Here is a 546,516-nt window from a genome sequence, read left to right on the forward strand (position 1 = left end):
TGGTGTTGCATTGAAATATACGCAAGTGATGGTTAATATTTCTTAGACTGCCACTATCTATGGGCAGTGGTGAGCACTTACCATTAGGTGGCCAATTTATATATAAAAAGAACATATATAAAACAAGAAAGAATCACAATTAGATCTAATTAGGTTTAGAATTTCAATTGGCAGATCCCGATGCAAACGACACTGTGAAAGGCAGATGGCATCAGACGAGGACTTGTTAAAAGTTCGATTAATGAGTTCTTAAGATTTAGTGGCCTCGTAATCGCATAAGAATTACGCCCTTTTTCACTTCAACGGTCATTACGATCAGTTATAAAATATATTTATATTATATTAAGCAAAGGAATATCAAAATCACTTTTTTAATTATATATTTTCATTGCAGGCATAGACAGTTAGTGTCCTTCCTTAATTGCTCAATATTATTACCCCTCGTACGTATAAAGGTGAAACCGCTGAGGGAAAATAGTTCATCATTAATTAACATTGTTTAAAAAAATATACAACTTATAAAATTACAGTAACAGTCTGTAAATATTTTACTATTAAGACCCTTTCCTTTTGTGAAGGCTCGGAGCTGTTTCCACCATTCTGCGCCATTGCGTGTTGCCGGATATACTTGGGGCAATTTTCCATTCAACACATGTAAATTTAATAACGATGTTTTCCTTTACTGTCTGATACAAGATGAATTATATATTTTTATTTATAATTTTTAAATGGTTATTGCCCAGGTCTGTGTTTTAACCACTGTTCCAGCACAGCCCCTAATAAAACCATATATACAGCACATAATACCTGCTGAAAATAGTCACCACTTAATTCAAGCTAATATGTTTTAATCTCATGAAATTACTTCCATGTGTAATAAAAAATAGTTACTAATATAACTTAGACTAATTCCTTAACTCCATTCTTAGACTATCTCATACCGACGAAAAGCTTTGTTATAATTATGAAGGAAACACATATTCGTACAACTCACAACAATTTATTACAAATTCAGTTTATTGTATTATATATTTAAAAGGTGCTAAATTTAATATTTTACTGATGAATTGAGTCCCTTTATTGTAATTTAAGTCGGTAATGACTAAATATATCTAAGATAAAGTTAGTGCGATTTTTAGGAAGAATAAAATTGCGTTTACCTTATAAATGACAGGCTTAGATTTTTTTCTTAAATTTATTTATTATTCGTTCAAAAATTTTTAGTTGCAATAGTTGATTATAAAAGTATATATATTCGTTTATTATCTGTATATTGACTCGACTGTTATATAAAATACATATTATATAATTGCTAGTATTAAACTGCTTATATAAACAAACACGATATCAAATAGTATTTTTTCATTTATTGATCTTTCTAAACTTTATTTTGTCATTATATAATAAATAAATGTATAATTTTAATTACTCTTATAAACCGGTTGACTGTTACAAATATTTGATCGTTAATAAAATTGCTTCATCCTTTTCGTACTACGTAACTTGTGCTAAGATTTAAATATATTATATTTCGTATCATTATTTATAGTATAATTAGAATAATTAATTTTAAGTTTTATAATCATGTTCTGCGTAATAAAGGCATCCTATCACGCACATTTACTATTATATATAGGGTATATATAGGGTAAGATATCCTAAAGAGAACATCCGACAGTCACATATAGTATAAATGAAAAACATATTCATAGTATATATCAGCGCTTACTAACTAAGTAAGCGCTGATCTGTATAGTTACGTATTCCATGACATAGAACACGTACGTATGTATATGTGTAGGTGTATACATACACACACAACCTACAAATATAAAACATTTCAGTCACACGGGAATAGCGACATCTAAACGCGTATTCTATTTATGTATAAAATTTCGTAAATGCATTTATTGCAGTCATAAATAAAACATTCTATTTTAACGATAAAACTATTGTACAACAAACGTAGTAAAAAAATATATGATGACGACGAACTCATATATGAACGAGTCTTTTATCTCATACTAAGCATTTACTTATCAGCGTTAATATGTTATGTTAATGTGTCATTGCCTGTTACAATGCGATAAAAGTGCGCATTGATAAACAAATATGTACTTATTTATACATAAAAAAATAATGTTAAACAATAAAGTTTTATTTATTACTTATATTTAAATATGACGACAAATCTTTGAAAATTACTTCAATTGCTTGGTATAAGAAGTATTATTAATATAAAAATATTTTCTAATTGGTACTAATCAATTAAGACTTGTTAATTCTAAGACATATTTCATGAGAAAACAAACAAGGGTGTATTCACAACACTTCCAAGCTTAGGTAAAAATGTCCTTGAAAATTAAAATATTTTTGTTAATGAGAATAAGGAACTAATAGCATGAAAACGAATTATATATTTTTTGAGCAATTATCCGATAACAACTACTACACTTATTGTACGTTGATAGTACTATATCAGGAATCACTGTCGAGGCTATGACTCTCGTGAAGGTTCAATAACTGCTATTAACTATGAAATCATTCAGTATTATAGAAAGAAGTTTTGTTAGTGTTTTTTTACTTGTGGTTCGTGCAAAAACAGGCCAGGCGACGTCAATATTTCTCATTCCAGTTTAAGAGCACAACAGCCAGGCGACCTTAAGCGATTCTCTTGCCACCCACAGGAGAGTGCCACTCTATATAGTGATTTCAAAATATTGTACAACGATATTTTATTTTAAAATTGCTACGTTATATCTAGTAATATCCATTTCAAAAGGATATACCTAATTTGTTCCAATCATGTACACGATTATATATAATGCTTCACTTAACCACTTTATATATCTAAGGACATAAGACAATTGTTTTTTTTTTACAATTAATAGGCTAGCGTTTGACCGTTGACTTGCCGGATGTTAAGCATCGACACGGTCTAAGATATAGCACGCTTGCCTATAGGAAACCTGCTTACTCTGGATTTGAAGACACCAACATTGTACCTATCGGGAAATACGGACTTGACACAATATGGTGCTATAGTGCCTAAAAGTATTAATTTATTTAATACATTTCACATTGCGGTAATAAGGTTCAATTAGGAGAGAAAATTGATAGCTTGGTGCTATTCGAGTGATTGCTGACGAAACTATTGTACCAAAACTTCATAGAGAAGTTGATCACCAAATTACAGAGACCACTTTACGTTTGAAGAAAAAGAGCAAAATGAACAACAATTTTACCTTCATTTCAACCCTTATCAATATAAATTATAAGGCATTTTTAAGATTATCAGCTGATAAAAACGTACACTTTTTAATTTATATCACTTATGGAAATATAGTTTAATTTATATCACTTATGTTTAAATAAAATATAAGGAGTTGAGATGGCCCAGTTGTTACCAATATAATAATAATATCCTGGGACATTATTCATATACGGCCATCTAAGCAGAGCAGAGCAGACCCAACCTAGACCTTGTACTATGGAAACCGGTCAACTGATACACTACATGTACTACTTTTCTTTTATAAATACATAGTTATATTGATAATTACACCCAGACTCAGGACAAACATGTTCATGCACACAATTATTTGTTCTGGGTGGGAATCGAACCCACAACCTTCAGTGTGAAGGACAAGTACCAACTACGCCAACCGACCCTTCAAACGCGTGAATCTTAAAATACCGGGCGAGCAGCTCTGAATTTTCATGTTTAATTATTTGCTTTTTTAATACATCTCAATCTGGATCGCACAGAAAAAATTGAGGAAACCTGTAAACATCTTATGAAAATTTGCCACTGTATTAGAGCAGCGTGATGGAATGAATCCAAGAATCCTCACAAGAAGAGGAACAATTGATCATTTAAAAGCTGTTATTTTACTTTTTTTTCAATATATAAGAAAAAGGACGTGGCCAATGCTGTAATATTAAAAACATTTTCTTGCTGTTACCCTTTTTTATCGCCCACACACGTTTTTCGATATTTTTTTTTCATTGTTTCACACGGTTTCTACTGCTTTATTATATGTGTAGATATATCTAGATACCTATATAGATATAGATAGATATTACATTTGTTTTTACCTAAAACAACACTGTAAATAATTATAATAAGCTAAAAACTCAACAATTTTAAGGATCGTTTGTTATAAGTTCGAAAAAATAAGAAATATGGAGCTGGCTCTTCAGTATGCCGCCTTGCCTTGACAGCAACTGTTATTGACTTATTTCAAAGCTTAATAAAGAACCGCATATTTAATATGACAGTAGCTTTTACTATGTTTCAATTTTTAAAAAGCAATGGAAATTATTTTTAAATATGAAATATTTTTCTTATTAAACTATATAGTACTACAATAAAACCTGAAGGTACTTCGATTCAAATATTAATGTGACCATGACGAACCGATAAGACAAAGCAGAGTGGAAATAATCGCCTCGCGTGTCCTATTTCAGAAGGCTCTGAGAAGGACGGTATCCGAAATGGCCTCGCGTTGCCGTACGCACTAGCGAGGATTATGGGGGAGGGCAAAATTACCTTCGCCCCTGAGGAGAGCTCCACCGACCTACGAGCGGAACACAGCACGGGAGGGGTCGTGGATGCGATATAACAACACGATCCCGCAGCCTCTCCGATCCGTGCCGTAGTGGGTAATCTTTTACTAATCCTGCTGTACATTTGCTAAACTAAACTTAGATATATGTACTCTTAATACATATCTCTCTTTGTTTTTTCATTAAAACTTTCTTTTACAGATATTTTTATAAGACACGATGAATAGGTTATAATATGAGTAGGTTATAAGGGAGAGTACGTTGACAATATTATTAAGTATTACTTGTGTCACAGTCGGCAGCGATTTTCACCCTGTTGAGTACGCGAATGTTTAGTTAAAATACAAATTATACCATCATAAAGATAAAACATTATTCTTTATAGAATGGCTTTGATGTATGAATTATTATTGTTTATTTACTTCACAACTATACTTCATTGTATAAAAAAGTACGAATTGTGGCTGAAAATAAGTTATGATATATATTTTAGCTGGTTAGTATTAAAACAAACATTGAATCCTGATAATTATTTTTTTAACTTACGTAAATTTTTTTCCGAAAGTGCTAGACACGTGTCGTTCAAACTAAAATAGCAGGTGAAGGAAAACATTGTGAGAAAACATGCATGATCAAAATATTTACGTTACATTATTTTATATAATTTTAATTCGAGTAATCATATTGACTTGGTTTTTTTTTCTACATAACTTGCAAAGTTACAATAAACAACCCAATACAATCTAACAACCTAGGTCTGTTGCAATAGTAATACAAATAGTGGAAGGGTAAATTGAAAATGTAGCTAGAAACGAGAATCGTCTAGTTTGATTCACCAGACTAAATTATTTCGATGGCTTGTTCTATTCCGTGTATACCGAAATTCAAATTTCGAATATTGACAGTTAAATCTTAGATTTACATGACGTCATAAATTATTTATAATATGATAAGTTTGCTTTGTTTGTTATATTCAAGGTCAATAACCTTGAATTAGTAGGCGAATAATTAACTTGTATTGCATGATCGTTAATTGATCGTTACCTCGCTATAGTCTTAATATTCGAAATTTAAATCCCACATATTATAGCGTTAACATTTCTTTGTTTAGTGTACAAAAATTTCACTTACATATTGGAAGTCAAAATAAAAACTTTACCAGTTCCAAAATGAAAATATCCGGACCTGAGAAGAACCAGCGAAAATAACTCATCTGGACTTTTTTGCCAAACCTTATAATTGCCAACAATTTTCAACACAAAAAGAAATAGCAATAATAAAAAATATATAAAATTGTATATAAGCAGACTACATGTAATCATGTAGTTACGAAGCGAGCGTTTATATTTATATGTACGTGTGCAATCCTTCTATGAGTTATCATAAACAGTGTTATTTATTATTTGCTTTTAAATTACTGATAACACCTACATACATTGTGATAAACACAGGCTATTGCCTAATGCAAACATTCAACATAATATTAATGTTTTATTTATATATATTTTAATTTTATATCATATTTATATTTTGTCATTTTGAAATATATGGTATAATAATATTATAATGAAACAAATACTGAGTGTTAAGACTTTAATATAATTTTACATTTTTATCAATTATCACTGTCACAATGATGTCTTCCAACCAATCCTTATTCTTTCTTTTTTTCTGAAAAACAAAACGATGTTATTTTTTTAATGTTTTATATTAACTTACAAATATACAAATTATAATTTAAATAAGAAAATAATACAAAAAAAGGTATTTTGTTAAGCTATTATCACTATTGAAAAGTGTTTCATCTATTTGTTATTTATTGTAGGTATGTAGTTATATTATAATCAACGCACAAAAAGTATAAGTTTCTTAATAATCATCTTGTAATTAGTGTTATTATTTAAACAGTGATCGCAATATAAAACGCAACTTACCTGGCAATCTCAAACCAAATAGATGTTTCCGTTCCTCAGGCGTGTAATCCGCTAAGTGGTTTATATCGAACGTTGCACTGGATTGTTCCGCATTTGCTTTATTTATTGTCTCCAAGGACTTCACAAATGCCTCGTAATGGGCCGCCTTATCCGCTTCATCTTTGTACTGTTTATTAAAATCTTTGATAAATTTATCAAACAGAGCCGGCGCGTTTTCTAGCTTGTACTGTGGTCTGTCACTGCTCGCCATAGCGGCTACGACAAATAGTGCAATGCAACTGATGAGTTTCATCGCTTGTTTTGTTTTCCTCGTAACGATCAACCGGTTCGGAATGAAGGTTAGAATGACCAATGCCAATAACATTCTGGCCTTATATAGCAACTACATTACAACATACATATAGTAATATACATACGTACAACTTGTTCTTAGACATGTTTATTATTGTATATTTCATTTTAAGTTTATTAACACAGATGCGATATTAAACCTGCTAATAATACACTACTTTTTCCTTATTTAATTGACAAATATATTACAAAATATATTTATTGTTATTTTAACAATTGCGTGACATCTTCGAAATACATAAGAACTTTTTGTTACTCAACACAAAATTGTTCAATGTGAATACTGTTCGAGCTCCGGGTCAAGCCCCGGGTCGGGGCATAAATAATAATTATTTTCTGTCAAAAAATTCTATTTTATTCTAATTCTCTGGAGTCTAAAGTTGTGTATTTTAGCGCGCACACTCAGTGCAAATCTATATTAAATTCACATAAGCCGCACTGCAACGTCCACGACTGAACACCCTCCGCTCCGCGTAACCGAGCCGGGGGGCTGCGCTGACTTCCTCGCCGTCGCACCGCTGACCGCCACAATAATTTGGTGCGCGAGACTTTTAATTCTACTATAACTTCTTAGATATTAATTGAAATTATATAGTGCAAAGGATAAATATGTTTTAAATTAAATACTTAAGATAATAAAACATTTTACAGCTACACAAAGTTATATTATTTTAATATATATAATGTTAGTTGTGTGCATGGAGTGTACTCCACGCACAAAAAAAATTAAACATATTTACTTTTACTTGAAGTGTGTACCAACCACTTCTAATATGTTCAACCGCCAAACAGCAATATTTAGTATTGTTGTGTTACGGTTTGAAGGGTAAGTGACCAAGTGTAACTACAGGCACCACGGATATATCATCTTAGTTCCCAAGGTTGGTGGCGCGTTGACGATGTATGGAATGGTTAATATTTTGTACATCGCCAATGTCTATGGGCGGACAACTTACTAACACCCATCGCCCATATGCCCATCGGCCTAACTAATAATAAAAAAAAATTATTACATGCATATAATGCCATTCTTATCGTCTATTTTATTTATTTTTTATTTTATTTTTTATTATAGGATGTTATCCTATATAAAGATACATTAGTATTTGCATTTGAAAAATAAACAAACCATTTTTTTACACACTGGGTATACATACCATAAAAATAAATTAACTCGTGACTTACACCAAAATTAGATTATTATTTATAAGAATCAGAGGTTTACAAATATCACGTTATTTGATAGGATTTTGCGAATGGAATCCTTTCAGTTTCTAGAACATTTTACGAGGGTATCACAAATCCCCGGAATGGTCTCGTCGGTGATCAAACTTGCCGATTCTAGCCCCGAGCTCAACTTCAATTTACCCTCGCCGCTTGTATCGATGTAAACTGATACTTTTGTTTTTCACCATTGAATGTGACACTTGTTATGTTCCTGGTACTCTTAGAATACTGATAACGTCTCAATTATCTTATATTGTATAATTTATACCTTTGTAAGTAATTAATTGAAAAACGCTAAATTATTGCAAATTTCCTCAAACTTTTACACTGAAATTAGCATAATTTTTGAACATAAATAAATACATCAAAATCACAATACACTACAATGCAATCAAAATATTTATTATTTAAAAATGTAAACTTAAAAAGATAAAAAAAAATAACTTGTAATAAGAATTAATGATTTAAATTATTTTAGTTTTGTATTTAAAACAGATTATTATATTTTACTTCATTGATATTGACTAATAAAAGAGGACGTATTTTTGTAATGCCTAACTAAAAAAACAAACTAAAATACGTAAAATTATAACAAAATATGCAGAGCGTTTTGTAAAATGTTTTAATATATAACATTATATATAATATTATACTTTATATTAAGACTATTACCGTGACAAACGTGAATTCAATGTTCTTAAATTATAGTTGAAAATATTGATAAGGGCGATAGTAAGTCAAAGATTTGTTAAAAATATACTCTACAAGTTCAATAAAAACTTAATACAGAAATGAGGCTCCATACGTCATCCCGAATTAAATAAATCTTTTAAATAAATGTCTTTAGATTCAAGCTCTCGTTTTAACTAAAAACACAGACCACGTTCGTTTTACGGAAAGTTCAGTTTGAGTTGAAATTTAATTATTTCTCTTAAGTTTATCTAAGGAAAAGGTCACTGCAAATCAGTCCGTGACATCCGTCCATTCGAAAATCTCCAGGCTCATTATTTCTCCTCACAAACTCAAAGCCCATCTACCGCAGCCTCATTTTCAAGTAAATTTAATGGTTCCCATCGACGTCTTCATTATTGCCTCTACGCGGTATCGTTCGTAGACAACAGCTTCAATTCTGAAGTTTTACTTTAGAACTTGACTTGTCTGCCGCCGGCACTAAGTGTTTCATCTTCTATATATTACAGAACTGCTGGTAGTTAACGGGCTTAAGTTCATGTTAATGAACTAATTTGATATACGGCTACGGTTTGAACACATGATGTATAGTTAAATGTTTGTTTGAATTAACGTAATAATAACTTACTAAATTTAACTACTTCGATTAAATAAAAAAATAAGGTAATAATAAAATAATTACTCTTACACCAAATATCAGAATTTGAATATAATTGACAGTAACAACAGTAATATTTAAATAATTAGATCCAAACGATTAATTGACAATAAAGTCTTTATTATAATATTATTATATTGCACACAAATTCACAACTTTTATTTACTTTTATTTTACCGTTTTACGTATTTTACTCCCAATTGTTCTGAACATATATATATACAACAATAAATTTCTAATTAATATTTTCTTATCATAATTTAAGCTACAGTTTTAATTACTCATCAATTTTTATTTTCATTTATAAGACAACACAATTTTTACAAACAAAATTTATATAGTTTTTTTATTTATTTATTTTGGAATGAGTTTGAGTACTTTCTTCATTCGCAATAGAGGAACCAAATAGAAATTTTCCTATTGGTAAGACGCGCGACTACAGCGCCACATGCATTAATTCTCTCCTCAACGTGATCGATGCCTATCCGAAATGACCGGTCGATATTTTACGCGCCCTCATTACAAACTGTAATCTGTGTTCTCTGTGTGTTCTATCATCATATATATATAAGTGTGGACGACACTCCTTGGTTCCGTCAGCAGCGTGTAACTTATGGAAGACACGTACTGGACCCAGTCTACGTAAGCTAGTTGGTGCTGTTAAAGGTAGGTGCTTAGGATGAATTATGCTATTGTATGTGCTATTGTACATCAGACTATTTATGTTTATATCACAATATTATTAATATATTTTACAACATAGAATAAAAGAGAAGGTAGGAAAATCATAATAGTTGGTAATTTATTAAAGTTAAGGTTAGGGTGTTAGTTAATAATGATGCAAGGTGGCGATGTTCAAATGAGCGTTAATAAAGTTTCTGAGTGTTTTTTTTTTCTAAAAAAGATGTTAATCGGTGTATTCGTAATTAATTTTAATTAATTGTAAACTACCGGGATTACTTTTACATTTGTTTGTAATTTATGCGATCAACAATTCTATAAATAATTTGAAATGTCTATAAATATTATAATACTATATTATAAAATGGCAGCAGTAGTCAAATAAAACGGTTTCACGAATATATTATCCATACTCATCCAATTAATTCTAAGTTTAATTGGTAAATAAATACTTAATTATTTTAATTAAAAATTAATGAAGATATAACGGCCAGTGTCATCAGGCCAGGCATAATTTTGTCGTTAATTGAACGAGACCATCGTCGTGATTGCCTCCACACAACCTCATAACGAAATTCGATTACGCTATCCTAAATTTTAAACACCAGACTAAAAGATAAACAAATATTGAATACAAATTAGTAAGTTAAAAAAAATCTTATTTAAAACAAGCTTTACCTTAATTATTCAACATTGTTTTATAAAAATAGGAATGCGAATTGGTGAATAGGTCACCTAATGGTAAGTTGTCGCCAACGACTATAACACATTGGCACTGTAAGAAAATTAACCATCCATCCATGCATCGCCAATGCGCCACCAATATTGGAGACTGACTTGCATGGAATCGGTTAAGCAGAAATATATATACCTACTAGCGATTATAATTGTAATAAATGTATATTTGTGTATAAGAATAATTCGAATTCTACGTACAATATTATCTGAATCTGTCTCGAAACCATGGATCATATTACTTAAACCAAAAATGAATATGATCCCTAAGCTATGAGAAATATACATTATGTGTTCGTTAAAAGTAACTACTGCTTTTCTTGCCGTCTTTTCTAGGTAGAATCTACACCGAGTATCCTATTATAAATAAGTAATCGTTGTTCTTATTCGTGTAATGTCGCAACTGATAAATTGCACAGTACTCGCATAGTAAACATTTCAATACTAAATGAGTAGACCTAGTAATATAGTCAATCTGTCATTTGCTGAATAGATTATTTTTTTTTCTGTTAATAAATATTATGTAACTGACCCCTTTTGAAATAACGAGTCATGCTTTTGAGAGATTTTATCATCTATACAAATGAAATAGGATTTTTCCGACTATATTTTCTGTAAATTGAAATAATGTTTAAAAAAAATGTGAAAATGTATGAAAAATTTGCATTGTTTTTAATTAAATTTATTAAATTGAAAACATTTGATTATTATTTAAGAAATTTTAAGCTCTTGCGGTTTAGTACACGTGACAAAAGAGAAAAAAAATTTGCGTACGTTTTACAAAAACTTTATATTAATAGAGTAATTCAAGACAATCACAACACGTACATATTATATAATAAATTTTAAAAGACCTTAAAATATGCACTTTTTTTTATCCGACGAGCATATGGGCCACCTGATGGTAAGTGGTCACCAACGCTCTTAGACATTGGCATTGTAAGAAATGTCAACCATCGCTTACATATCCAATGCGCCACCAACCTTGGGAACTAAGATTTTATGTCCCTTGTGCCTGTAATTACACTGGCTCACTCACCCTTCAAACCGGAACACAACAATATCAAGTATTGCTGTTTTGCGGTAGAATATCTGATGAGTGGGTGGTACCTACCCAGACGAGCTTGCACAAAGCCCTACCACCATAAAACGTAACTTACAACGTAACCGCCGATTTAATTTTTTTTTTTTTCAATTTACATTAATTATGTCCAGTATGCAATGAAAACATACTCGTTTTATTTAATACAATTCTAGAGAAACCTTTTTTCACCGAAATCTTCAAATCAAGGTAATCCCTACTACACATAGAAGAATATGTACTTACTTGTTTTCTATTTATGTATGTATATATCCGATAGACAAAAGTTTGTTCTTTTTTAATTTGGTAGCTATTGATGAGCTTTAATATATCAATATTCACTTTTTTGTAATAGAATAATTGCCATGCCTATTTTCAGGAAACTACCAATAGTCCTATTTACCTCTCTAATTAAGCGTAATGCTTGTGATAGGAGTGGAGACGACAATACATGGAGTGAATGATGGAATCTGGATCGAACCAGGTACTTTATACTTTTTTTTTTTTTATATTCGCCGGGAGGGCAAATGACTCTACTCCACCTGATGGTAAGTGGTAGTTGAGTCCAAACGCGACGACGGCCAGTACAGACGGGAAAAACGTTCTGCACTAGCCGCCTTCGCCTTGCCGGCCCGCAAGATGCCTCTTCACGCCTCGTTTGAAGGAACCCGGATTGTAAGAGGAGGGGAACACGTGAGCTGGTAAGGAATTCCATTTTTTGGAAGTGCGACAAAGAAAGGAGTTGCCAAATTTCTTTGTTCGCGATGGAATTGATGTCACAGTTAGGCGGTGACATCGAGAACCAGCTCGCGTGGACTTAAGAAGGAAGGGGGAAGCAGGAATTAGAGAGAATAATTCCTCAGAGCACTCGCCGTGATACAGTCGATAGAAAGCGCTCAGTGCTGCTATTTCACGACGCAATTGTAAAGGTTCAAGGGTGTTTGTGACCTTTACGTCGCCAATAATGCGTACGGCACGTCGCTGCAACCGGTCCAAGGCCTCAAGTAGGTACTTAGCGGAGCCATCCCAAAGGTGCGAGCAATATTCCACGCAAGACCGTACCTGTGTTTTGTACAGCAGGCACAGTTGTTGTGGCGTGAAAAAGCGCCGCACCTTGTTCAGAACTTCGAGTTTCCGTGAAGCTGTTTTTATAACAGCCTCGTTGTAATCCCTTGGACTAAGGTCGCAGCGAACGTCAATCCCCAGCATGGCGATTTTGCTTTGCATCACCAGCGGAGTACCACAGAGGGAGGGAAGAGGGGAAAATGTTGACTTTTTCGCCGTGAGAGCGCATACCTGTGTTTTCTTGGCATTAAGCTCAACAAGATTATCAGAGCCCCATTTGGCGATGAGCTCTAACGTCCTATCGAGTTCAATGACAAGATTCTCCCGCCTCTCCTCAGTTTCCGCCCGCCCAGCCACTGCGCGTCCGTGGTATCCACCATGCACTGTACTATCATCTGCATAGCAATGTATGTTCCCAAGAGAGAGCATATCATTGATATGCAAAAGAAAGAGTGTGGGAGATAGCACAGATCCCTGGGGGACGCCAGCATTCACTACATAGAATTGTGAAGCGCAACCATCTACTAAAACACGAAGGCTACGCTTGTATAGGAAGCTGGCAATCCAGGTGCATAGCTGAGCAGGCAGACCATATGCCGGTAGCTTGGAGAGAAGACTTCTGTGCCAGACCCTGTCGAAAGCCTTGGAGATATCGAGGCTGACAGCCAACGATTCTCCATGCTTGTCGATAGCTTCACCCCAGAGGTGTGTGACGTACGCTAGAAGATCACCTGTGGACCGTTTTGGTCGAAACCCGTACTGACGATCATTAATCAGACAGTGATCTTCTAGGTAATGGATCAGTTGGTTGTTTAAAATCCGTTCCATCACCTTACAAAGTACTGAGGTGATAGCTATTGGCCGATAATTTGCCGGGTCAGACCGATCCCCTTTTTTGGGAACCGCTTGCACATTAGCTCTTCTCCAAGCCTCCGGCACACTTCCCGAAGAGAGAGAAAGTTGGAACAGGCGCGTTAACACAGGAGACAGCTCCGCTGCGCACTTCTTCAGCACTATGGCTGGTATTCCATCGGGACCGCTAGCTTTCCGTACATCAAGTGATTACAGCTCCGCACGCACATCACGTTGCCTGATTTTAATGTCAGGCATCGTATGGCCACATGCAGGTATTGTAGGTGGCAGTGCACTACAATCATCGATGACGGAATTGTCGGCAAAGAGTTTAGCCAGGAGATCAGCTTGCTCTTGCGGACTGTGAGCTAGCGATCCGTCCGGATTTGAGCGGTGGCAGCGAAGGTTGGCAGAAATTGTTTTGCACAGACTTGGTCAGACGCCAGAAGCTACGGGAGCCCCTAGGATGCGAAACAAGGTCATGACCAATCTGTACAATGCGCTGTGCATCCGCTCTCGTGTATGCCTTTCTACAGGACTTGGAATTTTTTATTATAGTTTTATTATAGTTTGTAGTATACATCGCTAGGCAGTCCGTACAGCCGTAAAAAGAATAGAAAAAAAAATCTAAACATGTTATTTAATAATGATTATGGGTAAATTTCGAACAACGACACTAATACTAGTTACTTACAAAAAGACTTCGTAACATACACTTACGATGATCATAATATCTAACTTCTCGAGCAGTCACTTACAACTTAGTGTATATTTAATTGAAAAACTTTAGCGCAAATATTAACCATATATTTTAACTTGAAAAAAATTACAAATACCTAATATTAATCCTTAAAGTACTTTTTAAAATGTAAAGTTTTAAGACAAAAATTTTGAGTTCAAGAAAATATCATTTACACGTTTGTATCACTATTTATGTTTATATTCGTCTATAACGGAAAATAATATTTTATCCCTATTTTCATTACAACCAGCGTTCAAAGCGTCATATTTCATTATAAATTAAATTTTGCATTTGACCAATTACTTCAGCTTTCTATAATTTTCCGCTAATTTAAATATAATAATGACAATTAGTCATACGATGCGTGAAATATATTCAGTCGTGAGCGTTAAAACTCACTTAGGTACTGCTTTTTTTTTTTTATTGCATAGGTAGGCGGACGAGCATATCGGTCACCTGATGGTAAGTGGTCACCAACGCCCATAGACATTGGCATTGTAAGAAATTTTAACCATCGCTTACATCGTCAATGCGCCACCAACCTTGGGAACCAAGATGTTATATCCCTTGTGTCTGTAATTCCACTGGCTCATTCACCCTTTAAACCGGACCAAGCCTTACCACCAGTATTTTATATTTATCATTTTTTTTATTGCTCCTTGGGAACTATTTCGAAGGAATAAAGTTTAAATCATTCAAATCGGTCAAGCCATTAGCGATAAATCAGTTAACGTACAAAAAAAATGTACTTATTTTTTAACGTTCTAATCTCTAAATAACAGATTTATAATAATAAATTAATCGAATCAATCCGACACGAATATAATATATTTCAGCATATCATTAGATAACCCACAGCCATAACCGAGCCGGCTCGACCTAACATGAAACAAACACGCTGAACAGATTTAAAGCGACATGACTGACATAATTGGCTTACATAAATATCGAATTAATTTACAGTACAATAACTATTTGAAAATAGTATGATAATGCAGCTAGTTGTGTGTTCACATCAGTTAAATGCGAACCGCAGACCGCGAGTCAAATCGCATGCACGTTGATATCGAAACCGCAACCCGTTTTTTTCGTATTTTCGCCTTTATTCCACACGTCTGAATAGCGATCGTAATGCACGCTTACAGAAAATAATGGAAAACTACACGATTATTGAGATTATTGACGGAATATTATACTGTTTATTCAATATTCTGTTTAAAGTGAGAGCCTTCATTGTTTTGAGATTTAACAAATTTATTATATAGTAATTAAGTTTGATGAAATTTTTTTTGATTAATTAAATACGAGCTACAAATGATTTTATATCGAAATAATACACTTATATAGATATCACACATATATTATCTACAATTATATATGAATATATTATATATACTAGTTGACCCGGAAAACATTGTTCTGCCATATAAATTATATCTACTGAATATTGTGGTTAAATCCTTTGATAATTCCAGGCAACCGCGTCATTCTGTTACCTTTCAATCGATTCAATTATTAGCAACTAACAGTTTCTATTAAAACAGACAAATTGAATTACTGCTAAATATTTTTTGAAATATAGTTTTTACAAAACTCGAGATGATTTATTTCACCCAAACTGTATAAACAAACGTTGGAGCAGACGAGTCCTAGAGTGGAGACCGCGAATCGGCAAGCGCAGCGTAGGGCGCCCTCCAGCCAGGTGGACCGACGACCTTAAGAAGGTGGCGGGCACCAACTGGATGCGGAAGGCGGAGGACAGGGAGCTTTGGCGCACCTTGGCCTATGTTCAGCAGTGGACAACGATTGGCTGTTGATTGATTGATTGATTGTATAAACAAACATAATCCGTTCGAAAGTGGCGCTGCTAACAGAATTCAAATTCAAATGGTGCTAAGTTTTACTTATTGCATTAAATAATTAAATTTGATTCAGAATAATGATATTATTTCTAAAGGATTTCATTTTGAATATTGTCAAAGTAATTTAAGCCGTTTAACAATAAATTAAACATCAAAAATGTCTTTAAAAGTTTCAAACAATCAAAACAGAGTCAACTATAAATTAAATATTGTTATAATTGCTTGATAAATAATGGTCATTGTATTGTTTTTTTTTTTTTATTTCGATAGTTTTTTTGACGCTGAGCATATGATTATACTATCATTTCTCTGATTATACTGTCAATAGTAAACACTCGAATCATGTGTATGTTGAATGTATGTAATACTTGAATTAATTTACATGATTAATTAAATTATTTTTCAAGATTGCATGATTTACACGTGCTACAATTTCGGTTTCTTGACTCTTCTCCATAAAATTGCGATGAAGACACGATATAAGTCCCGTGTAAATTAAAACAATAACAAAAAAATGTACGGTTGGGGAAGAACAGACCCGGGAAGGAACGAATTCCTTTGCGATATTTTTTCGTGTGCGAATGGACTTCAGGAACACCCTTGCTACTGGATACGTCCGATGAGCAAACCGTTCATATCAAATGGTGACATGCTCACACGCACATTTTCGTTATTTTGTATATATACGGTATACGGATAATGTATTCGATCTTTTAGTATTTTACCAACCTTTTTAATATCATCGTTTATATTTCTTATCAATTACATAAATCGTTAAATATTTTGTAAATTTTTAAATGTCAAAATTACTCGACGCTTCTAGTGAATGACGTAGACGAAAGTTCGATGAGGTTCACTATAAATAATTATTTTGATATTGTTTATAGAAAAATTCTAAAATCGTGATTACAAAATGGGATGATGGATTAGGAGGTTGAAAATTTAGGGTTATATTTATTTTTTTATACTTAATCAAATTAAAATACAAATTAAAAAAAAATGCCTAAAAAATAGAAAAAAAAATGCCTTAGTTATTTTTCCGTACAACGGGTTTATGTCTTCCTATATAATAGAATACAACTCTGTTAGAGAAATTAAAAAATAATAATAACGATAGAGGTTTTCAGGGCGAAAATACAAAAGGTTCTTTGTTAATAGAATTTATTAAGTGATGAAAAATCTTTTGAAGCCATTTTCCAGCTGGTGCTAGTGTAAAGTTTTCATACTGTGTGCCCGGGGCTTTGTTTCTAGCTACTCGAATTTTTCGAGAGTTGAATAATCTACGAGTAGGTGGTGTATTGACTTAATACACAATTTTTCCATTGCTCAATTCAGGTTTAACTGATTCATCTGAGACGAACTGCCTATTTATTGCCTGAATATGTCTAGTATTAATGTTTTGTCCCGTGTTTTGTTAAGTTAATTTCGTTAAGGGCACATGAAATAGCTTGTCGTAGTCTTAATGTTACAATGTCATGTTTTTAAGAAATCTCTTATAGTCCGTAGTCATTGAATAGTTAAGGATTGTTATTATTACCACATGACATGTATGGATTAATATGCGCATGTTGGAAAACTAACATAAAATGAAGATTTCCTATTTCAACTACCGTAACCGTAGTCGCAGTAACGTTATCTATCAGTATTCTATACCTTCATACAAATGGTTGGAACGTAAGTCATACCTACGCGGCTCGAGTTCGGTATTCACTCGGTACACAAGAGTCGCGAATGCGCCGCAGTGCGAACGAACGCTGTGATGATTTTATAAACGGGCGATTTGTTAATACTTGAATTTAAATTAATTTTGTAATACAATTACATATTTTATTATTTTATATTAATTTAAGTAGTTTTTTTTTTACTATATCTACTAATAATCCAAAAATACATCATTTATTTCTATTGAACACTTCCTTTTTTTAAATAAAAATATGATATTTAAAATAGCAAAACTATAAAGAAACTGTGGTAGATGACATTGAAATAATGTATGTTTACGTACCGCGGCTGTACTTATTTCAAGGACAGAGCCGAGTCCCAAAATTATATATAACATTACCGTACCTTAGTGCATTAACACTATAAAGCAAACCTACAGGATTATATACCGTGAGTACGTGTAATATTCGTCACAGCGAAGACATGAACTTCGCGTTAATAGCTTGAACGGTAGCAAGTCGAATGACCTATCGGAGTGAAAAACATAGTTTATAAATGAATGCTTATATATTTTTACCTCATTAATTTAAAGTATTGCTTATAATTAAGTCATGGGAAGCCTTGTTGCACCCTGAAAGCATATGGATTTCATTACGAAACATCAATTATAGCTGTAATTATTAATCTATTCATATAAAACAAATAAAATATTTATATATATTATGTAAAAAATATTCCGGAGAAATAATAGGGAAATCAAAATTCAGCATGTAGCTTAAGAAGAATTTAGCAAACAAACGGACACACAAGAAGCGTAACTTTATATTAACTTTAGCCACAGTTTTAAGTTTCTCAAAGACGAATCACTCAGTGCTGTAAATTAATAAACAATATTTTATTTCATTTTCCAGTAAAACTCTTATTTATTTACTTCGTAATTAACAGCGTTATATTTCATTTTAATAAATGATGGATAATTATAAAATAAGGCTAATCGGATTACAGAATATATGATAATAATCTTGCAAAACAAATTAAATATATTACACATGAATGATAAATGTATATGTGTCTGCGGTATTTAGTTTTATTTTTTTTATTTAGTTTGTTATATTAATAATTATTAATAGTCAGTCATGTCCCACTGCTGGACTAAGGTATCCCACTCTTTTTGATGAAAAGCTTTGCATCTATTCCACCGCATTGCTCCATGCACATGTGGCTCACGATGTTTTCTTTCAACGCTGCGCTCAAAATGAATAATGCCTTCATTTCAATTATTTCAAAAAAACATGAAAATTGAATAATAGGTTGATATTTACGTCTCCCAACCACTTTTTTTCTCACAGTGGAAACCTTCAAAAAGTTACCCGGCATCCCTTGGGGAAAGGGAACCGGGTTATGTGGGATTCTTACCCACTAATAACACTGTGATGGCCATCCTTGGCATGGATCGGAGAGGCTGCGGGATCGTGTTGATATAACGCATCCGCAGCCCCGCCCATGGTGTGCTCCGCTGGTTCACGACAGAACTCTCCACAAGGGGTGAAGGTAATCTCGCCCCCCACACTCCTCGCTATTGCGTACGGCAGCGCGAGGCCATCCCGGCTACCGTCCTCCTCAGGGCCGTCTGAAATAGGACTCGTGAGCCCCCACCTCATGCATTTACGGCCCCAGGTTTACGCTCTACGTCTACTGCGTCGTCTCCGCCGAGCAAGCTTTCCCGCTCTCGCTCTGCCGTCTCCTTCAAGACCATGACTCTCACAGGAGGAGGTTACGGCCCTCCACGCAGATTCCCTGCGGAACATCGCCGACACGACCGCTCGCAGGAACAGTTTGTCCGACTTCACGGACCAGGATCTCCCTCTCTGTTCTGTTCAGTGGTTGGTCTTCCAACCACTGGGCCATCTCGGCTCAGTTCAATCATCAATTAACAGTGCCATGTACGTATAACCGACGATTCGATATGGAAAAGTAAATTATGGAGTTACATATAGCTAGCTAGCTGTTGAGAACAAACCAAAACCAATCACAAAATGAAATTTAAATAATAATTTTATTTTCTAACCATTTAATTAAATTGATGACGAATGTACGTTTATTTCATTTGAGGATTCATATTTTTGTCTTTTAATCTTATCCAAAAACCCACTTATCCCGATAACACTTAACTTCACCATCGCTCTGTACAGAACTTTTTTACTTTATCGCATATTGAGAATCGATGTTGTTGGCAAGACCCCGGAAACGTGGAGCGGGAGTGAGGTGGTACTGTTTTTCAAGAAAGGTGATAAAACCCTCTTGAAAAACTACAGACCAATCTCCCTCCTGAGTCACGTGTATAAGCTGTTCTCAAGAGTCGTCACGAACCGTCTCGCCAGACGACTTGACGAGTTCCAGCCCCCAGAGCAAGCCGGCTTTCGATCAGGCTACAGCACCGTGGACCACATCCATACTGTTCGGCAGATTGTGCAGAAGACCGAAGAGTACAATCAGCCGCTGTGTATGGCATTTGTGGACTACGAGAAAGCCTTCGACTCCATCGAAACCTGGGCAGTGCTCGACTCATTGCAGAGATGTCATATCGATTGGAGATATATCGAGGTACTGAGATGTCTGTACAACGCCGCTACAATGACTGTCCACATCCAGGACTGTAAGACGAAGGCGATCCAACTGTGCAGAGGGGTGAGACAGGGGGATGTAATATCCCCGAAACTGTTCACCAACGCGTTGGAAGACGTTTTCAAAACGCTGGATTGGACTAGGTATGGAGTCAATGTAAACGGCGAGTACATCTCACACCTTCGATTTGCCGACGATATCGTCATCATAGCAGAGTCGCTGGAACAACTCACCGAAATGCTGCGTAGCCTAGGCGAGTCTTCCCGGTGTGTCGGTCTCGGTATGAACTTGGACAAGACCAAGGTCATGTTCAATAGGCATGTCGTGCCGGGACCGATATACGTCGAGGGGAAACCTCTCGAAGTTGTTAGTGAATATACCTACCTAGGACAGATAATACAAGTCGGTAGGAACAACTTCGAGAAGGAAGCCGATCGAAGAATTCGCTTGGGATGGGCAGCATTTGGCAACCTTCGTCAAGTCCTCAAGTCGTCTATACCGCAATGTTTGAAGACGAAAGTCTTCAACCAATGCGTCTTACCTGCCATGACATACGGTGCCGAAACGTGGACACTAACTGCGGGACTAGTCCACAAATTCAAAGTCGCTCAGCGTGCTATGGAGCGAGCTATGCTCGGAGTATCTTTGAAGGATAAGATCAGAAATGAGATTATCCGGAAAAGAACCGGAGTCACCGACATAGCTTGCAAAATTAGCAGGCTGAAGTGGCAGTGGGCTGGTCACGTATGTCGTAGGACCGATGGCCGTTGGAGCAGACGAGTCCTAGAGTGGAGACCGCGAATCGGCAAGCGCAGCGTAGGGCGCCCTCCAGCCAGGTGGACCGACGACCTTAAGAAGGTGGCGGGCACCAACTGGATGCGGAAGGCGGAGGACAGGGAGCTTTGGCGCACCTTGGGAGAGGCCTATGTTCAGCAATGGACAACGATTGGCTGTTGATTGATTGATTGATTGATGTTGTTTACTTTGACTTGTGTTTGTTGTTACAGGCTAAGGTTGATACTAAGATTGGTGGAGCATTGGCAATGTAAGGAATGGTTAATATTTCTACAGCCCCAATGCTTATGGACGGTCATGACCGTCAGCCAGTCTTCCGTTGCCAGTCTGCCAACATATTTTCCAGAAAAAGAAAGTGTTAACAGTTGCACATTTTTTCGTAGCCTTTACAATATATATACCAATAAAACAATAGTTATAGACATAATCAAATATTTTGTCAATAACATACTGTGCCGTAATATTAAGGAATAGATTTTAATATGTATTTACTAATATAAAATATTATATCCCGCATTCAATCATGTCAAATAATCTTGCTTTTTTCTATTATACAGTTAACCACGCAGATTTATTGGATTAATTAAATAAAAAGCAAACACTATGATCATACTATATTTGAAATAATGAAATACATTTCATTTATTTTTCGACGAAGATGAATTTGGATCATTCATTTCTGTAAAAGAATTAAGTGTTTTAATTAGAAAATTATGAACATCTCTATTTCAGAATTTTTAGGTACATTAAAAACGATTTGCAATGTAAAAAAAACCGTATGAAACGTCTAACGAAACAATATAGACTAGAAACGGTAATTAATTTGTATTGAAAAAATAATTTATACAACTAAACATATTTTAACAAAATATTTTGTTTATTTGAATCATAAAAGAAAAACCATCATTATATAACCTATTAAACATATAAGAATAAAAAACTGAAGCATACTCACTTTTTAGCCTAAATAGCCTTTCATCCTATCAAATTCCTCTTTTGTATAGTCAGAAAATTTGTTAATACCAAAAGTTGCATCTGAACCGTCGTATGGGTAATTCAATTCGTTTATTCTTTGTAAGTTATCAACAAATGCTTGATAGTGGACCTCTCTATCCGCAAAACTCTTATATTGTCTATTATAATCTCTGATAAAATTTTCAAACAAAACAGGAGCGTCTTTCAAATCATAATGCGGTTTTCTCGCACACGTATGTCACAGTGACGGTTAATAGTAAAACAGCAAACGTCACTAGTTGCATTTCGTATGGTTTATATCAAATCGTATGAAATCAACTTAAAAGTGAGTACAGATATTTGATTAGAGCTCTTATATAGTTTTCCAGCAATCACATTAACGTTAAAGTTTATGGTAATAATTTATAATTGTTGCTTCACGCAAATCAGAATTATTAAGACAAATTACTATTATGTTTTGTAGAAATTAAAAACCAATACACAAATTAAGATTACGATTAATAAAATAAAAAAAATGAAATATCGTCTGTTTTTGGACCTTTGAGCGACGTAACACGCGCACTAAACGCTGGTGAGTCCCACATGGGTTTGGGTATGGGGTCCCACTTCATCTAGTGGGACTTACAGCGTAGAGTGTGTCCACACAAGAGTAGAGACAAAAAAAGTCCATCGATACTTATAAATTAGTTGATGTTTTTTTTTTTGTAATGCCTAACTAAAAAAACTAACACTAATATACATCAAACTTATAGTAAACAATTCGGCGCGTTTCGGAGAATGTTATAGTGTATAATATTAACATACGAGATAAGGGGCTGCATTTAGGCATTTCACCCTTTTTAATTTTAGACTATTCACTGGCTGAGCGTTAATTTCATGTCCTTATAAATACTATAGAATTTACTGGATTACTGTTATACCATGTAAGACATGACATAAGCCATAATAAATAATATTGACGTAAACGTTAAGATACGTTAACATTTTAAGCTCGTAATTGGTTATACATTCACGGTGCTTATACTACTTACATTTCTATGAGTGTGTATCTATGAGCGAAGGTGACCACTATCCATAAGATTAAAAATAAAATAATGTAAACTTTAGATATTGATTATTTAATATAATAAACAACTCACCCTTAGCATATACACAAATACTTTCACACATATATATGCATACATACCGCACACACACGTACATATATGACACTCACACACACAAACCCATTCATATAAAACTACATACACATGCGCTACACGCGCATACACACGCATATTCACAAGCATACATTATCTTTCTATTTCTATTATCATAAGTTATACTTATTACTAGATAATATATTGTAAAAGTTTTAGTCTTTCTCCTATGTACTACAAAATTCAATAAATAAATAGTTAAAACCTACATCAAGAGAGGGAACCAAGAGACCCTTAGTACAGGGCAACCTAGTTTGAGCTCCTGCCTCCCCCACATACAATTGTATTTATTATTAAGATATGAAAAAAAAATGTAAACATTATTGTCTGTGGGAGGGAATAAATAAATTTATTATTATTATTATTTATTAAATACAACACACAAAAGAGGTTGGCACAGATAACAGGTAAGATACAAAATATATCTAACAGAATACAAAATATGTTTTATTTTTATTGTAAAACTTAAAATAAAATGTAAAATGATAAAATATTGTACGTTAAACGCGAATGAGAACTAGCAAATGTATGTTATTTATGCATTTAAGTAAGTATTTTTTTCGTGAATATATTTTATTTTTATGTAGAGTTTATATCCTACTATAACTTGCTGAATTTTATAGAACGTGGTATTGAGGATATTGTGATTATATAAACACCAATCTGCGTTGAAGCATCGAGAACATTTAATGAGTATTTTTAATATTCAAACAAAAGTTTATTTCGACAAATTTATATCTCTCTATAATCTATATGCTATATATAATATACATACAAATAAATAAAAAAGAAATGTCTATCTATCATTTCAAAATAACTGCCTTTTTTTAAAGTTAATATGAATATTTGCAAGTCACCAAAACCAAACTTTTTTTTGGCTCTCTGTCTGCTTGTTTGTCTGGAGTAATCTTTAAAAATTTTATTAAAATTAACGTTTTAAGAATTATTATAAGAACTATTTTAAGGTTCTCTTCAATCTTTACTCCGTCAAAATCAGTTGAGTTATAAAAGCTTACATATTTTTGTTGATACAATAATATCTTACGATCATTAGGCCTAAGTGTGGTGTTAAATACGTCAATTTCTGAATTGCGGTGGCCAGATTTTCAGAGTGACTTTCTGCCATACATTTTAGCATTTACGTGTCGTGCAAATTTGCGTTTCCGTTGTTCTGTCGTTGTTTCGTCTAATTGTTTTGGTTTTTTTCATTACCTTAATTATTACAATTTACAAAATTAACAAAATTACAATTTTGAAAATATTAAATACTATGTGTTTTAGGTTGCAATTACTGACTACGTTGTAATTTTTTTTCTATTAGTCTTAACTTATTTAGTAATATTTTGTTTTGAATTTATACATATAGATTATTAAGTACTTTTTACTTTTAAGGTTACTCCTTTTTTCCGCTAGAAAACGCGTTTACGCGTTTCCCCCACATAAGGTGAGGGGGTATGTGGACTCACCGACGTCGAAGGCGCCGAATACCCACTAAAAACTAGCGGTACCCAACTAGCCTGCCTCTGCCTGTAAAAACTAGCCTCTCTCTGCAGGCCTCCGAATTCTATGGGGTTCTCGGGGTTCAGAGACTCTCTAGCCGCGGTGACACTTACGGCGGGAGGAGAATGTGTGCATAGCGCCGGCGTCTTCTCCCCGGTCTTCCTTGGCGAAGCGGGTCAGCGGAAGCACTGTTCTCACGCTCCCGCTCCGCGGCCTCCTTCTGCGACATGACGTTTTCGCAGAAATCTCCTTCATCGCTACCGATCATGGCGTTTATCACTCTCGTCAGTGAGAGGTCTCCAAGAGACCTACAATGGCCGCCAGGGAATGGCGCTGAGGCCTCAATGCAGCACACTTAATCAGGGTGTGACGCACCGTGTCCGAAGGCGCGCCGCACTCGTCATAGGAGAGAGGGACCTCCCGCCTCGCTATCCGGTGCAGATACCTAACGAAGCAACCATGCCCGGTAAGTACCTGCGTCAGCCTGAATGTGACTGTGCCGTGACTCCGTTCCATCCAGTGGGGACGGACCGCCTCCACTGTCGCCCGGCCTGCCGAGGGGGACCCCAAGTCCTCCAGGACCCAGGTCCCACCTGCAAATCAAGACTCGCTGGGCTAGAGCCCAGATTACCTACACCTTAGTTATAGGGTTCCAAAAAGTTTGCATTAAATTGCTTAATTTTATTCTTATTTAAAGTTTCATTTGATAAGAAGGGATGTAATTTTTTCCTCACTTGCTTGCTGCTTATTCATGGACTGCTTTACACATATGTAGCATGTTTACGTGTAAGTCCTGCCAAAAATATCGTTGGCGCAAATAAAAAATACTAAACTCAATACTATAGTATTTAAGGAGGCATTACAATAATTCAGTATAAATCTTTAATTAAAAGAATAATAATAATCGCACTAATATCATAGATACGAAGGGAAACATTTAAACGCGCTGATTTAAATTGGATTAATTAAAAAAAACAAACGCTATGACCATACTATATTTGAAATAACGAAATACATTTCATCTATTTCTCGACAAAAATGAATCTGGATCTTCTGTCTACGATCTAATCTCTGATCGGGAGATTCTGTAAAATAATTAAGTTAGTTAATTAGAAAGTATAGGCATATTTAATTTTAAGAAATTTTATGTATATATGAAACGTCTAACGAAACAACATGAACTAGAAATGGTAATTAATTTGTATTGGAATTTTTAAAATAATTTATACAACAAAATATATTTTAAGAAAAAAAATATATTTAAAAAAGAAACACTTCATTACTTAATATTATATTAAACACATGTGTATATAAGAGTAAAAACTATGCTAATGGTTTACTTTAAAGGATACTCACTTTTTTGCTTACGTAGCCTGACAACCTCATAAATTCCTCTTTTGTATAGTCAGAAAATTGGGTAATACCAAAGACGGGCTCGTCTGAATCCCCGTTCATTTCGTTTACATTTTTTAAATTATCAACAAATATTTGATAGCGCGCCTCTCTTTCCGCAACACTCTTATAATGTCTGTTATAATCCTTGATAAATTTTTCGAATAAAGCAGGGGCGTCGTTTAAATCATAGTACCGTTTTCTCGCGTATGTCACCGTGACGGTTAATAATAATAGAACAGCAAACGTCGCACGTTGCATTTTGTATGGTTTATATCAAATTGTATGATATCAACTCAAAAGTGAGTGAAGATATTTGATTAGAGCTCTTATATAGTTTTCCAGTAATCATATTAACGCCAAAGTTTATGGTAATAATGTATAATTTGCTTTCACGCATATCAGAATTATTACGATAAATTAGTATTATGCTTAGTTGAAATTAAAAACCAATACACAAATTATGATTACAAGTAATAAAATAAAATTATAGAAAAAAAAAATGAAATATCGTCTGTTTGATGCAAAAAATACAGTTTATTTAAGTACCTTAAAAAGACTCTTTCATATTTCTCCGTTGGTTTGTAAGAGGTGTCTAAAGGACAGTCGTTACACATCTCACCTTCTACTGCACTCTCCAACATCTTCCAAGCGCAGTAATTATGAATAACCTCTCATAAGAAATTATCTGTAGTCCTAAAATATCAGTTGTAAGCTAAATAGTATCTTTCATTATTATTTTATGAATAATAACAATGTTCTCCAGACCGAGCCAACCACCATGGACATATTATAGTGCAAAAGTATGTGCGTAAACAGGGGTGCAGTATCTTCTACAATAATCCGATGGAATGGCAACGGACCAACGGCTTTACGCATTTTCCAAGACATGGGAGTGTACACACTTCCATTTTTCAGACGCCGGGCTGCTACTGAGATATTTCGACAGATTTGAACACGGTGTCTGGTACTCACAATATCTAGCCACTAGACCAACGAAGCATTATAAAAAATATTTTTATAAGATTAAGATATTATAGATAAGATAGGTATTTTTATTAGATTAATTATTTGTGCTTTAATGATATTAAACTCTATAAAAATAATTATCTTAATAATCATATTGAACATACAATGCGCACTCTGCCCACACACATAAATATCATTGTAAACACATATAAATAGTTAGCCCAAGCCTTTTACAATACGTACTTCTTAATTTTGTTAATATAAAATCAAACACTATTGATGACAAATTGTTTTAATATACTCGTACTTAGCTTTGACTCACTTTTATAAGAGAGTAGTCACGTTGAGAAACTAATACAAAACAGTGAATTTTTGCATCTGATGTTCATACATGCTCGTGAGATAGGCGACAGACGAACATTTCACTGGTATGGACGATTACCGTTCTAAACAAACTTATTGTCACATTGCCAAGAATATTTTAAACAATAATTTACAATGACTCACTTGGACTCCTTCGTTAGTCTAGTGACTTGATACATCAAGTAGCTCTATAGAGCTACATATCCTTTTTATTTCATTTTTATTTTATTTATGTTACAGGCAGGCGGGCGAGCAAATGGAATACCTGATGATAAGTGGTCACCACCGCCCATATACATTGGCGATGTAAGAAATAATAACCATTCCTTACATCGCCAATACGCTACCAACCTTGAGAACTGAGATTTTACTACGTCCCTTGTGCCTGTAGTTACACTGACTCATTCATCCTTTAAACGCAACAATACTAAGTATTGCTGCTTAGCGGTAGAATATCTGATGACTGGGTGGTAACCACCCAGACGGGCCTGCACAAAGCCCTACACCACCATGTAAAATCCTGAGATTCAGGTCCAGTCAGTTGAGTTTTCAATAGAAATTTCGGAACCAAAGTCAGCAGTGGAGCAAACCAATTATTTTGCTGTTTATTAAGATGAACATGCAAAACCATACATACACCATACATACGTATAAGAATAATGTTAAAAACACTTATTCGTTATTTTCGTTTGAGTAGAATTAATTGAGGAATTTTTTTTACACATCATGTTTGTTTAATAGAATAATCACATAGTAACTATAAATAATACATACTATGTGAAGTAACAAGGAATTAGTCAGAGCGTCACGGTCGCAAGCGATCCCGTGGCGCTCCTCGTTAAGACGGAAAGGATACCGCTGGTTTTTTAGTGGGTATTCCGATGTTGGGGGCGCACTCGGCGCCTTGGACACTGGCAAGCCCACCATAGCCCCCCCCCCCCCACTGTTCCCGTGGGGAAATGCGTAATGCGTTTTTCCAGCGTTAAAAAAAAGGTAACAAGGAATAATACCTAAGTTATTGAAATATTATCTATATACATATATACGAATGTGTATAATTGTCCTGAATAATTCATCAACGCAGAGTAAAAACCATAGGTTTAGAAACTTGAAATATTAGCAATTGATGCATTTTATGTTGTACGCACTCACTAAGAAAGGATTTTCAAATATTCCACCCCTAAAGGGGTAAAATAAGGCGTGGATGGTTGTATGAAAACTCATTACCCTCAAAGTTATATGCATAAAATTTTATGTACAAGCTTCTGGTTAGAAATAAATAAATAAATACGTCTTTCCAGGGTTTTGGAAACCCAAACAGAGTGACAGAGTCATTTTTGAAGCAAAAAATTAAATTTAATATTAAAGCTTCTGAGCAAAAATTCATAAGTATTTTGTCGTTGAATGAAAAATGAAAATAAAATGTCTGATATGTTTGTAATTTACTATTTGAATTTCTTGATTGCATTGATAAACTTACACGTAGAGCTTTATTAATTTAAGAAAATGTGATATTTTATAATCACAAATAGAAACTTCAGTTTTATTTATTTGTCTAGATATAATTTTAAATGAAAGTTTCTTTCAGTCACATCCTCGTCACAAAATTACAATTGATATTGCCAACCTTATATTATTATTTCAAATCCCCATAATTCATTTATCCACATTGGATCACGTTCCCTCCATAACGAAAACATTACCAATAGTACATTTGCTTTTACCCTTTCTTAGCCCTTACAAGACATTAAACGGTAATTATATATATAAACAAATGCCTTATTGTCAATGAATAGATTTTAAAAGATATTCTTCCATAATCTTAGTTATTTAATGTTTAACCACACAGTTTCAAATGGGATAAATGAAATAAAAACATATTATAATGATATAGTATATATTTGATATAAAGAGATACGTTTTTTAATTTCTCGCCATCGATGGATCTGGAGCTCTTACTCCTGTAAAATAATTAATTATAAACGTTTTATTTTAAATTCTTCAGAGGTTTCGGTTACATGTCACTTACTTAACAGAACAATTCTATGCAATGAAACATCTAACGACAAAACATAAATCAGAAACTGAAATCAATGGAAATTTTAAGATCAATTCATAATTATTAGCTTTTCGTGTATAAAATATGTGATTACTTATATTTAAACCAAATTTATATACATATAACGAATAAACTTTGATAAATGTTACATTTAAACACACTTACTTTGTGCAAGTAGCCGAATTTCATCTTCATTTCTTCTTTTGTATAGTCAGCAAAATCATTAATATCATAAACAGCGGTATCGCTATCTAACCCTGAGACTTCGTTTAATCTGTTTATTTCATTTAAACTATCAACGAATGCTTGATAATGCACCTCTCTATCCGCAGCACTCTTATACTGTCTGTTATAATCCCTGATAAATGTTTCGAATAAAGCAGGAGCGTCGTTTAAATCATAATGAGGTTTACTCGCGTAAGTGACAGCGACCGTGATAAGCAGAAAAGCAAAAGTTGCGAGTTGCATTTCGTACTTTTATATCAAATCGTTTGAAATTAAAGTAAAAGTGATTAAATCTATTTCATGAGAGCACTTATATAGTTCTCCAATAATCATATTAACGTCAAAGTTTATGGTAGTAAAATTATCAAATTTTATGGCTGCAATACGCCTATTTAGATCTATTAAGATAAATTGCTATTATATTTGTTCTATTTTTCAACACGGTTTTCTTTATAATAATATTAAGTATATTATTTTGATAGAATAAAAAAATAAACAGATTTCGTCGCAGCTTTGATGAATAAATAATTAGCTAGGACGTAGCTTCTTGCCTTACATAGGTATCTAAAATGTATATTTAATTTTCATTCAGGGTTGTCTGTGATCCAAATATCCACCACTAACGACACCTATGTTGACTTATAGGTCACTAAACACAGAGTAACTTTTACAATGAGACAAAATAAGCTGTCTGTAAAAGTTATGACAGTATGAAAAATAATAATAGTTTAACTTTATTTTGGATTAACTATTTATTTAAATCTAGCTAAGCTACCCTTTATGCCGTGCTAATGATGATTCATTATAACCCCACTCAAATTGAAGATAACATTATTTTGAGCACTATGCAGTCTGTTTTTACCTGAGTACCTAGAGTAGTACCAGGTACCCAGGTATCTGGTACTATTTAAAACGTGCGTTGTGTTTTCTTTCTTTGATCAAAATGTATTTCAGCGAAAACCTGACACGAGACACAAGCAGCATGACATAACATGCGTAGTTTAATTCAAAATTTACGATGGACAGAATTATACTAACGATATTTTTCGCATATATAGGTCCAAAAACATGACTTTTCATTCGGTTATAACTTTTTACTGACTGCATATTTTTTGCTGCAGTCTGGTTATAATGGCTCAGTATTTAGTAGACTAAAATATTATTACATAGGTCTCGTTAGTGGTGGACATCTGGACCAAGATCCATACATTTTTAGTTATTCTCTTTTAGAAATTTAAGGTATAAAAATGATTTTGTATCAGAAAACATATAGCTCAAATCAACTCGGCTTAAAAACTATTAAGATCTTTTTTAGAAAACCTTTTTTTCATTTTTTTGTAGATTTAGATTCTACTATATTTTGCTTGATTAATGAAGGTACGTTGGTCATTATTAAATCTTTATTAAAATAATTAATAATATTATTATTTAATTAAACGAATCAATTAACATTAATTTTATCGGAAAACTTAATCGATTTAAATGAACAACTCGGTAACTCTGTTTATATTTTTTTCAGAACATTTTATTTTGAGTAGACTTATACTCCAATATTTTTGCTATGTTATAATAGATATTTTTGTGAAGATGAAGAACGTGCCACAAATCTATATTGACATTATCCGAGACATGTACCATAATTCGGAATCAATAGTAAGGACCGCCGTTGGCGACGCACACCCTTTCCCGATCACAGTTGGTGTCCACCAAGGCTCGGCCCTGAGTCCTTTTCTGTTCAGTATAATGCTTGACGTTGTCACAGCGAAAGCCCATGAGCCGTTTCCCTGGCTCATGATGTATTGTACTGGTGACATTGCACTGGTAGATAAGGACAAACAGGTATTGGAGCAAAAGGTGAACCAGTGGAAGGGTGTGCTAGAGAGGGGAGTTCTGATGCTAAATGTTGCGAAGACCGAGTATAAAGCCTGTGGCAGTACGGACCCCGAACCCTTAAAGATAGGCGGAGAATCCGTTATCAAGACGGAAAAGTTTAAATACCTCGGGTCCGTATTGAACGAGTCTCGTACAGTCGACCACGACGTCAGAGCTCGAATAAATGCAGCCTCAGCCAAATGGCGGGAAGTCACCGGGGTAATCTGTGATCGCAGGATACCGGTGAAATTAAAGGTCCTTGTGTACAAGTGCATCATCTGACCAGTCTTATTGTACGGCAGCGAGACGTGGCCAGCTCTCGCGAGACACGTTCAGCAACTTCACGTCACGGAAATGAAGATGCTGCGGTGGATGTGTGGCGTTACGCGACTAGATCGCATTCGTAACGAGCACAGCAGGAAAGCCGTCTGCGTTGGTTTGGCCACATTAGCCGCAGACCACCAGACTATGTCGGGAACCAATGCCTGGACTTTGTTGTCGAAGGCCCTAGATCCCGCGGCAGGCCCAAGAAGCGCTGGCTCGATGTTGTGAGGGACGATATGAGAGAGCACGATCTCACTAAGAAGTACGCTTTAGATCGGGCAAAGTGGAGGCATAGATGCAGTCAAGCGGACCCTGGTGTTACTAGGCCGGGAAAACGCTAGGCAGAAGAAGAAGAAGATTATAAATATTTTTGTAATAATATCCAGGTCTTTAACTATAAAATTGACTGTAATAATAGCTAATCGCTCAAGTTCATTCCTTTTTCATGACGCTTGTCCACGCATAGTTCTTTAGTAATCATATTAACGTCGAAGTTTATGGTAATAAAAATATCGATTTTACGGCTGAATATGACTATTCAGAATAATTATGATAAATTACTATTATGTTTCTACAACTTCTTAACGTAATATTAGATATATTTTCATTCTTATTTACTTAACTAAAATTATTTTAAACATTATTTTGCTAGAATTCGATTCAAAAGTTGTACCTAACAATTCGTTTCATTGTCAAATAAACCGATTTCTTTTGTTCAAGCGAGAGGTTTAATGCTGCTCCAGCACTAGATATATAAATATTATTTTCACTTTATATTTCCGAACTGAAGGAGAAAAAAATAATATTATAATTATCTATTATTATTTAAAAAAATATATAATTAAATAAATTAAATATTGTAAGTCGGTTGTATGCAAGCAAATCATGTTGCTGTTTTTAAAGATAAACATACAAAACTGACATCATGTGTTGAGAGTATCATTTACAAATACGCAGTAGGCGATTACTGAGGAAAATTTTACGCCATAAATCATTAATATTTACTGAGTCCTTGAAAGAACAATACCTAATTTATTAATAATGCTTATATTTTAAACTTAACGACCATTTTATTATTTAACATTTAGTAAATGTTTTCACTTGTTTATATATGTAATTCTGAGAGAGATAAATAAACAATTTGCATACAAAAAATATTATACTGCAATGAAAAATAGATTAAACAAAAATTAACTGAATCTAAACAGCCATAATATACAAATTATATAAAATACACGCCATCCAAAAGATCAATTCTGTGGTACACAGGACGCTGGCGCTACCTCTCTGAACTGAATTATGTTGCTGAAGCATGCTGCCATGTTTTTTTTTTTTTATTTTGTCACATAAATACAATAATAATAATATATATAAATAATATTAAATACCCTCTTTGTTCAAACAGTTCTTACGGTATATATAAAACATTCCAGCTTACATTTGCCCTTTCACTTTTAATATGTGTGAGTCAAATCAATTAAATTTAAAGCTAAGCTAAATAGGCCCACTAAGTCGATTGAAGTTAGACTTTGTATACCCATTTTGTGTTGGTCCAAACAGTTTAGTAATATTTTATATAAATTATTGCTAAAAATAAAAGCAGTCTTATTTTATTTTTTTAATATTAATTTATTATTTATCCAATGTCCACTATACTTGCACACTTGCAACTATTACTAAATTAATTATAGGATGATTGGTATTCTTTTAACACTCTTATCTTACTTTTATTCATACTTTTTTATGTAAACAGTTATCCGGCCTTTGCTTTCTTTCTGGCTTAATTAGTACTGAAGTTATATTTATAAATATAGAAGAAATATTATTATTAATTTTAAACTTTCGCGACAAATTAAAAATACCTCTATATACCATGTTTCATTGAAAGAGAAATAGTGAGAGAAATACATGTAGAATCACTTCCCACTATTAAAAACATATGTGGTTGATATTTTAGGATGAGTAAAACATTATAGGTACTATGAAACAAAAAAAATTGTTATTTATAGATAGTTAAAAATCGTTAAGGAAACAATTTTCGTTTTAATAATTTAATAGTAGATAGCAAAAAAATCTCGCTCTTTACAAATGCAGTATTAAAAAACAAATAATGTTAAATAATACTGGAAACAAAAAAATGTAGGTAAACCAACATTATAATAACATGAAAAATTAATTCAACTCTAAAGTCTGGTATCACTGGTATTACCCGTTAGCGTTGCCATTGTTATTTCTGAAACAATAAAATTCAAATGAGCGGATATTATGAAGCATATTAATTTTAACGCGAGTTATTTTAATAATAAATGGTGTTATTGGTGCCTTAAATGTTAATTTTCTAACGATAATAAATTTTAAATACCATCATAATAATCGCATGTTTTGGACGCTACGCTATGCTTTACTCGTATCAAATAAAAACATGTTAACGAAGGTTATTTATTGTAGAGAGGGGCCGCGGATGCGTTATATCAATACCTTCCCGCAGCCTCTCCGATCCGTGCCGAGGACAGTCATCGCAGTGGTTTTAGTGGGTAAGAATACCATATAACCAGGTTCACCCCTTCATGGAAGACGGGTCTTTATAAAGGTTTCCACTGCGTAAAAAAGGCAATTTATTGATGATCAGTTTTGTCTTCTTCTTTCAAATGTCAAATCAATAATCAGAATGAGATAAATTAGTGTTTAACTAAACAGTCGCAATACGTACTAATGTGTCAAGTAATGGCATGACCTGAATATAAATAACGTAAAATAAAATAGACAAATCCTCAAATATACGAAACGAATCCGTTCCCTCGACAGACATTAGAAGGCGAAACGTGAACATCGCCTCAGGCGTTAGGTTAGTTCGTTATTATACACGGATGGAACACGAAGCAAAATAATTGCCCCGTTGAGATAGTTTCAAAAGACTGTTTTGTTTCTTCCTCCAGGATATTCTTTCGAAAATCTTATCTACGAAATGTTAAGAAAATTGGCCTAAGTTAACTATTTTACATATAATACCAGTATACCAACTCACTAGCCTCAGTAGATATGTTTTGTTGTGTTGTATTTAAGATATAAATAATTCAACCAAGTTTGTATAAAACAACGCAGATGGTTGAGTTCCGTGGTCATGCAAATTACGCAAAACGAAGTTATTTCTGCTGTTATTTGTGTAGTACGAATATGTATTTCGTATGGTAATGGCTACACGTCAACTTTGTCCACCATACATATATACATACTCTCATAGTTTTGTCAGCAATATATCACGATTTTCAATGAGAGTTTTCTAAGACTCTTTAACAACGGATTTTTTTTATTGTATTAGATAGGCAGACTGGCAAGTATACCGCCTGATGGTAAGTGACCGCCTACAGACATAGGCGCTTTAAGAATTATATTATAAACAACTCCTTACATCGCCAATGCGCCACCAACCTTGGGAACAAAGGTAATATGTCTCTAATGCTTGTAGTTACACTGGCTTATTGGCTAAGTGAGCCAGTGTTCAATCCGGGAAACAATAATACTAGGTATTACTTGGTGGAAGAATATATGATGATTACAAGGTGGAAAGCCTCCCCGCCAAGTGAATTTATTGCATAATTTTAAAAAATAATTTAAATAGTGGTATAAGCAGACGGCTAAAATCTTGTATGATGATTAACGTAAAAGCCATCAATAGTCGCAAATTAAGCGACGCCTTTAAATCAATTGAATTTGAACACAATTAAATTTTCTCTATAATAATCTAGAATTTTAATGAGGTGCTTAACCGTATATTCTACTGGATAAATAAAAAATATTTTCGTATTATTTTGAGTCATTACGAATTACTACATTATTATATACATTACTATGTATAAGAATAAGGCAGATATAATAAAAGTACTTAAAATATTCTAGCGTAATCTTCTACTACGCATTATACATTTTATATATTTTTATCTGCTTAAATGAACTGCTAACTCAGAAGTTTTTTATTATTTTGCCCTACGTTTCGACAGAGCCACTGTCGTGATCTGCTCGTGACAGATCATGAATAAAATATTAATTTTAGCTGTCGTTGATGGCTTTTTGTGCTTAATTTTTTAAAATATCTATCTTAAGCTGAATTACAACTAAGATATTATAAAGTTAATTAATTTTATACATAATCAAACCTAAATATATGTAACAAGGATCCATTTATGAAAAACTCTTTTATTTAAGCGTAATGTAACGTCAAAAAACAACAAACTGATTTTCAACTATATAAAAATTATATAACAAGTTCAATAATAAAAAATATTTAAGGTGATTAATTTACTATCACAAACCTATTAAAAATACTCCAAGTTCCTCGGTATGACAGTATAAGGGCTCTTGTATGACAGTGTTGAGTTGCTCCTTGATCAAGGGGCTTGCGTCACACCATACTACTCGGCCATTATGCGACCACTCCTGCACAAGCATCTTGAGACTCTAAAAAAACATTTTATATAGTTAAATAACAAATTATGTCGTTATTTCACTGCATGAGGAAAAAAACACATTAAATTTGTAAAAAATTCAGTGATTTTCACCAGACCAGAGTTTTGAGCAGACCTTTTAGAATGGTAACAATAATTATACTTCTAAAATTAACAGCCTCTAAATGCTTTAATCAACATTAAGACCTTCTGAAGGAAAGGTTTGTAGCTTATTCCACAGATTTTCATTCGACACACACAGGTTTCCTCGCGATGTTCTTCTTCACCGTTGAAAACGAGATGAATCATAACCACAAATTAAGTACATGAAAATTCATTTTATTTGAACCCGAATCACTAAAATAAGATTGACGTGTTCGAACCACTAAATTATATTCTGTAGTCTGTAATACACCGGCTTAATTACTTACAAAAAGGCTATAACATGTTAGAGCCTACGGTTGGTACAACATTTATTATGTGCAACTATTTCTTACATTGTCAAAATCTGCTGGTGAAAGAAACAACTTTCCATCTGGTAAGTCTAGTCCAAATAAGTAGTCTATAATGGAAGTAAACAGTATTTTAATGATATACTTTCTCCTTCTCCAAAGTATTTAGGTATATTAAATCAATACATTACATAAAAAATATGAATTATGATAAATCTCGACATAAGAGTTGATGTTGCTATTTATTATTCAGTTAATAAAGTGAAGAATAATTCAGTTAATAAAGTGAGAGATAAAGTATTGGTTGTAGAGCGAAGAACTTCAGTACAAATGAAACAAAATATACATTAAAAAAAAAACAAATGAAGTATTTATATTTAAAAAAGATTATTTTATTTGATAAGGTTTACGTGTAATATTGAATTGTGTTTAATTTTAATTAACTCAACTTAGAACACATTAGGATTACACATTGTCCACTTAGGCAAATAAATCAATTATTTGTAAAATTAGGCGTGAAATAATATTTTGCAGTTTTTACATTATTTTTCAAACTGTAATATATTGTGTACTTGTTTGTTAATTAACATTTATTTTAAAATGTTTTTATAATAAATGCCATATTTCCTTAACAATATTTTTATTCATATTTTTTTTGATACAATAAGGTGGATCTGCTGACGGTCGTTATTACTGGTTATATCTATCCACAGACGTTGGATTTGCTATGAATATAGAACATTTCATATTCCATCAATGCGCTTTCGACTGTTGGCATCAAGATGTTATCTTTTGTGCCTGTAATGTCTTGCTCACCTTTCAAACCGCAACACAGTAGTAAAAAGTACATAAATTTAGCGATAAAATAACTAATGATGGTCTTACTTACCAAGCAGGACTTTGTCCTGCTAATTTACGCCTTACTGATATTACATTATAATATCATAATATTTATTATACAATTTCAAATATCCTTTGTTGTCTTCGTAATTAAATAACCAAATGGTAAAGTTAATTGAATGAATTTCAAATATGTAATAAAATTTTCTCTTATTAAAAATAACGAAAAGATCTCGAGAAATTCTGTACGTCTTGAAATAAATTCTAAGACCAACATATTATGTACCCAATACATATACCGATATACGCGCTAACCTGCATTGCTGTGACAGATATAGTTTCTAATCCTTCTTCTTAATAAAACCTACTCTTACACATCTTAACAAACATATGTCTCGGCTATTATTTAGTAATATTTGGTTATAATAAAATAATACATTTTACATATTATTCTCAAATTAATAATTGCAAGCATTTGAATGGAACATTTGTAAATATCCAGTTATAATGAGATAATAAAATTGATGTTTGAAAGAAATGACTTATTAAGCATAAAACCGCTACTTGTACTACACAATAATTAGTTGAAACAATTTTTTGTGTCATTTTATGTGGTGTAAATTAAAAAATAAATTAAACTAATTACATTTCTTTATAAAAGTTACTTATATTCTCGATGGAGTATAGAACTTATTAAAATTAAATATTATAAAAAAAAACAGATTTAGCATCTACCAAAATCTCATTTCTCGCATTTTTTTTAAACCAACCTACTAGGTTTGCGATTGTACAACTAACCAATAAGATATTGGAAAATATAAATAATCGTTTTCTCATTTTAACGGGCTATTCTTGACGTCACTTTTTTTTTATTTTATTTGTGTGTCTTCCCGCGGCTTTACCCGTGTGAGGCAGGTCTGAGGTACCCTGTCTTTTTCTGTACCCTGACAACTTTAAATGAAATTACTATACAAAATCTCTTTAAATAATATAATTATAAAAACTCTTTAAATGAAATTAGACACATGCATCATCCTCACGATGTTTTCCTTCACCGTCAAGCACGAAATGAATTATAAACACAAATTAAACACATGAAAATTCCTATAATTTCCCACTATTTCCTATAATTTCCCAGTATTTTTTAAATGTTTTGATACAGAATGACAATCGACTTCATAGTACTCTCAATCTCGATTTTCTTTTCTTCTTTTTATTTGGAATCTTCTGTATACTTTTAGCAACAAAATATTATCTGGGTTACAGGTCAGTATTAATTTATATATCAATTATATATTAACTATCAAGCAACAAATAAACCAAAGTGTCTATCTAGCAACGTGACGATTTGTTTTTTTTCTGTCTGCTGTCTGTTGATTTGTCTGCTAAAAGTAATAAATTAATCTATTTTCACAATGAAGCTATAATGTCCTCCTGACGATTTCGGTCACGGCGGCCATTCTCAGCAGTGATTAGCCAACTGCGCAGGATATATTATAGTGCGCAAATGTGTGCGTAAACACTGGTGCACTCTCTATTCCCTAACTCTCATAATCCGATGGGACGGCAATGTGACACGACCAGAAAGAGTTCAGGAGGAGGACCAACGGCTTTATGTTCTTTTCGAGGCACTTGAGTGTACACACTTACTACTGCGAAATTTCGACAGAAAAACCCGATATTCTTTTACTGACCCGACCTAGAATTTGAACCCAGAACCTTCGAGTCTGCGGTCTTATATGTAGCTACGAGGCAGTCAAAATACCTATTTACTACCACAAACCTACTTTTGTTTTAACTTTCTTGTTCATTCCCTATATAAATAAATTTATTATTATATTTATTGTTATTAACTTAATCGTCACGATGTGAATATTCTATAAAAATAAAAACAAATTTAAGCGTGAATTTGGCATTCCCTTTATACCTCATAAATATTTAAAAAATATATATTGATTCTTTTCTCGTTTTCATTACCGTTCAATGCTCGATATTTTTCCGCTTTAACTTTCATTTTGCGTTTGAGCAATTACTTCAGTTTACCGATAATTTTATTATAATAACGATAATCATTCATGCGATGTGTTATATATTCGGTATTCAGTCGATAGCATTAAAATATAGCATATTTAAAATTATTAAAATATTGCATTTTGCATTCCGACAAATTCATTTATTTTTATTCTTTATTTTGTTATTTTCGTTTATGGAAAGATTAATGATCGTTCTATAATGTCTAAATTTCAAACACAAAATTAAATTTCTTCTCATCCACTAACTAAATAGAATATTTCTGATATCGAAACAATAGTTTTATAATGATAAATTAATCGAGTCAATGCGTACGAACAAACATGTATATATTTTAGAGTGTCATTCTATAAACCCACAGCCATAACCGAGCCGGCTCGACCTAACATGAAACAAATTCGCTGAACAAATTTAAAGCGACGTGACTGACATAATTGGCTTACATAAATATCGAATTAATTTACAGTACAATAACAATTTGAAAATAGTATGATAATGCAGCTAGTTGTATGTTCACATCAGTTAAATGCGAACCGCAGACCGCGAGTCAAATCACATGCATGTTGATATCGAGACCGCAACCCGTTTTAATTTTCGCCTTTATTCCACAGGTCTGAATAGCGATCGTAATGCACGCTTACCGAAAATAATGGAAAACTACACGATTATTGAGAGAACAATAGATTGTTTATTCAATATTCTGTTTAAAGTGAAAGCTTTTATTGTTTTGAAGTTTAACAATTTTACTATGTACTAACCGAATTTATTGAAATATAAATTTCATCTTTAGATAATGTAAGGTACGTTTACAAAAAAATGTTTAAAAAATGAATCTTTTTAAATAATAATAAAAGTCTGTAATCCCCTCAATGATGGTTTCAAAACAATATCACTACGAAGATAAGGCCTTATCCCCTTTGGAGGAGAAGGTTTGGGGCTTCACGGTGTTCCAATGCTTGTTGGTGCATATATAAGAGGACGGGGAAAACGTTTTTTCCTATTTTGTTTTTGTACTATTAGTTTGTATCAGGCTGGCTTTGGTACCCTTAATAGATGACATTTTGTAATAAAAAACTATAATCTAAAATCTGTTTTACCACCATTTTTTTACTGTTTTTCTGTTCGCCAAAATGAGTGAATCTAACGAAGAAATTCGATACAATTTGAAAAAAACGTTCATGGACTGAATTCAGTATCAGTAAGAGTAACACAAAATTGGTTCAAGCGTTTTCAGTCTGGGAATTTTGATGTCAAAAATGAAACACGCTCTGGTCGACCTGTTACGGATAAAGTCGATACCATTTTTGAAAAAGTGGAGCAAAATCGTTATATAAGTAGTTACAACATGAAGAGGGTTGAGTACATAACAGTTTTGGAAGTAGAAAAAAGTATTATAGTCGTGTATTTTATTTAATATGCATTATAAAATAATAATATTAATTTTGATTGTATATATCTTATAACAGGCTGTTGTCACACATTAAAGGCTTTAAAAAACTATGCATTATGTGCATAAAAAAACTTTTAACAATAATTAGCATAGTAATATGAATAATGAAATCACTTTAATTAAGTTATACAAAATTGAAATAATAAATTGTTGTTCATCTTTTTTTTTTAACTCACATTGTATAATCAACTTAATTTTACAATACAGTCATTGAAACAGTTAGCTGACGTAATTACCATTCGAATTTATTCCGAATAAAATATATTCCGGATGACATAATAAATAATGCAATAATGCCATCTCATTCGACGTGAAGTACTTTAATGAGGTATACTTAAGCCTTTAATTAGATTATCATCATAGAAAATACAAAATTTATTTCTTTTTTTGCGACATTTAAAACCAGTTATAATAGCTACACTGCTCTTAAGATTTTTAAAAAGTCACTCGAAACGTTGTGCCATCATATTTGGGTTGATGATGATACAAACTCGTTAACATTTATTATATGCTTGCGCTTCGCGACGAATGATAGAATTTATGTTATGAAAGGGACTTTAAATATAAAAAATATCTAGTGTTGTATACTAAAAATATTTTACTGTTAGTATTTTAGTTACTGTTAGAAACAGTTATTAAAAGGTACGTTAAAAGTATAGTGTATTTCTTTAATTGGTGAGACTCGATTTTCTGGCTAATAGTAAGTCTTTGGTTATTATAGTTCTTGAAAATAGTCATATTTCAGTATCTAACGACAGAACCGTCTCGTATGAAATTGCGAAACTAATATTTAGAAAGAAATAGACCAGTTTTCTTCTGTTATGTTGTCTGTTGTCGGTGCCTTTGGTATGTCTTCCTATCAGTTTACATTGATAGTTTTATGTTACAATTTTTTTATTATTAATTTGTCTACATCTTGTTTTGATTCAGTTGTCTTTCTTGCGTCTATTACTCAATTTATATTATCATATTATATACAATTAGGAGATACCTTAATCCCTACAAAAGGGTTGTTAAAAAAAGACGCACTCTAATTTAAAACCGCCATTTTATTGGTGGACAAAAAGGAAAAGTAATTAATTTATTATTGACGCGACTTGTGATTTGTTGAATGTGTTCAAGTGTAATATTTAGATTTTTAAGAGTAATTGAGTTGTTGCATGATTTGGTGTTCTATTTTTAATATTACCAATTTTTTTTAAATCAATTTCACTTGTGGATTCTAACCGGATACTAAATACAACATATTCTACAATGCATGTATTCAATAATGCTAACGCAGTTCAGAAATTCGAGCTACGGAATGTTATCGTTAAAAAAATATGAATTTTACATGCAATAAGCATGTATGCACCTTTGTAAAATATAACGAGTTTTATAAAAACACATGGTTTTACAGCAGAAAGGACCACAAAAGCCTCTATCGGCATTTACCAACACGAGTAAAAAAACTTTTATAACGGATATTACATTTCACCGCTCACACTATTCTTTATTCATATTTTTAATTTTGATGCATACTCTCATTTTAAAGCATTATAATATTTTATATAGAGCAGCTTTAATATATATCTATATAAACAGGCATGTTTTCACACGCAATCAAGTCTTATAAAGATAATGTAATGAATTTTAATATGTATGTAGTAAAAACGAGATTTTTATTACGTATTAAATTTGACATTTTGTTCCAATCGTATCCTCAATAATAGCACAATAGTAATTATTTCAAAGCATAACATGTTTTATTATTTTTATAAAAATAAAAATCTATTTTATTTTTTGTATGAGTAAATTTTGCATTTTTGCTTTATAAACCAGTGAATCCAATTTATAGTTAACAATAAAATATTGTTGGTAAAGAACATATTTTTAAGGGTTGTGTCTGGACAAAAACATAAAAGAAAAAAAATTATACTTGTAATGCTATAGACTAATGAAATAAAATTCCATAAAAATAAAAATAAAATGTCATCCATAAATGACATCTATCTTTAAAAAATATATTTGTTTCTAAAATCAGTCGCTACGGTGCAGTTGAGATAAGAGTACTACGGAAAAAATTGACAGCTCTTTGTATTAATTATCATATTATAGCAGGGAAATGATTGTTGTTTATCTTTATGTATGTCCACACATTTAGGGGTAAAAAACACACGTTATTTATGTCGTGGGAAAAGTTTTTGACGTTGAGCGGGATTATCTTGAGCTAATTTCTTCAATTTCAATATGTGATATGTTCGGTTTTTTGTGCCATTTGCATATCGTTAATATTATTGTGTATTTCCGATGAAGTAGTTGGCGATTTCTATGTTTTAATTATTTCAAATTCTTTATAGCCTTAGGCTCAAAACACGAATTGCTGCGTAGCGATACTGTGAGCAAGTCGTTTACATCGCCTATGAATAGTTTTTAAAGTTCTGCGATTTGTTTTTTATAGAATAGGAAGGTGGACGAGCATATGGGCCACCTGATGGTAAGTGGTCACCAAACGCCCTTAGAAATTGGCATTGTAAGAAATGTCAACCATCGCTTATAGCCAATGTGCCACCAACCTTGGGAACTAAGATTTTATGTCCCTTGTGCCTGTAATTACACTGGCTCACTCACCCTTCAAACCGGAACACAACAATATCAAGTATTGCTGTTTTGCGGTAGAATATCTGATGAGTGGGTGGTACCTACCCAGACGAGCTTGCACAACGCCCTACCACCAATAATGATAATGCAACAGCGAATCGCATTTTTTTTCAGAATTATTATTTTTAATAGACGTTTATTTAGATTAGTTTTTGTTAAAAACTTACGGTTGTTAACTTATTTATGGTTACGGCTGTTAAGATAATTAGCACATAATTTTTTTGTTACGGAGACATTCTTAGGTGAAATTTACGCCATTGTTATGATAATCAGCATCATAAGTTGTAAACAAAAAATAAATCAATTAAGACCTCGTCTTGACCGTTTTCAACGATCATCCTCAACAGAGAATGAACGTCTGTTAATGAAATATTATAGGGACAGATCATCCAGAGGTGCATTTGCACTTCCCTCATTTTTCTATGGTACAGCAATCAGACACGACAGAATAGAAATGAGACGATGCTTTCCGTGGCACGAAATTGATAACTCAAGGTAAATTAATAACTAGTAATATAGTGATGTAATTAAGTAGATAAAAATAATATTTCTTATATAATTAAATGTAATGAAGACATAAAAGATCAAAATAGAATACACAACTCAAGAAGGCACGAATACAAATCTATGGGGAAACAAAAATTCTCATAAGCAAATATCGAACACGCAACTATTTCAGTGCAGCAGACAGTTTGAATTAAAGCCTGTGGTGCCAACAATAATGTTAACAAACAAGTACTATTTCATTATACTGTCAGAATTTCTCTTGTTATTATAAACTATACGAAATTTTAGATTAGAATAAGTTTCGATACGCATACAATGGCCTTGCGGTCCACAAACGGCTCTAGTTAGAGAAACAATCGCCGGTTCTAATCGAAATTTATTAATTTGTCATTAATTTTTTTTTCCATTTGGAACTGCAAATGCTAAATTATTATTATAACATAATAATTGAGTTTTACAACAGACAGTTTTTAAACGGGCCATCTCATCTCAAGCCGTCACTTTCGGCCGAATTTAATAAATACATATTGGACTGTACGAAATTCTTTTCAAACGCCATATTTTAGACGCGTACATCGTGAGATGTATTTTATTATTTTGTCCAATAATTCGACAAAGTTGCACCTATGTTGTTCTCCATCTGACTGGGAACTCCGCGCGCTCTCCCACGTCGACTATACCAGTTTTCTTCGCCTACCTTCAACACCCTTTTAGTGTCTTATATAAATAGCGAGACGCCAAGACGGATTGCACAATGGCCGATCATTAACCTATAATTAACAAATGTCACAATTCCTTAATTTATTAATACCCGCAATGTTCCTTAACTATTATTCACAATAAACGCATGAAAAATCAATTTAAAAAAAAAACAATGATTTACAATATTTACACGGTCTAAAGAATATATCGTGATCTCATTAACCCCAGATTTGATGTTCTTTTAATATCTTTCCAAGTTTTAATGTGTGCATTCAACTGTGTAGATAAAAGTATAACGGTTTGTCAGTACTAAATATAATAAAAATAAAATATTTTATAATACATAAGAGCCGTTGCAAATACAAAAATAGTGTATAGTATACCTTTTTATTTTTTGTGTATTTATTTTTAACATTCATGTCTATCTATCAAAATCCAAACGGGAAATACAAATCTATTTCCCGTTAAATAAGATATTTAACGTCATCACTCATATATAATATAATTAATTTTTAGAATTTAACCTACTAATTGAAAGTAGCTCAACTTTTTATATGCGTTTAACAAATTGTTGATTAAGAGAGCTTTGCCTTTTCAGCTCTGTGATTTTCTAAAAAGACTTACCTTTTACAACAGTCAACGAGGTTCTGATTCATTGTCATTTAGATTTTAACGAAGTTAAGTCGTTAATTAACTCACGAAATTGTGATTCGCTGAATATATTTATATATTTTTAATTAATTCCATTTAGCTTTGAATCTCTTAATTTAATGAAAATGCTCTTTACCTATATAACCTTTTTGCTTTTGCAGAATCCAGTAATGCTATTGAAACCGAACTTGATATAATTGTTTCATGTTAACAAAAAGAGGACAAATAATCAAAAAGGATATCCATTCTTAAGCAAAATAAAAACATATTAATTTTAAGTGTTTTTTTTTTGTAATAAATAATAAATATATATTTATTATTTATTTATTATTTAACTCGGGTCTTAGTTTTACAGTTATAACAAGAAATTAATTAATTCAATATTTTAAAACTTAATCAGTTTTCATAAAATCAATATATGATTTGCCAAAGCCTCTATAAATATAACACAATTTAAATAACTAAAATTGTTTTTCGGGGTACTTTGAACAGTATTCTTTATAAAATTGTATTTTATTCGTCAAAGTGCCATCTGGAGACAAAAATCAATAGAACAAAATTTATTTTATCCCAATTAGTCAAGCCGTTTACGAAATAAGAAAATAAAAAAATATATGCTTCAACGAGCCTCTTCTTTGTCATGGCGGTTACAAAAAAAGTGGGGCGAGTAATAGCATGTACTTATACACAGTAAATAAAAGCGGATAGATCGCAATTATTAACTAAATACTATATCAATCTTTTTTTTTTAATCAAGAGCTTAAACTTTACATATCCGTGTGTAGTAGTATTTAACTTTACTAATTTTGTTTTTTTTTTTATAGTGAAGTTGATTTTCAAATTAATTCTTACAGAATAACGTTACTACATCTATTTCATATATAAAGGTTACCCGCTGCTCGTAAAACTTAAAAAACGGACTGTTCTCATGCATATTCTGTCAAAAATTTTGACATGCAGAAAAAAGAAACAAAACTAGTGCCGAATGAAGTATGCTAACCAAGATTTACCTCCATTTATGTAATAAATAATATTTTTTTAAATAGATCGTAAAAGGTTGTTAAACTATAATATGTTTTGTTAATTTAAGTATTACAGTTACTGAGTTACTTCAATATTTTATTAACATTTTTCTATTACATGGATAAGAGTGAATTTTTCACAATACCTATTAAATACTAGAATTATGGTTAGAGCGTTTTCAATAACTATAATTCTAATATGTCTAAGAAACCTTTTAGCCGGAGAGTCGAAGTAGGAAAGTAATCGATTCTGTCGAGAGCACTGCAATGCATCACCGATGTGTTCGAAGACTTTGTGACTCTTACCGACTGTGCTCTATCTCTATATCTAACAATTCGATATCATTGGAATTTCTTAATAAAACGTTTAAAATCCTAAAATTAAAAACCATTTATATTATATGTATATTATTATAAATCTATAATATAATAGTGCGTTTGTTTGTTCAAGCTACATATAAAAACTGTTTGACCAATTTGTGGTTGAAGATCTTTATTTCTCATAAGAACTTAACTGAGATTAAAAATACATGAAATTTGGATCAAACATTGGTATGGCAATAATATATTAGATAAAGCTACGATGACCGAAGCCGGACAAAAAGAAAGAAATCTCATTTTTCACAATGAAATGTATAATACAATACAACTGCAGTCGACGTAGGCTACTTTCTATATCAATTAAATACACGGGAATAAAAACGATTATAATAATGACAATAATACGGTATTTCTTACATTTTTTACAGTTTATTAGACGAGTTTTCGAAGTGAAAATCCTTCAACTTTTCTTGGATACGAAACCAAGACCTCATGACCTGCTGCCGTACAAGCTAGCCAGTATAACAACAAAGCTATAAGTCATAATAAGAATAATAAATAGTTGTCTATTTTATATGTTTTAAAAATATAATTATTAGAGTATTGGCATTGCGATAAGCTATGCGGTTTGTTCTGATTCCTTTGTACTTGTTAATAGTAGTCATTATATTGTTTTATAATATTATTAAGTAAATAACAAATAAAGCAATCTAACTTTTTGAAATAATTGCTTTCGCATCTTATAAACATAAGATGTATTTATTTAAAAAAAAGCAGAATCATCATATATAACAAATACTATCATTAAGCAATATGAACGGTTGCCTTATATACATGTTTCCAAAGTTGTAATATAATTATTATTAGACAAAAGAACAACGATTTTTATTTAAAGAAAGTTCAACATACCTGTAGAAATGTATAATCCAATCTGCATATCGCGTCACAATGCACCACGAGCACGTTTGATCCCGATCTATGTTCCGCTACACCGTTCATTACCACCCCATTCGGTATCACTGTGAGACTATCTAATGTAACTAAATTGTTTTTATTTTTTAGCGACACAATTTTGGTTCGAAGTTTTTCAGCGCTCGCGAAGTGTAATCCACCAATTGGTTGTATTGAATAATGTGGAGGATACCTACTTTCCTGTGGACAAATAATATTCAAAACATCAAAAAATTCATTATGGCATGAACGCTATGAATGATAAATTATTACACAAAAGGATACAAGTCATTTTTTAATATCACATCAATGTCCAAGCTACTGTAAAGTTATTTAACAGTCTATAAATGTCCCACTAGCCTCTTGCTTATGAGAAAGCTTGGAGCTTATTGGCACTACGCTGCTATTGAAGCAAATTGGTAGATACACTCATGGCAGATTATTATCACCATCGAGCACGAGATGAATTATTCATAAAAATTAAACATAGAAATACTCGATGGTGCTTGTCCGGGCTACTCGACCAAGCTACTGCCATAAGGTTTATATATACATTTATTAAACCTATAAATGTTGTTTAATTATTTAAATCAATTAGAACTAACTTTAGTAAACTGAACGCATCAATCAAGTTGAAAGGTTTAGATTAAATTTATTTGCGTGTAAAGTTCATCGTAACATTTTAAATTAAAGATTCAGTTTTAATTAACTGAATCAAAAAAATATATAAGCTTAATTTTCAACGAACTGAAACTCTAAACAATAAAATCGTAATTATCATATCATTTATGTTAATTATTAATTTGAACATAAATCGTTTCTACCTAAAAAGTACAAAACGTAATTAGAAACTTTATCCTGAAAATGAGGATATTTGAATCATTATTTAATTATATATGAAGAGTATACATTTATGTACATGTTTTTATTCGATATAGGACTGCAAGGTTACGAGCCCTAACTTACCAAACTGTTAATATATATCAAAAGCATGTACAATTATTTATTTATATATGTATTTAGACGAACAGAATCCACATTATTATTAACATATTTTTTTACACAATTGTATCAAATGAAGGTAATCAGTGTGTCAGATTTTCTGATAATCTTAGTTAGGTAGTTAGTAGGTAAAAGAGTCACATGATGGTAAGTGGTCACCATCGCAGACATATAGTACAGTAACATCCTGTTAATGTCCCACTCCTGTGCTAAAGCCTCCTCTCCCTTTTGAGGAGAAGATTTGGAGCTTATTCCACCACGCTGCTCCCATGCGGATTGGTAGAATACACATTTTTTTTTAAACAACAAATATTTCCGACAAAATAAGCAACTTTTTCTTGAAAACCCATTAAATTTCTCTGATTGCTGTAGTTATATATTGATATATATATTAGGTCCTTACATATGAAATTAGCGTTTTGTTGTACTGAAATGAAATATCTCCTCTTTGGTTAAGAATTCCAAATTATTTTTATAAATTCATTTAAATGAATTTTGAAAACTTCATTTATTTTTTCCTCATTATTTTTTTCTTTGGCGTCACTTATTACCACACATTGGAAAGCATGAAATATCGGTATATTTACGAGTACGAGTTCCACCGTGGCACCAGTACTGCAGAAACAGCTCGAAGGATTAATGACGTGTACGGTACTGGTGTCGCAAAAGAAAGCACGGTACGTTTTTGGTTTCAACGTTTAAAATGAAGAATTAAGGGCTCCCACACAAAACCGCGAATTCGCATCGCATCGCAAATATCTGCGAATTCGCACGAACGCACCGCAAGAATTTCCGATCTGCTTCGCATCGCACATTCCTGCGATATTACGACATCCTTGGTGACGCCATTATAGTCCGCTTTGTCCCGTCCTTTGGGACACAAGTGATGAACATTATAAAAATAAATTTATTAAGCAAGATGCGTGGAAGAGCGTCTGTGAAAGTTTGTTTCCAAATTTCCAAGACAAAGAAAACAGCGAAAAAACAAAACTTGGTAAGTACTTTTATCTCTACAACAATACAATCAATGCATATAAGTATAAATTAAATAGCGTGTGAGTTCATAATAGTCAGAGTTCATAATCGTAATAAATGGATGAACCCAGAATCTTATTTTTCTTTTATATCTATTTAACAATAACAGCAGTGCAATAATCTTTTTGCGATCCATCTTAAGCTTCCTAAAAACACGTCCAGTACGGCTGACTACACTTGAAGGAATGGTCGCCCTACCAAACGGTTTGCCGCACTAAATCGTATCGCAGAAATTCGCATCGCAAGTTCCTGCGATGCGAATTCGCATCGCATCGCATCGCAGTTTTGTGTGGGAGCCCTAAAGCCTATTTTGGAAGCGGATCCATCACATTACTACAGCTTTCTAAAATCTGGCCAAACGATTACGGCAGATATCTATTGTCAGCAACTGCAAACCATGAAGGAAGAACTAGCTGCTAAACAACTGAGATTGGTCAATCGCTCTCGGCCACTGCTGCTTCAGGACAGCGCAAGACCACACACTGCACAACAAACAACCATTAAGTTAGATGAGCTACAATGGAATGTCTGCGACATCCACCGTACCATCTGGACCTTGCTTCAACAGATTACCATTTTTTCCGGAATTTGAACAACTTCTTGCAAGGAAAAAAAGTAAACTCCGATGCGGCAGTCCAAACCACCTTAAAAAAGTTTATTGATTTTCGCCCCCGTGGTTTTTTTAGCAAAGGGATCAATGAACTACCTATGAGATGGCAAAAGTGCATAGATAACGACGGTGCATGCTTTGATTAATTAAATATATTTTACATAAAAAATTGCCTTTATATTCCTCCCGTACAAAACGCCAATTTCATATGTAAGAACCTAATATATACATGTTTTGTAGATGTACTTATATATATCTATATATACCATTTAACAAACGACACTACAAGTAAACCCATAACACATACATAACCAATCAGCTAATATGATTAGTTCAATAATATATACATGTAAGTTAATATTTACAGCATACAATTAATATGATACAAATTTAATTACAAATATGGATTGCTAAATAAACCTTTGAACTTTGGCATTAAGCATTATTCATATTGGCAATACAGTGTTAGAGCTATAAATAATTTGTGTATTCGTAGTGGGCGATAAGTAATTATTTCTTTTATTAGGAATAAATGTCATGATATTTTTTTTTTCATTGAGCATTAATTCTTTTTGACAAGTGACATGTGATTGACAAGTGTTTTTCTATTATTTAGATGTTTGGTGTAGAACATAAAATAATTTTAGAAATGTTAAACGATATAATGCTTACTACATGCTTTACTGGTGATAGGGTATTTTATAAGTTTCTTTTCGCAAGTGTCTGTGTTGGTACCACTCATTTCCTATCAGTAATTCTACTTCATGTAATGCCTTGTGCCACACATTCATGTGTGTGCAAAGTAAATGTGTAATATAGGTTAAAAACTATCATAGAAGTCGTCGGCAACACGTTGACGATATAAAGAATAACTTATACTAGTCTAAGCGGCGATCATGTAAAAGGGCTAAAAAAAATCATTGAGAAATTGAAAAATTAATAAAAACAAAAAAAATATTATAAAAAAATTGGACTTGTTACAGGCCGCCAGACTAATATTATTTATCTAATATCCAAAATTTAATCGAGTATATTTTTGTACTCATGTTGAATGACCACCCTTTTACGCGGTCGCCACGTAGACTATACATCTAACACACTCCATGGACCGAGGTTGCGCAGCAAACACTGCGTCTCATGATAATAATAAGAAAAGGCTTGGGTTGGTAAGCAAACATATAATTAAAGCTACAATAAAGTAAGATAGTTAGTAACATTACAAATTGATACGGTTCTATAAAAGTAATACGTACATTCACATATTTTATATCCAGCCTCGGGCGAGACTGATAGTATAGTAGCAGCAAGATGTCTATGACGACACCACAGCCCAGCCCCACTTCTACTCCCAGCGCGAGACAAAACACAAATGTGCCCAACAACGGGATTAAGTCGAGTCCTGTTTAACATAATAATATTTTATTAATTAATTACACTGAGATTTTTAATTCCATTTAATTTGACAAACTTTAAAAATAAGCTAATGGATGAATGACCAATAGATAAGGAAATTAGGTAAGTAGTTGTTATTTTTAATATATTTTATAAGCAATATTGTGTATTATTAAATACAAGCTATCACGTTTCCATTAACAATATAATAAATAAATCCAAAAAGCAATTTCATAAACTATCCACCAGGGACGCTGTTTCGTTTATCCATTTAAATTTATCTTTAACCCAAATGTCTTTAAGTCTCGCCCTGAAGGGCACGAAAGACAAAAAATTGTATGAATACACATAAATAAAGAGACACACATTATAAATGATAAGTCATACCACGTACAAACTATGTTGGTTTTAAAGAATATATTCATAATATTTCTTTCAATATTTTAACAGTCTGTGTGAACACCATACCACACGGAATTATGACTTGAATATTAATTTTTAAGTCCTACTTACATCTTTACGACACATTTTGATAATTTGTCATTACAAGATAATCACTTTATTTTTAACGAGCCTCGTATTACGAGCTTAATTGCTACTAAGGTTGACGCTTTTAAATTATCAAATTGATTACCGCTCCACTCCTTTCCGCGACATTATGTCTTTTTATACAATATAAAAATGGATGATGATTATCTGTTTAAGTATATGCCGCGAAGTAATGGGAGCTGCAAAACCAACTTAAGTTTTGTATGTACTATATACATAAACATCAAAAAGTACAATGTAGGTGTGTATAGTGTGCAGGTGGAAATTCATGAAAAATATTGGTGAATATTCTAAAGTCAATTTAGATAAGATATCTGTAGGTATTATGGTGTAGTAATCATTCTAGAAGTTTCAAATTACAATGCAATTACTTGTATATAAAAATAAAATGCTTACTTATAAAATATTATAAATGCTTTTCACGGTAATTACGAATGAATTTTCCTTTAAGATATAAAATAGTGATTACGCAATTGGCTGACAGTCAACCTCTTACGTAAACGATATATTATTTGTTTATGTCATATTGTTTGCAGTTGTTATTAGAACTTGTGTTTATAGCGGTTTTTTATTCAATCCAACAAAAATATTAACATTATTCTTGGCATCCATAAGCCTTGTCAACTTGTTTGTTTCTTAACGTAAATGACGAATGGAAATGTTAGATTCATGGTATGCGACATTTTTACTAATTGCGCAATCTCTAAGCTTGTGTTTGTAATTTATTGCAATCCACATTTTATTAAAAGTGGCGACAAATTTAGCAATAAACCCATCTCCCAGTTAGGTCTTAGGCTTAACACAATAACGCGAACACATCGATTTGTCCGCAAATAGCAAACTAACAGTACCTATGTAAAAAAATAACGTCTTACGCAGCTGAAAAGGTTTCGTATTAGACCGAAAATCGTATTGAATTCGGGAAAAGCTTACAAAGGGCTATGATTGGGCTCCATCGAACCCGGCGACGTACGAAACTGTTTGATGCAAACCGACGCTCGCTCAATGAAGTTATCTCCTCAAATCAGCGAGTAAATAGACTTTGTTCTTTACGTTGTGTCGTCGCCGTCGTCCGTAATTTGAATCTTCAGACATTTTAAAGGTCGTTCGAGCGTCTAATTCTGTAACGAATTTTCTCTTATCCTAAATTCCTATGCCCTTATCACTTTACCGTGTTTAAACTAATTGCCTCGAAGTTAAATATGTCTTAGATATTTTTCCTGTAAGTAGTGTTGCCAGCACAAAAATCCAAATTTAATTTTGTCGTTTAATGATTGAATTTAAATTCTTACTAAGCAAGTAAAAATTACTAATAGCAAATTGGAATAATATATTGTTAATTTTTCATTATTTACTTTAATAAATTTTATATATTGGGCCAGCTTTCGAACCTTCGCCTACTTGACACCAACCATTCTTAGGAATGCTTTTGCTGGCTGATTACCCGCAACCTTGAAACGCTTACGGTGATTGATAGACGCGCTTAGCGAAAATTTCCTTTCTTTGCTCTTACGACAACCCGTAAAACTTAAATTTTAATATTTTGGAGCTTTTTCCACCTTGCTGTATTGTTACTAGACGATGCAAGTGTGGTATTTATTAAGGGTGTATAAGTTCTAAATTTTATCCACATTATATAAATTATTAAATAGGTGCATTTTTGACCATCCCCTCGAAATTAATTTTTCAGAATAAAACTATTTTAAATTTTATTTTATATGCTGCTATTAAGCCGAGATGGCCCAGTGGTCAGAACATATGAATCTTAACCGATGATTGTGGGTTCAAGCTCGGGCAAGCACCACTGAATTTTCATGTGCTTAATTTGTGATTATAATTCATCTCGTGCTTTACGGTGAAGGAAAACATCGTGAGGAAACCTGAATGTGTCTTATTTCACTGAAATTCTGCCACATTCCACATTGTATTCCACCAACTTGCACGGGAGCAGGGTGGTGGAATAAGCTCCAAACCTTCTCCTCAAAAAAATGAGAGGAGGCCTTTATCCCAGCATTGGGACATTCACAGGCTGTTACGGTATGCTACTATTTCATAACACAATGTCAAACGGTTGTAATAAAGAGGAATTTTATCATTCTGTATTGTTTTTATAATTATCGATCTATATAATATTATGTCTCATAAATATGTTTAGGGCTATTTATTTGGATACCCACAGCTTAACACAGGATAAATCCATTATCTTTATCGGAACCACACAGCTTATTATATTTATGGTCTCTATTAAATAATAATGTCCCCCATACCGATTTCGGCCACGGCGGCCAATCTCAAGAGAGATTAGCCAACTACGCAAAATATATTATAGTGCACAAGTGTGTGCGAAAACACAGGTGCACTCTCTATTCCCTAACTCTCATAATCCGATGGGACGGCAATCCGACACGACCGGAAAGAGTCCAGTCGCAGGACCAACGGCTTTACGTGTTTTCTGAGGCATGGGAGTGTACACAATTCCAACTTCCAGAGTCAGGACTACTATTGTGTATTTTCTGATAGAAAAATCCAATAACTTTTTATTGGCCCGACCTGGGAATTGGACACAGGACCTCCGGGTCTGCTGCCTTATACCAAGCCACTAGACCAACGAGGCACTCGAATAATAACTTATATTCCAATATGATTAAATATATTTCATTTCATAATTGAAAAGTTAATAATAAATATACTAGAGTTCCACGAAAGCTGTCCGTGTTATAAATCAGACGACGTCAGGTGAAACGATTAAAGAGAGTACTCGGGGTCCATAATAATGAATTATTTATTTTAGGCTTGAAATAGGGATGTGCCGTGCGTTTGTCGAACGGAAGGATTGAGACATAACCGACGCGCGTAAGAGAATTTACCAGCGAAACCGTAAATGACAGTTTAATGCTTTATTGTTTCATGATTTATACAGAAGCTAACGACTTTCTTTTGCTCATTTTTTGGCTTTGGTTTTTGATTTATGTTTTTGTTTATAATAACTATCAAATATTTTTTTATTTATAATTACGTAGTGACCTCAAAAGACAAAAGACTGCATTTTATTCGATTTTTAAAAGAAGTTGTGAGAATCATATATATATTTATATCTAAAACTGTACGTAATTTTTTTTTTGTTTACAAAATAAAATAATATAAAGTAGTATAGGGAAAAGAATAATTTATTTGTCACGCAATATTAATCTTTATCAAACTAAACAGCTGATTATTTTAGGAATTTTCCGTAAAGAAATACCAATTACGCTTTGCAGTTTATGTTTTTAGAGTTTTTACCATTTAAATAAATGTATGAAAAAATTAAGTGGCACGTGAATGTAAATGAGTTTTGTATTTAGTACGGGATGACTAATTCATTAGCTTGATCCTGAATGCTTACGTTCATCTTTTTATTTAAAAATATATGTGAATAGGGTAAGCCCCTAATATTACAATGCGAAGCTAAGATCGATAGCCATAAATAATTAAATGGTGTACATTAATCAGTTAAATATATATTTTAATGAAATATGCACACGATTATTTATTACATAAAATTATAAAAGAATAAGTACATAAATTACAGTATCCACATGTAATGAAATTGAAATACGGTTATAATAAAGCGATTTTATTTGAACATCTTGTTAAATTGAAACGTGTTTAAATATTGAGAAATCTATCTGCAAATACTTCGAATAAACATGAATGAAACAAAAATGACTGGATCGTCAAAAACATTAAAAATAAAAATTGTTAATCTTTATTAATAAAATTGTATAATTGTAAAGTTAATATGATTTAGTGGTTGAAATACGTTGAATTTTTTTATTATTACAATATCAGGATCACATCCAGGGGAAGAAATAAAACATAATGTAGATAACTATATGTGTATAAATAAAAAAACAAAAAACTATTAATGTAGGAAAGAAAATTAGCTAATTCCATCTTCCTATATAAGGTCACGTAATCGATCTATTGTCCCAAGATGTTTTTTTAGCCAAATAAGTTTGCTACTACCCAATTCAAACCCAATAGGACCGTAACTTCATATTTAAATTACTCCTTTATCATCAACCTATCTGTTGCATAATTATATATGATAATCATCGTATGATTCGAAATGGATTATAAAAATCATATCTAATTTAATTTCACATTATTATTTTGTTCTACCCATACACATTATATATTTTTGTTTACCGAGTAATTAATATTACATTAAAAACTATTTAATTTTAAAGACAGTATATGTATTTTGGATATCGATATTATAATAAGAATATTTCGTTTAATTCATACTCTTCCGTTTTATTATTATTTTACAAACAGTTTTATTCTATATCGTCATTTAATAATGAACCACGAACGCTTTTATCTGTGAATTTATCACATAGATACGAAAAAAACAATCTAATTACCTAGATAACAACGAAAGAAAGCAGAAGCAAAGACGAAAAGAAATGTGAAAAAAGGCTTAAAACACCATTAATGTAATCAAAGATTTAGAAAAAAAAATAATTAAACGTTTCTATTTAGATACACCAAGAACCCATTCAATACAAGTATTACACGGCAAATATTTACAAAGTCTGAAAAGAATCTTCGTAACATATCCTTTGGATATGCGACATCACGATTCGCGGGGATTAGATAGGATCCGGTGTAATCAAATGAGACATCGAGATGACAATCTTTGGGAATTTCAACACAAAATTACCTGCTTACTTATGTATGTAGTCAAATTGAAGTCTGTTACAAGAGTACCGTATTGGTTTCAATTCAATTTTCATTGGTGAGCATGTTGATAAAATTAACCAGAGACATGAGTGTTTGATCGAATTGAAATAATATTATTTAATATCCGTTTATTATCCTATAAGATAAATAATAATTTAATTGTATTCAATTATCGTAACTATGATACCTTTTCCAAAATATTCCACATTTAGAATCGGAAAATTGATTTAATACTGCAACATACCAGTACAAATCCTTATAAAATAAACAATAATATAGGAGCATAAATAAATAATGTTTTCAAATGATTATTTATTTATTTTATGATAGAAAAAACGATAATATAAATGTTTAAAGGTTCCTTCAGGTAAATCATAGCAACAATTTTAGAAAAAAAAATATTCATAAAATATTTACGAAGGCGTTCAAAAGATAGCAACTTCGCTTCTTACATAGTACATACGCCAACGGTCAAAGATATAAGATGTTACAATGTCTCATTCACCATTTAAACTCTGCAATACAATTACAGTTTAGTATATTATTGTTTGTATCCAATGCGAGAATGGTATTTAACCAGGTGGACCTGCACAAAGGTCTACTACAGGCAAAGTAAACAGAAAGAAATTACTATGTATTTTTTTTATTTACAAGATCTTTTCAAATATATATGAACTATAATAGAAAAGGGATTTATTACTATATATACATCATATTTAAAGTTATGGTATCAGTATGGCTTCGTGTGGTGTCACTGCAATTCCAAATAATTGATAAAGTATCAGCCTGACTTGATTTCAAAATAATCTATACTTGACACTACACTATATTTTCAAACTAATAATTTGTATCAGATTATGAGATATATGAAAAGACATCAAATATGAAATGACGTGACAATCAATAGTAGCCATTTTTTAAACTGGACTGAGAATATTCGAATAAAAATATTCTGATAATTTAATCGTTCAGCGAATAGAATTTATTCGAATAAATACCATTAGCCACGTTACTTTTAATATGGTAATGTGACGCAACGCAATAAGATGCGGCAGGCGCGGTTATTTCGCTAACATATTTTAAAAAAGACTTGAACGTATTTGAACGCGAAGAACTATACTGTATTTTAGTATTTTATTAAAACTGTTATTTAAAATATTAGCTGTATTATGTATAGCTTTATATTACGTGTATAGTTTATATAAAATTACACTGTATAGACATAATACCTTGTATAATCATCCTACTACTAACCGATTTATCCCATGGCAGTCGATTTTAAGGGTTAATCTACTGCGCAGTAAATTATACCTGTGTCCACGTGTATACAGTAACACAGTTATATTATTTATTCACTATAATATTTCTATGAGACGACAACTCCATACGATCAATGAGAACTTACGGTTTTTGTTATGCATTGTGAATTTTTATATGTATCTTTTAAAGAAATAAATTGCAATTCGGGTAATGTTACTCGCGTGTTATTAAATCTTGTTCGCATAGACATATTTAACATAACATAGAATTATAAAGAATAATCTATGCTGTAATTAAATAGAGTGCTATACCAATGTAAGTGAAATTCAAGAACGCACGAAAGTTTTAAGCTCACAGGGAGATATGGAACCTAAAAAGTTCTTCGCCTGAGGCCATACAATCCATGTAACGTCAAAAGCACTTAACGTAAACAGATTTTATTTAGCAATTCCGTTTATTAAGAACAATTGGTATTAATTTTTAATATTCAATGTACTGTTACTTTCAATGTAATGTTTGTGTACTTTGTGATTCTGACAATTTTTAATTATTAAATTAATTAATGTTACAAAGGATTTACGAATATTATATGAAACTTCCTTACACATGTATCTACTGGCGTCATAGTGTATATGGATGGTATGGATAACAGGAAAGGCAAACAAGCCACCTCATAGTAAATAAGATATACAATGACATTTTTTAAGAAATATCAAACAACTCTTATACTATCCATACGCGTCCGACTATGGTATCTTTTTTTTATATATAGAATAGGTATAGGCGGACGAGCATATTTGCCACCTGATAGTAAGTAGTCACCAACGCCCATAGACATTGGCTTTGTAAGAAATGTTAACCATCGCTTACATCGCCAATGCGCCACCAACCAAATTAAATAACATATTATTTAGTATTTTAGTATTTTTGTTATATAACAACACCGATTAACTCAGAACCCTTTCAGGCATAGCACAATAACACAAGTTTTTATATGTCGATTGATAACTGTTAAGTGGGTGTTAGAGGAAGTTTGTCCAAGCTCCAGGCACAAGCAAGTATCATTCATATCATTAGGATTTATGAATCTAGTGATATAGATTATATAAAAATCTAAAATCAAAGGCCGTACACAAATAAGAAAGGTTAATTACGTTACTTTCTTTAACTTCGTCATAGTAATCAATATAGTCAACACCTTTTACCGTCTCGGTTGAATTTTTGTCTGAATTAAATCTATTATAATTAAAAAACGTTCTTCTTAATACAACGTTTGACTTAAAGGCTTAAATATAAGTAATTAAAAAGTCTTGAAATCGTAAATCAACGCCTACTAAAAGGGAAGAATATAAATGATTTCTAAGGACGAAGTTAATATCTATTGCTATAATATTAATATTATACTCGTAAATCTAGCTAATGATCCTTATGAAAATCGGAACTTTAGGCGAATTTTCTTTAGGTCGTAATTACAATTCAGCTTATGATCTAAATTTTTTAGTAACAACCATAAAACGCCTTTATACGCATATATACGTACGTATGTATAAGACTATTCGTATAATTAGTTTTATTTACCTCTGTGTAGATAATCGTACCAACATTTTAATAGTTCTTCTATTATCAAGCCTAAATATTATATTGCTGTATGGGCAGGGTATTAATAGTTGAAATGGTTTTGACGTCTTACAACACCAATGACTATATGTAGGCGTGAGTATTAATTCAACACCAGGTGGCTGATTAGAAACTTTTCCTTTCAGTTCTAACCTAAATGAAAAGGATTATTTCCAATTGCGTGTACTCACGTAATATTTTGTACACTTAAATTTCAAAGACTTCATACTAGTTGTCTTATATATTTAATCATATTATATACTATTTATAATGAAGAAATTCATCGTTATCCCGTGGATTAGTATTAACTTATATATGTTAGTAATTACTTATTTAAAATATTTAAATGTACAGAAACTATTGTGTATCAACATAAATTATGCAAAAATAAATCCAAAAGATGCCAAAAGACGTAAATTTAAATTACGGATTACATTGCTTGTAGTTAAAATCAACAGCGTATACAGTTTAAGTCCCAAAAAGAGGGTTTCTTTTTCTTTTTCAATGTAAAATTTCAAATAAGCCGCTGCTAGGGCACATATAGACGTTATATACGGGTACATTAAAGGATTCGCTTGCTGCGGAAGTCAACCTCGACAAACTCTAATAGAGTCATACAACCAAAGTAATCGTCCCCTTCCTGTAGACAACACCACACGAAGCTATATTGCTACTCTATCTGCTTAATAAAAAAAATATGTTTCAAATTTAATGATGCGTTTATAAATTTGAATAATTAATTTTAATGCTTAGTCATTTTTCTTAAATAAAATATTGAGGAGAAATCAAATTGAACAGTGAAAATTTCGAAACATCAATTTTTATCAAATAAACAAAAAATATCTGTTTGTTATCATAAATGTATCATAATATAAATACATATGCACACTTAAAATCGCTATTGTCAGAATTTTTTTTAATTTTTTTTTAAAGTATAGGAAGGTGGACGAGCATATGGGCCCCTGATGGTAAATGGTCACCAACGCCCTTAAACATTGGCATTGTAAGAAATGTCAACCATCGCTTACATAGCCAATGCAGCACCAACCTTGGGAACTAAGATTTTATGTCCCTTGTGCCTGTAATTACACTGGCTCACTCGCCCTTCAAACCGAAACACAACAATATCAAGTACTGCTGTTTTGCGATAGAATATCTGATGAGTGGGTGGTACCTACCCAGACGAGCTTGCACAAAGCCCTACCACCAGTGAATTTATATATTGATTGTCAGTAATAGAGAAAATCAAAATTCAATTCGACCCTTACATGTACTTTTGAATGGTTATTCTACAGATTAAATTAAACGAAAGGTAACCATTAATTCAAACTATCAATTCTATCACGAAGAACCAACAAGAATATTGAGTATTAAGCGCTTCAACACGTTTTTTTGCTGCGTATGTTTCTATTCAATGTGCGAGTTTCATGTAAAGCCTCCGGGGGTGTATTCACAATGACAGGCGTCACGCAGACGCGATGCAGGATGAATCTTTACCCTCCCTTTATATGGTTATTATTTTTACGGAACCATGATGCTGGGAATATGGACGCATTTAAGATATGTAATTAAGGGATCCCGTTTATATTCCATTTTTTTTTTTCATTTAATTAAAATGTATTGATTTTATGTATTTTTACAATTTTGATATTTACCATTTAATCTATTCAAATGTAGGTCTTAAAATGTAGGTAATCTTATGTCATTTTCTTTTTTAGCAATAACCTCAATGTTTTATTTAGTTTAACATGACCTGGCTTTGTTGTTTGTACTTGTATTTTGTTGACTATCAACGACGATTTTTGCTTTGGAATCAAATACATTAGGTCCTTACATATGAAATTGGCATTTTGTACGGGAGGAATATAAAAGCAATATATAATATATTATAATATATTTAATTAATCAAAGCATGCACCGTTGTTATGTATACACTTTTGCCATCTCATAGGTAGTTCATTAATCCCTTTACTAAAAAAAACCATGGGGCGAGAATCAATAAACTCTTTGAAGGTGGTTTAGACTGCCGCATCGGAGTTGAATTTTTTTTTCCTTGTATGAAGTTGTCCAAATTCCGGAAAAAATGGGAATCTGTTGGAGCAAGGTCCGGGGAGTACGGTGGATGTCGCAGACATTTCTATTGTAGCTCATCTAACTTAGTGGTTGTTTGTTGTGCAGTGTGTGGTCTTGCGTTGTTGTGAAGCAGCAATGGCCTAGAGCGATTGACCAATCTCGGTTGTTTAGCAGCTAGTTTTTCCTTCATGGTTTGCAGTTGCTGACAAAAGATATCTGCCGTAATCGTTTGGCCAGATTTTAGAAAGCTGTAGTGTACGACACCGGCGCTAGTCCACCTAGCCCACTCATCTACCCTAGTACACTCACAAGTAACTTTTTCTGAGTCAATTTTCGTTTAGGGCAGGATTTAGCTGGGTCTCCAGGTGTCAGCTATTGCGACGAGTGCTTCTGAGTATCTACAGTATCCAATTTTCATAACAAGTAATGATTCGATTTAAAATCATTTCATTATTGTGTCGGTTGAGCGAAATAACACAGCAGTCGACGCGTGTTTGCAAGTTCGATTTACTTAATTCATGAGGTACCCATCGTTCAAGTTTTTTTACTTTCCCGATTTGCTTCAAGTGGATTAATACAGTTTTATAACTTACCCCGAAGCCTGCAGCTATCTCTGAAGTGCTTTGTGATGGATCCGCTTCCACAATAGCCTTTAATTCGTAATTTTCCACTTTGGTATCCGGCTATCCACGTGGTTGGTTCTGAAGGTCGAAATTTCCAGAACGAAAACGTTGAAACCAAAAACGTACCGTGCTTTCTTTTGCGACACCAGCGCCGTACACATCATTAATCCTTCGAGCTGTTTCTGCAGCACTGGTGCCACGGTAGAACTAGTACTCGTAAATATACCGATATTTCATGTTTTCCATTGTGCGGTAATAAAATAAGCGACGCCAAAGAAAAAAATAATGAGCAAAAAACAAATGAATGACTGTTTTCACAACTCAAATGTACCAGCTAAATGAATGAATAAATTTGAATTTGAAATTCTTAACCAAAGAGAAGATATTTAAGATCAAAGTGGTCAGTACGACAAAACGCTAATTTCATATGTAAGGACCTAATATTTCATATACCCCCAAATAAATAGAATTAAGTGATATTTAATTAAAACATATTAATATTAAGCAATATTTTTTTATTATAAAACATCAAATTAACAAGCAAGCAACTATTTTTTAAGTTTAATAGCATTGCCTAGTTTGCCACGTCTTCATATTATAAAAATTACCTAAAATTTTTTTATCGTAATAGCGGCATTTTTAAAATATTTTTCAATAATATCAATATCATAAGTATAAATTTAAGATTTGTAATATTCAGCTCTTACATTAATTTTTACTCGAAATGAAAACTTATCGTATGATTAAAACACTACAAAATTCGTTTTCGTAAAAATTCAACTATCGTAAATGAATTATTTTACTTAGGAACCCTTTATTTAATTTTGGTAATATATATTTTATAAAATCATAAATTATTATACTTTATGAATTGAAGTTCAAATAGCTTCAAGCGTATATAATGTTTGAAATCTAATATTATTATACTTAATTAACCAATTATCTACATAATAATATAATACATAAGCAGTCAAAACATAATAATGATATATAAAATGAGATCACCACCAAATTAAAAGTATTTGTTAACATAAGTATTTGCTTTTAATCGAGATGGAGTCGCAGAAAATTGGACGATCGACAGAAAGGAAAAAATATACAAGGAAATAGGATACTGATAATTAAGCAGAAATCGAAGGATCGTCAGCTATAATTAAACTTAATTATATTAAATCAGGCTAATAATCATGTCAGGGAAACAGTGTTAAATGCCAGAGCCACAGCGGAAAATTCTTAAGCGAGCAAACGACGCAAATATTCGTCTCTAAATCCAAATTATATATTTGTTTCCTTTGCAGTTAAATCATTTGCACCTTAGGGTAAGAGTGTGAAAACATTTCTGAAACATGTGACACCCCCACTTATTGCCTCCGCTAGTGAAAAGAGGGTTCTTTTATTTTTCGTCTATAGACTTAGAATTGCAATTCAACGTGGAAATGCTGCTAGCATTCCTGCCACGAATCTATGTAGTCATGATGGTGACTGTACTCAATTTGAAGTACTTATTTCAGTACTCAATCTAAATAATTATTTAAGCTTACACTTTTTTTCGAACGAGACGCGATATATTCATATATTCATATATAGCGAAATATTGATTGCATTTAATTCCAATACCCTTTATTCAACCTTTGTTATATAATATTCATGTTGGGCTGATATTATCCTTACCAAATGTTACTACGGGCTTAATTGGTTTTTACAATAAATTTTGTGTTTGACGATGATCTGACATTGTAAACCAGTTCTTACGTTGTGGAAAAATACTATGTATCTAAATCTAATTTAATAAAAAAGTTTAAAAATATATAAGAATTAAAATGGAATTCAATTGTTAAATTTACAGACTATTAATAATGAAGATCAAATTCAGATTTCCGTAAAGTAGAATATAGACACCCCATAAATCTGTAAAAGACGTAAGAGCCGACGAAGAGAAATGTTTAAGTCAAAGGCGTCTATCAAAATTATTTAGTACTCTTACTACTAGTATGGTAGCTAGAAACCATTCCACCAGCAAAAGTGTTCCCATGAAGGTATGACATCTGATAGACAGCTGTAAATCTGCTAAATCGTTTTTCTTAAAGTGATTGATGTCATGTTATTTTATTCAAAAAATTGTGTGTTTTGCTTACGGATAGTAGAATTTTAAATTTTCGTTTACATAATTTTATTAAAACCACTATATCTCGTATTTGTCATCTTCATACATTTACCCCACTAAACGTTATTATTATTTTGATATAAAAGTAACTATCTTACATCGAATTATGAATATATTCATTATTTAGTTGAATAGTTATATAGTTTATGTTATTAGCGCATCGGTTTTTTTTTTACACTTAATAAGCAAGCGTTTGACCGTTGGCTTGCCTGATCTTGAGCATCGATACGGTAAAGTAAAACTTTAAATTTTACATGACATCATGTCAATGGAATACTCTTTAAGCAGATATATTTTATATTTAATATTTGCATATAAAGTTGAACCCTCCAAACTGTCTTACCGTACCCGAAGAAGTTTCACTTCGACACTATAAAAATCATTTAAGTATAAGTACTCACTGTTACTTTGCCATAGTCTCTTGAGTATGGCGATGTCCACCATGTTTAGTACAGCGCACACGATGACGGCGGAAAGCGCCGCGCGAGGTATGAAGTAGAAGTAAGGCGTCAGCAAGCCCAGCGTCAGGAGTACTATAATACCTATTGATATAAATGCATTTAGCTCATTCCAGGAAAGCAGACTGTCGAGGTGACACCTTTGCAGATGACCACCTTGATCAATTTATTTTTTTATGGTAAAAAATACCAAATGGGACATGAGGATTAGTGGTCACCATCATCCATTGGACATAGACATTGGCACTGTAACAAATATTAACCATCCCTCACATTGTCCTGCACCACCAATCTTAGAAACTAAGATGTTTTGTCCCGCTTACCTGTAATTACAAAAGCTCGTCCATCCCTCGTGAAACGTGATACCCACCTAGGCGACGCCTGTACTACACTTATTGGTTAATACAAATTATCTTTACTCAAAAAAAAAACAAATAGTGTGAAAAATATGACGCATTGATTGAGGTCATAGCACTTAGTTATTCAGGATCATCGGGAGCAAAGCACAGCAGCTGCAATATTATCTTTGCTTTTTTGTACTTAACTGAAAAATTGATGCAAACGAAAAATATTGTTTTAATTTTATTTCTAACATATTAACAATGAAAAAAGTATTCGTCTTAATCATTATTTTCTAAAAGAATATTGTATAAAAATTACTCAGTTCATTACGAGAAAATGTACTTAAAATAACACTGTTATCTGACATGTATCTAGAAACGTAAACCGAGAAATTTAATTTCTCTCGGTTAAAGACGTTTTAATGTAGTTCCTAAACTTTTAGATAACAGAGCTGTAGATTTAGAACTTGATGCGAGTAACGGAGTGTGCTTTAAAGGAGTATATCAAAAATTTTGAAGTCGGTGCGACAGTAAACTATGCTGAAAACTTTTAGATTTATGGAGGACCAGCTCCACTACTCGACATCGCTGTTTCAAAGCGAAAAATAATAGCACTTGTGTTGACATCAAGAGTAATACGTTTTATGAACTCATTAAAGTTACAGCAATATACATTTAAAGAGTAACATAAATGAGATAATTTCAGTGAAGTATATGATATATTTTGAAGCCTTAATTCGATTCATAAACGGTATACGAAAAAATGTAAAATGGTTTTTTATCCACGATCCTTGGACTATCGTTACTTTTCTATGAAACAAAGCAAAGTAATTAATATTTGAGTTTAAGTGTATTTAAAATAAAAATAAAACGATGATATTATACTCTCTTGCTCGATAATAAATTACAATTGAATATTCGAAAACGGTTCTTAAACGTCAAATAACTTGTATCGAAAAATGCGAAATAAAAGTTCTTTACAAATAGGTGAGTTAATTGAAAGAAAGATTATAAATACCAGTATAAAATCCAGCAGCAGGAGTTTTAACTCCCGACGCGTCGCTGACAGCGCTTCTGCTGAACGATCCGTTCACTGGTAAGGAGCGAAAGAAAGCGCCAATAATGTTGCAAGCGCCCAAAGCGACTATTTCTTGAGTGGCGTCCAAAGTCCTGTCTTTTGCTGAAATTTATTGAGTTATCAACTTTCTTAAGTCATCGAGATAGGTTTTAACGTTGAGCTTTTGACAGTTTATTATTATGAGACATTGAACAAAGACAACGTTAGATGTGAAGTTTAATATTAATAATAACAGTCCAAAGAAAATAGAAATTAAATTTAAAGATAAAAAATATATATTTTTACTTATAGTTGTTAAGAATTTGAATATTATGCTCTATATGACTACAAAAACATTTATATTATACAGTCCTCTTACAGTAACAGCCTGTTAATGACCCACTGCTGGGCTAAGGCCTCCTCTCCCTTTTGAGTCGAAGGTTTGGAGCTTATTCCACCACGCTGCTCCAATGCGGGTTGGTAGAATACACATGTGGCAGAATTTCAATGAAATTAGACACATGCAGGTTTCATCACGATGTTTTCCTTCACCGTTAAGCACGAGATGAATTATAAACACAAATTAAGCACATGAAAATTCAGTGGTGCTTGCCCGGGTTTGAACCCACGATCATCGGTTAAGATTCACGCGTTCTTACCACTAGGCCATCTCGGACAGTCCTCTTGATACAATATTATTAAAATTTTAACCACATTTATAATAATCAACCCTTTTCAACTTCAGATTCAAGCAAGGTGATTTATTGTTAGTATGTCAATCAATTTCACTTTCAGCATACATTTTACGAAAACAAAAATCATTCCTTTAAATATTTATTTCATTGCTGTTACGATACGCACCACTGACTAATGAAAAGCGTGATAATATTCATATAAAGATACTACAATTACAAGAGTAGAGACAAGAAAATAGGCGTCTTATTGGAAAACTGACATTTTAACGAGGACAGATATTTATATATCGAAAGAATGCGCAATAAGCCGAGATGGCCTAGTATGCCGAGATGGCCTAGTGGTTAGAATGCGTGAATCTTACCCGATGATCATGGGTTCAAACCCGGGCAAGCACCACTGAATTTTCATGTGCTTAATTTGTGTTTATAATTTATCTCGTACTTGAAGGTGAAGGAAAACATCGCGAGGAAACCAGTATGTGTCTAATTTCATTGAAATCCTTCCACATGTGTATTCTACCAACCGGCATTGGAGCAGCGTTGTGGAATAAGCTCCAAACTTTCTCCTCAAAAGGGAGAGGAGGCCTTAGCCCAGCAGTGGGAGATGAACAGGCTGTTACTGTTACTGTGCAACATTTAATGTTAAAACTGTATACATATTTTAGAATATTACGATACAATCTGCTATATTACACGCATTAGAAATCCCTTTGTATTTTATCTATTCTATAACACTAGCGCTATTGAAACGTGTCGGAAATATTGAAAATACAATAGTCTAAGCTTGCTTTCAAACAGTGCCGTGAAAATTTATAGAGCAAAAACGCTCCATAATCGATTTTGTAAGTATTGCTACACAGCTGCATTTTTGCGTTATAAAAAGTTACGTTATGTTTATGATATTTTAGTACAGCATTACGCGACGTATATGCAAAAAGAATTTTTGATAGTTATATTTTAAGTTATAAACGGTTGTAACTGTTTACTGCTTTCAAAGTGCATTTAATAAAAATGATTTTAGGTATTATGTTTCCAAATTGGTACTTGTGTGACCATCAAGTTATATTTCCATAGAGATTTTGATCAAGTTATTACGACTTTTGTAAAGGTATTAATAATAAAAATTAATACTGGCTCGCTTACTCTTAAATAACTATACATATAAATAGAATTATAATATTATAGTAACTATACATATTAGAAGAATAACAAATGAGCGAATTGAATTGGTTAGTCATAACCAGACAACCCTCCAAATTTAATATATATATGCGAAATACTACTCGTCACGAGATCTCCTAAACTATTCTAACGATTGATTTGAAATTTGTCACAGTTACTCCTTCCCCGACGAAGACGCTCGCCAAGAACTGATTTTACGCAAATCCTATCAAAAATACATTTTTCTTCATATGAACCCATGCGTAACTGGGACTGTTAGCGAGTTTTTTATAAAAGTATATGAATTTTAATTGTTAGCTCAATCATTTTTACGTTATTCGATAATTTAATTTTTCCGTATCTGTAAAACATTAACCCCAGGATGAATATTTAAAGCTTTAAAGCTAATAATTCAAATAATGGGACAGAGAAATTCCATCCATTTACATCAACTCGGCTCGCTTGGAAAACATGCAATGCATTTTAACCAAATTATTTTGCGCACGATTTATGTCACTGGCGTTACATACATGGATAATGACAGTTACCATAAAAAGTAACACAGGTTCGCGTAACGATAGCTTGATATTCACTTTAAAAAAGCGAAAATTATTTTACTCACAAATGTCAGCATACTAGTATACATAAATACTGTATATTGTTTTATATTAATGTACATACTAAATTAGTCGATTAGTTCTTATTATTACTTCTTCGCTTTTTTATCAATGTTACTTTGAATTTTGATAGTTTGGAATGTAAAACAAAATTCTTTACCCAGAGAATTATTATTCTGATTTTCGAACAAACAAACCCGGTAACAAAATCTTGTATAATAATAATTTGTCAAAACACACTTAGCACTTAGTGAATGACACTGACCTACATTACGGTAAAACTGCTTTTTAGCGTTCTGGTTTTTAGTGTGTATATGTACATTGCATTAAACATTATAAAAATCTAAAGTGCAACTCTTTAAGGTGATTTTTTTAAATACAAAAACATAATAATTTAACCATTCGTTACTGCTCTTCTTTGTTGATGAGTAGAATATGGAATGTAATCCATCTCGCCGTTCCACTGCGGGTTAGTGCAGATACACGTCAAAATTTCTTACGACTCATGCAGATTTCCTCACGTTTTCCTTCAGCGTTGAACACGAGATGAATTCTTATTATGTATCAGTGTTTTTTTTCTTGTCTGATATCTATGATATCTCCACATAAATGTTGTTCGTAAATTTGGTGTATATAATTTTTAATTTATAAAAATGTTATTTTAATACGCCTGCATTTTTATTACCAGGCAGTATCACAATCTACGTTTTAAAACTTTTGAAGTTTTAGAGTCCAGATAGATGACTTTATGACTCGTAATATATGTCAGTTGACTTCCTTAAAGGGGTACTAATTGTCTTAATGGGATCCTGAATTCCTCCGGTCTAAATAGTATTAGGCCTGATTTACCATAATCCGATCGGAATATCCTTGGTAATCGCCATGATGTCGGTTGTAACGGTTATTTTTTTTTATATTTTTATAAATATTTTTATTGATTTATTTATTTAGGATCACCAACATGAAATACAGTAATAATTACAATTTAAAAGTTTACAAACTAATAGGTCTAAGGGTAAAAGTTGCTACTTATAAGTAGCCACGACATGCATTTATACTCATTAAATACTAGTTAAATTAACCTCTAATTGTAAACATTGACTTGGTAAGAAATAAACAATATTTGACACAATGCACGAGAGATTGTGAGATATTACATTACAGTTACCTGAAAATTTCAATAAATAAATCTATTATCCCTTCTTAATATAATTATAATACGAACGTTTGTTTTTCTGGTTGTCCTTATTTCAAAGCAAAGGATTGATTAATTTAATGAACCGCAGTGTCATACTTTTTATACATATGACATTTTATCCCTTAAAAATGCATGGGAACTTAGACGTATGTAAAAACTTATTGAGACTATATGAAAACTATGACAAAATGTAGAAATTAGAAAAACCTATTCTTAGTGGGGCAAATCGACGGTTGATAATGAATATAAACTTCAAATTAATATTAAAAAATGCAATAATATAATAATAATAATATCCTGGGTCATTTTTCACACACGGCCATCTGATCTCAAATTAAGCTTGTACAGAGCTTGTGCTATGGAAACCAGACAACATATACTACTTTTCTTTTGTAAATACATACTTATATAGATAATTACACCCAGACGCAGGACAAACAGACATGTTCATGCACACAAATGTCTGTCCTGGGTGGGAATCGAATCCACAACCTTCGACGTGAAAGGCAAGTATCTACCAACCACCAACCGGCTCGTCATTTAATAAAAATATTCTTTAAACTTACATACATTTAAAGAGAAGTACCACTTGTTTTTTTAAGCATTTCATAAATATAGCTAGGTATTTGAAATTAATATGTAGCTATGGAGTATCGTGACGTTAGAGAAGGATATGCTTCATATCTCAAGTGACGTCGCGTTCATTATTTTTAAGTACTTGTATCACAACTGTACTCTTAATCAAGTCTCATACGTCTCTCAACTTCTCCCGCACAAATAACTATTTTATACAGTAAAATAAATACATTTATTTTCTACTTGATATCCTGTCTGAATGTATGTGTCTTATGATTGTAAAATTTAATTATTTAATATCTTATATAAGGTATAAAACGGCGGAATATAATATATGAGACGAAGTCACCATTTTAAAAATGGTAGTTATAAACTGAATTAGCGGAAAAAAGTTATATTTTCAAAATTGAACTTGCACAAAAAAGAAATCAAATATTTTTAAATTGCAGTTATATATTTAATTTATTCATTTTCCAAAGACTAACAAGCAATTGAACCCACCCAGACAGACCCACGCAAAACCGTTCTACATAACCTCAACAGGGCATATATTTTACCGAATTCAAAAATAGGAAGAGGATATATTTGCGACGCGTATGTTTTTATATATAGTTTCACTGATTTCTCAAAACTTATTGACTAATTTTTATGTCTCTGAAATTCGAAGGAGAAGGAAACTTAAGATCATCTGCTACAGACCGGCAATTATGGAGACAGTCTATCCCCATCTCAGTCGCTAGGTCAACCGTAGGTACGCTCACCCACAATTAGGCTGACGCAGGTGCCTACTACTTCTACTTCGGTAACTCGTGGGAGTCTAAGAGCATTTTTAGTGTCAAAAACTAATCTTCGAAGTTGTCCCATATGTATTTATTATCATGTATTTCAGGAATACGTTAAAAAATAACGAGTATAAAATATGCTTTTTTGGAAACTAATATTAGTATATACCATGATAATTTGGTTTTTATTTCAAAATAATCAAACTATAACATTTACCAATACGATTATATCAGCCCCTATTTTAAATCCGTTCGCATTAACGCTTGCATTATAGATAATTTAGCTATTATCGAGATGAACAATTTTGTATAATTTGTCAACCCATTATAACCTTACATCGATACAAAATTGTTCATATAATTTTAACGTATAGCTTGCGGTTCCGATAATCGTATTATAGTAGTAGTATTTTTATTGTAATCTTTTTCTATCAATATTAAGTATAAACAGAAAAATATTACAATAAAAAGTGATGCCACGAATGTGCTAAAACGACTTACAACTCGCTCACGTCTTTTTTTTTTCTTTTTTCAAACTATTTTAAAAATTCCTAAGACCCTAGTGTCCCAAATTGCAGAATATAAACGGAAAACTTTATTGCAACATGAAAATATATATAATTTTTGATAAGGATAAATACTGTATAATAAATAATCAATTCAAATTATTTAAACATAAAAAAGCTTACTTTGACTTATCAGGATTTTCGATTACCTTTTTTGAGATCTACAGATATTTTATACAAAGTATTCATACATCTGTTATAATTTCCGCAGCCAAGAAAGCGCACGGGTCAACAATTTATTCTCCGACTACGTTGACATAATGAGCTTATGTAAACTTCGCACTTATAAAAAATACGTAGGTATTCAATATTGCATAGAAAATATGTGAAGCGAACGAAGACATACAATTTCTCTTCTACTAAGTATACAAACACATAAAGGTCTTACAATAAGCGATAGTGTGCAGCGTTTCTGTTATAGCAGATACAGTTTGTGATATAACGTAAAAATGAATTAACCAAAGTTAAAAAATACAAAAAGATATATTATAATTTCGTTATATTATTTGTTCTTAGAAATTTGAAATATAGAATGATGGTAATGACCGTTGATTCAGGGATTTCCCGTAAATAGGGAAATTCCCTCATATTTTTATAATTACGTTGTATGATATTAAAATAACAATAAAAAAAAATTATGTACAACGATAGCCAAAATATGTAAATAAAGAAAAGTTCATTGGAAATTATAAAATAATAGAGTGATTAAATGTTACATTATAGTATAATACGAAAATGGGAATTGATTTTATTCATAAAAAAACAACAAAGAGTTATACGGGTAAGCTTATTAATTTTTATAAATAATTAGCTGAAGGAGAATTTTAATTATAACGTTATTTATTGGATCTAAATCAATGTCCAAAGACAATACCCAATATTATTCTTCTCAGAATTAAATGCTAGACACTCTGATGGTGACGGATATATTTGTATACCTTACAGTCACCTCATGAATATTGCAACGCTATGCAGAAGCTTGAATTTTATTACCATAGCTATTGCAAATAAAATTTGTTACGATTTTTGAATGCAAACCATATACTGAATCTAAACAGAACGAAGCTTTATGAGGCTAAATATTACTATAAAATATATCTTATACTTCAATAAAGCATATTTTTATTTATATAAACTTTAATATAATTTATATAAAGATTAAACAAAACCAACTAGCAACTAGATATTTCCTCTACCTCAGGGATTAAAGATTTTCCATACTTAATGTATCTTTTTATCACACACATGCGGAATGTATACAAAATTACGTAAGTAAGTGTATGAAAAGCAGACATGGCCCAGTTGTTAGAAGGCATGAATCTTAACCGATGATCGTGGGTTCAAACCTGGGCAAGCACCACTGAATTTTCATGTGCTTAATTTGTGTTTATAATTCATCTCGAGCTTGACGGTGAAGGAAAACATCGTGAGGAAACCTGCATGTGTCTAATTTCATTGAAATTATGCCACATGTGTATTATACCATCCCGCATTGGAGCAGCTTTGTGGAATAAGCTTCAAACCTTCTCCTCAAAAGAAAGAGGAGGCCTTAGCCCCGCAGTGGAACATTAACAGGCTATTACTGTAAGTCTATGTATATAGTTTAAATAAGAAGTGCAACCATTAAAGTTTAATGTAGATGTAATAAAATATTGCGTAACATCACATTCCACAAACGTGAAGGAAAATATATAAAACTCTAGAACAAATAAAACACTTTAAAACAACGTAAACACAAGTCTACTTATTTTAGAATCTTCGGAATGTTCCAAGTTTTGTATATATCAGCATTAGATATTACTACGACAAATTGTTATTCGCCTATAAAAATATCGCAGTAGTAACTTCAAAGCGATGAACTATCTTAGACAATAAATATTCTCGTGTTATGTTCACTATGTACACCGTAATAAGGACTAGTTTTGTGTAAACTGTGTGAATATTTCGATCAAACTCTGAACATGTGCGCCTCGAGCTACTTTTAATGGAGTGTGTTGGTCATAATTCGTTTCTGCAATTTGAGTCACCTTTTCGCGCTTTGTATGCATTTTACTCGCTTTCTGTAAAACTGTATGTTCCGTTTTAAGTTAACAAAAGAGGAATATTAACAATTTAATATAATATAAGGAGCATTAGGAGGAATATCAGCAATTTTGGCCGCTCATTTAATTTTTCTTCTTTTATTAAGCTTAAAATATATTTTTAATTATATTATATTTCTAACATGTTTTTTTAATATTAAATTTTAAATTAAATTGAGTGATGTATACAACACAAATAAAACAACTCATACGCAATGGTTATACCCAATAATAAACTTTATAGCGTTAGAAATAAAGACTAATTCATTCGAGTCGCTGTACTACGTCTCATTACCGCTGTTAATTAGTAAGCATAACCAAAGACCACTCAAGTCGCTCCAAACGTTTTCATCGTTTACTCAACGTTACTTTACTCTTTTAACTTAAGACGACTTTCATGTTAAAAGTATTTTACATTCAAAAGAAATTAAGAGCTTCGTGAGTTTATTTCATAACGTGAATGAGGCAAAATTAGTGAGAACGTATTGAAATAGTTCCTATTTAGCTTTTCTAAAAATAAACACTTATTAAAATAAATTATATTTATAGCAAGCCTTTGATAGTAATCATAATAATAATAACGATATATTATTGTAGGATATTAAACTTTGTACACAATTACTATCGTTCGCCATATTCAATCTCTCAGCATGTCATAACCTAACCAATCTAATCTCGGTCTCTTGATGTTAATATTCATACAAACGAGTTTAATGTTAATTCTGAGCTTAGTAATGAAGATCCATGTTAACAAGTTCATTGTTGAAAAGTAAGAAGTTATAATTAAACATTACTACTATAGCATTTATTTTTATATTTGCTAAACAAAATCGATTCAAAAGTAAGTAGTATAATGTTGAAGATGGCGATATGTATCGAAAACTATATTTTCTTAAATAAATTTAATCAGCTATTTATTATATCGGTGAGATATTTACTATATTAATTTATTATCATGAACTACAATATAATTAAGTAATAAATCGGTTAGTATTAAAAAATATGTATATATACTCATAAAAAAAAATTTAAGCAATATGCATCAAGTTACAAATTTTGTTTAGCAATTTAATTTTATTATAAAAAAGTTAAGTCGGTTATGAACATTAGTTTGTACTGCATATGACCCAGAACATAACGTTGTTAATTTATGTTATTAAAAGGATAATAGAAAAAAAAAACAATTGTATTTATTACATCAATTAAACACTATAATAATAATAAAATACAAACGTTATATTTGTGAATAACCATTCTAAAATCCAAATTAGTTTAGCTTGGTTAGACTTTTTTGATGTGTGTTTTATATTGTTACATAAGTGAGGAATTATCTGATATTTTATCTGTGTATTGTAATCTAAACGATTAAACGTCTAAAATCTATTTTCTTCTTGAGTGTGCTTAAAGAAATCTCTTAAAGAAATAAGTATACATTATACACTAAGTTTATCTTTAGAAATATTTGTATCGTGTTTTATCTATAACGTAATATAAATTATTAATAAAAAAACTCTGTACTTACTGAAAGCTTTCGCAATTGCAACATTTGATATGATACCAACGAGTGGAACCACCAGAAGTCCAGATCCAAGATGTGATAACATCTCTCCCGCGGAAATTGTCGTATTTCCAATCATAGTGTAGAATGGGGGAAGCTGCGGCATGGGCAATCCTGGTGTTATGTTACCTACGATATAAAAATATAAATTTACAATAATACGATTAATCATTTCATTAAATCGACGTGGTCCAGCGGACACGCGGACCTTAAACGAAGATACAAGAATATTAGCAAGCATCGCTGAATTTCGTGCTTAATTTGCTTATTAATTATTTTAATGAAAAAAAACATCGTGAGGAAAGTTGCATTTTTGGAAATAAATTCTAACATGAGATTATACATTACATCAGCGTTTTCGAATAACCTATTACTATTTTTGTTAATGCGTTTTATGTTCAGTAAGAAAAAAAACTATACTTTATATTTTAAAATTACGCTCGCGTTTGAGACTTGATCGCACTTACTACTTACACTTTGAAAGTGTTGTATCTATGACATATTGAAAGCTGTTATTTATTGTAAGGTATATATATATTGCCAAAAGTAAATTCACTTTTATAAATTTAATATTTTTCTTTATATTTGCGAATTCGATTACTTTTACTTTTAAATTTTATTGTTTCAAACCAGCCACGGTTACAGAATTTGTTTTATAAATTCTGGCAAGATCATCATGGTAAACTGCCATAAATGCCGATACGCACTGGCATTTTTATCAATAGGTTAGCAAAGCTATAGCTTACATACATAGAACTTGTAATTATAATTTTGTCGTAAGTCTGAAAATAATTATGTACCGGCTTTATCGTATTAAAAAGCCGAGATGGCCCTGTGGTAAGAACGTGTGAATCTTAACCGATGATCGTGGGTTCAAACCCGGGCAAGCATCACTGAATTTTCATGTGCTTAATTTGTGATTATAATTCATCTCGTGCTTTACGGTGAAGGAAAACATCGTGAGGAAACCTGCATGTGTCTAATTTCACTGAAATTCTGCCACATGTGAATTCTACCAACCCGCATTGGAGCAGCGTGGTGGAATAAGCTCCAAACCTTCTCCTCAAAAAGAGGAGAGGAGGCCTTTAGCCCAGCAGTGGGACATTCACAGGCTGTTACGGTTACGGTACGGTTATCGTATTATATTCTTTCTTTCATATCATAATAAAGGATGATCCTTTCACAAGCCATCCTATAGCGCCGTGTAATATATCGTTGGATAGGTATCTTTAAGCTAAGCAAAAGTTACTATAGCGTAAAGTTCCAAATCTAAGTTCGTTGAGAGATATGCATTACTAAGCACGTTAGTTTAACAATAGCCAAAAATAATGTTTTTCAAATTATTTTGTCCCAAATTCCGATCTTAAGATTCTAAAAAAAATGTAGAGGCAACACATTCATGGACGATGGCAGGAAATTTGTATTTTCATGTTTAGTTGGTACATGGTACAAGACCCTAAAACTTGGTACACATACCAACAAGTTGGTACGTCTGACATTAGTAATTCTATCCTATTGTGGGTCCACGAGATATTGCTTAGGTAACTCAAACACTGATTGCTAATCAAAGAGACCATAACACCAAGTTCTACAGTACAAGCATAGTCAGCTACAAAGCAATCTGTTAACCGGCAAATAGATCATGTTCCATAAACACCTTCGGAATTAAGCAATGAATTGTAGACAAATAATAATAACCCTACTGTGTTATTTTTCTAAGGTTTAAGTACGGTCTGTTTTTAATGACAGTTCTGTATCTACTTTAAAGTGATTTTTTCTCTTATCACTCTATATAAAATATACGAATATTTCACTAGAAGTGGAATAAATATTTTGCAAAAATTCATACTATTAATCAAATGAAAAACAAAATGTAATGGTCTGTAAATATCTATAAGATTCTACTTCCTACAGGCGGATATGCGCTCCATTATTCATATGACAAATGTACAATCTATACGACCACCGAAACCTTATTAAATTAATTCAATAGGTTATCGGGCCCAACGCTTAGAACACATGAAACTTAACAGAAGATTGCAGGTTCAAACCCAGGCAAGCTCCACATAATTTTCATATGCTTAATTGATGTTTATAATGTGTGAAATTATAAGCATCATATGCTTTGAGACAATACTACTAAACTGATGATGCACTAATTGATGTTAATATAACGGAACGAATAATGAAAACTTAATTATACATTAATGGTGGACTTAGTTTTGAATTAAAAACATATTTTTGACTTAAATAAAAGCCATTGAACGTAGTTCGTGCAAGCATGTTACGCAAACGAACAAAATTAAACTCGAAACGTACATAAGAATTATTTGATCAATAATAATATCTTAAAACTTTATTTTACAAATCTCCTTTGTGCTTAACAAAAATAAAATTCTTCAATGATAACGATTTTAATTATAACAAAGGAATCAATAATGCGGAAATTATACAAACACCTTTACAATGTTCCTGTTATTATATTTATAAACTTCAAGTACGTCTAGAACGTAATTATAAAATATAAAAGCGTAATTGTAAACCAATTATTAAGGAAATTTAAAGACATATAAAAGACTGTAGTTATCTTACTCTTAAATGTAAAATGGACTTCGTTCAATAAATGTATATTAATATTTATTTTATTTATTTATTTGGGAAGCATACAGCATAATATAACACATAAACATTTGATAACAAAATAAGTCTCACATAAGCCAACAAAGTTTCTACTTTAACATTGAATCAGGGAGTGAACCTAACAAGAACAAGTTATTTAGCAAGTATTAAAGTATATAATATAAAGTATTAACAAGTAATTTAAAAAGCAGATAACAAAAAAAAAATACGATAAAAATATTAATGACAAATACATTTTTTTAAGGCTTCTAAGAACTTAAATAAATTTACGTCAAAGATATCTATATTAGTGTAACGTTTATTGTAATTGTTGCTCTTACCAAAAAGCGATTTTTGGCATAGTTCGTTCTACACATAGGAACATAAAAGGTATGTTTTGAACGGGCAATAGAATGTGGACACTTGATATTAATATCCAATAGTAAATCTGTTTGAGATTTGAGATTTATAGATTTGGACATCATTCGATTTTGTTTTTTTTTTTTTATAGAATAGGAAGGTGGACGAGCATATGGGCCACCTGATGGTAAGTGGTCACCAACGCTCTTAGACATTAGCATTGTAAGAAATGTCAACCATCGCTTACATATCCAATGCGCCACCAACCTTGGGAACTAAGATTTTATGTCCCTTGTGCCTGTAATTACACTGGCTCACTCACCCTTCAAACCGGAACACAACAATATCAAGTATTGCTGTTTTGCGGTAGAATATCTGATGAGTGGGTGGTACCTACCCAGACGAGCTTGCACAAAGCCCTACCACCTGTAAATCGATTGATAAAAGATAGCATATCGTTAATATTATAAATGTGAAAGTGAATTTGCTTCTTTATAACGCTTTCAAATTTTACTTAGTCAAAAGATAATAATGAAATTTGACACATTTCAAGGGGTACATAGAAGGACATATATCACCTAACAGGCTAACACCTGCCGCCTTCACAGACGCGGGCGAAGCCGCGGTCGGATACTAGTGTATGTATCATGTAGAAAGTTCTTATAATATCTACTTGATTGTTAATTATCGGTAGATGAAACTACAGCACAACAATAATTGTATTGTAATACATAAAGAATACGACATCTTTCGAATTTTGCTAGTATCACATAAAGTGGTGACGTTTTTTTACAAATGTCATTTTGACACAATTATCTATTTATAATTCCTATAAATATATTTTCATGTTTAGACACCATAATTTTTAACAAATCTAATGAAATCGATAATTGGTGTATAAAGTTTCCAATTTACGATTAAACACTATTATTTCGATAATTTATTATTTACGTTAGGTTACTAACCGTTTTGACAAAATCCCGTAAGAAAAATCATTTTTGTATTTACATAGGGAGCTAGTAGTTTAATTATAGCATAACAACAATAGCCCTGCAGCATATATATCTAATAAATCTTAAAAATATGTCATTATGTAATTAAAATATATTTGTTTGTCTATTCTTATGTAATTTTTTATATTTCTTATTTCCCTTCAAATTAAATTTAATACGTGTAAGGAGTAGGGACGACGTATATAGCTTTGAGATGGAGCTTCAAAGAAAACTGAATGTTAGCAAACTAGCATAGTTAACAAGAGCTTGTATGTTATTTAAAGAAAACAACACAGTAATGTTTAACATCAAAATGCTATTGATCACGTAGCACTTTTACAAAGGAGCAAAATAACTTCGCAGAATGTGAACATAATATATCACAGTTATGTGACAGCTCAGTGCAGCTCTTGAATCAAACCGTAAATAATTTTTAACATCTGGTTGCCATTTTTCTCGTACTGAAATAACGTTATATATAAACTGATTTTACATAACACAAACTTTAGAATGCTAGAGAAAGACACACACACATAAACACGCACTTGTAGGGCGTGGTATGTAGATTAAGTTAATCATGTAATGTTTTTTTTAAGAATTATTATGATGCATACTACCAACCTACTATATATACTATATGTACAGAAAAGTAAAAAAGTTGTTTCCCACTGTTTTTCTCAAGCCTGAGGTGTATCTTTGCGAACTGGTGGTAGATTTTTGTCACAATCAATAAGTAAGTGTAATGCTTTTATATTGAATAGTAATATTAAGTAAATAAGTAGTATTTTATTTAGCTTATGACTTTTGGCACCGAATTGCACGTAGACTTGCATTTGTTAGCATATGCAAAATTTTTCACGATGTTTTATGACCTTTAATTATAAACACAAAAAAATTCAGTGATGCTTGCCCGTTAACTTAATTCATGTTCTTTGGCCACTGCCACAACAACTCGGTATAAATTTGTAAGACATTTAAATATATATATTTTATGTGAAATAATGAATCAGTATTGTCCTTACTCAAATGAAATAGAGTATCTATTAAATTCTTTTTTCAAATTCATGTTAATTAATAAAACAAAAAGTGTTTTGTTTCTTTGCTTATACCTTGAACTGGTAATTACTAAAAATAATTTCAGACAATCTAAATCGAGTAATAGGACTGGTAAGAACCTCGATCACTATTTAACATGCAACTCAAAGAAAAAATAAAAGACTTAGTTCTATCTTTAATTGGGTACCCATTTTTAGATAAAGATTCGTCTATTTGTCCGTCTCTCTGTGTTCACAAGCCATTAATTTATTCTTGAAAGTCGTCGTAGTAAAACTCATAACTTAAAAGACATTATGAAAAATACTAAGAATATTATTTTACTGATTTTTATACTAAGAATTAAATCAATTTTGTATGGTTCCTCAGAAAAATCAAAAACTTCGTTTACTTTTGTATTCGAAGTAAATGCAAATATAGTCGTATGTCCATATGATGCTCGTACTATGTACTGCTCATCATAGCTTTATTGATGGACGCAACTGAGTGTGAATAAAGCATAATATGAAGCTATAAATTCAGAAGATACAATCGAAATAGATCATCACAATGCAGCAAGTTGCAACAGCACTAAATCGCCGGACGTGTCATACTTTTGTTGATAAATTGTTATATCCGCCTTATTATTGGCTAAGTCCATTAAAGAGCTTATATAATGTATGTTCACCCGCTTATATTCACTTTTTAGTTCAAGACTGGGTTACACACTACGGTATGCTGACTTCGCATTTACACGAATAGCAGCAGCTAATGTAACATTATCGCCGATATACGAGGTGGCACATAAGGCGCCAATTCTGTACGGTTTTACGGAATTGCTTTGTGGTACTTGTAAGATTTTATAAAAATGTAATTTCTTTTTTAAAATATTTTCTTCAATAGTAAATTTTTCGACTTATTCTAGTACTGTTTTAAGTTAAAGTTTATCGAATACATTATATTTTTCTATTCTAACAGCGCATAAATAACTCGTTATAATATCTTTATTTCAAATAAATCCACGTCTTCGCCAGCGTGGAATTCAGTTTGTGATAAAAATCCTTCAAATATGCAATTTTAGCATACACAATGCCTACTTGAATTACGTTATATAAAATGGCTGGTAACTCGCAAATAGCCATATTATAAAGATGCAATTATATTCAAATTACAGAAAGCCATTTTAATTTTATTTATTTACATAGATTATTTTATTTTGCTAATCATTTTTTTAACGTGATGATAAGTCTCTTATTTTTTAATTTACTTTAGGGTGACGTAATTTAAATTTAAAAAATGTAAACTACTTCATGAACTGTTAATGAAACAACAACCATGGAATTTAAGATTTTATTTTTTGTCTGTATAATTAAACTGGCTCACTCACCATTTAAACAATATATTCACCCGCTTATATTCATACTGCTATTTCGCAGTAGAATACCTACAGAATAGATGGTACACACTAACACGAGCCTGCTCAACGCCCTTCCACCGATAATAACTAACATGAAAGTCTCAACTTGCTATTGGTTAAATTAATACCATTGATATATTTGGATTTTATTAAAATAATTGATACTGATAATTAAAATTGGTTATGGAGCATCAAGCACTTAAGCCTATACAGTTACATAATACATAATATAATTGATCATTTTGATAGAATCAGCGATTAAACCATTGTTTAAACACGATATTAATAAGCTTATTGTGTTAAAAAAAACATACATAATATTGTAATTGTATTTGATTGTCAAACTTTTGTAATTGCAATTATGGGAAAAGTAGTTACTGATTCTTGCCGGTTTTTCTAACTACTTTCTTAACATAGGCTACTTACGTTTAATCATCTAAAATGACGATCCAAAAATCTACTTGAGTAAAGTATATTTTGAATTTGCCCTTTAATAAGTCACCACCAATTACCTGCTAATTACCAAATTATATATAAACCTTAAAATGTATAATGAAGGATTATTTCTAATAATTTATATATCAAAAGTGTCAAACTGACCATAAATAATAGTTGAGTTACAACTGAAACTGTCAAAAGTCATTTATCATAATTTACGAGCACCATAAATTAATCACATCTCATTCAATAAATCGAAATAGGATTATACGATTATTTAAGTCATTCGGTAAGTATACTAGGTTGTAACGCTTTGTGAAAGCCCATCTGGATATGTACCACCCACTCATTATATATCCTAGCGCTAAATAGTAATACTTTGTATTTTTGCGTTCCGATTTAAAGGGTGTGTGAACCAGTGCTACTACTGACACAAGGGGCAACGTCTTCGTTCCCAAGGTTGATGGCACATTGGTGATGTAAGGAATGGTTAATATTTCTTACATCGTCAATGTATATGGGCGGTGGTGACCACTTAACATCAGGTAGCCCCATGGCTTATCCGCCAACCTATAACAAGAAAAGTATGCTTTTTTAATAAATATATAATAAGAGCAGTTATGTAAATTCATTATACAATCAAGGAATAGTATAAAAACAAAATTTTACATACAAAATTTCGTGTCTATATTGTTGACCATTGAGGAGTTCCTTTGTCTGAAGCCAATCGTGAGTATATAATCAGGTCATGCTTGCCATGAGACTGTATTATCATCGAAACTGAACTGATATGTAAAATTCCAACTCCATATGATAAGTGGAAGTGATTCTTATTCAGATTTCAAGATTTGACTTAACCAAACCAACAAACATTGCAAGTTAAATAAGCTCTTTATTTAGTTTATTCTTAAGCTTTATCTATATCTTTATCTATTTATTAAATATATATATATATAATATATATAAATATATATATATATATATATATATATATATATATCAACATATTTCAGCTTATCTTTAATTCTTTTGCAAATAAAAATAAAAAGCTTGTAAAAAATTTATAAACCTATTTGACATTTCACGGATTAACTACGCAATTACATGACGAAATCCAGTACACACTTTAGAAGTATTTTTTTAAGCCCTTTTTTTAAGGTTAAATATAACTAAATACGTATTTTTTCGTATTTATATTAATCAAAATACTGTGTAATTTCATGGTTACGAATTCGTTCATTCATTCAGAGCAAACGTTTTTTTTATACAAAGTTGCAACTGAATCTCATAAATGGTATAAGGACGGTGCATATAAACAAATATATTATATATACGTTTAAAATCATAACAAAACGACGGTGAGAAACGGAACGTACTATGTTTGATGCAAAGACCAGAACTAAAATTTGAATAAAGATTGCCCGTCTGTTGTTGCACGCAGCGCCCGGAAATTACTGAAACTGTTTTTGCTTTTCTCCTGGGTCCACAAACACAGCGACGTAAAAAGGTTTTTTCTAGTCTAACTTTATAAGTGTACATGTAGTACATGTTGACGTTAATCAATTACGGACTCAGGAGATTTATTTAGCCCTTTTTAACTTACTAACATAGTACGATCATCATAAACTACTGCACTTGAGATATTTATTAATATATGTATAATAGCCGACATATTTCGGTAGTATTATTTTGACGTATCTCTTCAAGACTTCAAGTTCAAATGGTCCATCCGAAACATGTCGAGCATTTCTCAAAAGAAAAAGAAACCCGAGTATTACCCGTTATAAACGTAACGGGTCATTTAGTAACAAGATAACATAATACATTTGTATGTATATTTAATATACAGACGGATAAGAGAGACTCTTAAGCTAAACTGATAATATTGTATTAGAAATACCACCAAAACTCGAGTGCGATCGGTTTTCAAATTACTTATAATAGTTATGCCATTATACAATAGAACCTTCTTTATTAACAGAATTTTAAAGAGATTCAACAGTCGTAACATCAACAGTCGTAAGTCATTGAAGGCAGTGAAATACATATTCTTAGTATATATACTGGTGGTAGGGCTTTGTGCAAGCTCGTCTGGGTAGGTACCACCCACTCATCAGATATTCTACCGCAAAACAGCAATACTTGATATTGTTGTGTTCCGGTTTGAAGGGTGAGTGAGCCAGTGTAATTACAGGCACAAGGGACATAAAATCTTAGTTCCCAAGGTTGGTGGCGCATTGGATATGTAAGCGATGGTTGACATTTCTTACAATGCCAATGTCTAAGAGCGTTGGTGACCACTTACCATCAGGTGGCCCATATGCTCGTCCGCCTTCCTATTCTATAAAAAAAAAAAAAAAAATACACATAAATTATAATCAACGAAGTAACAACAACGAAGTAATTTTTTTTTAAATTTAAGTAAAAAGTTAGTCATATTAAATAACAAAAACTCTCATACCTAACAGCGAATTATTTTAAATATAAATTGTATGTCACTAAGTACAACTTACCAGTTAGTATCAAAGGATTATCTTTATCTTCATGAACGAGGAAGGCCACAACAGATGCGATCACGACGATAATGGCGTTCCGCGAAATGCCCGCGAACCAAAGGCTGCGCTGTAGTAGAAGTATGCGTCCACCCTTCTCATCTTTTGAGTTTTTCAAACGTATATCCTTTAGAGCCTAGAAACATTACATTAAATTGATTACAACACAATAAAATATTTATAGGACAATTTATAGGACACGTGAAATATACTAAAAGATTTATTTTAGATGACGTTTTTTAAAATTTTATTCATGAAAATATATTATTATGTTATAAAAACAAGGCACCCAACCTAACGGAAATTATTTCACAAAATTTAATGAGTGTTTGTATGGCGATAAAAACATACTAGGCGACCATTTTTAAATATTATATTTATTTATTTATTTATTTATTTATTTAATTATTTATTTATTTATTTATTTATTTATTTATTTATTAGGGAAACATACAGCATATCGTATATTACAACTTAATATAATAATCATATTTTAACACTTATGCCAGTTAAGTTTCCACTACTGTTTTAACAGGGAAGTGGACTAATTTTGATGTTACATAAAATATAACTATTTATGACAAAGTAAAATTTTAACGTAAATATGGTTATGGTTAATTACTAATAAGTATTTTTCACAAGATTATAAAATTTACTTAAACTATTTTTAAACAGATCAATGTGGTTGTATTTTCTATTATGACTATTACAAGATCTTAGATATATATATGTGCACTAATATATAGTTTTATACTTATAAGATAAACAGAAAGCTATATCTGTAAATCCAATTTAAAGCGATGCGAAAGCACGTAACTACTATAAACTTTTATATAAACTAAGGTTTATATAGAAGTCTATAAAATTATATGATGTTCAGCTGATATTAAATGACATGAAGAATAAAGACGCGACCTACTTCTTTTCGATGTGTTCAGTTTATCTTTGGAAAACAAAACTCAAATCACTACCAATTTCAATATAATTATCATATTCAGTATAATGTATACAATAATATATAATTAACCTTACGTATGCAAACATCAAGCATAATAAAAACGACTGCATAGTGCATACAGCATAATATTTTTAGTTAAGCCTAAATATTTAGTAACGATGTAAATCCGGATTTACCATACGTAGCAAATATTAGCTAATTAAAACAGTGAGCACGCGCTCTTATTCGCACCGCTGGAATATTCCGTTCATTGTATGGCAATCTGTGACAGCTGTTACAGGTTTAGGAGTACAATGCTCCAGGTGATTTATGATTTCGTATTACCGATGAGAGTTACATTGCGAATATTTGATTGTAATACTGCTAAGCCCTTTTTATTATATATTATGTATAATTTATCATTTAATAATAGAATAGGAGTCATCTGTTTATTGCTGATATCATATTTTTGTAGTAGTTTATTTAAATAATACAGAAATTTAATTGAATTAAATGTTTGTTTGTTGGCTTATTCAATAAAAAGAGACTATAATATTAATATGAGTAAATAATGTTATAATAAATACCACATTTTTTCAATAGACAACAAAACTGGTGCAAAATAGATAAATGATTATAATTAAAAAATATGGCACATACTCCCGACTTAGTACGAGTAAAAAAAGTATTTTAACTTGTGAATTTTTAATCAATAAGATATAAACAAAAGCTAATCGATCTGTTCACCTATACCACGATAATGTTATAGTATATCCTGCCTCGTTGGTCTAGTGGCTAGATGTAAGGCCGCAGACCCAGATGTCCTGGATTTAATTCCCAGGTTGGGCCAATAAAAAGTTATTGAGTTTTTCTGTCGGAAAAATTCTCAGTAGCAACCCGGAGCCTGGTAGTTGTACACTCCCGTGCCTCGGAAAGCACGTAAAGCGGTTGGTCCTGTGCCTGAACTTTTTCCGGTCGTGTCGGATTGCCGTTCCATCGAATTATGAGAGCTAGGGAATAGAGAGTGCGCCTGTGTTTGTACACACACTTGTGCACTATAATATCTTCTGTGCAGTCGGCTAATCTCTCTTAAGATTAGCCGCCATGACCAGGATAGGGCCGAGTCACAATACTGTATATATAAAATTACCGTGCCCATACAGTACAATGTATGTATGTACAGTACAGAACATTTATTAATATATATGCATAAAGCATAGTACAACACGCCCTGCTTATTTATTCATGCGCTTATTTAAATATCTCGTAATATTTGTAAAACAACGGGTCATATTGCATACAAAATGGTATATAGTGTTACCAATATTTATCAAAAGGAGGCATTTAAAATTAATATTTTACTTACACGTGTCATTATTTTTTCATTTATTTTTACAATACTTTATCTTATCAATAGATATATTATGCTATCATTGACATTTTTGTAGATACTTTGGATATCTAGAAATCTCTTAAGTATGCAAAGTTTTTGAGTATCTTCATAGTATTCGCGTTCGCTACATAACGGCGTAGACTGATAATTTTATCTTTGATTACGTCGACATATTAACACACTACATAACGTATGTTCGTCCTAAAACTATAAATTAACTTCATATGAAAGTTGCATTTGAATTTGTAGCTTCCGTGCGTAACAGAAATAAACAATATAATAATAATAATATATCCTGGGACATTTTTTCACACGCGGCCATCCGATCCCAAATTAAGCTTGTACAGAGCTTGTACTATGGAAACCAGACAACTGATATACAACATATACTATTTTTTCTTTTGTGAATACATACTTATATAGATAATTACACCCAGACTCAGGACAAACAGACATGTTCATGCACACAAGTATTTTATGGTTGTGGGTTCGATTCCCACCCAGGACATCTGTCGTCCCAATCGAACCCACAACCTTGGCGTGAAAGGCGAGCATCCACCAACCACGCCAACCGGCTCGTCTAAACAAACAAGACTTATGACATTCGTAAGATATACAACAAAAAATAATAAACAATAAAAGCAACTCTAAAATGTAGTCTTAATTTTTTTTATATATCTAATAATTGAATTAAATTAAAGCAAAATTAGACGTAGTTGGGTAGTAGATATGTTAAACAACAATTATTATGTCACAATTTAAGTTACATTCAAAGTACTTTTTAGCAATATATTTTTATACAGTCGGCTTAAGCTATGAACTTATATATGTGTTGCTAATACATATGTCCTCCTAACCGATTTCGGCCACAGGGGCTAATCTCTCTTGAGATGCGCAGGACAACTTGCAGCACTCTCTTGAGTGCACAAGTGGCTAGATGTAAGGCCGCAGACCCAGATGTCCTGGATTTAATTCCCAGGTTGGGCCAATAAAAAGTTATTGAGTTTTTCTGTCGGAAAATAATAAACAATAAAACAAACACGCAAACACAGATGCACACTATTCCCTAACTCTCATAATCCGATGGAACGGCATCCGCCACGATCGGAAAGAGTTTGGGTGCAAGACCAGCGACATTACGTGATTTCCGAAGCACCAGAGTGTACACACTTTCAAATTCCAGACTCCGGGTCGCTACTTAGAATTTAACCCAGGACCTCCGGGTCTGCGGCCTTACATTTAGCAACTAGACCAACAAGTATTTGACCATTGTTATTAAGATAGACTATTGTATCTTTAATATTACCGTGGTAAAGTGTAAAAGACAATTTTAATCTATATTAAATGCCCAGTGTAACGAACATATTTATCTGAACAAGGATTAATAATGAATTCCTGAAAATGACTTCACAAATAAACTTTTAACTAATTTATAATAGATGAAAATAGTTGTGAGTTAACCTTAGAAGATAGACATATACTATAGCGGACTTTTTGTAGGTTTTTATAAGGCCTACAATTTTTTCTAGATTGTTTTTATGTATATTCTCAGGTTCAGCCAGCGTAAGCTCTATAAGCGTACGAAAACAGTTTTTTTTACAAAACACCGACATAGTTCAGCCATTTTGTACAAAAAATATAGAAACAAATAATGGCTAATTTAGTAACAATTCATTTGTAAATTACATAAATTTATAACATCTGAACCAATATTAACTTTCAGACATCACACAGTAAAGCACTAGAAACATCCCTGTTACGTATTCAGGCAAAGTTCTGAACCGACGTGGCAATACAAGTTCACAAAGTTGTTGCCATAACAATAATCCGGAAAGAGCAAGAGCAATTACTTTTTATTCGTGTTGCAACACAGATATTTGCACAGAACTAAAATCATCATAAAGTGGCATAAGAGTTTAATAAGTTATCTATAGGTAGCAGTAGATATATTTGGAAACCTAACCAAATAATATATATTTTCATGTTATACAAACAACAATGATTAGTATATACTTTTATGTAATATAAAATACCATTGTGGTTATATATACGGATATACTTGAAACAATGTCACTTCCAATAAGGACGTGATCTAAGGATAAAACGAAGTTATTAAGTGGAGTCGGGGAATTGAGATGTAACCAGTTGTAAAACTAGTGTCTACAAACAATGGAACGGGCAATTATAGTCCTCGACAGAGTTTAATATGTGTCGGAATTAGCCAATGTGGAAATTGTATTGCGCTTAGTTCAAAATTGTCTGTATATTGTTCAAGTGATCTGTGAACAACGTTCACAAAAATGCTTCCATTGATTTTCATGCACTATCAAAAAAGTATGGAGATGTTTTGAAAATTCAAGTTTCAGAATGTATCAATAACATACTTTTGTGATTGGATTCCTATATCTATTATTTCTATGTTTAAATATTTTGAGTTATATAAGAGTACTTATTATAATAATCCCTTGAACTGTGTATTAAAAAACTAATGATTTTAATTGTATTTTAAAATAAAAAATAAACCTATCCGTATTTATCTAAGCACTTTCGGATCGCCAGTTTAAAATTCAATTAAATGTAACGGTACGACGGAATCAGAACAAGGATTTAACTGATAAAACCCGGCAAGAAACTTAGCGGTTAATATTTTTGACGAAAACATTTATATTTATTCATAAATATATTATTTTTATTTTATTTTTTTATTTAAAAAACTTTTTTGACCACGACATTGTGTAGTAGGAACAAAAGGCGAACTTAATGCCTGAAGGCATTCTCTACCAGTCAATCTTAAGGCTAAGGAGAATTCCGTGAAGACGGTAATTAATAATCTTACAAATATAACAACAACAAAAAAATTAAAACAGAGCTATAATATATATATAAACATATGAATAATAGTGTATTTTAGATGTCATAAGATGAAGAGAACTAGGAACTTTCTGATGAAATATGCTCACAGACTCGTCGTCTTGAAAGTAAATTTAAAGGTAGCTTTTCTAATATGCTCAGGTACTGTTTCATAATCGGACAACTTGAACGGAGTAAGAATTAGAAACGAAACCAGAAGTATGAATAGGAACAGGAAGAAGATAAGAATCGTTAGAGCGCAGCTGACGATTGTTATTATCACACAAAAATTTGAATCTCCCTTTCAAATAATCAGGAGAGAGAGAGAATAGAGAAAAGAGAAGATGGTAATCGGAAGTCTCTACGTTGTCAAATTGTAAACCATTTTAATTCTGCTTCCCCCTTCCTTCTTAAGTCCACGCGAGCTGGTTCTCGATGTCACCGCCTAACTGTGACATCAATTCCATCGCGAACAAAGAAATTTGGCAACTCCTTTTTTGTCGCACTTCCAAAAAATGGAATTCCTTACCAGCTCACGTGTTCCCCTCCTCTTACAACCCGGGTTCCTTCAAACGAGGCGTGAAGAGGCATCTTGCAGGCCGGCAAGGCGAAGGCGGCTAGTGCAGAACGTTTTTCCCGTCTGTACTGGCCATTTGGACTCTACTACCACTTACCATCAGGTGGAGTAGAGTCATTTGCCCTCCCGGCGAATATAAAAAAAAAAAAAAAAATTTATCACGATACTGAGAAATATGATCGAACTTACGAAGACAGAAGATGAAGCACAAAGAGTTATTTAAGAGACGGTCAAGTTTATTCAGATGAATTTCGTTGAGGTCGGAATAACATACATCTGCATAATCAATTATGGGAAAGACCAAAGCGTGCACAAGATATATCTTAGTCTTGATGGGAAGGAAATTTTGAAGTCGATTGAAGCATATTACAAATGCTTTATACTTTTAATGAATATTAATAACACGCTAATTAATTATCACCTCTGTTAATGTTTTTTTGTTAATTTAAACAGAACCATTCAACTTCTACCGTGATATAAAAACACGTGCATTCATGTATGCATTTAAGGTAGTTTATTTACATTATAGGAATAAGGTCATACCGACCGAATTTCAGCCATGACAGAAAATCTCATATAATATGACATATAATGCACAAGTGAATACGCAATCACAGCTGCACTTTCCATACATTTGCTTTCATTATCCGATGGAACTGCAATCCTACAGATAAGAAAAATAACAGGCGCAGGACTAATTTCTGGACCAATAACGCTTAATAAGCGAGCGAACGAATAGCTTTTCATTAACCCGATTTTTGAACCCAGGACTACGGGATTAGTAACTTTATAAGCTAGCAACTAGACCACGAGGCAGTTACATTACATTATTTTTTTTTTTTTTTATATCGCCGGGAGGGCAAATGACTCTACTCCACCTGATGGTAAGTGGTAGTAGAGTCCAAACGCGACGACGGCCAGTACAGACGGGAAAAACGTTCTGCACTAGCCGCCTTCGCCTTGCCGGCCCGCAAGATGCCTCTTCACGCCTCGTTTGAAGGAACCCGGATATATATATTTATGAGCTAGCGTCCTAACAGCAACGGCGACAAGGACAAGTACAATACGTCTGAGAAAACATTCGCTAACAATGTATCGGTAGTGAGTAGTTTATGTCAATTACGGAATTTAACTATCACGATTACGATGTTTTGATGCCTATATTTTGCAATCAAGGTCACGATCGGGGTAAAAGATAATTATGTTCCTTACACAAAGGGTAATAACGTTTATTTTTGTTTATTTCTATATCAAATGTTACGTTGGCATAATATTATATTTAAAATATAAAAAAGACTTACCATCGGAAAATACTGGCTTACTTTATTTCAATATCAAAGAAGTATTTAAGCTTCTATAAATTTAATAAATAAATGTACTTCCTTTATAGTGAACGTTAAAACACTAATTACTCATATATTTATATTTTTAAATTTTATTTTATCTATAACACAATCAAAGCCCTATTCCTAAGAAATATCTTTCCAATAGACGTATAATAGTCTAGTAGCTATCACTACATGAGGCTATTAAACGTAGTTATATTGGTTTTATTTTCCTCCTTTAAAATTGAAACACATAAATGGAACATTTTTATGGAAATTGGATTCTTTCTATGTAGCATTATCGTTGGTTAAGCTTCTAAAAAAACTTTTTTTTATTAAACGTAATTCTAGTATTTAATTGAAACCTACATAATTTTATTACTTTGTTCTATTTATGTGTTAATTACTTGAAAATGATTTATTTGGTATTGAAAATTTGAAAATAAAGTTTTATATACAAAATTTAGTAAATGTTCCGTTAACCGATGAGGAATTCCGTCGTCTAGAGCGAGTCCTGGGTGAAGAGTCAGGTCAGGCTTACCATTAATTTGCATATCATTAGAACTGAACCAACTTGTAAAACTTCAAATCAGTAGGATAAGTAGTGAAGAATCACTACCTCTCCTATGTTTAGGTCAAATCTTGCAAGGTGTTGGTTTAGATGAAGGTAAGTGAAGGTTGAATTAGAAAATTCACCTTGCAAGATTTGACCTAAACAAAATAATTAACGAATATTGCATGCCTAATACAGCTTGTTATTACATTATATCAGCTACTGGCAGCAATATTAATTTATAAAACAAAAAACAGACAAAACAATTAACGAAAAAGTATATATATTTTTAAATGAAATGAATAATGTTTTTAATTCTAAGGCAAGAGCTTTTAAGACTCTGTTATAAATAAAGTAATAGTAAAAATATAAATATACGACGCATTAGTGTTATAATGTTTTTAAATTTCATACTATCTAATTAAAATTAATCCAGCAGGTTGTTTAGAAATGGTTTTGCATAGACCTTAGATACACAGTACGATTTTTCATATATTTTATTACAACTAACAATGACGACCTCAGCTATCATACTGTTTAAAGTATAAAATTATATAATAAAACGATTAACTCACCTTCATTCCCATTAGAACAATGCAGCAAGATAATCCAAGGACAGTGTCTTCAAGCCTCGTACTTCCTATATTGTAGATCACTTGACGCCATGTTGATATGAAAGTTTCAGCGTTAAATTTAAGACCTAAGAGACCCTTGATCTGAGAAGTCGCTATAGTAATCGCAGCAGCTGACGTAAAACCAGATACAACTGGTAATGATACAAACTCTACGAGGAAACCTGAAGAGAATATGTGTATAATTGTAACGCCCCATTCAATTTCTTTTATTATCATGTTGGAGTCAGAAAATAATCAGATTACATGCAATATTTCATTCAAAATTTACATATTTGAGGCTTTCACAGGAACGCAATATATAAAGCAAGATTATTTTTAATTCATTTTAGGAAGGCAAACAAGCCCTTCACCATCTCTCCACTTTTAGACGTATCAAACCGAACAATTATTATTATATATACAATTCGCAGTATCTAGCGATAGAATAATTAGTTAGTAAATGGTATTCCAACTGACTTTATTTTTTGGACTAATTTCGTCACGATAACTTGGAGGTAAAAGTTAATTTCATCATAGTATCTATGACTTCACGTGTATTATTTGTGTTTATGAAAACCTGTCAAAACTTGTATGTTCTGAAACATTTAACGGATTTGAACTGGAGCAACGTGGAAGTTTAACTTTCGAATCCAACTCGTTAACACGAAAAGCCTTTTGAAGCCATGGGACATTTACAAGATAACTTTATTTAATATATTATTAAATAAAGCTTCAATAGCGCAACGGCTTACGGGCCTCTAGCGATGTAAAAGTCGCAGGTTCGATCCTAACCCCCATGGACTATTGTCATCCCTACACACAAGCTGTACGCTTAATTGGAGGGGTAAATATGAATATTAATAATTCCTTAAAACTTTTTCCTTACTTAAAATACAATTGATATTTTATTATATTGAATTTAAAAAAGGGTTATCGACATAATAGATTAAATGCGTTGTAAGTTCTCGTTATTACATAATATTTCTAAATAGAACACATCAAATGCTTATGTAAAAATGTATCATAGCACCTATTCGATACAAATCATTTATTAAGAATAAAAAAAGAATGAAACAAGAAAAATAATATAAAAAAATATAATTAATTGATAGTTTTTTAAACGATAAGTATAGATAAATAAGTTAATAATTAGAATAAGTATAATAAATATATTAATAAAAATAAAAATTTGCACGACGTATTTATTATTATTGTAATATGAAAATGACTTTAATTACTTTAAGATATTGCGATATGTTTTAATAAGGATTAATATTGTGTTAAAAATATATCTGTAGAAAAAAAACCACAATAAATGGGAACAATAATAATAAAAAAAATATCTTACCAAGTTGGACGATGCCAGCGATAAGTTGGATAATACCACCAACGAAACAAAGCAATACTCCATAGTCATAGTTTGTGCCATTCGTGTATGTGAATGTGAGGAGAGAGAGTAAAGCAGTTGGTCCGATATTTATTTGTGGGCAATTGCCCATTACAGCATAGACAAAGCCCCCAACGAATGACGCGTACAGACCATACTGAAAGGTTTTATAATAAAATAACATCGAATATTCAAAAGCATCACTTATTCCTTTTTATGGATATATCGTATGAGATAAAATCTCAAGCTCAAAGGTGCGATCAAGTAAAACCTAAAACATGTAAGAACGTTGCACTGAAATTCGAATTTCATTTTAGCATCAAACTTTATAATATCAAATTATATATTCGTATGGAGCTAGAAAATTCAACGTCAATTGCAAATGTCGATTATCCTAACTAATATTATAAAGTCGAAAGGTTTTTTGTTTTTTACTCTTTTACTTTTCTTAACTATTCAACGATCATCGTGAAATTTTAAAGGGTACATAAAACAGACGCGGGTAAAGCCGCGGGCGGAAACTAGTAATAAAGAACTTTTTAGTAAAATATCTTTAAAATTATATAAAAATATAGTTTATTTAAAAAAAATAGAATTTTCCTATTAATTACGAGAAACGAAAGATGTTTTTCATCAGAAGGAAATGCTAATTTTGAAACTTGCATAGAAATGAACTGGTAACTATTAACATAAGACTTTCTGTCGGTAACTTCATATTTAATTAAAATTATTACCTAAAATAATTAACTTACCATATTTTGTTCAACAAATATACAAATGGTATGTAAATTTTAACCCATATACATATTTTGAGAACTAGACTAAACAATTTAATAAATAAGTATTACGTAATTGTTAAACTTTAATGTATGACACGTAATTGTTAAATGAAGTTATAAATAAATAGCGAAAGTATCCGTTGCTTGTTTATTATATTAAATAACCAAGCATTGTTTAAATAAGCAGATATTTGTTCTTAATAAAGTTTCGTTAATATATTTTATATATTACTTTTGTTATATATACCAAACTATAACACAAGGGACATTAAATCTTAGTTCCCAATGTTGATGGCGCATTTACGATGTAAGGAATGGTCAATGTTACATTCTAACATTTTCGTCAATGTGACCTTTCGGCCCATAAACGCACTATCCTATTTTTTTTTAAACCATTGCATCACTTACTCGGAATATTCATGTATATACATGGTCAGTGAAACTACAAGTCTAAGTTTTAAAGTTAGCTTAATAATATATAACTATATTCTTATAAAATCATTGCAATAACTTAGTGACCGACTTAGATATTTATAGAATTTGAAGCATAATAAATTATCTCAATACTGTGACAAAAGATAAATTTTTTCGATATATTTTATTTCCTCAAGTGTAGATTAGAAAGATAAAATGTAAAAATGTATATGTATACAAAAAAATACATATTAACCAATATTCAGATGTTAAAAGTAATGCAATAATTTGTAAATTGTATAGAATTCGTGAATTGTAATCAAATTTATTTAATAATTCAATAAATGTTTATAATTGTATTAAATCTGTCGTATGCTTGATCAATTTTTAATAACTTTATATAACTTGTTTTTTTTATTTTTATAGACTATTACTTTTTACTTTAAAGGTTACCTATTCCTTAGTTGTAGGGCTTAATATATTTGCATGATTGGTACATGTATATGTATGAAGGTATTTTTTCTCAACCATAAGATTTTCGTGTACTCGTGTATCATTTGTTTTTGTTTGGCAACATTTCTCCTAAACTCCTTTGCTCTTCTTTGTTAAGATTGTTGAAAAGCCAACAGGAACAACAAATAAAATGAGTAAAGCAACTTTTCTGTATTTCAAAACTCAGTCTTACTCTCACGCTTGATAAAAATCCATTAGACGAACTCAACTGAAACTAACTGATTCAGCTTTATAAAAGTTTAAACTTTCCTATTTCCCCGCCAATTCCTTTGGTTATTATATATCCTTTTAAGCTAGACTTTATATTTATGAAAATATACTTAAAGCTAAAAAATCACTTTAAAGTACGTATTTGTTGTTAGTTCAAAATATTCTAAGCAATTCATTCAAAAACATTATAAGGATTTTGCATTTAAAAACAGATCTCCAATTTTGAGTTTATATTTCTTGGAATCTACATATTAGTTACACTGGGTAATTTTGTGTTTTGACTACGATAAAGCTTGAGGAAATGTCTTTCACTTAAATAAAAAAAGATACTAAATATACCGTAACTCGCCTGCACCTAATATCGAGAGACAAATAATCTGCAACGTTTGCAATCTACGACATCAATGTTTATCAGTGTTTCAACCTTGCTATCGATTCGTAGACAATAGTTTGCGGCATCAGTGTAAGCTACTGTGATCCCGCCAATTAAATCCCTAATCCCTCTGAGCAGGTTTGTTGCTACTCGACAAACGTAGGACGTACATTTGTTCCATTGATTATCGAACAAATAAACGGCACGATTTTGTTTTCCTTTGCTAATGGTGCTGCTGTTTATTATCTTTAATATATAAAGCGAAAGAAATAGGTCATGGAATATTATAACCTAGGAATAATTCTGAAAGAAGACTAATTTGTTAGCTCATTACAAACAGTATTGTCTTCTTTCGAATTTCAATCAATAATAAGAGAAAAATCAATGTCAAACTTGTTTGTATTCGCTAAGCAAAGTTTATTATAAGTCAGGGATATTACAAAATGACATTTAAATTTGGAAGCAAATTATGAAATTGACATAACATTAGTATGTTTTAGTATGTCCTTTTTCTCTGATATAATAGCGACTGCAAAGTCATAATATGACGCATTACTTACAAGATTTTACAAGATTTTACAAGATAACTTATCGAGATTTATTTGCGTATTCGATTTTCTAATTTGTGTCTTCAAATAAAATACCTTTAAATAAACTTACCGAGAGGCTCCGAACTAAGCTCTTTCAAGAGATTTCCTTAAATATTTAATTATCTACGATAAATAAAAATTGAAATTTTGGTAATTATAACCGGAACTAAGTACTTTCCTATCGAAGCAAATGTACTATATCACAGTTCATAAATTAATTATTGGTCAACAAAGTATTTCAAGACCAAACAAGTATGAGAGAAAGTTATTGATATAAAACTATACTAATAAATAAGGAGACAATTTTTTGTAACGCTTAACTGAAAAAATCTAAACTACTTAACCAAATACATAATATATATAAACCCATTCTGAAATATATAAGTTATATATATAATAATGATATACATAATAATTTAAATATACTAGCTGTATAGTAGCTATATAGTAGCTGAGCTTCGTACTTTAAATTTAGACTATTAACGTGATAAGATTATTTTTTTATTTCTATACCAGTCTTATATAGTATAAAACTTATAGCGTGCTCAAAGGTCCTTAGAAAATGACCTTGTCTAAATGATTTGTGTTTGTTAATAACAGTTCATTTGTTTATTTACCTGTGGTTCGAATCCTGCAAGAGAAGCGTAAGCTATGGACTGCGGGATTAACGTAAGGGCTACTGTTATACCAGCAATCAAATCCAAAAATCCAGTCCTTGTATCATATCGTCTCGACCAACGAAATATGGGGAAAACCCGCCCAACAATGCGCCTTGGGTCCAACAACATTGCCCTGCAACTTTTATTTTATATTAGCTTTATTTTTTATACTAAAGATATCTAATTATTTTGTTTTATACGTTCGTTATAATACTTCCCTTGATAAACTATTTATAAAAGATAAAATAAAATCTAAGACCAATTTGATCTGATGTTGAATAGGACGTAAGATGACTTCCTCAAAGTAATAAAAAAAATTAAGCTTATATGACCCAATGAGCTAAGGCCGCCTCTACTGTCATGAGAAGTCTTGGTTATTGTTCTACCACGTTCCTATACGGGCTTGTGGATAGTCTAATGGCAGATTTTTTTCCGTGCAAATATTTAGTGGCTTGCCCAGGTTTAACCCCTAGTTTAAAATATTATTACTTTTATTAGCAGTCAATCATTATCAGTACGGATGAACTTACTTACAATATTAACATATACCTACATACTTACACGTACAACTATATATCCTTCTGGTAAATAAAACATATTTTACCCCAGAAATAAATTGTGGGGACGATAAATATTTGAATATAAAACGTATATAACTTCCGTGTGAATGGGAAGTGAATAAAAATTATGTATTTTTCAAATTGTATCTATGTTTTTGTATATTACAAAGACTTCACTGCCTCGTTGGTCTAGTGGCTAGATAAAAGGCCGCAAACCCCGGGGTCCTTGGTTCAAATTCCAGGTCGGGCGAATAAAAAGGCATTGGGTTTTTCTGTCAAAAATTCTCAGTAGCAACCCGGAGTGTGTAAGTTAGAAGTGTATACTTCCGTGCCTCGGAAAGCACGTAAAGCCATTTCGGTCGTGTCAGATTGCCATCCCATCGGATTATGAGAATTAGGGAATAGAGAATATACCTGTGTTTGCGCACACTATACGTTCTGCGCAGCTACTTCGAAATGATTTTATGAACCTGGATATCTATACTAATCTATACAAATATTATAAATGCGAAAGTAATTTTGTCTGTTGCACTTTTTTATTCCTAATACCTGCCCTCCCCTCCTAACATGCGGACGAAGCCGCGGGCGAAAACTAGTTTCCAATTAGCTTATAATATTTAAATAATTTACCTATTATATAAAAAAAATACAAAAATATAAGCAGTCGAACGTATTGTAATGATTTGTCATTATTGTTATGCAAATTTTGAACTGTAATTATATTATGAAATATATACCTGTTTATCCACACCGTGAAGAAATCAATTTCATAACCACATACACGAACAAATATTATATATGTTATTCATTCTAAAATAACAGTAAACCATAATAATAATTAACACGTTGAAATTGGATAAGCTAAATATTTTCCCGCGCTTTTATTGACGCATGCGCGCGAATTCTTTTTAGCCTGCGCATTCGGCAACGGCTTAACGTAAACTGCATCGAAGTACTAAGTGTTAACACAATCATCTTATGATCTATTCAATTTCTCGTAGTTAAAAATACTTTTGCATGCAAAAACAATATTTCATGAGTTATATAATCTACATATTCATATAGAATTAAAGTAACACTAAATTATTATAAATCACATTTTAACTATCCTCATTACTATGACATTTCAAATATCAGGACGAAGGAAAATATCTTTATTTATATTACTATTTTTAATTACTTATTTCTGATTAAAATATATGCATATATAACATAATATATAAGTAAAATATAAGAAACATCATTTTTCATTATCAAATCATTTAGAACATTTACATTCTATATTTTATTTCCTTTCCTTAAGGAAATAAAATATAGAAGTCCTTCGGCATTTCAAGACGGACTTTGTGGTTCGTATAAGCAATAAAATTATGACTCTAGGAAATATATAATGGAAAGTGCTTTTTACATTATAATTTTAACTTTACAATAATGATCAAATAAGTTACTGCTATAATTATTAAAAAATTATCAAATACAAAATGATAAATGAAAATTTAAAATGTCGAAGCTAACAAGGATTTTTCTTTAAAATTATTTAAATATATATAAATATTTAAATATATATATAACATTTTTACAAATAATCAAACAAATTAAATCTAATAAAAAAAAACCTATTAATAAGTCTCACAATTGGTTTGTTTCACGGGCGAATAACTTTGAATGGAATGTAATAATTTGTCAGTACAGCTTAGCAAGGTTATATATTTACTTACGTAAATTGCAAACAATAGTTACAATTATATAATAAGGTTACTGTATGTGTTCCAATTTATTAACAATAGGTATATAAAAACAAATAAATAAGGAAAATATGTTTGATTTTATACAAAACCTAAATTTTTAATTAAAACAATTCATAATTATCAAATTCCTATTCAATAATAGTCGGGGGAAGAGTTTATAATCATAACGAATAAATATTGGATATTTCGATTAGGTATAGGTATTTATTATATTTTTGAACCATTTTAAAAATACCACTACATCTTTTGATTATTATCCTTTAAGACTAATTGTAAAGTTTATTATAAATAATAACTTAAATTTAAACTAATGAACTAAAACAATATTACATTAATATAGGTTGCTCATTGCCATATGATATGAATCTTCTTATGGTTAAATTTTATTTCAATGCATCTTCTTTTTAATTCAACTTACCTGCATCAGATATAACCGCAACTTAATTGTTTAAATATAAATTAATTAATCAATAACTTACTTATTATGTATGAAATTTTCTAAAATTTAACCGAAATAAAACAATTCTTGTATAATGAATATTATACAATCGATTAGCTGTTTGGCGGTAGAATATTTGTCGAGTGGGTGGTAAATTTTTTTCGTGCGTTTTGTTTCCCCCACACGAAGTGGGGAGTGGGTGGTACCTACTATATTTTAATAATAAATTTTATTTTAACAAAAATATAATATGAATGACTAAAAAAATGCATTACATATGTAATATTCGATGCATAATTAAACGATATTTTAATAAAGTGCTAATATCTATTACTAACTGTTATGCGACATTGACGTATATTAGAGCCTTGAATCCACTTCACGTGATCAGAATACAAAAATAACGATAACGTAAAAAAACGTTTTTCCTTTTGACATATCAGGCCTAAATATCTATATATTTATGCTTTGAATACGTTTCAATTTTTTATCAATGAAAACATGTGTTTTTTGCACTAGTATATTAATTGAACCGTGGAAAACACCAAGCGAACAAATTAACGTATGTATTTATAGATAAAAGAAAAACAAAATACAGAATATCATAGGGAAAAAATTATTAAGTTACATGAAGTCAATAAGAACCTCTTTATACATGTACTAGCTAATCGTCCCGGCTTTGCTCCGTGCAAAGAAGAAGAAAAATGTATTTTGGATAGGATTTGCTTAAAATCCGTTCTCAGCGTCTACGTCAGGAAGTAGGTAACTGGGACAAATATCAAGTAAATCGGGCGGATAGTTTAGATTGTGATTAGTGCAACCGAACTAAGATGTTATGTCCCTTGTGTCTGTAATTACAGCGGCTCACTCATCCTTCAAACCGGAACACAACAATAACAAGTACTGCTGTTTTGCGGTAGAATATCTGATGAGTGGGTGGTACCTACGCAGACGGGCTTGCACAAAAACCTTGTAACCTGCAAGAAAAATAAAATATATATTAGCTTATGTATATTAGATATCATATACCATTATTAAGTAGATTCTGCACAAACATTGATCAGGCCTGCATCGTGCTTTTTAGTCGTTTTTTGTCATATTTTAATTCATCGTGAATATCAATTTGGTAATTGACTTATATGTAAACAATAGTATTGTTTTTATCAGACTCAATGAGAGCGTACACGCCAATAATTTCAATGGCAGATAGCCTTTTCATTGTTCTGATGTTCGTGTTTGGTATTTTTATCATAAAAGTACCTAACGGTCCGTTAACGTAACTGGTCCTTTCTCCTCTTCGGGAGAATTTAATATCACGCTTCTCCAATGCAAATTGGTAAAATGACACATGGTGTAGGATCTTATCCGACACATGCAACCTACAAAAAAAAATAACTACGGGAAATACGCCGGGAAACAGTCTGTAAATGTCCCATTTCTGGGCTAATGGCTCTTCTTCTTTTGAGAAGACGGTCCTGAGATATTTTTACCACTCTGTTCCAATATGGGTTAATAGAAACACATGTGGCAGACATTCAGCCGACACGTGCACTCTTCTTCCTTCACTGCCAAGCACGAGATAAAAGACAAGCACATGACAATACAGTAGCGCTTGCCAAAAATTAATCCGCTATCTTCGATTAAGAACCACACGTTCTAAACCACTTAGTTATTTCGACTGGACAAATTACACAACAATATATTATTAAACTAAAGACGTATAGCAAATAAAAGACAAGGTTTTTCCATATACATATGTACGTATCATAAAAACATTCAGTTTGCGCACATAAGAAATCATATAAAAACTAAACCAAACAATATCTGGAAAGGCCACAAAACGTCCTTGAATTTTGATTGATGTTATAAAAAGTCGAACATTAACTTACAAAATGAAACTTGGATAATTTTGACATCTATACTAATATTATAAATGCAAAAGTAACTCTGTCTGTCTTTTACGTTTTCAAGTCTAAACCATTGAACTGATTTTGATAAAAATTGGTATAAAGCAAGCTTGAACCCAAAGGACGGACATAGGCTTTTTCTTTACCTAGTACCCGCTCCTCTATCCCAAACACGCGGGCAAAGCCGCGAGCGAATACTATTTTTTTTTTGTTACAGGTAGGGACGGACAAATGGGCCACCTGATGTTAAATGGTCACCACCGCCCATAGACATTGGTGATGTAAGAAGTATTATTTTACCATTCCTTACATCGCCAATACGTCACCAACCTTGGGAACGAAGATGTTATGTTCCTTGTGCCTGAGTTACACTGGCTGGCATACTTCAAACCGGAACGCAACAATACTAAGTATTGCTGTTTGGCGGTAGAATATCTGATGAGTGGTTGGTACCTACTCAGACGGGCTTGCACTAAGCCCACATGTAAAATCACCTGTAAAATTACTAGTAATAAAACAATTTCTTTAATAATAATAGTCATATAAATTCTATTTTTTATTAAATGTTTATTAAAACTAGGGTTTGGACATGAAGTTAAAGTACAACTTTATTCATTTATTTCACTAAATAAAAAGGAAAAATATTTTATACTTGTGTATTATTTGGATAAGTATCTCCACTTTTTGTGCATAAAAATCGTTTTTTATCTTTAATATATAAAAAAAATAATAAAAAGGACCAACGGCATAGTTTAGTAAAGAACTATTTTATTGAACGTATACATATATATACGCGCATTATTTTATTATTATCGTATATTATTAATAGTTGAGTTTCTTGTTTTCATAAAAAAGCAGGAAAAATCATAGGTTTCATAATTATAACATTTAAAAGAGAAACGCAACAAAATATCGTATTATTACCTTAACTCGGATCTTAACATATCACGAGTGTAACTATTACAAAATAAGTTCTTATAAATATAGACTGCTGTACTTGTAGACATATTACAAGATATTTGAATAAACAAAATAAATGAAGATGCGGGTGACTGCAGTAAGATTCATTAGTAGTAGAGACAGGTAGGTCGTTTCCTTCTATATTGATTGTATGGTATTTATTATCATAGGGTTAAAATTCAGTAGGGGAAGCTAGAAAAATATTCTATATTTGCTTTGGGGATATTCTGTATATTCAAATTCAAAATTCATAGTTGTAATAAAAGATCCGTTCTAAATTAATTTGTGTTTGAATCTATTTAATTACAATATTTTAATCTAGTTTTATTTAACCTGTGTCCCTTTTATATTGAGTACCCTTGAAGACTTGATAAGCTTTTTTCCACTGCTATTAAATTTCAACTTCACCCGAAATCTGATGCTTATTTAGGCCCTTTTCTTTGCGAACAATGTCAAAGTTACGCGTTAATTAGATTGTGTAAAATATACCACGCGTTAATAGCCTTTGTAATATATATAATAATATATATAATTCTTATTATTTGTCATATGTATTCATAATCCATTCATCCGATTGAGTAAATATTTGGTAATGTTGTTGTTTGCACGTGCGTGAAGGCTTCTGGCGTAGTACCATTAATAGAAAGCACGCACGTCGTATCCAAAACTTGTTAATAATAATTTATCGCAAGTTGCAGCACGTGCTTTAACAGCCTTAACATCATAATTAATCAAAAAAATCATAAAAAAGAATACTAGCAATACCTGTTTTAAAGTATATTTATATTCCTATTTATTCCTTCGGTTAAGCGTACAGCTTGTGAGCTAAATCGAACCTGCGACTTTTACATCGCGAGACTGCTCGTAAACTATTGCGCTATTGACATTGCAAAATTAGTATGAAGCTAAATGCTTACAAAACATTTACTATAACGTTTTTTTAATCCAAAATTAGTAATAATACGTTCGGATAGGTATTGAAAATTTTTATTGAAAATTCCTTCTATATAATCTAAATCAAAGTAAAAGAAATAAAAATCTAAAGTTGAAAAACTTGAAAGTGTCTCGAACTGAATCGCAAAGCATATTGCGCAAAATTTAAAAAGTTTTTCATTAGTGACCTCTAATCTCGATTCAGGGAACGTTTATTACTATTTACAGCACCTTTTATCTGTTTTTGGGGTTCCCGAGAGGATTAACTATTAACTATTAGGTGAAGCCGTTCCGAACTCTGTTGGATAATCGTTATTTATATTTAATATTCTTAAAAGCTTTGACTTATAATATAATAATAATAACAATAATAATATCCTGGGACATTTTTCACACAGGGCCGCCATCTGATCCCAAATTAAGCTTCTACAAAGCTTGTACTATGGAAACCAGACAACTGATATACTACATATACTACTTTTTTTTGTAAATACATACTTATATAGAAAATTACACCCAGACTCAGGACAAACAGACATGTTCTTATGTTTTATATTTACGCAATAATAAATATGTAATTTGAAATAACGACTAAGGTAACGAAAAATATAAAAAAAAATTATAACGGTTAGGCTATAAAGCATTAAAAAACAATTAGTTTATTATTAACTATCAAATTTAATATTGTTATACATTCTGCCAAAATATTATTTCAAATAAACAATATATATACTTCACTTAATATATTTCTTATATAAAATTAATACGGTTTTAATATACTTATAAATGTACGAAACACATATTTGTCGTATAACTTCACGCTTATCACATTTCAGGATATAGGTTGAGGAAAGAAGGACCGAGGCAGCGGTGTTCTGAATCCGCAATGAGGAAGACAATGGATCATCCGGATATTGCCTGTCAACCGCCCGATACTAGGTCACACTGGACATACACGAGAATTAACAGTGTACTTCGCCGTCAACTTTGAAATTACTTTCCGTTTCAAACTGAATAAAAGACAATTCAAATTAATATTATATCATAATATACTTAATTTAAATAGATTGTAAATAGTTTTGAATCAAAATTTTACAAGTGACACCTTATGTTGTAGAATGTAGTAGATTCCACAGAAAGAACAAGTTACATGTAAAAAAACAATTATAACAGAAGAAATGAAAAATGCCTTATATAAAATAAAAAAATTAAATAATTAAACAACAAAAACAAATCAACAAACGACAGTGAAAACAAACAAAACCAATCTCTAAACGAAACAACAATCCATTTGCATAGCCGAAGTTCAAAATATGTCAACAGAAACAACAAAAACCGGTAATGAATGCCAAAGTATTCGTAAAAACATCCACAATGGATAGATAACGCAGCCAAGGCCACGATACTTCGCTTCGATTATAATCGTAACTTGCTTGACGACGTTTAGATAACGAACACGTCCGCACGCTACAACGTTCGACGATGAATCAAATAGCATTATAACCAATGCTAAGATTATGTATATTTTTTATATATTTTTTCTGGTCGCATTCTGGATAGGCGCCAGTCGCCAGATATGTTAATGCCAACAATGACGTTTTATCTCCTTACACTTCAAACACACTCAACAGATATATAGTAATATGAGATGAGTGTCTCGACTATTACTTCAAAATTATGATTTCCATAATTTGAGATAAATATATCTAGTGTATTATATTTATACTTTAAAATATAATAGATATACATTCATGGTAGATTTAGTAAGTTATTTAATATAAGTATAATGTGTGTAGGTAAAATAAATTTAAAAATTTATATCTACATACTTATTTATATCGAAACATCGAAACGCTATCTTATATCATACGATTCAATTCAAAATAGACGATTTGGATATCAAATACTCCAGGTATCGGCAAACCGCGATGCAAGTAATATTTGATCTTCAAATTCAATGTGAAGTGTATGTATCTATATACAATACTTATATAAATAAAATAAAAAACACAACACAAGACTTACGAAGACCGCATAATTGGTGATCTGTTTAAAAAATGTCACTTTCATATAATGTTACATATTTATAGCCTCAATGGCTTGCTGGATTCCTAATTCTCGAACGTTACTTCTAAAAGGGAACTTTGCAAGACCCTGAGCGGGTGGAATCTAGGTTCCAGCGCTAAATATTAATGTTTTGAGCTGCTGTATTATGTTTGAAATGTACGTGTGCTAATGCATAACAAGCACAAAGTATGTGTCTTTTACCTTTATAAGTCCTTAACATGACCCACGGTAAGTAGGTAGTAATATTTACGATACAGGAAATCTATAGGCGAAGTGGCCTCTGATTAAAATATGCTACTTCTTATACATATAATTTAGTAAGGCAGACGGGCTGATAAGCCATGTGATGGTAAATTGGGACTGGAAGAAATAAGAACCATTCCATACATCTTCAATCCGTTGACACTGGTTCACGCTCCCTTCAAACCGGAACACAATAATACTAAGTATTACTGTTTGGCGGTTAAACACGTGATGAGTGGTACCTATCGAGATGCTTGCCCAAATCCCTCCCATCAGGCAAGTACTTATATAACTTAACTCGTATTTATTTTTATTCCCGAAAAGTTATACCAACGAACTCATACTTAAAAAAAAAATGTATTACAATTATGAAAAAGAAATAAATTTTCGCCATTCAAAAAGCAAAGTGCAAAATTAAGTTTCAATATTCAGCTGCATCATTATGCCGCTCGTGTTCAAAAATTTTCAGTTGCAATATTTTATTTTCATAAGCTTGATAAATAATCGTTTTCACGCTTACTTTATGCGGAACCTGTTACAAACCGCATGAATAGCAAAGCGAATTAAAAGCACGAAATTAAAATTACGTTATAATTTATTTTATATTGCAATTAAAAATATATGCCGTCTTATTTAAATTTTAAACATGGCAACATTCAATAGAATTATTCATTAAAATGACTGTCTAAACAAATAGCAATATGGAAACATGAAACAGTTCATTGTCGCAATGAGATTGTTCACCCAAATATAATATTACAACCGGTAAATACTCGTAGAATAAAGTAGTAGTTTTGTGAAGGGAACTATAGATATTTCAATATATATAATATATATATATATTTATATACATACCGATTATGTTACAATGTTGTAATGTATGTTTTCACTATAAACCTTATACTTATTTGTAGGTTGTAAAATTGTTTATAATGTTTTAGCTTAAACTGTGGGAACCCTTTTTCATTTATCTTATACTATTTTATATAAGGTTATATAACAACAACGCCAAACAAATGTAATATTAACGCTTACAATCAGAGACAACGTGCGCTTAGCTTACTTTATAATCGTTCTAATTAACTATGATCTCAACGAAAAGACAAAAAGCAAAATCATGAGCTCATTAATGTCTTACTGCTAAGCAAAGACCCCATAAGGAAAAGGATTCAACGATAATCCACTAAATTACTCAACTACGCGTTGATTAATTTACATGTCTTAAGATTAATTCCGAATAATTTCGGTATTGTCTTTTTTTCTACGGAGTACGAGATAAAATATACTCGTAAATATTTGAAAAAGTCAGTAAAACACGCCCATTTATTTTTTTAATGAGATTCTAATATTTAGTGATCTGTCATGAATGTGTCCCATCTTAGTATATATTTTATTTAACTTGTTTTAACTTTCACTGTGGTCCTAGTGACGATAGTGAAATAAACTTAATAAAAGTTAACCCACTACAGCAACTGCATGTTTATATAAATGATACTATGTAAATGTGTTAGAAACAATATCAATTCTTAGTATCACTATAAATTTAAAGCTCCAATGGCTCATAGATTGGCTCGCCCGAAATAGCAGAGCTTCGGGGACGTGCAGCCGGGCGCGAAGGGCTTACGTCCGTTGTAGGAGGCGCAACGGTTTGGATGCGGACTTGGAGGGACAGCTATTGGCCGCTTATCGTCAGCTGAAAAAAGACCTACAGCTGGCGATAAGTCAGGCCAAGGAGAAAGCTAGGGAAGAACTACTGGCGGGCCTGAACCGGGACCCCTGGGGGCGTCCGTTCCGCGGTGTGCGTGGAAAATTCCGCACGCAGGGTGCCCCCGTGACAGAGACAATGTCATCGGATCTCCTCCTGCGCCTGGTCGGGGAACTTTTCCCCCATCCAGGTGAGCATGTCCCTCCACAGATGGTCCCTCGCTCTATGATTGACGACACAGTGGCTCCACCACTGATCACGGAGCGGGAGATGGAGGTGGCCTTCGACCGCTTGAGGGCCAAAAACACTGCGCCGGGCCCAGACGGGATTCCAGGGCGTGTTCTATGTGACGCTCTGGAATACCTAGGCGTAAGGCTTCGGGAGCTGTTCGACCAATGTCTGTGCAACGGGCAGTTTCCGAAGCCTTGGAGAGAGGGAAAGTTGGTCTTGTTGCCAAAGCAAGGTCGACCGCCAGATTCTTCCTCGGCATACAGGCCGATTGTGCTGCTGAACGAGACGGGCAAATTCTTCGAAAAAATTCTCGCTGCCCGTCTTATTCAGCACCTCGACGAGGTGGGGCCGGGTCTGTCAGAGGCTCAGTACGGGTTCAGGGCGGGTCGATCAACTATCGACGCCCTGGACGCCCTGAAAACCCGGACCACGGATGCGGTGGCCCGAGGGGACGTAGTTCTGGCGGTATCGATAGATGTTGCGAACGCCTTCAATAGTCTTCCTTTCGAGACTATTGGGGAGGCACTCCGATACCACGGGGTGCCTTCCTATCTCAGGAGGCTGTTGGGGGCATACCTCCAGGACCGGGTAGTCCTCTGGGAGGGGGGCGATGGGCGTCTTGTCCGGCGTCGGGTAGGCTGTGGCGTTCCGCAGGGGTCAGTTCTCGGCCCAATTCTGTGGAACGTTGGCTTCGACTGGCTCCTGCGGACATCCGTCCTTCCCAGAATGGGGGTGTTGTGCTATGCGGACGACACTCTCATCACGGCGACAGGGCGGAATTATCAGGAGACGGCTCGCCTGGCCGAAGTCGGTACGTCGCTCACAGTGGACCGCATAGGAATGTTGGGCTTGAGGGTCTCCATCTCAAAAACGGAGGCCCTCTTATTCCACGGTCCACGTCGAGGCCCCCCTCGAGGGGCGTTTATCACCGTCCAGGGGACGGTGATTAAGGTGCAGGCCCACATGAAGTATCTGGGCCTGACCCTGGACGGAAGATGGAGCTTCGGGCAGCATTTTGTCCAACTTGGCCCGAAGCTCATCAACGCTGCTGCTGCCTTAAGCCGGCTCCTACCAAATGTAGGAGGGCCGGAAACGCCATGCCGGCGATTATACGCCGGTGTTGTGCGGTCCATGGCTCTGTACGGTGCTCCCATCTGGGTGGACGCTCTCACCGCTCGGAACAAGGTTCTCTTGCGAAGGCCGCAAAGAATCATAGCGGTGAGGGTGATACGCGGATATCGTACGGTGTCGTGGACGGCGGCAACACTTCTCGCGGGCGATCCGCCTTGGGAGCTCCAGGCGGAGGTGCTCGCGGAAGTGTACCGGTTCCGGGCGGAAGTGAGGTCGCGTGGCGACCGTCCAGGGTTGGAGGAGGTGCTGCGAATCAGGACTCTCGCCCAGCAAGCCCTGATTCGCAGGTGGGAGGAGGATCTGAGGTCCCCATCAGCAGGCCTGGCGACAGTGGAGGCGATCCGTCCCCACTTGAGTCGCTGGGTAACGAGAAAAGGCGGCACACTGACCTTCAGACTGACTCAGGTGCTTACTGGACATGGGTGCTTCGGTAAGTACCTGCACGGAATAGTCAGGCGGGAGGTAACGCCCTCCTGCCACGAGTGTGGTGCGCCTACGGACACGGCATGCCACACTCTGATGGAGTGTGCCGCTTGGGGGCCTCAGCGCCTTTCCCTGGCGACTTTAATCGGCGGAGACCTTTCGCTGCCGAGCGTGATAAATGCCATGCTTGGTAGCGAAAGGTGCTGGATGGAGATGGTCTCCTTCTGCGAAAATGTCATGTCGCAGAAGGAGGCCGCGGAGCGGGAGCGCGAGGAGAGTGCCTCCGCTGACCCGCTTCGTCGAAGAAGACCGGGGAGAAGACGCCAGCGCTATGCGCATCTTCTCCTCCCGCCGTGAGTGTCGCCGGGGCCAGAGGGTCTCTGTACCCCGAGTACCCCCTAGGATTTGGAGGCCCGCAGAAGCGGGCCAACCGTCGGGACGGCACGGTAGTATGCGCAAGCGATCCCGTGACGTCCCCCGACAAGATGGAGTGGGTACCGCTGGTTTTTAGTGGGTATTCCGGCGCCTTCAGCGCCGGCGAGTCCCACATACCCCCCCACCTTATGTGGGGGAAACACATAAATGTGTTTTTCCAGCGTAAAAAAAAAAAAAAAAAAAAAAAAGGCTCATAGATTGGCGAGTAAGCTCAGTTCAGCAGTTAGTAACTATGCGGTAATGCAGTCGATTTTAATACGATTTTTGATCTGCAGCTATTTTTATAACCTGGATCCAAAAGATTAATTCAGTTGTAAATTTAAAGAAATTGAATTAGAGACTTTCGCTTCTATATATAGTTGATACTGTTATGTATGTACCTTCGCAAAAAACATAAAAGATTTTTCCAGAAATTGTAACGATAACGTATACGCTTAACACTATACAACACAAACATGTATCTTCGATTACCAGATCACGCGTGAGACAATGTATACGCTTTTACGACAGGGTCTCAAGACACGTTCAAAAATATTCAATTGTAAAATTTAAAGAAACTGTAAAGAAGGTTTATGTGCTATTTCAAAAGTAATGGATTTTTAAATAATTGCACACCTTGGGAAAAAAAGGTTTTTTTTTACAATCAATAAGCAGGTGTAGCGCTCCTACACTGAACAGAGATTTTTACTTTGGTCCAAGGAATATCCGGCATCGTATCTTGAACAGTATTCCCTTTTTATCTACCGGATCTTTCTAAATCAATTATTAGATTGTTCCTAGATTTTATAAATGCATTATATAAATATCCTCTATTTATGTATGAATATATTTAACAATGGAGATTCTTAGCACCCCTGTCCCATCTAAGGGACGCCAGGAACTCGGGGCCATTTTTTTCTTAGACTTTTCCATAAAGCTGACGATAACTAGGGAATAATAGTGCAGTGGTTTCCCCTTGCCTTCTGCACCAGATATTTTAGAGGTACTTGTACCTCAAGGTCGCTGTTTCCCTTTTTCCAATCATGGTGCGTATGGTTATACCGCCATTGATCGGTCGCCAGAGCCTCGTCTGTTATCTAGCAGGGAGCACCACGTGCAGGTGAGGTTGGCAATTGGGTCGGTTTAGATGGTAGTTCCGTTCCCCCCTTACCCCCCTAGTATTTAAAGCTGACTGCCAACCTTCGCTAGTCGGAGTGGCACTCGAAGAAGAAGAAGATATTTAACAAGTCTTAAACTTAGATACTTACCATTATTTGTTTTAAACGCAAATATTATAAACTGACCTAGGCACAACAAGTTCCCTTTATATTGCTTAAAAGAAAAAATCGTTTATTATCATTGCATTTAATTTTAATAATAATAAATCAATAATGTATAATTTTAAAAATAAATAATCTATGATTATACGATTTCGGATCTCTAATATTAAGTATTATGTACTATTAGTACAAATTTTTAGTATAAATTTTATAATAATATTAAAATATAACAACATGATTCGCCTTAATAACGCCAATAAATATCGCATTTTAATAAGCCTGGTAACGTTCGGTGATGCGCGAAACAAAACACAACGCAAAGGTCATAAACAATGACAAAACGAAAAGGTGATTCTGAAACCGCGACAAATTCTAAATGAATAAATTGCTAAATAAATCACCCGGCCGTAGAGGCAGAGAGCAAATGTATCATATACATCCGGACTAATTGCTTCATGCATATTTTTCATTTAACCGTGAATTTAAATAAGCCAGACATCCTATATTAGAAAAATAGTTTTCATCTATGATTTATTGTGACCGAGTGTCAAGGATTTCCTAGCACAATTCTAAAATATTTGACGATACTTTATAGAAAATTGTATTTTTATTTTTATTTGCCACACATAACTGATTACACTCAGTAAAAGCAATACAATGTTATACATAAATAAAAGCAACCAGTTATTATAACATTTATTTCACTCTAAAGTGGGGGTGTTCAAAATGGCTGACTTGAAAGCGTCGACTGCTTCTTCACCGGACTGGAACCTTTGACCACGAAGACTTTTCTTAATTTTAGGAAATGTAAAGAGATCGTTAGGGCTTAGGTCAGGACTGTATGGAGGATGGTCAAGAATTTTTACTTTTTCCTGCTTCAAATACTCAATCGTTTGACGAGCGCTGTGTGAGCTTGCGTTGTCGTGGTGCAGGATGATGCGTCGCTTTGAGTTAGATTTTCGAAGTTCGGCGATGACTTGTAGTAAACAAACTGTGGTATACCACTCTGCGTTAACCGTTCTACGATCTTCAAGTGCAATAGTCGCAACATGGCCGGTTTTTCCAACGAACGTGGCCACCATCTTCTTTGAAGTGCTTTGAGAACGAACAACTTTAGTCGGCTTTGGCTCGTCTTGAAAGACCCAGATTGTAGATTGTTGTTTGGAATCAGGATCGTAGGCATAGATCCAAGATTCGTCACCACTGATGATGTCGTAGACGTGATTTGACTCTCCTCGGTTGAACCTTTGAAGAGTTTTCTTACACCATCTGACGCGGGCCGCCTTGTGATCGTTGGTAAGCAGATGCGGTATCCAACGGCAAACTAACTTTCTCACACCAAGCGCCTCATGCAAGATCTTCTGAATGTTTGTCCCTGAAATAGCTAATAGAGCCTCTATCTCTCGATACGTAACATGACGATCTTCGAGAATTAGTTGTCTCACAGCAATGATGTTATTTTCAGTGAAGGCGGATTTTGGGCGTCCTTCGCGAGATTTGTCACTAACACTAGTATGTCCACGCTGGAATTCTAAATACCAGCGTTCGACAGTCCGAGACATGGGGCTTCATCACTGAACACAGATGTTAGCTCTTCAAAGCACTGAAGCCGTGTCAGGCCTCTTCTAAATTTGTAGAAAATTATTGCACGAACATTTTCCTTAGAAAGATTCATTTTCGTACGTAACCTGACAGATTCCAATCGACGCTGTGACTAAACAATAGCATTAATCCTAATACTTTCAACTGTTTTGAGATTCAAAATTTAAACACATTCGAATATAGAACAGTTCCAAATTCAAACTTGCCGGGAAATATGGAAACGACAGAACTTAAAAGGCGTGTGAGCGTGTCACCATTGAACGGTTTGCTCATCGGCACGTATCCGTACATTTTTTTTCTTATTGTTTTAATTTACACAGGACTTAATCGTGTCTTCGTCGCAATTTTTTGGAGGAAAGTCAAGAAACCGAAATTGTAGTAGAAATAAATCATGTAAATTAATTCAAGTATACATACATTACATACATTCAATATACACATGATTCGAGTGCTTACTATTGACAGTATTATCAGAGAAATGATAGTATAATCATATGCTCAGCGTCAAAATCTATCGACAAAAAAAAACAAAATCAATGACCATTATTTATCAAGCAATTATAACAATATTTAATATATAGTAGACTCTGTTTTAATTGTTTGAAACTTTTAAAGATATTTTTGATGTTTAATTTATTGTTAAAGGGTTTAAATTACTTTGAAAATATTTAAAATAAAATCCTTTAGAAATAATATCATTATTCTGAATCAAATTTAATTATTTAATGCAATGAGTAAAACTTAATTCCATCTGAATTCTGTTAGCAGCGCCACCTTTGAACAGATTATGTTTGTTTATATAGTTCGTGTGAAATAAATCATCTCGAGTTGTGTAAAAACTATATTTCAAAAAATATTTAGCAGTAATTCAATTTGTCTGTTTTAATATAAACTGTTAGTTGCTAATAATTTAATCGATTGAAAGGCAATAAAAAAACGCGTAAGAGGGGTAAGGGGGAGAACGACAATACCATCTAGTCGACCCCAAACGCCAACCTCACCTGCCCGTAGTGCCCCCTGCTAGATAACTGACGAGGCTCTGGCGACCGAGCTGTGGCGGTATAACCACTAAGACCTGGCTGGGTAACCTGACAGAAGAGGCTTCAACACCCTGGGGATACAAATAATCTCCAAAAGGATTGGTGCAGAAGGCAAGGGGAAACCACTGCAACTGTCCTACCCAAGAAAGTCAACATGAAACTACGAACAGAGAGAATACGATTGCCATGCGACCCGCGTAAGAACCGGCGCCGTTCTGCGTCCGGGGCAGGCGGTGTGAAATATGTTACCGGCCACGGGGCAGCAGGGAACCAGGCTCTCCATGGAAATTCAGCAACTGGAACGTATTACAAGCTATGCCAAATCCAGACAATAGGGACATGGAATGTGCGCGGACTACTCAGCCCTGGGAAATTTACTATCTTGGAAAAGGAGATCGTCTTAACATCTGTGGACTCAGTGAAACCCACTGAAAAGGCAACGGCTATTTCGCCACTGATTCCCACGCCGTATACTTTTCTGGAAATGACATCAGCAGCCAGAATGGAGTAGCTCTATTAGTACCTATCTAGAAGAGGAACTGTGTAATTGGCTTTGAAGCAGTGAATGACAGAATATTAAGCGTCAAATTTAAAGCATCACCAGTGAATCTGAACATCATGCAGATATATGCCCCCAGCACTGCAAGTGAAGAGGAGGAGTAGAAACTTCCATCGCTAAAGTACCTAATAGAGAAACTCTAATAATACTCGGCGACTTTAATGCCAAAATTGGAGAAAATTTTCACCAGCCTGGACATTGTGTGGGCAAATTTGGACTTGGAACACGCAACGAAAGAGGAGAACGTCTCATACAGTTTGCAAATGAAAATGACCTGGTGATAGCCAATAGCCTTTTCCAGCACCATCCTCGCAGGCTATACACTTGGACATCACCAGATGGTTAATATCGCAATCAAATAGATTATATCCTAATTAGATCGCGATGGAAAACATCAATTAGAAATGCCCATACATTACCCGGGGCAGATTGTGGATCTGACCACCAACTTCTAATTTCAAAGTTTAAATTAAAGTTAAAAGCGGCTCGAAATCACCAAAAACAGAGAAGAATTGAAGTTCAGGACACCTTAAAATAAATCAACCTCAAAGACTTTACAGAGGAGACGCCTGAGAGGTTGTGAGACCGAACCAAAAAACTTATAATAGAGTCTGCTTCAGTCTCGGGATCATCAGCTGCAACATGCAAGCGACAACACTGGATGTCAGATAATACCTTAGAACTAGTCGAACGGAGACGCACACTAAAGTCAACAGGTGCAGGCATTGGCGACTTAAACAAACTGTCAGCACAAATTCAGGCAGGTTACAGGAAGGATTATAATGCCTATCTCTGCAAAATATGTGAGGAAATCGATGCTCATGCAAATAGACATGAGTCCAGAGATCTCTATCATAAAATTCGATCCATCATAAAGACACTTCCTTCCAAGACCTGGGCTGTTGAAGATAGTGATGGTAGATTGGTCAATGAGCTAAACCATATAACTGACGTTTGGAAGAGATGCTGCCAGTCCTTGTTCCAGGACAACCAGTCGAAAAACTTTCCTGATACTGATGAAGTGTCACTCTTGTCAGAGCGGTCGTGGTCGCCATGAAGTATTATAAATTATTCGGCGCAGATGTTATTCGCCTCATGAGTCTGCGCCATATGTCCCTGTCAGTGGTAAGCCTCGTGCATTCATGCAAAGGACCGCCAACAGTTGTTTTTATTTGGTCGGTCCATCGCATGGGCGTCCTTCCACGTTGTCTGATGCCATCCAAATTGCATTGAATAACAAGGCGCTTAATGGAGTCATTTCCTTGCCGGGAGACGTGTCCAAAAAATGTTAGTATGCGCTTTCGAACCAGCCCCGAATGACGCTGTTTGATGCCGAGTTCTTGTAGAATGGAGATATTGGTGCGAAATTCGGTCCACGAAACTCTTAGTATTCGTCTCCAGCACCACATCTCCAGAGCATCGATCTTCCTTTTTTCGACCTGCCGCAAAGTCCACGTCTCCGCAGCGTATAGAAATATGGGGAAAACAAGCGTTTGTACGAGCCGGATCTTGGTTGCTTTGGTAATGTTTCTATTCCTCCATATTTTCTTCAGCCTCTCCATTGCAGTTCTCGTAATTGCCATACGTCGCTTGACCTCATCTACGCATCCGCCATTATTCGATAGTAAAGCTCCCAGATATATATAGGATTGGACGACCTCACAGTTCGCAATCTGAGTGATCTCGGGCGAGTTGTTTTTCGCCCGGTCTACAATCATCATCTTCGTTTTACTGCGGTTAAGCTTTAATCCGAATTCTTGGCATACGCGCTCCATTTTAAGAAGCAATTCTTCCATATGAACCGCGTCAAACGCAAACAGGGTCGTGTCGTCGGCATAGCGCAAATTCGTAATCTTGCGCCCACCAACTGCAACACCGTCACTCCAGTCCTCAAGCGCAATACGCATTACCAGTTCTGTGTAAGCATTGAACAAGAGCGGTGATATTATGCATCCTTGGCGAACTCCAGCGCTGGGATGAAAGTCTTCAGATAAAACATCATCCGTCCGAACGGATGCTGTCCCATCTTCGTAAAGACGTCTAAGAAGATGAACTAAGTGTTTCGGTGAACCATGTCCAGTAACACCCTCCATAGTCTGGGCCATTTTACTGAGTCAAATGCCTTTGAGAAGTCAACAAAGCAAATATAGGTAGGCTTGTTAAACTCTCGTGCCTTCTCTATTATCTGGCGAAGAATGAGGATCTGTTCACGTGAGGATCTGTTCCTTTTACAAAACCGGCTTGTTCTGGTGCAATTTCCTTGGACAGAAAGTTCTTCAGTCGTTCATTGAGTATGTGTAGTAAAATTTTACTAGCATGAGTTATGAGGGCTATAAGGCGGTAGTTGCTGCACTTCTTAGTTGAACCCTTCTTGTGCAAAGGAATGAAAACCGTGTGAGACCATTCTGTAGGCCATGTTCCTGAATGCCATATCTTGTTGCATATGTTGTGGAAGATATTGACACCTATGCCGCCTAAGGCTCTTATAGTTTCGATCGGTATAGCATCTCTTCCTGTGGCTTTTCCCTTCTTTAGATACATAATGCCGGCTTTTACTTCCGATCGAAGAATGTCTGGCTCTTGGTTTTCATTTTCGGGCTCTGTATCAGGAAAGTTTTTCGACTGGTTGTTCTGGAACAAGGACTGGCAGTATCGCTTCCAAACGTCAGTTATATGGTTTAGCTCATTGACCACTCTACCATCACTATCTTCAATGGCCCAGGTCTTGGAAGGAAGTGTATTTGTGATCACAAAGACATATGTCCATTACATTAATCAAATACATGGATTTGAGAAAATGAATGGTTGGTGTTTTTTTTTGTTTTTATCGGCGGTTATCGTTTACAGCGCTCCTTTCCTTTTTCTGTCATAGATCCCATCCCCACACACAATAAATTTGATACTTTATATTTTAAAACCAAAATATTCAGTAGATATAATTTATATGGCAGAACAACGTTTACCGGGTCAGCTAGAGTTTAATAAAATTTTAAAGGTTTATCTTTAAAAAAAAATAGAGTCGTACGTGGCTCAGCAATACTGACAATTACTTCACTTTAAATGATCGTTTCTCGTTGTCCTTATCCCATTTATTTGGAGTCAGACTGTCAGTGCAGTGTTCAAGGAAAGGATTTGATAGGCTTTTATGGCTGACCGCCTACCTGACACCAACTCTCCATAGAAATGCTTTTACAAATAGGTAGATAATTCCAATCTTGCAATAACAAAGAACAGTATATTTCAAACTCAACCTTGCTTTGAGTAAACTTTAGTACCTACATCTTGTACTTGTAAATTGAGTCACTTAAATACATCAAATGAATCAATAGCAATAAGTTTTATTAATTTAAATATCGAACTGAAACATAAATAAGTACACTCTTAGAGGTGTGAGTTACTTCAAGTTTTATTATTTTACTATAACTAATAACCTTATAATAATTAATAACCTTGTATAGACGTATAATAAAAGATAGGAAGTAGGTATATAATGTAATCATTATTCAAATGACTATTTTATAAATTCATTTTTTATAATTATAATTTAAATAAATTACTATTTTATTTTTTACTAAATGATTATATTTATATTGCCTCGTTATTTAAATACGATATCTGAACACTTATTATCTATAAGGAATTATTGATACAATAAAATACATAATAGTAAATTCAAATTTATCTATAATTAATCTATTCCAGTAATTATTAATTTAATAATAAAACTCATTTCAAAATATTATTCCAAGCGAACTTACTTCATATCTCGCACGTGAAATATTGTTGTCTATAATTAGTTTCAGTATTTTTAAAGCATCTGTCGTTTAAATTTTACAATTATTAATCGCAAAGTCGCATATTATATCATTCTATCCTTTCATCGTGTTCTGCGCTTAGTTTCGATTTTTTTCTTACATATTAGTTTGCTCGTAAAATAAATACACTATACATATAAAATTATACACTTTAAATTACTTAGATTGATTAGAAATATATTTTTTATTTCTCAATAGTTATACTCAATAATTATTCATACTTTATTTATTACAACTATTTTTTATGAAAATGGGGGCAAACTAGCAGTAGGCTCACCTGATGGAAGTGACTAACACCGCCCGTGGACATCTGCAACATCCGAGGGCTTGAAGTGCGTTGCCGGTTTATTTACAAAACTATATTTTGTATAAAACCTCAATAAACAGTAATTTGTAAATGAAGGTTTAAGTAAAAATAAAATAAGATTTAAAAAAAAATTATAAGTCAGAATAACAAGTAGGTGTTGACGGTCTTGCCAAATTCTGTTTCTTGTATGTCGTCCTAAATGTCTTTCATAAAATATTTCATTTGACTTCGTATCTAATTCATCTTTCTTATTTATGCAAAATTGAACCCAAGTTCATAATTGGTTGGTATAATTAATATAAAAGAAAAGAAACTCATCGTTGATCCGAGGAAGCCGAAATAATGACGCAAAAAAATACTTTTATACAAAAAATGTTTATTTTCCGTAATTACGAGATATGGAATAATATTTATGAATAAAAGAATTATTTACATTAAAACCTTAAATAATTTTTGTTAGGAATATCTTCCAAAGAGGCGTGACCTAGTGGCTCGATCGTGGGGCCCTGCTGAGCTCATCGGCCGGCCAGACTGGCGCTATACACTTCTGCTTGGACTATCGGTTGTGGCGGATATCTCATAAATAATATTTCAGTTGCTCAGTTTTGATTCCTTTGTTCTGTTTTTGTGTGTAAATTGTACATGTTGATATAAGTTTACTTTATTGTTGTATAGTTGTTTTGATTTATCTTTTTAAAAACCTATTTCTATCCTGATTCCTAAAATCAGAAGTGGAATCACAATCTTATGTGTTCTGATACGCTCACCTTCCTGAAATAGGGCCATTGGTTATGCAAATTAAATTAAAGCAGTTACGATTTATTTGACTACCCTACTAAAGTATTATAATTTAGTGAGAGCAGAAAATGTGTGGTACGATGTCAAAGATCTAGTGAGGACGTTACATTGTGTTTAAAAGGGATAGACTCTGTCTTAACGGCATGTCATACTTTATAAGTTTCTTAGTAATTTCACAAGTTGGCTTGTATTTACTTTGCGATAATTTCTTTATTTAGGTACTCTGCTTTGGATTATTAATTAATAGTAACAATCTCGTTCCAGAAATCGATTAACATCGTTGGAGGAATAAACTGTTCACCTCCACGCGGGATGCTGCCGCGATCACGGGTAGTGATTGTGACTATGGTGTAGCATCGGGTCTCTACGGCATTCGCCAGTCTTCGAAAGGGCGTTCCGGCAGTGCTGTCACGAACCACGATGCTGGTGTGACCGATCGTATCATTGATACGATACGATCTATCTATACTACGGTGAGATCCAACCAATCCAAGTCTGCTCACCACTGGTATCTTCGGTCAGCAGGCTCTCCAACTGCCGAGCATGAAGTTTCGTGTTCAGACCGCCAGTCTGCTCACCACTGGTGCTATGGGCTGACCATCTTCGGTCAGCGCGTGTCCAGCCTGCCAAACTTGAAGCTTAGTGTTCAAACCGCCAGTCTACTCACCACTGGTGCTGCGGGCTGACCATATCCGGTAGCAGTCTCTAGCCCGCCAGACGTGGTGCTTCAGGTTCCGATCATCTTCAGCAGGCTTCCTTGCCTCTCGTAGTGCTTCAGGTGCGATACATCTGCGCGCAACTGGTACTGCAGGCTGACTCATCTCAGGTCAGCAGTATCCTGCCGGATTTGGTACTAGTGGCCAAGCGTCACGAGCGCGCAGGCGCGTTCACCTGTCAGTGTACGTGCGGCGCATGGTGCTAATGGCCGAGATTCACGAACGAGCAGGCGTGCTCATCGGTCCTGGAACGGTGGTCATGCCATGAGTTGGCCGTTGACGAGTATAGTTACGTAACATATGTTTGTTTAGAAGACATTAACTGTATTTTTTTTGTTAAGTTGGGTTGAAACACGCTTTTATAGGTACTAATGTACACACGCAAAGCTATGACTTTTTACTGGTGGTAGGGTTTTGTGCAAGTTCTCTTCTCTGGCTAGTCGTGAGGGTGCACTCCCCGGGCGGTTCCTGCCCAGGGTGATTAGTTCAGATATTTGTTTGTTTCATACCCATTGTGCTAAGACTATGCTTAGCATGCAGAAGGATAGACTGCAGCACGATCCTATCGACGACAGCCTGCGGGATGTTTGCCCTGCCCTGGATGTATGAGTCTGTTGAGAATATTGGATGCTAACTATGAAGGGTGTGAAGGCTCTTAATGACAGAAATGTATTGAATCTTTCTTGTTGCAAAAGTTTTAGCTAATGAATATATGGCAACTTATGTGTGAGGGCCTCGAAAGCGAGATGTATGAAATAGATAGGCAACATCTAGATAAATGAGTTTTACTTTAACATTACCCTGTGTTTCATAGACGACGAGTACTCACTGATCGCAGATGAAGAGTGTACACAATTTTTTCCTGATTACAATGATGAGCTGGATCTTCGCAACCAGCTGAATTTTATTATATTCATAAAGATATCGAGCAACCTTCAATGGAAGTACGCATGGACGCTATCCTGTCAGGAGGCCGTGTTTCCTAACACGGCCTCATATATTCCGAAAGGGGCGTGGCCTTGCGGCTCGACTTGATCATGTGATGGTCATCGTGGTGGGAACTGGACCTGGGAGCTCATTGGCCGGCCAGACCAGCCTGGTTACACAGTTCCGCTTGGACTCTCGGTTGTGGCGGATATCCTTTATTCTATTTTGTGTAAATCGTACATGTCGATATACGTTTACTTTATTGTTATATAGTTGTTTCTATCCTGATCTGCAAGCGCTATCTATTATGATTTGGATGAGTTTAATTTAAGCTGAATGCTAATAGTTTAATACCTTGGCAACATATGGAGGGATCCCAGCCATAACAATATATTTCTATGTCCAACTTCCGCAATAAATAAATCCCAAACAATTACATACCTACTTGTTGTGAATATTCAATTAAATATTCAAATCATTAACTTATATATATATATATAATCGTACATATTATATATATATATGTATATGTATATATACATACTAGAAGATCACCTTTGGACCGTTTTGGTCGGAACCCGTACTGACGATCATTAATTAGACAGTGACCTTATAGGTAATGGATCAGATGGTTGTTTAGTAGTTTAGTATCCGTTCCATCACCTGACAAAGTACTGAAGTGATAGCTATTGGCCTATGATAGAAGTATATATTAGCCTAAATAGTAGATGTGATAGTAATTTTCCGATAATTTGCCGGGTCAGATCGATCCCTGTTTTGGGAACCGCTTGCACATTAGCTCTTCTCCAAGTCTCCGGCACACATCCTGACGAGAGAGAGTTGGAGCAGTCGCGTTAACACAGGAGACAGCTCCGCTGCACAGTTCTTCAGCACTATGGCTGGTATTCCATCGGGTCCGCTAGCTTTCCGTACATGAAGTGATTGCAGTTCTGCATGCACATTACGTTGCCTAATTTTGATGTCAGGTATCGTGTGGCCACATGAAGGTATTGTTGGTGGCGCACAACAATCATCAATCACGGAGTTATCTACAAAGAGTTTTGCCAGGAGATCGGCTTTCTCCTGTGGACTGTGAGCGATCCGTCCGGATACCTAAGCGGTAGCAGCAAAGGTTGACAAAAATTGTTTTGCACTGACTGGGTCAGACGCCAGAAGCTGCGGGAGCTCTTAGGATGCGAAACAAGGTCATGGCCAATGTGCATTCGCCTTGTGTATGAATTCCTACAGGACTTGAAGATTTTGTTGTAGGTTTCTTTCAGTGAGTCAATGTTAGATGCCCCGCTAACGCAGCCATTGATCCAATGCGCGATATGCCGTCTTAGATGAGAAGATTATATAAATAATTACACCCAGTCTCAGGACAAACAGACATGTTTATAGAAACAAATGTCTGTCCTGGGTAGGAATCGAACCCACGACCTGCGGCGCAAAAGGCAAGTATCTACCAACCACGCCAACCGGCTCGTCGATCTTCATCATCAGACAATCGCAATTGTCTGCTAGACGTCATGGCCTCTCCCACTTGTTTGTTATGTATTCATTTCTTGAGTTACATTATTGCAATTTTCGTAGGGATATCGTAATTTTTTTCTTAAGTAAAATATAGCCTATGCTACTTAGTAATAATTAGCTTTCTCTAGGTGAAAGATTTTTTAAAATCGGTGTAATTGTTTGTGAGTTTATCCGTTATAAACAAACACACAAAAAATCCAAAATCAATTTTTTATAATATACTACTTCTTTTCATTATTTCTATCTTTTCCTCCAAATTTCTGATTCGTGCTTTGTCTTCTAGATTTTCTTGCACAAGTGTGTCATATTTAATTTTCAGCTCTTCGTATTTGTTGATTATGAACTTAATTGATGATGAAACTTGTGAGTTCTGATCTCTGACTGTATTGGTACTAGGAGTGATTCACACTTCGCATCCTGGGCGGCTGTCCATGTGGAGAATACATTTTTAAATTTATTCAGAACGTGTACTTATTGGGTATGAAGTCCTATTTTATGGCACGGTTTTATTGTTTTAAATTTTAACTATTTTAAAAATAAATTTTATTTACAAAGACGTAATGCACTCAGTAAGCGGTCTGAGGAGAGTTATTCTTTGCACAAACATATAATACAATATTTTAAAGGTACATTAATAATAATTAGCATCTTATGCGAATTCATTTTCATATAGGATTATGTCAATGTCTTCATGACCCACGTTTTGACATTTAATGTATTTTTATAATAGTATAATATAATATTATTTTGTGCTCAAATATCGTAAATAAACGCCAGAAAAAGGAGAAAAAAAATATATTTACTGTTTGCGTAAATATAGTTACTATAGCAGTAAATACAAACGTCATGATTATGGTCATTGAAATACTTAAAATAAAACACAAAATTTAAGAAAAAAATTTATTGTTGAATTCTTATAAAATAACCCGTAATCATTGTTGTAAACTTCAGTAATATATATTATATATTTTCAAAGGAAGGGTCCCCAGCCAATATACATCTGGCATAAATTGTGGATGCTCGTAGCTTCAACGATTAAATGTTCAACTTGACCTTCAGGCGATAGAGATAACGACAACTGTTTGTTCTTTGTTTTTACCTGAAAAAAATATATTAACATAATGGGTGCAAACAATAAACATCTGAAGCTTTTGTTCTAAGCATGTTTTAAAGGGTCAGTGAACTAAGCAAAACATGTTACTTTTAATATTATTGTAGTAGCAGTGCTGGTGTCTGGGTAGGTACCACTTAACTAGCAAGGCTAATAAGTAAGTATAAGAAATTGTTATTATTTTAAATAGTATTAATTTCTATGGGTGAGGAGAGGTGGTGGTCACTGACCTTCAGGTAGATTTTTGGCCGTCCCCTTACTACGACTGAGCAAAAACTCACCATGCCATTGAGTCTCTGTCGGATGTGCTGCAGGTGCTGCAGCGCCTGCTCGTTGGTTCGCTCGCCGTGGTCGAGCGCTCGCGAGCGGCCCCACGACACGAGCGGGTCGTACACGAAGGGCCCCACCACCGACATGAGCGCCGCTGTCTGTGCGCGCAGCGCCACCATCACCGCCTCGCAGCTTTTCCTGGACAACACATTAATATATAACAAGACGGCTTAGTGTTTACAACACATGAATCTTTCAGACCCAGACAAATATCACTGAATTTTCAGGCACTTATCTTGTTCAAGTTAAATAAAAGATTGTGAGGAAACGTGAAGAATTCGGAGGAAAATCTGGCATATGTGGTACAAATAAACACCAACTCGTAGTGGAGCAGCCTGTTGGTAATAGCTACAACCCTTCTCCTCTGGAAGCGATGAGGCCTTTGCCTAGCAGTGGGACATATATAGGCTGTTAATTTGCTTTACTTTTAGATTAATATAGTGATTCGATACTCTCGAGAAAAAATTGGTAAACAAAATTGTTAATAAAAGTTCTTGATTATTCTGCTTTCATATCAATTATTTTTTATACATAATAGAAAATAAGACAACTCACCTAAACATGCCTTCATGTTTGAGAGGACCCATAGCGGCTTCCATGTTGTGTGTCAACCTGAAAGGTACTCTCTCAGGCCATTCGAATGATTCCCCCTTGTTGAACAAACAATTGAAGTCGACGTGGACTGTGTCGCCGTTCGTTGAGTCGAAGGATATATTCTCACCATGTCTATCCCCTAAACCTGAGGAAATATTAAGAAATTAAGTTGTGAGTAGTGTATGAGCTAAAACGAATACCTGTTTTGTGATAACATCTAAATACTTATTACTATTAAAACGCAATCGTGAATTTGATATTATTATAATAATTACAAAATTAACGGGATACATCCATCAACTATCATATCGATTTATAAACATTTTATAAATGAGATACGATTGGGTTCTTATTCTTATGTATATTATTCTAACAAATATTTTATTTCAAAATATCAAATAAACAACAATTCACGTGTCGTAAAAATATATTATGGTTAATCATTATTGTACAAAATATTCCTCTGCTAACACTCAATAATGTCGTCATTTTCTAAGGTTTTAGAAGATTAGAATTAAAAGTATAAAAGTAACAAACGTTATCTTTGTATATATTTCTGGAAGCTTACCTAAAATGTAGCCAACCATGGACATCACAGCTGTAGTACGTATGTAAGCTGATCTAGCTTGATACCTGCGGAAAAAGGGTTTATTTTTCTTACATTCAAAATATATATTACTATATATATATATATAACAAAGTAGCATATATATATATGCTACTTTGTTTCTATTACTACCTTATATTATTATAAATTATAACAATAACTTTGGAAGGATAGGGAAATGTTTTTCCATGTCAAATCTTAATTTATTGTTTATTGCGTATGTTTTTTATAAAGTATTAAATTATAGAAAACCATTTAAATCTAACGATTAAAAAATACTTTAAACAAGTTCGGATCGCTTACCACCCATAAGGATCAGAAAATACTCTTCTAAACCACTCCTGGAATACCGGCGGATGCCGCGGCAGTAATTGTTCTTCATAAATACGACGTTTTTTCTCGACAGGGTCTTTATTGGAGCACATCATTTCTTTCAGTTCGCGATTATTTGTGTGTATACCTGTATATGTATATTGAGAAAATATAGTCCTGAGTAATTAATTACAAAATAAATATCCAAAGGTGAAAATGAATGTATGTACACTCGCTTAAAGGCCAACTTGATCTGTTAACAATAAATAGTATTTTAAAACCAATAACTAATGTAACTGACAAACACAAGGAACATAACATTCCAAAAGTTGGTGGCGCATTGGCGATGCAAGGAATGGTTAAAATGTCTGACGGAGCTAATGTTTATGGGCAGTGGTGACCACTTACCATCAAGTGGCCGAATTTCCCGTCCGTCTACCTAATATAAAATAAAAATTACCTTTTTGTTTATAAATATGCATAAGAATAGGTCTTAAGCCAAGTAAATTTGGAACCCATTCAATAAGACCGCATTCCTCGTTTAAAGGCAAAACACTGTATGTCCTTATGTAGAGTCGTCTTTTGCGGGTCTCTGGTGCATCTTGAAGAAATCTATTAACAACACCATTGAACTCCATCAGACGGAAATCTTTGCGAAGATCATCTCGAGGCTTCAGCATAATTATATAAGCTTTGCCATCGGAACCTGAAATAAATAAACGTCATTCAATTTGTTGCCAAAAAGGATTTAAATAACTTAAATAAAAATAAAAGAAATTAGCAAACCTATTAATATTAATTATTAATATAAAGTTATTAAATATGAATTAAAATAGAACAGTAACTCAATATTACGTTAAAAATACTTATTAGTTTTAACAACTTATTATCTCTGCTTACTTAGTTCCATATTAGTTATTAGGGGAAAATTGATTGATTTATGTTATCTTGTAATTATTCATTATTTTGTAAATCCGTGGTGTATGTTTTCCGAATAATAAATAGGCGACAACCATGATGCATCCCAAAAATTATAATTTTATAGCTACTTGAATATACCTATTATAATTATAATTCAAGGGTCTGGATATTTATGTCACAATCACTACCGATTATTGTCCATTGTTATCTGTATTTGTTGCGATTTACTAGCATTTGGTAAAAATAAGTCATACTAAATACTTTTCCTAATAATTGAAAATGACCAGCTACGATTGCAAGCCATCATACACTCCCAAAATTATGACAGCATTACAAAAACCTATCAGCCAATTTAAAACCTTAACTTGTTAGAAATAACATTTAATTTTGCTTGAAGTATTTTTTTTTACAATTGCATATAATACAGTATTTACCACGTAAAGTAACTTTTCTTGGTTTTTGCAACGACGGCAGAATAGTGACACGTTCTTCAATGCCGGCGATGTATACCGTCGGTTCCGTCGGTATGTTGAAGTCGATCCGTTCTTGTCTGGCTGCCTTCGATGGTAGTACTATTTTACAGAACTCTTGGAATGGCATCATGATATGACTGAAGTTGTCGGACGAGAGGAGTCGCGGCAGACCTCGGACGAGAGCTGACACTGTGGTCGACTGTCAATAAAAATTGATTCGTTTTATTTTTATTTTATCTGGAAAATGGTCTACACAATGGTTACGTAATGGCTGATCACCCACACTCATAGACATTTGCTGTATAAGAAATATCAAGTGTTCACAAATACCAAGCTATATTCGATATAATGCTTCGTGCTAAATAAGTGTGCTTAAACTGCTTACTATACAGGTTAATTTTTAAAACCTATCAGGACTATTTTTTTTCTATGACTTAACAATTCAACAGATTTTATTTAATTAAATTAATTAAAAATAATCAAATTGATCTCTCTTAGCCTTAATAACTCAGCAGGGTGCGGGCGGGTGTCACCGGCGGGGTGTCGCGTGACATATCATCAGTGGGCAAAATAATAAGAGCGGGTCGCATACGGAGCCGGCGCTGGGCACGGGGTTGTTGCAGAGCTCGATGAGGCGCTCGGCGAGCGCGGTGAAGTCGTCGCGCAGGCGGCGCGCGGCGGGCTGGCGCAGCGCGGGCGCCGCGAACACGTCGGCGCAGCGCCGCGCGCGCACGGGGTAGCCCGACTGCAGCACGCTCAGGCTCATCCACAGCGACTGCTGCGGGTACGCCACCACCAGCTTCACGAGGATCGCCTTCAGCTGCTGGTACACCTGCCGACACTGCCTAATGACTCAACTGAAACTAGCGGTGCTTGCCAATAGTGGGAAACGCGTTCGTCCAATCGAATATATACAGCATGTAGTGACTGAACCATTTCGTCTTCTTATAATTACTATAGTTATGTAACGTATACTAAAATAAAATATATTTTAAGCACCACTTACTATCTGTATACGTGCATAAATTATAGGAGTAGGATATACATGTCTCAGTGATATTATAAATAAGTTTTAAATTGACCTCTTTGACGGGGTGACAAATTCTCGATATGATCTGCGAAAAGGCCGTCAAAAATAGATATGTCGGGAGCCTTTCGGAATAAGTCTTTATAATTTCTGTCATTTGAGCTAGTATTGAATGAATACTCGTATCCGCTGCCGTCACTTCGACGTCCAACCTATAAAAAAAAACTTAATTATATTAACATATAACATAAAATAAACCTCAATTTATTACTATATATACAATATAAATAATATAATAGTGAAATTATAACAATAACCGTCTCGGCAAAATACTTTTAACTGTATAAGCAATTTTTAAATTGCTGATAATAATAAAGTAGTCTGCGTACCATATGGACAGCATCCTGGGCATGCTCTGGTAGAGGTACTTGTGCCCGTACTGCAGCGCCTTCCCGTAGCTGTTGAGCGCGTACAGGCGGCGCGCCCACACCGCGCTCGCCGGCGCGCCGCCCTCCGCGCCGCTCGCCTTCTCGTAGTACGAGCCGAGGCACACCTGGAATTCATATATATTGTTATGTATTGTTTTCGCACTACGTTATATCAACGGAAGGTGCTGTAAGTCATAAGTTGCACTCATTATCTCAGTATCATATTTAATTCAACGTGTTGCCAATAGATGGCGCTGTAATTTATTTTCCTTAAAATGATTGCTCGACTCTAGTGGCGACGGTTAAATTATAAATATCATTGTAGACCTTGGGCTCTCATTCATTTCGCTCGCCTGCCGTCTAATGGAAAGCAGATTTAAAAGGAAATTGTGATTGATATTCAATTTTTTTGTTCCACGTCCTAACAATATATAATATATATGTATTTACATCATTCCAAAAAATATTGTCTAGAATTACTTTAATTATATAATTATTTTATCGATAGTAAGAATCAATAGTTATAATATATTATCTTTGGCATTCGCAATACTTCATAAATAATATAAAATAAAATTAGTATGTCAAATTACTTACCAAACTCTTCTCCCATTGTTTGAAGACATCAACTGCCTCCTTATAGTAGCCGATGTTCACATCGACATCAACATTAGTTGTTTCATCATTATATTTGGCTATCAAGAGCTTCGCTTTAGCGCATATTTTTCTAAAAATATAAATTTTGTTTAACTCACACAATAGTCTGTGTAAAGTAAAGAATAATGTTTCATTTCTTAGTAAATATAACCATTATTCTTTAATCTGTTTCATCATCTTAACATAACAAACGTACCTCTAGACATAAGACTATTTTGCCGTAATTTTATTGGAGTAAATTTATATTTTGAAAACAAACGGACGCATTTGAACGCACAGTACAGTAACAGCCTGTTAATGTACCACTGCTGTGCTAAGGCCACCTCTCCCTTTTGAGGCGGTTTGGAGCTTATTCCACCACGCTGCTCCAATGCGGATTGGTAGAATACACACGTGGCAGAATTTCAATGAAATTAGACACATGCAGGTTTCCTCACGCTGTTTTCCTTCACCGTCAAGCACGAGATGAATTATAAACACGAATTAAGCACATGAAAATTCAGTGGTGCTTGCCCGGGTTTGAACCCACGATCATCGGTTAAGATTTACGCGTTCTAACCACTAGGCCATCTCGGCTAGATTTGAACGTTTTATCGTAATATAGATCGCGTTAAAATAACTATTTTACACTAGCACTATTATGTACTTTACGGAAAAGCCAAAAACTTTACAAAGACATTTCAATATCGTAAGCATTATTTTGTTTTTAAAAGATATAACTATTATTAATAACATATAACTCGTATTCTCTTGTGTCCTAATTTAGATTTAACAATCCATTTTTCGGATTCAATTCAAACTAATAAAATATTGATTTTATCTGTCTAGTGATTCTTATAAGCAGAATGAGGAAGTTGGAACTGTTTACACAATTTTTTCAGGTAATAAAAAGTTAACTGATAATTTCAGAAATCAAACATTAAAAGCACAAAACAATCCTTCAGATAACTAGCTTTGCTTAAAGTGTAAAAATAAATTCTTGAAGCAATACAAGAGTGTAACATTCATTCACCTCTGTTCCTGCGTAAGGTTTTCTAAATCCGGGAAGGCCTCCTCAATGCCACGTCGGAGCGTGGTCATCACGTGTTCCTGCTGCCCACGAGCCCAGTATATTTTCGCCTTTTCAATGAATAGTTCTTCCGGTTTGTATTCCTCAGCATTTAAAATATACATGTATGACTGAAACGATTCACTCCGTATTAAGATTTATGATGATATTTATTTGTGGGAACTAAGATTTTATGTCCCTTGTGTGTGTGTAATTACACTGGCTCACTCACCCTTCAAACCGGAACACAACAATATCAAGTATTGCTGTTTTGCGGTAGAATATCTGATGAGTGGGTGGTACCTACCCAGACGAGCTTGCACAAAGCCCTACCACCAGTAAAAATGTATAATGTTAAATATCATATCATCATTGTTTAAGTATTTATGACAAACTAAGTTCAGACTGCGGTTTAACCCGCGTGCAAACGGAGGGGGGAAGTGTTAGGTAACCTATGTTCTTTTCTGCACCTCTGAGAACGTGTACGCATAATTTCATGATGATCGGTTGAATAGTTAAAAACGCGAAAGCGTAACAAATAAACAAACAAATTCACTGTCGCATTTATAATTTCAGTAATAGCAGATACAAGTGATCATTTATTAGTAACAGTAAGAGTAACAGCCTGTAAATGTCCCACTGCTGGGCTAAGGCCTCCCCCCCCCTATTTTTGGAGCTTATTCTACCACGCTGCTCCAATGCGGGAATACACATGTGACAGAATTTTGATGAAATTAGACACATGCAGGTTTCCTCACGATATTTTCCTTCACCGAAAAGCACGAGATGAATTATAAAAAGATTAAGCACATGAAAATTCAGAAGTGCTTTCCGGGTTTGAACCCACGTTCATCGGGATCGTATCATTTATTAAATAATGGTACATTTATTGGATCAAAACAAAAAAGATAAATGACAAACTGAAGTAATTGATGAACTAATTGTTTAATAAAAATAATTGTGATGTTAATCACAATCTGGTACGTACCTTTTTTTGATAAATGCCATAACATGAAAGGAATATTTAATATTATAACGATAATATGAACACTAAAGGCTCATTTTATAGTAAGAAAATTGTTACTTATATTATAGGGTTATAATAAAACCAATCACCTGCTGGAACACACCAGCTTTTCTGGCGTGCTTCGCGCTTTGTAACCACAGGTCGCCGATACAGGCCTTCAGCCTACTCGCCGTCAATGGGTGGGTTGGTTCAAGCAATTCCTACATATAAATTTAATTAGAAAATTATTACTACTAAAATTACTTTATGTGAAAAAGCACTTATAGAATATGTGATAATTGACATATCAAGATGCAATAATGTATATACACATTTTATTTTTACAATCTTTTTTGACTGTGATGTCGATAAAAGAGGCCAATCAGTCAATCACACAATTTCATCAGTCTATTTGTGCATACATCATGATAAACTTGAAATAGATTTCAATGAAACGGTATTGCGACAGCTTTATAACCTTACATCAACCCAGAGGCAAATTTTTGCAACATTTGAACAAAGTGAGCGACATTATTATTATACACCCTGTAATATATATATATATATATATATATATATATATATATATATATATATATATATATATATATATATATATATGTATTTGTCTATCCTACCTGTGTTTGGTGCAACAGTATCCTCCTAAGTCTAAGCAGAGGCTCGATAGTCCTGAAGTCCGATTGCACGACGGACAGTCTCTGCCGCCACTCGCCCAGCAGATCATTAATTACTTGAATACCTTGTCCGCTACCGTCGTCTATGCCTTTTAATCTAGAAAAACATCATTTTGATTTTTAATATCATAATATTTACTGATACATATGATATGAATATTTTAATATTTAAATTAAAAAATAATTAATCAAGCAACGAAATATAAAATGTATTGAGGCAAACTTATTTTAAATTAGGCCTATCACCACCCGCACTTATATTTTTACAAAACTGGAGCTCGATATGCACAGTCTCTAGTGGCTTACTTGAGTCCGTAACAGCCTGTGAATGTCCCACTGCTGGGCTAAAGGCCTCCTCTCCTCTTTTTGAGGAGAAGGTTTGGAGCTTATTCCACCACGCTGCTCCAATGCGGGTTGGTAGAATTCACATGTGGCAGAATTTCAGTGAAATTAGACACATGCAGGTTTCCTCACGATGTTTTCCTTCACCGTAAAGCACGAGATGAATTATAATCACAAATTAAGCACATGAAAATTCAGTGGTGCTTGCCCGGGTTTGAACCCACGGTCATCGGTTAAGATTCACGCTTTCTTACCACAGGGCCATCTCGGCTATTGTATTACTTGAGTCCGGCCAACGTAGATTGCGTCCATTCATGATATATAATTTTATTTTAAATACCCAATTTCCAATAAAAAAGATTAAAATTATCATACTGTTGCAGAATCCATCAGAAAGATCATTTTATCCATAATCTTGAACAGTTTTCATATGTATTATATAGAATATTTGAATATATATATTAATTATTTAAATATCCACCTTTTCAAAACTTCCTCGGCGTGTCCAGCCTCCGTAATGATATGCAACCCGAGAACACTCTGGTAACCACTTCTGAGCGCACTTTCCTCTCTACTCTTCCCGTCCATTTGTTGTAGCAATCTCATCATCGCATCGTCACAGAACGTTTTAAACATGTCGTGGTCTTCCTTGCGAAAGGCGAGTAGAATTCGACCCATTAGGAGTCCCCAATTTTCTCGTGAAGGGGGCTGCGATTGATTTTAATTACATCACATTATATGTTAAAAATATACAAATTTGGTACATCATTTGTCTAATAAATAATTATTATTTTAAACACCTAACCCTGACATAAATAACTAACAATAGGTCAGATTGTCATACAATAGAATAATTCTGGTAACCTGTATGCAACGGTACGGTATTTATAGGTTTATTGTTGCAAAGTAATTATTTTTAGAAAAAACAATTACAATAATTAATTTTATGTATTTATTTGTTTACGATACCGTGCGGTTCCAGCACTGTAAAATAGACCTATCGTTTAAGCTAAGTAAGGGGAATTATTGGAAGCGCATCCATCAATACCTTCAGAACTTATCGGCACAACCAGCCTTATGGTGACAAGAAACCACCCACCAGCAAAAGCAGACAATTTTTATAAATATAATAATGACTTAAAATAATAAATATGTTCAACATACCACCGGCTTTTTCACCAGCTCTTCCAATTGTTCGAATCTCCCCAGTCTCCATAATGGCTCAGCCGATAATTCCATCATGTTATCTGAGTCATGTTCATTGAGCAGACGATACGCTGTGAACGGCTGATCGAGGTCCAAGTAGAATTCTATCATTCCCTAAAATCAAATACATTATCCGAAACAACATTGATTTATATTTTATTTTGATTTTTACATCAAACTTGTAGAATTCTATGACTAATCATTATGCATACAATAAAACATATACTCGCTATTTTTGTTTAAAGTTAAATATTGCTTATTAAATGAGTTATTTAATCATTTCATGTATAGCAAAATATTCTGACAAGTTGCTTAAATTTAACAGCAATACATCGATTTATGACGAGCCGGTTGGCGTGGTTGGTAGATACTTGCCTTTCACGCCGAAGGTTGTGGGTTCGATTCTCACCCAGGACAGACATTTGTGTGCATGAACATGTCTGTTTGTCCTGAGTTTGAGTGTAATTATCTATATAAGTATGTATTTACAAAAGAAAAGTAGTATATGTAGTATATCAGTTGTCTGGTTTCCATAGCACAAGCTCTGTACAAGCTTAATTTGGGATCAGATGGCCGTGTGAAAAATGTCCCAGGATATTATTATTATTATTTTCACTGGACTGGACAGTATCTATCCGAAATATATATAATATGTTTTTATTTTCCATTGAAAAGGTTGCCATTTAAATATATTTTTTAAGTGCAATGTCGAGTAACAAAAAACATAAATTAATTTTGAATAAAGGAAACAATATATTACTTGCAAGCTATGGCGGTCGAGCTGTCCATCCTGCGCCAGCCGCTCGTAGCACAGCGCGGCGTCCTGCAGGCGGCCCGTCACCACCTGCGTCAGGATAAACTCCTTCAGCGACGGCTCCGACCTCTTGATGGATAAGATACCTGAAATGCGTTATTTTACTTCTTTTAATCTACTTCATTAGGGAAAAGAAGCATCGGCAGACCAACAAAACGGTGGGCTGATGACATTGTTAAGAAAGCAGGGCAAGAATGGATGATTCTGGCCAGAGATAGAGGATTCTGGAAGGAGAAAAAGGAGGCCTTCACCCTATCGGGATCCACATTTCAAGATAATAACTAACCGCACTAACACTAGATTAATAAGTTAAAATATATACTAACACGACTAAGAACCATTTGAATTGTAAACATTTTAATGTGGAATAAAAGGCTAGTAAAGACTATATATACTACATATATATACTATAATCTACTTCAAAAATAATATAGACTTATAAAAAGGTTTTAATACATCAAAATATTTACGTAAAATTCTTATGTTCAGACATATGTATACGTGGACGGCTTAGATTAATGGAATCAAATCATTAAAAAAAAACGTTGGCTCCTATCTATAGAAATATATTTCAAATAACATTTTTATTATATTATTACTATATTTTTTTTTTAATATAATAAAATGAAACAAACCGGCAACAGAATCGGGTTCATCCAACAAAGCGTATATCTCAGCTAACAAGGGCAGCTGTTCCTGTACATGTCCCTTATCCTCGTCCATATAAAGCTCCAAGTATTGCAATGCGCGTTCGAGTTCTCCGCATGCATAATTACCACGAGCTATCATTAGTTTATCGAAACTCTCTACAAACTTCTTAATTGACCTTAAATAGAGAAATAAGAAAAAATATTGACGCCGAGTAATAGTTCGATCAAAAATAATTTTATTAATTAATTTTTAGCTGTTAATATATTACTAATTATAAATATGATTCTTTTTGCTAATTTTAAGCAATTGACAAGCTATTTCATAGAATGTCTGATATATCTTACTTGTAATTTTCGTTCGCCAAGGGTAGTTGCTTCACGTTGGTCCATTCCAGGAGCCATCGATTCAAGAAGTCCAGTAAAGTATATATTGTTTTGCTATACTTATTCTAAAAATAAATTAAAGCTTAATACAATTTACATACGGCAATATACACGCTCCAAAATCAGTCTAGTAGTGCACTTACCTGCAAATGTCTATAAGCAAATGTGGCTCCTTACATTTATAATTATTGTTCTTCCATTTTATTTATATATATAATGTCCCACATCTGGACAAAGGTCTCAAATAGACGGGAGCTTATCCCAACACGTGGTTTTATAGCAAGCTAGCGGATACACATGTGGCAGAGTTTCATCCGATACGTTCAGTTATACTTAATATGCTTTCCTCCACCGCCGAGCATCAGATAAATGATGGCGAAAACCCGAATTATTAACAAACAAAATATTAAGTGATTTTGATCCTGATATCTTTGATTCAATTCCACATATAAACCATAGCACTTAACTATGCCGGCTACTACATTTACGTATTCATTAAATAATTAAAAAAATAATAATTACCTGATTGCCTTCTGCTTGCACTGAATTAATATTTGGTGTCATCCTTATATGCCGCAACATTTTATACTTAGATCTCTCTACCGTTGCTGGAATTACGCTTTCATTATTCTCTAAACCTAAAAGAGAGTTTTAATAATTACAAGACAAAAACGCCATCAATATTTACTGATAAAGCCATAGAAAATTGTAAATACCTATAACGGCCATTATTTCTTCCTGTATGAGCTGAACATTCTTATTGGACATAACAGCGTGAAGCAGCACATACGGTAAGAATAGGAATAGTGTCCGAACGTCGCGACGCATACTTGGGTGAACTGTACGCAAAAGTTCTCGAATACTTTCAGATTCTATTGAAGGTATTAATTGACCCGTCCAACTGAAATATTGGGGTTATAAATTACGACAACACTACAAGACATTTTTATATTTGTAGCAGTATAAACGTCATTGCTTATCACATATGATGCAATATATGACGTCATTAGCGGGTTTTGTGATGTCTGTGATTCTTGTTTCTAATGACATAACGACATGGTACATACATAATACAACTTATTACTATATTATTGGTATAATATCACAATATAACTTATTTCTATTTATCATTCTATTTATTTAAACGTACTTGTGTGCCCATTCCAGAAACACAGTTCCGTGTACAGAACCAAATAATGGATGTACTTTCTTCGGCTGAGACGGATACGCCAGAGTGTACCTGTAAATATGTTTATCATCATTGATATTAAGTTTAACGTAATTATAATATATATACATATATATAATATATAATATATACATATATATATATATATATATTTTATGTATATATATATATATATATATATATATATATATATATATATATATATATATATATATATATGTATAGTGGAATGATCGTCGGTTAAGATTCACGCGTTCAAACCCGGGCGAGCACTACTGAATTTTCATGTGCTTAATTTGTGTTTATAATTCATCTCGTGCTTGACGGTGAAGGAAAAAATCGTGAGGAAACCTGCATGTGTCTAATTTCGTTGAAATTATGCCACATGTGTATTATACCAACCCGGATTGGAGCATCGTGGTGGAATAAGCTCCAAACCTTCTCCTCAAAAGGGAGAGGAGGCCTTAGCCCAGCAGTGGGACATTAACGGGCTGTAACTGTTACTGTATAGAAGAAAGTCTGCACATGTGTCAGAGTCTGAAATACCTCGAACTAAGTAACGGATACATGACTTGATGCATATTTTCCGGAAAACTATCCCAGACTTCCTTTTTCGTTCCAGTCGGTGATATGTCATAAATTTTTAATATCTCTTGAATAGTTAGAGCATAGCAATCCATGTTCTGAAATTATATAATATATTTAATCAATGGAGTTAAATATGGTATTTAAAAACAAAGACGGCATTTTAATTAAATTTCATAGATTTTCTAGATTAACAATGAATAGTATTACATTATAACATTTTATATATAGTTAATTAGTTTAGCGGTTATCTAGTTAAACACTGCTATCTGAGTACAGAAAGAGTTCTGTAATCATTGATTTACCATATAATTAATAAATGAAACATTCATAAGTGAATGCAGCAGTAAGGAAGGCCTCACCATGGTGTCCTTCTCGTACTGGAAGGCGCGGACGAGCTCGCCGAGCGCGGTGGCGGCGAAGCAGTCGTCGCCGATGGAGAAGGCGAAGGGCTCGCGGTGCGGCTGCACGTACTGGCGCGGCAGGTGCCCCGCCTCCAGCGCGCCCAGCTGCCCCACGCACGCGCCGCGCGCCAGCGACACCGCCGCGCTCGCCTCCTTGCAGCCTGCCACACGAACTCGCATTACCGGCCTACTCATTCGACGCGGCTGTCCATGACCGGTGGTAGTCACTTTCCATCAGTTCTTACATAAAAAACTACCGGGATCTCCTAGATACATTCGGCACTCCCGGGGAGAGCTGCTGTGCGAGACTATAATACAGCCAAGTAGGTGCTTAAGTATTTCTCGATAGAAAAACCAAATAACTTTAATTGGCCAAACAAACAAACAACAACATTTAGTGGGGCTATTCAAGTTTTTAAAGTAGCTAAGCTATTTAAACATAGCTCGACCAAAACGATAAATAATAAAGTATGATAACTTACCGACCAGCAAACAATCTATGAGTTCCACCATGATGGGCTCTATATTCTTTCCCCCGAATATCGCTCTGTGTATTTCGGATCGGTTGTTTTTCAATAATTTGTTCAAGTGCGAAAAAGCGGAGATCTTTATATTTGGAATATCATGATTCAAATGTTGCAGGTACCACTTTATTTTATCCTGGAAACCGTCCGGCTGTGTCCGTTTAACGTGTTTTTTTATAACTAACTTAACTCGCTCAGAAATTTTCGAATCTTCTACGAAAAATAAGTCGGATATATGGGAGCTCAGAAGATTTTCATTTTTCAATATAATGTACTGGAAAATTTTATTTATTTCGTTTGGAGCGTATTCAAACTGCTGCAGGAGCGAAACGGCAAGGTTCGACAATAGAGGACCTAAGGAAATACTGTCGATATTGTGAACGAACGATCCCCACGCTTCGGCGAGAATTTTCGGAAATTCCTTTGCCAATGGTAGTGCTGATCTTAGAGTTGCGAGGACTTTAAATCTCAAAGGCGTGAGATACTGGGTCCCCATCAGCTGCATTATATCCGGAAAGCTTTTTAGTGCTTTGCGTTTAACTGACAAAGCCACTTTGCTATTAACAAGCTTGTGATCGAAATACGCTAAAACACCCAAAAATTTTGGATTCAGGAATTCCGCTATTTGTGTAGTACTCATGCTCATGCTATACTGAGGAGTTGACACGTCTGGGTCGTGGCACGCTAGATATCTGCACGCGTCCAAAACTTTCTGCGGGTTAACGCAATATTGCAAAAGGAATTCCGTCAATATCACTCTGAAGTGTCTTTTGATTAAATTTATAGTAGAAGTTTTGGTAAGTTTTTCTATCACATCGTAACACTTCCTGGCTGCTTCTTTAGATTCCGTTAAATAAACGTGAACATATATATGTGGGAATCTTTCGACTAGGAACTCTGATACAGAACATTGGACAAGAGTTGCGATTTCTTCTATCATAGACGGAACTTCCTTAACGACCGGAGCATAAGGTATAAGATATGGTAGAAAATGATGAATATCTTTCGATATAAAATCCCGATATCCAATAAATCCAAATGCTCGTACGACTTTTAAGAGATATACGGCGAAATCTTTACCGTTATATAAACTGCATTCAACGAATAGTTTGCAGTAATCTTTTTTGTATCTGTGGTACACTTGATTCGGGGTTTGATTATGAAATTCACATACGTCCCTCAAATCGACAATTGCTTTTGGAGAGAGAGAACACAGCGGATGCATTATGTAGTAAATGAGAAGTTTCGTTATGGGAAAAACTAATTTATCATTGCAACATAATCCCAATTCTTTGATGCAAGCCAGGGTAGTTGCTTGCATGGTATAATCATTGCTTTCCAAGCTTGTACATGTAGAATTTACTAGTAATTTTATAAATAAATTGATAATGACATCAATGTTCGAAATCCATTCAGGGTATTTATGACTCTGGAAAAAAAACAATGCTATTATATATCACCTAGTACTTTCCGACGTGGCTTCCCACGTGTGTGGAGGGATAGAGGCGTTTTGGTGCTAGGTAAAAGTAGCCTATGTCCGTCCTTGGGGTTAAAATTTTAACAAAATCGGTTCAGAGGTTTGACCATGAAATATAGATTATTTCCATCGAGGCTTTTTTTTTAATTTAATCATAAATTTTAGAAATGTGTTTCCAAATAATTACTTTTATTTCTATTTAGCACCACCATTAGGTGGTACTGCAATAAACCAAAGTAGTCAGGATCAAGACAATTAAGATAATGAAAGCCTCATTTTACTTTTGATGGATTATGAGTGAATATGATGATACATACCTGTGTACTGTCAATAAAAGGCTTAAAGACCTTCAGACCTTCTATCAAATAAGATTCGTTAATAATTTTGGTGGAAACTTCAAAATCAAAAATGTAATAGTGATTGCATAATCTTCTTACAAGTTTCCAATAGTCATCACCAATTTCTTTGCATATATTCATATTTACAAATTTACCGAATAATTTTTCGAGACCGGTGAATATTGAAATTTTTTTAGGCGTCATTAAATTTTCATCTGAATGCAAAACCTTGTACTCTTTTTTAACATGAGAACAAAAATCTCGAGATGTGGTTATACTCTCATTCAAGTTATGACAATTAAAACAATTAACACAGATACTTATTATAGAGTTTGTGAAAATTACTTGGCCTATAGGATTTTGAGCGTTTGTTACAATGATGCTGTAAGTACCTAAGGACATACAAGCCATGGCCGGTAAGACTTTTAGGATCTCCATTTGCAAATCTATGTCCTTTATCATAAAAACTGGCATCAAGTTATCTCCAATTATCTTACTAGCAGAAAGCATTTTGTTTATTTGCATTAAAGGATATAAATCTATAACCTGAAAAATAAATAAATTTGGTTCAATACAACCTTAGTAGTATGTTATAAGATATATTTACACAATTGCACTCTCTATTGCTGTAGCATTATGATCTGATAAGGTGGAAAATCGGATACAACTAGAAAGAGTTCAGGTGCAGGACCAACCCTACCGGATTGAAACCAGGTCCTTAAGGTCTGCAACTTTATAAGCTAGCCACTAGGCCTACAAGGCAAGTACATTATAATATAATAAATACTCACCTTTCTTGAGATCGCCAAATCCCTGTTTTTTATCACAGAACTATACAAAAATATTATTATTTTGTTCCATGTTTCATTTGTACCAGCTTGTAAATATATTTTAGCAATTAATAAATACTTTAATATCATACTCTTTACAGAATCACTAAATAGTAAGTGATGTTCGGAAAATACAGCTGATTTTTGAAAACATAGTATCTCTAATAATAAATTAGCATCTTCTCTAGTGATGTTTTCACTTAAATTAATTGTACTAAGTACAATATTCATAATTAATTCCATACTAGCTTCATTGCCAACAATCATACTTTGATGATGTTTTATTAACTTGGACAATGTATGCCATACATTCAAAATATTTTTTCTATTTATTAATTGATAAGCACTTTCTCCACTAGATACGGTCATCTTATCTTCAATACTTACTATTTCTAGTATACCTAGAGCTTTATGACACCTTTGTAAATGATAATTAACTAAAAACATATCTATGTTTGAGTCTTCACAAGATTTTATGCCATTAATAACAGATAATATTTGAATATAGTACCAATCTTCTCTTAAATTTATAATCCTGTCTGCTTTTCTGTTCGATTTGATGTGTTTGGCGATATTATTAGAGTAACAATTTGATACTTCATGCAATTGTAAAGGGTCCATCTCCGTTATAATTAATAATTCCTCTGATAACTTCATCTTACAACTTAACGACAAGCAATACAATTTAAGTTCTTGATGAAATATTGTACTTGTTTTGTTGCGTAGGATTATTGAACAAATGCTAACTACACTACTCTCAGAGTCACTGTCATTTTCAATATTTTTTAGAAATTCTAATATAATTGTATTCAAATCATTAAGCAAACTTGTATCAATTTCATATTTATCATGAAGAACACTCATGAATTGAATAAGAGCTTCCAGGCTTGATAACAATCTTTGATAAGCGCAAGGAAATATATCATAAAATTTCGAAATAGCATTCATATTTATATTTTTAATCAAATTAAGAAAAAAACTAAAACCAATATATTTTAAATCTATGCTAAAATCTTCGATTGCATTTAATACTTGTGCAAAAACATCTTTTTCAAGGTCTAGTGTAGTACTATATAACAAACCAGGTGGAATGCTTTCTGATAAGAGTTGCAACACAGAGTCAATTAAAGTTTTACATGTCATGATATTCTCGACCTTAACATAAATGGGGTCCAACTGTATGTCAACATTTGGTATGTCTATTTGTTCAGGTGTAAAATTTTCTAATATGACTTCTTTGACTTTCCCGTTCGGAAAATCTCTATAGTACTGTAAAAGTGTTATCAAAATTGCATAATATTCTGAATGAAGACTTTTATAAAATGATGCCCCATTTGTACATAAAATGTTAAGGATTTTTATTTGTGCCTCCTTACTTGTTGTATGAATTCTGAAAATTACAAGGAACAAATTGAGAACTATTTTAGTATCTGTATATAACCATGTTTTATATGTGCAAATTTAAAATATTCTAGCAAACAGTACCAATCTTACCTTTTAAGATCATTTACTGAACAGACATAAAATAGTCTACCAATAAGCCATGTATTGAAAGCACAATAATAAGAATCTGGACATTTTGAAATTCCTGGTCGAGGTACCAATACTTCTGAAAAATCCCTAACATATTTTTTTTAATTAGTTATATTAAAACAAATTAATAACACAACTTAATGTATTATTCACGTAGTTTAAAACGAATTGTCTTACCCTGATAGCTTTAATATGGATGTTAATAGTCTATCAAGTCCGTCTGCTGCATGTTCCAAATTGTTAAATAAAACAAGAGTAGGTGCATTAAACATCTGCCATACCGTGAAGGGACCATCATTACTATCGTCTTCCATAATTGAGTAATGTTGTTTGTTCTATATAAATAATGAAATCTAGTTCATATTGTTAATGCTTACTGAAGTATATATTAATAAACAAAAGCATACTTAAAGATAAACGTGATTAACTCATAACTAAAGATATAAATTGTAAAGTGACTAATCTAACTTCCAATCCCAATGTCATTTAATATGTATTATTTTGTGTTGAAGTTTATGTCAAACATTGAAACTCCCGCGAAATACCTAAGTAACATATGTTCAATGTTCCTATTTTATATATTGTTCAAATATCTATGGTATATTTGTAATAGATAGAATTATATATTGTCTGTTAAACAATAATTTATAATGATGTTATGTACATCATTTTAAATTATTGTTTATAAAATAAACTAAAAAAATATTACACATTAACACACTTACACATTGTTTTACATGAAGTGTAATTGTATGTTGTAATGCAACTTAAAACCCAAACTTTAATCCAATACATAATTTGATCCTACAGAACGCAATGATCTAAAATTATTTAAAATGCACCTTTACATGTCTTTAAGAAGATTTAAATAAAAAAAAATTACTTTTTTTGCACTAAAATAATCTTTAAATGATTATTGATGAATCTTTGAATAATTATAACATGCGTGAGAAAAATATGATTATATCATGTAAACTTTTTTATTATAAATAAATCAATTTAGGCGGTCTCGTTTATTTCTTGCCCGTCCGAGTTTTGACTGTGTGGCCCAATCGTTATTGCGGGCAACTATTTTGCGTTGATAATTTTGTATTTATTTTATCCCTCTTTGTGACTTGACGCCCCAAATACATTTTTTCACTTATAATACATACATTAGAACGATTATTAATATATTATTTTATGCTAAAATAAAATAGACTAACAAATAATCTACCGAAAGTTGATCTTATGATTGCGGATTCTTTATCAAATTACGCGAAATATTTTAGTAAGATTATTATTATTGTTTATTTTAATCTTTTGTTAATGCAGATTGATCATAACTGTGATCGCCAATAAGTCAACAAAACGTAATGTCTATTTAAACTTACTTATTTTTTATCGAGATATGAAATATAATCTGGCTTTATAGACTATTGATAATAAAAATGACGTTCAAAATGACCAACATCCAAGAAACAAAATAGAAATAAGAAAATTGACAAAGTGAGCTGTCATTTTTCTGTCTATTGAAGAATCATCATAGTTGATTTTCTAAAACAAAAGTTTGTTGCTGTAAACCTTAATACTATTAAATATGTTTCGTACTAGTAATTTTGACAAGTTACTCGGTTAGTATATTAAAATTGTGTTTAGTAGTTTCTATTAATAGTTCCAAGATTTCTTATGTTATCTTACTCATAACATTAGTCAATGATTATTTTATCTAATTTTCATCACTTTCTTTTTTGTTGTATACAGAATTCAGTGAAAGGTTCCTTTTGTTTAAAAATATATATATATATATATTATTTAAGTATAAATATTTGCAATCTTTGTTGATATGTTGAAATATTTTCTAATTTGTTCTAGATAAAGCGACAAGTAATCTACGCCTAGATCCCGATTGGCCCTCTATATTACAAATTTGTGATTTAATTAGACAAAATGATTGTTCGTGAGTAAATTTTGAATATCTCTTCTATTGTCATTTATCCAATGGAATGGATTATTTCAATGTCATATCAATTGGGTTTGTTTCTTATTTAGTTATTATATTTTTAGACCAAAATATGCAGTTGGTGCTGTGAAAAAGAAACTATACTCTTCTAATCCTCACCAGGCTATGTTTGCTCTCCTGGTTCTTGAAAGTATAGTAAAAAATTGTGGTAAGAAAATTTTTGACATCCTTTAATTACAATTTAACTGGGGTTAACTGTTTTAAAATTACCAAAAATACAAATTGTTTCTTAACAGTAATACAAAACCAGTGACTTTTTTAAAATTATAAATTTAAAAAAAAAGACTTGCAATATACTGACTGTAGAATAATTGATGCCTCATATTAAGAAAAAATAATAGCAATATAATAGTTTTTATTCATCATAGGTTCAGGAGTTCATGATGAGGTGGCTTCAAAGGTTTTCTGCGAGATGCTCCGTGATTTGGTGAAAACGACTCAAAACGAAAACTTCAAAACCAAGATTCTTGAATTGATTCAAGCTTGGGCATTTGCATTCAGAAATAATCCTAAATACAGAGCTGTTCAGGTTAGTAAACAATTTTCATGTACACATGAAGAAGTAAAAAAAATTGAATACCTAATTATGTTGTGGTTGTTAGACCGCACATCCTGCAGGTCTGCCCTTCATCTACTTACTATTTACACACTTTGACTATTTACACAACACCAGTGGTGAATCGACTGACGCACAGAAGGCTTAGCAGGAGCTAGAGTGGAGTCACTAAAAAAATACCCATATCTATTAGGTTGTACTGGATTTCCATCCAAGTTGATTTGCCACAGTATGAACAGTTCAGTTTACACTACTATCGTTAACCAGTACTTATAAACATCACTAAACAGTTAATAATATTAAGTGGGCTTAATGTATTCCTTGGATGTTTAAGAGTATTCTTTCTTTTTTAAATAATTACAAAATTTTAGTTTTTCATAGAGTCCAGTAGCAGGACTTGAGGCCTTAGGTTTATTGACTATACTTTATGACGAATCTTAACAAAGTTCTTCTTTTGTATCCGTGCCTATCTTTTAAAAGACAAATGTTTTTTGTTCTATCTCTTTTTTAAATACCTTGTTTTCCAATAGGAGCAGGTATATAAATATCTAACACAAAATATATTAAATAATCTGAAAAGATATATTACTTATAAGAAAAATATAGTGTAATAAAAATATGTTCATAAAAATATCAATTTTGGTTAAATCTAAAAAGTCTTTATGCTCATTATTAACAATAGATTATTCTTGTTTACCAAAAGAATGACAAGGTGCAAACAAATATCTTTGGTAAGTATATTAAATAATCCTTTCAGTAATCCAGCAAGCCCTACAGGATTCATTTAATAATTAACATATGATTATCCTACATTGAAGAGACCATATTACCGTGATAATCATATATAAAATATGTAATATTTTATTATTACTTAAAGATGCGCTCGATAAACCATATTAATTTTAACTCACGATTATACTACTCTTACTAAACTTTTATATAAGTACTTATTTATTTTAGTTTACTGAGTCTATCTATTCTAAACGGAAAAATTTACGTTCCGATCGTTTAAGTGTTTCGGCCCGATCAAAGTGTTAGCGTAGTGTATTATGTATCAATATTGAGTTTGGAAGTCATTGCGAATGTGTTTGGAAATCTTAATAATCAATAACATGGCGAAAAACAGATATTAATTATCGCATCTGATCAAATTTTATCATTTAAACATTTTATTGATACTTAGAAAAGCCGAGATGGCCTAGTGGTTAGAACACGTGAATCTTAACCGATGACCGTGGGTTCAAACCCGGGTAAGCACCACTGAATTTTCATGTGCTTAATTTGTGATTAAAATTCATCTCGTGCTTGACGGTGAAGGAAAACATCGTGAGGAAACCTGCATGTGTCTAATTTCATTGAAATTATGTCACATGTGTATTCTACCAACCCGCATTGGAGCAGCGTGGTGGAATAAGCTCTAAAACCTTCTCCTCAAAAAGGGAGAGGAGGCCTTAGCCCAGCAGTGGGACATTAACAGGCTGTTACTGTTACTGTAGAAATTCTAAAAACTGTTACACGTAGGTACACAATGGTTGTAAGTTGTTCTAAATGAATTTCGTTTAGCTCGGCCTCAAAATCAAAACACCAGTAGTATTTTGTCTCCTCGTCTTCCATAATGACAAGAAGTTTTGCTTCGACAAGTACTGGTGACAACACTACGAAAAACCCTAATATACCTACTTGATGGTAGACCAAGTAAGTATATTATAAAGTGTCTCAAACGTAGTAATTATATTCAATTGTTGATTATTTCCCATACTTGGAACATTCAATTCATAGTAATAATAACGTTCTTTTGTCTTAATCTTGCATTTGGAATACTAATTATAATTGATTTTTGTGCTAAAACAAATGACAGCAGTGTTGATGTAAAGAAATGTTCATAAATTCTACATAAAGATGTTTTTTTATTTATTTCTTCAATTACTGATTTTTTCTTAAAATAATTATTTTTTATATTTGTTATGATGTCTGCTATCAAATAAAATTGATACCACATTAAGTAGCTGATGGGCGGAAAATGTCCCTTATTAACCCTACTAATCCTATAGGTATATTTTTTTTTTATAAAATTATAACGACAGCGCTGACGTAATCATTCCTGCTTTTCTTTCATTTTTCATTCGATTTATGTAAATTATTTTTAATGCAATTTCAACTAAAACATAAAGGATCTGACAATTGTATTGGTAAGTGCGGCAAAAAATATATTTACATATAATAATAATAATCATATTTGAAAATATGTAAATCCGCTACTGAGTATTATTACTACATAAACTTTTACGTCTTCTTTTCATGTTCCTGTTGTAAAATATTCCTTTAATGTTTATGATTACGTCGTGCCACAGTTTACTTATATAGTACATGTATATTATTATTGATCTTACTTTTATCTAATTAAGCGCACATTGCCTCCGGCCCGTATACCTAAGACTGCTACTGTGTCGTATTTTATTTACGAAGTTGTGTGTATGTAATAACTGTGTACCTTATTACTGATACTTAATTATTGATTAAATTGCTATTTACAATCGGCTGTACGTTGTTAAGATGTCCACAGTAAAGTTATTCTACAAACAATAGTTACTTGGTGTAAACATTGTGCAAATGTGTATGATTATGTATTTAATGGTTTTAAAAACAAAATAAAATGTAATAAAAAATCGTAATATAAGGTTGTTGAACTGCTGATTGTAGTTTTATAAGAGTATATGACGTTTACACTTCCATTATCACATTATCAGTCACCACATGAGTCATATCTCAGTCTCAGACAAAACAATACACCTTATGCATTGTCATTAGACAATTTGTTGAAAAAACTATTGTTTTCCTTAAAAACTTAAATATGTTAAAAAGTCACACTGAAAGAACATTTTTTTGTAGCCAATATTATTGTTAACAGGACACAGTTAATATTCTAAAAGCTGAAGGAGGACACAAATTTCCACCGCTCAAAGAATCAGACGCTATGTTTTCCGCAGATACAGCACCTGAATGGGCTGATGGAGAAGTGTGCCACAGGTTTGAGTTATTTTTTTTTTTTTTGTGTATTTTTCTTTTTATTAAATACTTTGATTTTTAACATAGATAAATTAATAATTAGATGCCGCACAGAATTCACATTGATAGTACGCCGACACCATTGTCGTGCATGCGGTCAAGTATTCTGTCAACAGTGCAGTTCCAAGACTTCAACATTACCTAAATTTGGTATTGAAAAGGAGGTAAGACTTGTACAGAGGTTGTTGGTCATTATTTATTATTATGAATAGTTTGAGCCTTATTTTTACGTTATCCCTAGGTCCGAGTGTGTGATGCCTGTTTTGATAAAGTAAGCCGTCCACCATCTTCAACTGCAAAAGTAGAAATTGTTGATACAGCTAATGACTATGGCCCAGCTCCAGCACAGGTACATTTATATTTTTCTTATACAATTATTCAATTTTGAAACCAAAAAAATTAATAGTATATGCAATTTAAATCTTTAATGTCTATGGATAACTTTAACCCTTTAACCGCCCGACTTCATATCTGTTGGCGTGCCCCCAGCGCCCGGCACAGTGAATCGAAACACACAATACAATTTTCTAAAAATAATGTTAGTAATTCTTCTAAATTTGGACATTATTTTTAAGACTTCTAATTAAGAGGCTAAAGTGTATTAAACTGTAAATGATTACTATTTACCTAGTAGTATTTAGTTAACTATTTACCTAATGTAAACATATTTTTGATAGAATACAGCGTAATTAAATAAAAAAGCTGATAAAAATGATCAGTGTTATTTTGGTCGTAAATATACGACTCAGGCGAAATGGGCCCGAAAATATTTGTCGGATTAATTCGACCTAGGCGGTTAAAGGGTTAATCCTTTTCTTGAGACACATAGATTAAAGAAAATACATTATACACTCTTTATTTAATATATATTTATATTAAATACCACTCTAATAAAATATCCACTTAAGGACATCATATGCATATTTTATATTTGATTGCCCACTTTTATATCTTACAATCTTATGAAAACTACTCAAATTACTTTGTATTTAAGATAAGGTAGTATATATAATATAAAGTACTTTTTACCACAGCAAGTGTAATGGTCTCGAGAATAATCTTTTCCAACTTTTTTTAAGACATTTGTCAACGTAATATTCTTTAGCACAAGATATATACACCTTACTAAAAAGGTGTATTCTGAAAAGTGAGGTTATTGTAAATACATTGTTCACAATCAGTTCAGCTTAATTTGACACATCAGCAATTTTTGTTATTAATTTGCAGAAGTAATCAATTATATAATGAAATCAACAATAAAACATAAAAATTTTGCTTATTTATACGTTTATTAACCTACAACAATGTTATTTATCACTGTCCCTCATAAGATTCTCCTGGCATCTCGCCGCCCGGCACCAACATCGCTATATTGTTACCATTGAGCAATATTTGATCTAATTTCGTTATTTTTCTACCTTCTGGCGTCGATTCATATTCGGTCACATCATCTAATAACATATTTACGAAGTCGTCAAAACCTTGCAATGTTCCCACCATTTCTTTATCATTTTTCATTATTATGTGAATTCTAGATCCTATACATTTGTCGACAAGCTCCAAAGGCAACAAAGTATTGGGATTTGGTAATGCTTGTGCCATTATTAAAATGAATAACTTTATAAATACCTCAAGATATTTAAATAAATACAATTCAGACTACTGCTCAACTGATCTAGTTTGAGAATTAGTAATTAGTAATCCCACTGACATTGACAACTGCTGTCGCTTCGTTTAGAAATAAAATTATTGTTTAATTAAAAAATAAAAATACTTAACAGTATATAATATTTATATATGTTCAAGAAAGAAAGATTAATTATTTGAATTGTAATATTATGTCGGATCTAAACTTTACACAAAAAAAAAAGTGACAAACATTTTATGGTTATGGCAACATGATGATTGTACTTCGATCCAAAGTGACAAGTGACAACAGTTTCGATTTGAAATACGTTTAAAATAACGGTGCGAGATCTACACGGAAAACAACATTAAGATTTTTTATACTATATAATTAAATATCAGAAATGGCTAAGAATTATGTTACTAATTTTAGAGGTGAAATGTATTTCACGCCGAGCGGTAAATTACATATAAAGGATGAACCTGTAACACCTATTGAGGAAGACTTTGGTGATCATAACAACTTGGATTGTTTTGAAAATGAGTATGGGGCAATGAGAAAATCTTTATCCATGAATGACATAGCTTCACTCCGAGAGGACTTGATAAAGTTGGAATTCACGGACACAAAGGAAGATGTATATCATCGACATCGAAGGCCAACAGGACAGCCACAAGAGTTATCTAAAACCAAGTTTGTTTCCATGGCTGAAGCTATTTACCATTATCAAAAAGATACCCCCGATAGATTCCATTCATCCAGACCGAAGTCATTTCGTCCTAAAGGTTATGGAGGTCCTTCAAGTTTAACTGTTCCTCAGTCCCCTATGTTAAGATGTAAGGCGCGATCAAGACCACAACATATACTTTCTCAAAAAGAAAAAGAAGAAATGGAATTAGAAGAGATTAGAAAGTTCAAAATTAAAGCTAATCCAATTCCCAAGGCCGTAATCGAAGGACCCATACATTTGCCTGAAGTACCTAGGAAGCCTATTACTGTCCCTGAACCTTTTAAATTGACTGAAGTACAAAAAAAAATGACACAATCACCAGGACAAATTCATAATTTTAAAGCTCGTCCAGCTCCAAAACATATACTTGAGAAACCTCAAATACCAATAAAGCCAGTTCCACATGTTACTAAACCAATTAGCCCAAAGTTTCGTTATAAACGAGCTAATTCTGCTGATCATCTCAAATGTGAAACTAAGCATAGTGACCCACCAGCTAATGCCAGGAAAGTGGATAAACGTGAGAAAATAATGCAACGTCACGGTCCAGTTAAACCAGAGCCATTTTCTTTTGAAAAAAGAGATGAAGAATTAAGGAAAAAGCGAGAAGAAAGAATCAAGAAACAGTTGGAAGAGGAACGCAGACTTGCTTCTCAATTTAAGGCACAGCCTTTACCTGTAGCAGTAAAAAAACGGATGCAATGTGCCATTTCTGGATGCAGTGTTTCAAATGCATCTTCAGAGAATAAAGAAAACCATGTCAAATTTGAAGCTAAACCGGCTACAGTTCTTTATAAAGAGCCATTCAAACCAATTCTTCAACCAGTACATTTAGTTAAGACTGCTCCATTTGCATTGACTACAGAAAAACGAGCTGCTGAAAGAGAAATGTTTGACAAACAGTTGAAGGAAAAAGAGGAAGAAAATGAAAGATTAAAACAGCAGAGAGAAAAAGAGCAGCAAGAGGCAGAAGAACGAGCCGTATCAGAATTAAGAGCTAAACTTGTACATCATGCTAAACCAGTCCCATCAATAAACCCATTTGTCCCAGAAAAGTCAGTTGCACCTATAACAGTTCCTGAAACACCCAAATTCGTTAGGCGACTGAAGCAACATTAATTTCTTACTATTTATAGTAGTTAATCATGACTATGACATATTATTCAGACATTATAATTATTAGGTTTTGATAATGTACTACTCTTTAAATATACTGTAATTGCTTAAAATACATTTCTAATTTTTAATTAAATTTATATAACACAATCAATGCAGTTTTATTTTTAATAAATATACATGTATGATTAATAATATAGCATTCTATGTAATAATATAATAAATAATGCTAACATAATAATACTTAACCCTATTTAAGTATAAATTTAGTGAAAAAGGAGATAGAATTTGGCATTATAGTTAACCATTAATATGCTATAAAGTATATGTATGTATAAAGTCTAGTTATTTAAATTTTACTATTTGATCAAAAATCAAAGTAATATTCGAGTAATTTACTTACAATTATTTATACAAGTAGAATGAAACAATGAATCACATAAACATAATTATAATTGCTTATATTAAATTGTTTAAGAAACGCCCTGGAAAATCCGCTGAGGAACTTCAAGAGGAAGAGGAGCTACAGCTGGCCCTGGCCCTCAGCCAATCCGAAGCTGAACAAAAAGAGAAAGAACGAAAATCTAGAACTTTCATTGCTCCAGAGCCAACTTTGCATCCAACAAGTAATATTATTTATATTATTAAGAAAATATTGATAAAAGTGATGTGAAGTGAAAATATTGCACGAGTGGAATAAAAATGTTCTTTTGAAAGAATTTGAGCATTAAATTAGTTACATGTGTTATTTGCATAAAAACTGTTGGTTTATGTTTTTATGGTTTGTGGTTTATGTTTAACTTTTTATTATATCGCTTAAGATTTATTTTATAAATAGGAAAATACCTTTTACTTGTTACCATATAAGAATAATAAAGGAGGAATTATTTTGAATTTGACAAAGCTTTACTAATATAAATAATACAGGATGAACAGCAATTTACCATATAATTTCCAGTATCACCCACGCCGTCTTCAGTGAGTGCATCTCCGGAGCACACGACAACTTCAAACTCTGAGCTGTCTCGGTACTTGGATAGAAACTACTGGGAGCAGCGCCTGTCTCGCGACGCGGCCGCTGCGCCCACTGCTCCAGCTTCTCATACTACGAATGAATCGTCTGAGGTTTGATATTTTCTTTTGATAGTAAATCTCACAGATTCTATAATAAACTAACACACACACAACTTACACGACACTGATTTATAGTATCCAAGGTCATCTGATGGAAGTGGTGGTGAAAGTGATTAGGTTTTTTTTTTTTATTTCGAGCTCAAGCACGAAAGTTGTATTGCTAATATTTTTCTCGTAATAAAAGGAGTGCCTATTAATGCTATTTTCGTTTATGTCAGGTTGTGTAGGCTGTACTGTATTTCACGGTAGCATGCGAAAGAAAAAAAATGCAATCCCGTGGCGCTCCTCACTAAGACGGAAAGGGTACCTGGTTTTTTAGTGGGTATTCCAATGTTCGGAGCGCACTCGGCGCCTTGGACACCGACGAGCCCCACATACCCCCCCACTGTTCCCGTGGGGGAAACGCGTAATACATTTTTCCAGTGTTAAAAAAAAGCTGTACTGTACAGTATACACGGTACTGTCATGTAACATCACCTAATATTCACTTTGTCATGTCCGGTTTCTTTACTTAATCACATTTCATACTGTAATGTATTACCCTAAACACTTTTAATATGGACATTGTACAAAATACCATATATTATTAAACTTTAAGAAAAGTTACTTGAATGTAATTTAAAGTTTCGAATGTTTGTCATTTCAGCAAGATTTTAATAAGCCATCCACTACTAAAGATCAAGATGATGAAGCTCAAGATAAAGAAATTGATGATTTCGTTGAAACACTCAAATCGCAAGTGGAGATTTTTGTTAACAGAATGAAAAGTAATTCTTCACGGTATGTTAATATTTACTATTAAAAATATTTCCTTAATTATTCATTATTCTTAGGGATTGGTGTAGCTATGCCAATGCAACCAATGCGGTCGCATGTGGCCCCTGATTCGAGAGCGCCCCAGTGAGCAACAAACATTTATTTTATTTCAAATTTTTTCTTCGAGGTTTTTCTAGATATTTAAAAAAAAAACTGCAAGATGAAAAATCATCCTGAATTTAGGCACACGTGATTTAAATTATTATTTTTTAAGAGAATTACGACATACTATTGTCCGTCTACTTTTATATTTTAAAAAACGTAGAATGGTCGTCTAAGCTCAGAAGATTAGCCGGATTAGGTTCTCCAACGCTTGGCAGTCCCCGTTAGTTTTTACAATAGACAAAGTGAGCCATTTGCATTGAGGCCCGAATAGGCTAGTTACGCCAATGTTTTTAATTTATAAATTATAAGATTATTTATAGAACACAAGCACATTAAATTAACACTTGTTACGTAAATAGTCTTTTACAGTGATTGAAACTATATATATAAAATATAGCAATATTATATACTTACTAAAACCTTCTCCAAAAGGACTGAAACTTCTGCTGTAAGTTTTAATTCATTTAGGAAAAAAAATCCTTCACTTATTGGTATAAATATGATTAAAATGTATTAATTTGTTTCAGTGGTCGATCAATAGCGAATGATACATCTGTGCAGACTCTATTCATGAACATTACTGCGATGCATTCTCAATTATTGCGCTACATTCAACAACAAGATGACAAACGAGTCTATTTAGAGAGCTTACAGGTGAGACTATTGCCTCATTGCGACCGGCAAGCCCCACAACGTATGGGGGCGTGATAATACGTATATATATTTTTTCTCTATGAAGATAATGATAACTCAGCTCAAGTGCGATCGCACACAATTTTAGTACATGCGTATTCTGAGCTCTTAAGTGGACTCTCTTATCTCTGACACGAAATTCGATACTCTCCCTCCCAAATGTCACCGATTTCAAGTTCTTTGTGGACGACAGTTGTTAACGATTAATAGAATTAATTGTCATTATAAAAATAGTTAATTTTTCATAATTATTTTATCTTCGTTTTTCAATAAGAAAAAATTACTAAGTAAAATATTTTCTTAATTATAGGATAAAATAACACAAATTCGCGACAGCCGTGCTGCTCTAGATACTTTGCGTGCTGAACACGCCGCTCGTCTTGCTCAAGCAGCTGAAGCCGCAGAGAGACAAAGACAAATGCAAATGGCAGTTAAATTACAAGCCATGAGAAAGAAAAAACATGAGTACCTGCAGTACCAACGGCAGCTCGCTTTGCAAAGAGTTCAAGTAAGAATGTTTGGTTATTAAAATAAACATAATGTTCTCTATTTTGACTTTCCTAATTTATTTGCTATGTATCTATTTTACCTACCTTCTTCTCAAAAGGGAGAAGGAGGCCTTAGCCCAGCAATGGGATATTCACAGGCTGTTACTTACTACTATGTATCTATTTTTTAATGTATAAATTGATCATTGTATTGTGTTTATTTTGCTAACATTTAAACTTATTTGTGAATATTACATTTGGTTTTGATATTTTTAATGACAATGTAACATTAGAATGATCTTTTTAATATTGTACATAATAATAACAATATAATGTTAAAACATCTCAATTATATAACATATGTCTAATACTACACTATAAAGTCTGCAATTAAATTTAAGAGCTTAGTTTCTTTATTATGGTTGTAATATCTTTTAACTATTAACTCAGTTTTAAATTTGATTAATGTTTGAACAACAATATTATTGTTCAATTGATTACAATAATATTTTATTTTAATCCATAGGAACAAGAAAGAGAAATGCAAATGAGACAAGAACAACAGAAACATCAGTACATGATGTCTGCAAACAGTGGCTTTTACATGCCTGGAGTTTCAATGCATCAGTACCAACCTGGCTATCTCAATCAGCCCTTATATGCCAATCCACAATTCCATCCGCAGATGATGCCTCAAGCTACAACCGATGGTTCTATTCCCATGCCTGGACAAACTCATATATCTCAAGCTAATATCCCAATGAATGTAAATCAAATGGGAACCATATCTCAATCAGTGCCACAAATGACCAATACATATGCCATGTCTACTGGCGTAGCATTAAGTCAACAACCAACTAACGTCCAGGCTCCAATTAACCAGCCAAATATGCGACCAATGAGCCAACAGTTACCAATACAGCAGCAAATGATGTTGCACCAGATGCAACAAATGCGTTTACCAAATCAGCCTGGCGTTCATCAAATCATTCCCCCAAATGTACCGAATGGCTTACAGGGTCAGAATATTCCTCAACAAAATCCTCAGACTTCTCAACAACTACAAAAACAAAATGTACCAAATCAAGCCCAGCAAACTAATGCAATGATGCCTCAAATGACAGTTGGTCAACCAAATATGAACCAGCAGAATAACCCCAACAATCCAATGTTTGCAATGCAGCTACCAAATATGAGAATGCCATTGATGCAAAATAATCAACCAAGTAATAACCAACAAATACCTGTTTCCGGATACCCTATTAATGTGCAAAATCCTCAAAGTAACCAACAAACCCAGGTACAACTCCCAAATATGCCACACATGTCCCAAATGCCTTTACCTGGGCAACCTATGACCATGCCAGGTCAACCCATCATTCAGAATCAGTCACTACCTGGTCAAAATCAACAGCTAACTCAAGGACCTCAAATGTCTCAGAGTCAAGGACAACAAATTCCACAATCTCAATCACAAATGACACAAGGTCAATCAATGCCAATGCAAGGTCACCCAACACAATCGCAGGGTCAACATGTGATGATGCAAGGTCAACCAATGCAACATCAAGGTCAAAACATTCAGCAACAGGGTCAACAGCCGAATCAAAACCAGCAAATGCCTGCTAATTCAATGGTAACCAATCAGCAAGGACAGCAAATGGGCCCCGGGCAACAGATGCCTCATCATATGTTGACTGGTGCTATACCACAGCAGCATCCACAGATGCAAGGCCAAGTGCCACAACAGATGTCAAGCCAGGCCCACCAGCAACAGCAAGGTGGAATACCCCAGAACATGCAAGGCCAACCTATGAAAGTTCAACAGAACTTTGGTAATGGCCCTCCTAACCAAGAGCAAGTGCCAAACCAGCAAGTACAACAGATTCAGACTCCCGTTAAGTCTGAACACAATAACAATATGGCAGAACTTATAAGTTTTGATTGAATCTAGAACATTTGTATGAAGAAGAGATCTATATTATGATTAGACTGTTTATTTATTAATTTTATTGGGTATTTTCGACATGTTTGACTCACCTAGGAATGTGATATGAATTAAAAAATTTCAAGTAATTATAAGCATGTACTCATTTCAGCTTTTAAAATATTTTTGATGTTGGAACTATTGTTAATATTAGATGATTGTCCAAACCCCTGTTACGTACATCACAGCCTTACATTAGATTCTATAATGATTTACAGGCAGTAGTCAATTTAGATTTTAGAGAAATGGCCTTGTAATCTATGTAAATGTGCTTATGTGTATAAAATATCTCTCGTATCTAGTTTTATTTAGATAATAATACAATATATATATAAATTCAAATTATTATTTTATATTTTTTTGCAAATAATTGTTTTTAATGTTTATATATAAGTTATGATTTATTATATATAAATAATACCAATAAAGTTCTCAGACGTTCGAAAAAGGTTTCATTGTTTAGTATTCTTAATCTTACTGTGTTTTTTTTATTGTCAAGTACATACAATGAAAGAATTTCTATACTATTTCTTGGTTAAACACATTTGCATCCTCCACACTTTTCGTCCATCCTCCATACACTGTGTTAGTGAACCCTCTAGCGGGGTCCCGGGCAATACATATAATAATAGACTTGAGCACACTACGTGGGCCCCTGGAGTTAAACGGGTTAATACTTTTAACATTTAATTTCGCGTATGGTCGAATACAAAAAGTATTCAAACAATTGTTCTAGTCACACAATTTCTATAATTTAATTATCCATGACTGAATTTAAACACGAATTAAATTAATATTAGGTGTAATTTTTTTTAACAAAATATATATTATTTTATATTTCGAGGGTTTGCCCATTCTCGCCGCGCTGGGCAGGCGTGTTGGCGAGCGCAGTAGAGGGTTAGGTTGTTTATGGGTGGGTCGCTGTTGCCCATCCCCCCTTTTCCCTGTCCCTTAGTCACCTTTTACGACAACCACGGGATGAGATTGGGGGAGTGCAATTATAAGCCGGTACTCCACGGCAAATCGAATGACCTTAAGAAGGTGGCGGGGACCGACTGGATGCGGAAGGCGGAGGATCGGGAACTTTGGCGCACCTTGGGAGAGGCTTATGTCTGGCAGTGGATTATGAAAAGCTGTTGATTGATTGATTATATTGCGAATGTTACTGGCACTTATATGATGCACTCTGAATTAATATTATTTTTACATACTTAGTTAATATAATACATCTATTTCATTTATGTTTCAGTAAATAATATAGGGTAAACATATACTTAATTCTTAATAAATAATTTGTTAATACGTAACTCTTTTTGACCTCAAGAGTCAATGGATTTTCGTTTTGCTTACATTTTGCAGTGACTAACGCAATCATATTGAATATTTTTTTACATGGTACAATTACAATATGGTAATAAATTTATATAAGTATGAAATGAATCGTTTATTGTTTTCAAGTAAAACATCAAATTAAGGAAAAATTTGATAAACAGAATGTTACTTTCTCTAACTCTTAACTCCCAATAAATTTGGATACCTACGCCAAAAGTCTTGATTATTATTGAATGATTTAAAGGTTTTTGGAATTATACTTTATGTATATGTGCTTATGTGTATAAAATATCTCTCGTATCTAGTTTTATTTTGATAATAATTATATTTTGAAACATTATGTATTATCTTTGTCATTATTAATACATTTTTTCATCATTACTTAGCCAATCGCTACAGCTGTAATACTTATCTTGCAGTGGTTATTTATCGTTCACCTGTCTGATAACAGTATATTTTTTCCGGTTTGTTGATTAATATATTTCATAGTAGTGCTAGTGAGAAAACAGGAAGCAGTTCTAATATTCATAATTCTTATAATAAACTAATTAAAAAAAAAACAGTGTAATACGATGACGATAAAAAGTTTCTTAAAAGAAAATATGGACATGAATAATAAGAAATTGTTAAAATTAGATCAAGATATAAAATCGTGTGACAGACAGTTGACAGCTATAAAAATAAGGCTATCCACGATTGAAATACAAATGTTCGCTTTAAAAGCTATATATCAAGACATTATGAAACTCAGGAAATTAGTGATAATTATAAATCCACATCTTAAACCAATAACATATTAATTTCTGAAGAAGTAACATAAGTGAAGCCGCTGATTAGTCACGTAAGTATAGACGATAAACGTTTTCTATTTTCAAAGTACCCATCTAGTTCTTTCGCTGTACAAAGGGGTGTATTCACTGGACATATTTCATCAAACTTGGAAAAATCTTTTACATAGCCTCGCTTATTCTTTTGGAAATGTATCAATTGTGAAAATCGTCGACCCCACATTATCTCTTGACTGGTGTAACTCGATATGGCTTGAACAGGCTGTCCCGTCGATTCGATGACGCCTTCAAAGACTACCACTATCTCCAGATCTGAATTCAACATATCTTGTGCAGACATATCATAGAAAGGACTCTGACTATCAATTCTATGAAAAACAGATATTGGATTTAAAAATAGTATGTCGTCACATGCATCAACTTTTACGCGTAAATTAATTTGTTCATTGTTCACTATAGTATCATTTGATTTTCTTTCATATTGAATTAAATAAGCATTAACTTTTGATGCTATTATCCTCGATTTTCTTATATTTCCTACCCTGAATATCAAACATAAATTGGTTTCTCTTTGATTAATTATAGCGTTTTTTGAGAATATAAGAGATTGTGCTCGATTTTTTGGTCTGGTTAGTTTTGCGAAGACTATTGCAACAATTAATGACTGCGTAAAATGTCCCGCTATACTTTCGATGCACATAGTTAGCATAGCCGAGGGACATTCTAACGTTATAGCTCTCTTTCCATAGCCTATTGTGGTATGAATTTCAATACTAAATAGAAATATAGACGTGAAACTATAAATTTCTCGAACACATGGTTTCCAAATTGTTCCGTTGTTAGCACTGGGCAAATTTTCTTCTCTTAGATCTCCATGTAAATAAAGAATTAGCCACCAAATTGATGCAAATAAAAACCATATTATAATGTAAACCAGAATACAAAATATTAGACTCCACCTCCATCTTGCATTTATAAACTTAGAAATAACATCAGGTATTATGCGAAATGGAGCTTCAGAGGATGACTTTTCGAAGTTCAATTCTCCTGTTTTAAATACCACACGTTTATTTTGTCGGCGTATCGATATCCTTTGTTTTATATGCCTGGAAAAATAAACCGAAATACATTAAGCTTAAATTTACTTATTATTCTTTAATAACTTATTATTTCCTAAATGAGAGTAGAGTTTCAATAAATATAAGGTTACCATTAAATAAATTATTTAAAAAATGTTCGTTATACCTATTCATAACCTTTGCCTAACTTTAAAGCTAGATAATTTATTTAAATATATTATCTAAAGTTTGTGATAAAAATAAATATTTTTGTTAATTGTTTTCTTAGTTTTATAAAAATGCATATAAAACGTTATTTATTACCTTCTAAATCGGCAATCAGCGTGATGTTTGTTAGTTTCACTATCCATTTTACAATTAATACTATTTCTACCACTATATATTAATAATAGTATATTAAAGGTTACATTAATATGATCGCATTACTCAAACGAATGCCAGAAATTACTAGCCTTCGGTATCTACGTTGCTTTATTCAGCCTTAATAACAAATAAGTACATATTATCTATTTGTTTAGAAGATAAGAATCATATGTGTAAATCTAGCATTTCAGAACTAATATTTTACTATGATTAAAATGGCAACATTTACGAATTGCTTAGGAAAGAAATAGTATAATAGTTAAGTCACTCACATTTTTTCTTCACATATCTTTTATAGAGTAATATGACTTATTAATTAAAGTTTATTTAACATAAGATTCAAATTTATTAATCGGTAATGCGGTAAGATAAGCATAGATAATAAAGTCAAGATGGTCTAGAAAATAAAAGCAGTTAATCTTAACCGAAGGTTGCGAGTAAATTAAACTGAGTTCGTCAAGAGCTCAATTGTAATTACTGGTCATCTCGTGCTTGGTGATGAAGAAAAATGTCATAACGGGCTTCTCTACAATATTATATATGTATCAAAAGAAAGCTAACATTTATTTTGTACATTCATGAACATCGCAGTAGAGCAGCTTGGTGAAATTCGCTTCATACTTTTCGCTATAAAAAACATACACAGCAGTGGGATATTTACTTACCTACAGTAGTAATTGATTCTTATATTGAATGTTCATGTATGAAATTCATGTCTTTTAAATATAATATCTCTAAAATCTAGCCGAATGTTTTTATTAAAGTTCTATTTAAATAATTAGGGTATCTTAGTGATAGTTAAAATAATCATAAGTAGTTGCTGGTAGTAAATAAACAACTATAATGGACCCGAAAATGGAGTAGGTATAGTGTTTAAAGGTACCATTCTTAGTAAATCAGGGGCGATTTAGATGTTCCATACCAAGAAGTGGTATAAATGCATTATTAGTAGCATCCTTTATCCATTCAATAGAGTGTCAAATAGATATTTTTCATTTCCAGTGTCGACCCTCTCGGGATGCACCTGAGGCCGTCCGGAGGCAGGAATGAGCATCGGCCGTGACAATCGAAAGAGCAACTACAATGGCGAACGGGGAACGTAATTTGATAATCGCGTCGCTCTTGATCGAGCCTCGGCGATCTGTCTTGTTCTGACACGTTGGAGGATGTAATTGTTGCAAATGTTAAGGAGATTGTTGACATTCCTACTTTAATACTCGAAAGTGTATTTGTTGACTTTCCTTTCTTTAATGCAGCAACAGATATTTTGAATAGAGAATAAAGTTTGTAGGCTGGAGATTGACATTAGTTTTTTTTATCCTGGAAAATTCACGAATGCAAAAATAAAAAAAGCTTGTTTAATATATTATTGAATTAAACGTGTGATAAGGGTAGTGCCCTTTCGAAAGCTATTACTTACAAAAAAGAAAATGGGTATATATGTGAAGATTTTGCTAAAATATCTAATTAAAACTTTTTGTGATTATAGGTCCGTCTTGTTAATTAACATTTTATAAGTTTGGTTCTTTAATTTATGATGTCATTGTATTTTAAGAATATAGTCGAATTCTAATATAAGGTGCTTTAGTAGTAATAAATTGTTCCTGTGTGTTATCATCTTGATAGTCAAACAAAGGAACAACATTAGTGCTACCTTGGCCGCCATCCCGTCCGCTTTGTCAGATAATTCCACTTTTATTCCTCACAGCTGTCATAAAGTTTGAACGTGAATATAAATGTTTAAACTTTTGCGGTTTTTTATTTTTGTTTTCTTTAACATTCCAATTTCTTATATATAAAGTACACATTCTATATTTATGAAATCTTTATAATAAACTATAATTATCCTTAGAATACTATGTACTTTAAGCTTGCAATAAAATAAAGTTTCTTAAAAATATAATGTTACATATAGTAATGGTTAATTACAAAAATTAAAGCATTTGTAACAAATTAATTGAAATATTGTTTAGAAAGTTAAACGATATATCAAAAAATAATAATGAGACATTCCTTTAAGATAAATTACACGCTTAGTTGCTTTGTTATGCTAATTATTATCTGACATTTAAATATTACCACATATTTGTCAAGCTATGCCAATTTATTTCTATAGTTTGGGGTATACGTAACTGCGATAAATCATTTAAAGTAAGAATATCGGTACAGTTTTTTTTTTATAATTGTTCAACTCTTCATGAGTTTTTATGTTGAGTATCTAAAAAGCGAACTGAAATTATATTTTCAAATTGGAAAGGTTGATTCTAACATTTATAATACAAATACAGTACTTTAAATAGTTATTGTACAAATGTGTACCTAATACGGACATTTAAATCTTATCTGCGGAGGCTAACAGTGAAACACCGTCAATTGTTTCCGAGCGCGTGGCTAGTTAACAAATAAAGTCGATTCACAATTGGCGTAGGTACCACGAGGCAAGAGTTGTCTGCACGCTTGCCAGTCATCGCTATCCTGGCTCTCTGACCGCACGCAGAGGGTTTATGAAATCCTGGATTCGAGAAAGACCTTTTTATACGTTGAGTGAACAGTTAAAAAATTCTTTTAAAACTTCAGTTTATGTACATCCAGCCAGTAATAAATAATCTGAACGACTACTGATCATAGACAACTTTTTTTTTTTCATACAATGGCAGTGACGATTGTTTATTTTGAATGTGATTGACTATATTTTATGTTCTAATACTCTATGGTTTATAAGGAAATAAGACATGGTAAGTATCATGTGTCTTTCATGGATTTAACATTAAGAAAATAATCGTAGAAAATAATTATGTAGGTAGTTGACATTTCTTATAATCAGCTGTGTACACACGATCACGTGGGTGCTTTCTGTGTAAATTAGATCATCATAGAACAAGAACGACAAGTAAATTAATGAAAAGTAGACAAGAGCTGGTATTTGAAATACACTTATACTTAACGCCTCTTCATTTGAATGTAAATATTATTATCCTAAAGCAGTTTTATTACATTTATTATGTAAATACCTTTTATGTTAGACTCACGTTCTGAAGTTGATTTTACATATTGAGAATAATTTCCTGTTCGTGCATAATATTTTGTTCTATCTTCTACTATGACCTTTGGGTTTTATTTATTTTTCTGATCAAATACAAAACTTGCGTCTCGGTTTTAGCCAAAATACGACTTTACACGTAATTACTTAGTTCGAAATAAAATTTTAAACTTTATTTTTCGTGCGTGATTAAATATTTTTGAATTTAACATTAACATAATATTTAAGTAATATTTTAAACTGTTTAGAAATTGGTTTAGCTATTTACGATTATTTATATTATTTGTATCATATATTTAAATTTCAATTATTTTATAAATATTTAATTTGTAAAAATTAAAATTGAATAGATAAATTTTATTAAAAACATTGAAATCAAAACAAAGAAGTCGAGAAACTTGAAATGAATTTTATTTTAAGGTTCAATGTAACATGAAACTTGTACACAATGCAAAGTTTAAAATACACTTCCTTAATTGAATTTAGCGTGTGTATTATGTATCTAGTGTCAGTCATCTTGACGACAGGTCATTTCGAGTTGAGTCACATACAATGTGAGTATCTATATGGTGCTTATCTTAATCAAACCCTTAAATTAAAAATAGATGTCGAAAGTACTATACTTCCATGCTGCCTTATGTACTTATTGATTGTGGTTGCAATTAATAATCCTGGCCCTTTTTATGCCCTCGTCAATAAGCATGCTTAATCGGTAACACATGGTATTAAAATATAAAGTATCTCATAAGTATCTATTCTTTTTCAATTTGATTCTCCGGTTTCTCAATGATAGAATGATATAATATTTCAAATATCTTGTTGTCATAGTAACGATATGTTCCAAAAAATATGTAATATACTGACATAGCCCATTGTATATATAAGCAGGTCAATTTAAAATAGCGCTCTCTCTCTCTCTGAACTGTATATACTAAAGTATTTGGCAATGACTTTTGGTGTCAATATTATTCAAATTCTACAGTCAAATTGTAGCTTTGCATTTGTATGTAATATAAGCTTACGGAATACTCAACGTGATCGGATTTCCAATTTATTAAAGAACAAAGTATTTTTTCTTAAATAAAAAAAATGTTTTTTTACTTACGTTTTCTGTAAGCAGTAAAATTTATTTAAGGGAACTATACATCGTCGCTTTTATATTTAAAAGGCTTATTAATATTGTATCTTCAGTACCACATAAAGGGTTTTCAGAAAAACTCTAAAAATAATTCATGAATAGAACAAACGAAATCAACAAGTTGAAACAACAATTTGAATCCGTAACAGTAGGTAAAAAAACTTTTGATTTGACCAAAGAAATGCCTACACATATAGGCATTAAAAACTAAATATATAATTTAGTTTTTGATACAAATGTTAAAAGAAATACTAATTTTATATTTATTATTGTAGACATTAGGTAATAGACTTTCATCCCAAAATAAAATTGTTATTAATTTACTACATACTACATAAAACTTAAGCAAATTATAAATGTGAAAGTAACTCTTTCTATCTGTTACGCTTTAAAGGCTAAGGCACTGAACCGATTTTGATAAAATTTAATATGAAGCAAGCTTAAGCCTCAAGGACGGACATAGGCTACTGTTTTAACTAACACCCGACCTTCCCCCCTAACACGCGGGCGAAGCCGCGGGCGAATACTAGTAAGTAAATAGTTGTAAAAATAAATATGTAAATATTAAAAAAAATGTCTCATAGGTATTATTACTAAACTCCCTAATAACATGACGTGATCATAGTCGTACGATCCGGCGATTAGGGTTAGGGACTAAATCAGAGCTAGAATGTGAAGTACCCGGTAGTAGCCCTGTAGTGCGCAATCTATGCTTGCAATCAATTGACTCCCAAAATAGAGACTTCCCGCTTCCATCGTCATAGTTTAAATTGATCATACATTTTGTTTCGGTTGATGAAATCAAAAACTTATAGATACTTGAATATTATTTGTCATTCAACGAATTCGTATGATTTGTTGAAACAGTAATTGAATGAATGCGGATTGCTCGTGTATCAACCGACGAAGCGCCTTAAATTGTTCCGAAAGATTAATAATGTTTTAAAAAGTACACGAACAAAGATTATTTATATATACGACACAAAAATAGCGTTAGCTGATATTGACACATTATGTTTTAAGGAAAAAAGTTGATATTTTATTTTTATCAATCAACTAGATATTACTTATAGATCATAAAACCCATAGCAAACTAAGACATAGATTTCTTTTATATTTGTATGTCAGGACACTATATCATTATTTTAAAGATTTAATCACATTATTCAAAGCTAAATTAAACCGGTACTAAACGAATTTCTTTATATGTATATTTTTACGTAAATAAAACACGAGCATAATATCTAAAGCAAATAAAAATCATATTTCCGTAGCAGTTTATTTTAGGCAAAAAGAATCGCTTTAATTGCATTCATAAAGCTATCAAAAATTACAAAACATTTTTCGTTGTGTAAATAAAAAAAAATCTTATATTGTACAAAAGGAGGTTATTAAAAAAGTAGGTTGAACGTTAAGGCATTAGTTGACACTAAAAAATAATATGCTTAAATATTAGTTAAGTCAAAAGCAAAAATGTTTGCGAAATTAAAATAAATGAAAACAAATTTATTTCACTTACAGAAATCAAATATATGTTCGAAATTTAAAATTTCGAAATAATTACGGCGTAAATCATATCTGCGTGGACCGGTGACAAGAATGCTAGGCAACATTTCCCCTTTGAATTGTAATTTAACTTAAAATTACAATACAAATATGTACGCGTTATTACACGTGTCATAATTTCCTGTTATAAATATGAAATCGTTCTATGATATTATTATCGTGTTCATCAAAACATGAATCGGATCAATCTTTTGTTCTAATTAATTGGTGTGATTCAGTAACACAATAAAATTTATTAAGCGTACTAGATATCATACGTAAAGATAAAATAAACTGTACTACAAATATAAAATTAAAAGAATTTAAACTTTATCTGCTTAAAAAAAATACATACAACATAAACGCAGACTCATATTGCTTACATTCTAGGGTATCTGAGATAAATAATTTACACATATAAGATAATTATCCTTTGTGTCTGTTTAATATATATTTTTAAAACCGTTATGAAATATAAAAAGAAAAATGGAGTAACTAACAAAAACGGCGGCTTTTTATGATTCTACGTGAAACTTAAAAAACAAGTGTTTATTACACACATATTAAAATGAATTCAATTCATAAATGATATACATAGATCATAGTTAATTATAATAACAATCAACACATACAACTTTAATTAGGAAAGGATTTTAAATAAAAATATTTCTTAAAGAATAAATAGAAAATTCATTAAAAATATAGTATTTTATATTATATTGTATTTATTTTGTTAAAAGTATTTATATTAAAAAAAATAACAATTTAAATATTACAATTAAAAAAAACATCATCAATTCTTAAAAGTAAATATTATAAACTTTTACTTAATATTATAGCAGCGGTAATGAAATTAAAATTATTTATACAAAACAATATAAATGAGTACGCGTTAAATGAATTTAATAGCCGTTTTAAAGCTCATAAACTCGGACAGAAATACTTGTAAATATTTATTACATATTAGGAAAATTATGTATAACTTATCTTTACGCACACAATGAACACAGAAACAACTATGCGGTTCATAGTTTCACTTGCCAGTTAGATTGAGATGTCTGAAATTCAAAGAGGCATTTCCTAAAACGATTCTTAAAATTTGAAACAGTCAGTAATCTAATAAGAAGTGGAATATCATCACACTACTTAGGCGAACGCCACGAATTGTGTGCGTAATCTTTCGGTAAAATTAACATTTTAAGCAGTAGTAAATTCACGTAGCAATTTTCAAATGAGTATCGTGCTGTTTTTAAATAAGGTAAAGTTTTTATATTATACATTGAAAGATAATTGTGACATTAATGCATATTGATAAAGTCAATACATTGACAATTACTTTTAAGTTAATAATACTCAGATTAATTTTATATCATTATATAATTATTTGTAAGCCTTTATCGATCGGAATGTACGTATATCACTCATCTGTTGGAAGTACATACAAACAGTACTCTACAAAGTTATAACTAATTACTGTTCAGACACGTCAATTTAGATTGGCCTTCGTAACCGGTCCAGGTATACGTCTGACAGACGTAAGTTTATGATCTATGACACGTATACCTCTTGTATACGATTGGTTTTGTTATGTAGACTATAAATTTATTTCGTCTACCTTCCTGCTAAATCAATTTAAAAAAAATGTATCTCAAGTAAATGTCAGTTATGTATTACATACGATGTTGTATTGCCCGTAGAGATAAGAGCTGAAATTAAAATGAAAGAGATTAAAGACATGAAATGTCTTTGCAATTAAAATGGAAATTAATGTTTTAAAAATATATTTTAAAGTCATAACTATATAAATACTTATAAATATAATATATATAACTTATAAAGTTATAATCCTCCTAGTTATAGTTAACTAGAATGAAACCTTTTAATCAATATTTAAAATCAATAAAATTTATGATACAAAGCCGATTAAATAAAAGAGATTTTAGTTTTTATTTTAAGCAAAACAATTGTGATATTCTTAGAACTAAAAATTATGGTAACCATTTTTTTATATAAATTTGAAAGGAAAAATATTGTAATCCATGTGTTTAAATAGATCACAATTCGTTGTACCGGTGGAAACATTTGCGCATCATTATGAGAGACCGAGACGTTTTATTGTGCAGAATCTTGTGATAAATAATAAGGAATAAAGTAATGTGTTTTACGAGGTTTTCCGCAATGTAACTGAACAATCTTAGTGGGAGGAAATAAAAGCATCCGTCAGTTGTCATGGAGATCGAGCACATCCTAATGAGTGCAAGGACGTGTCGTGTCAAAACGGCGGAGCGAACCGCAATATGATTACTATTCTCGAGGAAAAATCACCTGTAAGCGTTTCCATCGCGGTATTACACATATATGGTACAAAGTTTCATTCAAGACTATCGTACGATGAACATTTGTTGTATTTAAAGTTTTTTTTTTATATTTTTTTTAAATATATACACATTCCTTTAGACTAGTTTGTAAAAAGAAATGATTGTAAACTTTATGATTTTTTTTATTTCGAACACCAGTACTCTTTGTAATTTTAGAAACTAAGAAGTTATCCATTGTGCCTATAATTGCACTGGCACAAGATACTCCCTCACCCTTTGAACTGAAACGTAACAATACTAAGTAATGATTGTTAATTGGCAAACGAACAAATGGGATACCTGATAGAAAATGACGCCAATAAATTTAACGAAATATATACTATTTCTTTGACTGTTATCATCACTAGCTATGGGAATTAAGATGGCCCTTACGCTTGTAATACTATAGTAAATTTAAATACTATATACAGACTATATAACATATATATAGTAGGTACCATATATATGTAGGTTCAAAACAAAATTTAAATAATGCTGTTTGAGCGATAATAACTGGTAATATCTATCCAGATGACTGTGCAAAAAACAAAATTAACTTATAATAGGGTTTGAAATAAAATGAAATATATTTATATGTTTGTTGGATAAAATTAATGAAATCTATAAACAACTAGCAAGTGAAATATTCAATCACAAGCGTGTTTTTATTTAACTTTAGATAGTAAACGAATGTCGCATTTATAAGCCGTTTATTAAAACTATATCTATTTTAGTCTTAATGTCACAAAAAATCGTTTAAAAAATAATCTATAAATAGTTTTATTTACGAAAAATGTAGTTATGTCATACTTACATAGATGGCAGCACTAAATGCAATATCTAGATTCATTGTGTTCTTAATATTTAATAAATTATTTATTATTACTACCACTATTATTATTTTTTTCAAATGTGTAATGTGAATTATATAATTATATATTTCTTTGTACTGCATTTGCACATCCAAAATTGTCTTATTAAAATATCCTATATTGTAAACAATAGCTTATGCTATTCGATAATAGATGTCACGTCTTTATTATTTTGTGCATGGCATACTTTAATACGCACATTATGGTAAATTGTTATGTATTTTGGGAATAATGTAATTTTTTGTTATTAGTAAAAACAATATTAATTACTTATATTAGTTATCATTTTGCATAGTACTGAACTATTAAGAGTCATTACTATATTTGTGTAGTATTAGAAATACTGATATTGTTCAATTTTCTAGCTTCTCGACTTATCTCGACTTCGTGCGGGTAAAACTAATACATACATCTAAAGTTGTAATTATCAAAAATCCTTTTTATCGGATTACAATATCAGCTTTTCATACTAAGAAGTTTTGGCTATGTCGATAGTATAAACAAACGATTTTATAAATATAGATAAACCTAAACTAATAAAAGTTATTTTTTTACTTCAGGTATTCTCTACAAATGTGTAACAAAAACATAAGAAACAGGACAACAAAAATGTCCTCCGACTGCAATTATTTTATGAATTATTTAAGAGAAAGAAATCTAATTTTGGGGAATTCAACGGTATCGTGACAGTAATTAAAATAACAGCTAATAACTATGAGTACAGAATCATCAGCTTTCGAGATGCAAGTAAGGAAAGATGAAGGGCATAAGGAAATTAAAACGAAAGCCACTCTTTCTTCTGGAAAGATTTTTTATAAGCCCGGTCTCATTGAAGAAGAAACGGATGATACAAGTGTCATAGACAGTTCAGTGGTCGAGTCTCCAATGCTTGGTGTTGGATATGGGGACGGTGGATTCTTGAGGCCGTCGCTACATCAATCGAGTAGCCTCCATCGAGTTCCGACCTACAGCAGTTCGATCGGCCATAGCACTATTTATCGTCACGACACTTGTAGGTAAGAACAAAATTTATGTTTTTATTATTTCTAAGCTTATGTTTGTAATTCAGTTTTCTAGAATGAATGCACCAATCAAATAACAGACACAAGAGAAACGCAATGCAGCTAAAATAATTCTAATATTTTTCCATTTGTTTTAAATTTTTAAAGTATATATATTAGTTTGAAATATTTCGTCAACCTTCTGGAGGCTTATGAGATTAAGATATTTCGTAATATCTCAAGTGGCCTCCAATCTGACTGCGCAGGAATACTCATATGCTATCTAAGTTCTATTGATGAGCCGTTCAACTTTGATTATTTCTTCCCTTTTTATTTCAGACAATTTCAATATCACGCATGCTTTCAAGCGACATCTAAAAACTTTTTTTCATTAAGTAAATTTAAGTAGGTATATCTGAATTTATATATAAAATACTTACATAGTGTGTGTAGATTTCCTAACCCTCGCTACTACGACGAGTCCCATGTCCAAAGGTTGGCTAGAAGAGATCATTATTACTATCTTTGGCATATGACCGCATCTGTACATCTTAATTATGTTATTGTTTTAGAGGTGTTGTTTATTAATAGAATTTGTTGTTGTATATTGCTAATTAATTAAATTTTATAATCGTAAAATGTTTCTGTCGTGTAACTATTTGTAATGTGTCAATTATTTCACAATACTTCATTGAATTCATAGAAACATAACGCAAAGGCAAATATAACGTTAAACACTAGATAAGCGTTTAAGGTGTAACAATTGGCATATCTTTAAAGGATTTGCCGATGACGTCATAACGCGTAAGTAATAAGAATGAGAATTAATCATAGCGTTATGTTTTTTTTAAGTCACTTAATAATTTTTTACTTTTACATACAATTGAATAAAATAATTGAATTGTATGTCTGTGATTTCAAAATACAAGCCTCTTTTTGAGTTGCAAGTTACCAAAACTACCTTTAAGCAGAATTCATACAAAAAATAACTTATTTTTAACTTCGAACTGAAGTTACATCTGAAAAATCAAGTCGGTAACAGTCTGTAAATGTCCCACTGTTGGGCCAAGGCTTTCTCTCCCTTTTTGAGGAGATGGTTTTGGAGCTTATTCAAGTCAAAGATAACAAATTTGCTTTATACCAACTCTTTACTGTATTCGCAAATCTCTCTATAAACCTAGAAGATTATTCTCTCCAACTAATTTCTATTTCTATGATCAATTTTCTGCGACTAATCAATTCAAATTGTTCACTGTGAAAATGTGTAATTGACTCTTCTTTAAATCCTAATGATAAAAAAGGGAAAAGTTTTCTTTCGTACTGAAAGTCCGCGATAACAGAACTCAACGTTTTATAGGTAAGTCACAAAGGAGGTAAGTTTTTATATGTATTAAGTAACTTTTTTTTTTTTTATATATATTCGCCGGGAGGGCAAATGACTCTACTCCACCTTGTGGTAAGCGGTAGTAGAGTCCAAACGCGACGACGGCCAGTACAGACGGAAAAAACGTTCTGCACTAGCCGTCTTCGCCTTGCCGGCCCGCAAGATGCCTCTTCACGCCTCGTTTGAAGGAACCCGGGTTGTAAGAGGAGGGGAACACGTGAGCTGGTAAGGAATTCCATTTTTTGGAAGTGCGACAAAGAAAGGAGTTGCCAAATTTCTTTGTTCGCGATGGAATTGATGTCACAGTTAGGCGGTGACATCGAGAACCAGCTCGCGTGGACTTAAGAAGGAAGGGGGAAGCAGGAATTAGAGAGAATAATTCCTCAGAGCACTCGCCGTGATACAGTCGATAGAAAGCGCTCAGTGCTGCTATCTCACGACGCAATTGTAAAGGTTCAAGGGTGTTTGTGACCTTTACGTCGCCAATAAGGCGTACGGCACGTCGCTGCAACCGGTCCAAGGCCTCAAGTCGGTACTTAGCGGAGCCATCCCAAAGGTGCGAGCAATATTCCACGCAAGACCGTACCTGTGTTTTGTACAGCAGGCACAGTTGTTGTGGCGTGAAAAAGCGCCGCACCTTGTTCAGAACTCCGAGTTTCCGTGAAGCTGTTTTTATAACAGCCTCGATGTAATCCCTTGGACTAAGGTCGCAGCGAACGTCAATCCCCAGCATGGCGATTTTGCTTTGCATCACCAGCGGAGTACCACAGAGGGAGGGAAGAGGGAAAAATGTTGACTTTTTCGCCGTGAGAGCGCATACCTGTGTTTTCTTGGCATTAAACTCAACAAGATTATCAGAGCCCCATTTGGCGATGAGCTCTAACGTCCTATCGAGTTCAATGACAAGATTCTCCCGCCTCTCCTCAGTTTCCGCCCGCCCAGCCACTGCGCGTCCGTGGTATCCACCATGCACTGTACTATCATCTGCATAGCAATGTATGTTCCCAAGGGAGAGCATATCATTGATATGCAAAAGAAAGAGTGTGGGAGATAGCACAGATCCCTGGGGGACCCCAGCATTCACTACATAGAATTGTGAAGCGCAACCATCTACTAAAACACGAAGACTACGCTTGTGTAGGAAGCTGGCAATCCAGGTGCATAGCTGAGCAGGCAGACCATATGCCGGTAGCTTGGAGAGAAGACTTTTGTGCCAGACCCTGTCGAAAGCCTTGGAGATATCGAGGCTGACAGCCAACGATTCTCCATGCTTGTCGATAGCTTCACCCCAGAGGTGTGTTACGTACGCTAGAAGATCACCTGTGGACCGTTTTGGTCGAAACCCGTACTGACGATCATTAATCAGACAGTGATCTTCTAGGTAATGGATCTGTTGGTTGTTTAAAATCCGTTCCATCACCTTACAAAGTACTGAGGTGATAGCTATTGGCCGATAATTTGCCGGGTCAGACCGATCCCCTTTTTTGGGAACCGCTTGCACATTAGCTCTTCTCCAAGCCTCCGGCACACTTCCCGAAGAGAGAGAAAGTTGGAACAGGCGCGTTAACACAGGAGACAGCTCCGCTGCGCACTTCTTCAGCACTATGGCTGGTATTCCATCGGGACCGCTAGCTTTCCGTACATCAAGTGATTGCAGCTCCGCACGCACATCACGTTGCCTGATTTTAATGTCAGGCATCGTATGGCCACATGCAGGTATTGTAGGTGGCAGTGCACTACAATCATCGATGACGGAATTGTCGGCAAAGAGTTTAGCCAGGAGATCAGCTTGCTCTTGCGGACTGTGAGCTAGCGATCCGTCCGGATTTCTGAGCGGTGGCAGCGAAGGTTGGCAGAAATTGTTTTGCACAGACTTGGTCAGACGCCAGAAGCTACGGGAGCCCCTAGGATGCGAAACAAGGTCATGACCAATCTGTACAATGCGCTGTGCATCCGCTCTCGTGTATGCCTTTCTACAGGACTTGGAATTTTTATTATAGTTTGCTTTCAGTGAGTCAATGTTAGATGCCCCGCTAATGCAGCCGTTGATCCACTTGCGATATGCCGCCTGCTTAGATGATACAGCATCGGCACATTCACGAGTGAACCAACGGTTACGCGTACTCCTACTGACGAGATCTGAGCTAGGAATGTAGTATTCCATTCCCAGCATGATCTCGCCAGCAACAGCAGCGGCACTAGCTGTCGGGTCATTCCCACTGAAGCAACGTTCCTTCCAAGGGACCGACGCATAGTAATCGCGCATACCGTCCCAATCCGCCGACTTATAGTGCCAAACGCGACGTTTGCATACCGCTAGTGGCGGCAGCTTGGCCTGTGGCACTCTGGTAGAAATAAGGCTGTGATCCGAAGAGCCAAGAGGAGCCTGAACCACAACCTGATATTCCACCGGGTGAGAAGTCAGCAGAAGGTCCAGTAGAGAAGGTGCTTGCCCATCAATGTCTGGGATCCTGGTGGGCTGATCAACCAGTTGGGTCAAGTCATGTGTGAGAGCAAAAGCATGAGCAGTCCTTCCAGCATGGTCAGTTTTGAGGGATTTCAACCAGGATTCGTGGTGAGCATTAAAATCCCCCAAAAACACCAATTCCGCGTTAGGAAATTGCTCTTGCGCAGCATCTGCCACCCGACTAAGATGGTCAAATAATCGGCTTGTCTCCAAGTCACCATTGTGGAATCTGTAGAGGCACACGTAGACTCGGCTCTGACGAACCAGGTCCACACGTACCACCAACATGGAGAAGGAGGGGTCCTCCAAGCAGCGCAGTCGGTGACAGCAAACATCCGTCCTGACGAACAAGCATACTCCGGCTTTCGCTTTGAAGGATTCTTCAAGCGTGTAGCCGGGATAATTAAGGAAGCTGGTATCGGCAGGACGGAGTATTTGTGTCTCCGTGAGAAACAACATTGCTGGCCGTGCTGTCTCGAGATGGTGGTGGACAGCGTTGAGGTTAGTGTGGAGTCCTCTGATGTTAGAGAACTCGACCTCAAACAGCGAGGGTATGGTGGGGGTGTGCACCGCTGTACGACCGTTATTTCTGTTTTGTTGCGCCATTTGGGAAAAATGAAATGGAAAAGAGACGTGAAGCGAGCGATGTATTGCCACGATAGGGATGGGCAAAGTGTGGAGGCGTGTTTCCCCAAGTGGTTGCCAAAAGGAAAAATACACTGACCCGCCGGACGGAAGGGCCCCCGAACCCCCCCGGAAGTGGCCGCCGGGACCCCACCTACCGGTCACCAACCGGCACGACGGTCCACCCCGAGATTATGCGTGGCCTGGTGGGGCAGCCTCACGAGCTGGTTAGGCACGCTCGGGCCCCTGTACTATGCCACGGGCGGCCAGCGGAACAGCCGTTTCTTCGGGTCTCCCTGACCGGCAGGTCAATACAGTTTCCCCCGGCATTGGTTCAACAGCCGTCTCCAATTGGACCAACACCCATCGCGGCAATACTCGCTCGGGCTCTGGCTGTACGCTGGCTGACCTCGAAACGCGGCTGCAAGCCACTTCACGAGTTTTTCACCATGCGTACGGTGGTAACAAGCCAGGCGGATGTTAGCATCCTACCACCAGATGAGCAGATGGTCGCTCAGATATCCCTTAGTCGCCTCTTACGACACCCATGGGAAAGAGAGGGGCAGTGAAATGTATTCTTTCTCCGTCACTGCACGGATATAACTAAATTAATGGGAAGGTAAAAACCGGCCAAGTGTGAGAAGGAATCTCGTATTAAGAGTTCCGTAAAAGATAGATGACGCGGAGTTACTTGCAAGTATAATAAATAATAATAAATACTAGTGTGAATAATTAAGATACTTTTGTTTACTAAAGCTTAAAATGTCTATCTTTATACATAAGGGAAGTTAAGTACGGTGTGCATAAATAATAAATTAATAAGTGTGTAATGGCAATAAAACTGTTTAATTATCTATTTTATTACTAATTATAATTATTAAAATGTTAAAAATATTGACGGTATTTTATATTATGTAAATTCATTTAAATTATAATCATGAATGACTAATCTACGAATTTCAAGAGTTTGATGTTTCAATTTTAGGCGATCTCGCTATCATCCTTATCAAACCTTGAAGATCTAACTCTAGATCAATAATAAACATTTCTTTGAATGTTATTTGGATGGCAAATAGGCAATCAATGTCGTCAGTAATAATCACGAATAACTTAACCACGTTGACGATCAATTTATTTAGTGATTTCTTCTACTTTTACAAAATTAAGACGGTATGTTTGTTATGTCATGGATTAAGAGACTTTCACTGATGTATAATGATTTATATTGTCATTAATTGCATCTTATCAAGACACCTAGCAAAGTTATACGGTGAATCGAAATCCTTGACGATTCAATATCTAATCGGAGAGAAGATAAATATGTTACTTATCAAAATAGTTTTTAAAAATTTCGCATAAGAGGGCACACGTGCGTCGGCGTCGTGCCTTTGTGTTTGGTGTGTTTAAAAAAATCGGTGATATTGAAAAAAAGTGGTTTTAAAATAAAATGAAATTCAAAATCAGGTGAAGTGCTTGGAGATGCGACGTCGACGTAAATAGTATTGTGATAAGAAGACATTACCATTGTTGACAAAGTTTGTTCCACTTGCGTTTAATAATATTGGAGTGACAAGACACACCTGTCTTGATGGGTAATTTAATACAGCAAAGTTAGTTTATACATATTCTTTTTTATTTTTATTATTTTGTAACAAACGTTTACATCTATTTTAATGTTCTTTACATTAGGCCGAAAATCGAACGTGTTTAAATTAAAAAAAAAAAAAGTTCTCAAAATAAATTATGATGAAAATGTTTTTGCGTACGAAATTATAAGATATTTAAACAATTTGACCTTGGCCTAATAGTACTTAAGTTTATCAGTTTTACAGGAGAGATAGGTGCATTATCTTATTTATTGTTGATTCTTCACTAATCTATAAATCATATTAATTTTCAAAATTCATATTCATTGAGGGTGTATTATTTTTTAATGACGCTAATATGTCCTTCTAACTTTGAATCGTTGACCTCAGTGAAATCTCTAAAGATCAGGCTTGCTTATTTACTCATACATACGCATCTTAATCATACAATGACTGTATGGCCATAATCCTAGTCGATCTAAAGTAATATCTTTCACCTTAATTTCACGTTTAACGCGTCATGTCTCAAGGTGCACAAATATACACCGAGATCGCCTCAAACTGGAGGATAAGCACTTAATCTGCCAAATCCCTGAAAATAGGTAAACACAGATACGGCTCGAGATAATAGTGATTAATTACATCTTAAGATCTTTTCACCGAAGTAACATTCGGTACTTTCATGAACAAGCATCTGTTACCAATCCACTTTAATTTATTCTGCTTAAATTTGATTCTTTATCATTAAAAACTAAATTAAATTCTTTATCCTCTATCACAGGACACAACTGACTTATCTACTAAAATTTATTACAATCCGTCAAGGCATTTGAGTGATTCAGTAAAAATATACAAATATATATTTACATATATCTATAATAATATTACTTATAAACACAAATTAAGCACATAAAAAATCAACGATTTTGCCTGATCTTGGACCCGCAATCATGAATTCACGTGTTCTAACCACTGGCTTTTGGTTCTGATATAAAATATAAACAAAAATGTGGTTAAAAAAACCTGTAGATTCGATTAAGATATTCGTGTTTTAACTGCTCATCGGCTATTTATTATTGTAAGCTAAGGAAAATGTACTTGAATATAATTAATTATATTATACTATAGGTAACACTTTTTTTAGAAAACGATAATATTATCCTCCTGTTCGATTTTGTACATGGCGGCCATTCTCAACGATGATTAGCCAGCCACACAGATGTACTCTCTATTTCTCTACTCTCGTAGTAACTCCCCTATAACTATCACTGTTACGTTCTTTCTGAGGCAAGGCAGTGTAACACTGTAAACTCGGGTTGTAAGTTGACTGGCTGGTATTTGATCGAAAAAGCCACTAGACCAATGAGACATTTGTCTTATACATTCTCAATAAATATTAGGTTATATAATTGTATTCGTGTTGTAATTCCCTATTCTTTTTTTTATAGTATAGGTAGGCGGACGAGCATTTGGGCCACCTGATGGTAAGTAGTTACCAACGCCCATAGACATTGGCATTGTAAGAAATATTAACAATGGCTTATTTCGCCAATGCGCCACCAACCTTGGGAACTAAGATGTTATGTCCCTTGTGCCTGTAATTACACTGGCTCATTCACCCTTCAAACCGGAACACAACAATACCGAGTACTACTGTTTTGCGGTAGAATATATGATTAGTGGGTGGTACCTACCCAGACGAGCTTGCACAAAGCCTTACCATAAGTATCATTACATTATCATTATATTTTTTAAATAAAAAGTAAATAATATAATGTCTTTGAAGAATATCAGATTTTACAATAAGTTAAGCTTTATCTCTTTACCTGAATAAACGACAATTTTATTAAATTATTTTATTTTTTTTACAATATTTTAGATTACGTATCAAGCACATATCATACATATATCTACTAAACTACGAAATGAATACAATAACAATTTATTTTATGAGTTGAATTTTTATACTACAAGATTGTTCTTAATGTAAACAAAGAAGTTAATTTCTATTAAATAATTTGACATTTTCATTAAAAAATGGATGCACGTCGGAAAATGGTAAAGCAAACACGGTTATTTGTTTCAATTCAAAGTCACGATTTCGATTACCCTTTGTCGAATTACTTGTATTTTCGCGTAATAGTGCAATCAAAATTCCAAAAGATTTAATTCTTAGACTTTTAACGTACCCGTTATAGAGCGTTCGGGTTTATCAGCAAGATTGGATTTACGATTTAATATGGAAATGCTGCTAGCATTCTTGCCATTGCACTAGGTAATTATTAGTACGGTATTTACTGTTAATTTTGACAATACATGTATTTAATATATTGTTTTTTTTTCTTTTTAATGAATACTATTTTTATCTTATTAGGGATATTACAACTTAGAAGTACATACATGACAACCTCTCGTGTAGCACTCGACACGCGCTTCAGATAAGTGCATGATTGCAGTCAGCGGGGCCAATTTGCAGGGTGTCGCCACTGAATTCATTTTGATTTATATCACTTTGATCTGGATGTGGATCTGATTACTGAGCTATTTTTAGCGTTCTATTTTGTGCAAAAAACGATTGCGTGCACTTAGATTATAAACTTTCAACTATAGATATTTTTATTTTTTTTATTGCTGGTTATGCATTAATAGTGATGGCATGTGGGACTCCAGGTTGAGTGATAAACTGCCTATGCCTAAGACCACCTGTACACTATCCAATATGGCAGGACATCATGGTGGGATCGCGCACACGACAGTGATGCCTTGATGGCTCGTTTCAACATGGATATTCATAATACCCATAAAAACAAATTTCTAAATTTAGAAATAAAAAAATCAAATATGTTAGAAATTTACATTTTATGTACAATAAATAAAACAAAACAATTTTAAAGATACTTTTTTTACATTTGGATTAAGATTTAAACAAACATTGGTTTCGATAGAAAATGAAAGGAAAATACATTATTTATTTAAGCATTTATTTTCATAGAAGAACAAGATATGAAAATTTTGTGTTAATATTGTCAATTTAAAAATATTGTCAAAGCCCGGGCAAGCACCACTGAATTACTTACTTTTGTCAATTTGTTTTAAATAATATTTAGCTAAGTTTTAAAAGCGTTACGATGTCAAATAAAAAAATAAAGATAAACGAATAATGCATAAAAACAAGCTCTGAAAGTTAAATTAATTATTAAAACAGTTCAAATTTAACTTGTATACAACAAATTAATTGAATACATTAATTTAAATACTTAAAGCATAGTCAATTTCTAACTATCATTTAGCTCTTTATCTTGATTATTACATTTTTTTTATTGATTTTATTTTAAAGGATATAGTATTTGCCCGTTGCAGTTTAATTGACATTCATCATTATCCATAATAAGTTATCACGAGAAGTCGATACTGGCTGCTATCTTGCCTATCATAATTATAATATCTATTATATGCAATTGGAATTATGTATTTTTAAATATATGATTAGATGTTATATTTAGTTAAATAAAATTCTCAGTTTAATTATTTTTGCTTTTTAATTTTTTTAGGGCGGTGAAATCTGTTTATCTGTTACTGTCCTTAACTGTAGCCTAATAAGCGTCGATATGTAAATGCACGCCTTGCATATTCAATTTCATTTAATATAAAAAGTTATAGCACTTAACTGCATGCGATATTTCCAAAAACTGTGTTAATACCTAAATACTTAAAACCTCTTTATTATCAACAATTCAAACTTTTTATTAAATATTACAAGTACTACTATTATACGGATGTATTTATCATTTTACTTTGTAGTTTTAGGACGGACACAGGCTAAATAATAAGATTCATGATGTCCGGGCGATTTCGAAGCGAATATTGCCGGAATTATTTCAAATACACGAAAACTATGTGTGAAAGATTTGTAAATAACTATAATATCTGGTGAAAGTCATAATCCTATACCAAAATAAGCATATTTTAAACGCTTAATGCACTTTTCAATTGGAACCAACAATATTTATAAATATTTAAATAAACGCTTGAAGAAATATATTAATAAGAGAAGAGAAGATAAGAATACTTTGGCAAATGTTTACATCTCGTTTAACAATGGCACCGATTAAAATTATTAGTTTACCCGTGCGAGTTCGAGGCGGGTAGCTAGTTCATTTCGCTACGTTTATACGTATAGATTACACGCCCACTTCTTGGAATATTTAATAATTTTGTAAATATGACGTACACACGTATATTTGGAATATTTTTCATGATCTTGAATAACTAAACACCGCAAATTATTGTATCACGAAATCATGCACAGTATTTACCTCTTTATATTAGTAATAAATGCTAGATCGTGTATCGAGGCGTTTGCTCGGAGGTGTGGTGCAAATTAACAAATTAGTTTAAACTAATAAATACGTTCAAAATACACGTTCTTACGCAATTCCGTCACTATTTGCTTTTGATCTACGCTCTTCGTCATTTTCATGTCATGCCTATTTTTTTCTGTATTTAGTTATCAATAAAAAAAAGTTTTTGTGCAACGGTCTCATAACAGACAGCCAGTCAAATTTATCGTTAAACAAAAACTATAAAGATATCAATCTTTTATGGCAGCTTTCTGAAAAATACTATATATTACAAAAATACATTTTTAATAAAAATAGTCGTTAAAATATAGCAGGGCAATTATTAAACGTACTTTTTGTTAGAAAGTGTCTTTTTTTTTTAATATAACATATTCGTCATACGAATGTTTTGTTAATTGAAGTGCAATAAAGAATAAATAAATTGTATCTTATATAACCTCCTTTGGTTGTATCCAAAATATAAGGCTGGTTCTCACGCAAAATTACCTTACCTATAAAATTAATATTACTAAAATTTAATTTGCTAAGACTTAATATAGATATAAAAATGCCTAACCTCACAGAATTTGATATTTTTTTTATATGACCGTATATCACTAAAATACTCTATGTATAATTATTACATGGATATCGACGTCAATGGTAAGGTTGCTAAATATACTGCAGAAACCAATCCATGGGTCGCTTTTCCGTTAAAACGTTCAGAAATAATATGTTATTAAGTTTCATAAGGTCAAAGGCTATGTGCTATGTGTCAAATAAGTTGAACTTAACTTATCAATGTTCAAAATAAGTGATTGTTAATGTGTGTAGCTACATAACTTTATGATTATAAAACTACTGAACTGGTGTGGATTAAAATATATGATTTTGCATTCAGTACATATACATTATTAAAGACGTCGAAATATATAACGTTTCTCTTTTTTAAGTCACAACATAAGTTCGCAGTTGCGACAAAAAATTACTAGTTACTACTACGAGACAGTAGAAGTAGAGATTTTTCAATAAAAAAAACTTCTTACCGACGTTACATACGAAGTTTTCGGTTCGAAGACTCGATCACCCTTCATGATTTCACGCAGCAGTACATTTTTTCCCACAAAGCCCAATAAAACGTATAGTAAATAATATAAGTTTTAAAATTGTATATATATTTAAGTAACCGATTGAAACATTATGATATTCGATTTTTTTATAGTATAAAACGAATTCATCTTATAAGTTTGACCGTTTGTTCGCTTAGTAAATATTTTATGCCACTGGACCATATTGGTTTATGATGTTTACAATGTCATTATTTAAATAATATAATGGGTTTGAACCTTTTATTTTTCAGCCGAAGTAGGGCTGGGCTGCCTTGTTATATTATACTGGAAAGATACTATTCCACTTAAAGTGGCATGACCACTCATATCCTTATCGTGATACTGTACCTATTAATGTTGTTGAACAATTTATTATAGGTTTTTAGATGATTTCAATAACTTAATAATTTAACTGGACGTTAAATCATTCTGATTGGAGTTAAAAATACATACCTACCTTTAATATTATCTTTACTTGTGACAAAGAGGCCGGTTTTTATTTCGTCCAAAGTATCGGAATTGCAATTCAAAGAGTATTCGTGCAGCTACCTAGTTTTATTTAATTCGTAATTTAGTCTTCTTAATAAATAACGTGGTTTTTTTATTATATATTTATTATATATAGTATATAATATATATATTATTAATATATATAAGGCAAACGGGCCACTTGATGTTAAATATTAATCATTCCTTACATCGCCATTGCGCCACCGACTTTGGGAACGAAGATGTTATGTTCCTTTTGCCTGTAAATGCACACGCTCACTCACATTTTCAACCGGAACACAACAATATTATGTATTGCTGTTTAGCGGTAGAATAACTGATAAGTGGATGGTACCTACCCAGACGGGCTTACACAAAGACCTCCCAAACCTCGTGTAATAGTGTAACCTTACTTGTGTTATAATGCGAAAGTATATTAAATTAGAGATCAAATAAAATACATTGTTTTAGAATTATTAGCAACATTTCTTCATCTAATAGACTTATATTCTAGCGGTTAGATAGCGGTTTTAATTTGTTATTAAATTATTAAATAATAATAATTATAAACAGTAAAGAGTTAAATAAGTATCTAATTATCAGTATATAAAACAATTACATATTTACTTGACATGTAATCTTAAATCAAGCAATAAACGAAAGATCATTCAAGTAATAAAAACGTTACATAATTACTTGATATTCATTTCGTCGTTTTCATCCATTTATCCTTTACGTTTTAATCGCGAAATCTAACTCGTAAGTAAATAATGGTTTATGACGAATATAAACAGAATAAAAATTTTAAATAACCTTCGTACGTAATAGTTCGAGAGATGCAAATTAGTTATTTAATGATGCGCATTAACGTTATCTACTAATTTGCAGTGTCAAATCAGTAATAAAACGTACTCGGGGAGGTAAGTCAGGCTACACAGGTTGATGCATGAGCTTTTTAAATTATATTAATTTAGTACGCAACAAATAGTAATATCAAAGATTTCTTGTCCAATCACATAATAAAAAAATGCAACAATATACATGATATTCAATTTAAAGTAATTATATTGTAGTGCTGTGTTTAATTTAAATTATGGATATTTTCGGTAAAAAAATCAAGTATCTTGGTGAGTTCAAGTAGATTATATATTAACATAATTGATTATTATGTATTTTACCTAAAATAATATGTTTACTCTATTTCGAGAACAGCCTGTATGCGCATGAACATCAGAATAGGTACTAACAATATTTTGTTTTCCGACGTAAACTGATAATTTTTGATATAGAATTTCACGTTACAATTATAAAGTGTTTAACGCGTCGCTTCGAGCACGATAGAGGCAGTCGTGATCGCGACATTATCGCGTGCGATGCTTCAGGAGGCACGAGAGCTCCGGGGGATGAAGGCGCAGACGATCGGCTGCGAGTGACCAGTGCGCACGACACCATGCACGCCGACCCAGAGTCACCCGCCAGCCGCGAGGAGGCCCACCTCCTTCCCGATGATTGGCTCAAAATCAAGACAGTCCCAGGAAATGGCAATCTTTCCCCTGGAGTGTATTATCCCACAGTCAGCAAGAGGTTCGTCGAAGCGCTCCAACCTGTGCCGTCTCCGACTGCTAACACCCCGTACTGTTGCTTTTCGTTTGTTTAAAACTAAAACGTTTATGTGTATTTTGTGGATGCGGAATTTTCTATAACATATGTTAAATAGTCTGTTTTAATATTGCACATTATAAATATTAGCATTGACGAAGGTCGTAGCATCGTAGCAACTATACGAGCGTGATCTACGCGTTCACACTTAGTGTAAATCATCTACATAACATGTTAAGAATTATTGACTTGGAACGGTGTAATAAATAGTTGTGTATTTGTTTACAGAAGCCGATCACATAGACACGGTGCTTCTAGAAGAACAAGACGACGGGCCATTCTCAAAAATGGCGAATGTAATATTCTCAAATCACGGATCTCACAACGGCGTTTACGATTCCTTCAGGATATGTTCACAACACTTGTGGATGCCCAGTGGCGATGGACTCTACTTGTGTTTACATTGTCATTCATTTTATCCTGGCTAGGATTTGCTCTTATCTGGTGGTTGATTGCATTCACACATGGTGATCTTGAACTGGACCACTTACCGCCGATGCAAGAAAGTACAAACTGGAAGCCGTGTGTGTTTAATATTTTTGACTTTACCTCATGTTTCTTATTTAGTATTGAAACTCAACATACTATTGGATACGGTGCGCGTACAACAACAGAAGAATGCCCAGAAGCAATATTTATTATGTGCTTACAGAGCATAGTAGGTGTAATGATTCAGGCTTTCATGGTGGGTATCGTGTTCGCTAAGATGACGAGACCGAAGCATAGAACTCAGACACTCCTGTTCTCAAAACATGCAGTGATCTGCCAGAGAGACGGTGAACTTTGCCTAATGTTTAGAGTCGGTGACTTGAGAAAATCTCATATTATAGGAGCCAGCGTTAGAGCTCAATTAATTCGATCCAGAACAACTAAGGAAGGAGAGCTTTTATCGCATTACCAAACTGAATTAGAGTTAAATGCGGATGGCTGTGACAGTAATCTTTTCTTCATCTGGCCTATCACGATGGTCCATCGAATAAATGCTAATAGTCCATTCTACGGTGTCTCAGCAGCCGACATTCTTCAAGAAAAATTCGAGATCGTAGTTATTTTGGAAGGAACAATAGAGTCGACAGGACAGACCACTCAAGCACGATCTAGTTATACAACAAGTGAAATAATGTGGGGACACAGATTTGTGCCATTAGTGTCATACAACCGCGAACGCCAAGGGTATGAGGTAGATTATTCTAAATTCGAAGAAACGACACAAGTCGACACTCCTCTTTGTTCTGCTAAAGAGTTGGATGAGTTTTATGGGAACCAAGCTGACCGTAGATCTATTGGTGAGTTTTAATTAATATTTGGTACAACAAGGTAGCGTTGCTTGGTTATTTGTGAAAATGTGATCTGTAATCACGACGCTGCTTGCTTTTTATGTCAGCTTATCTTAACATTGAAAGGCTTATCTTGATTTTCAGCGACAGGTTGACGTGAGCTATGTTATGTCCCTAAATTAGTTCGAATTTCTTCGTTACAAATTACAATATTCATTTGTTTAATCATATGTGTGTATATCATATATACACTGTCATAAATTTGCATTTCCGCGACGAGCTGTTAGAATTATCTAAGACACAATTTATCTAAGGTCAACAAACGAACTATCTTTGTTGTTACTTTAAATAATAACTTATTTATTACCTAAGAATTGATTGCGGAATAGTGCAAAAGTGCAAACATTAATATGCATTTTAACCCAGTTTGCGCGCAAACATTCACGATTAAAAAGAGTTATCACTATTATTACGCGAAGATAACTTTTTTATTATTTTATTTATTTAATATGTAAATAACATTCAATAGACACATCTACATTGAATTGTAGAACATTACAAAACACTAATTAAGTATATGTTATTCTAGCGTGACTTTAAATGACAAATGACATAAGCGTCTGGGTAGTTTAAATACGTTTTGTTATTATTTTCTCTGAATGACAATTTCTGAGGAGGCAGAACAAACGTAGGATATTAGCTGATATAGAGCGCTATTATTAAGCTAGTTAGTATATTCACGTGCTCTCGTGAGCGGTACACAAAGAACTTTTATAAGAATTACATTGTCTTCGACTCAGGTATTAGGCTTATATATACAATTACTTAAATAATACCGGGTAGTGCCAAAATAAAATGTACGGAATTTCCTCGTAAACAAGCATAGTAAATGCTGCTGTGAAAATCAAAAAACTAATATCGATATTAGTCTAACTTTTTCTGCCAATACTAATTACACCTATTTATAGCTCTTAAATATAAAATTTATCTCTGGCATTTTTTTACATGCATAAGAACATCCTTCCTGACACACTTAATCTAAATTGTCCTCAAAATTAAATTAAAAAAAAAATTATAGTTTATCATGTTACTTTTCAACGTCCAAATTCGCGTCTATGACAGTTAAAATGCTGAAAAAGACATTTTATTTTTAAAAAAAGTATAAAAAGTTTTTAAAAATGGAACATTTTCAACAATTAAATTTTCTGTTTAATAATAACAAAAGTATGTAAATATTGTAACTATGTGTAGTTGCCCAATACGTATTTTTTAAATTACTAATATAGTATATCTCATTATGAAAGGACACTAGAATTATAAATTCTGAGTTTTATTAAATTTTATAGAACATCATTAAATTGACTAGTGATTATGCTGAATACATGTTACAAGCAAATGAGATTTTACATTATTTATAACAACAATTCGTTTTATTATTATCATAATAAACAACATTAGAAAATAAGAATGGAAAAGTGTTGACGACAACAGTAATATCACGGACCTTTGTCTGTGTTTTTTATTCTAAAATTACTAACAGTGTGAACGTTCTTTAACTCCGTTTCTTCCCAAGGCATCAAATCTTAACAGGATGTCCCGTTTTGCCAAATTCAGCACTCCCCCTTTTTTAAGCCGGATGTAAATAATATTTCGCCAACATTTTAACGATTGATAGTGTGAATGGTCAATTATTCTTTATATGACTACAAACAATTGCTTAAGCGTTTATTCAAATCGCTCGACTGACGATTGAATTTACGACTCTGTATTATTTACTAATCGACTTTTTAAACTGACTATAAGTTTACATATAAATATAATAAGTATAACAAGCTCAGATCACACAAACAATAGGAATATTATGTATTTAACGCTACAAATGTATGTATGTATTTGAGTTAAGTCTGCATGTCGGAATGAATTGTTAAATAACTGCCTCATTAGAATAATTGGTTTTGTCTATCTCCTTGATAACGTCACCTAATATATACCACATTTTCTTACTAGCTTTTAATGAATTGCACATGTAAATATTTTTGGGTCGAATCGTACATCTTTAAAACGGTTATGCACTTAACATTAGAACTGACAATACAAAATCAACATAATAAAAATATTTTTAATAATTTATTTTAATATTGATATTACATATGCATTACTTACTAACAATGTATTATATAAATGTTTTAATTGCATGTATTGTTATACTAACGAAAATAAAAACACCTGTTTTATTGGATTGTACAAAAGTGAAACCTCTTTTTGTAAGAAACGTTAGTGGGAGGGCTTTGTGCAAGCCTGTAGTCTCTTTAAAAGAAAAAAAACCTAAACGATGCATTTAATTTCCTCACTTTTCGTATAATTACATGAGCGCTCCAAAGAAATTTCACTTTCACAAGTAATCTTTATTCTAACGTAGTTTTAAGGAATGTTATATATATGCACAATTATATTTAAAATATGTACAAATATATCTTTATATGGGCCTTTTGTAAGAATCGTTTATTTGTTATTATGACATGTATTGTCTTTGTCAATATTCATATCATGATAAGATATTGATACAATTAATTAAATATATGTAATTCTCTTAAGCTAAATATATCACACACATATATACTTGGAAGTGTTTCATTGTCTATAAAATTATTAGTTTCCATATTTTAAATAGAGAGAACCTATTTATAAAATGAGTTTCGAATATTTTCTATATATTTAATTTGTTGTTATATGCTTATTTAAAGTGTAATTATTCTTCAGAGTAATAGCTCATTATCATAATATCCTTAGACAATACGTTTCGTAGTGCCCACTTGTCCAGTATTTTCGTATTATCTCTTATCACAGATAACGAGGCTAATAAACTTAAAATGTTTTTAAAAAGCAATTTAGTAATGTGATTTGTTTTCTAACTTTTTGTTGATAATTGTAAAAATGATTATTAACTAGTAAGAATTGTATTAGATTCTGCGCCTTATATTTAAATGTTCTTCTTTGGTTATATGTTTGTGATGTCACAGAGAGTACGGAACAAATGGTTCTGAAGTTACCGGAACGCGCGCCCCGCACCACAGCACCCGCTGAGAATCCTGCACCAAAAGCTGAACAGAAAAATGGAGATTTCACCGTTACGCTTTAAATATATAAACATATGTTCATATGATATACACAATATGGATATCGTAATATACATTAAAAATATTTTCGAATCTCTAGCCATATGCTTTAATTGTTTTTAAAGTATGCGACTAAAGTTCCATATATTTTAATAGATTTAAATTAGTCTTAAAAAATAATATCTGATATACATATTTATCATTCACTAGTCACTTTAAATTGTACTATATCTTATAATTAATTTCGTACAAAGAAATGAAATTATTATATAAGAAATATTTTTGTCTTCCTGTAAGGTTCTGCGAACTTAAGAGTTCGTTTTGTATTCATATACATTCCATTATATTTTTTATAAAGAATTTTTATGTACATTTGATAAGAAATGTAAAACTTAAAGTAAAGAGCATATTTAGCAATAAGTTTTAGTTAAATATTTTAGACATACAACTTGTAATTTATATCTTAGACAAATAAAATTATTCGAAAGATATCCCAGTATTGAAGTAGATTTTATTGTTCATTGATTGATATGAGTTATAGACCAACAGCCAACAAGCCCCGGCTGTAGGAGATTGTCAAAATCCACTTTTAGTTCATCACATACCACTAGTACCTAATTTATATTAAAAATGAGAACACCTTGCTGACTTCTTCTATTGTATTCAATTGTTACAATATGTGTCACTAAAATGAGATAGCATCGCAATTATGTGATCATGTTCGATGTAAATATTTTATGAATAATTTATATTGTGACGTTTATTCGTGTTTAATTTATAATACCTTTTAAGCCGTCGCGAAACACAACAAGATGTTTATTCGTAAAGTCTTAACTGAAACAAAAAATTACAACGACATCAAAACAAAAATTTTCTTAAAAGCAGAATTGATTGACAAAGTGAAGTTAACACCAAAAACAAAACACAAACTGGTCACATTCGTTTAAGATTTCTTCATTAAATATTCAAGGGGCAAATAAAAAATAAAGTATAACCTTTAACAAAATCAAAATATGTAGTAAAAAATGCAACTTTATCCTATAGTAATCCTCTTTTAAAGTGATTGAAGTATCATTGTAAATGAGTCGATTACTTTGATCGATATGCTTTTTTTTAATTAATTAAGGGTGTAAAACTATATATTATATTCCAAGAATGGACCTACATTGCTCTACATAGATAACTCTCTCCCAAGGAGCGCTTTATCCACACCAGGCTATAAAATGCGAACAAATTTATTATTTTTACCACTACCAAATTGTAAATCCATTGAAATTATAATAAGGGATAATAATATAATAAAATAATATTGTCTAAAAGGAACAAAAGAATCTATCAAGCATGAAGGAAACGTAATTTAAATATTCTAAGATTGCTGTTCGAACTAGAAACACGTTCATGTATTAAATAGTTGAATAAATAAATGAAGTTCAATACATGTTACAATATTCAATGGTTCATAGATGCCTGTCCTTTATGTATACATAATGATATTATATTTCAATAATATCAAGTTCTATTGTAATGTAAGAACTATGTTGCTTCTTGTGTGGTGTCCTTGGATCCTTGTCGGTGCTAAATTTTGTCTCTGGTACATGGTGTTGGATCTTGCAGAGAATGTTTGTTTTTAAATATAATTGTCATACGGTCTTTCTTATAAAAGTTGTGTTTAATTTAACAATGATTTCTCTCTTTCTGTAATTATTTATTTGATATTAGAAAGAAGAAGAGACATAATAACTCCATTATAAATCATGTATAAAATTTCTTTAACTGGAACAAATTAATTTTATGTAAATTATTTTTATTTGTCTCCTTTGTCTATTGACTATTTGGATGAATATTTATTCAGAGGTACCGGGTTCGGTACGCTAGGTAGCCAAAGAAAGAATAATAAATTATTCTGTTAAGTAATTCTCAGTAGAAGCCCAGAGTTGGGAGTGTTACACTCTCATCGAAAGCTTAATGTCAGACGGGTCAAGATGGCACTATTAGCAGCATTATTATATATATTTTTCAAAGCATTGTTATTTTGGTTTTTCAATTTTTATAACATTTGTTGTCTAACTAATATAAAAATCTATTATCATTGATAATGTACTAATAATTATTGAAATGATAAAGTTCGATAAACTGACTGTTAAAAAAACCAATCTCATTCAATGTTCGAAAGCTTTAATAAATGAATATGAAAAGTCCGAAATGATAATTAAGAGCATACAAACATACGCGACAGAGCCATCGAAAATATTTTTAGTATCATTTGATCACACAAGTGTGACCGAAGCTTAAGTGTTCAGGTTTGCTCGAGTATCTAATCAGAATTATCAATTTATTCATATATCAATCATATCTTTGAATCATCAGAACAATAGCTAATGCATTCCCTTCAAGTAGTTTCTCCTTTACATTGTCATTGACATATTTTAACATTAATGTGCAGCTGATCTCGTAAACAAACACAAGATAGGTAACGTATGAACCTACCGTTATATATCATAATGCACTATTCATAGAAACGTGTTGATTTTCAAATAACTTATCGAGGCGTATTGGTATGTTGAAAAATTACGTTAATTTTTTCCAAATATCTTTACAACTTATTTATTTTTATTAAAAAATTAATGATCAAGTTATTTTAGTTTGAAATAAAAATTTAATGATATAATTTTCTATTCTTTATTAATTGTTAAAAAAAAATACTCTTTATTTTAATTGATAATTAATTAATATAAATTGATGAATTCCACATTTGCAGGCTACATGAACGAATCGCCATTGCCGGGTATGTTGTACGGCAAAATAGCATCTCCTCTAGCAAACATAGCCGATAGATTAGTGGTCGATGCTATTCGACGAGCAAGTCTCACTAACAAACCCAGTGTCGTCAAGTACCCAATTGATTTCTTCAATAGTGCCGAGGAACCTTCTTCATCGTCAAGTGAAGATGAGAAGAAAAAGGACGCTAATGCTAGGAAAAATTCTAAACAATCAAGATGACCGAAACTCTTAATTTATATGTGTCAACGCCATCTAGTGTCGAGTAGTTTATTTAATTATTGTATTTTGGTCTTAAAATAAATAATAAGATAGGTAATTAATCTTATTAAGCCATCTTTAAATATTATTGTTGATTTTATGTAAAACTTTATATACAAATTTAAGATTGCTTCAAAATAAATGATAATCTAATTTATTCTCAAATTAATGATAATTATTTAAGAATTAAAGTTAAGTTTTTGCATTAAAATATTTAATTTAGCTTAAACACATTGTAAAGGCAAGAACAAGGAATAACAGAGGTTGAAATAAAACTCTTGTAATATTTATAAATACATGTTTTATTATATGTCTAATATACATAATTTATGAGTGACATAAAAGCTTTTAATACAACTACGTACTTGGAGGCGCCAGCACCCTGTAAGGCCCCTGATTTTGAAAATTATTTTAACGGCTATGCATATTACTATTATAGCCATTTAAATGTTTTAATTGAAAATTGTCTGGAAAGTACATTTATTTATTAATAAAAATCTACATTCTTATTTATGTAGTTGAGATATGAGCAAAATATTTTGAAAAATGTATTATATCATTATTTCGCGGAAGAAATTGTATTAAATATATATAAATCACTAAACCTACAATGAAATAATAAAATCTTATCCATTGAAGTGATTTAATTTTGATACATATTTCTATAGTATTAGTTTAACTAACACTTATTCATATAAATTAGTTAAATATAAAAAAAGTATATTGATATACACTGAGAAAGAAAATTCACCTAATTATAATTGGCTATTCATAAATAAGTACTTAATATGACTAAAAAAGGAACGCGCAAATTTAAAATACTTTTATTCATGGCATTAAAATCAAGCGACTATAAATATTTGTACATTCGATTAAATCGATACAAATTAATATTTTGATTCGATTTTTAAAATTTTATGATGTAATTTCCGATTTGTTTAAAATGTATTACGAACTTGTATATACTGTTAATTATACTTGTACATATTGTTAATTATATTTGTAACAGGGGCCGTTTTTAAATAGGAAATTCGATTAAGTCACGGTCATTCAATTCGGACTTAATGCGACATTGAATTTTAAAATGGAAAATTTTCTATCTGTAGTTTGACTTTTGATAGAAAAAAAAATTAAATCTATTTTTTTTTTAAATCTTATACACTAAAAAGTTATGAAGTTTTAATTTCACTAGTACGATCTAAGCAAATACTTGGTCACGTACAACCCTGTTTCTTTGTAGTTTCGTTCCGTTGAAGTAGACGAGGTATGAATGTGTGCTGATGAAGTTGTAAAAAGAAAACACTAACTAAAAAAAACTTAGAGAATGTCTTTAAAATTTATATTAAAATGTCGTTTAAGCATATGTAATTGGTAAAAATTACATCACGTGACGTGGCCGTGAATGATGGAATTAATAAAAGGAGTGTTATTTTTTTGTTCCTTTGTTCCTGCAAATCCGGATGTTTTAATAATACGTAATATTTTTATAAGGCACTTTTATGACATATCGCATAGACACACCTTTTATTAATATTTTTAACATAACTCCTTAAATCCCTTAACTCCTGTTAAAAATAATTTAAGGGTTTAAATTGCAAAGAAGTTTTTTAAAACATATATAAGTTTCCTCAAGCCTACAGATAATAAATATTTAAAAACCCTAGCGGTTTTTAATCAGTTATATTTTCCACTTTTCTATTATTGAGTCATTTCATTTATGAATGGACATGTAAAAATGATAATCTTAAAGGTTTTTACTTGTGGCCCCCACAAGTCTAGTGATTGCCACCCACATACCATTTTTTTAACCGCCAAGCAGCTATATATGGCTATTCGGTTTGAATGATGAAGTGAGTCAGTGCTATGACAGGCATTTGGAACATAACATATCAAGCCTCGTGGTTCGCAGCGTATTGACGGTGTAAAGTCTACACTTCTAGAAATGCCAGTGTAAAAAAAATATTGATGAATTAACTAAATTAATGAATGTCCCACTGCTGGGCTAAGGCCGCCTCTTAATGAAAAATGTAATTGAACGTTATTTCTCACAAAAGTTTTTTTCTATATTTTTGGCATTAAGCCAAAATAGTAAAAATCATTTTAAATAATTTCCGAAGTCGTTTCAGACGTTTTTATGTTTAATAAACAGAATATTGACCTTACTGGTCAAAATTAAAAAGTAAAAGTAAAATTGTATATATTGGCAGTGTGCTGCCAACATTTAAGTTGTAACGTGTGCGAGTTCTAATTATTATTGGACTATTATATTATGAAATAAATAGTATACAAAATAATATTTATGCACTCCAACCACATTTGAGCAAACTAAATACATATAACATTTTGAAGTTATTGGTTCTAAATCTGTTGTAAACAATCCGTTGTACGCTATATTTTTTTAATCTCAATAATGTCGTGGAATTACTTTTGGATCAGATAAATTCGTTTATTTTAAAAATGGATCACAACAAAAAATTCAAGAAATAATTTCGATTAGTAAAATTTTTTATATGAATTGAATTTTAATATCTAAGAGGAGATAATAGTGTTCATAGAAATCTATTTATAATTATAACGTTGAGATATTTAAAGAACGAGACTCCGAATAGTCGTAAGTGTTTTTGTTTTTTTTTTTTTTTATTTATGTCTTATACAAACGTAATGTAATATAATGACGATGCAAAAGAGTTTGCGAAGAGATACTTTGATTTAATTCGAATCCTTAATGTTTTTTAAGACTATTATAAAAATATTTGTAGTACTTTTAATAATACTTTAGATATCACAAAGTTTCTCTATGCACAAGCACATAGTTGTTGGCACAGAGTTTTTTTTCATTGATTCTTATTTCGAACACACTATAAGCACCATTTGTGAACAATGTTTTATCATCATTTTCTTTCCTATTCACTCATCTCATAATAAAATTCCTAATAAATGTAACATCCCCAAAAACGTACATTTTATTAAATCAACTGCATCCTATTTAAAATTACACTTTAACTATATTTATTTTTAATTTAATTCTTGTCTATGGTTAACACATATCCGTATTGTATCCGATACCATGTCTACTTCAACTTCTCTGAACCTGACGTGTGTTCTCATTTTCGGGTTGTCTCTGGGTCAAGCGTCGGTGTCGGCTGACGTCACGAGGATGGGTATAATCGGAGTCTGATCTGCTATGTGGTTGTCGCTGGGGGATCTGGAAATCATAGACAAAAACTTATTATTTAATAATTATTTAAGAACTATATAAATTTAATCAATCAATAAACAAAATGGCTGCTAGAAAAATCATGATCACTTTGAATAATGGCAAGAATAAACAGCATTTCCCTGTTGAATCGCAATTCCGATTCTCTGGGTGAGAAAGCAGTATCTCGTGCCACCAGTGGAGAAATAAATCGAACTATTATATCTTTAAAATGTTCTTTTCACTATTACTAGAAGATCCAATTGATTCGAATTGATTTCGTTTCCGCTTAAGACCACTTAATCGTGGATATGTACAAGTGGTATTATTTGTGGCGATAGACTTCAGACCAGAGACAATAGCCCGAGGGATCAGGAACCATCGACTTTCCGTTGTACCCCGTGCAGCTCAACGGTAGCTATTGAACCTACCATAGTTTATTTTAGTATATATATCGAACTAGTGTTGCAAAGTTGAGTATATGTGATGGTAAGTAAGCTATTTGACATTCTGGGTGAAATCAATTTCAAGGTTATATCCTAATGACACTTGTTTATATATTTATTTATTTATTTATTGACACTTTATTGCACCCAAACTTAAAACTAAAAATTACAATTTTTAAACAAAAAAAAAAAAAGTTGCATGAGGTGCAACAGGCGGCCTTATCGCTAAGCAGCGATCTCTTCCAGGCAACCTTTGGGCAGAGCATTTCATCATTCCAGGCAACCTATATATTGAGGTAACTAAATTAAACTAAATTTTATTTTGAATTGGTAACACAACAACACGTCATCAAGTAAATTGTAATTAACTAAAAGTATATTAAGATAAGGATTGACCTCGAATTTTGTGTCTATTAGTATCTGACGAGCAAACGTGTGATGATTCCAAAAATACATCCAAATATTAATCCTACTCAATAACGTATGAATATGTATTTTGAACTTTTTTTACTCGAAATAATAATAAATGTTATTATTCTTAAATTATGAGCTCAATTTTTTGGAAGTTTATATGATAAAAACTCACTTTTTAATTTTATTTTGTTCAATTTTCTGGTCATTGCCGTTAATATGGTTAATGCCATTTGGAGTCAGCCCGTGGACCCTCTTCATGCTCGCATGGCTGTGGCTTCTATGCATGTGATGTTCTTTGCTATCAGTCATGCCGACTACTGTGTTATTTTTGATGAAGTTTTCGTGACCGTTCTCCACCGCCAGGTGTGTGTGACTGTACCTGGTCTTCTCGTTGACGTGCTGTACGAAGTTATTCTGAGCCATCAGCCTGTTCTCTCTAACTCTTGCTTCTGGTATTTTGATTTCGATGTGTTCGTCCAAGGACATCGAGTCCACGGAACTCATATCTAGTGTGTCGTTCGAGAAGGTCTTTGGTATTGTGCCTAGCATACGATCTGAAAAGAGTTTTTTATTTCAATGTAATATCTAATTATTTCGCAGTAACACAAAGATAATTCCATTAAAGACATAGTTTGATAAAAAAGACATATTTTATTTCGCAATCGATTGTGATCGGATTGAGCGAATTGTTGTAGGAATAAAAAAAAATGTGAGTGACGTAGAAGAATTATTATCGCAAACTAAATAAATTGGAAATTTAAAAGGAGAAAAATAAAGATGATATATATTTACGTATTCGACCTACATTGAAATGGATTTCGAATGATCAAAAAATCAATATTTTATTCATATTAGCATATTTTTTATTTAAATATGCTCGATTCGCATAAAAAGCAAATTACGTTGAATGTATTCATACGAATGTATATTGCATGAATACGTAATAGTTTCGATATGTTCTCGGAATTATGAGATAAATCATTAAGAGTATCCTTAAGACGTTGTCAAGGAAAAGATGACCGTATGTAGGTACCTAATTTCTGCGAAGTAGAAACCGTGGCCCGCAGCTCGTCGAGTTGCTTAGCGGAACATAGCGGAGTATCAACTTCGTACGTGTTGTTAAACCTCGTGTAATCAACCTGGAATTAACAATTAAATAAAAGTATTGCACAACTATTGCATATTATTAGTACGTACGTAAGTATATATATATATATATATATATATATATATATATATATATATATATATACCAACAATATATATATATATTGTACCAATTGAAGTGAATGTATAATGTTTATGCAAAGATAAATTTGTACCCATATGTTCCTAGCATATGGGTGTTTAAGATTTAAGAAATCTTTGACAATGAACGATTCAAAAGATTATTATAACAATCTATTTGAATAAAATATGTATGCTTTCATTGGCTTTAAGTGAATAAACGTGTATATAATATACTCAAAGACTCATACAATGATACATTGTATCAATTGTAAGGAAATATAAAACAGAGGCAAACAATCCACAAGAAATCGCTGTATGCTAATATAAATCCCGGAGACCTTTCGACCGTCCCACAAAAATCAAGTTGTATTGAGTAATCAATATTAAATAAAGAATAATTATTTTCAGCTCATGAACACGCATATGCGCCCTTTCGAAACGTCGAACAAAATAAAGGATTGCTGCGGTTAAGTCCCGCGTAATGTATGTGTATATATAAGTACCATATGTACATCTGAGGTGCTTAAGCTTTGATATAACTTTATAAGATAAGATGAAACTTTATTTTAAGTTTTATGTTTTAAGAATTACAAAAAAAGTACATTTAGAGAAAATGAACCGCTGTTGAGCAAAGGTCTCTTATCAAATTAAGGAGAGTTGGAGTTTATACCATCACACCGTTCCAAAGTGGACCTGACTGTTCATGATTTTATTCGACACACGCAGGTTTCTCTAAGAAATCTTGAAAAAAGTACTAGACGATTAAATACTACTCAAGCGCGTGTAAAATAACCGACGAAGGACGTGAATTTAATTATTAAAATTCTGATATTAACTTTGACATTTTCTCGATTTTTAAATAGCGAGCGATAAAAAAATTTACAAAAGTAAAATTATATGATGCAAGTGACGTAACGATTTCACGATTTTAAATGATGAAAGCCCAGTTACTTTTTAAATTTCACAGCGTATGATATCAGCGATGATGTCACTTTAAATGCACATATATTTTTATTTAAGAAAACATAAATAACGGTAAAACGAAGTAGTAAGTAACAATAAAAATAAAATTATATTTAAATATATATTTAGTTTATTTAAGTCGTGTCTACATATTAAAATTAATTCAAAAAAAAAAAACATGAATATAATGGGAAGGAATATAATGTTTATGCAAAGATAAATTTGTACCTATCAAGTTTTTGTAAGAAAGATAATGACCGTCATCACATTACACTGATATTCAGTATGATGTTTACTTCACATTCTAAGAAGGAATGAAATAAGAATATTAAGTAAACAACTAAGTGACTGAATAATGAGTTTTATTTAAAGAAACGCTTCCTGCTTGTTCGACTAAACTGATCCTGCGGTGCTATTTTGTAAAAACCACTTCGTATGTCACTCTTGGGAATATTGAAAACCAACTTATGGTAATACTATAATGTATTGTTGAGTGCATCTAATTATTATGGTTGTATAGGTATAACTTTCTGATCATTACACGAACTTGTTCTGCAATGAGTTTCGAATTTGTTCTTACATTATAGTTCTAATTATTTAAAGTGAGTCTACATACAGGTCAAACTCCACTAAAGCGAAAGTTACCGTACAGGAGCCAATTCTACTAATTTATAACGTTTACATTCCCGATTCTATTGCTCACAAGAATTGTCTTCATTAAAACGACAATTGTGACAATCATACTTCATATTAACTAAAAAATTATTCACTTCTAAATAACTAGCTATTTAATTTGTATTATTTTAAATATTAAATAAATAAAATCAAGTAAAATACAACTGGTTTGTTTTTTTCCATACAGCTATTTATTATGAATAGATACGTATTCAATCAAATCAATGTCTAGACAGGAACAAACATTGTACTTTTGAACTTTTGATTTAAAAACAATTCAATAACATATTACCAATGCAATAGTCGTTTATTTAAATTAACAACGAAACTAATTAATTAAATAAACGATTTAATTATCGTCAGTGTAAACGATTAATATCGATTGTTAGAATGTATATGTGTTTCGTTTATTTAAAAGTATTATATTGTGAAGGCTGTGTAAACACTACGAAGAATTAAGGCGTAAAGAAAATTAATACACATCCAAACATTGTTATGAATAAAATGTCTTTGTTTGTTTTTATCTTAATTTGTCACTTTGTAAATTTAACACGAATTGCGAAATGTTTTAAATGTTCTTTGTTATTTTAAAAAATGTGTGAATTTAGTGATAAGACTATTCAGTAATATTTTTCTTTGTAAATTTTCCTTTATATATTTTATCATCGAATACAGTTAAGATTTAAAATAAATTATTTACTTTCGACTGAAATTATTTATAATGGCAAAGCTTAACGGAGACTTGTGCTTTGCAAAATTGTTTATAGTCCAGACGAGTGTGCGCAAACAGAGCACTATTCCCTGACTCTTATACTACAATAGGATAGTAATCCGACCCGAGAACAACGGCCTTGCGTGCTTTTCTAAAGCCTTATAAGTAAGCTATATAACATCGAAGTAGTGTTACGCTACTTCATTATTAAAAACTTTTATAAAGACTTGAGATACAAGTGTTCAAAGATTCAGGATCGTTGATAACAAATAATCATATTTATACGATTAATCAATCAAACGCGAAAACGATTATTTCATGGGTTTTCCGTTATTTAATAGTTTTGTGATAGGATCCTTGTTAATATTGTAAATGTTTTTGTTTGCTTGTTACGCTGTTGTCTTAAGTACACAACCGATCAACATTTAATTTTGAAAAGGACATTTAGATAGTACTATATATTGATACTGACACAGAGGGAGGTGGCGTTTGAGCTATTACAAGCCGCGAGCGTAAACTATAACTAATAAAAAGTAATATAACTTTGGTTTTTTTTTATAGAATAGGAAGGCGGACGAGCATATGGACCACCTGATGGTAAGTGGTCACCAACGCCCTTAGACATTGGCATTGTAATATGTCAACCATCGCTTTCATATCCAATGCGCCACCAACCTTGGGAACTAAGATTTTATGTCCCTTGCGCCTGTAATTACACTGGCTCATTCACCCTTCAAACCAGAACACAACAATACCAAGTACTGCTGTTTTGCGGTAGAATATCTGATGAGTGGGTGGTACCTAACCAGACGAGCTCGCACAAAGCCCTACCACCAGTAAAATAGTTTAAGTGAAAATATTTAATTGTTTTTTGAGTTTTTTGCTGTAAGAAATATTAACCATTCCTTAAATTGCACAACACAACACTGGTTACTATGATATTATGTCCCTATGTATTTTGCTTGTTATACTGGCTCACTCACTTCAAAATGTAACACAACAATAAGTAATGCTGTTTAACGGTAGCATTTTAAATAAGTGGGTGGTACCTACACAGATGGGCTAGCATTGCATGATGAACTCGAATTAACATGAAATAAAAATTTTTAATTTTTAAATCTCTATAATAAATATTTAATTTTATGTTACTTGTATTACTTTTAAATAATAATTTAATTATTTTAATTTCGTCATCATAGTCTAATAGTTAAATTTGTAAAAAAATATCGTGAATATGAAAATAAGTATATAGCATATACCTTGAAACAAGAAAGATTGAGTTAGAAGTCGTCACTGTGCCAGATCTTCTTAAAATAGACAATGTACGCCATAGAAAAATGTTCAACTACCTACCTCATATTCTCCTGTGTCTTTTCGGAATGATACCATCGTTTCAAAACGATGTCCCCACTGGATCTCCGACGGTAGGTAACTGCTTCGAGCCTGCGTTGTCATACCAGTTGATTCGATGACTCCCTCTGAAAATTCAAAATTTCAACATGATTTCTATTGACGTAAAATAAAATCAAGTTCTTCTATATTTGAACTACAGATAAAAGATTTTCCTTTAAATGACGTTGATATGCTTTATCTAAAAATGGCGATTAGGGGTCATACTGATAAAGCATTGCTTAAGTTGTCAACTTAAACTGTATCAGTATAACATGAATGTATGACAGGAGATGTAAAATAGTGTTAATCAATAACAACAACAAAGTTCCAAAGAATCTACAGTATTAATTAAGATTAAATTATACATTCAAGGATTACACATGTGAACATTCGACTCGTATTAATATAAATAAGGACAGCTTTATATATATGTAAATATTTAATTGCCTTTTTTATCAATATTATAATAAGAATTTATTGCTTCTTAAGATTTTCAAAAAAGTATAGTGTTAAGAATTCTTGACACTAATTAGATTGCTTACAATAAGACTCAGCGCACATTCACACAGAAGGTCAACATTTAAAGGATCATTTTTAACGCATCCGTCGTCATGTCTGACGGACCTTTAAAACGGACTGCTGCATATTTTGTAGAATCACAATTTTTTACTGGATCTGAAGTACTGTGTGTGTGAACAGGTTCGTCAACTACATACGCCATTGCCGAAATAAAACGAAAGTGTAAAATGAACCGCTGTGTGAAATTAGCTGCCGTACTCAGAGACAGTTAACGGTTACTTAAGGCGCTGTTCGTGTAGATTTGAATTCCAAATGCATACTTAACTACGCGTTACATGTCCTTGAACGCGGCAATTCGACTTGACCTCTATTAAAGCAATAACTTACCTAACATGACTACTATTTCGAATCTTTCTCTCAACATGTCGGAAGCAGAAAGGTTATATAGAGGTGACTTCTCATTGATCTTGTGCACTATGGTCATAGGCCAGATGAACATCAGCCTGTCTTCCTCGCCGTCAGCTCCCACCTTCAACTCCTGCTGGTAGAATGGCAGCATCTCGCCTTCTCTTGTGATCTACAGGGCGTGTTACAAATAAATTATTGTAAGATGTAATTAAGTAAAGGTACTTCCACCAGATTTCTAAATAAATTGTCATGCATTACATTCATGCAATGTGTTGTTAAAATGTTTTTATGCGTTTGCAATTAGTTTTGAACTCAAACACGAATTATAATGATATTTTATATACAAAATTATGAAAGCTATATATAATATTTAGTTCCAATTAAAAATATACTGGTAAATCTACAAAAACACACATGATTGGTATTTCACTGGGTCAAATTTTATTTGTAACTACTTACTGTATATATTTACATAAATGCAAACAATAAATGAAGCGAAACATGATTAAAGCACAGACTGTACAAAGTGATTGTATAGAACATGAGTGGAGTTAGGCAGTCCTTAGATGGGTCCAATAAAACAAAAAAATTAACAAATATAAGGATATTTGCAATCGAATAAAAGATAATTGCATGTATTTATAAAACATGTAATTATAAACAGTCACACATATCAAATAACTCTAAGGTATCCCACCTTTTTCCGAATTAGCTGGGCACGAACATGCGCTTCCAAAATATGTGATTTCCGAATATCTCCGACTCTAAACAGGAGGCAATACTCTCCATCTCTAAGACATATCACCGCGTTCCTTGAAAAGAGGAGCGTCGTGTTTCTCTTTTTGGCCCGCGCCAGCTTTGCGAATATTAGACCCACCTATGGACAAAACAAGGAATATTTGGTTGGTTAAATTCCAAATTGATGGGCATGAAAATCTGTACAATTGACGCGATTTAGGGGCAAATATATACAGATTTAAATCCCTTTAGGTTAGGAGATAAGAAGATTTGGTTTTAAAATTCGGATCGGAAAGGTATCGAAGCGTGCTGACTGAAATCCCCAATCACTAACCAGTCTCCGCTTTGTCGTAATAATATACCTTGCGGCGGATTATTTGCGCTCTTATATGTGCTTCAACAATATGAGATTTTCTCATATCGCCGACTCGAAACATGAGACACAGTTGACCTTCTCGTAGGCATATGACAGCGTTCCGGGAGTAAAGCAGGGTCTGAGCTCGTTTTTTTGGTCTAGAGAGCTTAGCAAACACGGTTCCCACCTAAAATTGTAACGTCGTTTTCTGCTTATTGATACAATTGTGATACCTTATTAAATTTCAAGAAAGTCATGCTTAAACAGGTAAAATAAGAATCAAGTAAAACGTAAAACCGAGAGTGGGTATATTTTATTTCGTAATTATTTTTAAGAGAGCATCTGGATCACACAGATCGGCACGTAAACGTTTGGCTTCGCTCCAAGCTTATTTTGATATCATATTATCATATTGGCTTCGAAGCAGGAAGATTTCTAAATTAAAAAGTATTTTGATAACCCTTTAAATAATGTCTAATAGTGTTTATTTTTATTTAATTTATCTTTAGAAATTATATATTATTGCTAGGCTTTTGAAGCTAACCTCGTGTAAATATTAAAATATATTATAGTAACGATTTAAGATTGGTGGTAAGTACCACCCACTCATCAAATGTTCTACCGCAAAACAGGAGTACTTGGTGTTGTTGCGTTCAGTTTTGAAGAGAGCGTGTAATTACCGGTACTAGGGACATAACATCTTAGTTCCCAAGGTTGGTGGCGCATTGGCGATGTAAGCGATGGTTAAAATTTCTTACAATCTCAATGTCTATGGGCGTCGGTGACCACTTATCATCTGGTGACCCATATGCTCGTCCACTTACCTATTATATAAAAAAAAATGTATCTTTAATTGGTATTACTGAAAGCGCATCATATTGCAGACGATCAGACGTAACAACTTTGGTTTATTTTTATGTACGTACAATATATTTTTGAAGATAATTATATAATTTAGTAGATCGCCGTAATAGTAAGTTTCATTTCATGTACAATAAAACATTTATTTCCTTTATGTAATGCCAAGAACGATCATTCGGAGACGGTACAAAAAATAAAGCAAATATTACAAAGAGTAATTTCTAGAAAATACACTTGTTCTCTATGTAAAGAAATGTTTTAATTTTAAATAAACATATATATATATATATATATATATATATATATATATATATATATATATATATATATATGTATATATATATATATATATATTCTATTTAAATATATATATATATATATATTTAAATATAATGATATTCAAATAAATTCTTACCATGAAAGCTTGAATGAAAACGCCAACGATGCTCTGTAGGCACATAACAAAAATCGCTTCAGGGCATTCCTCATTCGTCGTCCGGGAACCGTATCCAATAGTGTGTTGTGTTTCTACTGAGAAGAGGAAGCAGCCAGTAAAGGAATTCACGTTATTTAGACAAGGAATGAAAACTTCGGAGCTATTTGTAGGGGGATTGAGGTCACCGTGGGTGAAGATGATTAACCACCAAATAAGGGCAAAGAGGAGCCAAGAGAGGATGAATGAGAGAGCGAACACCAGTAGCGTCCAGCGCCATTGTGCGTCCACGAGGGTCGTGAAGATGTCCTGAAGGTATCGGCGCCTGCGTTTCGCTACGTTCCATTGAACGACGTTGCAGTCCCCATGCTTAAAGATCACGCGCTTTCTAACACGTCTCGCCGCATAACGGGCATTGCGGTATCTGTAAAACAAAACGAATATGTAAAAGACATAAAAAAATAGTTCATGTACTCATTAAAACGTTGTTAATATTTATTATTCATTACTAAAATATACTATTATTTGTAAAATATAAAGAAAACTTCTCAAGAAACAGTATTTAATTCAGAAACATCGAGATAACGATTTTTGTACGAAGAATGTTTTTTTAACAAGTAAAAATGTTTATAAATCGAAATGCCGACAATTGAACCTATAATTTAAATAAACGATACATTTATGTTTACGAAACACAATTAATTTGTACAAATAGCAGTAAAGTAATCGGATTAAACTGTTGAATATCGAATGTCGTTGCCCTTTGCGCACATTAATAAGTAAGAAAACAGATTTATACTTGTGTGTTCATACCTGCATGATACTGTCCTTATTAACTTTATAGGAATTACAAAAATCTTTATATTGTTATAATTTTTTATTGTTCTTATTGCCACTTTTGTTATTGTTTGCAATATTGACCCCGCGCAGCCGCTTGTAGCCGCTAATTTCTACTTTAAAACGGATTATAAACTTCATTTAAAGTGCTAAAAATTAAGAGACAGCTTTACCAACCCTACTATTCAGGTGAATATTATATATCGACTACTTGCGATCTATCATACAATATCATAGATCGCGAATAGTCGATATAGTTCTACCAAATAATCTTTGTCAATTATATGACTGTAATCATTGTTTTTAATACTAGTATAAATGTTAAGTCCTTAAGTTTTCATACATACTAATAGCTAACTTTAGTCAGTAGCATTTGGAGTTATATTGTTAGCTGCTGGCTATCGAAGCCTCGCTAATGTTTAAAGTCGATAGGAAAAACGTTTTATGGCGAATTTGCTTATCACAAAAATTGTTATGAATCCTATCAAAATTATTGAATTAAAATAAATATAACTGAAAAAACTTATAACTTTAACTGAACTTAAGTAATAGTACATTTCGAACCAGTAGTATAAAGAACTGTTATGAATTTTTTTGTCATGTAACGATTTGAAGTACTTTTAAAAATCTGAATAAATTAACTATATTTTGAGTACTTGTTGAGTTTAATGCCTTGTTAGGTGCTTTGCCATATTTTATGAAATAGTATATCCTTATAGTGTATAATAAAGTAAGAAACATAGTTTGTTTTAATAATTGCTAAAGATTTTTAAATCAGATATCCGCATTCCGTATAATAGAAAATAAATTCATGTTAAACAACGATGTTTATACTCGTGAGTATTAGTTATCATCAATGCATTACATTAGAATTATTTAAATAATCTTCTTCATCAATAATTAATTCATTAACAATTTCATTGAAGTAACAGTATGGGTTAACTTTTAACTTTTATTTTATGTTTCAAACGTACCTAAGCAATTTTTTTTTTAATTTGCAAATGAATAAAATATTTTAATATTATTTTATGAAAGTTAGATAAATTAAAAAATATATATAGTATATTCAGTTTTTATTACATACTTTTAATAAAATAAAGTAAAAGTTAACTTAAGTTTTTTTATTTGTGTGATAATGAAATCTTACTCCAGGAAAATATAGATATTTTTTTTTTCATTTCATTTAGAAGATATTTAAAATAATATCTTAGAGCGTTCTGAATTAGTATCTACCTAATAGGTATCTATGAAGTGAAATTGTGTAAACATGTAAGTATAAAATTTGTATAAATTTTATATTTAAAAATAACTCATTACCTAAATATATATTTACATGCTTGGAAATTGATTTTTTATAAAAATATCTGAAACACTAGTGGATACTATTGATAACTAAAATGGAAGTTTTTAGATACATGCTATCACAAATAGAGCTCGCATTAAGATAAGTGAAAGCACTATTAAATAATCTATGCATTCCTACATTTAGTTTAATGTTATCTAAAACCACTGAATATAGAGTAACATAATAAAAGGGCTTTATATAAAAGAGGCCATATATAATGAAAGTGACTAATTAAATAAACTAGTGCTAGGACCAGTTATGGGCAGTTCATGAAAGGGTACCGGTTCGTAGCAACTTTAAAGTCATGTTTCTCTATTTGAATATATTTTATTTTATTTTATTTTTTTATTTTATTTATATTTGGGAAACATACAGTGTGTTATTACATAGAATTAAGGAATTATTACTAAATCATAAACCAATAAAGTTTCCACTTAAAAATAGTACAAATGTTAGAGTATGCGTGTAAAAAAGACAACAGAAATTTGTTAAGATATAGTTTTTTTGCCCTGATCCGCTGATCTAGCTCTAGAGACTGCAGATTCCGCGGTGTTAATTTTTTTAACAAGTCTAAGTTCTGTGCGAGTTTGTTAATTATGAAATCGAGGAAAGATAAGGTGCACCTGTGTTTACATACACACACGGCAGCCGTGACCGTAATCGGCCACGGAGAACATAATCATATTTTTTTCTGGATATGTTCTAGAAATTTCTTAGTGATTCATTATATTAGAAAAAAAAAACATATTAACTACTAAAAGTAACACCTAATTTTTTATTTTATTATTAAAACAAGCAATAAATTGCAAATTAATCTTACATAGATATTAATAAGACACCTCTATGAAGCATATCGGTCTCATATGATTTGGCTAACGTAGTTAACTCGTAAGCTGTCATCAATCTATATGACAATGATTTGTTAATACTTCGTACAAAATTATCGAGTGTATGTTCTGAATATTGACATAGCCGGAGCGATGACGTCAATACGGTGACGTTTTATACAACTATATTAATACAAGTATAAGTAAGCGTTTTCATCTTAATTATAATTTCAAAACAGATTGCCCATGATATATCTTTTATTGTCATTTGACTTGAATTTATTAAAACATATTTTAATGTAAGTTTTAACAGATTTTAATAAAAAGTGATACATTTATTAAAATATGTTTGTTTTAAAAACAAAATTTTTTAAATCTGCTTCAAATCTCGTTTCGATTACAAATATTTACGGAACATTAAGTGTCGTATTACGTGCTTAATTGATTTGTTGATTACGGCCATCAACGGGTATTTAGACTCGTTGAGTAATTTTCACAACGATTGACCACTAATTACTATGGATACGAATCAAATATAAAAAAACAAAATGAATTATCGTTGATCAATCCAATTTCACAAAAACATTAAGTAAATTTTAATTATATATACCAAAAATCGTATGTAAATTAAAAAATTGTGCAACTATTTCATAGATTATAATTAGTGATTATTATTTCCTTGTGTTATTAGGATACTTTTTGCTATTTTAATATTGAACTTAGTCGTAATTCTTACATACCTTTTGCAATAACCTAAACGAAACAAATTATTAAATATTTTCTCATAGAGATACTATTTTTAGAAGAATTATACAAAGCTATTCTTTTATGTATGTAAGAGACAACTTCTGAGAAAAATATTCTTATCTCAATGAGTCATTTAAGTTTTTATATACCTTTTAATATTCGCATAAACAACTTTTTTAATAGTTTCAGATATCTCTCAAGAATAACTTACTTTTGTAACTCTTCTCTCCAAGCTGACTCGGACGAGTTAATCGGTTTTCCAGTCATAAACATCGATACTTGGCTTATACATCTCTTTAATCCGGACATTCTCTTGAACATAAATAATTTGCCCCTCTCTATTTTGATAATCTTTATATACTAATATTAAAAGCGTAAAATAACAGCACTCTATAGCTTTCGGTCAGTCTTTTAAAATGTGTTTAATTCAAAGTTTTTAGCTCATTCAAAGGGGCTCCAACTCTTTCACTCAAATTCTCATAAGACTATCTTTTGCGAATGTGTCTTTAATAGGAATGACAGGTATAATTACAGGAGTAACTCCGCTCCATCACTCAGCAGCACATTAATCAGAGATTCACTGAACACTTCCTTTATATCAAACAAGAGTACAACAAACTTTCTCAGTGTCTTTATCAAAATCATTTTGAATGAAACGCACTAGACTAAACTTAAAAAATGGCGTCGTAGAATAATTAAGACGACTTATACCACTGGCACTGATTGTCGGGAGAATTGGCCGAGTACTGAAACAGGCGGATGTTTAATGAAACGGAGGCGAAGACGATCACAAACAAACACTATACAATCGCGGGCGTCCCGTGCCAACGCTGCCAGTGGCGCCGCGGCGCGACGCTCAGTCGCCTCCTATAGTTTTTAAGTCTTTACTCCAATCTCTAATTATGTTATTACATACAAGAATATGTTGAGTTCCCAAAATAAAACACGTTTAAATATTTTGTCTAAATATTTAGTGAATCGGACACTTATAACTGTTTTATTGATGAGCTTAGAATATATTGACTGCGCAAAAAAATTTGGACGAAATTTTATAGCTCCCTGGATTTACGAATCAGATTTTGATGACGCATAAACAAGTGTGACGCCAACAGAATCTTTACTATACCTAGTATACATAATCGTTTTGACAATTCGAAACATTTTCATTAATAAGTTTATTAATTAAGTCAAAAAATTAAAAGAAAAAGCCTATAAATTTCCTACTGCTGGGCTAAGGCCTTTTCTCCTTTTTAAGGAGAAGCTTTAGAGCTTACTCTACCACGCTGCTTCGATGCGAGTTGGTGGATAGACGTCGTAGATTTTCATTCGCCACATGCAGGTTTCCTCGCCATGTTTTCCTTCACCGCCGAGTACGAGATGAATTATAAACAAAAAATAAACACATGCAATTCCATTTTCAATTCGTATATGCCCGGGTTTGAACTCGGAGTCATTGGTTTTAAAAAAAAAATAAAATTCACGTCTTCTTACCACTGGGCAATCACGGAACGGACAAACAATTATTTAGATATACACAGATGCATGTAAAATATAAAATCTATAAAAATACTGTGAGTGGTTAAATGTCACACTTACAAAAGTGCCATCAGACTGGAAACTGAACAAAACGCAACCTATGTTATATTCTTACAAAACTAAACTAAGAAATCGTTGTACAAACGTTTATTAGAATCATATAAAATGCAACAAAAAGCGTTCAGTCCTCTGAGTAAAAAATAAACTGTCACGGAAAAAAATTCCACCTTCAAAGATTTGGCGCCGCACTCTATAACCTAGCTAGTCCAATGAGTGACAAGTGTTAGTTTCATTGCTGTTTCAAATTAATCTTTCAGAACAATAGCACACTGTTATCATTTTTTCTAGGTAATATGAAATTATCTATGCTAATTACTCGACGGGTGTGCAATTAAATGACTTTGTTAATTCAAGACAAAACATCCTATACTTTAACGAGGCACAATTGTTTATATATCAGTAAATATCATTGCAGCTCCAGAAATTATAAACCTATTTTTTCTAATAATCATATGAAACTGTTTATTCAGTGTTCATAAAAATTATGAATTGATGAGTTTCTTCAATTTAACAAATTCATCTTCGGCTATCTGGCTCTGTAAGTACAGCTTATTTGAGGTTTTTTTTTTTATATATTCGCCCGGAGGGCAAATGACTCTACTCCACCTGATGGTAAGTGGTAGTAGAGTCCAAACGCGACGACGGCCAGTACAGACGGGAAAAACGTTCTGCACTAGCCGCCTTCGCCTTGCCGGCCCGCAAGATGCCTCTTCACGCCTCGTTTGAAGGAACCCGGGTTGTAAGAGGAGGGGAACACGTGAGCTGGTAAAAAGTACTTCGTATTTATAAAATTATAAATATATTTGTTTCTTATAAGATTATGCCCATTGATTTCATGGATTTAAAGTGACCGTCTTTATCCGCTTACCTTTGAGAAACATTACAAAATTACATTTTTGAGAAATTTAAAAGATAAATGAAAAATATCGGATCGACTCTGCTAGCGCAAGACCGCGAGGAGTTTGTGAAACGGCAAAAGGAGGCCAACCAGTGTCTAAAGTTTTACACATTAACTTAAATTACATAAAACGCATAAAATTTAAATTATTTATTTATGATAAGGATTAATTTTGTGCCGTAGTGTGTGTAATAAATTGAACAGCCTCTGTGTTGTTCGTGTGATCTGTAACAAATAGATGTGTGTGTGTGGCCAGAAAAACCTAAGCTATATGTTTTTATATACGTTTTGGAAATTTAAAAATCTCATCCATATATAGTGGTTTTTTTGTTTCAGTTATATTTTTGATTGAAACAAACAAAACCTCTTTATAATATATGAAATTCAATTGCTATAAAATAATTAAAATGTATTCATTTTAAATTACGAAGAAGTAGAGAAACTGCAGCTTTTTACGTTGAAATGTTTAAAGCAATGCCAAGTGTTTACGGAACATGTTCTTGTTTAATCATCATATATTAATAACTATTTGTATAAATATTTTCAATTAATAATGATTTATATGTTTAAAAAGGATTCAATATGTAAGAACTTTGAATTTTATGAATACCAAGGCTACATATAAATACTTTGTGCTCGAGCAAAACCTTTGCCGTTTATCATTTGAAACCTGATAAAACGCCTCTGGCGTCATATAGACGCGACTTCGGCACTGCACTTTATATTATAATTAAAAATCTTCTACACGAGGCAATGTGATAAATATTCTATAGTTATTTAGGCAGTTTATGGAATGTAACATAATTGTAAGCCCCCATATGACATGCTCAGTGAAAAATTATATATATTATTTAGCCCGAATAGTGCGGGTTCAAATCCAGATAAACAAAAGCTTTTATGTACTTAATTTGTTATTATAATGTATTTCGTGCTTGTTGAGGAAGGATGGCTTTGGATAAATTCTATTACTGGAATGGATTTAATAAGTTTCAAACCTTCTCCTTAAGAGAACGGGACAATTCATCTGTTACGTACTTATTAAATAATTTATGTATTTACGTGTTGAATAAACGCTCAATAAACATGAAACGAAAAAAATTTAAATGCAAAGTGGTATAGTACTGCGTAAAATATTTTTTAAATACTTGTCTTTATATTATATTTTATAGCTGTACTGAATAATTCGAAACAAATATAAAGTATATAACGCTTTTGATTGTTCATGAATAGCTCATTTATGTATTAAAAGGGGAAAAAAATATGCAAAACAGCTGTAAAATATATACCATTAATTTATGGAAGTGCGTAATCATATTAAATAGAATACAACGTATATATGTAGAATATCAAGAAAATACAAGAGACAATTTATAGAATTATTATTATTTTTTATTAAATGTATGTAGCAAACTTTTTCTATAAGACAGGGGATAATTATTGCTAAGGACTTAAGGTGCACCCTGATAACGCATTTTTCGGGTATAAATAATAACTAAGAAATAATTTGATGACGTATTTCTTTTTATTATTTCTTATAGTTTTTACATGTAGGTGGCATAGCTTTGTGCAAGCCACCTGGGTACCACCCAATACTTTGTATTATTGTGTTCTGGTTTGAAGGGTTAGTGGGACAGTGTAACCATAGGAGATATAACATCGTAGTTCCCAATATTGGTGGCGCATTGGCGATGTGAGTGATAGTTACTATTTCTTTCCCATTTGCACGTTGTTACATTTTATATATAAAAAATTTAGGGTCGATCTTGTTTCATGGTCTCTTTTTCACTGTATAATTGAGAAATGTGCTGTTAAAATAATAGGTGTCATGTAAAATGAGATAAAGGACATTTGTTTAGGTTCGAAAATGCGTCAGAAGCAATGTTTGTGATTGTTTCACAGTAGTAAATCACACGGCGGTTTAAAACGGCTCATGTATGTTATTTATCAGCACTGTATGATTTATTTAGTATCATAATAAATGTAATGGTATCGATCACTCACCCTGCACGGGTTAGCAACCTTCCTGCTTTATTGGCTCGATCCAATTGTAATGTTCTTCGTTTGCTTACAAACGATGTTTATTTAATCTTTATTTCTCATTAATCAACAAACCGACTATGATGCTAGTTATAAATCAAAATTGATTTTTTATAGAATACAAAGAACGTTATCGTTATAATAGCAATATGAAGCATCATAATTGTCCTAATAATTCAAGTAAACGAAAAATATTCTATTGATGACAATTTACAAAGCTTTAGAACAATTCATTCCATACATATAGCCAGCGACTTAAATATCTCAGGATGAACTTCGTCCTCAGTGAAAACGCAAATGCTGTTGCCAAGTCGTTCCAATGGTGACACGTGAGTTTGAAATAGTCTTCGTGTTATAGCTATTTCAGTATCACACACTTCATGGGATAACAGTGGTGCTGCTATTCCCTCATAGATGGCATTATCTAATATTAATTCTGACTGAATTCAGTGTTTTATATTCTATTTTTATATATTATATCTATTTTAAAGTCTATTTCGTTTCAATTATATTTATGCCTTTGCAATAATTAACACATTAGTTAGTTCTTCACTTATATTATTTTTATTACAATATTATATAATTATATAAATTAAATCTGTCGAAGCGGGAACTCTATACGTATATTTGAGATTATGATGTAAAACTGCCACGTGATTGTAATGTATATGAAGCGTGTGCCACGATAAATGAAACGTGTTTGATCTCAATACAATCTGGTGTGTCGCTTTGCGTATATCGGATTTCTTTCTCGTTGCTAACCAAAGGGCTTGACGACGAAAAGTATAAAGATTATATTAAGATGTATAGCTTGTTCGTTCTATATTTTATTTCAGCCACGTAGACACTACATAAACAGTTTCATTTAAATGTAAATGTTACAAGTAATATTTAATATTATTTGTTAAGATAAGCACTGATTTCTTTCTCTCTGTCATCATTTATTTTAAATTTTGAAAAAAGAAAACATAACATTGCTTAACTAATAAATCCCCAAACACCGCGTATAGGTAAAGTAGTGAATTAAGTCGAACAAAGAGTTTGACAACAAACTTTAATATTATGTCATTGCAACGACATTTGCGATGACGGTTTTTGGTTATATTTTATTTAAGCACGTGAACGGTTCCTTGAACTGGTTTAGATGACTCATATTTATCGAAAATTCGTTATAACAGTCGGTCATTTCGTTATAGACGCCGGTAAAAAACATAAGAAGAAATAAGGAAAGATACCAGCACATTGTACGGTTTGATTTAAAAAAACGCAGACAACCCGCTTCGTCACATTCTGATGAGTTTAAATGAAATTCAATGTTTTCTTACAAAATCGATTTTTAAATTATATAAGTTTACCCCAAAACACCATGAATATATACATTTGATACGATTATAAGTCCCATTACCATAATCGGTATAAAATTGTTGGCCATGAATCATTAATTACATAATACTTTAAGTGGCATTATTACTTTTTATAATTTGTATTGTTTTTATTTAAAATATCACACTGTTAGCTGTTCCAAATATTTTATTTATAAAATATTATGCATACAAATATATGTTATTATTAATCCTTAGTAACTATGAGTCGACATATTTAAAATATGTTCGACTAAAAAATGTTAGAAAAACCGGCAACGGTGGGTTTTAATAGCATTGAAAAAATTAGGATAGTAACATGAGTGTTTCGTCATTCGATTCATTTTAGTCTCTGTTAATTCTTATATTGCCCATAATGATTCATAAGATGACGTTATTTCTAACTAAGCGATGTGACGTATTTTTCCTACCTGAGAGATTCGTTTCAAGTTTAAATTATATTTTAAATTCTTAGGATGATAAAATTTGAGTTCTTAAAGTGAAATTATTTATTTGTTCAGGCGTTAGTTACATTTTCAAACCGTAACGCTATACATGTCATTTGGTTTCTATTGCGAAGTAAAATACTTTCTAAATGTGATCAATATACTTAACGTTAAAAAATATGATTGACAGAAGATGTGACATCGAATCTAATTAAACGCAAAAGATCGAGACGATTTACTTGGAATTTTGAATACATGTTTTTTAATAGTATCATTTTGAATTATTTGGAATGATAATTCTCTAGCCAACTATATTTAGAAGGAAATTACAGACGTGCCTAGAAATCGAAATTCAGGCCGACCGTTTCTAAGCAGCGATAAGGCAGGAAGCAGGGGAACTGTTCTATTGCAAACATTAACATTGGCGCCCGCCACATACCTACTAGATTGGCTGCCCGTAAAGGCAAAGCGATATGATCTTTATTTGTTAAGTAATAAGATTCATGACACATATTTTTCCAGGGCTTATATTCAGAAATGAGTTCTACATACGTTAATAACCTCATTGTTGTGCGGATTGGGCATCACGTAAGTATTAGTTCAGAGGAAGTGAACGGCCTCGCGACGTTCTTGGTACAATCGTGCTAAGAATTCGCACAACCAGTATAAATGTCAATAGCAATTTATTACTAGGAACTTTCTATCATTCTGCACCTGTTTAAGTCTTCTACGTGATGTTCGTTTTTAACTTCAATGTATCCTTCATAAAACATTTAATAACAATTTATGTATGTAGTTATTTATCGGTGTTTTATCATTCTGGTTGAACTACACAACCGTGTCAATATAAGGGTATTTCAAAAGAATTAATATGCTGTTATATGCGAAGGAAACTTCGTTGAAGTAATAAATTACTGATCACATTTGACGTAGTGTTTTAAATTGTTTTAAGGTCGATATATTTGCATATGCATTATATTATGTGCAACGTTGTACAGCTCAACAGGATAAAGTGCAGTACCCCTGACCGACAACTAAACATAAGGTTACATTAGCTGTCAAAGGAGCTTTGTTTTGGTAGCGTCTCTGCGGCGGCAAGTTTCCTGTATATCATTACCGATCGTGCTTAAAAGAAGGACGTCCGTTTCCTTTTAACGAATTTTGCATATTACAAGAAATTCACTAGGTTTTGACTTGCGTCAAAGACGTTCAGAAACGGATGGAGCCTTTGTGTCTATTTATGTCTTCGAATAAGTAATTTTATTGACATATTTATTAAATTAATATAAAAGATAATTAAATGAAGCCTTTTAAGCGTAGCTTTTACTAGGGTAATAAACATACATGCAAATTGGTGGGCAATTACTGAAGACCGGGTCGATAAAGAAGTAATAAACGCTGGCGGCTATGAAGCCATGTGGGCGCCATTGTTCTTGACCTCCATGTCTTTTTAATGAAAATTCTTGAGAAGAAATGCATACTTAACAAGAGACATTGGTACATAACAAGATCGTTTTATTTATGTCAATATAATAATTGCAGTGTTTTTTGTAATTAAAATAATAAAATCTTACCTAAGAAGAAGGTTGAGGGCACTATCATTTCTGGTTGTTGGAATGTCTTTGACACTGGAAGGTTCACTACGCACGCCTCGAAGGGAAAGTCGTAGTTGCCGAGGAATTGAGCTAAGGAGACCACTGCTATTTCTGCGTTGATTAAGGCTCTTGGATCGGGTCAATTTATTCGCTTCAAGATCAACGGAAGGAACGGCAACTTCATCTCCGCTTCTCGAAATCGTTGCACTCGATGCATTTGTTTTAATTATCGTTGGAACAGCGCTATTCACATCTCCCAATAATTTTTCCCACGGCGACTCGCCATCCTCCTCAGAGATTGTCTCGAAACTTCTAGGGCCAACAGATGATGATGTCTTGTCTGACATTTTGAGGGTAGGTTTAAAAGTAAAGGATAAAAACAACGGAACGCAACAGAACAGACACCACTCCACTTTGTCACTTTGGATTTTTAGTTTCTTGACAACACTTCACTCTTATCATAATATCCATTTGTAAATCATAATGTTTGGGATAAAAATGTTGACACTGAAACAAAAAAGTATAGTTAAATATTATAATATAAAATATCTTAAAAAAAATACTAATAAAAAACTAACTTCTAAACCGCAAGTAAAATAAAGAAGATATGTTTAATCTACTAGTTACGGTTTAGCTTCTGAATGTTAAAAACTTTTACTTTGCTAATAAGCCTTTCTAAAGTTCCATTAGAGTAATTATTACCAACGAGAGAAAGGAGTCTTTATTTTAAACGTACATACATCTATTTGAAAACAAACAGTTTTTTGTTCCCTTTTTAATATCGTATAATTTGATAAATAACTCTCTTACATATAATTTATCTTTAATCTGTAACAGACAAATTATGTTTGTATTAATTTACTCAAATTCTCATACAGCGTGAAAGTACAAATTAAGTTATATAGTATCTGGGATCCTCAAATACGTGTAATTTAAGGTAGGAAGCAATCAGATGCTCGTTTACAGATCTGCTTATATCATTTTCTATATATACCATGTAATTAGTCTATATGAGATCATCAATTTTTGCAATCTTTATTAAATTAAAACGGGCATTGTTGTAAAAAGTAAAAGTATAATTACATTTGTAATAAAAAGTGAAATTTTATGGAGTCCGTTAATAACTATGTATATAACACATGAAATTATTGTTTGACTTTATTATTCGTTATTACTTTTACATAATTAATTATTATAGAAAAGTATTTGAGAACATTAAATTTAACTATATAAAAGAGAGTTTGTAAAAGATTTATTAAATTATTAGCTAAAAACAGGTTGTTCTATTAAATGTTGATTTATATAAACTTGTAACCTGTAATCGAGTGTACTTTGGAAGGTTATGACTATTTTAGTTCCTTTCAAGAAATTGTTTTGAAGCATATGCAACACATCCTATAAATGTAAACATCGGCGATACGATCACATCTTCCAATCTTCTTTGACGTCGTCGTAACTATAGAATTAGCAACACTATTTTGGTACTTAACGTGTTCATTTCATAACGAAGGTGATTATTGTTAATGTTGTATTATTATTTAATATCGGAATGCGAAAGATTGGCGCCTGAATATAAATTTTGTTTTAATTATTATTTATAACAGCGTTTGTAGTGACTCGCGATTGTTCTATAAAGCAATTAATGATTCAACCGATTAAATATTGTTGTTAGATGACGAAGTAACATTTAAACATGGAGGTATCAAAAGTACTGTAACACGTTATACGTGAAGTTATTTATACAGCATCTCTTCAACTGAGTCTATTTATCGTGTAAATTACAAAGATAATTTCATCTCACCCAGTTTCGCTGTTGCCATGATTAATAATTATCTATTGTAATATTATAGGTACAGATAGAACGTTTGTAAGTTATAACACGCAAGACTAAAACGCTACTCGCTTGATTTAAAAAATATATTTTTCTTTTCGGTAGCCCTTTAGAGTAAAAGGTTATAAATATAAAAACTCACGCTAATAACATGAGAAACACTAAACATAATCGTCAAATCATCTCTCAATCTGTAATGGTGCATTTACAGGAGGTCAATAGCCGCGCCGATCCATTTAGCCGAGACATTAAGTCGAATAAAAAATTAAGTGTAATCTACAAGTAGGCCTATACGAGTATTTCTTTTTTTGTGCTAAAAATCGTTATATTTCAATGGAATGGCTTGAGTGCAATCTTATGTAGTGGATTGTCTCTATTTAGACGGAGCCAATATTAGGTTGGCTTAGTGGATTGGCTCGCTTCTTGTAATCGATCATAATCAAAATACACGGAGTATGAACAGTCGTGTATAATTGTATGAAACCGCGGACAAAGCTATTATATAATAAATCTTTTAACATATTTAAACAAAAATGACTTTTAGTCGCTTAAAACTCACTATTCAGTCGTGAAGATGCTGACATTTTTATTGGTATTTTACTATTTACTTCATATTACCGATAAAATATGCGAAAATAACAATTATGAAATTCTATCAATAATAAATGCTTGTGTTTGTTTGTATTCTATCAGTTCACATCGTTCGGACAATTGGTCGTTTAGTATGTATGCGTTTTTCTAACGTTCATAGTAAACAGGTGACCTATAGTCACACTAAGCATGGGTTTTGCGAAAATTTGATTTTAAGGGTGCTTAATCGTTCTGAATCAAAAATCGAAATGTGTGTTTTTAAGCACACCAAGACAAATATATAGATTATGCATAGAACGCAAAAAAGTCCGCACAGGATTTGCAACTAAAGGGTAGCAGAGATTGAGCCAATGAAAAATTCTGGACAGTAATGAAATACAAATTACGATAGCTTTCGTTTCTCAAAACTGAGGATATCTCGAACCTTTGCTTCAAACCTTTCGCTGTAACTGTAACTTTAGTTTCAAAGTTGGTTGCAATATCCACTCTGCTAAGAGCGCACCTAAAATCAGCAAAATTTCAAATTTCCTCACACGTCGTTTACATGCCTCTCGGCGCGCGTTACATTTTTTTCGGGCTGAGTTCTATGAGACTCGCGCCGCGCTCGGTGACACTGTTGCGGTCACTTGGGCATATAGCAAACAGTTAATTCAAAAGGAAGAAGGTCACGTCTATGCTCTTTCTATATAAATATCATAATAATAAGGACCTCAATAATATCTGGTTTTAGGATTCGGTGTTAATATCAAGCATACCACTTATTACAGCTAAATATTATAATTGTCCGCCGAAATTTGTTGAATCATTTAATAGATTTCATGGACAGTTTTTAAAAATAGTTCTATAATACCATTCAATTATTAATTGTTTTTGAAATGGATAATTTTGCTTTTGTTCTTTCAAAGTCTTATTCGAGATAACAAAACCTCTAATGGCGTATATAAAGAAAACCTTAATTAATTTAAATATAAAAGTCTTTTATTCAACATAAACGATACGAGTAGAATATATATATAGTATATATTTTCTGCCCGCAAATTCACCCGTGTGAGAAGAGTCCCTGTGCCTAGCCTATTTCCTTTTCTGTACAACTGACTTTCAAAATTTCATAATGATTAATTAAATAGTTAAAACGTGCAAGCATAACAAACAATCGCATTTATATTTTTAACAGATTTTTGTAGTAGAGTCCAAACGTGACGACGGCTAGTACAGGGAAGAATGTTCTGCACTAGCCGGCCCAAAAGATGCCTCTTCACGCCTCGTTTGAAGGAACCCGGGTTGTAAGAGGAGAGGAACACGTGAGCTGGTAAATAATTCCATTTTTTGAAAGTGCGACAAAGAAAGGGGTTGCCTAATTTCTTTGTACGCGATGGAATTGATGTCACAGTTAGGCGGTAATCGAAGAGTTATCTAATTTTTACGCGTCTTTTTATAAAACCGGTTAATCGAATTTAATTAAAATGTGTTCATTATGCTTTTATGCGTCGGATAACATTACTTTGGAGTCAAGATCTTTTGTTATCAAGATATGTAGGTTAAAGCTACAGACTTAGATAATAACAAATAAATGAACTTTAAAAATAAGTAAGTAAAAAGTAGAGCATGTCTGTAAATGCTCCACTGCTGGCCTAAGCCTCCTCATCCATCAAGGAGAAAGCTTAGAGTTTATTCCACCACGCAGCTTTAAAATAAAAGTTTAAAAAGGTAATGCAACGCGAATCGGGCTACTAGATAGTTACATATAACACATATGTGTATAGTTGCTGAAATAATTTAAAACTGAAATAATGTTTCAAATTAAGAACCTATTATTGATATCATTTATATAGATACCGTAGTGATTTAAGACCTAACGGCATCAGATCAGCTTAAAAAAATAAAAACTAGATTGGTTACAAAGACTCACGTATTAAATAAGTTACTACTACATATTTATCTCTACGAATCTTGGGGGAAGAATGAAGTTCTTAATGTATTGAAAATAAGACGGACTTTTCTATATAAAGTATGGTATAGAATAAGAAACGTCACGCTGCCAAGTGTCGTTCGGCGAATGTAGGTCAATGCTCCAGAGAGTCCATAATCGACTGTACCATAAATTTTACAATGCATTTACTCTATTTTTAAACCTTCATTATATAAATAGTATTAAACGGAATATTAGTCATTCTTTCTTATTAACTTATAATATTTGTAATGTAATAATTATTTTTATGTAATTAAATATTTTTTAAATTTCCCGTTTAAGTTGGTAAAAGCGGGTACCTACCTAGAACACCGTTACAGAAGTTATTGCGATTTAGGTACGCTTTGGTTAGCTCCGATTGCTATATAGGTTTTTGTATAAATTGATGCACTTATATATGATATAAAATAGTTTAATTTCGATAAAACCACTAGTATCTCTTAATAACTATGTTACTTTAGTGTCATGTAGCAAAGGTCACTATAAATTGCATTTAGTTTAATCATTTATTTATTTGTATGAAATATATAAATGATATATGGTTATTTTTATATATATTGGCTGTTTTCTATGTATTGTTGTCTATTATCATAAACGAGGCAGGATATATATTATTACACAAGGCTATATTACACTGAATGTAACAAAAATCAATTGTGTTATTGTTATACTAGTTATGTATTCAATTATTTATTATATATTAATGTTTTACCTTATGGACTGTTATAGTTACAAATGTATCAAAACTTCGACATTGATATTCTAATTTAAGGCTGCTTGTTAGCTGTATTTTTGTTTTATTTTTCATTAATTTTAAAATATATCATATTTTTATGTGATATCATCATTGTGTATGACACACATTAATAGCAACTTGTCCCGGCTTTGAACTGGTAGAATTATCGTCTATATAATATGTTTATATCGTAATACATAAAACTCTCTTAGTTTACGCTCATGTGAGTAAATCTTAACAGACAGCATGTGTTTTCGACATCTCTTTAATTTCTTGATTTTGTTCTATCTGTATATAAAACAAAATCAAGAGGGCAATGAGATCAGTATGATGATCGGAAGATTCCCTTTGATTTTATTATTCAGAGAATCGTCTACAAAAATGTTTAGGACTGAAAAAATCAATTGTGTATGAAGTATTATGTAGTACAACGGTCTACGGTTATAACTAGTTAGTTAGCTATCACTGCCTGATATAATAATCAAAAAAGTGATGTTACTATCTTCTTCCAATTATACAAAAACTTAATGAATTATACACCAAAATCTTTCTAATGAATCACTTCGTCATTTAAAATCCGTTCGGTAACTTTTAAGTTTATCGCGTTCAAACAGACAGACGTAGTGGTGGACTTTGTTTTATATTATTTACTGATTCGTAATATCACAAATCTGTATTAAACTTTCATTGAACAGACAATAAAATTAAAGACTTAAGAAGACTTAGACTGATGTTTTAAAATCTGTAAAAAAGCTAAGCCTTTTCCGACTCCTTAATTCTATAGTGAAACAATATAAAATACGCTTAGAATATTTATTAATTTCCCAGAGGAAGTTGATGTAATGGGGCTGATTTTGTGATTTCCCAATTTTTTGCATATCCGTTTCAAAAACGTTTCGTTTTACGAACTGAGAAAGTTTTCAACGAAATCGATCCAGTTGTTATTTAGTAAAAATAAAAAATTATAAAAAAAGTATTATTTTGAACATTTTTACCTCACCTCACCTACGGAAATTTAGTCGTATGGGACCTCACAGGTCGCACTGAGACCACTTTTTTGTGTATAACATTAATAATTATAAAAAAGCATTAGTTTCTAGATACAGATTTGTAAGTATATTGTATGGTGTACATAGTAACATCACTTTTTTGATTACTTATTAGGTGATGATAGCTAACTAACTTGTTATAAACGTAGACCGTTGTACTACATTATACTTCATACACAATTGATTTTATTAGTCCTAAACATTTTGTAGACGATTCTCTGGATAATAAAATCAAAGGGAATCTTCCGATCATCATACTGATCTCATCGCCTTCTTGATTTTGTTTTATATACAGGTAGAACAAAATCAAGAAATTAAAGAGAATTGTTTAATTGAGAATTATGTAATTAATTATTTCAACGTTTTATAACATTTTTGTTTTATTGTCATAACACAGTCCACGTATATCGATCGATCATCGATTAAGAAGGAAAACACAGAAAACTATTGAATGTATTTATTAAATTCTTCGTAATTAACGTATTTATTCTACACTGCCAGTTAGCAAGAAATATTCGCATTTATTCAAAATACCTATGTTCCTTGTATAAATGACATAAGTGCGGGCTTGTAGGCGCCACTACCTCTTGATTTAATGTACCGCATTTGTAGACATTTCGTTACAATAAATAACTGGAAAAGTCGAGGCCAACTAGTAGATACCAACATTGGATTCCAGTTAGTGAATTCCATAGAACCTATTTACTTAGACTGAATTATCATGTTACAAGTCTTAGGCTTGTCGCTTTATTATTTATTTGTTACAAAGACTCACGTATTAAATAAGTTGATAATTGCTAAACAATGGCAATGTTGCGCCTTTTTATTTTATTTTTTTGTAAGCCATCCTGTTCGACACATTCGCCATCTATTGTACATAATACAATGTCACAAACCTTTACTTAACAACTCAGTTAAGTGAATATTTCTTTGTTCTTTACAAATATTCATTATATAAAAAATATACATTGTATATATACTTATAGAGATAGAAGATTATTAAAGAAACGAATTCTTAAAGGCACATGAAATATGTTTTTTATATAATATTATGATGATCTTGCATTGAAATACTTTGATTTTTTACTCTTTTTTTATATAGAATAGGTAGGCGGACGAGCTTATGGGCCACCTGTGGTAAGTGGTCAACAACGCCCATAGACATTGGCATTGTAAGAAATGTTAACCATCGCTTACATCGCCAATGCACCAACGTTGGGAGCTAAGATGTTATGCCCTTTGTGTCTGTAATTACACTGGCTCACTCACCTTTCAAACCGGAATACAACAATACCAAGTACTGATGTTTTGCGGTAGAATATCTGATGAGTCGGTGGTACCTACCCATATGAGCTTGCACAAAGCCCTACCACCAGTAAACCTCTAAACGGAGGAAACAATACTGTTTTCAAGAAATAAAAAAATAAAGTAAAAGTATAATTAGAAATTACTAACATTTTCATGCAAGTCTTACGTCATATTTAGTTTAACCTAAATTATTATGTATCATCTAACCTAAATAATTATGCATAAATCATAATAGCAGCACGTATGTATTTAAATTCCGATATTAGGGGACGTATAACGTAACTAATAGAAAATAACATTTAGCAAGTAATAAACAGAGTAGTTTTCAAATAATACTGAAGTTTTTTAAGAAATTATTGACATTCCTATTTTACTCTTAAAATAATCGTACAGCTTCTCCTAGATTCTGCGATAGTCCAAAGAGCCAGGATTGAAGCAGCGTACTTTTACATGGCTAGGATGCTTGTAGTCATTTGAGCTATTGAGGCATTCATCGTTGTTTACATAAATAACCGTGAGACATGAGGATGTAATTATGGGGTATTATTACTGTATTAACATATCTGCCAAGCGATCAAATCTAGTATTAGATCAAAAACATATTATTCTTGTTCATGAGAAAACGTATAAATAATAATAATAATATCCTGGGTCATTTTTCACACACGGCCATTTGATTTCAAATTAAGCTTGTACAGAGCTTGTACTATGGAAACCAGACAACTGATATACTACATATACAATTTTTCTTTTGTAAATACATACTTATATAGATAATTACACCCAGACTCAGGACAAACAGACATGTTCATGCACACAAATATCTGTCCTGGGTGAAAGGCAAGCATCCACCAACCACGCCAACCGGCTCTTCAATAAGTGATTAATCACTTTGTTTTTGAAATTTTAACCTTAATTATTCGAACTATTGTTGAATATGTACTTAATATAATATATTAATCTCACGCTATAATCTCAACTAGTTTGCCATGGTTATTGCTTGCCACTATCAAGGGCTGCTCTTATTGAGACGCCTGGAATTAGTCGTGATTCCATGGGAAACGGGGACGGACCCTATTGTAGCATATTGGTGTTCCATGCGTTTACCCATTGGCTCCGTCTAGCGAAACAATTTTCAAGACCAAAGCGGCCGCTGTAAATGCTAAAGCGAACAAACGACACCAATATTAGTCCCTTATTCCTAATTATATCTTTGTTCCATTTCCAGTTTCACATTTAGACCTGGGAGTAATAGTGTTATTGCCTATGCTGGTGAAAGGAGACGTTGATTCATTTATCGTCCAGAGATATGAGAATTACGATTCAACGGGAAAATGCTGCTGACATTCTTGCCACCATTCCACGCGGTCACGATTTATACAGAAGCAATTTTTAATTTTAGTTTATATAATGTTATTACTTAAGTCTCCCTAAATTTAAGTATTATTATTCCACTCTTTATTAGAAATAATTACGTTTAAAACAAATAATTTTTAAGCTATGTCGACTAATATAACTATAATTAACCTTTCTTAAACACAGTTCCTTCATACAAATGTTTAATGAAATTATATTATTAAAATAGTATAAATTGATAATATAATCTCGCGGGGAGGAGATAATTGTTACAGCGTGAAAATAGACCATGTTACATCATGCCGTCACGTGGAGCTAGACGAGCGAACGTGGTTAAATTCTAGCATTGTTTTAAAATTACATATAAAGTATTTGCGACAGAATGGTTCTCGTTATATTTATTATTACTGCAATTTTTCATGCCCCATTGTTACGTACTTATTTATTTCTGCGGTAAAAATACTAAGGTTTACAGTTAAGAATGTTAATTTTTTACATTGTTTTCCGTGAAATTTAAGCGATAAATAGTTGATTTTGCAGCGACAGTGAAATACCTTTCCATTATAAATGGCAAAAAGTTTACATTGGCAAAATTATATTGCCACAGAAGTATAATATAAAACATAACGGACACGTGCTATTTACATTCGATTCAAAGGAGATCGCTGCGGTTTTTTTACTCGCAAATAAATGTTTTATAGCAATCGTTTGACATCATCGAGTTCAGATTTAATGCTACATTATCTCAAAATAAACTTTGTCCGCTTTGCAATACAACTACTTCTCGTTAAAATCAAAATTTTTCATTTTCTATATTCGTTTTATATATTCAAACGTTAAAGTTTCGGAACGGCGAAATAAGTCGATTGCTTTATCATCGACCGTGACAGTATGTTAGCACGAAATATAAACGTATATGTGTCAATTTATAATGGGATATATATATTTATAATCCGATGTTTATCTTAACCTAAATTTGGATTTCCGTGTACATGAGAAATTGTTTCGCAGCAAGGGAACCAGAGCGTTGGCCTGAAGCGTTCGTTCACCGCAATTTCGCGATAAATAATGACAAAGCGGTTCATTCACAAAACCGGTCACTTTTTTGGTACAAATTAGGTTTTACAATCAACTTTATTGACTGTTTGAACCGGTAGAATTTTTTAAATTTTGCAATTTATAGTTTAATGTACAGAAATACATATACATAATAACAATTGTTTTAAGCTAGTTTACAGTAAATTTATAGATGTGGATGAATATTAATGCGGTTAATTTTAATGTGACAGCTTTTCTCGCTGAATGTTTCCTGCGCCCGTATGACCTTTGGACCTATACCAAGGTGTAATGCAAGAAACCCTTGAAGAACTGACTGACAATCTTTTAAATAATTAGTGCAGCTGATAATGAAGGCTGAATAAAAAAAGGTGATGTTCGAACGAAGATTACTATGAATATTAATAATATAAAATTATAAAAAAAAATATTTAACAAAACCATAGATGGATTTATGGAAATCATACTCATTATCATATATTAAAATTACAAAGAGCAACATAATACATATTAAATGAATTATTTACTTATAAAAAATCTCAGCTTGCTGTTTTTTTACACTTCTTTATAATAAAACACAAGATCAAGATATGATGATAATATGTTGACGAAACTCAAAAATAATTAAAGCTGGGTGAATCGCGATTTTATTTTGTGGCTATAATAGAGCTCTACCACGCCGTTTCGCGTTCGAGGTGTGCAATATACATTCTTTTTTCAGTTAGTCCATCATTCGCAATTTATTACATCATAAATATTACAATACAGCCCATTCTCAATTGCTATATATTTATTTTATTACACTACTAATATGGATTACAAAAAAATCACCGAATCTACTGATTAAATTGGGACTTATCGTAACATTGATTAAAAAGTAGTTTAGAAACTACGATACGCATGACTCACGCCAAAATAAAACAATATTTTTTATTATCAAATGTTATGACGTTTAAGTACGAGCATACCCAACTCAAAACCCTCGAGATGATTTTTTTATTTTTTTATTATTAATAATTATTAACAAAAAAGGAATTTTCACAATCGATCTACAATTGACGGCGAAATCTGTGAACACACCTACACATAGGTGAACAGACATACAGTCGAATAATTAACCTCCTATTATTAAACGACTTCAATAAAGGATATTGAAGACATTTAATAATAAAAAATTGCAAGAATTCCGAACAAGACATTTCAGTTTTGTTACATGTTTTATTTTACGCGGAAATGTTTTGTTGGTAAAAACCTTTTTTTTTTCGCTGGAAAAACGCGTTTTCGTGTTTCCCCCACGTGAAGTAGGGGTGTATGTGGGGCTCACCGGCACTGAAGGTGCTGGAATACCCACTAAAAAACCAGCGGTATCCTCTTCGTCTGGTCGGGGGGCGCCACGGGATCTTGCGCATGCTACCGACGGTCGGCCCGCCTCAATAGTAAGTATATAATGATCGGCTTGGCGTACTTGGTTTAAATGAAACGGCGACGTATGACGCTTTCGAAATAAAGAACGTTAAATTCACTTAACCAATGTGAATGTGAGATTTGGAGAAAGTTTATCCTTTCCGTGTTATATAAACAGTTAAGCTGCAAATTATTTGATTATAAGATTTCACACTTAGGTATTTAAAAAAACATATTTTTAACAATCAAACCTAAATGCGCTTGTCCGCTTGTTATTGAATACGAAGTTTAATGTAACACAACGGATATTATGTCCGAAATAAGTCGAGTACGTGTGAATCATATTGAGAAAGGGTAATGGGGGTCAAATTTTATTAATGACGAGTACCATAGGAAGTTAGGAACCGATCCGCTCGCGAAAAACTAAAACAGTGCGTTTTCATTACGATACATCGGCGTCATCACTAAAAGGTATGTAACTATACTTGTATGTCATAGCTAAGAGTAACTTTTAACTTGAAGATCAGGATCAATAAAACGATAAGCGTTCGATTGACACCCTTAAAAATTTTAAGATATCCTTCCTTAGTCTTTTCATAAAGATCCCAGGTATCCTTAACAAGTCTGTCTAAAACTTTAAGCTGTGCATTTATAATCGGTCACACAGAACATTTCCCTTTATGTATTAATTATTACATATCAAGAAAGATTGTCCTATATATATAATAAAACTAGCAAATTGATGTCTTTGTTAGGTTTTTTTAATTTTTTTTTTTTTTTTTATAGAATAGGAAGGCGGACGAGCATATGGGCCACCTGATGGTAAGTGGTCACCAACGCTCTTAGACATTAGCATTGTAAGAAATGTCAACCATCGCTTACATATCCAATGCGCCACCAACCTTGGGAACTAAGATTTTATGTCCCTTGTGCCTGTAATTACACTGGCTCACTCACCCTTCAAACCGGAACACAACAATACCAAGTATTGCTGTTTTGCGGTAGAATATCTGATGAGTGGGTGGTACCTACCCAGACGAGCTTGCACAAAGCCCTACCACCATGCAGAAAAGTGATTTTGATATAAAGTTGCTAACAATGGAAATTGACTCTTTAAAAATGGTTCATGTAGAATGACTTGCTAAATTGAATATCATTGCTTATTTAGGTAAAATCATTTAATAACAATCATAGTTGTTAAGTACAATTATGTATCTATTGTTAATGTTTTCAATCGTTGACGCATGTTGTGTATAGCACACCGTAATCTGAATACATTACGTGATAAACTTTACACTTGGTACCAGGCGGGGTAATGACGCCACGATAAATACCCATGTAAAACCGTGCATTTGCAGATATTATTCGCATCAAATCGCTGATTTACGTATGTAACAATAATTACAGCGAAAATAATATTATCATTAAAATCTTATTACTGTTTTTTTTTTAACAAAATTATAATATGATTTATAAATGACTACTACGTTGAATAGATTAAGTTCATTCAACTAGAAAATTTCGGTATCCAATAATACTTCAGGTGATACGTCATTTCGATTCGCGTATATATCACAATCGAGCCCTTAGTCTAGTTTTGATTGTATTATCACAAAATGGTCCTTTAAAAATATTTCCTTTACCTCTTAAACAAACAATAAGCTAAATAAAAAAAATAAAAGATGTTTTAATGCCGTGCCAAAGGTTAAATAATTCTAAATATATTAACAATGCAGAGTCGTTTATTTTGTAACGCTATGACTATAAATGTAAATGCTATGAGTATAGTATATACATAAATACTATGTATTTACATAATAGTTATCACCGTCCTCATATTTAGCTCAATATTAATGTTAAGAGTCTAATCATGTTAATCAAAATTTTATAACAGTGTTGTTATCAATGCCACACACATTTTTATTACTTAAATAAATCGTTGGAAAACGAACCATGTGTCGTTCGAAATAAGCGTTATTATCTATTATCGTCCGTGTCTCAAATCGTGGGTTATTACTATTATATATTTATGTATAAGTTTTGGTATTTATGGGGTGTTAGAATGATGCCTTTACAGTGGAATTGATGACTTAATTGAACGTGAGCGTGCTCAGTGCTTCGATGTATAGCTTATTCTTTATTTTAGTTATACTTAGATTACCCATTGAACACTTGTGAAAACAATATTACATCATCACCTAATGCAATAATATAAATGCAAAGTTGCTTTGAGAAGCAATGATTCATTTTAAAAACAAGTTTTTTTTTTTAAATATTCTGCCAATTTAATAATTATGATTGAGCTGTTGCGATTTGATTTGGATTATAAAAATAGCAATGTCTGCTTTAATATAAACGAAACATTTTAAAGCAAATACATTACCTGATTGAATAAAATAAATAATTATACTAAGGTAAAACATAAAAAAAAATCTATTCGCAATATCTAAATAAAAGCGCAGATGTACTAAAGTTGAAACAATAGAGAAATACTTGCACCCTAAAGTACACGTAGTAGTAGTACGTTTGACGGAGTCATTAAAATTTATATTTATTTTTATATTTTGGTAAAAAAATAAATATAAATTTTAATTAATATATATATAGATATATATATATATATATTTATATATATATATATATATATATCTATATATCAATTAAAATTTATATTATATAAATATATATATATATATATATATATATATATATATAAATAATATACGTTCAATATAATAACTAAAAAAAAAAAAAAAAAAAAATAATAACAAACTAAAATTTAACAATTTGTTCACCTGAGCGAATAATGACTGACTTTTGTAATGAATGGGAATTATGTTAAAACGAAATGTTAAAAAAAACGCTATTTACGTGGAAATTATAGTCATATGGTAGAAATTAGTTAGGTATCCTATTATTTAACTAATAAAATATAATAAACGTAATTCATGCTGTGACACACGTGGCATACGCGCTTCATAAAACACTTTAGATGACGGTTATTAATTTCAGAAAAAAAAACTTTAGGCTTTTTACCTAAATACTTAATACTGGTGGCAGAGTTTTGCTTTTCCTGATTAGGTTGCCATTTTAACACGAAGCTGTATAAAGGCTAGTGAACCACTGTAATTACTTACAGGACTTACCTTAAATCCCGTGATTTCCGGTTCATTGGTATGGTATATATAATTCGTAATATATATAAATAAGATAATATCTACAGAGGATCGCACCATTTAAGCAATAGGCATAGTTAACAATATCATATTTTTGTATCAATTAAACTTCAGATGATTCTATAAGTACAGGCGAAAAGTAATATTAAGATGCGTAACGTTCATCAACTGCAGCACAGAATACAGCGATATAAAGTATACTGCACAGAGTGCGCCGTGGTAAATTCTTATTATGTATTCGTATCTACCCTTAGAGCAACACGCGTATCCATTCATATTCATATATTTAATTTTATATTCCTGATATTTGTTTCTGATTATTATTGCCAACTTACAATTACAAAAACTTTTATTGCTTTTATTGACAAACAAAGGTAATTAATATTCTCTTAGTGAAGTTTCAGCTGATGGTATTGATATCCAAGCCGTTAAACTAAAGAAAATATATAGAACTATCAAACTAAAGCGAATAATACTGAAAAATTAATGAGTATAAAATTTTATAATAATCATGACCACATTACGCCGTACCGTATTTTTTTTTATCATACGTTATTAAATATGAACAAATAATATAATAAGTAAGTAAGCCTTATCATCATGTGAAGCGAATATGAAATAAAATTCTAAAATCATGCTTATGTTTAGTATATTTTTCAACTGATTATCATTATATGCATTAAACTTGGAACTAATGTTTTACGGCTTAATTTGCCATGGTAAATAGTTTTGTGCACGTAAAATGCTATGTTTTTTTAACCTAAACTGGTCTTTGGTATAAAATTTATTCGTAAATTTCTCCTTCAGAAATTATTGAATTACCTAGGTTAGAGAATTTACGTTTTAAATCTATCATTTAGTGCATTCGCCGTTTATTATAACTAGCTTCCAAAAACTGTTTGTCAAGGTCTACCATAGTCAAGTTCAATTGTAGTACATAATTGAAATTGTATATTTATTCGTTAGGTTTAATAGACCGGTATTTATTCAGGTACATAAACGATACATGCTAAAACAATCAGTTAGTCGGTTTCTTTCATAAAAACCGGTATAGAATATACTTAGTGTTTGAAATTAGCCCTCACGTACCGACTAGATAATGAGTATGTTTCGAAATTTTGCTCATATTATTAACGTCATAAATAAATGCATAATTATCGTGTAAGTCTTAAAATATAAAGAGGTTTCGACTCATTTCAAAAGTAGGTGCCACACGTGTTTTAATAAATAGGTTATTTATAACGTTCCTAATGAAAATAGATGATATTCTATTGTAACTGCTAAAAATACAACAAATCAAACTGTTTAAGTTACCTTCGAATTATGTACGAATTCACTTTGTTTTAGGTCAGTCGTTGCAAAGCCTACATAAAAATACAAGGTTACCATAGAACAGCTAATTACGATACAAAAATAAAAACAATTGGTGATTTAACAACAATTTAGTTTCAAACGTTTCGGTTCCATTAATTAAGACCTTGATTATAATTATCTTTGTAGGTACAAACGTATACAAAACTATGTTATCAATTGTTATTTTTCAATTATCACACAAGCGCATCTATAATTTGATTTTAGTGAAATTCAAGATAACACACGTGTGAAAATAACATTAAGTGCCAATGACAGACAAGCCTTTGACCTGGATTCGTGCTCTAAAAACTTTACCAAAGTGATATGTCACAACGACTTAGTTATTTTAAATAACTTCGACGATATTATTGTAACCGAAAAAACTAAAATGAGGCTAAATAAATTAACTCACCTTCATATATGGACCTATCATAAAGACCGTTTATTGTAACGTTTCGCGTAATAAAATTACACGAAACTATGCACAGTGAAATAAAATGTTTAACAACACCGACTAAAAATGTTTCACAACAATTATCACAGATTCTATTATCGAAAACGACACTATTTACAGGAGCCGCAAAGTCATCAGTACGATTTCACAGTTTAGCACATGTTCTGGTAAACTCGCGATTAATAATAGAACAATTAACAATACTATTTAGCTATTTCTTTTTAGGCATATTTGTACTTTAATTCGCATACAGGAAAGCGGGAATGGAAAGTGTAATTATATTTCTATATTTAAATAAATCGCGGGAAAATAATTCGCGTGCGCGCGTCGCGAATGTTGCCCGTGCGTTGTCTGAGCGGTGACTGGCTGAATATTGTTAAATCCTATACTTGTACATTCGCATTTCGCAGCCGTTAAAAAATAAATACGACGAGGTGCGATGATGAAGGCCTGTGGAACGTTTAAAAGGAATTGTTATCTAACTAGCGTTTCCAATAGACTCTGGCAAAAGAGTGTGACAACATTTCGAATTTCCCATTGATTAGAACAGTCATTCGTATGTTTATTTGCATAAATGAACTATAACACCATTTTTTGTGTAGACGTTACCAACATATTTTTTTCTAGGTAATATGAATAAAAATAAATATGAATGTAAATATCTTATTAATATTCAACAATTTTTCCACTTTAATGTAATTGTAAATACATTTCAAGGATTACACAAAACGTTAAATGTAATAATCCAAACAGATCTATTAATCGAACTCATCGCATAATGTTGTTTTAGATTCATATTTAATAGAATATTTTAACATAGCATCAAAAAGTTAATACAAATGTCATAAGAAAAAAACTTCAAATGTCATTGTTATTTAGTTACACTTATAGACTAATATATATTATATATTATAGCCGAGATGGCCTAGTGGTTTGAACGCGTGAATCTTAACCGATGATCGTGGGTTCAAACTCGGGCAAGCACCACTGAATTTTCATGTGCTTAATTTGTGTTTATAATTCATCTCGTGCTTGACGGTGAAGGAAAACATAGTGAGGAAACCTGCATGTGTCTAATTTCATTGAAATCCTGCCACATGTGTATTCTACCAATCCGCATTGGGGCAGCGTGGTGGAATAAGCTCCAAACCTTCTCCTCAAAAGGGAGAGGAGGCCTTAGCCCAGCAGTGGGACATTAACTAGCTGTTACTGTACTGTTATAGACTAAATAAGTGCAAATAGCATATTGTTCAAGAGTCAATTGAATTATTTTTAGTGGTTAGCTTTTATGAAATCAATTTCCAAGCATTAGTTCCTAGTCTTAACTTATCAATATACGTAGGTAGAAAGATTATCTTAAGATTTCAAGTTAATTCATATAACTTTAAATATAATTATCATATAATTAAACAAATTGTTACGCGATCTTTGAACCCACTCATTCGGTTACGATACGTAGAGTCAGTCATTTTTTATTCTCTTTACTCATATATAATACGAAGCTAAAAAAAATTAACTTGTGTATGACCACGTCATAATATTTTGACAGTGACTCATTCATTCTTAACTTTGACAGCCTCGTTGGTCTAGTGGCTATATATCTCTCTCTTCTTATTTTGGAAGTTGGAGTACGTTTGAAGTGAGTACACTCCATTCCAGTAATGTAACTTCGTGGTAGGGCTTTTATTTTGGCAAGCCCAAAAGGTGATATATACAAACCACTCTACATATTCTACCTCCAAACAGAAATATTTTGAATTATTGTGATCTGGTTTTGAATATTGAGTTATTAACTTCAGACAACAAGGGATCTTAGTTATCACGATTGGTGGCGCATTGACAATGTAAGGGGTGGTCCGTGGTATTTCTTACAGCACCAATATATATGGGCGGTGGTGAACGCTTAATGTCAGGTGGCGCATTTTTCTAGTGTGTCTACCTTTTTCAAACAAGTAAAAAAAAAACAATTGAACGATATAGATTGTGAATAATACATAATTATATATTATTTTTGATTTACTTGTTCGTCGTCATGTTCGTCATCGTTTTGTAATGGCCCGTTTACAATTTAACCTAAAAGTATTAAGAATAGCTCTAATCTGAAACAATTCAGTTCAAGCAATATCCCTTATACCTACAACTCAACCTTGTACATGAATATATATGAACTTGAAAACATCGCCCGATAACCTATGGCTGGTTAATTTTAGCTGACGTGTCTGATTTGACCTTTTTGGGTAAATAACATACAAATGCTTTGTTATTACAATTATTACCTTTGGATGTTTTGTCTGTGTTTTTGTCTCGTTTATTTTTTATGAGGTTTTTTAATACGCTAAAAACCTTGCTTTGTTACAAGGTGTTTTAATTTATCTTGTTTGTTTAAGAACTCTCAAGCTTAAACTATTATTCTCAGTAAAGCTTATTAGACATTTGCTTAAATTCTATTATTTCTGTAGATGGTGGTGGTAGGATTTTTTTGGTGGCGACTTTTGTAAGGGCATCGATCCCGCTAGCTGGTAGGTAGGGTACCTACGAATATAACGATGTGTGGATGGTACGTACCCAGACTAGCTTGTATAAAGCCTCGTTTTGTGTTTTTCCAAAATTTATTTATTTTTGTGATTCATTCACTGTGATGGGGTTAATGTTATCTATGGGAAGTTTTCTTGTGCTAAATATTAAGATATCATTTAAGTGTACATATTTAATTGACTACTATTTTAAATTTATAGTTTATTACACGTCGTATTTTAAATTTTTATTGTATTATATTCGTTATTCTACTACGTAAGGATATATAATTGTATATATAAATATATGTCACGTGAATGCCATAGATATTTCATCGCGATATTTTAAATGCATTGATTTTAAAATAACAGACTCACAATGCTTTAATCTAGAAATCTGTCGATATGTTATGGAAAATGTAAACAAATATTTTGATCAAGTTATTATATTTAAATATTTTTAAGATGAATGACCTCAATACGTTACAATTATTTAAGTAGGTACTATATATCTGTTTTGACTTGAGCTCAATTCATTCATAAGAAAGTGAAAAATAAATAATACTATTTGTAATGAGTCGTTCTTTAATTACCGAATTATAATAAGCTGTGTAAGGATTTTGTAAAAACCTTTGGTTCTATAGAAACCCGGGCAGTGCTCGACTCACTGTAACATATTTCATATGTCCAAATCCGCGCTGATTTGGACTATGATTGGCTCAATGATGGTTATGACTATAACTAACCATTCTTCATGATTGTTTGTAGCTTTTTTTCCTTCTTGTTACTATTAAGGCGAATTTAAACAATACTTTTCCTTATTGATTACCAAAAGTTTCACAACGCCATTGGTATAATCTTAATGAATATAATTTATTTTAATAGGAATAAAAGAAATACAGTTTTATTTTAGGACCTTTTAGGTTATAGAAAAGCAAAGTGTGGCGCTGGAGTCGCATGCTGAGAATGCCTTATGTCAGCCAAGCGCATAAAAATTTATATCTTATTACAGCTTGTTAACTTTACAAATTAACGAAAGCAATGAATAATATCTTAAATCTCTGCCTGCACGCGTATATTATTAATTTATTATTAATTAATTTAATTCTTATTATTAATATTTATTTAATTCTATATTATTAATTAATTTAATTCTTAAATAAATTTGGATTATAATTAATTCTAAAGTATTCTAGCCACAAAATGTTAAATGTTACGTTACCTATCACACGATATAAGTGGGTCGTGTTATTGCAATTGATTACGGCTGCCCGCGTTTTCGTCCACGTGGATGTAATATCAACAATGATATGTGTTCCGTTCCATATCGAAGATTATTTTTACTAACTAATATTATTATAAATGAGAAAGAAACTCTGTCTGTCTGTTATGCTTTCACTGCTAGAACACTAAACCGATTTTGATGAAATTTGCTATAAAGCAAGCTTGAACCTGCTCGTTTTTTTTACAAAAAAACCTCTCCCTCCAACACCACCCTCTTAACCTTACATAGGAGTGAAGCCGCGGGCGAACTCCTTTTTTTTGCATAAATAAAAATATACGTAAAAACACTTGACAGCTTGTAATGTTTAAAATAATAATTATCTTTAGAAGATTATATTTCACCCATTTTTATATAAACATTTTAAAAAATGCCAAAGATATGCCGCGGACGATTACTAGTTTGTTATGGCTCTTATTTTTGCTTACAATGTAAACGTACAGTATAAGTCGAAATGAAAATATTTTCACAATCTCTTAATAAAACGATGCGAAAAGTTTTTATAAAACCATAGAGAACTAAAGTTAAAGATATTCATTCATATATCATTAAAAAAAACAGTCAGTTAAATTTCCCTTACTTGGAATCGAACTCTAGCCATCAGAATAAAAGACCTGTAACCGGGACGGCAATCCCAGTCACAGATTTCCGACAATGTGTACAAGACATGTTGAAAAAGTTCTACATATTTAACCATAAATATTTAATAAAAAAAAAATTTTAGAGGCCTAACTTATTTACACAAACATAAAAAAAGTATTTCTCATTCGTTTTTTTACATTTTACGTTCTATTTTAGAGTAAAACAGCTATATTTGTAACGCAGTTTTGCCTCTCAGCACTAGATGACACTGTTAGTTGTTATATTCATTAAAAATTATAAATAAAAATCGAATAAGAAAAATAGTAAAATAAATCAGTAAATACAGAAATCAACTTATTTATTTAATGCTATTTATAATATACTAGAGTAGAATAATAGTTGGAATACATAGTAACATACGAAGTGCTTTCTACATTATTAGCCAGATGTCACTACAAGTTACTAGTCACGTTCTAAGTATTACTAATACGAAAATATAGATGACGCTACTGTCGTAAACATAAAACTATAATATTATGCAAAGTTTGTATGTTCATAATATGTACTGTATTATATTTTAAATTAAAGCTTTCACCACTAAAATCATTGTTGAAAATTTGAGAAAAATATACTTATATAGTAGGAGGAAAAAATTTTTTTGTACTTTTCTTCCATTTTTTTTTACTGGTAGCACTAGAAGTCAATCTAAAACAGTTGTACCAACCTGCGGCCCGCCGGGCTTTTGTGGTTTTTTTTATCGCTGGAAAAACGCGTTTCCCCCACAGTGGGGTGGGGGTGTGTGGGGCTTGCCGGTGTCTGAACATCGGAATACCCACTAAAAAACCAGCAGTACCTTTTCCATCTTAACGAGGAGCGCCACGGAATCGCTTGCGCATGCTACCGTGACGCTGTGACGGCCGGCCCACCTATGCCCACCTAGTGTGGTTTGCCCACCTGATGTAACTTTATTTTAAACTATTTTCAATTTCAAAGATTTTTAATAACACCTAAATAATTTGAATTGCCATCTGCTTGTGGCTCCAGACACTGCAAAGTGTTTGAAACGTCATGAAATGATAAAAAAATTGTTAAAAATATACGCGATAAATCTGTTTATAGTTTTTTAATTTAACAATCCAGAAACCTTTGGTAAAAAAATGTTGGTAATGATTAGGAAATCATTACCAACATTTTTTTTTTACTAACACGTGTTTGTTGCCCCTATAAAGAAAAGGTTGAGTATCACTGATCTAAAAGGTTGACAAACAGAAAAGGAAAAATTATCGAACTTTTTTAAATAAATAAGCCACTCATTCAATTGAATAGAAAACATCGGGATCAGATCAGACACTCCTCATAACAACTAAAGAAACACAAACAGTTTTTCTGTCAATTGTAGAGACAAATTACTCATAATACAAAAAAGATTTTAAATTTTCCGAGTGTTTTTACAGAAAACTATAAGTTCATCAATTAAAATCTTGCTATATACCTAGCACTAATATCTTCATGTATGGGGTCATTTAAAAACCTAAGAGCCAACACAAATTCGTAGGATATTGTTTTAATTTGACCTCGTCGTTTCCAAATTTGATTATGAATCCCACAAAATTTCGGGAACCGAACTCGGTCATTTGTCCACGGATGAATTATGAACCAGGGCTCAACTAATTAAATTCCTGGAGACGATATTTCGATGATAAATGAGAAGTTGCGAAGAGGAATGAGAAGTTGTGTACCAACGAGTATCATTTGTCCGTAATGTTTAAACTAGCATTGTTTGTACTAATGACTTAAGTTTAAGAGCAAATCTCTGTATTATTCTTATTATTAGTCTTCGTCTAGTATATATCTTATTCATAAATCCTTTTCTTACTAAAATTAATTGTAAGTGCACTTTGGTTGATTTTTATCCAGCCTTAAGCTCGTTTCATTCAATCGTCGAAAAAATATATTTCAAATGATTTGCTCCAAAACGTTCAGTATATAGTATATATAAGTAGTTATTATTATTATTATCGACATATAGACAGCATACACTTATGCACTCCGAGCATAAAAGAGAGAGTTGAGATTCAACAGTTATTTAATCCCATATAAGAGTAACTAATACGGTGTGTGTGGTGAGTGTATTAACAGTAAAAAATGGCAGGCTATTAGTAATAAACCATTTACAGATCTTACCACTTACATCTTAGAGTTCGCCTGAAATGGTTTATTTTACTTTTGAAATTTAAGTTCACAATGATATACTATTAGAGAATCATAAAATATCCTTTTCTCAGTGGTCCGATTGCTCAATGGACGTCGTTTGGGAGAAAATTATCATGACGACTTAAGTCTGTAAAGGAAAAAAATGCTCCAAAATTATTTAATAATTTTTGACACAAATGGAGCTCGCATATAGAAGAACCTGAGATAGATAATATTGTTTTGATAAAAAATCTAAATTTAAAACCTTCGAAGTGGATTTTGGGGTAAGTTATATCGATACATTCCGATAAAAAAAAAATATAACACGTGTGGGTACTGTAAAAACTAAAAAGATTACAAACCTTTTGTTTTATAATCTGTGAACTAAACATAATTAAAACATACAATACATCCTATATTGCGTGTTTATAACCGTCGTAATGAAAGAAATCGCTTCCGAGTTGCAGTAACGCATTCAGATAGGTAGGCAAGCTAGGTTACTATAACACATGCATGGCCAGTACTGATTGTTACTGAAACGGCTTTCACAGATGATAAAACTTATTTTATACTGTCATAACTATGTTAATCAATTTATAATAGTTTATAATACATATATGAAATTTATAGCCAAGTTATATTGTAGAGTTGCGGAAATGCGACAATGGAATGCGTTATGCGTTTTTAGTTTTAGTCATTACATACGGACTTAGCCTCTCAGGTCATATAGTCACACAAATACGAATCTCATATAATTTCAAATATGTAGCTCGATTCGTTTCCTTTTTATTTGCAAATACAATGTCTGGCACTTATTTATTTGTGTATTGCAGGCTGCAACCCACATATACTTATTCTAATGACCGGAGGACTATAGGTTAAATCATATAAAAATAACAAAACGTAAGAACTAGAAAATAGCTTCTATTTATTTATTTTTATTGTGTTTCTTCTAGAAGTACCGTAGAATTTTGATAATCGGTGAGCGAGTGAGTGACATTAGAATTAGACAGCTGATAGTTCATAAAGTTTTTGTTAAAATATAATAGTTTAGGAACTTAGTAAAATTCAGGCTTCTAGCTTTGTCCACAAAGAAGTTACAGGGGTTCGAAAATGCCTCGAATGATTTTGAGAAAAGGATGTTACGACTGTACGAGACTTGGCGGGGACAATGCGGTGCCCCCAGATAAACACCTTGGACCTGGAATTGACATGACAATTGGTCGAGATCTAAATTAGTCTATGGGTATTCGTATGGATTCGTGAATAATGATTTATAGATGTACGTTTCCTATCATCCACTTGCACATTTAGAAAATTTTTGATGACTTTTTTTTTGTTGCGCTTTATTTGTTAAAAACCGAAAGAACGACCTAATAAGAATATATGGTTAGGACATGCTAATAGTGATGGGTTACATAAATAATTCTTATATACGTTTGTTTGTCACTGAAGTGAACCGGCTAGACCGATTTTGATGAAATTTTATAGGTATGTTAGTAAGTGGTTATGGTTAATATTGGACGCTAGTAGGTGGCGCTGGGATCTGGTTTCAGGATTTTATTTAACAAATGAAGTGAAATACATATTTTTCTTGTACTTCCATCCTCGTAGTCAAGACGGCAGCTATTTAGGAAAACTGTGGAAACATTCTTAAATGACTGTATGTGAATGGATACTGTGAGTGACGAGTTCCGGCAGGTAATTGACTCTAGTCAGTGTAACATCTCATTAGTTTATAGACTGTTGGATAAGCTCTTCACTTGTTTAATAGCAATATTTTTTTATTAATTATTATTACAATAACTAGTGATATAGAGTATATACTACATCACTATGCACTTTTCAAAATACATAAATAGCATATAAGAATAAATAAACATTCAAATAGTGATTAAATACAAAGAAAAAAAATGCAAAATAAAATAAAAATATTTCTGTAACATAACTAGTATATTTGCATTTAGTTCATTTACTTATTTTTTCAGGTCGTTTAAGCACTCGAATTTATTATTGAATGGAATGCGTAATTAATCATTCTACTTCTGTGCCATTAGTTAGTTTAAGTTATTAAAAGACAATCTTTCGTTACGCTGTATAATAGTCTGTAATTTAAAAAATCTATTTCAAAACTTATAAATTTATAGTTTTTTTACTTTTATATAAAATAAATTCGCAATTATTTACGCAATAGTTAAAAAAGTTGTAATAACAAAGAGGACTATGTAATATATAGTTAGCATAATAATGGGTGCAGCGAAAACCACATACCTCTGATTGATCAGAACTTTTTATTTTCCTGTACGTTGGTGGTACACGAACCCGCATTGGAGTAACGCGGTGGAATAACGCGGAACCCTTTGGCCATAAGCTTTTTAAGAATATGATTGGCAAAATGCGCGCAAATCTTGGATTTTTTTAAAATGTTATTTAAGTTTATTGTTACAAATATTAATCTTAAAAAAGTAAATGGTGTATGTATTTTATAATTCGATAACATTGCTTTCGAATCGATTCGCTTTTCGGAACATTGGTAATTTGTCAAATTGAATATAAAACGAAATTGTTTGTCATTCTATATTTATAACTTATATATTCTTCTTTACATTACACAATAATAAGGCATATCAATTTCCGCTATTGGTATTCCGGTAATAAATATTCTATTAAATGGTTACTAAGACCTGGTCAACATCAACAAATTTTCAAAGGTCAACATCGACGTTGATAATCGAGGCCGTTCAACAAACCGCTTTCAAAACAATTAACAATATGATAAGCGCTTTGTATATTGTTACACTGAACTTACTCTAATTAAAATAAATAAAGAAACAGCTGTTAAAGATTACCAGTAAACCTTGACCGTGAATATTAACGATTGGATGTTTACTAAGGTTCGGTTGGCGGACTATACATTATATTATATAAAATCTGCCTCTTTGGTCTAGAAGCTAAATGTAGGGCCGCAGACCCGGAGGTCCTGGATTCAATTCGAGCCCAGGTCGAGCCAATAAAAAGTTCCTTCACATTGTTTTCTATCCCTTCACATAACCCGATGGGACATCAATTTAGAAACGACCAGAAAGTGTTAAAGCACAGGACCAAACGTGCGTTCCGGGGCACAGGAGTCGCAATTTCCATAACGTCTAACTTGCAAACTCCGGGCTGCTAATGAAATTTTTTGACAGGAAAACCCAAAGCCTGACTCAGAATGAACGCTCGTTTGTTTTAACCAACTCATAACACTGCAATACTTAGTATTGTTGTACGATGTAAGGAATGGTTATTTTTTCTTACAGCGCCAATGTCGATGACCGATGACCATTAAGTAGGGCCCATTCTGCTCGTCTGCCTACCTATTTTATATAAATATATATACTCTTGTGGGTATCCTTCTTATACCAAATATCGTAGTTTGTTAAAAGTGCTCGCTAAATAAAAGCTTAATATGATTACATCTTATACAAGATATTAATAAATATATAAAACCACCACACTTAATCGTGATAGAAGGAAAAACAACGTAATTATTATACTAATCATAAACGATATTGTATTGAATCTGTCGTTCGCGTCTGCGGAAGATCCTTTAGCGTCACGTGCAAGGCGTGATATTGAATTTTAAAAAAATCATTACATTCAACACTCTTATCCTAATGAAATAAGGGTCATAATCCGATGTTGGAACTCGCAACACATTATTTATGGTGAGGTGCAGCAACTCAATATATTGAGGTCGTCTGAATGCTAACTCTACCATAGGAGACTACTTAAGCGACCTTCGAGTTGGCACTTCGTGCCTAAATTTAGTTAGAGTTATTTATTGGCGAATATTTAAAATTATATGATGAATATTTTGTACAGGTCGTCAAAGTCACAATAATAAAAGCAACGTTATTGATATTCAATATGCATACCCTGTTAGCCTAAGTTAAAAGAAATAATTACGTATGTACTAATTTTTAAAATTAGGAAACCGCTTTGTATATTGTTTTCCTCATCATTTGATTAACTTTTTGGGTATAAAATTTAATTTAATGAAAGCATATTCCGAAAGCCGAAAAAGATATTCGGTTTTGTATTTTTTTCATTTTCGGCTGGGATCATATATTCGTTTTTAAATATTTTTAAGAATATGACCGGCACGGAATGTCCAGCTGCTGTAAAACATAAAAATTAGTGGTTATTGATAGAATGTATAATTAAGGAAAACAAATAAATAAATATAAAAAGAAGCATGACGGCATAAAAGAGCGTCTTGCAATTCGCCATGACGACATACATGGTAGTTTTATCCCCTAGGTATGCCAATAAATGTTTAGGTAATTATTGTACTACATAAACATACATATATATATTAATGTGACTTGACGAAGGCCGCTGACCTAGGTTCAATTCCCAAGTCGGGCAAATAAAAAGTTATTGGGTTTTTCTGTCAAATCGATTTCTCGAAGTTGGAAGTGTGTACACTCCCGTGCCTCGAAAAGTACGTAAAGCGTTGGTCCTGCGCCCAAACTCTTTCCGATCGTGTCGGATTGCCGTTCCATCGGATTATGAGAGTTAGGAAATAGAGAGTGCACCTGTGTTTGCGCACACATTTGTGCACTATATGTCCTGCGCAGTTGTCTAATCCCTTTTTAGATTGGCCGCCGTGGCCAAATCGTTCCATCCAGAGGACATTATTATTATACAATAACGTGATAAATTTAATTAACAACGACATCGGTTGATGCGTAAAATTTAAATGATAGATAATAGTAATCTAAAGATAGGAAATTCCTATACTGTCTCATTTAAAAAAAGCAAATAACCCATTTTACGGGATTACCTTTTTAAAACGTCTTGCACTAGTCAAGGCAACTAGTCTATCCTTATTTTCTTAGGTTATCCTGTCTTGTAGTCATCTGCAAATAGTATACGAGTACGTAACGTCATTTACAATATCTCATTTATTCTTTTACATTACATGTTCTTACTATTATAATCGCTTTACTTTAGCTTTCTTTTTTTAAATACTTAAGTGACTGTCATTTCGTTATCAATTGATTCTCTATAATATGTATAACATCGAAGTAGATAGTTATTGAATTAAATTATAATTCTAGACTACCAACGAAATTGAAACACAGCGTTTCGTTAGTAAAATAAATATATTTTTCTTATTATTATAATAAGATATAGCATACTCGCACTGCACACAAAAGGGAGTCTTTGATAAAACAACAAAACTTCGCTACTACTTTTTTTAATGTAATTTTAAAACTTTCCTTTTAGGTTTCTGACGTCGCTGACGCAAAATGTGATATTAATTTATAATGCCTAAAGTGGAACAAGAAATTTCAATATGTTTCTAATCATATGCTTTATGTACTTTTAAAATAAGTTAAACTTATTTCGTAGTACCTATATTAAATGTGCATGTTTCAAATTGTACAATTGTTTTAGACTAATAATAGTTGCAGTGTAGGAAACCGAACAACTTGACACGCTTGACAGCATATAAAAAACGTTGCTTTAATACAAAATTTAAATTTCTATTACTACAAAAGATTTTTAACACTTGAAAATTAAATTACGAAACCTTTAAAGTACTTTCTATTGGCTTGACATATTGATATTAAGTAAATATAGTTAGTTTTTTTTTGTTTATAATATAAGTAGGCGGACGAGCATATAGGCCGGCCACCTGATGATAAATGGTCACTAACGCCAATAGACATAGGCATTGTAAAAAATGTTAACCATCTCTTACATCGCCAATACACCACCAACCTCGGGAACTAAGATGTTATGTCCCTTGTGCCTGTAATTCCACTGGCTCACTCACCCTTCAAACCGAAACACAATAATACCAAGTACTGCTGTTTGGCGGTAGAATATCTGATGAGTGGGTGATGCCAGACAAGCTTGCACAAAGCCCTACCACCAGTGGTTGAATAAAGTAATTCTGCCAAATGGAACCAAATAAATGTTTTTTTACCTGAACGTGATATTTTATTTATACATAACATTATACTAATATAAGTAATTGTTAATTTGTGTATTCGAACAAACGATATACACGCTTAATGTGGTAGAAGTAATATATTAGTAATATATGGTACCACCCACTCATCAGATATTCTACCGCAAAACAGCGATACTTGATATTGTAGTGTTCCGGTTTGAAGGGTGAGTGAGCCAGTGTAATTACAGGCACAAGGGACATAAAATCTTAGTTCCCAAGGTTGGTGGCGCATTGGCTATAAGCGATGGTTGACATTTCTTAGAATGCCAATGTCTAAGGGCGTTTGGTGACCACTTACCATCAGGTGGCCCATATGCTCGTCCACCTTCCTATTCTATAAAAAAATATTTGAATAAGAATGTTACGTTGGTAAAACATAAAGCTGCATGTCATTGACCCCAATATATATCATTAAGAATATATAATTAATCGATCTATTAATCTAAATAGTTTTAATTAAATTTATGGAAATATTGCTACATCTGTGTGTTGAACTACTCGTATTTTAGATGGTGCCGCAGACAATTCCTAGGTTCCTATGTTTATTTGATTATAACACATGTTTTAGCACGTGCAAGTTTATTATTCACGAATTAATTTGTTTCCAAATATTTAAAAAAATATATATTTTATTTATTTCGTTCAATTGCTGTCGATTAAATATTATTTGGATGTATTAAATTATATCAATTTACTAACTGAAATAAACTATTTCTGTTTTTAATATTTTATGATATACTAGTTTTCGCCCGCGACTCCGCCCGCGTGATTGGGGTAGAAGGGTATTAGGTAAAATAGAATATGTCCATTCTTAGGGATCTTGGTTCATACCAAATTTCATCAAATTGAAAACGTAACAGACAGCTTTTACATTTATAATATTATTACAGATAGTAAAAAAAACTAAAATAAACACATACTTTTGCACTGCTTAATTTAAATGTTTATTACTGCGAATCCATGACTTGTTTGTCATTCTCAGAGCAAGGATTACTAATTTCTAAGACTGAGACACAGAACCAATTCCATTTGGTATACTACAGTTGAAGATCAGTTGAAGATCTTAGTGGTTCCTTCGAAATTGTGTTTGAGATTTATACTTTTATCTATTTTGAGGGTTCCGTACCTTTAAAGGAAAAAAAGAACCCTCTTAGGATCACTTTCTTATTCGTCTATCTGCCTGTCTGCCTGTCTGTATGTATGCACTAACCCGCATTGGACCAGCGTAGTGGAAGAAGCTCGAAAATTTATGGCTGTTACTTTTTCATTTTTTACAGATAACTTGTTACTAACAAATTTATTTTTATGCAAGTGTTATATCAAAGTATTAAACGATGAAAGATTAAAAAATCGATAACAATTTTTCTGAGTCGTTTTTCAAATTTACTTTAAATGAAATACATATTGAGTAATCAATATGTATTTAATTGCTTAAAATAAATAATTACTTAAATTAATTTAATAAACAAACAGTATATTCATTGAAGGTTATATGATGTTACATAGTTCTTTTGTTATGGTGACTCATGGAAATAAACCCGTTCTGAATTCTAAGTCATTTAAACCAACAGCGATAGAGTAGTATACCCATTACTCTCTTAGGTTTAGTCATATAACATATACACAACTGCGTAAGGACCAAAGTTCATATATCTATTTTTAAGTTTTTTTACAGACCCTTTTAAATACATGTCAATATTCAACTTAAGTTTATTATTAGTGCGACAACAAAACAAATCTACTTAATTTTATTATATATTGAATTAAAATAACCTTACATCATATTATATAAATATAAAATTTGATAAACATTATTGAAAAATTATATAAAACAGATCCATGGTAAATGCAATTTTAGATTCAGCTAAACATTTTCAAATGCTAAATTCAACTAGCACTTAAATCGATTCCCTGTACGATTTATACATAAACGGCGAGACTGGCGGACCCTCCGTCTAGCAGGGGTGAGACGAGTGACCTTGGTGCACCCTTCCCGGTACGTATTTATTTATTAGTTACAGTACAAATACACCATAGTTTTTAATGAGTTGAGATTAATCTTATTTCAAGGTGGAGGAATCTATTAATCGCAAATTGTCAATAACAGTGACGTATTGTGGTGACACACGCAGGGCCGGTAAGCAGAGTCCGCGAGTCACGCACGGCGAGGTGCTCGAGCGTCAGTCGCATCGTTCGCGTCGCCCGCGCTGCACGCCTTTGAACCGGACCTCAAGCGAACATGAAACTATTAGTACTCATCGCCGTCGTCGCTGCCGCGGCCGCTCAGCAACCGCCTCGCACGTCGGTCCCACATAGGGAACAGTTCCGAGTTATCTACGAGTGGCGCACAATTGATTTCGAATGGGAATCGCAAACTGATCGTGAAACCTATTTAAACACGAGTCGATACATTCCTAAAAATGTATTAATTTCGGGAATAAATTTCTATGAAGACAAAATATTTTTAACTCTTCCTCGTATGTTGGACGGAGTGCCGGCCACCCTCGCCTATATACCAGCTTATCAAAATGATACCACGGCCCCGAAATTGAAACCATTTCCTAGTTGGAGCGACAACAACATCGGTAATTGTGATGCTCTACAATTTGTGCAAAATATTGAAATTGATCGAAACGGTATAATGTGGATTTTAGATAATGGTCGCGTCAGTACTCTGACTCAAAACCCCAGTACAAAGTGCCCGCCATCGATTGTATTAATTGATTTAAAATCAGGTGAGAATAAAATAGAGCGGATACCGTTATCCCAGGACACAGTCAATCCTAGCACAACTTATCTTAATGACCTCGTAGTGGATAATCGTGATGGTGACTACGCTTATATTACTGACAACAGTGCCGTCGATCCAGGAATTATAGTATTTCGACTTAGCGACAAAAAATCATGGAAGTTACGTGACAAAAAGTCAATGTCATCAGTTCCTGAAGCCGCTTTATTCCGTCTCAATGGAACAACAGTCAATCTTCCTGTGAACATCGACGGTATAGCGCTTGGACCTCAGTTTTTGACCGAGAATGAAAATGTCGATCGAACTGTTTACTTCTGCCCGCTTGCAAGCTTCCACCTCTACGCGATAAATGCATCCGTTTTACGAAACGAATCACTATCTACAAGAAGCGATGGTGCTTTACGCCCATACGTGGTCGACCTCGGAACTAAAGCATCACAAACGGACGGCATTAAGATGGATTCAACGGGCGTGCTCTTTTTCGGTCTGATTGGTAGTTCGACTGTAGCAGAATGGAACACAACTGTCGACTTTAGCATTGGGCAACGTACAATCGCTCGCGATCCAAATTACATCCAATGGATAGATCGCTTTACATTTGACGATCGCGGTAATATCTATGTTATAATAAACAGGCTATATAATTTTGTGAAAAATCAAGTGTCAGCGGAAGAAGTGAATTACAGAATTCTACGATCTTACACCGGCTTGAAGAGTTACATACATTCCGAAGATCTAAAGCCACCAACCCCGCCGCAAAATGCAGCGCCAACTAAAACTATTGCAGCTTCGATGCTGGTATTCGCTTTAGCCCATCTTCTCGCTTAGTCACCTAAAGCTCTCGGTCATTACACACGTCGACCGTGGAATTACTATACGACGCTCGAATGATGCGTGTAAACATTACCAAATATTTAAAGTTACCTTGACCTCGTGGTCTTTCAGTGATAATGCGCAATGTAGATAGCTTTTTATATTATTAAAATATTTTAATCTAAGTCTTCTATGTGAAAAAATGAATCTTGTGGTTTTTGAGCGCTTCGAAAGATCGTTGAAGACGATCTGTGTCGCCGCATCTAAAACAAAAGGTCGGGGACGTGTTGCAAAATGCCGCGTTACACTCAATTGTAAACATTCCATACGTGTAGGTACATCAGAAATATAATATTATATATTTTTTCTAATATTATGTTAAATTAATGGCCAATTAATTACAAGTAAGACCTTTCCCTTGTTAATCTACTGAGATACAACGTCGGAAAGCTTATTTATTTTTACCATATCATTATAATTCTAGTTATGAAAGTAGAGATAAGCGATAACATAAAAATGTATAATATACTACATATACTACTGGATAATGTATGTTTCTTATATGTACGGTTGTGTGCGACTTGGAATAAACGTGTATAACACATTATAATGCAGTTTTTATTTGTTTTCGTACTAAGTTAACATAAAGTGCTAATACACTGAGTACTCTATCTTCGCTGAGTGCTCAATAAATTTTTAAACAAGGACTACGTGAAATTTATTTTCATGAACACTGTTTTTTCGAACACAAAATATAACTATGTCAACGTTATTTAAATATATTATATGATATTTACTGCTCTTTGCTCATTAATATTTTTATTTAAAAAAAAATAAATAATAATAATATAATTCGTAGTAGCACATTTAATGTGTAATGTAATAACTAACTACTAACAAGGAATATATTTTAACAAAACGAACATTATGAGAAAAATAATAATTAATAAACCATACAAAATCCTCATTAAGTGTTTAACTAACAAGACGCTAAGCTAGGCATTAAATATGATATTTATTTAAGATAATTACAATATTTAATCAGCGATATAATCATATGAAGTATCTAAGACAAAACATTTGGATAAAAGAAAATATTTAAACAATTCGTTACTTTTCTTTTCTAGGAAGTCTTTATAGATCAAATGAGAATTCGATAAAAAATAATTTGACGTGTTATTAAATGTCATTATAATTATTAATTTGACATATGCCAATAAACTAGGTCTCGCTGTCATTTTTATGTCTTATAGATTGGTAATCAACGAACTTTTTTTTATCGAGCGATCTTAATTAGAAAGAGCGTAGAAAGTGGTCTTGTTTATAATGAAAGTATTTATTAGCTCCGTTGTAATGTAAATATTTAAAGTACATTATGCAAATTATAAAATTGTTTTGGAATTAAAACTATCGATATATTTATCGAAATTTCAAATTTAGAACTGTTTATGTTTTTAAAATAGATTAACGAAAAATAATTAAAATAATATCTTAATTTTTTTAAGCCACATACAAAAATCTATTTTTATAAAGCTTATTAACATTAACATAAGCAACATAATAACATCACATCACAACATAATTTAAACAGCCGTAAATGTCCTGCAGAGTCTTAATATTAATGGATAAAATATGTACCATATTTCACCAACCCGCCGCCGCCTCACTACGGAGTTGTTTATAAATATATACGATTATAATTTTATAAACAAAATATTATAAAAGAAATAAAGCTTTTACGATAAGCGGAATCTAAGTTGGATAGTGAGAAATTAGTCACTAGTTAGTAATGCGTAATGTAACTTGAACTAGAGATGCGTGAACGCATTATGTGGATATAATTGCATAAATAATCGATTATCGTTGTTTATTACTGTCTAACATACGCGAACATTTTAGAGCCTAACTTCAAGTATTTTTATAATCTTGCAATCAACCTTCATATTAAACAATTAGTACAAACTAGATTGAAGATAACTAATTCGAGAATATGAAAATGTAATAAAATGTAAATGGCTAACAAACTACAGTGTATTTTCATAGAATCATTTAAAAATTTAATTTTGTGTACAATAATTTTTATAGCACTTCTTTAGCACATTATGTTATAACAGGCAATAAAAACTTTTGCGATTTACGCATTCAAAGTTATGTTACCATCGTATATGATGTTCCGGATTACGTGCAGTCAATCACGATATTGCCCGTAAAACATTTCATATCCATCCTAACCTCAATATGTTGAATGTTTTATGATATTTTTATCTTTAAAACAAATGTTTTTTATAAACACTCATATTTTATAATATTACATAAAATTTAAATGATAATAACAGGAAGTAATTATTTGTTTTTTTTTCAAAAGGTTATATTATAATTTAGATTATTATAATTTTTTATTTTATAATATACAAACAATTTCTCATAAGTTAAACGTGACTTCAGCTTATAAAAAAATATTAATATTTTTCTATTTAAATACATGTATTTATTGACAAAATAAAATAGAGATAATAAAAATATTCCTAAATAAATTCCCGTATGATAAGTACGTATGTATATGTACATGTATTAATTACCAATAATTACTAGCTACCTGACTCGATTTCACTAAGGTACCTCCTTTTTCCCGAAAGTTATTTTAAAAGAAATTCGATACATTTTGAAAATTGTTTAAATAATATAGCGATAACAGGTCTGTACTAATAAATGAGGAGACGTGTTTTTGTAATAACTAACTGAAACAGCTACGAAACCAACATACACACGCGATCGTAGTACAACTTCATCTTATTTGAAAGATGGTGGTGGTGTTGTAATTGCCATACACAAAAAGTTTGAGAGTCTGAGAAAAATCACTTGGGAATCTGTATGTGAAGATCTTTGGGTTTCATTTAAAATAGGTCAAAGTACTCAAATTAATATTTGTGGTGTCTATATTCCACCTCCAGTAAAGGAGTTGGAACTTAATTACTTTCTTAAAAATACTGCACAAGTTATTAACTCTAATACAGATGACGGCACAATAAACGTGGTGATTGGGGATTTCAATTTGAGCAATATTGTCTGGGAATATAGCACTTACAGTCGTAGTCTAATACCTGTACGTACAAACAATAATGTGGATTCTTTATTTATTGACACAATATTTTTTTGCAACCTACATCAATGCAACACAATTTCTAATAATAACGATAGAATTCTCGACCTAGTACTTAGCTCACATCCATCTTTTCTTACGGTATCTGAAGAAAAACCCTTAGTTCCGCTTGATTGTCATCACCCAGCCTTATTAATAGACCTACAGTATTCTACTCAAAAACACTATCTTAAAAGTAACACTGAACCTAAATATAATTTTGCTTTTTGCGACTATAATACTGTTATTGAGGAACTTTCAAAGATTGATTGGGCACATTTATGGAAAAATTGTGGCTCTGTAGATGAAATGATAGAAGTTTTTTATGAAACTTTACTAAATGCTATTTACAAAAATACCCCAAAATCCAAACCCCGTGATGGCAAGCATCCCATATGGTATTCACGTTCTCTAATACGTACTCTTAAGGAAAAATCAAAATATCATAAAGTATTCAAGAAGTATAAAAATCCTATGGATAAATACACTTATGATCTCCTAAGAGATCGCTCAAACGAAATGATATTTGAATGCTATGATTTCTTCAAAAAAAATATATCAGACCATATTCGTAACAACCCTACATACTTTTGGAAATATTTTAAAGACAGAAAATGCAATTCTAAGTCGATTCCCAATCAAATGATATTAAATGATAGAAAAGCTACAGGAGGACAGGAAATATGTAATCTTTTTTCCTATAATTTTCAGTCGATCTATGATACCACACATAAGTTACCACCTTTCAACCCAAAATATTTAACTAGTATTAAATGTACTAATAACACATACGCCAAATGTTCTGTAACAGACCATGAGGTTAAAACACAGCTTCTATCCTTAAATTGCAATAAAGGGGCGGGACCCGATCTAATACCACCTATATTTATTAAAAATTGTGCTAAAGTTTTAGTTAACCCTCTTACAACTATATATAATAAATCACTTCAATCGGGAATATTCCCAGCTAAATGGAAAGTTGCTTATATAACACCAATTCATAAGTCTGGAGACATTAATAATATAACTAATTACAGACCAATATCCATACTATCTACTTTTGGGAAAGTTTTTGAGTCACTAATTCAAAAAAAGATGTATTCTCATTTAAAACCTTACTTTGATTCATACCAGCATGGCTTTTGTCCACATAAATCCACAACATCTAATCTAGTTAGTTACATATCTGATATTTCTGAAGCTGTGGATAAGAATAATGAGGTACATGCTATATATCTGGATTTTAAAAAAGCGTTCGACTTAGTCCACCACGACATTCTTATAACCAAATTGGAATGTATGGGTATTCATGGTTCCTTGTTACGTTGGTGTGAGTCATACTTAAAGAATCGATCCCAATTAGTTGCCATGAAAGGTTTTAAATCTCTCGAATGTAATATACCCTCTGGTGTACCGCAAGGGTCACACCTAGGACCTTTGTTTTTCCTTGTTTTCATTAATGATGTTGGAAAAGTACTTAAATCCAAATATCAAATATACGCAGATGATTTAAAAATATACAGGGAAATTAAATCACCAGAGGATATAGAAATCCTGCAAAGTGACATCGACAACCTTGTTTGTTGGTGTCTTGCAAATCGTATGACTCTAAATAAGGATAAATGTGTTCATATTACATTTAGTAGAAAACGAAAACCACTAAAACACACTTACTACATCGACGGTACGCCCCTTACGGAGTCAACGAGTGTAAGGGATCTCGGGGTGATAATAGATAACACCTTAAGCTTTAGAGATCACATTGATTACATCATATCAAAAGCCTCGCAAGTATCTGGTCTGGTGTTAAGATTAATGAAAATCTTTAAAGATCCAAGCTTGACAATATTAGTTTTCAATAGTATAATAAGGAGTATCCTAGAATATTGTTCAGTTGCTTGGAGTCCTGGGTATGAGGTGCACTCTGATAGAATAGAACGTGTACAAAAACGTTTTCTATATTACTTAGCGTACACAGATCTAAATGCTAAGAATTTTAACTCTTACGATGCACGCCTAATTAATTATAAAGTGCAAAATCTTAAATATAGAAGAGAAGCTGCTGACTTTCTTTTTTTATACAAATTATTGCACGGATATATTGATGCACCTGATCTACTTGCTAAAATTAGTTTCTACATTCCGCGTCAAGGTAGCCGTTTACAAAATCGTAAAATATTTAGCCTACCTGATGTCAAATCAAATCTTGGTCAACATTCGCCAATTTACCGTATTTGCTCGCTTGCGAATTGTAGTCGTCAACACCTAGATGTCTTTAGTGAATCTGTTGGTTCTCTTAAGAATAAACTTAAAACAAAATCACATTAGTTTATGTAATAATTAAATAATTAACTAGTTAGTAATTGCACAAGTACTGTTCTTGTTAAATATGTTTTTTTAAAGCATGCTAGGTTTACATCCAGAAGACTGAAACTTATTAACACTCTGTTTAGCGTAGATTTTATTTTGTATGCACTAGTTGTAAGTCAGTTTTGTAAACTTAAATAAAAAAAAAAAAAAAAAAAAAAATACATAAAACATATTAGAAAATGCAACGCGTTCGTAGAAGGTTTTTTGTATAAAATATTATTATATAAGTAGCTAACTATTGACGTGACAAGTGTGAATTTCATGTTCTTGTATAATATCATGATGAGTGTATTACGCTAAGTGACATCAGCGACCCTACATAGCCTGACCCAGTACACACATATATGTAGAACTGCAATCCTTACGCGTTTCTTATACAATCTTTACATTTTATTATATCCGAAAGAACTCTGACAAAATCGCGTTTATCATTGATATTTATGGAAAATGTATAAATAAAAACACACATATATTATTTTTATTTTTATTTATCATCGAAATAAAAAAATGGTTTTATGTATTATATGACTTAGGTATCTTTGAAAATTATAATTAAGATGTCCCAGGTTTCTATTTGAACATAATAGATGTCTAAAAATCTATCCTGTAAAGGTTTAGCGTAGTATTCGTTGCAGTTTTGACAGCAGACAAAAACGATCTCGGGCCGTCTCTTTTTTCTTTGTGGTGCGCTGAGCTGAATGAGCTGTAAGTATCTCATAAATTTTTGTAAGTGTAAATTCCGTCCTGAAACGAAATATATTATTTCTATACATATAATAAATCTATAACTGATCGCTATCTGTACATCCTCCAATGTAAGTTGAACTCAAATCTATATGATCAATCATATCATAAATAGGATTTAGGCTGGTACATGTCAAGTACTTATTAAAAAAAACAAATTTACGTTTTAGTTTTAAAAGGACACAATTTCCTGTGAAGGTATCGTTTGCAGTCACAATAAATAAAGCACAGGGAAAGACATTCAAGTATGTGGTAATAAATTTATGGGAATGATGTTTTTCTCATGGTCAATTGCATGTTGCCCTATCTAGGTATCTAGACCCCGCACCCGTATGGGTGCGGCAAAATCCAATAAATACCAATATCCCACGAAAATAAAATTAAAAATGTTGTATATATTGAAATATTATAGGTTTGCTCTCAGTGATTTTCTTAAGTTATACGGGTGAAACCGCGGGCACAGCTTGTAACATAACATAAGTAAGTTACAACCTGGAAATATACAATAGCTGAGTGAAGGCCATCTTTTTTCTTAAGGAAAACGTTTAAAGCATATTCCACAACGCTATTCTAGTTCATACGTCAGTATTGACAAATCTCATATATAATTAAATTTTTACTTCTCCAACGAAAAAACCCTTACCTCTTCGTAATATAATTGCGTAATTAATAAAGTGGTAATTAAATAAAACCGCATGTTCATGTTATTTCATAACTGTATTGTCTGAACATGTGTAGCCTTCGTGAGCGTAATATCAAATTATAAATTAAAGAAACTCATAATTTACTTCGATCATGAACAGAAGACTACGGTTTGTGATTCATATTGTCTTCGGAACAAACACAACGATAAACATTATCGTGATCTTTTATCAAGCAAAATCATTGACTAATATATAACAAAATTGTAACATATATATGATAAGCCACCCGTCCCGGCTTCGCACGTTGAAAATAAATCTTACGTTAACGCCATTATAATCGATCCCCTTTTTTGAAACAAACAAATAAAAGATGTAATTTAAAATAAATACCTACAAATTAGAAGTATATATTTATACTTTTACTTTTACTGGCTGTTGTTGTTTGTTATATTAAAAATAATTTAGATGAATACGTGTTATACTTGAAGATCGTATAACGCAAGCGTACAAACTGGTTGTGTAAGGTGAGCAACAGTTTTTCAACATAATTAACATAGTTGTACTTTTTAATTTACCGTATAAATAACTAATTAATCTTTGTTTTTATGTATTGATTTTTCGGTATTAAAAACTTTAGTTAATAAATGAAATTCTTTGTGATTTAAATAATAAACACTTTATCATAACAACTTTAAATTCTGTTTAAAGACAATATCACTGTAAGATGTATGTTTGTTGGTATCAACCTACCTCGGGTCATTCACCCTTCAAAACGGATCACTATACAATAGCATTACCAAGGCGAACTAAAGTAAACGTATTGTCTAAGTACGAGCCCATTAATGTCCCACTACTAAGCTAAAATCTCCATCTTCCTTTGAGGAGCTTAATCCACAACGCTGCTTCAATGCTGATTGGATAAACATGATTTTTATCCGACATATGCAGGTTTTCTCACGACATTTTTCCTCACCACCAAAAACAAAATAAACAAAAACTAAGCACGTGAATATCATCAAGTGGTGCTTGCCTGATCTTCGGTTTAGATTCTCGTGTAAAACTCGGCTATCAAATATGATAATTTCTCCTAAAATTAGATATAATATTACACATAAATTGCTTCGCCATATTCTGTTAAACGCAGACTCAGCTGTTTTCACCCGATTAATAAAAAAATATTACCTTAAAAGCTTTTAGATTCATCTAACCTAACTAGGTCACTATACACAGCTCTAGGTTATTTTACTCTTGCTCTACCTTTTTATTCTTATACATTATTTATCACGTTTATGTAAGAAAACGTTTTTACGCTTTAACTTAGGTAGTAAAATTAATCTTGTGTTTTATGCAGTAGTATCTTTTATAAAATCAATGTAATTATATTAGCAAAAGAAAATGGTAAATGTACTTTTGCCGTCAGGAAATGATTTGGCCTTCACGCTTTGAGGGACATCCGGTGTACAACTCTTTAACATGGCTTGTTAATATTGATTCACGACTATTATAAAATTAGCAAAATCCAATTCATAAACAAAAACGTTTTCACATTTCACATGGTCAGATTTCAATTTATTAATTTAAGATTTCTATTTAAATTTGGAATCCCATATAATCTGGTCGCAAAGGGAGCCGGGTACTTTTCTGAAGGTTTTCACTGCCGAGTACTTTTCTGAAAAGAAAAAGGTGGAGAAAAGGATAGGAGATATAGGAGAGCATAGAGTAACAAACACCGTTCCCCGAGGGTAACAAGCAAATAAATAAAGAAACTCACTTTCGCATAAATTATAATAATATTTAGAATTCGATGGATACGAATCGTTTCTCATCGGTTGAATATTGTGACCGATTATGCTCGGTTCTACGTTTCTGTAGAGTTCGAACAATTGAAAAGATCGCTAGCGATTGCGATCACAGATCAATTGATAAATCGCAACGGATACTGGTCATTAGAGACACGATTTTTCAATATTTTTTACATAACCAATTTAATAGAAAATTGACTACAGCTAGTGTTGTATTGTCTATAAACTTCCTTATTAGTATAACTTCAACTTTATAGCTATGTGCCAGTTTAAAATATATTTTTTCCCTGTTCGTAACATCAAATGTTTATCTATGAACTTTGACGACTATGATAATGGTCTTTTTAGATATACTATAAATTTGTTCGTATAATGTGATATGTGTCTTCATAACATAATTAAAACAATTGAGGATGTAAATAAAATATTAAACAGTGATTGACGTTTCTGTTGAAATTAGTATTCTGAACAGTTGAAAAATCAATGATGTCATTCATTGTATTATAGTTAGTAAATAATTTCGCATCCATAATAAATTATTTGTCTTAAAGAAGTTTAAGCACATTATAAACAGGTTGTGATGCTGTATAAAAAGTGTATTGATTTCAAGGAAGATAGTTTATAGCTGTAGCAGGAATTTACAATACATACTATTTATGATTATTCAAAAAGGCAGGCAGGCTAGCATATGTAATCGAACCTTGATCGAAATTGATCATCATCGCCCATTGACATTTTCACTGTAAGAAATATTAAAAGTATCTTACGTCGTCAATACAACACCAACCTTCGAAACTATGATTTTGAGCCTGTTACACTGGCTCACTCAACCTTCAAACCGGAACACAACAACACTTAGCGTAGCTGTTCGGTGATAGAAAATGTGATGAGTTTGAAACCTATGCTCTAAGATGATGCACCGGACACAACGATACTAATTATTGCTGTTTGGCGGTACATATTTGATTAAATCAGACTATCCATACGAGATTGCACAAAACCCTACCAACGAGTTTTAGTAATATTTAGATATACAATAATATCACATTCATAGTTTTAATAATTTAATAAATATTTGATTGAATTTCACAACGTAACTAAAACAATAAAACAAGTTTCTATCAAATAATAACAAACTCATTATTCTGCATGTATATAACAAATCTATATTTTATATTATGAAAAGGTAATTGTTTGTTTATTGAACTTCTTTTTATTGCGTCATCAATGCATAGTGAATATTTACACTGTCGATCTAACCTGTTTATCTTGTTAATCTGTACAATGGCCTCTAGTTAGTATTTATATACTGTTTCAATACAATGTTTCGCTTCTTCGTTTGTCACAACAATGTGAAAAATATTTTAATACCGTACATAAATTGAAAACATTATACTTATTAATAACACTATAAATATTATAGCATTGTGTTGTACGTTATTATACTAATAAATATTAATTCATGTTCATATTTTTTTCCATTTAACGCTTCCTCGCAATTAGAACTTATAAAATGAACGCAATAATTCATAAGAATTAATTTTATACAATCGATATTATATTCGTGTTTAATTTTAAAGGCTTACAATTATAAGTATTATAATAATTTGTATTATGATTTTTGTAACATTTTTCTCAGCTCTTTTACTGTAACATATGTCGCTTTTATGAAATGACTAGCAGTTCGCCCGCGACTTCGTCCGCGATATTTAAAAACTATTATTTAACTTAAATACGTTAATGAGTATTAGTTAATAGATTAAACGTAGAACAGTTACAGTTTGTTCAAACCGTGTCATTTCTCTTACTTAGAGATTTTTATACCCGTTATAACTTCTAAACGAAAAGTTCGAACTGAATAATTTAAAGTGAAAGTTACACGTACATAGTCAACCTTAATTATCAAACTATTTAAATGGATAAGGATTAATATCATACCAATATCACCACTATTTGATTCCACCCGTATTTGAACTTAATTATTGTGATAATGAGCAATCATGAGTACTATTTATATAGAACACTATTTTATATTATCGTCAATAGTTTTTGCAGTGCACGCTAAATAATGTCTTCTATAGGCAACTTTTTGATATCTTGCGTTACATGGTTTCGTTTTAGGTAGGAATCACTATTTTTATTTTTTTTTAAATATAATATAACCTATGTTACTCGGTAAACGATGTAGCTATTTAATGGTGAAAGAATATTTAAAATCAGTCGGGTAGTTTTTGAATTAAATCGTAACAAATAAACAAAAATCAAATCTTTCCTCTTTATAATATTAGTATAGATGATATCCTCTTGATTGATTTCAGCCACAGCGGCCACTGAAGGGAGATTACCCAACTATGCAGGACATATTATAAGTCATAAGTTTGTGCACAAACACAGGCGCACTGTTTATTTCCTCACTCTCATAATCCGATAGGATGGCAAACCGACTCGACCGAAAAAAGTTCAGATGCAGGATCAACGGCTGTACGTGCTTTCACCGCACGGCATTAAGAATTTTCGTTCGGAAAATACCAATAGGTTTTTATTGGCCCGACATGGAGTTTGAACCCAAAACGCCAATCACGGTTGTACAGGGAGATTGCCCAAGTTTGAATTCGCAGATCTTCGGTAAAGATTCACGTGTTCAGCCACTAGACCACCTCGGCTCATAAGATAAGCGATTTACTTGAAACAAAACATTTGCTAATAATTTTTGAGTCTTGTATACTTACTGTAGTTACTTAAGTATTAATTAACATAAGCAGGTGTAATATTGTCTTATATAACCTTAATAACACACCAAATGACTATTTTACCTGCACTCTACTCGAGTAACGCTTTCAAGGCAGTCCTATAATTTGATCGTGTATAATGCAAACTTAGTTGAAGCCTCAACTACGTACTAAGCCTTAAGGTATGTACACAAAACTGGCTGTGTAACTACTCAGAAAATAAAAATTCTAAGCCTTTATTTTTAATAATAGTTAGACGGAATGATAAATGGTCCACTAAATATTAACCATTTGCTACATCGCCAATACTCCATTCATTTTCGGAAATCAGAACATGTTCCCCTAGTGCATCCGCACAGTCAGTACATTTACCCTTAAAATCGGAACATAACAATACTAAGTAAAGTGTGGTGTTTAGCGATATTTCATCATCATCATCACCCTTTTCGCTTCACTGCTAGACATAGCACGCCACTGAGCTCGATTTTCAGCTCTTAATCTCCAACCGCTGTCAGCCACCTTGCGTATATCGTCGCTCCACCTAGCTGGAGGGCGTCCTACGCTACGTTTGACAAGGCGTGGTCTCCACTCCAGAACGCGTCTACTCCAGCGGTCGTAGGTTCTGCGACATATGTGTCCAGCCCACTGCCACTTCAGCTTACTAATCCTTTGGCAATATTTAATTACAAACTATTCATTAAACAAAATATACCATATTTTCATCAATGTCATGTAAACTAATGAAAAAACGTATTTATACGATGCACAGTCATTTTTGCTTAATTCATAATTTTTGTATTAAGTATTCAAATGATACAATAATTATGAAATTATATAATAATATAATATTGTATAATAATATCCTTGTTTCGTGTAGCAAGAATTACTACTTTTCGTTATTACTACTTAAATACGGTTAAGCTAAAAGTGCTGTTCAACATGTGTTCGCAACGCATTATGCCAGATGGTGCCCGAATAGTGAGACATACATATGAAATTAATTTGTATGTTATTGCAAACGTGAACTTTGACCCGTGACCCTTATGACATTACCCTTGTTTACACGTGAATTCACTAGCCACGTGACATTGAGCACCGGTTGGGTATTATATACACGGAGAATGCTTTCTTAATAGCATTTTTATTATAAGTATCTCTAGTTTATTAAAGAAATGCTTGATGCATTTCTATTTTGTGTTTTTTTCTTTATATCTAACGTAGTTTGTATGCGAAACAGTAATATTTTAATCACGATTTTAGTTTTCTTAATCGGTACTACACAAACCAAATTGACTGCCTTCTCAAAAGTATTATAATATAAGACACATGCTATCGCGGTTCTCATTACCATATGAAACAACATAATATTGGGCAATCACTATTATGATGCAGTTGCCTACATGACGGGAAAAAAAGACTGCATTATTTATAGCTCCCTACGTAGCCCACGCTCGTAGCTGGCTCTCGAGGCTGCACGCCAACTGTAGGTGCAACCTTGTTGACGTTTGTTTGTATAAAGTTGTGCGACGTTTTAACCGAGAAAAGAAAAAAAAACTCGAAATTTCCTTCTGTTGAAACACATGCCCGTCCAACCATGACACGGTTGTTATCGTGCGTTTTTTTTTATTTACCGACATCAGATATCGGTCTTTTGAAATTCTTTTTTGTGCATTTATCTTTTCAACTGAATTAATATAATTGTTATGAAACTAGGTAAAAACTTCTATAAAAACTTTAAATAGCCTTAATAATTTGATCAATAAACGATTTAAGAAGCACTAAGAAACCAACCAGTTTATTTCTAAAAGTGAAGAAAGTCATCTGTAAAAATAAACTTTACAGGTGCGCATAAACACTAAATAAATCAGGAAATATTAGATATTCCTTGTCGATTGAAGGATAGTAATATAAAAATTCAAAATGAGAAAATTCTGGAGACTCTTCATTATTATTACAACAATGTATATATAATCAATGAAAACTAACAAACGGCATAATTTATTAAATATTTAGAGAGCTGTTGCTGAAGTAAATTCCTACAGTTTAACTAACTGTGGAACTTGTTCTCTAGACACCGGATGTAAGTTTACTAGCGCCATCGATTAATGCTTAAACGTTGCGTGACGCGATAAATATAATAACAACATTTTTTTCTTACTTTTCTTTGAAATAAATTAAGCTTCATTGTTCTAGAAATTGTTAGATGGTGTAAGCGAAACAAAGGTTATATAAAAGTAGATTTAACCTTCAACTTCTGTCCTTGAATCTTAACTGTGGTATTTAAAATAATAACTTTTCGCTTAGGTAACAGTTGAGCTACTTCTAATTAATACTTTCTTTGGTGATTTAAAAAACTTATACAACATACAGCACGGAATAGGAAACACAGACGAAACAAATTTATATTTCTTGAACAGGTATCGAAACCGAAACCATTAGAATGATAGTCAGCTCCAAGTCATTCTACAAAACGGCACTAATAATTGTTAATTTTATACAAACTAATTATATTAATAATCCCTCTAAACTAAATAAGTCTTATCGTGTAACGTCTAAAATACTGGGCTCGGCTTAGGTTACACGTGTGTATGCTCGTCATTTAATTGATCAGTTTCCGAACAACAGTGTCTAGGTTACGTTTAATGTTTATTTGTGGTGATAATAAACTAATATCATATCTGTTATGTGGGTTCTAACGAGAAAAGTCAGAAGAATTCAATAGTACAAATAATTTTAGTGGTTCTTTTTTTTATAGAATAGGAAGGCGGACGAGCATATGGGCCACCTGATGGTAAGTGGTCACCAACGCCCATAGACATTGCCATTGTAAGAAATGTTAACCATCGCTTACATCACCAATGCGCCACCAACCTTGGGAACTAAGATGTTACATCCCTTGTGCCTGTAATTATTCATCTATAATCCAAAATGACACTAAATGTATTTTCTCTTATATAAGAATATTTTCTTATTATTATCAAAATTTTAAATGTTATTTTTTTAATTAATGAGTTCAAAATTGTATACTTAGTAAATGTAGAAATAATATTATTATTATTACCACTTCACTTCCTTAACTTCTAATTGAATAAAAGAAATAAGACAAATAGAAAGAAAATGTAAAAGGAAGCCATCGGTTGTACAGCGGTAAAAATATTACGTTTGCGAGTCCCCGAGGCCCCACCGCGTCCGACTGTCCGTCGGACGGTGGTAGTAAATGCAAACACGCGTCTCGTTAATGTTCTAACAATATCTACTTTTTTTTATTATTGCCTGTATTAATGGCGGTATTTATTTAAATGTTTCAAACGTTTTTTTTATTGACTTGTACTTTATAAGAGTGCTAAACGTAAATAAAATATATTCATAACGCTGCTACTACATATCAAACCTTCCTGTAGCAGCGTGGTAGCTCCAAAGGTTCTTCTTTAAGATAAGGTAGAGCAGGAGGCTTCACTTTATTACAATTTTATACATTTATAATAACAATAAGAAATGTTATTTTAATGTCTGTTTGATCCTCTCACAGGTATTTAACTTTAAAACACGAATTACAAACGGATATCCATGTTTTATAAATATACATATGTATGTATCCAAGCAAATACGAGCAGAAATAGGACCTCCATAGAAAACATTTATAATAAAACTTTAACCAAATAATAGTCTTAAAATTACTAAAATAATTATATTTATGTGGTCTATGTGTGCCATAACATATTTTACTGTGACCTTGTTTTAGTGGCGTGGTTGTGTTAAAAATAAATTTCTTTATTCCATTTTTCATTGCATACATTAGTGTAATGTCATATGTAACCGTGATCTTCAAATAACGTGAGTACGTTTCATTTACATGTATAATAATAATATCCTGGGACATTTTTCACACACGGCCATCGGATCCCAAATTAAGCTTGTACAAAGCTTGTGCTATGGAAACCAGACAACTAATGTCTGTCCTGGGTGGGAATCGAACCCACAACCTTCGGCGTGAAAAGGCAAGTATTTACCAACCACGCCAACCGGCTCGTCAAATGTATAACTTGACATGAACAAAGAAATAGGCACGTTTAATATAATAACAAAGAAAACCAACTATATTGCGAAGTATTCGTATTATTCTATTATTACGGTCGTCGGTCGCTCTCTACAAAGCGGTCTTTAAATTGGACCGCGGCACGGTTGGTCAATTTTGGTCATTGAGACACGCTATTTAATACATTTATATGATTGAAATCTAAATAATTTGACTAAATTACAATAAAGACACTGAATCAGTTAATTTCAAGATAAAGAAAATAAAGAGACTATAGATATTATTATATATAATATATACATATTACTGACTGCGTCTTTGGTCTAGTGGCTACATCTAAGACAACAGACCCGGAAGTTCAAATCTCAAGTCGGGCTAACAAAAAAGTTATTGAATTTTACTGTCGAAAATTCTCAACAGCAGCCCGGAGTCTGGAAGTTGGAAGTATTTACACTCCCGTGCCTCAGAAAGCACGTAAAGCTGTTGGTCCTGCGCCTGAACTCTTTCCGGTGGTGTCGAAACTCTTGAGATTGGGCGCCGTTGCCGAAATCGGTCTGTAGGACATTATTTTTATTATTTATATATATTACTATATCTTAATTAATCATTATGATAGGTAAACAACCTGGTGATAGGGCTTTGTGCAAGACCGTCGGGGTGGGTACCACCCATTCATCAAATATTCTACCGCCAAACAGCAATACTTGTATCGTTGCGTTCCGGCTTAAAGGGTGAGTGAACCAATGTAACTACAGGACGATGTAACTTAGAGGACATAACATCTCAGTTCCCAAGGTTGGTGTCGCATTGGCGATTTGCTCGTTCGCCTATATCATAAAAAAAAAACAAGATAAGAGTTTTTTTTTTATTTCTGCTTTTCGTTTATAATTTGTAGGTTCGAAATGATTACGCTTAAAATTAAATGTTTTTAAGTTCACCGAAGCATTTATTATTTATCATTCAAATATGTCATCTATAACTTATTTGTATTTGCACTAAATGTCGCGACATAATGGTGATAACTGATAAGAATATTGTATATCAGTGTGTGTTTTACGCATGTCAAGTTTGTCTTATCCCAAAAACGTTAAAATATTTAATTATCTTCAAATGCTAAACACCTTCAATGGATCGATCGCGAAATTTTTTAATACTAGATAATAAGTAATCAATAAAGAGTGGAACAGTGCCATTAAAATTAAAATTATCCAATTTTCACAATTTTCTTATCGCTCATAAACTGAACAACAAGCATAACCATTTATTGAATTTAAAGCTGTAAAATCGTACATTTTATTTTATATTGAACGAGATGGAATCGGTCAAAGTTGTGCAGCATCTCTTAAAAATCAGAGATCTTCGTGCAAATATAAAATCTTTATATGTTATATTATATGGCTTTGCGTGGATTATATTCAGTCTGAACATTACCTTTTCAATATATATATAATAAAGATAAAAGTTTTTTTCTGAAATTGATTGATTCAGCTTGATTCGCGTATATTTTGTCGTATGTGGTCTATAGTTTACTTGCCATTGAGCTTAGTCTGTGAACGTTTGTGAAACGTTTTACGCTTCACGGCTGTCTTTTTCAATGTTAGCGATAATCATATTTAGCATAGACACTGTAATTGGCTGACAACGTTTCATCGACGCCTTTATTATATGTTTCGTAACGAATTTGAACAACAACGTTGAAGTTACGAGTACATATTTTGTATAATAAAATATATTTTTCGTATACGTAGCGAATTCATCAAGTTTCAAATGCCATCTTAAAGTAATAACAAGATTGTTAAAGTTAAAAGTTTGCATTGTTACATCTTGACTGTTTTGAGGAATTGTAAATTTAAAATTTGCAGGTCAGTTTTTAAAATATAGTACTAGATGGGATGGGATTTTCGGTTTCTATCCGTAGGTAATTATACCCTATACTAATATATTTGTTTTTTTTTTTACCTTTAATAGGCCAATATATGACCGTTGACTTGCCTGATGTTAAGCATCGACACGGTCTAGGATGTAGCACGCTTGCCTAGAAAAAACCTGTTTACTCTAGATTTGAAGACACCAACGTTGTACCTTTTAGGAAATACAGACTCAGGCAAAGCATTCCACAGTTTCGCAGTTCGAATGATGAATGTAGATTCAAAGCACTTCGTAGGCGGGAAATTTCCACTGTGTACATATGGCGCTTTGGAGGCTTTTGCCTGGCCGTTCGATAGTAAAAGGAGGTTGTTACTTATGTATTCAAAATTATATGTGAAATGCTAATAATTTCTTGAATAATATGTTGAAATTTTATATCATTTTAATATTTAATTTTCAACATTTGTGTATTATTTTTTTATATTTTTAAAACAATATTTTATAATTAATTCAGTATTAATTAATCTTTCTTTTGTACTCATGATGAGTATGATGTCCTCCTGAGCATTTTTGCTAACTGCGTATGACATAATATTATTATGTTGCATAAATGTGTGCAAGTACAATAATACACACGAAAAATCTGTAAAGAGTAGGTAGAGTAGAGTAGGAGTAGGTACATGTGCAGGACCAGTACATCTACAGACAGCATATTAGTTTAAACTGTTGGTGGCGCATTGGTGATGTAAGGGTCGGTTAATATTTCTTATAGTGCCAATGTTTATGAGCCGTGGTGACTTGTTACCAGATTCAGATCAGATGGACCGCTTGCCAGTCTACCTACCAATTTCAATTAAAAATATGCGACACTCATCTTCAATTAGAAAGCCAAAGCTTAGCCAAACATCGCGATAGGAAAATATAACATGAAAATGGTCATAAAAAATATTGCGGTGCTCAAGGAAGAAACCGATGATTAAGTTGCAACATTCAATTCAATCTTCTTTAGCGTAGCCATCTTTAGCGTGGAATCCACTGATGTATCATAAAAACTCAAATAACTAATTAAGGTAAAAATTTATTTATATATTAGATAACGCAATTATATATTTATAAATAAACTAACAATATAAATGTAACCACGCGATGAAAAATAAACAAAGCAATCGAGAATAAAGGAGTGAGAATAAAAGCATGGACGGGCGCACGCAAGTCTTTGGACAAGCAAATAAACAACTTAGGTGGGATAATATGTAGGGAATGGGTATATAGTGCAACGACAAGCTTTTATCTATATATATTATGTATACTAAAAGACCGTTCTAAGCGAGTACGGGTCGTTGAATCACAGGCTGAAGAATACTTACCTTACATGGCCTGCGCCTTTGGATAAAAAGGCCACTTACTCTTCTGCCATACTGAAACTAATAAATGAAATAGAGAATCGAATAGGATGTATTAGGAAATACAGTTTACAGCTGTTAATAGTAATAAAATGTCGCTTAGAAATTACTCTACGACTACTATCTACTTGGTATAATTCACATTATTGTATTTTTTCCATTTATGATACAATGGAAACCTACCAATGCACTTATTAAATAACAATACAAAATATTAAATAATATTAAACGTAAACATATCATAATTCGTGGCAATATGGCAGAAATTTTATATTTATATTCAATTAAATATCTGGGACACATAACAATAACATGTTTTATATAAATTAGTAGCATTAAATATGCAACAAATAAACGAAAAACATTATTTATCTAAATGTGTGACAGAATTTTACTAGTAGCACCTAGGAGGTACAAGTTTTCATTTAGTTTCTACTCACTGTAATCAAATCTTTTAATATTTAACTTCCAATTAAAAATTGCAAAACTCGGTTTCAACCAGTCCCTAAAACACTCTTATCGCGTTTTATGGAATAGTCTCGGCCTTAAAGCAAATTTATTCATCTATCCAACCACACTCAGAAATGTATAATTTTTTTAAATAAAATACTTAGTTGTTCATTTAATAAGCTACTTATTTATTTTTTACAAATATACAATACATATACACCATGACAAATAATAGCAATAAAGTGAGTCATAAAGAACTATTCAATGCGAATAGATATGTTCCTTATGTGGACACAGATGTTTAACAATTCAGAAGACATTATTATTAACCTAATGCGTCATTTATGTTAATAATATAACGTTATTATATATCAACACCCAAAACATGCATATGGTATTGAACATTTTTAGCCCTCGAAGTCCTATCATCATGAATGATTTCAATGCGCTTTTTCTGTTTAAAACCTGATGTTCTTAGATATATGTTATAAAGATCTGCTCAGGCGTTTGAAGATCACCAACTCGTTTCCTACTTGATAAAAAAGTCACTAACATTCACAGGTCTGATTGATTTTAAATTGCGGCCCCCGTACAGTTTTGAAGCTGGCTGGTAGGGCATGCAGTAGCGTTAAGCCCACCTTTTGTGTAATTTAGTTATATTGTGCAATAAAGTATATGTAAGTAGGTACCTATTTAAATAAAATAAACACTTAAAATTTAAATAAAAATAGAAGGACTTACCTTGATATTTACGGCACCTTTGATATATTATATCTTGCTTGCTACATATTACTTTTACTCAGCATAAATTAAATAAAAAGTACTTATAAGAAGTAAGAAGGTACTTTAAGTCTCGAGACTATTAAGTCTAGAAAAGTCCCGGAACTACGAAACTCGAGACGTCCTGGGACAAAAACTTTAATTAGCACAGTACGGTCGCAGAGATCGCTTTACTTAATACTTATTTTATCATTATATATTTTTTTAATTTATTATGTATATATGTATATTATTATTTAAAAAGGATCAATGAAATGTGCAAAAATGCAGATTTTGTAGAAATAATAGTGTGCTACACATAGTGTCATGATTATTTTTATTAAGATAAAAAAATATATACTTTAGATATAAATATTTAATTACATTTTAAGGTGTAGGTACATATGTTGAACTTTGAAGATGGATGTAAAACTAAATAAATACTACGCAATTTAATAATATTGTATAGGAATATTTCTATATATTTGCAGTAAAACCTTGAATTGTCTTGTCAGGAAGTAAAGCTATACCTATTATTTATTTTGTAAATGAACTTGTCGTGCGATGGCGTTGGAATAACTTTCGTAGTTGATCATCATCGTATCGGTTTCAAATGCCTCAGTTATATCCTTGTTCACTAAATTATACAAAAGTAATACATGCATTGTATTTCATTATATGTATTAAATGCAGACAAGTGTATATTGTAAAAACTCCATCTATTATTTATTTTTATTTAATATATATCACTGGTGGTAGGGCTTTGTGCAAGCTCGCCTGGGTAGGTACCACCCACTCATCAGATATTCTACCGCAAAACAGCAATACTTGATATTGTTGTGTTCCGGTTTGAAGGGTGAGTGAGCCAGTGTAATTACAGGCACAAGGGACATAAAATCTTAGTTCCCAAGGTTGGTGGCGCATTGGATATGTAAGCGATGGTTGACATTTCTTACAATGCCAATGTCTAAGAGCGTTGGTGACCACTTACCATCAGGTGGCCCATATGCTCGTCCGCCTTCCTAATCTATAAAAAAAAAAAAATATTTTTAAAACCTCACAAAAAATAACGTCTTTATTAACTTGGAATTATATCCATACTTTTTTTACGTAGTTTTATTTTTATGTATGACACAATTTACGTTACGTAACGGAAAATCTAGCATGAGTAGTATGATTTGTTATTAATAAGTTTTCTAATTGAAATGCAAGGCGACTCAAACAGGTTCTGAAGAGCGGTTCATCCATACAAAGATATTTATGTAGGTACATTCATCCATACAATGTATATCATATAAATATGGGTTGTGTTACTTATTGTTTATACAATATTTTGGAATTTTGGCGTTAACTTTAACCATATATCAGAGTTTTATATCTTCCGTCCAATAAAACACACGGGAGTACCTAAGTATAATTTATTTTATTTTTATTTGATGTTTCTACTAACTTGTTGGACACAGACGTGCATTACATAAGCTAAAAACATATTATCGAAAAATAGAGTTATATCTTATGACTTCTATTGAATAAAAAACTAGTAAAATTGCTTCAATCACTTCACTGTGATATCAATGTCAATGGAGCATTGAACCATGATCGACGCTGATATACCTAGCTAATGGATTTTACTTCGACATAAACTAGGTTTACTGAACTGCAATAGCAAAATATCTCCGTAATATATAAATGTATTCCATATTATTGTTTTATTGAACGTCTGGAATGCATTAATTGAATTTATTTAGTTTTTATCGGAAATATATCTGATGTCGTATAAAAAACATACATTATCCGCCCTCTTTTTAAATAAAGTTATATTACCAACAACAATGTAACTTGTTTTATCATTTAAATAGTTTATGTTATGACTTCTTATAAATTATATTAATAGTTAAATTGTTATTGATTTTTTATATAAAATGTAATTTAAACCGGGAGTCTACAATGCCATTACCTACTTATCCGATTTTTAGTTCAAAATAATCGTTAACTGTAGCGGACAATTTTTGAAAGCAAAGACCTTTAAATAAATGTTCGAAAATTCACTTTTACTAGAAAGCATGACGATGGATTATATTATACCGTAAACACTGCAAGTATTTTTCATGTCGTTCTATATCTTATAACTAATTATTCTACTTATTTATTAAATAACGTTATTTTTTGTGGAAACAAAATGAATAATATGTAATAATAGTTTGTAATTTTTATTGGTTTTTTTTTTTTTTTGATAAGCAACAGATCGTATAAGTCAGTGCGTGGCGACAATGAATCATTGTAATTATTAGAATCCGTTGGATTTAATTGTACATTGCTTTTATTAATGACTACGAAATATTGAAAAAGCAGGTCCGCACGCACATTAAAATACAATATAAAATCCATAACTATTGCATTAATAGGTAGGTAGGTTTAACGTTCAACTAAATCTTCAGTCATTTCGGAAAAATAAGATGAATTAGAAAAAAAATATTAAGTTAGTAAAATCAATTGAGAAATAATAAAACCGAATTGCCTTTGCCTAACTAGGCAAAGGCGTCTTTTATTATAGAAAGCTTAATCTACAATATATAGGTACATTTGCTCACATTTTTTTCCAGCGTCGCCTAGCACAAGATTCATTTGCATTAAGTATTGCTTGATATCTATCGCTTTAAGTAGATACTTGCCGGATTTTCTGTCCATCGGTTTTATTATTTCTCAATTGATTTCACTAACTTAATATTTTTTTTCTAATTCATCTTATTTTTCCGAAATGACTGAAGATTTAGTTGAACGTTAAACCCACCTAAATATTAATGCAATAGTTATGGATTTTATATTGTATTTTAATGTGCGTGCGGACCTGCTTTTTCAATATTTCGTAGTCATTAATAAAAGCAATGTACAATTAAATCCAACGGATTCTAATAATTACAATGATTCATTGTCGCCACGCACATAACGCTTACGCATAATGATGATGTCAATATATCAAATCTCTTCCGAACCCAAACTCGACTTGCCAATAATTCTTTAGTCATAACTACGTTTTGCTATTACGTCAAGAAGAATCTTACTTTTCTATTTATTTTATAATCATCGTAAACACACATAGGCTTATTGCATACGTGCACTGCAGTACAGTGCATACTAATAATTTTCTAGTAAGTTATTTCAGTATTTACGCAACAAACGTTTCACCGACGTCGGAAAAGGAAGCAAACCTGAACGTCACGGTCGGCCAGGCGTTTGTTAAAATGTGTGTAACGAACTCCTTGGGTTATAATATGTCAGTCACGTATTTGTCTATTTATCTAACAAACAAAGGATAATGCTTAGTATAAACTCGTTAAGATGTTATTGAAATAGATTATTGTTTGTGATTGAGTTAAACGATACTGTCAATATATTCAATTGAACTGCTTTACATTAGAATGCATTATATTTGCTAGATAATGAATAAGAGTCGCAATAGCAATTATAACGTCATTCAATGCGGATGATTGCGGTTTTTTTCCAGATCAGGTTAATTTGTACTGGTCATGGAGAATTTGAGAATTTTTTTACATTGTAATCCTTTTGCGTGTCCGTATCGTCCTTGTAAAGCTTGTTGACTCAATTGTTATCAGGAAGGCTTAATCGCTACCTCGAGGTAAAACCCTCAACATTAAAGAAACGAATCGAATTTGCCGTTTTGTACTTGAATTAACGTCCTATAATGTTTGTACAATGTTTGTGTTTCGCGTATAAATTAATGTAAAGACAGACTCGTTTGTCCAGTGGCTATGTTATAAGGCTACATATCTCGGGGTCCAAGGTATAAGTCCCGGATCGAGCCAGTAAAAAGTTATTAGGTTCTTCTGTCATAAATAATCAGTAGTAGCCCGAAATTTATGGTTAATAGGAGGTTAATTTAGGAATAAAGTACACTGTATTTGTGTACACACTTCAGCACAATAATAGTATCTCTGGCGCAGTTGTATTCTCCAAAATCTCCGATATGCCAATAAAACGAGAGTTTTAAACGATTTGTCTTGCATTACTATGATCTACAACAATCTTTTCTCGTTTAAGTTCTCATACTAAATATTAAGCAATAAAAAAACAAAACTCAATAAAAATTTGTATAGAATATATAGGGTAGAATAGAAGGAGACAATTTGTGATCATTAATTTATTGATGCACGTTATTTTTAGGCGATAATAAAACAACTTTTTTTTTATTAAATAGGAAGGACGAGCATATGGGCCACCTGATGGTAAGTGGTCACTAACGCCCATAGACATTGGCATTGTAAGAAATGTTAACAATCGCTTACATCACCAATGTGCCACCAACCTTGGGAACTAAGATGTTATGTCCCTTATGCCTGTAATTACACTGGCTCACTTACCCTTCACACCGAAACACAACAATACCAAGTACTGCTGTTTTGCGGTAGAATATCTGATGAGTGGGTGGTACCTACCTAGACGAGCTTGCGCTAAGCTCTACCACCAGTAAAACTTGTCTAGTTCTACACTTTACCTATTACGGAGTTATTTAGCAAAAACAACTATTATATAATGGCGGAATCTGGTTGCCATTTTGAATTGAGATCAATAACATCTCTAAAGGTTTTAAATTTGGATGCAATTTTAAATAAAAAACCCGACGAGGCTCTCAGCTGAAATCAAATTATTAAACGTATTCGTTAGATATGTATCTACTTTGTTGCATAACATATTGCTACTTAAAGATTGTAAGTCAGAGCAAGTCTAGCATTTTTCGTTGAACATATCCAGTTAAATTATCAGAAGTGATAATCATAAGATGATTGAAGTTCACTAACGAATAATTAACATATAAGTACATAATTCAATAGCAACAACTTCATAAAATACTACACATTATGTTTATTTATCTTACTGGTTTTTTTTTTATTTTTTCAGCCTTTTGTCATCCATTGCTGGACGAAAGCCTCCCCGCCACTAGAACTCCAATCATCCCGTTCTTGGGCAGTCCGCATCCATCTTACTGTTTGGTAGTTTTAAATTATTAACTTATAGCAACTAACCCTAAACGCTATAATGAAATAAGCTTTTCCTATATAGTACATAATTATTAATATCTTTATTTCGATCCACTACGTTGCTCTAATGCTGCATGGTAGGAATAAAGCTAATATAATTTTTGGGTTCAATTTATACAAGTTCGCCTCGCTGCTCGACAAATATACATGTAGACACAGCTTACATATTCGCGTCCATAGGAATGTGCTTATTGCTTAATTAATTAATAAACCTAGTCATTGTCTATGGGATTACCTTGGTATCTATAGGTATGTTTACAGTATGTCAGAGGGTTCTATGTGAGTATAACTTAATATAAACAAACCTTGCATTTACATATTCTATACGATTTGCTAATAGCTCGTCTAAATTATTCACTACAATAATTTACTTAATTTTTATTTTTAATACGAATATATATTATTAATTCACTATAACCAAAATTCCACTTAACTTAATTTTACTCCACTCCATAACTACGCCGATATTTAAGACGTCATTTTGTCACGAATCCATAATAACCGCAGACTATTCAAGATCATGGCCAATGATGTCATGTCAATTCAATGTCAAACTTGTTTATTTATCTATAATCCTCATGTAACCTTTCCTTTATAATATTACATTTTTAAAGAGTATTAATACATAACCAAGACTAGAGTCCGATACGAGTCTGATACGAATACAGTGGCAACAATGTCCTAATTTCAAAATAATGTGTACGATGACCGTTCTAGCTGCATCTGCGTACTTTATAAAAAATAACAAATTTAAAATCTGAATTCTTTATTACGTTGTAATGTTGACTGCTAAATATAAAATATCTGTGGATAATTACGTATATGTCGACCTCACCTCTTCACTTACCTTGTCACTACGCGTTTGAGTGTAAATAAGTTTTAAAATATGTTTTTTAACGCGAATTAATAATCTCAAAATATTAAACATATTTTGTTACTGAATTGCGATATATTTGGATTATATGCGCTAAAATTAGCTGTCATAACTTATTTAGACTTCTTACAAATTAACTTGACCGAAGTATTCGATATAATCTATCTCTATAAAATATAATTTCTCAGTCTTTCTATCTCAGTTTTTTTTTTATTTCCTAATAGCAGCAACGTTATTCTTATTATCATAGTTATTAAATACTGACAATATGCTTTAATGGAAGCAAACAGTCATATATATTAATTATCGTAATTTATATTCAATATGGCGAACAGATGGCTCATAAGCTGATTTATTTAAGAGTTATTATATTCATAGATCTCAATAACTATTATATTTTCTGGGTTCATTAAAATAAAAACAACGCAATAAATAATGATAATAATGTATTTCTTTCATACAAAATTATTTACATCATTATTATGCACATATCCGTTGTCATATAAATCATTACAATTACAATTGAGATAAATTAATATATTTACGCAAATTTACACAGCTTTATTGTAACTAAACTAACTTAAATAATTACAGATCGTTAGGCACCTTTCCCTAAATATGTGATTATAACCTAGAAATTATTATAAATCTTATTTACATACAGTTTTTCGAATATGTTATGCAAAAATTTGTCAGATTTGCAGATTATTTCTGATACAGGCGAACAATAGCTACCATTAAGCAAGTGACGTTAAATATTGCATGGAACAATGAATAGTTAGTAACATATAAATAAATTACTCATTTTTTCACATACTTACAACGTTGCAGAAGTTTTCGACTGACATATTGTTGCATAACAATAAACAATGTTCATTTAAACTTGCAACATAACGAAATTATTTTTCGATTTTCCTTCAACGCAAACGTAACTAAGCTATATTCGTTTTCGGCCCAAGTTACGTAAATCTTATATAAAGTAAAATGTGAAGAATTCAAATCAATTTTATTGAGTTAAGAAAAGATTTTAAAAAAAATATATAAAATTCGAACGAAATGTATCTGACATCCAAATACAAAAAATAAAAAAAGGATAATTGAAAAGTTATCTTACTTTATAAAGTTTTAATTTTGTTTACACCGTTTGGATCGAAATAAATATCTGTGTGCCGAATGACATTGTATAATATTGATAATCTGTTTTTAAAAACGACGAATTATACCAAGAAATTGATTGATTGATTTGTTTCGCTCAGATTATTGAGTACACTCAGAAACTTCCTGTCCGTTTCTGAGCTTGAAACTTTAACTATGTCAGTGTTGAAATTGCTTCATTTAAAATCCATATTTTTTTTTATGAAAGAGTATATAAAATAGTAATGTTCTTACTGTTTTTAAGATACTATGTCGAAAGTATCAGCTATGTATGAACGGCATTGTTATTATCTTTACACCAAACAAATTGAACATGTCTAGCGGTACAATCTTTAAGTTCATTAAAAATACTCCCATGAGCTAACATAAATTCTATTATAGCATTAAAAATAATCTTGTATTCAGCTATATGTATAAATAATAATCACTATACTAGAAAATAGGTTTAAAAAATGACTCATTCGTTTATGAATCTTAAATTAATATGAGAAATATAAAACAACATATACTGAATAATTTCCTAACCCTTTTACGTTCTAATCAAATCAACTATTAAGCCATATTTACATAATAAGATTTAATATAACTATGTTACACTATAATAAAGCTACTGCTACACTAATCATTTTTTACATAATGTAATACTTTCAATGAATACAAATTTCAACTAATGAATATATTGTGTATATTTATGGTATCATAATCCTATGGTTAGACCTCTATATGGTAAACCAATGTAACAAACGAATTATTGTCAAAGCAACGAGAAGCATCAATAAATTTGTAAAACCCTATCTATATATTTCCGAAAAAAAAAACAATCACATTATATACTTCAAATAAGAAATCGCAAATTATTTCAATAATAGGGCGGTAAACCCATATTATCTCTCATCGATCATGTCATAAAACTATCAATATTGTTAATACACATACAAAAATTTCACACAACTACGAAGTAATAATTACTTTGAACAATTACATAAGCTCAGTTAAAAACTTTCAAAAGAAAAAATATAAGTTCAATATGAAATACTATTAAATTATTTTGTGATATAATCGATTCAAGATGCAATAGTTTACATACATATGTTTCAGTCTTGCGTTTGTTATTTACATGGACAATAAACACCGACCATGAGCTACGAGCCCATGATGTATGAACATATTGTTCGATCAACTACAACTATAATCACTTGTCGTAGAATTGGCTGTAAATATCACAATTTTATTCATGTTATCTCATTGTTACGAATGAAAACTAATGCGTAATTACTACGAACTCGTGACAATAATTAGGGTCACCTTTCATACTAATTTCATGTTATTTTCAACTTATATTATTCATCAAGATTGTTCTGGCTGGTAGAACTGTGTAAACAATCTCTAATCTTATTGTTTTAGCAGCTTCGCAAAAGATTTCTTTCGTAACAAATCAGTTAAAAGACATGCCACTATAACTAGATGGACGTCTAACATCTTGAACATGATTTGCGGTACACTTCAAGTCGGGCCATCAGTGCAAAGTATATTAATATTGTTTCATTATCGTTATATATAAAAAAAAAGCAGTAACAAACACCTTGACAAATTTTGTGGCTGTTAACCTGTTTCTGTGCCAACACGCGATCGAAGTCTGTTAATGATAGATGTTGAGATACTTTTGAATGACGAGTGATGTTCTTTGCTCTGTTCGCTATATGTTGTCCAGAGACCGAATTTTAATTATATATCGAAATCAAAATGCCATTCAGACTTAATCCAAGTACAATCTTTCTATTTATGATTTGCACTGATGGTCAAAAATTTTTTTAATATCATAAGTGAACTCATAATAATGAATATATAATATATAATGTATATATTACTCCAACTGACCGACCAATGTAAAAACACGTTTAATTTCATCATTGACAACTGACAACTGAGCAATAAAATTCAAGAAGTTGTCTTAACAAAATGTCTCCTTAGTTCCAAATCCATTTTGTTAACGCACTTACACATTTAATTTGTGATCACTTTTTCTATTATTTATTTACACACAAACCTTAACAATGAACTATATTCTGTATCATAACTGTAGTTGCCCTTTCTCTTGTTTTATCAGAAAACAACACCCCATAGTAACGAACAAGTCTTCGATGCTATAACGTCTATAGTTCATAAAAGAATCTCTAGCTTTTTACGAATCAAAATGGTGTTCTAAAACGTGATAGGCCAAGTTCAACTCTTGTATAGTTCACTAGTTTTATGAATAGTATCTATAGTGCGAACTAGTTCGAGCTAGTGCGCCCTAGTGTTCGCTTAGTGCGGAATACTGCACGCTAGTGCGAACCCGAGTGCAAGTTGTGCTGAGCTTTCTTCTTCCTTTGTGCGAGCATGTCATAGAATGGGTTGTGACTTATTGAGCGCCGTAGACATTCAATCCACTCGTCACGTTCCTCTGCAGTAGCCGCAGACATTCTATAGTAAAAAAAAGATTTTTTGTATCGTTAAACAATATTGCTATATAACATGAATACAAATATTAATCACATTGGAAAGTTAAATGTGATTATATCATAATGATTATGGTCTTTAAATATAATTATGGGAGTACCTGTAGACCGTGTGCTTGCCTTCCACCACCTTCCCCTCGGAGTCGGTCTTGCAGGCCTTGATGAGGTCGGCGCCGCCGCTGGCGTACAGCTCGAGGCAGTGCGGGCGCTGGCGGTCGCTCGCAGCGCGGACCTGGAATGAGTTGGCATTATATAAGTGTCATTGAGCAAATAAGTATCACAGTAAATTGCTTATTAGAAAAAAATATAATATTTCAAAGGACCTTTTTACTGTTATTAATAATTAATTACTGTTAATTTGGTTGTAACGGTTGATAATTTATAATTGTATGCCTAATTAATTTCCAAGAAATAGGTTTAATTAATGTAAGTATATATAATAGGCCGTTTTATGGCAGCAATGGTATTGATCCAAAAAAATTAAGTGACTCATTGTTATTAAGCTACAATTATTCAAAATATTAACAAAAGACGAGATTAACCAAATTTAGAAAATGTCTTCAAAGGCGTAATATGTCTACTATTTATAGTATAGAAGAAATAATTTATATTATTACAAATAAAGAAATGGCTCTATAAATGCATTCTGCCATGAATGTATAACAATTAACTTTTAAAGCTTAAATAGTGCAAGTAATTTTTCTTGAGAAACAATTTAGTCATTGATAATAATTAGAAAGTTATTTCATTTTGTTTTTACAAACACATTTGTACCGGTTAAGCAATTTACTAAAAAGGTTTTTGTTTAAAATAGAATATTTTTTAAACATTGTTAGTAAAACACTGATTTCTTTCTGTTATTATTGATTTGACATTCGAAAGACACAGCATTGTTGAACCAATTACACTGTAAACAACGTTTATAAATAAGGCCACCAGTGTTTAATTAAACAGTCACTAAGCAATCGATACGGTCGATAGTTTTTTGTCACTTAAGCGCCCTCTTTATTACGAATCATAATGTCAATTATTATCTGAAGTTGTTTGCTTTTTATGAATCAATTTTTAATCCTGTAAATCCTCTCCCTCCACCTATAGTCCCTCTACTTCTTTATCCGTTACGATGAATTGTTTGGTTTTAATTATAATTATGTAACAAACAAAGACAATTCCGCATTTAAAATGTTAGTAAAGATCATTTCTCATATATCTTGTTTAAAAGAATGACCCAATGAATATTCCAATTATAAATGTATTAGTAGAATTACTTAAATAATTTTAGATGAAGTTGAGAGAATTTTAAGGAATATTAATGGAATTCTTATATTGGGTGCGCTAAAGTGTTACTATATAATTATTATTCAATAAATACTACTTACAGATATATTTTCTAATGGAATAATGCCCCTCGGCTCTTTATCCGTCGTGTACTCGAAGTAATAAAGGCAGTTATCATTCAGTATGAACCATCGTCTCTTCCAGGACTTATACCTGAAATAATAAAGAATGTTTTTTATTAGCAGTAAGATACGCAAATGCAGTTTGCAGCTTACATCTGTTGCATGATCGGTTAAAAATAAAAACTAAATTGTTAGGGTCATTGTCACAGTATTGGCTTTAGGCTTCAATACGAAAGCATATATTACTCTTATGTTATGTTTGCAATGTTGTGGTACTTGTACGCAAGTTTGAACTGCCCCAGTACAACTTCCAATTGTCTAATATTTACAACACGTAAGTTTTTTTTTTAATATAGAATAGGAAGGCGGACGAGCATATGGGCCACCTGATGGTAAGTGGTCACCAACGCCCTTAGACATTGGCACTGTAAGAAATGTTAAACATCGCTTACATCGCCAATGCGCCACCAAGCTTGGGACCTAAGATTTTATGTCCCTTGTGCCTGTAATTACACTGGCTCACTCACCCTTCCAAACCGGAACACAACAATACCAAGAACTGCTGTTTTGCGGTAGAATATCTGATGAGTGGGTGGTACCTACCCAGACGAGGTTGCACAAAGCCCTACCACCAGTAATGCTAACTTGAAGATAGCATTAAATTAAATATCGTTATTTAAATAGTTAGTAGTGCTTACCACTCAAATTCCACGTGTTTAGTTGGTGTTTTTAATAATTTATCTTTTGCTGTGCCTTGAAGGAATACCGTATATTTCGTGATGAACGAAAATCTACCACACTTGTATTCACAAGCCAGCAATATAAACAAGGTCTCCACAAGAATTAAAGCAACAAATATTCAATTTAAAATAATATAGACTAACATTTAATGATTATTCGTTTAAGTTTATTATTTTATATTATGTGTTGTACACTATAAAGATAAAGGGAAGTCTGACAACGTACCTGCCACCCTGTTTCCACAGCCAGCCCTCTTTGTCAGGATTGAAGAAGGTATGCATGAGATCATTACCGTCGTCTTCTGGTATTTTGAACGGCTCCGTCTTTATAGACTCGTATAGAGACTGAAAGAAAAAAATATGATACTTGACATATATTTCAATTAAGCGGACATATATATTTTCCAAGGTGATAGACATTTTCAATTTTCGCGTCTTTATGTAGCAAGTCGAACGACCGTTAGTTTCTAACCTGAGTGTCTAATAGCTTCGATTATTCTAGAACACAAACCTTCTACACAACACAACTATATAAATAATTGTTACATGAAAGTAAAAATATGAACACGTGTGTGTGACTATTGTTTAAAGACACAGTAATTAACGAGTAATAAAGTTTTCAACAATGATAACTGAGTATCAACCTACTTGTATCGAAAACCGTGCCACGACTAACTTGTCAAATAGAATGTTATCAATGTATTTACTAAAAGTATAATAAAATTTTAGAAACTGGTATTTTCGATAGTGAAATAAATCATAACGACTGGTTTAATGACTGAATGCCATTGAAATATTAAGGACATGTGTTACGTCCATACATTACTCAATAAATGTCACAATTAAATTATGCAATTAAACTTTAATATTTATAAATTGAAATGATTTTATTGTAAATTACTACTTTAAATCATACTTACAAATATTGACACTAATAATACAAATCGAAAAGAAACATAAGATACATACAAGTCGGAAGTCGCGACTAGTGTTGAGATAAGAATTTGTTTTATTGACATCACTATCTATAACGTTTCATTATCGGAGTGCGTCATTAAGTTTATTTTATCGAAATAAACAAGGTTGGGTCAAAGTAATTAGCTCACTCTAAATAAATATATTAGTTAACAAATAATATTAGATAATTTGTTGTTTCATTTATTATGTAACTGTTTTTTTTTTTTGATGAAGGGCGAAGTTTTCTCGGTTGTTTGTTTGTTATTTATTTATTTCATACTTGACTTGATTTAATAAGATAATATCTGTAAACTATATACGTTGCTAATGGAATGTATTAAACAAATAGTTGTTACGAGTTATGAAGAAAATGTTGCCATGATTTGTCATAATGATAAAAGGTTTTTTAATAAGGATTAAAAAAAGTAGCGCATACGTATATTTTTTTAGTTCTAATAAGTAAATTGAGATGGCCTAGTGGTAAGAACGCGTGAATCTTAACCGATGATCGTGGGTTCAAACCCGGGCAAGCACCACTGAATTGTCATGTGCTTAATTTGTGTTTATAATTCATCTCGTGCTTAACGGTGAAGGAAAACATCGTGAGGAAACCTGCATGTGTCTAATTTCATTGAAATTCTGCCACATGTGTATTCTACCAACCCGCATTGGAGCAGCGTGGTGGAATAAGCTCCAAACCTTCTCCTCAAAAGGGAGAGGAGGCCTTAGCCCAGCAGTGGGACATTAACAGGCTGTTACTGTTACTGTGAAGTAAATTTTTACTCCGTTGTATTTGTTATACAATTTTTTACCTTTTATTTTTAATACCCTAGTGCTCGACTGTTACCAGATCTGATGAAAAGTGATGATACAATCAAGTTGTCGAGTGCTTGCCTGGAGAAGACTATTCGCATTGCCTATTCATTATGTACATATATATTCTATCGATCACAGACTGCATTTACAAACAAAATAAAAAAAATGTTTATCGTCCATATTAGCAATAATGTCCACGAATATCCATTAACTGAAATATAATATCCCCCATATTATGATGTCAAGAGGTTAATGTTTCAGCGGGAAAATGGAAGCAATCTTTCTAGGCTTTTATGGTTATATGTATTTCAAATTTTGAAATATATATATGTATTACAGTACTCAATGTAAATATAGAATTTATACTACAATTTTACGTTTCCGTTGTAATATTGTAGGCAAAGCAGTGTTCTACAGATATTACCAAGTTATAATACCGTTATATCGATGGGGGGATAACTTGAGGAAACTCGATTGCACCTCGTTGACAAGGAACGGTAAATGTTGCGAATCAACAGATAATCAATTATAATGAGTTATGTCATGTGTTAGAAGATTTTATTTAAATTATATGATTAATAAAAACAGTGACCTCTTTGTTTGTATATTATCAGCCTGTTTTGAAACGATTTAATTTCGTCATTTAAATTCGTTGTTATCATAGATTTCTCAATTTTATGACGATAAACAACAAATGTTATTACAATCAGTATACAAAATATTAAACAGAAAGGAACACATGTCTTTTTTTATAGAATAGGCAGGCGGACGAGCATATGGGCAACCTGATGTTAAGTGGTCACCAATGATTTAGACATTGGCATTCTAAGAAATGTCAACCATCGCTTACATAGCCAATGCGCCACCAACCTTGGGAACTAAGATTTTATGTCCCTTGTGACTATACTTACACTGGCTCACTCACCCTTCAAACCGGAACACAGCAATGTCAAGTACTGCTGTTTTGCGGTAGAATATCTGATGAGTGGGTGGTGGAACCTACCCAGACGAGCTTGCACAAAGCCCTACCACAAGTATTTGTAGTATGTTCAATTGTACATTGATATTTCTTGTGATACCGTTATTAAAAATATATGTATCGCATTAAAATACATTAACGATACATGTCAATTACATACCATAAATTAATAAATTTTACTATCGATTACCCACCAAGAGCAATTCTTGAGGTAGATCGCCACCGTTGTTGATGCCGCGGTTCATGGCTACGAACTGTTCCGGTGTCGGCTTGTCCTTCACACTGGGGTTGTGTAGTGACGTATTCAGCATGATTATCGCGAAACTGAGCACGTAACACGTGTCCGCGTTCGTGAATATATCGGGGTTCAGTTGGCAGTAGCGTTGAGCGAAACTCTCCATCATGCGGTCGATCTTTTGCGCCTCGCCGGGCAGACGAAAACTCCATAGGAATTGTCTGTAATTAGGACATCGTTTTGTTAATAAACACGGCTACTTACCAAAAATGTTTAAATTGTAAATATTCTTTTAGCACGAAAACTTATAAAATTCGTCAAAACAAAAACAACTGAGTAAGGCTTATTACAAAAATACACAATTTCATAGGCAACTATAATTTTACAGTTGCCTGTATCATTAAAGTTAACTTATCGTTAGCACTCTTGTAATCAAGCAATTACCTCGACCCTTATAACGTACCTCAACGCCTGTACAAGTATCAAGTCCGTGAAATCGTGCAGCTCGACGAATGCCCGGAGCACCGCCTCGTTGAAGTCCGAGCGCTCGCCGAGGTAGTCTCCTATCGCTGTTTTACTGAGCCCTTCCCCTTTATGGAGAAACTGCGCTACGTCTTCCGGCGTCCTTTGCAATAGTCCGTTTTCATATAGATATTCGATACCTGGAATAAAAGATCACCATATAAGCTTCTATTGTATATATATATCTGCATTAGGAGAGATTAAATTAACACAAGACATTGTAAGTTTACGGCATTAATGTGCGGAGGGCATATGAATTTATTTTATGAAACATTGTTATCCCTTTAGTATCCCTTAGCTGGGCGTTTTTAAAAGTTAAAACGCCTGTAATATTATTTTAATGTTTCATCTATGAAAACTATGATGTTGTGTATATATTGTACAATTAAGAGAGGTCAGTCACACTTCAACAAAAGCAAACAATACAAAGTATTTCTGTTTGATAGGAGAACTAATACGTGGGTACGACATAAGTTTAATTTAGAACATAATAATACAGAAACGGTCTTTAACAACATAATTAGTCATATAAGCAATCTTTATACATAGTGTAACATTAATCATTTATCATAATCCATCCAAAATGTTTAAGGAGTTGTATGGAGCAAGATTGTTTATCTAGAAGAAGTCTTTAAAATCAACACAGTCCATGTGTTGTACGTAGCAAGTAAACCGAAAATTTATAAGATCGCGTCCGTCATCTGCATGTCGTGAAAACTATTCTCAAACGTATGAATACGATACTAAAATATTCTATTCTATTAACTTTTCACGTAAGCTTCTATACAAGGCTCTTTCGACTTGATTCTGAAGAATTTAATAAAACGTAAATTTTACCCCGACAGAGCGGACCTTGAACTGTGTTTCTGTGTGAATTCTAAAAATAACGAACTTAACACTAGAATTCATTTTTATTTTAAGAAGAAATAATATATATTGCAGCCATCACCACCTTACTGTAGGTAAATGTTAATCATTTTTAAGCTGCTGTTGGCCGACTTTTTTATTTAAAATATAGTTTAATAGTAATGCAAAGCCTTCTTGATCGCTGTAGCTACATTGTAGGCTTACATTACAAATCCAATTAAACGAGTTTTTATTTCAAATGAAAATGATATTTTCTTTTTCAATTTAATATAATACTGACGTCAATACTCTTTGCAAATTTAATTCTAAAAAACGCTTATACAACGTTGGATGTCAATAGATAAGCGTGTTTGATATTATGCCAACATAAAAAGTTTATCAGCTTGACGTCACGGGATCCTTGAATCGAGCTCCTTTCCGACGTCATACGCCTTCCTTATTTAGATTAATAGTCGCTCTAAATACAAATAATAAAAATATATCTTTATCACATATATTATACATAAACATATTTATGAAAACAGAGAATTGCATTTTCAAATTCAGAGAAAAAAGTCAAGTTTTTTTTAATTATAGTTCATATTTATAGCAATTTGTAAGAGGGTTTACAAAATTGTAAAATATTGAAGTGATAAAAAACTCTTTATCTTGGAGGTAATGATGTAAAAATAGATGTATAATCGCTTATAGTCAGTATCTCTGCGTTACGTGTGTTCATAATGTCGAGGCATGCAGAATTGGAAATGACTATGATAAATTATCCGTTGAAGATAGATGCAGGACCAATTGCGTCGGACGTTTATACGACGTTTATACAAAGGGTCGACAACAAAAATAACGAGCTCGCTTGTTAGGAGTTGCAAGCGTTTCTCCTTCATTACCAAATTGAAACAACTTCGTTGCGCGAATTCTGAACATGCAGTGATTTTATTAGCCTTGATGAACAATATTAATGATGATAAATGAACCTTTGGCGAGACGTAAATGCGTTCAGATGTTGCTCCTTCGTTCTTATAGAATGAAGGTCGATCAGTCGACATTATCTTATGTATTAATTATACCAAAAAATAACAGTTTGTGGTTAAGAAAGGTATGAAAATATTAAAAAAGTACTAGACATAAAATCATAGATATTGCTAGGTAAAAAATATAAGCATTTGTAATAATTGCAAAATATTATAAGTATCTTTAGTCATTATACATATTTAACGTGTAACTATTTTTGTTTTACTCAATTGTGATTTTCGATATAAATTAAAACATGTCTAAAAGCTGCTCTCCTAAGATTACAGGAAAAGAGTAATTGTTAATCAGCCACGTTAGACGTTGACGTCATAGCAAGCAGGTAAAGTCTAATTGACTAATATATTTTTTTAGTTTTTTACCTCACTTACCCAGAACCATTAAGCTTTATAAGAAAATAACTGGTATTTGAGAATTTGATTATTTTTATTCTATTATAATTCTTTATAAAATAGAAAATACCATAGAACTGTACACAGACATATATTTAGAAAATACTAAACTAAATAAAAACTATTAAATAAACAATATAGAAACTTAGATGACACTTTTCATATACGAGTAACGAAAGACTACTTCGATTGGAAAAAAAAACTTGATGAAAGATGTTTAAATGAAAATCAATTAAAATAGCGATTATATCATTTTACCGTTGTATATTTTCTAAGTAAAATAAATTCTAAGTAAATAATTTCAGTTAGTGACATGGAAGTTATATAGGAACACATTGTCACTTCCAATATTTCCCTGAGGAAAGAGTCGTCATCAGAATGTGTTGTATGCATTATGCATTTGTATTGCACATGCAATCTATCAAGTTAGATTACACAATAGAGTTAGAAACGCAATCTGTATGGTACTAAGTATACATATTTTGTATAATATAGACTAATAAATATAAACGTATCACGAGTTAATTTAATAACGAAATAAAAACAATATTCTTACTGTTGATTATAATATATTTTATAATAACACGATCTCTGGAATTGTAATTCATACAAGGCATTATTTTAATAAAATTCATTACTATAACTTTGTACAGTTTTTATAAGCATATCGCCCTCACGGAGTGTGAAATTTATTAAAATTTTATATGGTATTTGGTGAAAAAGCGTAAATTGCTTCTATGTGTTACAAATAAAGAATATTAAATAAATGAAAACATTCACAGTTTACGTACATTTTTCGGCTACATTTTTTGGTTTCGACCAAAACGGTCCACAGGTGATCTTCTAGCGTACGTAACACACCTCTGGGGTGAAGCTATCGACAAGCATGGAGAATCGTTGGCTGTCAGCCTCGATATCTCCAAGGCTTTCGACAGGGTCTGGCACAGAAGTCTTCTCTCCAAGCTACCGGCATATGGTCTGCCTGCTCAGCTATGCACCTGGATTGCCAGCTTCCTACACAAGCGTAGCCTTCGTGTTTTAGTAGATGGTTGCGCTTCACAATTCTATGTAGTGAATGCTGGGGTCCCCCAGGGATCTGTGCTATCTCCCACACTCTTTCTTTTGCATATCAATGATATGCTCTCCCTTGGGAACATACATTGCTATGCAGATGATAGTACAGTGCATGGTGGATACCACGGACGCGCAGTGGCTGGGCGGGCGGAAACTGATGAGAGGCGGGAGAATCTTGTCATTGAACTCGATAGGACGTTAGATCTCATCGCCAAATGGGGCTCTGATAATCTTGTTGAGTTTAATGCCAAGAAAACACAGGTATGCGCTCTCACGGCGAAAAAGTCAACATTTTCCCCTCTTCCCTCCCTCTGTGGTACTCCGCTGGTGATGCAAAGCAAAATCGCCATGCTGGGGATTGACGTTCGCTGCGACCTTAGTCCAAGGGATTACATCGAGGCTGTTATAAAAACAGCTTCACGGAAACTCGGAGTTCTGAACAAGGTGCGGCGCTTTTTCACGCCACAACAACTGTGCCTGCTGTACAAAACACAGGTACGGTCTTGCGTGGAATATTGCTCGCACCTTTGGGATGGCTCCGCTAAGTACCTACTTAAGGCCTTGGACCGGTTGCAGCGACGTGCCGTACGCATTATTGGCGACGTAAAGGTCACAAACACCCTTGAACCTTTACAATTGCGTCGTGAGATAGCAGCACTGAGCGCTTTCTATCGACTGTATCACGGCGAGTGCTCTGAGGAATTATTCTCTCTAATTCCTGCTTCCCCCTTCCTTCTTAAGTCCACGCGAGCTGGTTCTCGATGTCACCGCCTAACTGTGACATCAATTCCATCGCGAACAAAGAAATTTGGCAACTCCTTTCTTTGTCGCACTTCCAAAAAATGGAATTCCTTACCAGCTCACGTATTCCCCTCCTCTTACAACCCGGGTTCCTTCAAACGAGGCGTGAAGAGGCATCTTGCGGGCCGGCAAGGCGAAGGCGGCTAGTGCAGAACGTTTTTCCCATCTGTACTGGCCGTCGTCGCGTTTGGACTCTACTACCACTTACCATCAGGTGGAGTAGAGTCATTTGCCCTCCCGGCGATATAAAAAAAAAAAAAACATGCTGCAAGTGCCAACATACATATCAAATTTAAAAAACCAATAATGCGTTTTTTTTTTAGGTAAGGGTGGTAAAAAAAAATCATATACCATGTAACGGATAATTTCCAAACTATTGTCGAATTTTGTTCCTTACCATAAATTTTATGTAATTGGAATTGAAAACAAAGTATCTTACTCTTTTTTTTTTGAATTTTTATTAGCAATAAATTGCTGGCGAATTTCAACCAATGGGCGACTACTAATTTATATACATTACATATACAAGCAACCATTGCGGACGTTATTGTCCATTAAAATCCTTTCCTTTACAATGTTGTCTTAAATATACAAATATCTAATTCGAATTTTAAACATATCTAGAGGTTATTTTTGAAGTAATTAATGTTAACTGTCATATTTCAATGTCTAATAACCTTACAACTTTTCAACATGTAACTTACAACATGTAGCTTACATAAAGATTATAATCAACGACAAAAATAGGTTTTAGTTTTATCAATTGCATTTGAGTTATACAAAATCTATTTTATACTGGAGTTTCCAGGACTTGTGCAGAAAATGTAATACCATGTCCCCATTAAAGTCTCCATTAAATATATTACAAACCAACTTGATAGTAAACGAACTTTGTGACAATTTTAATTAATTGCAACGCAGGTTGCCGGGATTTTCCATTAAAGAGAGCTCACTACAAAGAATTTAAATGAGACGTACAACTGGCCTCAATTTACGTCAGATATTTCATTCAATGCATTGTGAAGTACAACCTTTTCACCTAAAGAGAGGGAGATTAGAGCGAAATCCTTAGAGACGATGCATTCCGACTAAGCTCTATATTCAACGTGTGTTTAATTTATCCCTGAAATCTCCATTCCTAACAATGAACATTATGATAAAGGTCTGAACAATGGATTGGGAGACTTAATAGTAAAACCGTCACCGAGTACTTTAAATCTAAATAGACATTTATTACATAAAGTTGTTTTGCGTAATGGATAATAAATTTAGACATTAACAAATGTAAGCTGTTAAAATATCTCTTTTGATTGGCTATATTTCAAAACGTTCGACGCTCGTTATCTTTGAATGGTACTCAATGACGGAAGGGTTCGGTTATGTCAAGAGGAGTTAAGTCAACGGGAAGCTGAGAGTATCCGAGATGCTCGAGTCTGAAGTAATATCAGCAATTTCTGCGTGGTTTAATAAATTTTATAAATTCTTTAAAAAAACTTAACCTACTTCCTATTTTCCTCTATACATGATTTATATACAAAAGACTTTATGCAATTTAAGTTGTGATTACGCGTTCACATGACAGGTGTAAAAATGCTAACATAGTCGATTTACTGTGTATGTCAACAATGCAGACTGTCCATCCGTGGGAACGGCGCACCTGCTGAATGATGTAAACGATGAAGCAAAGCCTTCATACAGAATAACCGTGTAATAATTCGATTTCACGTCATTTTATACAAAGCCAAAGTTTGCTATAAAAAATCTCGGTGGTAAAAATACGTTTATTATTCTTTTTATGAAATAGATCGGTAGTCGGACGAATGGAACACCTGATGTTCAACACCGCCCAAAGACATTGGCGCCGTAAGAAATATTAACTTTTCCTTACATTGTCAATGCACCACATACTATGGGAGCTAAGATGTTATGTCCGTTGTACCTTTGTATCATTCACCCTTCGGTACACCAATAGTAAGTATTAGTTTGGCGGCAGAATATGTGATGAGTGGGTGGTGAAGTGGGTACCTACCCTGACGGTCTTGCACAAAGCCCTACCACCAAGTATAATACGATGTGTGTGGCAATTACGGCTACTTCTATGCAATAGACAATATGCTGCTACAATATAATACACTAATAAAAACTCAATATATAACTTCCTTGCTCGGAGACGATGTCGAGGCCATTTGGGCCAAAAGCAAGTGGTTAATTCGAAAAATATATATATGTATATTTATCACTTATAAGCGTTTACAATGCCTCACCTTTCTTAGGATCCATATTAAATTTCTTCCTGCCTATGCTCATCTGTTTGGCTTTACTATTTTGCTTGCACTCCTCCTGGCCGTCGAGGGCCTCCAACTCCGCCACCACCTCACCAAGCTCATCTTTGAGTTGCTAGAAATAAAGGAAAAATATTTCAATAAACGCCAATGTTTCAAGTTCTTACTCTTATTATTTAGATTAAGCTTATTTTATGTTTATGATACACATTTAAGCTATAAAACCGTACCTACTAATTTGTCACATATTCTAGGAATAATAAAATTAACAAGGGCACATTATTGAATTCGGCAAACACATTAGCGGACACGCAACATTTCGTTTTTGTACAGCTACTTTTGTATAAATTATAACACAAAAATATAAAAAAATCTACAAATACGCTTATATATTCAAGCTATTAAACTTAAAAAAATATTTTTAAGTATGAATAACTTAAAATTTACAATTAATATTTTTGGTGGTCTATACGGTTTAAGATGCTATTACGTATAACTATTTAGACATACAAGTAATTTAGTTAACATTTATTCGGTAGATAAGAAATATATTCACATCATTAACGGTATTACAAAGAATACTTAGTTTCTTTCCGAAAAGAGCGATCGCAACTTAAGATTAATTCGGAGAAAAATTTTGACACACGTTTTTCGATTTTAATTTGGGAGCACTCCATACTTATATTGCCACAACACGCTAAGCTTTTCCCACTTAAACGTCATATCAATTTATGACGCATTTCTTTGACTCGACTGAGTCGGACCGCAGCGACAAGGCAAACCGCAAATTGACTGGGAATGCAACGATCGCTTTTGAAACATTTTACGGCTAATCAGACAACGACACATGTACGAATGTGATCTTATTAAAAGCATCGACTAAATTAGATACGATGATAAAATATTACATTACATGGAATGGTGGTTTTAAGCACCGTAAGTTTATAATAAATCTATTGAAATTGAATCTAAAATATTTGAGGTAAAAATCATGAACTAAATTATATTATAAACTATCGAAATTTTGTCCTTTTTTTCTATATTAAATGGTCCGATTACAATTTGCGTAAGTTAGAAATCTCGTTACATTTTTGCAATTAAGAAACTATGCCAGTGATTATTCGATGACATTTGTAGCAAAAACGAAGACATTAATTATATTTATCATTATGAATAAAAATATATATCATCGAGCAAACATTTAATGTACTTTACATTGACATACAAATAGTGTGTATGAATCATCATGGTCATATTTTACAATACCAAAACATTTTCATACGAATGCAAATAAATGATATGTAAATTTTATTGAAAACAAACTCCTATATCGTTATTTTAATTAAAAAAGGCATTGAGTCTATTAATTTAAAATATGCACTGAACTGTTTAATTATTACAGTATCAATGGATATAAATAATATTCGACAGTGAAATATAATTTAAATACAGTAAAAATATTTATAACATATAAATATAATTTAAATAGATAGACATACTTACAAAATATTTTAATTGTCATGAAATTAAATTTATTAGATAAAACTTTAAATAAAATTATCTATGTGCATAAGAAACGTTAAAAGTCATATAACCAAGATAAATGTAAAGTACCTATTCCATAAAAAATACTTGAATAATTAAAACATTACAGATCTGATTGCAAACTCCGCAATTTTAAATGTGATTGAGCAAAACTAAATTAGGTATCGGAGAGTTGTATAATGACCGGTGATATTATCACAAGTATTAACCATCATATAATTACGGTTCATACAAATATTAAACGCTTCGTGGCGAAATAAAACAGCCGCATACATCCATAAATAAGTAGAACTACTATGAATTTTTAATGAAAAATTTTCTTTGTTTATTGCCAGCCTCTGTGAATAATGTGTATTCTTATTCATGTTCTTATATATGTGTATATTATAACTTTATTTTGTTAAACCACTAATATAAAAGTAAGTTCCCATAGTGTTTATTTTAGAGAAGTATTCCTTTTTAAAATATCTAAAAATGAGTTATCTTGTTGAAAGATAAAGGACTGGTATCACGTCAAACAATTTTTCATACGAACATCATCTATCACAATGCACAAAAGATATTCTACATTCACTACCGCTACAACAAAAGTAAGTCGCAAATAATGGCGAACATCGCCGGGGCAAAATTTAACAGCGAACAATTCGTTCTTTAAAATTACGCCTAGACAACCCCGTTTCGACATAGGGTGGTACAAAAGAACATAGCCTTTTGTATTTACTACCAAAAGAGGATAATGGAAAGGCAGTAAATTTTAAAATTTAAAAATCTGCATTTTTACTCATCCGTAATATTTTACGAAAAACCTTTTTCGAAAATTTTCTAGCACTTATCGTTAGCTTACTTTATATTTTACTTAAATTATAAAATATTATTTTAGAACCTAGATTGTAGTATGGTGCTAAAGACATTACCAGTACACTACACTTAAGTTCCGTGATGAAGGTACCATTTATAAGATATTTTGCTTTCATATATATTAAAATCACATTATAATAATTACAATATCCCCAAGTTTTTGGCACAATATTTAACAAATAAATTTCAATGAACGAGTTTAATGTCGCACAAATAATAATGTATTCGAGCAAGGAATGATAAGTAACCAATCACACAAATTGAAGGCAATTATATGTATCGGTCTCATAGCACATTTGAAAGTAGACCACAAGTAAATAAGTAAGATAGTTGACGGTCTAAATCAAATACTGCGCAATTTGGTTCTACTGACCACAAATGTTTTTTTTAAATATAACAAGCATAATACATTAATAATGGTATCATAAAATTTCTATACAAAATGATAATTACAAACACTGTAGACGCAGGCAGCACACAATGCTCGGCCGGCTACGGTCTAGCGACGCGCTAACATCATTTGCGGTCGGCAACCCATTCCCCCAAGGGACATGATATCGGTCTTCCTCGTCTAGACAATGTTGTGATGACAAAAACATCGCTTACAAGATTTAAATTAATTTCTTAATCACGTACTACGAAATTAAACATTAGTTACAAACTTCACATAAAATAAGTGACTAGTCAACTGCGAAGGATATATTCTAGTGTACAAGTGTGTGTGTATAAACAAGTGCACACTCTACATTTCAGTCATACTCGTATACTACGACACGACTAGCGAGAGTTCGGGCGCAGGATTAACGTCTTAACGTGCTTTCCGAGGCACTTTTTAAAGGCCTATTAAACCACATCCAGGATCTCGGAATCCAAAGCCTTATAAGCTGGCCACTAAACAAACGAGGCAGCTGGATTCTTGAAGATATATGATAAACATATATGTATAGAAATGTAGTAATTTCAAGTCCTGTTTATGTGACTAACCCTATATCTTTATATCGGAGATCTTGACTTGTCGAATAAGTCTATAGCAACTGAACGTATAAGTCTGCAAACATCTTAAACGAAAGTCTTAACTTTCAAGTTCTCAAGATGTACAACTACAACTAAAACTTTGAGTCATCTCGCTTGAATCTATCAAAGTAAGAGATTAGCGGAGGAAGCTGAGTGAATGCCAATCTGCGACCTTGCGTTTACTATTTACACCCATTGTTTCTTTCAAACAAGCTTGCGAAGTTATACGTCTGTTATACTTTACGTACTTTTAACTTTGTTTTATTAAAAATATTTAGTCTCCCTAGATACACAGCTACTGAACGTAAATAAACTAATTGCTTAGTATAAATCATTTTTACCGGACTAGTTACTAAGGAGAGTAATGTACTGTTTAAATGCACATACGAGCATTTTTAAGAATAATTATAATAAATATATTTTCATTCAGTTATAGGGTCTTTAATCTGTGTATCGAGACGTCTGTTATCTATTCAAATAAATAAAATTTAAGTGTCTGTCTGTGATTTCAATGGGAGTTACCAAAAAAAAAACCATTTTTTTATTTAAGACCATCGCTGGTATCTTATATATTTAAGTGTTATATGTATAATTCAAATAGGCTTTATGTATGTTACACTGGCAGCTTTTTAAGGATTTTTGCCACAAACTGAATTCCAAGCTGGCGAAGCTGCGCCTTTGCTGGTCTGTTATAAATATCAATAAAGAAACTATAAGAAAACTATAGCAATAGTTATTGTCAGAGTATAAGTGATTCAAGTTTATATGGTTTGTATGTATCAACTGGTAATGATGAAGGTATTTGCAAACGAGATACAGACAAATAAGACGTTATAAAAGGTACCGAATAACTGTCCCAAGTTAAATATAAAAATTAAAACATAATATAAACGAAAACTAAAATCATATACATTATATAAATTAAATTATATATTGTCCGTTTCACATAATACAAGACATTTTGTTTGTTTATTTATACTTGGTTCTTGTGCTAAATTAATAGCACCGTTAAAAAGAGGAATCATATGAGGAAAATTTAAAAATAAGGACACAGCGTACAAAACCTACATTAAAAACGATAGGCAAACAGTCCCGAGCATAAAGAGCGGGCACAATCTAGTACATAATAAAATACTCGGATACATCAATAATGTCGACGACATTGTATAGTGTGGTAACAATTATTAGATGCTACGTCGTTCCACTCCTATAGCAATGCCTACGAGTGCACTATGTTTATTACGCCCGGTCTAGACTAGTTTTTGCTGTGAGCAGCAGGTGCCGAGATGAATTCCTATATACGAACTTAAAATGTCGCTTAGAAATCTCAATGCTCAATACAGGAATCAAAACGAGAGGCATTATTTATTCAATTGAATGACAAAAAAGACGAATACTAGTATGTACATTACAAAATAAGATCTTTCCTGCTTATATGAATGCCTTTTATATGTATGTTTTTTTAGTTAAATGTATTATTTATAAGGTTTTTTTTTTAACTACAGGTGATAGAATTTGTAGAACATTCAATCGACTGAGCTGAAGTTTTGCAAATATTTTGGGTGCCGATGAAAACACAATTTAGTGAATACTGATTATCGTAATTTGTTTTAAATTCTCGTATAAAAATAAACATTAATTAATATTTTTATATTTTTTGACTCTTGATTTTAGATGTAGTATGGTTATAATTTAAGTATTTTTATTCGTATTAATATCCGCTCGTCGATATATTTACTAAACTTAATAAATAAATATAGGAAAATGTAGAACGTATCTTAGTTCTTGCTACAAGAACGAGCTTTCTTTAAAGTACAATTGCTAACGTACCTTGTCACTTTAAAATATAATTGAACCTTTCACCAATAAAAGAGAATGTTTTGAAGTAAACGTCAATAAATGAAGTCGTCGGTCAAGCTTGAACGAGAAAATAATTAATGTAACACGAACTTATATAACATAATATTTTATTAATATTAATTACAACACAAAATAATTTATTTACTAAACAAAAACTAAATATATCATACAATTCATTTTTATTTAAATATTTGAAATATTATAAAGGGAACGACATTTCAAAGTTGAGTATGACGCAAATATTTTTATTGTCCATTCAATCATTGACACCAAAACAGCGGAAGCATGATATACAAAAATCAGCATTTAATACACTTGTAGTAATTGTTTTTTTTTTGGAATGTTTGATACAGAATACAATATATATATTGTATTCTGTATCAAACGTAATATATGTATATATGTAATGAGTGCAGAACCTGAACCTGATTAGCACTATTTATTTATATGGTTTTATTTAATAATATATATAAGTGCGAGACATTCGCGTTCACGTAATATCGAAACCGTCGCGGAGATTAATTTACAGAGACACTCGTTCAATCTGAAGGCTCTATCTCGTCTAGACGCATTCAGAGTATAACGGATTTCTAACGTCATTCGAGAAAGAATCGGATGTAACTCATAATAAATATATCGAATACAATATAATGTTTCCTTTTTTCATAAAAGAGGGAAATTTCTTTACTAACTTTCATTTGACTGATTTATATGTATTTATTGATGTTTGGATAACCATCGAACATGTTAAATGGTATATTTAATATTGAAACAAAAAAAAACATACCAGTCGAGTCAATATGTTATGACAGACAAGATTGTCTGCCACATAGCGATTAGGATTAGCTGCTTTATAAATAGACGGACGATTCAAACGGTCCGTGTTACGACAATTCGGAAAAGCACGCGGCCTAGTCTCAGACAAATTAGTAGCTGATAATAGCTTGACGCTCACTAATGATGTATTATGCCACTTAAAAGAATTTTAATGGAAATGGACATTAAACTAAAAATTTAAATGACGAAATTGAAATGACTGAATTTTACACTATTATTTTCAGGTATGTTCTTTATAGAATTTTGATTAGTAGTATCGGCTGCTTTCTCATCTCATTGTATAATGAAACGAATATTTATTAAACCTAACATCTCTTATTTATTGCAAATGAATAAGAACTTTGAGGTTTTTCTTTTCTTGACTTTCTAAAATTGATTAAAATATCATTTCACAATCTTATAATACTAATAACAATAATTTTGAACAATCGCCGTGTATAACTAAGTAAAACAGATTAAAATTTTACCGTTGAATCAAATGTCGTAATTTTTACTGCGCCATATTCGCAATTATGTGTCGAACCGTGAAAAGTATTGCATAATCTCAATTTGTGGTCACACTTTCATCAATTTAAACAAAGCTTTTGTTAAACGATCGATTAAAAATTAAGAAGAAAAGATTAAAGTACCACTAGAACAAAAAAACGTTATCCGTACAGATTACATTTGGAAAGTACGCTCTATCGAAAATCGTATGAAAACGAATACATTTTATGGATTCCACGGTACGTGTTATTACGATACCTAACGTTCTTTTCGTACGCTTTTACTCCAAGCAATAAAATGTATTTGGAATAGTAAGGCTTGTTCATATAACTCCTTTGATGCTACTTCGTATGAACCATCACGGTTCATTGAATCGGATCATAAATCTATATCAAGAGTAATAGTGCAATCACGTTATACAAACTGCAAGATCTCTTTGCAATTTCATCTCTGAAGAGTCGACCGTGCGCCCCATTTACCGGTTAACCGCATTAGATGTTGTTATTTAATTAAGATCGTGTTTTTGAGCTCCGTTTGAACCCTTCGCTCTATATACTCCTTAGAACGAATCATAATATACAAAACTAAGATAATTTAATATTAGCAGTCATTATCATAAATCCAAAAATATGAAATTTCTTTACCGATTGTGTAAAGTTTCATTTGGAAATTAAATTGTTATACGAATATGGTAAAGAAAAATATAAAGAAATAATTCGATTGAATGGCAAAGAAAAATAGTTAATCATGAATATCATTATCATATACCGCAGAATATCATATACGTTAGAAAAAATGTAAAATGACTCGCCAAATAAAATGTACATAAGTAGAAACATCCTTTTAGTTTTACCTAATAAAATAGAAAATTTTTCGACGTGTCGACACGAACAAAGTGAACGAGTTTGCGAATCCTTCGATACTTTCCCCTATTAATTCACTTTCCCCAAGTTTAGCTTCTGTTCCGCAGCCGGATACGCATGGGATTGTGCTGTGGTTGCATAAAATCGATGAAAGTCTAGAGCTTGTATTATTTTTTATTCAAACAAACTCATAAACACGCAATTAATGATTTTAAATAGACTATCGATAACTCTGTGCAACAGAATACTTCCAAACTCGGTGATTGTTTTACATTTAATTTATCTTATTAAATAAGAATTTAAAAGACTACTTGAATAAAAATAAATTATGATTTGGATTTACAGCTAGTATTGCGTATTGAATTTCTATATTGACTCATATAAAACACTCAAAAAGATAAGAAAATATCAAGTATATTGTTTATAGTACTTCATAATTACTGATGGACTGAAAGCGTTTTGAATAAAACTAATGTATGAGAATATATATGAATATAAATTTAAAAGTTGAAAAAAAAAACATAAAACTAAGTTTAGAGTAACTAAGCCACACATTTACTTTAGGTCAAGTTTCAAAGTAAGCTGCGACAAATATAAACGTAACATAAAAACCTATGGGTCTAGACATATTGAAATTAAAGCATATGCAATAAGGTAAAATATTGCTTGACAACGATTTGTGTTTATTGGTTGGCTTATATCGTTGTAACGAGTTGTCTTCACGTGAACAAACAAAGCGACGCCGGTACGGACCGAACCTAAAGACGGATGCTTGTTTGCATATTTTAAATACATCGTCCTGGAAACAATGTAATTTTTTTCAACGTTTCTAATATGTTTTAATGAAAACCGTTAATTATATTATAATGTTTTGTTTCTATTAATGATACATTACTTATTTCGCAAGATCCTCATCCTGTATACATAAATTGGTATATTGAATTAATTTAAAATAATAATATTGATTATGATAAACTATTCTGCATGTCAGCATGCAATTCAACTTTAAATAAAATAACCATTATGAACAAAGGAAAAAGGTCATGGAATTATTAATTATTTCAGCAATTGCTATTACATATGAGGTACTTACATTATGAGTAATTTTTAATTGTATCGGTCATCTATTAATTATTAATACTTGGTCTCTGAAATTAGAATAATCTTAAATTATAATAAGACAAATTGAAAAAATCTTTTCGGCAGTTTCAATGAATAGAAAAAGCATAAAAGTGCTTCTTACTTTTAAGAAAATTATTATTATGACACGTTATTGTAAGTAACATCTTTACCTGCGAAGTAGTTGGTCACCGACTATAGGCACAAAAAATCTTTAAGATACACAAAAAGTCCAGTGAAAAGAAGTTACAAGCCCGAATGAAATCTTTTTAGGGGCAACGAGAAACCAATGCTGTGTAGGGTTTCACTTAAAATTACAGTTTTTTGGATCAATGTTATAGAAATTAAGCATTTCTAAGTAGAAACAACAATTTCTCTATATGTATTTCCTCACATGTATTAAAAATATCATAATATTCTATATTTTTTTTCTACGACAATGTATTAAGCACAATGAATATTTGTACATTTTATATTTTATAAATTAAAATCTTTCTAAAAGTATATAAGCATCTAAAAATTCGCGAGAAGTAAATTTGAAAAGTAAAACCAAGTATTGTTTCTTGAAATAAAATGTAACAAAACACAACAAGTTGTTATTAAACGCTAAAACATAAACTGCGTAATTTATATAAGCTGGTCTTTAAAGGTGATACGGATATTTTTGCTTGGAACATAATTTCGTTGCCCTAGTGATATTTACATCTGCGGCGATTTTCTGCCCAACTGCCAACTCTTATACTATTGGAACGAACATTTGGATGAACTATGATATTTAAATAATTATAGAAAGCCACTTCATTAGCAAGGGAACTTGTTTCTTTCGGAAGCATTGTTGGTGATTTATGATCGTAACGCCATTAATATCCCATTAATTAAGGTTTTTAGAAAACTTGCAATTTTCTTTCGCATTTAATGAAATTAATTAAAACGATATTCGTTATTTCTTAGATCTTTCTATCAATGTTTTTCTCTTTTTTTTTTATAATACTCAATACAATAACTAGGCCAAGAACAAGTGGAATCGAGCCTTATGCAAGTACACAGTGAAAGGTGATAAAGATTGTCTGTATATTATTTTAAAAGTCTGAAATATCTCAGACAATGCAACGGAACTTTTAGAAACAATAAGAATAATCTTCACTAAAGAACTTTCCGTGACGTTATTAGAATAGTAAACGGTATTTGTATCATTATATTAATTATGCTTTACATATCAAATATATACTTTCTATAATTAATACTTATATACTGATTAAATAATAGTTAATGAGATCTTGTCGTTTCTTCTCACGTCACTAGAATCTACAATCAGAACCGGTGGTTTTTTAACATTTAATTTAATTCTTCTTAAATGAATTTTTGTTAAATGATATCTATCTCAAAGATGGATCTGAAAACTTACTTGAAAAAACTATTTTTGATTTATATTTAAGAAAATATCAAGTATATTTACTTTGTTTATAGAACGTTTTGAATAAAAGACTTGTAATAAAATATTATGTACAAAACTAGGGAAGCTGATAGTAGCAAAACGAACCGATATTGTATGGATTCCCTATATTCTCATCGAATACGGGAATCCGTATAATTTGGATAATTTGAATACAATCCATTAATTCAATAGGATCTGTAATTTAAGTAATTACAAAGGATAAGCTCCATTTCAGCTACAATGCAGAACAATTGAAATAAAATTATAAAACACAACAATGACTAATTTTACATGTACTTTTTTTACTATTAATAGGCCAGCGTTTGACCGTTGACTTGCCTGATGTTAAGCATCGACACGGTCTAAGATGTAGCACGCTTGCTTATAAGAAACCTGTTTATTCTGGATTTGAAGACACCAACATTGTACCTATCAGGAAATACGGACTCAGGCAAAGAATTCCATAGTTTCTTAAACTTAAAAATAAAAACATCATTACATACTATAAAACAAAAACCCCTGCCTCGTCTGTCTGTCTGAACGCGATAAACTCAAAAACTACCGAGGGATTTCCATACAGTTTCTACCAATGGATGGAGTAATTTATGAGGAAAGTTCAGGTGTATAATTCATTAAGTTTTTGCGTAAATTTGCTGATATATGATCATTATTGAAGATATAAAATATCATGCCCACAGAGGAGCTTTACTGGCATGCTCCGGATAAACCGATACGACATAAATGATTTTATGTAGGTCCTTATTCTACTGGACAAAAGTTGGGTTGGATAGCTAGTTAGTAAATAATGATAGAAATCAATGATAGGTTATTTTTTTTTAAATTAACAACTTTATTTTCTATTATAAAGGTCTTATTTATTCAGCATATCAACGATAGACAAGTAAAATTTGGCACAGTTTTACATAATTATTCGAATTCTTAACGATTTTCTTGCCAATGATAACAAATAAGAGATATCGGAAAGACATGGAGTTTTCCTTTATAGACGTCAAAGTTATATCAAGTTAATCAGAAACTCAACTTGTAGGCAACTTGTATTAGTAGTTACTGAACATTCCATCCATAGTAACTATTGCCAAGTTTTAGGGAATTGGATAACTTTATTTATGACAGTTGAGCGAAGAGATGAAAATGTTTTTGTGACGTTTAATTGTGATTATAAATAATACGTATTTATTGTAAAATGTTCAACTACAGGTATCAACGAAAAATTCATATTCCTATATGAATAAGGTTTAAAGAAATTACTTACATTTTCAAATTAAGGACGTAAATGGCGACAGGTTAAGATGAAATACGTAAAATGCGAGAAACAAAAAATGTCTTACCTACATATATGCAAACACCTTCGTGATGAAGTAATTCGCAAAGAATTTTCTAAGTAATAACATCATCGATTGACAAAGACCAATCTGACCTTCGGGTTTATTTCCGATAAAAACAGCTTAATAATAAATATCAAACTTACGTAGTGTAAGCAAGTAAATATTATCTACTTGTATATATTTCTAAATATACAACAAATCACTTATCGATATAATGAAAAAGTATATGTTTGTACTACAATTATGTCATATTAATATTTTTACATTTGTAAATTTGATGTACGATTAAGATTTCATTGGATTAAGTAATTATTATTAAACAGTTATCATTAAACATAATATATGTTGAACTGTAACAGGTGATTCCATTAAAAGCAGTAAAACTGGCTCTTCTTCACATGCTATAAACATCGTACAAGTGCGTCGTTGTTAAGTTTTTGTAGTCCCTGTATCCTGCGCGTCAAAATAAGAATACGATTCACTGAAGCCTGAACGAAAGGGTCTGAATAAAAAACTTGAAACCAGATAAAACGAGTTATAATCCCACAGATATTTAACATACAGATACACGATATACGACATTGTTTCAGAATTTTATAACGAGATTATGTTCAGACAGGTGATAGGGCTATATACAAGGTAGTACAAGCACCAGGTACCATCCAGGCATCAGTAATTCGAGCACAAAACAACAATATTTTATATAGCCATCTATCGATTAAAAGGGATACGAGAGACATATCTTTGATACCAGACACAAGTGTATAGTTAATATGTCTTACAATGCCGATGTATATGGGCGGCGATAGTGACTATTAAACAGCCAGTTACTATGATAAATTTAAGAATACATAACCTCTTGAATTGTTATTTAAATACTATTAATGAGATTCGAATAACAATGTAACAAAAACTTTTTAACAATGGAACATTGATTATTTTAGTTAGTTGTGTATTATTTAAAAAAAAAATTGTATATTATTAACCTATCTGCTACCAATATACTAAAAACAAATGGTAATTGAATATTAATGTTAAAACGTTTGTAAGTATAGAAGTAATGAGAATGAGCGGACTTTGATCGTACTCGACTAGCATTATTTACAGCTTGTATATTGAAACAAAGCGAAACAATGAACAACAAACAATATTTGCACAATTTATTAGACTACTTCTACATTATCATACGGTGAAAATATTTCTAATGAAAACTGATAACATGTCCTGTAAAAACAGACACCGATATATAATCTAAATATATATTATAACGTGATAGAGACGAGAGTGTTTGGTATATTATTAGGGTTCGCACGGGCAGCAATAAGAAAGCCAGAGATATAGTGTCGCTGATCTTTAAAATTATTTGGGCAAACAATTCGACCAATAATTTAACTATATGTAGCATAAAAGAAAATATTTTTATACAGCTTTATCATTCAATTGTAAAAATCAACGTTTTGTGTTATATATGTCATCATTCATAATTGCATATTATTGTATGTATTTTTTTTAATATTTTAATAGAAAAATAACACTTACTTTAGTAATGACTGGCCATTTTAAAGTTAGCGACCTGTGACCGGCAGACAGACGCATAAGTCGGATCAATAAGTACCATTCGCTTAATGCGGTAACGAACTTAACCGAGCTAAATTGATGTGAGAATTTATATGTAAAATCTTACATGTGTTATCATAATACATTTCTTTTAATCTTTCGAAGGTTATAAAGGAAAGTACTTGTACATGAGCTGCTAACCCTTGCAGTCTCATCATCTCATCAGTTAAGTATAGACACTCGGGTGCCCCTCGACCGCGATCGGCTCCTGTCACCGCATTCTTGACCCGCGCATTCACTTCTCGGCCCGAGATATTGTCACATACGAATGAAGTAACGTTACTCGCAGCACAATACCGCGAAATGAATCAGAACTTATTGATAAAAACATCGTTCACGTTGCAGCTCTTACTGTCGTAGCGTAAGTTTTATTTAGAAATCTTGTTATACTGTAGTGAAATCGAAATACGATATATATAACAAAGAGCTACTTTAAGCTTGTTAAATTAAAAATAAACTAAGTTTATGCAAATATATTCATACAACACAATGTGGGCATTGAGTTCTTGGAATTAGTGCATATAAATAAAAGAAATGTGCATTACAATGACAACAAATGCAACACGTACTTCGAGCAAAAAAGACGACGCAAACAATGGGTTCATATTTCCGGCCCGCGGTCACTAAACGCCGGGAGTTCTACAGATTTTTGCTTCACACAGACTCTCATGAAATATTTGTAAATGAATACTGATTGCCTAACTGGCTTGTGGCCAGAGAAAAAAAACCTGCCAGGCTCCCAGTAGAAGAAAATGCAGTAAAAATAAATCTTTAAGAACGCTTACATTAACTGAATATCTTAGAAAATAGATAGAACAACGTACAAGGTTTTTGTATAAAACGTGAGTTTATTACGATTAAATCGTCTATCGTTTAAACATATTATAACATATTATAATGTCGTAAGAGATAAAATATTCATTGTATTAGAATGCATTTTCTGCTTCCTGCACGTACAAAACTAGTATTAAACAGATTTCATGTTAATGAATACGTAATATTATAACTTCCTTTTAAATTAGTCGATTCATAATAACTATAGATTGTTTTATTTTAAGCGAGATAAGCAAAGCCACAAACGTTAAGCGACCCACGCTAGTAAAATTAAAGTGTTCTACACATAAAGTGAATACAATTACTTTGCATTTTATTTTCATATTCAGCCAGGGCTAAGCAGACGCAATAAAAATAAAAATATTTGCGGAGGGAGCTAATGAGACAGTTGGTATGAGAAGTGGCGCGTGGTGCTCATGCGGAGACCTCGGCCAACGCCCCCACAAATTCAAACAACGCCATTGACATTTAGCCCTATTGAAATTCAAAACACTGATTATAACATACCAAAGTGCATCAATGGCCTTTTCGTTCTAGATTTTTATCTTACTCGCATTGTCAGAATGACACGTTACGATTAGAATCACACGTGATCTTTAAAAAAGCTAGAATTTTAAAGCATTCTGGATAGCGAGTTTAACACTAGAGTGACTCACCTATTATATCCACTCGTTTTATTATTAAATAAAAACCAGACGTACGAATGAGATATACCGAATCGTCTTGCGGAAAATCAGCTTACTGTAATTGCGGTAAAATGCAAATTCTAATACAGTTATAATAATTGTAGCCTTCTTACAAATTGTAGTTATCGCTTATCTGTTATCTTAATTTTACATGGTAGTTTTATATTATTTTTTCAGGGTTATATTTTATATAAGTTTAATATATGAGCCGCAATTAAGAGACACCTGTTCTAATTAATAAACTGAGCAAATAAATTATTAAATAATTATTAACAAGAAATACAATTGTGCCAGGTGTAAACACCTAATTAGTTTCAAAACACATGCGCTATAACCGTCTACTAAACTTAAAGCAAAATTAACATAAGGCAAAGCTACGAACGATAGAAACACGTTTGAATAATTGATATATTTGTGTGTTTTCAAGTGGTTCAGAGAAGCCATGTGGCGGCGAATGATAACATAGACATATTACATATTTATGACGACCATAACTGTAAAATATAGGTATGTGCTATCATCACTATATATTCTAATATTATAAATGCTTTAGTAACTCTGTCCGTTTGTCTTTTACACTTTCACGGCTAAACAAAAAAAAAACGATTTTTTCGAAATTTATTATGAAGCAAGCTTTAAATCTAAGAAAGATCAGAGGTATAACCAAACACCTGCCCTCCATTTAACGAAGAAAAAACTAGTATATAAAAACGCGATGTTCTAACGTGAATGCGGTTTAAACCAAATAATTAGCAAACAGGCGCCGTTCACAGAACTATAAAAAATACACGTCATATAATAGGAATGTGAGCAAGTGTTCTTAGAAACTATTGATTAATAACAACAATAAGATGTCGCTATGATGACCCATTTGAGACAGAATAGATGACTTCATTTAGTTCGGTGCTAAGGGCGTTTTTATAACACTTCGGCACGGTACTCAATTATTTGATAGCTAAGTTCAATGCCGTTGAAAGGAAGTGACGATTCCTTTTATAACTTGTTTAATATGGTTGTAATTGACTATTGAGTTGGTTTTATAATTTCTTATACTATATTGGCCATAGAACATACGGGCGTTCATTGAGATGATTGCAAGTGATTGAATAAAAATTATATGCGAGTATAATTTCGTGCTTTAATCAAACTACATAATAATAAGGTGGGGTTTTTACGTCATTGAACGAAGAATTCTATTAACAATCCTTATCTATTTGGCCAGTCGCGAAAACAAAGATAACCTGCTTTCCTAACGGTATCTGCTCGTTGTTGTAAATAATGTGCGTATATTACCAATATACAATGTTAATAATATAATTATGTAGGACGCGGTAAAAATATATTTTTATGTACGTTTTGTTACACACTTATGGTAGAAAAGAAATTGAACTCATAAATCATGCAGAGCTCTTTTACTCTAAATATTTTAAGTAAATGTTTTTTTGAGTAAAAAAAAAATGGCTCTCGACACAAGACATATGCCAGATCTGAAGTAGCAACTTAAATAGTCGATTTGAGTATGTTTTATGTTAAACTTTAAAAATAGATCAGTTTAAAATGACACACTGAAATACGTGTATAGGGACACAAGCGGAAACATTTATCAGTTCAGGAAAAAGGGCTCTGTAGAAGGCAGAGACTCCATTTTATTTAGTTATTTGAAGACCACCGGCGTTTTCACAAAAACAAAGTAAACGAAAAACACACACTGGTGCAATGTGATACACTACTATTACTCCAGTATATAGTATTTACAACACTATTTAATGAAAAGGAGTAATACACTATTAAAATCAAACATTTAATTCTTAAACAAACAGATCATAGCATCAAATAATCCTAATTCACTAAGAATAAAAATTGTCTTGAGAATAATAAATGCTTCTCGCAGCAGATACTGATGATGTTGAACTCTAAAAACTAAAAAGATTTTGTTTGTAGATATCGATGTCGAGGCTGTTTATAAAATTATGTTTTGATACATCGAATGATTGGTGAGACCTTTACTGTATTTATACGGTATCTGGATATTGTATAGCTAACGTATTTTTAATATTTATATACATAAATGTAGACGAGCAAGAAAAGGTAGGATAACTGTATTAAAATAAATAGCTCTGTACTTTCTTGTGACGGGCATAAGGGCGGTTACGTCTTTAACCTTTTCAAACACCAACAATGTAGTCCTAAGAAAAATGCCAGTTTCACGCGTTGAATTGGCGGTTATTTCAAATGGCTTGTTTACTGCCAGCAATTATTATTGCGTTTTGCTAAATAAACTATCATTTGCTTTGTTATTTTTAAAAAAATCCTGTTAAAATATTTATTAATATTTATAAAAAAATAATTCTAATCAACTAGTTCTTAAATTTATCAAAATTTGTCGTAAAGTTTTAAAATAAACATACTAATAAAACCATTTATAAGACTCGGCCGTGTAATGAACAAGAGGGTAAGTGACATACATAGTGGGAGTGTTACAGTAGATTAAGTTTGTTTTTCTAATATAGCGTTTACAGTATTAATAAAATAGAGGTTATTTTCAATATAAGCTAGCGTAGTTGACTACAGCTCATTATGAAACAATGTAAGCTAACTCGTTTGACGAGTTGGTGACCGTGCGGTACGTTTGCAAATCCCCCTTTCCCCGGCAAGGTCAAAGCACCTCCCCGCATACGAGCACTCAACCGGGAGCATACCTTTACAATTATTATTTGATTAGGCTGCGTTCATAATGTTATAATAATGATACATTCCAAGGGACTACAAGTAGCATGTCTGACCCAAACAACGTTGCTATACGAGGTGATAATTTTGAATATTTGAAACCTAAGTGTATTGCAGATTAACTATTTTTCAGTCTATAAATATATTGTGTATTCAAATTGACCCGAAAACATTTAAAAATTTTAAATTGTAAATAGTAATTACAAAAAAAAACAAACATTATTTCAATATACGGGCAAATGACCTTTGGCTGTAAGCCCAAACTTTCTCTATAAGACTTGGCAGAGTATCTTAATATTATTGGCAAAAATTCTAAGCGACAAATACGATAAAAACTTTAAAATAATAACAAAGGAATATAAAAAATTAATTTCCTGTAAAAAAAAAGTGACACTAAATGACGATACGTTTTAAGAAAAATATAGGAGACCACACCTTACTTATGTTAAAGTCACAACCACAACTTAGCATTTTTTTTTTTTATAGAATAGGAAGGTGGACGAGCATATGGGCCACCTGATGGTAAGTGGTCACCAAACGCCCTTAGACATTGGCATTGTAAGAAATGTCAACCATCGCTTATAGCCAATGCGCCACCAACCTTGGGAACTAAGATTTTATGTCCCTTGTGCCTGTAATTACACTGGCTCACTCACCCTTCAAACCGGAACACAACAATATCAAGTATTGCTGTTTTGCGGTAGAATATCTGATGAGTGGGTGGTACCTACCCAGACGGGCTTGCACAAAGCCCTACCACCAGTAAAAGCGACAGCATAAACGACAATTAGGATACAGCCTAAATATAGAGCAGGAGAACATTTACAATTTGCATAGTAGTGATAAATATGCGTCAACCTTGCGACCAACAGTTTATTATATGTCTTTTTCATTAGCGCTACAGTGAATGAACTAAGGTCATCCCTCGGTAAATGAATACATTTGGCATCGCTTGAAACTACACTTTCTATCAATAGTCTAGAATTTATCTCTTGCCAGTCGCAATGCGGACATCGTAATTTTTTTGCTTATTCCCACAACAAAGTTTGGCAATCATATGTTTTATTTATGTTCTAATATTATATTTTAAATTTAAATATTTAACACGTTATTTCATTCATATCATTAAAACTTATGTTTGGTAATTCTAACAAAGCTCATCTAGGCTAATTTTAATGATACGACTTTTAATCGTCCAAATCGGCAAATGTTTATTACATAAGTCCATAAAATTGTATTGTGAATGTAGACAACATTGCAAAGACATCTGGGTCATATTCGTAAGAATCCTCAAACAATCTCGTTTGACAAAGAGAATTCGTTTTTAGCGGCAAACGAAAAGGATGTTTGTAGTTTGTACTGCATATTCTGCACCTCATTTCCAAATGAAAAATATCCATTTTTGTGACAGCATCCTCGTTCAACAATATTCACGAATGGTATAAACTAGAACACGTATGATTTTTTTGTTGCAAATTTAAAGCAAACACAGACAAGAGAGAAATGAAATACATACACCGCTGTGTATAAACGATTCCTTTATTTGAGTATGTTTTTGTATAAACGATAAATCGATTTTATAACTGTTACTTCTGTCCATTTAATTCATGCCATGCCCATGAGTAAGTATCTCAGAATCGTGACAAGTCATATGGAAATTCCCAAATTTATCGTCGAACTCAGAATTTGCTTTTCAATTAGTTGAATAAAATGAAAATGATAATGACTATTGTACACATTGTAAAACTTATCAAATAGCTAAATATTGATTATAATCAATTTGATAATTTTATTTATAATTATAATGCATTTGACTTCCTTGCACAGCAATATGACGAACATGTAACATACTGTTATTAGGTATACATCTAACTAATACTGCGTCGACGAGGTTGCTATATTACGTACTTATATATACATATAATTGTTTTATTTCTTAGCACAAGTGCTCGTCTTGAAAAACAAATGACGTGAGTCACGATTGGCGAGTGCAATCAATGCGGACACTTCATACAGGCGCCGCGCCACTACCGCCGCCATTTATGTAAGCTGATTATAAATAATTTTAAAATATGCATGTTACCAAATATTATTATTCTTACATATGACATTTTCATGTAAAACTTTCTATGAATGCAAAAAAGAACACTTAGTAAACCTAACAAAAAGCAAGCATTACAATATTATTTAGATGACCATACAAACTACTTTATAAATGCCGACACGTCGGTTATTGTTTAGAGTTTCACGTGTGCATATAATTGGGTCGCACAAACATTCCTTTAGTTTACACGCTACCGTATATTTAATGATGTCATACTTGGCAAAAGTTTTACTATACACCTTTGTTTGAAAGACATTCCTATACACACCTAATCTTATATTAATACAAAGGTAAAACGACAATGACCATGATTTGCATACAAACACAAGGTAGGTACTGTGATCTCATCTACGTGTAAATAGAGCCTTGACTCATTCAAGTACAAACGCAAGCCCGATTTACTCGACCTTGAAAGTGAAAATAAGCTAGGAATAAAACTTTGGACGATACGAATCGTGAAATAATTTTAAAACAAAGACAAAGAAAATATAGTATTCTATGACGCGAATAATTACAAAATAAACATAGTATTCATTTAGTCTTACTATTTGTTTTTTTTTTATAGAATAGGAAGGCGGACGAGCATATGGGCCACCTGATGGTAAGTGGTCACCAAACGCCCTTAGACATTGGCATTGTAAGAAATGTTAACCATCGCTTACATTACCAATGCGCCACCAACCTTGGGAACTAAGATGTTATGTCCCTTGTGCCTGTAATTACACTGGCTCACTCACCCTTCAAACCGGAACACAACAATACCAAGTACTGCTGTTTTGCGGTAGAATATCTGATGAGTGGGTGGTACCTACCCAGACGAGCTTGCACAAAGCTCTACCACCAGTAGAGTTACTTACTTACTAACGAAAATATATATAAATCATTGGAAATAGAAGATTAATGCCATAAAAGAGCTTTCTTATCAAATATATTCTGAATGAACAACTATTATTTTCGATTGCGGAATAGATTGATTCTCGATACTAGTCGAATTTTATACCAGGTTCTATTTTAATATAGAGAAACTAAAAGCCTTCAACCGAAACCATACCTGTTTGATTTTAATTAACATCTACGCGTTATATTTCTGAGAAGTCATCATGCTAGTTTTAATATTTATTCATAAAATACTTAGATTGTCACATCATAAAAAAAATATTATACTTAAGATTTTATTCTGGATTTACCGTAAAAATTGGATTCTTTGAGAATATCTGCAAGAAATATTTCTACAAAGAAAGATTGATAATTTAGCTCAACACTATCAAACAAAAATATCTTAAAACCAATTTAAAATACCAAGCTAAATTTTTCGAGTAAAATACCACTATCTGCTAAATGAGTCATTACTAACTATTGGCTGGGCCTTAAAATGTCAAACTGAGCAACCCCGTTTTTTTTTTTTTTGTGGGCGCTGAATTGAAACATTTTAATTATCCGAACCCTACTTTAATTACACTGCCGATCCCTGGCCCAGATCATTGCATACATCGTAGGAAAGTGAGCTAATTATTGTGTCTATTAAGAGCATATTTATTTACAAGACTAGCTTTTGTATATTATAACTTTTCTTCATGCGATGTTTTGAAAAATGAAGCTTGTAAGTATTCTCCAATCATATCTTGCCAGTTTCATCTTTTTGATATATAGTATCATACAAATAATCATAAGGGTAAAAAGGAGGAAACTATATGACCAAGCAAGAGTTATCACCAGTAGTGTACACTCCTCAAGCATTATTGCATATTGTAATGTAAAGTTTTCAAAAAACATGTAATAATGCCTTATGCGTGATTAGAAGGAAGATTTGGCGGTAATTAAAACAGTTAATTATGATCTTATATTAGACTAGAAACTATAGAATAAACATGATTTTAATACTTCCAACATTTGATATCATAGTTAAATGCCATCTTAATTCATTCCTAAATAGTATCTTTTAAAAACAAATTAAATGAAAAATAAGAACAAATATATATAAAATATTATTGATGTCTACCTATTATATCACGCTAAACCGATAACGGTGTTGAATCATAAGATTTGATAAGATTAATCTAAAACAAATTATTTTTGTAGTAAATACGAAACGAATAGAAATAAAACGGGTGTTTGGATGCACATAAGCAAACACTGTACCCATTAAATTTAATGGTACCCGCATTTGAATGATATAAAATACGTTATTATAATATCGACTTATAAGCGACAATTTTTATTGATGGTGTTTGTTAGTAAATATTTAAGATATGCAATAGTAGTATTGTATTTAGAAGTCACTGAATCTTTTTCAGCAATCGTTTTACACGCAGACTCAAAAAGCATGATCGATCCAGCGCATTTGGATAATTGCCAAATCTGTAGTTTCCAGTGGTGTGCATACAAAATGCCTTTCACTTATAGATAGTGAATTTTATAAATATACAGACCAGTCTGGTGACGGTGGTTAGATCCCAGGCCGACCTCGTCTTGCCGCGAGACTGGGTGCCATCCTTCCTTCTGCCTAATGAGCCATAACCGGTCGGAACTGCACTATCCTCACGTTTGCGCCGACCGCCACGTCTCAACGACGAAAACCAATTGGACACTGAACCGCGGCGCTCCTCTTCGGCCACCACTGGCGCGGCCTTGATAAACATAACTCGAGGAGCGCTAATGCACCACGCACATCACAATTTCACACAACTTGGAATTTATTCTCAATAATAAATCGATATCAACGAAGTTAGAACCATACGATGGTACCTACAGACAAGCCGCTAGCATTAAACAAACTGGCCTAAATAAAGCAAAATAAGTGAAAAGTGTACGACTACAAATGTTACGAATATTCGTCAACGCTTACGTCAATTGTTGCAAAGTTACAGGTGAAGCTATACGGTAAAGGATTTGGTTTCATAGTGCACAATAAGCGGGGTCGGTGACAGATGACACACCTGATCATAGTCGTCGTCATAGGTGCGCGCGGCGCGAGCGCAGCGCATCAGCACCGGCCAGCAGAGCGCGCCGCACAGCAACCGAACATGCAAACACATCGCGCGCCATACACTTCCCGCTAAGGAACGCACTCGACTGAAGAGAGGCGCGGGCGCCACCGAGTTTGGCACCGTGACAACTAAACGTAGCTGATTATCTTTTTACGTGTCTACGTATGCGACAAATTCCGTCATATATCGACGATTATCTCTAGTGGAGAAGTTAATGCGAGGCAATGTTTATTTACAATATTTGAAGTTTATCTTGATTTCATATAAACAGAATTCGTTCAACATTAATTAAAGTGTTCAAAAAGGATGTTTACAATACCTACCTAATTAAACATTGATCAAATTACATGTTGTATAAAATTAAGACCAAGTTTACGATAACAATGCAATACGTTAAGTATTAATATTTATTACTATAATTACTTTATAAAATGTAGATACGAGTATTATGTAAAAACTTAAAACAACCGATAACTTTAGATTCTCCGAAGTACCGTTCGTCATAATATTATATGCTATAATTATGACATTACTCAATTAAGATAATTAATAAAGAAATAGCCGTAACATTGTAACATTTAATGTGACGATTAACCATTTCGTGCATTAATGAAATACAGACAGTATTCCGTGAAGTATTTGGCAACAATCTGTGATTGAAATATTTTGTTATAACCGATCTGAATATCGACATTTGTTATCAAAGCTGCTAGCTCCAGTCCGGAAGCGGGCAAAGGAAACTTGATAACAACATTGATTCACGTCCATTGTCCAATATGACAGTATGGTTTATTGCGTAGAAAAAATAAACATTAAGTAAATTTAATTTTTAGTAAAAACATGTTTTTGATAACACGATGACTCAACAACGGAAGTATTCAAAGTCACAAAAATGTGTCTAAAGTAATTAAGAAACGTTATATCTTAATTATCTTCATGTAATGTAAATAAAATGATTACTAATTCATGTATGATATCTAAATTTCTGAACGCTTTGATTTAAAAAACGTGGAACAATGTATTTAACCAAATATTTTATTATTGTGTAAACTACTCTAACGTCTTGTTACAAATGTAACATTTTATATGCAGATATTCGGATCCGGGAACCTATAGCGTTACAGTCAGATAAGGACACTGTCATAAAGCTAACATTGTAGTTGTTGACATATCTACAGTTGAATGACTAATCGCAGCAAATAAAAAAACGACACAAATTAACTAAATTGTTAAGGAAAATTATTAAAATGCATAACGGAGTTATATACACTAATTTACACAATTTAATAAGAATCGAAAAATATACAACAGAATCGTTAATTTGACTTTTCTTTGTATAAATTTTATTAGAACATTAAGATTTCACAAAACATTTTTAACGTACAAATTCACGTTGTTTTTAAAACGCAAATTTGTGGCATAAAACTAAAACATATACTAGTTGAATTATTCTAGATTTGACACAAACATTGGTTTTATTATCCTAACAGTATAGATTAGTAACAGTAGAGCTTGAAGGTTAACTTGTTTGAATTGAAAGCTAGTCAAATAAATCAATTGAAAAGGAACAATAAACATTGCAGAAATGCAATTTATAATCATCATCCACACTGAAACCAAAAATAATAACGATAACTCCACCTAAATTTAGTCAAAATCTTTGATCAAATTGAACCAGAGGCGAAAGATGAAGTAGTCGTAGCAATTTCCACTTAATCGCATTATCACTCAAAAACTTACTATTGATAAATAACACGTCACTACAAAAAAAGCAATTAACTTCGCGTAGAATTTACAGTTTTTATGGAAGTTACAAAAACCGCGAATTTTGTTACTCTAAATGACCCGGCGGCGTATGTTAGGCACGACGCACCCGTACCGCGGACCGATGGTTACTGACAAACTGGCTAAACTACATACCTCTCTTTCATTCGTAGTAAGCTTAGCAGTAACGGCTTACGTCAGTGTGCTCTGCAGTGTTTTGAATGAAAGGGCAGGGGGAACCATCGGTGTACTAAAATCCTTAAAGGACTTTTGGTCCTTTTCAAGGGCGCGCGAGGTTATTGACTAGTGGTTGGGAACTGATAGTATGATTTATGCAATAAATATTGCATATAATAATATATCAATCAAAAACAAATTGAATTGTAGTTACATATAAATAGAATGTATCTTCTTTTTTAATTAATGCACTAAATGAAATAAATACTTTGTATTTTTTATTGGTTTATGATGAATTTAATCATAACTATCAACTGTATATTATAAAAAATATATTGTACAAATATGTATTTCATTGAAATTACACGTATCATTGAGCAGTGTTCCATTATTGTATGTTGCTTTATTTGAATTGCTTAGGAAATAAAATTATCCAAGTTTCTTGCTAGAAAATTGTAACCATGTTATGTGTGATATGTTCTTTTACTTGTTTGTGATACAATTGTCCAATCAATGATAACCTATCTACTGTTATCAATGTGATAATTAATATGTTGCAAATTGAACAGCCATCTTGGCTCGACGGCAAGAAAGTGGTAAGAACGCGGGAATCCTAACCGATGATCGTGGGTTCAAACCCGGGTAAGCACCACTGAATTTTCATGTGCTTAATTTGCGATTATAATTCATCTCGTGCTTAACGGTGAAGGAAAACATCGTGAGGAAACCTGCATGTGTCTAATTTCACTGAAATTCTGCCACATGTGTATTCCACCAACCCGCATTGGAGCAGCATGGTGGAATAAGCTCCAAACCTTCTCCTCAAAAAAAGGAGAGGAGGCCTTTAGCCCAGCAGTGGGACATTCACAGGCTGTTACGGATTACGGAAATTGAACAGTCAATGTACATAAAAGAAAATCTATTCACAGCTGGTTCTAGATAATTAATGTCAATAACATTAGTGAACTAATTACACTATATAATATATATAAAATAAACATACTCTGATAGAAATAAGAACACATAAGAACATAATTTTCATTCATTATCGTTTTGAAATTTTTATTAAGATCACAATATAATTATTTTTGAAGTAACTTTTTTATTTATTGTTTTTCTTTAAGTTTATCCCATTTAATTGGGTTTGCACTATAGCGCATTACTTAAGTAGCTTACGGCCAACTTTAGTACCACCAGCCTGATAGTTCAACTCTCCTTAGAAATGTTTTACTGGTGGCTCAATTTTATCGGTGGTTGAGGCACTTAAATGCTTTATGGTGTTGATAAACAGACTTAACAAAAATAACTTCACTCTACTTATAAAACATCCAAGGGTTTGATGGTTGGGATGGATGGAGGGTTGAGATGAGGTTGTTCTATTTTACTCTACTGTTAAGTCATATCATAGTCATATTATTGATAATTGTATGAGTATAAAATTAACCAATATCAAATTTAGACAATGCACATAATATGTATAGCTTTATATTAATCATAACTTTCAAGTGTTTTCTTTTTGCAAAAATATGCTTTTACTCATAGTTAATGTTTATTTCATTATTATTATTTTTGTTTCTCAAGCAGGCACATATAACTTAGTGATAAAAAGTTGTATAATAACATTATCAACTATAACAAAAATACTAGTAACTGAAAATGACATAAATGAAATGTTTCAAAGAGAAAATAATGATATGAAATATAATTATATATCATTAATTATCAAACATTTTACTTAAATTGCTTCATATTTTATATGCAAATGTTTATATTAAGCTTAATAATGAGTTTATAGTTCATTTTAGCAAATTTTAAATTATAAAGGCTGTACAAAAGTATTTTATATACAAAAGTTGCTGATTGTTTATTAACAAAAATAATATTGTATAATCTATCAGTATGTATTGCAATATTGTGCTTTTATTTTAATACTTTTTTATTCCCAAAGTATACAACCAGTGTTTTAGATACACTAACCTGAATCTCCAACAATAATTCCGTTTTCCTGCGACGTATGTCGATTAAGGTCTTTTGTTGCTCAGGTGTCAGCTCTGAAAACAGTAAAGAATGCTAATAAGATGACCACACATACTATAATCAGTATCTACTTACTGCCTTGCCTAACAGAGCAATTTCATCGAGGTCAAAAAGCTATAACGCCTCTTCAAAAATAAACACTACAAAGTTTACCTGTATGAGTAAATGGATCTGCATGATTACTTGCAGCGTTATTACCTCCAAGAGACAAATTTTCAAATTCACTTATCATTTCTTATATTTACTAAAAACAGTAAACAAAAGTTTACATCGTTAAAATTGACTAGCAGCCATATTTATTTACTACTCAAGTACTCATCATCAGTCAAAGACCAGTCAGCCAGTTAAAGGCACGTTCAAAAACTAAATATAAAATTATAAAAATAACGAATAACTGAATATAAAATACGTGAAAATAGATACTATTTCAATTAAAAACAAATATCAAAACTATAATAATTTCAATATTTATAAATTTTAACTAAATAATATGTACGTATAATATACACATAGCATACAATTTGTTATACTTTTATCATGATTGATTTAAAATATATGGTAATCGTAATCGTTATTCAAATTGCAATTCATCCAAGGCTTATTTCAACACGCATAAAAGCAATCGTATACATTTCAACCCGTCGCCCAAAACAAATTGAATTCTGAAAATGTGTACATTAATTTATTATTATATATCTATGTACTTTTATGAAATGGCAACACCATCAACCACCTTGCGAGATGTCGAATCGGTTTTACAATCGATGTATCGATGATTTCAGCTATATTTTTTATTTCGAGTATCGATATATAATTTAAAGTACAAAAACCGTTTGGTTTCAAATCTCTAATGAAAAAATACATTCCGAGAAAAGAGGTTAACACAGAAATATATGTGGCAACCATTCTTTATTAATAATTTAATTAAGTGTCTTAGATTTCAACATCTGAGAAGAATGCTAATCTAGTACCATATAAAGATGCTGAAGCACTATTGATAATAGAAAAAAAAACAAACAATGTAATGGTTTTTGGATGTTGTTGGAAAACAAAAAATATTTTAATAAAGAAATTGTATAATATTAATATAAATATTCTAAAGTAAAATTTCATAACCTCATTTTGTTTTAACTAAATCCTGAAAATTATTTATCTTCCATAACAGGGAATGCAGTTACTATGGCAATTATACGCACACATTGACAAACTATCTCTGTCTCAATTATGGCTTCACGACCCCTTTGTCTATTAAGTTCTCTGTCTACGGTCTATTAGTTTCTTTGTCTACGCTGTCTATAGAGCTGCGAAGAAAAGCTTGAGTAAGCTTGAATATATTCATATAGTCTATGGTTGAAACACGGAAATAAAGTCAATTATTGAATGTTATTAAGTCCATTTCAATTTCTTACTAATATTTATAAAAATGCGAAAATAAGTTTATTTGTTTGTTACGTTTTAACTACTCAACCGATCATACACACTATCTACTCTGCCGTCACTAGTCGGTAGATCTTATGTATCATTTCGATAATATTTTTTGATAATTTACTATTCATTGACAATTATTATACAGTTAAACTATAATTAATATCGTGTTGATATTGTTATCTAATTCGATTAATAGACGAAATCAATGAATGAGAAACGAGATATAAAAATATTTACATTTTAAATTGTTAATGGTTGCTGTTGCATTTGTTGTTATATATACAAAGACAAATTTTCTTCGATTGAAAATAGCCAGAGAGCGTCAGCAGTTAAAACATTATGATAATATTCACTTTGAACATTAGCAAATAAACGTCAAAATAACGTCACATGTCTATAGTACCTACCAAGTATCCATATTTTGTAATACAGCAATGAATATAAAAATATTGAATTCAAACTTAATTTTTTGGATGATTATTGGTTAGATCGGTTATTTTTCTTTTCGGTTTTATCGATCGTCTAACAAGTACATAATAAGTTTGATACAAACCTAAATTTCAATATAATTCATAAATATAATGCTTAACCTAATTTCCAGTTTCTATGTAGTATGGAAAACCGAAGAGAATTTAATGTAATCACTATGTTTTAAATTGTATTCAAATCAAATGTACATGATTCAGGTTATCCCTATTTACATTACAATAATGTAATATGTTATTTAATTTTTATTCACTCAGTTATACGATTTTGATTGGTAACATTCAACATAAAAAATATTGAAAAATAGTACTTATTTTATACTTAGGTACCATTGATACGTACCTATCTTTTTAAAAACTAGATATAGAAAATTGAGCAGTAGCTACTAGCTAGAGTATTCAGAACTTTCAAATAGGTGATCAAGATATGTATTATATACCTTATACTTTATCTAATAAGATGACAATTATAGGTACTATTATGATAATGAGTTGAAAGAAATATACTACTGAAATTTACTTATTATTGACATTATTCAATATTTGATCTGTACACATAGCAAAATAGTTGTTAAAATAAATGAAGTACTAGAACATACTAAAAAAATAAATTGGTACCAAAAATGAATATTTAAGTATGTAATTAATTGACAAAATACATATAAGTAGGTATATTATTTTCTTTTACGTTCATATCTATTACATATAGATATATTTTACGTACATATTAGGCGCATAGGTAGATAGAACTATATATTATTATGTTTTGAGCGTAGGTAGCTAGCTGCAGGGCGCAAGTACTCCCAGGCTAGCGAGAGCTACAGTCGGGCGAAGCGAACCGTGCGTTAACGAGGTGAGATTGTACATCTCGTCTTTGTACTCAAGAAATTTGTTCTATGGTTATCTTTAGTGTGGAAAAAAGAACACGCCCTTTATTTATGCTATTTTATAGTTTGAGTGTTCCTTTAAATAAATCTTACATTATTTGTTTAAAGTTCAAATCAATAAGTGTCGTGAAAATAATGTTTTTCATTTTAGATCAGTAAATAACAGTCCTAATTTGCATAGCCGGTGCTACAAATAACAGGCAAAATAATGAATGACAGTGGATGCATACACTTAAGTAATTTTAAGGCTGCCAAAGGATCAAATCCTTATAAAATAGTGCACGCATTTTTTGTGTCATGCACTTCCTACGAAGCAAGGAGATACAAGGTAAATGAACTACAATGCAGTATGTTTATCTATGATAATTATTGATCACTTTTTCGTTTTCTTGTTCATCGTTTTCAACTTCATGTCGGTGATTGTTTAGATTAAAATGTTCTTTTGTCATCTGCGAATAGTCAGCTGATTACTAATCTTTGACCTCAAAACAGCTGTTTATTTAATTTGTTGATTACACTATGAAATTAAAAAGTGATATCAAAATCAATAGTTGGTGACATAAACAACACTGTATATGTTCTAAATTATATTTTTGTGTATATTATAAAGTAAATATTCTTTTTAACATTTACATATTTTTGTTCAGGCTACATCATGTTTGTGCTTTGCTTGTGGACAGACAGGACCACGGATGCATTCCTGTCTCCATTGCATATATTTTGCATGTTATGGGGGACATGTCCTTGATCATTCCAAGACTAAAAAACATTTCTTATATGTTGACTTAAGTTATGGAAATATATACTGTGCACAGTGTCAAGATTATATTTATGATAGAGAGTTCACTGATATTTCTAGAACACTTCGGTTGAAAGAAGCAAAGTAAGTAATAACTTAAATAATTATAAATCCCCTTACAGTTGAATTATTACACATTATCATAATCAATTTAATCGTATAACTGCTAAAAATTATACTTTATAATTAAAAGATTATTATCTTTTACTCAAGTGTAGGTAATTTCACAATTAAATATATGATATCAACTCCTTAACCAAAGTTATTGCTAGTAAGATTCACCTGAAACAAATTCTTTATTTAGATCTTTAGGAATCAGTGTGCCATTTACTCCATGGCTGCCTAATAATAATGAAGCTATGGCTCTTCGACGTCTGCGGAAACGCCGTCTCATCAGTCCTCACACAACTATTGGACTGAGAGGTCTACAGAACCTTGGCTCTACTTGCTTTATGAACTGTATTGTTCAGGTAATTTTTTTTAAATAAATAAATTGTTCCTTGATTACTTCTGTTCTATGTTTTTTCTAGATTTAGAGAGAATTAATAGCGTTAATGTTAATAATAACGAAATTGAATACTAAATACCATCCTGGTGACCCATGTTTCAGTTTGTAGTCTGTAATTTTACAGAAGTCCTATTTTGTTAATACAGATAAACAAATAAGACAGTAAATCAATAAGTACAATACCAAATAAAATAAAGAGATATAGTGACAGTACTAAATTTGTACCTGTTAATTTTAATTGAACCAAGTCTGGTTCAATTAAATGTGTTCAAAGTAGAGATTAATTTATATTTTTGAATTTTTGTGTTTGTTTTACTCCTTGGTTTGCTATATATATATATATATATATATATATATATATATATATATATATATATATATATATATTTGGTTTTATTATTATATGATAAAATTAAAAAAAAAATTAGTTATATAGTTAATAAATCATTAAGAGGTTTGAAATAAATTGCTTTTATAATATATTAACAATTAATAAATTTTTAAAAAGTGTTTTTAAATAAAATTACTTTATTATAAATAAGACACATTTATATTTATATAAAAAATATTATTTTGAAAATCTAGCTGTGATAACAATATTTTCACAAATGATTCATTCATTTTTATAGAATGTAGATCTTATTTTTACTTCAAACCTGTGATATAGTTTTAAGGTAAATATATAATAATTTTACTTATGATAGTTTGACTTTGCAAGTATTAAATAAATGTTTGTACTTTTTATTATATATATACAAAATATTCGTTGCTAAAAATATTTATAGTTCCGACTGCACTTGATTTTATTTCGTTAATATATAATTAATCGACTTAACTAGTTAATTATTCAATGGAACGATCTTGATTCGAACTAAATAACCGTCAGTATAGTTCTGAATTTTATAATAAACCTCATATTCTTTTAATGTCTAGCAAAAAATTTTAAAATCCTCAGGGTCAATCCAAGGAGTTCTTAATCTCTTTGGGTTATTAGCGTCCCCACTCCGTGTACAAGCCTTATGCTTAATTGGAGGGGTAATTAGGAAAGTTAATAATAGAGAAGGAATTGGTATTACTCATACGTTTTATGAAAAAAATTAAATCAAATCTATTTTATAGGACATCATTTTTTAATTATCTTACAAAATAAACGTTAAATAATACTAAATAATTATATAGGTATAACTTATAATATCATAGATGAGATTATAAAAATGTATTTTATAAAAATAAAACATCATTTCAGTTTTTATTCGATAAATATAATATAACTATATTTTCGTGCTGCGCGACTTTTACTATTTTGTCATGTTGTCAAAGTAGGTATTTTAACATGTGAGACAAAAAAAAGATGAGCTGTGCTAAAAGCCATTGAATAAAAAAAAAATTGTTTTATGTCCCTCGAGATTTATCCTTTAATATTTCATGCACATATGTAAATTTATTGTATGAAATATGTATACAATACATATAAAATTAGCTGAAAGTTTATTTTTTAATATTTTTTTTACAGACTTTAATCCACACGCCTCTTCTACGAGATTATTTTCTAGGCGAGAAACATAAGTGCAAAACTCAAGGATCCGGAAAATGCCTTGTTTGTGAAGTTTCCAAGCTGTTCCAGGTAACTGCGCTATAAATAAATCACATCCACGTGAAATATTGATTTTGTCAGGGCATTACAAGCCCTGAGATCTGTACTGAAGTTGCAGCGTTATTGAGAGTTCGAAGTGAATAGTGCAACGCTTAGATGGAATTTGTATTTTATTGATTTGCGTCGGTATCATATTGCGTTCGCAAACGGGCACCATCTTCGTATGCTTCCTTTGTTCTTTCATAACATTTTATGAGAGTTATATTATTCTATAATTAATATTACTATACATTTAAGCTATATTATGAACTTTTTTGATACCTATGCAGATAATTAACCGGAATAAACTACATGTACCTATATAATACCTGTATTACTAACTTATAAGTTTGAAATTTTGATTATGACAAAAGTTTCGCTTTTTTATAAGATCGGACGTGATTATAAAACTCCTTAATATTTAATCTAATTGAACATTTCGAGTATAGGGTCATTTTGCTCTTCATGTTTCATAATGCCAAGCAGCAATACATAATCCGGTTTAAAGGGCGTGTGTTACAAGTACAAGGAACATACCATCCTAATTCCTAATATTGATGATGCATTGGCGATGTAAGGGATTGTTAATATTTCTTACATATGACCACTTACCTTCAGATAGCGCACTTTCCAGTCTGCCTACTCTATTAATAATAAAAATAAATAATGTTAGTCTTGAGATATCAACTTGCCTTTTCATATATATATAGTATATAATAATAAAAAAAAAACATACATATGAAGCATATACATACATATCTATCTGTATATTCGTATGAATATAAGTACACACAATAAGTCACACATGAGCATAAATGAAATATAAACAAAAAATAAGCAAAACTTAATTTTGCTTGCCTGGGTTTGAACCCGCGATCATCGGTTGCGATTCACGCTAACCTAACCTAACCATTGATCCATCTCGGCTCAAGTAAGTAGGGTTGTCTTAAAGTTCTTAGTAATTTTAAGAAATTGTATGGATTTGAATTTTATGTTTTCCTAAAAAAGTAGGCCGATTATACTCTATGAGTAGTTTCAATCTTATTCAGATACATATATGAAACGAGTAATTTAGTTCCATATTATATTGTGTGTTTGGATTTCTCAATGTAACTTACCACTCTTTAGTAAACAAAGGAGACGATATAACATCTCAGATTTGAGTGCCAATATCTATTGGCGATGATGACTACTTAAAATCAGACTGCCTATTTGCCAGCCTGCTTTCCTAGTATTAATAAAAGTAAAATAAGATATTTTGTATTCTTCTTCTACTACTGTTTTGCTTGTATTGTTCTTTAACTTAATAATAATTTCCAGGAGTTCTATTCCGGCGCGAAGACCCCGCTGACGCTGCACCGCCTGCTGCACCTGATCTGGACGCACGCGCGCCACCTGGCCGGCTACGAGCAGCAGGACGCGCACGAGTTCTTCATCGCTACGCTGGATGTGCTGCACAGGTACGATAAAACCACCCAAATGAGTCCCTTCATCACCCTTACCCCATATATTTGGCTTAGACAGTGTTTTCTTCGCCATTAATCTCTAGCTGTAGTCATATTCTGGGTTACTATTTCTTGTCCATGTTATCCTTAAAACACAATACTTTTTAGGTATTTAAAAAAAGCCGAGATGGCCCAGTGGTATGAACGCGTGAATCTTAACCGATGAACTTGGGTTCAAACCCGGGTAAGCACCACTGAATTTTCATGTGCTTAATTTGTTATTATAATTCATCTCGTGCTTGACGGTGAAGGAAAACATCGTGAGGAAACCTGCATGTGTCGAATTTCACTGAAATTCTGCCACATTTGTATTCCATCAACCCGCATTGGAGCAGCGTGGTGGAATAAGCTCCAAACCTTCTCCTAAAAAAGAGGAGAGGAGGCCTTTAGCCCAGCAGTGGGACATTCACAGGCTGTTACGGTATATAGACTAGTCTAGTCTATCACTAAAGCCTGCTAACAAAAGAAGTAAAAAAACTACTCTAACTACTCCAAGTTTTGTTTAAACAACTACTCAACTGTTTTAGACATTGCATGAATGGCGTCGAAGATACAGAAAAGAAGGAAAATGGTCGCTGCAACTGCATCATTGATCAAATATTCACTGGCGGACTGCAAAGTGACGTCGTGTGCACATCCTGCTCGGGAGTCTCCACCACCATCGACCCCTTCTGGGATATCAGTCTGGACGTGGCCGGCCCGGGCTCTCTCCAAGCTTGCTTAGAGCGCTTCACCAGAGCCGAACACCTCGGATCGGCAGCTAAAATAAAGTGCTCCAATTGCAGAGCGTATCGCGAATCAACTAAGCAGTTGACCCTAGAAACTCTGCCCATAGTAGCGAGTTTCCATCTGAAACGCTTCGAGCATTCCTCACAAATCGATCGAAAAATATCCGCCTTCGTGTCCTTCCCGGCCGAGCTGGACATGACGCCGTTCATGTCGACCCACCGACGGGCGGTGGACGCGGCGGACAACAACAACGCCCCCGAAGGGATATTCGAGGACAACCGCTACTCTCTGTTCGCGGTCGTGAACCACCTGGGCTCCCTAGATGCCGGACACTACACGGCTTACGTGCGCCAGATGAAGGGCAGCTGGTTCAAGTGCGATGACCACATGATCACCAGGGCGTCACTCCGCGAGGTCCTTGACAGCGAAGGGTACGTACACGATGGCATACAATTTACACTTTAAAATAATGAAAAAATAATTATATATATATCCTGCAATTGGAAAGGATTAAGGACCTCATCATCATCAACCCTTCGTCGAGTTAGTCAATTTCCACCCGTTGCTAGCCACTTTGCGAATATCGTCACTCCACCTAGCCGGAGGGCGTCCTACGCTACGTTTGCCAAGGCGTGGTCTCCACTCCGGAAAACGTCTACTCCAACGGTTGTCGGTTCTGTGATATATGTGTCCAGCCCACTGCCACTTCAGCTTACTAATCCTTTGGGCTATGTCGATAACTTTGGTTCTCTGCCGGATCACCACATTTGGGATTCGATCCTTCAGAGAAATTCCGAGCATAGCACACTCCATAGCTCGCTGAGCGACCTTAAAATGGTGGACTAAACGCACTGTCAGTGTCCACGTTCCGTATGTCATAACCGGTAAGACGCACTCGTTGAAGACTTAAGTCTTCAAGCATTGCGGTATTTGTCACGAAAAGACCCGATCAAGTTTCCTATACGCTGCCAGCCTAGCTGTATTCTTCTACGTGCTTCCTTCTCACAGTTGTTTCGACCCAACTGCAAAGTTTGCCCAAGGTATACATACTCCTGAACAACTTCGAGAGGAAGTCCCTTAAGAGTTATCGGTTCCGGGTTGACGTGTTCATTGAACATTATCTTAGTTTTATCCAAGTTCATCCGGAGACCAATTCGAACAGAAGAATCAGCCAGGCTGCTCAGCATATACTGCATGTCCTGCACGGTTTCTGCCATGATGACGATATCGTCTGCAAATCCCAAGTGTGAAAGGTACTTGCCGTTTACGCTTATGCCCCGCTCTTTCCAGTGCAGCGTCTTGAACATATCCTCTAATGTGATCTCCTCTCGATTTGTGATTACCTTGGAAAACAGCTTATAGACATGACTCAAGAGAGAAATAAGTCGGTAGTTCTTCAATGAGGTTTTGTTTCCTTTTTTTGAAGAAGACAACACTCTTGTTCCATGCTTTTGGAGTTCTCTCCGAAAAGATTACAGAATTAAATATGCGTTGGAACTGCGCTAGTAAAGGTTTTCCAGCTGCCTTTAATAGCTCCGTCGTAATTCCATCTTCCCCAAGGGCTTTTCCATTTTTAAGCTGCCCCTAGGCCATCACGATTTCGTCTTGGCAGCTCTTTTCTAAAGTGGGTTAAAGTGGCTCTAGGATCTTTAGGGCAGGTTGGGGACGAGGCGCTGCTGATGTATATAGTTTACCGAAGAAGTCCTGTACTTCTTTAAAAATCTCGAGCTTAGAAGCAACGACTTTTTCCTTTGAAGTGGTCAACTTCGTCAGATGGCTTCGACCTAGCTGTTGTACGAAGACTTTTGACCCCTGATTTCTCCACTCGCTTCTTTTATAATGCGTGTATTGGAGTTTCGGAAGTCTCGTCTTACCAGCTTATATATTATCTTATTAAGATCTGACGAAGTGACTGTAGGGTTTTCACGTCGTTTTCGCATTAGCTCCAGACTCCCGAAAGCTTGGACCTCTTATCGCTTTGCGCTTGATAGAATTACGTACCCTCTTCGCTAAGAATATCCACCACTTGGTCGAGTTTCTGGTCGATGTCAAAGTCGATGTTGGTTTCCAAGGCAGTGAACCGGTTCTCCAGTTTTAACTGTAATGTATTAGACTGAACCACGGTTTGGAGCAGTTTTGGCCGGAGCGTAGACCTCATTAGACGAACGCGCTCGAACTTGTAGTTAATGGAGACATCTCTATATATTTGCCTCTTGTCCGTCATAATGAAGTCAATCTCGTTTTTAATCATAGCTTTTAGGCTTCGCCACGTCCACTTCCTTTGGGGCTATTTCTTAAAGAAAGAGTTCATCAAAAATAGTCCCTCTTAGGACCTCTAAGGACCTATAAAAACCTTAAATTTAATGTGTTTTGCTAATAACTCTGTTACACTATGTACTACCAATAGGTGTTGGTCAATATAACATCTTTATTATTTTTTATTTTGCCCAATGATGTCATATCATGGTCAAAGTTGTTTATTTATCTACTCCTACCATTGAAATCGGTTATCTATTATGTATAAGCGAAATACGAGGAGTATTTCGCTTACTGACTTGACTCATTACGAGATCTCCAAAACTATAAGCCCGATGGGTTTGAAATTTTGCATAATTACTCCGTTCGCGATGAGAAGCTTACTAAGAATTTTTAGAAATTACCAATTACATTGAGGGGAAATGCGAGGGGACTTTGTACGAATTTTATCCGTACGAAGTCGGGACAGGGCTACTAGCTAGTAGAGCACATTTGCTTAGCGTAGTTGATATAAATTAAATTCAATATTCCTTTTCAGGTATCTTCTCTTCTATCACAAGACTGTTTTGGAGTACGAGTGTGAAGTCTCATAAATCACAAGTGACGGTATTGATTGGTTTTCTGTGATTGGCCGACATCGGCACTTGATGGAAATTTCATTCAATCGATCGACGTTGTATTAATGCTTCGTAGTATTCACTTCTAAATTGTATACTGAATAAAATACATATGTTAATATGTTCTGGCGTGATATTAGTGCGTAGATGTTCGTACGGAATCTTGTATATTTTGCGAGATATATGATTTTTTTTTTAGTTTTAGTTATAAGCTTAATTTTAACTGTAGATATTTCCGTTTGTGACTAGTAAATTATTATTATTGTATGTGGACTGAAAAAAAAATTCTCAACTACCTTTTTAATTTTATAACAAGCTTTGCTTTATTGAGCATAAATGAAGTGTATGACCTATGTATTGCTAAAATAATTTCCTTGTTCTAAACGAACGATTATTATTAACACATATAAATCCGGCAATAAATAAGTATTAAACAAAAGTAAGGAAAAAAAAAAGTGTTTGAATAATCCGTGTAAACTACAGAACAATTATAACTACCTCGTTTTTATTTGCATTTGCTTCGTAATGTTCATTGTCCCTGATGTATAGGAATGGTTTTATTTATTAGTAGACTTCGGTAAACATATGTTACACAAGTAATATTTTAATTCGCGTAAATATTGTACAATTAATGCTTCGATAAAAAAATAAATAAACGTTTTACAAGAAACGCCATGATCACACATTCCCTTTTAGTTACCTCATTGAAATTGAAATCTTAATTTTTAAGCAAGTAATATTAAATTGTTAATTTGGTAATAAATGTAGGCAGATATATTTTATAAATGTTAGTGTAACGGTTCACCTTAGTCAACTTTCTAATGTGTTTGTCTCAACAATATAATAATATATATAGTATTCGTACAATGGTAGTGTTATTTCCTCTTATGTCGTTCCCGTGTGTATAATATCTATCGTAGTTTGTAACCCGACTGAACTGACATTAGTTTAATGTGATATTTAATATTTATATAACATGTATTTAAAAGTAGAACTTATGAATTTCATTTCCTTGTAGTACCTTCATTCTTGTCATAAGCGAAATGATAAATAATCAATGGAGTATATCACGTTTTAAAGCAACACATCCTATTTCAGATATAGTTATATTATTAATAGCGAACTTTTAAGTAGATCTCGAATTGTTAAAGTAAATATAAATGTATTGAAACTACATAAATATGTAAATCATTACATATATTCATTAAATAATCTTCAATACGTACTTGTAAAATGCACATGGCGTTATGAGCTGATTTAAGGTGCGTAAAAGTATTTGTCTATAGCAGAGAACAATTATTGCAAAACAAAAAAAAAAAATAATAAACAAAATATAACAATTTAAAAATATTTGCAATTTCCGCATATTATATTAGAATTAGGCATTGTAAAATAAGATTTTCGTATTTAAATGTATTTTAACTATGAAAACTATCCTGTGTACATTAAATGTCAATTTTTTTTCAAATGTCTTATTTAATATTAGAAATAAATATAGGTATGGCCGTGTGTTATATCCATGACATGTTTCACAATATTAAGAAAAACAAATTAGTTTATATTTTGACACAATTATGTAATGATAGAACAAAATAACGTACTATTTTAGTGAAACACCATCAAGTAGATGCACAAATTCAGCCTAATCATTCACGGTCCATATGTATTTTAAAAGTTGATTAGTTAAACAATGTCGTCTTCTTCTTTCGAATGTAAAATTAATTATGACAGAAAGAGAGAAATCAATGTTTAACTAAACAAAGTTCAGTAAGGCCGGTATTGGATAGCTTACAATCATGTGATAATCTGTCAAATGTCTTACAATATGTAATGTCATGTCTGTCAAATGTTTTTGTTGTTTATTTTTATTATCTATTCTATTTCCAAATTAAATATGACAGAATAAGTAATTCCAACCAATCACACGTCTTGTAATTCAATACGAGTAGATATATTCTATACGTAATAGCAATCATTGAATAATGCAACTACTTCATATTGTAATATGGTTATTAAATGTGTAATTTTCTTCGTGATTATTAATGTCTGTAATAATATCACTTATAAATGTCAAACATGTCACGTATCGACTGTAATAGAAATAAAAATATAATCGTCTTAAAACTTTTTTTTTTTTAATTTTAAGTACCTACCTTCTGTCGGTCTGGAAAATATATTTTAATATTGATTTGCATCTGCCTCGTTCGTCCAGCAATTGAGCTTACGTATCTACAGAGTCTGAGGTCTCTGGTTCGAATCTGGTGCCAATACAAAGTTATTAATAAAATGTATTCTTGAGTATTAGCGGATGTAGTAAGTTTTTAGCATAATATATCGGCGCAGTCGGCTAGTTCTTAAGATTGGTCACCATTCCGAAATTCGGTCAATACAAAATGCTTGATAACCAACAGTTTGCGAATGTTCTAATTTTACTGTATACTTAGACGACTTCCTGTATCAACGTCATAGGTATAGTGTAAAAATGTAATTACAGAACTAGTATTACTGTGTAATTTACTGGTGGTAGGGTTTTGTGCAAGCTCGTCTGGGTAGGTACCACCAGATATTCTACCGCAACACAACAGTACTTGTTTGTGTTCCGGTTTGAAGGGCGAGTGAGCCAGTATAACTACAGGCACATGGGACATAACATCTTAGTTCCCAAGGTTGGTGGCGCATTGGTGATGTAAGCGATGGTTAACATTTCTTACAAAGCCAATGTCTATGGGCGTTGGTGACCACTTAACATCACGTGACACTACCTATGAAATAAAAAAAAACCTTTTGAAAAAAGCAATAATGTAGTTACATATATATTAAATGGAAGCTGTAAATAAAACCATATTATTCATATTTTTATTTTATTGCATAATAACGTGAACAAAAATTGCTTAGCAATGACTATTAACTAAAAGGAATATAAATAAAATAAACGTGTACAATAGTACAATACGTTATTACAATATATAATTTACATATTTAAAGACTCGTCTCATTTGTTGAGAATAATAACTATGAGTATTTTAAATTCTATGATTCCGTTTTCAAATGGAGACTATTCGAGCCAAACTATCACAATTTATTCAGACAAATCTCCCACTTAAAGTGGTATAATAATATATATTGAAATACAAGCTGAAAAATTAACGCCCTTACCTATAAACCTTGTTTTGGGGAGTGATTCGTTAAACAATGCTGTGTCGTCTTCTTTCGAATGCCAAACAATGCCAGAAAGAGAATCAGTGTTTAACAAAACACTCGCCAAGCAACGTTTCTAACTATGCCGTCTGTAGTGGCCGTCGTGGCGTTTGGACTCTACTACCACTTACCATCAGGTGGAGTAGAGTCACTTGCCCTCCCGGCGAATATAAAAAAAATGCCGTAATATTATTAGACAGAAAACGATGACACTTGAAATACTTGAATAGTGTCCTACAAAAATTAATTTGCAAAGCTATTGTCATACGAAGAAATGTATTTAACCAACTACAGACTAGGAATCAAAATAAGCAAATATTTTGTAACAAGAAACAGCTATAATAAATATATAGAATTTTTTATTAGTTCATATGAAAAACCCGAAGCATTTGACTTAAATATCTATTTCGTATACATATATTTCGCCTCGTTTATAATGGATGAATATTCAACTTATACCAAGTTACGTTGTTTATTATCAAAGGAATCAGATTAACTATACTTAGAATTTTCCAATAAATTGATTGAGGAACCGAATTTTAATAAAAAATATATATTATGTCACTCATGTAGCTTCTTACTTAATATTATTTTTTTAATTTATTTCTTTACTTACAACATTTATTGAAAAATTATTGTTCTGTTATGTTTTCAATGACATATTTATTGTCATCATATAATAAACTACATCTAAAATGTGGATAAGAAATAAGTATAGCTTATTCCAACCACAAGAGCAGTAAATAATAAACGAGACATTGACATTAAATTGACGTGATATTCATTATGTGTGTTCATTATGGATTACAGAAAAATGGCGTCTTGTATGTCGGAAGTTATTGAAACTTTGGAAGCAAAATTAAAGTCGATATAACTAGTTAAGTGGAATAATGTTGCTTTATAAATAAGGATATATTAATCAAGAACTCTATGTAGAGCATTATAGCATATCAGACTCCTTCTTCGATTGGAATAGGCTAGTTATATTTAATTAAATTATAATGTTGACATAGAATATATTGAACTTTAAAATTCCATTCATACAATTAACAGTATAGTTCGAACCAACAAACCCAAAGTACCTCAAAATTGAGAATTCTTGAAATAAAAAAATCACAACAAATACTGAAATAAAATCTATGAGAACAAAAAAATATATATGTATAAAAATAAAATATTGTCAAAGAATTGAGCAGGCGCACCAGCGCGCTACTCGTCGAGCAGGTCGCCGAGCTGCTTGCTGTCGGTGACGGGCAGCGAGCAGGCGTAGCGCCGACACACGTACGCGGTGGGCACGTCGCCCGCACTGCGCACGCGCGCCAGCACTGCGCACACACACGACACATTACGGCGAATCAGTCAGTTCATAGAGAACGTCTGATCTCGCTCTTTTTTAAAGAATGAATAGACTGAACAAAAAATTACCTTCTAAATTGCAGTTATTACATAAAAACCCATTTGTTGGCTAACACTAACGGATTGAAATTATGGATCTGCCGGAAATCACGTTTAAAGCCTGTTAATATAATAAAGGCACGCAAATGCTAGTGACAATTTGTAACCTGACTCTTCTTCCTTTTATACATTTCAATCGTGTACATAAAGTGAAGACTGATCTTCACATCGAGAGCTTATATTTATGTGATTTGAAATAATAGAGCAGTATTTGTGATTTGAAATAATACATGTATAATATGAGTATGAAATAGCAATCAGATGAATCACTAACTCTACATCAGTAGCGAAAGGACTCACGTATGTCGGACATACCGGCGGGCGCGTCGGCGGCGGGGTCGGCCACGGCCAGCACGCGGCCCGGCAGCAGGCGCGAGCGCACCACGCGCACCAACTCCAACGTGCGCGGGTCCGAACAACCACCCGCTATTAGAACCTGAAATATATTAAATCATTTTAAAACTTAATAATGACATGATAAAATTGCACTGTAAATTCTGACTGGTGATCTTTTAGCGATCAATATTCACAATCTAGGTGTGTTCAAAATCCTTTTTTGTGTTTTATGGTCAAAATATATATATTTAATAATTGAATCGATCGGTGTTTTTTTTAACTTAATTAGTAACCAATTTTCACAGCAGTTCCTTCCAATTAACATAATGTATTAAATGTATGAGTATGTCACGAATATAAAAGATTGATAAATGTAAATAAATCACTCATTATAAATATGATTATAATAACAAATTGTTCACACCTGTGTAGGAGAATCATTGTAAAACATGAGTGCAGACATCATTTCAGGCAGAGCTGTAGGCGTATCGTTTAAGCGCTTGGAAAAGGCAATTAATATTTTTTTTGCCATTTCCTTCTCTAGCTCTCCTTCGGATGTAGCACTTTTATCTGCATACACGGCTAGGCGTAGTAAGTTGTGACATGAAACACTGTTGCCTGATGGTTCTGCACCATCTTGATCTATAAGAAATATAACAGAAATTTTAATATTTAAATGAACGAAGTCAAAATTATTTGGTGGTAAACTGTAAATCAGCACACAGCAGCAATGCAAGCCGTGATGGCCTAGTGGTAAGAACGCGTGAATCTTAACCAATGGTCGTGGGTTCAAACCCGGGCAAGCACCACTGAATATTCATGTGCTTAATTTGTATATATAATTCATCTCGTGCTTGACCTTGAAAGAAAACATCGCGAGGAAACCTGCATGTGTCTAATTTAATTGAAATTCTGCCACATGTGTATTCTACCAACCCTCATTGGAGCTGCGTGGTGAAATAAGCTCCAAACCTTCCTTAGCCCAGCAGAGGGACATTAACAGGCTGTTACTGTTACTGTAAACTGTAAATGTCTCTCTGGGAATCACCCACTATTCCCACTCACGAGTTATTCTACCGCCAGCGCGTCTATGTTATAATTAATGATTAATATCTTCTACAATGGCAATATCTATGGACGTCAGAGACCGCTGATCATCAGCTAGTATATTCGTCTTTCGATGATAATTAACAAAAAAATATATATTACCTTCTTTTAACCTTAAAACGACAGTATTATCCTCAGTGGAACATGTGAAATATCCTCCATTTTCATCATCCCAGAATAAGTCATTTTGCTTCATTTGCAATTCACGTGCCCAATTAAGCCACTTCAAGTCAAGAGATGCTTCATACAAGTCCAGTAAACCCTTAATTAGAAAGGCGTAGTCATCCAAAAATCCTTGAATAGGCTGATTACTGAAACAGGTACATATTTATTAGTACTGTTTAAGTGTACCTGTCTCTTTAAATATTTTGTCCAAAATAACAACTTACGTTTGAACAATGTTTCCATTATCAGCTTTGTAACAAGAATGGAGAAGAGTTTTAACATTAGGGTCAAATAGATATTCTTTGACAAATTGCGCAGTTTTAATTGCATCTTCCACAAAACATTTTTCTCCTAAACCTTGTCCAGCCTGCGATAAGCCTGATATTAGAAGTCCATTCCAAGAGCACAGAATTTTTGTATCTAAATGTGGTCTTGGTCTTTTTAAGCGCTCTTCGTGCAATATATTAATACAATTAGATATTACTTCATTGAACTGCTCTGGAGTAAGACCGAATTTCGACATAGTTTCTTCTTTACTTCCATATACAATTAGAACATTTTTATCTGTGAGCTCTTCATGAGGATCACTGTCAGGTGATATATTACCATTTTCTTTTACACTGAAGTAATCGCAAAATATTTCTAAATAAGAAAGAGCTCCAATTGTTTTATGTCCAAGAAGGGATTCCAGTTCATTATATTCCCACACACAAAATGCTCCTTCTCTCTTATGTAATGCACCATATGTTGGATATGAATCTGCATCTTCTGCACTATAATAGCCCCCAAGTTCATGTCGTAAATCTCTGTTTACGTATTTTACAATGTCGCGGACAACTTCTGCAAAAAAATCATTTTTTGTCGCAAGGTAAGCGTCAGTGTAAGCAACCATTAATTGGGCTTGGTCATAGAGCATCTTTTCAAAATGTGGAACATGCCAGTCATTATCTACAGAATAACGAGCGAATCCACTAGATACATGATCGTGAATGCCACCTTTAGCAATTTTAGTTAAAGTGTGTAGGCACATTTCTAAGCACCTTTTTCCTTCAGCATGATTTTTGTCTCTTGCATAGAAATGAAATAAAAAGTTTAATATGGAAGCTTGTGGAAATTTTGGCGCTGTCCCGAATCCGCCAAATTCTGGTTCAAATAATGACATGTAACGTCGTACACACTTATTCCATGTTGCTTCGCCGGGTACCGATAGAGTCTCAACATTTACTTTAGAAATATTTTCTAAAGCATCCATAATATTACTGCTAGCTTCAAGAAACTGTGCCTGGTTATCTTTCCATTTTTTCGCTAAAGACAACAAGACTGTTTTAAAACCTGGGCGTCCCCACCGATCTTCTGGTGGGAAATAAGTGCCACCTGTTACTGGGCGTAAATCAGGTGTGAGAAAAACTGACATAGGCCAACCCCCTCCTCCCTGAGTTGCCATGATGAAAAGCATATAAACTCGATCTAAATCTGGTCGTTCTTCACGATCAACTTTTATGTTAACAAAATGCTCATTCATAACCTTGGCGACATCTTCATTTTCAAAAGATTCCTTTTCCATAACATGGCACCAGTGACATGTAGAATATCCCACAGAAAGAAATATAAGTTTATTTTCTTTTTTAGCTTTATCGATAGCTTCTTGGCACCATGGATACCAGTCTACTGGATTATGGGCATGTTGTAATAAATATGGTGATTTTTCAGTAACCAATCTGTTTGTATGTTTTGGATTTTCAGTTTGGTTAGAATCTGTTTTATCTGAAGCCATTTTAATGATACTATCACTGATACTTCTTGTTAGTTGTGGTGGCAGCAGATAAGTGTGTCCAAATGAAGAAAATCTAAAAACATAAACATAGCTCTTAATATAGGTTTTAGTACACATTTCAGTACTATATGAATATATAAAGTTCATTTTATAATATTTTATTGAAATTTTTGTGTCGGATGTTCACCTGCTGGTTTGATTCTTAACCTATATATGGTATGGTAGGTAATAGGACAAGATTATGCTTGTAGCATTGTACAATTAATACTTTTAATCGATATATATTTGGCTGAATCTTTTGTTTCTTACTAAATTGTATAATGAGCTAGCTAATGTTCGACTTGCTTTAATATTTCGAAAAAAGAATATTCAATACAATTAGCATTGAATTTGTCACAGTTTGTTAGGGACAAATTTTGTCATACTATTGTAGTTTGATTGCCTACCTGAGGCTTTCTTTGGAAATGTTTTTTTCTGGTGGGTTTGTTTCTAGCAACTATAGGAGTGTTTGTTCACTGAATATGTTTAACAATAATGTCCTAAGTTGATTGATAGAGGGATTTAATTTTGACACCTAATATAGAGATTTACCCTTATCGCTTAATGTGCAATAAGCCTTAGTAATAAAAAAAGTATAAGTTAGTAAACAAATAATTGCTTCAGAATTTTTTCGCCAATTTAAGCTAGTGCCATATATTTTAATATATGCAACATGCAGAAAATGTTAAGAAATAGTTTACCTTTTTATTGCATTTAAAAGGAATATCATAAAATGTATTGCTAACCCTTTATTTGTAAAAAATGTGTAAAATAGCCTATTTTTAATATTAAAAAAAAAAGTTTTATCATACATTTCTTAATACACCTATACATTAATATACTACAAAGGTGATTTATTATATAGGTTTTATTATAATTTAATTTTTAACTATAATTTTATAAACAATTTTTATAATAAACGAATTATATTAAATCGTAAGCTATAATTTTAGTACAAACACTTACATGAATCAGAATGCTATATTATAAACAATCAAATCAAAACAAAACAAGGTCACATAACAACTCTTATAATCTATTAATAGGTGTATTATAGCTTATCTTGTACCTACTAAAATTAAACACAAAATGAAACTTTTCGTCTTAAGTATTATATAATAACTTGAACTTTTTACCTTTTATTAAAACTGAAATCCCGATTTAAGCATACCGGGTTTATAAATAAAGACTCCTTTGAAGTGTGGTGGTTTAAATTAATATTTTTTAATCTATTATCACCTGTCGACAAACGTCGTAATAACAAAACAGCACGGCCTGTAGGCATAGTAATTAGAAGTGATAATAATAAAATACGTCACAGTTCCATAAATTTCCACAAAATAAATTTACATTTCACATTTGAAAGTTGTTTATATGACAGACGACAGTTGTGAGTGGACTTTACACTGACAAGTGACAGCTGACTGCAGTGCAGAATGCAGATAGTATTTGATGTAGACAGCCGTACGTAATATCTCATCACTTTCTGAAATTACACGATCGAGTTATGTGATCAGTTTCGAGGTTATCCTTATAGAATAGCTCTCTTGGTGTCTTAAGAATAGAAATATATTGGGAGTCGAAATTAAACTTTTTTTACCATTTATCTAAAAAAAAAATCAATCAACCAGTAGAAAACAGTTTTATGCAATACAGTACGCCTAAACTTATACGCAACCGAAGTTAATTTCACCGGTTAGTATGGGTTCAAGAATAATTGATATCTTTCAACTTGATTTTAAAACAGTTCTACCCAATCGAGTAGGTTTTAATTTTATAGACACTTTATTGCTGATGACTATCCATTCAGCAATAAAGTTTGTGCTAATATTACATTGTATTCGATTTTAGTACATGCATTAATAAAATAAAACCTTTTTTAAATTGAGACTAATTCAGATTGTGTGCTTATGGTGTACTGTAGCAAAGATTTCAAATCATTAGTTATATGGGAAACGACTTCTTTAGTATTTTGAAAACAAAAATGAAATATATTTAATATTAAAGCGTAAATTTTAGAAGTTCTGTTATGAATATCCATATTTTATTATTTCATATGTTTTGTTCTGGTATATTATGTATATAAATTTATATATACATTTAATTGTAGTACAAACTAACAATTCGTAAATGTCTTCTTGCAGGGAAAATAAAATTTTTGTTAATCAAATCAGCTATGAGTAAATAGTAAGATTAAATATTCGTAATCCTTAACTAATAAAAATGTTATAATAAAGTCGCGTTTGATAAGACTGAGTGACGAGTTACCTCAAAAGAAAGTTATTATCATTACTATAGTCGGTTTTTATAAAATTTTGCGCGTATAGTTATCTGTTATTATCATAGCTTTTAATTTCGCCTTTGTTAGCATTATACTTTTAATGGAAAAATAAGATGTTGCTCTCAAATTTTATAAGGATAAATAGTTACTTGAGCGTAATTTTTTAGAAAACATGTAGGTACCTAAACGTAATAAATAGATGGATGATAGATGCGTTGTGCAACCTACATCTCAATTATTTATGAAACTACTCTCCCGAGGAATGTTTTTCTTATACGCATGCGCGAAATGTGGACGCCATTCTCACTTTCAACGTTACACGACATGTTTTGACGTGTCCTTAATGTCTGCAATCGTATACCTAATGAGATCTTGACACGAAATGTCCTATTACAAATTTTTAGAAATGCGATACATTGTGAAGTTCCCCTTATGATAGTGAGTGAACAATTATAAAATAACGGTAAGTGGTTGATTTAGTAATATATCACATTACTACTTGTTGTCAATATTGGAACGTAAACAAAATGTGTACTTATTTGGTTTTTATAATAAAATTTTATCCTGTAATTTATACAAAACTATTTATTTTTTGATGCTACAATTTTCAATATAAACTTAATATTTACATGTATCGCTTAAGTCACCTTGGTTAATTTGAATTAAAATGGGCAATCATCTGTAAACCTGCTACTGGGTGGTCGGTATTTGGCATTTTGATTATAAATTTTGTATTTTATTTGCGCAAAAGTGATTGGGAAGCTAAAAAACTAAATCAGCAAATTTTTTCAAGTGGTCACGTAAACTATCTTTATTTTGCACGTGCTTTAACAAGGAGGGTGTTGAACAGTGAATGAATCTTCGGCACGTTGCCATGGTAACATCAAGGGCTCTTCCCCCTTGGACCGATACGCTTTTCTCTTATTGCCTTCCTCTAAAAGATTACTTAGCTATTGTAGTCAATGTATCTTTGGTACTTACTACTACTACTACTACTACTATTATGTTTACTACTACTATTCTTTAATAAATTGAAATTTATTTTATAAATATCTGAATATAATAATCTAACAACAACAAGACGTCAGATCTTTTTTACCTAATCTATTTATAATTATATTCAATTTATCTTATTTATGTATATGTATGCACGTGTTGAAGTAGTTGCTTTTCTAATAGTTAAGACAGTTATGCTACTGTATTGTAAGTAATACTCTGATATAGGCTTAAAGATCTTTTTACCATAAAAGACACAGCATCACTTACATGGAAACAATAAATTAAAGTAAAGCTAAGTGATCTTAAGCCTATACAAGTTATTTATTCATTTAATGTACTTACTTTTAAAATGGGTAGTTCTGATAATATGATATATTCAACACTGCCTAAGATAAATACGTTGCATTTTTTTTGTTTCAGGCGCACAAGTCGCTGGATAGAGCTTATTCGTATACCGTGCCTTACCTTATTTTTGGGTCTATCTACATTCAACATCACTATTTATCAAAATAATAATGTCCAATTAACTGTCCATAAAGAACAGTAAAATTTCGGTCCATATCTGTCCAAAATTTCGACTTCACATTTGTATAACATCACACCCTCACAGAAGAAGCGTATCATGAATTATTAGAAATAAAGTGCCAAATTATGCCAAATTTATAAGCAATAATTAGTTTTAAATTTATAAATCAAACGTCGCCGCGTGGATGGTTTTGCAAGTAGTATGTCCGTGTGGGTGGGCAGTGGCTGCGGCGGTGGCGGTGACGTCCGCGCACCAACCGTCGCCACTGTCCTTTCAGCGAACACCTCCATGGAGTCTGGGATTGAAGCAGGGGTGCTCCCAACGGTCACAGGGTCACTCGCATCAGCCCGGGATTCCTTGGGTTCGCTTACAAGAGCTGCGGAGCCTCTTTACGATACAGACCATACAGATCTCGGTTCGGAGTTGGACGAAGCGGAAATTAGAAGAGAGTTGATGCACGATGCAAGTATATTTACGTTTATAAGTTCTTATAACGCTTTTATGAGCCTTTATTTTTAAAAACTGTAATAATAGGCTTTTTAGGTGCAAAGTAAGATATTATGCCTTTATATTAAGTCTAAACCTAACTTAAGGCGGTAATGTTTGTGTAAATAACCACTGATTATATTTTTTTGCTTATTTCGAGACTTTAATTATATTAATTCTAAGAAATTATATTCTATCATATAGTCCGCGCGCTATGAGAATGTGACGGAACTTTGTCAATATATCGAAATTGACAGATCTCAAGCGAAGGAGCGTTAGCAAAGAATATCTGAAAAATATTATCCAAATATGAAAAGCTATGGTAAAGCCAAAATAAGATTTTAGTGGATCATGTCAAATTCTACATAGATATATATTTATGTAAGTGTTTGTGTTTTCAACCAAAGGAATTATTTCAAGTGATTGACTTTGAAAAGAAGTAGTTGAGACTTCTTATTATTCTGATTCATTTTGTCATTGAAATAATTGTACAACCAAATGTCTTAAATAAGGCAACATCAAATCACGAGAAAAAAAATTCTAGTAACGTCTCGCGAATTATCGACATAAGTTTGCTGACGCTACAGCTATGGGGCGGCCGCGCGTGTTTAGTTTCAAAAGGTCGGATCCCATTCTGGTCGCGCGCGGATTTAATAGATACATTAGTTAGAAAACAAATGCTTACGAAACAGTTTATCGCACCATTATACTATAAATTGATACAAAATGCCATTTTGATACAATTTGACTTTTGTTTACAGAAATGGCGTCTCCTCTTCGATAGAGTAAGAAATAAATTTTTATTATTTTATTACAATACTAGCTTTTTTCTTCTTTTAATTGTCGCGATATGTATGGATGGTGCATCCAAATTTTGTAATATTCATTCACCTCTTTTTTTTGGCATGTAGCTATTTTATGACAGTTTTTTAAATTTATATCGCAATATATTTTGTTGACATATTTCGATTCTCCTAAGATATCATCGCTTAGTTTACTACCTGTTTTTTTTTCTTAAAATGAGTATGAAATCACGCATCAAATATAGACCATGATCAAATAAGCGACAAAGTATTCATAATTTTTATAAAAAGTTTTTTTTATTAAAAAATACAGTGTATTTTTAATAAAAAAAAACTTTTTTAAAAATTACTTTGATGTGTTAATGATTTGTAGGTTATATATGTAAATCTATATGAAATAATTTAATGTATGTATTCAATCCTACGGGAAATACATAATAATACTTACCACAATAAATGCGAAAGTAATATTGTGCGAGATAGAGGGGCAAATAGATCGAATTATAAAATATCGCGTTTTCAAGAAACTTATTTTGTGAATTTAAAAACAATGTATACAGGTAAAACGATTTTATAAACGGGGTTACGAATCGACGTCATTTTAATATAGTATTTGACGTACCACATAAACAAAAGAGTTGAAGCACCGCATATTTAAGTATCGTTTAAGATGTAAAAACGAACTTTAAAGAATGTTTTTTTTTGCCTGATTAAAATGTACAGAAGCGGGATACAAAAATTTTTATAAGCAGATAAAAAGAGGCGGTAGCGCCGCGGATCAAACGATGTCTTGTCACGTAGGGAACATTGAGATAATACTACTGCTCAGATAGGGCGCTTTTTTTTTTTTGTCTTCTTATTTTTGGAAATGGACAAAATTATTATAACAATATTATACACATAATAATGCAAAGTCCCGGAACGTTTGGTTATTACGACGTTTCAGATGCTCCGTTGAAAACTAAAATAGGTGGTATACGTGACCGCATCGAATGTCGTAGGTGTGAATATTATATTAACGATTATATACGTATGTTATCTGCAGTTTGATCCGGAGGGCTTCGGCGAGATTCCGTGGCCAGACTTCCTACAGACTCTTCAACATCCTGATTTTATAGCGCAGGTGCAACCCCACAAGCGTGAGGTAAATACACAAAACCACAAAAGAAAATAAAAACCATTACATTTAAATAATTTAATATAGTTTATTAAATTTAAAATAAAATACACTAGAGTTTCACTAATCCAGATAAGATGTCATCCGGATCACATGGAGTTTGCTGTAAAATGCGCAAGGCAAATATTTTGTGCGATTTTTTTCTCCTTATGTATCAGTTTATAATACTTTTAACTACTTATACCTAAGAGTATAGTCGACTTTCATATTTATTACGTTATTAATAATTATTTACGTTACGTAGTTTTATTACGTTATAAAAAATTACTAGATAATTTCTGTACAAAAAGTAATGATATCCCATCAAAAACATAAATGTGAAATGAGAGCCAAGTTCAATATTATGATATATGCCTTGGTTGTTGACTTCAACGACAAAAAAAGTGAAATCTAAATGGGTGCCGAGTTCAAAGGTCAGTTCTGAAATTTATTTATAACAACATAAAATATTTTATAACAACTTAAAATATTATTTCTTCTTATAATTTAGGATAATATCTTGAAGCCTAAGGTCTGACTTGGCTAATTTTCATATACGAATTATATTGTAGCCTACTCAAGTTCTAAAGCTGTCAATTGTTATTTTATTCATCCGAAAATTTGGCTTGCTGGAAGAAACTAGACATCGAACATAAGGCTCTTCCATGACTGTTTTAGTAGTTACTTAATACTACATTTATGTTATAAGTGAGTCAATGAGCACACACTACAGGTGCATAATATGCTAGTTTCCGTGGTTGGAATCGCAAGTGATCTTTAGTTCATATAGTGCCAGAGTTTATGTGCGAAGTTGAACACTTACCATTCGGTAGGCCGTTTGCTCGCCTACCTAAATGATATGTACCCTATATTATTTCTAATGCTTAACAGGTGGTAATCATAGTATTATTTTTTCAGATACTATTAGATAAAGCTCGTAGTGCGACTAGTGCATCAATCACTTTCCAAGAATTCGTCAATGTGGTAAGTAGTATACATACAATTGTTTAATTTAGCAACTATTGTTACCTATATAATATATTTTCATATTATTTATATACACTTTTAAAAACGAATATCGTAAAACGTTTTCACGACTATTTTTGTGTCTGTTTCGGATTTTAATATTTTATATCAGCTAAAAAAATATAATCATCGATTAATTAATTCTGAACAGTTTGGTTTATTTAGTTAAACTTTGTACCTACTTAGTGCACTGAAAATTATAACCATATAACAAGTAGGTAACTCACTTTATACAAAACAATTCAATCGCAGCATGAGGAGGAAATTTCCTACAAAACAATAACAGTCGTATCCAATCATACTTTATTCGAAAAGAATTTAGTCGTAGGATCAACGGTTTTTCGTGCTTTACGAGGAGCGGCAATGTAAATACGACTAAATTTCAGGCTTTTACAATTGTCACTGAAGATTTCGCGATCAAAAAATTCATTAAAATTGTGAGACTGGCTCGAGGTTTGAGCCCCGAAACTCGGGATCTGTGTTCTTATAAGCTAGCTATTAGAACATCAAGGCAGTCATATCATAGTCATGGAATATAAGTGCATATTATAATACATAAATATTAATGATGTAGTGATGAGGCGGAATACTTAAATGTCTTTCATATGTAGGGTAAAGTAAGGTCGTAACATAACCCATAGCGCCATCCTCGATATACAAGACAACTAAATTAAGATCCAAACGCCGATTATGTTTAGCTTGCGCACGTTCAAAAAAGAGTAAGTCTTGATAACAAACTACACCAAAAAACGTTTTAATCAACTAAGACAAGGAAAACTAAACGTAAACGAAAATGTTACGAAAATAAAACGCGTTAGGAAAGGGTCCGCGTTGTTATCGGGTTCTTACTGTCGTGTCTCGAAATAAGATAATGCTCAGTACGATTTATTAGACGGACATTTATTTTTTATACTAAAATATATTATCTTAAATGCGTATTAACATTGAGCATGATTGTTTATAATTTCTTGTTATGAAAAATACTTAATAACTTATTCATCCTTAAATAATGATGTTTACAACTGGGACTATTTCAAGTATATACATAATATATATAAATAAAAAGTATATTCCAAATTAAAATGAATTTATATCTTTATTGAATCACATAAAGTTAATAAATGAGGTAATGGTAATGGCTCTTTTAATATAAAAATACCCAAATTTATAAATCTCATCATGATCGTAAAATTAAACTTGTCACGATGATCAGATAAAAGGTTTCAAGTTAATTTAAGAGGCGTTTTAAAATAATTAGACGGAATGATTAAGGCGCATACATCACTATAATGTCAAACGCAAGGTTACCCTCGATTAATTATACGGGTACAACTCCAGCAATATTTGCATAAAGGAATCTTAAGAAGCGCTTAATTATGTCGACCAAAAGTGCCCCGTAAATTATGATCGTCGCAGGCGCACGGTATAAAAATTAAGTTATTTGGTATTTCAAGAAGATTATTAAATGTTTCATAAGCCTTTTATTAAAATTATACGTTAAAATATAATGTTCAGTGCTCTGAATCTTCATCCAGAGACAAAATTTTTATTATTTATATATTTATTATATCGTTTTAGTAGGTACTATATCTAGAACCCTTGAACTAGCTCTAGAGTTTAATGAATTCTATATTTAGTTTTGTTTTTGTCATTAAAATTACATATAAAATTCAAAGTGGTTACGTTGTACGTAATAAGACTTATAATATTAGGGAAAACCGTTTTAAAATAATAACGTTCATAAAATATATATAAATATTTTTATCTAATACCGTATAAATAAAAAACTGTGTTTGTTTTAATGTTATCAATAAAATGAAATCGTTAAGTTGATATAAAACGGTTAACATTATCGAGGGTAACGTTTATGGTGTTAAGGCACCTTAAATAAAATAAAATTATTAAGGTCCGCACTGACGACATCCATTGTCGTCTTCTGGATATAATTTCTTAGTCGCATCAAAAATGTTTTGCGTACAATTGTATAGATAATCGTAAATCAAAATTAAATTCGACGTATAAAGACACAACGAGGGACAGTGGAGGCTCGTGGGCGTCTGTGATGCAGCATTCTTATGCTAATCCGACGATCCACATTCGAACGGGGTGGGCCAAATTGTTATTTATATTGTCACCTCCTCTTTTTTGTTCGAACTTACCAAAACTCCTCGACTAAATTACTGTCTGACTTCATTTCGATATTTCATATTCTAAAATTTCGTTTTGTACTTTATTATACTTTAGAGTACATATGTTTTTACCGCTGGTTATATCCATTTATGATATTTATGATACAACATTTGTCCGCAACTTTTTAATGTAAAATGTAAGATATAATGAACAATCCGAGTTCTAAGGAGGTTATTTCTTTGACGAAGAAAACAATGACGAGAATGTGATTGTGAACATTAAGTTTCTCTAAAATATTTTTTATTACAGTTTCGTTACACTACAAAAATAGACGATGAATGTTAAAATGTTGACTTAAGTTCTTAGGGAAATTGGACGCACTCGTCAAGAAAAGCAATTTCCTGTCAGGAAATTAGTTCACTCCATTAAGGCAATTTAGCTGCAAAATGCTTAAAAGTATATATCATTTTGTATTGTTGTTGTTTAAGTTTTACATATGTGTTTGAATGTTGGGTTGCGTCGAGAAGCTGAGTATTACCTGTCTCATAGCACAAAAAACTTGAGCGCCGCCGCAGACCTTTAATCAATTTATGGGGCGCTAACTGGAACATGGAAAATGTATTAAAGCTCGCTGTGGGAACGAGCCACACGCCAAACACTTTAGAATACTCATAATATTATATTATTTCTTTTGAAGAAGTTTATATTGTGAACAAAATCTTATATGTAACTTTTAGATCTAATTGACGTGTTGATTGCACACAGTATTTGCTAGCCGTGATAGTGATTTGAATTAATTACATATTGATCATGTTTTTTGTTACGAAAAATTATATATGAAAATAATGATCACAAAATATTGAGTCAATATAATCTTTACCGTAAGTTACGCAATGTAATTTATAAAATTACAGAACTTCACGGTGCGTTTCGAATTCACATGAGGGACAAAAACAATTACTTAATAAAACACACCTCAATCAAAATTAATTGCTTTACGCATTAATCTCTTTATCTTCCCTCACCTACAAAACAACGTGTCTGTTCTCCGAGGTAATGGAAGCAATCATTTCAGATAAGATACCTCTAATGTGAGAAAAGGTAGACGTTCGGCTCGGATCGTTAATTTAATTTGAAATAATAAAAGTTATATCTATCATTTATCACTTTCGACAAATTTATTTTTAAATGCTCACTTCGACGTCCTTCTTATCTTCCACGGCAAGGTGGTAGCAAAAAGACGACGAAGTCTCTTAACGTACGCGTAGGCGTGCTGCTGTCAGCGAGATGTCAACTCTTCATTAATATGGGTAGTGTTAATATACATAATATACTCGTAAAAGTAAAGCCGTAGATTTCTTAACTTTAGTATGGCGCATATAAGAAATACAAAGTAACTTTCAAATTAAGATGGCTAAAGCCGACTCGTTTAGGACTAAAGCTTATCTTAAGATATCGTAAATTAAAAAATAAAATTAATGTAACGCCCAATTTGAAGTACCTAATTCGTTAGCAGGTCCTGTCGCGGGATGCATTCCTCCGTCAAGTAGGTTTTCGTGTTCTTTCGGACTGTCCGTCCGTAACTCACCTGGTATCGGTGCCATCTAAATTGAGATTTTATTGACGATTACTGTTCTATCGATGGTATCGTTGCGATCTTGGCGCCCGGACGATCCTTTGCCCCATCGTCGTCGCCCGCTCCGATTCATTATCAGATTTAATGACGCTTTTTAACAAATATATTAAGCACTTTAACTAAATACCATTCAAATATTTAGACATACCTATATGAATTATACAATTGAAAACATCTTCGGATTTGAAATGTGGTCATTTTGTTACGTATACGACTATATTACGTAATTTAAAAAAAATGTTGTTTTAAATTCATTTTTCTGGTCAATAAGCAAGTTTTGAATGTATATCTGGATATCGATATAATATGTGTCTATAGTAAAGAACATTTTTGAACAGTGATTCGAGCATCAATTTCGTTATATCACCTATTGTTTCCATTCGACAATTCGATTTAGATATTTAAGTTATCCAGAGTTGGAAATTTAATCTTGTTTTTGACGATCGAGTCGATAGCCATCTCGAGAGATGTGCATTAAGATTATCATACAAAAGCGATGTTATAGATATGACAGAGCATTTGAAATTATCAAAAATGTAAGTTTTTACTGAAAATATCGAGATGTGCGTGCCATTAATATTTAAACAATGTTTGATAAACGAACTTACTGAATGCTATATAAAGCATGTCTTAGTAACTGATTAATGATATAGATCGTTGTATTGATTTTACCAGCCAGCAAAGTTTTTACAGTTTAACAACATAATTTAAATATTTTCAATACTTGTCACGTTTAAAAATAGTAGGTATTTTCTAATTGTGTTAAATACACATTTAACTTGTCATTGAATTATTTCTGTAAAAGAAATCCATTCTGTTTTGATAATCTCGCTTTGTCGTGCATAAGTTGTGGTTGGTAAGATATTCGTATATCTATTCTTATGTATAGAAGAAAAACATAGGTTAATATAAAATTAGACTTCTGAAACAATGGCTACAACGATTAATCTACTTAAAAATATTTTATCTTTAAGATAACGTTCCCTTAAAATTTGTTGGTTATGAAAAGATTTCAAACAAATTAGACTGTCACGATATAATTTAAAGGTTTACATAATAAAGGTTTCATCCCTCCAAAATGGCTCCAGGGGGACAAATGATGATAACCTCGGAGGTCACCGTAGAGAATCGTCGACAGGGGTTGATGATTCGTGTAATCGTAACGATTTTTTCCCAAGGACCACACCACACTAAATTTACAGTCATTTCACGGAAGGTGGTCACACACACCTGTATCCAGAATAGTTTTTAAGGAAATCTATAGGTTTCGGTGTTTGAATTAAAACGATCACGTCATCAATACATTTTATCTGTTACAGGAATATTTAAAGGAATCCATGTGGTTCTAAAAAAATATAAATATTTTTAAGAAATTAAAAATATATATCAAACTGTATTATATGATTAAATAATTATTATATATGATTAAATAATTATAGTAGATAATTACTCACAACGCCTATACTGGTATCTATTATCTATTAAGATTTACGAAAAAAACATATTATTCATGTTAATTTTATATATGATGATACACACATCGTAATGTGAAAGTCTTATGAAAAGGTGCGACGAAGTAGAATTTGGACCGTATCACTTATAGTACAAATCGCATATTAAATTAATATATATAAAGTAAGTGGCTCACATTAAATATATGAATTGATAATTAAATATAATGGCACAGTTATAACAAACACATATATTTGGCAGTTCATTTGAAACAAAAGTGATACGGAAATTCAATAGATAAATTATTAAAGAAAATGACATGTTAGCTACATTGTTGTATCGGTGAATGAACTATTGCGAATATAATGTGGAGGTGTCGCTCGTAAAGATTCCAAAATGGGCCCTCTCATAATGATGGCGCGCCCGGTGACATCACCCGGTGACGGCTGTGAACATGACACCAAATAAGCGCTAGTTTCAAACCTTCTCTGAGTTGAAATGACATTTGAATAAGATAAATAAAAAAAGGCATAATACAACAATTGAACAGTTAGTCGGAGCGATGGCGCCCATGGAATGCCGCTCACTATATTTAGCAAGCTCGTTTGCCAGTGTTTCAAAATGAATATCATATGAGAAAACAGAAGTTAAGCGATGCGTATAAATTAGCGGATAATCGACCGACATCACCTGTCGATGCCCACGCTCCCCTGTGTATGTATACCGATGTCAGATTTACGGTGGTATATCGTTTACTATCGCATGAGAAGCACGTGCCTATCTTCCGCTTAACGCGAAGGTATAAATAAACAAACAAATTGCTGTCTGAGGAAGCTTTCAAGAATACTCTTTTGGGTGCCATTTTCTAATCATTATTTACAAATGTGTATCCTGTATGTCGGTGCGGAAAGCTCGAGCGGTTCATGAAATCGTTTACAGGCCAGTAAAGAGATAAGACAAGGGCTACGCCAGACGCATCCAGGACTAAATATTTACAGTGTGACTGCGAGGAAACATAAATAGTGTACGTCCGACAGCATTCGTTAGTGCTGTTAATTGGATTCGTCATACTGCCTCGAGCGTTTGTTCGCCGACACCGTGGAATCACCGCGGACAATCACAACAAGCCCAAAATAATGTTCAGTATCCAATAAAACAAAACGATATTTATAATTCCAACAAAGATCAAACAATATTTATATAGCTGTTTTCAGATAAAACAAATAAATCCCTATACAAACAGTACCTTCTTATAATTACCAATTGAATAATAATTAAATTTAATTTAAAAAGGTAGAAATTTACGTGTAAAATTTAATAATAATCTTAACTAAGCTATTTCTGTGGATATTTGTAAGCCGAACATAGTGATAATCTGCTACTTAATTATATAAAAAACGAACATAAATTAAGCATTGCAGGTCATTGTTTTGAAGTATGCGGGTATAAATGGTATAATTTCATGGCGGGTGAACAAAGCAATTAGTTAGCGCGACGTGAGAGTAGCGAGAGGTAGATACCATCGTACCATCGCCGCAGCGCTGGGAGCTGGTCACACATCATGTGCTGTAGTCGTTCCCACGAATTTGTGTGGACTTTTACATTAATGGCTAATTTCGTAGTCTAGATTTGTAAAATATAAATGGATTCTGTAATTTAAGAGGTTAATGACATATAATAAATTATAATAATAGATAATTAAATATTATTTCAAACGATTTTCATAGAAAAAAAAATACGAATGAATTATACGAAATATAATATAATTCGTTACATTCAGTTGAGAAATTTATACTCTAAGCGTTTTTTAAAATAATTTATTTAAGAATCACAGCATTAAATTTATAAAGATAAAATAGATCACATTTTTTGTAACTAGTTCGATGGATTTTTTCAAGGATAGCTAACAAACGGGCTGCGCAGACGCACGTATTTATTAAGCGTATTAGCAGTGATGCATCTCCGCACCTTTCTCACGCCCACGTCACGAGCCTTTCTTCATTCTCACTATACCATATTGTTCCTACTCAAATACCTAGCTCTTAATCATGCTATTGACTGCAATCTGCGGCCCAATTCCTAAAAACCTACGTATTATTATTAAAATATAACTTTCAAACCCGGTGTGTATGTGGCTAGGATGAGCTGTAAATGTATCGGTAATACTTGAACTGAATCACATATTTGAATGCTTTTAGCCAAACGGAACTAAACTTATTCTCCCTCGCGCCACACAAGATGTTCCTTGTTCCTAATCCGCCATTACTGGGAAAGCGTCATAAATATACCATAAGCCGTAGTCCGACCGGACACAGTGTTCAATTGTTCCTTAGCGCTAATGCGATGTTTACCTTACATTAGTCGCTACAGAAATAGACGTTTTTGTTCCATATTCGCAAACTGAATAATGACATTTTGAAAAGTATTTATGATAACGCGGTGTGGCCCGTCGGCATTTTAATCCGAGACGACTATTCACGTATTGTCAGTTTTGTAAAATAGGTTCATTGCAATTATTGTGAGGAATTATACTTTGTCACTACTTCCGAAGCTTAAATTTTATTATATTAAATTGGTTGTACGGATGAATGAGTTAATCTCAGGAACTAGCGATTCAATCGGGAAAAATGTATTTGCAATATTTTATATATACAATTACATTCACGGTTGTAGCTTTAGGAATGAAGTAACGACCATGAATGTCAATCTGGTAAGCTGTATCGTTATTTTATTAATTAAATCATGTGTATGAATCAGTTATGATATAATCAAAATTAAGGTTAGTCGGGATGGTTCAGTGGTTTTAACACGTGAATCTTAACTGTAGATTGCGTGTTCATATTCGGGCAAGCACCTATGAGTATTATTGTGCTTAATAAAATTGATATCTCTAATTAATTTAGTGCTCGACGATAAGGGAAAACATCGTAAACCTGCTTGTGTCGGATGAATTTCTTCAACATGTGTTTTGAACCTTTGACCTGCGTGGTGGAATACGGTCCAAGCCTTCTTCTCAAGGGAACAGGAGGCCCTAGCTCAGCCGTGGGAAAGTCACAGGCTGTTACTGTAATTAGGGGAGTTAGTTGGACAAAGTTAGTTAAATATAAAACTAAGCTGGTATATACAAAATGTTTATATGTACTATTAGTAAAAGTATAAAGCATAATTAAACAACACCATTATGTAGGGCGCTATTTTGGTAGCTAAAGGAATCATACGTTAATTAGATCGTTAGCTGATAAAGTGAGATCACGCTTGCACGTCTGCATGTGGGTAGACAATAGACGAGGGTGGGCGGAGCGGCGTCCAAAACGCAAACCTACGCGGTCACCGCCACCGCCCTGACCCGCAGCATCGCACCGTCAAAACGTAATTGTCTAGATACCGCAATAGTTATAGCTAATTTTGATCAAAAAATATTGTAATATTATATTAGTTTTGTGTCTATGAAAATGAAGGTAGCATTATTGCAATTATACTGTTTTTATATTCTTCCGCGTATTTCTATATTATATAACCATTAACATTTCAATATTATATGTATAATATGCAAACTATTTGATATGTTTTTTGTCGAATATTAATGAACTTTGAGAACAGACTCAATAAAACGAGTTTGGAAATAAACCAATGCGTTATTGATCGAAGTGTAGGAGTTGCTAATCGAATATAATAATTCACTGGCCTTAGTGTCCAAACTTAACATTTATTTTGATACTGTCGCGTTATTACTAATATCACACAGTGGCGCGCGATCGCTTGGAAGCAGTGGCTGCACCCCCGGGGACTTTGTCGGCGAACTCCCGCTGTTCGCGTCTCCCACTTACGTGAAAAATTACACAAATAAACACTATGTAGACATTCGTAACAAACATACGAGAACAAAAATATTGTACCTTATCTCCTTAAGTATAAAATTGCATTTTAAATGTATCTTTTCATGGTTTTTAATGCATTTAAACTTTACGCTTGTTTATTTGTCACTCGTACAAGAAACACACTCGGTTCTCCAGTGCACGTCTCAATAAAGAGTTTGGGAGCGTGTCGAGCGGTCCCGGTGGCCCACAGTGATATATCACCAAGGACGTTAATAAATAAAGGACAACCGCTAGTTAAGGACGTCTATTTAATAAAGTCGTTTTTTAAAATAAAATATCATACCCTAATTTAGTTATTTATGATATACGTCTTGTTAATAAAAGTAAACATAAATAAAATGTATAGAATATAATCTTAAACTTATAGTATAATTTATTATATAAAACTTTTATATTATAACAAAAAGGTGTTTTAATCAGACATTCTTTCCCATAAATAATCTCATCTGTGTGTAAGCAATTGTCAAGCTCGGATGGATAGGGATGTACTAAATCGGGATATAGTCGAAATTCCGATGAAGTCATCAACAATTGGAAATCAATTCGTCATCGATCAAACGTTGTGATCTACCGTCGTGACAGGTGCGCGGCATCGCATCGCTACGCTCTGGATCGATGGCAATTCGATCGATTATTTATTTATAAAGATTTGATATTATTGAGACCTCTATCGTTGCAAGAACCTTGGTCACGTTCATTACCAAAAAAATCGATTCTAAAATCGTGCGGAATATTTTGATGGATTCTTAGTTTTACATAAAAAGTAGTTTTTGAACCTTTTGTTTCATGAGATCCTCATAGTTTTTTTGGACGGATCTAACTTTATTGGATTGAAGAAGGTCTCCAGGTGGTCCTATATATATTTTAACGTATATTGTTTTTCAGAAAATCGGAAAAAACCAATGTAGCATACATTTTTATCATTTTTATGTATATTTGTTTGCTTTCTCAATAAGGTGACTATTATTATTAGACTAAACTTCGGCAAACAGGTGTGTTTTTTTATGAAAATCGGTAAAGTAGTTTTTTAGTCATATTTCCGTACCTACTGCGGCTTAAATTAACGTAGGTGAACGTTTTTATCTACTTCTACGACTTTAGTTCAAAGGTATTTGACGCACAGTTTAATTCTTATCAAAATTAATGATATTTATTGTCAGCGTTTCTGCAAATAACAATTACTCTTTACACGTATCTAAAAAAAATACGCGAGGCGTACATTACGTAGAAATCGCTTGTTTAATTGTCGCTGACAACGCGCTTTAATATGGTACCGAAATTAATCCTGACTAGGAATATTGAATTTTCAAAAATCCAATGATGTACTTTAAATTTTCATAAAATTACTTATAGTTTCGGATTTAATCAACGTCCACTGGAAAAATTTAACAAAATTTACATCTTGTATACAAGTATACTAGAAGTCAATTTTGGTAATATTTATGTTTGTCGGTGACGTTCTAATAAAAATTCGATCATATTTTGAGATTAGTCATCACTGGTCAGTATAGTAAAGTTTACTAGTAAAAACCTTTAATCCCTTGTTGGAAAAATTAGTATATAGTGTGTACTCGAACTAATAAATATATGTATATGAATATGTATATGTGTAATCTGACGGGCCGGTTGGCGTGGTTGGTAGATACTTGCCTTTTACGCCGAAGGTTGTGGGTTTGATTCCCACTCAGGATAGGCATTTGTGTGCATGAACATGTCTGTTTCTCCTGAGTTTGGGTGTAATTTTTTTTTTTTTTATAGAATAAGAAGGCGGACGAGCATATGGGCCACCTGATGGTAAGTGGTCACCAACGCTCTTAGACATTGGCATTGTAAGAAATGTCAACCATCGCTTACATATCCAATGCGCCACCAACCTTGGGAACTAAGATTTTATGTCCCTTGTGCCTGTAATTACACTGGCTCACTCACCCTTCAAACCGGAACACAACAATATCAAGTATTGCTGTTTTGCGGTAGAATATCTGATGAGTGGGAGGTACCTACCCAGACGAGCTTGCACAAACTACCAGTCTATCTATATAAGTATGTATTTACAAAAGAAAAGTAGTATATGTAGTATATCAGTTGTCTGGTTTCCATAGCACAAGCTCTACTAAGTTTGGGATCAGATGGGTGTGAAAAAGAAAAGTATCTGAAATGCCTTTTTACATGATAGTTGTAACTATACATTAAACATGTATATGTTCCTTTGCATAATTGCAAAAAAAAAACACACACACAGAGCTACCTTATGCATCTTATCTAAAATTATATACCAATAACGCTTAACCAATTGCGCATAGCTATTAAGCTTAGGAAGCATGTACTGCTATTCCTGTCTTGTCCCAGCGTAGGTGTTCCCGGAACGCAGCGGAAGTGCCAGTCCCGAGCCGCCTCCTTATTAATGGCCTGTTTTGACGAGCTCCTTTGTTACTCGCTCACGTCGGCGTCGCAACACTTGGAGTGTTGTGCTAGAAAAATTTACTTCACTTTTTTGTCACTGATAAGATATAATAAATTAATCGTTAAGTATTATTTAAATCAAACATGTATTTTAAATCAAAAATGCAGTTACAGTCTGTAAATGTCCCACTGGTGGTACTCTACTAAGCTGCGTCAATGCGGATTTGTTGATACACGAGCAGATTTTCATGCGCCACATGTATTTTCCTCACGATATTTTATTTCACTGCCGAGCACGACATGAATTAAGCGCATCAAATTTAAGTGATGCTTGTCCGGTTTTGAACTCGGCACCATCAGATAAGATCCTAGTCTTTTAACCATTGGGCCATTACGTTTAATACATGAATAATAAATTCAATTAATTGTTATAACTTACATGAAATACCTTAAAATACTGTAATGCATTTAAATTCCAACGACGATATCAAAATAATAATAGAATATTTTAGTTTTATTTTGAGGCTACATATGTAGTTGATAGATGATTCTTTACTAAATAGTTTTAGATTAATCATTTGTTAATGACCACGCTTATATATCACTGTAGATACGTCTTAAGAACTTTTGATGCTAACTTTAACGTGACAGCGTCGGACGTAGTCATGGGTTCGATTTCCGCCGACATTCTATTTTCAATATCAAAGCGGTCCCATGTTACAAAAACGGACAAAGGATGTACTTAATATCTTCTGTCATGATTCTTCCGTAGATTTTGAATTAATGTTAACCTTAATTCGAAAACTTATATTTTGCCAAAGTTAAATTTCATCGTAAGACTTAACCATAATGTCTTTATAATATCTATATCGTCAGCGAACTGTAAAATGGTATTAAAATCAAAAAATAATTCAAGCATGAATCATTTGTGCACTAGAGCCGAGTCCGGTGACATTCGCAAGGTCGACTTATGGCCGGCTCGCGTGCACTATGTAATCTATTTTAGTTACAAAAAATCCGTTAGGACGTTTTTATCTGTGTAATTTGTCACTATAAATCTAAACAGGTACATAATTATTACAAACAAATCTTTATATATTAAATTCCGGTATTCTTCTTCCTCCTTAGATGGCATGATCGATTTTGATGATTTTTTGTACGACACTCGGTCTGACATAATTCTGACATTAATGAGTTTAAATAAAAAAAAACTAACTATCGATAGATTAAGTAAAAACAATTCTATCGCTTATTAATAATTATATTGCTTAAGGTTATGTACTTAGAGAATGTTATTAGTTTATGAAGGGGATTCATAACTTCACTAAACTAATTTCTCTATTATTTTTAAACATCCCATCCATAAAATAAACAAAATGTGAATTTCATTTATTTCGATGCATTGCTTACCGCAATGGACTAGAGTAGATGATTGCTCAATTACCAGGACCTCCTTAGTAGAAGTCATGACATCTAATCTTCGTTTACAATTTCGACTTAATGGCTAATAGATATAAGTACTAATTTCTGTCCTTAGTGTCATTATTCGCGTCGGCTTTATACAAAAGGTGGCTTCGACTCTGCGCCTTGTCATTAGGGTACAATCAAACATTATGTTTAGGGATCGCCGACAGCTTAACCGGAGTTTTTCATTCATTTCATAATTTGTTATTTCGGATTACCTATAGGAGCGTGCCGCAGAGACAAAGTAAACATTAGCGCTGCTGGCGCTGTAGCCGCCGGCAACAGGCGGAATCGGCACAGTGTTTATTATACCCTATATCCCTATAACGATGACGGATGATGTTCCTTCTATTTTTTACACTTTGTTGGCACTCTGAGCTCTTTGTTTGCTTATCACTATTAAGAAATGCAAATGAATTTACAATTTAAAGTGCAACTTGCATTGATTTGAAGTTTGAATGATCCTTAAGACCATATTTTTGAGCTATTATCTATCGTTAAGTAAAGTTTCATTCAAATTGTTATTTTGATATAGATTTGTCACTATAAATCTATTTTACTAAAGCTCCAATTTTCGCAAAGTAAATTTTTGTAGCGGTTTTCAAAACTAAACCCAGAATATTAAGGAGCAATTCTTGAATATTTATTTTGTATATCTCGGAAACGGCGTTTGTTGTTAGAAAATGTTTTGCTTTCTATGTAAAAAAAAATTAAAATCAACCCTATATTGGTGTCATACCAAAAAATCGCAAAGTAAATATATATATGTTGATAACTTATTATTAGTCACCTAGTTTTATATTCTTATCTATAAAATGCTGTAATTATACGATGATATCAATAAAAACAGAACCGTCAATAATAATAATTTAAGTTGTTTTTTATTAACAATTAAATAATAAGTACTTAAACGATATTTATATACTTATTATGTAAAAAATAATACAAATAAAAAATTAATAACAAATAACAATTTTCATTCATTCCAATAAAGGTTTTACCAATTCTGTAATACTTACTGTTAAAATTGGATTAAACACGTATATATAGGTTTTTATATGTAATATTTATTGTTACTATTTCATACTCATTATTGGATCATTGATTTCTTATTATAAAGTATATTAAATTAATGACGTAAAAACTAAATCGACATGAAATACGCAGTACATCTAACTATAGAATTGTTTACTGTGATTTTACCGTAAATTACCGTAAATGCTAATACGAATTGTTAGTTCCGCTACATACCACCGCGCGACCGCTCTGTTTCGCAGTTACGCTCGGTGACGCTTGTAAATCATGTCACTATTATACTATAGCCGGCTTGTACTTCATTATATACAGCACCGACTCTTGTAAGCTATTTTTTACGTTTAATTTCGTAATCTTGGGGCAAATAAATATCAATTATTGCGTCATATTACAGTCAATGTTATAGTTAAAAAAGCTATAAATGGAATTTAAAGTTTACACACAATTTATTTGTAAATCAAAGTAAATACTAGACGTCAATAAGAGGATGTGTGTTAGGCATTAATTGGCCGTAAAACGCAGCTGATGGAATCTGACAGTTATTGCTTCCCAAATTGCGAATTTGTAAACATAACAAAATCACAAGAATAGCGTAACACAAAGGTGGACCCGGATCTAGGCCCTCTACCTGCGGCTTCCGAATCCGCGAGCAAAAAACATCAAATTGATTCAATGAGACGGCGCAAAAAGCATGCTTTTACGTCCCTTATACTTAACGACTTTGATCCAAAAAATAAGGTTATATTGCTTGAAAAAAATAGGATTATTGGTTTTAGAACCCAGCTTTACAATTGAAAGAAAAATTAAATAGCCTATTGAACTTGCACACGTAACAATGGAAGATCTAGTTCTCATTGTTAACCGATGCATTTTGATTGACTATCAACCTGATTATGTTCGTATCCCGGAATATAGGTCAGTGTTAGATCACTCGTAGGAGTCGGAAATTGAAGACAGGATGACGGTAATAAGTGCTCGTAAAACGATCGCATGACTCGCCTACGCCTCACTCTTAAATACGCTAATTTTGCCATTCGAAATCTTTGTTCTAGGGTTAAGTTTTAAGGAAAAATATGCATAACCGTGTCTTCTGCTATATGTTTTTAATATCTTCTTAATATTAAGGTGAATAAATAGAAATGTAATGTTCGCTAATGTGACAACTAAACAAAGGTATGTTAAAAATATCTTATAATATTAAACATGCAATTCTTGTATTATTATATTGTATATCGGAAACGGCTCGAACGATTTGGTACTTTAGATTAAATTTTTTATTTAGATAGGATTAGGTTTTGCTTTTTAAGTTTATTTATATGTGTCTTTCCTAAATTATTCTTCAAAAAACTGATAGTAAATATTTTTTTATTGGAATTTTTAATCAAAAAGTTCTATGCTTATTTAAAAGCTTGCATCAGTAAAGTATGTGTACAGAATACGCTACGTTCATAGACTAATTACGCTGGTATAAAAAGAAATAAATCAAGAATGAAACTAGAATGCTTTTAAAAAGCAAAAGAGGAATTACGTTCATTAATACTGCAAATTCCGCTACAAAAAGAAAGCTGCGGGACATGCCGGCGCGTGCGGCAATGAGGAAATGCTTCGGATGTCCAGTGAATGACTTATGTTTGTGATGTCCTGTACACTTATTACTATGCTGCATACATTGCTTAATTCCAAGAGGACGATGCAATGCTAAAAACCTACGCCTAATGCTACATTACAAATTTATTTTATACTTATTCCTTTCAAAATAACTTCTAATTAATTATCTTTGATACAAATACCATATGAATAAGAAACATTAAGATTTGGTAATGAAACAACAAATTACCGATATAAAATTGCAATAATATCAAGTACTTACATTTGAAATACTTGATGTCGGGCGCCAGTGTTTATTGAATAATGAGTATAATGAGCAATCCCGCGGTGTCCCGACTGCTCCTGACTCAATCGATTGCGTGATTGAATGATTGCCCGTAGTCATAGCTACGCGCGTCGGCCGCATAATGCGAGCTTCCGTTTAATGTTTTAGTAAACAACAAGTAGGTTATTTATACAATTTTTACATAAAAAAAATCTACGTAAAGACTAAAATACTTTTGGTTATTTTTATTTGACTAATATGAGTTTTTTGCATTCGACAGCCACGTATTCCTAAACTAAAAAATAAAATAATCTTCTTTATTATTATTATAAAATTGTTAAACCAGAAGGTACTACAAAAAGTTTTCTTAGCAAAAAAAGAAATATTCCTACTTTAAGAATAAGTACTGGGCGACTGAGTTCCGCTCGACCTTAATAATTTCTTTTTTATGATAAATAACATTTTTTAGTAAAGACATATATAATAGATAAACTAAAAGTAAAAATTTATCTAAATACAAAACTTGAGTCAAATCATTAAATCCGATTCCGAAATATACAATAACTATATGTATACTCATTTAATACTATTTTACATATGACCGTTAATCTATGCATTTGATGTCAGGCGCCAGCGTTTATTGGATAATGGTTATAATGAGTAATCTCGTAGCGTCTTCACAACTGACTCAATCAATTGCATGATTGAATGATTGCTCGGTGTCGTAGCTACGCACGTCGCTGACATATTACAAACATCCTCCTTACTTCCAGTAAACCATAAGTAGAGAATATGATAAATGAATATATCATTAGAAATTGCTTCGAGCATATTATGTAAATTATTATCAACCAGTACATTATGCTATTACTTCTCTATATAAGTTATATAAGTGAATAGTAAGTTCGGGTGGTATAATAATACCTCTACTCGAATGACTTTCAAAATAAATAAAAAAAAGATTTAAGATCGGACTTGTGAAATATTTCATACGAATTATGGGAAGTCCTGTTTATCGTACACATTTATTTGTAATATATTAATATTTAAATAAATAAAAGGAAAGCTTATTTATCTTAAGAACTGAAGCAAGTTTTCCACTGTCAAGCATTGTCCCAACATACTATATTTTCTATATTCTAGTTATATATTCGTGTTGTATTTAGAATATGTGGTTGTTTGGAATTAATTGTATTAGGTTTTAGAATTAAAACATACATATATTTTATTTCTAATAAAATAAATACGTTCATACACAATGCATTCATATAAAGTAAATATATAAATAATAATTTTATATAATTCGAATAATATTGCTAAGAACAACGTCCTAGTTAGTTGTATAATTTCGCAAACGCCTTCTAGCTTTTGATTTAAAATTAGGAGATTTTCGTATTTCAAAAGGTAAAATATTTGTAATAAGATTGGGAAAGATAATTTTAAATCATAACAAGATTTAAGTCGTTCATCAGTAACATCATCTATGATGCAGAAACGTTAAGAAGTAATACTATTGATAAAAATAGAAAACAACAGTGGGGTAAGCAATCCTCCTAGTAAAACACCTCCTGTTAAGCGGCTCTATTTAGCATAAATGCTATTTTAATCTATTTGCAAATGTTTAGAAAGGCATAAACAACCATTTTATATACGGTCAGAAAGCTGTTGATAAGCCCAAATCTTAAGTATGAAAGCATGGATATATAATATGGACGAAAATCAGAAAAATGTCTCGTGCGCTCGTTATTTCACAATAGATTAAAGAAGGGCAGCTAGTAAAATGTTAATTAAGAGCGTTTAAATTGAAGTTACGTTGGCTGCAGATACCTGCGTAAATCTTCAATGCGAAATGGGTTAAGAAATTTCACATTCTATCAGGTGGCAATGCTTCAATCCTGGATTGTATATATATTTACATTCGGAGGCACTCTAGCTCTAGTAATTAATCACGATCCTATCATTGTTTGTCGATATTTAATATGTATTTGGAATAAAAGTATTAGTATAAGCAAAATGATAATAATTATTATAACAATTGAAGCCATATTCTTTAAAAGATAAATTAAACTTAACTAACTTATAATTAAGAATGTAGCTTAAAACGATATTCGCTATCTGAGGTCCTGCGACTGTGACTAATCAATTGATTAACTCTCAGCGCGACTCTACGTTACACTCAGTATCCAATATTGTCATTGCACCCAAAAGGTTCCACGGAATTATAATGAAATCTAACCAGGTTTGTCATGTAATGGAATTAGATTTAAACACTTTTTTACTATTTGCTGCTATCGCAAAAATCAAAGATTCATATAAGTCCTATTTTTAAACTTTTATAAAACTTTTACATTGAACCAAATTTAAATTGCAGTCCATTTATTTAAATGACGCTTAAAAGCTAATCAAATACATTTATCTTAATAGGAATATTAAATATGAAATATTCTTCAATGACGTTAATGAAGTTAAAGGTAAATTTTCTTTTAACATATTGTTTAACTACTGAAATATCTGAAAAACGGCTTTTAATTTTATTAAATATGAACTAATTAATAAAAATAAGTAAATCGCGATTTATATTTTCACACCGCTTCGGGTTCGAGGTGTGCAGATTTAAATCTAAAAAGTATATGAAACAAAAAAATACACAATGTAAATAGAAATAATTTTAATTTTTGTATCAAATAACGCTTGATGTAAAATAAATTCTAAAAGCGGCTCAAACATCTAGAAAGGGCCTGGGGTCATGAACTGACATTTGCCTGACCTTAGATTATAACGTTCTAGACTGGCTGACAACATCGCCACCACGGACCTACAATTAATATTGATATTTTGACTTTGGTGAATAATATAGCCGGCTTATTTATAACTAAATATCGTTAACATAAAGGCCTGGGCAAACTGAAGCAACAGCCCTGCGGGACAAAATAAGCTACATCATGTTCCGTAATCCCCACGTTATCATTCTGTCGACTTTTAATTTAAATCGTCATAGTTTCATAAATATATACTCTGTTCTTGTCTGTCTCTGCACGCATCAAGTTGCATTTATTTGACACATTTTATCAAAACTCACTCTGGTCACTGATATATAAGATCATATAAGAATCACTATATATATATATATATATATAAATATAGTGATTCTTATATGATCTTATATATCATCATTCATATCATCATCATCATCATCATCATTATATATCATCATATATATATATATATATATATATATATTGAGCTAATATTTAAATATTTAGCGAAAGAATAAAATAAAACCATTACATAATAAGGAAATGTGATCAAAGGCGTCGTGCGCAGTGTCATGGAACGTCGTCCAGTCATTTAAAGACGGTTCCTCTTTATGTTTATCAAGTCAAATTAATCGCAAAATAATTCTTGGAAACAGTGACAGAGATTCCCATCGAATTATGCTAACTAAGGTGAGACTTTTTTCCGCATTTTTTCTACAAATTTCCGTTCGCTACGCTCACTGAGCCACATGGACTCGACCTATTAATTGCTCAGTTAATTAATACATTACGGTGGTTATAAATCTAAGAATCATGCGTATTATTTGGGAATGTCATGAATTAATTTTAAGCTGTTTTAAGCTGTAATTAAAGTAAAATAAAATGAACAGGTCAACAGTTTCAATTTAAATAAATACAAGAACTTTCTACATTATTATGTATAATTATAGTTTACAGAATTTGTGTAAGATTTTATCAAATCAACTTAAAATAGATATATTTTTCGGTTTTAAATGTGAAATCGTCATACCTGATCAATATACACAAATTGAGTGGTGATGTTTCGAAAGTTCATATCACAAAGTTAATTACATAAAGTTACAGATTTAATTATTAATATACACTTATGTACATATACAAGCAAATTGTGTGAATTTAAATAAATTCTAAATACGTAAACATTGTTTTAAATGCTACTTGCATTTACACACAAATAAATCTATTAAATCTTTACTTCATGAAAAAATTCTAAAAGATAAATCAAGCTCAACCAATCATTCAACCTCTTAATTCCCATGACAACAGATACGTCGAAAACACCCTTATGTTGTTTCTCAGTTTCCCATATAGTTAGAAAAATAGTATTTGTTGGGAGCGGCAAACTGTCAGCGCAAACAACTCTTGGTCAAATCTTTTAAGTAGGCAGCATGTCAATATTTTTGTTAATAATTTACTATGCGCTTATTCCCACGATCCGTAATGGAGAAGGCTCGGTTACAGATCACACCCCGGGTAGAACTCACTTTGTTTGAACAGTGGTAGTTCAAAGTTCAGCGTCGAAAGCATTCTGGCGCTTGTTAGCCACGACTTAGAGTTAGAGGTCTCTTTCCGTAATAATGAAAACGCTTTCACTGGATTAATATTTGACTGGATTACCGATATTTATCTTCTCATAAATATTGTCATTAAGAACCATTTACATACATATTATGTGGATATGTTGGATTAAGAATTGTTTTTTTTTTATTTCCAAAACGTTGCAGATTTTTTTACGAATGTCTACTGGACACGTTCAACAAATATATAAAAAAAAAATCTTATTAAAAATAATTAATGTATGTGTAACATAAAAAATCTCATATTCATTCACAATAGAAGACGAAAACAAAAGACAATTAAAACTTGATGCAAAAACACAATACAATGATGAATCGCGAAGAATAAAACAGTAATTCGATTATTGCAATAGTAATCATATATTGCAACACTTAAAGAGTTGTTTTTGTAGACAAAATATCCCTATTACGTTAATTTTGTACAAGCTCGTTAGATTTAAACTTTCAACGAAAAACACCAAAACAAAACATAAACTAATTAAAGAATGTTACTAAATCAAGTTTTGTGTGAACAAAAGTCAACTACTTATTATTATCGTTAAAATCCAAGAAGCTTTACCTTCGTGGCACAAAAAACAAAAGATCAAATTGAAACCAATAAAGGATCGCTTATATCTGTAGTTCATCAGAAGTGTGGCGCGGGTGCGAAGTAGCCGGCGCCGACAGGGTCGCGAGGTGCAAATTGCAAACACCCACCAAAGTCTTCGGACGAGATTCCCACGGTAACGTAATGTAACAATACTTACGCCGTGCGCACGGAATTTCTACTTAGTTTCTACATAATTATGAGAGATAATTATTATAAAGATATCAAGATTTTCTCGAGTGTTAACTGTCTTTGAGTCCGATATAAGAGTTACGATTGCGTCCATTAATGCAGATAAGATTTCTCTGTCAGAAAAGATTTCTGATTTAAAAGTCTCTTGCTCCATATTTGTGAAGGCGTGAGTACGTTGGAGTGTGCACTTAAGCGAAAAGGCTCTATCTGTTATTCATGTGAAACAAGACGCTTTGAAATCATCCTACGTTTGTTAAGTTTTTAGTATGTTTTAATTGTTTTTCAAAGGAAGGCTATTTCGTGAATAGCATAAAAAATAATTTATTAAATGAGTATTACTTTTGCCAATTTATCAAATTGATGTGTAAAAAGTAAGTAACGTATACTCTTTATATACTTTAAAAATTAGGTATATATTAGTACACATTGTTAAAAAAAATTATAGTCCATCGTTGCAGCTCAAATCCAATTCCTATAGAGTTGCGTCTGGTACAAGGACCACCTGACTGTTATAATTGCCTACTTTGCCTAGCCATTGCTATTTCAGCCGTTAACCTTTTAAGCGCGTTGTTAACAAGATTGTCATTCAAAACACTTCGTTTCGGATTTTATCCCACATATAATTTCCAAGAATTGATAACTAGATATGACGTTAAACAACCTTCAAGTTGTTTATTTGCTGTGATGAATCTATTTTCCTTTATAATTAATAATTTTAATAATTATATTAAAACTATTAATAGTAATTACGTAAGGCTGTAAATTTCTCACTATTGGGCTAACTCCTCTGCGTTTGAGGGAAAGGTTTGGAGCTTATTTCATCACGCTGCTCCAATGCAGGTAAGTGGATACACGAGTGGCAGAATTTCATTGAAATTAGAGACGTGCAGGTGTCCTCGCGATGTTTTCCTTCACCGTCGAGCACGAAATGTATATAAGCACAAATCCAGTATCTACTTCAGATAATTACTTATATAACTATATTATAACAGCCCAAGGGGCCAGAATCGAACCACCGATTTTTCAAATCGTAAGGCGGCAGTTGAGCAATGATGGTTTATAAGTCTTACGTAACATCTCAAAAGGTAAACAGAGTGTAAAATAATGTTAAGTGGTCATTGATAAAACGTTAAGCATAATTTGATACAAGGTAAAACTTGTTCGAACAACGTAAGTGCAAGAAGTGGAGCGTCGAGCTCTACTTACGTTCACGCTACTGTTTACAAGATTCAATTTCGAAAATACTTTTTAATGATTTTTAATTTTCTTATCCCTTACTACATTTGACGTCGTACAATACTGATGCATCATTAGTGTAAAATGAGTAATGGAACTGCACGTCCGGTTTTCAAAAGTCTATTAAAATTATATTTTGAATATCAAATAAAATGCCTTGTTTACTTTAAACAGACAGTAATAGCACACGAAATAAAAATTAACCCTATCCTGCGTTTACCCTGAAGAGCTTTGGGCAATTATAGCAATGTCAATCATCGCTCTATTCGTGAGTCACACTTAACCCATTGACTTCCGCAGCGGATATCCCATGCATCCATCCATCCATGCACTTTAAATGTTATGAATGAGACACAAAGGGCGACACCAAAACGTTACCGCCGACTGCGCGTGCGCAGCGTACATAAGCCGTAACAAATTGTTTCAGATGCGCACTTGGATTTATTAACATCGAAAATACGGCATGCTTTAATATTAAAGCATTGATCTTATTAAAAATAAGGGTCATTGCCTTTGAGCAAAGACAATAGACATTTGATTCAATTAAAAATTTCCAAGTGTAGTATAAGCCTGGAGGAATAACTTCATTACAATACGGATGATTTGATAAAAGTTTATACATATTATTTAATTAAAGTTTAATGAATTTAATTATATTTTTTTAATTATTATTAATTGCTATTAATTGCAAATAGGCATTGGTACTGCAAGAAGTATAAAACACTTCTTAGCGGTAGAATATCCGATGGTTCGTATCCAGTACTCATCCTAGTACTAAATATAAAAATAAATACTATTTTTTTAATAAATTATATATAACAATGTTTACACTTTACATGTTAGTTGACAATTCTTGTTGCATTCATCGAATGCATCGGAATAGGTCGTGTGCTTCTGAGAAAGTTATAATTAAAGAATGACGCATAAGGAATGTACGAGTATGAATAAACTTCGAAAACTTTGGCAAATTGTGGTTTGCAAAGATTTTGTTTTATTAATCATCTTTGCAGCCTTTTAAAATTTACCCTGCTATATATACATATTATAATAGCATCCTTGTTTTGTTGACTCGGGGCGGAAATTATAGTAAGCGCTGAACGGAAGGTCTCACAGTGAACGGACCGGACACTAACGAAGTCGATACTCGTAATAATTGTATCGGACCGCATAACCGCAACTCACCTGACCTCATAATTACATGAAAAAAAAGCAAACTATTTGCAAAACAAACCATCGCAGCAGGTAAGAATTATTGCGATCGTACTAATATTAGAAAATATAAATATAAAATATAATAATAAAAATGACCGTTTTTTTTTTAATTACGCAGAAATTAATAAAAAAAAAAAATAATATATAAAAATTTGAAATTGAATTTACATTTTAGAACACTCCTGCGAAAATAAATATTCATTTGTTTCGTGAATTCTATAAGTACACACCTATTATGGTTTAAAGTAAAAAAAATCTATGCATATTGTGGAAAATATTTTTTTAATATCTGTAATATATTTAAATTAAAATTTAATTTGGTTAATGATACGTACAAATAAGTGTTTTTGTAACATAAACAACATGCTAATTTATTCTATGATGTCAGTACTATTGCAACGGATTGAAAAACCCAACCGGTCGTAAGCGTACGTGGTAAGATTACAAGATTCGAATTCATTCACAACTTCAATCTATGATAAGAATTCACAAAATAAATTCTATTTATTTTTGTAAACTGTTTCATTCAGTAATAACATGACTTTCGTACCGTTGTTTACATTTCACAAGCGTAGAATAGAACAATAGAGGCAGTAAACGAAACGTAACGGGCGTCCCCCGGCGTTTAGTGTTTACAATAGATACGAAACGTGAGAATGCTGTTTTAAACCAACTTTATCCCGAAGGTGCGTTCCTACGTGCCCATTACAAAGCCGGCACACGACAGACGAACCTTGCGTTTATTGTGTAGGCCGTGTAATGTAAAGGTATCATAAACATTGTATATTGCCGCTCAGTCTGACGCCTAAGCTGCTAAACTTGCGTATAATCACGTTACAAGTTTTAGGCAAGGAAATGCAATTAAGATTTAATTGTGTTTGCTCGTGGGAAAAAAATATGGTATTTCGCCTCTTTTATTATACATCCTGTAGTGTACATTTAAATGGGATTGAAATAGAAATTTTTCTAATACTTTATTGTTATTATACTGTACGTAAAAAACGATACATTTTGTTTTCAATTTAAAATAGGTAGATTGACAAATGAGCCAACAAATGCTAAGTGGTGACATCACAACATTGGCAATGTAAGTAATATCAACCATCCTTTACATTGCCAATGCGCCACCAAAATTGGGATTATTATAACTTTATGTCTTTTGCGCCTATAGTTATACCTGGTGGTACCTGGGTAGGTAGGTCTAGGCAGATAAAGGACACTTCAATATAATATGAAATTATCGTATTTAATTGAAACAATAAATAATTGAATAAATAAATAGTGTAAATCATTACTTGGTAGCGTCAGTGTTCGGCGGTGGGCTGACATCCGGCGGACATACGCAAGCTTCCGTACGTCCATTGTCCTTTCCCCTCATTAACAACATTACCTCAGCAAGCCCTCCGTACCATGGAGCGTGTGTGTGATGACTATGTAGAATAATAATGAGATAAACTGCGATAAAATCCATCACGTTAAATTGTAGTTATATTGTTTCTGCTGAGTTTTTTATTTTAAAGAATAAAATTTCATATTTCTGACCAATTCTCAGTTTAATTATAGTCGACGAGAAATTATATTAATTTATAAAAGAAAAAACTATTTAACAAATAATGATTATGATATAAATCTAAGTTAAGTTTTAATTATTCAATTTGAAAATCAGGTAGTTGATTTCTTAAATAATGCTACAATGCACAACAAATGCTATACATATATGAACAATCATGCTTGCTGTAATTTAGCGTTTCTTTTAAACATGAAAAGGGAAGTTCGATAAATGCTAATTGGTGTTTAACAGCTTTTTAAACGCTCGTAAAAACAATTTAATTGACGACGGCACCGATTAAGCAAAACGATATCTGTCCAAATTAAATAAATGAGCAATTTTAAATAATTTGAACGTATGAAATCTTTACATTTAGATAATTTTCAACCAAGATATTATTATTTTTTCTCGGACATTAAATTTTTTATTGCTGAAAAAAGTAGTTCTAAATATGATGTAATATTCATGTAGTTTAGAGTAATGTAAGTAGAATTATCTTTTCAGGTTATTTGGGTATTGATTTCAGTTATTTTTGTCTTCCACTTTAAGCTTACTTTATGTTTATTATGTATTTTTATCATTTCTATGTTACTCGATTGAAAATCAAATCAAGATCATATCTTTTATTTTACATGACGCGTCGTTTCGATTGACTTAAATCATAATATTTTTGAGTTAAAATTTTACTATTTCACTCATCAATTTATACGTCATGTACATGTGGCATAATTTTAATAAATAACTAGATCACATTGAATAGTTTCGACACCCCAAAGGCGGGACGCAGCTAGCGGCGGCAGGTGCGCGGACGCACGTGCGACGTACACCCAAATGTGTGGATTAACCAAATATCGGTTTCTATTTTAAAATTAAGCCCTCGGAACTGATGCTACCATGGGATAATACACATGTTACGCATACGCATAAATATAATATGTTACTTTGATTATAAAGTATTTTAATGATTTTTAAATGCAAATGCGTGGAAAAAATTCAAGACTCAAGATAGCCCAATGTTGGAGTTCGAGTTCGAATCCTGAGAATTCATGTAGGTAATACATAAAACGTGCAGGTAGTATTTTATAGAATATGTAGGCGTCCATAGACATTGCCATTGTAAAAAATCACTATCACTTACATCGCCAATACGCGACCAACCTTGGAAACTAAGATTTTATGTCCCTTGTGCCTGTAATTACACTGGCTCACTTACCCTGCAAACCGAAACACAACAATACTAAGTAACTAAAGTATTGCTGTTTTGCGGTAGAATATATGATGAGTGGGTGTTACTTATACGCGATGGGTAAAATTCTGCAAGGTGTATTCACCAATTTACACCACCACCATCGTGGTGGAATAAGCTCAATCGTATATCTGCTGCATGAAAGAAACAACGATACACAAAAAACCATCAAACTATCATCATCATCCCTGTCCCGTCCACAGCTGGACATAGGCCTCTCTAGTGGCACGCCACTGAGTTCGATCTTTAGCTATCAATCTCCATCCGCTGCCAGCCACTTTGTGTACATCGTCACTCTACCTAGCTGGAGGGCGTCCTACGCTACGTTTGCTAAGGCGAAACTAAATATATATATAATATTAGTAGGGACACGTACATTTGTTTGCTTGGATGTTTCTCCTTAAATCACACTGGTATGGAAGAATTACAAAATAATAAGATTAAGAATTACTCGAATCATAGAAACAATTATCTGAGTGAGTACAGGATATTATTTTTGTACCAATATTAATATTAATAATTAAAATATATTCTGTAATCATGCATATACTAATCGTTTACAAGCATGAACAAATATAAAATTCATTATTACGTAATTATTAAATACTCTATAAATACTTATATAGTTATATCCGCAATAATTTACATAATGAATTGTAAGAAATCTCGTAAATACTGTACCTATTTACTGTCGGTACCTTTCTCACCTGCTTCCGAAAAAAATGTATTTAACGCTTCGATGGTAAAGCTGGAATTATAATGAAACTTGTTCTTTCTCCGGTCATTACTACGATGATGAGCACACAGATACGCAAATAGGTCGCGTGCCGCTTTCAACCATTTCAAATCGTTTACACTGAACTACCTTCACAAAAAAACACCTTTTTTGTAAATAAATAATATCTAAAAAATTGAATGCTAATATGCATAAAAAGTTTTAAATACGATTTTTTATTATTTTTAATAAATATTATTCTTAGTTTCGGAAGAGGTAATGGTATAAATTAATATTGATAACATGAGAGAAATCTTCTTACGAAACTACAAATGTTATTATGTAACTACCTATTGTATTTGTGCAACGCGTGTAGGAATATCTTGTAATTTCATACAAGTCGCAATATATGAACCGACAGCTTAGTAGATCTAGTCATGGTAATAGCGACTTGTTGCTAAACAATGGTGGGCGACAATGCATAAGCAGTTACCGTGGAAGCCGACCCAAGTAGCGTGTTGTCACAATGTCACAATGTAGACTGACAACCGCTTCTAAACGCCTCGTAACTCACACCGATCTCTATAACTGTCTAGATTGAAATGTAACAATGGAAATGAATTAAACTTAAGCAGAAATTCATTCGTTAATAATGAAATAGATGAAAGGTCAATTCATAAAGTGAATATTAAAGTTATTCGTTATTCTCGATTTTTAATTTGATTGTTAAATCGCTCTAGGTTTATTTAGCACAAAGAAGTACCTATGTAAACACTTTAATGAAAAACTAAGAGAGACAAAGCTAAATAACAAAAGAAAAACGTACGCCTGTACACCAACTGTGCTTCTATTATATTATTGCCAGAGGAAGTGAACCCAAACAATTGAAAAACAAGACGTCCGCTGAAATCGTTGACTTACAAGAACCTAATAAATACTCCCCTAACCGCGCCATTCGCGATGTCAATACACATTCGCCCTAAATGGATCCAAGTAAAAGAACACAATCAGCAGGAAGCGGAAGGCGCGTTTCGCGATCTCTCGATGAAATTCGGCCGACAGCTGCGCGTGCGCCGCCGCGTCAGCTGCTGCGCCATCTAATAGGTCATTTCCGTTTTGCATGCCTCAACGTTCGGATAAGTATCACAGTGTACTTAGAAGGTTTTAATAACTTGATCGTCGTGCAGAAAATACTTTGTTTCAGTTTCATAGTAATTATAGTTCCAGCCAAATTAGGATCCTATAAAGTTAAACTTCTTACAAGTAGTAATACTAGTAATAAAAGTTTAAGCATCTTTCTTATGCCTATATCTCATTAGAATATCATCATTCGAAATTATACTCTAGAACTATATTCGAATATTTTGATTTTCTATTTACCTAGCGTGATGGAATAAGCCTCAAACGTTCTCCTCGATAGAAGAGTCGATTTGTAAGAAGACATACCACCATACTACCAAGCTTTCGACTTTACCAACTTAATACAATCCTTCCTTTTTTATATAAAGTATATTGAGACTTTTGACTATCGGAACTATTATTACTATATATAATAGGTATATAATAATATACCTAATAACTTAATAAGTAGAAAAAGAATAACATGTACGTTTTTTTATTTTCTAATGGCGTCATATTTTTCATTTAAATTCCACATATGGAACGAGTACGCGCAGAGTGTTCACAATTAATAACAAGAGTTACAAACATTTTTTATCATTCTTCGCGTTGCATCTGTCACAAACTATATATAGACGAAATTAAAATAGTTATGTTATGAAAAAAGGCAAAGTTTATTTTTAAATATGCGAGGGAGGATTTAAAATCACACCTTGAATATTAAGACACGCCGCATGCAGAAGAAATGCTGTCCTATAATATTTTTTCTGTACTGATCTATTTGTATTATAAGAGTAAATACGAAATAAGAACCATATCATGATACATACTAAAATTCTCAATTGTATGTACGTCAACACAGGTCCCTATTTCCTTATCTTATAATCCAATGGAACGGCGATCCAACATAATCATAAAGAGATTAAGCAAATGACTGATTGCTTTACGCGCTTTTCAAGGAACTGGAGTGTAGCCACTACCAACTTTTAGACCTCGAGCAGCTACTTAAAATTTTTGATTAAAAGACCCAATAACTATTCATGGGCCTGACTCGGGGTACATATCTTATATGAAGTTCAATGACTTCAAACTGACATATAAAGCAATATTAGTTAATTTTTAGTTTAATCTCTAATTCAAATTATTTTTAAATCATCCACACACATACATAAAAGTTCCGTTCATGGTATTTTCAAACATTTTAATAAATCTTGAATGACACATTGTATTACTTCCTTCGTTGACATAAGATTGTGTTGATCTAACATTCCATTTTATTAATCGCTCGTCTTCTTGTGTTTAAACGAAGGAAATTTAATAAAGCGCTGCGATTAACGGGCTCTTGACTCAAGCAGGAAGCGCTTCTAGTTGATAGACTTATATTAGTTTCCTGAATAGACAAAAGAATACGAATTGAAAATTTTAATACAAATTTTTTAAATAGCACGTGTCCTTGATATTTTTAGTGATACGATATTTGCACGATGAGAGGATTTTTTTTTCTACTTAATAAAGCGAATTAATATCATTTGGAATATTAAAAGTATTAAAAACTCATATTAGTTTAAACTCCTTACGAACTTGAATTACAGGAATAAGAATGTTGTAGACTCCATCTGTTGATAAGACCCTTTTATAATGTTTTATTTATGGGATGCAAAAACAAGGGAATACCTAAAAATCGTTTTCCGATTGCTTAAATTACAGATAGTAGTAAAAAAAGTATTAAGTAAAGAAGTTATTTGTTATTATATACATTTAATTTGAGATGGGGAACAGCAAGGATACAGTAAAGGTTAAAGTAACAGAAAAACGGACTTAAAAGTCTAATGAATGTTTATAATCATTGGAACCCTTAGAGATTTTTAATAAAAATTTTTGGTTAGACTACTGAAAATAACAAAAATGACATAACAAATTTGCTTTATTTATGATAACAAAAATAATTAATATTATGTGTTATAATAATTTAATCAATTGTTGCCGTACGTTAGGCGTTATATACAATTTATTTCATTAAAAGTGAATAATGTATTTTCATGCGCTGTGCTTAATTCGTGTTTTAATTCGCTTCGTGCTCGGCGGTAAAGGAAAACAGAGTGAGAAAATCTGCATGTGGCGAAAGAGACAAAACTTCCTTCATCTTTTACCCTGGCTTTTCTGAATCTTCCCTTTGCAATTTTAATAAACTTTATGTTTTTGCATTGCAAAGATACTTCACATCTTCAATCTTCAATGACTAGTTTCATCGTTGAATCAACGAACTATTGGTACGTGTATTCAGTTTCGCAACAAAAGATTTCTATCTTTATCGAATCAGCAAAAGCGCCAGACTATATATAATCTTATTATTCTAAAAGTAAAACGAGATTAGCTGTAGCGCTTTAGCTATGATCCTTTGTACTTACATTTTAATCCTGTTGTCCTTTTGTCACATAATCAGGGTTAGCAAAACGTTATTGTTCGAGTTATCTGCCTTAAATACAACTAGGGCTACCAGATTGGGTCGCACTATTTCCAGGACATATAATAATAAAAACCGAACTAAAAATTCAGATAATACTTATAAAGAAATATTAAAAGTATAATAACGATATAAAATACCGTTCTAGGTATAGTTTACCCTATTTAAAGTAACCGTTTTGTAATCAGTAACTAATTTAATATGAATAAAATTTCATTAATATCGTCTGCTTTGCTTTTTTAAATACAAATATTTCTTTTGAATTCACACTCTTCTATCGTATGGCTTTCGTACACCTACCTATCTTAACTGAGAAAAGAGGATTATGTAACACGATACGTCTCTCTATAGAAGTGTATAACGATGTTTATCGGCCGATTTGTTCTACAAGATCGTATCTCTATTTATCTGATACTTTTCCCAAATGTTTATTATTTGCATTATCTATTAGTTTATTTTATAATAGAACGATAAAGGCCAATTCGATATTCGGATATGTGAGCCGTTGAGTTAAGAAGTGTCACCCATAAAACCATATTCTAAAATAAATTATATAAATAAAATATCATATTCACATACTTCTTATGCATATTATTATTAATGAATGATATACAGTCGAAATGTGTATATAGTATATAGGATTACTAATTGACATTGTCAAGATATATGTGTTTACAACTAACAATATGCTTTTAATAGATCCATAACCCGCCTCACTATGAATTGTGAATGTGCAGGCACCAAATCAATTCACTTTGTTTGGCCCACTTCGATAACATCTGGCGCAAGGACGCTAAGGTGCCAGCCGGAATTGCTATTCAAATATTTGACACACATGTTTCGTTAGCCTTCACATTTTGTTATTACCTAAAATGAAAATGCAAGAAACATGTCACGCACGATCCAAATATTCTTGGTTTGTGCTTGACTCGGACCGATTATAATGAAAGTCTGTATGATATAATATATATATCATGGATATATAAAAGAACCATTCAGATATCCAGAACAATTCAAATACTTATAATAATTAATATTATGAAACATTACAGCAAGTACCGAGATGGCCCAGTGGTAAGAACGCGTAAATCTTAACCGATGATCGTGGGTTCAAACCCAGGCAAACACCACTGAGTTTTCATGTGCTTAATTTGTGTTTATAATTCATCTCGTGTTTGATGGTGGAGGAAAACATCGTGAGAAAACCCGCATGTATCTATATTCACTGAAATTCTGCCACATGTGTATTCCACCAACCCGCATTGGAGCAGCTTGGTGGAATAAGCTCTATACCTTCTCCTCAAAAGGGAGAGAAGGCCTTAGCCCAGCAGTGGGACATTCACAGGCTGTTACTAACTAATTAAACATAAAGCTATATAATTTTCTCCTAGATGCTTTGATCTATGTTGGTGATTGCTATAAACAGCTTTTTAAAATTGATCTATTTCAATTCACGTAATTTTAGTAGTTCGGTAATATCAAATGTGTTGCCTTTTATGCACCCGACTACCCTCTATGGCGCACCCCTTGAGGACCTATATGTAGCATTAGCCGGGTGTTAATACTCTTTTTTTCTAAGACATGTGCTACTGCCAATTTACGGATGGCAAGGTGTGCGTGCGGCGCCTGTGTCGTGATTTGACATGTTTCGCTCGAGAAATTACGAATTTAGCTTTATTTATGTTTTGAAAGTATAGCTCTTAACGTTTTAATTTTATTCTTAAACAGCAAACATGTTATTTCAATCTCGAACCTATTTTAATGTGATATACTCTGTTTCAGTCACAGAATGTAATGATATGCTCGTATATTATGTTTAAATTCTACTAACGAAAAAACTATTTCATCTTGCGTGACAATACAAATCCAGTATTAAACATATCTGATTCGATTTAACTTGTATTTATAAAAAGCTTCAAATAAAACAAACATAAAAATCTGATAAGTAATATTTTATACCTCTCACTGTATAAATCATAGTTTATGACATGTTTGCTTAAATATTTCGAAGCACGTTATTTAAGTCGTTGCCATAATTAGGCATCTTATTTGATTTACTAACACGAGGGCACGAAACGTTTCACCACTCAAAACCACTTAACGTCCAGTAGAGCTACTTTTCGTGAAACCCCATGACCATCGTTAAAACCAAAAAGGGAGACGTCAAAATAAAATAAATCTATTTTCCTTAAATTACTTTTTTTTTAAAACAAATATTATACAAATTGAAAATAAAATTATTTTATGAGATGGGAATAAAAATTAAAACTTATTGTCGACTCGACACAGTAAAATTCTCAAATAAAAAAAATATATTGGAAAAAAAAAAATATCATGTTAATCAGCAGCTTGTATTTTAATTTTATTTTCATCTATTTTTATATTACATTATTTAGGTACTAATCGAATGATTAAATAGATTTATTATTCGATTAATAAATTTGAATAAATGTAAATGTACGAAATTAGTTTATTAAATAACTTAATAAAGTTATTAATTAATGGAGATATTCTACAAATGTTATGTAATTTTTAAATAATAAAAGTATGATTATCGAATGATTTACTTGCCGACTCACATAAAAACAACTTATTGGAGTACGATAAGCCAAATTAAATAAAAAAGTAGTAGTCGTATAAATGTAACCTAAAAGGATTACCTTGAGTACAAGCTGTTACCGTATTTATGTCATTATTTTGTCCAACATCACGCTCACTGGCTCTTTTGTTAAAACCTAAATTATTGTCATAATGGACAATTCATGTGAGTATCCATTGCTTGTGACCATTGGACTGAAGTCTAAATGTTAGAAAGAAAATGTCAAAGAATAATACATGAGCAATTACATGTTATTAAATTTAATTTGTCTTTTTTTTCTTTTAATTTCTATTGTTGTATGTTCATAGAACATGTGAACATCTATGTGACTGCAATGGTAATGGTTATTCGGTTATAAGAATCTTACGCAAGCTGAAGTATACCTACTTTTAAATATGAAAAAATATAATAAATACAAAAAAAAATTACAATAAGTTAAATACTTACTTAACTTTTCTTACAATTAAAATTTTCAATTAGAAAGAAACTAAAAACCAAATAATTTTTAAAATTTATTATTTGTCTTTTGTTTTACGAATCTGTTCTTTTAAATATGGAACGTATTTTGATTTATATAGTTTTCAAATATGTATAATTTTTAACCAAAACATAACTGATTGAGCTCCTTCGTATATTTTAAGTCGCTATAACGAAGATGAAGTATCTGAATAAATCGAAATTTATAAATAAATAAGATAAAACAAATAATTTTGAAAATAATATAGGAAATACACTACTGCTTACTCTGTAAATATAATTATAAGAAACATACATCAGAAAAGTTCCAACACTAACGTCATAAATAATTTTTATTCATTCCCATTTTACCATTTTTGTAGGTCATGACACTCTGAGATCTGGGTAGACGGCGCCGAGGAACTTGATATATAGTACTTACTATAGATTTTATCTTAAAGGTTCTTCCTACACGCAAAATTTATTTGGAAAAACAGTTTTTTTTTTTAAATTTGGTATAGAGCTTACCACGCATAGCTTATAACATCTGTTTATTACAAATTTACTACCGTTATATCGAAATATTGTTTTATTAAGTTATTATGTATTTGAAGAATATTTTAATGAACAGAACAATCTCGCTTCAAAGCTTGGTTTATACTCCAAGTTTTGTTTCCATTACTCACGAAATGTCTAGTGAAGTGATTGCATGAAGCCCATCAAAAACGGAAGACATTAGTCGCGACTCGCGACGTCCCCCCGACGACAACTCCCTCCCCTCCGAATTTATCGCAATTCGATACCAATGGCTCGCTAGCAGAACATGGGGAAAACAGGTTGTTACATATATTATGTTTCAGTTAGGTATATATTATAAGTATGGTAATATCCACGAAAGAATAGGACATAATATTAAATACGATTTTACGTAGTCCTTTTCTGACAGATCTATCGCTTTAATAAATACCTTTTTAAATTCGTTATCATCAATTTGATGTATGATGATGAATAACGCCAATATTACTAAATTTTATCAAAATCGGTTCAGTTGTTTAGTTGTGAAAGCGTAACATAGGCAGACAAAGTTATTTTGCATTTATATATATATATTATATATATTATATATATATCTTTACTAATATTTATCTATATTAAGAACGACTTAAAAATATAGATGTCTCTATTTCCGTGATTTGGGCACGATTTTCAGTCGACTGAAAATCATTTCAAATGCGACATGTAACTGGTATTGCGGCCTTAAATAATGGTTCGCATGTTCAGCATGAACCGTTTTATGGAGGCTAATATTTCCATAGGAAATATGACGGTGAAATTATTTGAATGCGTGTGAGGGCGGGCGGTCATTGCCTTGCCTCGCCTAGACGGAGTCGATAAGAGGCATTAAATATTTTTTATATTGCCTTATAAAGAAGGATTAATAATATAGTTAGTGCTTTATCGAAATTACAACTACATTTATACGTAATAAAACAAGCAATATTTTGTTAAAAACGCTTCCTACAGAAAATTGTATTTGTATTATTTTACCAATTATATACATGTATGATGTATGACAAATATTTGACTCATAATTATTTTGTTATAATTAAGTTTCATATATCCAACAGAATCCAATTAGAATCTCCTGAAGTCCATGAAATATAAACACGACCATACAAAATAAAAGTTATTCATTCCAGTCTTTTTTCTGTGCTTGCGTGTTAAGAAAAAAAACGAAGTTTATTTATAAAACTAAGCATAGCATCTAACCTGTCTGTGCTTCTAATTGTTCTCAAAAAAATCTTTATTTTCAATTCTCGGCCTGACATTTTAAAATAGCTACTTGGCACGTAACGTATTAAAAAAATATATTCTAGCAAAATATTTACTTTCCGAAAAGATTTTAATTCTAATCCTAAAAAATATTAGAGCAGGCCGTAGGTAGACACTCTCTATAATTACAATGGTGGTCACATAAATATCACGGATAAGCGACTTGTATTGTGACTTATGCGGGTTTTAAGATGCAAAACATAATAGCTTTGTGTTTTTAGGCAATAAATATGTCATTAGATACAGATATTTGTCTTGGAAGTACACGTTTGTGTTTTATTTAAACAAAAACCATACAATTTGTTTTATAAAAAATAGATACGAGTACTCACTTACATACGATTAATTGATTAACTGTAATTTTTTTTTGTCTGTTATATAAATAATCAAATAAAATGAAAAAAAACATAGATTATAAGAACAATGTGTTTTTAAAGCAATATATGAGTGATAAAATATATTATTACATTGTAAAAAAAATTACGTATATATAAAGCCAAACAGTTTCTATAAGATTAGCGGGTAGCTTAGTATTGTGAGGTTTTAGGCTTACGGCTTTAGGCTACAAGTTTTATGTTAATTTTTAAAGAAAAAACTCAAAGTCCTTTTTGTAAATTGTTTTTTACGTCACGTAAAATTTATTTAGTCGCTTACAAAATATTAGTGAATGAGTCTTATACATATCAGTGAAAATATTTTTACTTTAATGTTGTCAAAAAGTTCCTAAATCGGTATTAAGTTGTCATGATGCTCAATTATGGAATTGCAAAATCAACAAAGTAATATTGCTAATATTACGTTTAGCCGTTATTGTATTTTCTTTTTTTGCTAACCTCCGCTATTATTGTCAATTCGTTCTTATCAAGCAGAGAAAGCTTCCGATGGAGGAAATCGTGGGAGTTTACTTACCAAAGAAAGTAAATACGAAACGCTAACAGCACAATGCCAGCGATTATAATTATCGGGTTTCTAGTAGCTTACCGTTTTTTGGCATCATTTGTATAACAGAACAATTGTTTACTCATTGAAAGAGAAATTAATGAGTCAATATACTGCTTTATGAAATAAAATTCTGCTAATTATTACAAAACAAGTCTGGAAGATTATAACGTAATTAAAAGCGCTAGCCATAAAGCTCCACTAAAAGCTGGTGAGCAGTTCGATAGTTCAGGTCAGTATAATTCGATTTAGTTCAATCAAATAAGATCAACGATGCTGTTCTTTTGCGTTACGTATTTCTTTTGCGTATACACAAATATACATCTTAATAGATATCATTTCCCTCTCGAGCTAAATTTTATTTTGCTGTGCACTCTTATTTTGCTTCCAAAATTTCAGTAACAACTTTACCGACATTCAAGATTTTTTAGGAATCCATAATGAAAATTATAGATTATTTAAGATCTCAACCAGTTATATCGCGTCAATTCAGTGTATATATAGACTCTAGTTAAGTCTATTTCTTAGGGCTTATATTATGTTTTCAATTTAAAAACGAAATCTCTTCAATAGGAGACCACGGCGTCACCACTCTCATCGATTTTATTTATTTGTTTAAAATATGTAAACAGCAGCATGCACGTGATGTACCACACTTTCATTACAGTCTTTCATTGATCTGTTTCTGTTCATGTGATCTGAAATCGACATTTCAATTGAAAAAGTAGAAACAATGTAACAATGCGCTGGCATTTTTATATATAATTTGGTAATATTTGGCATTTTATTTAATCGAATAATTGAGAGCTGCCATGTGTTCCCATATAATTTAAAAGTATGTATTTTTATAGAATTTTTATTTAAAGAAACCATTATTTTCTACATAAGTGTTGATGATGATGAGATTTACAAAAGTATTATAAAAATTCTAACATGCACAATTCATGTAGCAAATTTTCTTATCAAATTACTGCAATCTAGACACGCAGTAGCGTGTCAAGCTAAGTTCAAGCTAACAGAACTGGCGAGCAGCACCGTGTGTATATTATATTATATTATAGCCTTCGCAAGTTCTAAAACTGTAAGTTCTTATTTTATTCTTCCGAAAATTTCGCTTGCTGATAGAAACTATCTATAGAACATAGGGCTCTTCCAAGACTGTTTTATTAGGTACTTAATAATAATTCGTATATGAGAACTAGCCAAGTCAGACCTTAGGCTTCAATATTTTACCATAAATTATATTTTTATAATTATATTTAAAATTGTTATAAAATATTTTATGTTGTTATAAATAAATTTCAGGACTGACCATTGAACTTGGCACCCATTTAAATTTTACTTCTTATGTCATTGAAGTCAACAACAAAGGCATATATCATAATATTGAACTTGGATCTCATTTCACATTCATGTTTTTGATGGGATATGAAATAATGCAGTGTCATTAACAGTGCATGAGTGATAATTTAGTACTGCTGTGGCTCATCCAGTATATATTGTTTCTCGTGCTAATTATCGCTATTGAACCAGTCTGTTAGTTTCAGTATTTAAAAATCATATAGTCATTTTCCACCCAAACGTACATTTTTTTTATATTCGCCGGAAGGGCAAATGACTCTACTCCACCTGATGGTAAGTGGTAGTAGAGTCCAAACGCGACGACGGCCAGTACAGACGGGAAAAACGTTCTGCACTAGCCGCCTTCGCCTTGCCGGCCCGCAAGATGCCTCTGCACGCCTCGTTTGAAGGAACCCGGGTTGTAAGAGGAGGGGAACACGTGAGCTGGTAAGGAATTCCATTTTTTGGAAGTGCGACAAAGAAAGGAGTTGCCAAATTTCTTTGTTCGCGATGGAATTGATGTCACAGTTAGGCGGTGACATCGAGAACCAGCTCGCGTGGACTTATGAAGGAAGGGGGAAGCAGGAATTAGAGAGAATAATTCCTCAGAGCACTCGCCGTGATACAGTCGATAGAAAGCGCTCAGTGCTGCTATCTCACAACGCAATTGTAAAGGTTCAAGGGTGTTTGTGACCTGTACGTCGCCAATAATGCGTACGGCACGTCGCTGCAAACGGTCCAAGGCCTCAAGTAGGTACTTAGCGGAGCCATCCCAAAGGTGCGAGCAATATTCCACGCAAGACCGTACCTGTGTTTTGTACAGCGGGCACAGTTGTTGTGGCGTGAAAAAACGCCGCACCTTGTTCAGAACTCCGAGTTTCTCCAGCTTAAGCCATTTTAATTATTGATTGACAAAGACATTAAACTTATGATTTTATGTTTTATAATTTGTTTTATATGTATATTTTTAACATGCATTGTTAATAAAATGATGTAAATATATGATTAATATTCAGTAAGTTATTCTTTCTTTAAAGATGTTTACTAATTACATGATATTAATTAAATATCATTAATCAATAAAATATTTTTAATATTGATTTTATAGTATATTGGCACCTCAGATATGTTGTATAAATTAAATCATGAATGTCACAATACGAATCGATTTTAAAATAATCATTGTTTATTTCGCATTGTTTCAATATCAGTGCTAAAATAGTTCTTAAGTATGTCGACACTGCAACAGGAAACGGGAGAAAAAGCCGTAATAAGCGGACGATGTATTGAATATCAATGGACATTGACCACCTGCGCCCGCGCAACTTCATGTGCCACTGAATGAATGACGCGTGCGCGGAAAACGATGTAAGATTGAACATACCGGTTTCTTTATAAGACTAGTTTCTGTTCACTGTTTCTCTTGCAAAAACTTCATAATTTTAATTTTCATGAACATCGTATCATACGAAATGATAATAAAATGTTACTTTACAAAATATATGTGGCACCGTCGGTTATAACCGCTTAAAAAAAGAAAACTTAACGACGAAACAAGACTTTAATATTGAATATACAAACGAACGTATATAATTTATCATTATGAAAGGTAGCCTTAACACAAGTTTCATTATACTTTTATTATGTACGATTCAAGTTGCATCTTCAGAAAAACATCATACATGAAGAACTTGAAAAGTCGATCGTGGCACACGGAGCGCATTCTATACAGACAGCTTGGCTGCACGACTGTTGACGTTGAAGAATGTTTACGATATCGTATAAATATAAAATAAACGATCCAAAATCCACATAGTGTGTTGCGTTCCATTAAGATGATCAAGTTTTGTTTTGATTTGCGGTTTGTCATCTCTTCGTCAGATATTGCTTTTTTATTTAAACAGTGCTTAAAACAAATTCATTGAACCTTGTTCTTACGAATGCTTATTAAATATTCGAAGCTATTAAAAGTTGTGTAATTATACTATTCGACCGCTGTGAAAAAATATATTTAAAACGTCATTAATTTTACCTATCTACATGAACAATTAACTCTGCGTTCCGCTTTCTAATCATTGTATCATAAGTATTTTGATTTTATCATAACATTTTTGAAATGTTTATGAAGTCTAAAATATTATAATTGAGTAATTAGAACTTAAATGTTCCGAGATTATTATGAATTATTAATCCTGGGAGAGGCAATCATTGTCCACTGCTGAACCTATGTTCAGCAGTGGACAATGATTGGCTGTTGATTGATTGAATCCTGTTAAATATACATCCAAAACTCTTTTACATGGTTTTATTCACGCTTACATTTATTTAGCGCGTATATAAGAAGGGTCATTGACGAAGATATCATTATTTGCCTCTATGCCTTTTTACCAACGAATCATGCAAATATATTAACATAGGATTTACAATAATTACATCATTGTAAATGAAGCAAAAATTTGTCCCATAATTGCCAGGAAGTTTATTTGCATTCATAGAAATACAAATAGTATGAGCGCTACCTTCATTTCGTGGGAGCAGATTAGACAGTCCGTGTGAACCTTACGTTACAATAGACCGAGTACACACACGATGCACTGAACAGCCCTGATTTAGAAGAGACATTACGTCGGACAATGCCGCATCGGAGTGGCGCAATAACATAATTACGCATTGCGTAGGAGTCATGGGAACATCTGTATTTTCCTTTTACAAATGTTTATTCTCAATAGCCGCAAACTAAACTATTAATACTCATTATGATTGTATAATGACATTAATTGCTTACATAAGTTTTTATGCTAATTTAGTTTTTTGTTCTTACAGCTCAATTATTAAAACGCAAACCGCTAAATCATTCCAGTTTATTAAAGTACCTTTTATTGTAATCAGCTAGTCAATATATTTCCTTTACTAATAAAACTATACTGTAACTAGTGTAAAAGCCGAGATGGCCTAGTGGTTAGAACGCGTGAATCTTAACCGATGATCGTGGGTTCAAACCCGGGTAAGCACCACTGAATTTTCATGTGCTTAATTTGTGATTATAATTCATCTCGTGCTTGACGGTGAAGGAAAACATCGTGATGAAACCTGCATGTGTCTAATTTCATTGAAATTATGTCACATGTGTATTCTACCAACCCGCATTAGAGCAGCGTGGTGGAATAAGCTCTAAACCTTCTCCTCAAAAAGGGAGAGGAGGCCTTAGCCCAGCAGTGGGACATTAACAGGCTGTTACTGTACTGTTACTGTAACTAGTGTTAGTTACAGTATAGTTTTATTAGTTAATGTTATATTATACAATACATAAAGGCATAGAAGATATTTTAGTCGATATCAAAAACACTAACACATTAATAATATTTTTATACTAGAAAAACCTGTCTATAATTTTAAATATATCTTAGTTATTCATTCATTTCAGACATTTTTTTTAATTTTTGAATTAACGATAAGATTAAGATTTAAGTCCGTGATGCTATATACATATATATACATATATTTAATGTTCTTTTAAGGTCTAAAACTTTTCTATTGAAAGCTTTCTTTAACCTTTGCCGTTAAGGCAGCGTTCGTGCGAAACTAATTTTCTCGACCGTCTTTTCGTCGATCTACGTTGCAAAGTAGTTCTCGACAACCCTTTACTTTAACGGGACAATATATAACCCAAGTCCTTCTTGAATCCTAATCAGGTTCGTTCTAAATATTAAAATTACCTCCTACATACAAACTTTATCTCTTTATAATATAGAAGATTACTGAAAAAATAATGTATTTTATTGCAAATATTTATGAAACTCCGCATGGTTATAAATTTGGTTGACGTATAAAAACTATTTTTTTGCAAAAGGTCAGGTCAGTCAGTTCGTTAATTAAACAATTAATAGAACGTCCATTTAAAACGACCACGATATTAAAATTGTGGTCAAGTTCATTCCCAACACTAATATTTCCTTAATACATCAAAGTTAGTCATCGTCTAAAATTAAATCAAATAATATAAATTTTCGTCATCTTATTGTGCAAATAAGACAGGCTTTGAGTGGGACCAAGCAGGTGATAGAGTTTGAAAGTCATGCGATAAGAAACAAAATGCTTTACAGATCGCCTATCATGGGCGTTAAAATCTACTAATTGATGTAGTGAATAAAAAAGCTATTAAGATTAAGTCGAAATCGCCATGCTACTCTGTTTCCATTCAGGGAGGAATTAACAGATTGGGATTTTTGCATAGGTTTTGCTGTCAAAAGTGGTATATTCCGTATATGTATTTCCAAATTTAGGCGTAGTAGTATCAGAGATAGGAAAAAGGGAGAAGAGAACGTTACATTACACGATGTATTTTAAAAATTATAACAACTATATTTCTATCCCTAATAACAAACCCGTTTAATTTGATATAATTGACCTTTTTTATTTAGAATAGGTAAGCGGACGAGCATATGGGCCACCTGTTTGTAAGTGGTCACCAACGCCCATAGACATTGGCATTGTAAGAAATTTTAACCATCGCCAATTAGAAAGAATATATCAAATTTCAACGTTTGATATTTTTCTTCAGGAGTTACAATTAATTTAAATTTTAGGTGAAATAATGAGTTATATAAATAATAACAAACTAATAGTTGGTCAAGTCCTAGTAGTAATACTAATAGTATTATATAATATTATAATTATATATATAGCAATGGTTCTTCGTTATGTTAAAGTGTTGCGATTAAATGCTATTAGGTAAATAAATTGACACAAAAATTTGAATTATGCTATACCTAAATTCATATACATTTATCATTTGTGTATGTACCTTAAATTATCATTTACTTAAAACACACCCACATTAGACAATGACTTCATACTAAGTGTGTGTATTACAAAAAACACTTCGCTTATCTGTTTTCAAATATTCAATACTGCAAATAAAATATCTTTCGTGCTATAAGAACATTGGAGTTTACTGCCCAACTCGTATAATTTAGACATCACGAGATGGAGCCTTTTATTGTCCTGGCTATTAATGAACCGCCCACAACGATCCGACAAATTATCCTATAAACTAACTCGATACTGATCTGTTATTTAGCCGTCACAGAGAATTTAAAATTGTAAATAACTTTATCGTATGATAAATTAGTTACATCTCATAAGTAGATTTTGATATGCTAATAAGTGTAAATCATGTATATTTTATTACTACACTCTTCATGAAATCAACAAAAATGTATGATGATACCAGAAATGTTTTTCGATACGTATTCGGAATATTAAACATCATCAATAATTAACATAATATCTTTAATGTAATGAAAACACAAGCAAAACATATTATTATTAATCGTAATTATACGCACCGGTAATTATATGGAAAAGGGAATAAGTATTAAATGTATACTTATTCTCCGAGAAATTTCTTTCAGGAAAGCGGTTTATTTAATCTAATGAGTACTTGCAGAAAAAGACACGTGCGTACGAAAGCCAAATAACAATGAACACAAAATAACCAAATCTACATACACAAATACTATGGCCAAATACATATAAAATAACAATATGTATAATAATGATTTAAATAGAAATTATTTCACCAAAACGCGACCCAAGTTCTTTTCATTTACACTATTAATGTGATTAAGTTCGTGTTACTATTTTGTGAAAATAACTCAATTAAATTATTTATAAACGTTATTAAATATAGCAGAAGGTTATTACTAAAAAATTAAATAAGGCTTAATTGACGCCCTAAATGTAATTAGATATACGGTCTCCAAATACATTAACTGCTACTAGCAGACAGTCTGATGACCTACCTCATTTTTGTCAATCATATCCCGTCGTGGCGTGACACACGCGATCTTTAAACTTGTTACTGTGTAATTTTTTTGGCTATTTACTGGTGACCTCTACCTATGACCTAAGACAGATAAGGGAGACCTTGCTCCCTATTCATACTAAAATAACGATATAATAACGCTAAATTGTATATTACCTACCCCTCAAAATGTTTATTTATTTACACCCTAAGCTTAAAACCGATAGTGTATCGTTTTAAAAAATTAAAAACTTATGCATAGGTATAATATACTTAAATTTATTTAAAAATAATATGAATATTTTTAATTGAATTTTTAAAAAATATTTTTATCATATACCTACTTGAATTAGGCTAATCAAATCACCGACGAGTTTACAATTCATTTAAATAAGTAGAATTAATATCGTATGTGATTCACACTAAAAGGATAATGAAATTAAGGACACGTGTCGCTTGTTATTTTAATATTTAGAAAGTATTTTTAAAAATTCTACATATAGTGAATCGGAAGGTTTCAACTTAAAATTAAAAAAAAACTTCACAGTCGGTTACCGCTGTTTTAGCATAATTTTCTCATGTAGTTTCTTAAACTAAAAACTAACAATATAAAGCTATAGCATTAAAACATCATACGCATTCCACCGACCAGATTTATGTATCCGGCGGAATTAATGCAAAAGAAAAAGGCAAATGACTACTGCATATATTAGTTGAAGCTGATGTTAAAGAGAGCAAGTGAATGAGGCGACGGCGACGCGGATGTCGCCGGATTTAGACACTTGTAAAGGATTCGCGACGGCCAGCGTGCCCCTCGTGTTGCGAATTGTCTGAACTAATTTTGGCCTTCGAGCACTTTATGGACGGAAACGTTAAAAGCTGACAAGACACGTAGGTACTGTTCAAATACAATCTTTTTACTTTCGTTTCACAAATATTGACTGGGATTATTACTTTCAGTAACAAGTGTAGTAAACACTTAATTAACGAGGAGGGTTTGGTGAAATATGAAAATCAATAATCATTTTTTTTTAATTTATTGAAGCATAAACAATTGTTTTTAAAAATAAGGTTAATCATTACTGTAATGTTCATAAAAATACTTGAGTACACATTGGCTTTTACGATAGGCATATAAATAGATTGCAGGTGACTGTAGTCCTTGAATTGTTGCAGTAAGGCGCGTGCCAACAAGTCGGCCTTGTGACCTATAACGCGGCCTTGCAGATGCACTCTAAGCAGGTGCCTTCATTACAATTAAAAATGTATTTGTACACTTGATAATTTTATACGTACTAACACAATGCAATGTAATTCCATAAGTATAGCAGTACACCTGAATGAAGTCGTTAACCGTAGTCTAATACGAATGAACGCACTTCATTTTAATTTTGTTTAATGTAAAACTTTAAAGTAAATGAGCATAAAGTAGGCAAAACCATAGTTTTACCTACTTTATCAATGTTCATATTATGTTGTGATATTTATTACACCTGAACAGCTATGCGGACCTTAATGCGACAAAACATCGGCAATGTAGAAGAAAGCAGTATTTTATATTTATAATCGTATGTTCAGTCACGATTTATATTGAACGGTAACAATCATTCTATATACACTCAGCTGAAATATCATTAAGCTTTATTCGGTCATATGTACCGATTGACATATTAGTACCAATAACAGTGACACTTGCTGATTTAAAATCCAAATAATGTATGACAACTCCAAAATTCTAAAGATAAGCCACGACGCGTGTCAGGCGAGCGACATCATGCTTTGTTATGTTCTAAGCATAACAATATCAGTTCCTCAGTTTTGGAAGTTTAATAGAACTCTATACTGCGAGGTATAAGGTTGAAGTTCGTCAAATTTGAGAAAAATCATGGTAAATGCGGCGTATGGAGTTGCGTCGGTTGGTTCAAACAAGGAGGTGTTTGTGGAAGATAGCTGCTATCGCCTGGGAACTTCAAACAGGCGAGTCCATCCGCGTGCCGCTGCCACCGCCTCGCGCCGTCTTCTCTTGCGCCACTCTCGGGGAAATACCTCAGATAAGCAAACTCGCGAGAATATTAAAGATAAGTCAGTCTCAAAAAGTTCAGGTCACAGTCTATTTTGTTGTCTAATCTTGTTAAAACTTTTACTTATATTTAATAGCTTGATACTATTTCTTGAAAATGTGAACTACTTGCATTTTACTTGTATAGTCAAGAATTTCAAGATAAAGTGGTAATAAACGGCTTATTTGAAAAGTTATAAATATTCATTAGATAGTAAGTTTCAAATACATTTGGTACATACTCGAGTAAAATTATATGTGAGTACTAAAAATAAAAAGAATTTAAAACTGCAATATTATTGCAAGGAATAAACATAGGTTTGCAATTCAAGCGTTTGAAGCTGTAGTCTTGTCCTGCACATATAGAATTAATATGACGAGCTTCGGAATTGCAACACTTGGTATGCAAGCGGCCGATGAAGCATCCGTCCGGCGCAAGCGCATCTAACTGGCTGAGGACACTAGTAACTGTATAAACAAGTACAAACGTGCAGTATTCTTAAGAGCGTTGGTATCATTACCAAAAATAGCTACAATGCTGTTGTAAAAGTTCCTAAACGAGATTGTTTTTTTTTAATATTAACAAGAAATTATAAAACACTCCATATTGTAACAAATAATATATAAGTTAAATTCCACCAGATTTAAAACTTATCTCACGTTCCAATGATTTTATTTATTTGCACATACGACGCTTTATACATATATTAACCCTAATATCAAATAAAAGTTAATTTATAACTAGCTATAATTCTACAGAAGTTTAATACAAACTGATAAAAATAACAACCCTAAGATTACCCCCATATCTTGACTGTGTCTAACTCATGTTTGAACTGGTTTGTCATTTCTAATGAGACTGTTCTCGCTTTAACGACTGGCGGAAAACAAGATCTCGTTATCACATGTAGCGGAAACTAAAGCTTCATTCACATAGCCAAAAACAAATGCTAAATTCAAAGGAAAGTTCCGACCTTATTAGATGATTAGTCTGTTAGCAATTTATTTGTATGATAAAAATATTTTTATTAGAAGCTGTAATTTAATGTATACTAGAATATTTTTTGTTATAAATGTATACTTTAGCCTTTGCATTGAATTGACCTTGTTACTTTCTTATACCTTTAACATTAATTAATAGGACTCGGTTAGATTCGAATAATAGTCATCGTAATCGGTATCCGGTTGGTGATTTACTACAGTTAGTAAGATACTGGAAGCATGCGCTCATTATTACTTTAATCGTAGCTATACAGTTTTATATTAGTAACGTAAACAGCTTTAAAGTAAACGTCATGTTCCATTTGATTAGAGTTAATTTATCCAATGTAAAACATCCATAGACGTCCCTTGCTAGCAATGTCTTTGAAGTTGAATAAATATATTATAACAAGATCATAACAATTATAAATAATTTACATAGAAAAACAGAGTAGCCTCTGTTTGTCAACCGTTTTGTTTTGCCGAACTTACGTTTTGTAGATACGAGCTGTAGTGTCACGGATAAAAATTTTGAAATAAGATTAAAAAATGAAGTCGAAATGTAATTATAGTCGAATATTGACGGAGCGAAATATTTAAATACGCGTAGGTATTTCAGATGAAATTTAACTTTTTTTTTGTATAATCAAATACCTTTAATAACATGTATACGGAACCTTATAAAGGAAGAATCCTGATCCCGATAATCTAGAGTCTGCGGTCGGCAGTCAACATCGGCGGAATGCAACAATCGTTCGCACAGGTGCGCCCGCACCTGCCCCGCTTCGTACCAACTTTGTATCAATAACGATTTCGATCCATCGAAAGTATTAAACTGTTCCAAATTAAATGTCGATTTAAATGTTAAAACGATTAATTGCATTAGATTTGTATACTATTTGTTTGCACATTTCTGCAAGTCTGCATTTACTTCGACAATCGTTTGAATCCTTGATAAGATTTGATTTTGTTATGATATAATAAATATTATGAAAAAACAGTTCGAAAAGTGTTATGAATAAATATAACTCGGAGAATTAAAACACTGTTGTATGGATTTATCTATGAAAAATATAATGGCAATGTTTAATGTTACAACAATCTTATTGTTTTCTTTTATAAGACAAACACATTACTAGTCAGATCATATGCAAGTGCAAAAAACGTTTCCAAATAAATGAACTCACGTAACGTTTAACATCATCACGAAGGCGAAACCTAAAAAGGGTGAAAATTGACAGACGGAAAGCACAAACATTTATAAATTTTAAATATTTTTTACGCTCACACAAAAAACAATTTTTTTAGCATCGAAAGCGCACGCTAATTACCTTTCACGCAAAATTTTAACGCTTGAATATGCTCATAAAATGTTCGAGTAAATACAACGGATAGAGCACAATGGCGGGCTATTTGATTAAGCGATGTCCGTGTTAAGTAAACGAATCAGATTCATTATCAACATAGGAACACTACGATGTGAGCAAACATTAACATCATAGAGACATGAGATGAGCGCGCCGTTATTGCGGGGGCGAGCGCACTCGACCGACCCATATTTGCTACGTTGACTCAAACTCAGTCTCTTCATTTTCGTCATTATTCTTATGAAATTTTTTGTATTTAAGATTATCCATAGTTCTTGAAATAAATTTATTACATGGAAAAGTTACAACGTTAATATGACTTAGATTAATACTAAATAAACACGCCAAGGAATACTTTCTACTGAACCATAGGCCTTGGTAAAAATGTTACCTAATGGTAATTAACTATATAAAAATATGACAAAAATATATTTATTTTAATGTCAACGTTCTTCTAAATTGATCTCCGTTGAAACCGTAATTTTAAGTGGATAACCAGCTCAGCAATAATGATCCCTGTTAAAGACCGCAATCGTTGAGAGGTTGTTGCCGTCGAAGCCGGCGCCGGCGCCGTGAGAACCGTATCCGGCAACACCTAGACCGTGACAACTGCCAACCGACAACCGTCACTCCTACACTCAAAAATGACACGGGAATTGAACGAATCGATTCGCATCCGAACCGTGCGATTGTCGCAACTAATGTAGCAAAAAATAGCTTATTTATGATATTGTGAAATCCGCGAAATTGTCTACCATTTATCTTATAATGTGAAAATAAACCCAATTTTACATTTTGTGAGATTGGGTAGCATTTATAATAATATGCACATTAGATTCGTTTGTTATGAATCAATATTTTGATAACCGCTTTTTCTTCAAATTTTCTGCTTATTGCCCCAATGTTCGTGACTAGTTTTATAATAAAATTGTATTTTTATATTTTTTGACATTTATGTCTGATGTGGCGTCGCATAATATTATGTTACGTTTATTAGGAATTATATCAAAAATTATAGTGGCTATTTTACTAATCATGAAACCTAATATCTGAGTCAGTTTGTTGAAAAATCTTATAAAAATGTTATCATCATGCCGTTAAGACTTTTTAATAAATCTAAATATTAAATTTTCGTTTTATAATATGAAAAGTGTAATAACTGCTTTATAATATATGTCGGAACAGATAAATATCTTAAAAGTTTGTGAACGGAACGCGGGCGTGGCGCCTACTTGTTGCCGTGGCGGACGTCGGTAGTGTTTTACAGCATTTAGCCTGGGTTAAGATGATTAAAACCACCCGACCGGCGCGTGCCCCCGGGCTCCTCCTTATATCACATTCCAATATAAATTACTTTTGGTATGGCCATATCATGTACCCAAAAAACATTTGCTTATATCGCAGGTAAATAGACGCCTTATAATAATAGACGTTATATGAAACATAAAATCTTAATTGGAGATTAACGTGTTACTCGATAGTTAATTTAAAATTATTTAATTTTAAGCCTTTTTATCTTTTTATGAATTATTTTAAGCCAGTCACAATGATTATTTGGAAAATTCGAATCTAAACATTTTGCGTACTTTCTTTTCGAATAATAAGCATGTTACGATAAATATAAGACAGGTAGACAATAAGTTAACCGCAGTCGTTGTATCGTCAATGTAGTGGCATCGGAATTTACGATTGATAATTGAAGAGTGTGTTTCAAGACGCCGCGGCTTGCGGTCGGCCGAGACGCCCGCCACGCGCACGCGATCTTCCTATAATGTGTGGCCCAAGTAAACGAATGTTATCGTATTTATACGTAGCACTTAGATTGTGATATTTTTTCGGGAATTAGTAACAATAACACATATTTGAAGCTAAACGTTATAGAATTAATATGATGCTTAATCTTTTGTGGCAGTATTTTCAATAATAATGCAGCTTACTAAACAGGGTAGTTTTGATACGTAAATGTAATGAGTATCATACAGCAGCTACTTGTTCCACAGCTTAAACTTTGGAGATGTGTTGCTGAAACAGCGTAATTTTTGCATGAGCCCTGAGGGTATCGGCAAATTACAGAAACCGCCGGCGGCGTAATTGCGAGCGATTGTGCCGCGTGTGGGAACTCAGTCGATTTATTAAGATTTAATCACTTCCAATTAAAAAACGCACTATATTATTAGGACAGCAAAGCCTTATAGAAACACATAGAGCTTCGAGCTGCGTCAAGATGCTACGGTGCTACGATGTGGACGTAGCACATCGATACCGCGAATAACAAAACTGTGTACATGTCGTTCCAGTACATGCTTAGTGAAGACAGAAGCTTTGCGTGGAAAGTGTACCAATACGTTTTACATTTACAACAATTATGAAGTTTAATGGTAGGCGTAGGAGCAATCTAATAGTACCGAATACGGCACCTGTCTCAGTTGTCCATTAATGGGTAAAAGAGAAAGGTGTATGTGGGATCGGTCTTCCCACGTGGAGGACCTCCCTGGCGCGCATACATTACAGCAAGCATTGTCGCCGCCTTACGGCCACACACATACCCAAACAAACACCACGGCCAATTGAAAATGACCTTAATTATTCTCGCTTTGATATTATATTAAATAAACTATAAAAATGTTCAATTTTATATCCTTTGTTTTAACTTTATAGCGTTTTAATTGTCCTTGTAATTTTGTATCAAACCTAGCAATTCAGCTTTATGTGGAAGATTAAATATATAAAATGTTAATAAAACACACATAAATTGATAAATGTCGAATAAACGTTTACATACATACATCCACTTTTTAATAATAATGTTATATGCATCACTGGTACCTTGTAATTTCGTAGGTAGTGTTAATTGTATCACATAATATCAATCCAACGCTGGCGGCGGCGGCGTGCGCAAGCGCAGCTCCAGATAGCATTAGCATCTTAATGAAGGGGCGTGGCGGGCATTTCCAGTCTCCCACGCGCATGCGCCTCTCCGCACTCAGCGCCCAGTGATATATGCACTTTTTAATAACCAATTACATTATCCTACCTTTTCATTTTTATGACAAATGTTTTATTTTATTATATTTTTAATAAAGAAAGTGTAACTTTTTTGGTATAAATATACATTTTCCTGTTTTAAAGCTAAATAAAGAGATAAAGACATCATATATACTAATGCATACATACGTATGGTATGTAGTCTCTTGTAATCTTATAGTTTTGCCAGCCATTGCTTTACATTCGGTCGAGTTGATGTCATGCGTTATAGTTATTATCATTATTTTATTAATATATGTTTGTAGTATACTTAATTATTTATGGTGTAAAACAAAATAACCTTTCGCGTTGCGTCGCGTTTTCTCTTTGTCTGCCAGTTGCAATCATCTATTTTTAAGTACATAATAGACTATTTGATTATAATATTTGATTCTATCTGATTACTTTAAAATCAAAACCTTTGCTTTGTCCCGTAATTAGTCGGTAAAGATAGCTAGCTAAAACAATGTATAAAATCTACTATATAACTTTTGGCACATTAAGAACTGTGTGTTCTGATGATACAAACAGCAAAAGGTTTATATCATCAGAACATTACAATTTATATTTCATAAATGAATACAAAAATTAGCTGCTTTAAATAAAATTATTACAAAATGTATGTTTATGGAATTTGACGTTTGAATTATTATGATAAATAATTACATTTATATTTCACCATACACAAATGAAATTTTTCATAGAATAAGTAGATAAGTTAGACTCACTTCTTCGTTTATTTGTTAGAACGTATTAAAGCAGGTATACCGTTTAGGTAGCTCGATTAACATAGTAACGAAGGGGCGGGCCTGCCAGTAACTCACGCCCGCACAAAATAAATAATTTCTCTCCGGAATGCGTCTGTAAAGGACCTACTCATATTTGGTATTTAATGAAAGAATTTAAAAAGATTTTAAAACGGAAAGGTCGTAGGGTCCATCACCTTCATTTTAATTATTACATAAACAAGTGTAATATAATTAACTAGCTAATCGTCCTGGCTTCACACGGGTAGATAAAAAGAAAAATGTGTTTTGGATAGAATTTGCAAAAAATCCGTTCTTAGTGAGCGTCTACGTCGGGGAAAGAGCAACTGTGACAAATTTCAAGTGAATCGGGCGCATAGTTGAAGAGATCTCACGATGAGTGGTATTTCGCTTATTTAAATATAGATAATATATAAAATATTCATTTTTTTTCTTTGTTAAAATAAAACAGCTGAAAACGGTCTTTCGACTCTGCTATACCGTGCTGGCTCCTTTTGCCGCATAAAGTTACGTAAAATTTAAATTGTCATTGTTTGCTTAATTCAATAGTTGTCTATGGCTTAAAAAAGTTTCATTCTTTCTTTTTTAACAAAGTTTAAAAAAGGATACTATTGTTACTTATTCCGCAAAGTTTTTGCGGAATCCCTAAAAATAGTATATAGTTTTAGTATTCACACAAAATACTAAAACTATAACAAGCAATTGCAGAAAGGTAAATCACATTCAATATTCATTGAAAAATTACGCATTTCGCATCGTCACAATTCGCGCGAACCAGATTAATCTTACGATAATAAAGGCGAGATCACTGATCAACCGTCCCTCGTCGGTATATTTTTATATTGTCCTCTAATTTACACGCCGGCCAATTAAGTATTGAAATAAGCCCCACGTCGGAATTTGCTTTAGATTTGCGTACTGAAGAATTTTAATTGGTTATATTTTTATATTCCAAGCAATTTTGTCCTTCAACTCAGACGTATGGCGCGGTGAGAGACGGTCATCTATAAAATAAATATACTTCCATCACTATAATAATAATATCTGCGCTATAAATTAATTGCTAATTTTAATATGTAAAATAAAGACTGTATTGAAACGCTTTCAATAAACTAGAAATTTATATATTTTATATAATAAAGATATGATGCTATTTGCATACATAATATAAATATAAAGTTTAGCTGCACACAGAGATCTCAAAAAAAGCTCTTGATATAAAACACTATACAGTAACAGCCTATTAATGTCCCACTGCTGGGCTAAAGCCTCCTCTCCCTTTTGAGTAGAAGGTTTGGAGCTTATTCCAAACACTATCACCACATTTTATTATAAATGAAAAAATGCATATTTCCAAAGGTAATATACGTAACGAAACGTGTAATTGTTTCATATCTATGAAATATAATTTCATAACTATGAAAATTAGAATATAATTTTTATTTTTAATACCAGAACTAAGCTGTAATTATAAAATTTCTACTGAATATACTTCGAAACCTTTTTGTGTAAAACGTAGGTATTTTAGTGGACTTTAGTTGTGTACTTAGAAATTGAGATTATTATGTGTTCAGATCAAATTCAGTAAGTAACAATAAATATTTTACCGTTAGGCAAAGTTTGTAGTTTATTCCACCGAGGTACCCCAATACAGATGGGTGGATACACCCTTGGCAGATTTTCATCCGCTCTTGACGATGTTTTCCTTAACCACCGATTATGAGACGAACTATAAACAAAAATAAAGTACATGAAAACTCAGTAGTGTTTTCCCGGATTTAAATCGCCACTTTTCTGTTAATATTTACGCGTGTCTAGCCACTGGGCCATCTAGGCTAGTTTTAATACGACATAACTAATATAGTTTGTGAGTATAGGACCTCAAACAGTCAAGTCGTTCAGAACTTACACGATCACTAACAGACGCACCAACGATTTATAAATAAAGATTGTAACAATTTAATAGTGCATATAAAAACCTTTGATAAACTTTATTTTTAATTTAATAAACTATATCAATTAAAGTCACTAATCCTTATGTAAGGATAATGTTAGATGCTAGACTAATTATTTATTTTCAACTTTATCAATTAACAAATACAATCATCACATCTTAGATAATAATTAAAGATATATCATTGGTAATTATATTTAATGATAATATTTTAACATAACATCTTAAAATTAAATTGTTACACTAAGAACATTTCAATGTATCGTAATTTTCTTAGTGCAGCATTGGGTACTGTTTTTAATTAACAAATGAAGTTGCCCGAAATGAAGATGCAAAGTCAGTGCAGCGCAGGGCTTACTGAAATGAGTAAAATAAATATAAACCGAGGACATAAATATCGTATTTGTTGGAGCTGCGGCAGATGGGGTCGTGCGTACAGTGGGTGGCATCAACATTCGTCACCGCAACCAAAGAGTGGGTTTATCATGAGCAGACTGTAGACATGAATGGTAAGATCCTCTATGCGAATAAGGAATCTAGTCTAAAATGACTTATATCACAATCTAAAATGTTCTTTGGTCTATTACTTTTATAGTAGACTTCAAATTTTATAAAGTTAACTTATAATTATACATAAATTTTATGATTATGATGGAAAATTATATACTTATATTTTTTAAGCAGATATAACAACAAAAATAAATAAAATTATGAACACTTTATCATAAAAATAAGACTATTTAAAGATATTACTTCTATTTGCATAACGTTTTGCTGGGTGCGATATAAGAGACGTGACTGTGATGTATACTTATAAAAATAAATACTAAAAATAACTTTATAATTTTTCGTAAAGCACTTTAATAGCTTATCCAAAAATTCTTAATCCTAGTGATGAGAGTAGAACTCGCGGTGGCCGCTATCACAGGCATCGCGCTCTATGCAAATGTAGTTTTTGCAGCTACCAATTGAGGGGCAGAACGAGCAATCTCACAACTGGGTGGCCCAAGTTATATATATGTTTATATTTGCCACTTAATAAATTTGAAGCTTATATTAAATAAACATTAATAAAAATCAAAGCAAGTTATCCCATACACGTTTATGTAGATGAAAAAACCTTGTATTCTGTTATATGTATATAAATGTAGTTCAAAAAAGTAGATAAATAAATATTCCGGAATTGCTTCAAAGAGTAAAGATATGGATTAAAATGTTTACTGGTTGGTATAAATTTAAAATAATTGAATAATCATATTTCGGTTTATTTTGGTTATTGAAATATGTACTTACATTTATCACAATCTAGCATTAAATCAATGACATACGTTCTTTTTATAATATGTATTGTTTATGAACATTGTAATTCTTTCATTTCAATAAACACTCAAATATAAACAGTCATTCATCCTAACACAATCGCTATTCTAATAAATGTTACTAATTGTATCTATAGACGACAACAGCATGAATGCTCCAAGGAACAACAACTAGTTTACATATTATTATAATATTCAAAAATTGCTCTCAACAACTGAGTCATCCTCCGTCAAATCTGTGTTCAGATTTATTTAAGGTGGAGCGAGGCCAAATATTTAATTCTGGGCCGTTAACAATTTTAGCATTTTGTTAAAGCACGTTTTTATGTTTTAATTACTTTATGTGAGATAAAATAGTCTGTACTGCTTAAATTTTGTTGATAAATGAAGTACGTGTTTTTACTGTTTTAATAAAACTTTTAAGTTTTTTTTTATAATTTTTTTACCATCCTCGGCTGATACCCTCTTATCGTACATCTACAATCTCGCACGTGACATTATCGAAGTACCTCGCAGAGCTGCTCCTTAAGACAATATTTTTTGCGCGCTCGGCTCACTGCGACACGACAATAAATTAGATGCGTTGAAATGTTTGTGTTGTGGCGTCGCGGCCGCTGTCGGCGACGCCGTGCGCGCATACATTAGCGCACAATACCGCGGGGGGCGCCCATTGTGTCCTCACACTACCGCCCCCTCCGTACCCCTCGCCTTGCCCGACCTATCCGCCCCTAATGAAGGATTCAACGCGAGACCTGCAATTATGAGATAAAAATCGGACCATGTGTGGTCACAGAACTTAAGCCTCTTATACTTTAACATTTCTTCTTAGCTTTACCTCAATTGTACAATGATCGAGTTCGCGGAGTACGATTAGGGTTGTGCACGCACTAATTTTGGGTTTCCGCGGGTTCCGTGCCGACTAATGACCAGATAATTGTACAGCAGGTGCGCGCGCGCCGACGCACGCCAGCCGCACACGCCAAGTGGATTAGATGGTCGAAGTAAAGGTTTTCCTTTTTTTTTACTAACAATAAAATTTTACTACGTATCAATTTTTTCTTCAGAACTTTTTAAAATTAAAAAAAATAATAAATATTATACATTATACATACATAATAACAATAATAAATATTATACATTATGTATGTATATCATAATGTAACGTCATATATTAAAAAAGAACAGTTCGTTTGAATATTGTCAAGTATCCAAAGAACACGGCACGAAAGACATGAAACAGCTGTCTGATGAAATTTCAATACATTTTTTGCCTCTTTTTGTCACCATATTTACGTTAAAAAACAGTAAAATGTGAGTAACCCTTAAGATCAAGTGTCACCACAGTTTTAGAAAAAGAAAAAAATGCATAATTATCTCCGTTTCCTTCCCTGATATAATTCACTAACCGCCAACTACCATTGGCATATAGACATGTCTAAAAACCATACAATTACGTTTTTTTAATAAGTTTTAATATGTAAATCATTTACAATTAATTTCAAAGTTTATTTATTATACAAAACTTACTTCCTAAAAAGTTATTGACTACATAGTCAAATCCTATATATAACATTATACATGTAAGCAAGCTGTTATAGCAAAAAGAAACTTTTTCTGAGACCACCTGGTACGCACCCGCCAGTCAAACATAAAAAATTAAGGGAAAAAACGTCATAATATTTGAATATTTCACAAAAAACAATTAAGGCTGCCGCACATCACCTGTCGCTGGCACGAGATACACATTTGCATAGAGACAATTTTCTAAGAGTCAGCATTAATCTTATGCACCGTAAACATTGTGTCCTTTATAATCGAAGACATCTTCCAATAGCGATAACAACTTAGCGTTGGAGAATGTTTTTAAGTTATTGTGTTAAAAACAGGAAGAAAATATATTTAAATAAATTAATGGTAACCGCGTTTTTTTTAGTAATGGAACAATATACATTTTTTATTCATGTAAATATTTGAATAACGTTACAAGGTACAAATATATATTTCTATCACATATAGTATTTCTTTCATTATTAAAATTGTCCTAAAACTGTAAGTTCGTATGTTTGAACGCGTTAATCAAAATATCTATATCGCTTTTCAAGCGATAAGACCGCCTTTGTATATCTTCGCAAGTGTTACGTATAATTGTACTTCAGTGTGGTGTAGGTACAATAAAGAGTACCAATGTCAATTTGATCTAACATGCCGATTTTATTTATCGTTAATAATTCTTTTTGAGTTTTATAGTTCGCTTATTAAGGCAGTAGCATGCAGTTATCTATCTATGTATATTATTATTAACCAACCGAGTTCCACTTATTTGTTATTAATTAACGAACTTAATCATCGGTTACCTAATTTTTACGCACCTTCCATCTTGTGTCTTGTGAAACTTTAATAGCACCTTTTGATAAAAAGAGTGAAATCGGATATTCATTATCAATTATTCTTAGTTTATTTAGCAGTAAAATAACAAAAATAATTTTAACATTAAACGAAACTTCTTCATTTAATCTCAATTCAAATTCAATAATAAATACTCCCAACAGTCACTCCGCGGCAGCAAAAGTTAAAGACTAAAAAGAAAGAAAAATTGCCATTTACACAAAAAATATATAAGATATAACGCACAAATGTGTGTGTAAGCACAGGTTTATTCTCATTTCTCTACTACGAGATTGATCTCATAGTACGAGTATGATCAGACGGCAACCCAACGCTACCGAAAAGATCATGCGCAAGATTAACAACTTTACGTGCTTTACGAAGTACGGACTTCTTGATCAAAAAAAAAAAACAATATTCTTTTATTTGGCCTCGGAATTCGAACCCGACACTTTGGGAACCTTATAAGCTCGCCACTAGACCAACGAGGCAGCTAACAATAATAATGAAAACAGTAAAAGTTTCTATATGGTATAACGAGATACAATATTCTTTATATAATCCACGTGTTGTCACGGTCATTGTCTATTAAAAGCACAATCATGCCGGGTAATGTAAATACGAGCTCATCTATTGTAAGCGGGAACAATTCTGTGTTTTGGCTGCCTGTCGCTGACTAACAGCATCATACAATAACGTGAACTACATTTATTTGTACAATATATTCCTTGATTATAATAACATCTCTTGATTATATCTTTGACGTAATATACATATATGGAATGCTAATTTACATACAAGTAAAAATAACTAAATATTAACTATATGTCGTTAAATCGTGTACTATGTTTACACTCCACATTACATTATTTACCCTCATGTATTGATTGTATCGTATGTAAATTATAATAGGTAGGTATGTAACAAATTACATTCATTCTTTGATTAAAAAAATGATCACTCAAAATGTCAGCGAATCTCCCACTGTCTTGCAAAGGCTCCGTTTTGAGTTTATACCGAATAAGAGTACATTGTGTACTGTGTAAATATTTGAGTGCATTAAAGTAAATATATATATATATAAATATATATATAAATATATATATATATATAAATAATATATAAATAATATATATATATATATATATATAGTCAATCAGGATTTGCAATTGCTTGCAACAATTGATTGTGAGCATTTTTGCGTTAGTCCAAGAGACGAATATAATACATACCTCTATTAACATTTTTGAAGCGAAATAAGGCATTTCAAATATCCAACTTTTTTAAATGAAAAGTAAATATACATTGATACTGAAAGACGAAAACATATACCTATCTCGTTTTTAAACTGAAGATAATGAAGCTATGCTGGCTTCATTATTATTATAGTACAATTATAGCTTTTAATAATGTCTAGCACATGAGCAAAACATCGCCCACTACAGTGGCGATGATGAGTAGGTATATGTGATGTTTTTAAGCCTAAATTCTTAAATGCTAGAGAAGAGGGACGCCCGATATTAAAATCCGTGCTCAGAAAATCTTTATGCAAGTATGTTGGTCTATATGCAAGTATACTTTCATATGCATAGCACACAAACTGCAAGCCGCACCTCAATTATCCTTATTTATATTTATTGTATATAGTGATGCAAGTATTTGTTATAAGTAAGTACTCTGTCTATTTCACGTCAAGCTATTTCTCCCCCCCTAAGCAACCAGCCAAGCCGACCCAGCGCTGACACGTTTTCGCACGCCCTACATAAAATGAATGTTCTTTCTAACATCCTTAAATACCTTCAAAATTTGGGGAATTGTTTATAATTATATTACTTTATCGTTCATTTTGATAAGATTCAAACTTAAAGTTAATCTTGTAGAGACACGAAAAAAGTATCAATCGCATGGATTAAAAACTTTTTTTTTATTTAATTGTTCTCGTTTAAAATAGAATATGGAACTTTAAATAACAAATGTGAAGACATAGATAGGTTAATGTTGTAATCACATCGCTGGATTTATTACACAATTATGTAATGTAGTATTTAATTTATAAAGTACTATAATAATATATATGCATTTTTAACGGTCAAAAGTTACTTGCGATTACCATAACAACTAAGCATAATGCGTAGAAGCATGCATTGTGCAGTTAGTAGCGCCGCCGTGGGCTCTCGTGCCATCGCGCTCCAATTTCAAATGCAAATTTGCTCAAAACAAAACATTACCTATACTACCGATTCGATTTACATTATTGCCGTATTACAAAACATGGCAAAAAACGAAACCAATAATATATTTTTTCGTTAAAAGTTCATAGCAATCGATCGTTTCGTGATAAAGCTTTTTACGAGGATTTTGACCGATTGCATGTCAGGAGCAATACACAGCGCATCCATAGCCTCCAGTTTATTATTTATCAAACTTCCTTTATATCCGATCATTTATAGGAAATGGAAATGATTAAATTCATATTCTGCATAATGATTAATTTATAACACGCCAAGCGTACCTTACATACACAGCGTACCTTATATACTTAGGTACACTTAACATCAAATCTTAAATATTTAACTTCTAGACAAGCAAATAATATCGAGTATTGAACTAGTCATACGACAAATTACGTCGTATTTCTTATGAATATGATAGATTAAAGCTAGAGTGTACCGCCGGTCATCGTAAACGTAACCGAATTTCGGTTAATGCGAGCAGCAAGGCCGGTCAATCACATTAGCAATAGACGTGCGTAACGTGGTGTAACATATGACTCACTGACTGAATCACTTTCACATCTCAAGCCGCTATTCTGTACTGTTTTTCTTCCAGCTCTATGAGTTGCAAAATAAAGTTACGCAACTTATGATACAAATATTATAAATTTGGTCAATGGTTAATGATTTTATTGTATATATATTAAAAATAATTCTTAAGATTATAATTGTAATGGTAATATTTTGCAAACCTTAGCTGTAGCAGCTTTTTATATGTAATAATGATAATAAAATGGTACAAAATCGTTCTATTAAATAAATTACAAACCTATTAAATTCAAATCCTTGTAATTGGCATCGGGTTGTGTGTAGAGGCGATGTATCGATTTTAAGTCGATCAGGAAGGCTCAATTTGTCGGCGCTACTAAATCATTCGACAAAAGCGCCGCCAGATATACGTCCGATCTAAATCGATTTGTCCAAATTATGACGGGAGCTAATTTACTTCAACCAGCCTCCAACCTCTTCACCAGATCCACGATTATTATAACCGCCTTGTAAAAAAACAAGCTTTTGCTAATCGTGTCTTTTTTGTCGTGTTGTCTAATCTTTATTAGCAGCAAATTTTGGTTGTTACAACCCAAACTATATTTACGATAAAATAGAGAACATATTTAGAAAAACCTTTTTGTACTTTGTAGTTATCTATTAATTTAAATCCGTTAGTCAAATAACCAAAAAACTCAATGTATACTAATGACTTTACAAAAATACTAGGACCGTGGAAGAAAGGGGAATGACTTTCTGTTTGGAGTAGATTAACAAATTTTTATATTAATACGACAGACTCGCGCCATATGTCGGGATCGTTAACTAATGCAGTACCTTGACGTCCCGTTACCTTCAGCAGTAAAACGGAACAATTCTCGATTGTGTTCTGCTTGGATTAATGGATTGTGAAATAAAATTTTAAAATGCGGGATTTAGTTCGATAAGGTTTTTACCGCAAACATGACAATTAACATGCACAATAAATTAGATGTTATATAAAACATTTTACAGATTTTTGAGATAAAATTCCTGTAGGAGTGAAAATTAAACAAAATTAGTATTTCAAAAAGGCTTCTGTTTACCTACAATAAAGTTTTCAGGTATGTCCTTCTAGAGATGACATTGTATTAGTGAATCATTTTCTGTTTTTGCGGGAAGTCGCTGGAACTGTTTCCCTAATTACATATTTTTAAATAATCTCTCAGGAACTCCTAATCTTCTCGAAGAATCCATTTACCAAATATATTATATACATCACCGTTCGGCCACTGAGTGTACTTATGTTATATTATTATTTAAAAAAAATGTATTACTTCTCTTGATTTTTTTAAATTGCCCAGAAAAAACTTAAAACTAAAATTTACATCCTATACACGCCCCTAAAAGTATTCACACCTACAGACTTATAAGCACATTAGTAAAGCCACCTCTCCAAATAGCTATAATTATGACTTACAATTTGTGTCGACGCCATCTTGCGAATAAATATTGGGCAAATTAACCTCATGGTGCCCACCTGCCATTGTTGCTAATAACTAGGCACCCATGTGTTGACCGAAAAGCTCTTTGGGAATCGTATTAGCAAACCGTGAAATGTCATTACCAGGATCAAAATTGTGCCGATCCATCTGTTTCTGTATTTACATTAATCGTGAGTTTTTGAACATTAAATATGTTTGAATATTAAATATTTCTGTTTTTTTATATAATTATAAACTAGTTTAAGGAATCACAACTAAAACTTTAATACGTTCAGTTTAAATGTCAGAGATTTACAAAGAAAAACAATTTTAAAGCTATGGATTAATTTTAAATCTATTACTATATTCGACCATTTTAGGGAAAAAATAAGCCTTTTTTTGAAAACTTTAATTTTGCCTGTAACGACTCCGTTAAAATAACACCAATGGCTCAAAATAATTAGAAAAGTTGACAGTTATTTATTAAGTTTTTTATAAGTTCTTGATATAGTAAAGTAAATTCAATTGTTAAAGCAATATTAATGTGAATCATATTCTCAAATACAATAAGTGCAATACAATTCTGGTAAATTTCAATGTGTAAGATACAAAACAGAATAGTATAAATATGAATAGTGATCACAATGGAAAATTATACTAACTACAACAACCTATGTATAAATATGTAGTAAAACGCTAAATAGCTATCCGCATCCTGTAAGATGAATTTGAATTGAAAGCCCTAATAGAAAAAGTACAATAAAATTTACTTTAGCCTTATAATAAAGATAAGCAAAATGTAAGGAAAACACAACAAAAAATTTAAAATTCGACTAAATTATGTTTTACAAATCTTTTCACGAAACCCCGTGATCAATTGAAAAGAAATTGTTTTACTAACTATGGCCATTACTTGTTTACCAGAGACAATGCATTATTCATTGTACTTTCAGACCTTATTATCCGTATTGCTTAACATCTGGAATGGATTACGAATATTAATGTAAAGGTGTATACTTTCCAGATATGCTTGTAAGTGAAACAAATTATCCGCGCCAATAGACTATTAATACAATGCAATAAATTTATTGTTAGCTATTAACCCAAATTTTTCTTTCACAACATTAAAAGTACAGGCCCCTAAATGTATCACTGCTGAGCAAATATCTCCCCTTTATGAAGGGGAAGTTTAAGCGCTTATTCCACCATGTAACCTGCATGATCCTCACAAGAAAACCACTTGCCGGGATTGAAACCTGCGACCATAGGCTAAGACTGATATATATATATGCGTTTTGTCCACAGGACCATTTCCTTTCATATCTTGATAATTAGTGATGATTATTTTATTTTTATATCGTATAGAGTAAATAATACGTAATATTTAGAAAGGATAATACAGTATTATAAATATTAGAAGCGAAGAATTGAGGCGTGAGACAACACCGGGGTTGCGCAATAAATAATAACGAACCTATATTTTTTAATTTATTTAAATTTTGTTTTAAGTAATATATTATATTATATATTACCTCTATATATTCATTTATATTTGTTTACTAAAGTTAAAGCAATATACGATGGAATCATTCGTACATTACTTATTAACGTTTGTCATTGTGCGGTTTTCCGACTTTAAAACCCCAATAACCTAATTGTTACTTATGTAAGTTTCTTTGAGATATTATGTACTGTTTAGAGATATGTAATATATAATAGTAGTTTGCTCAGTTTTATAATATATGGAATACAATTACTTCAGAAAGTACGTAAATTACTTACATCAAACTGATGGACTTAAGACGCGTTTTTATATCTATACATACTTTGTATATTCTTTACTGTTACTGTTCTAATCGCACAACGTTATAATTTTTATTTTATAATACTAAATGAAATATCCAATTGTCAATTCATCTTATTATAAACTATATAATTATTATTATTTTGTAGCGTTTACAAAAGATATAAATTTAAAAAAATATCTGTCTATCCACGATATTATACCAAATTTCAGTAGAAACAGTTAGATAGATTCCAGTGGTTCGAGCGTGCTTGAGTGATAAACACACAAACATTCGCATTTATAATATTAGCAAAACGATTCGTGGCCGTTGCGTCATCTGATGGTGTCATTTTCAAGTATTAATATTATGCTCTTGATTACGCTCTTTTCTCTTCGAAAAAAATAGTCAATCAATAGCACTTTACTATGGATTATATACTAATTTCAAACTATTTTGGAATTGGGATATGCAAGTGATGTCGAGTTACATAAATTCATACAGTAACTTACAAGATGCACAGATAAAAAATATAGATTTTGAACAGTTTTTTTTTACTTTGGAACAAATGTTTTAGAAGCAAAATTAAAAACTAACATCAAGAAAAAACGTTTTTCGAAGCACGATCCGCCCTCGGAACCGGAACCACCCTCTCAAATGGCAACCACCACTCCTAAACATAAAAAAGTCTATAGAGCCGAGCAGCGGGCCGAACAACACTAATTAAACTGAGACGATCGCCTCGCCGGCGAAATCAGTCTGCGCGGTGCGTTTGTATGGGGAGGTTGTGTTAACACTCCCAACTACTGCTACTTACGATCGCGTCTCCAACGTCGAACTATTTAACTTACCAAATTAAATTTATAAACAAATAATTAACTACCTCATAAATAGTGACATTAAAAGTGTTGTGACTACTATATAATATCATTTTAAAATTGTTTTTAGTGACGTTAAAATATAATTGAAACAAACGTGATGGGTAAGTTTAAAAAAATACTTATTTTTGACAGCTGACGATTTTGTTAGGAAAAAAACATATGTTATTAATATCATGTCATTTAACGACTATATTCATATAATAAAACCATACACCATATTTTTTTATTAAGTTAGCATAACGTCGTTCTTAACCACGAATAACGTTTAATATAAACATAACTGTTTTATAGTTAACAAATATAATTTCCATTTCGTATATTTCAGTTGTGTTAGAGCCTAATAACTTTCTCCGCTTTTCAATTATTATTAAAAGCTTTGAATCCTTCGTTCTTAAAATAGAAAAAAAAATATCGATTATTTGAGTACAGTGCTAACCATAATTCGTATGGTATATTTTTACTAGATCCATTTCTAAATTACCATATAGCTAAAACATTATTCTACGTATATTTAGCCTTTAAAAATGTAATTTATTTTTATAAGAAATGTTACATATAATTATTTTAGGTATCAGGTGATATTTATTGACTTATTGTAATCTATCATTAATATCAATATTTCAGATAACAAAACAATCATATTTCTAAAAGTATCTTGTTGAAAAAAAAAATTATATGAAATAAATATTTTCATAACAAAATTAAAAAAAAGACAGTTTTCGTATTCTACTGCAAAACTTTTAATTTTCTGTATTAATCGATTTGAAACATTTCGAGTTTTTAATCGAGTTTTATGCAATAAATTGTCTTAACTAAAGATATCGAGCGTATAAAATGACTTTATTTATGCTCTACTTATTCATATGGATCAACGATTGTTTATTTTGGCATATGACACCATATTTATGTTAAGGTACTTAATTTTAGAACTTTAACTGCTATCATAGGTAAGACTGTTTAAATGATTTATAATTTCACAACTTATTATTTTTTGAGTCACAATGCAAAATAATACTTGCATGTTCTATATTGTGTTTTTCGCAACGAATTAAGTAAGACTACTCAATATGTATGCTGTTTTCTACTATGAACTACATGCAAGGTCTAAAGTAAAATTAGCAACACGAAATCAATATCGAGTAGCCGAAGTTGCACATTAACTTCAGTAGGTTCTTATGTACGTATATATAGTTTACGAGCTAGTTTTTATTAATATAATGTGAACGTTTTGGATTATATGTTTCGATCTATGAAAGGTAATCTTCATAATAAATGAAATCAAACTTGTTCGTCTGATTTGCCATTGCCAAATATTTTTTTAAAAAGTGACGTAATAATTAAATACTCCGGAACTAGATTAAACATGTCGCAACACGCTTACTGTTATACAAAGGACGAAACGCCAATTAATAAAAACTAATCATTATCAATCTATCACAGTAAAAAAAAAAATTATTAAGAGTCCGCGGTGAACTATTTTAAAGTGTATAAATTATGTAGTCAAATTATGCATATCTTCATTACCTCCTGGCTTGCAAATGTATGAGATACTTTCACGGTATCGTAATAATGCAAAGAGACTTGAAGAGATTAAAACATAATAGTGCGGAGGTGGCCGCGTGGGAACGCTCCCAGCGTTCACGTGCCCAACACATCAGTTCACCACACTAAATCTACCATTAATATGCTAGATTTGGATAAACTTCTCGTTAAAATTTACAGTTAAAGAAGTCATTAACTTCATAACTGTGGTGCTCAGAAACTTTGTTATTGTAAAAACAATCGAAAGCCACGATTTATAATTTTTGAAAATGTCAATGATCGTGACAGATAGAAACTGGCTGGATCGATATCGCTTTCTTGTTATGATTTATATTTTACACATACTCTGTGCGACCTAAAAATTAAATATTCGATATTTTACAAGTATTATTTAGCAGTTAATCTTTTAGTTCTTTATTTTTCTCTATTTTTTATACAATAACATCTTTCTGTAAAAAAAGGAATGAATAAATAAAAAAGATTGATTTAAAAAAGAACACCGTTTCGATCGATTACCATTTTAAAAAAACACTTGAGGTTAAACTTACCACCTTTAACCTTTCTTTAGCAATATAGTTAAAATTTCTAAACTTTTAAAATAAGAATAATTCTCAAATAAAAAAATAATAATCGGAAGACATTTAGGACATCCGACCATCGCACGTTCGATATTTGTGAGTCGAAATGATGAATAATAATGTGGGTTATTGAAATGGGTAGTTCGTCGCGTAGGCTCGCGCGCTCGTTTGACGAGACGGCAATAGTGCCTAGTTAGTGGTTCCGGATACGAATCGGACGTGTCGGATGTCGGCGTGAGTCACGTGGCGCCCACGCTGGATTCAGTGCGCCCACTGGCGCCCAGCCCGCGCAAATCCTGAGGTGTATCGATTTATTGTTCTATGATTAAATCGATTTATTTTAGTTTTAATTGGATAATTTCGATTCAATATAAACTCTTCATTACATTATTAAAAGATGACCATCGACAAAAGATTCTTTGTTTATCTTCAAAATCGTATCTCACCTATCCATATAATCGCAATAAGATTTTGAGAATGAACAATCTGTAAAACATTTTTGTCAAAAAAATAATTATGTTTTCACATTCTTCGTCTCTGTTTTTAAAATTAAATATAAGTACGTACATACGCTCTGTTGCCGCGACAGATATAGCCGGCGTCTGCGGCGCGTCTAGGCTATTTAGGTTTTGGCATTGGGCATTTGCAGTGTCGTGGGAAACTGAGTTGAACGACTGCGGAGACAATGCGGTGGCCTGCGATGGATTGCGGGCCGACTCGCGGCTCGAGACCAGTCGTTCACCGGCGCACCGACCGTGCCGCCCACCTGCGACCTGCTCTTTACCACTGCCCCATAACTATGAGAAGTTGCTCATAAACAACTTATGGCACTTTTAAGTGTAACTAGCTAGTTTACTTTCAAATAACATAGGTACTTATTACTACTACTACTGACACTTAATTCCTTTAGTTTTGTGAATAGTTGTGTAAAAAACGTATGCGCAACATACACTTTATTTAATTAAATTTGAAGCACACGTACTTACCCAGAGTTCAAAGAAAAGAAAAATAAAGATATGTCTTCAAGAATTAAAATAAAAGTAAAAATAAAAGTTAACGAATAAATATTTAGTCTATTCTAACAGTGATTTTTTAAGAAATCACGCAGTTTACTATTACGGTTTAATTATAATAAATCATTGTAAAATCATACATAGTGAACACAGGCACATGTTAGTCTAGTCTTAGAACGAGCTAAAAAATAAGAACTAATGTGTTTATCGATGTCGATGCTGCCTCGAGGGTGGCGGTCGATAACTCGATAGGCCTGGACGCGTGCCAGCTAGCCGCCGTTGTCGCCGGCCCGCGAACTGCGCCTCGACGCAACATTTATCCACCCTCATAAAACTTATGTGCCGGCACTCACGTATTATTTGTCAGTTGTCATACCAAAATAAAAACGTGCTCAAAGAAATTATTTAAGAAATATTAAATCCATAGTACTATTGACAATCTACAGACAGTGATTTGTAGAGTTATGTATACGTTATTAAAAATAAAACCATAGCCAGAAATTTATTAAAAAACAACGTAATTGTCTCGATTCGATAATTCCTATATAAATTGTATAAGCAGAAATTGAAACATTCAAATATAATAAACGTTATTTTATAAAAAAAAATCTTCATGATTATAATCTTAATAAATATATTATTTTTGAATTATTGTTGAATTGACGCGTTAAGAAATCGTAGTTTACAAAATAGAAAATTAATAACGGAACATCAATTTTTTTTAATACTTTGTTTGGCAGTGACTTAATTTGCAAAAAAAAACTACTTCATGTTCAATAAATATTCTTAGGAAAATTTAAGTGAGTTATTATAATGTTAATACACAATAAAGAAGACTATTTCTTTACTTGATACAATCATATTTTCGCTTATAGTCGATTTCAACGCTGGCGGAGCCGCTATTGAAATATAATATGTTATACTTTATATGTTATACTTTTTATTGTACACCACACCACAAAGAGAAAAGTACAAAACATGTATACTGCCTAAATAAATGTACAATGATGGCGTCCTTATCGCTACATAGCGATCTCTTCCAGGCAACCAACGGTGTAGGTAATTACAGATGGGATATGAGGTAGGTGGTGGTATGAATAAAATGGTATTAATATTTAATTAAAACAAAACCAATAAACAAATGTAAATATAAAATACACATATTATATATCAATAAATAAATTATATTATCAGGTTGTTCCTTTCGAAAGATATACTTATCAAGAAAATCAGATGATTAAATGAAACAGATTTTTACTAGAATCATTTTAAATATAAAATAAATGTTTTTTTTTATTTTTCATCCACTTAGTAATAATAAAAAAATACTTCAAAAAAACTTCAAATATAATCATCGGCAAGAACAAAAGACGAGTTATTTAATAACTACGGATATTTTATTACCTAAATACTACTAAATAATACTTCATTTTTATACTTGAATTAAATAAAAATATATGTATGATCTGACATCAGAATAGCATTCGAAAATATTATATTATTTATCCTTACAAAATCATTTAAAAATCTTTATTTTTTTTAAAGATTTTAATATATAAGGATAAGTTTAGCACGTACGGTTCACAGGATAAACCTCCGCTTTCACTGATATACCGTTTAACTTAATTTATATTTACATGAAATGATATGTGGTTTAGATTTAATTATGTTACACAATATTCGGTTGTATCGAACCTTCTAACATTAGACACTAAACAAGCAATATATGTACTTTATTTTCATCAAACTACAGAATACAGAAACTTAGTTACAGTATATAAAAAGTTGTGAACTGACATAAATGTTGCTAACAAAAAAGGACCTTTAAAACAATTAAACCGGTTAAATATTTTTCAATTTCGTAAGTTAATAATAATAATAATTTTATTCATAACAATAACGTTGAACAATTTAAGGGCAGTACCTACTTGTTTATTCGTATGACGTAAAAAACTATTTATTTATTTACCTCGTATAATCTTGTATGTACCTAAGACTGGTTAGTTATGAATTACTCATTCAGCAATTGCTTACGCTCATCCACGTTTTATTAATTAAGAATAATTGTAGAGTGATAATTGTTAATTTCGAAAAGTTTTCAGATGAGATTCTTTTTAATATTATTTTACGAAGAATTTTTTTTTTGCAGATGAGTGGCAAGCGCACACGTAGCTATAGATGCGCTGTACACCAGAGAGACCGTGAGGTCAGCTCTGAAAACGACTTCCACCTTATATTAGAAGATCCTACACTTTTTGCAAGGTAAAACTAAATAAATATTGAAATCTCCAATGTATAATGTATATTATGGGGCTAAGAAAGTTATTACACTTCCGTATTTTATCAACTGTATAGATTTTTTAAAGTTTATTAAAAGGCTCATATTTAGTCTACGGTTACGATTTTAGCAAATTGACACCAAAAAGTTCTGATACATTTAGTCTGGTAAACCGTGACTCTTAACAAGCTGACGTCAATTTAATATCCATTACAATGTTTCTATATTAAATTTCCAGTGCAATGTGACCAAACAAACTGCAATAATAACTTAAGTAACAAAATTATTAGTGTTTTCTGTTTCATTTCAAATAAACCCATGTTTTTGATTGACGTATGTATAAATTTTTTATGTTTATTTGTCATGTCAGCCTGACATGTAGTGTGCTTTCTTGTAATAAAGAGTTTTATAAATTGCTACACCGTTGGTAGATCCCATAAATAACGTCGATGTAAGAATTTCTTTTCATTTTGCAAATTGTTTAATATTCGTTACATGTGTTGTCGAAATCGATTTGCGTTTTAGATTAAATTGTAACTAGCGACCTTGGTTTTTCACAAATGACAATGTCTAATGTTTTTAATAACAAATATTTTTGCCTGAATAAAGCTAAGTTTACCGTTAACTATTTTATCCCGGTCTGTGTGACATATGGATAAAAGATTCATTTTTATAAATGTTAAGCTGTTGTCAAATATTGTATTTTATGTTACTAATTAAATTATTAACTATAGGTTTTATTTTGATTTGTAAAAACATGTTTTTTTATTGAAAAAAAATTATATATAAATATGTTTTTGTCTATTGTAGAATGGTGCATCTTGTGGCTATGGAGGTGCTCCCGGAGGAGCGAGACCGCAAATACTATCAAGAGCGGTACACATGCTGTCCACCACCTTTCTTCATTATATGCGTGACGTTGCTAGAGGTAAATAACAAAAATCGTAACCTTATGGTTCTTAATCGCGATCGTTAAACGATCAGAAAAAAATGTGGTCATACATTTCAATTATGCACAGTTGCTATGAATATGAATTATTTGCCGTTAGTGGAACTAGAAAATCGGTGCATCACTTTCTACGCGCCGAACACCGCTGTTCGATCCCCGCTCCAGTTACCTCGGTTAATTAAAAAGTGTAATTGCGGATTTCACATCCGTGCAAACAAGCGGTTTACGTGAATCATAACAGTTGGCCGAACTGTTCACGCCGTGTGCGGACTACGGACACTCGTCACACATTGATTCATTCCATACGCACGATTTCTGCAAGGTGCACTCAGCTGATGATAAGTGACATAGGCTGCGCTAACGGGTTTTCTTTTATGAATAATAATTATTCTTATTTGTCTATATCCGCAAATTACGTCAATTTAAACCTTTTTATTAAATTACTTCATTTTAGTTCCGTAGTATAATAGTTAGAAAATCGTTTTTCTGGATTGTTTTTACATGTCAAACACTTTAAACACATAACGTTTCAAAATTTTATATATATGTTTATTGCAAATAACATTGATGGTCTTATAAAAGTACAGGAATTTTTCTGGTAGATAATATTTAGCAATTACATATACGCAAATTTTATTCATCAATTTCTCCTTATACATACATATGTAATGTTATGGTATAGATGCACTGCGTTGATGGTAACCAGTGGATAGAACACGTTGCAGGTTCCAATCCGAACAAGCAGCACTAAGTATTTTAAGTGTTCAATTCGTACGTATTTAATACGTAAAACATATCGTACTCTCCGATCAAAGAAAACATCTTAAAATCGACCCACTTAGTTTTTTTTCGTAACAATATAAGACTAGCGTCCGCATATATATACCTTATAGTATAATACAATACAAAAAGTGCTAGTACATTAAATTAATCGGTCATGAACTCGCCAGTTAGGAGTGTTCGCGTGGTACGCGTGGGGTGCGGGCGGCGTGGCGGCGGCGGCGGGACCCGTGCCGGTGGACTCGCCGCTCGTGTACCGACCCGACCGCCGCCGCGAGCTGTGGCGCTTCCTCACCTACAGCGTGGTGCACGCAGGCTGGCTACACCTCGCGTTTAATCTTCTCGTCCAATTGGCGGTGAGTTGATTTCAATCACACAACATTTGAGAATTCTCAACAATGTTTATCAGAGGGAGCGGCTGGTAAATCTGTCATGAAAAGACAAGGTCCTTAGTTATAAGCGCTAAGCGAAATGCCTTTTTTGTCTTCAGTAAATGGCACTCCATTCATCGTCAAAACTTTTTCGCTTAGTTTTAAGATTTCTTTCCTTAATGTTTTTCAAACAAACGACTCGACGACTTAGTAATATTTGACGTTTTTATTATTTCATTATGCACAGGTGGGCCTTCCACTGGAGATGGTGCACGGCGCGTTGCGCTGCGGGGCGGTGTACCTGGCGGGCGTGCTGGGCGGCTCGCTGGCGGCGTCGGTGCTGGACCCCGACGTGTGCCTGGCGGGCGCGTCGGGCGGCGTGTACGCGCTGCTGGCGGCGCACCTCGCCAACGCGCTGCTCAACTTCCACGCGATGCGTTACGGCGCGGTGAGACTCGTCGCCGCCCTCGCGGTCGCGTCCTGCGACGTCGGCGTCGCGGTGCACGCCCGATACACTAAGGTGAGTTTAGGTTCGGCTTCGGACGATACACCACACGATTATTTATTATTATAAAATAATAGTTTAAATAGTGGCTTCATATAACACAGATCATACAAAATTGATTTCGAACCGCCTAAAATAAGTGGTTTTATTTGAAGCAGGAGGCGCCGCCGGTGTCGTACGCGGCGCACGTGGCGGGCGCGCTGGCCGGGCTCACCATAGGGCTGCTGGTGCTGAAGCACGCGCAGCAGCGGCTGTGGGAGCGCCTGCTGTGGTGGGCGGCGCTGGGCGCGTACGCGGCGTGCACGCTGTTCGCGGTGCTGTACAACGTGTTCAGCGCGCCCGTGGACGAGCTGCACTACATGCCGCCCGACCCGCCGCCCGACGCCGGCTTCTGACTGCTCGGGCGCGCCCGCCGCCAGTAGGCTTCGACGCGCTCGCTTCGCCCGCCGACGCTGGTGTACAAGATACTACGACCTGCTATCCGGGCTGACTTACAAACGGCGCTATATAAATGGCGAAGTCCGAGTATTTATAGAGCGATCTGTTACTCCTAGTCGAAGCCTAACATTACAGTCACGTCAGTGTGACCGACTCACAACACGCCTAGTCAATTTACCTTAGTGTGATACGCGATAAGTAGCATTATTGGAGGAGGCCCGAGAGCTCGTTGTCGAGTGCCGACGTTTGCCCGTTTTAGTAAAGATTTATGAATCTTTGTTACTATTATCGTACTCTCTACGTTTTCGAGAGGTAGATAGTTTGTACCGTTTCAATGTTTTGCACTGTTATTTCCTAACGAGGCCTCCTCGCTATACTTAATTGTTAAGTAGTCTTAATTGTATTGGATAGGTGAACTATTTTTGTACCTACTATCTGCGTCCGTAGTATATAGGTTGAAGGCGTTACCGCAACACAGTATAATATGTTCCGTGTGGACTGACAACTCGACCAAATGCCGTGTCTATTTAATTATAGGTGTTTTATACATACATAGGTGAATATTGATTTATATAATAATACCGTTGAACTAGGCATTTTGTTGAGCGTCAGCGTTGTTATGCCCAGCACACCAAAGATTAGAATAAAACGCGTCCATGCTTCGAAGGTGAAAATTTCTTACGTTCTGTAGAATTTAATCGAAACTGTTTTATATCAACGAAATTTGCTTCAATTAATTGCTCATTAAAATAAAAATGCTTTATGAATGTTGAATATGCATATGTTGTCTGATTGCTCAATTGCAATGATTGTATTATTAATCTGAAAAAATGATGCTCAAACGTGAGTTTTTGTTTTACGCAATCTGTTTGTTATGTTCGCTGCAATGTCTGAATTTTTCAAGTGAATTCGTCCAAGTGCAAGTATTCGGTACCGCCACGGTACATCGCTTCAATGTTTTAACGAATGTGTTACTACTCATTAGTAAATAAATAATTTATATAATGTGCCTGATTCCTATTAATGTAAAATTAATTGTATAATTTTATTATGAATCAAATAATGTCACGAACCGACTGATTTTTTTGTATAAATTATTAGAGTGTTTTCATTTAATTTATTTTAAATTTATTTTAAGCGTGAATCGAGATAATTATAATTATGTGATTATATGAAGAATATAAGATTGAATATGATTAAAAGTGATTGATAACGAAACATTTTTTTTATTTTTAAATTTTAATATAATTCATAAACATAATAATTATGATTTAAAATTTATTATTCTTCACGTTGTTAGTTATACCAGATATTCTTCATAAAATATTTTTAGTTGAAATAAAACAATGCAAATTAATTAACTTCAATTTTTATATATTTAACAAGCGTAATACTGTTTTTTTTTTTCATTTGTACTATTTTATAAGATTTTTCAAATCTTATTCCCGTTTTGTAGTAAATTTTTAACACAAGTGTAGCCTAACCCATAGATTTAAATAACATTAAAAACGTAGCATATTACATACGTAGCAATTTCATTATATATTCGAAAAATTTGTAAAATTCAATAGTAATATATAATAATTATTTTAAAAGAAAACAAACAACTCGACTGAAGAAAAAAAAAATAGACGCTGATATACCTATTTCAGTTAAAGAAGGAGTAAAGATAAATAAACCTTATATTTATGTATTCCATAAGATTTGCCAATAACTCTGTTATGGCGTGCACTACGAACAATACTTGATTAATATATCTTATTTTATACTACAACATTATTCCACTTAACTACTTATATCACTTTAATTTTAATGCCAAATTTCCGATAACGATTTCGCCGTTATTCAAAACGATTTTTTTTTTCGAAATTCCATAGTGAAGATCATAGATTATACAAGATATATCTCGACGCATGATATCGCGTCAATTTAATGTCAAAGTTGTTTTTATTTGTCTTTATTCCTCCTGTGGTTGACATACGCTGTACCTACTAACGTCAAGCCCAAACAAATACGTCATTTAAATCAAATTCAACACAAGTAGTAAATGTCATTGAGGAAATTTTGAAGACTTTATACTACTAAAGAAGTTAAAAAAATATTTTAAGATTACTTACAAGAGTCATTATTGTATTCAGCGATAAGGCTGCAGTTTGCCATGTATTGAATTGTGTACATATAATTTGTGTATCTATTTAATAGCACATAACTAGTTTTTAATTCACATCTTAGTGGCTATTTGTTGGCTCACACACAATGATCCGCTTTATAAAGCTTACAATGTTTTTTTAAACAAAAAAATAATTATGGGAACATAATTCAAATCAGCAAAACGATTTCCTTTAAAGTTTTCCATCAAGACATGATGACTAGATTCATTTAATAGAATCTAATAAAATCTTTGATTATACTGATAACTGAGGCTCTAAGCAGATACTAAAACCAACCCATAACCTTTCAATTCAATTTGTGGTCCACGAAACTTTGTAAGCAAATACAAACATTTCGAATTAAGCACAGAATATAAAAACTGTTTTAAAAAAATTATACAAAAATAACAAAATGTATTGTACAAAAATTAGCACTTTGTACCAAGTGAATCCGCGATACTTATTTTGTCTAAACTACAAATTCAGTTAAAATATAAAATTGCATTTAAAAATATGTTTTAAATAGTCCTACAGTAGCCCGTACCCACAGCGGCGCTTGTCTCTTTTGCAAGTCTGTGCTGCATTCGGAAGCATAGTCGTGAAGTCTTGAACACTCATTGTGAAGTCTTTCCTGTTGGTAACATTTTTTTTTTTTTGTTATAAATAGGCGGATAGGTAAATGGGCCACCTAATGGTAAGAGGTCACCACCGCCCATAGACAGACATTGGCGATGTAAGAAATTTTAATCATTCCTTACATCGCCAACGCGCCACTATCCTTGGAAACTGAGATGTCATGTTCCTTGAGCGTGTAGTTACACTGGCTCACTCACTCTTCAAACCGGAACGCAACATTACTTATTATTGCTGTTTAGCTGTAGACTAATAAATTGTAAAAATATTCATGATGATACATTTAAATAATAACAATATAACTATATCGGTTGTCTAGCAGCTAGTTCGTACACCACAGGACTCGAGTCGCCCAATAAAAGTCTTTAGTTTATTCTGTCAAGCATTTCTCAGAACAGTTGAGAGTTGGGTAGTAAGCAGCGTTAAGCCGCGTGCTTCGCAGAACAAGTATAAATATTGCTGCTGCTTCTGAGCTCTGACCGGTCGCCGATATCCGACCGATTGTACTAATAGCATGAATGAAAATAGAGTGTTCTTATGCACTATAATATGCTCTGCGTAGTTCACTATTTTTACCCTTTTGTAATGAAAACTCTACACAAAAGACACATATACGATTTGATTTGTGACGTCACAGAAACGGACGTGACGACTGTTATTTGTACGACGAGCAGAGGTACTCCCTATCGATGATGCCCTGCGCCGAGAAGAATGAAGGAAAGCTCGAGTTTTAAGTAGTCTATTATACGCCCTCTTGTCCAGGTCGCTGCTTAGGCTGCAATACTTTTTTTTTCGTTTTACTTTTTACCTGTAAATCGAGTGAAGAGGTAAATATTGCAGCCTGTGCTTCAAGGTCTCGTCGTACAGAACGTTCCCCCAAGTTCGCAGAACCAACTACCGTCGCCCACGGTACATCACTACTCGGAGGATAGTACCTGAAAAAAAATAGCTTGTATATTATACAGGGTTACAGGGTAATATGTCACGATCCTTTTAAAGGGTTATAGTTCAGGACAATAGCTATCAAATGACCCCCAAAATGCTTATGCAAAAGTGTATCGTTTTCGAGTTATTAATTTTTTAATATTTTTTTTATTTAAAGGATGTTTAAAATTCTAAAATTCAATAAAAAAAAAATCAACGTATTTTCCCTATTTTTTTTTTGTATTTCTTGCTAGGGTACATCCTAGTTAATAATAACCAGTTATAAAACAAAAACAATCTTCAAGCATTTTTAAATTACAGATCCAAAACTGTACAACTTTTCGATTTTTAATTTTGATTCTTTAAGTTACTCGCAATTTTTTTGTAAAAATCACTATGGCTCTTATCGTGCGAATCATTTTAAAAACATCTGCGTTTCCTTAGCTATCCATCGGTACATAAAAAGTACAGTAACAATCATAAACTCAGGAGAAAATTAGATAACAAAGAAACCAGGTAGGAAATTCTAAGAAATGCTATTGTTAAGAAATTAAATCTGGATCAAAGACAAAAGGACCTCAATGCAAAGTAGTTAAAGATTATTTTTAATAGGGGTAATAGGTAAAAAAGGAGAGATAAACCAGAGCTGTCACATATAATATTTACTTTTAATTCCTGCGAAATAAAAAATAGACGATATAGAAGGTTAAGATATAAGGAGATAGAACTAAGCCCAAAAACATTAACCTACATTTCAAAAATTAACATGATAACCTTTGAATGGTCCGCTTTGTACACTGTAACAATTCATAAATACAAAGAAAAAGCTTTCTCTCCTGAGAATAAGGTTAAGGTAGGTGAGGGAAGCTTCTTCCACTATAATGCTTCTCCTCAAATTTATTTATTCCTCCATCACTGAGCGGATGTTAAATTATCAATACAAAATATATCACTGGTCATTCATCAGATATTCTACCGCAAAACAGCAATACTTGATATTGTTGTGTTCCGGTTTGAAGGGTGAGTGAGCCAGTGTAATTACAGGCACAAGGGACATAAAATCTTAGTTCCCAAGGTTGGTGGCGCATTGGCTATAAGCGATGGTTGACATTTCTTAGAATGCCAATGTCTAAGGGCGTTTGGTGACCACTTACCATCAGGTGGCCCATATGCTCGTCCACCTTCCTATTCTATAAAAAAAAAAAAATAACTCAATGACGCTTGCCCTGCTTGAGTGTGTGGTTTAGTGTTAAACGATTAAATATATCTTATACTAAAACCTAATAGAATAAATAAGCTCCTAATATAATATAAACTAACCATAGTCCCTTTGCATGAAAAGTCCATCCTGTTCTTTCATATTCCAATATCTGCACCCTGCTCATTTGATCATAATTAACAACTTGCTGCCAAAATCTAAAATAGAAGGAAATCATAGAAAATTGAATTGAACATTTAATATTATAATTAGACAGTTTACTTATACATTCGAGTGATTAATTAATTAAGAGTATTTTACTTACTTCCTAGCTATTAATGAATAAGCCTGAGGTATACCGCCTGCCGGGCCCGCAGCTCCCATGAATCCATTAGCCTGAAACATAAAGTTGCAAAGCCAATTATGAAGAGAATCAAAATTTTATTGTTTAAACATACCATCCCAATTGTAAATTGAGTATTGAAACCTTGTTATAGTATTATTTTAAGTAACGTTTTGTGTTATTTCTAGCTTTAAATTATTTACTGTTTTCCTTTTAAAATAGTAGCCAATATTCATTTGTAAAACATAAGTTGATTGTGACTAACAGATACTTATAGAAATTAATTCAGTCATCATGAATTATATACAATAATCAATTTAAATGTTATTAAAATACATTCTAAATACTTACATTTGGATGTGCCATCAATAGACTTATGGTGGCTTTACAATCTCTGAGTAAAATACCAGCATATCTTTCAGTTAAATTAAAATAACCAGTTGCTAAACGAAAATATGAACCTTCTGGTGCAGAAGATAAAATATTACAAGTTGCTTGTTCATCTTGATTTATGTTGAATTCACCCATTTGTATCAGAGGAAATATCCATGTATCTTTTTCTTCTATACCTTAAGAATAGCGACATAAATTAATTACAAAAATAAATAATATATATAAATAACTAAAATAGAAATAAGCAGTACTCTATTTTTCCATACTTACTTTCATTAAATGATGATAATTTAGAAGCTTGTCTGTCTTTCCATTTGTTAATTAGATTTTCAATATTTTGATTGACTTGTTTTATAACAATATCTTTAGATATATTACTAGTTATATTATCAGAATGATCTTGTTTACTATGCTTTGCTACTTCATCTGTAAAATTATACATTATAATTATATCACTAATCAAAAATAATAATGAATATCAATTAAATCATTTTATAAATTACACTTATTCCTTATAAAAATACAAATAATAATAACAAGAATAATACAATAACTTACAGTTAGCATACCTATTAGTTCACAATAAAAATTTGCTAAATCTTCATCCTCAATTTCTATGTAACGATCCTGCCTTTGTTGAAAATAGTCATTCGAACAATTTGCTCCACTCAATATTATAGAATCATCAGCAATATATAGCTTCATATGTTGAAGACCGACAATCTCGTTGTAGCGAGAGGGGAGCACTTTAGACCATGTTCCATGAAGTCTTGGTGTTTGATATAAAGCCAAATGGCATCTATCAGAAATACCATTTACAAATTGACGAAATAATGTTTGCGAATTATCTTTGCCTCGAGTACCCCTTTGATAATCAAGTAAAACATGAAAATTTAAATCTTTCGTATTTTTAACGTTATGAACGGTAACCTTTAACAATTTTTTTTCTAATTCGCCCGTGCCTATATATAAACTAGCTAACGAAATTCTACGTTTGGCGTTTTTAAATCTTTCGTAAATAGTGTCATAAAACTTATTCGGATCATTTATAATATTAATTTTTGAAGCATTTACAGGAAAACATGGTGCTAGATTAAACATCCAATTAAAATGTTGTAATTCTGTTGGTTTAAATCGAAATGACATTTTGAATTCTAATTTAAAAATTGGTTACTTTGATTTGGTGTTGTATCACAGTTATAAACTCAAAAATAATCGCATGTATTTATTATTTATATTTTTCTTTATTTGAAATCAATCGTAGATTATATTTTCGTTCCGCTGTCAAAAACATCTGACTGTCAATGTCAAATATCAATGTCCGAAAGTGATATTTGGTAGCACAGAAAAAAAATTCTATGCATCATGAATTTAACAGTGTAATTACAGGCACAAGGGACATAAAATCTTAGTTCCCAAGGTTGGTGGCGCATTGGCTATAAGCGATGGTTGACATTTCTTACAATGCCAATGTCTAAGGGCGTTTGGTGACCACTTACCATCAGGTGGCCCATATGCTCGTCCACCTTCCTATTCTATAAAAAAAAAAAAAAAAATAACAAAAGTACTATGAAAATTACTTTAAAATTTAAATAAAAATTATTAAAACGAGATTAGATAAATGTCAATGTTTTTGTAAATATCACAATAATATTTTAACATGCTTTGACCAAAATAATAAAAAGAAATCAACATGATTATTTTAACTTACTAAAAATACTGAAATCTGCTTTATATTTTAATAAATTATTAGCCGAAATAAAATATTTTGTTATAGTCAGAATTGTTATTTGGAATGTCCTCTTACCGTTTGTGTATATTTCTTATTTTATAACATGTATAATATAAGTGCTATCTAAAGAAATAATTAAATAGTTTTTTTATTTTATAACGATAAAAATGCACTATCACATCACGCCTTTTTACGTTCGAAGTGTACGATAATTCTAAAAAAGGCTTATCGTAAGCAAAAATGATTAATAATTATGACATTATTTAACAATAAGTATCAAATTTTTTTTTATCGTAAATTTCTTTATTAATAATATAACCAGTCAAAAATATCCTAGAAAAATATCACTATACATTTATTAGTCATAATTTTATCAAAACAAAAAGAGTGTCAGTCAATGTTTCCAATGTGCATAAGATAGAAATATATATTTATATTATAGTGAAAAAAAAACTCTCATGCAGTCACATAATCCTCTTCAAGAATTTCATCTTTTTCTATTCCAAAAAATATTTTGTTTGATTTAATATAAGCCCAAGCCATTCTTTTTGAGCTAAAGTTAATGCCAACATCACCAGTCTTTGATAGAGTTATCGCACCTGCTGTATTTTTTAGACGTTCAGTCATTCCTGCCAGACAATAGAATATATAAATAATTAAATATAAAATTTTAGTACTCTGTTACTCACTTAAGTTTTTTTTTTTGAAAAACCACTTACCATTGATGGCTAACTTAGTTGCTGTATTTGCATCATAACCACTTTGCATTAGCTTGATTATGCTATGTGCTAAACAATATTTAAGAATAGATTCCCCATGGCCTGTGTAAAAATTAACAATATATCTTTTATTCTCATTGATATTATTTAAACTGTTAATTTTTTTATTGTATTTATATATTAATTGTAAAAATAAAAAACATTCCAAACCTGTTGTAGACACTCCTCCAATATTATCATCAGCATAAGTACCACTACCAATTTGTGGGGTATCACCGATACGACCAACAGCTTTTCCACTCATGCCACCAGTACTAGTAGCTACAGCTACATGGCCATTACAATCTATTGCAACAGCACCCACTGTACCAACACCACCCTGTAAAATAACCCAATAAACAAATTAAATAGAGATTTAATTTTTATATATTAAATATCAATTAATTAATTATGCAGTTAAATTCTAAATTTGATTGGCATTAACAAATAATATTTATTTAATACTACCTCATCTTTTAGTCCTATTTCAGTTCTACCAAATTCACCATGCTTTAAAAATTCACATAAAGCATTTTTCGCATTTTCACTTATTAAGGATTCAGGAGGAACCATTGGGAATCCCTAGAACCAAATATCACAATATATCATAAATTATAATAAAACTTACAATACTATTATGATTTATTTTATAAAATATATCACCATTTCCAAAGCAAATATTTTAGCACCTTCACCACCCAGTAATGAATGAGGGGAAGTTGTAAGAACTTTGTGGGCAATACTTATTGGATGAAGAAAATCTTTAATAAGAGTAACTGCCCCAACATCAAGATTATTCCCACACATAATACTAGCTTCCATCTCTACTTCACCTCTCAAATTTAAAACAGATCCATAGCCTGCAAACATGTCAAGAGTTAGAATCAAATAAATATATATATATAAATATATTCATGTAATGAAATATATCCAACCAGCATTAAAATATTCATCTTTTTCCATGAGTACAACTGCTGCTTCTACTGCATCTAAGGCAGAACCGCCTTGTGCTAAAATTTTTTGGCCAGCAGCTGCAGATGCTTTAACTCCATTTAATTTCCCTTGAACACGACTTTCTGGAATGTCTCCAGCACCACCGTGAACAATAATAATAGGCTCCATTTTAAGATTTTTAAATAAATGTTACTTTAATGTGCGGTATTGTATCACTATCTATTAGGTATTAATATAAAAGATGTACATTATAAGTAAACTCACGATAACATACAAATGTTATCAGACAAACAAAATGTTTATCAAATAACAATAAAACTGTGCATTATTCAGTATGTAGTATCGATACCCTATTTATATGTTAAATAAAATTAAAATAAGAGCGACATTAGTAGCCAATGAAAATGATAGGTATATTAATAAAAACCTTATATATAAAAAATAGTTATATACTTATAACACCACTGTGAATAAGACATAAATAAACATAAAGACAGTATATAAAAATAATAATGATGATAAGTTTTAAAAACTAAGTACATATTTAAACTTTCGTGATTGATACATACATAAATACTACATACATATATAAATATCAAATACTAGTACTAGGCTACTGGGTACCTAGGTAGGCAATCATAGACTCTTAGTTCTTGTATTTTTAGTTCTTTTTTTTTTGTAAACACAGAGAAAGAGAACATTTCCGTCTGATAAATTTAATGAAAACAAATCTGACATTTGCTCCTTAAATTGCAGTCTATGGTATGACCTGCACTCAATCTTAAATCGCAATTAAGCTTTATTAGTTTTACTCAATGTTTAGTAGTATTTTGGGATTAGAATACTAATTATCCCATTAATTAATTAAAGAATAAGATAAAATAATAAGAATATTATATGGAATGTATGCTGGCAACTTAGTAACGGGCAAGTGGCAACTGGCAATTAAAAAAATAGATGTGAATAAAAATGGTGGTCTGTAAGTTAGTAAATTAAATACGATATTTAATAATAAAGAATTAATTGTTACGGTGATGATAAGTTGATATAAAGAATAATGTCAACTCCTGTGTCGAATCGTAAATATGGAGCTCTAAAAATTCGACTAACAAGTAAGTAATTGATCCTTTCACTGATTTCTGCTCCAAAACTTGATGTGAATTTTAGAATGACTGTCACTCCCTAATTAACGTGATTATTTTCTTTTTAGTTCTGTGCGCAAGAAATTTAGTGCGGAGAGATTTATTTCGTAAGTTTTTAAATCTTTATATAAACATTTATTTTTGTAGCTAATTTTATTACTCGTATTGAATAATTTCACAGGAAGTATTGCAATCATATGATACAAAAACATTAGGAGGTAATACATATTTTATTGTTCATGTTTCAGTATTCGACTATTATGAGTATTTGTTTTACTAATATGAAGCATACTTATATGTAATTGATCATTGTATAAACATACAATTGTATAAACATATTTTCATGCAAATAAGTATTATAAAATAATAAAAAAAACTTACATATTTTTTGCATTATAGTGAATTGATATATGGAATAACCAATTTAAATATCCTGTCTCAATACAGTTGACCTAATCCTGCCCCTATCTAATCTGGTATCCTCTATAATTCAACATGCACATAACAGTACATATATACATACAAAGCTCATATAATTATATTATAGCCTTCGCAAGTTCTGAAGCTGTTAGTTCTTATTTTATTCTTCAGAAAGTTTGGCTTGCTGGTAGAAATTAGCCATCGAACATAGGGCTCTTCCATAACTGTTTTAGTAGGTACTTAATAATAATTCGTATATGTGAACTAGCCAAATCGGACCTTAGGCTTCAATATGTTATCCTAATTTATAAAAAGAAATGATATTTTAAGCTGTTATAAAATATTTTATGTTGTTATAAATAAATTTCAGGACTGACCATTGAACTTGGCACTTATTTAGATCTCATTTCTTTTGTCGTTGAAGTGAACAACCAAGGCATATTATAATATTGAACTTGGCTCTCATTTCACATTTATGTTTTTGATGGGTATATTACTTCTAAAGCATTACCTTTTGCCTTTTATGCATTACTTTTGATTAATTTTCCTCTATTTAATTATATACGTAACATCTATATACTTGAAGTTAATTTTAAAAATAATTAATTGTCAGCAAGTATTTATTTTAATTATTCAAGTTGTGAGTAAATTATTGAAAAATAGTATTATAACTTTCTTCTTTTTTAAGCTTCTTCATTATCTTATTTTTACAGGATTACCAGATCCTTTTGCAAAAATATCAGTAGATGGCAGTGGCCAAGTATACTCTACAAATGCTGTTAAAGCTACATTGGATCCTAAATGGAATACACATTATGACCTATATCTAACTAAAGGAGATGGAATTACTATAAGGTAAATATGGAATATTTTTAACGTATATCTTAATATTGTCTAGCAGCTAACTATGTAAGCTACAGATGATGAGGTTCTCTGGTTAGAAAGCTGGAGTTAAAGTCACTGAACATTAAAGGGTTTTTCTGTTAATGGATTTCAGGAGAAGCCCATACTAAGGACATTGCCACTGTTCGGTTCCATGCCACAGAAAGCTCTTTAAGACATAGTTTTTTTGTCAGTTATGTCCCATTGCTGTCCCTTCAAACTTTCAGAAACATGTAGTAGGCACTGTCTTCCAATGCTTACACCCATATCTTAAAAAAAATATGTTTTTGTTTACTATAAATGAAAGAAAAATATTTTTTCAGTGTATGGAATGAACGTAAAATTCACAAACGACAGGGTTCTGGTTTTCTTGGTTGTGTTCGTATTCTGCCCTCTACAGTACATAAATTAAAAGACACAGGATGTAAGTCATAAATTTTATTTAATAATGATTTTCTAAGTATTGATGAAATAAAAACAATTAAATTAATTATTTTACTAATTAATTATCACTTTATTCAGATCAATGCCTTGAACTGTGCGAAGACAATTCGGGAGAGACATGTGGAGTACGAGGTCAAGTGATTGTATCTTTGCTATCCCGTGATAGTGCGAGAGGAGAACCTGCATCCGCCGCTGGTGAAGGGTCACCACTAGCAGTGGTGGGCCCAGCTGGCGATGTTCGCGCACCCAGAGACCCACCAGTTAATTCTAGCAGTTCAAATTTACCACTACCTCCACATTGGGAGGAGAGATTTACATCCAGTGGCAGGTAAGCATTTTATTTAACTATAAATATTGTTAGTATTGGTAATTGATATCAAAACTGAATCATTATTTTATTGATACAGCTTCTACAAATAACTAAAATATTAAAAATGTAAGAATCATTCAGTGACATATTGACATAAATGTGATGAAGGGAGGATTAGGAGAAAAGGAGAATATTTGTTAGGTTAATATTCATTATTAAGCTTATTTTATTTATAATACATTTAATTTTCAGCATTTTAAGTAGTTTTCTTGACCAGAATTATTTTTATATTTCAGGCCGTACTATGTAAACCACGCATTGCGTCGTACACAATGGGATCGTCCTGCAGAACAGAACCCTGCATCACCCCTACCAGCTTCTACACCGCCTTCATCACCTTCACCAGCACCTACTAGTCCTATCACTCCAACCACACCTCTGTCACCTGCTACTCCATCCTCACCCACATCAGAAAGTGACGTCAGCCATGCAGCTTCAATATCATTGAGGTAAAATTAATTGATTGCATAACATCGATTATTTTTATATTCAGTTTGATATTTCCCTTAACCACCAAGCAAGATAGATGAAAATGGAGGTTGTTATCAATAATCTTGAATTTCAGACCAGAACCGCAACCACAAACAGCAGTTCGAAGTCGACAGCCGCCAACACCGGCGTCTACTGTTACGCCAATAGCGGCAACAGATCTACCACCTGGATATGGTAAGTTATTCGTTTGAAAGAAATATAGTAGAGTATATCTAGAATATATTCGTATGATTGGAAAATATGAATTTAACAAAGTTGTTCAATTCCATTCGTTTCCAGAGATGCGAACGACAGCGCAAGGTCAGGTGTATTTTTACAACAGCGTGACGGGCGCGTCGACGTGGCACGACCCGCGCGTGCCGCAACACCTGCGCCACCATTCGGCCGCGGCCGGCCCTTTGCCGCCCGGCTGGGAGATGCGCTACGCGCCGTCCGGCCGCCCGTATTTTGTGGACCACAACAACCGTACCACGCAGTTCACCGACCCCCGTCTCGCGCTCTCTGCGCGCCTCGTACGTCTTCAAATTGAACACATTATAATTTATTTCGTGGGCACTTTTTCTCATCAAGTCATTTCAAATATTATATATTTAATTGAAATGTTAATCTCACAAAGAAATGCTGTGGTTACTCTAATAATTTTTATATATAAAATTTCAGATTATCTTATGACCAACTCAAAATTATTTATTCATATTCTATGCAGACCCCACCGACAGAATCAGCTCCTCCTGCAACTTCTAGCCCGCCGCCAGCTGCTCCAACGTCTACTCCTGCCAGTAGCGAACCACCCGACTCTGACGCTTTGCCGAAATATAAACGCGACTTGGCAGCCAAAGCACGGGTCCTGCGCGCCGAATTGCAGGCCCTGCAGCCACAAACTGGACATTGTCGAATTGAAGTACTATTTTATGCTACAATTAAGTAACAAATATAATCTACATAGTTTTCACTGCACATAGACTTACATCGGACACTAAAGTGAGCTTGTGAATTGCAAATATATATTGATTTGAATATTTTAATAACCCTTTTTTAGGTATCACGTAACGAAGTACTGGAAGAATCGTACCGACTCGTGATGAAGTTACGAGGCAAAGAGTTGCGAAAACGATTGCTAGTGAAGTTTCGCGGTGAAGAGGGACTAGACTATGGTGGTGTTGCCCGAGAATGGTTACATTTATTGGGAAGGGAATTATTTAATCCTCACTATGGACTTTTTCAATATGCAAGTTCGGGAGACGACCGATACGCGCTACAAATCAATGCAGATTCAGGCGTAAGTTAATAAAATATACGAATATTATAAATTTTAATAAGATTTTTGATTTACATTTTTACTTAATTATGTGGCAATAAAAGTATGTAAGCTTACAATTATATAGATAAACAACATGAACTAAAAAAAAAAAACAATTTATTCCAGGTTAACCCTGAGCATTTATCATATTTCCACTTTGCGGGTCGCATATTGGGTGTGGCTTTGTTTCACGGACATCAGCTTGATGCAGCCTTCACTGCTCCTTTCTACAAACAGTTGCTTGGCAGACCCATTACATTACGAGATATACGCGATGTGGATCCTGAACTACATCGATCATTGTCTTGGATGTTGTGAGTATAGAATTCATTTTTAAAAACCCATGTGTTCAAAGAATTTAAGTGATAATACATTAAGAAATACAATATTTATATTATCAAAACAGCACACCATTTTAATCTATCGCATGTTACTATTAAAATGAATGTACGAAAAAATAATTAATAATTATAAAAAAATGAATATGAGGATAACATAAAAAATTATCACCTATCATATACATACATAACAAAAATACAGTTATTAAAATAGCTTTTTTCATTTCAGAGAAAATAGTATAGCTGGCGTTATTGATACAACCTTTTCTGTCGAGTGTTCATCATTCGGAGCTGTACGAAGCGTGGAATTGAGGCCGGGTGGTACCAATGAACCTGTATCGGATGCTAATAAACGCGACTACGTGAGACTATATGTCGCTCATAGATTCACACGAGGTGCTGAACGTCAATGGCTCGCCCTACAGCGTGGACTCGCAGATATCATTCCACCACAGCTCCTCCGACCATTATCACCACGAGACTTGCAGCCCTTGCTCGCTGGTAGAGCCGATCTCGACCCGGCTGACTGGCGTCGACATACTCGTTTAAAGCATGTAAATCCAGATGCGCCAATCGTCGGTTGGTTCTGGGAAATAGTTGAAGAATTCGACGCTGAAATGCGAGCTAGACTGTTACAATTCGTAACTGGTTCTAGAAGAGTTCCACTCGCAGGATTCCGCGCTTTACAAGGCTCGACGGGAGCGGCTGCTCCGAGATTATTTACTCTTCATTTGGTAGCTGACGCCTCACCGGATTCGCTGCCAAAAGCTCACACTTGTTTTAATCGTCTCGATCTTCCACCATATCCAAATAAAGAGAAACTGCACGACAAACTCAAACAAGCTGTTCTAGAAACTGCTGGATTTGCAGTTGAATGATATTATACACTTATTTGTCTCTGATATGTGTATCCTATATTTGTACATAGCTACATGCTGTATGGTTACAGCTGTATGAATAGATTAAAACGAAAGAGTAAACGAAAAAAATAAGCAATTTATGAGACTGAAGTAACAGGATTGATTGTAATGACATGACAAAATTAAAAAAAATGAAAAGTTTTTGCATAAAAAAAAAGACGTAAAGTCTGACAAAAATTTATTGTATACAAAAATTTACACTAATGAATCAGTTATAGCTTTGTTAAAAAATATATTACCCATAGTATAATATAATATATACCTTACAGTTAAGAAGTACTTCCATTATTTTTAACTTATTATTAAAGATGTACGTTTCGAAGTTATTTATTATCGATTGAGTTTTAAAATCATTTGTACTCGAAAAAAGAAACATTACCATTTTTTGCATTTGAAGAATGTTTCAAGCACTGTTTAAGTCTTGCTAATACTAATAATGTGCAATGCTCAAATAAAGGTATACTTTCAAGTCTTAGTATTAAGAAGCAGTTTATTGTGTAATTATATAAAAAATGTATCAAAATTCTCATTTTAAAATTTTCTTTAAAGAATATTCTATATAATTGAACCAATTTTTAATTTATATTAAAAATGTGTTCTGCTTGTACATGTTTTTTATAACTTAATCATAAATAATGCTAATATTTTGTAGTAACAATACCATACGGCCTAATAATGGCTTCCAACAAATAAGTTATATATAGTAGATTAGAAAAAAACCTTTAATGATCGTAATAATAAAATTTGTGATCGTTTTATGATAATAATAGTGTTATTGTTTGTCACTGGTTGTTGCAGTACAAAGCACAAGCTATGTGTTCTGTTACAAGGTATTAAATTATTTTTAATACTAAGTTATTGGATTTGAGGCAATTGCTAGTAAGGTGCCTTACTATTTGAAAACAGGAATTATAAATATAATATGTATATACTTTTACAATTAACAAATTAATTATTCAGTTTAGGTAATTATTTAATTTACATTTATTCAACAATTTTACATAAGCATAGTCATAAATGTATCATTGTAAAAAATATTTTTAAGAGGTGACATGAGTTTATATTCAATATTTATAACAAGAATGAGTGCCTTTACCTATTAAATAACAACATAGATTTAGCTTTAGAAAAGTATGACTGTTAGATATTATGTAAAATGATTTAATGGTAACAAACTTGCATCAAAATAAACTATGATATTTTTGCACAATATTAGCTATGTTTTTTCTTTTACCTATCCATCCATTACAAATTACAATACAACTTATTAGGTCCTTACATATGAAATTAGCGTTTTGGCGTACTGACCACTTTAATCTGAAATATCTCCTCTTTGGTTAAGAATTCCAAATTCAATTTTATAAATTCATTTAGCTGGTACATTTGAGTTTTGAAAACAGTCATTCATTTATTTTTTTCTTTGGCGTCGCTTATTACCGCACAATGGAAAACATGAAATATCAGTATATTTACGAGTACGAGTTCTACCGTGGCACCAATGCTGCAGAAACAGCTCGAAGAATTAATGATGTGTACCGCGCTGGTGTCGCAAAAGAAAGCACGGTACGTTTTTGGTTTCAACGTTTTTGTTCTGAAAATTTCGACCTTTAGAACTAACCCCGTGGACGGCCGGAAACCAAAGTGGAAAATAAAGAATTAAAGGCTATTGTGGAAGCGGATCCATCACAAAGCACTTCAGAGATAGCTGCAGGCTTCGGGGTAAGTGATAAAACTGTATTAATCCACTTGAAGCAAATCGGGAAAGTAAAAATCTTGAACGATGGGTACCTCATGAATTGAGTGAATCGAACTTGCACACACACGTCGACTGCTGTGTTACTTTGCTCAACCGATATAATAATGAAGGCATTTTAAATCGAATCATTACTTGTGATGAAAAGTGGATACTGTCCGATATTCGGAAGCGCTCGTCGCAATGGCTGAACCCTAGAGACCCAGCCAAATTCTGCCCTAAACAAAAATTGACTCAGAAAAAGTTACGTGTGACTGTTTGGTGGACTAGCGCCGGTGTCGTTCACTACAGCTTTCTAAAATCTAGCTTAACGATTACTAGCTGCTAAACAACCGAGATTGGTCAATCGCTCTAGGCCACTGCTGCTTCACGACAAACAACCACTAAGTTAGATAAGCTAAAATTGGAATGTCTGCGACATCCACCGTACTCCCCGGACCTTGCTCCAACAGATTAACATTTTTTCCGGAATTTGGACAACTTCTTTCAAGGAAAAAAATTCAACTCCGACGCGGAAGTCCATACCGCCTTCAAAGAGTTTATTGATTCTCGCCCCATGGTCTTTTTAGTAAAGGGATCAATTAATTACATATGAGATGGCAAAAGTGCATAGATAACAACGGTGCATACTTTGATTAATTAGATAAATTAAAAAAAAAATTGACTTTATATTCGTCCCGTACAAAACGCCAATTTCATATGTAAGGATTATATTATGCAACAGACGAATTCTTTCAGTGTACGCAATGAACTTAAGGCCTCGATTGATACAATCCTTTATTTTAACATTAAAACTAAAAATAAAGGTTTGCACAAATGTTTACCTTCTTGTCTTTTATTCCGAGGTTGATCCTGTTTATAACCCTATATATTTGACTGTACTTATATTGCATTTATTTAGCACAATAAATCGCAGCGTTTTCTTCGGTGCGTCAGCTTTTTTCTATAGTTTATATTATATTTTGCCCAATGTGGATTAGGTAGGTAGTTGAACGTAACGACCATAGACTATATTGTCACTGTCAAATTTTGTCATTAACGTCATTTGGGGTAGATCGTTTTTGTGGTTACTGTATCAACTGTATGTCAGTTTCTCAACGCATCGCGACCATTTCGATGGCTAACGTCAGCCTAAATCTCTTTGTTTTATAACGCTGCATATAAACACACAGATCTTCATTAAAGTAACCACAATTTAGTAGGCAATAATCAAGTTGCATTTGTCATATATTGAATACGTATATTATTATACGATATTTATCACAAGTGATTCATTCACAGTGAAGTGCGTACGCGTATAAGTGGTGAAACAATTTTGTGCGTTATTTTTAGTAAAAATAATCAGAATGCCTGCTAGTGCGGTTTATCAGCCAACGACGGTGACTTATGAACAGCAACCTAATGAACAACGCTGGAATTGCCCTATCAGCTACTTCTCACGAAGGGTGACAAGTAGCTTGAACCGGGTAGTGTGCATTCGACTGGCTCTGTGCCTCTTCGGCAGCACTTTGTTTATCATAGGTGAGCAAGCATTTCATTCCTAAAAACTTTAAGTTTGAACATTGTTTAATTCTAATTGAAAAATGAATATTTTTAACAAGAATTGGAGTAGTTGTTTGCGTTATCTTAAAACCTAACCAGTTAAATAATATATATCCTAGGACATCAATAAGTATAATGAATATGAATAAATTATTTCATATCTAAATATTAATATTTCAACAATTAAAATTGTGTTCAACTCAATAATATTTGGTAGCTGCCTGAATCAAAATACATGTTTATGATGTATGTTAACAAAACAGAAATAACATGAAGATGAGACAGTGTGAACAGCAAAAAGTGGGCCAAAGATTATTAAGTCAAGTTAAATATGTATAGTATTTTTACAAAATTCTGAACATTGATAATGGACTTTCATCCTCGATTTTGTCACTGTATCTTACATGCTTACTTAGTATCTAATGCAATAATACATGTCAGCGAAGCCTTAGTGTTATATTTCTGCCAGTATAAATTCATTTATTATCATTATTATGTAGGATTATCAATAAATAAATCAAATTCTAATAGACCAATTAATAAAAATATATATGTCCTCCAGACCGATTTTGGCCACGGTGGCCAATTTCAGAGAGATTAGCTAACTGCGCAGGAGATATTATAGTACCCAAACACAGGTGCTCTCTCTCCTCTCTCACTTTCATAATCCGATGGGACAGCAATCTGACATAACGGGAAAGAGTTAAGGCACAGGACCAACGGCTTTACGTGCTTTCCGAGGCACGGAATTATCTGACAGAAAAACCTAATAACTTTTAATTGGACCGACCTGGGAATTGAACCCAGGTCCTCTGGGTCTGCAGCCTTGCATTAAGCCACTAGATCACCGAGTCAGTCAAAGTCATTGTCAGTCACCAATTAGTATAAATGTAACTAACCACATCTGAATTAGAGCATAGCCATACTCTGGAATGCTATAAAATAATATTTAGATACTACTATATATGGCAAACACAAGTATCATAAAATTACAAAGAAGTAAGATTTCGTTGTTTTCCCATTTTAATGTAAAAACTGCTAATCTGACTGATATAGAACTTACAAATCATTCTAGCTTATATTTTAAAGTTAGACAGACTATGGAGCTTAGCTTAATATGCTATCATGGTTGTAGAGAAATAATTTGTGTGAAAGTAACAGATACATAAAACCTTTATATGAGCTATTTTTAGGTCTCCAAAATAAAACAGAAAAGTTAGCAGTAACATATGTGTATCTTTTATATATTATTAACACTAACCAGTTTTTTAGTGTTGTTGTCATAAAGTATTAAAATGTATCAAAAACTAAAAAAAATAATCTATTAATTTGAAATGTTTTACTTTGATTAGTATTGCTTCCCTTACTTAGCATATCGAATCAGTAGTTTTAGAAATATGTTTGTTACTAAATGCACGAAAAAATATGTGGTGAATATTGTTATAGCGCAGTATGGGATACGGAATCGATCATTGGCAAATAGTAATGTCTCGTTGGTTTAGTAATGGATTAAATCTTATCTTACGCGTGCAAAGTCAGATCGGTCAGTTTAGAAAAAAAATATTAAAAAAAATTGTAATGAATGAATTTACTATTATTTCCTTTTATTCCTTCCGTTTCCTGGGCGTAAATTATAATGGTACGACAACTTGTATAGCGCCAACACAACATCCTTGAATATTATTACCGACACTGAAGCATGTACCGAGCGATGACGTCATTTATACATATAATGAAACTTACGGAGCCATGTATGTACATAAAATATATGTAAGTTTAATTTTTAGCGTTATTATTATTGATATAGAGACAGAAAATACGCATTTTGTGTGCATTTATCGCGAGGAAACATATTGTTGTTTTTTAATGAAACTCGTCAATGACAAAGTGACAATAGCTTTAAGTATTTTGAGAGAACTAATAAACTAAATAAAATATTGATAAAGACAGAAGCCACAGGATAATAAACGAAGGTATATAGTCGGCAGATTTTAATCTGTTCTCTATTATATTTTATTGAAATTATAAGCTTACTAATAAATAAGAAATCGAAACATTTTAGGGCATGTCGCGTTGATGAGATTATCTTAGTATCCGATTATTATCTCGTGTATTCAAGTGATCCTCAAAACGTTTTACTTAATTTTGAATAGATATGGCCCTGATGGTAAGTGATAAATACCCTTTATGAATGTGAATAAAGTGAAAAACCCTTTGTGAAATGAATTGCCCTGTAAATATGATTATAAAAAAAAACTTAACGCCTATGCTTCAAAACAATAGGACCTAAGATGTTATGTTCCTTGTGCCTGGAATTAGTAATAATTACATGGCTCACTCATCGTACAAACAGGAACAAAAAATACGGAACACGGCCTATTGGTGGTAGAATCACCGATGATTGGTGGTACCTACCTGGACTGGATTCCACATAACCCTACTCTGTATACATTGAGAAACTGTAAAATGCATTTGTTTTTGAAGCATAAGTGAATGAAATTCATTAGGCTGCGATTAAAACGCATAAAGCCAAATCTAGAGTGATTGCGAAAATGGGTCGTGCCAGCGGAAGTAGTAGGTTGAAGGAGTGGGCGGAGAAACATTAGTACCGAAAGACGGCTTTCACTTGCGATGTGACCATTCAAACTACGACAATCATTGTATGATATAACATCTATAACTGTCTATTTGCCTTTTATTCAGATATATCAAATAAAACTCACTGTAACCGCAATTCCGTTGTGAACTAATTATACAGATGCAAGTAATGTCCAGAAAGAATGAGTGCGTAAGAGGTGAAAGATTTTATTTTAGATATTTTATAAATCATATTTTATTAAGGAAGTGTTTTAATACATCGAGTTAGATTCCCGTCTCTTTCCTCTTAAAAACTGTCGGCTAATTTGCTTTTTAACCAAACCAGTTCATCGTGGATTGTTATCTTCTAAATTATTGCAGAACCTGTTTTGATATATCATAAATCTTAAAATTGATGTGTTTTTTTTTTATAAACATTAAATAATAGACACGAGAGGCAAGATACGATGGATTTGAAGTAATTAAACTTTGTAAGATCGTTTTGTAATTTACATATCAATTTTTAATGACCAAACCTGCATTTTTATATAGTCTTATGAAATAATCTCAACTTTAATCATAAATAATTTTTTTTTATTTAATGCTACACTAATAATGCAATAGCGTGGATATTCAAAACAGATAGACATTTTGAAACAGATATTTAAAAAAATAATACTCAATACAATTAAATCCTAAATAATCTACTAGATAGAAACAATTTTAACAGAAGATAGGTCAAACCCAAAGATAATTAAGAAATAAAAGCAAAATTTTCGTTTGCCTCCTTTAAGTGCGGAAGTAAGAAAGCAAAATTCAGGAAAAAGTTTATAAATAAAATCCCTATAATTATGTACACAATTGTACATGTTAATAGTAATATTTGTAAAAGAAATATGCAAACGGTATTTAAATAAACTTTTGTGGAGTAATTACCAGTAAGCCATTAATAAGCAATTTATATTCATAATGACGGTGAGTTAACAAAAAAGAGTGATAAAATAACTGGAAACAATGACAACTTGTCACTGTCTAACTGAGAATGTTCGGTAATTACTCTCAAAATAACATACTATCCGAAATAGAAGTATAATAAGGACTTTCTACCTTACATTTAATAAATCTGATTATACATATATAACAATAATGATAAATTAGTCACGATTAAGGTAACTTACACCTGTTATAGCAAAAAGACTAGAAGAAAAAAGAAGTTGATAATTTCAAATAAATGAACTTTATAGTTTATAGAATCAAATACAACCAATTTATCGCAAGGAGCGAGGAAGTAAGAGGTACTTACTTACATTACGGAAACGTGTTGGAGCCGCAGACGAGTTTGTCGACCTTCGTGTGCCTATAAGAGTAAAAAGATTCTGAAGGCTAATAGAAGTAACTACATCACAAAGTTACGCCATTTTCTGAGTCACGATAACGCATCATTGTTCTGTTACATAACAATAAGATTTCTTAGAACTATATATTTTCACATTTTGCTTATAAAGTAAGTCCTAATTTTATTTACAATATTAGTGTGAATAGAATTTAACCAACCCTGTCTTTTCTTAGTCTTACTACTTCGTATAACTCGTTCTTATTACAATTACTTATATTGCTATGTCTAGACAGTACATGTCTCCTATATAAAACGTAGAATTCGTGATCCGACAACGCAGCCACCGGATGAGTCACCAGCGGTCGCAAGCGCCGCACCGGACACTCGATACCATATAGGACTATAGCTAATGGTATACGATACGCACGGGCTTATCTTTGCTACCACGCTACTGTAATGCAAACTAACTATAACTGGCCGCTTTCTTTAAAAGAAAGACATCCATAACGGTTTCCTTGGCCCTAAATAAGGGGTGACGTGTTTCGAATTGGGTCAGTCAATATTGTTAGTTATCCTTTGTTAAACACTTCCTTAGTATATTAAAATAATATTTTTTGATGAATTTAAAATTTGATGTTATCCTTTTTTAGTAACGAGTAGCACTTTACAAGGTTCTTAATATATATTATAAAGGAACCTAACCTAACCTAACCTAACGTATATATATATACATATATATATACTATTTTATTATTTTAAATACATACATCTAAAAACTTATTATATTTTCATTGGACAATCAAAACAAGAGCCACATTATACAACAAAGATCGCAAATGTCAATATTTGTTAAGTAATGGGAGTGCTTCGCACTTATGACATTTACTTGGTTTGGCGATGTAGGGGAGCTGTCTGGGTAGCTACCACCCAACAGCCACTTATCATGTGTTCTTATATATTGTATTGCTGTGGCCAGCTTAAAGGGTCAGTGAGCCATTACAATTACAGGCATAACGGATATATGACGCCTTGTCAAGGGATGGTTAATATTGTTTACAGCGCTACTGTCATGGGCGGTGGTTACACTTACCATCAAGTAGCCCATTTCTACATCTACCTTAATTTTAAATTAAATAAATACTTACTTTTAAAAATACTGAGAAACAGACACTATTATTAATACTTCAATAATAGAATCATTAAAAACTCAACTTTGCATGATTAAGTTGATAACGGTCTCTGGCACCGTATTAAATTTTTAATTTTATTTAAGTTACTTCAATGTCCTAAGTAATATAAAATTCTACACAATTAGTAACAAAACTGCACTTTAAACTGGAAAATCTACCAAATACGTCATCCACCAGCATCCGCATTGGAGCACCGTGGTTGGTGTCAAAAGAGACGCCTTAGCGTGGGACATTGACAGGCTGCTACTTCAATCACGTCAAGTCTAAGTGCTGTTTTCACTAATGCCGATTTTGTTGCACACAATTTTAGCTACTTTTAAAAACTACTTAATTTGACAAGACTGAAACTATTGCTATCGCTTTCTGATGTGCGGTGTAGAAAAGGATAGCGAGTCATAAGGCTCGAGCTAGCTAGAAACTTGCGGTAAAAGTTTCAGGTATTTAACTCCAAGCTCGGAACGACGAGCATACACCACCATCATGTTATCGGACATCCATCTATGAGTGGTGGTGACCACTTACCATTGTCAGGTGGAACATTTGTCTGTCCTACCTACCTATAACATAAAGAAAAAAAGAGATAAAGCGTGCACATCGATCAGATTTGGAACTCATAGCCAACAATAATCTTAGGAATAATGTCTTTCAGCTCATAGTAAACCGTAATGGCAAATGACTTTGGTTATTTAGTGATTACAGTTAATGTAAACTATATTACATTGTTTCCGTTAACCTTGACTATTAATGTTATTTTTTTTAAATTCTAATACTAAATTTTCAATTGATAGTGAATAAATAAAATTCATGAACACGTAGTAATTATAGGAATGAACATGATTGAAAATATTGGCAACATTCTCTTGATACTTAATACGTAGTTAATTATAAATAGTATTTCATTTTGATAATGAATTTAATACATAAATAGCTTACTAAAAGTTTGTAAAAATTTAACAATCAAAATCATATTTGTATTTATGTATTTAAAAATTTGAATTTTTTTTACAAGCATTTAACATTTTCAAATCTTGCAAGCTGCATTAGAACCACTTCCTCTTCTGATGATAATGCAAATTTATGTCCGTTAGAAAATCCTAGGCTATCATCTGCATAGACACGAAACAGTGTTTACATATAAAAGCTTAGTATTTAAAATGTTTTTTTTACTACTAATTTGTTTTATTTTGAATATATCCTAATTAACTTATACTTAATCTAAATATACTTTAACAAATTATTTGTTAAATATATTTAAGAAGCTTCTTCCCAATCTACACGCCATAATTACTCATATATTTAAAATGCTCATTTCGTTTTTATTCTTTAAAATAATTCTTTATTTTATATGTATTTTTATAAACCTATCCTTGGGATATAAAGAAGCGGTTAACGCAAACCAGTGTCGTGAAATCGATATTCATTAGGAATGCTCGAGGGTTATTTTATGCTCTAACTGGGTCATTGCGAGAATTTTAACTGAATGATGTATAAGCGGTTAATTTTAACTTCCATTCATTATTTTACTGTTAAATATAAATGGGAAATATTTTTACTATTTTTCAATATCATTCAAAACAATTATTTACATAAATTAAATGAGTTTTTAATAAATCAATCAAAATATACGTTATTCAACCAGGCTCTTATGAACACTTTTGAATCGACATTCTATACGATTATATTAAATGTAAATAGAATCTGCAGAAAACTCAGCAGTTACTCTCTCACCAATTACAACTGTGTTCCAGTTTAATTGATGCATTAATGGTCAGATAAAACAAAAACGAACAAATGGGCTACTTTTTATTGATATAGAGTTACAAAATGTTTTGCGACGTCTAAGGATGTTTTTGTATGTTGTAACAATATATATATATGTATATATAACAAAAGTTGAAACTGAATTTGAAATCAATGCAACCTAACAATTTAATTGGCAACTGGATTTGTTATTGTGTCAAAACAATCTAGTATACTAAGTTTATATGTTATTATAATATCTACTCACCAATATTTTTATGTGAAATAATTAATTGATGTAAATTTTATCTCGTACATGTAAAATTAAAAACTCGTAATAAAAGTTAAATTTTGAAAACTAAAAATCTTTTACTTATATTTATTGTTAACTTAATTATATAAAAGAGACACAAATAGCAATCACAACTTCAAGTATTTAAATTGACTTGGCTTAAAGCTTGCCAAAATGAATGCATGCATTTTCCATGTTTGACTCAGGTTTTATAATGAATCGGTATACAGATTTTTTTACAGCCGTCTCGTAATTCTTAAAAGATCTTTGACCTGGTTTACCAGCCATTATTTGAACAAATCATTTGCACATAATCATACATGAATCACTTTGTATTACTGATAACTGTACCTACATATATTACCTATTATATATAAGTAGAGAGGCACATTGAGTTTTGTTTATAATAAAAACTTACCGAATAAACTTCAGAAAATTGTTTCATAAGTATGACGGAAATGGTAAGAGGAAGTTATTTCAGTAAAAATTTGAATTGAACAAATATCCTTACTTCTTCTTAATAATCATTTTTACCTTGATTGGAAATATTTGTAAACAAATAACTATACAATATTTGTAAATCTAAAAAGAAAATATGAATGTTTTTATTGACATTGGATTGTGCATAGCAATTATATTATTATAATGTATAAAATTTTCTCATGACTACAATTATGACTGTTAAAAAACTATTTTAGGACCTAACTTGCACTGGTAATACCTGTTTGAACAAGCACGCATGTATGTGCATTTGATTTTTTTTTAAGTCTTGATTCCATAAACGGCGACAATTACTAAATGTTTTCTCTCCTTGTATTGAATTGGATCACAAGTATTTTATAAATTCTTAAACGGGTTATTGTCTCGAGTTACGTAAAAAAAAATCTAGTTCGCAAACGTTCTCGTCTAGCTTTTGGTAAATAAAAAAATCACAAAAATGCAATTATTTATAATTGGTGATTAGGAATGGACCTAGTATTCGTTTTGTTTGGTATCCGGTGTTTAATGGACATTGTTATTCGATCAAATGCCAAAAATTCTGAAAATAGCGCCAGTATATAATCAACGTTTTACAGCATTACGCTTGTATGACATGTTACAATAATGGAATTGTACATTTTAAACTTTTTCAATGTATATATTCAGGTTTTAATTGCAATCCTAATAACAACACAATCATTCATCATTATAAATGTATACCAATTATCGTATTTTCTTTTTAATTGTAGAATAAAAACTTACTTTTAAAAATCCTCTAAAGTTTAATGTATACATATAATTAATAGTTTAGATTATATTTATATAAGATGTCCTTTTAATTATGACCGTTTTTTTTTGTATTTGGCGAAATTCAAATTAGTCTTATCACTAGTTCTAATTGCGTTTTTTTTTTATTAGTGATATAGTAGACATATTTCAATATACGGGATTTTAAAAGGTAATTTTCTCTTGCAGGTCTTGCACTTCTAATAGCTGGTGGTGTTCAGTATTCTAACTCGCCTGCAACGCCCACGCCACAAGACTCCGATAACGGGTTCGGAGCCCTCATCGCTGGCGGTGTTATATTGTGTCTCGGACTGCTATTTGCAGGTTAGTATTTTACTCTATACTAAGAGACACGGATAAGAGAAATCTATATTATAAATTCGAAATTAACCCTGACTGTTTATTATGATTTCACGGCTACACAACTACACTGAATTTGAATAAAATTGGTATGAGGTAAGGATAGGACAGGGTTACTACCCTCGTCAGAGCGTCACGGTAGCATGCGTAAGCGATCCCGTGGCGCTCCTCGTCAAGACGGAAAGGGTACCGCTGGTTTTTTAGTGGGTATTCCGATGTTCAGGGCGCACTCGGCGCCTTGGACACCGGCGAGCCCCACATACCGCCCCACTGTTCCCGTGGGGGAAACGCGTAACGCGTTTTTCTAGCGATATAAAAAAAAAGATTGAAAAAAAAGACCCTGGACATAGGTTCCTTTTCTTTACCTAATGACTTCGCCCCTGCCACTAAAGGCCGAAAACTAGTTAAAAATAAATAGAATAATTATACCACATGGAACTTTCTCGTATTCTGCTTTATATTTATAACAAAGATTCATTCGTATATGTGACGTGATGTCCTTAGCTTCGTTTTAGACTCCCGCGTGACATATGTGACTGAGAGTTGTGACTTGCACTGGCATAACACGACAAGCAACAATGATTTTTTTTTAATTCAAAGATTCCGAAAATAAAAAATAATACATATAAAAATATTTTCATATACAAGCTGTTGGATAATCTAATAAATAAATATTTTATGTGTACATGTAACAAATAATTCGCATATTTTTTTAAAGTTAAGTATAAACGGCAACTAGCGGTATTTTCTAAAAAAAAAAACTAGATGTAAATCTGTCAATTTGATAAAACATGTCTATCAGGTGTGTGTGAGGTCAACTAAGTAAGTAATCACGCTGTTTTCCTTGACCTTTCCGCTATCGGTTTAATTAAAATTTCATGTAAGTTATCTGATTGCCATATATTTTTATAGATTATATTTATACGTAAATTATTTTATATAATCTTTATTTACAAAACACTTATTTATTATCGTTAAATATAAACTTGGCTCATACAAATGTTTCAAGTCTTTCGGTTTGAACTTGTCTTTTTTTTAAATTAAGGTTATGCTTTTCCAGCATGTAGGTCGTAAGTGTTTGCAATTTTATTTTTAAACTTATGAGTAATTCTAATTATTTTAATACCGTATTTTATACATATATTTAAAGACGCTTATCGGTAACTGTTACTTCTAAAGGTCGATAATGAAGTTCCAATTTTAAAACTTTAAAACGTCGCGTATTACTGTTTTTTGTATCTTATTTATATGAATTATGATTGCGAAGATGAGTTAAAATTAGTCACCACGAAAGTAGAAGAGAAATAATAGATTATTAAAGAAAATATCTACTTTTTCCTATTAATATTCATACGGTAATTATTGTAAGATGCTAACCGGTATGGGATGGGTATAAGTAATAATTAAGAAAAAAATAGATTTTTTTTTCTCCTTTAAGCTTATCATGTGGCCAAGGACATCGCGTGATATATTTCAATGTTACGTCGCTTCGATCTAGTAACAAAGTCTATTCGATGTATTTAAAAGTTTAATAGCCATAATATCTTGAAATGTTATATTCTGAAAAGTAATTTGATAATATCTTTGTAATTTGATCATATTGTTTGTTCATTCATTATTTATGATTAATACTTATTTTGATTAATAATTTTTATTCTCGTTATACGATTTGCATGTTTTTGCTTTATGAATATGAAGGTAAACATTTTATTATGCAAAACGCCCTTCGCTCTCTGTTCGGAAACATCCTCGAAACGTGACGCGCAAATACGATTTAACGAATGCATGTACGGAAACAACGAAAAGAAATATAAAGGGCAAGTTTTTTATACCGAGCCAATTTTGAATCAGATTGTATTGAACCCATGCCAAGTATTATACCAAGATTTTTGGGTTATAAACATGATATAAATTAACGGTTTCAATATTATTAATGATTAAAAATTTCGCTAAAACATTTCTTTCAAGTTTTATTTGTAACTAGTTACCTATCTAATAAAATGACTGATATAAGTTAAGAATAAAAATATGAATAAAATTGAAGCGTTTATACTGTTTGTTTAAATTTATGAATAGCCTCACTATACATCAATTTAATTATTTCTATTTATTTGTGAAATTGAGTAATGTGCTCCTGACAAAATTTCGTCGGCGACGGCCAATTTTAATAACTAGCCAACTGCGTAAGAGATATTATTGTGTACAAGGATGGGCGCAAACACAGTTGCACAAACTATTTTCTTATTGTTTAACGGAACGACAATCAAGACACGCCCAGAATCGAATAAGGTGGTTCTCGAGAAACAGATGTGCCAACGTTTTAACTCCATTTTTGGTCCAAACGAAACCGGTAACTTCGATATCTGCAGCTATGTAGATATCCACTGCTTCAACGAGACCGTCATACTCAGTGGAATTGAGACATTGTTATAATTTCATTTATACCTTACCTACGAAGCGATACCTACGATACCTTCAAAGGAAAATAAACAAAGTCTTATAATAATTTCTTCCATAGGAGTAGGCGGATGGGCTTGGTCGGCTCGTTGGGGAGGAGGCAAGGAGGCACCATCTAGCGGTGCTGCTGCACTAACTGCGCTCAACCCATCAACGGACCCGTTGGTTGCTGCTCAGTACGCGCCTGTTAGAGATGCACCCCCCGCGCCCGATGACGAAATGCGAAACCTTATGGACAACAAGGAATGGTAAGAGTGACTTAACTCAATCTTGGTCAGAATTCATTTCCAACATTGAATTTGTTGTTTCTATACACAATCAATGTTTAAATTATTTTGACATTACTATAAAAAATTGCTACCTAATTTCCATGTATGAGTTCTAAGAGTATTTGTCTATAAGTTTCTATATTTTCATAAAAAATGAAGTCAATACGTTTGATATCGTTCGTTTCATAACAGGCTCTTCATATACCACATTACACTAATAATATCACATACTTCACTTACAATATCGCTAGTTGAGAAATCAGTGTTTATTTTACAGTACAAAGGACAGTATCTATTGTGATATAATCCTCAGGCGAAGCTAAGGTTCACGTGTCGAACTCTATTGTTTATGATGTTTACACATCGCATGAATACTAGGAACTTCATTTTCAAGATCTTTGTCATGCGGTCCAACTATTTTTTAAAAAAACATTGATACGCTCGGTCGAAAAATGTTGTAAAGCAACTTAAAGTAAAACGCTATTTTGGTGCTTGATTTTTGATATATAGTAATCATTATCAACATTTTAATATAGGTATCTTTTTACTTTTCACGTGTTACGTAGAGTTTTGAGTTTTCTCTACAATAGTTTCACAGATGTGTGACGCGATCGTGATCAAGAGCTTCGTGCATTACAGATCACTTATATCAATTATTTAGTCACACTAATATTCTTATAAATTTTCTTAATTCTTGATTATAATTTTACATTTATATATGTTTACAACATTGATAGTTCTTATGATTTAAATCTTTCTATTAAAATGATCGTAGAAAATAAACATCCATAGATAATTAAAAACACATAACAGATGATTATACACACTTATATTTCTTCTATAACTACAAATAATTTATCTGTTGTTAAAATGTCAAAACCTGTTGAAAATGTTTTAATAGAACTTTCTCTAACCGTTGCTCATACAATATAATCATTATTTTTTGCAGTTTGAGCAGTGCAGAAGAAAGTGACAAAATGCTTGATGGTCGACCGTCTGTGGCGTAAACAAAAGATGAAAAAGTAATACGTATTCTTGTAAACAAATTCTGAAACATTAATGTCCACCTGTAAAAAATATTTTCAATCTCAAACGGACGATTATACTTAAATTATATAAGATAGAATTTATTTTTATGACAATCGCCTTTTTAAATAATATAAATAGGGATTTAACCGGTTTTGTTTCGGTAATGGAAACGATATCTTTCAAACAAAAAAGGACACCGACTTCAGGTATATTATTTAATATATCTATATTTAGTTGAATTGCATTTTACGGTACAAATTATATGCGGCAGTTTTATATGTGTGATATTTTATTTACATTTTATTTTTATTTTTGACTTAATTTCTAAGCTGCACGTGTAGGACCCGACTTATGTTTGAAAAAACAACAAGACAATTTTTATGTACATATTGTCTATGTCGTATGTATTTTTTGTAAAGTGTTCAATTTAGAACTATAATGTAATTCTATTTAATTGTAGAATTATAAATTACAGATATATTTTCTTGATGTTATACACATGATCAATATTCATACAATATAGTTTTGGTAGATGATAATGGTAATTTAGAAGACATGTGGCCAAATTATCGTCCAGTTTTAAAATTAGATATAATGTCCATATATAAACGTTTTTCAATAATAAAGTTGTTTAATGGCATTGAATTGTAGAATATGTATTTTCGATATTTCAAATCTAAAATGTCGCCTACATTATTGTTTATGTACAAAATGTACATTTCAATAGAATATGTACATATTTAAGAATAGGCAACACTGTCGCAAAATATTTTCATAGCTATGTACCGGTTTTTATTTGTTATTGATGTTTAGCATTCATTAAAATTCATAAAAAAACCTCAACTGAAATATGAATGTGAAATTTTGGACGATTCTCTTTGTTCATTTCGTACAAACTACTGATTACTCTGTATTCACATATGTTATAATAATTTTACATTGTAACACTCTTCCTAATCGTAGATTTTAAATTTTCTATAGAAAATAATATTATTAAAACTGTAACAATTTCGATATAGTTAGTTAATCATCACAATTTTCAACTTATATCTTTATATGTATTTGTCATCAAATAACAGTTATTTACTTATGTAACACATAGGTACGTAATACGATATTCAACTTTCGAGAGTGGCATCACTTATATGAAAAAAAAAACAAAAACATAAAACACAGTGTAAACAAATTGAAAGTATTAAGAATATACATTAATAGTTTTCATGTATAATATTTTTATTAATTCAACTTTTTTTTGTACAATATATATTTTATGATTTATGAAAATAATCAACGTATTTAATACGATCGAAAACAATTATGCCTATTCCCTAATTACCTTTTATTTACAATCTGTTGAGGTTATTAATATTTATTTATAAAAAAAATAATTAAAATACCCTTATTGGAATTAGCTTAAGTTTAGTCTTTTTTTTATAATTCATACTATAAATGTTGTGTTAGTTTTGTGTTGAGACCGTCCTGATTAGTTGTTAAGTGTAGGTTGTTTATGTCAAATCGCGACATTTCGAATACAGATAAAAAAAAATGTCTATACGAATACCATTTTGTTCAAACGTGTGATAAATTTCATGATGCCTTTGTCTCTGTTCAACAATATACGACTCGGTATTGATGGACTGTACCTATAGCATTTAATTTAAAACATAGGGTAATATAATTGATATTAATTGTACTTTAGGCTCTCTGCAATATTCAAATATATTATTTCGAATTACAATAAAACAATGAAAAATACAGATTAAAATCATTACGAATGTATATAAAAAAAAATTAGCTAAGCGAATCACAAGTTAGCCATATAAGCATACTATATTTTAATAATCAAGTTAATATTAACTGTTTATGTATTATCTCTTTACAATTTTATTTTATTTTTGTTTGAGGTGCAAATGAGATTTTTATGGTGTATCGAACGATGTTAACTTATACTTATTTTTAGTACTTAAAAGTACATAAATTATTTTACAATATTTATGTGTACTTAATATCTCCAATCTCCATTTAAATAAATGTATAAGATTTAAATGTTTTATTATTTGTAGCCTTACCTTCACGTCATATTTCTTACTTAAATTATATTATAAATATGAAAAAAATTGTTATGATTCGTTCTTAGGCAAGTTTAAACTGTTTGAGCGATTTTAATGAAATTCATCATTGAAATATAATAACGGGACTACAATAGTACATTAAACTCTTAAGTATATTCTTAATTAGGAGTTAATTTCTAGTTACATTATATAGAAACATGATTTAGACGTGCATGGTGCCAGGTCTCAAAGCTCAAATAATAGCGCTGACGAAGCCCAACCAGTGTGCGATGGAAGACATTCTCTAGTAGACCCTGATAAAGTTCTAGTTAAGCGTCGGAGATGGTCGCGAAGTAGACATAGGTTAATTGCGTTTGGCAAAAGGTAATAGTTAGTAATTAGTGTGATTATATACATATTACATATGTATATCTGCATTACCGTCTTATTTGAGCCATAGGTCACAAGTCAGGTTACTGTAATTACAAAGTATAACAAAATATGACGTATTGTATTTCAATTAAAATTGTAATATAAATAAGGTTTCTATATATTCCGGTTTACTTTTTTGTTTAATTATATTTAGGTAAGTTTATGCTTAGCTAAGCCGAGATGGCCTAGTGTTTAGAACTTAACCGTTGATCGTGGGTTCAAACCCGGGTAAGCACCACTGAATTTTCATGTGCTTAATTTGTGATTATAATTCATCTCGTGCTTGACGGTGAAAAAAAACATCGTGAGGAAACCTGCATGTGTCTAATTTCATTGAAATTATGTCACATGTCTATTCTACCAACCCGCATTGGAGCAGCGTGGTGGAATAAACTCTAAACCTTCTCTTCAAAAAGGGAGAAGAGGCCTTAGCCCAGCAGTGGGACATTAACAGGCTGTTATTGTTACTGTAAGTTTATGCTCGAGGCAGTTATTTGACTGGTTATTAGGATTATTTAATATTTGGGTCATATTATTACTAGTTATTTAAAGAACAAGTTTTAATGAAATTCCTGTCTTTTTAGGTTATTAGGTTTCTGGAGGAAAATATATATCCGCGATATTTAATTCTTGGTTTACTAAACCATAAACTTTGTAAATGGTCTACATAATAACTATATATTGTTATAACACAGAAAATGAATAACACACTAGCACACAACGGCTCCAACTAATTCACACGATGTGGTATGCGGGTGATACATTATTGGGAATAAAAATGAGTCTTCTAGCACGACGATCCACTGAATCCAAAGCATCAAGCTGGTACCTAGCAGAGCCGTCCCATATATGGCTACAGTACTACATGCACGATTTGACTTGGGCTTGATATAAGTACTGTTTGACCTTATTGAGGATGCCAAGTTTTTTGCCAGCAGTTTTAGCTTGGATTCAATGCATTGACCAAAGTTGAGTTTGGATGTTAAAGTAACACATTTATTTGGTTTATATTTGGATTACGCAAATATGACCACGTCTCAAAATCTCGTTCTTGTCTTAATTGGTTAGCCATTCGATTTCGCCGGAATATGCACATCCTGTCTGTACTGTGTATTGTTTCACCCTGATACTCCACCTTACTTGAAGGAGAAGTTTTTATTTTTAGGGAGTCCTGGAGAAGTTCTTCTTTCTGTGAAGAGATTGATTTTAAGGGTGCCTGAACGTGTTATCTTTTTATAATAATTCATTTACAGTTCAGGCTTCAGAACTTAACAAAGTTCTAGAACGATTTAAGATTTAAAGAAATTAAATATTCGGGAGGCCAAATCCGTAGATATTTTTAAAAATCTTGTAAAATATCACTTTTTGTCTCAAATGCCTTATCACTATATTAATTTCTTTTATTTTTTTCTTGTTATGTTTGAGGACTTATCGTTATCGATTTTATTCGTTCTTATTGTTTATAGTATGTTTATATTGTATACTTGTAATTTTGTATATATTGATAATATAATTTATTTATTGAAACATATTATGTGTGTTTTATATTTGCATTTATTTATTAGTTTGTTTAATCATAAATTAATGCTATCCTATTTATTGTTGGACCACCTACCTCATATCCTATGAGTTATCACTTACTCCGTTGGTTGAAAGAGATCGCTATGTAGCGATAAGGTCGCCAAAATTGTATATTACTTTTATTTAGGCTGAATCCATGCTTTGTATTTTTTTTTCTTCTCTTTGTGGTATACAATAAAGTATAAAGTAACTCCTAGAAGCTCAATACTGTCAGTGATGGGTAGATACATTTCGGAAAGTCGGAGTCAGGGGGAATGGACTCCTCTTAATGGTGTACAAACACATTGTTGCATTCTACCAAAGCCTCCCCGTGCTCAAGTTTCTGTTGCACTAGCTCGGGGACCGGACTGCGTACCCAAAGATATCGGGTTTCAGCAGATGGTTTATATGCAGCAGGATGGTAACAGAGAGAATTGATCCCTGAGGAACACCGGCATTAATCGCCATTAGATCAGACGAGAAAGCATCTAAGACAACTCGAAATGATCGTCCACTCAGGAAATCTGATATCCAGTTGCAAAGGCCAACAGGCCAACAGGCTGGCCAACTGGTCAACTGTCTACCTCTTTAGGAAAATCCAATCATATAACGAATTTTCATACAAACTGTCATCCCCCCCATATGAATTTTAAAAATGTGAATATGAATTTAAAAAAATGTGAATATGAATTTTAAAAAATGTGAATATGAATTTAAAAAAATGTGAATATGAATTTTAAAAAATGTGAATATGAATTTTGAAAAATGTGAATATGAATTTTGAAAAATGTGAATATGAATTTTAAAAAATGTGAATATGAATTTTAAAAAATGTGAATATGAATTTTAAAAAATGTGAATATGAATTTTAAAAAATGTGAATATGAATTTTAAAAAATGTGAATATGAATTTTAAAAAATGTGAATATGAATTTTAAAAAATGTGAATATGAATTTTAAAAAATGTGAATATGAATTTTAAAAAATGTGAATATGAATTTTAAAAAAATGTGAATATGAATTTTAAAAAATGTGAATATGAATTTTAAAAAATGTGAATATGAATTTTAAAAAATGTGAATATGAATTTTAAAAAATGTGAATATGAATTTTAAAAAATGTGAATATGAATTTTAAAAAATGTGAATATGAATTTTGAAAAATGTGAATATGAATTTTGAAAAATGTGAATATGAATTTTGAAAAATGTGAATATGAATTTTAAAAAATGTGAATATGAATTTTAAAAAATGTGAATATGAATTTTAAAAAATGTGAATATGAATTTTAAAAAATGTGAATATGAATTTTAAAAAATGTGAATATGAATTTTAAAAAATGTGAATATGAATTTTAAAAAGTCTTAGCTTAGTGTTGACCTGCGTTCCATAAGGAATTCATCCCAGATCCACCAGTTTAGACAATGTCAGTCAGTTATTTTAAAATTTTATACAGTAGACAACAGTTAAAGGATTCATTAATATTTTTTGTTCAAAAGGTTAAGAAAGTAGCAAGTAGAGCAGAAAAAATACCATAAATATGTTGTAATTCAATATTATTTTATTTTAAATAACAAAGCTAATGATACAAAAGTATTTGATTTGTAAATAGTCTTAAATCTAATCAGTCTCTAGTAGTTCGGCGCCACCAAGGAACACCAGTTATGTCTTCTTCGGGATATACATTGGCAGTGGTTGGCCTGAGAGAAAAAAAAAATAAGAATCCACTTACTGACTGAATATTCAATACTAACAATTTCAATATATTAATAATATCCTGGGACATTATTAATACAAGGCCATCTGACCTCAAACTAAGCAGAGCTTTTACTATGGAATCCAGACAACTGATATACTACTTGTACTACTTTTTCTTTTGTAAATACATACTTATATAGATAATTACACCGACTCAGGACAAACAAACGTGTTCATGCACACAAATGTCTGTCCTGGGTTGGAATTGAATCCACAACCTTCGGCGTGAAAGGTAAGTATCTTAAAATTTATCTCTTAAAATTTAACTACCTATAATACTCCAAATAAATAGAAATAAAGACAAAATTTTTCGTCATAATCTTCAAAACATAAATCTAAGCAATAAAAATGCGGCGATAAATTAATACTAATCATGTGTTCCTAAAGTTATACCGATCTTATAAATGTATTAATATTAAACACACATGTCTACATTTTACCAATAAGTAATTTGTAATTTATATAATGGCACAGATAGTAGCCTATTTAAAAGTTTATATTATGTAAAAGCATTGAAACGTTGTAGCAAGACAAAGAAACTTTCTTACATACTAGTTATTGTCATATATAAAACAAACAGAACACAGAAAGTTCAATCAGAAATTAGCAGAACTTGTATCAGATAATTAAAATATTCCAACAACTTAACTTTTAACACATTCTTAAGAAAACTAAGATCGAAAAAGAAATAAGAATAAAAGGGAAAGATATTTTTGAAAATAGACACAGGTCTGGTTTGCTTTTGAGTCACTATCACTCGAAATCTGCTTATAGTCTTGTAGCTGACAACACATTGTTAGAAATATGTCAAATGAGTAAAAGTAATAAATTGTCTATGGTTTAATATAAGCAAAAATTTCTTTGATCAGTTGATGCATTTCATTAGTATGGTCTATGCTGGATACTTGTCGTAATGAATACATATATAGTTACTTGATAGATAAAAAAGACTTATGTTGATAATAATATGCCTGTTAAAATAAAGGTTCTCAGTTTATATAAAAAAGTGTTTCACCTATACACTTGGCTATGAGGTAATGTAGATGGTAGTAATGGGCAAGCTTGGACTGGGACCTCCTGAAACAATTTCAAATTACTTTAATTAACATAACATATTTTATTGAGTAACTAATTTGATAAACAAACTATTGTCGCACTAATAATTTTTTACACAACCGGCCAAAAACAGAATGTTTTGTTATCAGGGTTCAAGTATGTAGGTGTGTATGTCAGTTTTTTAAATTTACTATACTTTTAAGTGCCTGAACACAATTGGATGTATGGAGTATCGTTATATTCCTTACATCATTCAATGTGACTGACTGTAAATTCAAGGCAGTTGTTTATTCAAATTTGAAGGTAAAAATTGTTTATTTATGGATTTTTTTAGTATATAAGTAATTAATATAATATTTAGTAGGTACCTGTAGAGATTGCATAGGAATGTGCAAATTGGCTCGCAATTTTCTTTGCCTGATCTCACGCCGGACACAACACTGGACACCAAGAAGGACACCACATACACATGATGAAAGGCATCCTATAAAAATAATTGATTATTATTTTAATCATTGTTTTTATAATTGACTACGCTAATTCTCTAAGTTATTATTACAATTTAAACAATGAAATAAAACACTTACCTATATAAACCAAAACACCTAAATCACCATTACGATTTGTTCGCCTTAACACAATTCCAGCAATACATAAAGAGATTCCCGTTAAAACACCTACTACAAATATTACCTGAAAAAATATTATTCATTATTATAATAATAATAAGGATTTTAACTATTATTTATCAGCAACTGTGATATTTATATCAAAGTAAATTATAGCTTCATACATAATACAATTCATTATTGTAAGCAAAAATATATTTTACAAGTAACAGTCTGTAAAAGTCTTGGAGCTTATTCCACCATGCATCTCCAAAGCTTGTTGGTTGGGCCAATACACTTGTACAATTTCATCTTGTTTCTTACAATATTTTCAGAATTGTATTAATATTTACCTGTAATATATAATAGCACACATATTCAAACCCTGGGCAGTGGCCACCACATGCACCAATAATAGGAACTTCAGGGCTAACTGATGGCACTGTGGGAGCAGGAGAACGATTCATAGTTCTTGCATGATCCACATCACAGAGTGGCAGTGAAAATGCAGAAGCACAAGGAGGAAATGAATAAGTATTGGACGGCATTGGTTTTGCTAGAAGGTTTTCACTTTTTTTATAATTACGCCATGTTCCTGTAGCATATGGTGTTTGGTAAACGGGCGATGGAGGACCGTAGTCCCTTCGAGTACTTTGGTAATATTGGGGAACCTATAACAGTAAGAAAATTAAATTAAAGTGCACATAAAGTTGTGTGAAAAATTATTTACCGGATCAAACTTACATGGTAGGCATTTTCCGAGGTTGAACTATCAGTAGCTATAACTTGACACACCGGCGTGTTAATATCTTCTGCCCAAGGATATTTTGCTCTTTGTTGTGTAGCCGATGCAAATTGTTTCTCACTGCGTGGAACAACAGTAGTTTGATAAGGGTGAACGCTCCTGGGTGACAACTGTTGTTTAAACATTTTATATATTTTGTACTAGCATTACCTGAAACACAAATATTTTGTTTACAATACAAACTAAATAACCAATAATAAAACGTGTAATATACGTTACCTCATCATATTATAATTAATAGTCAAATTGTTTTATGCTTTATGACTTGATATTTTATTTATAACTATTCATACTTCATTTAAATTTGCAAGAAACAGAAATTATTTTAAGTATCAAGAATACTTTAGAAAAGTTTATACGTCAAGACGCCATTTTTAATTTTATATAGTTTCATTATTTATAATACAAAATATTGCCATTTGGAAATATTGTGATCAAAATTATACTACAAAAATGTCAGAGTTGTTGCATATAAATACCTCACAATATACGTAAGGATACGTGCCGCGATAGCATGGCAGACAATTACGTTTGTAAAAGATAAACTAAGTTAAATAAAATCATAAATTTAATTTTTGTATCTAGTATGCAACTATGCATAGTTGCACTTGTAGCACCGTATGTACGTATCGCGAGCATCATTATTTTATTTTTATCCAAATTCCGTTGGATTATATATTATTATTTACATTGTTTCCTTAATACTTTTTAATATTTTTTCTTTTACAAATTCTTAAGATTTTTCATTTGAAGAATTTAAACAAATTATTATCTTAAAAGTCTAAATACAAATATTACTTAAAATCGTAAATATTCATTTGGCAAGTTACTAAAACGAATTCTTATTGAAGACCATTATTTACACGATCAAGAGCAAGATAACTTACTTTTATTACTTACTGTACTTTGATAGTACCATAAAGAACCGGTATCACTGGTGTTAATCTATAATCTGTTATCTGTATTTTGTTACAGAAATTGGAGTCTGTTTCCTAATCAAATCATGCTATTCTCTTTTCATTATTAATATAATTATTATATGTTTGTATAGTTAAAAATTTTAAGACTACCAATTATAAATTTATTCTCTATGTGTTTTTTAGTGAAATGCTTTTGCGTGGTTGATGTGTTCTATAGCATATATGCCTTTTAAATATGTGATTAATGTTGATATGAAGACTTCCGATCTAAGATACGAGTTACGACTGTATAAATTAATAAAATTACGTATTTATTTCCAAAATGGAATGATTTTTAAGTAATGAAAAGGAAGACTACATATTATGTCAGTTAAATTTGTAGAATTTTTTAAGAAAATAAATATTGATCAACATTAATAACAAAACCATGATCGGTAAAGGTTTAAATGTTCCAGTAATTACAATGAACTCTATGGAAGATAATGATAATTTGTTTCCATCAGCTAGCAGCTTTTGCAGAGATTTCATCAGAGGATGCTGTCCGCGAGAGAATTGTAGATTTATACACGAAATACCACCAAAGTCTTGTTTAAAAGAACTATTTCGATTTTGTCACGATTATCAAAACAAAGGTTGTTTTCGACCTAATTGTAAATTTTTGCACAGTACTGCACAAGACGAGGAACATTTCTATGCTACTGGAATATTTCCACGGGACCCTCGGAATACTGCTATAATATGCCAAGCTTTTATACATGGAGTTTGTTTGAAACAAGACTGCAAATATATTCATGTAAGGGATGTATCCGGTAACGAAATGAGTACTAAGCGTAACTTTCAGGCATCAATATACACTAGAAACCAACATCACATGAGAGATGATAGCTCACCACCGGAAGCTAAATTGCGAAGATTCACGTACGAAGAAACTGCATTGGATACACAAACATTATCTACAACTAGTGTGTGCGGTAATTGTGAAGTTTTAGATCATAAAGTAAAATTATTACATGATAACATTAGTGTTTTATTAAAAAAAGTGGCAGATTTGACAGAGAAGAATGTCCAGTTGACTTCAATGAATGAATTCTTACTAGAACAAACTGCATCTGTTAGAACTGATCAACCATGTGTGATAACTTCGAGACATGGAACATCAGCACCAGTGTCTCTGGCAACAGTTAGTGTTACGCCAGTTGTTAGTCTCGCAGGAGCTTTACCGACACTTGTGCCAACTGCAGCAACACCTAATTTGGCTCTAGGTCCAGCAGCATCTCAAGCTCAGTTGTTGACTCCTGCTCCACAAATACTTACAGTTAGTACTACACAGCAACTGGTTGGAAATTCAGGGGCTTTAATTGTTACAAGTGCTGGGGCTCAACAGCTCATGCAAGTTAGTGATTCTGGTACACTTATGGGTGGCGGACAAACTGTGGTAGCTGTGACACCTGCACAACTAACATTAGCACCACCTACACAACAATTAATGAGTAATGGACCTCAAACTGCAGTTCGTCAATTAGTTCAAACATCAGCTCTGCAGCCACAGCTAGCTTCTCAACACCAAGCCTCCCAATATGCAGCACAGCAATCAGTGCAGCATTTAGCTGCTGCCCAGCAATCTGCTCAACATCTAGCTGCACAGCAGTCGGCTCAACATCTAGCTGCACAGCAATCCGCACAACACTTGGCTCAGTCTGCTCAACACCTTGCAGCAGCCCAGCAGTCTGCACAACAACTAGCACAGCAATCACAGCAGTTGGCTGCTCAGCAATCTGCACAGCAACAGTTAGGTTCTGCAGCACCACAATTGGTTCACCAAACATCTACTCAACAGATAACAATTTCTAGTACTAGTCAACCTATGGCTTTGCCTAATTCTCAAGCTCAGCCTCTAACATTTCCTATAATCTCACAGAGTATTCTGCCTCACTAAATTGAAATTTATTGAAATTCAAAGATAATATTCTAAGTGTTAGAATATAATTAGCTATATAGTCTATTTGAATGCAACCAATGTATAAGTATAATTCTATTTGTACTAGGACTAGGCTATATAGCATTCAAGTCATGTCAATGTAATAATTATTCTGATGACAGTACTGTCTTCTTCTTACTGTCATATTGTACTTACCCTGTGTCTAAATATAACTTTAAATTATTCATCGGAAAACCTCAATTTCATTTATAGAACTCTATTCTGAACACCATACTTACATTTCAGATTCACAAATTCTTCTCTAATAGTGTTTGTATGACACTAAATAATAGGTTATGTTTAAAAAATTAAATATTACAAGTGAAATGGCAATGTGTACAGATTTTAACTACTATTTTAACATATGTCTTACTTTAGTAAAGAATTAAAAATCAAATAAGTATCAAAATATGTTATGTGTATTAGTAAGTTTAAGTTATGCTAAGATCACATACTTGTGTACTGAATTTTTTATAAGTTCCAACAAAAAAAGGAAATTAAGGATCATGAGGTTACGAATAAATAGGATAAACCTCAACTAATCATATTGTTTGACATTGTGAATTACATGTAATTAATGTGATATGTTCACATTTATTTTTAAATTTGCTTTTAGTTTATTTTTTTGTTTGTAGTGAGCGAAAAAATTGCTTGAATGTTCATTGCAAGTATAATGTAACTAGAGGTTTTAATTTTAATAAGATAGGTAATTTATTTTGTATTATTAAAAGGAGTATTTCCACTAACACTATTTTTATTTGATTAAAAAAATACACAATATATGTATTATGCTTTCAAAGTTTCATCTAACTTTTTCGGTGGTAGCACTCATTGTCGTTGGCCTCATACTTAAATATTTTTCCAAAAGTCCCAAGTATAAAATTACCATAATAATCAAATGCGATGGCTGTTACTTTTCCTGGAATATTTTTGACCAATTTCAAAGGACCGCTATCATTTTCATGCATATACGACAAAGTTTCACTTGCAACATAAATAATTTCATCATAGAAAGATATTTGTGCAAAGCCTTCATATGACACATTGCCTATAAAGATAGATTTAGAAATATTAGATTTTAGTACAAAAAGTTTATCTTCTTTAATATAGTAAAAATTATTTTTGTCATCAATGGCCATTTCATTTAGAGCTTCGAAACTTTTGTAGCGAATTTTTTTTCCATCCGCCAATAAATATAATTCTTCGGTGTCGTTAGGGTTATCAGTGATGTATTTATTTCCATCTTTGTCGATGAAAAGCATGTTTAATTTGAAGTCAGGGCTTGAAACCAATGTTGCTTCATTTGATTCATACTTGTAAACATAAATTCCTTTACTTGTACCAAAGTATACTTTTGTCTCCTTTCTATCTACAGCAATCGAATAACTTTCGCCTTCAGGTAAACCTTTAAAATATAAACGATAGGTATATTAATTATTTAAAAACATATTTGTAATAATCGTATTTCTAATTGCATAAATGAAAATGGAAATAGAAGCAGATTACAAAATGATTCAATCTTTAGAGATAGACACAGTCAAATCAGTTTGGAGAAGTTTTTGCGTTTGCACTAGTACACCGTCAGCAGATAAATAAATATTCAAATATATCTTTTATAGTCACTTAATATATTAAACATAAATTTTAATCATGAATTTCTTCAACTTCAGACATTTCGTAGGCCTCCTCATCGGTGCTTTTATTCGATAAATCACGTATCTTAATGATACATAATTCATCTTGGTATTGTCTACACTGAAATTACTTTTTCTTTAATAGAATAAATATATGAACGAACATTTTTTTAATTTCTTTACCGTTATAGCATTCAATGTTTTCTCAGCTTGTGACGTAATATTTGCTTTCCCCATAAATATATTATTATGAGTATAATATAATAATTAGTACGAAAGAAATACGCCCATAGACGTTGGAAAATATATAAACCATTCCACACGAATGTTAATTTAATAATGTTGTATGTTTCCTATATATCGGTAGTATATAGGAAAAATACAACATTAATATGTTGCTGCATGCCATAGGAACATTTTGTTCCTTTGCCTGTAACTCTCCTCTAGCTTACGAACCATTTAAGCCGGACATTGTCCGTTGGGTCTTATATACTTGGTGTAATAGTTTGGGGATCCTACATTGTAATTGTTAAATTTCAAATCAGAATTCAATGATGAAACGATAAAAGTTACCAGTAATGAAAACTTTATTATAATTGAATAAAATAAATAACTTACCAGATATATTTTGAGGTTCAGTTGTGTTTTCTTTTATAACTTTAATATTAAAATAATAACCTTTCAGGTTACGACCATATTCGACAAAGAAAATATTTCCGTATGTGTCGAAGTGAGCGTCAGTCGGATAAGCATCATGGACGTTATAAGTTTTAGTCACATTATAATGATCTTTATCTATCGTCAAGTCCGTTTTACAAGCACTTTTGGGAAGATCAAATGATATACATTTATGTATAAATAATAATAGAATTATATATTTCATTTTAACTTCTGTTCAAGCTAACGTTCCGTATAGAATCTAACCAGAATGTGTCTCAGACAGGATTCACTTTATAACATTGATTTAATAGAAAAAAAAATCGTTAATTAAACAATTATTAAGGTTACCGTCCTTATAATAACTCTCACTTAAGATAATAAGTCCAGTGCCTTTTACACGATAAAGTTAAAGTTTATGATATATAGTAAAAATAATATGGTAGTTAATCGAAAACAAAACAACTTTTTATTTATGGAATCATTTAAAAATTATAATGCCCATTACAGATATAATAAATGAGAATTTTATATAAAAATAAAAAAATATTGTCTACATCAGAATAAATAGTTATAATTATTGTAGTGATAGTTATAAATTATTATTAAGTTATATACTTAAGTAATGATAAAAAAGATATTTATTAATATGTCGGTTCGCTTTCATTAGTATTATTATCATTATCATCATCTAATTGACATTGCAAATAAGATGGCAGCCGTCCATGTCGTTCCCCTTTTATTTTATGAATTTTCCATCGGTGCCCTTGTAATATTTTCCTGTAAACAAAAAAAATGCAGTAATCTAAACTGTCAGTGCAAGCAAAAACAAACTTACTTTTCGAGACAAATGAAAACACATTAATAAAAAAATGTTTGATCGACAAGCAGAGTGGTGGTTTTGCTTGTCGATAAATTATTTAAGTGGTAGGTAATCTTTAATATTAGGTCCTTACATATGAAATTGGCGTTTTGTAAGGGAGTAATATAAAGTCAATTTTTTTTTGTAAAAACTATTTAATTAATCAAAATATGCACCGCTATTATGTATGCACTTTTGCCATTTCATTTCATCCCTTTACTAAAAAAAACCATGGGGGCAAGAATCAATAAATTCTTTGAAGGCGGTTTGGACTTCCGCATCGGAGTTGAATTTTTCCTTGTAAGAAGTTGTCCAAATTCCGGAAAAAATAGTAATCTGTTGGAGCAAGGTCCGGGGAGTACGGTGGATGTCGCAGACATTTCAATTGTAGCTCATCTAACTTAGTGGTTGTTTGTTGTGCAGTGTGTGGTCTTGCGTTGTCGTGAAGCAGCAGTGGCCTAGAGCGATTGACCAATCTCGGTTGTTTCACAGCTAGTGCTTCCTTCATGGTTTGCAGTTGCTGACAATAGATATCTGCCGTAATCGTTTGGCCAGATTTTAGAAAGCTGTAGTGAACGACACCGGCGCTAATCCACCAAACCCTCACAAGTAACTTTTTCTTAGTCAATTTTCGTTTAGGGCAGGATTTGGCTGGGTTCAGCCATTGCGACGAGCGCTTCCGATTATCGTACAGTATCCACTTTTCATCACCAGTAATGATTCGATTTAAAATCCCTTCATTATTGTGTCGGTTGAGCAAAGTAACACAGCAGTCGACGCGTGTTTGCAAGTTCGATTCACTCAATTCATGAGGTACCCATCGTTCAAGTTATTTTAATTTTCCGATTTGCTCCAAGTGGATACAGTTTTATCACTTACCCCGAAGCCTGCAGCTATCTCTGAAGTGCTTTGTGATGGATTCGCTTCCGCAATAGCCTTTAATTCTTCATTTTTCACTTTGGTCTCCGGCCGTTCACGGGGTTGGTTCTGAAGGTCGAAATTTTCAGAACGAAAACGTTGAAACCAAAAACGTACCGTGCTTTCTTTTGCGACACCAGCGCCGTACACATCATTAATTCTTCGAGCTGTTTCTGCAGCACTGGTGCCACGGTAGAACTCGTACTCGTAAATTTACCGATATTTCATGTTTTCCATTGTGCGGTAATAAGCGACGCCGAAGAAAAAAATAATGAGGAAAAAACAAATGAATGACTGTTTTCAAAAGTCAAATGTACCAGCTAAATGAATTTATAAATTTGAATTTGGAATTCTTAAACAAAGAGAAGATATTTCAGATCAAAGTGGTCAGTACGACAAAACGCTAATTTCATATGTAAGGACCTAATATTGAAACAAGTGTATACATAGACCATGTATAGTAGCCGAGATGACCCAATAGTTAGAACATGTGAATTTCAACATTTTTAACCGCTGATTGGGGTTCAAGTCCAAGCAAGCACCAATGACTTTTAACGGTTTTATTGGTATTTATATTTCATGTCGCGTTTGGCGGCGTAGGAAGAAATCGTGAGAAAACCTGTGTTGAATGAAAATTTGTCACTTGTGTATTCGCCAATCCGCGTTGAGGGTAGTGTGGTGAAATATGTTCCAAAACTTTATACTCAAAAATTTATTTAAGAAATCTTATTATGTTCTTAACTTACTTGGTATTAAACTTCTTGTAACAAACGTCGCATTCGACCGTGCCTTGTCGTAAATGTATGTCTCGTATATGCCTTTTCATATCATGCTGATACGAGAAAGCCTTATCACAGTAAGTACACTGAAACAAAAATAGTTATTACGTTAGGGATTTTATAGTATAGGGAAGTTATAGTCTGTTTTAACAACAGGAGGAGTAAAGATAAATAAACAACTCAGACATTGAATTGACGTTATATTATTGGAGAAATTAATAAATGTACGTGTTTATTATGATATATGGAATCACGAAAAAAAATGCCTTTTGAATGTCGGCGAAGTTAACGGAATCTTGTATATTATAAATACCTACATATGTATATCGTAATTAAGAATTACCAGTGCCTAACGTTGTGGATATATAAGCAAATAGCATGGAATGTGTAAATCTAAGAAATCTACTTTACATTCGGAAATAAAAATGCCTACTAAAAACTATAATTGATGTTATAGGCATGTGTAGCTGTTATGGTTATTATTTATTAAAATCAGAAAATCTTGAAGTAAATATTTACACCATCTTTTGTCTTCTTATAGTTATAGATTCCACGAGCTGTTTGTCGAGTGGCGTGGTGAACACGAGAACGCATGGGTAAATACGCGAAGTGACTTTAACAATTGCCTGATGTCACTCCTTGAGAATGTTTTTGTTGGTGAATTGTGTGTATATCGATGGATACGTTTAGCAAAAATTATCTTTGCCGACTCTTACGATATCCAAAGATTGAGATGGAGTGACTCTTCTAATTTGTCGGGAACCACAGTACGTTTTAAATTATTATGTCTTTTTCGTCGTCTATTCTTTTTGTTACAAATCCCTAAGATAAAATTTATAATCAAAGCGTTCTTTCTGTATTGACATACAGAGTCGAAAGGCAGACACTCACGGTGCGACTGGTCCACCAATTCAAGGTCGCCCAGCGAGTTATAGAAAGTTATATAAAATATGCTCGGAGTTTCTCTGAAGGATTGCATCAGAAAGGAGGCGATTCAACAGAAAACTCTGACCGACATAGACAGTGGCAGTGGGCCGGTCACATTTGCCGCAGAACCGATAACCGATGGCGTAGACGAGTTCTCGAGTTGACACCGCGTTTTAGTAAACGTGTCAGGGGACGTCTAGGTGAAATTACGACTTACGAAAACTGCTTGGTGGTTAGTGGAAAAAAATCCGAAGGTCCGGACTATATAGCGTGCTCTAGAAAAGGCCTAAGTCTAGTAGTGTATTTAAACAGCCAATACAGTTCCGGCAGCCTAACAACGTGATCTATGATGTTAGGTTCCTTGTACTTGTAGCTACAATGGCAGATACTTTAAATCGATACGAAGCAGCCAAGCAGTTTTAAAATGTATTTATTCAATTTTTCTTTTACTTATAAAATATAATATATAGGTATGTAGGTTTTTTGTAATTTCCGAATGGTATCCTAAAGCGGTCTTTTTACTCTAAAATTCAAGTAGCAAAAGACGTAAAGTAAAAATGCTTATTTATGCAAATACAAGCTCGATATATTATAGATATATGTTGTAGTAAGTACAGTAACAGCCTGTTAATGTCCCACTGCTGGGCTAAGGCCGCCTCTCCATTTTGAGGAGGTTTGGAGCTTATTCAATTACGCTGCTCCAATGCGGATTGGTAGAATACACATGTGGCAGAATTTCAATGAATTTAGACACATGCTGGTTTCCTCACGATGTTTTCCTTCACCGTCAAGCACGAGATGAATTATAAACACAAATTAAGCACATGAATATTCTGTGGCGCTTGCCCGGGTTTGAACCCACTATCATCGGTTAAGATTCACGCGTTCTAACCACTAGGCCATCTCGGCTCAGATATATGTTGCTTAAGAAGTAAACGAAGTACCTTATATGGCCTCGTAGTGCTATGTACGTGTCGCATATGTTTCGCGAGGTTACTGGAAGTTGTGGTGGTTTTCGGACACAGGGAGCATTTGAACGGTTTATTTGCCATGTGGGTTCGTTTATGCACTTTTAGTAAATCCATCGTCCGCCCTTGATATGGACACTGGTCACATTTATAAGGGAATACATTTTCGTGAATACCCCTAAAATAATATAAAATATCTTTAACAACAAGTCTACTCAATATAAACTGCATGAATAGAACATAAATATAGGATGGTGTCCATCTCTCCTCGGTAAGACGTAACGCGTCATGAGATAAAATTGTTGATGACTTTAGACCAAATCATGAAAAAAAAAGTTTGAAATAGTAAATAAATATATATATGTTATATTATATACGTAAAAAATTATAATTGTTTTTTTCCTTTACAAAATATTCTTCTATTTCTACATATATATTTCAGGTCATCAGATACAAATAACATTTAAAGGAATTCCTTAAACATATAACATATTTATTGATAATTTTGAAAATATTTTTTACCAAGTTATTACTCACTTTTACCATATTAGAACAATATGTATTATTTTGACTTATAAATACATTACATACATATGTACAAGAAGGTTAGCATTCGAGCGAGCAGTCTTCCCACAGATATCACACAAAAATGTCTTCTTATTGCTATCTTCAGGTTCTTTTTGTTCGTCTGATGTTGTCTTATTACAACTGTTAAAGTGAGTATCGTATGAGGCCTGTAAGGTTTTCAAAATTATATACTTATATTATATAGTTTAAATTCTAGGATACAGTCTAAGCAATATAAAAATAACGTTATTTTTTTTAAAACTACCAAAATTTACAATCAATAATATTATAACTAGAGTTTACTTAAGAATTGTCTTTTAGTCTAGTCTTTTTTTATGTTATATGTTACTCGTAGACATTGGCAATGTAAGAAATAGTAACCATTCATTACATCGCCAATGCGCCACCAACTTTGGGAACGAAGATGTTATGTCCCTTGCACCTGAAGTTACACTGGCTCACTCACCCTTGAAATCAGAATGCAACAATAATAAGTATTGCAGTTTAGCGGTAGAATATTTGATGCGTGGGCGGTACCTACCCAGATGGGCTTGAATTAAGCTCTACCAACGAGTAAGTCTGTACAAATAAATAAGCTATAGCTTTAGGTAATTTGATATAACTTCAGTCACACATTTCAAAATTTAACTATAATATTATATTCAGGTTTGGCTATGATCAAGTCTTTCCCGACGCATAAAGTCAATTCGAAAAAATACAGAACAGAAACAGCAAGTCTTTTATTGTTATTTAGATAGACATTTTGCCAATCAGCTTGCGACCATGGCGGGCGTAATCCTGTTGAGATGCCAGCAAAAAAAAAATAGGCATGACCTCATTTAAACCCATATATGAAATACCTTATGACAGAACAACAAATTATTCGGAGCTTCTAAAAACAGATAGTTTAAAATAATAATAAAAATACTTTATCAATGTGTACCCTGTCAAAAAATTCTTTATTACATGTAGTGCACCCCCAGATCTCAGAGTTGTCTTCTGAGAAATTTGGCGAGGGAATGTTATAAGAGTCTTCGCTATCTTGAGTACTTTCATCGAAGCTGGTTTCTAAAATGATACAATATATTATCATTATTTGTTAAATATGTCATTCAAAACAAATCAATAATTATTTTCAATTTATTGTACTGATACTAAAAATGAGGGCTGTAAGAGATTTGTAATACTAAAAATACAATCTTGTAAGCATCTTATAAGAAAAAAAAAACTTTGCAGCGGGGAATCCAATAGCCGATATTTTTGCCAAGATAAGATAATACAAGAGACTATTTAGACATGAATGATTGTAGGTGGCACTCACTATAGTGCCAATATGCTGACCAATAAAGGACAGCAATGCTCTACCTTGATAAATGGCTCAAGTTGGTACTGCTAACTTAAATAAATAGAGGCAGTTTTCTCATGGGAATTGTTATTTTAATCACCAAGAACTATTTATTTTTAGCTGGTTTGACAATGCAGCACTAGAGCTAGACTTTACATATTTGGGAGATGCAAGCCACAGGTTAAATAAACAGTTTTTTTAAAATATGAATGTTGTTCATCATTGTCATTATTCACTTGCCCTTCTCCTTGCTTTCTTGGATTTAAACAGCCTGCTTAATGGAAGGATGTTTGAATAACACAAAATTTCTTTGGAACAAACTTTGGTTTTTCTCTTACCATATAGTTTAGTTGGGATGACACTATAGAATAGTGTCATCCCAGTCAGAAAAGTAATGGTGTATGTAGTAATGAGTTACATCCTAAAATTTTAAATCATATTTTTCTATGTGTATAAACATTACACTCAAAAGTTATCTGATTTCTTCAATTTAATCTATTTAGTAGAAATGTTAAACATTAAAATATACATTAAATTATAAAATGTTAATACCTCTTTTTATTGACAGTTCAATCAAAACTTTATTATTTGTTTGGCACATATCTCTGAACACAATACATCCATTGAGAAGGTCTAAGCAGTTTTTACATAAATGCTTGGGCAAGTTATCTGTTTTATTTATCTGCAATGTATAAATAAAAAACATATTTTACACACAAGTAGTATTTTAGCTTATGTTAATAGATATCATTACAATTATTAGATTTGTTTTACATATTATAGAAAGGCTGCAAAGAAATATTATTTTCGAAAGAAATATAAGCCAACAAAGTCTACCTGACCATTGTCAGTAGTCATCTATGATCTTATATATATATATATATATATACTTACTATTACTCCGGAAAAGTTTCTAATTTCGTCTGATATGTTAGGTTGTGTTAAATTATCAAATATTGGAATCTCTCCTTTGCCTAAATTGCATACCCTGCATAATTTTAAGTCAATGACTGATGGTGGTATTCTGCAATCAAAAATTCAAAATATATAAAATATGCTTCTCTTTTCAGTTACTACTTAAGTTAATACTAGTTGATAAATATCATTTAATGGAATAAGTAAAAACTTACGGTTTTTTCATTCTTAATTTCTTTTTCTTTTTATTTTTTTGTAAGACACTGGCAAACAGCATTGATTTTAGTAACAATAAGGAAGTCATTCTGCATGAATTTATAAACAATTACCGGACGAAAATATTAAAGCGTAGTAGTAATTATTCTTTGAATTAAATATTTTTGTTAAAAAATAAGATAAAAGTTGCGTCTGTTTTGCTGTCACATTGACATTTTTGTTTCTTTAATTTATCTGCTTGGAAAAGTCAAAAATATTGCATCTTTCAGCCTCGTCTTCAGTAATTTTTGTAGCTTTTACTTAGCCTTCAGACTACTTAGTACTTACTAATAAATCGTAGGTTAAAAATTCTGTTTTTTCTGTGTAGGTCATTGCGTGTAAGTAATACATACGGATAATTTAATTTTAATTATGAATGCTTTGAAGCTATAAACAGGTCGGTGTCTAACTTGGTGGTAGGGCTTTGTGCAAGTCTGAGTAGGCACATATATATTATACCACTCATCACATATTCTACCGCGAAACAGCAATAAATAGTTTTGTTGTGTACGAGTGTGAAGGGTGAGTGAACCAATGTAACTTCATGTACAGGGGACTTAACATCTCAGTTCCAAAGATTTGTGGCTTATTGGAGATATAAAGAATGGTTAAAATTTCATACGGAGCCAATGTTTGTAGGTGGTGGTTACCACTTATCAACAGGTGGCCCACTTGCCCTTGTTAAAGTTAAATGATTTCTTTTTTTAATTATCATTAGATTAAATATTGATGCCAGAGGCACAATGGTAGCCCAGTTCTATAAAGTGTAAACTGTACTAATGTCTCACTCCCTCACTCCCAACTCTCAAGTCTCACATTTGACGTTGACACTTGACGTCTGTCGAGCTCGAGTGTTGACTGCCAAGCCAAGTGCCCCTTTTTTTAATCACTAGGTTTTTATTTATAAATAATTATGCTTCTATCATCTCAATTTCTATATAAGTTCTATAATTAACTTATTTAGTTTAAATATTTAAAGGTTTTGTAGTTATATTGAAATTACTAGTTATAAAGTCTTACTATTTTATGTGACATACACTAATTATATTTAGAAAACTATGATGAAGTATTTATACCTACTGATTCGATCGCGAAATCAAATATATTTACATAAATATTGCATTTAATCCACATACACTTACAATAACTAACAATGGCTGTATATTTAACGAAAACTATGATGTCTCGATTAAATAAAGTTACTTATCCAAGTACGAGTTCGATCGAAGGCGAAACTAGCCATTACAATGATCAATGGGAAAAACTTATGATGGACAGGTAAAGAAAGTTTAACAACTATATGAATTCATTCAAGTTTAATCTAGATATAACATTAATTATATATTTTAGTAACATAGGTGTCAAATTGTCAAAGGAAATGATCTGTAGAGTTTGTGCAAGAAATGGCTGCACACCATTGAGTAGCAAAATCAGTGATTGTGATATTATGGGAGCTATTCGCAGTGTCACTAATATAACAGTAAGTTAATTATGTAACCAACCAAGGCTTTGGATATTACTACTGTGTAATAAATATTTTTAATTTTTATTATAGATAAATGCAGATGACTCTTTACCAAAATATATATGTACTGAATGTCTTGAATCATTAAAGATAGCAATGAGGTTTAAAAAAATCTGTGAAGTATCTGATAAGAAATTTAGGAAAATATTAAATCCTATGGGTAAATATACTTTTTGTTTTTTTATAAAATTTTAGTTCATTTACAAAATAATATAGTTTTTCGATGATTGCAGGTGACCCGTTAATACATTCATATCCTTACTCAAAACATGATTTTCAATTAATATTGCATCAAATGAAATTAAAAAGAATGGAAACTGAAGAAAAGGCTGAAAAGGAAAGAAGAAGAAGAGAAAGACTGTTGCAAAAGAAAGATCCCAAAACAAAAGAATTTAAGTGTTCACCGTGTGATATGATATTCCCCAATAAAGTAATAACCAAAATTTTTTTAATAATGCATACAAGTTGTTCTTATTATATCACTAAGTTTAATTTTAGGACTTTATATTGAAAAAAATATTACATACTCTGTAAAAATATTACATCTTCCAATTAAATATGTTACAAATAAGGATATTACTAATTCATAGGAAAAGTTAGTTGCCCACCGGCGGGAGAGGCAATGCATGAGACGCGCATGTGATATTTGCGGGCAGCTTGTACGCAGCATTGCACAGCATATGCGACACAACCATGAGCAAAATGTGGTTCACAAGTGCCCTACTTGTGGCAAGGAGTTTCCTATCATTGCAAGACTAAAAAATCATATGTAAGTTGTTTTGTTATAGATTCAAACATATATATTATACCGGATCATTGCTCATTTTTCTTAGACCAAATATGCAATTTAGTAGTTGACTGAATTTTTTTTATTTTGTTATAATATTTATAATTTATTGTACATAACAATTATAATTTAAAAATGTTTGTGTCATCATTACGAAATCTCATTATGATGATGACACTGAAAAGCTTTGCTGAGTGCCTATACATTGGAGTAAATTCAACATTGCGAGGTCACATGCGCTTGTTCATCAGCAACAGTAGATGCTTGGCCAGTAAATAAAAAAATATAAATATTATTTTATCTTTTTAAAACACTAATTTTATGATTGATCTTTGTTTATAACTTTTTTCCCAAGCCAAATTATTCATCTAAATTTTATATGTAGTTACAAAAAAACAATATGATTTTTTTATTTTTCTAAATATATATTTATAATTATTATAGACAAGTACATAGAAATTTGTTCATACATTTATGACTGTAATTATTTGTGACAAAGATACTCACTGATGATAGCAATTTCTTAATAAAGGTTAGTTCAGTATTTTATATTGATATCATTTAAAGGTTAGTGCACACAAACACATTCAACTTCTTCTGTGATCTGTGCCCGTATAAGTGCAAACACAAGTATTACCTGGTGATGCACATGCGAACGCATACTGGTGAAAAACCCTACAAGTGCGCACAATGCCCTGCTACATTCGTCAACCCCTCCAACCTTAATAAACACAAGCTGACACACCAGGAGAAGCAGTTCAAGGTGAGTTACAATATTGCATTGTTTAAAAAAAGGATTTATCCATTTTTAGATCACTATTTTAAAATTTTGAGTTTTCTAACATTGTGTTTAGTGGCGTAGTCATTTTTGTCAATATTCTATCTGTGAGGATTCCTCATTCAAATTTCGAGTGCATGGAAGAAATGTTGACTGCGTTTAATTATTTTTATCAATATGAAAAACCTTTTTATTTTATGAATAATGCATTTCTTAGTGTGTATTAACAGTTAAATTTATACATTAAGTTAAACTATCCAAAGTAAGTAGGCAAAGTGTTAAGTTAAAGCTAAAAAATTAAGATAATAAGTGCCTCGGAAAGCACGTAAAGCAGCTGGTTCTGCGCCTGAACTCTTTCTCGTCATGATGGGTTTGTTGTTTTATTAAAATATAGAGAAAGAATAGATAGTGCACTGATTTATGTTCGATCATAAATTTGTGCACAGTTGGCTAATCTCAAAATCGATCAAGAGGACATTATAATCTTCTGGGTAGGTACCACCCACTCATCAGATATTCTATTGCAAAACAGCAGTACTTGGTATTGTTGTGTTCCGGTTTGAAGGGTGAGTGAGCCTGTGTAATTACAGGCACAAGGGACATAACATCTTAGTTTCCAAGGTTGGTGATGTGAGCGATGGTTAACATTACTTACAATGCCAATTTCTATGGGCGTTAATGACCACTTACCATCAGGTGGCCCATTGTTGTGTTCCGGTTTAAAGGGTGAGTGAGCCAGTGTAATTACAGGCACAAGGGACATAAAATCTTAGTTCCCAAGGTTGGTGGCGCATTGGCTATAAGCGATGGTTGACATTTCTTACAATGCCAATGTCTAAGGGCGTTTGGTGACCACTTACCATCAGGTGGCCCATATGCTCGTCCACCTTCCTATTCTATAAAAAAAAAAAAAAATATGCTCGTCCGCCTTCTGTTTTATATAAAAAAAAAGATAAGGTCTATAAGTGAACTACGCGTACTCAGTGCATGCTGTGTGAGAAGGCGTTCCGCACGGGCACAGCGCTGTGGGAGCACCACGACGCCAAGCACATGAACATCAAGCACACCTGCACGTACTGTGGGAGAGACTTCTGCTACAAGTGAGACCAATGTTTATATCTTATCATGTCATTTATATTCAATAATCTCTCTCTTGTATAAAATATAAAAATATAACTGTATAAAAGTAGGTTTTTTTTTCTAATTTTCTTCTTTGTGAAGTTTTCCTTTTGTTAAGCTTTAAGGCTAAATCGTTTGTTTAAAGTGCGAATTATATGAAGTCTATAAAAGTTCAAGTCAAGTCACATCAAGTTCGGACCGAGTTACATCGAGTACATTATTTTGAAAATGTTCCTTTCGCTTCCCTATCCCTTTAGTTCGTTTGCAAAATAACATTTATATCCAGATCAGATCTACGAAAGCACGAAATCCGTAACCACAATCGCGTGAAGCGAGATTATATCGGTGGCGAGCCGACGTACAAGCAACTCGAGAGACTTCAGAAAATGCAAGAAGACCAAGACGCGCTCGAGAAATGGCGCCAACAGCAGATAGTGGGCGCTCAACCTCAGCAGGCCACTTTCATCGACCAGACAAAGGATTTTATACAAACACCACATTCTATGTATGTCTCTGATGTGACACAAATCATACAACAGCCGACTATTGGTAAGTCTTTCATCGCATTTGTTTAAATTCCGCAATTTTTCTTCGCATGAATAAGAAAATTGAATAATTTTAATTATAAATATAAAAAAATGAAACATTGAAATTAAAAAGAATAACAATTTATACTTTTACTAATCAACTCTGTTTCTGCTACAACAAATCCAAATATTATAATATGTAGTTAGTATATCTTGAACCAGTTCATAAAGAACAAAGTTAAACTTTCAAAAAGATTTTGTTGACATTATTTTTTACAACTACACATAAATAATAAGAGATAGGTAATAAAGAGAGTTTAATTACTGAGCAATTTTCTTTATAGGTCTGTTATTCAAGGAACTATAGGATTATTATTATAAGCATGTTGAAAACAATGTTTGTGAAATTTTGATAAAGAAAAAGGCCAAAAAATACTAACATATTAGTTACCAGAGCAAAAAATATTAATCCTTTAAATTCCAACAGAGGAAAGTAAATATATACCATATTCCATTCTAATGAGTTAAGATAAACAAACTTAGATATATTCCATGCGAATTGTTTATTTGACTACTTACGTCCACTCTAATTTCATTTCCAAAAACGCCATTGTTTCGCGAATCCATAATGAATATTATAGATTATTCAAGATCTCGGCCAATGACATCGCGTCAATTCAATGATACAGTTGTTTAATTGTCTTAGTTAGTAGACTATAGAAAATTTAATTTAAAAAATAAATGGGGTTCTATTGATTTAGTTTAATATGATACAGTAACAAAACACTCTTAGAAAGTTTGACAACATACGCCAAAGTGTCATTCAGGACATTTTATTTGTCAGGTTCAGATTTCAGTTATTATTGATCAATTGAGTTTTTAAAAAAAACTTTACACATAACAAAATATTGTTTCCAGACCTTTTTGAAAAATTTCAGAATTTCAGAATTATTTAAAAATAATTCATTTTATTCTTCGTAATAAATGGTATACGCTATTTGCAGACGTTCGCTTGAGAATTTTATGAACAATAATTATTCCCTATTTCCAAAACTTGATATCTTGGTTTATGTGATTGTATGTATGTAAATCGGTTTAAGTAAATAGGCTTTAACTGATAGAATGGTTTGGTGTTGGTTATATTGTATTGACATCGTCAAATTTCATTGTTCTTTCTGCCTTATAACAAACTGGTTACTCGTTGGGTAAGGTTCTATCTACATTTTATATATGCGTCGGGAGGGCAAATGACTCTACTACACCTGATTTTAAGTGGTAGTAGAGTCCAAACGCGACGACGGCCAGTACAGTCGGGACGAATGTTCTGCACTAGCCGAACATGAGATAAATTAATTCTTTAATTATAGTTTGTTCGACAGTTTTACTTCAAGATATTATCAAGTTTGCAGAATTAGGTTTCAAACTTCAGTTAGTGTTAAAAAATCTTGAGATGAAACTTTTAAATTATTTTATTGAACTAACATTTTTATTTTCTTCTAGCCCAGCAGCAGACTGTTCAGCTTACTATGTAAGTACTTGTTAAGTAAAATTGTTTTTTTTTATTAACGCAAAAACAAAGCAAAGGTAAAAAAAAAACAAATAATGTTATTGCTCTCGAATAACAACATTTGTCCATTTTATTGCATATGAAATTACTTTATTTCGTATTTATGCATGCTAAATGACGTTCATTTCACCATTGAGCGGACTATTTCTATTATAATTTTATATTCTTTGTAAGAATGATTCATTCCTTTGCTCACATGTTGGACCTATCACTAGTACCACTTGCACTACCTACCTATCACTAGTACAGCTTGCACAAAGCCCTACCACTTACTGGTGGTAGGGCTTTGTGCAAGCTCGTCTGGGTAGGTACCACCCACTCATCAGATATTCTACCGCAAAACAGCAATACTTGATATTGTTGTGTTCCGGTTTGAAGGGTGAGTGAGCCAGTGTAATTACAGGCACAAGGGACATAAAATCTTAGTTCCCAAGGTTGGTGGCGCATTGGATATGTAAGCGATGGTTGACATTTCTTACAATGCTAATGTCTAAGAGCGTTGGTGACCACTTACCATCAGGTGGCCCATATGCTCGTCCGCCTTCCTATTCTATAAAAAAAAAAAAAAAAAGTCTGGCACTATCGATTTAAAATATACAATGCTATCTACCGAGTTAAATTCATAGATGTACTTTACATTGTTCGCGGTATTTTTAATAACGTTTATAATTATGTATTTCAGGCCTGACTTGACGTTGAAGAAGGATGAAGTGAAAATGTATGATGCTCAAGGAATGGCGTATTTTTAAAGTTTAACTTCGATAATACATGAAATTTTGAAGAATTGATGAATAGTATAAATTCATATATAATAATAGTGTGCCATTATCACCTTAAAACATCGATATTTGTATTATAAATATTATCGTTTGTATGACAATCTTGTTTTTTATTTCATCCGCTATTTGTTTCCATTTCTAAGTGGATTATTTAAAGTGGTTACTTTCAGTGTTAAATTCCGGCTCCGGCCGCTGAGAATGCGTTTTGACATCTGTCAGTTGGTCATGGCTATTGACAATTGTAACCTTGTAACAGCGCAGTATAGATATTAATAAATTATGTTTTCTTATTTATTAAAATTAAATTTCGCGTAAATTACACAATAACATACAATAGTAAATAATCGAAAGTAATCGCAATCGCAAGTTACATCGTGCATTCTGAACTGAACTGTCAAGAACGCAGTCACTCTGCGATCGGACAAATTAACCAAATTCTTACATACTTTATAATCACCATGTTATTTACTTGATGCTAAGCTTTAATTACAATTTAAATTTATATAAGATAATTAATGAATAGAAATACTCACCAATGTTTTCATGTTTTATTTTGTTATCGATAAATGATTTTTAAATACGTCAAGTTTCCTATAAAAGTATGCTCGACTAGGCCTGAAAAGAATAGGTTTAGTAGATTATTTATAAAAGAGAGAGTTGTGTTAAGAAAACCTCAACAGAATATACGTAGCATATAAACAATCCCTTAAATGAGCTCAAGAATTATACATATGTACAATCTGCTCAGAAGATTAATTATGATTTGTATTTCTACGTACGTTTGTGTAATGTCGTATGTATTATTTTACTCATAGTATAATAAAACTCCTATAATTGACTTGTTGTTTTAATTTTATTTGAACTACTGCGACGACTTCATCCCTTTAAGAGTATGTATGGTAACAATTATAGCGTAATGTAAGTGGTTTGTGTCTATAGTTATTTTATTCGATTATCAAGACTAAAATTTCAGCTGTCAAATAAAAGTATTTCGTTTTGTTTTGTGTTGTTTATAATTAAATTCATATACCTATTAAATGATCATTTATTTTTGTATTAGATTGATTTGAATCTCAATATTTTTTTAAATAATGTGTATTTCTTGTGTGGCACTTTTATGATTAAAAGATTTTTGATCAGACAAAATAAATTAATAGTGCGAGCAATGGAAAGCTTATACTTAGCTTTATTTACCTTTTCGTCCCCCGAAATTTTACTGGTGGTGGCTTTGTTAAAGCTCGTCTGGGTAGGTACCACCCACTCATCAGATATTCTACCGCAAAACAGCAATACTTAATATTGTTGTGTTCCGGTTTGAAGGGTGAGTGAGCCAGTGTAATTACAGGCACAAGGGACATAAAATCTTAGTTCCCAAGGTTGGTGGCGCATTGGCTATGTAAGCGATGGTTGACATTTCTTACAATGCTAATGGCTAAGGGCGTTTGGTGACAACTTACCATCAGTTGGCCCATATGCTCGTCCGCCTTCCTGTTCTATAAAAAAAATAAGTGCGGCGTAAACATTAAAAATAAAAATGTTGTAGTTTAGACTGTTGATACGGGGAACCTATGCCCGATTTCACATAAATGTTATTGTAAAAAAGTCTTGTAAAATTTTATTAATTCAATTATAATAAATTAATTCTTTTTCTTGAATATATAGATCGACAAACCTAATAGGCTTCGAGCGTTAAATTATAAAATATGTCACTGTATGAGTGTACTATAGGATTCAGGTCAAACGCTTTTGCCATGCTAGTTTCATTAATATTCATACAGTGTTCGCATGGTGCGTTTATTCGTCCGCGAACAAGAGAAAATCTATATGTATTATCAAGTCTCAATGTCTACGGAAAGTGTAGGACAGATATATATTTGTTGATGATATGTACCCTATGTCCTATGTACTCCTGAAAACGTGTGTGTAAAATTTCATAATGATCGGCTGAATAGGCAAGATGTGGAAGCGTAACAAATAAACACCTTCGCATTTCAAATATTAGTAAGACAATCAAAAACTGTTGATAGTGCACAATATAGCAGAGCTCTTAGTAAATCGCATTTAATAGGTATATGAATTTAAGGTTTGCTTATATCTACTCCGTCTTCGATCGTAAAATCGTAATATGCTGTACGAAGTCTATATGCTATATTCCGTATCGGCACAAATAGAGATTTAAAAAAGTTACAATTTTTTTAAGATATTTATATTAAAAATGTAGAGTGCGTGATTGACTTTTGTTAGTTGTTAAATAATTTGATGAATTATTATTTTTTAAACATTAGGTTCATAACATTTGGCTTCAATTAAATAGCCCCTCCGTTAGGCCGGCCATATACGGCCCGTTCTTGCAGTCATAGTCAACAGCTTAAAGCTTCCATTGATAACTGCTCAACAAGTCACAATTTCAATTTCATTCATATCAAGCGCGCTTGACGTGGTATAAAGAAGGCGGGAAGGGAGGTAACGGCGCGAGAGCAGTCGCCAGCTCGAGCAGTCAGTGTATGCATGTGTGGACGTAGAAGACTGTATTTTTTTTTAAATCTAAGAAAAAAATTCGTGAGTGGTATAATTTATTTTTCTTTAATAATGAGAACGTGCGGAAAGAGCGCTTGGTGCGATAATTATTGAAGGTACTTGTCTATTCTTTTATTTGTATCCCTTTTACTTAAAAAAACTTGAAGTAGTAAAATTGTACGAGGATATTAACTTTGTTTAGCTGATGTTTAGTTACCTAAATATTGATTTCTCTCTTTCTATCATCAGATTGGATATTCGAAAGAAGAAGACCCAGCATTACTTAACTAATCACCCCTAAATAACATTTTATAGGCGTAGAAATAAATTACGATTATCTTCTGCCTTTTCAATTTGACCCATTACATTGCACTTAGGTTTTGTTAAGATTTGTAGATATTTTTAAGTCTTAAATTAAGAGGTATTTATTAACACTAATTTAAATTCTAACAAACATTTAGATAGTAACAAATATATATATATATATATATATATATATAATATATATAATATATATATACATATATATATATATATATATATATTCATACTATGCTGGATATGTATATGTATGTATAAAAGCTGAGATCGCTTTGTAGACACAAATATATCTTCAGCTTAAATCCGTGGATTTATTGTGGGTTCTGACTAGCTTATATCCTTTGTTTTATAATTTATTTCATCTGCATGTTTGCGGATGAAATTCTGCCATATATACCATATATACCCTTAGTGGAGCAGTTTGGTGGAATAAGCTTCAAATCTTCATATTAACCTGGAAAATTTTAACTTCACTATCACTTTATACAGCGACAATAATAATTAATTACCTTATGAAAGTCAAAAATAGGTACACTAATTAATACAACTGTGAATCTTATTATATTTATCATCTTAAAAAATGTCACTAATAATATTTAATCCGTAAATAATGTAGTCTGTGTCAAGATAGACAGTTTTTTTTATGAAATCCTGATAACAAAGAAAATCCTCGAGTATTTGTTATGTTTATTTTCCCAATCGTATCGCTAGTCGCCACGTCTGCTTATATGGCGAAAGTCGCATATTTTGTCGAAAAACACGTAGACATTTAACGAAACTGAGCTACTTTGGTAATTGAATTGATTGTTGACTTGAATTACACCAACTCTAATGACACGAGGGACAGAAACAAATTTATTCTTGTCGAGTTTACAAATGTGTAGATTTTCCCACAAGATTTGTCTGTTGGCAAGTGGTAAAGGACTTTTACTAAATGTCTAGCGTAACATGTCTGTACCATTATTTATATGGCTGCAGTGATTTAAGTTTGTACATGTTTGATAAAAAGCTAGTAAAATAACCGACGTGATGTTAATACGAGTATGTCTGTAGAGTTTATCCCGAATATTTTTATCATTGCGTTCTTTATTGACTAAAAGACAAATTGCTTCCAAGTGAAGCATTCTTTCACAATATGGATAGCATGTTGGTATTCGCAAACTGTTTTTGTTTTAAATAATGGAAATACATAAATAAACTTATTTGTATTTTGTTATTGGGGCGACCTGCTCAAGAGCTTACCAGATACAATACAACTTTGTTGAAACGTCGGTCAAAATAAAAAAAATAATATTTATTATGACTTTACCAAAGTTACATTAATTTTTTGAGATATTCTTTTCTTATTTTTGTTTTGGTTTAATGTTAACCTGATAGAGTTTAATTTTTAATAAAAAGTAAATGTAGTAATATAAAAACAATCTAGATATAATAATAATAATTCAGAAATGTATTAAGAAAATTCGAGCCCCGATCGTGATGATTGTTTTCTCACCTTAAAATGCTTTATACTCTTCATAAAGAAAAATTGTTAATTATTTGATTTTGGCGCTGTTAAGACGAAGATCTACAAAAAAAAACTAACAACGCTTTGTATTCATTATTTATCATAATATCTTATAATGTAGTTAAGAGAAGTTCTAATAATTTATAAAATATAGGCAACAAGAAAATAAATCTGTTGGTCCACGTCCAGAAAAAACATAGAAATAAGATGGTGTTTCGAAAGGGGCCTGTGTGGCACGCGTAGGTGAAATCTGCAATTTTGCTAGCTTTAGGTGCTGTTATTAAGAGCACGAGGGCCCATGACTAAAATTATGTCCTAGCGTTTTACGGTCAAAATTGCATAAAATCGTTAGATTGGATGATTTTGAACTAGACAGACCAGCTATTCGCGAACCTATTTCTGCTATATTGAAAAAAAAACTATATCTGGTATGATCACATTACATCTGATATTAATAATTAAATAAAATGTTGTCATTCTACGAAGCAAAAGTCCGTTTTTTAGATATTTTCCGCTTCGTACATACCTACATGGCATGGGCGTATTTTTGAAAATGTTAACAAATTTAATAGAACTCTATTATAGCAACCCGGTTCGAATTTATCGATTTAATGCAGTCCAATCGTGGCTATCTCACATCACATGTAAGTGTAAGTGACGCGGCTAAGGTCTTGCGTCGTGCCTACGATAGGATAAACTACAGAGTTATTATAAATCGTTTTGGAATAGATACAAAATAAAACATCTATATGAAAAAGTATACACATAATTTTTTCTATTACATATCGTGAGAAAACACCCTCAAAAAGGTCACAAACACCCTCGAGCCTTTACAATTGCGTCGAGAGATAGTAGCGCTGAGCGCTTTCTATCGACTGTATCATAGCGCGTGCTCTGAGAAATTATTCTTTTTAATTCCTGCTTCCCCCTTCCTTTATAAAGCTACGTGCTGGCTCTCGATGTCACCGCCCAACTGTGACATCAACTCCATCGTGTACAAATAAGTTTGGCAACTCCTTTCTTTTTCGCACTTCCTAAAAATAGAATTCTTTACCAGTTCACGTGTTCCCCTCCTCTTACAACCAGAGTTCCTTTTTTAGCAAGTTAATTATAAATGAGTTAAGAAGAATAAAAAGTCCATGATTAGATTCAAAACAACTACGAAAGCATTGCTTTAGAATAACAAACAGTTTATAACACAAGATAATATACATCGACATACAATTTAAAGTTTATTCAGCAACTGTCTGCTGGTGTCGAGCGTGATAGATGATATATTACATATTAAAACTGTCACTTCTTTATCTTGTACACACAGCTTGACAAAAAGTATATCTATATGTTAATACCCTTTTTTTCTTACGCTTGCGCTGCTTGATAGTATTATTGTGACACTCCGATGGTTGTCCCGCTTCTCGTGAATGCGGAAAAAAATCTTTAGTACGTCAATACACTACAGACCATTACCTATTTTATGAAAATACAATAGAAATGTGCGACCTTTGATTCAAACCTAAATATAATTTTATTCGCTATAATCTTCATGTAAGGTTAGTGACATCGTATTTTACGAGAACCAAGACATACGACGAGAACTGAAAACGAAATCACCTCGTTATCAGATCGAATAGCGGAATTCTCGCGGGAAAAGCTACTAAAGCATACTACATAACTATGTGCTACGAATACCTACGCGTCTTTATGTCAGAATCGAAATAGATTTCAAGCGTTCAATTTATTATTTCTCATGTAACAATATTTGTTAAAGTAATCAAAAATTTTTATCCCACTGACACTCATTAAACGACGTTCTATATTTAATGCAATAATAATAATTGTCATGCCAGAGCATTGCCTTTGAATGTGCTGTATTTCGGTTAAGGAATGGTGAGGCACAGGCACAAAGGACATAACATCTTAGACCCTTGTTCGACGATCATATGAAACGATGTATTTACAAAATACTTCTATTTTAGCAATTTTATCGCTTATTTAGTGATTACTATGTTAAAATAGATAATTACAACTTATCAATTAAATTAAATATTAAAAAAATGCGTATTTTGTAATTAGTTACAAAAGGATCTTTCTCATCTTTTTTGATTATGTAATTAATTTGGTATAGTATTTATATATATCCATATTATGTGGTTTTACATTTTCATAATTTTGAATTCAATTCTTGGCTCTTCATAGCTTTCAGTTATCCCAAAAGAGCATATATAATTTCGCCAATGTCACGTTGGAGACCTATTTTGATTAAACTGACATGCACATGAATAATAACTTCATAACATAACGATATTGTTTTTTAATGTAAGTTTATGACTCACATAAAATGTAAAATGTAAACCATATGTAACGTAAAACCTGTCATATGACATTAATTACAGTTAGAGGATAAATTATAATGACTGCCTCGTTGGTCTAGTGACTAGATATAAGGCCGCAGACCCGGAGGTCCTGGGTTCAAATCCCAAGTCAGATCAATAAAAAGTTATTGGATTTTTCTGTTGAAAGCTCTCAATAGTAGCCCAGAGTCCCAGAAAAAAGTTGGAAGTGTGTACTCTCCCGTGGTCTGCGCCTGAACTTTTCCGGTCGTGTCGGATTGCCCTATCGTCGGATTATGAGCGTTAGGAAATAGAGAGTGCACCTGTGTTTGCACACACACTTGTGCACTATAGTATGTTCTGCGCAGTTGTCTAACCCCTCTTGAGATTGGCCGCCGTGGCCAAAATCGGTCTGAAGGACACTATTATTATTAAATTACAATGTATCTGACATAATATGCGCGTGCTTTGTTAATACTATAATTAAAATTATTTAGCTACTATAAATGATCATAGAGTGTCCGGTACACTATGATTTTGGGTTCTTGTGTTTTTGTAAAATATATTTATAAGTTTACACTGAGTGATTTTCAGATGCTTATTACGTACGCACGGCTTTGAATATGTGGATTCGGTTTGCGACAAAAATCCTTATACTTTGCAGGGACCAATCATTTAAATTATTAGATAATAAGAATTGAAGCAGTCCCTCTAAAATTCACATATCTTCATGTCAAATGTTGCCCCCTCAATGGGTGTATTTAAAAAAAGTACCGTTTTTTCGTAGGATTCAAACTTACTTTATAAAAAATCATAATCGTTCATTGGTTTAGCCGTGAAAGCGTAACAGATAGACGCTCTGAGTTACTCTCGCATTTATAATTTATTAGTATAGATAAACAAAGCTTGTGGTGGTAGTAGGTACCACCCACTAATCAGATATTCTACTGCAAAACAGCAGTACTTGGTATTGTTGTGTTCCAATTTGAAGGGTGAGTAAGCCAGTGTAATTAAAGGCAAAAGTGATATAACATCTTAGTTCCCAAGGTTGATAACGCATTGAGGATGTAAGCGATAGTTAACATTTCTTTCAATGCCAATCAAGTCATCAGGTCAATCAGGTGGCCCGTTTGCTCGTCCGTCTACCTATTTTATAAAAAAAGAATTTCGTTCCGAAAAAGCGAAAAGTATTATCATAAAAGTGATAGGTATGTGATATGTTTTTCGAAAATTCTAGTAGCATATTGTAGTTTGTACTTGTAGTACTATGTTTATTCATTGTATTTTTTAAGAAAATTTTTCCTTTACATAATTTCGAGAGATAATTTGTATATAGTGTTTATAACAAAATATATGTTATAAAATATTATATATAAAAATAAATATATAGTAAATATAATTAACCGTAACCGTAACAGCCTGTGAATATCCCACTGCTGGGCTAAAGGCCTCCTCTCCTCTTTTTGAGGAGAAGGTTTGGAGCTTATTCCACCACGCTGCTCCAATGCGGGTTGGTAGAATTCACATGTGGCAGAACTTCAGTGAAATTAGACACATGCAGGTTTCCTCACGATGTTTTCCTTCACCGTAAAGCACGAGATGAATTATAATCACAAATTAAGCACATGAAAATTCAGTGGTGCTTGCCCGGGTTTGAGCCCACGATCATCGGTTAAGATTCACGCGTTCTTACCACAGGGCCATCTCGGCTTTTTTTTTATAATTAAATTTACTTTATAATTAAAAAGATATTCAATGTACATTTAATTTAACCAGATAAAAAAGTTTAATAGTTAACAGATTAAGTATAACAGGGTTTTAAATTTATTTATGTCAAAAAAAAATACAGTAAATAGCTTTGTATATTGGCTGACTTTGTAAAGAAAACTGTAATGAATAAAACATCGAATATAAACACTGCCAAAAAAAGATCTTTTGGAAATAAATTCTTAAATAAATAACGTATTTCTATCGCTGTTCCACCGTTTTTATATAAAATTTTCTTTTAGACAATTATTCCACTTGATATAATATTATTTTACATACATATACGAATATGCCCATTTTGCTTACAAGTTTTTCAAATATTTTGTAAAATCACCAAAACTACTTGCCAAATGTAAATTATTTTTTCGTCTGACTTTAATTTTGTTTTTTCATTCGTTTTATTTTTATGTTTTCAACCTACAACGATTGGCAGTGTTTTGATTTAATATTTTGCAGTTTATTTAGAAGAATATCATAATTGCGCTGTCAATTTTTTTTCTTGTCTCAACAGCGGAGCAGCGACTTTATTAAGAAACAAATACATGTATGTTTGAAGTATGGGTGACATGCGACGGGAGATATGGTTTAGCGGAAAGAAACTGTAGCAAGCGTATGTATGCTTTATATCTAGTGTGTATGCTATATATATATATAATGTATGCTATATATGTAGGTTTTAAAAATAACCCTTGATTACCATGATACAAAAAATGGATAATTAATTATCCGTTTTTTGTCTTAATAACCTATAACGTTATGAATATGAAATTACGAAAATGTATAGATAAGCGGAAATTCGATTCGATTTTTTAAACTTTGCATTGGATTTATACATACAAATTAAAATAATAGATTAGGTATTTTTTGCTTTGTACCCACCCTTTGTCACTTAAAAAATATATTTGAAACATCGACATCGAGTCTATTTAAGGAGCAAAATTGATTACCTTACGTTTTCTCGAACGGAGTTGAGTGTATAATAAAATTACCTCGTCAACGAAGCGGCGGTTGGACTTCTCTTGGGAAACTGCGGATGTTGATTGAAATTGTCGTATGGTGGTGAGGCTGAAATCTTGATATACATTTTTTATTACTGTTATAGAATTGTGTTCTTCGAAATGATTCTATATTATGAAGAAAAAAAGGTAAAACCGATTACGATTTCACACAGTTTATACAAACATCTTTTATTTCACTAGCCATCTAAAAAGTGAAACATTTTAGATTGTCCTAAAAATAATACAAATAAAAGTCCCCGATATATACTACCACTATTATGTACTTTACTAAATTAGAGAAGTTGAAATTTAATTCTTTGAATATAATATTAAAATATTAATAATATATTCGACTTTTTTACATAGGTAGGTATCGCACAGGGACAGCTTGGCATTTTTAATAATGCATAATTTAATGCTAAAACCAGAGCTGACAATGAACAAAGCAAGCTTATCAAAAATGCAAACCACATTTTTCCTCTTCTTGACGTAAAAGAATATTTAGGAAGTAATTGACTGTGACTTGAATTATCGAACGCTATATTTAATTCAGTTATTTCTATTCAATTATGTACCTGCATAATTTTTACTCCTGCATAGTTTAATTCTAGGATAAAATTACGATTTCCCATTTAAGAGTGAACAGTTAAAACAGTTATTCATTTATACTGCATGAAACCGTTTATGGACAATTAACAAAATGGTACGAAGTTTCTGTAGTTTTAAAATTTTAACATATACGAATGAAGAGGCGTAGCTCTATATTGAAAATATAATGGAGTACAATGTATACCGAAATTATTCTGAAATTATGAATAAATTAATTAAAGAATAAAAATAGAAAATCTGTTATGTTAACAACACACATATAAACATTTATGTATGTATGTACACAGGTAATAATAATTCCACTGATAATACATTAGTAATATGCAAAACCTTTTCATGAGATTAGTATTGCTTGCCCCTAAATGTTGAAAAATACTAACAATATTACTAGTTATCAGTAGTATTCATAGTATCAGTGTTGCTTAACTTATGATACCTTTGCACCCCAAGTCCTTTTTTGCAAAATTTAATGCTGATCGGTTGAGAAGATCGGTGAGTAGGACGTGAAAACATTAGAAACATATAAAATCACCGTTGCATTTTAACATTAATTAGGTTACAATTAAAAAAAAGGAAGGACTTTTAAAAGGCCCTATAGTGAATTATTTCGTATGGTATTTGCCCTAACTGCAAACAATGTTTCCAATTATCGGTTATTGGTATTCATCGTATTTAAGCAATACGTCATACGATCTTTGGGAGAATATCTGCTGTTAATACGTGCATACTTTTTAAATATAAAACAATTGAAATGTCACTTTGTATATTTCCACGAAAGCTATTCTGAAAAAGTAGCAAAATGCTTTTTAACGCGCATTTTAAATGCATCTTTGATAAGATATCTCGTTTGTCTTAAACTTCACTTTAGTTGTTTTGTTTTAGATCATATTAAAAGATACAATGATTTCTAAATAGGTATGAAGCATACTAGAGTTTGCAGACATGATATGATTGATTTGCTTTTGATATACCATGTTTATATATTACTTTGTTGTATTCAGTTTTTATCTCAAAACATGTTGAAATACAAATCAATACAAAATCTATTGTAATAATGTAGACAGATTTTCTATACATTTTTTTAATCTCTGTGTTTGATTTATCTCAGATGCAATTCAACTAATCATAAAGAAGATCTATAAAGGATCTTTTGTATCCGCCTCGTCTTTCATTCTTATTGTTCAAAAACCCATTTTGCAATGTAATTTTCTATACTGTTGTAGGTACCAATCTAAGATATTTTATTTAGTTATGTACTATAATCTACTACAATACTACAATAATAAGTTATAAACTGAATATGATTATAATAATTTTTGGGGCCAGTAGCAATGGTAATCATTTAAAAGATAAGTTAATATTTTTTATAAGATACATTATATCAAAACAACGCATTTTTGGATAAATGTTATTGTAATTTAGTTTGTTGATCACGAACTTGCAAGAGCTGCCGCTTTATGAACGATAAAGTATAAAGGCAAAGTTTTGTTGTATGTATCTCACTATGGACAAACGAACGAACGAACGACCTGTACGAACAAGCCTCTTTGCCTTACAGACCTTGACTAATGGTCAATTATGCAGGTTTCATGTAGTAAAGGTCCGAAATAAATGGCTGACTTAACGTTGCAATATGAACGGCTGTAATTTGTAGTTTTGTTATAGTGTTTATTTACCAAAATATAAGGTCGAATGCAAGAAAGAAAAGCATGTTAAGTACTTATTTGTATATGAAATAGTGAAGTGAAGCTTAGAAACCAAACTCACCTTCTAAGCTTCACCTTCTAATTAATGGGTTTACCATTAATGTCATACAAGAGGACAAAGGCCTCATGTTACGGAGAAGGTTTGGAGCAAGTCCCATCACACTCATTCACTGTGGCCTACTGAATATATGCGGGTTTTCATAGTTCTAATAAGTTATATACGGTTGCAGGTCCTAACGTTCAGCTTATTACATATAATATTTTATTAAATGACAGAATTTCACCTCACACATATAGGTTTACTTCACCACTGAGCAGCACGAGGTGTATTATACACATGAATTGAGCACATTGGAAGCAAAGCACGTCTTTATATAACAGTCACACCACATTTATAATATTCGAGCTTAGTGAGAAACGAGACATTACTTCATAAAGCGTCCGTGTGGTTATATACGTATGGTTATACTACGAAATGACATTATTAAGACCGTAAACGTAATCCCAGACGGAATTTATTGCGAGAACGTGGAGTTCACGTAATCTTTACAGTTACAGGATTTTTATAAAGATTACGCTGCTATAAAGTTTCACTTACCAATGATAACGAATAACCACTGATAAATTCTACGTTTTGTTTGTGTAATAAACATAACATAAATAAGAAAGAGTTCATTTTCGTCGTGTGACCTTAAATCGCAGTTAGTATCATCGTTTCGATAGCGTATGTTAAGAAAACTTTATGCGAGTGTTATTGTTTACTCAGGAATGACAAAGGTAAAAAATTGTAATTTAAATTGGAATACTCGATAACCAAGAGGTGGCTGTGGTCGACGATTAAATATTATTCTATTTTGTCTTAAGTTGCTAGTGAGTAATAGTTACTTTTATATTTTACATGTTGTATTTGCATCTAGGTAGGATTAATAATGCATTTTTATATTGTGTGCCCTTGTTTGAATCATTTAGTAAACGAATAAAAATATAAATATATCTAGTGTTGGAACCAAAAAAAAGTGTATGTATCTAAGAAAAAAAATAGACCAGCAACAATTAAAGGAGCTTACGATATTTGTTTTCGTAAATTAACAACTTTACCAAGAGACTAAAATCGTTGTATTCGATTTTAACATAAGAACATGTATAAGATTAAATTAAAAATTCCTTAAAGACGATTTACTTTTTTCAACAAAGATTTTATAAATTTTTAGCAAGCTTCAGAAAAACCTTTTTCACTTCCACACTCGGATAGGTCAAGCGGTCTATGAATGAATTATAACGACCTTCTTCACTAAGAAACGAAGAGAATTTATTAATTCTTCGAGGGTCAAACCGAGGAAAAAGTCTACATGTTAAACTATCTTGAGAGCTGACTCGCTTTAAGGATAAGACTGACATGTAGATAGATAAATGTAGTACATTGATCTATAATTTTAGTTATTAACATATAATTCATTAAGTTTACAAAATAACGATTCAAAAGAAAATGCTTGAAATACAATACATTTCTTTATATAATGCGACTATTCTCTATATTGTTTCGGTAATTTAAGAGAAAATGTCAAAAATTCTTTCACAGAATTCGCCTACGTTATGTAAAAATTTTTTGGCCTTCTGGTTGTGCGTTATGTGTCATTCAATATGTAATGTTACAATTTCATTTAGTGGATGTAAATTATGAGTTCAGATTACATTTTGAACTTATAAGGCAGTTATTGTTGATCAGAACTTTGGGATATCAATCAAGTGGCTTACAATATAGCAATAGATAAATATCAAATAATAAATAACTTCGCATTCTGAGAATTACATAAGACAACAATATATCTAAACGTTAAGAAAATAAAAGAAAGATTTTATTCGACCTCGATCTGTCTCGATAAAATTATTTTATTTGCTAGATAAAATACACAATCCATTAAGAACACGACTGCATATCTCATTCTTCAATGTCGCACATTATCGCATAATTTAACCGTTTTTTGCCAAAACTTGTTGACAACAAGTATCTTATTACAGATCATTTGAAGTAAAAAAGTCAGATATTGAAATACATGTACAATAAAAATGAATTTCATTACTTTTAATATGCGTGGGTTGATGGACATCAGTTTATAACTTATAATCGTGAATCTATTCGCATTGTTATAAAAGCTATCAACAGACCGTCACTGTATAACGAAGGAACTTGTCAAAACAAAGCAAATGAATTTAAATATATCTAAGTGGTTTACTAGCAACTTTTGAAGAGTTATATTCGCACCTCCTCGTCTCATCACTCTATCAGCTCCATACCGTAACAGCCTGTGAATGTCCCACTGCTGGGCTAAAGGCCTCCTCTCCTCTTTTTGAGGAGAAGGTTTGGAGCTTATTCCACCACGCTGCTCCAATGCGGGTTGGTAGAATTCACATGTGGCAGAACTTCAGTAAAATTAGACACATGCAGGTTTCCTCACGATGTTTTCCTTCACCGTAAAGCACGAGATGAATTATAATCACAAATTAAGCACATGAAAATTCAGTGGTGCTTGCCCGGGTTTGAACCAACGATCATCGGTTAAGATTCACGCGTTCTTACCACAGGGCCATCTCTGCTTGTTATCAGCTCCATAGTACCAAATTATTGTTTTATTATGTGAATTACAAATAAACGTAATTCAAAATATAAAGTTGCAAATGTATATAACAATTAGTAGTAGGCTAAAGTCGACACCCTTAATTTGTTTACAAATTGACTCTGTCAGTAACACACAATTGAATCAAATAAAAGCGTGTTAAAAACGGGTGCGATCGCAAATAGCAACTATTTATTTGACTAAAACAATGGCTATCCCTATCAGTAAATTGTTACCATTAATTATTAAAAACTATGTAAAATATGGGCCATTTATATTTTACTTTTTTATTTTAAAATTATAAAATTGTTGAAACACTCACTTTAATTAGAACTTAGAATACCACCTATAATTTCATTCAACATAAATCCTAATAACCGATTTTTTCTTTAGCAAAAGTTCTCTTGCTGATGGAGGCAGCCTCGAATTGGAAGCGAGAGAAAGATGCAACGTAATGGTAACGCTTTGCGTAAGCCAGTCTGAGAAGGTACCACTTACTCATTATTTATTCTACCGCCAAACAGCAATACTTTTTACATGCAACAATGTATTGTTGTGTTCTGGTTTGAAGGGTGAGTGATCCAGTGTAACTACAGGCATAAACGAAAATATCTTAGTTCCAAAGGTTGTTGAAGCATGGGCAAAGCAAGGAATGGTTAATATTTCTTACAGGGCTAATGTCAATAGGTGGCGGTCCACTTGCTTGTCCGCTTACTTAATACAATAAAAAAGATGCTTCTGCTGTCCTGTTACGACGAAGAAAAAAGAGATGACGCGACGCGTGTCGTCTTCCCCCCCCATAGCCATCGTAAATGATAATTATTGTCATAACTAATTAACATTGCGCTGGTCTAGCCACAAATGTAATCCACTGATTAAATAGTTAAATAAAATCATGGCACTCTGTACACATATTCATGTTTTAATTTAATAAATGATAGGATATTTAAAGTTAACTATGAAATACGATTACAGAGTGAAATTATTAATAAATCATTTACTAATTCGAACAAGTAATTGAGTGAGTTCTATAACATAAGTAATTAATGTGGTTTAAGTGGTGTACGGCACCGCAATAACGATTAATAATTCAAAATTAATTAGTGATATTTTCAGCGTCAAAGTGCCAATATAATTATTACTCTTGTGAACTGGTAATAAATATAAAAGAATAATTTTATTTATAACCTTCTTAAATTAACTATTCAACAAGGCCTAATGTTAGTCTTAGTGAAAAAGGTTTTTTTCTCATCTGATCTTTTTATTTGCAACTGATTCATGAAAAAGACTTTGTTATTAAATACTTTGTCGTCGTTACGAGATCGGAACATGAAACAAGTGACGTTTTCATTTCATTAACAAAAATATTTTGTTAGATATTTTTTACAAACTGTATTATTACCATGTGCTATAAGTTGATTGTATATTATATAATTTTTTTTTTTTTTTATATTCGCCGGGAGGACAAATGACTCTACTCCACCAATTATGATTTGATAATAATAATGTTTTTCCACAATCACATACCGACCAAAAAATCAAGTCGGTACAAACTTGATTTTTTTAAACAGACGGCGACTGACGTACTAAAAATTGCTATTATATATTTTTGCTTTAAGTGTTATTAATAATGTCCTCCAAAACGATTTCGGCCACGGCGGCCAATCTCAAGAGAGATTGGCCAACTACGCAAGAGATATTATAGTGCACAAGTGTGTGCGCAAACACAGGTGCACTCTCTATTCCTTAACTCTCATAATCCGATGGGACGGCAATCCGACACGACCGGAAAGAGTTCAGGCGCAGGACCAACGGCTTTACGTGCTTTCCGAGGCACGGGAGTGTTCACACTTCCATCTTCCAGACTCCGGGCTGCTACTGAGAATTTTCTGACAGAAAAACCCAATAACTTTTTATAGGCCCGACCTGGGAATTGAACCCAGGACCTCCGGGTCTGCGGCCTTATATCAAGCCACTAGACCAACGAGGTAGTCAGTTATTACCACTTAAGTTGCTGTTTACCACTGTTCTTCTGTTAAATCATGTATGTAAAAACAATCATTATTATATAAAATATTAAAATATTGACTTCTATATTCAAAATTTGATACGTTTAATAAAACTATTTTAATACCATTGTTGATAATAAAAAAATAGTGGTAACTTAATAAAATATAGTATTATAAAGATATAAAACTGTTCTTCCAGTTCCGAGCACTTATAATTATGTTAACAAAGGGCTTACATATAATATGTCATAGCTGCATATGCAATAAACTGTGGTGTAGCATTATGTATCATGTTATTTCAACAGACAGATATATTAAACTTTTAAGAAGAATAATGACGAAAAATTAGAACAATGAACTTATAGTCAATAATAATTTTCTATAATTTCACAACATTTTTTAACGTCATATATTAAGTTTTGTAATAATAGTTAATCGTAACAGAAATTAGGAATATAGACGATGACACCTACTTATGTTAAAATTGTCTAAAGTTGACATCTGATCTAATCGTATGCCTACATATTTTTTATTACAACATTTTTTGTATTTTTTTTGTCATCAACGTCTTGTAATATATGTAAAATTACTAGCCCTTATTGGAAAGTATTACCGTTAATTTTATTATACAGAAAATGTTTGTATAACATATGTAGGATTATTATATAATTTGTGTCAAGTAATTTTAAGTTAAGCTTTCGTGAAATTAACGAATGTCAGTCGCCATTAACGTAATTTGTTTAACTACGTAACTAAGAAACTACAAAGCTGATTTTGATAAGTGATTTTGGTCTATTTTCCATAAATATAACTCAGTTTATATAATCTATATAGATTGTCAATTGATTGAGAAATAAAACAAAATTCATGAAAAAATACATTGATGACAGCCCAGTAAACATGGCGTATAAAAATCAGTAAGTTATACGTCCAAGAAAAATGTGTGGGGCCGCTTGAGGATCTACCTCATTAGAATATAGTTCAAATATTCCAAAGAGGTCTAGCCGTTTTACAATAAAATTTAGTAATATTAGTTCTTCCTCGAATTTGATCTTTTTAGTGGTAATATCCGACTGGACTAGTTTCTTCATTCAAAGTCAGAGGGTTAGATTTATTTTTCAACAAAATCGGTGATAACTTTAAGCATTTTTTTGATTTCCATATTAGTTTTGGTATTAAACACACACGAATATTTGAAAAATTATCTGAAACAAGTATAATAAAATTTCATTACAATTTACGCATGATATGAATACATATGTATGTATATATGTATTTCTAATATTTTTACACATCAGAGTATTAAGCCTGCACTTCAGTTACCGTAATTATTGTGTCGACGCTTTACATCAGGCGAGCCAACGGACAAACGCTGGCCTATAAATGATTAAAAAACTCACTAAAATTGGTCTTCATAACATTTTCTGTAATAAAATAAATATTCAAATTATAACAATTTGATGTGTATCTCGTCTAAAAGTAATAAGTTTCATTGAGTACCTATAGTAATGGTTGTTGTTTTAATTCATTTGTCATTAATAACATCTTATGTCACAAGAACCTAACTTAAATTCAAACTTGACTAGACTGTGTTAAAACGAACGGATATAATAATCATGGCAAGTTGTTAAAAAGTTAGACAAAAATAAAAATGTCAATTTTTACAATATCTTTGCAACGAGTAAAATATTGCGAAGGGGACTCAAGTGGATATAATTTATGTTGTGATTTGTCAAATTTCAAATACTATACACATCTCTTGTATTTGTACCAAATGGGTTTCCGATTTATTTATAAAATAAATATTTTTTTCCTATAATATTGCGTAATTCGTTCAGGACCAATGTTTACCGTACTATATATGTTTATTGGTATAGTGTGATCGGCAGTTTTGTCCAAGCTTTGCTGGTCAATTTTGTCAAATTTCAAAGGAATTTCTAAGAAAATTTGTAAGACAACATTTGTTTATCTCTAAAATGGTCTGTTTATCGATATTAATGTGTAAGTAATTATAAATTTAATTAACGTCTTGCCTAATCTAAAAATCTCTTAAAATGACACGCTGAAAAAATGTTGACAAGAAAAGCTTCATTTCAATGTGTTAAATTTGTTTTTATATTATATTATGTACTTGCAATTGAAGAAATGTAATGGGCATTGCAACCTAAATGTAAGACAATTTATCTATTTTTTTTTAAAAGCTATCTTTTAAATAGGCTACCTAATGGTAAATAGTACATACCATAGTGACGCTGTAAAAATAGAAATCATTTTACTCTTGGAGCATCTAAGATGTGTTTGTGTGTTTGAAGCCGGTACACATGTGGTGGGATTTGTTCTTTTTTGTGGTCAAGGTAGGCGGATAGGCAAATGGGCCACCTGATGAAATACCACCGCCCATAGACATTGGCAATGTAAGAAATATCAACCATTCCTTATATCGCCACAACGAATGAACGTATACAATACTAAATATTGCTGTTTAGCGGTAGAATATCTGATGAGTGGGTGGTACCTACCCAGAACTTAGAAAGTACCAGATAGTGTAAGTAACAGTATAGACAAGCCTGCACAAAACCTGGTAAAAATAAAGAGAGAGTCTGTTTTACGATTTTTAGAAGATCTTAAAAATGAAAAGGTCTAAACCTTTCAATTTTAAGTGGTGGTCGGTTATTTGCGAGTTTCAAGATATTTGCTAAGTGCACACAAGAAATTCTGGGAACAATTGGGTCATTACCACCCTCACTAAGGTCCTTTAATCCAATTGTCGGTCGTCTCGGTGGCTGTCGGGTCGGTTTTACCTTACTTCTCCTGATTGACACAATTTGCTACTCGTTGCTAAGCAAGAAGGTTTTATATCATTATAAATAAGTGTCGGTTTCAATATACAGCTATTATTTCATGTTTAGTTATAATATTTTTACTCCAAAAAAATAAAAATAGGACGCAATAAAGCAATTAACAGAAAAAATGAAACAAAAAAGGTAAATAAAATCTTTTTTATTAAAAGGAAACGAGGTATATTTTTTCCTTGTGAATGTCATTAAAATTATTGATTAGCGAAATGGACCATTTTACTTCCTATTTAATGAAAGAAAGAAAATTAATTTAACACTTAATACAAAAAAAAAAAAAACATTTTATTCAATTCTGATATAATTAATTCAAATTAAAAAAGTATGCATGTATAATATTGTATAAGTAGTATTTTTACAACAATTTCTGATTCCTAATATAAACCTTATATTTTAATATACCTTTTATATATTTTTAGAGAACATTATGTTGAATTACGTACTCGTAAAAATCTAAAATGGTATACATAAAAGCGACAAATCACTTACTTAGCTCCAAATCTTCGGAACGATGACAGACCTATCAACTTCCAATTTGGCAGCATCTACTAAAAACGAACGATAGAAGTAAACGGGGTGGGTAAGCTTATTATGTAACTTAGTAACACCCTTGTCTGAAACTGTATAATCTACAAAACTTGTACTTGGCGGTGAAGGAGAACATCGAGAGGAAACCTACAAGTGTCGGATGAAATTCAGTCTCATGTGTAGCCACCTAAACTACTCTTCAAAATAAGTGGTTTTAGCCCAGTAGTGGGACATTTAAAGGCTGGCTTATTTATCTATAATATGATTGAAATAATATAATAAAGTGCGTTTAACTCAATACACGTGATAGCAGTGAAATTAGTTTTGCGTCAAATTCTATGATGACTTTAAAATTTTATTCATAGGGTGCCCATTAACGTTCTACTTTGAACATCTCAAAGGACGAAGCAACAAAAGTGTTAATTTGAATTAATTTATTTCGTCGTTACAAACAATTATCTGAAGATATTTTTTACAGAATCCAATGAAATAAAACGTAAGTATCAAATATACATTTGTATCAGTTTTGTATCGCGTCTATTTATTAGCACTAGACGAATGACTAACTACAATATAAAATTTATTAAAACATATCGATGTACATCATATTCGTTCCAAATATGGAAGAGTTTACATTGCATCATTATTAGAGTCTATGCACATGACACAAATTATTATATCCATTTAAAGGTACTGAAATAAAATTGGATTATTCTAATTTCATTCAAATTATAGTCGCAATCTGTACGATACGATTTTCAAGGTGTTCTCACAGGTAGATTATGCTCTGAATCATGCTTATAGCAACATTTAGGCTTTGTTCCATTTAAATCGGTTGACAGTGAAAAAGTTAACGTCATTTAAAGATAATAATATATACGTCTTCTATACTTATAATAAAGCTGTAGAAACGGTGAATAAATTTATCAAAAAACGAGAGTGGGCGATAAAAAATAGTCAAAAAAATATAGCAAAATAAAACTCATGTGGGCAAGATCGTGTTTAATAAATAAGCTAATAGTGTTTATTAAATAAGAAGACAAAAAATGTTATTAAATTTATATTTACTTAAAAATTTCATTATCTTTGGGAATTTATTAATTTCAATAATTTCCTACTTCAATCATAGAAAATTACATTGTAATGAAATAAACCTCATACAATCTCTTATTTTATAATAATAACTTATTTTGTGAAAAAAAAGTACGACCAAGCGTTTTACTCTAAAATTATTTCCATTAATGTCTTTTATAGAAAATAAAAAAGTTTAGATTATCCATTGAAATCTGATGTTTTTTATATATCTTCATTTTATTCACATTATTTATTCCGTTTAATATAATATCATCCATTCAAGGATCCTTTATCACGATGAAGGATATTAAACAGCTTTTTTCATTGCGTCGTTAAAAAGTTATTTCCTCCCTAACTTGACAAATAAAAAATGATGTCGATATAGAAAAATGGAGGAACATTATGTGTTTCAATTTTGAATACAGATCTTAATGTTTTATTTCATCTTTTTAATTAATATATTACTACTTTAACTTACTATGATAGTAAAAGAAATCATGACGACATATATAAATTTTTAAAGTATAAAATTATAGTAATGTAAATCCGGAGAGCACGTTTTCTTGTGCTTAATTTGAGCTTATAATTCATCTCGGCTGTAACGGATACTTTGTTAGAGAGGATGTACTTGTTTGCTTGTGTTGGTGAAATTCTGCAACGTGTGAATCGTTACACGCATTAATGCAGCTTGGTAAAAATAAGCTTCATATTCTTAAAATGAAAGGTGGCCTTTGTCCAGCGATGGGACACTTAAAGTCCGTGACTGTAAATGTATAAATGTCTAATATGAAAAACTGTAAAAAACACCACCAACCCGCATTGGAGCAGCGTGGTGGAATAAGCTCCAAACCTTCTCCTCAAAATGAGGAGAGGAGGCCTTTAGCCCAGCAGTGGGACATTCACAGGCTGTTTCGGTTTCGGTAAAAAACACCATGACAAATATATTGTGCTTAAACTATTTATATCTTTCGTTTTAAATTTTTTGCAGATCCCAAATCTAAAAATTTAATACCTTAGTCGTGAATATAATGTGGGTTTTTCTGTCAAGAAATTCTATCAGCCCAAAGTCTATGAGTTGATAGTGCTTACTGTCGCTTGAACACTTCGTTCTCTGTCGGATTTGCCGTCCAATCAAACTATAAGTAAGTAATAGTAAGTACAGAGAGTGCACTTATATTTGCACACATACTTGTGCACTGTATTATATCTTTCGCAGTTGACTAATCTTCCTAGAGAATGAATTCGGGTAAAAGGATTTCATCTTGTCGTTTTTGACATAGATCAACTTTATACTGGTTGGGTCGAGACCAAGTCGTTTTCATAAAAATCTTAGTATATTATAACAATAAAGCAATATCAGTAAGTTTTCACTGCAATTTCCCATTCGAAACACTGGGATAAAACAAATATTTTTGTTACAAAATCGTTTTTTTGTTCATGGATATATGTGTGTTTGTCTGAGTGGATTTATTTTATTGGCTATTCCTTTGTTAACTTTTTCCATTACAACGACCACGTAACTTATTGTCATGTTATTACTTTCGACTTTTTTTATTGAAACTTTTTATGAAACAATGTAGGTAGGCGGCTACCGTTTAAGACACTTTTTGTTTTTGTTAATTTTATATATAAAATGACGTTAAATATCAGATCGCTTACTTCATTATAAATAAATAGATATATTATTCTAACGCATTTGTTTAAGAAAATCATTTGATTCCTTCATAGGAAATTCTTTATATGATTTTTACGGGTTCTATTTAACTCGTATAGAAATAAATTATTAAATATACTGAATTAAATTAAGATATTTAAATAATAAGTGTTTCGGAATGAGCTGTACACACAAAAATGGTTAAAGTTGAAAAAAATATTAATATGTTTTTAGAACATAATTAAAATCAATTCTCGCTCAAAGACTCGTGAGTTTCCAGTCAAAAAATCAAATCAAAATGATTTATTCAACATTGAAGCATTACACTTACTTATTGATAGTCAAACCAGAAACTACCACCGGTTCGGAAAAGAAACACCCAGCCCTGAGAAAAAACTACAGTGAATTTCTTTCGCCTACATTTTAGGAAAATAGCACATTGCGATAATAATTTTATTGTCACATTTTTTTTTTCCAAACCTTGTAGCCGGATTTAACTTAGTACTTATCATATTTCAGTATACGCATACTTAACTTACATACTATTTGTATACAAGTTAATTAACTTTTAACTTTTTACATACCTATTTAAATTTGTCTCGGATAAAAAAACCACTCAGTGCCTCTGTCTGGATATTTTTATGTAGCATTAAAAGCTTTTCAATAAAATATATTTGAAAAACAAGTTATATTATTTTGCGATATTATTGAAATAAATTACAATATTTAAAATACTGTATTGTTTTATCACCAGCACCAGTGTGTGCAAAATTTGAGCTCAATCAGTTAGGTGAAATTGATTAAAACGTCAGTTGCAGGATTTGACTCACCCGAAGTTAAATAAAAGCTTGAAAAACTATTCAGGTATTAGACTATTTCTTATGACTAATGAGAAATCTTTACATTTTAGCTCACAATATATTCAATATCTTATTCAACATAGCTAATTCTGTCTATATTATCGTCGAGCTCTAATTAATAATAAAAGATATAAATGTTTTTTTTTTATATAGAAGTTGTTGATCATGTAAGCATCTACAAAGATCTCGATACGAGCATTTATTTTCTTTATTTCATCTATCGATAAGTTGTATTGCACTTATAATTTAATATATAACATAATTAACAAGTTTTATTATAGCTGTATAAAAGACGTTTATATAATTGTTAGGAATGTCTTCCGACGGGGCGTGGCCTAGCGGCGCGACTTGATCACGTGATGATCATCATAGTGGTGTACGTGTAGTGTAGATTTATTGTTGTATAATTGTATTGATTTATCTCTTTTTAAAAACCTATTTCTGTCTTGATTTCTAATATAATATATAGCTACTTTTAGAGCAAGCCGTTTTTGGCTATAATTAAAAGTGCAATTAGTACGTAAGTGCAATGAATTGTTATTGTTCATGGTTTACTTTTGTTATCAATTCTCATGCAAAATAAACTGCTTTTGTGCTTAAAATGCAAATGTTTTTGTGATTATTTGTAATAAAGCACTATGATTTACAGTAAATGTTGTACTGAATAATATTTTGAAATGTAATTATAGCTCTGTAGGTTAGTGAATAGAATACATTCACACTATTTTTTTTCTAAAATATCGTCATAAAAGTCTTTACTTTGGAATTCCAAAGTTACATGTTACATAACTAGAGCTTAGCGATTTCCATGGTGGGAAGTTCTATCTTGAAAACATGTAACTGTATAAAATATTGCGTAAGACAACTAGTGTAACACGTATATCGTTTAAGAAAAAACAAAAATATTTATAGAAAAACGGAGACTTGAAAGTCATAACAAAGATTTATTCACGCTTATTGTCGTTCAACCCGAGGTTAACCCCTTTTTCAAGCCAACTGGACTAGTATATTACGTCATGACATAACGATAGCTCAAATTTATTCCAAGAATTTTTCCACTTACGATCGTTTCAAAATAGTCTGCCCTTGTTTAGAAATATCCCTCTTTTACCAACATATTTATTTACTAATGTAAGTTTGTGCCATTCTGTTTTGGTATTTTAGCATATTATTTTATAGAAGATGAAATCATTAGTTTAAATAGAAATATAGACCCAAAACCCTTATTATATTTATTTCTTAAATCTTCATGAAACTGTTTTTTTTTTTTAAATTGTTATTAAAAATACGGTAATATATACAATTATTTTTATATATATATATTTTAAATATTTGGTGTAATTGACTATAAAATAATGTTTCATGCTATTTAATATTTTCTTTTCTTGGTATTTTTCTTTTGTGAAATATCAAATATTTATGTAATTTAATATTCCAAGAAAGTTGCATAGGAAATTGAAATTAGTATTTATGAAATCCTACTCGGGTTGCAGCTTTCACTTAATAGCAGCTGTCTCGCTAAGTTTAAAAATGAAATGCTTTTTTTTAGCTTTATACAGTTAGTACAAAGCCAGTATAAATCAGCTAATAAAAATAAAAAAAACATTGTGTATTTATCGAAACAAAAGAGATGTTTTTATAAAAATTTAATGTAACTTGAATTAGTTTAATAAATAAAGTAAGCGGGAGTCAGAATTTTGAATGGAATTATAATTTTTTAGTTTCATTAGTATTAATAAAAATAAAAATTAATCACTTAAAATAAATTAAAGCATGGGACCATCGCAATAACATTTTAGTTGGTAGTTCTTTGGTAATGTAAGGGATGGGAAATATTTTTTTCAGGGCTAATGTCTAGATATCTAGTATAAATGGCGTCCCATCTGCCGCACTGCCTACCTGTTATAAAAGAAAAATATAATTAATTTCAGATTTTTTGTAACATTTTTTTCCAAAATTATTATTAATATATCTATCATATTTAGATAATCTATATGAAATATTAATTTTATTTTTACATTAAAATATAGAGTTACGATGTAACAAAATCCCGGTCAGCCTTATCCGCACATCCGCTGTTGGTCCACGAGGGATACGAACCCACATTTATCGAATGAGTTACGAGTTATTGTATTGCGTTAAGCATTTCAACGAGGAGTGGGGGGGATTTTTATAGTAATTTAAAAACCAATCATAGAATTTTTATAATCATTTTATAACCAATCATAGAATTTTAACATAAATGGCGAAAACATTTTTTTTACTTTATCTAAAGGAATTGTTGAACTACGGATAATGATGAATTTAATACAAATGATTTCGTCGATTTTCCATTTACAATACAAAAATAAAATTTATGTTGTATGGAATAAATTTTATCCAAACAGCTTAGTGTACTTATCAAAATTTGAATCTTGCCGTTTTTACTAACATATTTTACATTATCAATTAAGAGAAAATGCTTTGAACACTAAAAATAAATTAAAATTACTTTCACAACATGAGTTTATACGTTGTATTAAATAAATTAATAATTTGTTTTTTGATTGTTGATTTTTTAATAGGTAGGCAGACTGGAAATTGGGCACTTGATGGTATTTGGTCACCACCCCACGTTAGACAATGGCACTGTATGAAATGATTTCTTACATAGTCAAAGTGCCACCAGCCTTTGGAACTAAGATGTTATGTCCCTTGTGCTTGTGCTTGTATGCTTGCTCACTCATTATTAAAACCAGAACACAATAATATTATAAGTATTGCTTTTTGGCGGTGGTATTGTTGTGTGTTTAGTCGGTGGTACATATCCAGATGTTGGTAGCGTATAAGATGTGTTGCTGTAGAGTATTTGTAGTTACTGTAAGAAAATAATCAACGAAGTTTTATAAAGTATGTTCATCTTAAAACTATATAACAATTTGAATAGAGAACAAATAAATATATAAGAAAGTAATTCTTTCTGGAGTACAAATGTTCCTTCTATAGGCTTAAATAAGTTTTATTCAAAGCAAGCAAGTGAGTAATAAGTTTAGGGATAAGATAAAGAGGCAAAATTTCGATTGGACATCAAAGTTTTCAAGTTTGGGATTTATAACAGTAATTTGTTGGAGAAAACAGATTGAGAAAGTTTAAAATTAAAAAAACTATATATTAAGTCATTATCATTATAGATTTTAATGAACTTATATTACGGTAATCATTCGTATAATAAAAGGTTTTTGAACTTCGCAACAACAAAGTTTTGTAAGGGAAAGCTAATATATATCTCTAGTATCACCAAAGTTTAGGTGGTAAAGGTTCGCAGGCCCATATTTATAACTACCAAATATCACTTCCGTGTAATAATGTATATACAACAGTAATAACTACAGGTTATGAAAGAGTGGCTTGTACTTCTTGCAGTGCCAGTGTCTATAGTGACTAAGTACATATTTAACACCAACAAAAGTTATTATGTGGTAGGGAAATTAATGAAGGGGAAAAAATGGCAACAATCAAGGAGATATTGGACTACAAAGGCGAGCCATAATAGGATGTCCCCATAATGGACAGGCTGGCCGAAGGCAATCTAGACCAACCTTGTAATCCGGAATCCAAGTAAAATTAATTACACAAGAGAGAAAAGACATTACATACACAATAATAAGGAATAATAAAAAATAAATCAGATTCTAATCCTGAAATTTTCATAGTCGTGCTGTCTGGTAATAAATAAAACATGCAGACACATCAAACTACCAAACTCTATAAAATAACAGAAAGATATATTAAAGGCACGGACAACACTTCTATGAAGATTAGAAAAGGTGCTCACATTCTATTAGATAGCTCTATTGGATATTTTATTGTTCTGAAATAAATAAAAAACTATGAGGATTTCCGAAATGTTAACTATTAGCCAGTTGACTGTTAGTCGTATAAAAATCAAGCGACTAACGGACCGCTTTATTATACGTCTAAATAATAGGATGATGAAAATTTTAATATTTATTTATATATTATAGTAGCACAAGATTTATATGAGATTAAAGTATATCTTCATATAAAGACATGAAATTTTATAGCAAGTCCTCAAAAATCTCATATACACGTTTACGACGAACAGGTTTGACAGGTTCATAAAATTTTGCTATATAAATTGACTATATCAACTAAATAAAATCATTATTTTTAAATAAAGACATTGCATCTACAAATACTAAAGTGTTTCTTTTTTTTGGAAGATTTTGAAATTTAATTAATAAATTGGGTTTGCGGCTTATTCTTTTATGAGATTCGCATATTTTTTGTCTTATGTCTGATTTTACAAATATAATATCGATTATATATATAATATCGATTTTTTACACATATTTACAGAATTTACTAACAGTAGCGGGTTTATCGGACAAAAAAATTGAGTCCCTCAGGATGTCATTTATTTATCATGGCACTTAATGATTTAAAATAAAATAAATTCTATTTATATATAGCTTCTTGCCTCCACTTACTCAATATATTAAAGAGAGAGAATGTTGTATACAAAAGGTTATAGATGTATACATTGATTTAGAGACGCTCTTATGGAAAAATAGTTTTGGAATTTAAATTTTTCTAGAAACTGTACTGTGGGGACATAATTTAGGCTAAGTTGGATTAAACTCATATTGGATTCAAAATTCATCATTTAATATGGTACACTCTACCCTATTGGTCAAATTAAATTGTAAGTCAAAAGCTTCTAAGTATATCCGTGTACCTAAAATTATACCAAGATACACCAATATTAAGCATCAGTAGTATAGTGGGTTTTTTGTTTTTTTTGTTTTATAAAATATTAACTACACCGAATAAACCTTTGTTGTAAAGCTATTTTTAAATTCCAATTTTCGTCGTTTTTATAGTTTGAGAACGTTGTGGTGTGTGAATGAAATTCGCGAGTATTCCTATTTCCAAACAACAAAGTTTCGAGAGAATACTTTACAAGTTGTACGTCGATGTGGAAAGCTTGTGTATTAAATTTCTGTTTATACAGACGTTTTAGGCAAACGGTCTCTGGAGTTTTTACAAATTCCACGTTTTATTTATTTATAAAGCTATTGTTAGAACTTAATAATGACGTTTCAAGGGTTATTAATTAGATAATTATGCAAAGGGGATAAGATAATTTAAATTTGTAATTCCACAACCACACCAAAAGCTAATGTGGCTCCGGAAGAGTATATTACAATATGATATCCAATTCATGATGTCATAAGAACTGGTCAAGGGAATTTGTGTTAAATGCATCCATCAATCGGGCTTATAGGCGCATATCCATATAGCGGTAAACAAATCCATCTGCAAAAACATTTCCATAAGGACGTCTAAAAGCCTACCAAATATTTCCATCTAGTTAATATATTGCACTGACTAAATATATGAAATAAATCCACCGGAATTATATCGTTTTAATGAATCCGTGCAATTTAGGAGACAAAATAAATCAAATTTTTTTTTAAGTTTTTCGATCAGCAAGCAATCATTAGTTTTTAACTTTGTATGAGACTTTGGAGTACTTAAATCAATCATCAAATAAATGCTATTTGACGTAGCCAATTTATGGAATACTGTTACTTTTGTCGGTATCGGACACTCAGGGAGTTTTAAGTCTTAACACTTATCGTTATCCCATCTTCTTAACAGCTATTTATTACGATTCGAATAGAAGGTCGGAAATGGTTCGCTTTTGTATCAGTTCATATTGACAAGAGTCTTATTAGTTATGGAACTATTATCACAATAGCACAGTGACACGTTTTCTTGTATAGTACAATGAAACAATATAAATGACGTCTTTCTAAGCTACATTAATACATATTATTTATAAACCAGTTTCCGTGCCGCTCCTGTCACCAATAGGCGTGATGATTCATGACGAAGGTTGAGATGGTTCATTAACGTTTTTTGTAAATTGGCTGAAATATTAGGATGATTGCTGAAGATAGCGGAAAAGAATCGCACCGGTTTTAATTCACTGGAAACTGGCGTACGCCGCGTAAACTAATAGAGGCATATGTATTATGATATAACATTTTTATGTAAACCCTTATTTTACTCGTGCGAAGCGGGGCAGGTAGTTGCGGGGCAGCTGTTTTATAATATATTTACAATCTGTAATTTATAAAATACACGTACCTATTATTGTAATCCGAGTTAATTGTTATCAACTGATTAGGAAGCAGGCTGATTACATATTACTATTCATATAGTTCGTACATAAAACGTCTCGTTTGTGTAGTTTTTAGCGCATAAGGCAGATTCTGAGGACTTTCTAACCGTGTCGGGACATAAAAATTTATTGAGTTTTTCTGTCAACTAAATCTACTAGTCGGTAGTGTGATTTAATGCATCTGTGTTTACACCCAAACTTGCGTACTAATAATATATGTTCTGCGCACTTGGCTGAAATCGGGTGGGAGGACATCATCCTTATATTTCAAATTAGATTTCTTTGTATATTTAGTCGACGTTGAGACGCGCCAAAGGACAAGGGCATCTAAGAGGAGAACAAACATTTATGTTGTTAGCTGTCCAAACATGAGGCAGACAATTTGAAACAGTGCCAACACAACATGCGAAGAAATCAATCTGGAGAGTAAATTGCCTTTGAATGATTGATAAAACAAAAACAGCTATTTAAGCTTTCACTAGATTAAGAACATTTTTACTTAACAATATACGTATCTTATATTTTCTCCAGATTTTACTACATATTACGAAATGTTTGTGTGGTCTTTTGACGATGTATGACTTCCCTAATTTTAAATTCAGCGCAAACATTTAATATAAATTACAAAACCGAATATAACCCAAAGCACGGACGCACATATTAGTTTAGACAAGACATTGAACTGACTTCGTGTAATATAAAATTGACTTGCAAATTATGCATGAAAAATTATCTCTAATTTTACACTTGACCTGAAAAGCCAATAACCAAGAGAATCTAATAACTGTAACGTAGATTGCATCTAGTAATTGCGTTGCACCGCAATTGACAGTTTAAGCTTTCGACACTGGACTCGTGGTTCGTTTTACTGTCGCGTTCGTTTATTCGTTTTGAATTTATTTTCATTGGTTCCCGCTACACTTAATGATCACTTCATGAACCATATCACTTTACTGAATGTATTGTTTTATGTGTTGGAAAATTAAATATGCTTTTATTTATATTTTTAATTAAAATAATTCGGTTACTTATGTAACCATTACGAAAAATTAAACTATTAAAATTATTTATAAAATTTGAGCTCTGTTCTATCAAATAAAAAAAATAACCATTGACTAACAATATACGTTGAAATGTATTGGTTTTAGCGAATAACGAATTGGGCCCGAGGCAACATTAATCTCAATAGATTTGTCACCCTCCTCAAATTCGCTATACACCAAGTTTTAGCGAAATCGTTAGTGTGGTTCACGCATATATTTTCGGAAAATAGTGAAAAGAAAAGCATTATAGTGTTTATTTAATACAAAGTGGGATTAAAACAACCTTAATATTAATTGTAGATATTAAGTTTCTCAGAATAATTATATCGTAATACATAATGTTAATTAAAGAGCCCAGTGTACAGAATAAGGGGATCCTTACAGACTGTCCGGTGATAAAGTTAAAATCGGGCCAAGCAATACACTCGGTATTGCTTTATTTTGAATTTGGAAACACGGTGTTTAATTTAGTAAAACATCTTCGGTAATAGAGTACTATTGCATTAAGGCATGAGTTGCTTAGTTCAGTTACCTGTAGAATGTTTTGATCTAATCTTTGATCTGGCAGAAGGCCAAATAGAACTTATAATAATTATTTTAATCACTTTTGAAAAGTTTTTTGAATCTTTATGTTTTTTTGTAATTAGCTCCTCCAGACCGATTTCGGCCACGGCTACCAATCTCAAGAGAAATTAGCCAACTGCGCAGGACATATTATAGTGCACGAGTGTGTGCGCAAACATAGGTGCACTCTCTATTCCCTAGCTCTCATAATCCGATGGGACGGCAATCTGACACGGCCGGAAAGAGTTCAGGCGCAGGACCAACGGCTTTATGTGCTTTCCGAGGCACGGGAGTATATACACTTCCAACTTCCAGACCCCGGGCTGCTACTGAGAAAGCATTTTTTAATATCACACAAATAAAGATTTATTATAAAAAAAAGGAAATTAGGGGTTTAAGCTTATAATATTCTAAAAGTTTAATAGATGTGCATAAACAATATAATAGATAAACATGGATTACATGCGATACTTGCATATATAATATATAAACTGTAGAATATACACAAATGATAATTACAGGCAAAAGGGACATAAAATCTTAGTTCCCAAGGTTGGTGGCGCATTGGCTATGTAAGCGATGGTTGACATTTCTTACAATGCCAATGTCTAAGGGCGTTTGGTGACCACTTACCATCAGATGGCCCATATGCTTGTCCGCCTTTCTATTCTATAAAAAAAATTAATACTTTAGATTATTCTTTTGAAGTGGTTTACTAACGATGCTATGATAAAGAAAAAGAAAACAAAATAAGTGCGGGACCTGTAGATGGGCAAATAAGCAAATCTGTACAAAAAAAAAAGCACATTTTACTTTAAAAACAGATCTATAAATACAATATAAAAGAAGAGAAAAATATATTATAATAGGGAATAAAACCACAAATTGAGTAGAACTCAATGAATGTCAAATTAAACTTCGCAATTTTAAAAGAAATATTTCAAGAGGCTTTACGAATTGTGGCGTTTCGATTAAGTCGAAAAAGATGGTCGTAATGTTATAAATGCCTACTTTTGTTTGATGAATTGACCTTTACAACGGTACTATTTTTAGTTGAGTAATAAGTACGATTATATAAAGTTTATTATCTTCAATGACATTTTAGTTTAGGCATTTTAAAGTTGATTAAATGGTGCGGAAATTTTTATTACTTTTGTTATTAAATTGATGAGAGTTTTCTCGGAACTTCTATTTTTAAGTAGAGTTAGTTAGAGTAAAAGCGTTAAGTATTTTTACGCTTGTGGTTTCCGCTCATTTTCAAAATCTCTAACGCAATTAGTTCACGCTTGCGTCATTCTGACAGAGGACGCGGGTCTATCTATAAATCCTCGCATCTATATCGCCAGATGGTTCAAGATTGAGATATTCCAAAAGAAGATTTCCATTTCCACTGAAATGATGTTAAGGAAAAAATATTTACAAAAGGTTTCAATATACATATGTAATGTGTATATATTCCATTATACATACATTTTCAATTTGTTTTTTTTTGATTCGTCATCGTTATCACAGATGGATTCTCCCAAAATTTCTATATTAAACTTCTCCATTAAATGGTCCAACGTGTCCTTTTATTTGAATTCATATTCTTTAAATCTTATTCAATTACAGTAATTTTGACGAAGGCCTAATTTAGAATAAAAAACACTAACATTCATACACATATTGGTACCTATGGTACGAAATATTTCTTTATCAAGTTTGGCAAGCGACCTAACTGTAATTTTAATTTATCATTTCATCGTAATTTATTTTCTTAATAATTAGTTTCTTCAATAGTTAGTTTTATTTCAATAAAAAATATACTAATTTCCTTATATTTTGTGTTTTTTTAAATAACCTATATTATTTATTAAAAGTTTTCATTCGTGTAAAATTAAAGCATTAGGTGACCATTTTATCGTCGTTGATCGTTAAAAATAGATTATTGTACCTATATAAATTCACTAGCTGAAATATAGAACTCATAAGAAGATAATGACTATGCAAATTTGTATTGCTACCTAACGTTTTCTATGCCCCTTTTTGTTCAATATCGCATCCTAAATCCCAATACAAGTTTTCCTTTATGAATATTAATTTTATCTCGGATAAAAAAGTATATTCTCTGTAGAATATTGCATATAACTTACCATTATTAGGTAATAATCAAAATGTATCTGATTTCATTGAAATTCTAGTCTGAAAAAGGTCTGGAATACCCTCCCGACCTCCGTTTTCCCCACCAACTACGATGTGGGTACCTTCAAGTCTAGAGTGAATAGGCATCTTCTAGGCATGCGCGCTTCATCTTAGACTGTAACTCACTTTCCATCAGGTGTGATAACAGTCAAGCGCTAGCCTATACATTAAAAAAAAATCTGCCACATGTGTATTCTACCAACCCGTATTAGAGCAGCGTGGTGGAATAAGCTCTAAACCTTCTCCTCAATAGGGTGAGGAGGACTTAGCCCAGCAGTAGGAAATTAACAGGCTATTACTATAATGAAAATGTGCATTATGTTGTAAAAATTGCAATATCAATTTTTTAATCCGTAACAGTATGGGACATTTACCTTCTATTAAATAGGCAGAAACCTTTTTGACAAGAAAGTTTGGAAGTTATTCCACCACGCTGCTGCTATGTCGTTTGGCTTGGTCACATGTGGCAATTTTTTTATCTGACTCATGCTGGTTTCTTATCAGGGAAACACACTCACCGCTAAGGAGATGAATAAAGAACATGAAAATCCGTGGCGTACGAACCCGATATTTTCGGGATTCACGTATTTTATCTAAGCTTTTATAATTTATGGTTGATGAAATTCACAGGCGTCGTATGTACGTGTAATTTATGCTATACATACGGGTATCAACTTTTTAAAATTACTAAGGCTCAATGGCACTTGTTATTTATGGTAGATTAGCTACAGCCCGCGGCGTCGCTGGTGATTGAAGGGACGTGTTAGGTACTTTATGTTCCTTACTGTACCCCTGACAACTTGTATGTAATGTGCAATGCAAAATGTCATGATGGTTGGTTAAATACCTAGTTGATACGTGAAAGCGTAACATTGATAACTTTATTACGTCGAACAAATAAACAAAAGGAACTCATTTTCGTATTTATAATATTAGTAAAGATGTTTAGTTATATTTAACTTTTTATAAAGATATTATTAATCGAGAATTAACAACTAATTTTTTGTTACAATTATTTATTGCCAAATTATATTATTGAATATAATTATTATGTATAACTGCTAGGTATGTATCGTATGTATAGTTATGCAGAGTAAGTTTAAAGTTGTAAAACAAAAGGAGTTATGTAAGTATGTAATACCACGTAGCTGGCACAAGTAATGCTGCCGAGCTCTGAGCGTGTTTCGAGTACATACACTCGGCTATTAATTTCATATGTCGTATTTCCTTTTCAGTTTTCCTTTTCAGTTCTTTCGAGAATGCATTGACGTGCTTAATCTTCGACACTGTTAATACGATTACTTATTTTTATTAACATTTTATCACATATGGTTATAACCGAAATATGTACACAACTACATACATACATACATTGTTTTCTAGGACAACGTATAATACTACGAGAACAAAGCTAATGCTAATAAACGTGGAAGAATGTTTTGCTTTCATAAACGAGTTGTGTAAAACGAGAATAATATACAAAAAGAATATGCTAAAATAAAAACGTTTCGTAAGTTCTAGCTTAAGAGCGTAGAATAAAGGATAACAATATAACTTGTTCAAACGCGAGGCTTATTTTAGTTTTGCCTCGTATTTTACATTTTTTATCTTTATTTTATAGTTTTCATTTAACGCAAGTAGATCCTCCTTGCTTTTATTTTTAGCTTTTAAAATTATTGTACATAAACCTCAAGACAAAGCATTTCCTTTTCATTATACTCTAAAAGAACTAAATTCATAAAATGCGGACTTTTCTTTAGAACTGTTTGAGAGGCACAATTCAAATACGATTGCAAATACGATATTGATTTATGCTGCGATTTATTTTTCTCTGTAGAAATATTATAAGGAGAGCTAAAATAGCAAAATGCGGGACAAACGCGACAAAACGCATAAAAATTGTTGTGTTAAATAATTTTATTTATTAATTTATTATTTTGCTAGTATTTATTTTTATTAAGGCTAAAAATAGTTATTGGATCTGGATATATATACACATATAATAGCGATATATAAAAGCATTATATTTTGTAAAATAATGGATAAAACAATAAATATCGAACATTTATATGAATAATAATAATAATTCTCAACAGTAATAAATGTGGTTAATTATCAAACATACTTAAGCTTTTATTTTTTGGTGTAATTGGGTCACGATAATGGCACTACATGTTTTTAGCTATTGAAGTATGATTTTGTGATATACTTCGCATCGAAACAGTTTATAAAGAGCCATTTTATACTTCAATAACTTCGACTACCCACTTATGACCGCCTTCTTTAAGAGTACTCATAATTAATTAATGAAATGCTCAGGTCAGGGTTATATATATATATATATGTAATTATATACTTTGCTACGTAGATTAAGACATTAAATTTATTAGAGAAAAACAGTTTTTCCTAGTTTCTGTTAAGTTTATAGAAAAGTTCCCTATTTTGTACAGGCATGAGTTGCTACATATTTCTTTAACTGGAAGCTTTTACAATCAACTAAAATTATAAATTAAAATATAAATGAATAGAAACAAATTTAATTAAAACTATTGTAGACAATCGTTGCGAGTTCACAACTCCTCACCGCGAGCTCAATGATGTTAATCAAGTCGCTTGAAACTGCAGAATTGTCCATTCCTTTTTAGTTTCTATAACGCTTTTAAATTAATTGTTTTTTGATTAAATTATTTCAAATGTAATTATGAACAAAGACTCCGGTAAAATACTATTGGTACGAGGAGAGCAAATGATCGAATGAAAAAACACAACTTTACTATAGCATGTATACATGCAGTGCATTATTAAAAATTCATAAAGTGTGTTCGTAGCAGAATACCCAATGCTCTGAAATATTTCAAATAGTTTCAGGCTATTCAGTCGAAAACAATGTCTGTTCTTTAGTTTCTGCATATTGAACTTTATGCTACTGTTTTTTATATTTTATAACAATATTATGTAAAATATGTATATATCAGACTACATAGTAGTAAATAATGTTGTTTGATTTGATTTAAAAATTATATATATGAATATATATATATATATATATATATATATATATATATATATATAATCATAGAATAATAATAATAAATAAAAATATATTATTAAAAAAAGTATATATATATATATATATATATATATATATATATATATATATATATATATATATATATATATATTTATACATATATATTTTTTTAATAATATATTTTTATTTATTATTATTATTCTATGATTATATAGTATGAGCTCAAATGACATAAATAGTATAATTTCAGACGACACCTCTACAAATCTTAACGATTCATCTTTTTCAGATGACAGTTTCCATAGTACATATATACCGCTCAGTTCAGCTCTTAGAACAACATTTACGGCTCACCCTAAGAACTTCAATGTAATTCATATAAATGCTCAAAGCAACCCTTCTCACTCTCCAGACCTCTTAAATTCATTTGATAATCAAAATATCCATGCCATACTTATCTCTGAGACATTTCTAAAGCCTTGTTTGCCCTCAAAGTCTTACTGTCTGCCTGGATTTCATTTGATCCGCAATGAGCGTGTAGGAAAAGGCGGTGGTGGTGTTTGCTATATATCTACGTAGCAATATTCCGTTCACAATCATAAGCAAATCTCCAGCTCAATACTCAGTCTTCGGAGCACCTCTTCATTGAAGTTTTATCTGGACAGTAAAAACTTTTACTTGATGTTTTTTATAGCCCATCCCTCCATATCAACTATTATGAGGATTTTGAAAACCTTCTTGAGTTGCATGTACTTACGGTAGACCATACAATTATAATGGGTGACTTCAATACATGCCTCATGAAAAACTGCTAATGACACACGAGCTAATCGCCTTAAATCTTGTAAATAGTTCCAATCTTAATATTCTTCCAACCAACGCCACTCATTTCTTTCCTAACTGCTCACCTTTTGTTCTAGACTTGATGTTAGTGTCTTCCGTTGATCATGTCGTGACGCACGGTCGGTTACCTGCTGAAGCGTTTTTCTATCATGATTTAGTTTTTCTTTCCTACAGAATTCGACCACCTAAAGCTAAGCCTACGGTTTTTATGCGCCGTAGCTTTAAAAATTTTAATAACACAGACTTTCTTCGTGACTTAAACCAAATTGACTGGGATTCAGTATTTAACTCCCAATTAATGGAAGATAAATTAAATATACTTAACTCTCAGCTTGTGCAATTGTTTGACGTGCATGCCTCCTATGAGACCGGTTAAGCTTAAACATCTGCCTGCGCCATGGCTAACTCAGGATATTAAATTATTGATGGCTAGGCGTAATACTGCGAAATTTAAATATAAAGTCAGGCCTACAGATGCTAATCTTCTAAAGTACAAAAAGTTACGTAATTACTGTAACAGAGCTTGCCGTGATGCACAACGTAAGTATATATATTCTTCCCTTAACCCCAGTAAAACCTGGAGACTTCTCAAATCTCTAGGAATTGGTCATCAAAAAATTGAAAACTTGCATAACCTTGACATTAATTCTCTTAATAGCTCCTTCATCACTAATAATATCATGGATGGTTAAGTTAAACTTAACACCTTAAAATGCCTCATTACCTATTCCTGATTACCCATCCTTTGAATTTACTCCTGTCTCTCCTAAAGACGTCAAATAACACATTACTGCTATAAAATCTGATGCAGTTGGCAGTGATGGTATTAGCAAAAGAATGATTCTCTTATCCCTTGATTGCATGCTGCCTGTCCTATGCCATATAATAAATTTATCCCTTTCTACTGATACCTTTCCTAGCGCTTGGCGCACTGCCTATATAATTCCTATCCCGAAAACCTCTAACCCTTCCACCAACTTACATTTTCGTCCATTTTCCATCCTGCCTTTCTTATCCAAAGTCCTTGAACGTATTGTCTATTCTCAACTTAATACATATCTTACCAGTAACAATTTCCTTAGCCCACTTCAGTCTGGTTTTCGTAATGGACATAGCACAATTACGGCACTTGTCAAAATATGCGATGACATTCGATTTGCTATAGACAATAAGCTCATTACAGTCATTGTTTTTCTAGACTTTAGTAATGTGTTTAATAATGTCGACCATGATTTACTTTTAGCAGTGTTGCGTGCGCTTAATTTATCACCTGGTACCATGGACTGGTTTCGTTCATGCCTATGTGATAGGCAACAGTACGTTAGTTTTAACAATATGTTATCTTCTTCTTGTTTTCTTCAATCTGGGGTACCGCAGGGTAGTGTTCTGTCACCGTTGTTATTTTCTATCTTTATTAATTCTGTCTCATCACTTCTTTCCTGTTATTATCATCTCTATGCCGATGATCTACAGTTATACGTAACTACACCAATCAACAACCTCGCTAATGCTATCCAAACATTAAATTCCGAAGTCGAAAAGATTGTAGTATGGTGTCATTCATATGAACTTTTAATAAATCCAAGCAAATAGCAGGCTGCTATTATCGGCAGCTTCCAGAAATGGCATAAAATTAATCAATCCCATATCCCTTCTATCCTTCTTAATAGTACAGCGCTTCCACTGCTCTCAACGATTAAAAATTTAGGGCTAATAATAGATAAGTCGCTATCTTGGGTTCCTCAAGTAGCAGAGGTGAGTCGAAAAATTTTCTCCTCCATTGGCTCTCTCAGGCGCTGGAAAAAGTTTTTGCCGTATAAAACCAAACTCGCCTTAGCCAACTCTTTACCCCTATTGGACTATGCCGACTCGGTCTATTTAGATATTTCTGAGGAACTGCTAAATAAACTAGAGCGCTTACAGAACATGTGTATTCGCCTCATATTTGGTTTACGTAAATATGATCATATTACCCAGCATCGTAAAAAACTAAAGTAGCTGCCAATACGGTAGCGTCAAAATATGCATGTCCTTTCTTTGCTTTATACCATACTCTAACATCCTCAAACTCCAACCTACCTAAACGAGCGGTTTACCTTCCTTGGCTCTCAATACACCAATCAATTTACGCTCTGAGCAAGACAATAAATTGCTAATCCTTCTGAGTTGCACTAAAATATACAGCAATTCCTTTACGGTTAAAGCAGTCAAACTATGGAATTCCCTGCCTCGAGAAATTCGTCAAGCTGAATCCGTGCATATTTTTTGAAGAGTCGTTTGCATAAATATTATCTATCAACATAATTTGAACATGTTGTATTATTGTATGTATATGGTTATTTATTTCATATATAAGTTTGTTTGTATGTATGTATATATGTATAAGTGTATATGTATTTATATGTTTGTAGATTGGTATATTAAATATTTGTATTAAGCTCCTTAAATTTTAAGTATAAGTTGTTCTTTTTTTTTTTTTTTTATAGAATAGGAAGGCGGACGAGCATATGGGCCACCTGATGGTAAGTGGTCACCAACGCTCTTAGACATTGGCATTGTAAGAAATGTCAACCATCGCTTACATATCCAATGCGCCACCAACCTTGGAAACTAAGATTTTATGTCCCTTGTGCCTGTAATTACACTGGCTCACTCACCCTTCAAACCGGAACACAACAATATCAAGTATTGCTGTTTTGCGGTAGAATATCTGATGAGTGGGTGGTACCTACCCAGACGAGCTTGCACAAAGCTCTACCACCAGTAAAGCTCTACCACCAGTAAAACAGTGTTCGCACACTATGCCCGATTAGTGATCCTGGCTAAAAACACATAAACATTTCTCTTTACAGATGTTGCCTGGAAGAGATCACTATAAGTGATAAGGCCGCCTTTGTATACTATATGTTCTACGACCTATTATATGTTACTAAATGTTTGTAAAGTGTGTTCAATAAAGGATTAATAAATAAATAAATAAAATAGTTTTGAGATTTTTATAATAACGGAAAATGTATTAACAGACAAAAAATCTCGATGGATATAAATTTAATATCAATTCTATTACAATTCTACTTTTTATACATATGAGATGTATATACATATATGTCGCGGATTCAAATGGATTGCCATTTTAATGGCCGCCATTGTCGTCCAATATGTTGATATTGATAAGTGAATTTATTATCTCTGTTTATATATATATGTTGGAGGAAATGAAGGAATGGGCGAACGTATATTATAATTTTTATATCGTTTAAAATCTTACATTTTTTATTCTATATTGTGTCTTACGTCATGACCAATCAATTCTAAAAAAACAGGGGGTCGGCGTGGATCATTTAGGATATGAGATTTGACTTGTGTTAGATCGGTGTAGTGAACTCGCTGCTCTATTATATTAATTGTTTATTTTATTAGGAAAATAACTTTAAGTTGGTAAGAACTGTGATGTGATGTGTAAAATCAATGAAATTATATGAAATAGTATAAACTTTGTTTTGTGCTCGCATGTAATCCAAATGACGCCCACTAAGCCTCTTAGAACAAGTCTACGAAACGAGGAGAATGTTTTTTCTCTGATATATATGAAATTACATATCTTCCTAAAGAAGTTTTAAAATTCTCGTTTTCAAATGTACACGACAGACGAACAGTTACATGGTTTCCTTAATTCGAAACTTTTACATCGTTAGCTTTTGCTACGAAACTGCCACGATTCTGAATATTTTCCAACGCTTCGCGATTTTCCGTGCGCTCAGTAAGTATTCTTTTGAATGTACATTTAAGTTTTTTTATAACTTTATGCAACATTGCGAATTATTTATTTTAATTTTATCTGAAGAATTTTATTTTTGTTTTTGTATAAATAATCGTATTTTTGTATTTACTGGTGGTAGAGCTTTGTTCAAGCTCGTCTGGGTAGGTACCACCCATTCATCAGATATTCTAGCGCAAAACAGCAGTACTTGGTATTGTTGTCTTCCGATTTGAATGGTGAATGAACCAGTGTAATTACAGGCACAAGGGACATAGCATCTTAGCTCCCAAGGTTGGTGGCACATAGGTGATGTAAGCGATGGTTAACATTTCTTACAATGCCAATTTCTATAGGCGTTGGTGACCACTTACCACCGGGTGGCCCATATGCTCTTCCACCTTCCTATTATATATATATATATATATATATATATATATATATATATATATATATATATATATATATATATATTAATTTTACTGTGTTCAAGTAAGAAATAAAGCCCATATTTTTGTGCATCTTACATAAATCTTATTTTAAGATTAAAATTTAGATTTCGGTCTTTATAATATCTCAACATATCTGCCACTCCAGAGCCAGGCACGTAGCTATTGCATGACAGGAATATTAACTTACCTGTTTCTAGATAATTTAAATTAAAGAATAAAGGAAATATCAAATACACAACGTTATTTGAATATTTATTCACAGCTTAAGAAATAATCACAAATAAAAAATATACATTTATAGAATATTATCCAACTTATGTAAATTAAATCATGAATTGAAAGTCAATAATTAAACATAAGAAAATCTTTGAAATTAAACGAAGTAAAAAAAAAGAAAAACTTACATACTACACACCTACTTAATATTTTTTTTTATATTCTTGCTTAAAAGTGAACCCATAATTTATTTTCGGCCTTTAAACTAATTTTACGTAGCATACATTTATTACGTCCACGTCAAATTCACTTGCTTATTTCCGAGATTGTTGTTTTTTGCTCAACAAAAATTTATCATATAAAAAATTTATCATATAGTTAAATCAACGTTCATATATTCTAGATCAAATTATTTTCAAAGTAATTTTTTAAACATTTACTGTACGTAATCAATATTTTTAATAATTATTTTATATTTATTAGTTTTCGAGATAAGCCTATTCAATAAAAATGATCATTATAATCGGCTTACAATCGATCAAGATAACGTCAAGGAACCTCTTTAATTTTGTCAGTTAATGAAATTTGTATTGTGTTTCTTCTTTTTAATGTTTTTTTTTAAATATTCCCAATATTATTTCAGAAGAAAGTATAATAAGAAATTAATAAGATAGATTTATTTCAACGACATATGTAGGAGATACTTTAGTGATTTTAAAATTATATACTACATACAACATGTACGTACTTACTTAATAAATATTACTACTGCTACACTCGGCTACAAGCGTAATTAAGGCAAGGTAACTAACTATCACAACTCGCTAAAAGCGTGCTCAGTAATTGAATGCGTATCGTTAGCTCAAGTTCGTTAAATTTGCTTCTATTTTTAGAAATATATCCGAGCAACATATAACACATAACACATTTTTTGTTTACTTTATCAAAATGTTATGGCCTAATATTATTACCTAGAAATTCATCGCATCGCAACCAAACGAACCTCCAAAAAATGCTAAAGAAAGACATAAAACATTTTATTAGAGTCAATTAAATTGAATTCGTCTTTTTTAGATTCCATTAAATTCATTTACTTTTATTTTAAACTTTATTTAGCGAAAGAGTTTATAAACATTAAAAAAAGTAAACCACAGTATTCTATAAATATAAAAATATTTTAATCTATTCTTTAACTGAAATATAATACAGATTTGAAATCAATTATTAATTTTAAATATATTGTAATTGTTGTTTAATTTCATTGAAGAATCTTTGCAAGGATATTTCTTTGTATAGATTAAACAGTTAATTTATAACATACTTGAATTTCTGTGTTGAGTTTGCGATCGCGAACTCTCATTTATGTTCTACAATGTTCTATTTATCTACGGGTTATCACGACTCTTAGTGATTCCAAGAATACTAATCTGAAAAAACAGTGGTAGAGTGGTATTTTTATTAATTGAATATTATGAGGATATAGAAGTGGTTCGTGTTACGAGATAGATGAATCAAGTAACATATTATGATCTTTTTTATGTACTATTTTAATAATTACCTATAATATTACCTAATGGAGGCCTTGGACCGTTTGCAGCGACGTGCAGTACGCATTATTGGCGACGTAAAGGTCACAAACACCCTTGAACCTTTACAATTGCGTCGCGAGATAGCAGCACTGAGCGCTTTCTATCGTCTGTATCACGGCGAGTGCTCTGAGGAATTATTCTCTCTAATTCCTGCTTCCCCCTTTCTTCTTAAGTCCACGCGAGCTGGTTCTCGATGTCACCGCCTAACTGTGACATCAATTCCATCGCGCACAAAGAAATTTGGCAACTCCTTTCTTTGCCGCACTACCAAAGAATGGAATTCCTTACCAGCTCACGTGTTCCCCTCCTCTTACAACCCGGGTTCCTTCAAACGAGGCGTGAAGAGGCATCTTGCGGGCCGGCATGGCGGGGACGGCTAGTACAGAACATTCTTCCCGACTGTACTGGCCGTCGTCGCGTTTGGACTCTACTACCACTTACCATCAGGTGGAGTGGAGTCATTTGCCATCCCGGGGCATATAAAAAAAAAAAAAATTATTATTTAATCTGCACAGATTAAACAACAGTGTTTTAATTGCTTACAAACTGTTAAAAAAAGTAACAATAAATGTATATTGCAGGCGATAACTGTAAGAATAAGGACATATTAAATATTTGCACATTGCTTGGAGATTGCCAATGTGATTGCAGCAACCTACGACCTTTAGATAACGGAAGCTCTTAGTATTTCGACTCGGACATTTGAGAATCAAAAGCGTAGCTTTTTCAGCATTATGTTTAATTTTCTATATTACATTATGAAAAGCAGAATTTGTGGATAAGATAGTAACTATTTACATTAATATTTTAGTAATCAAAAAATTCAAATATAAAAAAATATATATTAATTTTAATTGTATTTGTATTAGAATGATTTAAGCAAAATACGACTATAAGTACTTTCGTATGAATATTTTAGCTGAACAAATATAATAGGCGTGCTCGTGCCTTGTTTCCGTTACGATAGTACATCAAATATTTGTCTCGTAGAAGTACTCGCATGGACCAGCTTATTTGTTAAATCCATATGAAACCAAGAATAGAGAATTCTGCATGGCGAATCGGTAACAAGTTAGTTGATTTTTAAAATAGAAGTATATACACATTTGCGTACAAAAATGTGCAAAATAAGAATATTTAAAGCTTCTTTTTGTACAAATACTAGACAATTAATATTAATATTTATATAGTAATCGAAATATACCGAGACACAGTGGTCAATACGCGTGAATCTTATCCGATGATCGTAGGTTCAAACCCGGGCAATCACCACTGAATTCTCACTCATGTGCACTCATGTGCTTAATTTGTGTTTATATTTTATCTCGTGCTTGATGGTGAAGGAAAACATCGTGAGGAAACCTGCATGTGTCTAATTTCACTGAAAACTGAAATTCTGCCACCAAATTATGTACTCCACCAACCCGAATTGGAGCAGAGTGGTGGAATAAGCTCCAAGCCTGCTCCTCAAAAAAAAAAAGAGAGAAGGCCTTAGCCTATCAGTGAGACATTCACAGGCTTTTACTATCTAACTGATTGTGCGGGTTGGTTTTTGTCAATGTTTGAAAAGATTCACAGAATCGATTTTTAAAAATCTTAAAAGGCTTACTACAATTTAAAAAGTGTAAATAAATTCAATAGTGGAAACACGTGAGCGATGTTCAGAATCTTATATTTATTTTTTATAATTTGGAAACGAATTACCTAATAGCTAACCCATCAAAAAATTACACTGCAGTTTGAAAAATGGTTATCGTAATGTGAATCAACATTCACATTACGGTAATGATTACGTCTACGTATTTACGCCTTTACACTTAAATGCTTCCTTTGATTTGTATATTGTGTTTGCGGATTAAAAGTTTCCTAATATCCTCGGTTTAGCGGTTGAACGTGATGAGCATCACCTGTTTTCATTAAGGTTTGTATGTTCTACTTAATTTTTTCTAAAACTCTTGCAAATGTCAGTTATACGAAGTTAAAGGGAAACGTTCGTGTACGTGACGAACATTATAATGAAGTACACCGCTAAATCAATACTCATCAAAGCTATCGAACCGTTCCTTTAATGATATCCGTGAACATTTTAGTAGAAAATGTGTATAAACGCGACGATTTAAATCCACGCAATTAAAATATATGAATTTATGTTGGGAAGCTTTGCACTAGTACTTTCCGTGTTTAGTCTGAAATTGCTCATTGAACTGAGTGCTTTATACGAAAAATAAATAACAACATTTGGCATAAAATCAGTACATATTATGTATATTGATACGGTCAATGAAAGAAATAATAACAATAAAATGAATGCTTACACTGGATATCAGCATTGAATAATAAAATATCGTTCTATTTTTGAAAAATACTTGTGTACATTGATAGTTATTTTTCATTACTGTTCATTTGCATTTTTTTTAATTAAAGATAGTCCATTTATTAGATTTTCTACGGAATCAATCAAGAGATAAGCTGGAAAATATTTTAATCCCGTCAGTATAGTTCTCGAATATATATACCAAATGTTCCCTTATACTACTATGTGACCTATAGCCGTTGTATACAAACAAACATGTTCAATTTTTAGATTGCACATTGTACACTACATAATAAAAAGCAAAAAAATCAAAGCTTAAAGGTGATTTCGCCGTTCTGATACAATCATAATACTAATTAATTTTATCTATGGCGTTATACACGCCATAATGAAAAATGTAGTCATTAAATAATCATGTCAGTATGACACTACTGACATTTAGCATTTCTATAAGCGCCAGTACTATTATATCGGCAATAAAATTGCTACTAACAGTGTTAAATTACTTTAAGTTAGTGTACATTGTAGTCCAAAGAGCTGTACAAAACCGAAACATGTCCTTTTTAATCAAAAAAAAATCTAAATATAATTATCAAAACAATATCTGAAAAACAACCAATGATATAAAAAAAACATTATTAATAATTTATTGTATGGCTAATAAATCTAAACAATATTAGTCCACACTTAACATCGTCGTTGAACATTAAGCACACAATGGTACTTCAGTTTTCCTTATATTTAATTTAAAAAAAAACTCCTTAATTAATTCTGAAAACGTTTTTTATTACACCCCAACCACTTTGGGCTTAAAGTATCCTTAAATAAAAATGTGATTGCGTAATATAAAAAGCATAGGAGGTTTTTTTTTACCTAAGCTATTTTATTTTTCTTAAGATATACATATATAAAATTTTGATATTCAACTAAGTATATGCTCGATTGCATAAAGACATATTACTCGTAACTTTGAATCTAGCTAATGTCTTTTCTGTTGAAATGAATCCAAATTTAACTACAAATATCTATTCATATTTCTTCTCGTCTCCGGATATTTCTTACTATAATTACACAATCTGTTTATTTTATAGCGAATTTGGGACTTTTTAGGTCATCATAAATTTATCTATAAGCCACAGTGTACATACTACTTACTAAAACTAAACTTTATGACATTTTATCTTATACTACTCGACTATAAGATAAAATGTATTGTTAGCCATTATTTTAGCACTACATTATATCAACGAATGGCGCTGTAAGCCATTAGTTCAACTCAACCTGTCAGTATTGTATTAAATTTATTTATTCAATATGTTACCAATTGCTGGCTTTGTTTTCTTACTTTTCTTAAAATAGTTGAGTGACTAGAGTGGCGACAGTTGCAAACTGACGTCATAAACCGATATTATAAATACCATTGTAATTCTTAATTTTACTCGTCTGCTGTCAAATGGAAATAAAAGGAAATTGTAACCGATATTAAATTTTTCATTTCACGTCCTACCAGTATGTATTTTAACGTTTTCTTTTCTTAGTCTTAGAGTTATTTTTTTCATTGAATTAGGTAGGCAGACTGGCAACTTGACTTTAAGTGATCATGGGCATTACTGTTTGGCGTTAGAATATAATTATGAAGAGTTGGTAGGACCTACTCAGACGGGTTTGCACAGTCCTACTACCTACGATTTCGGCTGTATAAGTTCGAGTGACGCAGTCTTTTTCTCATAAAATATAAATTATTATAATCACTAATATAAAATAAATATGTTTGTTTAGTCTTGCTTCCTCACATACGATTACAGTCTGCTATACTGGTAAATATTTAAAAAAACCGTTAGATACAGGATAAGAATTTGTTTAATATTCTCACAATCTTTTATTTTTCGGGATATAAAGGTTCTCTCAAAAAGTAACAATATTATACAGCAAGATAGACAGTCTTATTAAAACAGGCTTCAAACAACTTTGTAAAAAGACTTTGTGATTCTCAAAAGTGCCCATAAAAAGGCGCTGACTACTATGTAACTATTATGAACAAGTACCGGGTAATGTTAACAAAGTAATTAAAACACGTTTTTTTTTAAACTGAAAAAATAACCTTAACTTTATATTCTATTTGTAAGAAAAATAAAAATATTATTATAAAATAATATTATAGTGAAGAAGATAATATTTTCTCTTTCGACATAATGTTTGGTGGATATTGAAAAGATAGAAATATGTAAGTCATGCGTTAAAATGAATTTGTTTTGGTTAGGCTGATTCCTTCAATAGACGGAGTAATCGTTTATTGAAATAAGGTATGGGTTATAATATTTATTTATATAAACACTCCTTGGAATAATTTTATTTTATCCATGCAGATCCAGAGTTCGAAGCTTGTATTATGTAAATACGGCCCGTTATAGGTTCATTATTTATATCAGACTACGTGACCTTGCTCGTATTCCTATTGAAATATATTTCAAGTTGTATTTGAATACAGTCCGTTGCTTTGTGATGTCATGATTAATTGTAATAGCCTCGGGGGTTAAGCGTTCAGTGCCACTCAAATATAGGTCCTTTATCCTTTATTATTCTGCTTAAGTTAAGAAGCTTTAGTTATATAAAATATTTTAACATTTAAAAATAACATCCTTATGTAGAAATTACAAATATCAAGTTTTCTTTTTATAAAAAAATTGTTTTTTTTTTATTTACAGAAATAATCAATGCAAAAATTAAAATATGTTAAACTGTATGCATTTATTATTGCTATTTAATAATTTGCTAATTATTTGTCAACAATTATAATATAATTATATAAATATAAATTCTGGTGATTATTTCACTTAGTTTATAATATCAATTTATTAAAACTTTATAAATTAACTCGACTTATCGTCATATAATTTAAATAATAAATAAAATAATATGATATGAATGTCTATTACAAAGTACTTTTATGATTTTAACCATTGCTATATAATAAGTAAAATAAGTAACAAATATTTAATGACACTTTTCCTGTACTTCTGTATAATAAATTAAGAAGTAAAAATACAATTTATGAAAGTCAGGTATATAAATAGGGCTAAAGACAATACACATTTCCATTGATTAATTAAAAAACTGGAACTTCAAATCCGAAGGAGGTCGTAGGTACACTTCGTATTTAGAATATTGATTTTGTACATTACTATAAAATTTGCATACACACTTCCAATTGGTAGAGCATGGATAGTCAAAATCCAACAAGTTCAAATAGCATTTACAAATTGAATTCCACAGAGAAAATATTCTCGCTGCGGGGAAACTTCCACCGATACATAACGTTGAGTGAATAATTTTACAAGAATTTTCCTCTTTATATTTACTTAATTACATTGTTTACAGCCAGTACTGCAATAATGTATTAAAAGCAAAAACATTATATTATCTGACTTCCCACTTTTTGTGTATACTTTAAGACATTAGTTTCCTTGTTTGTATATATATTTAATTATATATTGTGCATTTAGACTATTCATATTTAAGTGGAGTTCGTTTCATTACACTTTCCTTTGTGGACAAGTTAAAAGGTAGAAAAATACAATTTGTGTAATATAAATATATACTTCTTTATAATTCATTACTATGCATTCACATTTACTACCACACCAAAGATTTAGTGAATTCTCTGCATAGTTCATAGGAAAATACACACTAGTTCGTAGTAATAGACTTACAAGTGATTTTAGACCAGAATGTTCTTAATAATAAATGGGATCTCACGTCGAGATTAGTGAGGTCATGAGTAGCCAGTATAAACTTGCTCAGGTAGCAGTTGCTTATACAGAGATTTATCTCGGGATTATGTCGGTTAAAACTAAGTACTTAGATTTAAACAAATAATTTCAGAGAAAAAAAATTAATTATAATGCCACTTGTGCCTAATCTTTCAGGATACATAAATTTTACATCAGTCAACTAAAAGTCAAACATTTTTATACATAATTTTGTTATATAAGTAGGTCTAGAGAGTTTCATTAAATTAGTTTAACTCATGAAAACGTGACAAAAATAGTCGGTAGTTAGTTTCCGGGCAAACTAATGAGTTTTCATTCACTCATCATTGATTAAATTTTTTTTACAATATGAATTGCTTTATAGAAATACTTCATGAGACAAATATTTTAAGAGTATGTAGGTATACTGCTATATCACTTTTTTTATTGACATAGGTTGACAGACTGGAAAATGAAAAAAAATTGTAACATTCTACTTACATGGCCATGCGCTAACAACGTTAAGATATTATATTCTTTGTAACTAAATAATACTAAATATTGCTATTTGAATATATGATAAGTACCACAAAGCACCACCAAGTAAACATTGACACCTCAGTACAGCGATATTCAACCCTTTTTTATAGGGGCCACAAACACTTGTTACTCGTGTTGCGGGCCGCAAAAATTAAATATTTAGTTACTTAATTAAACAACTATTTGAACGGATTTATCGCGTATATTTTAACATTTCCCGACGTTTCAAACACTTTGCAGTGTTCGTGGCCACAAGCAGTTGTTTAAATAATAAATAATTTAAAATAAAGTAACGTCAAGTTGGCTAACCACAAAAGCCCGGCGGGCCGCAGTTTGGGTAACGCTGCCTTAGCAGTATTGAGTTTTGTTTTTAAATATTGTTTATTTATCAAATATATTAACAATATTAATAAACGATATAAATTACATTAATAAACTTACCTGTTATATTCTGAATCAGTAGCTGTAAATTTAAACAATCAATAAACAAGTGTCGTTTTATATTGAATAGAGGTTTTGAGGATTTACAAAAGAGGTTTTGTAATTTCTTAACTTATTATACTAAAATGATAGAATGCAATTTATTGTACTGATTTTATGTAATCATATCTCTCTTGAAGAAAACTTTTAAACTAAATTATTCTCACAATTTCCAGCGACAACTAATTTTCCGTTTAAGTAAACCAGGAAAAATAATTAAGAAAACTGAAACAAGATAATGCATTTTCTTAACTTTGATTTAATGTGAAAGGCAACAGGAGTTTTGTACTTCAAATTGGCTTATAGCCAACATTTACTTGAAAGCCCGTTAGTTACAGGCTAAAACTTTACAACGGAACCAAAAAGTTAAGCCAGCTTTAAAACCATTCAACAATCCTATATAACATCTATATATTTAAAAATATTTCAAACACATACTGGGCCAGGAATAGCAGAGTGTTTAATTAGCTATAATCATTACGTTTGAGTTTCACTTTAAATGTACGTTCTTACTCATAAACGTTGCTTAGCGATTGTTTAGTTAAGCACTAATATCGCTCTTTCTGTCATTATTGATTTGATAGTGAAATAAGAAGACATCATTGTTTAACTAATCGTCCGCTAAAAAAGTTTATAAGTAAGGCCGCTAATTTTTAATTTTTTATCAATTTTCCATATGAAGATACAAGAGCCATTATTGTTTTATTTTAGTTAAAATATTATCTACTTATAATTTTAATATTTAGAATAAGCATTTCTTTCGTCAATCATTTTTTTAATAGGTGGCGTATTAATAAAACATCGAAAAGAATCTAAAAATATTGATTAAATAATGTTAAGCCATGTCTATTAAAATACTAGTTGTCCTTATAGACCTTATGATTCCATTTTCCTTGAACTCCTGTTATACAAACAGTTGTCTGAGGATACGAGTTGTAGGAGCAAACATTTGATTAAGTAAACAGCGCCTAAGTAAACACTGCGCTGCCTTCATATATTACCAACATAATAAAAATTTATATTAAATCAGAAACAAATAAAAGAACATATTAAAGCGTTTTTGTTATGACATTTCAATGACTCAAGTTTGAATCCAAACAAATTGAAAATAAAAATAAACTTTATAAAGATATTATAAGCACTTTGAAAAAAAATTACAAGATTATATTGAATGTTATATTACCTACTTCGGAATGTAGATCTTACCGAGAAGAAATGGCTAGAAACTCATTAGTATCTCATTTCCACCAATCAACCCATCTTATTCCAAGTGAGGTGCAAGATAGATTTTTTTTTGTTTTTATTGTGTTACTAAAAAAAATTAAAAAACGATTATTTAAAAATTATTACAAAAAATGATTAAATAAATAAAATAAATTATTAAGATTTAACAATGTCATATTATCTATATATTGTAAATAGACAAAGACAAAAAAATTCAGCTCAGGTATTTGTTAACCGATTTAAATTTATCGAATTTCATCAAATTAAATATACTTCAACGTTTTCTAATTAATGATTACTATTGATTTTTTAGAACATCGAAATTATAAGTTATAACAAACGACAACAGAACATTCATTGTATTAAAAGTACTAAGTAGTCGACAGCACATACATTACAATAAGAAATTTTCGTGACGTTCACGTGTTCTTATCACTATGATAATGATATAATTTAAATACAAGACCGATAATAACCTGATATTGATACAATATATGATACAAAAATTGCACTTTAATTTATATATTAAGAGCACGAAGGCGGGCAAATGGACCGCCTAATGGAAAGGCTACGTCTGCCTATAGATATTGGAACTATAAGTAATATAAACCATGTAAAGTCAATGGGCTACCGGCCAGCCAGCCCTTAACCATTCACTCTTCAAACGGCAACACAGTTAGACAAAGTGTTAATTATAGACGGTACAAACCTCAAATAAAATATTACTTTATAAAATTATTGACGAATTTATACCTGTGTTCTATATTATTTGTCTTCTTGATGACGTTGCTTTTTTTATAAAACAATACGTAACAAGAAATAATTGCAATTGTTATTATTATTAACACACATTAACTCAAGTTTGAATGGTGTCTTCTCCTGTAATCGGTTGTGCATAGTTAATTTTAAGATAATGTAAAAAGTGTTTTGAATATGTGTTATGTACAACTGTCGGGGATCCAAATAAATAAATATTAAATTTAGAAATACGTATTTTACAAAAATCATTATCATGAGTCCTAGAGCGTTTACGATTGTAACAATGGCAAGTTCAGTATCGTTTTAAAATCGTCTAACGATAAGTTTTAATATGATACTTCAGAAACTTTAACGTTTATATCTCTGTTATTATTTAAAATTGACTAGTATTTCATTGAATATGTGGTATAATTACAAATTACATGTGCTTATTACAAAATATCTTTGCAATGAGTAAAGACGTATAAGTAGTTTATTCTATATAACCACAATAATCAAATAAGTAAGGGGTAAGTAGAAACTAGTTACCCTGTGTAAAAAACATCTTTGCTTCAGTAGATTACACTTATATCACCGCCGCCTAGCGATAGTCGCCGGGTCGATCTTGATTCCTTGAGATATTGTTGTACCCACAAGTACCCTTAAGCCTTAAGAGCTTAACGTTTTGTTAAAGGGAAAATAGAACTCGTGCCTAGTAACAGGACAAGAAATCGTGCAAAATCTTAAGCAACTAAATAAAAACCACTTTGGAGTTAGATTAAAATATTCATTTACTATAAAGTTTGTTTAAGCAAAAGCAAGAGGTGAACAGAACTTGATGAAAAATAATGGAGTGTTTGTAAAGCAGGTATATAAACTAATTTCAACTTCTGTTCCAATTAAAAACAGCGTTAGCCAAACATTTTTGAAATAATCACTACCTGATAAAAGATGTATGATGTAATATATTCCATAATAATTCACATACAGGATAACATTTTCATGATTTTGAAATGAAAATGTCATTTACAATAAGTCGAGATAGCCTAGTGGTTAGAACGCGTGAATCTTAACCGATGATCTTGGCTTCAAGCCCGGGCAAGCACGACTGAATTTTCATGTGCTTAATTTGTGTTTATAATTCATTTCATGCTTGACGGTGAAGGAAAACATCGTGAGGAAACCTGAATGTGTCTAATTTCATTGAAATTATGCCACATATGTATTCTACCAACCCGCATTGGAGTCGCGAGGTGGAATAAGCTGCAAACCTTCTCCTCAAAAAGGGAGAGGAGGCCTTAGCCCAGCAGTGGGACATTAACAGGCTGTTACTGTACTGTACCACTGTATAACATTTTCATATTTCTTAACAAAACCTTTTTAGAAAAATTTGACATCAATTAAAAAAATGCCAAATGGTGCAAAAAAAACCGTTTGGATATGAACATAAGCATTTAAATCGAAGAGTAAGCAAATGCAAATGTAAACGAAGAGGTGCTTTGAATGATTTTATGTTTCACTGCCACCGATTTCGACTTTGCACGTGTAAAATTTAGATTTGATCACGTGACATATTCTTAAATCTAGAAATATAAGTAAATACTATATAACACAATAAATATCGAGCAAAGCGTTCTCTCCTCCTGAACTCGTGTTGCTAATACATCTTATCGCGCGCAACATTACCGTTTTTCCTCGTGAGTTCTTTCAAATAACTTACGAATTTCTAGAAATATTGACATGGTAAGTTATGTATTTTTCTTTATAATATAGATAGGCGGACGAGCATATAGGTCACCTGATGTTTAGTGGTCACCAACGCCCATAGACATTGGCATTGTAAGAAATGTTAACCATCGCTTACATCGCCAATGCGCCACCAACCTTGGAAACTAAGATGTTACGTCCCTTGTGCCTGGGATTACACTGGCTCACTCACTATCTAAACCGGAACACAATAATACCAAGTACTGCTGTTTTGCGGTAGAATATCTGATGAGTGGGTGATACCTACCCAGACGAGCTTGCACAAAGCACTACGACCAGAAAAATGCAGAAACGTAACACATAAAAATTCGCAGTATGTTGTACACAGGTTTATAAGTCCTACAGGTTAAAACTACAAACAATCACTTGCATAATTTCATGTTAAACAAATTGTTAGTTTAGGTAAATATGAAAAAAAAAACCTTTTTTAATTATTATTCTAAATAATTTTAAATTGTTTTTTATCGTATCGTATTTTTTTTTTTTATAGAATAGGAAGGTGGACGAGCATATGGGCCACCTGATGGTAAGTGGTCACCAAACGCCCTTAGACATTGGCATTGTAAGAAATGTCAACCATTGCTTATAGCCAATGCGCCACCAACCTTGGGAACTAAGATTTTATGTCCCTTGTGCCTGTAATTACAATGGCTCACTCACCCTTCAAACCGGAACACAACAATATCAAGTATTGCTGTTTTGCGGTAGAATATCTGATGAGTGGGTGGTACCTACCCAGACGAGCTTGCACAAAGCCCTACCACCAGTAAATGAGTATGATTCGTCATTATATGAAAAGACATACAACTCAAATATTAATATAATTTATTTATAATAGTTTTATCTCAGTAATAATATAAAAGTATAAATAATATTTAGAAATTTTATTTATGTTTATTACTTAATTACACAACCTGAATGACCGGACAGACTTGAATGGAAAAAAAACTCTGTGGAGTTGCATATAGGTTTTTGATTTTAATTATTTTTTTAATATACCTTAGTTAAAATGGAATTCTAGTTAAAACATAAAATTACACCTAAATTGTTCTTAAGACTTGTTATTAGGCATTGGTCTATAAGTGTAATGATCACATTCGAACATAACATTATATTACAAACTTTAGCCACGATAAGAACAACAGTCTACACCCCCAGTTAATTAGTACTGCCAAGCTCAATAACAACTTCTGCTAATGTCATTACCTCCACCTCGTGTTGTTGAACAATACCGATCTTACTTACAAACGTTGCTTAGCGATTGTTTACTTTAACACTGGCTTATCTCTTTCTCTCATTATTGATTTGACATTCGAAAGAAGAAGACACAGCCGTTTAACTAATTAGTCGCTGAGCAAAGTTTCTAAGTAAGGCCACCGTTATGTTAATAATACCCTGTTTCTTTGCTTACGTGACGTTTTTTAATTACGTCTCCGGGCAACCTAATATAATAAAGTTATTTAACAGAACTGAGAAAACACAGTATTATTTATAATACTATATTTTCTTTCTTCGTTATTTAATTGTAAGGATTTAGCTATTTTATTTCTAAGTATAATAATTCAAAGTAGTCTTAAAATATATTGCTAAAGTATTTCGAGAATGACGAGCCGGTTGGCGTGGTTGGTAGATACTTGCCTTTCACGCCGAAGGTTGTGAGTTCGATTCCCACCCAGGACAGACTTTTGTGTGCATGAACATGTCTGCTTGTCCTGAATCTGGTTGTAATTATCTATATAAGTATGTATTTACAAAAGAAAAGTAGTATATGTATATCAGTTGTCTGGTTTCCACAGCACAAGCATTGTACAAGCTTAATTTGGGATCAGATGGCCGTGTGTGAAAAATGATCCACGATATTATTATTATTGTTTCGAAAATATTTTCTTTATGTAATGTTAATAGGTTCTTTAGTAAGAATGACGATTATTTTCTTTCACCGGAGCAAACATTTGCAGAAATGTTCAACTCTTTCCTGCAGCTCTTCAATGGCTATTTTATTGTCAAACTGAGATCATTTTTAACAATACGCTGAACGGTGACCTCCCGAGACTTTAAAGGTCTTTGAGTTGCAATCTAAGCTTTGTTTGATTGTGTGTTGAGGTCAAAACATCCTAAAAGTTTTTTTTCGTGTATCTAGCTGTTCGCCAATATTACCGAGTTAATGAAATTTTTTAATACCGTAACAGCCTGTGAATGTCCCACTGCTGGGCTAACTGCCGGGCTCCTCTCGTATTATTGAGGAGAAGGTTAGGAGCTGCTCCAATACGGGTTGGTGGAAGAAATTGTTTAATAGCCTTTGGGATATTAGTGATTATCCTTTGATTTTGATTGAAATAATAACAAAATAATTTAATCTTGCAATTTTTAACTATCAGAAGAAAATGTGAAACCTGGAACGCATCGAATATCAGTTTTAAAATGAATTTTTGTTATAGACGTCACTTTGGGCTACGATGTTAGTGTTAACATGTAATTATGGCCATATACATTGATTAGAAAAATATGCTTAAAATAAAAACCGTGATGACGTAACCAAAACACTATGTTTGCTAAAATTGTGTATTCGTGTAAATATTGCTTAAGAATATTATGTGAAATTAAACGTTAATGTATCTATAATCCATAGTTGTAGTACAAAATATATAATTGTAATTGAACAAAATGTTAATGTATTATTGAGTACTTGCTAATATTATGTATAACTATTAAGTCTTTGTGTAAATATTTTATGTATTTTTTTATAATTAGAAGAAAAAAAGAATAATTCCATCAAAGAATAATAACAAAACTCATGTCAATGCCAAAAATAATTGGTGTGATTTTTTAGTCGCTTTTGAAATTTCAATTAACGTTTTAAAGCCGAATGAAAAAACATTCATGTAGACGAATATTCATTTACATTTCCCTTCGTAAAATGCAAACAGATTGTGACGTCATTTAGTATTTCTATCGCTTATGACACTTAAATAAAAAAGTATAGTATTAATGTCTGCGAAAAAGTTAGGCACAAATTGAAGAATTAGGAACATGAGCTTATTTTTTTTATGATCTCCAAAAATCATATTTAAAATATAAAAAATACTGCAAAAATGTTTTTTTACAATTGTTTAAAGTTACGAGTTCTTAAATTCTTTTCTGAAGCGACCGATCGACGCGTGACGTCACATCGCCCAACGTCGCTCGCTCGCCCATAGAATTTCGCCAGTATTTTCGCGTTATTCTTGATTTTATTTATAATTCGATTAATATAAAAAAAACTTTTATATATTTATTATACAGTACCATAGCACAATAATTCAACAAATAGAACTCAGGAAAAATACTTTTTTCATAAATATTATCAAAAAAAACAAGTAGATGTTTTCGTGTTGAGTATTATAATGTGAGTACCTTAGTAGTATTTGTCGTATTTATAAGTTTTTAGTTTAGGGATCAAACATTTAATTTTTACAGCCTATATTATAGAATTATGAATTATGTTTATATTACACGAATACCTATAAAGGTATTCGTTTAATATAAACATAATTCATAATGTTCGTAATAACGTCCTTGATACGTTGATTACCGATAGTGTTTTCATAAGAGTTTGTATAGAAGAAAAAAGCATTTCAACGTTAATCTTAAGTTTATTGTTAATCTTAAAGATTATTTGTGATTATATATATGGTTGACATATCGCCAATAGTGTAAGTTAAAAAAACCATAATGACTGTGACCCATTGAAATTGATTTTTACCATATTATGATTCTTTGAAAGTCAAATACGTAGTCTAATATAGTAAATATGATACAAATGAAATCAAATAATTCTTCATGCAAATAGGCTTATAAAGGCACTTTTGAATCGCCATGTTACAGTATAGAATTAAACGTAAAGCTACTACCGGTGATCTTCTAGTTTACCTGACCTATGGATTGAAGTAGTTTCAGGAGGCCACCTCTTGGACTCACCTACAACAAAATTAGCAGTCTGGACATAGAAATAGCCTTTGATTGGGTATGGCATAAAGCGCTTGTTTCGAAACTTTCTCACTATGGGCTTCCCAGGAAATAATGCAACTGTATCACCAGTTCAACCAGACCAGACATCAAGGTCGTTGTCGACGGTGCATGCTCTGACTTAAAATTCGTCAATTCTAGTGTTCCACAAGGGTAAAAAGCCGAGATGGCCTAGTGGTTAGAACGCGTGAATCTTAACTGACGATCGTGGGTTCAAACCCGGGCAAGCACCACTGAATTTTTATGTGCTTAATTTGTGATTATAATTCATCTCATGCTTGACGGTGAAGGAAAACACCGTGAGGAAACCTGCATGTGTCTAATTTCATTGAAATTATGCCACATGTGTATTCTACCAACCCGCATTGGAGCAGCGTGGTGGAATAAGCTCCAAACCTTCTCCTCAAAAGGGAGAGGAGGCGTTAGCCCAGCAGTAGGACATTAACAGGCTGTTACTTACAAGGGTGCGTATTATCACCCACTCTGCTTCGCTATGCGCTAATATTTATAGCTAATATCTGAGATTTGGAGCCAACCAAACTTGGTACAACTTAACCCAAATACGATACAAGTTAGCGCGATAACTTCTAAAAAGAAAACCTTTTGTCATAATGAGGGGATTATTTTGAGAATACCGCCTCGCAACTAATTCCAGTATCAGGACGTTAGGTTCCGCGGTCTATTGGAAGGTGAAGCCAATTTAGCCTCTAAAAGCTTTGTGTGCTCAACAAGGTAAGTCAGTACTTCACGTCAGCTCTTCGCCTAAAATTCTACAAGGTGAAAATTTAGTCCCACATGAAGTACTGCTCTCAATTCTGGGCGGGAGAGATGTCATCACTCTGCATCTTCTATCGCATCTTTTTCGGGAAATCCTTTGAAGAACTGTTTAGATTAATCCCATGCGCTGAATTTCACCACCGGACATCGCGTCTAAATTCTAAATTCCATCCGTACCATCTCGATGTCTGGAAATCTACTACTACAGCGCTATTTTTAAAGCATTTCCTGCCTCACACAGCCACTCTGCGGAACCATATTACCCGGCGACTTTTTCGAACCGTTATGACATAGAAACCTTGGACCGTGGTAATCACTTTACATCAGGAGGGGGCCTCCTGCTTGTTTGCCCCCCTGTTTGAATGGAAAAATAAAAAAAGTTTCTTCCAGTAACAGTTTATTTCATTAAAAGTAGGCTCCCCACATCGCTATGTGATCAATGCCATAGTAAGTTTGCATCCTTCACATTCGAGATAGATGTTAATTTTATTTGCACTTTCATCAGAAACAAATTTACAATAATATGTCGTGGCTCTATATCGTAACTATCGCGCCCCGAACTGTGTACGTAAAATTAAAATGTTGGAAATGTATATTATATTCTATATCGATATAATATTCTATTGAAAGCGAAAAGCTCTAGTATCGACATGAAGAAAATGAACATATTGCCAATCACAGTTATGATCAATCCGCATTAACAAAAGATTAAAATAAAGAATAATAATAAGCTCACTAATATATTTCGCATGATTTATGAAAGAATCCGCAATCATAAGTTCGACTTTCGGTAGATTGATGTCACCGCCTAACTGTGACATCAATTCCATCGCGCACAAAAAATTTGGCAACTCCTTTCTTTGTCGCACTTCCAAAAAATGGAATTCCGTACCAGTTCACGTGTTTCCCTCCTCTTACAACCCGGGTTCCTTCAAACGAGGCGTGAAGAGGCATCTTGCGGGCCGGCAAGGCGGGGGCGGCTAGTGCAGAACATTCTTCCCGACTGTACAGGCCGCCGTCGTGTTTGGACTCTACTACCACTTACCATCAGGTGGAGTAGAGTCATTTGCCCTCCCGGCGCATATAAAAAAATGATTATTTATTAGTCTACGTGAAAATACTGCTCCTATTTTATCATAAAATAATATATTAATAATCGTTCTAATATTATTATAAGAAATTATTTGGTGTGTCAAATCACAAAGAAGGATAAAATAAATACGAAATTATCTACGCGCGTATCGCAAAAGATTCGCCCGCAATAAAAAATGGGCGAAGTGACGTCACAGTCAAAACTCGGACGAAGCAGAAATTATACGAGAGCGCCCAAATTGATTTGCTTATAAAAAAAAGTTTACATGATATAATCATAATTTTTCACACATGTTATTATAATCATTTAAAGATTATTTTAGTACAAGTATTAAAAAAAATATCATTTTTTTTAATTTACATCTTCCTAATTATCTAGTGGAATGGAACATTGCATGTGGATTGTCAATGCTATGTACACAAACTATGACAAATATAATTTATAGAATTATTTTTTTTTTGTCAGTTCACTATAATTAAAATATATATTGTTTGAAAATATATTCTTTATTTAGCTGACAAACGGAAAAGCAATGAAATAATATTTAATATATAAATTTAAAAATGTTTCGGTCCACAAAGTAAGTTAATTTTGCTCAAGTACTACCAGTATTGCGGTTGTAGGAAGCTGAAATCACTATTTACACCTTGTGCCCTTGCCTGGTATCAGGATTGTAATCCGCTAAATGTTGTATTATTTTAGCGTCTCCTTAATCTGATAAATTGATTTCTTAGCAGACGAATTCTACTAAAAATATGAAAGATAAGTACTAAAATAAAAACGTAATGGTAATTTTTGTCATTGTTAGAAAAAAATTATGTATTACAATGTATCTATTGTTTACGCTGTCAAGAAAATTTTATAAAATAGTAATTATGTCACATTAAAAGGCGATATAAATAAACGATATTCATAGCATTTATACATTGAAATCCTGTCACTAGTCCTATCACACCATTCCAAAACCTTTTTAGTATAAGTTTATAGTTTGTAAAACATTATTGACGTTGTCTTTTATTCCGTTAGAAAACGAAGAATTACCATAATAAAAAGGGAAAATGTTTGCTCGTTTCTGAACGTCTTCCAAACGTTTCTCTGGCGATGATAAATTTAAAAAGCCATTGGTATTTTTACTTTGTTCATTTATGCTCTTTCAGAGTTACAATTCAGTAGTTTATACCACGATACTACAAAAAAAATGACACAAAATGACAGACAAAAATTCAAAAATGGCCTCACTAGGTGGAGTTAAAAAATAAAATAAGAATAACAAGAAAAGAATGGCATTCTTTTTTTAATCGTTTCTAACCATATGAACTAGACGTTTAACCTATGATGTTATTTTCTATATGTAATACTAAAAGAAATAAATTTCATTATCGTATATATCATTTTAAATATATAACATCATACTTAACGTTACTGATGATAACAATACAAAATATTTTATCCAGAATTTGTACTTAAAATATAATAATAATATGTATAAATATATATTTGATTGAAATCAGTTTAGTAACGTAAATTACTTCTCTGTTTGTTAAGACATCGGTTTTACTGGAGACCTTTACGAAAGTTTCCTCGTTACTGGCAATTCAGTAGCAAGAACCATGAACCCAGTTAAAGCCCTCAAGCGTCGAGTTTGGCCCTAGAGGCCTATTCTACGTTTGAGAGCTTCAAGGTAGAGACTGCACTGACTTTGCAAGTCATAATGTAAAAAAAGGTTACCATTTTGTGACGGTTTCTCTATTAGAACTTATTCCTTTAGATCTTGTATAAATTTGCACATTTATTACTTAAATCTTTGTATTTCTATTCATTGTGTTTTTATTGGAGGTAAAATGTGTTTAAAAAGATTAAATCTTCCAATAAAAGAAAAAAGTGCAAATGGTATAAAAAGTTTTCTTTTTGTTTGTTTTCGCCATGTTTGTACAACATTTTATGATCGCACACAAGCTTACAAGGAAATAAAAGAAAAACTTTTACTCGAGACTTGATTAGGATATAGCTCGGTAACTTCTTATATAATAGTTAAATGAATTATCTAAGAACTGTTGGTTTACAGATTAATGTACCAATATCCTTAGTAGCGGACGAGAACTTTTATGAACAAAGGAAAATATTTACTAGATACTTATATACAATAGACATGTTCTTACTAAAATAATAATATTTATACAATTTCTAATAATCAAGTTATAATAAAAAGGCATTGTTTTGTATTTAAATAAGTCAAATTAATATGACAGAGCTTACGTCATGGGATTTGTGTAGTGTGTCAGTAGTGCAGTGGTTACACTGAGGTACCTAAACACTATTACTGCATCAATCACATTGCATATACATACATATAAATATAAAGTAATCCGAGGTAGAAGTGAAAGACGAAACTCACGAATACATCGTTTTTGAAAGCACGTACGAATTTTAGAATGAAAATTTTCACGTTATCTCCTTTGAGCATTTTGTCGGCATTATGCCAGAATCTGCTTATAATTCTAATCCTTATCTCAATTGTTACTAGTTTTTACAAAGAGCCATTTTCATCTGACCATCGAAAAAATTTAATAATAATAATATTTGAATAATTGTTATTAGTTGATGTGACGTGAGTAGAGAAAGTAAGCAAAGTTAAAATTATTTTTGGTAACAAGCGAGTATCGAATCCGCGATTACTAGAATTAGGTATGTTACTGCCATTGCTGCTGTCAGTAACATTATTTTTCAACAATGTAAAAAATAGAAAATATGACAGGTTAAAAATAAATGTCTCTAATCCGTTTTTCGCAAATATTAAACGCAAACTTTTATGCAATCCTCCATCTTTATTGGGTTTAGGCTATGGCTTTGTGAATTATCCACTTAGAGTAAAGTATAACATAGAAAGAAAATAATCATATATATTTTTTTACCGAACTCCTTCACCTTGGAAAAAAGGGAAATTGTTTTAGATAATATAATAATAATGAAAATAAAGCCTAACGTTTAAACACTTTTATCATTCAATTACATTTAACTGCGAAAACTTATTCACCTGAAATTAGAATATACTTACAGTATTGGTATATATTAGCATTTATAGATACTGAAGTCGAGCAAACGTTACACTTATGTCAATAAAATGTGGTTCAGCGGTGAGCGGAGATTACCTATTCTCACTATTGAGGTCAGGTAATGACTAACAAAATTCCTCTATTTTAGCACTCGTATAAGAAAAAAAATATTTTGTCCTAGGAGTTTTGTGATGGCTTCACGCAAGTTATAATCTAGTTCATTGATTTATATTCAGTAGTAAATTTGTCGAAACAAAAATACTTTTAGTGGTGGCTAAATATCTTACGAATTATTGGCCAAAAAAACAAAAAATGCTATTCAAATTATTAAGATTAGATACATTACTAACAATATCCCAAAAAGTTTTAAAAAATTCTGTAAATATTCAACAAAAAAATTAAGGAATATTTCTGTACTATAAAGGTTTTATTAATAAATATGTAATGATTGTATGTATACATGACATACATTGGAAATAAAACGATGGCCTTAAGGCCGTTTCCAATAAAATTATTATCTTAAGCAAATATATTTCACGACAAAAAAAGTTTCACGTTTTTTATTTTATTATTACGAGGGATCTCGTGAATTCGCTATAAAAAGAGTATTGACATAAAAACTAAGAGGCATTCAATATCAAGCTCGATCACGATAGATTTACAATATGCATGCTGTAAATGAGAATTTTTGCTTATTTTTAAATTAAATCATAAAAAATAAGTTTATAATATATGCTTGCTTTGTAATTACTCGTCTAACATTGTTTACCTATTCATTATTGTCAGATAAAGTTTGTCAGACGCATATTTAAGTCAGTAAGATACTTTATAACATTATATAATTTTATGGTCTAATTATCGTTTTCATCTTATATAATTACTAGCTACCCGTTTCGTCTACAAATATAGTATTTACTTAAGGTCATACATACAATGGAAAAATATTAGTTTTTTGCCATAATGTCAGTAGCCTTCACAGGCATACGTAGAAGAACTCAAAGTTTCATTACAATTACATAAATGACTTAGCAAAGCATACAGAACGAACATTCAAACATTTATTTTTATTTATTAAGAATAAAGCCGAAAAATCTCCTAAATATTTAAGTGAATTATAGTTATCTTCAAACAGTATTTGACTATTAGAAAACACTTACTAAAACCAGCAGTTTAAATTGAACACGCGTGTTAACAACGCGGGAAATTAAATCAGATCACTGACCGTGTGTGCAAATTGAAATCGTTGGTCGGCTTATGAAAATGTTTTTTACAAATTGGAATCTTTGATGGTTTTGAATAATTTACTTTTACGGAGGTTATATGAATGTGTGTGGAATTATTTAAAAGTTGATTATAGTTATAATAATTAAAAGTCGAATTAGATAGTACCTACGTAAGTTATCAATTTAATATATGTAAGTATATATTTTTATTAAATTGCTTAAAAAATTAAATTGAAAACGCTCTGGGTAATTAGTATTATACGTTTGATTATTATGTATTAACTGTAAAAGTGCTTTGTACCGGTATGTCTGTTTCTACCGCCAATCATTATAAACCGTAAAACTTATTATTGCTGAGTTTTAGTGTTTGAAGGGGAGTGAGCCTTGATGTCACTTGACATAATATATTAACCCATGTGTTAGTATGTGTTAACATAGACAATTTGCCTTTCTAAAGGAAATTAAATAAATATATAATAAAAAACAAACATAAAACGATAGAAGTGAAAACTAGAAACTGTTAAATATATTTGTCCAATTTCCACATCTCTTGGCACTCTAAGTAATTATTCTATCCCTTTTTTTTATGTATATAGCTTTTTATTCATCAAAATACACAATTTGTCGCTATCTCGGTTCTAAATATTAAACCAGCCTAATTTAAATAAATAATCGTTAAAATACACTTATCTTATTTGTATATACTGTTAGTATTTACATCAATTTCAAATACTTAAATTAATTTATATTTTCAACGATTTCATTGTATTAACATTGACATGTCGGTGACGCAAAGCCACGAACGAGTATTAACGAGTTTATCCCCTACGATAAACAAGCGCGACACGCCTTAAGATGTTTTCGCTTCAAAAATACTAATAAAAAAATATAAAACTTTCAGAACGTCAATCGATAATTATGAAACATGGCTTAAACCACGTTTTCATGTCGGAATTGAACAAGGTCCAGTCAAACAATCGTAGTATTTTTTACTTTTAGGTCAACTAATCATTATACGAAGGAATTAAATTTATGAACTCAATCTTTGATTATATTAACATTAGAATCTCGGTGAGGCGAAGCCTCGAGTTTATCCCATACGATAAACCAGCGCAACGACCCTAAAGAAGTTTTTACTTCAAAAAAATGACAAAACATAAGTAAATTAGAACAAACAAGAAACGAATTTCCTTTCAAAAATAATTCGCTTATTCTTCATTCGTGTCATAAAATCGTTTCTCGTAGACTTATTTAATATGATTTGAGAACTCCTTAGCAAATTCGATTTGTAAATCAACAAAATAATCTTTTACTTGTGACTCTTTTAAGGCTTCATCTTTAAAATAAAATTATATATATATCCATAAAAAAACTTAGCAACAAAAAATAGAATAATTATTTATAAATTACAAATATAAATTACACATAACCGTTGAAGAAATAGTATATATTTTAATAATTAAATGTTACTACACTATACAAATTAATTAATACCGATAAAAGCTACACGCATTTATCAATATTAAATATAAATTATAATAACTAGTTATATATTTAAAAGAATATTCATGGTGTACACGCAAAGTTGCTGAAAATTTTAATAACTACACCTCAACCCAGATTTTGGTACAAGAATAAAAGTCTAAATTTAGAAACTTTAGGTTCTTGGGTTAAACGGTCGTCAAAGCACAATGTTTATGAGAGGTTTTGGTTAAAGTGAAACTCGTTATATTTTAAAATTAACACTTTAAAAAGTATATAAAACCAAAATTCCGCTCTTTGCGTAATTTCCACCATTATTTTTCCTTTCATTAGCCCTGCTGTATGATTTTATACAATTATAAACTTAAAAAAAACTGCTAAAGTTATTATTTGATGACATTTATAGAAATATTTTTGCTTTAATTATGAGAATAGCACGAAGAGATTTTTACTATATATTATAGTTTGTTTTTTCAAAATTATAGTAAAAGTACACAAAAAATAATTGTTATTACCGATTAAGATTATTACAGGCGTGTGATATTTTAGTCTATTCGTAGGAATTAAAGATTTTGTTAAAGCAAAAGCCATTTGAAAATCCGTAAAGTAAACCGGTTAATTTAACTGTAGTAATTTTGACGTACTCTAATGTACTTGGATGTTATGACATCTGTCGGCTTAAAATTATTTTTATGTTATGTATATTCTTATTTGTAAAATGAATAACAGGAAAATAAAACATTTTTGCTATGTAATAAAACAAACTTGCTACGAGGATGTATGTATGATTTTATTAAGTATAAATTTTACTCGCATAAAAATCACAACATAGTATTGTTGTTTTGTATGGACCCAATATAATTTAAGTAACATTAGTAATAAATAGCAGAGGGCTCAGAATTGTAATTATAATTTCAGAAAATATATTTCGTAGAAAATAATCGTTACAGCGGAATCTGTTTATTTGTATAGCACAGATGCGAGTAGTCTCCTCAATATGCAATATTTGAAAAAGCTTTTACGTAAAAAGTTTACGTAGATACGAGATGGTATACGAATCTATGGACGTCGTCCGGATATTAAGAAGTTTTACTCTTGATGCAAGCATGCAAGTGTTTTTCACAAGGCGTTTGTATTACAAAACTCGTTTGCTTCACAAACCTCAGAGTATTAAGGGGGTAAAAGTAAAAAAGTCATGGCACCGAACTGACTGAAAGTTAAAACGTGAATGATTATTAACCGAAGATGAATATAGAAAGCGGGTTCAAAGCTGGAGTTTAACGATGACAATAGCAAGCAGCTTGGTGGTATATGTTCCAAACCTTCTGTTTAAGGGAAGATCCCGCTAAGGTATTAGTCAATGGCAGGAGGCCTTATAACAAAAATAATGATATCATAATACATATGTATATCATGTATGTATGAAGCATGATGCATAAGGGATTATCATATAATTTTAGTGGCTGTAATGAAATTAAGTTTTGCCACCCCCTCCTCCCTTAATAATTTGCCGCTTTAGGCCCGGGCTTACTCAGCCTATTGGGAAATCTGATCCTGAATGTGTTTTCTTGTAAGTTCATAGTCGATCTAAATAGTTGCAAGTCCTGTTATAGTTGTAAGTACCTCGGTGTAAATGGTGGAGATCTGCATTTATAAATAAAAAAACATTTTAAATTGATATCTTAATACCTAAAGTACAAATATAATAAAATATCGTTTCATAATCATATGCCCCGATATAGTGACATCTTACATTTATCTGCTTGTTTATTTTAGAGACACGTATTTTTTCTAACACTTTTATTTATTTTTATTGAAATATATTTGATAAAAGTTGTTGAAAAGAATGATTACAAGTTATTAAAAAAAATGCACAAGAATGTTAAGGTTTCTGTAATACAGAGTTCATAATATTTGAACAACTCTAACTCGGTCGGCATTTGTTCGATCGCAATTTAATATATAAAGTTTTAGTACTTTTAGAAGTACACAGCGCAAATTTTGTCACGATTTAAGCAAAATAAATACTCATTTTATCTTATATAATATTCAACGTAATTTGACCAATTTGTAGCGTTCTGATATTCACGTAAACATTCATTATTCACAGTTACATCTATAGTAATAATAATAAATATACAATGTTAATACATAGTATATAATGTTGTGTCTACTTGGGATTTATTTGTTTATTTCGTCAATGTATTCGGAAAGAAAATTGTATGGCTTTCCGCTTTTGTAAGGATTGCGAACAACAATATACCGGATTCAACGATCCCTTATACACGGACCTCGTATATCACAAAAAAGTAAATAGAAAATGTCGTTGCAACGCAAATATATTTTGTAAATAAGCTAACGTAATTGGGTTTGTTTCAAATTATGAAAAAAAATGGAACACTGTCCAATTATAGTCCATTTATTCGTGTGTAATACCAGCAAACTATTATATTCTTCTCTTTATTGAGTCCTACATAACAAACACAGATACACGGTACCCTTCTCAATTGTCATGCAATCAAATGTGTAGGACAGGTGACATGTTTTGTTGAATAGCTTTATTTGATTGTGTCAGCATTTGGTACACACGTATTAATTTATTACTTATATCGAAATCTTTTAATCACGTTTCTGTTAAATTGATCTGATTGTCTAATTTAATAACAAGCCAAACATCGCAGCTAGAAAATTGAAATTCGAATAGTAAATACATTTCGTAATGTTGGTGCTACTAAAGCACAAATTTTGGAAATTCTATTTCAACGCGAGTAAAACGTGACGTCAGAGTTTAGGTTTAAGTGAATGAGAATTACAACGACAAAGTAAGAGATGCCGGTGACACTTAGCCGTACAATAAACGAGCAAAATTTCGCTAGCGCAAACGTATCTTTGCTAAGATAGATTCAAATTAAAAAAAATCGAGTTTATTGGTATAATATGTTTGTCGATTTGAATAATAAATATTGTACCGTTTTATTATATGAGTAGAATAGTTTATATACATTGAGTCAATTCAATTATCCCCTGCTGGGCTGAAAATACAGTGAATATATTTGAATTATTAATTTACATATCGGGAAATACGAATCAATTTAAACGAGTTGGGCCTTATACCGTTTAAGTTTGTAGGGTTTTTTAGTTTCAATTGCATACAAATAGTTGATATGCGGATCACAACCGAAGGTCGTGGTCGTCGGGTTCAAATTTCAAAAAGCATATCTTTGTTTTTAGATGTTAGTTTGTGTTTATAATTTCTCTGGTGCTCAGTTGTAAGAGAAAACATTGTGAGGAAACCTACACGTGTCGGATGATATTTATATTATGATGTTTCCACAAATCTAATCAAATAAATTCCAAACGCCTTTGCCTATCACTGCTTTAATTAATTAATGATGCACCAAAATTTTCATTTTAAGTAATTAAATATTAACTATAATATAAATTTGAGTAATATAAATAAAACAGTATAATTTTAATTTGGGAAACCTGTTTCGTACTTATTTACATTTGGATTAGTAACATAAGATAGATTAAAAAAAAATTAAATCCTATCGTAACCTTAACCAACCTACCACCCATTGGATTTTTTCTGCCTCAATATTATAGTAAGCTGACAAAATGGAAAGTGTGGGTAGAACGTTATAAAGCACTTTATATATAAAAAAATGTAGACATAATATTAAATGATTAAAATATAACTATATAAATAAATAAATGATTAAAAAGGCGTATATCAACATAGAATAAACACTAAAATATTAATCTTTTTAGACTACAGCTTACACTGTAAATGTATACTTATTACAATTATAGCAAATACCATCCCATAAAAGTTATAAGAATTGAGAGAGCAAAATAAAAAACGTATTATGTACGAAGCGTTCGATCTATCTGATTTATAAATATTATATAACGATCGATACTAGTAACCTCCCCTCACGGCTAAAAGCAAATCAAATACTTATTGACCATTACATTCCGTTTCAAGTTATAAATCAAAATGGTCTTTGGATCCATTAACTCTTATATATTGCTCTTATTTTTACCTTAAACTGGAAAGCCAAATGCGTACTATAATACGGTATATGATAAATTGCCGAATATTCTCGAAAGATATATATATATATATTTTAATAATTTTTAGAACATTACGTTCATCCTTTCTTAATTTATAATTCAAAATATGTATTCAACAGAAGATTCAGTTGCTTACTGATTGTCAAACCTCCTTGAAAAGAGCCGGCTAATGAAACTCAGCTCAAACAAAAACTCAAAATATTTCGACCTCTCTATCGATAAATATACGTGAATTTATTTTATTACCATGTTGATATTACAACATATTATATATATCCACTGTGCTATGTTACCACATAAGTATTTCCTTTATTTTATAATTGTTGTAAGAGCCTATAAATTAACATCAGGTCTTTATGGTGATAACTGTACCGACGACGAATAAAATATTTTGATTATAATGTAATGTATAAGTTATAATACATAATATTTTTATAAAGCTAAACGTCGATTTCCTTATCGAAACATAATTTCTATAAAGACAGGTGTTCTTTTAAGTAATCGAATATTTTTATTAAAAGAGATCCCAAACATTCAATTTGCATAATAATTGTACTACGTGCATAATAATTGTATTTGAATAAAACTCGATAATGAACAAGACATGAAAGACTCGATGACATACTATATGCTCCATTCTACGTCCAACTTAACCGAACATGAATTTTTGTCAAGAAAAGGAAATAGGGTAGGTACCCGAACGCATCTGTGATGCCCCATCACACACGCGGGCGAAGCCGCGAGCGGAAAGTAGTAATATTAAAATCTGTATCTCTTCCGTGTAAACAAAATCGATCAATATTTAAAATATCGAAATATCCCTTTTCACAATTTGGAATTAAAGCTATGTATTTATGTTTCATAAAAATCTTTAAAGCCTTCAAAGTCCTACAAACGTGCTGGTTTTGTTTTGTGCTAACGAGTGCCATTTTTATTCAAAATCTTTCATATCACGCAAAGGCATTATTTAGCAGTTGTTTGTTTTGATTTCGATTCAAAGCGATAACATTTATTCGTCATCGCTACAGCGATTGTTTGCCTTTTCAGCACATGGCTTGATAGGGGCTGGCATTTCTAGGACATGCCTTTTATTTTTATCTGTTCCACTTATAACTAATTTATGGGTTAACTAGCCATTCTTTCATCCATATTAAATAGTTAATTAATTTTTATTTTAATATGCTTCGCGTAGATTAATATATTTATTGTATATTTTCAAAACGACTTTCCTATTATTATATTACCTATTATATATATTTTGTCAACCTTCGCTAGTCGAAGAGGCACTCGAAGAAGAAGACATACATATA

The 546,516-nt window shown here is 32.2% G+C and overlaps 23 protein-coding genes and 1 long non-coding RNA gene across 40 annotated transcripts; 10 read left to right on the top strand and 14 right to left on the bottom strand.

Moving 5' to 3' along the window:
• Window positions 1-6,148: 6,148 nt before the first annotated feature.
• LOC126770688 (uncharacterized) lies at window positions 6,149-7,410 on the bottom strand. Its single transcript, XR_007669472.1, has 2 exons — window positions 6,504-7,410; window positions 6,149-6,240 (listed from the first exon to the last, which is right to left on the bottom strand). It is a non-coding gene; the product is annotated as an uncharacterized LOC126770688 (long non-coding RNA).
• Window positions 7,411-29,807: 22,397 nt separating this feature from the next.
• LOC126770682 (uncharacterized) lies at window positions 29,808-30,505 on the bottom strand. The gene is made up of 2 exons (XM_050490193.1): window positions 30,152-30,505; window positions 29,808-29,888 (listed from the first exon to the last, which is right to left on the bottom strand). Exons 1-2 carry the CDS (start codon window positions 30,452-30,454, stop codon window positions 29,883-29,885), a joined length of 309 nt encoding a protein of 102 aa, XP_050346150.1. The 5' UTR covers window positions 30,455-30,505; the 3' UTR covers window positions 29,808-29,882.
• Window positions 30,506-34,082: 3,577 nt separating this feature from the next.
• Window positions 34,083-100,630, bottom strand: LOC126770528 (sodium-independent sulfate anion transporter-like). 3 transcript variants are annotated; one of them, XM_050489958.1, is made up of 12 exons: window positions 100,452-100,630; window positions 99,099-99,296; window positions 95,564-95,759; window positions 94,177-94,397; window positions 85,928-86,102; window positions 76,521-76,685; window positions 67,284-67,445; window positions 65,868-66,008; window positions 52,317-52,462; window positions 48,375-48,617; window positions 36,718-36,862; window positions 34,083-34,640 (listed from the first exon to the last, which is right to left on the bottom strand). In XM_050489958.1, exons 2-12 carry the CDS (start codon window positions 99,267-99,269, stop codon window positions 34,591-34,593), a joined length of 1,815 nt encoding a protein of 604 aa, XP_050345915.1. In that variant the 5' UTR covers window positions 99,270-99,296; window positions 100,452-100,630; the 3' UTR covers window positions 34,083-34,590. The 3 variants fall into 3 exon arrangements, with proteins under 3 accessions (XP_050345915.1, XP_050345916.1, XP_050345914.1); XM_050489959.1 differs by having other exon boundaries at window positions 99,099-99,273; window positions 100,438-100,630; XM_050489957.1 differs by having other exon boundaries at window positions 99,099-99,279; window positions 100,438-100,630.
• Window positions 100,631-125,370: 24,740 nt separating this feature from the next.
• LOC126770475 (serine/threonine-protein kinase ATR) lies at window positions 125,371-144,416 on the bottom strand. Its single transcript, XM_050489866.1, has 29 exons — window positions 144,141-144,416; window positions 143,925-144,050; window positions 142,392-143,820; window positions 141,580-142,146; window positions 139,744-141,214; window positions 139,220-139,422; window positions 138,819-138,955; window positions 138,234-138,323; window positions 137,800-137,984; window positions 137,606-137,721; window positions 137,045-137,148; window positions 136,685-136,875; window positions 135,996-136,135; window positions 135,194-135,349; window positions 134,511-134,737; window positions 133,631-133,784; window positions 133,103-133,213; window positions 131,951-132,117; window positions 130,879-131,008; window positions 130,243-130,406; window positions 129,909-130,065; window positions 129,419-129,658; window positions 128,788-129,025; window positions 127,893-128,138; window positions 127,424-127,580; window positions 127,082-127,146; window positions 126,475-126,658; window positions 125,871-126,057; window positions 125,371-125,577 (listed from the first exon to the last, which is right to left on the bottom strand). Exons 1-29 carry the CDS (start codon window positions 144,275-144,277, stop codon window positions 125,449-125,451), a joined length of 7,608 nt encoding a protein of 2,535 aa, XP_050345823.1. The 5' UTR covers window positions 144,278-144,416; the 3' UTR covers window positions 125,371-125,448.
• Window positions 144,417-145,443: 1,027 nt separating this feature from the next.
• Window positions 145,444-158,705, top strand: LOC126770495 (hepatocyte growth factor-regulated tyrosine kinase substrate). The gene is made up of 13 exons (XM_050489898.1): window positions 145,444-145,576; window positions 145,818-145,902; window positions 146,010-146,113; window positions 146,334-146,494; window positions 149,430-149,548; window positions 149,631-149,751; window positions 149,829-149,936; window positions 153,539-153,686; window positions 154,019-154,185; window positions 154,841-154,974; window positions 155,643-155,769; window positions 156,119-156,316; window positions 156,823-158,705. Exons 1-13 carry the CDS (start codon window positions 145,543-145,545, stop codon window positions 158,242-158,244), a joined length of 2,928 nt encoding a protein of 975 aa, XP_050345855.1. The 5' UTR covers window positions 145,444-145,542; the 3' UTR covers window positions 158,245-158,705.
• LOC126770684 (U6 snRNA-associated Sm-like protein LSm5) lies at window positions 150,858-151,278 on the bottom strand. Its single transcript, XM_050490195.1, has one exon. It carries the CDS (start codon window positions 151,187-151,189, stop codon window positions 150,902-150,904), a length of 288 nt encoding a protein of 95 aa, XP_050346152.1. The 5' UTR covers window positions 151,190-151,278; the 3' UTR covers window positions 150,858-150,901.
• Window positions 151,478-153,203, top strand: LOC126770561 (targeting protein for Xklp2-like). Its single transcript, XM_050490016.1, has one exon. The coding sequence runs from the start codon at window positions 151,618-151,620 to the stop codon at window positions 153,061-153,063; it is 1,446 nt and encodes a 481-aa protein (XP_050345973.1). The 5' UTR covers window positions 151,478-151,617; the 3' UTR covers window positions 153,064-153,203.
• A 1,744-nt stretch (window positions 158,706-160,449) lies between the features above and the next one.
• LOC126770597 (inward rectifier potassium channel 2-like) lies at window positions 160,450-161,942 on the bottom strand. The gene is made up of 2 exons (XM_050490073.1): window positions 161,786-161,942; window positions 160,450-161,509 (listed from the first exon to the last, which is right to left on the bottom strand). Exons 1-2 carry the CDS (start codon window positions 161,830-161,832, stop codon window positions 160,453-160,455), a joined length of 1,104 nt encoding a protein of 367 aa, XP_050346030.1. The 5' UTR covers window positions 161,833-161,942; the 3' UTR covers window positions 160,450-160,452.
• Window positions 161,943-164,302: 2,360 nt separating this feature from the next.
• Window positions 164,303-193,033, top strand: LOC126770546 (G protein-activated inward rectifier potassium channel 3-like). 5 transcript variants are annotated; one of them, XM_050489991.1, is made up of 4 exons: window positions 164,303-164,580; window positions 171,358-171,813; window positions 185,685-186,742; window positions 192,608-193,033. In XM_050489991.1, the coding sequence occupies exons 2-4, from the start codon at window positions 171,512-171,514 to the stop codon at window positions 192,847-192,849; spliced, it is 1,602 nt and encodes a 533-aa protein (XP_050345948.1). In that variant the 5' UTR covers window positions 164,303-164,580; window positions 171,358-171,511; the 3' UTR covers window positions 192,850-193,033. The 5 variants fall into 5 exon arrangements, with proteins under 5 accessions (XP_050345948.1, XP_050345949.1, XP_050345952.1 ...); XM_050489992.1 differs by lacking the exon at window positions 192,608-193,033 and adding an exon at window positions 189,754-190,612 and having other exon boundaries at window positions 164,304-164,580; XM_050489995.1 differs by lacking the exons at window positions 164,303-164,580; window positions 171,358-171,813 and adding an exon at window positions 185,075-185,429.
• A 139-nt stretch (window positions 193,034-193,172) lies between these two features.
• Window positions 193,173-233,572, bottom strand: LOC126770525 (G protein-activated inward rectifier potassium channel 3-like). Of its 4 annotated transcripts, none has more exons than XM_050489952.1 (9): window positions 233,161-233,572; window positions 216,899-217,426; window positions 205,213-205,654; window positions 203,541-203,720; window positions 202,823-203,012; window positions 201,878-202,002; window positions 197,978-198,083; window positions 197,324-197,498; window positions 193,173-196,093 (listed from the first exon to the last, which is right to left on the bottom strand). In XM_050489952.1, exons 2-9 carry the CDS (start codon window positions 217,264-217,266, stop codon window positions 196,015-196,017), a joined length of 1,665 nt encoding a protein of 554 aa, XP_050345909.1. In that variant the 5' UTR covers window positions 217,267-217,426; window positions 233,161-233,572; the 3' UTR covers window positions 193,173-196,014. The 4 variants fall into 4 exon arrangements, with proteins under 4 accessions (XP_050345909.1, XP_050345907.1, XP_050345908.1 ...); XM_050489950.1 differs by having other exon boundaries at window positions 197,117-197,498; XM_050489951.1 differs by lacking the exon at window positions 203,541-203,720 and adding an exon at window positions 203,944-204,123 and having other exon boundaries at window positions 197,117-197,498.
• Window positions 233,573-247,936: 14,364 nt separating this feature from the next.
• Window positions 247,937-249,951, top strand: LOC126770570 (protein yellow-like). Its single transcript, XM_050490028.1, has one exon. The coding sequence runs from the start codon at window positions 248,019-248,021 to the stop codon at window positions 249,354-249,356; it is 1,338 nt and encodes a 445-aa protein (XP_050345985.1). The 5' UTR covers window positions 247,937-248,018; the 3' UTR covers window positions 249,357-249,951.
• Window positions 249,952-275,646: 25,695 nt separating this feature from the next.
• On the bottom strand, window positions 275,647-317,563 carry LOC126770574 (cytohesin-1). Of its 3 annotated transcripts, none has more exons than XM_050490036.1 (9): window positions 317,408-317,563; window positions 317,195-317,268; window positions 290,941-291,073; window positions 284,461-284,659; window positions 283,957-284,218; window positions 281,237-281,355; window positions 280,250-280,361; window positions 278,972-279,102; window positions 275,647-278,835 (listed from the first exon to the last, which is right to left on the bottom strand). In XM_050490036.1, exons 1-9 carry the CDS (start codon window positions 317,484-317,486, stop codon window positions 278,697-278,699), a joined length of 1,248 nt encoding a protein of 415 aa, XP_050345993.1. In that variant the 5' UTR covers window positions 317,487-317,563; the 3' UTR covers window positions 275,647-278,696. The 3 variants fall into 3 exon arrangements, with proteins under 3 accessions (XP_050345993.1, XP_050345992.1, XP_050345995.1); XM_050490035.1 differs by lacking the exons at window positions 317,195-317,268; window positions 317,408-317,563 and adding exons at window positions 312,719-313,034; window positions 315,017-315,177; XM_050490038.1 differs by lacking the exons at window positions 317,195-317,268; window positions 317,408-317,563 and adding an exon at window positions 313,226-313,553.
• Window positions 317,564-319,804: 2,241 nt separating this feature from the next.
• On the top strand, window positions 319,805-330,210 carry LOC126770557 (ubiquitin carboxyl-terminal hydrolase nonstop). Its single transcript, XM_050490012.1, has 9 exons — window positions 319,805-319,832; window positions 319,944-320,020; window positions 320,206-320,382; window positions 320,702-320,937; window positions 321,158-321,323; window positions 322,875-322,985; window positions 324,315-324,454; window positions 325,027-325,659; window positions 328,023-330,210. The coding sequence occupies exons 3-9, from the start codon at window positions 320,263-320,265 to the stop codon at window positions 328,075-328,077; spliced, it is 1,461 nt and encodes a 486-aa protein (XP_050345969.1). The 5' UTR covers window positions 319,805-319,832; window positions 319,944-320,020; window positions 320,206-320,262; the 3' UTR covers window positions 328,078-330,210.
• Window positions 330,211-330,951: 741 nt separating this feature from the next.
• Window positions 330,952-337,560, bottom strand: LOC126770504 (spermatogenesis-associated protein 20). 2 transcript variants are annotated; one of them, XM_050489918.1, is made up of 6 exons: window positions 337,312-337,560; window positions 334,587-336,209; window positions 334,300-334,508; window positions 333,515-333,732; window positions 333,070-333,190; window positions 330,952-332,624 (listed from the first exon to the last, which is right to left on the bottom strand). In XM_050489918.1, the coding sequence occupies exons 1-6, from the start codon at window positions 337,458-337,460 to the stop codon at window positions 332,509-332,511; spliced, it is 2,436 nt and encodes an 811-aa protein (XP_050345875.1). In that variant the 5' UTR covers window positions 337,461-337,560; the 3' UTR covers window positions 330,952-332,508. The 2 variants fall into 2 exon arrangements, with proteins under 2 accessions (XP_050345875.1, XP_050345874.1); XM_050489917.1 differs by having other exon boundaries at window positions 333,055-333,190.
• A 1,272-nt stretch (window positions 337,561-338,832) lies between these two features.
• Window positions 338,833-417,406, top strand: LOC126770566 (rhomboid-related protein 3). 3 transcript variants are annotated; one of them, XM_050490023.1, is made up of 10 exons: window positions 338,833-338,919; window positions 339,876-340,443; window positions 341,229-341,252; window positions 342,316-342,414; window positions 343,345-343,410; window positions 413,017-413,129; window positions 413,956-414,073; window positions 415,045-415,230; window positions 415,493-415,765; window positions 415,906-417,406. In XM_050490023.1, exons 2-10 carry the CDS (start codon window positions 340,183-340,185, stop codon window positions 416,143-416,145), a joined length of 1,380 nt encoding a protein of 459 aa, XP_050345980.1. In that variant the 5' UTR covers window positions 338,833-338,919; window positions 339,876-340,182; the 3' UTR covers window positions 416,146-417,406. The 3 variants fall into 3 exon arrangements, with proteins under 3 accessions (XP_050345980.1, XP_050345981.1, XP_050345982.1); XM_050490024.1 differs by having other exon boundaries at window positions 415,909-417,406; XM_050490025.1 differs by lacking the exons at window positions 338,833-338,919; window positions 339,876-340,443; window positions 341,229-341,252; window positions 342,316-342,414; window positions 343,345-343,410 and adding an exon at window positions 407,630-407,835.
• A 397-nt stretch (window positions 417,407-417,803) lies between these two features.
• Window positions 417,804-423,115, bottom strand: LOC126770568 (CDP-diacylglycerol--glycerol-3-phosphate 3-phosphatidyltransferase, mitochondrial). The gene is made up of 7 exons (XM_050490026.1): window positions 422,399-423,115; window positions 422,100-422,255; window positions 421,788-422,005; window positions 421,419-421,489; window positions 421,216-421,311; window positions 419,780-419,906; window positions 417,804-418,969 (listed from the first exon to the last, which is right to left on the bottom strand). Exons 1-7 carry the CDS (start codon window positions 422,973-422,975, stop codon window positions 418,844-418,846), a joined length of 1,371 nt encoding a protein of 456 aa, XP_050345983.1. The 5' UTR covers window positions 422,976-423,115; the 3' UTR covers window positions 417,804-418,843.
• Window positions 423,116-423,865: 750 nt separating this feature from the next.
• Window positions 423,866-425,973, bottom strand: LOC126770618 (probable isoaspartyl peptidase/L-asparaginase GA20639). 3 transcript variants are annotated; one of them, XM_050490107.1, is made up of 7 exons: window positions 425,898-425,973; window positions 425,255-425,395; window positions 424,983-425,179; window positions 424,788-424,901; window positions 424,491-424,659; window positions 424,281-424,382; window positions 423,866-424,190 (listed from the first exon to the last, which is right to left on the bottom strand). In XM_050490107.1, exons 1-7 carry the CDS (start codon window positions 425,911-425,913, stop codon window positions 424,018-424,020), a joined length of 912 nt encoding a protein of 303 aa, XP_050346064.1. In that variant the 5' UTR covers window positions 425,914-425,973; the 3' UTR covers window positions 423,866-424,017. The 3 variants fall into 3 exon arrangements, with proteins under 3 accessions (XP_050346064.1, XP_050346063.1, XP_050346065.1); XM_050490108.1 differs by lacking the exon at window positions 425,898-425,973 and adding an exon at window positions 425,538-425,621 and having other exon boundaries at window positions 423,867-424,190; XM_050490106.1 differs by lacking the exon at window positions 425,898-425,973 and having other exon boundaries at window positions 425,255-425,526.
• Window positions 425,974-426,097: 124 nt separating this feature from the next.
• On the top strand, window positions 426,098-432,796 carry LOC126770506 (E3 ubiquitin-protein ligase SMURF2). Its single transcript, XM_050489921.1, has 12 exons — window positions 426,098-426,385; window positions 426,484-426,522; window positions 427,549-427,690; window positions 428,041-428,141; window positions 428,240-428,489; window positions 428,768-428,980; window positions 429,097-429,197; window positions 429,303-429,535; window positions 429,730-429,924; window positions 430,063-430,302; window positions 430,450-430,637; window positions 430,891-432,796. Exons 1-12 carry the CDS (start codon window positions 426,331-426,333, stop codon window positions 431,537-431,539), a joined length of 2,406 nt encoding a protein of 801 aa, XP_050345878.1. The 5' UTR covers window positions 426,098-426,330; the 3' UTR covers window positions 431,540-432,796.
• A 1,604-nt stretch (window positions 432,797-434,400) lies between these two features.
• LOC126770665 (uncharacterized) lies at window positions 434,401-449,438 on the top strand. The gene is made up of 4 exons (XM_050490174.1): window positions 434,401-434,855; window positions 443,467-443,601; window positions 446,156-446,342; window positions 447,313-449,438. Exons 1-4 carry the CDS (start codon window positions 434,681-434,683, stop codon window positions 447,368-447,370), a joined length of 555 nt encoding a protein of 184 aa, XP_050346131.1. The 5' UTR covers window positions 434,401-434,680; the 3' UTR covers window positions 447,371-449,438.
• A 3,535-nt stretch (window positions 449,439-452,973) lies between these two features.
• LOC126770623 (uncharacterized) lies at window positions 452,974-456,030 on the bottom strand. The gene is made up of 7 exons (XM_050490116.1): window positions 455,881-456,030; window positions 455,601-455,811; window positions 455,210-455,527; window positions 454,836-454,941; window positions 454,617-454,732; window positions 454,208-454,269; window positions 452,974-453,134 (listed from the first exon to the last, which is right to left on the bottom strand). Exons 2-7 carry the CDS (start codon window positions 455,784-455,786, stop codon window positions 453,059-453,061), a joined length of 864 nt encoding a protein of 287 aa, XP_050346073.1. The 5' UTR covers window positions 455,787-455,811; window positions 455,881-456,030; the 3' UTR covers window positions 452,974-453,058.
• Window positions 456,031-456,686: 656 nt separating this feature from the next.
• Window positions 456,687-459,304, top strand: LOC126770552 (zinc finger CCCH domain-containing protein 10-like). The gene has a single exon (XM_050490003.1). The coding sequence runs from the start codon at window positions 457,009-457,011 to the stop codon at window positions 458,515-458,517; it is 1,509 nt and encodes a 502-aa protein (XP_050345960.1). The 5' UTR covers window positions 456,687-457,008; the 3' UTR covers window positions 458,518-459,304.
• A 61-nt stretch (window positions 459,305-459,365) lies between these two features.
• On the bottom strand, window positions 459,366-461,101 carry LOC126770625 (uncharacterized). Its single transcript, XM_050490118.1, has 2 exons — window positions 460,812-461,101; window positions 459,366-459,964 (listed from the first exon to the last, which is right to left on the bottom strand). Exons 1-2 carry the CDS (start codon window positions 461,074-461,076, stop codon window positions 459,366-459,368), a joined length of 864 nt encoding a protein of 287 aa, XP_050346075.1. The 5' UTR covers window positions 461,077-461,101.
• An 85-nt stretch (window positions 461,102-461,186) lies between these two features.
• On the bottom strand, window positions 461,187-468,566 carry LOC126770599 (zinc finger protein 681-like). Its single transcript, XM_050490075.1, has 8 exons — window positions 468,347-468,566; window positions 468,111-468,240; window positions 467,769-467,898; window positions 466,815-466,939; window positions 465,896-466,038; window positions 465,281-465,482; window positions 463,377-463,495; window positions 461,187-461,630 (listed from the first exon to the last, which is right to left on the bottom strand). Exons 1-8 carry the CDS (start codon window positions 468,433-468,435, stop codon window positions 461,495-461,497), a joined length of 1,074 nt encoding a protein of 357 aa, XP_050346032.1. The 5' UTR covers window positions 468,436-468,566; the 3' UTR covers window positions 461,187-461,494.
• Window positions 468,567-469,237: 671 nt separating this feature from the next.
• Window positions 469,238-476,288, top strand: LOC126770563 (zinc finger protein ZFP2-like). Its single transcript, XM_050490019.1, has 10 exons — window positions 469,238-469,664; window positions 469,737-469,866; window positions 469,942-470,071; window positions 470,145-470,341; window positions 470,502-470,680; window positions 471,266-471,461; window positions 472,461-472,576; window positions 472,882-473,144; window positions 474,623-474,650; window positions 475,372-476,288. The coding sequence occupies exons 1-10, from the start codon at window positions 469,540-469,542 to the stop codon at window positions 475,436-475,438; spliced, it is 1,431 nt and encodes a 476-aa protein (XP_050345976.1). The 5' UTR covers window positions 469,238-469,539; the 3' UTR covers window positions 475,439-476,288.
• Window positions 476,289-546,516: the final 70,228 nt, after the last annotated feature.

The sequence above is a fragment of the Nymphalis io genome, chromosome 9, assembly GCF_905147045.1.
Source record: "Nymphalis io chromosome 9, ilAglIoxx1.1, whole genome shotgun sequence".
NCBI lineage: Eukaryota > Metazoa > Arthropoda > Insecta > Lepidoptera > Nymphalidae > Nymphalis > Nymphalis io.

Bases quoted from the DNA above. Each gene is read 5' to 3' on its own strand.
- LOC126770665 (XM_050490174.1), top strand. From the start codon at position 434,681: ATGCCTGCTAGTGCGGTTTATCAGCCAACGACGGTGACTTATGAACAG. The intron at 434,856-443,466 runs GTGAGCAAGCAT...TTTCTCTTGCAG, and splicing joins CAGCACTTTGTTTATCATAG to GTCTTGCACTTCTAATAGCT. The intron at 446,343-447,312 runs GTAAGAGTGACT...TATTTTTTGCAG, and splicing joins CTTATGGACAACAAGGAATG to TTTGAGCAGTGCAGAAGAAA.
- LOC126770495 (XM_050489898.1), top strand. From the start codon at position 145,543: ATGTTTCGTACTAGTAATTTTGACAAGTTACTCG. The intron at 149,752-149,828 runs GTAAGACTTGTA...CGTTATCCCTAG, and splicing joins AATTTGGTATTGAAAAGGAG to GTCCGAGTGTGTGATGCCTG. The intron at 149,937-153,538 runs GTACATTTATAT...AAATTGTTTAAG, and splicing joins ATGGCCCAGCTCCAGCACAG to AAACGCCCTGGAAAATCCGC.
- LOC126770625 (XM_050490118.1), bottom strand. From the start codon at position 461,076: ATGAAATATATAATTCTATTATTATTTATACATAAATGTATATCATTT. The intron at 459,965-460,811 runs GTAAGTTATTTA...TATATTTTAAAG, and splicing joins TGAACCTCAAAATATATCTG to GTTTACCTGAAGGCGAAAGT.
- LOC126770506 (XM_050489921.1), top strand. From the start codon at position 426,331: ATGTCAACTCCTGTGTCGAATCGTAAATATGGAGCTCTAAAAATTCGA. The intron at 426,523-427,548 runs GTAAGTTTTTAA...TTATTTTTACAG, and splicing joins AGTGCGGAGAGATTTATTTC to GATTACCAGATCCTTTTGCA. The intron at 427,691-428,040 runs GTAAATATGGAA...ATATTTTTTCAG, and splicing joins GGAGATGGAATTACTATAAG to TGTATGGAATGAACGTAAAA.
- LOC126770528 (XM_050489958.1), bottom strand. From the start codon at position 99,269: ATGTTGTTGGACCCAAGGCGCATTGTTGGGCGGGTTTTCCCCATATTT. The intron at 86,103-94,176 runs GTGAGTTAATCG...TAATGTTTCTAG, and splicing joins TTGTTCTAATGGGAATGAAG to GCTCTAAAGGATATACGTTT. The intron at 67,446-76,520 runs GTAAGTACAGAG...AATAAATTTCAG, and splicing joins TGCAATTGCGAAAGCTTTCA to CAAAAGACAGGACTTTGGAC.
- LOC126770570 (XM_050490028.1), top strand. From the start codon at position 248,019: ATGAAACTATTAGTACTCATCGCCGTCGTCGCTGCCGCGGCCGCTCAG.
- LOC126770525 (XM_050489950.1), bottom strand. From the start codon at position 217,266: ATGTCAGACAAGACATCATCATCTGTTGGCCCTAGAAGTTTCGAGACA. The intron at 197,499-197,977 runs GTACCTACATAC...AACTCTTTTCAG, and splicing joins TTCTACTTCGCAGAAATTAG to ATCGTATGCTAGGCACAATA. The intron at 196,094-197,116 runs GTGAGTTTTTAT...TATGATTTCCAG, and splicing joins GAACAAAATAAAATTAAAAA to ATCCCCCAGCGACAACCACA.
- LOC126770557 (XM_050490012.1), top strand. From the start codon at position 320,263: ATGAATGACAGTGGATGCATACACTTAAGTAATTTTAAGGCTGCCAAA. The intron at 321,324-322,874 runs GTAATTTTTTTT...TTTTTTTTACAG, and splicing joins TTATGAACTGTATTGTTCAG to ACTTTAATCCACACGCCTCT. The intron at 322,986-324,314 runs GTAACTGCGCTA...AATAATTTCCAG, and splicing joins AAGTTTCCAAGCTGTTCCAG to GAGTTCTATTCCGGCGCGAA.
- LOC126770568 (XM_050490026.1), bottom strand. From the start codon at position 422,975: ATGTCATTTCGATTTAAACCAACAGAATTACAACATTTTAATTGGATG. The intron at 422,006-422,099 runs GTAAGTATGGAA...GCTATTCTTAAG, and splicing joins ATTATCATCATTTAATGAAA to GTATAGAAGAAAAAGATACA. The intron at 419,907-421,215 runs GTTAGTTTATAT...ATTTTTTTTCAG, and splicing joins TTTCATGCAAAGGGACTATG to GTACTATCCTCCGAGTAGTG.
- LOC126770552 (XM_050490003.1), top strand. From the start codon at position 457,009: ATGATCGGTAAAGGTTTAAATGTTCCAGTAATTACAATGAACTCTATG.
- LOC126770684 (XM_050490195.1), bottom strand. From the start codon at position 151,189: ATGGCACAAGCATTACCAAATCCCAATACTTTGTTGCCTTTGGAGCTT.
- LOC126770546 (XM_050489991.1), top strand. From the start codon at position 171,512: ATGAGTACAGAATCATCAGCTTTCGAGATGCAAGTAAGGAAAGATGAA. The intron at 171,814-185,684 runs GTAAGAACAAAA...ATTTGTTTACAG, and splicing joins TATCGTCACGACACTTGTAG to AAGCCGATCACATAGACACG. The intron at 186,743-192,607 runs GTGAGTTTTAAT...CCACATTTGCAG, and splicing joins AGCTGACCGTAGATCTATTG to GCTACATGAACGAATCGCCA.
- LOC126770563 (XM_050490019.1), top strand. From the start codon at position 469,540: ATGGCTGTATATTTAACGAAAACTATGATGTCTCGATTAAATAAAGTT. The intron at 470,072-470,144 runs GTAAATATACTT...CGATGATTGCAG, and splicing joins GAAAATATTAAATCCTATGG to GTGACCCGTTAATACATTCA. The intron at 473,145-474,622 runs GTAAGTCTTTCA...ATTTTCTTCTAG, and splicing joins CATACAACAGCCGACTATTG to CCCAGCAGCAGACTGTTCAG.
- LOC126770475 (XM_050489866.1), bottom strand. From the start codon at position 144,277: ATGGAAGACGATAGTAATGATGGTCCCTTCACGGTATGGCAGATGTTT. The intron at 137,985-138,233 runs GTACGTTTAAAT...CCAATATTTCAG, and splicing joins TTTCTGGAATGGGCACACAA to TTGGACGGGTCAATTAATAC. The intron at 132,118-133,102 runs GTGATTGGTTTT...GAATCGTTTCAG, and splicing joins AAGCTGGTGTGTTCCAGCAG to TCATACATGTATATTTTAAA.
- LOC126770618 (XM_050490106.1), bottom strand. From the start codon at position 425,441: ATGGAGCCTATTATTATTGTTCACGGTGGTGCTGGAGACATTCCAGAA. The intron at 425,180-425,254 runs GTTGGATATATT...ACATGTTTGCAG, and splicing joins AGATGAATATTTTAATGCTG to GCTATGGATCTGTTTTAAAT. The intron at 424,383-424,490 runs GTTTGGAATGTT...ATTTTTACACAG, and splicing joins TGGAGGAGTGTCTACAACAG to GCCATGGGGAATCTATTCTT.
- LOC126770623 (XM_050490116.1), bottom strand. From the start codon at position 455,786: ATGTTTAAACAACAGTTGTCACCCAGGAGCGTTCACCCTTATCAAACT. The intron at 455,528-455,600 runs GTAAGTTTGATC...TTACTGTTATAG, and splicing joins CCTCGGAAAATGCCTACCAT to GTTCCCCAATATTACCAAAG. The intron at 454,733-454,835 runs GTAAGTGTTTTA...TTATTTTTATAG, and splicing joins AGGTGTTTTGGTTTATATAG to GATGCCTTTCATCATGTGTA.
- LOC126770682 (XM_050490193.1), bottom strand. From the start codon at position 30,454: ATGCAACTCGCAACTTTTGCTTTTCTGCTTATCACGGTCGCTGTCACT.
- LOC126770599 (XM_050490075.1), bottom strand. From the start codon at position 468,435: ATGACTTCCTTATTGTTACTAAAATCAATGCTGTTTGCCAGTGTCTTA. The intron at 466,940-467,768 runs GTATTAACATTT...GTATCATTTTAG, and splicing joins TGAACTGTCAATAAAAAGAG to AAACCAGCTTCGATGAAAGT. The intron at 461,631-463,376 runs GTAAGTTAAGAA...TTTTGTTTACAG, and splicing joins TACAAGAAGTTTAATACCAA to GAAAATATTACAAGGGCACC.
- LOC126770561 (XM_050490016.1), top strand. From the start codon at position 151,618: ATGGCTAAGAATTATGTTACTAATTTTAGAGGTGAAATGTATTTCACG.
- LOC126770574 (XM_050490035.1), bottom strand. From the start codon at position 312,928: ATGTTTATCAAGGCCGCGCCAGTGGTGGCCGAAGAGGAGCGCCGCGGT. The intron at 284,660-290,940 runs GTGAGGCATTGT...CTTTTATTCCAG, and splicing joins TAATATGGATCCTAAGAAAG to GTATCGAATATCTATATGAA. The intron at 278,836-278,971 runs GTACTCCCATAA...TTTTTACTATAG, and splicing joins GGCAAGCACACGGTCTACAG to AATGTCTGCGGCTACTGCAG.
- LOC126770566 (XM_050490023.1), top strand. From the start codon at position 340,183: ATGTCCGTGTGGGTGGGCAGTGGCTGCGGCGGTGGCGGTGACGTCCGC. The intron at 340,444-341,228 runs GCAAGTATATTT...TTTTGTTTACAG, and splicing joins GAAGAGAGTTGATGCACGAT to AAATGGCGTCTCCTCTTCGA. The intron at 414,074-415,044 runs GTAAATAACAAA...TGAACTCGCCAG, and splicing joins TATGCGTGACGTTGCTAGAG to TTAGGAGTGTTCGCGTGGTA.
- LOC126770504 (XM_050489917.1), bottom strand. From the start codon at position 337,460: ATGCCTACAGGCCGTGCTGTTTTGTTATTACGACGTTTGTCGACAGGT. The intron at 334,509-334,586 runs GTAAGTTGTTAT...TACCTGTTTCAG, and splicing joins AATGGAAACATTGTTCAAAC to TAATCAGCCTATTCAAGGAT. The intron at 333,191-333,514 runs GTGTGAACAATT...AATATATTTCAG, and splicing joins ACAATGATTCTCCTACACAG to GTTCTAATAGCGGGTGGTTG.
- LOC126770597 (XM_050490073.1), bottom strand. From the start codon at position 161,832: ATGGATAGTGAAACTAACAAACATCACGCTGATTGCCGATTTAGAAG. The intron at 161,510-161,785 runs GTAATAAATAAC...TTATTTTTCCAG, and splicing joins GCTGATTGCCGATTTAGAAG to GCATATAAAACAAAGGATAT.